At 40.9% G+C, this 568,443-nt stretch overlaps 3 protein-coding genes across 4 annotated transcripts; 2 read left to right on the plus strand and 1 right to left on the minus strand.

Annotated features, from left to right (window-relative positions):
* The first annotated feature begins 15,186 nt into the window (after window positions 1–15,186).
* On the plus strand, window positions 15,187–351,879 carry TBC1D5 (TBC1 domain family member 5). 2 transcript variants are annotated; one of them, XM_048510711.1, is made up of 23 exons: window positions 15,187–15,309; window positions 31,241–31,300; window positions 134,531–134,665; window positions 168,412–168,478; window positions 194,837–194,945; window positions 195,396–195,485; window positions 195,577–195,648; window positions 199,641–199,708; window positions 202,490–202,592; window positions 212,233–212,321; window positions 215,702–215,752; window positions 215,853–215,922; window positions 216,885–217,057; window positions 273,948–274,090; window positions 284,416–284,522; window positions 298,959–299,044; window positions 305,457–305,704; window positions 308,594–308,683; window positions 315,243–315,406; window positions 325,675–325,774; window positions 344,223–344,302; window positions 345,845–346,021; window positions 348,077–351,879. In XM_048510711.1, the coding sequence occupies exons 3-23, from the start codon at window positions 134,566–134,568 to the stop codon at window positions 348,362–348,364; spliced, it is 2,475 nt and encodes an 824-aa protein (XP_048366668.1). In that variant the 5' UTR covers window positions 15,187–15,309; window positions 31,241–31,300; window positions 134,531–134,565; the 3' UTR covers window positions 348,365–351,879. The 2 variants fall into 2 exon arrangements, with proteins under 2 accessions (XP_048366668.1, XP_048366669.1); XM_048510712.1 differs by lacking the exon at window positions 308,594–308,683.
* Window positions 351,880–377,784: 25,905 nt separating this feature from the next.
* Window positions 377,785–502,224, minus strand: PLCL2 (phospholipase C like 2). Its single transcript, XM_048510782.1, has 7 exons — window positions 502,142–502,224; window positions 462,267–462,827; window positions 400,724–403,210; window positions 399,502–399,705; window positions 391,728–391,803; window positions 385,390–385,499; window positions 377,785–379,119 (listed from the first exon to the last, which is right to left on the minus strand). Exons 2-7 carry the CDS (start codon window positions 462,561–462,563, stop codon window positions 378,940–378,942), a joined length of 3,354 nt encoding a protein of 1,117 aa, XP_048366739.1. The 5' UTR covers window positions 462,564–462,827; window positions 502,142–502,224; the 3' UTR covers window positions 377,785–378,939.
* A 38,380-nt stretch (window positions 502,225–540,604) lies between these two features.
* Window positions 540,605–557,596, plus strand: DAZL (deleted in azoospermia like). Its single transcript, XM_048511494.1, has 11 exons — window positions 540,605–540,670; window positions 542,082–542,222; window positions 542,878–542,969; window positions 546,843–546,894; window positions 547,631–547,697; window positions 547,949–548,079; window positions 549,736–549,813; window positions 550,208–550,258; window positions 552,086–552,190; window positions 556,828–556,926; window positions 557,528–557,596. Exons 1-11 carry the CDS (start codon window positions 540,668–540,670, stop codon window positions 557,579–557,581), a joined length of 873 nt encoding a protein of 290 aa, XP_048367451.1. The 5' UTR covers window positions 540,605–540,667; the 3' UTR covers window positions 557,582–557,596.
* The last annotated feature ends 10,847 nt before the right edge of the window (window positions 557,597–568,443 follow it).

Consider the following 568,443-nt stretch of genomic DNA (forward strand, 5'->3'; position numbering starts at 1 on the left):
CAGCCCTCCTCCTCAGGACTATACTGTACATGTGCACTCTAAATGCATTAGTCTCCAAGACAGCAGTTGCAAAGCTGGAAACAAAATGAAATTTACCAAGACTTTCTTAGATGCTTTGTCAATTTAATCTGTTGTAGGCTAGGAGAATGCTCAGTCAGTATATTCCTTTGAGCGGCAGCACGGCAGTAAGACGAGGATCTTAATATGAAATCAACCAGGACTTTTTTACGAGTGTGAAACTCTGGGAACTAGGGAACAACAACAACAACAACCTCAAAGGATAAAGCTAAAAACAGCTCATAGCTAAAAAGGCCTGTTTGCAAAATATATGGAGCAGAAAAACTTTTGGTCAAGAATATTTTTTTTGGTACTTAGAGCATATGAAGCTGGTGGGGGAACTGACAGTAGTGGCAATGCAGCATGAGTTTATGCAAAGGCAAAGCAAATGCTGATCACAAGTTGTGAACGAGCAAAGTGCAATCAGGTGCTAGAGAATTCCTGATATAACATTAAATAGGACATCATGTGGTATATAATAATTTGCATGGGAGAACAGTAGGCATCTACCACCACCACTTCAAACTGGCAGAGAGGATAACTACTTCAAAGCAATGATTTTCACTCCCAAGTTGATGATTGAGCCACAATAAGGCACAATGAGTCATCAAAAACCACTGAGAAGTCCAGGTGAACTAACAAGGAGACAATCACTTTGACTATCCAGTTTAGGTCCAGCAGACGTTAAGCTCCAGCCCGTCAGGTTTGGAATGAGGTGTGGGGAGGCACAGACAGTTCATACAACTGGGCAGGTTCTTAATAGTCATTGTTTAGAAAAACAATATTGCAGAAAAAAATATATCAGATGTTTTCAGAAAGCATTCAGGCATTTGCTGGAAGTTTTCAAGCAAATCTACTTCTGGCAAGATAAAGCTTCGTACAAGAACAATAAAAATCTCAACTGATTGACTAGAGTGTTTGGCTTGGACCAGGAAAAGCTAGATTTAAAACTCAAATCAGTTTTGTCAAAGAGGTGAGTCACAGGTAGCCTGTGGAAGTTTCTTAGCTTAACCAACAGAGATAATAACCCAAGCATTTAAAAAAGAGCTAAAAGTATTGGACAAATTCTATGTCTTGTCAATCGCTCTGGTGTTTTGCTCATCATCTTTGAATTCTATCTGCAGAGTACTATAATCTGGATAATGTCCTCTTTTACAGACATATAATGTTCAAATGTAATATACTTATTTCTATTAAAATAACTTGAGAATTACATCATATTCTATTAGTCTACACTTCATATTTTCTAAATCCTTGCAAATGGACATCCTCTCCAGCTAGGCTGACAGAATTGATTCAGATCCCATTTAGAGGCACTGTTCCTTTCTATCACTAGATGGCAGGCTTTAGGGGTCTGTTATTTTTCCAGGACTGACAGACATAAAGTAATGAATATTATTTTGAGGCTGTACTTTTGTAAAGAATTTTGGACTAAATCTTCAGACAATTTTACTTTTCTATGACAAAACAATTTACCTTGTAATTCTATAGTGAATGAAAATTCTGTTTCTCATTTTGAGCTTTATAACTGTTAATAATAATAATAATAATACAGAAATTAAAGATCTGGCACAAAACTTGTTAATGCCTGAAGACATATATCCCAATGCTTCTAAATCACTGTATAACAACTCACCCCACATTATTTATATTATGGTACCCTACCAATAGAAAGTAGAAACTGAATAATGGAATAGTGATTGTGCCAAGTTTGTTTTCATGGTGCAGTTTACTAATGTGTGCAGTGTCTGCAGTGCATTGATAACCCTGCCCAACATAAAAATACAGTGCCATCCTAAGTCAAGCTACACTCCTCTAAGTTCATTGACTGCAATAGATTTAGAAGAGTGTAACTGTGCTTAGGATGGTGTTGAAAACATTCTACAACTGGGAATATAACAACATTAATGATCCTTTTTTTGCAGTGTGTATGTGCATATCAGGAACACGGAGGGGGGGGAACATACACTGATGTCGCAAACTGCATGTGCTAAGCACTCTGTATGAAATACAGAAATACCAAAGAAACTGAGACATTCTAATGCATAATTTGCAGTACATAAAGAAGCCTAATAAATTCTGAGGTCCAAAATCTGGGGAGAAACTCAGAAGGGGATAATTTTAGCAGCATCCTTGTAGTTTCAGTGGATAGCATTTACAGCAACTATTGAATCTTTCATACGAAAGAAAAATCTGATTACTGTTCTTCCTCATGTTATGCTAATATAAGTAACTGTAACGATACTCCAGTAGTGCAGGAAATATTGTGCACATGCTTACACTCTCCCCTCCTCCCCGTACATACATACTACAACACCTGAATTGTAATAATAATTTTATTAAATCTTTATAATATCATATAATAAAGTTCAATTGTAGTCTAAATATAAAAATCAGCTTCGCATTATGCAATATTTCAGAAAATGCAAAAAAACCCCAAACCTATTTTAACCTTATAGCAGGATACAGCTGCAAACAAGAAGGATGAAACTGCAGTAACAACATAGCACTTACTAGTTTCAATAAGAAACACACTGAAATATTGTTTCTTACATCCTATATAAATGAAGCAATCACATTCCAATTAATACTTTTATATTGACATAATGGTAGTTGTGTTCTAGTGGAATCAAAAAAATGTTCTTCAGGAAAGTGCTTCATATATCAAGGTAATAATTCTTGTGAAGGTAATTTAGGCAATGAATAGGCCCTGAATATTTCACATTGGAAAGTTCACCAGAAGCAAAATCTCTACTTAACATTGCATTAACCTTGTGCACCTTTATAAACAAGAGGGGTACTCAGAAGGAACATACACCTTGTGACTGAGTCAAAAATTTGTAGCAAAAATCTTGTGAAAAGAACTCTGCCAGTATGATCATAAGCAGACTTAAATGGATTTAGAAGGGTGTACCTCTGTTTAGGATTTCACTGTGAGAGGCAGAGAGGTAAATCCAAATTGTCTCTAGAACCACTCATCATTTACACAATTATGGTCTTGTTCACACTGCGTTTGCATTTATTTTGGATCTGATTGTTAGTTATGCACACATTTCCCTGTTTGGCAATCACCTACCTTCAGATTAGAGAATCCCCACAGTTCCTGAAAGCTCTGTAACTGTGACTTTTCCTCTCCCTTCACAAGGAAAGAGAAATAGATCAGCATATACTGGTATGTAGATTTCTTTGGGTTTTCTTGCTCCTTCCCACCTTCCCCCATCCACAACACAGCAGTTCCCCCATCCACAACACAACACAACACAGCTACAGGCATGGGGTAGAAAATGTTGACAGAGAGAAATTTTTCTCTCTTTCTCACAATACTAGAACCAGGGGGCATTCATTGAAAATGCTGGGGGAAGAATAAGGACTAATAAAAGGAAACACTTCTTCACGCAACGTGTGATTGGTGTTTGGAATATGCTGCCACAGGAGGTGGTGATGGCCACTAACCTGGATAGCTTTAAAAGGGGCTTGGACAGATTTATGGAGGAGAAGTCGATCTATGGCTACCAATCTTGATCCTCCTTGATCTGAGATTGCGAATGCCTTCACAGACCAGGTGCTCGGGAGCAACAGCCGCAGAAGGCCATTGCTTTCACATCCTGCATGTGAGCTCCCAAAGGCACCTGGTGGGCCACTGCGAGTAGCAGAGAGCTGGACTAGATGGACTCTGGTCTGATCCAGCTGGCTTGTTCTTATGTTCTTATGTTCTTACCATTCCAGAAGAATCAGAAGGGCTTCTGGGCTTCCTTCCTTCCTTTTATTTTCATGCTGAAGGTCTATCACTAGAGTGATAGATCCAGTGAAATTGACATGAATGTCATGGTCTAACAAAAGCCCTTTCCGCACGGGCGTTTTATGGCGGCCCGAGGATGGCAAAAACGCCGTCCCCAGGGAGCCATTCGCACAGGGGGCGCAGCTGCTGTGCAGCCGTGCCGCCCTCGCGCCGCCCGACCGGCGCGAAGCCGGCGTTTCCAAACCTCGCTTGGCAAGCGAGGTTTTCTGGAAACGCCGGCTTGGAGCCGCTGCCGTGCGAACGGCAGCGGCTTCCAGGTGCCTCCCCCCACTCCCTCCCTTCACTTACCTTGTCTCCGGCCCTCCGACGCGTCGCCGAGGCCTGGGGACATGCCCCCTGCCCTGCGACTGAAGCAGGCGCGCAGGGCTGGGGGCGTGTCTCCAGGCCTCAGCAACGTGCCGGAGGGCCAGGGACACGCCGGGTCGGCCGGGCGACGGTGCTCCGCGGTGCCATCTGCCCGGCTGTTTCTGGGACCGTTCATGCGAACGGTCCCAGGGGGGTTGGGTCGGCGCGGAATGCACCGACCCAACCCCCATCGACGCCGTGCAGAAACGGCCAAACTCACCATAGGCCTGTAAGAACAACTGAGTCTTGCAGGCCCTGGGGAACTTCATAAGATCCTGCAGGCCCTGGGTCTCACTAGAAAAAGAGTTCTTCAAGCCCAGGCCCAGAGATGAAAAGTCTCTGGTTGAGGAAAACTGGATAACTTAAGGGCCAGAGATTGTCTCCTAATGAATACTGTGTACTTTGGCGGGAATATATTGGGAGAGGTGGGCCCACAGATTTGAGGACTGGACTGTAAATGTTAATACCGAAAGCTTAAGCTTAATTCGGTACACCTGCAGCCAGGGCAGCTGGCAGAGCACTGAAGGTTCCTGAAAGGACTGTGCCACCACATTCTGGACCAGAATAATAATTCAGATTTATACCCTGTCCTTCTCTCCTGTAGGAGGTCTCAAAGTGGCTTACAAACTACTTCCCTTCCTCTACCCACAACACACACCTTGTGAAGTAGGTGGGGCTGACAGAATTCTCAGAGGTCACCCAGCAAGCTTTGTGTGGGAATGGGGAATGGGGAAACACATCTAGTTTACCAGATAAAAGTCCACAGTTCATGTGGGGGAGTGGTTCTCCAGATTAGATTCCACAACTCTTAACTACTACACCATTCTGGGGTTTCCAAAGGGGTTTCCCTGCAAAGAGTGAGCTACAGTAATGTAACATGGATATGATCATTGCATGGGTCACAGGAGCTAGGTCAGTGCAAGTTAGATAGAGGGCCAGTGCAAGTTAGGTAGAGTTGTTGGATCTGGTGAAAATGGAAAAATGCCACCCTGGCAACATATGTGATCTGTGCCTCCATTGATAAGGAGGCATCCAGGATCCTGTTTTCCCAAAAGGGTGGTGTAAGTCCATGCCCTGTGTGCTGGCATCCCAGGAGGCAATGTCAGCTCCACCCTTGTCCATGGCTCCTTAATGACCCCACTATCCTGGTAGAGCAAGCAGGGATGCTGATGCTGTGCTCTGTGCAGAGTTGAGGTGTCCTGGGAGGCCATGGCAGCTGCTTGCCAGTGGATTTGTCCCTCCACTGGGTCTGCTCCAGGGACGCCCTTTTAACCAGTATGGGGTCCTGTCACTTCCTCAACTCCTTTCAGCCAACTATCTTGGATTGGCCTGTTAGTCTCTGTTTACTTTTCATTCTTATAGCAGATTTTCAAAAATAATCAAACCTAAAACTTATTTAGTTTTAGCATTAGGCAATTCATTTTTGTGAACTGCGTAAATGATAGAATTCTGGCTGGGTACCTATCATGAGAGCGGTTGATTGTAGAAGTCTGTACAAATGGCCGTTGCGGGGTTTCTGGGCTATGTGGCAGTGTTCTGATAGTATTTGCTCCTAATGTTTTGCCACACCTGTGCTATGAAATACCTCTGAAGATGCGAGCCACAGAGGTGGGTGAAACATTAGGAGCAACTTCTACTAGACCATGGCCACACAGCCCAGAAAACCCACAACAGTCAGCTGATTTCAAAGCCTTCGACAATACAGTATGCATAAACTCCACACAAAGTAGAGATCATAAGAACATAAGAACAAGCCAGCTGGATCAGACCAGAGTCCATCTAGTCCAGCTCTCTGCTACTCGCAGTGGCCCACCAGGTGCCTTTGAGAGCTCACATGCAGGATGTGAAGGCAATGGCCTTCCGCTGCTGCTCCTCCCGAGCACCTGCTCTGTTAAGACATTTGCAATCTCAGATCAAGGAGGATCGAGATTGGTAGCCATAGATCGACTTCTCCATAAATCTGTCCAAGCCCTTTTTAAAGGTATCCAGGTTAGTGGCCGTCACCACCTCCTGTGGCAGCATATTCCAAACACCAATCACACGTTGCGTGAAGGAGTGTTTCCTTTTATTAGTCCTAATTCTTCCCCCCAGCATTTTCAATGTATGCCCCCTGGTTCTAGTATTGTGAGAAAGAGAGAAAAATTTCTCTCTGTCAATATTTTCTACCCCATGCATAATTGTATAGACTTCAATCATATCCCCCCCCTCAGACGTCTCCTCTCCAAACTAAAGAAACCCAAACGCTGTAGCCTGTCTTCATAAGGAAGGTGCTCCAATCCCTCAATCATCCTCGTTGCCCTTCTCTGCACTTTTTCTATCTCTTCAATATCGTTTTTGAGATGTGGCGACCAGAACTGAACACAGTCGCACCACGGCTTTATATAAGGGCATGACAATCCTTACAGTTTTATTATCAATTCCTTTCCTAATTATACTCAGCATAGAGTTTGCCTTTTTCACAGCTGCCATGCATTGAGTTGACATTCCCATGGAACTATCAGCTAAGACGCCCAAATCCCTTTCCTGGTCTGTGACTGATAGCACTGACCCCTGTAGCGTGTATGTGAAGTTTGGATTTTTTGCCCCTATGTGCATCACTTTACATTTTGTTACATTGAACTGCATTTGCCATTTCTTAGCCCACTCACCTAATTTATCAAGGTCCGCTTGGAGCTCTTCGCAATCCTTTGTGGTTCTCCCCACCCTACATAATTTGGTATCATCCACAAACTTGGCCACCACGCTACTCACCCCTACTTCCAGGTCATTTATGAATAGGTTAAAGAGCACTGGTCCCAAAACTGATCCTTGAGGGGCACCACTCCCTACATCTCTCCATTGTGAGAACTTCCCATTTACACCCACCCTTTGCTTCCTGTTCCTCAACATTCCCCACAGGGGTTTCCAGAGGCTTGGTGAGGCAAAGAACACCCAAAAAGCACCCTGCTGCTGGAAAGCCCCCATTGGGCTTAATGGACTTGTGCTACCGAAAAAATGGTATAAGCAAACCCCTGGTGGCCAGCATAGTAGGAACAGTGGCTGTGTTGAAGTTGATTAGTGTTAGCTCCTCCCCCAGTCATGCCACTGCAGTGGTTCAGGGACATTAGTGCAGTGTTCAATGCCATGTGGGCCACCATGGAGGGCTGCAGTGGCTGCCCACTGGCAGATCCAACCCTCTGTCAGGGCAAATGCCACAGAAGGGAAAATCCACTGGCACGGCCCTGCACCTCTGCCAACACCAGGTTCACCCTCTCCTTTGGATGGGGCTGTAAAACAGCATCTGGGTTACTCTGTCCCCAATTACTATTAGCTGAGACAGCAAGTTGTTAGACACCTCATATTCAATGTCTCTGTAAACAGAAAGTATTACTATTCCAAACTGAAGTATAATAGTCACACACAGTTTGACTAGTGCAGATTTCTATGTATCTGCTAGGGTACATTTTGTGTTATAGCTGAGCAATTTTCTAAGTCAATCACATGACAGTGATAAATGCATTGTTATGACTAAATTTGCCATGTAAATTCTGTAAATCATCAGACAGTTAATGACAAGTTCATTAACAATAGCTGAGAACTTGTCAACACATAACTTATACGCAGGGTAAGTGTGAAAGTGTTTTGTGCTCTTCATAAATTTGGCAAAAAAATTAAATCAAAGTAAGGAAAAATTCACTGAGATGGAAATAATGCCTAGGGGCAAGTTGCAAAAAGAGAGTTCTAAAGCCAGGGTTCAGTCATGCCTAGAATCCAGGGGGTAGCACCAGTGTCCCATTGTGAAAGTCATGTAGCTTTGTTGCCATTTTTGGTTTGGAAAAATAGCCTTAATCCTTCCTAAATACCAATACCACACAGCTAAACTGATCGGAATACCCAGCAACATCACTGAAGGCCAATAAAAAAGAAGAAGAAGAAGAAGAAGAAGAAGAAGAAGAAGAAGAAGAAGAAGAAGAAGAAGAAGAAGAAGAAGAAGAGTTTGGATTTATATCCCCCCTTTCTCTCCTGTAGGTGACTCAAAGGGGCTGACAATCTCCTTGCCCTTCCCCCCTCACAACAAACACCCTGTGAGGTGGGTGGGGCTGAGAAAGCTCCGAGAAGCTGTGACTAGCCCAAGGTCACCCAGCTGGCGTGTGTGGGAGCGTACAGGCTAATCTGAATTCCCCAGATAAGCCTCCACAGCTCAGGCAGCAGAGCTGGGAATCAAACCCGGTTCCTCCAGATTAGATACACGAGCTCTTAACCTCCTACGCCACTGCTGCTCCTAAATCTAGTTCACAGAGAAAATCATGCCTGTGTTAAAAGACACACTGCGCTCATCTTTGGGATATAATCATATAGCCTTCCAGACAGGCTATCATCAGTAACTAAGATGAAAAGGGATTTTTTTCTTTCTAAAAATATGTGGGAGCTTCTTTTTTCCAAACCAAAATGACACAGAAACTGCAACTGGCTTAAAGTATTTGGTAGAAGATTTTCGGATCAGTCCTAATGTTGCAGAGTTTTAAATGAGTGGGAGTTACCTAACCTGTGTATACAATAGAGTTCATGCCAAAATGCAGATTTACTGTTTGATACATATGTCTAATAAAAGACCATATTTTTAAAAGGGAGCCTGTTTATTCAGCACACTATTACAGTGTTCTCAGATTTGACAAGTAGCATCTATCCATTGAGCAAGCAGGATACATAGGATACACAGTGATAAACAATCATTTTAACAGCTTGATACAACCAGACCTGCTAGATTCTATTTACAACTTTTGACGATCTGAAAAAAGTCTTTTGTTTCCAGCCAAAATGAGATCAATTTGTACCACTCAGTTAATGTGGCAAAAATCTCATGCTAACCCTTGAATAATTAAGTTATGGACAGAATATTTTCAGCGTAGTTTCAAACAATAGAGATGAAAAGAAAAATGTGCACCAGACGGACATAGGAAAGTATCCAAGGAAGGTAATGAAAATAAATACAAGCCCAAATTGCATGAAATATAACTTGGATGCCCTGCAGCACACACACAAAAATTACACTGGATGGTATTAATGGCAGCAACTCTATTCCACAATAAAAAAATAAGAATAACTTCACATGCAACATAATAATTACGCATATGGACTTTTCGCCAGGTTTGCATATTTCTGGACTGTGTGTACATTTTATGAATGCGCTATAGGAAAGTACAATTGGCTTCAAGCAATCCAAGGACCTGCAACTATTTACACCATGCTGCTAAGTTTACTGCATGACTTTTCAGCTAACAAATACAGTTTGTTGCAGTCATACCTCATATGTTTAGACAGACCACACATGAAGGATGCTGCTCTCAGTCCCCAAAAGTTACACGTATAACGTTCACATTACAGGAAACGCACAATACAGATATGTATTCACTGATTCAATGTGAAATAGTCCTAATAGTCTTCAAAAATAGCAGCTAAATATTGTGTGCAGCTGCTTAATATAGTGTGGCATATTTGGGATGTTTTACACAGTATTTTTGTTTTTAGATAAATTATAACCAGTTTGTTGGGCTTTTCTGGGGCCTTCCATGTAGCTAACAAAATGTGAATTTTTAAAATAGTCTTAACATTAAAAAACAGTCATAAAATAATTTACAGGATGCAATAAAAGAGAATAAAGGAGAAAATAATAGGATGCAATAAAAGAGGATAAGGATTTGGCCAATAGTCAGGTCAAAGGCCATCCCAAACCTCTTTTCTCTGAAAGAAATGTAGTGACAGCACCTTACTATGGGAGTTCCATATCAGCAGAAGAAAAGGTCCTTTCCTTGGATCCCAGCCACTGTTACCTCGGACAGTGCAAATTCTTGCAGGTGAGTTATGTTGTTAGTCTTTAAGGTACCCACAGACTTTCATTTTGTTTTGCTACAAAAGACTATTCGACATACCTTCTGGAATTATCATGCAAGTAGGCCTCACCTACTGTTCAATAGTAAATCTAGGGACCTGCAACTATTCACACCATGCTGTTACGTTTACTGTATGGCTTTTCAGCTAACAAATAGTTTGTTGCAGTCATGCCTCATATGTTTAGACATAAAATTAAAATATAATGTGTAAGGTAAGAATATTTTTTTGAAAATGAAATCCTTTTGAGAATGAAAGTTTAACATTTGCTGAGAATATTTATGGAAATGAACAGCAGAGAATATCACTGCATAGTACCGATGCTCTAGTTAAATAAGGTTTCACAGCCACTGAGGTATAAACTGGACTGATTGTTTTATACAATTGTATGAACTGTTTAACAATCACATATTTTTTAAAAATACCATAAGAACACACCAATGGAAGGGTTTAAGAGTTTTCAGGAAACAAACTAAGTGAAATTAAAATTAACAGATACTGAGGAAATCTTGTGCATATTCATCAGTTGTTAACAACTTTAAATTGCTGTTACCAGAAATAAGCCAAAAACTTTACCCTGCTTATATTAGAACAGGAAGTTTAAATGTGTTGTTGTAAAACACCATTGTCAGCAGTCTTGTTTCTACAGCTATTTCATGTTTATGTCAGAAAGGTAGGAAATCAAAAACAGCGGTAGGCTGATTATGGAAAAGATCAGAGTTCCGTCTAATGAACCCTATTACCAAGCTAAAGAGATCAGTATATGTAAAAGTGAGTGGTAGTAATTTATTTCCTTTTAAAATAAATGACTGATGATCACACAGTATTTTATAAGGCTTCTGCATCCTTCACTCAAAATATGGAATATCACACATGCCATAGACAAACAGATATTATTAGTACAAGTGTAATATCATACAGAAGGAGTTTGCATTGGATCACTTTCAAGAGATAGACTGTTGTGAGTTCACAGCTGACAACAAGGTGTCTTGTGAGTAATATGTGGAATCTTTTCTTTGCAAGTGTAACATTCTGATAACTCTTAACAAAAATCTTCCTGATGATAAACTTCAAGAAGCAGGTTGAGTGTTAATCCGTTACTATCCATTCAGAGTTCACAGGCTAGGAGAATATATCCTAAACAGATCTCTTTGGGTCTAAGAGAAAAGAGAAGCTTCCTGTAACTAAAATGTGGACTACAGGCCAATCCTCAAACCCAGAGTGGTGGTAAGTGTTGTCAGGTTGCAGCAACATACGACAACAATATAGGTTTTTCAAGGCAAGAGATGGTCAGAAGTGTCAGCTCTGCATAGTGACGCTGGATTTCCTTCATGATCTCTCAGTTACGTACTAACTAGGTCAGTGATGGCGAACCTTTTTGAGACCGAGTGCCCAAATTGCAACCCAAACCCCACTTATTTATCGCAAAGTGCCAGCCCGGCAATTTAACCTGAATGCTGAGGTTTAAGTTTAGAAAAAAAGGTTGGCTCCCTCTTCCTCTGCCCCACTTGCTCCAGCAGGGGCCAGTCTGCTCTAACCTCCAGCAAATCCCGCGCACACCACTCTGTGCCTCTCTAGTATCTCTGCCTCCTCTGCGCCACCCCCCCTCGGGCAGCAGCCACCTGGAGCACAGGCACCAGGCCTGCCAGCCAAGTCCTCCCTGCTCTCTGCAGTGCACGCACGTTGTGCTCAGTGGCCCAGGCCAGCCTAGATGTGTGTCTGGGGGGGTGATTTTTCACCCCCCACATGACGAACTCTGTGTGCGCGTGCTCACTGAGAGGGCTCCGAGTGCCACCTCTGGCACCCGTGCCATAGGTTCGCCATCACTGAACTAGGTCAACCCTGGTTAGTTTCCATGATCCAATGAGATTGGACAATCATGCATTGTCTAGGTCAGAGCTTAGAGCCCATAGAGCAGTCCTAAAAAGGGTTAGCCGTATCAAATAGACCACATGTGTCAAATTCACGGCCCGCGGGCCATGGGGAGGGGTGGTGTCGGACCAGGGGAATAGCAGTCGGGGAAAGACTGCAGCCAAGGGAGCCTCTTGTACCCACCCAAACCAACAGCAGGAGCCTGAAGCTTGCAGCCTGCAGTGAGGGACAGGAGGAGGCAACTGGTAAGCACTAAGCAGGCAGGCCAGGCGTGGGGGGGAGTGGGCAGGCAGGCTTCCCCTCTCCGAGGCTGCTCTGGCTCCATTTTGGGCCCGGCTGCCTCTCCCCCGGGTCCCAGCTGCTGCCCTTTGGGCCTTCTCTGGCAGCAAACCTGCTCTGGGGACTGCAGAGAGAATCACATGGGACACTCAGTGTATTTATTAGAGGGGTTCCTTGGCATTCAAAGAGCGGCTCCAACTGAGCCTCTGGGGCTGCAACTTGAGCATCAGCTGCCTCCAGTTTCCCTTTCGTTTTCTGCAGCTTTTTGTTTTTAACCCCACTGAGAGATTCCCCTCCAAGGGAACCGTATTTGCATGCAAACTTTGCAATCCTTTGTAAGTAATGCTCACCCCTCCCCAAAGTTGCAGACACAAAAGGAGAAGGAAAATAATCTCCTCTCCTTGCAAGAGAGCTGACCCATTGCAAACACACGCCCCCAGCCCTGTAATCCACGCAAAAAAGGGGGCCATGAGTTACAGAACTCCAAGCCAAAAGAAGGGCAAGCCCTCCTCTTTCACTCCACCCAAACTTGCATCCTTGCGGGCAGGAGTTTTTTTTTGCAAGAGCCGCCCCATCTCAGGGTCATGCTTTGGGTAAGGCCGCCGAGTGGAAGGGGCGGATGGGAGGTCCAGATTCAGCTTTGCGCCAGGGGAGTTCTGCTCTGACTTCTATGCATACCTGCAGGGTAGGCTGCTGTGTGGGATGAACAGAAGCTGCTGCTCTCCGTAGGGCAGAGGGGGTTTGCATGCCTAGTGCTGCTGGCAGCACCAGTCAGGCTGCTGCTGCTGTCCCCTCTCTGTCCAACGGAGCAGGCGGCTGCCTTCTCTGAGGAGCAGAGAGGTTTTGAATGCCCAGTGCAACCGGCTCACGCAGCACAAGAGCCTGCAGCACTGAAGGCTGCCGCCGCCGCCCCCTCTCTGCCCAATGAAGCAAGCAGCTGCCTTCTCCATGGGGAAGAGAGGGTTTGCAAGCCCGGTATTGCTGGCTCATGCAGCGCAAAAGCAGCAGCGGCAGGCACGCCGCTGGTGCTGTCCCCTCTCTGCCCAATGAAGCAGGTGGCTCAGCTGCCTTCTCCATGGGGCAGAGAGGGTTTGCATGGCCGGTGTTCCCGGCTCGCGTTGCGCAATAGCAGCCGCAGGCAGGTAAGTCCCGTCTCTGCCCAATGGAGCAGGAAGTGGCCTTTTCCATGGGGCAGAGAGGGTTTGCAAGCATGGTGTCGCCAGCTTGTGCGGCGCGAGAGCGGCAGCACCAGGCAGGCCGCCGCCGTCGCCCCCTCTGCTCAACAGAACAGGCGGCTGCCTTCCCCATGTGGCAGAGGGGTTTTGCATACCTGGTGCTGCCATCCCCTCCGCCCAACGGAGCAGGTGGAACAGCTGCCCTCTCTGTGGGACAGAGGGTTTGCATGCCTGGCACCGCCACCCCCTCTGTCCAATGGAGCAGGCAGCTGCCTTCTCCGTTGGGCAGAGGGGGTTTGCATGGCCGGTGTTCCCAGTTTGCGCCGCACAAGAGCAGCAGCAGGCAGGGAAGTCCCCTCTCTGCCCAATGGAGCAGGAAGCGGCCTTTTCCGTGGGGCAGAAAGGGTTTGCAAGCATGGTGTCGCCAGCTTGTGCGACGCGAGAGCGGCAGCACCAGGCAGGCCGCCACCGCCATCCCCTCTGCCCAACAAAACAGGCGGTTGCCTTCTCCATGGGACAGAGGGGGTTTGCATGCCTGGTGCTGCCGGCAGCACCAGGTAGGCTACCGCTGCTGTCCCCTCTGCCCAACAGCTGCCTTCTCCATGGGCAGAGGGGGTTTGCATGCCTGGCAATAAATGGTTATCCTGTTCGGCCCCCAACCTGAAGTATGCTTTGAGTTTTGGCCCCTGTGCAAGAAATTTTTCATGATTAGTTATACTAGCTAATGAATCCCATCAAATTGCATGAATCTGCATATGGATAAAACCACAATTATGAAGGTAACTTTTATTTTCTGCTTGTAAAATGATGCAGACACAATTTCACGGAGGCACTTCTTATATATGTTCCTTGGCATTTAAAGGCAACTTTGCAAGTTTTATTAAAAGATTATGAGGGGAAGATCACTTTAGAATACACCAATGCAATGTACATCAAATCACAAATAAATTAACGGAAGGAGAAAATGTGATGGCACCTTCCAAGACCCAGAATATTTACAAACAAGTGCAATGGCAAAGTAAGTCTTGATTTAAATGGGACTATCTCATGCACAAACCCAGGATTGCAGCCACAGAAGACTGAGCTTTGGATAAAGTTTGCAATCAGTGGGGGACACAGCCCAGCAGAGTTCAGTAAAACTTATTCCCAAGAAACTGTGCATTTAATTGTACTTATCTCTCAAATTCAGGGGCACAACTCTGCATAAACACGGGTAGGCACCCTAGCTTTCCTACTCTGTACTCAAAAGCAAGTCCTGCTGCGCTCAAATGAGGGCTTTATGTGTCTCCTACGGATTACGTGTCCGTAGCTGGCTGAGTAGGGTTGTGCCCTTTCCTTAGGAATCAGGACACACTTTTCTGCCTCCAACGGACGGAGCTCTGACACACAACTTCCATTTCGCTTTTTTCTCCAAGTACTTGGCGGATGATTCAGGGCAGCAGCACCGGGCTGGAACTAAAGTGGGAGAAGACTAAGAACCCCCCTCCCCCACCACAAAGCAAATACACAGACACACACACCCAGTCCCCTCCAAGGATGACCCCCCCCCCCCCCCGCACCGGGACGCAGTGACAGCAGCCGAAGCCCCGGAATCCGCATGAGCTTGTCAGGGCAGCGCCTCAGCCACCGGCGAGTGCGCCGCCGCGCACGTGGGCGGCCTCCGCTTCCCTTCCAGGCCAGGCGCCTGCGTAGCAGAGGCAAGGGGAGGCGGTCGAGCTCCGCAACCAAGAAGGGGGAGGGGGCGGAGGTGCGTGTGGGAGGAGACTCGTCCTTCCCCTTTCCCCAGCTGGGCTTCCTTCCTCTTGCGGGTCGGTGGCCTCTCTGCTGGAGGGAGGGACGCGGGCGGGGAGGAGGGAGGCCGACCTACCTACCTACCTACCAACCTCTCCAGGGCCATTGCAGCAAGCACAGCAGGTAATGCCCGAAGAGCCCCAGGCATCCTCTCCCTCAGCTCGCTGACCCCCCCTTTTCTCGCTACAGCAGAGGATTGGCAACACCTACTTTGCTACCCTCTTCCCTTGTTCCCCTTCTCTCCCTCCTCTGCCCACGCCATCCTCAGCTGTCACGGCGCAACTGCGAGAAAGTGGCCGTGTGAGGCCTGTAAATGCTGCTGCTCCCCTAGAAGCAAAGCCGAGAGAGACACTTCCTGATTCTTACTGCTGTTTTGGTTCCTTGCAAAAATTAGGAGAGTTTCCAGTTATCCCCCTCCCCTTCTTCAGGTAGCAAAAGAGAACATGGTCTGCTAATGTATCCATGGACCTCGTTTTCACCATTCCCTTTCCCCTCACGTGTTAAAAGATCTTCCTTCTTGTCAAGCTTTGTGTGTGTGTGTGTGGGGGGGGGTCACATCTGTAAGTCTCGCTTTCTATTGGCCTAAAAGCCTCACTATTGGTGTTTTGGGCATTGGAGTTTCACTTTCATATTCCCGTTTGTGTTTGCTAATAGAATACCGTTTTATTTCAGCATCTGCTTACTCATCAGTTTTGTTGTTTTTAGTAAAAGCCGTTGGTTTATCGTGGGAGATCTCTCTGGTCTCGTGAGTGATTAAGAATCATTTGCTTTTGCTTGTAGAAGTGACAGTATATCAAACATAGATCCAAAGGTCTGGAACCCTGCAGTTTCTGGTACACATTCATTCATTTATTTATTTACAGTACTTATAATCTCCCATTCTCACTGGGTCTCGAAGAGGATTGTACAGAGTAAGTCAATACAATCAATAGAATGGGGCATCCAATAAATAATCAATACACTTCCACAAGCTTTTTTAGTACCTTAAAGTTTTGTGGGTTGAGACTATGGCAAGACTTGTCATGCCAGAAATGTTCCTACTAGTGCAGGGGTGGGCAATTATTTTTTCCATGGGGCCGCATAAGAAACAGAAAATATTGTGGAGGGCCGGGCCAAAACGCAGGGGGGGCGAGGCAGTTTTGAAAGCCCCGCAGAAGCCGGCAGCCAAGGCAACCGGCTTCTGCAGGGCTTTCAAAGACGCCGCGCTCCCCAGCACGGCAGGGGGGCTAGTCAGGGCCATCCGGCGGGCCGGATATGGCCTGCGGGCCGTATAATGCCCAGGTCTGTGTGTTGCTATGGCCTGGCACCTAGTTTGTTGTACATGAGTGGATTTGTAGAGGCTGGAAGCAAAAGATCTCTGTGTAACTAGCTCTTTGTGCCCAGTGGGGCTTTGGGTTCATGTTCTGGAAAAGCAGTTCTCTGTGCCACATGATAAGTTGCTTGGAAACTGAGGTGACTTTCACAAGCACTTTGTGATATGGCATTAAGCTGTGTTGTTAAAAGAAAAAACCCTGCTATCCCACTAGGGCGGCGTTCTCAAGCCCTTGAGTATGCCTAAAGTAGCTTTTTGGATCCTGGCCATGATCTTTATGAATATATACCAAAATTCTCACTTTAAAAATAATGATCCTGTGAAATTAGTATTTTTTTAACAAAAGAGAATAAGACAGTAAAAAGGAAATTGAGCACGAATACTTTTATACAAGATGAGATGCTGTTATTGGATAATTGTGTCTTTTTCTAGTTCTCATATTTGCTAGAGGTATTATACTTTTCAAACTATATTCCTTTAGTAAAACATGGTATAATGGTTGATTCTCAAGATGAACTGTATTGTTTTATTAATAGAAAGTTCATGGGTACATTCCAGGTAAAACTGATGGGGAATACAAAATGTATGATATTATTTATACAGTGGAAGTATTATTGGTGAAGACAAATCAACAGGTTGTGAAGACAGATATATGTTGTACATTAGAAAGAATGTGAGCATACATGTACAGCTTTCTGAGGCATTTTGGGAAAACATATATATCCATACTTCTCCCACTACACTTCACTCTACTATGGTTTTCTTATTTCTGCTATGTTTAGAATACTACGACAGATATATGTCTGCTTTAATGTGGAAGTTATTAGTGATTATAGGAAGCTATTGATCTCTTACAGTTTCATAGTTGGTGAACCTGTACCATAACTTAATATAAGAAATATATGTTCTGATACAAGTTTGTCGCAGCAGACTTGTTCCATTAATTTAAATGAGCTGTAAGTGGAAATAATTAAGCATGACATATGGTGCAATGATATGCTGAGTTATTCCAGACCATTTTTAGGTTGCTTAGAGTGCAATTCAGAACAGAGTTACTCCAGTCTTAAATGGGCTTAGACTGGAGTAACTCTGTTTTGGGTTGCACTGCAAATGTTATAACTTGGCATAGGGCAGTATAATTAGCAACTCCTCAAAAGATCTCTTCAGTTTGCCTTTGGAGGCTGGTGCATGTGATGGCCCTTGGTGGATTGCTCTAGGAAATGACGGATTCTGTATCATCAGTATATTGATGATCCATGATCACCAAGCTAGGGACAGACTCATCCACCTGTAGAACTTAGAATCACGAACTATATGATTTCAAACCATTTTAGTTCACCTTTTTAAAAACCCTCTTTAATCCTGGCATGTCAATAGTATGGAGTAGTCAACCATGTTGAAAGCTCCTAATAGATCCAAAATCAGGGAGACCTACATATAACTGTTTATAGAAAAATGAGTAGGTAAAGCTTCTAACACTTCTAAAACTTGATCTATCCAAGTTGAATTGTACCTGAGAAATTTTATCAGCAAGCCAATACACAAAATTATCATAGTTTATGGACAATTCTTATCACTATGGGATTCACTTCTAGGAATCATCAACCATTCATTATCTTAAGCCATTGAGTTGTACTTGATTCATCTGCAAGTTTGTTTCCTATAAAGAAAAAGTGTAAGGTTTTGTAATGCAATATGTACTGTTATGTACTCCTTCCACCCCATATCTAAAATCACGCATCCAAGCCGGGATATTTATCAATACAAAGTATATGTGAGATATATTTCTGAGTTATATTAAAGCTAACAAATATATATGGTGTGGCGTAGGATAAAATGGGCTAACAGCAAGCCCAAATAGCAAACAGTCAGTGGAAATAAGACTACTCATTTGCTCCTTGATGTCCACACCCAAGCCAGAGCTACAGTCAATGGAATTGTAAATGTGAGATATCCCTTGAATTGAGATGCTGCAACCTTCCTTCCCTTCAGCTGTTCCTAAAAGCTCCTAAGTGCTCCCATCCCTGATTTAATCTTGCTGCCTCAGCTAAATTACAATAGCCAGAGACTCGCTCTTCCGACCACCTATTCAAGGTGTTGCTAATGTAATCAAGGAAACAATTGGCTACCAACCCCTGGGTTTAGAACAATAGATAGAACTGCTGATTAGCTCAGCCCCTGCAAACCAGCACAGATGTAAATGAAACCTAATGCAATGGGTCTCCTTTTCCCGCCAAACTAGTGATCCACCCTATAAAAGTCCTGCTCACCTTAAGCTCATGGCTCATTTCTAATCTGAACCTCCCTTGGTCAAGTTGTCAACCTCCCTGTGCTGGCATAGAGTCCCTGCGTTCTACTTTGTCTGCTGAATTGAAACCATTAGGTAACTTATCACCCTGCTGCCTTCCCAATTCCCTCTCTATCATCCAAACCTATTTTTCTCACATTTTTATATCTCTAGGAACTTGTGTGTATGTGCCTCCATATCTTCCTGTATGTGTGCTTGAAACCAAATTTATATAAACATTTTAAACTCAATTTGGACTCCTTGTGTTACTCTGCGGAACGCTCCATGCTATATTTCCCCGTATATATAGTCTAAAAGATCCCCTCCCAGTCTGCCTTTCACATTGCCAAGTGAGCCACTTTCCCAAAGCATTGCCAAGCCGAGTTATTTTCACCATCGCCATTTTAAAGGTATTCGTGTTCTGTTACACTCTTAGCAGCTGGTGGAGATTTCTTAAAAATATGTTCTTCTACTGTTAAACTGGGTAACAGTACCTTGTTTCCAGAAAAGACATAGTGCAATTATTAAATATTTTTAAATCCCTTTTGAAATCAGTAGTTCAATTGCAGGATTTGTTCTGACACTATCAGTGGCATTAAATGAATTAAATCAATAGCTTCCCCTTTTTTGTCACATGAAACAACACTTTGCGCCATAAGGAAGATTTCAGGGAAGCTATTGAAGATCATCTTTCTTAATAGAGATAGCAAGTTTCAGGCACATGTACATTTGGTATTGGTGTCTACAACTTTGCCAGATTTTTAGTAGAATTTTTATACGGTAACTGTTTTAGTGAATTTCTTGGACATGAGCATAAAAAGTTCCTTGCTGGACTTAATCCAGGGTCTAGCGTCCAGCTAAGTATTTCCTGGGACCTCATAAATATGGCATAAAAACAATAGCCATCTCTTGTTTTTTGTTCTCCACATCTAGTATTCAAAATTGGTACCATTTATGGCTAATTGGAACCACATTCAGAGTCATTACACTTCAGAATACACAGATACAGAAGATAAACCAACAGTGTTAGGCTGTTCAGATAACCAAAACATAGTCGCCAATCTTACCTTGATTTTCTTGAAGGAAAAAAAACTATCTCTTGTGACAGAAGTGATTGTTTATTTATGATGCATCCAATAGTGACCTTTGTAGTAGTGGGATTTCTGAAGGGCAAATACTGTGAAGATTGTAACTGTTGGAATTTTGTCAGTGTGTTCCTTTTGCTACTTTATTCTTTTTTCTTATCATGAATATATATTTGTAGATAAAAATTTCTTTACATTGGAATGGTGTTAAGTCTTTTGGAAAAATAGAAATAAGACAGAATTTATACAGGGTGACTTATTGACCATTAAATTACCAATATATTGATGACCAATAAGAGTGTATTTTAATGGATGACATCTTACAGTTAGTAGCAATGGCAATTTCAAAAATTTCAGCTTGTATTTAACTTATATTTGTTGACTATTTTATGTGATTAAAACACACATTGATGAAAATACCATTTGTATGGAAGTTTATGTGCATTTTCCTTTAATATCTCATGAGCCTCTCTACAGTTATAATAAGGCCAGAGATGTGAATTTTCTGTAAAGATTAAAATTTTCTGGAAAAACTTTCCCAAAAGTTATCCACTATCCTAAACAGATCATGATCTGATTTAGCAGGTTTATATTGATTTAATTTACTAAATAAATTTAAAAAGTAGTTTATGTTAATTTTATGTCAAGCAACAGATAACTGAACAAAAATATTTGATTAGGGAAACATGTGATGTTTAAATGTTATAATCAAACAAATTCAAAGCTTTATGGGGAAATTATTGTTGTGCATTTTTGTCCTACATCTAGCATGTGAGCGAACATTAAGTCTGTGTTGCAGATGATCCTTTGAGGTAAAACAGAAAATCCCAAGATCATCTGTTTATGTGTATCTTTGTGTGCCATTTAGCAACTTATCCAACAACCTTTGAGAGATGCTTGGGTACCATATATACTCGTGTATGTCTACTTTTTCAGCACATTTTTTATGCTGAAAAAGCCTTCCTTGGCTTATATTCAGGTCTTATACTCAAGTATATCCAGTATTTATATACAAATGTATGTGCTATAGCTGAAGCTCTGTTTGTGTAACCCAGGGTCCATTAGGGAGAGCTAAAGAGCTCAGATTTTCCATATAAGGAAGAAAAGGCTCCATTTCCTCAGAATTATTAAGAGGCCTGTAGCCAGTCAACTTCACAGAGTTCAGTTAAGAGGCCTGTAGCCAATCAACTTCACAGAGTTCAGTTGTTATAAACTGTATTTGCATATTTCAGGGCTACCCTTGAAGGCTTGACAATAAGGAGAGAGGGCTCAGCAAAGAACAGCAAAGCTGCAAGTCCATCAGCAATGCCAAAGGACACAGCTAGAGAAAATTGCAAAGGACTGAGACCCTGCTAGTCTGTTTTGCATAGCAGGCCAGAACTATTATATGTTGATTATTGTTTCTGTATTGGTTTGCCATATTTCATTGTTATACTGCACACTATTGTTTATGAAACAGAAAACAGATTTAAATTTTCTTTTGTTGTAAGTCTGGTGTATATTAATGGTCACAAGGTGAGATCACACTGGCAAAGACTTGAACTCATTTTCCATTTCTGATAATATCCCTCTTAAAATCTAAGTTGGACATTTGCACATACAGATAATGAAGAGGAATCCAGTTTTGAAGGATTTTAACTCTTGTGTTTTAGCTTGGGTGATGATTGAGCTAAGGTTTTTGTACTTTTGAAGTTATTGTTGATACCATATTGTTTTTGTTGACCCTCTTTTCCACTTACAGATCTAGTTTACTGTTTTTCTTTGAAATAAATATTCAAAAACATTTAACCCACTTATGCCTCAATTAATGTAATTTTATTGGTATTTTTATTTTTGAAATTTACCAGTAGCTGCTGCTTTGCCCACCCTAGACTTATACTCGAGTCAATAAGTTTCCCCAGTTTTTTGTGGTAAAATTAGGTGCCTCTGCTTATATTCGGGTCATCTTATACTCCAGTATATTCAGGTATTTGAAAACCCACATGGAAGAACAGTGAATTTTTTTAAAAAAACATAGCCCAAAATAGCTTTCTTTACTCAATTGAGACTGTTGTGCATCCAGAGGAACTTGCGAACCACAAGAGTGGTTTCTGAAGTTTCTAAAGTTTTGCAGTGGGTAGCATTGATTATTCATATGAGTTGAGTGCTAGCATTCATCTTTGATAATCTGTGAAAGTTGGATATCTTTGTAAGATTTCTGAATCTATGAAAAATGGAAACGTTTGTCAGGTTTTTTGATGACTACTTTCCAGTGTTTCCTTTGTCTCTTTTGCAACAACGTCTGCATATTTTCCAGTAAACCTGAAAGGAGATGTGGAAATAGAGGTGACTGTGAAGTTGGTGAGATGTGAGGTTGGTTAGAGCTGGTTTGATAGAGAACTTTTCATTGTGGTTCCCTAAAATAGTCACCATCTCTGCTTAACCTGGACTGTTAATACCTTCCAGGCCAAAATAATTTATTCTGCTCAGAGGTCAGGTGAAGTTGAATCTGGGATAAAAGACATCAGTAGAAGGCAGAATTAAATTTGTTTAATGTTATAGATATGTATTATAAAAGGATGGACACATGTCTAATGTAGACAGGCAGTACTAGCTGGAAAATATGCAACATATCTTTATAAAAAAATTGTCTGAGTAAAGAAATTGGTAACAAATTCTGTGTGGAGATTATGGATAAATGCAGATGTGTGTTAAAAAGGCATATGGTGTGGGTGTTATTTATTTTTTAAAAAAGTTAAAATACACAGGATTGTGCACCAATTAAAGCAAGACAAGTTGTAGGACAGATTATCTCTCTCCAATAAAACAAGAACATTAACAGTACAATCCTAAGCAAAGTTACTTCAGTCAAAGCCCATTGAAATCAGTGGTACTGGAATGGCGTAACTCTACCTAGTATTGCACCGTAACTGTGCAATTCAAAAGGGCTGATTTGGAAGTGGTGAAAGGGTTGTGCTGGCATCTGTGCCACCACTGCCATGCAAGGTGACATGGATGCTGGTGCAAAGAAATTTACTCCAGCAGCAGGACACTGCAGCAGAGAGACAAGAATGTGGTCTTCCGCGCCATCATTCCTGTGCCGCAGGAAGCTGTGCCTGCATTCCAGGGGGTGTTCCTGGAGGTGGAGTCAATTTTAGTCAGCTCTCAAAGGACTTTAAGCCTGGGAACACCCCTTACACCAGCAGCTGACTTGTCACAAAAAAGTGTGGTATAAATCATTTTTTCTCTTTTTTTCTCCCCCCCCCCCATGTCACCTAAAACCCCATTGGAGATGGCTCAGTACACTGTTGTGGCACCATTCCCAGCCGCTGCTCTACCCCCCCTCCTTTGGATTGAGCTGTCAATGTAGCAATCAACTTATTTGAGTTTAAGGAAAAGGTGTTCAGTTGTGATGCACTAGAAGTGTTGCTTTTTTACATACTTTTCGTACCCCACATTTTAAATGTATAAAAGGTAATTTTGGACAAAGTTGTATCTCTAGATCATATCTATTGTTATGGAAGGAATCTTTTGGAAGACTAACAGTGCAATCCTTAATAGAATTATAGAATTATTTCCAAACCCAGTGTCTTCTCTCTTGAACTTTAGAGAACTGCACAACCTAAATAGGTGCATATTTACACAGATATACTATGAGCAAAATATCTCATCATGCATGCACAGCTTTGTGTGGGCAGGTAACTTATATTTATGGCAGATTGATCAGATTATATATATAGTGTTTGAATTTATCATATGCATAGGAAATGTTCCTGATATTTATACTTTGTTTAGCTTAGTATGCAACAGTTAGTCCTTAGTCAGTTAGTAACTTAAAATGATAATATATTATTTTTTCCTTATATACTATCTGCTTTTACATATGTTGTAATCCTAAACTACTTTTTCTGATTAAATATGTTCAGGTAGGCTCTGCTATATAAAACAATCTCCTTCTGTTTTAGCACCATAATTTTTATGAATTCATTGTCTCTATCTCTAGTTTATTGTAGTATCAAAATGCTAATTATAGTATTGCTTTTCTTTATTGAGCCTATAGTTTTTTATTTTGTCAAAGGCTATCTTCTTCCTTTCTATAGTGCTTTTTTGGTCTTTTGACACTTTGTCATTGTTAAAGAAATAATTAATTGATGTTACAAGGTCAAACAGAATATCTGTAGATTACTCATAAGTTTTTGCTGTATGTCAATCAAAAACGTTAGTACGTTTAAACAGAATGCTTGCTGAATAAACACTTATTTCACAAAATCAGGTGTTGCAATTATGTATTCCAGACTGCTTGATATTCATTCTAGGAATGAAAATTGGTGTGTTTTCATAGTCTTGGAGGCATGAATGGCATGATTGCTGACTTCAGCAATGGACAGTCTCCATTTAAATAGGACTCCAAATTAACAAATCACTGTCATTGCAATCAATATAAATTTACTAACAGGGGACAGAGAAAGTATATTTGCATTGTGTGTCACAATTAGTATGACATGGGCTCTTTGTGATACAAAGTTTTCAAAATGATAAAATATTTTCTATATTAGCTTATTGCTGGTTGAAGTTCTTGTTTCAAATAATGCTTATTTTAAAGTTACTGTATTTCAGAAACCTCATACCGCTTTAAAAGAAGTTTGGCTTAATGGACTATAAATGTTTCTTACAGCAGATCAGTATGCTTCAACAATCCCATGGTGTTTTTTTTTCCACATATTGTTTCTCCATGGAAATTGCCACATGTGATAGGTGCTCTTCAAGGAAATGGTCTGATGTTCTTTACCCAGCTCTACACATTGTTTCAAATGCAGATACTCATCTGTGGGTCACAGTTCACATGTTGGGTGGCTCTGATATGCTGGCAGTGCAATCCTAAAAAGAATTGTACCCTAATCCCATTAACTTTTGTTAGTATAGAAGTGCATAGCTCACTTTAGGGGTGCATACAGCAGCTACGGTCATTTTCATCAGATTTCACAGGTCCCATGTAATGTTAGAATCAGCCCCTAAGGGGTTCAGAAGTGAAGGAAACTGTTTAGGCTCCTGAATATGGCTACAGGGAGCTTAAACTTTATAGGAACACCTGGGGAATGGTAAAAAAAATCAATAAGGTAATTAGAATGATTGCCAAGATTATGAATTCTGTGCTTTTCCAGAAGTGTTAATCATCTAAATACTTTGTTCCTAGACCAGATGCAGGCATATTTTTACTTCCATAGGAGGGCTGTAGAAGAAGACACTTGAAAGCAGAAATCTATTAAAGACTCCTTTCTGTACTGCAGTGTATAATCTCAGATCATAAGGGTATCTGTACGAGGCAAAAAAATTCATTAAAAAAATAAAATACCTAAATTAATAGTCTGTTTGCCTGTGCTAGGCTGGGTTATTTTTCCTGCAGTATTCAGTTGTAAAACACTGTCAGTCTTTTACATGGTCAGTGTGAATGAAGCAGTCATTGAGCTGATATGTCTGTGGCGTACTCAAAGAAATTCAGTAAGGCTTATTCCATGTAGAATTTTGCTGAATAACTAACTCTGAGAGTCTCATCACCCTTGCCTATTGTCCTGACCTCTACAATTATAAATTCTAAAACATATTTGAGAATCTTCCCTTATTCACCCAAGGAAGTGTAAAGAAGCAAATGTTGTGGCTGTTGAACATTCAAACAAGAGTAGAACAAAGCAAATATTATGGAAAGAAAAAGTTTTTGTTGATCAAGCAAAATAGAATAGAATTGAGCCAAACAGTATCAAGACTTCAAAAACTAGAAATAAGTATAATGACTATTTTTCAGGTGATTGGAATTCATCTTCACTATTTGTCCACCTCTTTCATCATCTGTGCCTCTTGTTTCTAAATGTAGGGAAGAAGACAAAGCTAAACCATGGAGTATTGCTTGACAACTTTAATTTTTAGATTTGATTGGGCAGTATAGATTGTTGTGAAATTAATGGAGTCATGGACTTTATCTGCATTATTTGCTCAAGGAAATAAACATGAACAAAATGAGCATGCTTGCTCATGAATGCAGAAATCCAACAAGATCCAAACCAAGATCAATATAGAGTTAATATAGTGAAGGAGGGGGAAATTTTGGGTGTCATAACTGAGTGTGCCATTATGTTCCCTTTGGGTTGGGATCATTTAATTTTCATAAAAGAGCTTAGCTTGTTTAAACTAGATTTAGTTATGCGCTGGGAGGACCCCTCCATCTCTTGTTTTAATGGGAGCTGTATTTGGCTTGAGGTTTGAAAAAATGTGCAGAGAAAAATTACTGATCAGTAATGTGTTAATAATTGTTGAAAAACTGTTTATACTTTTAATGTATCTGGGAGTCCAAAAATTAGGAAGGATGGTTTCAGACATGGATCATTTAAAATCAGATTCAAATTCCTCCATAGTCTAACTCAATGAATCTGTTTTGATTCATTTCATCAATTCCCTTTTCCATACTTCAAGGCTCATCAGTAGTAGTTCTGATAACAATGCAGAGAGGTTCCTGTTATGCATACTCTCAATATGAGTTCAAGACCACTAGGAACAATGAGGACTGGGGTTCCCATAAGCCCTGGTGTCAATTTGAGCACTTCTTCCAAAATTACCGAATAGTCATATTGACCCTTTTCAACCTAGTTTTTTTCCCATGATTCCAAAAGTTCCCTTGTATCTTGTGCTGCAGTCTTTGTGACTCTTGTCCTAACCTGCTCCTGCTCCTGTGAGAGAAGGGCAACGGAGGCTTTTTACTTGATTGTACCAAGCATCAGAAATTATCCATAGAAATTGTTTACGTGGAGATAGTTCTTTTGCTCTGACAGCTAGAACCAACTTACTACTTACACTGTGTGCCAGAGGAGATGATTGTTTTATTGATGAATATGGAAAACGTGAAAAGTCCAGCGCTTTGTTCCATTCTTCTAATTTACGACACCAATAATAATGGATGATGGATGAGATATCCAAACATTAATAAATAATCTTAAAAGGTGTACTAAATCAAAAAGGAAGAGACCAAGAAACAATCTTATGTAATGTTTCAAGAAGGGTAAGCTAATTCTGGTATCATAATTCTAGTATAAGGAACCAACAACCCATTTAAAGGAAATGTGCTGCCAATAGGACAAGACTGTAGTAATACTGACACCTTTTCTTACCTTTTAAAGAGAAATGTTTGCAATGGTTTTAAAACATTTTCTCCATAAATATAAAGTTTCAAGAACCGGATACTATTTTTGGAAAAGAATTCTTAGAAGTATCATGGAATAACTATCATATAATAAAAACAAAGTTTAATTTTGAAATACCTTTTTCAATTCTTATATGTTTAATTTAAATAACTGCCTGGAATGATGCTTGTTTAATAGATATTTTCTTCCACCCCCTTATTGTTACAGTCCTTTATGTTCTCTTGAAGAGCCACTTCAGGAGTGGGGGTGGGCATGGCTTGTGAATAATAAGGGAAAGAATGTAGAGGCTAGAGATTTTGGGGGGAAATTTCTGCTTATCTTTTCGTTTAAAAAGAGATTCTTTGCACTTACAGAAGATAAAGTTTGGAAGTTTACAGTGCTTCAAGAATTACATCCAGCACTTTCCGCATGGACTGTACCACTGAATGGATAATGGGCAAATGTTTAAAAGTCCCTGTATAGAAACAAGTTTCCCTCCAAAGAAAACAGCCACTTCACTAACTTGTTTAGTTTTTGTGAAGTGTGAAGTGGTATGGTATAAGATGGCAGAAACAATGTACTATTTCCGTTCTTTTCTTTTTGCTGTTTATTTAGAATATTTCTGTTCTGCCTTCTTAAAGGTTTGTTCAAGACAATTTACAATTAAACAGTGTCACAATATACAACAAACCATTAAAAACAAGCCATCTGACAGCATAAAAATTAGGCCATTGCTTTCACATCCTTCATGTGAGCTCCCAAAGGCACCTGGTGGGCCACTGTGAGTAGCAGAATGCTGGACTAGATGGACTCTGGTCTGATCCAGCAGGCTAGTTCTTATGTTCTTATGTTCTTATCCATAGAACAGAGACAAACCATTAAAATGCCGGTAAGCTAAAATCCATAAATAAATCCCTGGGGAAAAAGATGTGTTTAGGTCTGTAGCCTAAAGAAGGCACCAGGTGAGCCTCAAGGGAGACTGTGTTCCAGCGACAAGGTGCAACTGCAGAAGATGTGTTGTGTCTTAACCGGCAGGGTTAACAGTAGGGGAGGCCATTTGAAATAAAATATAAGAGGGGAGGAAATGTGATCAGTCTTTAGGTCATTTGAGTTAAAGCTCCATATAATGTGTTAATTTATACTCTTGCCTTTGCTTTTTTGCTTGTTTAAAGCTAGCCCTCATTGAAATAAATGTGTTTTGGCCACACTTCAAAAGCTAGGTCATCATACCTTAACGCTGTTTTAAGGGACTTTGTTGTGTTCTGTTTTATGTGTGACTTGTGAGTTTTTACATTACAATGATACAAATGCTATATTCCCTAATAATTCTCTGAAGTCTGTCAGGTAGAAAGGGTCACATTTAAGTATAAAGAATAGATCCTTTGAAGATTCTTAATTCCAGAAGAAAGTGTACTTGGGCTGTAAGGGAAGAACCTGCATCCATAGTGCTAGTGGGAGGTCTAGCCCAGGGGCTGTGCCGTGCCAGGGGAAGATGACACCCAGCTTAGATGAACCAGACCCAGCATCCAGATGGCTAAGCCTGGTCCCAGCAGAGCTTCAGGAGGTCCTCAGCCAACCCATGTGAAGTGTGGGGCTGGCTGGTTATTTTTCCCTTCTTCCTTCCCTCCTTTGTGTGAGCAAGGCCTAGGCAGGCTGGGAGGTTAGACCCTTGCTGAGAGTGGTCTTTTTTCTTTTCCAATCCACCCCCGGTTGTATTTCAGAGAGAAGTTGTATTTTCTCATAACTCGAGAGAGACAGAGACAGAGAGATTGATTTCTCGATTATTTCAGTGCAGCATCTTTTAAATACCGTAGTTGGGTAACAGAGGCCACTTTAAGTTCACTATTTTCTTTTTATTGATTGATTTGACTTGTATGCTACCCTACCCCTTATGGGCTCAGCATGGCTTCGAACATATAATGCAGTCAGTAAACACAATAATATACAATAAAACTCAACTTTAAAACAATCAAAACTAAATAAAGAATGGCGGCTTAAATATTCAACTAATTTCCTATGCTAATAACATAAGAAATTTGGAAAAGGAGAGGAAGATGGGTGGGAGAGAGGTAGGCAATTTAAGTGGTATAAAGCTGTAGTTGCCTCAATCATAAGTCTGGTGGAATAGCTCTGTCTTAGAGACCCTACTGTTACTCGAAATGATGGGGGTCTATCCCTATAAGAGTTGGGGAATTACCAAGAGCAGACTTTTTGTTTAGAGAGGGGTTGGGCAAGCTCAGAATCTTTGTTATTAACTTTTATGGAGTGGTGCCCTTGCAAGAAATTTGCAGGAGAGGGAGGTAAAATATACCAATTTTTATTTAGAAGAAAATAATAAAAATACAAGCATGCAATAATCAAAGCAGCAGAACACATATTCCCAAAATGTATATAGAGTTGAGGGTATAGGTTTGGAGATAGAATTAGGAGTTGTGGGGATTTGGTTTATAGTAACCTAATCCTGGAGAGGCTTTTGTCTGATGAACAGAGCTAAGAAACCTGTGCTAGCTCTGGTAGAAGAAGAAACAGCATATTGGGGACAATATCAACAAAGAGGTATCCAGAGATATTGAACACTGACTACTGGGAGAAGAGACTATTTATAGGGAGAAATGGACCCTCCGGTTTGTGCAGAACAACCCTTAATCATCCAAGACAAAGAGAAGCCTTGCCTTTCTGGGGAAAGACGAGAAAAGTGATCAATTTGAGCAGCGCTGCTCAAGTTGCTGGGTGAAGTATTTAAAATTACTTTTTGGCACATGGCGTTAATGGGCTAAACCAGGGAATGCCCAGAGCTGATTCAGTTGCAACTGCAAAACAATGGAAATTTAAATAAGGTGGTCTTTGGAGAGAAGTTAGCCAGAGAAAGAAGTTAAAATTAGTGTGGTTCTGGCATGGACACTTGGAGCAATCATATTAGCATGTTCTTTGTCTTAGCAAGGCAGATGGTCCAGGGCTAGAGGTGGAAGTGGGTTTCCACAGCAGAAGATATTGTTTCACCTAAATCCCTTTAGGAAGTGTGTGAGGCAGGTATTTTGCAAGGCAGATATGGGTGAAGGCAAGACCATACAAGATTTTCTGCCCTTGTGGGTACACTAGCCAATGCAGAGAATGAGCTTCGTATCTTGGCATTGCACTGCTAGGCACTCCAAGCGTTGGCAGGAAGGGTCAAGCTGGAAATAGGGCTCCTGCAACCTACCATGGATCATTTTGGCAGCGGTATGGAATTGCAACAAGTCTTGCAATACCTAGGTCTCATTACCAAGTTGGTGCCAGGGCCATAAAAGCTCTGGCCCTCGTCAAGGCCAGCCAGATATCTCTTGCCAGGGATCATCAGCAGATTGTTTTCCACTGAATGCAGGGGGTGTACAGGATGAGGAGACATGCCATTCAATTCAACCAAGCATGTTTAGGTAAAGACATATATGGATGGTGAAGAGGTCTTCTCTTTCTGTTACAGTCCTCTTGCAAGAGGTTCATATGTGATCAAAGATGCTCTGGAGCACTTTAATAATAGCAGTTTGCTGTGAGCTTTGCAAGTCTTTACTAGGCAATTGGTATTATGGTATGTTATTTTTGTATGGTATTACAGACATTTTAAGGTATTTCAAAACATCCCTTCAAAATCAAGAACTAGTTTAGAAGCAACAATTGCCCATAATATTGTGCAAAGGAGGGGAAAAAACTGTAGGGTAAGACCATAATTGATGTAGGATTCCCATTGGACTATCAATATGGTGCAGTGAAATAAATCCCAATATAGCATGATTTGTATCACTCACTGATTTACCCTGCTTGGTTATCACTGTTGTGATATGTACTTTATTGTTCAGATTATAAATTGTATGCTCTTCATTGAGACAAACTTGGTAACCCCTGTATACTTCCAAGGACTATGTGCTTTCAGTATTGAGGACAGGATTTAGAAGTCAGCCAAATATTTTGTCCTTCTCACATTTTGTCTCTAAATCTGAATGACTGCCAGTTTGCACAGATTGTATGTCAGTTTAAATACAACGAACAGTCATCAGTCTGCTTGAAATCATTCCACCAAAGACTTCTAAAAACTTTAGGTAGTCGGCAAATAGTAATGGTTGTTTAATGTTAAGTTTCTTTGTAGACTTATAAAACAACTATTCTTGTACTTTCAAATAAAATAGTCATCTACTAATGAATGGACTGCCATCTGTAATAAGTAAGGTTACTTTGTTTTTCCTTGTAGCAAAACTTCTGAAGGTTTGGAGAAGATAGAAAAACTACCAAGGAGAACGCTAACAATATAGTAAGTACTGCACAAAAATTAAGAATAATACAAAGAGATTTTAGTTTAGATAGGAGGCATTGTACATTTCAAGTTGGGATGCTATATATATTGCTTAGTTAAATTACACAGATTGCTTCATTCTTATGAAATGTAAAGTGTATCCTTTGCCATGTAATCAGGAATTTACCAATATCACTGAAAAATATTTCTTCATCTAACAAAGATTGATCTACTTTATGTACATTTGTTTATTTAAAACTATCAGAATTTAGAAAACCATTATAGTTTCGTAGGGTTGTCATTTGTTTTTGTGACTTATTGTTAGGTTATTTTGCAGAATTATTTATTTGCTGATTTATTTATGTATTTCATTATTTATTTATTTGATTATTTAGTAAATTATTTATCTGATGAATTATTAATACATCTTCATGACAAGCTTTAAATTATTTATAACTTAATTTTGATTTTATTGCTTTTCGACGCTGCATTGTTACTGACTAGTTTTTGTTTTTTTCTGTCTCCTTACTGGGTTCTTGAAAATTAAAGTATTAGCTTTGAGGCAAGTTTATATTCATTGCAAGCCCTTTTAGTTTGTTCCCCTGCATATGAAGTACCTTTTTTTTTGTAAGTACGCATTCTACATGGCTGTGTATAACTTGTGACTGTGTACTTACCTGTTCACATTTTTCTGGTGGTGAACCATACATACATAATAATAAATGCTGAAGTCTTCCCATGGGCATCATTTTTATAGATGGTCATTGTGCTGTCATTCAGGAACTGAAGTCATTTGTTTTTGAAGCTTCAGAGTAATTCAAGAATCTACATCTGCCTCTTAAAGATTAGTTGCAAATTTTCTGAACTTTGTACAAAATATGGGGGGAGGGACTCCACTTGGCAAATTTTGCACTATAAGATGTTCTGTTTATCTTTGCATATCCCATGAATCCTCCAGATTCCAAAAACTGACTTCAGCATTGCTCTGAATGTTAACCCTTCTTCATCTGTGTTCTACTTCCTGAAGTAAACTGATAAGGTAGCATTTTTCTGATTTTCATGCACATCCTAGCCTCTGGATACAGGGCGTAGGATATAGAAACCTTGTGCTTACATTGTGAATCCAGGTAAAGATTACATGGCGCACCCACATCCACCCCTTGGGGCTGTGTACTTAGTGAGCCTTTTTTCCTGATGTACCACTGTCTCTTAGGCCCTTTCTGCACGGGCCAAATATAGCGTCTCAGGGACGGCAAAAACGCCGTCCCTGGGAGAGCGTTTGCACAGGATGCATTGCTGCTGCGCAGCAGCGCTGTCCTGGCTTTCCCCAGATGGCATGAAGCCGCCCATGAACACCTCGCTCAATGGGCAAGGTTATTGATAAACAGCGGTTTCCCAGAGGCGCGGTTCAAACTCCATCACTGGGAAGCCACTGCTTTCCCTGTTGACTCCACTCACCTTCTTGTGCAGCGTCCCTCTGGAGGGCTGCAGAGACCCACCCACGCTGCCCTGTGACCTCTGGAGGTCACAGGGGCGAGCAACTCTCTGCAGTCCCACCGAGGGCCCTTCTGATGAAGATGGAGAGGCTTCCCTAGAGGCGCCGCCTCTCCGGCTGCAGGAGACGTTAGGGCTGAGTGCACGCTAGCTTTCAAACGGTCCCTGAGCCTTCATGCCAGTGTTGGTGCATTTCCGCACATGTGCAGAAAGGACCTTAGTGTCTAAGTGTCCACCCCTTGGGGCTGTGTACTTAGTGAGCCTATTTCCTGATGTCCCACAGTCTCTTAGTGCATAGTTCCTCATTGGGCAGTTGTTCAGTAATGGCAGTCTGCCCATAATTGCAATTTCTCCTTACTAGCAATGTATCGAATGGCCCACTCACAGGTGTGTCTCCATGCACAGGTTGAAGAAGTAGTTTTGGAGCCATGCAAAGTCTTACTGAGTGACTATGTTGATGTACATAGAGCAGAGCATAGAGAATAGAGTGAAAGATAGAAACATGACAGCACATTGGGACATGAACTTGGATACTGTGAACAACAATTGGGGGCAGTGAAGGAAAAGCCTTTAGAAGAAGAGTTTGGATTCATATGCTACCTTTCTCTCCTGTAAGGAGTCTCAAAGTGGCTTACAAACTCCTTTCCTTCCTGTCCCCACAACAGACACCTTGAGAGGTAAGTGGGGCTGAGAGAGTTTTGAGAGAACTGTGACTAGCCCAAGGTCACCCAGTAGGCTTCATATTTAATTCACCAGATTAGAGTCTGCCACTTATCTGAAGGAATGGGGAATCAAACCCAGTTCTCCAGATTAGAGTCTGCCACTCTTCATCACTATAGCACACTGGCTCTTGAAAGTTGAAGTGATCTGCTGTGGGAGTAAAAGGAGAAAAAAACCATATTTGATAACATCCCATTGCCTGAAGGGATTAACCATGGTGCTGAAGAAGGGTAATATATTTCCCATTTCCCAGTTTACCCTACCCCTCTTTTTTGCATCATGGGAAAAGGTTAGAAGTTCTATTCAAAAAAGTTAACTAACACTACAGGCTAGGTCCAGTTTTGGTTCCCTACTCTGTAGTTTCTGTTAACATTAAAAAGGGAGATAGGATTATAGATTTCCTTCTGCTGTGTCTAGTTTGACCATAAGGTATTGACTTCTTGGTAAAGAAGAGAATGTGTTTATGGGGTAGCAATCCTACTAAATAATCCTACCAACGTTACATGAGCTTGGGTTAAAACTTGAAGAAGCCAACTTCTTACCTTAACTATGAACAAATCATAGTGGTGAGTGGAATGGGTTTACATAATCATGAATGTATGCTTTTGTGTGTTCATATTATTTATGTAACTTCAGCAGCTATAAGTATTTTACAATTAACTTTTAATTTACTTTTTGATTTAGTAAGTCTGCTGATTTTCTAATTTGGTTTTTCTTTGTAGGGCAGTGAGGCATCATCTCTTTGCAACGAATAATATAATGATGAAGGCAAAGCTGTAGTTTTCCTATAAATGAGCCGTGTGCACAGCATGGCCTTTATTCTGTGCTTAGTGCTTGAAATGAATCAGTATATACTTTAAAGTTTTAACACGGCATGGAGAAGGAGGCATTGTACATTTCAAGTTGGGATGCTATTGAAATACAGTAGAAATGGCCTCTGTAGATAGGTTTCACTATAGAACTTAAATTATGCATGTGTATATCCAAATTCCTTATTTTGAAATATTGAATGTATGAATATTTAATTAGTATCTTGCTTTAGTATCTTTGCATGCTTGCCTTAAAGGAAGCTGTTTGATTTATATACATGGATAAAAACTTGTGTATAGCATGTATCAATGGCTCTTCTTTATTCTACATTAGATGAAAAGTTTTAGAAAATGATGGCTTCTTAAATCTTTGCTGAAGTTGTATACACTATGTTGATACCTTTTTGGACACTTTTTGTACTTATTATTTTGCCTTCTAGTAGAGATTTTTACAACATATATTTATAAATTAGAAATTAAACAAGTTCTTTTACATCCCCATTCATTTGCCAGTTGATTTATGAGAATAACTATTTGGATCTTCTACTATGTATTTCTTCATGAAAGAGTACTGATTTCAGATAATCTGATTTTTTGTCATGGTACTTGAATTTTGAGTTCTAGATACAACATTAGTTCCAAAATATTTATATTATTATTCAAGCAGCACTTAATTCCAGGCTAAATCTATGGAGGGATGATACACTGCACATCAAGATTTATTTTTCAAACCACCACTGCTGCCTCCTGAAGGAATCCTCAGTTTAAGCAGCATATTGGGGTGCCAAAGAAGGGACATCTGTTAGGGCAGAACAACATATTTCCCTACCCCAGCTATTTATCTGGAATTAGTCTTGCACTTTTCTGGCAGGATCACTCTTTCTCCTAGAAGCTTTATTCTAATGTTACTAGTTAAATATATATTTTACAATACTAGAAATAATCTTACATTTTTACTTTTGGAGATTTGTGTGTTTCATTGTAATGATGAAGCTGTCCATCTTAACTTATTTGTGCTGCATGCCTAAGAGCTGCAGAAGCTTCTTCTGGGCCATTGTGGCAACTGGGTCATGGGCAACTGGGTCACGGGTCACTAGTAATTGCAAAACATTGGAGCAGATCACTGGAGAAAAGAACTTGAGTCCAGAGTTGGACAATAGTAGTTTTTCATATGATAATTACATGTGTGTTTTATTTCTTATGGTTTAAATGTAAACTGTAATTTTGCAATCTGCAGTGTTCAACAGCTGAGAAATCTAAAAGGGTACTGTTTTCCAACTCTGAAAGAGCAACATACATTTGCATACTTGTTTAATAAAATCTTTCAGCCTTCCACCTAGTTGGAAGGTCTGCAAGTCATTATGAGACAGTTGTCATTCGTCTTTGATTTGTTCCTGAAACCACCAGAATATTTTAATGGGTTTTGAGAAATAAATATCATCTAGGAAATCAGTATTTTTATGTAAATTGTAGTAACAATAAATACTTGGAATTGGGATTAGACAAAAAACATTTTCGTGTAAATTTCAGATTCAGGTTTATTATGACTGAATTTTTTTGGCAAAGCTGAAAAAACCTAAATACCGATACCAGTAAACGGTGTGGGGTTTTTTGGCTTTTTGAAAAAAATCAGCTTTATTGTAGTTTATGGGAAATTTTCAAATACCTGGAGTACAGGCACCAAAATTGCAGTGTGACTGTCCTTAGTACAACCCCCAAGTTTGATAAAGTTTGGTTCAGGAGATCCAATTTTGTGGGCTCCCATCTTCTATTGTTTTTGAAAACCCTTCAATAGTTTTGGGAAAACACACATACGCAACACCAAATGTGAAAAATGTACAAACAGAACACTAAAGCAACTTTAAACAAACCAGGAATCAAACTAGGCCTCAGTAGGGCCTTGGCCCTGGGGCACTGTCTCTGTGTCCCCCACCACAGGCATTTAATTCACAGCAACCAAAAATAAAATAGACCAAATTATTTGTAAAATAAACCAGTTATATCAAGCCCTTCAATGTCTTCTTCACCAGGTAGGCCTCTGAAGTTCCACACAGGCAGGTTCTCCAAATAGTAACTGAGAGAGATCAGCTCAACAGCCTAAAGTGCCAAAGCTCTTCTGTGAATGTCTGTCTGTCTCAGACTGCTCACTGGAAGAAAATGGGGTGTGCCCCTTACAGCCTTTGTCCAGGCACAGAATTTTTTTAAGTAATCCAGGGGGAAAAATCTGTTGTGATTGTACAAAGAACAGTGTTTTCCCTATCCTGAAACCCTATTGACCACTCTGTTTTCCACCGCTGCACCCTCGCCAATCCAGACAATTGAACTGCCATGCAACTACAAAATGCATGGCTGCCATTGGCCAAAGATAGAAGCTCTAGGAATCTTTCTCATATGTCCCCCAGAATGCTTCCCTATTGCCTGGAAATCATAGAGCAGGTCAGGAAGAGGGCAGGGGACTCTGCTGCTGCCCGTGTTATTCACTTCTTAAGCTATCTGGGGGAAGGGGCTTTTGCTACCTCTGCAGAGGCTCCCTGGAAGCTCAGCAGAGACCTAGCCAAGGTAAGCGGGGGGGGGGGGTCATCTTCGCAATTGGGCTTCCCATGTTTTTCTGAATTTTTACAGATTTTTCCCCAAGTTTGGGAATCTGACTGTGGGAATACCTGATAAACTGATAAAAGCTGTATCTCTATTCAGCTTTATCAACCTTTTGGGGTTTTGGCTCTGTTTATGAGGCCATTTTTTCAGCTGAAAAAAAACCTGGAAAAGTCCCTGTGGCTCCCCCCCCCCCGCCCGTTTTGGTCATGTGGATTGGCCAAAAGTATGAACAGGCCATAATCTGGACAAATCAGTCTTATACCCAGATATGAAGCCAGTTTTTAATTACAGGTTGAAGGATCTGGATGCCTGCAACTTCCTGCCCAGTTCATCTTCCCCACACCCTCTGGCCTTCATAATATTTCTACCATTCACTCTGTGCTGCTGTTTTTTTTAACTGCCCATTTGAAGTGGCTGCTGCCCAGAAATCCACATCTGTGTTCTCTGTTCAGCTATTAACTTTTGTAAGAGGTGGTGGTATTTAATACTACTTTTATTTTAACTGGCACTGGTATTCTTGAGGTAATAGTAACTTTTATCTCAATGGTTTGTGAAGTAGTTTATTCTTCAAACTTAACATTTAAGCCAGTACTGCACAGAGGTGGCTTTTCTGACACTGCTTGACATGACTGTCTTTGAAAAGTTACATTACAGTAATGTCTGCTTCATGAAATTTTATTAGAACTGGGCTGAACTTCAGTAATTAACGGCAGTAATTTTATTCCCACAGTGGCATGCTTGAATTTTTAATGTCTTTTGAGGTTACATTCCCCTCCCCATTTATTTTGTGTTCTGTGCTTTAAAAAAATGTTGAACAGTCATATTTGCTCTACCAAGTTTTGGTAATTGTGCTTGGACTGGAGTAACTCTGTTTAGGATTGCACTGTAAGGCTGCAGTCCCAAAGGCACTTTCTTGCATGTATGTCTCACTGATTAACGTGGGACGTACTTTTCAGTTGTCCTGCTTAGGATTTCTTTCTAAAATACCTACCATTTTTAGACACTACTTAAGGGACAGGCCCAGCGACTTAACAGTCTTTAAGGCTGAACTTTCAGAAAGAGGAGAGAAAAGAAAGATTTGAGTATGATAAAGTAAAAAGATAGTTTTAAACTTCAAAATGTTGTAATAGAAAGAAGCAAGTGGTAAAAAAAATATAGTCCTTGGAACACCCAGGGAGATGTACTGCTATGAAGGGGGTATAAAGGAAAAGGACACTAAAGCAAGCATGAAGAGAGGGATGAGTATCTAATAGGTGTGGGATTCATATTTTTGCAGATAATCACTAAGATTACAAAACTGAAAAGGCTCTATATAATTGGGAATATTGAACAAAATGAGCCTTAATGATTCAGTAAGATTGCTTGTAAAGAAATAAAAACAGTTCTGGGTTATTTTTCAGAAATAGAAACTTTTCAGTCATGTGTCATGGTGTACAGGTAGTGCGCCATGAGTTGAAATGTGAAATGGAATTCTTCTTCCAAAGAGAAAAGACCCGTCTCCCTGAGGCAGAAAAAGTGTTAATTAGGCCATTATGCTTTGCCGAAAGACAAACATTGAACAATGTTCATTTGGTCAAGTGAAAGGTCAGTACATTTTGATTTTGTAATATCTGTCATTCTTTCATGAGGATGCTGTCTCAATAAACCTTTTGTCATTTAACCTGTTGGTGCTGGAAATGCTAAAAGGACTGTGAAAGTTGTGTTGCATTCTTTTAGGTGCCTGTCCTAACATGAAGTGAGAGATTGTCTCTGAACAGCTGTTTATTTTGGTGAAAACAGAGAGACCAAATTAACAGACCATGGGCTTCAACAGACTTGTCCCATTTTTAGTTGCCAGTCCTATCTCTAACAATAGACAAAGTATAATTGCTAGTATTCTGAAAGGATCTAGGAATAATACATTTAAGATGGTAGAATAAGGAAGGAAAGAGTGCCAGTGTAGAAAAGAGTCTTGCCAATCTAAGGCCGTTTCCACACGGCCACGCTGGGGTTTGGGGTTGAATTGTACGCTTGGCGCCGACTGGCAGCCCCGAAGGACTAATTCACCTGCGAGCGGTCCGGTAACAAATCAGGAAAGGCGGCACCGGAGCGCTGTTGTCCGAACGACCTACCTTCTCTGCGACCGTCCGGTCCATCGCCGAGGCCAGGGGACATGCCCCCCCTGCCCTGCGTGACCACTCCAGAGTCGCAGGGCAGGGGGGCATGTCCCCAGGCCTCGGCGACGCACCGGATGGTCATAGAGAAGGTAGGTCGATTGGGCAAAGGGGGGGAGGGATGGCGCCTTCCAGCCACTGCCGTTCGCATGGCAGCGGCTGGAAGCCGCCATTTTCCAACAACCTCGCTTTGGAAGCAAGGTGGGAAAATGGCGGCTTCGCGCCGCTGGGGAGGCGCGAGGGCGGCGTGGCTGCGAAGCAGCTGCGCCTCCCATGCAAACAGCTCCCTGGGGACAGCGTTTTTGCCGTCCCCAGGGCGCTGTATTTGACCTGTGCGGAAAGTGCCTCAGTTAAATTGTGATGATGGCTGCCAACTTGGAAGGCTTTTAAGTGGCAAGTTGACATGTTCATGGAGAATAGAGCAATTCACGGCTACTTGAATGCTAGTAATGAATGCTAGTAATGAATGCTAGTAATGATGCATACCTTTGGCCAGATTTAATGTAATTCCATCGGCTATGTTGCAAGGAAGAAATCAAAAGAATCCAAAGGTTGAGAGAACTTGCTCATGTGACGGAATGAATGCTAGTAATGATGAATGCTAGTAATGATGCATACCTATTCTCTCCAGTAATAAAGGAGCATCGCTTTTATATTAGGTGCTGTGGAACACAGGCAGGATAATACTGCTGCAATTATGTTGCTTATGGGTTTCCTAGGCTCATTCCGCACATGCAGAATAATGCACTTTCAAACTGCTTTCAGTGCTCTTTGAAGCTGTGCGGAATAGCAAAATCCACTAGCAAACAGTTGTAAAAGTGGTTTGAAAACGCATTATTTTGCGTGTGCGGAAGGGGCCCTAGAAGCACTGGAAGCCCCATCCAAACTGGAGGTGGTGGGTTGCTCCACTGCTCCCATAGAACCTTCCCGGTGGCATGGGGAAGCTCGCAAAGTGCAGAAGTCTTCCCACCACTGAGAATGGGCCACAGTGGACTTACATGACCCAAAAGGGTGGCTTAAGTCTGAATTCTATCCTCTGGTGTAATGCTGGCAAAGGCCAGGAGGGAGCCTCCCCTGGCCATGTCTCCTGCCACCCCCCACCATGCTGGTGGCAGGGGCCCTGGGATGTTGGTGTGGGGTCCAGTGCCACGTTCCAGCACTGGGGAGAGGGTAGCGGCTGCCGCCTCTCAGCAGGATAAACCCTATGCCAGGGTAAGTACCCCAGGGAGGGTGAACCCCCCCTGGATGGGGCTCCTAATTGAACACTATGTGAACAGACTACTGGACTTGATGAACTGATCCAACATGGCTTTTCTTGTGTTCTTAACCATGAGGGTATTTCATTTATTGCATGCATGCAAAGCCTTTATTGGCATATTAAAAAATTACAAAATCACAGCCTAAAATATATAATTATATATATAATCAATCAGACTCTCACTGATGCTTAATGGTTGCATTCCCGTATTTCATTCCGAAGCATTAATTACATCAAAGAGAAATTTGACTACCATTTCACAGAAAGCTTCATTTGAATTGTTTAAAAGGAAGTTAATTTTTTGGTCATCCAATAACCCCTCACACTTTGACGACACTTGATGCCAATGTTTACTTCTTATGGAGGCCTTTTTGGGGCAATAAAAAAGAGAATGCACTAAAGCTTCTATTTGGCCTCCGTCACATGAGCAAGTTCTCTCAACCATTGGATTCTTTTGATTTCTTCCTTGCAACATAGCCGATGGAATTACATTAAATCTGGCCATAGTTAGTGCACGTCTCAGATTTGGATCTTTTAATATTTGGATGTATGATGACATACAACCTCTCTCACCTACAATGGATAAATGTATGGGTGAGCATGTTTTGTTTGCTGCTATTATTAATTTTTCATAATTCCATGTAATTAATATGGTCTTTAAGAGATTATATGATTCCAAATATGTTAGCATAAGCAGTCTATCTAGTGAAAGACCTATTTTGTCTATTTTCCTAATTATTTTTTTTATGCCAGCTGGGATTTTTTTAATTCAGGTAGCAACAAATTGATGAAACTACTCGTTTCAGCATTATAATAAATGTGCAGCCAGAACTGAAATGTTCTTAACTAAGCCAGGGAAATTAGTGTATTTTGACCCAATTCTATACATAGTGCCGCATACGGTGTACAGTTCGGCAATGCTATGATTTTATGTAGAAATTTAGAGTGTATAGAGTTTAATGAATCTTTGGCCTCAAGTGCCCAAATTGGTGCTCCGTAAAGCACCTGTGTTCCCACTTTTAGACTGAACGCATTAATGGCAGCTGGTATGTATTGGTTTCCATTTCCATAAAAAAATTTGGATAATGCATTTACACTAATGTTCACCTTTGTTAATGATATTTTGTAATGGGGTTTCCAAGAAAGATTATGAGTAAAAGTAAGCCTTAGATCAGTGATGGCAAACCTTTTTGAGACCGAGTGCCCAAATTGCAACCCAAACCCCACTTATTTATCGCAAAGTGCCAACCCAGCAATTTAACCTGAATGCTGAGGTTTTAGTTTAGAAAAAACCGATTAGCTCCCTCTTCCTCCAGCCTGCTCTAGCCTCCAGCCTGCTTTAGCCTCCAGCAAGTCCCACACGCACCGCTATGTGCCTCTCTAGCATCTCTGCCTCCTCTGCTCCCCCCCGGGCAGCGGCCACCCCGGAGCACAAGCACCAGGCCCGCCAGCTGAGTCCTCCCTGCTCACCGTGGTGCACGCACATCGTTCTCAGTGGCCCAGGCCAGCCTAGATGTGTGGAGGGGATGATTTTCTGCCCCCCCCACATGATGAACTCTGTGTGCGTGTGCCCACAAAGAAGGCTCCGAGTGCCACCTCTGGCACCCGTGCCATAGGTTCGCCATCACTGCCCTAGATATTTATATTGTTTAACTTGTTCAACCTCTTGTCCAGCTGTTTTCCAAACTTGTTTTTTCCAAGACTTAGCAAAAACCATTATTTTTGATTTTTCGAAATTGATTTCCAACTTATTTAATTTACAATAATCAATACACTTATATAACAGTCGCATAAGACCAATTCTTGTGTGTGACAAAATGATTGCATCATCCGCATAGAGTAATACAGGTATACTGACGTTATTCAGTTTTGGGCTATGGCCATCTTTAATTTATTGATAAAGTAATGAGAGTAGATTGGAGTATTGAGAAGAGTCAACGTTATGAAGCTGAAAAGCACAAATTCTGTTTTGAGGTAAAGTTTAGTTTTAAAAAAAAACAAGAAAGGTTCCACCTGTAAATAATTAAAATACTGTTGGTAATATGTATTGAAGAAGAATGAGAAGAGCCTGTTTGGGAAAAGGAGAACTGAATGTCATCAGCCTAGAAATTATATTTGGTATCAAGGGTAAGATAATTCAAGCCATGTGGCTTGAACCTGAGGATAAACCTTGTGAAAGAGACTGAAGAGAAACAGTGTAGAAAAAGGTGATTCAGCAAACATAAACACACACAGAGTTCCTAAGATATAGATAGCGTGGAGAAATAGATTTGGAATAGAAAAAGGGTATGGTGTATATGAGTAATACAACCTGATCATGAAGTGAAGAAGATCCAGGGTTCAGGGCCAAATGGCCAGCGTCTAATTCCGGAGTGGGGGCATGTTGCACGTGTGGGCACAGCAACAAAGACGGAAAGATGTAAATGGTGCTGGACAGTGGTCTTTGGAAGGGTTGGATATTTATAAGGGGAAGGACCACCTCTGGGGGTATCAGGCTAACCCTCGGAGGATGTCAAGACAACCTCTGGGAGGTGTCTGTGTGGATTGTTTGAAAAACAATGGAGTGCACTATAAGGTGGTCAAAAGAAGTTAGTTACAGAAGGTTAAGATGATCAGAGGAGGCATTGACATCAGGAGTCTTCCTGTGGCTGGAATGAGTATTCAGTAGGGCTTTTGCATCATGCTGAGAACACATTCTTCCTTGGCTATGTACTAAAAATGTGCTGACATGACAAGGAGTCTGAGAGCATGAGAACCAGAAAACAATTATTTTAGACTGACCTGGCTATTGCCAGAGAATGGGCTTCCCATTTCTGAAATGCCAACATAACCCTTTTTAGGCTGGCAAGTGGGCAGGGGCATCTTGAGAAGGACCTTCCCCCCCCCTCCACTATCCCAGGGTGGTTTGGTAACACACTCCAGTGGTGGGATTCAAATTATTTAACAACCGGTGCCAGTGGTGGGATTCAAATACTTTAACAACTGGTTATTTGCAAGCACCATTTTAACAGCTGGTTCTGCTGAAGTGGTGCAAACTTGCTGAATCCCACCACTGACACACTCTTGTCAATGTGATGAATTAAGAATCAAAAAGTGAATGTTATATATTAGAATGAAATTGGTAAGTTCTAGCAGGATGTGCTACTCCAAGGTAAATTCCTAAAAGCTAAAGAAATGTAAATTAATCCCATCCCCCATTCTCCCCACCCCCAGAAACATGTTCACGTTCACATCAATGATAAAAAGAGAATAGATGGCATTTTTCTCCCTGAGTAGTATGGTGGTGGAGGAAAATCTCTCTGGTAATACCAAACCTAAGATCTAATTCTAGCTTTATTTGTTCTTGGTTGAGATGAATGTCCCAAGGAAAGAATGTTGTGGAAACTGTCAAGTCAAGAAGAAACTGCGTGAACAAAAGAAGATTTTCATGATATGTGGACTTGCTGTGATAGCCCTGGCAGTTGAGTTGGGCAGGTGACCCTTTGCATGTGATAACGTTTTGAAAACTTTAAGCCTAAATACAAATGAATTACAAGCCTTTTTATTTTATTGTATAAGCAATAAAGATAGTTACTGCTGAAATCACTGAAGTTTCATGTGCATGTAACTGGAAAAAAATCGGACAATAAAAAACCCTGGATACTGTATTCAGAATTGCAGCCATTATTTTTAGCATTTGCATACTTTGATTTGACAGAGGTTGGTTCACTTTCATAGCAAGGAGTATGTTCCTTACACCCTTTTCTTTAGGGCTGTAAACATGAGATCTCAGCGATTGACTGTCAGGGCTGCAATGTTATGACTAATTACACAAATCCTATTAATCAACAGCAGAGATGCCCCCATGATTAATTGGGCAGCAGATTAATATAGAACAAGCAACAATGGTACCAATTTCCACCATTGTTGCTTGTTCTTACTATTTCTTCTATTATTCACAACATTCAGGTGGTTTCTCTGCCAGTCCTGTGCTCCGTCTCAAAGCTATTTTGTGTCAGGGAAAAAATCCAAGAAAATATATATATCATACTTTTTGGCCCTGACATGTGGATACCTTCAAGAAGAACAGCAAGAAAAGAGTTTGGAATTTTACCCCACTTTTCTCTCCTGTAAGGAGAGAAAACTCCTTCCCTCCCACTTCCCACAACCAGACATCTTGTGAGGTAGGTGGGGCTGATTGAGTTCTGAGAGAACTGTGACCAGCCCACGGTCACTAGATAAGACTGCCACTCATGGGAGTGAGTGAGGAAGGAGTTTATAAGCCACATAAGTTTGAGACTCCTTATGATTGAGAAAAGCGGGGTATAAATCCTAACTCAGCTTCTTTTACATAATGATCCTGGTATTTCTTGGCGGTGTTCCATCCAAATGCTGACAGTAAATATTAATTAAATGCTTGAATCAATTGGATTCCCACTGTACTAAAGAAGTTGGTGAAACATAACATTATTTTATCCTATGAAAATGTGTCTGTTGTGAATTATGTTTTAGATTTTACCTACTTTTATTACATTTTTCTAAGATCCTCTAGCAGTTTAGTGCTGCATTATGTCTATCATATGCTTTGTTCTTATTGTTGGGCTATACAAACAACTCTCTTACTTCTATAGGGTATATTATTTGACAAGAGATCTCATGTCACTTCCATTTTCATAATGGCTCTAATGTTGTGTGAAGCAAATGGTAGCAGAAATCCCATCACACCATGATCATTTCTGAGTGAGACAAGCACATATGATCAAGTCATGTGATCAGGTCACATCTGTCAAGTCACATCTGACTCATGTTGACCTTATAGGGTTTTCAAAGTGAGATACGTTCAGAGGTGGTTTGCCATTGCCTGCCTCTACAGAGTGACCCTAGTATTCCTTGGTGGTGTCCCAACCAAATACTGACTTAGTACATGTTAATTAAATGCTTGAGTCAGTTGGGTTCACACTATATTAAGGATGCTAGTAAAGTATGAAACATTACTTCATCCTGTGAAAATGCTTCTGCTGTGAATTATGTTTTAAATTTTGCATACTTTTATTTCATTTTTCTAAGAATCTCTAGCAGTTTAGTGCTTCGTTATGTCTGTAATATTCTTTTTTCTTATTGTTGAGCTGTACAAATAAGAAATAACTCTTTTACTTCTGCAGGGTATATTATTTGACAAAGGGTCTCATGTACCTCATCTGTCACTTTCATTTTCATAACGGCTCTAACACTGTGTGAAGCAAATGGCAGCAGAAATCCCACCACATCCTGACCATTTCAGAGTGGGACAAGCCCATATGATCAAATCATGAGCATCTGTCACATCATTGAAAAATTTAGGGAGTTGAGTCATTCATTGATCATGTGCTTCATAGTCTATGCAAAAAACATTTGATACCATCTGACATTACTGTCTTTAGAGGATGCTTGATGCCATGAGGATTCCAGAGCAACTAATTGAACTTTCTGCAAATGGATCATAGAACCTAATGCAGTAGCAGCAAAAAAGTCAATTGTTTGATACGTCTGTTGGAGTTTTTTATACATATTATGTTGCTTTTCCATATATTCTGTTAACTGAATACATGTATAAAATATATAGAGGTTTTTGGCACACTTTAAGAAAATCATCTTGAACAAACTTTTCAGTTGCAAATTAAAAATTTACTGTTGTCAATTGATTAATATTCAAGTTTTTATTGTACGTGTTTAAATAAATTTAAATATGTTTTAGTATGTGTTTGATATAATAAAGGTGTGGAAATAATAAATACTAATTATTAGAAGAAAAAACAGGGTTTTTTCCCCGTTTTTCCCCTTTCAATTACACCATAAAACCAAATAGTCTCAAAAGCAAACAAGTAAACCCTTTGAGTTAAAAAGTTTGTGACTTAATAGATTTTATTTAGCATAAACTCAGAATGCTTTGTTATACATAGGGACCACATTATACATATGTATACATTATATATAGTATACTTAGTGACCATGTTATGCATTGTGTACATGGCGACTACAAAATGCAGCATTCTGACAAGAATTTAAGAACATGAAAGACACTGCAGTCTAATCCAACCTAAGAAATCAGCGGCAGGTTAACATGCTCTAACCCAGGGGTCCCCAAACTACGGCCCGGGGGCCAAATGTGGCCCCCTGAAGGCATTTATCTGGCCCGCCAGGCATGGCGGCGATGGCTCCATTCATGTGCAGTGGGGGCTCGAGGGAGAGGAGGAACCGGCCCCAACACCTGTTGATTGCAGTTACATGATGGCACCCCCAAATCTCCATGAATTTTCTGACCCAGAGTTGGAAACCTTACATGTGGCAACGCCTGCTCCACCCTTCCCTCTCAGCTACTCCATGTGTTGCTCTCAGGCTTTCTGTTCCGCCTCACTCCCATTGGCATCAGCCAGGCTGGCGAATCGCTCACTGGCTGCTAGGGAGGAAAGAACCCAGGAAGATACCTGATCCTGGGTTAGATGGAATGCTTCATTGGGAAAGTTCTGCTTTTTTTTTTTTTTACAGGGGAAGGTATTCCACAGCCTCCCCAACAATATTTGGAGCCCACCCTGTACTTGACATACTTTGGTCACTGTTCTAAAAATAGACCATGACAGAAAGGCTGAAAGGTGAAATCAAACATTTTACAATCATTTGTGCATAGGAATTTGTTCATAGTTTTTTTTAGTCCGGCCCTCCAACAGTCTGAGGGACAGTGAACTGGCCCCCTGTTTAAAAAGTTTGGGGACCCCTGCTCTAACCCAAGCTGGACATAAAAACTTATTTGAAGACACCAGGACAGTTTTTTAAAACAGGAAGAGTCTGAAAATTGTTCAGAATTGGGGTGTTGTATTAGAAACAAATGCACTTATAAAATGGTCAGTATGATAATACATGTTTAACGGTTTTGACCACATTCTATTGCCAAGGACAAACACATTGAGAATAGGAGATGCATAAATATCTCCCTACCAGAAGCACTGAAGGTAAGACATTAAAGTGGCTCAGCCTGAAGGCTCTTCAACATTTAGGGTAAGACATAAAGGTACAAAAATTTTGCCATGGTTCCATGCTGCTGGATAAGTTTGAGCATGTGTTCTATCGGCTTGGAGGGTTATATCCCAAATCCATTGTTTAATTTGTTTTTTCACCCCCCAAACGCAGCATGCTGTGTGAATAAACCATAAAATTGTAACTTTTGCTGACGGGTCACCCATCCCAAACTGAATTATCTCTAAGGCTGTTTCCGCACGGCCAAAAGCAACACCCAAGGGATAGTAAATACACCGTCCCTGGGGTGCTGTTCGCACAGCTGGCGCTGCTGCATCACAGCAGTGCCGTGCTCATGCCGCCCAAGCAGCGCGAAGACGCTGCTTTTGAACCTCGCTCAGGGAGCAAGGTTTTTCAAAAGTGGCGTCTTTTCGCTGGCGTGGTGCAAACCACGCTGGCATGAGGGCGCCACTTTTGGCCCCTCTGGTGTTTGCAAGGCACTTACCTTTCCTTCCTATGCAGCTCTGGACGGTTGGAAAGACATGCCCACGCTGCCCTCCAACCCCAGAATCTTCAGCATAAATTCCCTTCTGGAACCATGCAACCATCAATGGTTGATACAGGTGCCTCCCCCAATCCCTGGATGCCTGGGGTGCTTGCCAGTCCAATTAAGCAACAGATACCTCATCTGTTGCTCTCTGCCAACAGGAAGCTTTCTGCCTGACATTCAGATAGGCAAACCATATGTTATGACTTTAATGCTGCTTTTTTGTTAACTGAAAACATCAATTAACTGTAAACTTCTTTAGCATTTCTGAAAGTTCTTAGGGTAGATAAGTGTGCATAGTTTGGCTGGAAAGGAAAAAATATTAATTGAAAGAATTGTTTGTGCAAATTCTGAAATTAATTAAAGATATTCACAAGGAAAATCAAAATACAAACAGAACAGAGCATGATTGCCAATCCATAAAAGACTTATGAAGCAGAACCAGGGACTATCCATGCTAATTTGCATAGTTCATCACTAGTTATGGGTTTTGGTCTTACTACAATGTAATTAATTGTCAGGAATTAGATTTTAAAATATTTAATTATACATCACATCATTCTGAAGAAGTTGGGCAGGTAACCATGTGGGGAAGGGCAAAAGAAATCATATTTATCTGTGAAATTTCCCTTAATTTAGCCTGACCCACCAAAAGTCAACCCAAACAAAACTTACAGCACTTCAAAAATGGAAGGAAGGAAGGAAGGAAGGAAGGAAGGAAGGAAGGAAGGAAGGAAGGAAGGAAGGAAGGATGGATGGATGGATGGATGGATGGATGGATGGATGGATGTTCTGGCTTGAAAGCATGATGTCTGTGCTGTAGGTTTCATTTTAGTCCATAATATCATGTGTTAACATTAATGAGGGGAAAAGGAGCACGGCATTTTTATTATGGATTTATTTCATCTTAGGCTGTATTATCATTTAGTGAAAACCCTATTGATTAGCCTTCATAGCTTTACTTAAGGTTTACTTTTAAGTGCTTAAAGTTTGAGTTGTGTCAGTCCCACAGGACTTAAAAGAAAGCTGTTAGTACTATGAAATTCTTTTTCTGAATGTTTTCAACAGTTTGAAGCTCCTTATAAGAATTGACAATATTAGCATGTTAATGTTATTAACCCTTTAGTGGATTCAGCAGTAGAAGTAGTTTTCACATAATCAAAATCCGGATTCCTTCTTTTTAGCAGGATACTTACAATTTTTTCTAAATCTGAGAAATACATTATACTGTGCTATAAACAGATGCTGCTTTAACAATGTAATACATTATGTACCAAAAATGATCTCTGTTTTAATCATAGATGTTGATTTAATGAGACACACAACCAGCTTACATCAAAAATGGATTTAGGGTGTGATTTAGTCTTTGTGTTTTCACTACATAATGGGAATATGGTACCTCATGCTCTAAATTGAATCATCATACAGTGTTTTCTTCTTGGTTACAATTCATTTTGGTAGAATACTCTGTTCATTCTTTAGCTTAGAAGAGACGGATTCATTTTTAGAAATTGTATCACAGTAATAATTAAAGTATAAGAAGGATTCCAAATAAATAGAAGTTCATTATTCCATTTTTGATCAGTGTATGTCCATTACACTGCCCACTGTCCTTTCTTCTTTGAGGAAAAAGATGGGTTTACATGCACATATAAGAGATCTTATCTAGACTAAGACTTATCGCACATTCATGCATTAAAAATGAAAGGTGCTAGCCACTGGGGTAAAAGGATTGTTTAAAAATGTTGCTTATCCTTTTAACTGCTGCTCCATCTCAATTTTGGATCTTAGTTTCAATCTGCAATATCCAAATATGCTAATTGTCTCCTAACATTGGATATAGTTCAATTGACATTTTTACCTTTAGCTGCAGTCAGATAATACTATACTTTGGGGGTAAGTGTCTTCATATTGTGTTTTTTAATTCCACTGATCCCAACAGAGTTAAATGTAGTTTGGAAGCACAAGGAAGAATTAATGATTGGAAGATACAGAGTTGGTAAATTATTTATTCTGGCCCCGAGGAAGCTGAAAAGCTGAGTGAAAGACTAATAAATCATTTGTGGTAGTGCTGGTTGTCACTTCCAATTATTTTAGACGGTTTTGTGATAAACTGCGGCACCTGCTAGATATTTCTACACCATCCCTTGATGCTTGCAGTGCAGCTTGTTGAGTTGATTATCAAAGGCAAGTTTATCTAAACTTTCTATAGGTTAAAGGGACAATTGCTGTTCCTCCACCTTTTTATTTTTGAAGAGGCTGTCTTAGAGCATGTGTAAGGTCTGGAGGTTGTAGATCTCAGCATGTCAGTAGCTTTTGATTCAGAGTGCTCTGAACCCCTACCTGGGGGTGAACTGTTAATTCTCAAGGTCCAGGACATATGTAAGTCCACATCTTCCTTGAATAAGTACAGTGAAAATTACATAAATCATTCTACTTTATAGATTATGCACATTGACTAGAATGATATTGAGGAAGTAACAGCTTTGCTCTGTTGGGAGGTCTAGAATTAGTACTATTCTAGACCTCACAGGTGAACTACAACAACAAAAAAATCATGCCTTTGCAATAGTTTCTTGTGTGGGTGCTTTGTATTCCACAGGTGGACTATTGAATGAAGGAGATACATTCTTTTTGCAAGTATGTCAGGTAGTCAAGTTTCAATGTACAGGCATTCATGGCCCCATCCAATGGGCCAGCTGACCTGCTACAGTGCCATGGCCACACTGGCCTGCCAATTCCCATGGAGGCTTCCCAGTAGTGTGGGGAGGCTTAAAATGCAAAAAAATCACCTCTGCTTCCAGGAAGCCCAATGGGGCTAACAGGAAATGCCACCAAAAGGGTGGCTTAAGTGCAAGGGTTGGGGTGCCTTATTCCCAGCCCTCAATCCTAGGAGTTGCCCAGGCCCAACCCCACCTCCCCTCATGCTGGCATCTGATTGGGATGCCAGTGCAGCCCTGCCTGAACTTTCAGGTGTTGTGGTGGTGGGCTGAGGAATGGGCAATAGCTAGCACATCTGCCAATTCCACCAGGGTGAGTGCCCCAAGGAGAACAAACACACTGGAGCAAAGCCACACCGCTCCTTAATGCTCTTTTGGACCTCTGATTGGATGAGGATGTTTACTGTGTGGATTCTAATACATTTAACTCTTTAATCCTTAAAAGTGCTGGATTGTAAGTTTGCTGTAAGTCATGGTTGTTGACCGACTCAAATAAAAAATGTTATTTAAACTTTTGTTTAAGGTGAGGAATCACAACTTTTGGAGGAAGGGGTATAAAACTGGCAGATTTGGTCAGAACACTGTTAATAATAAAAAAAATTGTGAATAATCCTGGAGTTAGAGTGAGAAAAGAAACAAAGCTCCTGAGCTCTGAGCCCTACTCACAAACTCTAGGAAGATGTTGATTCTTTGTCTGGATGATGGCAGATAGTAAATTTTCCAGAAGAGTTGGTGTTAAGATGGAGGGCTTACAGCTTTGGAAAGCAAATATTCTCACAAGAGAAGTTCTATAATTTCTGAGGCACACAAAGATAGCCACTGTTTGTCCAAACAGCTTCTCAATTGTTCCATAGGATATCTCATACTGTCACTGATATGTATTTTTGTCTTAATTCAAATAAAAGGTATAATTAGTCTTCACAATAATTATCAGCTATGTCACTGGAGTACTATTTGAATCTCCTTTGACTTCCTTGCATATGATATAATGTTTTCTGCTTAATTTCTTGTATTATGATCATGAGCTAGTGAGAACATCATAATGACACCATTTGTATGATGAGGAGAGTGGTTCCTTGCCAGAAGGAAAAACAGGGTAAGGCTACGATGACTACGATTACCAGAATCAGCTGCCCAGGCTATGTTGGTTGTAATGCTTGAAGATGTTTGTCAGTATTTACTCTCAATTGTACCCTGTCCAGGGGCTTTGGTAATGGGTGGGATATAAATGTACAGAAATAAATCAATTAATAAAATAAGTGGGATGGGGAAGAGGGTAACTAACATATTTCTTGGGGATCAGAACTGAAGTGCGGTGGTGGCTGAGAAGATTCACATTGTGCGCACGCACACACGCACACACATATAATAATAATAATAATAATAATAATAATAATAATAATAATAATAATAATATGTACATTTCCATAGTTTATACACTGTCTTTAGTGACTTGAATTCAGATGTTGTTGAAGAGTAATGAACTACATACTGGCTTAGCAGTTACAATCCAAAACTGGAATCTTTCTCCATATTGGTCTTCTACAAGCAAGTGAAGACTGTTCTGTTTTCTCTGGCTTTTCTTTTTGTTTGTTTTACTTGTCAATATGTGTGTGTGTGTGCATTATTGTTCAAAGCCTTGAGAATTCTTATTGGGCAGAAAAGTGGCATATAACATTTTACTGACATACTTATCGTACAAATAAGATAAATTTTCTTTCAGAGTCTTGTGGAAGGAATATGAGATCTTCCATAAGGAAAGTTTATTGAATAACTTTAGCATATGATACTAGTGACTTTTGTAAATACAGTTTAGCAAAATTCCACGTGGAACTTTAACATAACAACTGATTGGTAGCCCTCTAGAGTATCTGTTTTGGAAATATACTCCTATCTGGGATGGTCGTCCTCTTTCACCGAGCACGCAGCTTTGGGAGGGATGTACATGGAGGGGTGAGGGAGGTAGGGGACACCCACCTAGCCAGCCAGATCAGCCGAATCAACCCTGACGATCAATGGGGTGACAGATGTCGCAGCCAGATTGCCTTCACATCAGTTTTGGAACTATGTAGGTATTACTCTAACATTTCAACAGGTCATCCTTTAGGACAAGGTTAAAATTTCCTAATTAATAAATATATTGTCAATCATCTCATTTTAGTAGATCAAGTAAAACCTAAAGTCTATTATTTATCTGGTAACTGTGATGCTGAATCCTGATTTGTAAATTAAAAAATAAATTTAATTTTTCCATAGTATTGTTTATTTATTTATTCTTTAGTTTTATATCCCGCCCTATCCCCGAAGGGCTCTGGGCGGGATAAATTCTAGTACTGAATTTCTAGTACTGAATAAATTCTAGTACTGAATTTATATATATATATATATATATATATACACACACACACACACACACACACACACACACACACATACATACACATACATACACACACACACACATACATATATATATACACACATATACACACATATACACACATACATACACACATACATACATACATACATACATACATACATACATATACACACACACACACACACACATACACACACACACACACACACACACACAAAATTTGGAGAAATTTATATCAAAACAATGACAGCGGTCTTAATTTTAAATAATTCTGTTCTTGTTTAAATGATATACTTTGCTATTTGTTTTGTATGAAAATCATATTGTGAGACATAGAGAAAGTAATTTACTGGTTTGATGGTGACCAGGGTAATGGGAATGTACAGTGGGAATGTAGATTGAAGGCATACAGTTGAGAAGAGAAGATAGTGATCTCTGTTGATATTTCCTAATGGTCTTTTCCTATTGGCTTACCTAAGCTATTCTATTTGGTACCTTTTAAAAATTCACTTCCTAGTTTACTGTTCCCGAAAGTGGTTGTACTTAACTTTTCATCCATGTTACTATAATTCCTTCTTAAGCCAGATATTTCTTGCATTCATGACCACCTGCAGTTTCTTGTATCATCTTCTTCTCCTGACCTCTATCTCTTCTTTTTCAGGCATTTGCTTCCATAGACTATATTACTGGAATGGGTTCATATGGGAAATATATATTTGAATGTGTTCACTGGAATGTGTTCATATGGAAAATATATATTTGAAGCTGTTTATTCCATGCAAAATTTACAGATTCTGCAAATACAGCCTATTACCTGCATAAATAAAGCAGTTCAAGAGTTATAGATAGGGCTGTCAACCTCCTGGTGGGGCCTGAAAATCTTCTGCTATTACAACTGATGACACAGATTAATTCCCCTGAAGAAAAATGGCTACTTTGAAGGGTCGACTCTATGATATTGTACCCTGCTGAGGACCATCCCCTGAAACTGTTGCCAGTCAGTTTTTCCTGCCTCATGGACATTGAGCTAAAGTGTCCCCTTACATATTGTGGGGAGGGCAATGTAGAAATTGTAAATGGAAAAATAGAGCAGAAAAATTATTTTGTTCTTCCTGCATTCTTTTTGTTCGAGCTGAAGAGCTGCAGAAAGGAAGGGCAAGGACTGGGCAGCAACCTAGCTTTATGGGGGAGGGACAGACCAGCATGGAAACCCTCTGACCCTTCCAGTGGGCACATGGGAGAAAACCACTTGGAGATCCTCTGTGCTGTGCTCTGTGAGATGCTGCCTCTATGCGCTGAGTGTCAGTGGAGCATTGAGTGTCAGCAGGACATCCTCTGCACGGTGCTACCTCTCCCCGATGCCACACTGCTAGCTAGAGCTGGGTGGATGGCCTCCTCTCAACAATCACATTTTGTATCTGACTTAGTATCTTTTTACTTAAACAACTGAAAGACTGTCCTGTGAGTTAATCTCAGTTCTTTGTTTATCAAAGTTAATGTGAATTGTTTCTATGGAAGGCAGAGGAAATTGGGACAGGTTTGGTAATGCATTACAAAAAAATTGAACATTTTAATTGGTACTGCTCCCTTTTCATTTGTTTGGTAAGATAACATTTTTAATAGTATTTAGTAGCTTGTGCATTCTACCAGATATGTAGTATAATTCCCACGAGACTGTTTGTTTGCATGTTAATTGCAGAATTGGAGCATTTTTAAACCCTAGTGCAATATTTTGTGGTTTAAAGTAGGAGTCAAAGATTCTATTAAGCCCTTTAAAATTGTAAATAAAATTGACAGAAAAGAAAGCTGAAGTACTGTTCTAGTTGGGCATTTGAATATTACCAATCTTAACCAAGGAATAAATACACATCTCTGATAAACGGAGACAAAAAAATTTGTTTAAAAGTTTTTTAAGTGAAAGAAGAGGAAAATTTGTAGATTTTGAATGTCAGCATGATCTGTTTTGTTTAAGAATGACCCATTTGTCACTCTGATGAATTGAGTTCCATGCCTTATTGTTGACAGAATCTTACCTACTTTCCCCATTTATTATGATAATAGCATAGTGGGTGTCATATGCTAGTAAAATTCTTTCTATCTGTTACTGAGTCACAAAGAGTACACTTTATTGCTGATTGTGTGTGGTATATTTGTGGAATAATTTGCAACACCAGAAATAAATGTCTACATAAACATATGACAGTAGTTTAGTTTTTCTAATAAAATATAGTGCTTGTTGATCACTTCATCTGAAAGCAAACTTGATGAGCTAGCAAAATTATCCCACTGACAAAGCAGGAGTTTCTACATATTCAGGAGATGCCATGGATCTACAGAAAACATTAGTATGCAAAACTGAGAAGAAGAAAATTGAAAAATGGCCCAATTAATAGAGACAGCATTGCCTTTATTAGGTGTGGAATGTTGTGCAAAGTTAAAATAGGCTGCCCAAGTTTCAAGAGTTTGCACTGTCCTAAAGATTATGGTCAAGCTTTTATAGTACATTAGAATAGGGTGTGTGCATCAGAGGTCAAGGCAATTACGTTAATAGTTCCTGTTCACTGAGTTTCGGTACTAAGTGAGAAAAGATACTTTTCTAATCCTAAAGCTTTGGCCGTTTCTGCAGGGGCGGAAAATGACGGCCTGGAGACGGTAAAAACGCCGTCTCCAGGCTGCCATTCGCACGGGCGGCCCGGCTGGCCCGCAGCCAGCGTATTCCGAGAACGCTAAGAAGCGTTCTTTTTGGAATACGCCGCCGTGAAGCCGCTGCCGAGCGAACGGCAGTGGCTTCACGGCGCCTCCCCGACCCGGCACTCACCTTGTCCCTGGGCCTCCGGCGCGTTGCTGAGGCCTGGGGACACGGCCCCCTGCCCTGCGCCGCTCGAGCAGGCGCGCAGGGCCAGGGGGGCATGTCCCCAGGCCTCGGCGACACGCTGGAGGCCCAGGGACAACCCGGGTCGTGCGGACGCCGGCGCTCCGCGGCGCCGGCTGCCCACCTCTTCCCGGGACCGTCCGTGCGGATGGTCCCAGTGTCTTCGGGTTGGCGCAAGAAGCGCCGACCCAGCCGTTTCCGCTGCCATGCGGAAACGGCCTTTGTCATATTGTGCAGTTTGTGTGTGTGTGTGTTTGTGTGTCAGTGAGAGAGAGAGAGAGAGAGAGAGAGAGAGAGAGGGAAAGGAATGTTCTAATTCAACCCATCTTGTAGTTCCTCAAAAGCTTGGTACTTATCACATCAAGCTGTATCAAAGAAACAGATTCTGCTTGTGTTAAACAATGTACTGGTATGTTTGAGAATTCATATATTTATTTCAGTAGCATTGAGTGGTAGAACATCTTTGTATGCATGACTCTTGTAAGAAAATGATGCATGGTGCATAGATTACATACAATGCATTATTGATCTGGTAGTAGCTGATGAAATACTTTTTATCTGAGTTTTATATTTTGGGTAGCAGGTGCAGTAAGCATCTGAAGAAATGAGCTCAGACTTACAAAAGCTCATGCTGGTATACATGTAAATCTTCAAATTTCTGTTTTTATTTTGGTACAGTGGACTAACAGGGATACATCCTCCTCTGCCAACAAAAAGGAACACAGTGGCAAAGTACAGAAAGCTTGTGGGTTACAACTAATTTTAATTCTATGAATAAAACTTGTACTGTACAATGACTATTTTCCTGTCTGATGGCCATTGTCTTTTTAAAGATATTTCTGTGATTTCATGTCCAAAATATTTGTAAAAGTTTTTTTGGGGGGAAAGCATTTTGCAGGGGGTTTTGTTTGTTTTTTTGTTTACGTAGTAATGAAAACCTGGAGTAAGTTGTTTCTGATGCTCTGTTCTTCACAGTAGAAGTCTAAATCATGCTTAAAAATAAAGATAGTGCAAGCATTGGGTCGTTACTCACCCAAGAGGTGTGTCACATTCCAACATTTACTAGGCAGACTATGTTTATAGGGTGGTTTGCCGTTGCCTTCCCCTGTTGTCTACAGTTTACCCCCAGCAAGCTGGCAACGCATTTTACTGACCTTGGAAGAGTGGAAGGCTGAGTAAACCTTGAGCTGAGTATCTGCAACTGATTTCCTCCATGATTGTACTCAAATAATGAGCAGAGCTTTGACAGCAGTACAGCAGTTTATCATTCTGTGCCAAAAAATGGATGACATTTATTGTCATAGATCCAGTAACTTGCGCTGCTCGGAATCCGTTGCTTTTGGTGTTGAAATTGAGAAGATCTATCCCTTCTTGGCAGCTCATTGTTGATCAAGGTTTTAGGCCAATACAGCTCTAGGTAGTTCAAGACCCTGACAGAGGCTGTTTCTGCATGGCCAGCTGAATGGCGGTGCATCAGCATAGTTTATGCTGATGCACTCCCCGGGACTGTTCGCATAGACAATCCCGGGCCTTCCCTTGCGTCTGATTCGGAAGCTAAAACTGGTCCAAAATGCAGCTGCACGTCTGCTCACAGGCAGTGCCATCTGGGATCATATCCAGCCTGTGTTGCACCAACTGCATTGGCTCCCAGTGGAGTTCCAAATCATCTTCAAGGTGTTGGTGTTGACCTTTAAGGCCTTACGCGGCCTGGGACCCTCGTACCTTCGGGACCGCATTACCCCATATGTCCCGAGTCGACCTCTGCGCTCAGCAGAGGCCAATTTACTGGAGATCCCTGGCCCCTCAATGATGCGGCTGGCCTCCACTCGGGCCAGGGCCTTTACGGCTCTGGCCCCTGCCTGGTGGAACACTCTACCACCAGCTGTCCGGGCCCTGCGGGACCTTGGAGAGTTCCGTAGGGCCTGCAAGACCGAATTGTTCCACCGGGCCTTCGGAGAGACCAGCCGCTGAGGGTGCCCTGCTTTCATCCTCCCCCTGCTGTATAGGGTCCCTAACATCATCGGGACCCATCACTCTTCTTGGGAGGGTTGCATATGGGTTCGTGGGATACTGTTTTAGAATGAAAATTTTAAACTTTTATATATTTATGTTTATATATGCTTTTATATTGTTCACCGCCCTGAGCCCTTTGGGGATAGGGCGGTATACGAAATCAAATAATAAATAAATAAATAAATCCCGCTGGCTGCGCAGCGGGTGGTGCAGCCTTTGCACAGGCTGCACCGCTCCCAAATGGTTCTTACTTTCTGCCATCTTCTGTTGCATTGTGGAGGCCAGGGGACACGCCCCCATGACCAGAGCAACCGCTCTGAGGTTGGAGGCCAGGAGGCGTATCCCCTGGCCTCCACAAAGTGACGGAAGGCAGCAGAAGGTAAGAGCCGTTTGGGAAGGTCGCAGGAAAAATGCCAGCTTCCACCTGGTGCCGTTCGCTCGGCACTGAATGGAAGCTGCCGTTTTCCAAAAATCTCGCTCCCTAAGCAAGATTCAAAAACACTTTTTCGGGGGGGGGGCAGAGCTGCTGCATCGATTCGGCAGCGACGCCTGTGCAAAGGCTCCCCCCAAAAAAGGTGTTTTACTGAGTCAAAGTCATTGATTTCAGCCTGTGCGGAAACAGCCTTACTGTCATGTTTTTAGACATATCCTTGGTTGTCTTTATTCTAGTAGCATAGTGGAGCTGTGAAATGTGCTATGGCTTTACTGAGGATGTCTGTTTGCAGATACCCTCAGTGTGACAATAGCATGTTTTGCAGAAAGGCTGCAGTCCTTACAGCTTTTCTTGAGAGTAAGTCAAGAATAACGTGGGACCAACTAACTTCTGAAGTAACTAACTAACATCTGAAGTAAGAATGCTTAGGCATTCTCCCATGCACTCTGTATTACTTCAACATAAAAACTCACATTTGTTAAAACGTACAACTGATATAAAAATTGGCCATCTTCCACTTCCTTCACATAATCAATATTCGTGCAAGGCACAAATGGTGGAAACGGGACCGACAGGTAAGAACAGTCTCAATTAGGTGTTTCAGCTCTGGAAAAAAAAAGAACAACCCTTTCTGTTATGATAGCCTTTGCAATAATTTGCAAAAATGTATAATAGTGACATTCTCTGCAAAGAAATTTTCTGTGGCTATACATTCTAAATTAATCTTATGCCATTCCATAGTGGGTTGGATATCTCTCTAAAAATCCCATGTTTTATCCCTTGCAAATATTTTATTAATCAAATCATGCTGAAGTTGCAGTTTTAGAAATTGGGTAATGTGAAGAAGCATTGGCTGCATTGCTGTATTCATAGTCAGGTTGACTATAGGAAAGGTGTCTCAAATTGTTTTTGTGGGTGTCTCATGAGAAGAACTTATGAGTGTTACCAGTTCTTGACAGCTGTAACACAGCCTCTGGGCATCTTACTAAAATTTCAAATGTAATTATACAGTACACTTCCTTTAACAAATTGTGTTTCCAGCAATAATTATAAAAGCTTTACTTGTTGCTAGTATGTATCTTAGTATCCACGTCCATATTTCTTGCTGTAGGATAAAACCATCTAGTGGGACTGAGTGATCCAGGTGAAGTAGAGCATCTTCCCTTTGTACTGAGAAAGCAATTCTTAACCTTCCCTGGAAAGTATGAGCATTTTTTAAGGTCTTCAGTGATCTGTATTACAAATTAAATGACAATTAATAACAAAAGATTCACAAAAATACAAATACGTGTACATTAATTTCTTTTAGTGTGCAAGGCTTATTATGACTGGTTAGAAAATAAAGAAACATAAAACTTGCTAATTAATTCTATACTTTCTCCAATTTTCATCATTTAGCGCTTGATCTATTTTATTAATATTGCAAGGTTAATATTCTCATTCATGATTTGCATATACTTAGAAAGAGGCTTCACGTGCATTGGCAACCAAGAGCAAGAAAAATAGTTTTGATTTTTCTACTAGAAAGTCTGTCATGGAGAAAAGATTTCTTCACTAACTAGTGACTTTCCCCCTCTTTTCCTTTCTTTGAAGTCAGTGGGCTAAAGAGCGTAATTCTGTTTAGGATTGCACTGCTAACATATCTTGGTACTAACTGAATACATCTGAGCATAATGATTTGGATGTAGTTAGTTGTTACTGAAGTAATTTAAATAGAAGTCATGTTTAATGCCGCTTCAATGAAACAACAATACAGGTTATTGTTGCTAAAATCTTTAAAATATGTTGTGCTTTTATGGTTGAAATATACTTTGGAAAAACAGTGTTCAGCCAGCCTATTAAAATAATTTAGTGTCTGCATTGTTTGTTCTGGGTATTAAGGAAGTAAGACTTTTTCCGCAACAATAATTGGTTGACACTGTTTGACCTTAATGCACAGCTACAGTATTTAATGAACTGACGTGGGGAATAAAGTTTTGATAAATAAGGCAATTTTCTTGAAACCTTTCGAAATCTTCTTGAAGTCTCTTACTGTTAGATTGACATCTTCTCTTTTAAAAAAAGAATAAGTGAATAATTTAAGGGCATATTTCATGTTTTCAGATCTTCATTCTGTCATATAAATAATAGACTGTTCAAAAGCTCAGATTCCAGTGTATACAGGTTTCACATATATCTTCAGTGGAAAATATACAAGTCTTACTTCCTTCTGCAACAGAATCATTACACAGAATCATTAAAGTATTATATTTACACTTGCCAAGCATTGGATGGCCTGGTAACTGGCTGGAGATGGAGAGGCAAGTACTTACTGCAGGACATTGTGATCTTTGTCACCATACTACCAGTACTTCATTTCTGGCATAACATGGAAGCTCTGGCACCACGCTGGGGCGACACTGTCACACTTGCCCCCAAATTCTATAACGTTCCTGGCCAAGTGTTAAGAATGACATCAACACACAGTGAAAAGATCATCTTTCCCCTCCCCTCCATTTTGGCAGTCAGCTTCCATCCACCAGTCGGATGAGTGTTGGCAATCATCGGCAATAATTATCAGAAGTTTGCCCACCATTAATGGTCACCCAGTTAGACCAGTTATCAGGTCACCCAGTTAGACCAGTTAGCTGCTTATCAGGAAAACTAAGATTGTAAAACACCTTGTATGGATAAATTATTGACACAAATGTCATACTCTACAAGAGGTTATGTAGTGGTACAACCTGCCCTGTTTCTTAATGGAATGTTGAGAAATGAGGCAAAGTTCAAATAAGGAACTACAATCTACTAATTACAAAGATGGTTTTTCATTTTCTCCTTCATAGTTAGTTTTGAGGCTTCTGGAAATAAGCGGCCAGCATGTGTCTGTGGATTTTATTAAATAATTCTTAGCTTGGGAAAGAATCAGAAGAAACGGTTTCTGTGTTGATCTGATATGACTTCTTAACCATACAAACCTCTCTCTATGTGGTAGCAATCTGTTAATTTATAACATTCCTCAGTTTTATTTTGATAGACATCAGAAAAGACCCTGTAAACCAGCACAGCAATTGATTGTTGTTAGACACCTTTCACAAGGAATGATCAGTCTCCAGCATTACTTCCTTTCTTCCTTCTACATGGTTAATGGTTGATAACTTTCAGTGTAGTCTAAACATACAGCAAGAACTTTTATATTATTGTACTTAAATAAAAGATATTTGTTCCTGGTAATTTGTGCCTTCTTTTTCTTCTTCCAGTCAAAATCTGTGGAAACTTTTTAAGGACTCTTCATAAATGCTTATTGATTTTGTTGGGATGGGCACCCTATTGAAATGAGTAGGTTTATATCAGCAGCCTATTGTTCATTGCAGATCAGCCATTTGTATCGCTGGAATAGTTGTTAGATGCTCTGTAACTCTGAAGTATTCTACGTATTCATTTTTGGAAGGTATTCCTTAGTTCTTTTGATAGTTTAAAAATATTTCAGAGGCTTGGCAATGAGAAATAATAATCAAGCTGTCTCTTCCATTCCAGAAGGAATATCTGCTTTTGTTTTACTGATCAAGGCCTGTGAACCTCTGGAAAAAGGAGAAGACCCTCTACCGTTAGTGGGTTCCTGAGTAGCATTGTAATAAAATGAGCTATCATGCGACTGATTTAAAGAAAGACTACTGCAATTTTTCTTTGACATTTAGTTAGTGGAAAACAATTAGAGACATGATCAAAAGTCAACCTGTGATTACTGGATTGGTTGTGATGTTCAGGTTAGCACAACAGTCTTGATGAGAATAGTTCTGAGTAGATTAGTGTATGAATATAAGTTTTTAAATGTTTTTGTTTTAGATCAAAAAGTGTACAGGAATTTTATAGAGGAAAATAGTTATCAGACTGTATCATAAGTAGTTAACTTCACAGGCCAAAGACTCCTTAAGCATATCAGTTGCTACTGTATATTAGCCTTATGCTACCCAGAGGCATTCAGAATAGACAGTCATTTGAATGCTAGCACCAACTCAATTGACTTGGGCCCTTAGAACAAATTTAACTTGGAAACAATTTTGGTATTCCTTTAGTAATTTTCTAAATAGTGGTTATTGCCAGTTTTTTTCCACGTTCTCTTACATTATCTCCTATGATGTTTAAAGGCTCTGTCTAATTTGTGCTGGTAAACTGAAATTTGTTCATTTTTAAATTTATATTTTATTGCTGGACTTGCAATAAGTATTCTACACTCTATACTGTAAATTAAAGTGTGTCTGTGCATCAGAACAATTTTCATGCCTCACTCAATTCCTAATGTAAATTAGTAGGAACATTGGTTATCCATTTGAGAAATTGAGTTGGTATAAAAATAAAAATGCACTTATGGTGTGTGGTGCTTTGTGTATCATCTTGGGAGTGTTTTTCTGTTTATCTGTCACTTGCATTAGAAAAAGCAATCACTGGCTTCAGGTGACATTAAAAATTAAAGGTTAACCTCAATTTCTTTACTGACCAGACACAGGGCATAAAGTTGTTCTGGATTCATGCTTGGTTTTGGAATTGTCAAAAAGCATGATGAGAAATTAACTTGTTTAGTGTGTTACTCTATTCCATATGCATGTGATTTTAATATTCTCAAGTACTGTGTGGAATTGGGTAGTCTCAGAAAACTTTTTCAGTGCATGGAGTTAGTTGCATGAAGCTTGATAGGAAAATGTAATTGTATTTATTGGTAAAGAATATTCAGATATCTTATCTGATTGGCATACATCTGAAAATGACATTTTTGGAATAAAGACAAAGTTAAATATTGAAATACCTCCTATTTTTGTTAAAAATGGATAAAACTTGTATTGAAGCAGGCAAGGGTTTCAGAATTTACTGTCAGCCAACTGCAATATGTTATTTTGTCAACGTGTAATAAATAGTTAAGTAAAGATTCTGAAGCAGATCTGCCTTTCCTAAGACTCAGTGGGTTAAGTTCTATTTTAGAGTCAGCTGTATTTTGTAACTTGAAAGTTTATTTCCAGTTCAGATTGTGACTGTAAAAAGTGGTTTGGTAACCAGTTTAGACACTTTGAACTGGTTTAGATACTTTTTATGACTGACAGTATTGCAGTGTTTGCTTGCAATTATGCTCTATAAAATAGGCAGGAGAGTTTAATTTGCAATGTGGACTGGGGGTAGATGGCATTCAATAATTTTAAATTGATTATTGTATTATGCTCTTTTTAACTCCATATGTGATTAGGAGCTCGTTGGGTAGATAGGCACTATGAGGAAACTTCCTTCAGAAAGTTAATGCAAATTGTTTGAATTGTTATTAAAATAAATATTATTTGCAGTTTCCTGGTACATAAGCTACTTATTGAGCTGTATGCAAATCAACATAATAAAATAATTAATTTTCTTACCTATGATTGTATCAATACTTTAAAACAACTAAACACCATCTTACTCCAAGTTCCAAATTCACCTTTGTTTCTAGCACTCCAAATCCATCCTTCCTTTTTAAAATACCATTTCTCTTAAACCAACTAATTGGAACTTTCTCTTTTCTTTTAAGTATCCCTATTAATTAAATGAGAGCCAACATTGTGCAGTAGTTAAGGTAGTAGTAGTAGTAAAATGTTATTGTTTGTAGCTGAAGGCCATTACAATACATAGGAGCATATATAAAGTATAAAATATACGACATAATTGCACATTTACAGATTTAATAATAAAACTAACTAGATAAAATAAACTAATCAATAATTTCTCTTTGGATGTAATTCTGGCCCATATCTTCATAGCTGCCAAAGCAAAAGTGTCACCTTATGTCAGAAAGTGTCAGAAAGAAGATAGGACAGTTTTTCCAAGTCTATCAGTATCTAAATAAAGAGAACAAGATAGAACAAGATAGAACACAATGCAGTAAGTCCTCAGGTATGGGTGCTCCACATATAGAGAGTTGAGAGGCCAGTGGTATTTGAGAGTAACAGCCAGCAAAAAAGGCCATTGTCATAGTTGGAAATGAATGGAAATGAAAGCTATTTTGAGATTTTTGTGGCAAAGTACTGATCAGATACTGATCAGATAAGAGATTTTTGTGGCAAAGTACTGATCAGATAAGATCAGATATACTAAAAGTTCTTCCTCTGTGAACCAGGGCCTGAAATTAGTAGATTATTAGCAAGCATAATAAGTTATTAAAAACAATGAATAGATTTATTTATTCATTCATTCATTAGATTTCATAGACCGCCTCATTCCCGGAGGGCTCTAGGCAGTTCACAACACAAAACTAAAGATCAGTCAATAAATAACTTAAATTACCTCTAAAAACATTAAAATCAGTATGCAGCAAAACATCCCCATATTAGCAGCACCCGGTCTTAAGGGTGGGAGGTGACACTATGACAGGGCCTCACAATTATTATGGCAATTATTATAAGTATTAATAATTGGAATATTATTAAGTAAAAGATCACTGTTCTAGTTTTTTCCATGAAAGTGAAATATTCTACTGTAAAGCTCTTTAAGAGGTTTAAGGTGCCTATATGTTTACTTGTAAACCATTATAGTTGAAGCTCTAAGTTAAAGTAAATGTCAGTAGATTTAAGGTGACTGCGTAACTTGATGCAGCAACAAGCCTTCTTTCTGAAATATATCTTTGAGTTGTACCAATGTGGGGCCAATTTGCTGTAATAAGTGTTTCACAGATTAGCTTTAGAATTATATCTTTAATTCTGAAGAACATATCTTCTAGTATAGCTTATGCTGCCTGATTGTTTGCCCTAAGTATTATTTATTTATTTGAAATATTTCTACCTTGCCCTTCTACAACATTGGTTTATAGGCCAGCTTGTGTTGGGTGATCCCCACCTCTTTTCCTAGGGAGGCAGGATCAAATTCGTCACTTCCTGTCTCCTTGCAGTGGGGATCATCCACTTCCAGTTCCAAAGTCTGATTAAGCAATGAACCAACTCCATAAACTAATTCAAACTTGTTCACTATAATGAGAACCATAACTTCACAAACAGTGTCAGGAAGTAAGAAGAAAACAGTCTTATTCTAATGGAGTAGGATTAAATGAAGAAATACAGATGATGTACAATGTTAGCTACCTACTACTGCTTTCAAAGATGACCATGGGAGGGCCAGGATGTCCTCCTGGGCTCGTAGGAGAGGGACCATTCACGGTAAGTATCCAATGGTCCATTCTTCCAGAGGCCAGAGGACATCTTGTATTGGGACCTTCTAAAGCAGTATCCCCTAATAAGGGTGTGTCATCATCCTAATCCTCTAACACATGCTGAAGAATGTGCCTGCCGAAGGTGGCATCTGCAGAACTATAAGAATAGATATTGTAGTGACGCACAAAGTCAAGACTGATGACCAGGTGGTGGCCCTACAAATCTCCACCAAGGCTTGTCAGGCTAATACTGCATTTGTGGCTTCTGATAGAATGAGCTGTGATGCCCAAGGGAATATCCAAATTTTATGCTTTATAAGCTTCAAGTATGCAGACCTTTACAGTAGAGCTGATAGAAGCTTTGCACATGGGTTTGCCCTTGTTAGGAGGACTGATGCTGATGAAATGAGTCTCTGACTTCCTGATGTCTTGGGAATGAATAATGAAGACCTTAAGTGCCTGCCGAACATCTAGGTTGTGCCACAAATGCTCCTTAGGTTAAGAAGGATTGGGGCAGAAGGTAGGCAGGAATATCTCCTGCTGTGGATGAAACTTTGAAGCAACCTTGGGTTTGAATATTGGGTCAGTCCAAAGCACAACCTTCTTGAGATGAAATATGCACAGCTATTGTAACCTCTGCTTGTGGGCTCTGTGGGGCAGAACTTGGAAGGAGTTGCAAAGGACTAAATTTAAAACAAAATGGTTTACTTATCTTAACGAATAACACTTTTAAAACATTAACATTTAACATTTACACTTTACAGTCCTGTTAAGTTGCATTTCAAGTCCTTATATTCACAGTCTACTGATAATACCAAGTCCAATTCTTCTTTGCTGATGGTTGGCTTTTGAAGACTTCAAAGGCTTGGTGATGATGAAGGTCCCCAAAAGAACTCCCATCAGCTATATACACAGAAAGCCCTTAAACAAGGTGTTAAAAGCATATAAAGAAATAAATCAAGGTCCCAGCCTGCTAGCCTTGCTTCCTCCAAGTTTTAGAGTTTTTTCAACCTCCTGTTGCTTTGAGTCTCCACCCCTTTCTGGGTCAACCCATTCTGAACATAGGGGTTACACTATGGCTTGATGGACAGAGATCCTGGTTCAGACACTCTTCTGAGGTCAGAGCTATAAGGAAGAGAGTCTTCATCCAAAGCCACCTAAGCGAAATGGATTGCACTGGTTCAAAGGGAGGCTTAGTCAAAGCTGATGGTGTTTAACCTACAAGTAGGGAACTGATGAATTTGAGGAGGTTGAAGTTAATTAATCCCCTCAAGGAACTGTACTATGTCAGGATGCTTAGAGACTGGAAGGCCCCTAAAGTGAGGTGGCACCATGACCAGAGCGGCAATTTGTCTTCTCAGGGTAGGGCTGTGCAATCCAGCGTCAAACCCATCTGTCAGAAAGTCCAGGATGACTGTAATCCTTGGGGATGCAGGTGAGGCCTGTTTCCTTCTGCATCACCTGATTAAAGCCTTCCAGGTTTCATTATAGATCCTGACCATGGAGGGTATTCTAGAGGCAAGCAGGACCTCTGTTGTCTTGGAATAAAGGTAGCAAGAAAATGTGCAAACTTCTAGGAGCCTGCAGCACATGCGTTCTTTCTGTCTGAGACAGAAGAACTGGAAGTAGATGATCCCCAATACAAGGAGACAGGAAGTGACAAATTTGATCCTGCCTCCCTGGGAAAAAAGGGGTGGGGAAAAAGGGATCACCCAACATAAGATGGCCTCTAGGAGAATGAGTATGTTTAACTTTGTGGTGAAAATTCAGAAGACTTGTTGCTAAGCAAAGTATGCTGGCAGAGATCATTTCCTCATAGATGTAATGGATATACATGTTTATTTCGATTAAGTTTCATGAAACCCAGAGGGTTTATGCCAAAGTAAATGGAGGTAGGAGTGGGTATATTTCTATGCAGTAACACAATGTTGGAAATAGGCAGTGAAGAGACAGAGTTCTTCCTTGAGGAATCCTGTGGAACTCATCTTTAGTGTACATCAGAGTATAGTTTATCTTTACCATATCAGAGAAAAAAGACAATTGGGCAACCATGCAAATACTGCTTAATCTTTAGTCTTATCACACTCTCTTTTTACAATGGAAACGGTCACTCAGCTCTGTGTTTGTACACTGTTTATAACCAGCCTGATATTGCTGCAGACTGAAAGACAACAGGAAATGTACTGAAGACTTCTTGCTGCTTTGCATTTTAACCAGTGTCGCACCATCAATTTCAGCGTCTAAATATGTGAAAGGTATATGTGTGATTTTTTTAAAAAAATGTTAAATGCATAATTTAATATAACATTTGGTAATTCAGTGTTTCTGCTTGATCTTTGTAAATGTCAACTGAACATGACCTGATCTGGAACCATAGATATCTTGTACCAGCAATTCAGTAAATCTAAATCCAGAATGCTCCTTTTGCATTAGCCATTTACTATATGTATGTTTCTGTACTTTTTCCTCCCAGTAGGGCTCCAAGAAATTGGTATAGATTGACAGCAAGCAATGATGGTGACAAATAATACAATATTCAGAACAACTATATAAATTACTATTTGCAATTGTAAAATCATAATTTACATAAAGTGTAGTAATAAGATAATGCCATTCTTTGTCCAGTGGGACATTGGGAGTGATGTTGATACTGCCTCTTCCACCTACTGTAATGGTTTACAAAAAATTAAATAGCTTTGATGTAAATATGAGGTAGGAAATATATGAGGTTCCATTATGTGACATAGAAATATGATAAGAATAACAGGCAGGTGGGTGTAAATTGAACAGTGAAATTTCTAAATTCAGATGGTAATTATGAACACAAGGACAATTGCATACTTAACTCTTGAGTTTTTTTATACTGATAATAGAATTGTTCACACACCAATTGAAGCTTTTATCTGATATCATACTTTTTTTTATCTGCCTACCAGATGAGAAGTCACTAAAGACCAAATTGTACTACTATTATACAATGAATGCTGTAGGCATTATGTTTTATATTAGTGACTGTAGATGTTGGATCCAAAAAGGAATTTTCTCCATATGATTTGATGAAAATGTATTATATATGTATTCTTACTGTTTTGGAATCTTTAGCTGAATGTTTTCTTGTTTTAATTTAATTTATTTGGAGGCTCTATACATATTTACTTGGGAGTAAGTCCCAGTGCATTCAGTGGACCTACTGAGTAAACTTTAAGAGGATTACTCCATAATCTTTGAGGATAGATAAAAATAATAATTACCCATTATTTGAAATCCTTGGCATGGAGGAACAAGATAATTGAAAACCTTTAAACAATTTCAATTGTGTTGGGTTTTATTTGATGACCATTATTATATTTCCATTGATATTTTAAAAGGTTAACTTGATCAGCTTAAATATCTTATGGAATGCATATTATGACATTTTTTGCTTAAGCATCTGTAGTAAAGCCACTCAGTCCACAGGATGAAAAAACTTTGCATGTTTATGGGTATGAGAAGAGATGGCCCAAAGCAAGGTGGGCAGAGCAGATCCAATCCATTCTACCGTATCCTATACATCTATTTTCTTTGCCTTTCTTACAGCTATATATGTCACTTCTCAGATCCAAAGGTTGGAGTAGTATCTTCACTCAACATTCTGTAAACCAAAGGCTAGTTGTAATTTTCAAGTGTAGTTGTATTGTCTGGGGACTCTTGGGCATCCTAGTGCTCAAGGGCAAAATCTAGAGGGAATTCAATTAGTTTGCTTTCGACAGCAAATTAAAAAGTATTAATTGACAGTCAGCATGTAGAGTAGTATTGGTTTAGGACTGTGGAGGCCTTGGTTCAGTTTCCTGCTCATCCATTAAAATATCCACGAAGGGGAAGGAAAAAGTATATAAAGCATTTCAGAAAAGTTGTAACGTTTGTATCTTTGGTAACAAAAGTTGAGCATGTTACAGCCTTTTTAATAAGATTTGTATAGTTGACTGTTGCTGACATAGAAACACTATTGCTAGAAATCTGCATTTCTGAGTAGATTTTTCAAGAGCCCCTCAGAAATTGTGGCGAATTATTGATTGCATTTTTGAGATTAATACTTCAAGCATTTTTAGGAGAAGTACAACAATATTTTTATCATGATCTTTCTGATGTGTATGCCTCTAACTTAGTTTTTTTGTAACTTATAATTTAAGATCACAGTTATTAGGTGTATTTCTGCATTTTATATATCGTTCCCAGATGCTACAGTATTAGTTTTTATCACTGCATATTTTATGAAATGTCAGCCTTCTGTTGGCTGTTCACACAGCATTGTTAGTGATCAAAGCCATAACATAAAGGAGAGGAATCTAAACAGTTGGCTTATCTTTGTCCTTCATTGTGACACAAATACCATAAAATTACTTTACTATAAAAAGACAAGCAAAAGACTAATGCAGCTAGTTTGGAACTCTTTTTTCTGTGCCTTGGTGAAGTAACTCCTTTTTATTTTGCTCTTTGGCTGAAATAGAGAAACATGCTTGCTGTCTGAATTTTTGAGAACTGAAGAGCAAGCAGCCTTGTAAACTTTGTTTCAAAGAAGATGATTGCAAAGTTTCTTCCCCATCCATTTCTCTTCCAGAATCCTAAACTGATTTTTTAAAGTCAAGGAGTTTGGAGGAAAAGCCACTTGTACAAAATGTGGGGAAAGTAGCATGCAGTTTTCAGTACAAGTTTTCTTGTACTCATTTCACACATTGCATTTCAAATGTCAGAAATTCAAGACAACTTCCCCTCTTCACTGAGTATGCACAATCTCCTTTGGATTGCAGGTATTGACCAATGTAGTCATTTATGTAAATAGAGAACTGCCCTAGTTTCATCAAGAGATACCAAGGGTGGGGGTGGTGGTAAATTTTTGACAATGAGCGTGAATGAGAATTACCGCCTGCCTGACTCTTGCCTCCTGGTTGCTTTTTTCCCTTTCAGTGAAACTCTCAAATTGGAAGTATGTGGAGTTGTGAGAAATGGGCTACCAGAAAGAAGAGTGGTAGGTGTAGAGAGGGTCCAAAAGTGTCTCTTATTCAGTTTGACTTCCATTTGTTCTGTGCGACTTGGGCATGTCATTGCTTATATATCCTTTATGGCCATTGTTATGTTGAATTTGGCCTGTACTTGGCATTAATTTTGGTTTCCGCTGCCAATGCAATGATCAAAACTGCTAGCAGCATGAATTTGCATTCCTGAATGCAGAGATAGGTTGTGGAAACATGCAATCCCATGACCCATTGCTGCTTGTGTAATTAAGTGTTAACTGTATTATATCTGAAGTGGGCCAGAGTTCATTGATGGTTTACTATTGTGTGTTTAAATACAATGTGAGACCATCCCTGCTTTATTTGCCCTTAAGTAATTCTTCTATAAATCTGTTAACTTTCTAAATTTTCAGGTGAATGTTGGATGGCATGCTGCCTAGAATTTTTGATTCAATCCACTGCTGAAGTATAAGCTTCAGCAGTCCTTGTCCAGACAACACAAGCAATACACAGTGAAACGTAAACAATATTCAGTATTTTGCTTCTCATTTTGCAGAGGGAGGAGACAGAATCCAGCCCCCGAAGTAAATGGGTGACTAGGTGCTGGGAGGAGAAGAGAGGCAAACACCTTATGTGGATATAACAGGCCACAACTTTATTGATTACAGTTGTAGAGGTTTGACTTGGTATAGGGTGGTAGATCTAAGGCATGAAATGACCCACTGCCACCCAGTTGGAAACCAATCCCTCAGCCAGCCTGCTGGTGGAAGAACATGGGATGGTATATGCTTTTCAACAAAAAGAACTAAATAGAATTGTAACTTCATCCTCCACGTGCAAAATCATCTTTGTTTTAGAATGCTTCATTTGGGTCCTAGTGCTTACCTAGTTCTGTTAGGTTGGCTGGGTGAGGTCCACTGAGTGATTCCCCCTTCCATCTAGTGGTGAGGAGAGCCCAGCTGCCCCGACCAGGGTATTCCTACCTAAGTATACTGAGACCCCAAATTGGGATGATAGGCATACAGGCCCAGTCTTTTTCCCAAATGGATCCATCCCAATGACAAAACCACCTGCCGAGTTGTGACAGTAGTCCACAAGCATGACCAAAAACAGCATAAACAAGTTGATAGTGAACAATTTGTGCAAACCAAAGTGAGTGAAGTTTGGGTGGGAAAAATTGCCAAAGGTGACTGCAGTCTGAGATGCATTGGGGAGCTGGATTTATACCAGGCATACAAACTAAATATTGGCCTACATAGGTCTGCTGGCGCCACACCAGACTCAGCCAGCCCTCTGATTAGTTGGCTGGAGAAGACAGTTGTGGAGGCCTACACTAGCCATACAGGGCCGTGGGAGTTGCAAGGGTGCCCCAAGAAGATGATGCTCAACATGGACAGACAGCCCACCCTGTGGGTGCCAAAGGGGGGCATTCTTTGTTTCAAAGCTGCCATATACTGTGTCAGGCCATTTGTCTCTCAAGGTCAGTATTTTCTGTTCTGACTGACAGTGGTTTTCTGTGATCTGGAACAGAGGTCTTTCACATCACATACTACGTTTTTATGCCAGTTCAGGAATACCTGCAAATTGTCAGAGGAAAAGAAATGTTTTTTTTAATTTTTTTTAACTGACAAAGGCAGAGAAGCAAGATCTGTACCCCTACTCAGTAAGCATTTGTTGGAAAGGGGGAGTGGAAGGAAAATGTACAGAGGAAAATGGTGCCTGGAGACAACACCTGATCTGGGTGCCCCCCTAGCCCTCCGCCTCTGGCCCAAGCCCCCCCTGCGCTTGGGCATGGGGGCAGCTCGAATGGGCACTGCAGTGGCAGGTCGGCTCCTGGACTGGCCTGCTGCCATGATGCCTGGCCAAGCCGCCCCCAAGCTGCCCCCACCTCCCTGCAGGCCACCGCAGCTGGTGGCCCAGGAGGTGGCCTGCTGTTGTGGTGCCTGTCCAAGCTGCCCTCCCACCTCTGAGCCCCATGCCTGAGGGTCTGGGGATGAAAGGAGGCAGCTCACATGCATGCCGTGGCAGCAGGTCAGCTCTGTCTTTAGGTGCCTCCCCTGTGACGACCCAGCTCTTCTGAGCCAGGTTGGTGTGGGGGAGGAGGGGGTGGGGGCGATTTTGCGCCTCTCCCGCTGTTGCACTCATGGTCATTTGACCCTCCTGACTTAAATTCTGTAACTGGGAAATCAGAAAATGGGTTGATTTATATATTGAGTGATTTATGTAAAAGTTTTCTTGGCAATGCATTTGTTATATGCCATGGCTATACTTGTATTTTGTGTATTCTCTAGTGAACAAGAGAGCCATGCAATCAGTTTTTAAGCTAGCTTTCAGCAGTTTTTTTCAGATTCTAACAGTTTTTTTATATATATACAATTAAAAAAGTAGGCCAAGTATAGTTGGTAAATCCTAAAAATATTTTCCTGGGAGTAAGCCTCATTGAATATACTTGAGCATGAGTCTGAGTAGACCTGGTTAGTATTGCTCTTTGAGGTTTCTAAGATGACAAAATAGATCTTTCTGTAAAGACTGCCATCCTTTAATCATTTATCCTGACTTTTCTATTTCACTAACAGTTTTGTTCTAATGCTTCCATTATTTATGATAGGTACAGCTCATAATATTGGCACATGAAGAAAGTTGAGATGAAGCAAGTTTTAAATCTCTCTACCAAGTATCCATTTATTAAACTTTGTGATTCTCTATAACAGTATTCTGTAATGGATTCTCTGCTGTTGCTATACATGGCCATTCTCTTTGCTGAGTAAAGATCTCTGTGACATTAGCTGTTTGAACATAATAATCCTTTTCATCTGTGCAGTGCATTTCAAATGTTCAAGATAATGTATATATATTATCTGAATAATTTTTACAGTTTCTCTGTAAGGTAGGTCAGTATTATAATCTACATACTGAAAGTATGGTACTGAGAGAAAATATGGTACTGAGAGAAAATATGGTACTGAGTTCATTTAATAGCACATAGTAAATTTATAAATAAGGGTCAGCAGCAGCTGGGAGACACCAGTCTGCTACCCATTACTCTATGCTAGCTTTCAAAATGCATAATATACAGGATTCTCTATTACACGCTACCTCTCAAAGAGTAAGCCATGCCAGTGCATGAAGACGTATGAAGTATGCATCTTGTGACTGTCTATGTATGCCACATAATTTCTAATGTAAATTCTTTGCCGAGAACTGACCTACTGTCTTGTGTAATAGTTATTACATGTAAAAGTTCCTCTCTAGTTTCTACTAATTCAAATATTCCACAGTGTACATGACTTACTGATGCAGTACATTCCTTCTAGAGTCCTAAAGGGCTTTTATTTAGAGTTCCGGGGTAATTTCCTTTCCTTTTTTATATTTCAAATACAAGGTTCTGTCTATTTTTATAAGCACAGACTTTTTCTTTATAGGAGGAAAGTCAGTTGCAGAAGAAGTGACCTGAGCGTTTAAGTGTTAAATATTTATGTTAATTAGGAAAATATGAAAACAGATGTTTCATAAATTATTGGAGTCCCTTGGTAGTGGTAACTTATAAATGACAAGAACTTCTATATGTGTGCGTATACATGTGTGCATGTCTATATGTTTCTGGCTTGTTGTTGTTTTCCTGTTTTTAATTGGTTAAAATTTCTAATTGGTTAAAATATACAAAAACCAGAACTTTAAAGTTGTAGATAGCTAAAATTTTACCCAATCCTCAGAATTGTTTTTGAGTTTTGCATAACAGTTAGCTCATGTGAACCTGAGGTTTATTTAACTGAAAAGGTCGAAACCCATTGACTGTTATGTTACGTTAAAAATTGTAGGATTCTGTTAAAATTATATGGAAGTTAATATCCAACTAGTAATAAATGGAAACAAAACACCAATTCAGTATAAGAGGACTGCTAACTTGTAGCAGGGCATTAGCATTGGGGTTGATTTTGAAACTGTGTTTAAGAGACTCATGGTATAGCAGACATATTACACAATATTAAATGTGTAGTGAATATGGTATTACTATGGCAAAATGAGTTGGTGAAGGGGAATTGATACAACTTAGTTGTTCATTGAATAGCAGATAACCAGCTGTGAATATAAATGTGAAGATGTTTTGAAAAATATATTAATAGGGCCCTGAAAATTAAGTAAATCCTGTTGAAGTCAATGACTACAGAAGTTAAATAAAACCACAGATTTTAGTGGCTTCTTGTCCTTTTTGATGCAGTATTTGTTTTTCTTAGTCCTTTGTCAGGAGTTGTTCATTTGTGTTTGAATATATGGTATACAATCCTGTGGGTAGTTCTGGAATCTGTGTTTTAAAGAGCCAGCCAAAGTAACCATGAAACAGAGGCCGTTTCCGCACAGCCACAATTGGGGTTGGGTCAGCGTACACGACTCCGACCCAACCCCCCTGGGACCGTTCGCACGAACGGTCCCAGAAACAACCGGAAAGACGGCGCCACGGAGCGCTGTCGCCCGGTCAACCTACCGTCGCCGCAGCCATCCGGCGCATCGCCGAGGCCTGGGGACACGCCCCCTGCCCTGCGCAACCGCTCTGGCGTCACAGGGCAGGGGGGGCGTGTACCCAGGCCTCAGCAACGCACTGGATGGCCGCAGCGATGGTAGGTCAACAGTTAACAGGGTGAGGAAGGGCGCCTTCAAGCCGTTGCCGTTTGCACAGCAGCGGCTCGAAGCCGCCGTTTTCCATAAACCTCGCTGGGGAAGCGAGGTCAGAAAATGGTGGCTTCACTCCGCTCGGGAGGCGCAAGGGCAGTGCGGCTGCGCAGCAGCTGCACCCCCTGTGCGAACAGCTCCCTGGGGACGGCGTTTTTGCCGTCCCCAGGGCGCTGTTAATGGCCCGTGCGGAAAGGGCCAGTGTTTTGAAAACCTTTATTTGAAACATAAATCCTTATAGTAAAGTGGCTAAAGTCCCATTTATAATGACAAATGCAGCAAAAGCCTGGCCACCCACAGTTAAGATTAGGGTTGATCGATACTCAAAAAATTAGGCAAAATTCAGATTCGGGTGTTTTGGGGCATAAAATGATTTGTATGCCTGAATCCAAATCAGAGCCGATTCGGATATGCCTGAAAATTCGGATAAATCCAAAAAATTCAGGTCTGTTTTAATTTTTAATTTTTTTGATGTTTTTACACGTTTTGGCCTTCAGGGGGCGCATTTTAAAGCTAGCGGCACCAAACTTTCATGATATCATCCGGAGACTGTCCTGATGATTCTCCCCAAGTCTGATGAAGTTTGATCCGGGGGGGCCAAAGTTATTGACCCCCAAAAGGGGTGCCCCATCCCCCATTGTTTCCAATGGGAGCTAACAGGAGATGGGGCTACACTTTTGAGGGTCCATAACTTTGAACCCCCTGAACCAAATATCACCAAACTTGGGGAGTATCATAAGGACAGTCCTCATATGATACCCTAAAGTTTTGGTGACAGTAGCTCTAAAACTGTGCCCCTCACAGTCACCCAAAGAAATTACCCCAGATTCTGTGCTCTGCTGTGGCTGGCTGGCTCCATTGCAGCCAATGGGAAATTTCTGTGGGAGGGCTGTGGAGTGCACATTTCTCATGGTAAACCCACAAAACGTTCAGGGTGTCTTCAGGAGAGTCTCTTCATGACACAATCCAGGTTTGGTGACCGTTGCTTCAGGGTGTTCAATGTTATGGGCTCCCAGAAGGGTAAGGTCCATCTCCCACTGCCCCCATAATCAACGTTCCTCAAACCTGGATGGTGTCATCCTGGATGGTATCTCTCCTGAAGATACCCTGAAAGTTTTGTGACTGTACCTTGAGAAATGTTCACCCTACACCCTCCACCAGAAATTCCCCATTGACAGCAATGCAGTAGTCACTGCAGAAAAAAGAATCGTGGGCAAATTTCTGGGGATGCCTGCAGGGGGCGTATTTTTAGCCATATTGGCACCAAAATATCAGGGTTCCATCAGGAGACTGTCCTGATGACACCCCCCAAGTTTGGTGCAGTTTGGTTCAGGAGGGCCAAAGTTATGGACTCTCAAAGGGGTAGCCACCATCTCCTTAGCTCTCATTGGACCATGGAAAATTAAATTTAACAGTGTTGAGCTCAAAGGGATCAAATCATCTATCCTGCTGTCACAGGACAACACAGTCCATATATCCATATGTTATGTGACCCAGTCGATGAAGTAAATCTACTGAGTGGTGCTGTTAAGGCCAGAATCTGGGCCAACTTGTTTCACCATAGCTTGTCAACTAACTACCAAAATGCCAAAGATAGTTAGAATATGCATAATTCTCCTCTCCTCAGCTTCACACATGTCTCACTACCCCCATGCTGTTTCATTACTTGAGAAGTCAAACTTCACATGTTTTGTGGGGTGAGGTAAGTGCAACTAAGAAGCTCATGACTCAAACAAAAATCTGTTTGGTGGATTTATCAGGTGAAGCATGTCATCTGAACATCTTGGAGCTATGGAGCTTTTCCCCTCCAGAACATGTGCAGAATTCCCCCTGCCGATCAACAAATTTCCCCCAGTGTCTTTTGTTTCATTTGGGGTTGCTGTAATGAAGCAAGATTGGGTTCATGCTAGGATGGGATTTCTTGTTCTTTTCTTTCTTTCTTTTCCATTTTTTTCATTTATTGGAAAAATGGAAAGACTAGGGAGTGACGAATTCCTCAGTACTCAGAAGCGTCATACTCCTTACGTTAATTAATGTAACAAGAACTGTGGGGAAAGAAAGGTTAGGAGGAACAGTTCAATAATAGAAATGTGAAGGTATGGGAAAAATATGGGAGAGATTTTTTGCCCCTGAGGGTATTTTAGTTTTTTCCAGTGTAAAAACTAGAAACTTTTGGGAGAGTACTGGAGAAAACTCCAGTGAAATATTTTCTTTTGGAATGAGTGAAAAGTTTGGGAAGAAAATGTTTAATTCATTCAAAATATGCAATATGCAGATTTTTTAAAAAAGTTGAAGATAGACTGTTAAATGTTAAAGATAGACATTGGAGAGTAATCATTCCTGTGTACACAGTATATACAATACTTCGGGGGAGGGCGGTTTATAAATATAATAAATAATAATAATAAGAAGAAAGAAAGTATTTATTGTTTTTATAAGACAAATTGTGTCTATAGTTAATATGATATATTATTGCCACTGTTTAGACTGGCACAATAGTTTTATAATGATAATAAACAGTTTAGGAGTTCAATTTTTTCCATGTTAACAAATTTAACTTGATATCTAAATATGCTACTAATCCAATTATGATTGTATCATCTCAGATGGCAAAAACTGAGGTACATGTTCTAAGATGGGGTGTAACATTTAGCACTATTTTCTCTCTCATATTCGTAAGTTTGCTTACAGAAAATTAAAGCATTTATAAGTCATAAATAAGACAAATACTAAATTAGGTGTGCTAATTTATGCAATTTTAAAATGTTAAAATAGAATAAGATGTAAAATTATTTCATAAATTTTCATCCTCTTCCCCGAATTGTGGGGTTTTTCCTGAAACAGAAGAAATAATGTGTTTTTTCAGGAGTTTCACAAAACTCCAAAGTTTCCTGTATTTTATCATCACGACAACTATGTGAGGTAGGGTAACAGAGGGATAGTTCAAATTGGCCAAAGGTCATTTATTGAGCTTTATGACTAGTTGACCTAAGGTCATTTGTTGCCTCTTTACGGCAGAGAGAGAATTTGAAGCATTGTTCTAGCCCAGGGGTCTGCAACCTGCGGCTCTCCAGATGTTCATGGATTACAATTCCCATAAGCCCCTGCAAGCATGTAAAATTACCCAACTGCAAGGAATGTGCCAACTGTGCCGTCCTGAGCTTTCCTAACTACTCCTAACACCTTCCTATTGAAATATGATGTGCTTGAAATGGTGTAACTCTGTTTAGACTGGCACAATAGTTAAAAAGCAATTAACTAGGGTAGTAGCCATTCCACCAGGGAACAATTTCTGCCTATCTCTGTAATGTGGTTACTTAACAGAACCCCATGGTGCAGGGTGGTGATTTGCAGTACTGCAGTCAAAGCTCTGCTAAAAACCTGTTGGATTCTGACAGAAGTCGATTTCAGGTAGTTGGCTCAAGGCTCAAAGTTGACTCAGCCTTCTATCCTTCCAGCTTGCTGGGGGTAAAGTGCAGACGACTGGAGAAGGCAATGATAAACCACTGTGTAAACATAGACTTCCTAGTAAACATTGCGATGTCACCCTCTGTCAGAAATGCATGTGGGACAACTTTTATCTTTGCCTTAGATAATATGATCAAAACCCAAGCAAAGAAATTTTCAATGCTAACTATATTCAAAAGAAGATTGAGCATTCGTGACATTGCAAGATACAGAATTCTGTTGGTTTACATTGGAGATATCAGTGGCAAAAATTCCACAATCCTTCCATTGCTGAGTGCTTCTTGTCTGATCCATTGTTTCTGACAACAATAAGAGACAGTTACAACCAGTAACATTTCACTGGGTGATTCAAGCAATTTCTCTGAATAGGCTTTATTGCCTTGTCAAATCGGTAATGGCAACAAGGCCAGTGGCTTCATCATGAATTAAAATTTTGAATGGTTTTTGTTTACTACTGACCCTGTTTTGAATAGCATTGGTAGGAGGTTAGCAGTGCAGTTGTAAACAGAATTCCACCCTTATAAGTACATTAGCTTTAATAGATGCAACTCTGTTTAAGATTGCATTGTCAGAATTACTCAGATTAAGATGTCCTAAGAAAAGGATGATCACTTGTTTGCTTCTTGTAAACTTTTATTCATCTGCATGGTCTTCATGTACAGTCCCAGTTCCAGCTGCACTTCCTCATTTTATGTTGCCACTTACATTGGCTGTCCTGTATCTCCTCTTTTCTACTTTTAATGTTTCCCTTGGAACCATATGCACAAGAAACTACAGGAAGATATCCGTACTTGGCACCCTGGAGTAAACTTGGACACAGAAGTACCCAGGAAAAAATACTGAGTTGATTCTCCTTCATACATGTTTCTTTTACTTGTAGGATCCTACTGGGATGTTAGTTCATAATTGCATGTCTTAAGTCTTTTCTCCTCTCTCTCTGTAATTTTCCCTAAGACCAAAGTAAAAGATTATTTCAGTTCCTCAATAGGTTTCCTTATGAGATTGGTATAGTACTATAGTGTGGCGTCATTCTGCCAGCTAAGTATCCTTTCAGGATAAAGTTAAATGGATCCTGGTTATAATGGAGCATGGAGCCATTAGTAGCATATGAACTCTAACATAGACAATTGATCCCTGAACAGTGGTCAGAAATATGTATTATCAAAGGCTTCCATGACCACAATCAATTGGCTGTTGTGGGTTTTTGGTAGTTTGCTCCTAACATTTCACCTGCATCTATGATTGACATCTTCAGAGGCATGTCACAGTAAGATGTGTTTCTCTCTCTGGCACAGTTGGCCATATGATCATGTGTTGGGTATTCACTGCCACTAGGGGTGGGGTAGCTGTTGGGATGGGGGTTAATGGACCAGCTAGATGGCTGTGTTCTGGCAACAGCAGGAATCTCATTGACTGCTCAGTTGGTGGTCAATATTATGGAATTAAAACAGGAAAGGAAAAGGTTAAAATAGGAGAGGAGGAGGATGAGGATGAATCTATTAGCCAATCACCTTTCCAGTTCTTGCAGGAAGGGCTGCCCTCCTGCAAACACCTGGAAGGAGATATGGAATAGCCAATTTAAGTGGCAACAGAAAATGAGAAGTGCAGCTGGAACTGGGATTGCACATGAAGACCATGCAGATGAATAAAAGTTTACAAGAAGGAAACCCCCTCATTAGGCTGGCATTTGAAAAACAGAGTCTGATGAAGACAGACTGATTTGAGTCAGGCAACAGAGGAGGAGCCAGTTTGGGAATAGGGACGGGGAGAATATTGAACCCCTCCCCTTTTCAGATCGAAAGCCTTAAAAGGAACAGGCTAGAGGACTGTTTAAAGGGAGTTGGACAGAGGTGGGATCCAACCAGTTCTCACCACTTCTCTAGAAGTGGTTACTAATTTTTTCTGAGCGCTGAGAAGGGGTTACTAAAGCAACCTCCCTGCCCAATAGGGACTGGAGGTGCGTGTGTGCGGCAGCGCCACTGTTTGAATCCCACCACCATCGGAACCTGTTATTAAAATTTTTGGATCCCACCACTGGAGTTGGACTAGTAGAAGGGAGCCTGAACATAAAATATGTCAGTTCCTTTGAATGGCCTTCGATTAACCAAAGTGTGTCTTAACTTCCACTGGTAAAAGTTCTAGCTTAGTTTATTCTCTTGTAGCTGCATTTGGTTTTTATTCCTGTGTGGCAGTCAGCTTTTTAAAAATAACAGTTAGCTGATTTATTTTGAATTATAAGGAAATGAAATTCTTAATATAGTGTTTGCTATTTCAGTTCATATTTTAATATTTTGCAATAGGAACCATTTTCTCACATGCATGAAACTTCTGAAATAGTGTTTTGATTTTTCTAAAATTAGAATTTAAATAGCAAAAATGTATTCAAATTACAAGCTAATCAGGTATTCACACATGCAAAAAACCTGGTAGAAATGGGCGTAGTTTCAGCTGCAGTAGTTGTGTTTATGTTGGTATTTTAAAAGGGCACTGTATTGTTGTTACTACATATTTTGAATCTGTTGAGTTGGAGTTGGAATATTTGTTGATGTCCCATATTATTTTTAAAGGTGTCTGTTAAATATCAAGCTACCAGTGTTTGTACTTAATCTGATTTTATAATCCAGTCGCCATTGTTCAGTTGGAGATTAAAGAGAATTTTGTACATGTGGGGTTCTACAGCCTTGACATGGTTTTAATCTGATAACGAATGGCTTTAAGTTCATGTTCATTCAGTTACTGGCAACAAATCTAAACTCTGTTTTTTGGATTTATGAGGATAAGTCCTGCTTTGGCAATCTTGTAGATCCTCAGGAGAATAGTTAAACAGTGATTAATCATTGTTTCTTCACTGAGTATGCAGAAAAGAATGGAAAAGCTGCATTTCACACTTCTGAAGCAATTAATCCCCATGATCTTAGCCAGGTTTGTCTTGAAGATAAGTCGGGATACAAAACTGTACCTAATTTATCAATGTATGCATGCCATAAAGTATAAAACACACAATTTATTTCATATCATTTATAGTCAAATGTAAAAAAAAAAGTGACTTTGCCATATCCAAGAGTGTTTCTTACATTACCTTCATATAAACTAAGTACCAGAGATTACAATGGGATTCCTGTTTATTGTGCACATCTGGTGCAGTCACTATGCATTTTCTCATTCACTTGCTGGCATTTTTAGTGATTGTGGCATAAATCACCTTGCTAATCAGAAACATAAGTGACGGGAAGTCATCTCCTTTTTTTGAACAATGGGAAAAAACATATGGCTTCTTAGACAGGACTTGGCTGTTATAGTATTTATGTGGCATTATATTCTGTATTTAGAATTTCATATTAATTGCAATGGTTTGATTGAAGGCACAGAACAGCCCCAGGTTTTTGGTCAAAAGCTGCTTTTAGACATGTACATTGCTAGATATTTAATGTGTTATGCTGGGCTAGGAAGCATTGTTATGGTGAGGGGGGGGGTTATTTTTCTAAAATTCAGTTTCTTATTCTTTTTTATCTTTGAAGAGAAATCAATGCAACCTTTTATGATGTCAGCCCTTGCATTTTTTTTAACGTTGCCACTGGGTGGTGCTCTATCAGGAGGAGAAGATGGTTTTGGGAAGTCATTGCCTGCCTCTTGAGTATTTACAATATGAAATTTTGCAGAACCGCTGTTCTACCTACCCTCTCTTTGAATTTCTGTTTGATCAAAATGAAATTGATTACAAACTAGTTTTCTAAAAATAGAAAAAGAAATCATTAGATATCAGGGAGAAACTGGGTAAAGAGGTTTTAAGAGAATTTCTCTGAACAGTGCTAATTCTAGGGTGCCAAAAACACACTGAGCTATATGACATGTATTTTTGATTTTGGTAGGAAGATTTCAGGTACCTTTCCATGGATGTTTGTGCGAATGAAAAAACACACAACAGGAAGCAGTCACAGACCAGCTTGTACGTGGTTTGAAGAATTTGTTCATAGTTTCTTATTCTAAATGCAAAAAGGATATATTACTCTAACACTTGATCCTGCTGAATGTAGTTGTACCAGCTGCCACACAAGAACAAAAATAAAAAGGAAAAGTTTGGCCTTACAATTCTGCAGATAATTTTAAAAATTATCTGCAGAATTATACCAAAGATCCAAAGTTTCCCACACACAGTAGGGGTATTTGACAAATCCTGACATTGCTGTCCAGGCTTCTTTTAAAATTCCTTCAATTTTAGATAGCAGCTTGAATAGATACTTGTGTGGGGGTGTATTATAAAAGGGGGGAAATCCTAGATGTGTATTCACAAGTCCAGAAATAGGTATAAATGATCTCTCTAATGTGCTTTTGTCTAAAATATAGTTAGGCCGTGTCCCTTTTTCTTTCTTAACCAACCAGATCAGAAACCTATCCTCACCATGCTACACAAATTTATTCTGTTAGTTTCAAAAGATGAGAGACACACTTACTACTCATCACGAGTTTTGTGTCCTCCTGCTGGAAGCTTTCCCCCCTGGCACTTCTGTGATCAATTACTCACTTCCTCACTCCCCCCCCCCCACACCTTTTTATTTTTTACCAAACCTGAACTGGAATGTTACTCTCTGCAGAGGGTTTGGATTTTGATTTCCTGGGTTTCTACCTACTCCCCATGACCATGGGGTGATCATTGGGCGTTGTTTTTTAAAATTGCATGAGGTGAAACTCATGCAACAGTGTGGCCCTGAATCTTATACGGTTGTATAATATAATATAAACTGCACAAAATTGCATGGATGTCCCGGTGATCCTTTGAAGGTGAAAGAAAAGAAACCTTGGCGAGGTAGCCTTGGAAATGGGGATGGTAGCACACCTACCAACGGGTGGGGATTTGTCTGCATCAAGAAAATTCATGCTTTCGCCCACCTGAAGAGCTGTGGCATTGGAACTGTTACGTAAATGAAAAACAAAGTTGGCAATTGTTGCAGATATGTTGCATAATTGAAAATCTGCCACGACATGAAGGTAGGCTTGGTGTGAGGAGAGGACTTCTGCGTCATCAGCCTGAAGGTTTTGGTGAAAGTGGAACTTTTTGAACAGTGATTAGGTCCAGTCTGTGTTTACACTCAATCCTGCACATTTCTCCTTTTTAATGCCTTTATCACACATGTGTTTTGTCTATGCAGATCCCATGACAACTGGCCTAGCTTTTTCCTGATCAAAGGAGATCCCCCCTTTTTTACAACAGTAGAAAAACTGGTTGGATCCGAGCCATTTAAACAACAGTGCCTGTTCTGCCCCCCAAGTGAATCTGTTTTTGGTGCCCTGTACTTAAATAGGACAGAGTGGGGGAGACATAAGCCAGGTTCAACAGTTCAACGATAGATTTATTACTTAGGAGAATCAAGACCCTAACTCCTCCCTTGGGTCTATCTAAATCAGAGTACTTGCTTGTCTTGAGCAGATTTGAAGCTGAAAACTGTGTCTTCTCTTGGCTGCTTTCAAGAAAGTCCACTGTGTCATGCTTCCTTTTAGTTTTTCAGTCTTTGATTCCAATCGCTGTTAACCTTAACATGTGCTCTATATATCACCATATATGTCACGAATATTCCAGTCTCCAGCTACCCTTGGCACCTCGCTCTGACTGACTCGGTAGAACTAAAACAGGAGATTGCTGGGTAAAAAAAGGGAAATGTTTTAAAGGGACGGGCTAACTAAAATACCCTCCCTTAGAAGATATGCTAACTATGGGGAAACTAAAGCTTAATGGGGAAATAACAAAAGCCTCCGTGGGGGCATGACAGTGCCCTATTAGATCTATATTTTGGACTTCTTTATAACAGCTCTGTAAATTTTAAACAAAAAATGGGGGGTGTTAGCAATAGCACTATTGTTTGATAACGTACCAGCTATCTCAACAATAGCACAAAAACTCATAGTCTCTGTATTGTGTCTAAAAGAAGATCACGCATTATGGTCATACAAAACAGTGGCATCTTTTATGGTTTATCAAGAATGAAAAACCAGTACTTTAACATAAATCAATGTGCTATGAAAAGTTATTAAAATCTCAGATGTAAGACTTTCAAATGTGTGTTCAAATACCATTCTCAATGTGAATCTGAAAAGATAGTCAATTCTTCTGGTTTTATCTTTTATGCTGGATATGGACATATATATTTATAGACATATACACTTTGGATCCCTTTTAGGGGGAAAGGAGAGTGTAAAAATTATTTGAAACCCCACTTTTTTTCCTACACAGGTATTAGTAGTTTAAAACAAGAAACTTAAAACAATTCAAATGACAAAATACTTAACTAATAAATGAGCTGAACAAAAATTGCTCTGAAACGGCCTCTAAAATAATGTAGTTTTGCATATCTTTCTGATAGTCTCTGAAAGCCTTTTCCTATAACATAGGATAGCTACAGTAAATGAATGAGATTAGGCAGTGCTAGTTTTAATATATCTGTGGGTTGGTGCAGACAGAAGACTCTGCTGGAATTAGTGGAGTTGCCACATCGGTTCCCATAGAGAGATATGGTCTTTCAAATATGAGAGTCCCAAGCTTATGACAGTGCAATCCTGTGTATGTGTAAAACTGTTCTGAATGTGTAGTGACCCTGGTGCTAGCATAAATACCACTTGCGCTGGCATAAGGGCATTTCCACCAGTGCAGAGGCATTTATGCTGGTGTAGGGAAACCGCATGATAGTGCAACACCTGTGCGCCAGCACAGTATTAGTGCTCCTCCAATGCAACATCCTGTGCTGGTACTGAAAGGCTTTAGTCAACTTCTGGAGCCCTTTAGGTCCAGGAATGCTTCCATTTGCCAGTGAAGCTCTACACAGACAAAATCAGTGGCACAGCATGTTGTGTTGCAGTGGTCACTTTCATGGGGGAAGAGGCAATGTTGCTTTCGGCCTGCTGTTAAGAGGGGCACTGGACTGTCACCAGCCGTAGTGCTATTCCACTCCCCCCCAGGATTGCACTGTAAAGAGCTTTACAGTTAAGACCTAGCACCTTGATTTTATTAAAAAAAATAAGCAGCCAATGTAAGTTCTTGAAGATAACTGTAACATAAAAAGTGGCTAGCCCTCATTGGTAGTTGGGCTGTTTTAATGATCTTGCATGAGTGAAATATAGAACTGTGCAGAACCTCAAAGGATGTCCTAGTCAGCAACTTCCAAACTTACAATGATGAACTTCTGAACTTAGCCTTATGCATAAGTCGTATACTTTCCCATAATCCTGAATCAGTCTTCTAGGCATCACAACAGGTATCACATGATTATCTAGGTCAGAGGTAGGGAACCTGCGGCTCTCCAGATGTTCAGGAACTACAATTCCCATCAGCCCCTACCAGCATGGCCAATTATGACCCAACACAGGTGGTATCAGTTGATTAAAGTGACTGAAATCTATTTAAATGTATTATATAAACAATAGTATTAATTCCTAAATCACCATTGCTCATTGCATTTAATTGTCTAACCCCACCCCTCAATAGAGCATGGGAAAATATTAAAGTGATTACAAGACAGGAGAACACCATTTTAAGAAGAATGTGACAGGCACAATTATTACAAGATGTAAGTAGAGATGTGATATACTTAGGAGTTTTATCTGACCAACTTTTTAAAAATGGTCTGCTTCTGGTCAGAGGTCTGTTTTATGAATAGTGTGTATGCCTCTTATGTAAAATGGCTTGTTGTTTTATACTGATGTATTATCTTAATTGTAAGCCACCTTGAGCTGGACTCTGAAAATATTCCAAATAAACAAATGAGAGGAAAGCAATTCACTATGACTGTTCTTTGTACTCACTTCCAGATTCTAGATGATTGTTTTTCTTACATTGATAAGACACGCTTTGAAAAGGTAGAAAGAGGGGCACATGGACAAATAGGAGATGAAAATGGAGCATGGATTGAGAAGCAACAGGATGATGTTGGGCAGAAGCCAGTTGTATAAGAGAGATGATAGAGTTATTTCAAAAAAAGGAGAAGCAAAGAAATGGAAGAGGACTGAAAACTGCTGCATGGGTTAGATCAGCTATTCCCAACCAGGGTTCCGTGGTACCCTGGGGTGCTGTGAGCATGTCCCAGGAGTACCGCGACAACACTACCGGTCCCCCTCAATTTTGTGGTGTCTCCCGCTGGCGCCAGCAACGACATGGAGCTGGCCCAGGAGGCAGGGCCAGCCCCAAGGTCAGCAGCCAATTCCCCCTCCCCTCCCAGTGCTTCCCTTCATCCTGGGATGGGAAGTTGGGGGGGGGAGCAAGTAGGGGCACTGGGAGGGGAGGGGATAGCAAGTAGGGGAAGTTGGGGGGATGTCAGGGGTACCGTGAGATATGAAGAGTGAGGTCAAGGGTGCCATGATGTCAAAAAGGTTGGAAAACACTGGGTTAGATGGTCCTCCCTAGGAGATGCAGCCATAGGTAAAGATGATAAGAGATGCTGCCATAGGTAAAGTGTGCTGTTAAGTCAAGAGACATACAATGCACATGTAGCATTATCTGGTTTGTTTGGGCTGTGCTTGACCCATCCATGAGTATAGCCTGTAAACAGCTGTACACTGGTGTCTACATTTGTCATGCTCCTTTAGACGTTGGCCCTGATTTTCACTTTAGCGACTAATCTGCAGTTAAATGGATTTCTTTGTACTTTGGGGAACATTAAACACTGCTAGGATTCTATGACATGTTTTCATGTTCAAAACTGGGCTGTGTAAAAAGAATGCCATTACAAACCAGTCTTTTTGACCCCATACCCTCTGCAGTTTTTCATTTTTTCAGAAAACACATCTTAGACCCAGAATACATTTGATGTAGTAATGATTCCGCTGTGTATGTGTGTGTGTGCATTTTCATCCCTATTGAATTAATAACTCTGAGATTGTTTTGAAGAGTATTTCTAATCTAAAGGAGCATTGGTACGAACACCACCTACTATTTGTATGCTGATTTCAGCAGGGTTTATTACCAGTTCACTGATAAAGGAAAAAAACCACCATTGATGTAATAGACAAGAAAGACAGTACAAATTCCCGCAGTATCTTCTTCATTACTCAGTTCATACAATAGAGGAAAATGTGAAACGGGGTCAGTGCTTTCCTTAAATCATCGTACGTATGTCTGCCTGTATTTAGAAGATCTACATGTCTTCTTCTCAAAGTGTCTTGAATGACCAAACCATTTGAATAAAATAAAATAAATAAAATAAATCCAAACATCAATTAAAACCCAGCAACCATAAAACTAATATGGCAGCAATAAGAAGAATATTAGTTCTGTTAATTGCTTACTAATTTGTTGGGCAAAACTGCCCTCCTGTGCAAGGGCTAGAGTCTTGTAGCGCATGAAGATTCCTGGCTATCTCATACCCAAAATGTGTATTAGATAGCATGCCTAGAATCCAGGTTAAAGCTAACTGCTTAGGTCAGGGCAATCTTAGTCCATGTAGGTTCATGTAACACCCAAGTATATTTTTATTGAGATTGTTGTTACTACTATAACATTCTTAGAGTTGTTTGCATGAGTTCTTGGTTCTTACTAAGACAGCAGTTATGACCCTCTTGCTTTGTGTGGCTCATGAGCTATGAAGCAATGATAGTGGCTGTAGATATTACGATGATGAATGGCATCTCTGGTGTTACATGCTGTGGACATAAATTGTTCTGTTCCCCAAGTAAAATATTCTAGGTGCCGTGTACTTGGCCAGAACAGAGTGAGAGACTCAAGCAAAGGTGCAACAGTTAAAAAAGAGAGAGAGGTTTTATTGCATAGAAGAATTGAGACCCTAACGCCTTCCAGGGTCTGACTAAAATAAAGTACTTACTTGACTGGAACAGCTTGAAGCTTGGGACCTTGATCCTTTCTTGACTTCTTCCAAGAAAGTCCACTTTGTCATTGCTTCTTCTTGGTTCCTTCGGTGTCCTTTTCTGGACCTCGCTTTCTGTAACACTTTATAGTTAATGCTCTATACCTTATATACCTTAGACTTTACAGATTTTACAGCCTTCTAGCTCCACTGGCACCTTAGACTATAACTAACTGAACAGGAGCACTACTGGGTAATAAAAAGGAAGACTGTAAGGCTTTTCCCTCTTGGGGGCTACTTAAAAGGACAGGGTCTAACTAAAGTTCTCTCCCACAGAGCACCATACAAAGGAACCAAACCCATTGTAACTAAAGGGGCAACTGAGACTTAATAAGGAATAGTAAGAGCTTCTCTGGGGGCATGACATAAAGTATCTGGATTAAATCACAAGGTTGTAAAATGCTTGCAAAGTGTTTTTACTAAGTGGGTGGGAGCCGTGGCGCTGTAGCTGTGCTATCATGCTGCCCCCAAAGAGGCTTCCCAGTTGCACGGGGAGGCTGGTAAAGTGAAAAAGTCTCCCTGCCATCAAGAAGTCCTCATTGGACTGCATAGACTTATGCCACCATTTTTTGTGGTGTAGGTAAGAGGCCCCATTATCTGGCGTAAAGTTGTGAAAGGCTGGGGGCAAGCTGACGGATGTTGTCTCCTCCCGCAGCCATGCCCTCAGCCCACTCCTGCTATGCTGGTGTCAGGAGCACTAGAACACTTGTGCTGATGCTGCCACTATGTTCCAGTGCCAGTGAAGACTAAGGGGCCGTACATCGGCAGGATTGACCCTCTACTGGGGTAAGTGCCTTGGGAAGGGCACATCTCTTGGGCCAGCTGTGTGCTGCTCTCATGGGTGGATTTGACTCCTCCCCCCCCCAGATGGGAGTCTAGGCCATTTGTCCAGCAAGGCTTCTGGTTGACTATTGGATATTTGAATGTTTGATTTAAATGTTGCTTTGGCAGCAACTGCCACCACAGCACAAGGATCTGCACTGTGTTACTGGTTAAGCTACGGTAATCATTTTGTGGCTGACTATTCCTCTTGAGACAGCCATTTTGCTGCTGTGCTCACCATAGCATGTCAGAAGTCCAATGTGAACATAGACTTACTCCTGCCCAACTTCCAATTTATCTTTCCCTCTGGTGTAAGTGCCAGATGTGTAAAAGTGCCGCACTGACTTGATAGACCCATTCTCTCCCCTTTGGATTGGACTGTAAATTGGTGGGCAAATGGTATTAGCCAGTAGATATGAATAATTAAGTATGGGAAGTATGAAAAAATATAGTATCCATTTAAATGTCAATTCTTGAATCTTCTCCCTTCTCAAAATAGCAATGTCTGCAGAGTTAATCCACACTAGCAAATGTTCTCTTATACAAAGCACATGCTTCATACACTATCAACAATGAAGTAGGGCACTGGTAAACTAAGTAACTGCCGTTACATTATACACCATGGACCCTGTACTGGAAATTTCTTGCTGGTAAGCTAAACTGAATAGGGTATGTGGAAGGCTGCTTCTTTATTTAGCACTATGCATGAGCAAGATACACGAAGCAACAAGTTGAAGAGAACTGAAGCAACTCAAGAAATATTAGCAGTAAAATTACCTCCTTGCTGCCCTTTTAAAAATATTTATGTATTGGTCAAGAAACACAGCACATTGTAGACCAGTGTTCCCTAACCTTTTCCACACAACTTGGCAGCACCCAACCTGAAAAAGCCTGCCCCCTGAAGAGCTGGGCTGGCCTATACCTGGCTGCCGGCATAGTTGGGACAGGCGAGTGGCATTCCCAGGAATGGATTCAATGTTAGTCGGCTTCCACTTGGGCTTTCAAGCTGTGAACGCTGACCTAGGGGCCTCAGGCCTATGCCACCCCTTGAGCCCTGGGAAGGGTTTTCCAGGTGGCCAGGTTTTTTTCTTTTACAGCCTCTCCCCACCTCCTGAAAGCTTCTCTGGAGGTGGCGCAGCAGCACAGCAGCAGCACCATCCCCAGCTGGCAGAGTCTTGTGGACTGGGCTGTTAAAGGTGATGTATCATAGGAAAAGAGTCACAATCATGTTTAATAAAATGAGTTTTGAGTCATTAGCTTGGAAAACCTGCTTTATGTGCCTGAACATCATATTAATGGTTGTTTTGGTGATAAACTGTATTTCAGTTAGCCCTCTAATGTGATAACATACGTTTTCATGTATATAAACTTTCTGTATGTTGGCTGTTGTGGGTCTTCCGGATTGTATGTTGCTTAGGCACTACTGGCTTGATTGGAAAAAGTATGCTTTTTCTCTGGACATGTTTGCGCATGTAAACAGCAAGGAGCATAGAACACTGAGTTTTTCATGTAATTTATTTTCAGTGTGTAATATAAACTGCTGTGATGTATATACATTTTGTATTTATATCAGAAAAGGGTTGCAGAGGGGTGCTTTAAAACCACCTTCTCAGCTCTAAATAGCTATTGTGTACATATGGTAAGGTACTGTTGCTTAACAATTAGTAACTGCTTTGATGAAACTAAATTACATGTTTAAGTTCCCATCAGGAAGTCGCTTCACATATCTGTATTAATGTATTCAAGGCTCGAGAAGGAAAGTTAATTTTCCAGCTTAAATATTTAATTCGAGCTTAAAATTTAGTCTGTAATTAGAGTTCCCAAATGGCAGGAACATGGAGTATTTGTCCATTTTAATTAGATTGTTGTTTACCTATTAATTATATATCATATCTTGTCATATAGTTTTGATGGTAACAGATGGTGCTAGGAGTTAGTAAGGGTTTGAACAAAATAAGATTCCACATGATTTATTAAGTTGCACTTTATTAGTGTGTGGTCTGCTTTAGTCGGGTTATTCTCCTGAATAGAAACTTTGAAATGTTGCACACATGTTTATAATTCTTTTATGGGGTTCAGGGAAAACTACCACTTAGGCTCTGATCCCTACATACATGTTTCAAACCAGGTTTCACTACAACTGGTGGAATTTGCATCCAAGTAAATGCATTCCTGAGATCAAAGCAGGGCATTATTTTTTTCTAAACTTGTACCTTTCTCATACAACGCTAATGCAAATATGACCGGAGATGATTTGGGTCCCTTGATTTTTGAACTATAATTGGAGACTCGGTTCATTTTGAAATATTAAGGCAGGGTAAGATAAATACTTTCAACACTTAGATTTTGGTTCTTCCTTTAGTCTTGGCTGGGTTTTTTTTGTTTTCTTTCTGCTACAGGGTGTTCATGTGGACAATGAGGCATGCAAAAGTCATGGGTCTTTTTGTAGCAACAGTGATTTGCAAGAGACATCTTAGTTCTTCAAGGATGGTTTGGCTCAGCTGGTGGGCTGCATGCTAGTGGTCAAGTCTGGTGAATGAAGAAAGTGGCAGAATTAAGATCCTGAGTGTGTGCATGTGGATCACAAATAGAAGATGATAAATGTTGAGAGGTCTTCCTTATATAACTGCCTGTGTTGGAGAAGAATCATTACACCAATGAGCAACCATTCTCCTTCTTTTGTCATATTTATTTTTAAGGTTGTTCAGGTTGATTGTATATAGATCTTTCTCCTAAATTAGGAAAGCAGTATGCAGGTGAGATCAGTACCAATATTGATGTTTAAAAATATTGAGTCATTTAAAATATGTTTAATGATGTTTTAAAATATTGAGTCCAAATGTCTTTGTCTATTTAAAAACATTTTGGAAAAATTCATCCCTCATAAGTGTGAAACTTCGAACTGGATGTCAGATCTCATTCACTTCAAGCTTTTCTCCACATGTCAGTCAATGTGTGCCCCATTTATTTTTCCCGTCAGTACTGTTATTTCATACAGAGGTTGACAATTAGATTTGAAGCTCACATTTCATCCATGTTTGTTATTATAGAGGCAAATAATAACAAGTGTTCCAATCAATTAGCCCATATTTCAGAAATATGTGGTGGAAGTATTGTGGTTTTGCATTAATATTTTTCTGCCAACCTATTATAAGTTTAACTAAGAGTAGTGATTAAGGATCATCCAAACTGGTTTTAACTGTTTGTTATCTGATCAATGGAATTTTGGTTTAAACAAAAGAGAACAGAATACAGATTCAAAATTTATTCCATATGATTTCAGTTGTTGATTCTTTTTCTTCATATAGGAGGTACATGCCAGAGCCCTGCTGTTCCAGCCCTAGTACATCCTCCAGCCCCACTCTAGCATCCATTGCTGGATAATCAAATGACTCAATTACTCAATACTTCTCTTGAAGATATGGTCAGAGTTTTGCTATTGAAAATAAATAAATGGCCACACTGAATTCTGTTATCCCAAGACTGCTTTAGTGGGTAACTTGACAAACAGTTGACCTATGAAATTCTTCCTGACACTGGCACTAATTATATATATATACTAACAGCAACAGATGTTTGATGCTGATACCAGTTAAATTTTCCCTTTTCCTTTGCCAAACATCTTTTGTTGCATTCCCCTAAAGAGCAGCGGCGACTTACCACGGTGGCCATTGCTGGTGGGGAAGGACCAGCCTCCATAAGCTGCCTCCTTCCCACAGCCTCACAAGCTCCTCTGGGCTCGCAAGCCTTTGGCTTGCCTGCAGCGCAGGCCTGGCAAGCCTCAGGGCGCCAAGCAATGACGCTGGGTGCCCTGACGTCACCAGGGGGAGGTGGGACCGGGCAACCTATTTAGGCCAGGGTCCGGCCTTCCCACCTCCCTATTTGCTGGAGCAAGTGCGTTTCCCAGCCACCTCTCCCTGGTTTTTAGTCTTTGTCAATGCATGCGCATTATTGTTATTGGGTTGGCAGTTTGCGCATGGGGGACTGATCTTTAGCTGGGGGGCAGCAGGCAAAATACCTGCTTTAGTGGAACCTCCTCAGGAGGTTTGGGGTGGAGCAAGCCAAGGGGTCACCTGCCCAGGCATGGGTTTTGATGGCTTGCGCCCTTGGCAGCAAAGAGTCTTCAGGAAGTGGCGACCACCCATCTGGAATCTCACAGCTGCTCCAGTGTGTGTCATAATTTTTCTTCGGCAGGTGTGCTGAGAAAAATTTAGGTGTCTGGGGGACAGCTCTTGTGCTGCCCAGCACACAGATCAGAAAATCAAATCCCCATGCTGCGCCTTACGCTTTTGTTTACCTTGAACCAATTTTGTTAATAAAATATTTTTTACCACACACAAATGTTTGTTATATTTACAATTTCTCTCAAACGGTAGGAGGGTATTAGCTACTTCCCTCAGGCAGCAATGTTACTTTTCTCGGTATTGTAACTTTTTTCAAGAAATGGGAGATAAGGGGATACGTGTGTTTCTAGGATCTGGTTGCAAGTGAAATATCATATTGTCACCCACAAAGAGATGTATCTCTCTCCCTATCTGTTCGCTCTGCTATGAATATATCATAAGGAAAGCTGGATTAGATTTAGATGAATGTGGAGTGAAAATTAGTAGAAGGATCTTTAACAATTATATGCAGATGACACCACAGTACTAGCAGAAAACAGGGAAGAATTGAAAAAACTTCTGATGAGGGTTAAAAGCAGAAAGTACCAAAGCAATATAAAAGCTGAACATCTTGACTGCAATCAAAAAATCAAAAGGAGATTGAGACTGATAAGGGCAGCCATGAAAACATGTATGTTAGAAAACGTTCTTATGCGTAAGGATGTGATGCTAGCGACCAAGATCAAGATAATTCATACTGTAGTATTCTCCATTGCTACGTGTGGATTTGAAAGTGGGGAAAGTGAAGAAGCTGACAGGAAGAAAGTATACTTCTTGTGTTGGAAGAGAGTGTTATGGATGCTGTCGACTGCCATAAAGTGGCTGTGAGATTAAATCAAGCCTGAACTATCTATAGAAGTTAAAGTTACTCAACTGAGGCTGTCTTACCTTGATCACATAATGAGAGGACAGGAGTCACTGAAAAAGACCGTAATACCAGGAAAGGTTGAAGGCAGCAGGAAAAGAAGGCCCAGTATGAGGTGGACTGAGTCACACAGCTCTCAGTTTGCATAACCTGAAGAAGGCTGTTAATGTTAGAATGGTTTGAAGATTATTAATAAATAGTGTCACCGTAAGTTAGAAGTGTCCTGATGGCACTTAATGCATGCATGAAAGAAAAGTTGGTAACATAAAATCATATACTTAGTCCAATTTTAAAACATAATATGACTTGCTTTTGCTTTTTGTTTAGGTGAAAAGATATAGCTTTTTTGCATCCTTTTTATATGTGATATTTCTCTAAGTAATACTTACAACTGTGTTAATAAAATAGAATGCGCTTCGTGGCAATCTAATTGTAGTGATGGCAAAAATAAAAACCATAAAGATGATACTGACTAAATTTCTGCTTGAGGCATAAATATATTTTTTTTCTTTTAAATTATGTTAAATCACTTTAAATAAAGTGAAAGATTAAATTATGTTTAACACCTATAACTTTTTGTTACAAAAACAAAACAGTGTTAGAACTAGATTGTTGATGCATTTATTTCAAATGTCATATATTGATGGAAAAGAAATTGAATATTTTTTATTTTGAGTACCTAGTCTTTGATAACTTATGTAATCAACAGGCAGTTAGAAAATGTATTTATATGTGTTTGTAAGCTTTTAAAGTTTATGTTTGATTTAGATATGACAAGTCCCAAAAATATTACTAAGAACATTTACGCTTTAAACCTCCTCCAGTGGTTTTCTAATATATTCTGCTGAGTCTAAAGAGCCTAAGAATCAGATTAGAGGTGCTGTTTTTAACCATTAAAGCCCTTAACTGTATAGGATCCTAATAACTGCAGTATCGCCTCTCCTGCTATGTCCCTCAAGGATGCTTTGCTCTAGTTCTCAACATCTCCTGGAAGGCTTTGGCCTGAGAGCAGTCTGATTGTCTCCAAACAGGGCCAGGGCCTTTTCGAATGCGGCCCTTGCCTAGTGGAACTTTTGGTATGAGGAGACAAGGGCACTGCGGGATCTAGCCCAGTTCCCTGCAGTTCAGAATGACCTAGTCAGGTCATGTGTCACAGCTCACCACTCATAGGCCCTTTCCGCACGGGCCATAAACAGCGTCCTAGGGACGGCAAAAATGCCGTCCCTAGGGAGCTGTTCGCATGGGAGGCGCTGCTGCATCACAGCAGCACCACCCTCACTTCCCCCCAGTGGCACGAAGACACTGCTTTTGAACCTTGCTCCCTGAGAGAGGTTTTTCGAAAGCAGCGTCTTCCAACTGCTGCCATGAGAACGGCAGCAGCTGGAAAGTACCACTTCCCCCCTTTCCCGAATGCCTTACCGTCTCCTCCGGCCTTCTGGCGCATCGCACAGGCCAGGGGACATGCCCCCCCCCCTGCCCTGCAACTCCAAAGCTGTCGTGGAGGGCAGGGGGCGTGTCCCCTGGCCTGTGCGATGCGCCGGAAGGCTGGAGGGGATGGTAAGGCGTTCGGGGGACGGCACAGCCTCTGCGCAGGCTGTGCCGTCTTCCCCACCCCTAAGTGTGAACGGTCCGGGGGGGTGCGTTGGTGTCGTTTATGCCGACGCACCCCTGCAGTGTGGCCGTGCGGAAACGGCCATAGAGAATTCTTAGTCTCCCCTTCACAAAGATCACACCTCCCTCCCTTTTACAGAATATATGTTCATTTTACAGATGAGGAACATTGAAACTGAAATGATTGTCCTAAGGCTAGTAAAAAAATGTAGTTCTCTATCACAATTAGTTCCATTTCATAGATGAGGAACACAGAGCTCAGGAAATTCCCTAAATTAATTCTGGCTTAGCTCCAGAAAGCACTAATATCACACATTTTGGTTTTAGTGTGAGTAATTTTGCCCCGAGCACTTTATACATATATAAAATATATGAAATATTTTATGGGAGAAGGATTGAAGCATAGTTTAATTTGTGCGAAGAGTTGCCAAGCGTAGCTCTGAAACTTTTCCAGTTGGGACTCAGCTCTGTATTCTTGCAGTAACAAAGAGGTTGGATTCTCATCCCAGGGCCAGTGTGTGGAAGCAAACTTGCAGGGTAACAGGCAACCAGATTTCCTATGCATTCTTGCAAAACATACATGCATATCGAAACCTAGCATCACACTTCTCCCCCCCCCCTCAACCCCTGCTAGCTAGCATGTATGCAGACACGGTTAACCGCCAGTCCTATTTTACAGCTAGCTTATTCACCCCAGCTTGGCTATTATTTCATTTGTTGTGGGTCTTTCTATGGATACGTACTCCAGCAAAAGGCACAGCAGCCATTTGTAGTGAAGCTCTAAGTTGCCCATGCAAACTCAGGAACTGCAACCACTGTTGCCCTACTTATAGTAGATCCATGCTATCACTGTGATATATCTTACTATGCTGTACCTAGGATACATTGGAAAGAAGAAAAGAATAAGCATCTGAGCTCACTAATTAGCAAACTGCCCTCTTCTGGCTAACAGCTAATGCTATGCAAAAATATTTAAAAATATCCTGGATTCTGCCCCCTTCTTCTCAGTATGGCTCCTCCACCATAGTATTGGTCAGTTAAAGCTGAATAAAAATATTTTTTTAAAAAAATCATAACTGGGTAGGACTTTGGTGAGTACCTTTTCAGGGAACTAAAAACTGTGTTTAGGAGAGATGACCATCACCTATACCAGGGGTCGGGAACCTTTTCCCCTCAAAGAGCCATTTGGCTCACCCTCCCCCGCTCCCCCGCCCACTTGCTCGCTCGTGCCCCCACCGCCCGCTCACCCCCCCCCGCCTGCAGGGCAGGCGTAGATGGGCCCGGCGGCTCGGCCTGGCCGGCCGCCGGGAAAGTGAAGCGCCCGCCCTGCTCCTTGCAGGGCGGGCGAAGAGGGTTCCGGCGGCTCGGCCTGGCCGTCCGCCGGGCGAGTGAAGCGCCCGCCCTGCTCCTGACTCTTGAGATTGTGGGAAGTCTATCTCAGAATTCTACTTTCTTTCAAGAAAAGAAGTGACTTAGGGATGTTCAGTGTAACTTACTAACAGGGTTCTCCTTGTGGAAATATATTTCTGTTCACAAAGTGAAGAGTACAGAAAACCTGTACAGAAATACCTTTGCATTGGCAGACAACAGTCACCTGTCATCACTATTCATTACTGAGATTTTCCTCCAATAGGAGTGGACCCTGGACCCTGGAGTTATCATTCTGTTCTTTCAGTGGTGATTTAAAAGGAATGACAGAGTACACTTTTAAAAAACAACAATAAGCATAGGCAAAGTTTCAATACCACAGTGGTATACCTAGGCAAACGGGAGCCCTGGGTAAAACCTGAGTTTGATGCCCCCCCCATGGGCGGCCATCCTCCCCCACCGTGACCAAACAATGATTTTTTTTCCCACCAGGTCATTTCAAAGTCACCATCACATTATAGAACATGCCCCAACTCACAAATCTGAACACAGCAATGGGCCATGCCACACAGCAGAAATAATTTTTTGAAAACATTTTCAAAATGATTTATTACTGCTATGAAAACATTTTATGGTGTTGTATCCAGTCCCCCAAATTGGGGGAAACAGCATCACTTTCAATGTTATTTAAACCAGGGACCCCAGATTCTCCCTTTAAGGTGGACTTAAAATGCTCTACAATTTTTCCATCTGAAACAACTGTATAATTGGTGTGCACTTTGATTGACCATCCATTTTCTTTATGAAGAAGTAGAGTTGGATTTATACCCCCCTTTCTCTCCTGCAAGGAGGCTCAAAGGGGCTAACAAACTCCTTTCCCTCCCCCCCCCACAACAAACACCCTGTGAGGTAGGTGGACTGAGAGAGCTCAGAAGAACTGTGACTAGCCAAAGGTCGCCCAGCCTGTGTGTGTTGGAGTGCACAGGCTAATTTTAATCTCCACAGCTCAAGCAGCAGAGTGGGGAATCAAACCTGGTTCCTCCAGATTAGAGTACACCTGCTCTTAACCACTATGCCACTGCTGCTCACGGCTGCATAAGGAGATTATCTTTATGAGTTAATCTCACATAATTGTGGCAGCCTAAAATGTAAGGCACTTACTATTTAAGGGTCAGATGTAAACAATTTGTTTCTTCATTGTGTCTTTGAGGATTGTAGCAGTCAAAGATCATTTTTAAATTTTGCCCTAGAGCTAATACTTGCATTAATATTCCTACACTTACTGTTGTTTCATGAACTTTCACAACAATTCCAGTTGGAAACATGCTGTCCTGTGGTAGATAGGAACCAATGACTTCTTTGTGCTAAGGGGCAAGATTTGCTTTTGAGCAAGGTCTCTTGTTTTGACAGAAGACTTGTATCTGTACAGCAAGACTCTTCCCAAAAGGGAAATGTTTTGTTTTATCCAACCTTTTGTATTTGCACAGTAAATTTGTAGGATTTGTTATGGGCTTTCCAGCATGATTATAACAGTCTGGTCTTTTGACTTTCTAGATCTTCCTAAACCATTTGCTGTCACATAATTTTCCTTTGGCTAAATTAACAATGTGTATATGTAAAGTGCTATCAAGTTGCAGCCAACTTGTAGTGACTCTGTATGGTTTTCAAGGCAAAAGGCAGTTTACCATTGCCCACCTTTTTGTATAGTAACCTAGGACTGACTGACAGACTGACTGACTGACTGTCTGTCTGTCGCTAGCTAGCTAGCTAGCTATAATCTCTTAATTCAACTATGTGATCACTGGGAGCCATTTCCTCCTCCCCTTTCCATATTTTCCCCCTGTGCTTGATTCAATGATCTTTTTATATTGTCTTATATTGTCTCCCGAGCAACACGAAGCCGCTGTTTCTGAAACAGTGGCTTCCAACTGCTGCAGTGCGAACAGCAGCGGCTGGAAGGTGCCATTTCCCCCCCTTTCCTGAACGCCTTACCGTCCCTCTGGCCTTCCGGCACATCGCACAGGCCAGGGTACATGCCCTCCTGCCCTGCGACTCCAGAACTGTCGCACAGGGCAGGGGGGCATGTCCCCTAGCCTGTGTGATGCGCCGCAAGGCCGAAGGGACAGTAAGGCATTTGGGAAATGGCACAGCCTCTGCGCAGGCTGCGCCATCTTCCCCACCCCAACTGGGACCGTTCATGCGAACGGTCCGGGGGGATGTGTCGGCATCGTTTACGCCGACGCACCCCCGCAGCATGGCCGTGCTGAACCGGCCTCAGTGATATCATAGAGATTTTTGGGCTAACCTGAGGCTACCCTGAGCTCTAGTCCTGACTACTGGCTTTCTTGCCAGCCCTACTTCCACTAGTGCCCATTCCTACAATGCAAATAGCTGACTAGTAGACAAATTTCAGCCACCTCTGTGTTGTCTTTGCCTTCAGATTTCTACTTAGATTTCAGAGTATTTTTTCTGAATGTGGCTTTATTTCGTTGACAGTAATAGTGGATATTGCTCTGTGGCTCCTTTTTCCTCCACAATTACATTGGATTGGCTGCTCTACAATGGGTATGTTTATTAAAGCTAACTTGGCAAGGTGTTTGACTATGAGATGATAAATATAAACAAGTCTAGGAAATCTGTAGTCAGGTATAGAATCTTATGTACCATATGTTGCAGTAAAAGAAAGGTATAAAGGATATGTTGAAAAATCCCCTTTTATGGCTATCACAGCATAATAGATTTTAAGTTAGACGGTGCATTATTTTACTGGAAAATGATTTTTTTTTGCAGTTATGTTCCATGTTTGATCACTCTTCAGTATTTAAACTCCTTCAAATGTGCAAAGATTAAATGTTTAATAAAAATTGCTTGTTGTTTTCAGCATCTGTGTTCAGAGAACAATGGCCCACTGGAGTGCAGAAAGCTTGTAAAGTTTTCAAATGTATTGAGAATGACAGAAAGTTCAGTGAAGAGTTTGCTTTCCTCATTACAGAACTACTTCTGTGGCTGCGATTACACTAAGAGCATCTTTAATTGCTTTAAAATCTGAATGCATGATAAGAATGGATTAATTTGATTTTTCTGTTACTACAAGTAGCAGATGGTTTATGTCTTAGGAATGCTCATGTTGTAAAATGAGATCCCCAGCTCATTCGTGATTGGTCACTGTTAATGAAGCATGCTGTGCTGATTATTGATTTAGAAAATGAGGATGACATGAGTATTGTGTGTGTTGCTGTAATAAATTAAAGAGGAGTATTTTAATAGCCAGCAGACATACACCTTAAATAACATGAAATATTTGATTTTCTATTCTGGTGGTCTCTGCCCTGTCAAACTAATTTTATTGTTTATTAAAAAGATGTACTTTTATAGTTTCAGCTAACAAGCAGATGGTCGTCTTTACTTATTTCTGTTTTGTATTGCTGTATGACCGATCAGATGCATGATAGGAACTCAAATTAGCTTGTTGTCTGCAAAGCAATGGTATAGCCATGGGAGAAAATCTTTTGTAGGTACTGCACGTGTGTGTGGGCTTGTCTGTTCCTTTTTGTTGTATTCAATCCTCACTTCGTTAGTACAGGGAGTGAAGTTAAAATTGCTGAAATACATTAAAAGTTCAATTCGGCCATTACGCATTTTTGCTTAGAATTTTTTTTGTGAAAGATGAAACATGGAATTGCTTAAAATGTATACATTTAAAGGAAATTGGATGCTTTTAAGTGATTTGATGAGCTCGTTCTAAAGACAAAAAGGAGAACTTCTGTTTATTCCTTGTAACACTTAAGCATTAACATTAAAGCTGGCGTAGGCTGGAGTATATATCTGTATCTTGTACTCCTGAAATTAGAATATTCAGTAAGCAGTTGCACTTTTCAGTCATCTTTAATTTCTGTAGGATTTTTGTGGGTCTCCTATTAACTATAAGAACCATGTGCAGCAATGATGCTGTGAGGTTGGTGTTTAGGTATTTTTCCTCTGAAGTCCTTCAAGAAAGGACTGCTGTGTTACTGTTCAGAAAATAACAGAGAGATGTAGAATCACTTCAGTCTCATTGCATAGTATATTTTAAGTTATTCCTAGCATTTTTGTATCTTTTTTTGGAAAAGTATCTAGACCTATAACTTTATTTTTGTAGTATCTACGCATCCATAGCCTTGCTATTCAACACATACTCTTAAAATGAACAGCAGCAAGGAATGATCATGGCAATGTGCCTGTGCATTCTTGTGATCTTGATAAACCTCTAGGCCTGCAAATATGTATTGCATATCCCAACTTATTTTGTCTTCCACATACTATTCCAGTTATAGAGATGGACTTTTGATTTTGAAATTCTGATGTCATGCCTTCAGTGAAGGCATGGATGGGGACTGCACAGGCTGGTCACCAAGATCCAGATAAAAGGATTCTAGAAGCTTTCGAGCACTTGGATCACTCTCCCTGCTCCCTTCCAGAGCCAAGAGCAGGCTGGTTTCCTGCCCAAATGGTCATGGGAAAGGAGGTGGGGTGAGTGTTCCTGATTCAGTCCTGTCTATTTACCACCAAGGCCAGTGCAGAATATTCCCTCTTCTGCTCCAAGGCAGGAATGGTTAAGTGCTCCCTGGGAAACGTTTGATCTGCATTGGTCAGGTCATATGTATTATGGGTCATGTCACCATAGCAAAGGTGGTCTTCGACAAGTCAACAGTGATCCTCATAGCTAAAGTGGTTTAGGTTTCCCACCCTCCTGAGATTATCTCAGGGAAATTTCAGGGTCCTTCTGGTATTAGACAACTTTCTCATTATAAGATTTATTGTCTTAATAATACTAAATATGCAAAGTGTGGGCAATGTGTATAACCTGGTATACAGAATACAGAATAAAACACTATGACCACTGGCCAAATTACAATGGAGGATTAAAGTGCAGGTGCAGTTTTAATAAGTGACTGGTGCTTTTATATAAACATTAAAAGACATCCATAACAAAATCAGCACTGACGCAAACTTGTATATACGTCAAGAAACTGGTGGCAATTAACCAAACAAGATAAGTTTGCATTTAGGCAAACTTAAAGAATGAGCAGCAAAATATAACACTAGATTAGTGAGTTGAAAACATCTCTTATAGTCTACACAAAGGCCCTTTCCGCACGGGCCAAAAACGACGGCCTGGGGGCAGTAAAAACGCTGCCCCCAGGCCGCCGTTCCCACAGGCGGCGCTGCTGCAACACAGCAGCGCCGACCTGACTGCGCTCCCCCTCCCCCAGGGCGGCGTCAGGCCGCCCTAAACAACAACCCTTTAAAGGGTTGTTGTTGAGGGGAAAGCGTCTTCCCGGCGGCGCGGTGCGAACCGCACCGCCGGGAACACCGACGCTAGCTTTCTTTCATTGTTCAGCCGGCGCCTGGCTACAGCGCTCTCCTCTAAGTTCTCGCTGTCCTCCGACCCCTGGAGGTCGGAGGGCAGCGTGGGCGGGGCTGAGGAGGCCCGCAGGACAGCGACACGAGAGGTAAATGGGAAAGGGAAGGGGGGAAGAGGCGGCTCCATGCGGAGCCGCCTGCCATCTGCCGGCCTCTCCAGAGGCCGTCCGCATGCCTGCATGCGAACGGCCTCCGCCTCCACGCCGGCAGAATTCTTGCCAGCATGGAGGCGCCTCGATGGCCGTGCGGAAACGGCCAAAGTTTGTAGGACTTAGCTTGTGACTTGATTCATAAATAGTCTGCAATAAAACTGTTTGCATGGGTCCAACCAGAACGCACACAATTACGTTTTTGTGCAGACTTCTTCAGTGGTGAACTGTAACTCCTGTTTATAACTTATGAGGTAGCATTTCTTATGAGATAGTATTCCGAACCACCTCCTCCGCAGTGTATTACTGAATTAACAGTGACATGCTGACGAAACATCCAATGTTCTCTATTTTCATCATCTGGTTCCAAAGAATTTTGAGTGGCCTAAGTAAATTCAACCCTGTATTTAAGCCTCCTCCCCCTTTTTGGAATCTGTCTTTAATACTGTCACAGAAAATACATAAACCCTTTGAGCCTCTGGGAATATCTGACTTGTTTTTGTTTTGTAAGGTTGCCTTCTTGGTTGTTTTCACCTTGAGCAGGACAATTGTCGGCTCTCTGAATAGATTCTCTGTTCATCAGATTTCATCCTGATGAGGTGGTGCTACGTTCTACCTTCGAATTTAGGCCTATAGTGGTATCCCACTTCCATATTTCCTAGGATATTATCCTGCCAGTGTTTTCCCTAAATCCTCACTCCAAGGGTGAACTATCACTTCACACACTTGATGTTAGGAGAGCACTCCTTGTTTAAGTCTTGCAAAGTCTTTTCAACAAGACAAAAATATAGTTATCTGCTTTAAGGGTCCCAAGAAGAGCAAAGCTGCCTCTTCTCAAACCATTTTTAATGGGTGGTTTCTGCCATTAGGCTAGCCTACACCACTGCCAGGGTAAATTGTCCAAGTTAGGACTCATTCCACCAGGTCCCAAGCCTCTTCAGCTTCTTTTCTTGCCAGAATCAACCTTTGTGACCTCTGTAAGGTGGTTACCTGGTCTTCTCTGTACACGTTCCTCTGACATTACTCCATCAATGTGGACTCCAGGAGAGATGCAGCTGTTGGGAGAGCAGTGTTTCAATCATTGTTTTAATGACAGGCCCACTATGACAGCCACTATGACAATGACAGCCTTTATGACAGGTGAGCTTATTATTCTCCCATGCAGGCCTGCACTGAAGACACAATGATGAAAATGAAGTTTCACTTAACCTGTAACTGCTGTTCATTGAGTGTCTTCTGTGCAGGCATGCTTCCCTTTCCTCTTTCCCTGCTGTGGATTACAGTCTCTTCTAATAGTGCTCTTCCATGGTGGTGAAGGGAGAACTGAGAAAGGAGAACTCTGCTCACCTCTTTTTGCATGGGTGGGAAACCAGCCTGCTTTTGGCTCCAGAGGGAAAGTGGAAAAGTGCTCCAAGCACTCAAAAGCTTTTAGAGCAGTGGTGGAGAACCTATGGCAATCCAGATGTTCATGAACTACAATTCTCATCAGCCCCTGCCAGCAAGGCCAATTGGCCATGCTGGCAGGGGCTGATGGGAATTGTAGTCCATGAACATCTGGAGTGCCACAGGATTGCCACCACTGCTCTAGAGGTCTTCTGGTCAGATCTTTGCAGCTGGCCTGCTCTTTTCCCATACATGTCTGCACAGAAGACAATCCATGAATAACTGTTATACGTAAGTGCAACTTTGTTTTGTGATCTGTATTTGATAACATTATTCTCTCTCAACTGCTTCGAGCATGGGTTATAAGATATGTAGAAATTTTATTTCAGAATTGTGAGAAAATCACATTGCTGCCTGACAGAAGTAACTAAGAGCCCTCCCACCTATTAAACCCTAAATTAATACAACATCAGCATGATTTTGAGTGGTAAAAAAGGTTGGCCATAGCCTTTTATTAACATAGCCAGCCAAGCAGAGGTCCACCTGGATTAGTTTCGACTGGCTGGGCTGGATTTACTACTTGGCGGGGTCAGGCTTTTTGGGTAGAGGGAGGTTGGCAGAGTCATGGGGGCACCGATTCTGGGGCTGGGGATCCCTGTGTTGATGGGACGGGGTAGATATTGCAGTAGGCGGCGGCCATATGATAGAAGGCGCATGAGATATGGCTATGCTCGTTCGCCTTCTGACCTCCGACCTATCCCGAGAAACGATGGTGGCGGGGATCAGGGACACCCTCCTTCGTCTTTGGTGTTGATTAATGCCAGGTCCATCAACAATAAGACCATAGTACTCCAAGACTTTCTTGGAGCCCAGCAGGTGGACCTGGCATGTGTCACCGAAACCTGGGTGCGCGAAGGTGAGACCGTCGCCTTGGGCAAAGTCGCGCCACCCGGTTTCACATGCCTCCACCAATCACGAACTCAGGGCCGGGGGGGTGGCGTGGCTCTGTTCATCCGCGAGTCTATTCCCTTCAGGGCAGTCCCCGTCCCAGAGATCACCGGCATGGAATGTGTCGGCCTGGAGTGGTTGGCCTTGGAGAGGTTGGCCGTTCTTCTGGTATACCGGTCGCCTAGCGCACCAGGAAACGGCCTGCCACGGCTGCTGGAGGTGGTGTCGGATTGGCGTTGCGGTTCCCCAGACCGATTGTCTTGGGCGACTTCCAGCGCCCACGTTGATGTCACCTCATGTATGGCTGCCGCGGACCTAGTGTCATCCATGGCGCACGCTTAGGCCTCTCCTCAGTAAATTCTGGTCCCACTCACGAGGCCATGCACATGCGGGATTTGGTCTTCGGGTCGGGGAGAAACTTGGTCGTAGCCTCTATTGATAGAGTGCCATGGTCTGACCAGTATGCCGTGAAGGTCCGGATGGACTTCGTCGCGACCACCCTGTCTAGGCGACGGGCTGATTTACGCCCGCCCGCGGAGACTCATGGATCCACTTGGTTTCCTGAATGCTCTGCGGGACCCTGAACCTGCCGGCACACTCGATGAGCAGGTGGAGGACTGGAATTCCCGGCTCTCTGATGCCATCAAAGTTGTTGCTCCCCGGTGTCCTCTACGCCCCCGTTCTCGATGCGCTCCATGGTATACGGAGGAGCTGCGCCGTATGAAACGGGGGCTTAGACGTCTAGGGTGAGTGTGGAGGAAATCTCGTGACGAGGCTGCGTGAACATCTTATAGGACGTTTATGAAAGCCTATGAGATGGCGACGAAGGAGGCGAAGAGGGCCTTCTTCTCCTCTCGCATCCGCTAGCTCCCGCCCAGCACAATTGTTTCGTATAATTCGGTCATTGACCTCCTTATCGGAGAGTTCTTCAAATCCTCAATTGAGTATTAGCTGTGAGGCATTTATGAGCTTTTTTGCGGACAAGGTCGCGTCGCTCCGCCATGACCTTCCACCCACGTTGGCTACAATTAGTGAACTGGAGACTCCCTTGCCGTCTTCAGGCCCTTGTTTGGCCCAGTTTTCCCTGCTCTCTGAAGCCGCTGTCGACAGAACCTTAGCTGCTGTTAGACCTACTACCTGTCCTCTGGATCCGTGCCCGTCCTGGCTTGTGAAAACCTGCCAGGCGGAGTTACGACCCCATCTGTTGAGTATAATCAATGGCTCCCTTGAGCAAGGAGTCTTCCCGGATGGGTTGAAGGAGGCAGTGGTCCACCCACTCTTAAAAAGACCATCATTAGATCCAAGGGATCTGGCCAATTACCGCTCCGTCTCAAATCTTTCGTTTCTGGGAAGGTAATTGAGAGAGTGGTGTTGGAGCAGCTTCAAGGTTTCCTGGATGACGATCAGCTTTCGACCCCTTCCAGTCCTGGCTTCCGTGCTGGGTATGGGACAGAGACTGTTCTCGTCGCCGTCACAGACACACTCCGTATTCAGCTTGACCAAGGCGGATCGGCGCTGCTGGTATTGCTAGACCTTACCGCAGCGTTTGATGTGGTCGACCATGACCTTTTGACCCACCGCCTGGCCGCCTCCGGAGTACGGGGCACTGTCCTTCAGTGGATTGTCTCGTTTCTCCGGGGTCAGAATCAGCAAGTGAGGTGCGGGGATCAGGCCTCCTGGAAGTGCCCGCTTCAGTGCGGTGTACCCCAGGGGGCATTATTATCCCCGCTGTTATTTAACATCTACATGCGACCCCTTGCTCAGCTGGTACGGAGTTTTGGGCTGATCTGTCATCAATATGCAGATGACACTCAGCTCATTCTGTTGATGGAGGGGGAGCAGCCGCCGGCCCTGCGGCTCTACAGCATTGTATGGAGGCGGTTGCTGGTTGGTTGCGACAGAGCAGGTTAAAACTGAATCCATCGAAGACGGAGATCCTCTGGCTTGGCCGCGAAGGGGGAGGTGGGACTTTTCAGCCGCCGGTGTGGGAGGGGGCCATATTGGCGCCGACCCTCCGTCGCAGCCTGGGGTCCACCTGGATTCGTCTCTCTCAATGGCGACCCAGGTGGCCCATATAACCCGGGTTGCCTTTTTCCCATCTTCGCCAGGCCCGGGCGGCTGGCCCCCTTCCTCTCCCAAGCGGATCTAGCCACAGTGATCCACGCAACCGTCATCTCCAGATTAGACTATTGTAACTCGCTCTACGCGGGCCTTCCCTTGCGTTTGATCCGGAGACTAAAACTGGTGCAGCATGCGGCGGCACGTTTGCTCACAGGCAGCGCCACCTGGGAACACATCCAGCCTGTGCTGCGTCAGCTGCATTGGCTCCCAGTAGAGTTCCGGATCATCTTCAAGGTGTTGGTGTTGACCTTTAAGGCCTTACGCGGCCTGGGACCATCGTATCTTCGAGACCGCATCACCCCATATGTCCCTGTGCGGCCTCTTCGATCAGTTGAGGCCAACCTACTAGTGGTCCCTGGCCCCTCGGTGATGCGGCTGGCCTCCACACGAGCCAGGGCCTTCACGGCTCTGGCCCTGGCCTGGTGGAACGCTCTCCCTCCAGCTGTCCAGGCCCTGCGGGACCTTGGTGAGTTCCGCAGGGCCTGTAAGACAGAGCTGTTCCGCCGGGCCTTTGGAGGAACCGGCCGCTGATGGTGCCTCCCCCTTTCATGGCCCTCTGCCTCATGGCCCTCTACATCTGGGACCTGCTATTCCTCCCTCTTGGGGAGAGGATTTCAAATACGGAGCAGCTGGATGCCATTTATATTTATTATTGTATTTTTATTGTATTATATTTATTATTGTATTTTTATTGTATTTTATTGTATTGTATTTATAAGACTTAGCTTTTACTGTTTTATCGCAGCTTTTAAAGATTTTGCCATTTTATTATGTTTATTGTTGTACACCGCCCGGAGCCCCTCGGGGATAGGGCGGTATAAAAATCTAATTAATAAATAAAAAAATAAAAAAATATTGGTTCAAGGTAAACTGAAGCGTAAGGTGCAGCTTGGGGGTCTGATCTGTGTGCTGGGCAGCCCAAGTGCTGTCCCCCAGCAACCTAAATTTTCCTCCAGCCTGCCTGCTAAGGAAAATGCCACATGTTGGAATGGCTATGAGAGATTCCAGATGGGCGGTGGCCACTGCCTGAAGACTCCTTTTGCTGCCTGGGGCGCAAGCCATCGAAACCCACATCTGGGCATGCAACCCGTTGGCATGCTCCACCCCAAACCTCTTAAGGAGGTTCTATCAAAGCAGGTATCTCACCCGCTGTCCCACACCTATAGATCAGTCCCCCATGTACAAACCGCCAACAGGCTAAGACAAGTTAACATGAATTAACAAACCCAAATTGAGGGAGAGGAGGGTGGGAATGCGTCCTGCTCTGGTGAAGTAGGGAGAGCGAGGCCGGGCCTGGCCTTTTATAGGCTGCCCAGCCTGCCTCCCAGTGACATCAGGGTGACCCCCGATGTAACTAAACAGTGCCCAAGACTGGATGTAGGTAAGGGGGGTTCTTGGGTTTGAACCCCCACATTCATGTCCGAAGCTCCGCCCCTTTGTTTGTGGGTTTTAAAAACATTTTAGTGCCTTTTCGGTTTTTGGCCGGCAGGGGGCACATTGTTTGGGCTAGCAGCACCAAACTTTCAGGGATTGTTTGGGGGACTCTCCTGATGATACTACCCAGGTTCGGTGAGGTTTGGTTCTGGGGGTCCAAAGTTATGGACTCCCAAAGGGGGTGCCCCATCCTCCATTGTTTCCAATGGGAGCTAATAGAAGATGGGGGCTACACCTTTGAGGGTCCATAACTTTGGGCTCCCTGAACCAAACTTCACCAAACCTGGGATGTATTATCAAGAGAGTCTATTATTGATACCACCCAGGTTTTGCAAAGTTTGGTCCAGGGAGTCCAAAGCTATGGACTCCCAAAGGGGGTGCCCCCATCCCCCATTGTTTCCAATGGGAACTAATAGGAGATGGGGGCTACACTTTGGGGGTCCATAACTTTGTACCCCCTGAACCAAACTTCACCAAACCTGGGTGGTATCATTAGGAGAGACTCCTAAAGATACCCTGAAAGTTTGGTGCTTCTAGCTTAACAATTGCACCCCTGACAGCAGGCACCCCCCAAATTTCCCCAGATTCTCCTTTTAAATCCACCCCCTTCGGCATGGATTTAAAGGGAGAATCTGAGGTCCTCAGATTAGAAGAAGAAGAAGAGTTTGGATTTATATTTCCTGACCTCGGAGAGCTGCTTTTATCAGCGCTAGGCCAGGGGCGGGGCTTGGGGTGTGTGGTCATGCCCTAGGGGTGGGTGGGGGTGTGGCCCCACCCCTAAACCCCCCATAAAAATCTATACCTACATCCCTGGCCCAAGTGTCTGCCATGCATGCGTGACAGGCAGGCTGGGGTCTCGCAAGCATGAAACAGGGTCCTGCAAGGCCAGGTAAGGTGGCAGCAGACAACCCGGACTGTCCTTTCCCCATCAGCAATGGCAGCAGCTGTGAGTTGCGGCCGCTCCTTTCTCTTTATTATTCTCCTTAGCGGGAGTTCTGTATAATGAAAAAAAGTTTTATATTCCTTAGTGTTATAAAAGATACCCTTTTATTGATCTTGAATCACTACCATCTATTGAACATCTAGCATGAAAGAAAACAGCATGAATTTAACTTGACAGTAGTTAGCTGATATCTACTCTTTTTCTGCTAGTGATGGTACTGAGCTGGGGAGTGGGGGGTGGGACATAAAAAGTTGTAATGGATTCTAGATTCAAAACTGAAATGCTTTAAAATTATAATATGTAAGAAACCAAGTGTCATGTTAGATACAATATAAGTAGGTCTGTTTTCCCTGGAGTGGAGACAAAAATATGTTTGTACAATGGATCAGACAACTTTCGCTTGTGGCAAAAGTCCTTGCATCATCTATGAAATTTCTGTTTTTCCTTTGTGGTTTCTATACAGGAACACTTATGGATTTTATGCCTTTGTAGGATGATCTTCAGAACCATTTAAAACTAAGCTGGAAAAGTTTGTCAACTGACCACAGTCACTGACCAAGTGACCACAATGTTGGTCAGCTCCATTCTGTCAATATTGTTTTTCATTAAGCTTGCAATTTTACAGTGCTGTTCTTTTTCTTTAGTATTTCCAGTTAAGAATATTCTATATTGAACGTAGGTAGCTAAGCTAGAGTGACTATATGGCATAATGACATAAATGTTAAACTACGACCAAGATGCCACAGCATCTTGACAGTAACTAGCATGTTGACAGTATTCCTGAAAGCAGGAGCTTGCAAAGGTCTGCTGAACTCCATAATCAATGTCCTTCAACATCTCTGCCTTCTGAGAATATATTCCTCTGTCCTTCCAGGATTTAGTTTCAATTTGTTGACTGTTAGCTACACAACCACAGCAGCTGGGCAGCAAATGCATCAGGGCATTTGGATGACACATAGACCTGGTATAATCAGCATATTGATGATAACGAACTCCAAAATTATGACTGATTTTCCTAAGGACTTTACATAAAGATTGAAAAGCATGGGGGATAGGATTGCACCCTTCGGAATGCCACAGGATAGGTCCTACACCGATAACTGATCTCATCTCTGATAGAACTGAGGAGGCCATGGTTTAAATCTCTACACAGCATGAGGCTGACTGGGTAATATGGGGCTAGTCAGTTAACAGATTCTGGTAGTGATGTGGTAAGTATAAAATAGGGGTACAGGGAGTCATGGTCACTGCATTCAGCTCAGAGAATGAGTAGGATGTGGTAGACAGCACCACTTTAAACTAGTTTTCTTACCTCTGTTGGAACATCCATCATTGTTTGCTTCTATTGTTGTCTTCTGGCAAATGGGCAGTTACATGAAGCAAGTTTCATAGACCAGCAAAAGATAATCTCTTACAGTTTCTTCCCCTCCCTCCATGTCAGCTTTAATTTTTTTGTCTTGCTGCTGACAAATTAAAATACACTCTATAGAAATCGAGGCTTGCAAAGTTCTGTTTGGGAGTAAGGTAGAATAAAAAATGTCTGCTTGTTATCACTTACAGTATACTAGTAAAGAACCCTACTGTTTTTGTTTTGTTTTGCTTCTTAAAGCCCCCTACTGCTGTTGATTACACCTAGATCTGCTACTGATTGGAACTGTTAAAAGGCAAAGATAGTGTGGATGGTTGCTGAATCATTTAATTGTAGCACTAATAAGATGTTTTCCCTGGGACATGATGGAACTGATGATATTAATAAATGTGTAAAATGTCCATGAAAATTCCCATTGCCTCCATATTTTTGAAGGTGTGAATCTAGTGATTGCAGGCTTAATGTGATACATCATATACAGGATTTAAACAAAAAACAAAAAAACTAAACCACGTGGTTTTGTGTACAGAACACTAAAAAGGGAGAGAGTTTCCAGAGATATCACACACGGGAGCAATTCTGATTGTTGGATTAATTTTTATATTACATGCCTTACATGCCACTCCCTTACATGCCACCCCTCCCTCCCATAGAGCATGTGACATATATTTAAGTGTTCAGACACCTTGGCATAGATGTAATTGAAATTTCAAAAATATAGGGTGATAGGAACATGTTAAATTCATACATTGTACGCCTCAGAGGAATAGTTTTATGAAAGACTGCTGTTTTAAAGTGTGAAGTGGAAGACAGGCTTTCTTGCCACTGGCTCCCCCCCACCCCCCCACCCCCACCCTTTGCTGTTGTATTATACACATTACGCACATTTTTTCAAATGCTTTGACTCCAAAACAAACTTGTGTTCATTAACGCTTGAATAGTTTAGGGGCAAGCTGTGTAGTATTAGTGTGTGAACTTCATGTAGTTATGTATTTATTTATCATATTGGTTTGAGTAGTTCTGGGTCGGTCCCTTCAATCTGTATGCAGAATATATCATAAAGCAAGTTGGACTGGATTTAGATGAAGGTGGAGTGAAAATTGTGGGGGAGGACCATTAACCATTTGAGATAGATGGTGATACTATATTGCTGGCAGAAAATAGCAAAGACTTGAAACTACAATTGTTGAAAGTTGAACGATAAAAATAACAAAGCAACTCTACAGCTGAATATCAAGAATACAGAAGTAATGACTACTGTAAAATTACTCAGCTTTAGGATGGCAATGAGGAAATTGAAATTGCTGAAGACTTTATATTTCTTGGCTCCAACCAAAAATGAGATTGTAATCAAGAGATCAAATGGAGATTGAGACTGGTAAGGGCAGTCATGAAGGAACTAGAAAAGATTCTTAAATTTAAGGATGTGTCTCTGGCAACCAAGATTAAGTTAATTCATGCCAAAGTATTCCATATTACTATGTATGGGTGTGTAAGCTGGACAAGGAGAAGACTGTCAGGAAGAAAGTAGATTCCTTGAAAATGGGTGTTGGAAGAGAATTTTACTGATACCATCGACTGTCAAAAAACAAATAAATGGGTTCTAGATCAAATCAAGCTTAAGCTGTCCCTAGAAGTTAAAATGACTAAACTGCATGCACTATGTGGCTGTTCATTTTGCCGTGGGATTTTCCTGTGGTTTTTTATTTACACAGGGAATTTTCCCCTGTGAAGTTTCCTAAATTGAGCTGATCTGCTATTTTTCTCACCCCCCCCCTTTCCTTGTTGTTTCCATGCAACCATCTTTTTTCCCCTGCTTTCTTTGCTGTAGAATTACTTTGCTAGACTTAAAGTGTGTGACTGGCTTGAGGCTGTCATACTTGGGTCACATACTGAGAAGATAAGAGTCACTGGAAGTGACAATAATGCTAGGAAAGATTGATGGCAGCAGGGAATGAAAACCCAACATGAGATGGATTGAGTCAATAAAGGAAGCCACAGAATTTTCAAACCCTGAATAAGTCTGTAATGATAAGACGTTTTGGAAGACAGTGATTCCTAGGGGTGTCATGAGTTGGAATCAACCTTGCTGTCTGATGGCCATCTAGCCTCTGCTTAAAACTTTAGCCAAAAACTCTTGATTTAATTTCAGCCCAGCAGTTCTGGTCTGACCTTCTGGGACAACAGAAAACAACTTCACATCATCTTCTATATGACATCATCTTCAATATCATCTTCTATATGACACTTCAAGATGGCTATCATATCACCTCTCAGCCATCTCCTCTCCAGGCTAAACATACCCAGCTCCTTCAACTTTTTCTCATAGGATTTATTCTCCAGACTCCTCACCATCTTTGTTGCCCTCCTCTGAGCATATTCCACCTCATCTACATCATTCTTACGCTGTGGTGCTCAAATCTGAACACAGTACTCCAAGTGGACTCTAACCAAAGCAATGTGATACCATCACATCACATCAGGGGTGTAACGAGGCAGCCCTGGGCAAACTGTAGCCCTGGGCAAAACCTGAGTTGGATGCCCCCCCCCGCCCATGGGCGGCCACTCCACCACAACCAATTTATTTTGGCACCAGGACTTTGGTGCCTGCAGGGGGTGCATTTTTAGACATATCAGCACCACAATTTCAGCATATCATCAGGAGACTGTCCTTATGTTACTCCCCAAGTTTGGTGAGGTTTGGTTCAAGGAGTCCAAAGTTATGGACTCCCAAAGGGGGTGCCCCATCCCCCATTGCTTCCAATGGGAGCTAATAGGAGATGGGGGCTACAGTTTTGAGGGTCCATAACTTTGGCCCCCCTGAACCAAACTGCACCAAACCTGGGGGGTATCATCAGGGCAGTCTCCTGATGAGACCCTGAAAGTTTTGAGACTGTTCCTTCAGAAATGCCCCCCGCAGCCTGCAACCCCCATGGACAGCAATACAAAATCTCAATGCAGAACAAGATTCTTGGCAAATTTCTGGGATGTTTCAGGGGGCGCATTTTTTGATGTATCAGCACCAAAATATTAGGGTATCATCTGGAAACTGTCCTTATGGTACCCCCAAAGTTTGGTGCGGTTTGTTTAGGGGTCCAAAGTTATGGACCCTCAGCAGCCCCATCCCCCCATTCTTGCTAAGGAGATGGGGGCTACCTTAAGGGTCCATAACTTTGGACCCCCTGAACCAAACTGCACCAAACTTGGGGGGTGCCATCATATCCAGATGATACCCTGAAATTTTGGTGCCAATACATCCAAAAATGCACCCCCTGCAGGAACATCCTAGAAATTTGCCCAAGAATCTTTGTTCTGCATTGAGTTTTCTGCATTGCTGTCAATGGGGGTTGCAGGCTGTGGGGGGCACATTTCTGAAGGCACAGTCTCAAAACTTTCAGGGCCTCATCAGGAGACTGCCCTAATGATACCCCCCAAGTTTGGTGCATTTTGGTTCATGGGGGCCAAAGTTATGGACCCTCAAAACTGTAGCCCCCATCTCCTATTAGCTCCCATTGGAAACAATGGGGGATAGGGGCACCCCCTTTGGGAGTCCATAACTTTGGACTCCCTGAACCAAACGTCACCAAACTTGGGGGGTAGCATAAGGACAGTCTCCTGATGATACCCTGAAATTTTGGTGCCGCTAGCCTAAAAACTGCGCCCCTTGCAGGCCAAAAATGGAAAACCACTAAAAATACCCAAAAACGAACCCAGCATTTTGATGCCCCCCACAAGGTGATGCCCTGGGCAGCTGCCCACCTTGCCCAATGGGCATTACGCCAGTGCATCACATGATCTGGACAATATATTTATGTAAATACAGCTCAAAATGGCATTTGCCAAAATGGCATACCACATCACATTGCGCACTACTGAGATTCCCATACTACTGCCAAGTCTTCCCCATCCTATAAGTATGCATTGGATTTTTTCTATTTAAATGCATAATTAATTTACATTTATTTCTGTTGAAATTCATTTTGTTAGCTTTAGCTCAGTTTTATAGCCTGTCAAGATCACCCTGTGTCTTGACTCTACTTTCTGCTATATTTGCTACCCCTCCCAATTTAGAATCATCTGTAAATTTAATGAATGTATCTTCTATTCTTTTATTCAAGTCATTTGGAAAGAATGGATCCCTGAGGCACTCTTCTTTTCACTTCCCCCCAGGAGGATGAGGAACTGTTAACAAACACTCTTTGGGTGCAATCTGTCAGCTGGTTATAGATCCACATAACAGTAATGGGTTCCAAATCACATTTTACCAACCTATCATAAGAACATCATGTGGAACTTTATCAAAAGCCTTACTGAAATCAAGGGTAAAGATTGGAAATATCAATGTCTATGAGTGCTTTCACCCTTAATTTGTGTGATCCAGCAAACAGTTTTTTAAAGCATTGATCATTTTCTGTAGATATATGAGACCCATCCAAAGGGGGGTTGAAAGGACTTGAGGAAGTGGGGAAGCTTTGTCGGGTGTGTTTGCTCTCCCTGGGGCACTTGCCTTGGTGGATGAGGCAGAAGTGCTGTTGGCCTCTCACCCCTCAGTCCTGCCACAGCACAACCCAGAAGACTAGGCCTTGGTGAACAGACACCAGTGTGGGAATGGGAGTAGGCAGAGGCATTCCCAGGGGTGGAGCTGACATTAATTGGCTCCCTCCATGGGTTTTGGGCTGGGAGCATGGCGCCCCAGTCCTTGGACCTATGCCACCCTTTGGGTGTCATAAGTCTTGTAAGCCCTATGGGGCTTTCTGTCAGTGAGGTGTGGGATGGGTGGTTTGGAGCTTCCTTTTGCTCCCTCTTAGAGGTGACAGGGTGGTGCCGCATTGGTGCCATGTCCTGCTGCCTGTGACTTTGGGTGTGTTTGTTTAGAATTTAATGAGAATGGTTAGGGAAAAAATAGCCTCTTATAAAGTAAATGATCATACTAACTATTGTTGATTTTATTTTATTTATTTTAGTATCTAGTTTAACTTTGTCTAATATAAAGCATAAGGAAACTGCAAATATGGTATGATGAAAAATAATTTTATCTGTATTTAAGTCTATTTAATAATTAATTGGTTTTATACAAAGCTAATTGTTTTAATGACAATATTGAATATGTTGAATGCCTCTCATTTGTAGTTTGACTGGATATCCTTTAATTTAAATTTGTAGAGTTCTAATCAGTCTGACTTGGCATTGTGCAGAATTTAATTGGCATATCAAAAGATCAGGGTGTTGGACTATTTTTGTACACATTTTATTTCTGACATTTTATTTCTGAATGTTTTAGCATTCCTAGCTTTATTAAGTTACTGAATTATCTGTAAAATATAGTTTAACTGTTTGTCTTTTGCATTGCCAGTTCTCCTTCCTGAATAGTGATTATCAATAAATGTTCTATGGTTAATGGAAGGAATGCTTAAAATTTAACCAGTGTGCTGATATACTGGATGGCATTTGGAGTTTACATAATTGAATGGCACCGGCAGGTGACTGCATAGTGCCCTTTACAGTGATATTGGATTATGCACAGAATATCTGACCATCAACAGGGTCTCATTGGCTCATCAGTATGTACCAGTATGTTATCCACTTAGTGATTATGCACATAAATAAAGAAACATTGTCCATATTATCCTAATAGGCACAAAGTTCACTGTTTTATCATTTTGACTTTCTCCACAATGTTCAATGCATTTGCACAGTACACCTTATGTACACTGAATTTGCTTTAAATCTAACATACACAGAAGCAAGTTCACAGGCTTCATTTCACATAGCATAAACCTACCACTACCTGTATAGCCTGTGGAGATGCAAGTAAAAAAGAGGACTCAGTTGCTGTCAATACATGAGGCATATGATCTGTGACACAGTTAATGGGACACGTGACAAGAGGGTATTATTGACTGGAAACCCTTTCTTGGTTGAAAGGTGGCCCAGCTACCTGTTTAGCCTTGGTAGGGATGGATTTCTTCCTCATCTTCCTCCATTTCTGTCTACAGTAGAGATGCCCTTGTAGTAAGAATTATTACAGTATATACTCACCCAACTTTGATATCAGTCAGTGAATACATGATATGTATTTAGTAGTGCTAGCAAAATTCTGGGTATTCATTGCTTGAGTCCTACATCTGTGATGCATGTTTCATGAGTTAAATTATTGTACTGGCTCTGATTGTATTAAAACATATCTAAATGCAGTTTTGCTTATGTCTTCTGCAGCACAAGTATTTTCACTGCTCAGTCTAGTATTTATAGCGTAGTATCATCAAGGTCTATTTTAGATAATTTTGAAAAATAATCTGTGAAAGAAAACTAGCAAAAGCTGAAATGTATATGAGAAAGAAAATGTTTACCAATCTGAAAATTTTCCCAGAGGCAGTCTACATTCATCCATGTCATGAGAAGCAATCTCAACCTGTTTGTGTGCCTTACAGTGTTCCCATATGTTAGAATATTGATTTAGAAAGAAGAAAAGTGAAAACATTTTAATATTATGTGCAAAATGTTATTTGTCTAAGACACAGTACTCCTCCTTCATCTCTTCTACATCTTTTGCTTGCAATGCATTTCTACACAGCCATATTTAACAGGAAATAAAATTTGTAGACATAACTACAAAAGCCTTATTTTAACTCGTTAGCCGACAAGTGTACATGTCAGGAAATGCACTTTTTTTGCTGGAAGTTTGTAGCAGCTGATTAGTAAAGAAACAGACCTCTTAATTGCTACTCAGGGTTTAGGCCATCATTCATTCATTCCTTCATTCATTCCTGGAGCAATAAACTATTCATATGTTGCCACAGTATGTTACTTACACAAGAGTGACAGTGAGGGAAGTAAGAGCTAGGATGCCTCACAGATATAGACGCTGGGGGATTCACATGTCCGCTTCATTAATATATATGCCCATAAATGAATGCTGGAATATTGAAACTAGTTAGCATGAGATCTAAATAGCTGCTATCTTTAAAGAGAGCTCAATTGAACTTTTAAGAAACTTAATGGTAGCTTTTCAGATTAACAGGTTCTGATCTGTTCGTGCCTTTTCAGGGAATATCCCCATACTTTGTTCAAGGAAACATATGTCCAAATTGTTGTTTAATGCAAACATCACAAAAATAAAACAAAATACCAAGAGCTTCAAGAAAGAGTTGTGGCAAATGCTGCACAAGTGTATAAATTAACATTTTACTCAATTTTTTTCTCCTTCTCTATAACTATAATTAGGTAGCATTAACAGCAAATGTTTGCTTTGGTTAAATTATTCAGAACATTTATTTTACTTATCAAAGGTTAGATCAGGTTGTTTGAATTGGTAATTAAATACAGGCTAATACACTATCATATTTTATGCACTGTAAACCCAGTTTCTTTCTCCTTCTGTACAATTTTATAATGTTGAGGGTTGACATTTAGAAATACTTTTCTACTCAAAATGTGTTAACCAAGGGAAGTAGGCAGATTTGCTTAGTATATGGTTGCAGTAAAACAAAGGCTTATGTGTTCAGAATTTTATTTACATATTGTACTTCCACTTCACCTGTACTGTAAAACAATTTCCCTTTAGAGCTGAGGGTTCTCAGCTTGTTGTTTCTGAATCCCCTAAATAATAAGCCATGAATTTTAGAAACTGCAATGGAACTGAATGAAAGGATAGTCCAGGAGATGCTCCCTCTCTTTGGGACTTATGATGCTATGCATGCTTACTCAGAAGTAAGTCTCACTCTGCTACAAGTGTCTAACTTCCTGCTAAGTATACATAAAATTTGCAGACCAAACCTTTTGTTTTCTGCTTTGGGACTTGTAACAGGAAGGCGCCTGTCAAAGAAATTTTGCCCTATAGGAACTCCTCTTGTTGCTCAGCAGAGCCGTAGCTAGGAAAAATGAAGCCTAGGGCAAAATCTGAGTTTCCTGCCCCCTCCCCCAGTATGGGAAGCTGCCCTCCCCCACCATGACCAAGGGTGCTTTGATTGTGTGTTTCTGCATGGCAGGGGGTTGCACTGGATGACCCTCGTGGTCAAGGGTTAACTCTATGATTCCATGAAGCAAAAAAAGAAGTATCACTTGCACACTGAATATGCTAAGGAGCGAGCAACACCTCTCACTTGAGGAAAAAAGAGATGTATGGTGCTCCAAACACAGGCAAAAACTGAAGAAAAATAAAGGTGCCCCCTCCACTATACCTCCACTACCCAGAAGAAAGAAAGAAAGAAAGAAAGAAAGAAAGAAAGAAAGAAAGAAAGAAAGAAAGAAAGAAAGAAAGAAAGAAAGAAAGAAAGAAAGAAAGAAAGAAAGAAAGAAAGAGTCCTCTTCCCCCCGGTGCTCTGCATTTGCTCAAGAGCCTTCGGGCCCCAAAACAAAGAAGCCAGACCCCCCCTCTCTCCCCCCCTTCAGGTCCTGCCCTTGCTGGCTGCCCCATCCCACATCTCTCCCTGGCAAAGAAGTGGCCAGGAAGTGGTGCATGGCCAGCAGCTGGGCGGCGAGGGGCAGCGCTTCCAGCTTGGGCTGCATGGGCACCCATCGCGGCTCTGGAAAGGCAGTGCATGAAAAAAGGTCTGAGTCCTCCAGCAACTGCAGCTGGCAGAGCACCAAGCCTGGCTCCTCTGCCTCCATCCCCAGAGGCTGCGATGGGAGCAGCAGCAGCAATGCCAGCTGATCCACCAAGCAAAAACAGTGAGTCTAAGGAGCCCTGGCGAGGGGAAGGGGAAGCGCGGTGGCCAAAGAGAAGCAGCCACGCTGACTTACAACAATTCCGGCTCTCCTTCGCAGTCTTTGGTCTACTAGGCGGTCAGAGTGAAATGAGCAGTGTGCAGAAGAAACCGGCCCAGGCCCCACATGCAGCAAGGTTGCTGCCTTGCTTTTCAGCTCATGCAAAAAAAGTCAGGCCAGGCTGGAAGTGTGTGGAGTGGTGATTCCCCCCCCCCCACGTGACTGAATGGCGGCCGCCTGGGACATATGACCCTATATGTCCCCGTGGAAGCTCCGCCTCTGTCGCTCAGAAATTAAAAAACAGTTGAAGATCAGCTTCCTTACTATTGTCTTTCTAGTGGCTTTTACCAGGCTTTCAGCTCCTGGACAGTACCCCGACTGGCCTTGAACTTGCGCCACCATTTTTGTGGTGCAAGTTGCTTTTCCCTATGAGGTTTCCTGGGATCAGGAAGATTTCATGGTTTTCTTCCTACCTGTGCCTCTGGGGAACCCAGTACAAGGAGGTACTACATGAGCAGCCACATTCCCCCTCCCCTGACTGGATTGGGCTATTAATATAGCAATGAAATATACTTTTTATTCTATTCTTACTTACAAGTTTTCTAGAAGAGAGTTGCTAAAAAGGAGTCTCTAGAAGAAAGTTATTTTGAATGAGCATGGATGTAACCTTGCTTGCTCCAGTTTTATATGCAGACTAGTCAAGATCTTTCTAAATGTTAGTCCATTTTCAAACAATAGAGATGCATTAATTATCTACCTTTTCTTATGTTGTGGTCCAGTGTCAAGAACAATTATTTTTTTATAACAGAACATTTTTTAAATGTAATAAATCTGAAACATGCAGATGATACGTTTTATAAATTTAAACTTTATAACTGGCAGTGCATTTCTTTCATAATAAGATGAAGAAGTCAAATTAGTTTTCAAAGAGTTTCTGAGGATCAGATGCAGACATCAGAGATTCATAAAGTGATTAAATCTTTTTAAAAAGAACGAGGGCCTTGGGCCAGATGGGCTTATGGTAGTTTATTATGAAACATTTGCAAATATAATAGTAGAACCACTTAAGATGGCAGAGAATGAGGTTTTAAAATCTGGCAAAACTATTAGATATTAGCGCAAAACAAGAATATTTGTGATACATATGGTTGGCAAAGATCTATTCTTTCAGTCATAAAGTCCAATAGCATTCATGTTTCACAGATAGCACTACAAAATGTTACGAGTGAGTGAGTGAGTGAGTGAGTGAGTGAGTGAGTGAGTGAGTGAGTGAGTGAGTGAGTGAGTGAGTGAGTGAGTGAGTGAGTGAGTGAGTGAGTGAGTGAGTGAGTGAGTGAGTGAGTGAGTGAATGAGTGAGTGAGTGAGGACAGATTGGTGGTGTTCTAGTGGTCTTGATACAGGCGGTTGATGTATGTGACTGAGTGGCAATCATGGCAGAAGCCACTTTCTCATGGAAGAAATCATCATTTTAAGTTATTGTGATGGCTGTGGTCTTAAGATGTTTGTGTTAACTAACTGCTGCAAGTTGCTCAAATGAGAAATGGCTTTGAGTTAGATACAAAAAAAGAAAATATCGACTAAAGGCATTAATCTGACAATACTAGGGGGAAAAAAGGTGGTTTTTTTAACAGTGCTGGTCTAGCTGAGGCCATCCTCGTTCATTCTGAAATGCAGGCTGGAATGTAGGCTAGTACCCAGTGGTCCCATAGTCATTATTAACAACGGCCACAGTGACATTCCTCTGTGTTTTGTAATCATTAGGTAGTGGTCAGTTGGAGCAATGTTCTTTCTAACGTAGGGACAAAACAGAGTCTGCTTTGTGCAGCATTCTTTCTGAAAGTTTGGGAGTGTGATCTCTTCATTCCTTTGGACTCTATCTACTAAAAAGAACCAGTGTCATTACTTCCATCTTTTAAGGCATTGAATTGTTGGAGTAGAATAATCCAGTTCATTTTTTATTAAAGGCTCATTCCGCACATTCAGAATAATGCACTTTCAAACTGCTTTCAGTGCTCTTTGAAGCTGTGCGGAATGGCAAAATCCACTTGCAAACAGTTGTGAAAGTGGTTTGAAAATGCATTATTTTGCGTGTGCGGAAGGGGCCAAAGATTAATTTTCCTATGTCTGTTTCTGCTTTACTTGTGATTTTTGCTGTATGGCAGACAATTCAACTACCTAGTTAACCACATAGAGTGTACAGTCCAATTTCATATAACTTCCAGTATTCAGAAAGTGAGAACCATCTGCTTATGGTGAAAGCCTAAGAACCCTCTCCTGGAAATACGTCTTACTGAATAGATATGAGTGGGGTTCTGGTAGGATTGCTTCAGATTTCTCTATTATTCAGTTTAGCATGAGATGCTCTCCATTAAGATAATAGTTCTCCTGCCATATGTCAACTTGAAACACTGGCAAGGAAGGGTTTTTAATAATTTGTCTGCATTTTGGCATGCATGTGACCTTGGGTGTATTCTAGTGGTTATAGCCAATCTAAAATAGAAGATATAACATACTTTTAAAGTATGCAACAGTTGTACATATATTTTTATGCTAAGAACCTTTACCAAGTTACCACTATCTTTATTAATGTAGTGCCTGTTGTTCCCTTATATATTTTGTTTTGGATATGGCAGATGTCAAAATCTGCACACAACTAAAATACTAACCATTAGTCCTGAACCATGTACTAATGAGGAAAATTTTACTTTTGTGAGTTGGCTACATACAAAAAACTGAGGAAAAAAAAGTCTTGTGTGCACAATATTTTAAAACTTCACCTTGGTTGCTTAGTAGCCATCTGAGAATCCGAGTAGTAGTACAAAGAAGCATCTTACAATACTTTTCTGAAAAAGAAAAGAGGCAAAAATTGAATCAAGAAGATTTATGACTATCACTTGTTTACATCTCTTGTGTTTTTTAATAAAACAGGCTTAAAAGATTAGTCACAAGGTGCTACAAGATTTAAATAAAATATAAAACCAGATGTTATTATGGTTTACTATTTAGACTCATGTTAAACAAAAAAAAATTAAATATTTTCTTTGTCTTTGTTGTACACATAGGACAGCAAAGCAAAGCTTTCTGGAAAATTAGAACAAAGACCAAATTCCATACCCACATTAGTGGTTTTAGAGAATGGTTGATGTCTGAATTGGAGATTCATTATGTCTATGTGCTTGTCCTGCATCATGGATTCCCAGATCCATTTGCTCCTTGGAACTCAATGCACAAGCTGTGGACATGCTTCTTAAAGTTTCCTCACTGGGAAATCAAGAGTCCCTAATATCTTCTTCGAGCCAAAAATTTACAATGCCTGGTGATTTTCTGCTACTACAAATTTCCTGTCTTGATAAAATCAAATGTCCTTAAGCAATAATGATAATTCACTCCTTGCAGAGAGAAGCAAATAAAGATTTTGAGGAAAATTAAGAGGATATAAAATAACGTAACAAATACCACAGTACCTTTTCATAGATCACTGAGTGGGCATGCTTTGAATCTTGTGTGGTGGTTCTCAAAGCACACAGAATTCAACAGAAGTGGGAAGATTAATTGGTGACACAGATGTAATAAAGCCTAAATATATGCAAATAGAACTACATCCACATATATATAATGGTTCATTTAAAAAGAGGGTCATTGGAGGAGGGGGAGGACTAAAGGATTAATCAAAAGACTTGACTTGGTTTAGCTGGAATTTGAAGGAAGAGAGATGGCACCACTTAGAAATTCTGTAATGGTGTCCAGGCATTTAACTTTGCAAAATGTGTTTCATAGTGGTGTACAAAATGTGTTTCATAGTGATGTACAACCTACAACATAAAATAATTTTAAGAACAATAAAATAGAAAAATACAATTTACTTTTGTACTTTAGTTCTGTTTAATGTTATTGCTGTATCAGAACAAACAACTAAAAACTGTAATGCCAACTGAAAACAGACCTCCACCCATATGCAGAACCTCTGCAAAGGTATCCTCTGGTGAATTTCTTAAAGGAAAGCATTCAAGAGCACTGGATGGACCACTGAAAAAGCCCTGGTGCAAGTTAGAATTTGAAAAATGGCTTCCTAACTGATTTAGGATTTGAGATTGTTCAGAAAGGAGTAGACACTCTGAGAGATCCAGAAGGTCAGTACTTTACAGACTGAAACTATGGCCCTTTCCGCACACGCAAAATAATGCATTTTCAAACCACTTTCACAACTGTTTGCAAGTGGATTTTACCATTCCGCACAGCTTCAAAGAGCACTGAAAGCAGTTTGAAAGCGCATTATTCTGCATGTGCGGAATGAGCCTATAATTCTTAGAAGGACGTAAACTATATTTTAACATTTTAATTGTTATGCTAATTTACTTTTTACATTTATTTATAGTTTATACTGGACACCAAGTGGTATGCTGTAATTTTATGTTTTATGTTTTAATGACGCTGTATTTTATATTACCTATTTATTGTTACGATGATTTATGTAACATCATTTTGTTGTTCACCGCCCAGAGCCCTCAGGGGATAGGGCGGTATATAAATACGATAATAAATAAAATAAATAAATAAACATTATGTTGCTCCAACATTTCCTCTTTTGCTGTTATAAACTAAACATAACATTTCAGTTTAAAACCTTGCCACTCTTTTAGATCTTTCACATGTTCAATTGTTGGAAGGAAATTAACTTGAAAATATCAGACCAGACTGGTAACCAGCCACTGCCTCATGCAGAAGCCAAACATTTTCTCTCCAGCTATACTAGTGATAGAATTTTTTCTACTATATGTCCCTGGAATACGCTGTGCTACCTCAGGTGTTCCTAGAGAGTGCTCTCATGCCAGTCAAGTGTTTCTAGAGAGCTCTATCATCCCAGTGTGTGATCCCTTCGAGAACATACCTCACTGTGTTTGTCTATAATTTTAAAACTGGGCTGGAATGTATTTTTCTCCCATTCTCTCAGGCTGTTCCCACATGGGTGGAATACAGCGTCCCAGGGACGCTAAAAACAGTGCCACTGGGGAGGGATTTGCACGGCTGCCACCGCATCGCAGCAGCGCTGGGCTCACAACCGCTGAGTGGCACGAAGCCACTGCTTTCGAACCTCGCTCCCTGAGCAAAGTTTTTCGAAAGCAGCGGCTTTCAACCGTTGCCATGTGAACGGCAGCGGCTGGAAGGCGCAATTACCCCCCTCTCCCAAAGACCTTACCATCCCCTCCTGGCTTCCGGACACGCCCCCTGCCCTGCGACTCTAAACCTGTCACACAGGGGAGGAGGGGCATGTCCCCTGGCCTGTGCAACGTGCCGGAAGCCAGGAGGGGATGGTAAGGGGTTCGGGGGATGGCGCAGCCTCTGCTCAGGCTGCACCATCTTCCCCACCCCTACTGGAACCATTCGTGCAAACGGTCCCAGGGGGTGCATCAGCGTCATATACGCTGACACACACCTCCCCCAAGCGTGGCCATGCGAAAACAGCCATTGAGAGCATTTTTGATGCCTAGAATTTTTGAACCCTTAAGCCACTGGTTCTCGTGGCCTTTCAAACAAAGAAGTAGGATTGATTACTTGTGGTCCCATGACACAAGAAACCTTGCAAGATAGTGCTCTTGATTAAGGAAGAGGTTGGTTGTGAGTGATTCTTAGCTGAGGTTGTTAGAAGCTGGAAATGTCAGCTCTGGGGCCCCCTCCTCACAGCAAATGTTTAACGGATTGCAGTCGGGATAAAGCAACCTGTTTTCTTGTTTTCACGTTCTTATGCATCCATGCAGGCAGTGATTAGAGTCCTTGGAAACAATATGGGTTGCTGTGGCACCTTCGCACGGAGATGTCTCTTTTTTAATTTACTTCCCACCGATGTGTACCTACACAGGCATGCACAAATGAACCCCCAAAGCCATGCTGTCTTACAATATGGCCATTTGCACCTACGTAGCTACACAGATGTAAGCAGCGAAATTTTTTTAAAAGGAAAAAAGTGGCAAATAAAGCGCCTCCTGCCCAGCCATTCGCTCACGAGGCACTGCAACCTGGAATTTTTGAAAACACTTGCTAATAGCACAATTCTCAAAATACCCTGTTTGAGGAAAATAATATGTGGCAGACTCACTTTAGGGGCAGGATCTGTGTGAAGTCTCCCCCCCAAAAAAGGTTTTTTTTATTGTCCTACACCCATGTTTATTGGCCTGTGTGGACAGGACTGGATATTTAATAATGTTTAAAGTATTGAAACATGGTGAAAGAAAGGGAGATGTTCATTTTGTCAAAAATATCAGGCTGCTCTAGTGCTGAGCAGAAAGAAAAAGGCAGATAACAGTCCGCAATACTCACTTGCCAGTTAATATGGGAAAAGTGAATGACGGTTTCCGCACAGGGAAACAACAGCGCTCCAGGGATGGAAAAAACAGTCCCTGGGCACTGTTCACACAGGAGGCGCTGCTGCATAACAGCAGCGCCATCCTGGTTCCCCTGAAGCGGCACAAAGATGCCGCTTCTGAAACTCGCTTGGAGGGCGAATTTTTTGGAATACGCCGGTTGCCACCTGTTGCCAAGTGAACAGCAGCGGGTGGAAGCCGGTGTATTTCCGTGGCGCTCCTGAACAGCTGCCTACCTTTTCCCTGCCTTTCGTCGCTCTGAGGAGGAAAGGGGACACACCTCCTTGCCTCCATCACTTCAGCTGTAGCTCTGGCGAGGGGGCATGTCACCTTCCCTCCTCAGAGCCACGAAATGCAGGGGAAAAGTAGGCAGCTATTAGGGGGGCTGCACGGCTGTGCGGAGCGTGCTCCACCAGCCATGCAGCCTGTGGGGCCGTTTGTGCGAATGGCCCCAGGGCTTGCAACGTTATCAATCATGCAAGCCCTCAAGCCTCAATGTGCAGAAACCGCCAATGATATGGCTATCGGGTTTTGAACAGATTTTAGAAGAGTAGCCCTAGAAAAGAATGTTGTATTTTCTCAGACAGTGAAGTGATGTTGTGTGAGGCATTGTCCTCTAGCTCAGCAATTAATCCACAGATTAGACCTTGGCCAAGCAATTATTTCGATGTAGCCGTTTTCATTTAGTTAATGTCCAAAGTTTGAAACCTACGCAAAAGTTGCTAGTCATATGCCTACTATTTGTTCTAGGGAATTCATATTGTCTATTCTGCCTGACATGTAAATTTGCTACAGAGTTTGTACCCTTAGTTTTAAGTGCTGGTAAGTTACAAAAGAATGTAAATCAGCAGATATAGTTTTAAATCTCCTGCGTTGATTGTTCTTAGTTCTGCACTGTAGCCAGCCAGACAACTATTTAATAGACAACATTTGAATAATACAAATGTGCGGTTGGTGAAAATGTATTAAGGTTTCAGGATGGTACCAATGGGTGATATTTAATATTGAATGACATGTATTAAGACAAATGCTTTTATATATAATTTATTTGGCATTGTAAATGCATTTATCGTGTGAGTTACAGACCCCCTGATGCAAAATGAAGTATTCTGGAATGGTTTGGAGTAAATAAATAATAAAACCACTTTGATACACTATCTAACAATATTAAATATTAAGACTTTCACATGATTGATTTTAATACTTAATTAACATATTTAAAGTCCAATACAACTCTATTTTGTGCTTAAGCTCAGACTTCATGGTACTATAAAGTTCAAGTTTTTACTAAACAGAATGAAAATTAACTGCATTTTATGATCACTAGATTTGCTAGTTACTAGTGACAAGTCATTTAGTGACACGAGCTTGTGCACTTCATTTTGGAATCCAGCTGATCAGCTTCACAGCGTTAGTTTTTTTTCTATTTGCATCATTCCATTTTAATGATCTATAATCTGATACAGTTTATGAAAGAAAACATGCTTGCTTTGCGCTATCTCAAATGTGTCAAATTGTGCAAATTTTTTATATCTAAAGGAAATGCTTTCTCAGTGACAGATGGTTAGTAGTGAATTATGAAAGAAGCTTGGTAGGTGAATTAAGAGAGAAGTGCAGCCCTTGATTACTTTTCTTGCTGTATGTTGTGGTGAGTGAGATAGTTGATGACCACCATATTCATGTGGAAGGCACTATTGGCAGGGGACTGTTGACAAGACTTTGCACTAGCAGATTTTTTAAAACTATGAAATGTGGAATGTGGGGGGGGGATATATGTGCAGTGCATCTTTTTGTTTGTCCAGCATACCAGTAAGAGTTTCTTTCATTACAGCCAAGCACGTGGATAGAATATTCACATGGGTGACCTTCTCTTTGCAAACCTCCTTAGAAGGGGGTTTGCAGTGCTGATTGTTCAGTAATTTCTAGATTTTTTTTTATTCAACATCCTTTTACATTGGTAATTTTCCTCTTTCTGCCATCTATTATAGGTTTTCCTGTCCTGTTTTCAAATGAGTGTCATTTTTACATCCAACATCTTTGGAAAGCTGTATTCATGAATGCTCATATGATACTGGCATTTCTTATCTAGCACTGGAATGTTGATCAATGTCAGCAAAACCTGGTGCGAATGTAGAAACTTCAGAAGAATTACCTAAGAAATATCAGGCTTCTAAGGAGCCAGAAGTGGGCTGAAGAGCACTTACAGTCAGAGTTTAGCAAGAGACTATTTTTATTGATTTATTTTATGCCTGCCTCTCAGAGAAACCCAAGACAGCATGCAAGATCTGTTAAAAACCACAGAAACCAATATTAAAAACATCAACAATAAATACCACTGAAAACAACAGCTTAAAAAAGAACTCTGCTTCAGATATACAAAAACTGTAGTGATTGAACCTCAAACATTCATTTAAAATGTTCTTCTAAATAGTACTACTTTACAGAATTCTGAAGATCAACTGTGTGGAAGTCCTTGTAACCTCAGCTATGAAGCTGTTGCAAAGAGGATGAGTTTCTCAGTAAATCTTGTTCATCTAAGCAGAGAGCCTCAGGGGACGCAACATGAATCGGGAAGAAATTGACAGTTTGTTTTTAAAAGAAATGTCAATATTTGAATGGTTTATCTGAGAGAAGTATAGTAGCTCAGTTTCAAATACAGTAGCTCAGTTTCAAATGTCTGACTGATTCTCTGACTTGTAGTAAGGGACCATTTTCTAGCAGGAAACCGTTAAAGTGCAGCTTCTTCGTTAACGATGGAGGAATGCTGTTGATGGTCATTTCTCAGAATTGTTTAAGGACAGACAGCTCATAGCATTTCATATGCTAGTTTTGTTACTTTAAATTTTTTAACTTATTTGCTGAACTGCGTAGGACAACATGCAACTTCTTGTTGCTTTTAAAAATATTCTACTGTAACGTTCCTCTCAGGCATATTAAGTAAGCCTTCACCTAAAGCTTCACCCTACACAGTGACCTGTGCCAGGGATATGTAGATGCCCACTATCTCCTTTCCATCGGCTGCCAGCAAATCCTGCACCCTCACCTTACTCTTTGTCAGGAAGGGGATGGATGCTGTTTCAGCCTGTTGTTATTTAGGAAAGCATAAGCCATAGGGCGTTTACCTTTTCTTTCATCAGAGCTTGACACTTAAAATAAGAAGTATTTTTAATCATTGAAACTGCTAGAGAGAACTTGCAAAGAATGGAAATTGGGATGGATGTGTGTGTGTAGAAGCAGCATGCCCAATTTTTACAAATGCAGTCTACTGAGGACTTTCAAAACTACACTTGATTTCTTCTGGTCTAAATAGACACACCAGTTATTCATATTTGCATTTCTATGGGAGTTATATACTCTTTTTAAAAAACAAACAACTCCTGTGAACTTTAGAGCTATTCATGTGGGATCACTGAAATGATCTTTTATTATTATGTAAGTCTACCATACACTAGCTGTGACCTGGATGGCCCAGACTAGCCTAATCTTGTCTGATATCAGAAGTGAGTCAGTCCTGGCTATTACCGTACATACTCAAGTATAAGCCGACTTTTTCAGCACATTTTTATGCTGAAAAAGCCCCCCCTCCTTGGCTTACACTCGAGTATATACGGTAATTCCAAGATGGTGGCCGGAGCTGGGACTGCTGTGGGGATCTGGTAAGCATGTTGCTGCTTTTTTTCTAACTCACCAGAGAGCCGTAAAAAAGCTGTAAGGACAGCCTGCATAGCATTACAACTAGGTTGTGTGTGTGTGTGTGTTAAAAAACCCCGAGGCATTTCTCTCCTAAGGGTTATTGGTGCGTTGAATTCTAGATGAATACAATTCTCCACACAGTAATTTACTGCCAAATACTGATATTGCTGAAGACAAAGGCCCTTTCCGCATGGGCGTTTAATGGTGCCCTGGGGACGGCAAAAACGCCATCCCCAGGGAGCCATTCGCACAGGGGGCGCAGCTGCTTCGCAGCCACGCCGCCCTCGCGTCGCCCAACCGGCGCGAAGCCGGCATTTCCCAACCTAGCTCGGGGAGCGAGGTTGTTTGGAAATGCCGGCTTGGAGCCGCTGCCGTGCGAACAGCAGCGGCTCCAAGGCACCCTCCTCCCCACTCCCACCTGTCACTTACCTGGTCCCTGGCCCTCCGGCGCATCGCCGAGGCCTGGGGACACGCCCCCCTGCCCTGCGATGCTCAAGCAGGCGTGCAGGGCCGGGGGGCGTGTCTCCAGGCCTCGGTGACGTGCCGGAGGGCCAGGGACAAGCCGGGTCGGCCGGGCGACGGTGCTCCGTGGCGCTGTCGTCCCAGCCGGTTCTGGGACCGTCCATGTGGACGGTCCCAGCGTCGTCGGGTCGGTGTGGATTACGCCGACCCAACCCCTTCCGCCTCCGTGCAGAAGGGGCCATTGACTTTATTTGGAGCAAAGTTTAGGCTGGCATGGCTATGAATCCCAGAATTATTCTACATTTGGAGGGGAAACTGTGGTTCATTTGTGTTCCTAGAGTGCTGGAAAGCTGCTCATCCCTAATGCAAACTCTGTTAAGCAACTCTATCTCAATTTGCTCCCAAATCTTCTGTTTTTAGCTGCTACTGAGTCAAGTTTGAAGGCTTATACTCGAGTCAATAAGTTTCCCAGTTTTTTGTGGTAGAATTAGATGCCTCGGCTTATATTTGGGTTGGCTTATACTTGAGTATATACGATACTTCAATGGGAGGAATACCAGGAATACAAAGGAATACCAGGTCGCTATGCAGAGGAAGGCAATGACAAACCATCTGTTAGTCTCTTGCCTTGAAAACTATGGGGCAGCCATACATCAGCTGTGAATTATGGTTCATTAATCATAACACATTCACTCACACACACTCACACTCTACACAGAGTCTGAAAGGAAATACTGAAACAGTGCTAGCATTCTATGGAGGATAGAACCCTTATCTGGAAACTGGGTTCCAAGTTAGCTTGGTCACTCAGTAAAAGCTGTTCCTCTCCTTCCCACATTGCCAGGGCAATATGATCCCATGTTGCGACTCCTGTCCAGATTGGCTTCCCATGTTACCCCAGTCGCATGGGAAGCAGTGGCACTGCTCCTCATGTAAATTATCAGTGAAAAATAAGAACAGTCTAAAGTCCCTTTATTTGTACACTCATTGTAAAGTGGTAAATCCTTTAAGAGCAAGAAAGATGAAACAACGGGATACAGATAAATAATTGTTTTGGAAGCGCATATCAGTAGTCTATACATATCGTTAAAAATATTTGGTAATGATTTTGTTAAATTACATTTTATGCAACTAGAACAATATCTTGCAGAGTGTTATAAACCTGCAATTCTGTAAAGAATAAACCTTTCTTTAAGAAATGTCCCATGAGCCATCATAATGATTTAATTTTATTTGCGGTTGTTTAAAAATTAAACGCTGAAACTATCAAAAGATTGCTTGGTATTCAGAGTGGTTAGGTTAATAGGGATTGTTCATTGATTGTTTTTAACAGCAGAGTTTATGCAGAACTGCTGATGTAAAAGCAGTTTTCTGTTGGCTGGCCTTTGCAATCTTTGTATTGCTACTTTGAATAGTTTGATCATGACCCATTCTTTTGCATGTATTCTATAGCAGTGCATTTTAGATTGGGATACTTAAAGTAATGGTTGCCAACCTTATCTCATAAACAGTGGCTGTAATGTGCTCCATATAGTAATGTGCTTCATATAGTACATTAAGTTACCAAATTAGGAAAAGTGGTAGTCTCCTTTTCATGGTGACAGAAGAACCTAGTCCAGTGGTTCTCAACCTTCCTAATGCCGTGACCCTTTAATACAGTTCCTCATGTTGTGGTGACCCCCAACCCTAAAATTTATCCATTTTACAGATGGAGAACACTGATGCAGAGAGTCTTAGGCGACCCATGTGAAAGGGTCATTCGACCCCCAGGTTGAAAACCACTGACTTAGTCCAAAGGAAAAATAACAATGATAAGTGTTTAGTATGACAAATTTGGATTGCATACACTCCCTGTATATAGCAAAATTTTGTGGAAAATAAGAATGCCTTAGAGTGTCAGCACCATCCTCAATGGTTCTAAAGCCCCTTCCGCACACGCAAAATACTGCATTTTCAAACCACTTTCGCAACTGTTTGCAAGTAGATTTTGCTATTCTGCACAGCTTCAAAGAGCACTGAAAGCAGTTTGAAAGTGAATTATTCTGCCTGTGCGGAATGAGCCTAAGCGAAAAGTAAAACTTAAATACAGCCTTTAAAATTTATCTTTGCAGAATTTCATCCAGGAATTCTAACTATAGAGGAAAGCCATGGTTCAGTGGTAGAGCACCTGCTTTGTGTGCAAAAATTCCCACAATCGGTCCTTACCATCTCCTGTTAAAAGGTTCAGGTAGTGTATGATGTGAAAGATCTCTGCCTGCAATAGCCCCTCACAGTCAAAGCCCCCTGAGCTTGACAGACTAATGGTCTGACTAACTATAAGGTCGGCCGTTTCCGCACGAATGCGGAAGCGGCCGGGTCGGCGTTTCCGATGCCAGCCCGACGATGCTGGGACCGTCTGCATGGACGGTCCTGGAAAGAGCCGGGCAGCCGGTGCCACGGAGCGCCAGCGCCCGGCCGACCCGGCATGTCCCCGGGCCTCCAGCACGTTGCTGAGGCCTGGGGACACGTCCCCCCTGGCCCTGCGCGCCTGCTCCAGCGGCGCAGGCTAGGGGGGCATGTCCCCAGGTCTCGGCGAGGCCCGGGGACAAGGTAAGTGCCGGGTGGGGGAGGCATCTCGAAGCCACTGCCATTAGCTCGGCAGCGGCTTCGAAGCGGCGTTTCCCCAACAAGAGCGCTTCCGAGCGCTCTGGGGAAACGCCGGCTTCGCGGCGGTCGGGCGGCACGAGGGCGGCGCGGCTGCAATGCAGCTGCGCCCCCTGTGCGAATGGTGGCCTGGAGACGGCGTTTTTGCCGTCTCCAGGCCGCCATTAAATGCCCGTGCGGAAACGGCCGTCGTTTGGGAGATCAAATAGAGAATACCAAACCAGGATCTCCAGACAAGCAATAATGTAGAAATTGATTCTGCTTTCTTGGGGAGGGAGATCAAGCACGAAAGGATGGTGGAAGCACCGCCTAGAATTCTGCATGATGGTCTATCTCTCTAAAGTTTAGAAACTGAGTTTTATTTTTTTAATTCATTTATACCCAGCCTTTCTTCCCAATGAGGACCCAAAGCAGATTACATCATTCCTCAATTTTATCCTTACAACATCCCTGTGAAGTAGGTTAGACTGGCCCAAAATCACCTGGGAAGCTTCCATGGCACAAAGAAGGATCCAAAAATATATCTCCCAGATACTAATCTGACACTCTTTACCACTATACCACACTGGCTGGCTGCCAAAACAGAGAGGCCCCTTCCACACATGCAGAATAATGCACTTTCAATCTACTTTCACAATTGTTTACAAGTGGATTTTGCTATTCCACACAGCTGCAAAGTGCATTGAAGGTGGATTGAAAGTGCATTATTCTGTATGTGCAGAAGGAGCCTTAGATATTATTAATTGAACTTTACAATTGATTGAACTTTATGATTTATGAACTTTATGATTGAACTTTACAATTGCCAATATGTATTATTCCATCTCTGAAACAAGACATCCTTTGCAGACAGAAGAACAAGAAATTGGCATTGATCCCTTGCAGAGCTGTTGTGGATTGTTTCAGAATACTTCTGGTCTCTTTTCCATATTTTTAAACACTGACACATGGTAATGATGGCAGCATGCATGTTTCTCAGAGACATTTTATATAGCCAGCATCAAGTGGCATGCTTTAAGCTATAGATATATGTTACACTTCTCCCTCACATCCAAGATATGCTCATTTCTCTTGTGTCTGCTTCATTGAGTTGCAAGAGATATTGACTTCCCTGAATACATCTGAATAGTATAGACAGCTATTATCATCTTCTTCCCTGGCACCCCGATGGTCACTTTAGCACGGCTGGAGGAAAATGTTTCTGCAATTGTTAGCCACCTGAGAGAGATCCAAAACACAGCCATGTTGTTTCTGCTGCTGGACAAACAGGTCTATGGACATTCATTTGGAATCTGCTGTAGTATATAGTACTCTTTCCCATGATGCTGCTGAGGTGCTAGAATCTTGACATGTGTACAGCTGATCTATTGGATTAAGGCAATGTATGTCAATTGATCTGCATGGACCAGTTTTGTTTTAAAAAGGCAAGTATAGTTTGTTAATGACGAGCATAAATTTCAGAAGAACAAGGCAGCCAAGAACTTTGCCAAATTTGCAGTAAAAATGTAGATGAAATTTAAATGTTAAGGGATACTCTTCTCTTCACTGTGAATAAATATACTGGGTAAAGTTCCTGTCATCAGTTGCTAAAGAGGTAACTACAAGAATATTTAGAATCCAGAGGAAATGCTTTATGTTAACCATTATTATTGAATGTTATGAAATCTTTACTACCTTAGTATAGTTAGTTATGATTAATCATTTGTTTTTTAACTTTTCCTCCTAGGTAATTTTCACTGATTAAACTTTACAATTGCCAATATGTATTATTCCATCTCTGAAACAAGACATCCTTTGCAGACAGAAGAACAAGAAATTGGCATTGATCCCTTGCAGAGCTTTGTGAACAAGTCTGAAGATGGTGAGTTTCACTTAATTTTCTTCCCCTAAACCTTCTGAACAGGAATATTTTTGAAAGAATATTTCAGTGTACATATGAGCAGCAGTGGCGTAGTGGTTAAGAGAGGTGCATTCTAATCTGGAGGAACCGGGTTTAATTCCCTGCTCTGCCGCTTGAGCTGTGGAGGCTTATCTGGGGAATTCAGATTAGCCTGTGCACTCCCACACACGCCAGCTGGGTGACCTTGGGCTAGTCACAGCTTTTCAGAGCTCTCTCAGCCCCACCCCCCTCACAGAGTGTTTGTTGTGAGGGGGGAAGGGCAAGGAGATTGTAAATTCCTTTGAGTCTCCTACAGGAGAGAAAGGGGGAATATAAATGCAAACTCTTCTTCCTCTTCTTCTTCTAAAACACTTTGCCATTAATGAAAACGATGAAACATCAACTTAAAATTGTATATTTAAACAGAAGCTAAACATTTAATTCACTTTCTTTTTAAATCACAAGGCAAACAATGATTTCACCAATAAAATTTTAGCAGCCTTTTATTTTTACTTACAGTTTTTAAATGAGTTGAGATTGACATCTGTATCTTTAAAAGTTATTACAGGGACTTTTTATATCAGCCTACAATACTTAGACTGCACCATGCTTTGTGATACTATCTAATGTTTGTAGATAGACTGTTGAGATCATAAATATTCTGGTGAAATTTTCCAGAAGGCAATGGGAAGGTGTTGGTGGATTTGCTCTTTCCGGGTACAAACCCCAAGTAGAGGGGCAGAAATGCCTTTAGGCAGCTTCCATTGTGATCCACAACACCACTAGTGCTGTCAGCACAGTGGAGGTGTGGTGGGGCATTTCCAGGGGTAGAGCTAACATTTGTTGGTTTCCACCCTGGGTTTGTAGCAGTTGCACAGTGGCCTGGGTGCTCGAACCTATACCACCTTTTAGGTGGCAAAAGTCCATTGAGCCCAATCATGGCTTTTGGGCAACTGGGAGGGGTTTTTTTTGTTATTTGCCTCCCTGTGCTGCCAAAGAGCCCTCTTCGAGAAGACAGGGTGGAGTGGCTGTAGCTCTCCCGCTGAGGGCTTTGGATGGGGTTGTTAGTTGTTATCTCATTTTATCTGACCATTGACTACTAGAGGAAATTAACTAGAGGGAAATAAGATGATTGAGATCTTATCCTTGTCATTTAAGACCATTTTGCAAATACTTCATAACATACTGTGACACCTTCACTACTTGTAATCATCTGGTCCATGAATTCATGTGTCAGAAATGTTTCAGCTGAATTAGTTTTGTGCTGTTTCCAGAGTTCCCTTTTAAAATAAACTTTTCTGTATGAATATACATGCATTGGTCACACATTAAATAGTAGTACCAAAATGTGTTAGGCTCATTCCGCACATGCAGAATAATGCACTTTCAGTGCTCTTTGAAGCTGTGCAGAATAGCAAAATCCACTTGCAAACAGTTGTGAAAGTGGTTTGAAAACGCATTATTTTGTGTGTGCAGAAGGGGCCTTAGTGTCATCGGACTACTTAAAGAACATGTTTATTTTACTGGGATGTAAACATTTGTAAAAACCTGAGCCCTCAGGGGAGGGGGGTACATAAATTCAAATACTACTACTACTACTACTACTACTACTAATAATAATAATAATAATAATAATAATAATAATAATAATAATAATAATAATAACAACAACAACAATAATAATATGCAACATTCTGATAGTGGTCCATCACCCTGTAATTAGCTCATTTCTCCCATGCAAATGTTTCCAACTGGAGGGCACAAAAATATAATGAAATCTTGATATTACATTATTTGAGTTAACTAAAATCAACAACCTTCAGAATGTTTCTTTCTCCCAGTTTCTATTCAATGCAAAATTTTGTTCCCAACTACCCAGATATTTGATTTTACATCCTACCGACTCAGCAGAAAAACAGCATACCATTTGGTTGTTGTGGGTTTTCCGGGCTGTGTGGCCATGGTCTGGTAGATCTTGTTCCTAACGTTTCGCCAGCATCTGTGGCTGGCATCTTCAGAGGTGTATCACAGAGAGAAGTCTGTTATACACTGTGTCCAGTGATAAGGGAATGTTTAGTGGGGTATATATTGTGCATGTCCCAGGGGTGGGGAACCAATCAAGTGTTTGGGTGGAACTTGCTGTGCCCAGAAAACCCACAACAACTAGTTGAATCCCACCATGAGTACAGCATGCCATTTGTTGTGTTTATAAAGTTGAAAGTGCTAAGCGCCCACTATCTGTGTATTTGTATTTTAGCCTATTTTCAAGCCACCATTAATCTTAAATTTAAAAAAAAATATTGTTCAGAGCTCAAAAACATATATCTGTATTTTTCATTCCTTTGCAATAATTTTTGATGTCTCTGAGAAATATTTTAATTTGTGTACCTTTTTCTATGCCCAGGAGCAATTAGTTGCTTAGACTTTTTTTTTTGTAACCAGAAGCTTACCATTGCTTCGACATATAAAGTTATTAGGATCGAATTGATGTTTAAAAGTGCCATTAATTCATTTACCCCAAATGTTCATTAACAATGTAAATGTATGCTGATGTTCTACGAGACAAGGAAGTGACTAATGACTCTTCGCACTAACAACACTTAAAATGAATAGAAACTTAAGATAGCTAATCTTGAAGTAATCAAGACCCTCATTCAGCTTGGCATCTCTGTATGCTCTAAAACAGCTGTCAACTGTTAAAAATATATACACAACACACAGATACGCACATGCAAAGACTGAGATATGTAAATACATGGTTCCCCAAAGTCATAAAGGTTACCAACCATAGTACATTTTTTACGTTCTATATGTAAATATTTTATATAAAGCATCCATTTCATCTTCATAGCTTTTTTACAGTGAAACACAAACTGCATTTTAATTTGGTACCATATGTATCCAAGATATATCATCTCTCAGTTTTATGCTATTATTTAAAATAAGATATGCTCTGAATATTGGGGGTGGGGTGTACTTAAGCATGTAATTTTCTAGCCCAAATGCTACAACTTAATTCAGCATCAGGAGACAGTAACTTCTCAGTAACAAAGAGATCATCAGATTACAACAATAATTTAATCTGTTGTGTGGCGCCCTTCTCTATTAGTGCTTTTAAGGGCTAGCTTCCACGTGCCTATACACATAACTTACCCACCCACCCCCAAAAAATCTTCTGCCTTTTGGTCCAGAAGACAGCATCTGTGATTTAAATATAGTAACTCCACATAATCTCAACTCCAATAGGACTATTGTAAACATCCTGTGTATAGGTGATTGTTTCAGTTTCTGCCCATCAGAGGGACTTGGCTTCTAAACAAAGACAGCAGTATGAAGTTGGGCATGAGAACACTAGTAGTCATTTATGGGTGGGACTGATCAATCATGGAGTTTGTAGATCTTCATTTCATCCAAAGGAGCAGATTTGTAGATCATCATTATACATAAATGTCTACATAATTTGGTACTACATGCTGGAACTCATGCCGAGAAATTCTAGCCCATCCTGTCTAATATTGGATCTTGGTAACTATAGTGAAAATAATGCTGATGCTAGTCTTGAACGTAGAACAAGTGCAATCCAGGATCAAGAGAGCTCAGAATAGAAATTCTGAAGTGTTGTCAAGTATGATACAATCCTGTATGGAGTTAAAGTCAGTGGACCTAATAGATTTGGAAGAGTGGAACTCTATTTAGGACTATCTGGGTAAATATGGATAATATATGTAAGTATAGTTTGTGTGTGCGCGTATGTATGTTATCCAGTGGAATGTGGGATGGTGTGTGTGTTTGTGTAATAATAATTGTGCCTTTGACTAACTTGTTAAGTAGGATTCTTCTGTTAATAACTTTCACATAAACTCCATCCAAAAATAATAAAGTGTTTCCTTGTTCACATCTAGAGCTGGTGATTCAGTTAAACCAAATCACAACCAGCCCCCCCCCCCCGAAAAAAGCCATATAGGCTGACCCCACAGTCTAAATTTAAAAAAAAAAGGAAAAAGCCAAATTGGTTTTTTTTAGGGCTTCCCCTTTACCAGAAAAAATATCCCAGCATATTTGGTAGATTCAAATAGCCCTGGTGCCAAAACATTATTCAACTTTTTCAGCTGGAGCTCAAACCCTCCCTCCCCCTTCCCCATGAGGGCCGGAGAAATGCTGGGAGAGCAGATCTTCAGTTGAATGCTCCAGTCCAGCATTCAGTTGAAGATCTGCCTGATACCATTTCTCAGATTCACGTGGATTTTTTTTACTCAGTAAGGTTTTTTTACTCAGTAAGTTTTGAATTTTAAACCCCACCCCACCCCCACCCCACCCCAATTAGGTGATGAAGCCAATGGGTATCAGTTTCATTCATCATTACTGAAAATGTCGGCGTTTTTTAAAGCCTGAACCTGAAATTTACCCAGTTAAAAAAATTGTGCCATCCCCTACTCACATCTGGATTGTGTTTATGTGTAGTCTGTGCCATTTATAAGTAATGTCTACATGGTAAAGCTTATTCTAACTGTGAAGTGTGCTGACTGACCTAGAACCAATCCCTACCATCACACATATTTCACAATGGGGGATCGATAATCCCATCCGTGTATGCCACCGTGAGCACATGGGTGGGAGGACAGAGTATCAATATGAAAAGTATACTGACCCCACAGTCTGAATTTCAAAACAAGAGTATTGTTGGAAGCCTGGATGTTCATATAGGGATCTTTTTCAAGTGCATGATCCTCAAACCACTTTAGTATACTAGATATAAATCTGAAATAAATGAATGCCATGTTGCTGAGGTATCAGAGTCAACCATGAAGTTATGTTATTAAGCAAAATATCATTCATGCTAATGGTTTGGTAAATATTCAAGATAATATGGCTGATGTATGATAAAGATGTGAGCAGAACATTCACCACTGAAACCTATCCAGTCTGCCATATTTTATCCTCTCTAAATAGAAGCAAAGCTTTCTTCTGCTTCTTCCAACACCAGATGCTTGCTTAGCAAGCTTTTAATAGTCATTTATTAATAATAGCTTCTGTGTAGTTTGCTTTTACTTGAACAGCTAAAGATCTGTAGTGACAAAGGCCACTGGTATATCACATCTCTACTTACATCTTGTAATAATTGTGCCTGTCACATTCTTCTTAAAATGGTGTTCTCCTGTCTTGTAATCACTTTAATATTTTCCCATGCTCTATTGAGGGGTGGGGGTAGACAATTAAATGCAAGGAGGAATGGTGATTTAGGAATTAATACTATTGTTTATATAATGCATTTAAATAGATTTCAGCCACTTTAATCAACTGATACCACCTGTGTTGGATCATATCTTGAAACAACTTGGATTCAGAATTGAAGATCCTGCATTTGCTAGGGATAATTAGGAAATGAATTGATAATAGAACTGCAAAGATTGTCATGCCCTTATATAAAGCAGTGGTGCGACCGCACTTGAAGTACTGTGTTCAGTTCTGGTCGCCGCATCTCAAAAAGGATATCGAAGAGATAGAAAAAGTGCAGAGAAGGGCAACAAGGATGATTGAGGGATTGGAGCACTTCCTTATGAGGAGAGGCTTCAGTGTTTGGAACTCTTTAGTTTGGAGAGGAGATGTCTGAGGGGGGATATGATTGAAGTCTATAAAATTATGCATGGGGTAGAAAATGTTGACAGAGAGAAATTTTTCTCTCTTTCTCACAATACTAGAACCAGGGGACATTCATTGAAAATGCTGCAGGGAAGAATTAGGACTAACAAAAAAAAAACATTTCTTCACGCAACGCGTGATTGGTGTTTGGAATATGCTGCCACAGGAGGTGGTGATGGCCACTAACCTGGATAGCTTTAAAAGGGGCTTGGACAGATTTATGATCTTGATCTTCCTTGACCTGAAGTTACAAATACCTTAGCAGACCAGGTGCTCAGGAGCAGCAGCAGCAGAAGGCCACTGCTTTCACATCCTGCATGTGAACTCCCAAAGGTATCTGGTGGGCCACTGAGAGTAGCAGAGTGCTGGACAGAATGGACTCTGGTCTGATCCAGCAGGCTCTTTCTTATGTTCTTATGAAGTACCTGAGTACCTGTTTAGAATATTCTGCTTTCTGATGAGCAGTTCTAGGAATTGACAGTCTATTTCTGATTACTTTTTAAAACATCCCCTTCTAATAGCATAATGATAGTTTAAAAGAGCTCACAGTAGACTTTAATTGTTTATTGATCTGTAGTTGCATGAAAAGTACCCATTATTATATCTTTTTTATAACTGCCTGATAACTTGTTCTTTCACCTGAGCAGTCAAATGGTGGTATGATAAGCTTTGTCAGTCCTTTCTTGGATATATATAATATGAATGTATAAAATTTCACATAAGAAAAAGAGGGCAGTGAATATGTTTGCTAATAAAGATGTTTAACCTGTAGAATTTAGCAGTCAAGAATTATAAATGTATTGTTTGACATTACGTCTTTGTTATTATCTTCTGCAATCTAACTGCCTTGTAAACGTTCTGCTATTTTTACTGATTAGCTGATGTCTATTTTCCTCTCCCCTAACTTTGAGAGTTTATTGGAATTCCAAATAAACTGCATTATTTCTGTCTTAGGAATGGGACACTATCTCAGGCAATTCATTTTTCCAATTGAAAATGGATCCTGAAAACCTACCATTTTAAAAATGTTGATCTTAAGCTTGGCAATGCAGAAGAAATGTGTGTGTGTGTGTTATAGGATTTGTGTAAATGCAGTGTTTTCTTTATTGTTTAACCTGTCTTAGCTCTTAGTGCTAAATTGGCATGTGCTTAAACTAAAGAGTGGTTTGGGTGACTCCATAAAAGGAGTTAGCTGATGAAAAACTAAGGCAAAAGCTCCAGATGCATGTGGATTTTTGAACTTTTCTGGATTTACACCTCTTAATTATCATTCAAATGTTAAGTTACAATCCAAATGCCAAAATTTAGGCTTTGGACCAGTTGGCCTAATTCCGCCCTAAGCTTCCGTCCTCCAGTATTTTTCCTGTCATTGTCTTTAGTATCGCTGTTTTGCTCATAAAGAGGCATGATATGAAGAAATTTTTAAATGCCATCATATGTACCTGATGATTTCTTGCCATTTTAAACAAGGTGTGCATTATTATGGACAATCTGGCCTTTTTAACAAAGAAAAATACGCTCATGTTTATACTGCCACTTCTACAGTCAAAACAGCTGATACTTTAATGAACACCATACTGAGGGCCATGCAGGACATAAGGCAAATTAAGCAGGTTACAAACTGCACATCTTCTATTTAGATATAGGAGATCTTCCCAGCCTGAACAATTAGTTGTACTAATCAGACAAGCCAACAGTCAGAAACAGAAGGAGACCATTTGTATCAATTTGAGCAACATAGCTGTTAATGAAGTGAAATAGCCACACTGAATAGTTTTCACCTTTACTTTGGATTATACTCTTCTAATGGATTCTTTCATCTTCCTAAAAAGAAATAACATTTTAACAAAGCTCATTAACTCTTTTTTGCAAATTGATATTAAAGGAATATTACACTATGGACCTTGCTCTTAAAAAAAGGAGGAAAATGTTTAATGGTCAAACAACATTGAACCTTGGTAACCTTGAACAGCTTTGTTTAAATGTTGACTATAGATTTTCTTTCCTGAGTCATCTTTTTAAACTATAGCAGAATAATTGTGATGACTGGAATAAGTTACTGATGACAAAGAAGCTCCAGAATGAAAAATATTATTTTGTTTGTGTTATAACCTTTTCAATCTTGTGCACAATAAATATATTGTTAGTTATTGTAACTTTTTTACACTTATTAATGTCTTTATTTAACCTATGTACTGAATTCTGATTATTTTATCCCTGCTTTGTGTGACAAAATCCTTCTCTCATTAATGACAGTTTCCACTGAAAGCAATAAAATAGACATTAAAGCCAAATAATCATAATGAATATTCCAAGATTTGGGAAATGTTTTTCAATAGGAACAGAAAATTATCCAAGGGAACTGTTTCTTTCCATCTTCAACTCCAAGATGACAGAAGTATATGTGCACACATATGCACATTTTGTCAGAAGTTTAAATTACAATAAACTGTACTTCAAATAAAGTTCATCCAAACTATTCATTGATATGCATTTCATTTTAACTTTGATTTGATTGTCGGTTCTGTTTGTATCTCTGAAGCAGTAATCATAAAGCTGTATTGTCTGAAAATATGGTGCAAATGACACAGAAGAATGTGTAGCAGATGAGATTTACTTTGTGATGGCCTCTAATATTTCTTATTGTTGTTGGTACAATATGTGATTTTTGGTTTGAAGTGTGATCTGTTTATAAAGATCAGTGCCATGATTTCAATTTTTATTTTCATATGCTTAAACATAAACCGTTTAGATAATATAATTTGCCTTTTTGCCTTTATTCTTGTAACTTCAATAGAATTTGTTATTGCTGTTTAATGAATTAAAAGATAATGGTGAGTTCTTGGATAGATGAATTTCAGGATCAGTAACATAAAAGTACATTTTGTACATCTGAAGCTGAGACCATTGAATTCAATCATGATACATTTATTTGTAAATAAATCCCAGGGTCATCAGTACCATTTAGTCCCTAGGATGGTATTTCTACTACACAATGACCACTTTAAATTAATCCTTTTAATGGCTTGTTCCCAGGATAAACCATTAGAGTGCAGTTACTAATCTTTTGACCTTCATGGTTGGATAGTCTTCATGGCTTCATAAATTACAAAAACTTAAAGACACTTAAAAGACACTTATGATTGAGACAAAGGGGCTGGATTTCCTCTGATTTTCCCCTCTCATTATAGACCTCAAATGTGTCACATCCTGCTGTTGATGATTCTGTGGTTACAAGGGTTTTTTGGGGTGAGGAGGTGCTCAGTGGGCTACCACAGGAAGCAGCAATTGGCAGAAATTATACTCCCTCTTCTGAAAACTTAAATGCTGTTAGGTTTTCAGAGATGCATGGTTTCCTATTGGTTATTAACTTGGATCCACACTATCAAAAGAACTCAAAAAACACAATAAAATGTGGCCGGGGAAATGCCTGGATATATGAGATATGATAGAAAGGAGCATTTTTTAAATGGCAATTGACCTGTTTGCACTCATTTTCCTCCACATAATTTATCTCAATAGTTCTTACAACAATGTGGCAAGGTTGGTCAGTATTATTATCCTCAGAGAACTTCCTTATAAAGTATATAAAGTATTAGATAAGAACAGTTCTGAATAATTAACAAAAACATTCCAGCAAAGCAAAACAGCAACAGACAACCTAAAACAGAAATTGAACTGCCATCGGACACAAACATGATCAGTAGGAACCAGAAAGGTAGTTAGTGGATCACTTCGAAAAGCCCATGGAAACAAAGTCAGCTTACAAGATCTATAGACTTTGAGCAAGGCTTTGTGGACTTTCTCAACTATTCCATTGGCCCTTTCCGCATGGGGCCAAAAACAACGGCCCAGGGACAGAAAAACACCCGTCCCTGGGGAGTTGGCCCCAAGCAGTGCGAAGGCGCCACTTTCCACCTCCCTTCCTGAGGGAGGTTTTTTGAAAGCGCTGCCTTCCCATCGGTGTAGTGTAAACAGCACCACGCCGAAGACGCCGCTTTCCCATCCCCCCACTCACTTTGTCCTCCAGCATCGGTCTGGAGGGCTGCTGAGACCTGCCCATGCTGCCCTCTGACCCCTGGAGGTTGGAGGGCAGCATGGGCGGGTCCCTACAGCCCTCCAGACCAATGCTGGAGGACGAGGTGAGTGTGAGGGGGACGCAGAAGAGGTGGCTCCACATGCACCAGCCTCTGCGGGGGCCGCTTGCACGCTCCCGTGCCAACAGCCCCCTCCCCTCCACCAGCATAATTTATGCTGGTGGAGAGGCGCCCTTTCCGCTGTGCAGAAAGGGCCAATGAGTTGCAGCCACTGAGGAAGTCATTTCTCTAACTGAGGCTAATTGTACTTCCTTCATAATTGCTGGGCTGAGCAAAGTTGGCAGGTTTGCATGGATCAGGAATGGTCAATCAAGTCAAGTATCAACAACACATATGCAGAATTGATAATCATAGTATGAGTTGATTTTACCCCAGGAGAATGCTATGTACTTCTTTATGCATGTTGTACATGGATTGTGCCATAAAAGAAGAAGAAAATAAGAGTTTGGATTTATATCCCACTTTTCTCTCCAGTAAGGAGACTCAAAGTGGCTTACAAGCTCCTTCCCCTTTCTCTCCCCACAACAAACACCTTGTGAGGTAGGTAGAGCTGAGAGAGTTAGGTGGATGAGTAGGACCCAGGACCTGGTGCAGGAAGTCAGTGTTGTTGAGCCGATAGGGAACAGCGACCACAATTCTGTCAGATTCAGTATCTCTGCATGCAAACAAGTGACAACTACTAATGTAGTTACATTTGCCTTCAGAAAGGGAAATTTCTCAAAGATGAGGGGGATAGTGCGCAGGAAGCTGAAAGGGAAAATCAAGAGAGTCAAAACTGTCCAAGATGCTTGGAGGTTATTTAAAAACACAGTCTTAAAAGCTCAGCTGGAATGGGTTCCGCAGGTTAGGAAAGGCAGCGCCCAGTCCAAAAGAAAGCCACCATGGTTAACAAGGTTCCTGAGGACTTTACTGAAACCTATGCTGCTACAGCTAGGTATGAATCCATCAGGTTGTGTTTGGCTATTGCTGAACAAAGGGGGTATGTCTCCAAGCAACTAGATGTGTGTACCGCCTATCTGAATGCAAAGGTGGATGAGGAGATATATATAAGACCACCACCTGGTTACAGGTGTAAAACAAATAAGGTTTGGTTACTGAAACGTGCTCTTTATGGTTTAAAACAATCAGCACATATGTGGAGAAACCATTTAGATGACCTGTTGGTGAAAGAGGGTTTTCAAAGTTGTGCCACTGATTCCTGTGTCTATAAAACAGGGAAATCAGGTGCTGAAACGTTCCTAGTAGTGTGGGTCGATGACATCATAATACTAACAGAAACCGAAAAGGAACTGAACAAAGTGTTTCAGACTTTAAGTAAACACATTAAAGTGCGTGATCTAGGTGAAATAAAATCCTACCTAAGTATGGAATTTGTACAAACTGCTGAGGGTTTATTACTGCACCAAGAGGGTAAAATAAAAGAGCTCTTGGAGAGAACACAAATGGTTAACTCACTCAGCAAGCAAACTCCCATGGTAGTAGGTTTCCAAGAACTAGACAGGACACAAGAATGTGATGACTCCGGTCTCTACAGAAGTGTAATCGGGTCTTTGCAGTATATTGCTTCCATTAGCAGACCAGATATTTCACATGCTGTCAACGTACTCAGTAGACGATGCCAACAACCAACTGAAACAGACTGCACAGGGGTAAAAAGGGTACTGAAATACCTTAATGCAACTATGTCTAAAGGTTTACTGCTGTGTCCAGACCAAACTACCAACATTGCTGGATATGCAGATAGCAGTTTTGCGAATGAAGAGAACAATATGTCTTGTACCGGGTATGTGATAACCTACGCAGGTGTACCCATTTTATAGGCATCATTTAAGCAAAAACTAGTAGCACAAAGCAGCTGTGAGGCTGAATACAGTGCTGTGAATAGTTGTGCTTTAGACATGCAATGGGTGTCTGAATTAGCTAAAGACCTAGGTCTCAAGGTACCAAAACCAAGCATATTATTCAATGACTCACAAAGTTGTATACAGTCTCTTAAAGGCGAATCTGTTAAGACCAGAACAAAGTATATAGGAGTACGCTATCAAAACATCAGACAAATGATTCAAACAGGACTCATAGAGGCAAGCTTCCTACCTTCACAGGACAATAAGGCAGACATCCTGACCAAGCCATTAACCTCTATAAAACATGAAAGAGGCGCAGAGTTGTTGGGTATAACTGATGCATCTCTGAAGTAAGTCAACCATGTTATGGAATGTAAGGCATACACTGAATTGATATATGTGTAAATGTAACTGTTAATGTGATAAACAAAAATTTGATGTAGTTTTGCCAAGCATCTGGGAAGGGGTGTCAGGAGCTGAAGGTATAACAGCTGCATGGCAAAACCCTTGATTGCCTTAATGGACTGCTGAAGGACTAACAGCATTCACCTGTTAGCAGTCAGCCAAAGGGAATGACTAAGCATGATTGCATCAGCTATATATATGAGTCATGTGACCTTTGACTGTACTAGCCATAGGCTAATTAATGTATTATAGTGTATATAAGTAAGCTAACTCAGTTAAGCATGTTGTTCCTTGCTGGGGACAGGACCTAAGCCGAAGGCTCTGTCCGTTTAAACTGTATATATTGTATCAATGCCAATACATCCTTTCTTTGAGTGAACTCCCTGGCTCCAGTGGTTATTGCCGCACTCTGTGTATGCTCAGTTGCGCCTACGCTGTCAACTCGTGTCAGAGGAAATTATTAGGGGGAAAAAGATGTCTTTTAGAAAATGGAAGTCCAACTTAACTGATGAAGAATACCAGAAAGAACACAAATGGTGGCAAAAGAGAAGCAAGTTAGCTGTAAGGGAGGCAAAAAAGGATTATGAGGAACGCATGGCTGCGAACATCAAGACTAGCAACAAACAGTTCTTCAAGTACATCAAAAGCAGGAAGCCAGCGAGGGAAGCGGTAGGCCCATTAGATGACGAAGGAACAAAAGGTGTGCTAAAAGATGACAGGGAGATTGCAGAGAAGCTGAATGAATTCTTTGCATCTTTCTTCGCCCAAGAGGAGGTGAGGAACATTCCTGCACCTGAACCAAGCTTCTTAGGAGGTGAATCCGAGGAACTAGCGAAGATAGTGGTAGACAAGGAAGAAGTTCTGGCAGCCATTGATAAACTAAATGCTACCAAATCCCCTGGCTCAGATTGCATTCATCCAAGAGTTCTTAAAGAGCTCAAGCATGAAATTGCTGATGTTCTCACTTTAATATGCAATTTATCCCTGAAATCTGCCTCCATCCCTGAAGACTGGAAGATGGCCAATGTCACACCAATCTTTAAGAAAGGGTCTAGGGGGGACCCAGGAAATTACAGGCCAGTCAGTTTGACATCTGTTCCTGGTAAATTAGTAGAATCTATCATTAAAGATAAAATTATTAAACATGTAGAAAAGCAAGACCTGCTGAGGAAGAGTCAGCATGGCTTTTACAGAGGCAAGTCCTGTCTTACAAACTTACTAGAGTTCTTTGAGGGTGTAAACAGGCATGTGGATAAGGGGGAACCAGTGGACATTTTCTACTTGGATTTCCAAAAGGCTTTTGACAAAGTTCCTCACCAGAGACTGTTGAGAAAACTCAGCAATGAAGGAATAAGAGGGGAAGTCTTCCTATGGATTAAAAACTGGTTGAGGAACAGGAAACAAAGGTTGGATATAAATGGGAAGTTCTCACAATGGAGAGATGTAGGGAGTGGTGTCCCCCAAGGATCCGTTTTGGGACCAGTGCTTTTAACCTATTCATAAATGACCTGGAAGTAGGGGTGGGTAGTGTGGTGGCCAAGTTTGCAGATGATACCAAATTATGTAGGGTGGTGAAACCCACAAAGGATTGCAAAGAGCTCCAAGCGGACCTTGATAAATTAGGTGAGTGGGCTAAGAAATGGCAAATGCAGTTCAATGTAGCAAAATGCAAAGTGATGCACATAGGGGCAAAAAATCCAAACTTCACATACACGTTACAAGGGTCAGTGCTATCAGTCACAGACCAGGAAAAGGATTTGGGCATCTTAGTTGATAGTTCCATGGGAATGTCAACTCAATGCAAGGCAGCTGTGAAAAAGGCAAACTCTATGCTGGGGATAATTAGGAAAGGAGTTGATAATAAAACTGCAAGGATTGTCATGCCCTTATATAAAGCCGTGGTGCGACTGTGTTCAGTTCTGGTCGCCACATCTCAAAAAGGATATCGAAGAGATAGAAGAAGTGCAGAGAAGGGCAACGAGGATGATTGAAGGATTGGAGCACCTTCCTTATGAGGAGAGGCTGCAGTGTTGGGACTCTTTAGTTTGGAGAGGAGACGTCTGAGGGGGGATATGATTGAAGTTTATAAAATTATGCATGGGGTAGAAAATGTTGACAGAGAGAAATTTCTCTCTTTTTCTCACAATACTAGAACCAGGGGACATTCATTGAAAATGCTGGGGGGAAGAATTAGGACTAATAAAAGGAAACACTTCTTCACGCAACGTGTGATTGGTGTTTGGAATATGCTGCCACAGGAGGTGGGGATGGCCACTAACCTGGATAGTTTTAAAAAGGGCTTGGACAGATTTATGGAGGAGAAGTCGATCTATGGATACCAATCTTGATCCTCCTTGATCTCAGATTACAAATGCCTTAGCAGACCAGGTGCTCAGGAGTAGCAGCAGCAGAAGAACATTGCTTTCACATCCTGCATGTGAGCTCCTAAAGGCACCTGGTGGGCCACTGCGAGTAGCAGAGTGCTGGACTAGATGGACTCTGGTCTGATCCAGCAGGCTTGTTCTTATGTTCTTATGTTCTTATGAATCAAATCTGGTTCTCCTGATTATAATACACCTGCTCTTAACCACTAAAGCACGCTGGCATGGCAGCTGATCTAACTATTCAAAAAAAACTTGAATAGGAATAAATGTTGTTAATCTTAAAACTGTTGTTGGACTCCTGTTTTATTTGGCAACTACAGAACACATCTACCTATGTGGAATTTTCATTAGTCTTTAGAAGCTTCTTCTTTTGGTAAAGGACTTCTAAATGAAAGTAGCAGAATTATTCCAAGTGACCCTTGTGAATCACTACTAGGGTTGCTAGAGGGGAAAAAAATTCGGGCCCAGTTCGGGTTCGGGCTTAGTTCGGGTGTATGGGGTCGGATCCGCCAAATTCGGAGCCTGTCAGGCTCGGATACACCCGAACTTGCATTGTCATCCGAGATTCTTGGATGCGTTTTTATTTTTTTGGCTGTTTTTTTGCGTTTTGGCCTGCAGGGGGTGCATTTTTAGAGGTATTGGCACCAAAATTTCAGGGTGTCTTTAGGAGACTCTCATGATGATATCTCCCAAGTTTGGTGCAGTTTGGTTTAGGGGGTCCAGAGTTATGGACCCACAAAGGGGATGCCCCTATCCCCCATTGTTTCCAATGGGAGCAAATAGTGGATGGGGCTACCCATTTGAGGGTCCACAACTTTGTCCCCCCTAAACCAAACTGCACCAAACATGGGGGGTATCATAATGAGAGTCTTCTAAGGATACCCTGAAATTTTGGTGCAGATAGGTCCAGAAATGCGCCCCCAGAGGCACCCCTAGAAATTTGGAGGGGATTCATTGTTCTGGTTGTATTTTCCAGCAGTTCTTCAGCAGTAGTGCCGTAGGGCAGCCCAGCCTTGTGCTGGGCTGGCCTGCTACTGTTCTCATTGACTTCGTTCAGTTATGCTGGAAGCAGCAGCAAGTGGGTGAGTGCAGTCTATTTTGGGGGTGGAGGGGGCTTATTTGGTGGGGGGATGGAGTGGGGCGCCGGAGGGGTGTGTGTGTGTGTGTGTGTGTGTGTGTGTGTGTGTGTGTGTGTGTGTGTGTGTGTGTGTGTGTGTGTGTGTGTGTGTGTGTGTGTGTGTCCCATTCTTGCCGGCTAGGTGTGGAGTTTCCCGTTTTCCCTTCCCCTGCTTGTGTTTTTTTTATGAATGAATGGAGTGTGCCTGAAGGATTTTTGGGGTGGAGGGGGGTTATTTGGTGGGGGAGATGGAGTGGGACGCCAGAGGGGTGTGTGTGTGTGTGTGTGTGTGTGTGTGTGTGTGTGTGTGTGTGTGTGTGTGTGTGTGTGTGTGTGTGTCCCCATTCTTGCCGGCTAGGTGTGGAGTTTCCCGTTTTCCCTTCCCCTGCTTGTGTTTTTTTTATGAATGGAGTGTGTGTGTCCGCGATCTTGCGCACGTTTTTCTTTGTGTGTGTGTGTGGCGGGGGGGTCCCGCCTGTGCTGCCCTTGCAGGGCTTGTGTTGTGTGTGTTTTTTCTTTTGCGGGGGGGATCTCGCCCGCACTGCCCTTACAGGGCTTGTTTCGCCCACGGTTTTTTTTCTTTTGGGGGATCCCGCTCGCACTGGCCTTGCAGGGCTAGTCTCGCACGCGGTTTTTTTCCTTTGGGGGGATCCCGCTTGCACTGGCCTTGCAGGGCTAGTCACGCGAGCGGTTTTTTCTTTTGCGGAGGGGAGGATTTTGCCCACACTGCCCTTGCAGGGCTAGTCTCGCACGCGGTTTTTTTCTTTTGGGGGGATCCCGCTTGCACTGCCCTTGCAGGGCTAGTCTTACACGCGGTTTTTTCCTCTTTTTGTGGGGGATCCCACCCGGGCTGCCCTTGCAGGGCTTGACTTGTGCGTGCCGCAGGGGTATTTTCCCCGGCTCGGGCCAACACGGTTCAAGTGAACTGCCGCTCCGAACTCCATGTGCTTGGAGCGGCTGAAGTTCGGAGGGTGCAGGCTCGGGTAAGCAGTGCCCGACCCTCCCCCGAACACCACATGGCTCGGCCGACCCTGTGGGTCGGCCGAACCGAACCGCCAACCCTAATCACTACTGCAATTTGGCTTTGTTCTGTTTATCACATATTGTGATCTTGTTATGCAGTAGTCTACAGCTTAATGATAGGCAATGTACTTATGACTGTCAGGGAAGACTCCATTGTACCAACAAGAAGTTTTATAGTGTTGGAATGAATGGCAAAAATCCATAGTGAATTGGTGTGATTGTGCATTATATTAAACAGTAGGAGAATTATGGATACAACTAGATATGATGACAGTATGAACCATGGAAGGTGAAGCAAGAATGTTGTTAATGGGACAGAAGTGGATTCAACCCTTCTGACATCCATGCCCTCCAAAACTTCTGCTGCTTTTCTCCCAAATAACTTACATTCTATTTGAGAATCTGGCTGGAAAGAGGGATTTTTAGTGACAAAAGATTTAATGGCACCTTGTCCTTTCTCCACATGAAATGCCCTAATTAAGAATCTGTTTGGTGACCTGCCCTCTGAAGTATGGGTCTTACATTGTCACATGCAGTTAGGCCTTACGTTGGCTCAGGTTTCATCATGCAGGTTAAAAAAATACAATATGTTATAAAGAAAACACAACATCAATACAGCAGAAAATATTTCATTTATACAATTTGGGTGTTAAGCTTAATAGATCATTGTGTAAAGAGCATGCTAATGTTTTCTATCTTAGAAGAGTTACACACTGAGCCTTAGAAATTCAGAGGTGGCTCAGTGGCTCAACACACTTAATTTTCTTCTCTCTTCCATTAAGATAACATCTGTTCTGGCCACCAGTCAGCAAATCAAATTTGATGAGAATTCATCTGAGCACAAGGTAGAAATGCCTGCTAATGGACAGATTTACGATTCTTTCCCCATCTTAACAAAGCTCTTAAATTTTTGAATTAAAAAGTAAACAAAAATAACTGCAGTATCTTGATGAAATAATTGAAATGACATTCTTGTGGATGTTTTTGCCATAATCTTTCATTTAAAAAATGATAAAAAAATGAAATAGAAAAGCAGTAAAATAATTAAAATTGAGTTTAATTTGTGGTATGTTTGGTTAATTAAAATCGAGTTTAATTTGTGGTGTTTTTGGTTTTATTCGCAGTCAACTGAAATACTTTTGATTTTGCTCATTCAGATATGTTTAATCATATAGGGCTAGTGAGTATTATATTTAATATAATGAAATATTTCATTCTGAAAGTATAACTTTGCTTTAACTTTTACCTCACCCTCCTCTCTAATAATGTAAGGCAACAAAATTATTAATGATTGTAAGGTTCAGTTAGTAGTTCTTTGGAAATGGAAAATATTCTTTGTACAGCTACTAATAGTTGAGGTAATGGTGGCATGAGCTCATTTTGTACACACAGACATTCTGTTTGTGGGTATGTAAAATAGTCTGTGTATAAATACTTTTGCCCCAATCCTGTTGGGTTGCATACATTATTCTCATTGCCAAGTTGTGGGTAATAGTGAAGAGATCTTCAACACTGTCATCTTGGCCAATGTTGATCACCTGACTGAAGTGGTAGAACATAACAAGGCTGGACTCCCATCCCACAAATGATTAGTACTGTCAAAGTATTCAACAGTGTCCATATGTTGAATGGGCATCATTATCTTTGGATCAGAGTCTGTACTAGTACATCATTTTGAGGTAAAAAAAAATTTGATTGCCAGTCCAAGAGGGATAGTGGGGGGGAGGTCAGCACAGAGAAAACATAAATATACATTTTCATTGGTAAAATTAGCTAGGCACAGGCAGAGTCACTAAGGCACAGTATGGGACAGATTCTGACATTTGGCATTCTACCTGCCTGCCTGGTGGGGGAAACCAAGGAGTAGCAAATAACTGGGAACCAATTGGGCGTCAGCCTGTAAGTGGATATCCTTTCGTTACCTGGGGGTGAAGACCAGGTGGCAGCCACCACCTAGGATGTGGCATCAAGGCTCTCTACCACTCCTAAGGCCTCTTATGGAACCTCAATCTATATTTTGTTTACATCCAAAAAACTCCATAACAACCAAACCCCCCAAAAAACATTCATTTACAAGTTTAATAACATTAAATAAAATTATAATCCAAATGTTCTGATCTATGAAAATCTGTATTTCAATGTCATTGAAACTTCTTGAAAAAGTTGTATAGTTCTACTATGGGCATATTTTAACTTATTTTAGGATATAAGTTTAATTGCTTGATGTAGCAACAAGAAGGTTCTCCAACAGCAACCTTAATAACTTAAAGGGTAGGACCATTATGTACACTGGTAAGAAACAGTTATCTAAGCTATACAAAATGTGATATTAGGCTATAGTAATATATTCTTATGATTTTAAACTAAAATTGGTGAGTCATATTTTGGAGAATGCTCTCATATGAAAAGTTCCCCATGTGAAGCAGAGAGTTCTTCTAAACAATTTCTTACTTATGTGCTTGTTTTCTGTGTGCTGAGAGCATTTTGTGTAAGGGGGCCTTCAATGATGCAACCCTGTCACCACCACCTACAAACTGAAATGGCATAGTCTAGTGTTTGACTTAATATCAGCCTAGTCTGCACGTTAGCAGGATGAGGTGGTAGAGTGCTCTATATCTTTCAGGATTAAGGCTGTTTCCGCACAGGCGGAATACAGCGTACCAGGGACACTAAAAACAGCGTCCCTGGGGAGGGGTTCGTACGGCCGCCGCCGCTGCATCGCAGCAGCGGTGGCCTCGCAACCCCCGAGTGGTGCGAAGCTGCTGTTTCCGAACCTCGCTCCCTGAGCAAGGTTTTCGGAAACAGCGGCTATGGCAACGACTTGAAGGTGCCATTCCCCCCCTTTCCTGAATGCCCTACCGTCCCTCCGACCTTCCGGCGCATCGCCCAGGCCAGGAGACACGCCCCCTGCCCTGCAACTCCAGAGCTGTCGCGTAGGGCAGGGGGCATGTCCCCTGGCCTGGGCGATGCACTGGAAGGTCGGAGGGACAGTAAGGCGTTCAGGGGCAGCGCACCTCCACGCAGGCTGCACTGTCTTCCCTGCCCCTACCGGGACTGTTTGTGCGAACAGTCCTGGGGGGGTGCATCGGTGTCATATATGGCCATAGTTTCACTTTCCCTTGTAAGTTTCACTTTCCCTTATAAGTTTCACAGTTCCAGCACTCTGTAGCTAGGGCGACACAAATCTATAAAGTTTGTTTCTATTTATAAAGTCAACTTTCTTTGAGTGTATTCAGCCTTACATATCACTTCTGACATAAAATGACGGGACTCACAGCTGAACTAGATGAGATAGCATTCCCAAATTGCCCCCTTTGAAGCTGTGGGTTCTCACTGGGGAACTCCTTTTAACAGCACCACAGAACCCCAATTCTGGTTAGGGTCATTGTGGCATGGGGGTAGTAGGTGTTCCTGCCTTGCACTATTTTTGTGACCCAGTATGGTGCTGGTGGGCCTGTTATGTATTGGTGTAATACCCCTGATGTAACACCTCTGGTGTAATACCCCTGTAATACCCCTGTTTTTGGGCCTGCAAAATGGTGTAGGGGGAGGCAGGGTCATCCCCCTCTCATCTCCCCATGTTATGGTGGTCCTGACCAAAATTGATATCCCACAGAGCTGTTAAAAGGAGTTTCCTGGTTAGGATTCACTGCTTCATAACTTTGGCATGTGGTCTTGTATAGTTTGGCCTTCGTTTTTCCTATGTAAAATTACTTACTTCAGATAGAAAACTAGTTACAAAATGTGCTTTGAGCTTTGCTTTCCAACTTGTTAATGTTTGTGGTTTGTTTACTTGCAATAATTTGTTTACTTGCAAGGATTATATGGGGACATTCCAAGTAGCTTTTCTCCATCAGTACCTGAAGCAGTACATTTCTAGAGAATTATGATATTAGCATTAGGCCACTGTATACACTTTCATATATCATGAAAATCCTCAACCTATGATGTCACTCCTGCTTCTTCCAATTTAACCTTTAGGAAAAGATGACTTAGGGAGAAACTGCAGTATATGCTTCTCCCTCATAGGCCAGATCTTACATGGGTCCTGAAAGCAACTGCAGCAACTTCCATGCTACTGGAGTAATTTAGAAATTCACTCTTGTAGAATGATTTGCACACTGTTGCCTAGATTGGCATTACAGGTGTGTGGAGAGCAGAACTATCTGTGCTTAAACTATGACCCAGAAAAAGGCACTGGAGGGTTCTTTAAAAATCCTTTGTGTTCTATAAAAATACTCACAAAGTATTTTTTAATTATCGAGGCAATTTTCTGAGCATATAGATAACTTAAGATAACATCAACATATTAACCAACATATTTAAGTCTGGTAGCCTTTACCATCAGACTGACACTGAAGGAGGGAAGTATACCAAAGCCAAGACAATTAATGAACAGAACTGCAGGTTCATTTGATCTTCCATTTTACTGATTTTTTTTCTCCTGCATAAGTTATGCTCTAATAAAAATTAAAGAGCAAGTTGCATTTGGAAGATCAGGTCATCGTAATTCATTGACATTAGGCCACATAACTGAATAATGTCTTACTTCAGTGAAATACATCAAATGAGATCAACAATTATGACTCATAAACATGCCTCGCAGGCATAAAACAGCAGGGAATTAGCATGTGAGGCTGATAAATATGCATGTAAATAAGCTCCCAAAGGAATAACATGGGTTTGATTGATAGGTTTAGAATTGGAACATATGTAAACCCCTTTATTCCTCATTCTGGTGTAGCTAAGTAAAGATGCACTTTACTTGTTTAAAAAGTTTCAATAACTTTGTAAATCTTTACTCCACATCTGTGTATATATGATTGTCATTTGTAAGATAAATTGAACTGTCTGCTGTGTGGATGGCATAAATATAAAAGGATTATTTCTATATGTTTGAACGAGTGAACATATTTTGCCCTTGTGACAATATATTTTATTGTATCTATGTGTGTAGCAAGGTATATGAGTCCTTTAATACTTCCTTCTAAGCCTTTAAATTTGTGTTGTATTTGATTAATTGTGCATAAATGTTTTGTGGTAGTTTTCTGAAAAGAGTTTGTAGCCATATCAGCTTCTAGACAGTACACAAATTAGCAGTGGCTAAGAAATGAGTGACATGAAAATTTCATGTATATGTGCTCAATGCTCTCAGATCATATAACTTGAAATCATGTGACGGTAATGGTATTTTGGTAAGAGTGATGGTTAAACTTATTAAGGCCATTGATTTTTTCTGTAAATATCCTTACTTCTTTAAAATGTTAGGAAATAATAGTGAAAAATGTAGTAGTAGTAGTAGTAGTAGTAGTAGTAGTAGTAGTAGTAGTAGTAGTAGAAGAAGAAGAAGAAGAAGAAGAAGAAGAAGAAGAAGAAGAAGAAGAAGAAGAAGAAGAAGAAGAAGAAGAAGAAGAAGAATTTGGATTTATATCCCCCTTTTTCTCCTGTAGGAGACTCAAGGGGCATACAATCTCCTTTCCCTTCCCCCCTCGCAACAAACACCCTGTGAGGTGGGTAGGGCTGAGAGAGCTCAGCAGAACTGTGACTAGCCCAAGGTCACCCAGCTGGCGAGTGTGGGAGTGCACAAGCTAATCTGAATTCCCTAGATAAGCCTCCACAGCTCAAGCGCCAGAGCGGGGAATCAAACCCGGTTCCTCCAGATTAGAATGCACCTGCTCTTAACCACTACGCCACTGCTGTAGCCCATAAATTTAGTCAATCCTTGCCAAGATAGACTAGGATCTCTGTTGAAATTATCTACCATCTTCCCTCTTACCTTTAAATACGATATTTTCACATATTTTATACTTGTTTCCTACAGATTTAATTGCCTCAACAGAAGTGCAACTGAATATCAGTCCATTCTAATGGAAACTTGCTTCAATGTTCTTGGAAATGGATTTTTGCCTTCTAAACATACATATGCCTTGAACAGTGCTACTCAGGCATTAGTAGTACATTCTTATGGAAATATTGCTCCAGTCTAAGGATTGCACTGATGTTTTCTACTTTGTTAAAAATGCATCATATTCTCCCCTATTAATCCTTTTTTGCATTATGTACTAAACTGTAGAATTTCAGACTCTAATAAATGTGTTACAGCTTAATTTAATAAAACTAAGATATTAAGATTTAGTTTAGAAGCCTTGTTTTTCAGTCTTATTTTTTTTCAGATTTTTTACTTGCACATGTGTGTCAAGTGTCAGAATTCACCTCTTTCTCCCTACAATACTTGATTTACCCATTGACTCCTTTGGCGTACTTTACGCTAAATAGATAATTTGTAATTTATATCTCTCACACAGTTCCCAGTTGGATTTCTCATGCACTGAAAAGTCAGAAGCCTGACATTACTGTTCAAAGTTAAGTGCTTGGGGTTAATGAACAGCATTAAATTTTATGAGGCCATGTCCACTAGATGTTAAAAGAAGCTTAAGGGAAGTTTCTCACAGTTAGAAATTAACATTGGCACGTAAGAATGCCCGAGGGAGCTCAATTCTAAAAAAAAACAAAAAACAGTTTGGTGGCATACAAACTTGCTATTATTAGTATAAATATTTTTGTTAGGAAATTGTTTTTCTCCCTTTAAAATAAATTACTGTTTAGATGTATAGATGCCATTTAAAATATAGACACAGTAAAACAAATAAACGGTGTAAGTAAATATTTGCATCCTGTTACGGTTTATGGCATTGCATAGGCATTTTTTATTTTTTTATTTATAGCAGGTTTTATTTAGGCCTTATATGCAAGAAGAACTGCACTGATCTCACTATATTCTTCTTTATTTTAAATGCTTTAATGTTTTTATATTCACTGCCTTGTGAACCCTAATTGGCTGGAAAGGAGGCATAAAATGTTTTAAATAAATAAATACATATTTGGGCACAGCAAAATAACTTCTACTTCTCCAAAAAGCCATTTCAAGATTGTTAAGTGATAATATCTTAAGAGTAAATCTGTTTTGTATAATTTTACACTGGGATATTTTACAGACTCATCCAGTTGAAAAATAATTTATGGGTCATCTGTTTCAATCAGTCGTTGAGTGATACAAGATCCTATATCCTATAACTATTGCATTCCTAGTAGTTAACTTGTTCTTGAAAACCAATTCCCAAAAACTCCCTGAGCTAGTTCAAAGTTTTGTTAATTTGAGAATCAAGAAATAGTTCTAGTAAGGTTGAGAACTGTATAGTGATGGTGCCATCACTAAAAAAGACATGGTTCTATTAGTTGATGATCTAGATTCTAGCCTATTTCCATGAAGTAATCTACAGCATGGGTTAATTGATTCTAAACAAACTAATGACTCAAATAGAAATGCCCTATATGTAACATAAGACTTACACTCGTTATAGTGTGACTGGTTAAAACCAACCTTGTTAATTGTGCCCAAAAGGTGAACATAAACAAGATCTTTCAAAGATGAATGAATGTGCTCCTTGTTACTGCATTCTGGACTAGTTGGAGTTTCCAAACAGTCTTACATCGACTGTAATACAGTAATTTTACTTTGAGGCTAACCAATCTGGCAGTTACTATATTCTAATCTGAGGGTAATCTGGATATATAGTGGTGGCCAAGTTTATTACTAAGAAAGAGGCAGCATGAATACGACAGCTAAAGCTGACAAATGGTTCCCGTAGCAACAGACTTTAGGTTGAAGCCATTCTAAATTTTCCAAAGCCAACATTCTTCCCCTTTCCCAGGGTTGCTCCTGGGGGATAAGGGCCCCTGAGTAATAATATGAGAAGAATCACCAAGATAGGTGGTCTAGTTACAAATGCACCATCCACTGCCTCCTCACATTTTCAGAAGATGGCGGTAGTAGTTTACAAAACAGTAGTGGTACTTGGAAGAGATTAACCTTTAGCCCTTTCCGCATGGACCAAAAGTGGCGGCGTCAGGTTGGTAAAACACCATTTTGGCGGGGATCGTTCGCACAGCCGCCGCTGCCAAATCGCTGCAGCGGTGCTCGGTTCCCACCAAAACAGTGTTTTCAAGCGAGGTTTTTTGCAAACCCAGCTTCCATTTGGTGCCATGCGAATGGCACTGGTTGAAAGCCGGCGTTTCTCCCCCGGCCCTCCCAAATGCTGCTTACCTCCTGTCACCTTCTGTCGCGTTGTGCAGGCCAGGAGACATCCCCCCCTTGCCTCATTCTTCAGGGTCGTTGCTCTGGCCGGGGGGGGGGTGTCCCCTGGCCTCCACAATGCGACAGAAGGCGACAGGAGGTAAGCAGCGTTTGGGAGCGGTGCAGCCTGTGCAAAGGCTGTGCCGCTAGCGCCGCTTCCAGTAGGACCATCCATGCAAACGGTCCCGCGGGGGTGCGCTGGCATAAACTATGCTGCGCACCACCCCCCTCAGTGCCCGTGTGGAAAGGGCCTTTGTGAGGAGAAAGAAACAACAGCCACAAACAGAATTCAGGGGCTGCCTTAATCTCTGTGCTTCAACAACCATTGCCTCAGCACTTACTTGTCTCTGCCATTAAAAGGATTATGATGCCAGACAGCTGGTGATGTGTTTTTACATTTACTGGTCACTGCCAGGCCTAAGGTAATGTGTTTCTTATGACATTTACTAGTGACATCATGTGGGGTGGCCATATGACTGTGGTTCCAACACCATTTTGATGTTCCATTTGATGTTCCCTGAACTTGATTGCAGGGAATCCACATTTTGAGTGAGACATTTTGTAATGTCATGTTTTCCTTGACAATCTGGATATTGAAACCTAGATTTCAGGGAGATATTTTAGAATTCCTGTGTGAATATGCAATTATGTGTGTCTGTAATGAGAAAATCAACAGCATTATACTAAAAAAATTGAAATTTTGTGTAAAATTTACCAAGTTTTGTTTTATAATTTCAGAATTCTGGCATTCCCCTATAATTTTCCTTTTTTCCTTTTTTCTGTTAGACAATTTGGAATGGATGATGTAGAAACTGAAATAACAGAACAGCAGATGTGCAGGGAGATGCAGCAGCTTTGGCTCTGGAGAGTAAGCCATGTGTCAACAGCTACTGAGGGTCATGGAACAGGCTACTGAGGGTCATGGAACAGATAAGGGCCTGTTGACTGGAGACAATCCAGACTGTGTTCTGGTGTCCAGTTTAACCCCAGTTAAATAAAAATATCCTCAAACGCAGCTTGTGCTGCACTCACGGATGTTCCTGGCTCCCCATTCTTGTGTAAAGTGCAATAAAGGAACAGTATTTAAACTGGCTGAGACATAGCAGTGAGGTCTTGTTGTAGTAACTGTAGTTTACCCTAAATAAGCTAGGATTCTTAACTAGGGTTTACTTATGGCTTAGGATCTGGCTAAGTGGAAGGAAGACTAATCCTGGTTAAGCAGTACACCCAGATATGCATGTCACAGGTAACAGTTTTTATGGAGAAATGCATTCTTACTTTGGGGTTTCTCCTTGAGAAAAACTCCATATTTAGATTTAATATTTTTCCTCTCCTAGCAGAAAACAAGCAGGAGAAGAGAAGTCATATGCTCCCAACCATCACCCAAGTACTAACCAAAAAAGCTTTGGAAATGCCAGAGAAAGTGAAATGGCCAGTTCACACTTTAGCTCAAAACTGACACCTAAAAACTAACACTGAGGCTTGGGAGTATTGTCAGGCAAAACTGCATCTTGTTGAAGATCTCAGGAAAGGATTCTTTGCCCCTTGGCACTGTGGGAGAGGGGTTCATTTTGGCTGATTCCATCTGTAAGAAGGAGCTGTCATATTTGAGCTTCGTTTTCATGGCCACCATTGGTACAAGGATATGACAAAGGACCGGTTGCTCCAACAGAGATCTAAGGTAGTAGAAAACTTTTAGCAAACTGACAAGCAGGAAAGGCCTGGGGAGTGGTTAGCTCAAGTCCAGCCTGTTAAACTATTCAGAAGCATCTCCTGCCCTGGCACACTGCAGTCCACTTGCTGGACAAAATACTGTGAAAAGATAAATCAAAGTTTGTGAGGTCGAGTTTTATGGAGGGAAAAGGGATTGGGTAGCCCGCATAGGTATTTCTGCAGTTGCCCAATACCTGGAATTTGACCTGATTTTGTGGCGGGAAGACGGGAGGAACTGCCCTTTGAGCACTGTTTTTAAAATACTGGTTTCTGACCACTGAAAGATCTATTCAAATTTCTCTTTCCAGTTCCAGTTCTGGAGAAACTATCCATACAGTGTGAAGTTTCTTTTCTTGTGATCTTGAGAGTTAGAAATATACTCTTTTTTAAGGGTTTGGAGACTGGGCACCTTGGGAAATTAAAGACATCTTTTGTTAAGCACTAACTTAAAGTGTTGTTGTCTTCTAGAGGTGCTGCATATGAAGCTAGTTAGATGAGCATGTTTTCAGATATTCCTGCTTGGTTTCATTTATCAATGTCAGATCAAGAAAAATAATCCTCAAAAATTATCAATCTGTAGGTAATTCTAGACTTTAGTGAATATGTCACAGTGAGACCCACTGAATGTTTACAAAAACTTGTGTAGGCTTGCCCTTGTGGTATGTTTGCTGCTCTAACCATGCAAAGTCTAAGAAGCTTTTCAGTTTAAGATTTTTTTTCTGTCAAACAAGCTATCATTTTTACACTTCTATGTGTCAATTTCACTTTCCCACTTAGCAGCTTCAGCTGCTGCAAATTTAGGTTGCTATCCAGAGGGGTATGTGCACCCATATCCTTTGAGTTTCTCTTGTATCAGCTGCACTTCAGTGCTTTAACTGCCTCTGCCACGACCACTACCAGAGTCAAAACTTGTTCTGCAGTTAAACTTTTGCATGTGTGTACAAGGTTGGATTCAGTTTAGATCTGACCAAGTATTACATGTGATATTCATAACATGTTTTGTATTGAATTGTAATTTTACTGGTACTATAATAATGAATCTTTAAAGGATCCTCACTTGTGTGTAACAATTATTTGTTTTAAGGACTACTTCCTGCCTTTAGAAATCTACATATCTCTGTGCACTGTTTTTGTGTATGGAATTTAAATCTAACTATTGCTGTCTTACAGTGTGGAGAGCAGACTGTGATTCAAATGCTGATGGGTACATTTTTAAACAAGGTTGAAATGTTTCTGCAGCTCAGTTTTCTTCCAGTTACCTGCTAATGCTCTGGTCTCACCTGTTGTAGGTAGAGGTCTTTGGTCTGAGTGTGGAAGTGTGCATAGAATTTTTGCCTCCATAGGAACAATCTATTATTTATTTATTCAAATTTTTAACATATTTGATTTATATCCCTCCTTTCTCCAAAAACATAGGTCTCAGGGCAGCATACAACATGCTTAAAACAATATACTAGTTCATAAAAGTTTAAAACTATACTAATCATCAATAAAATGTAAATTTTAAAATAGCAAACAATTGAATCTATAAACGCCTCCAGCTCAGTTCAGGAATATGAACCCCTATTAAAATGTACAGGCATGGGTGGATTAAGTAGAGGTATCAAACAAGATGGTACTGTGTTGGAATTGCGCTGGTCCTTTGGGATGTATGAGGTGCCTCAACCAAAGCCTGACAGAACATCTTCATCTTAAAGATTCTGAGGAACTGTTTAAGATCCTGCGGGGCATTGGTGTCAGCAGACCCAGAGTTCCATCCAAAGCAGAAAAGGCCAGGGACTACCAGGAGATTTTTGTTAGTTGACCGCAATGCCCTCCATGGGCAATATGGGGTAATGCGGTTTCACAGATGCTCTGATTTTAGATTTTAATTTCCAAAAACAAACTACACTTTTGCACTGTTTTTGACAGCCGTTTTCTAAACTACAGAATATAAAGGTGCAAATGTGTACCCACTGTAAACTCTTCAAAATGGAACAGGACCTTCCTTGTTGATAAAAGCCTATCATATCATTGCTTCTCTTGGCCAAGAGCTCTTTTAAGCTAGCATGGTGTAGTGGTTAAGAGTGACAGACTCTAATTGGGCCAACTGGGTTTGATTCTCCACTCCTCCATATGAAGCCTGCTTGGTGACCTTGAACTAGTCAGTTCTTTCAGAACTCTCAGTCCTACCTACTTCACAAGGTTCCTGTTGTATGGGGAGAAGGGAAAGAAATTGTCACTTTGGGATTCCTTTCGGTAGAGAAAAACAAAGTACAAAAACCAACTCTCTGCTTCATAATGGAAAGTCACTTCAGCTCTTTTAGAAAACATTCATTTTTCCTAAGCATGTTGTGGGAAATTTTACAAAAAATCCTAGCGTCTTTCACATTTTAATTTTAAAGAAAGCTCAGGAGAAGCAGTCCCCCTGGGGGCAAAGATGACTCCCTCCCCTTAGAATAGCACAAAGAAGTGCTCAGTAGATAATAATAGGTCCTTAACTGGAAATGATACTCCTGAGTACAGAAGTCTCATTTCCTGATGGTGGATATGGTATTTGCTGTTTCTTCTGCCTGCCTGTTCAATTCATTGACATTCACTGGAGTACAGAAGAGCCCAAGCTGTCCCACTATATGCACACATCTCTCCATCCCTGCTTACTTTCCTTTTACCAAAATTTATTAGGCCATAATTGTAGTAGCAGGCTGCATTGTGATGAAGAGGGCTGGGGTTGACGACAGAGATCTCCATGAGGATTAAGAATTGTACCATCTGGGATGCCAGCATCCTGGGAAATTTAGTTTCTCAGGACTTTGTAGTAAAAACTTGAAAGACAGTATTTCATGGAAGCCCTAATGTCCTAGGACTGTGGTTGTAATGGAAGCAGCAGCCATGCCCATACCACCCCTTCCACATTTTAGAGTGGGAAAGAGAAAGGCATTTGCAGTAGGAGGAAGTTTCGAATCATTCCCATTATTAGCCAACTCCAAACTTGGGAGAGTCTTCAGATGCATGGCTTATAACAGGCTGAAGAAATCTGAAATGGAGAAATTAGCATCTGACCCCCCTCCCTTTTTTTTTTTTCCTCCTGAAATTTGCTGCATTCAGTACATAGAATTCCCTTGATTGTGGTCTTGGCACTTTACAATATCTCATTTCAGTGCTTTTTTCCCCTAAGACTAATTATAGTTAATATTAAGATGTATTGCTGAGAGGGCATATTGAAAAATTGCCTTAAATCTTAATACTTAGCCTTTGATTACCATGCATGTTTATTTCATGAAAAATGTCAACTTTTGCATCGTCTCATAAGCCAATGACCTAGAGGGTCCCAATTATTAACTGCTATATACTTTTCTGATTAGCAAACCAAATAAAAAAAATAAGTTTAAGCACCAGCAAAAATTTTACTTGCAAGATTGCTTTAAGAGTGGTTTTTTTGTGATCACAAAACAGATTTTTTTAAAAACAGCATAAAATCTTGAATATATTTTTCTTTTTTTTACTTTGGGAAACTTCAACAACTCCTTTAGAGTGTAATGTACTTCAATTTTTGTAGCCTAATAATTATTTTATAAATATCAGAAGTGCAGTGCACTTAATTCTTTAGCTGAAGGCATTATGTTCAGTTTCTGTACAGTGCTTCAAGCTTGCTCCATTTAATCATTTTAAAAGCTTAGTTGGTGTAAATTGAATTTAACACTGTAGTTGCAATGGTGTTATGTAAAAAGTCCAAAAAGAGTGCTTATGGCTCTGGCTTGTACTGATCTTAAACTCTTTAGCACCCTCTGTTGTAACATTTAGGTAACATCAGATGTGGTTATCTTTAAGAAGCGGATTGCTATCAGATTTATCAAAGCATGTTAAACCCTGATCCTTCAGATATGTGTTTTGTATTTTGCATAATTTATCAAATTTTAAATTGATTTAATTCAAATATTTTTCAATTCTTGCCTTTTTTAACTTGAAGTCATATTCTTATACTAGGGATTCCATCAAATTAAGATCTTTTGGTTTGTTGTAGTTTTATTTTTAAAAGAGATTAATTCTGTTTTGTATGGATTTCAATTTACTGAGATACTCAAAACACTATAGATTCATCTGTGGTGTGTTGAAGTACAAATTGTAAGCCTGGCACTCATCAGACTGTAGTGCTTCAAAATAGAAGGAACTTGAAATCGTCCATGCTAAAATTAAGAATTTATAACTATATGGAGCAGATGTTTTCATAAACATTTGCTATAATTAATTTCAACTAGGGGATTGGCGGAACAAAGCATTTGCTCCCTCCTCTAAACTTTAATGCCTTTTCCCCACACAGCAATCTCAGAATTTTTTTAATATTGTTAATGAAATAAATTGACTTCTCTGTTTGGATTTCACGGTGGGAAAGAGAAGCTTAATTTGTATTATATTCTTGCCTTTGACACAATGGAGAAATGTAAAATTCAGTAAACAGCGGAATTAGGAATCTTCAATAAGCTTTTTTTTTTTACATTGAAAACTCTGTTAAGGGTTTCTTAACTACAACAATAGTTTTCTGTTTAGCTTGTGAATTATAGTTTCGATCTTAGTATTATGTAGAGTTAAATTCAACATACTGCAATTTGTGTTGCCTTATTGCACGTTTGCATTTTGTATATGTAGAATTGATATATATTTTAACAGTTGTATGTGAAAAAATATGTAGACCAAAGTTTACCTCTTTTCCTATAATTTTTGCTGGGTTTTAAAGTAAAATAATAATGTATTTTTTTTAATAATATGGCTGTCTTTCTGTGGTTAGTTAATTAAATTTATATCCTGCCTTATGCTACTCAAGTTTGTTTCAAGCACTAGGATCAAAGAACAGTATATTTTAGTAATCCATTGGACTTCTGTGTACCTACTGAACAGAATTTGCTGCACTATCTTTGGTGCCAATTTATTTTCCTCACTATTTCTGCACTTTATTTAAAAAATACTGCTTAATTGAGAGAGCAGTTTTTAAAAGTTTTAAAATAAGCACAGCCTAATTGTTCTACACCTGAAAGCTCCAGTGCAGCTGCAGAAAATTTTGAGCAAACCAGCATTCTTGACTGATCTGTCATCTTCAAAGTGTGCAAAGAAAAATAGGTAGCTGTCATTAAAATTACATTTCAGCTTTCAATAACCATTTAATGAGTAGTGTAATTATATAAGTATGGTACCTCAAGTACTTCACTCAATAATTAAAAATAATCTCATCTTTAAAGTGAAAGCTCTAATTATTATTTGACTTAACCAGGACCACTGTTATGATCTCCAGTGGCATCTCGGAGTGTTTTGCAGGTATAAATTAAAGCTGAATAAATCATTAAATTATTAAGCTTCAAATATGCAAAAATAGAAATATGTAGTATTTAAAAACTATGCTATCTCAATTCATAACTTCATAATGTAAGCAGATTCTTCTGCATTTCCTTTTCCAAGATCACAAATTATGCACTTTTAAAATAATATATCTCCATATATGATTACTGCCGTACATCACCAAGTAAAATATAATTTAATACAGTTCTACTTTCTTAGCAGTGATATATCTTTTTATTTTTGGTTTGCAGAAGATGAAAGACTAAAACAAAACACGTTTATCCTTCTATCTTTTTTTTCAAAATCTTTTTTTTTGTCTGAATGACTCTCTACCACTTAATAGGTTTAAAATAAGAAAAGTAGAAGAGTTTGGATTCATACCCCACCTTTCTCTCAAAGTGGCTTACAAACTCCTTCCCTATGTCTTCATCTTCTACATTCTACATATATTACATACTTAAACTGAGCTACAGTATATGAAGACTATTCTTTTCTCCACATGATATGATGCCTAAGCACAGGATTGTGTGGAGGAATGTACTACTATGTGTACCACTTGTACTCTGTTGTGATTTTTGCGATTGCAGCACCTCCAAGCAAATTCCACTGGAATTGATGAAGTCATTATTAAGTGAATATATCCGTTAATATATTCCCTGTCTTTATATATAATACATTTATGCATACAGTCCTATTTCAGAAGGCTGGGATTGCATAGGGGAAAGAAGAAACTTTTTATTGCGTTATTACAGACCTGCAGTTTCCTACCCAGACTTATGTGCAGAGGTGGGATCCAGCAGGTTCTCACAGGTTCCCGAGAGTAGATTACTAATTATTTGTGTGTGCCGAGAGGGGGTTACTAATTGGTGATTTTGCCACATGACTTTTGCCTTAGTTATGCCCTCCTCTCAGCAGTAGAGCACAGAACTTGAAGCAGTCTAGCAGGAGATGCACCGGCGTGCGTGGCAGCCTGCGTCTGCATGCATTCGTTTCCCACCCAAGGACTGGCACAGCGGCTGCGTCCTTACCACAGCCCTGCCCAGGAATGCCCTGCCCCAGAATGCCCGGCCACGCACCTTTCGTGCCCTGCCCAGCCCCATTGGCGCTATGCCACAGTTTGAATCCCACCACCATGGGAACCTGTTACTAAAATTTTTGGATCCCACCACTGCTTACGTGGCTTCTGAGTTGGCAAACTAGAACATTGGTTCTTCTATGTAATAGTTTCCAATCTAATAACTATTCAGTGGGACGATAACCTATATCTTTTAATAAGTCTGATTCAAGTATTTACCATAGAATATTATGCTACCAAATTCATCATTCATGTCTGTGGGTACAGGCCATTGTATACTTGACCCATTTTTTTTCTTTCTTATTAGGTGGTGATGAGGTTTAATACTGTAGCACACTTTACAGTACAAAGATAAAACATAACATTTCAAGTTTGTGACTTTTGTTCAAGTAGTAAAAAAAATGGCCCAATAAAAGTCTTGCCTTAATGATTTTTGGCAAACTCATGTAAATAGATCTTGGTGATCCAAAACCAGGTATAACAATTGACTTCACTGCTTGAGGAGACAGATGGTGAAGTTCTCTGTGTTGTCTGTGGCTTGTTTATGCATGCAAATTACCATACCACAATTCTCCATTCTTCAAAAGTTAGGTGTAAACATGTGTAAACTTGTTCGTAGAATCATTGTTGAGGGATAAACTACTTTGCATAGTTCAGATTTAGAATTCTATTACTAGCGTCAACTTTATCATAATAAAAAACTATGGTCAATAATTTTAAATAAGATTCAGGATAAATCTTTCCTGTTTGGTCCAATCCAGAGACTAAAAGAACCCTAGATGGTTACTTCTGTGCATCACAGTGCTTAACACCCAACTTTTGTAACATATAAGGAGTTAACGTGGTTACACATGTGCACCTGCATTGCATTCAGTTGATCAAGGTAATTAAGTATGGCTTTCCATGGCATCGTGTAAAAATCTAATATTTCACATCCTATATTCTTATTAATCCCAACCAACATGTAGTCTTGTTTGTCTTTCTAGGCGGGTCCAATGAAAATGGAAGTATTCATCACGACTCTGATTCTGATGGAACTTTTCTTTCCTATAGGTGAGTATTTCTTCAGTTTTATGGCTGGATGGCTTTTCTTACATTCCTAGAGTAGGAATATACTGATTTTTAAAAATGTTTACAGTTTAATTTCATATTTGTTGTTTGATGAGGTGTTTGCAAAAAGGGAATTAAAAGTATTCTTGCAATGCCTCATGTTTTGAATTGACAGAAGATATCCAGTGTATTACAAAATTGTATTGAACTTTTATTCAAGAGGTATTTTGCCTGAACTTATGAGAGGCCTTAATGGCAAAAAACAAAACAAAAACAAAACCCTCATAATGATATGACACAAAAGGTACCGGCATTTGATTTAAACATATGCACACAGTGAACAATATTCCACCTACATTTATTATTGAATAGTTAAACCAGAATTGAATAGTGTTTTCTGAGTATTGCTTGAGTACCTTTTTGAGATTTTTTATACTGGAAGACAGCTAAAAGCAAATAGCCCTGTGTAGCCTGATAATATACAAAATAGATAGAAACTTCCATGTCATTCTCTCTAAACAAAAATGATTCAAAAATAGGGTGCAATCAGGGGATGGGGCAAGCAAAGGCATAGGAAAAAGATAACTGTTAATACTATTACTGCTACTTGCAGAGTTACTGTGAGTTCATCAAAACAATTTGAAGTCTACAATGGGATTTGTCTGCGAAACGGTCCAGTGTGGAGGTTAGCCTGTTGAGCAACTCTTTTCAGTCAGATCCTCTATCATCCTTCGGGGGAGGGCGGTATATAAATATGACCAATAAATAAATAAATAAATAAATAAATAAATAAATAAATAAATAAATAAAATAATGGCCATCACTTGCTTATGATTTTTTCTGCTGCTCCTATCCACTGGCAATGAATTCTGCGGTATAATTATATATTTCCGTATGTCTATTCTAACTCTGTTGCCATCAACCATTGGCTGCCTCCAAGTGTTAATGTTATGGCATAGGGAGACAAAAAAATCTATCTGTTTTCTCTAGTCCATTTGTAATTTTATAGGACTTTATCTTGTCCACCCTTACTAGTCTTTTTCTTTTTTAATTAAAAAGCCACAGACTCTTGAGCTTTTCCAGCTCTGCATTTTTTAAATTGTTTTTAGGTATGATAACTGTACACAATCTTCAAATTGAGGCCACACCACAGAATTACTATACTAGCCATTCTGATTTCATTCTCATTCCTAATAATTCCCAGCCGCTGCTACACATTGAGTTGACATTAAGTTATCCACTGACCTCAGCAGTTCAAATCCCATTGGCATATATTTAAAGTTAGGAATTATCATTCCAGTGCATGTCATTTTCCACTTACCCTGTTTCCCCGAATATAATACATCCCCTGTAAATAAGACGTAGTAGAGGTTTTGCTGAAGTGCGAAATATAAGGCATCCCCCGAAAGTAAGACGTAGCAAAGTTTTTGTTTGGAAGCATGCCCGGCGAACAGAACACAGAAAAATAAGACATCCCCTGAAAATAAGACATAGCACATCTTTGGGAGCAAAAATTAATATAAGACACTGTCTTATTTTCGGGGGAAATGCCACTCACCCAGTTTAGGGATATTCTCCTATATTTCTTCACAATCTGCACTGATTTTCCCAATCTTAAGTGATTTGATATTAGCTGCAAATTTGATCATAAGTTTCATACAGTAGTTGATCACAGATCATTTGGTCTATATTATTCATATCAAATGGGACTTTATGACTGAAAATACATTTCTCTATCTTGACATTGAATTTGCTGCTGATTGTCATGAAGTCAAGTGTCATAGCCCTAAGAGTTTGTGTGAGAGTATCATAGTGTACTGCCTACATAGTTTACTGGATAGTAATTGTTCTTTTAAAATAAGAGGTAGAGCATAACTGTGCTAAAATATCATTAAGTCATTATTTTAAAATCAACCTCTACCTTTTGTGAAGTGCAATAGCATTAGTTTATTGTTACAATTAGAAAGAAAGTGAAAATGATGTAGCTAGGACATACAGTATGTTAAGAGAGGGGTTGATATCTGGCTTTTAATAGTTGGCAGACCTGACACTGCTATTAAGTAGTATTACAGCATTTAAGATGTGAAATGAATATTTTATGCTCAGTAACAAGCAACTCCAAACATATAATGAGGCTGGCTGTAAATTTTCCTGCTTCAAGTTAGAAGTTCGGTTGCAAAAGGTAGACAAGATTGCTATGAAAAATAAACTAAATTCATGATAATGTTTTTAAAACAAAATGAGTTTGCTGAAGAGTGTGTGTGTGTGTGTGTGTGAGAGAGAGGGAGGGAGGGAGGGAGGGAGGGAGAGACAGAGAGTATGATTAAAATACCAACCCTCCCCATTATAGAAGGGCTCAGGGCACATAATAAGGCAAATATACATTTAATAATAGATTAAAATCCAAAAAATAATACAAATAATAAGATGGTGGCTTAAGTTCCTAGCAGAGCTGATTCCTAAAAATTTGAAAGTGGGGAGTGGGATTGAGGGGAGCATATGGAAGAGGAAGGGCTCTGCCCAGTAACCAGTGAATGTAGTAGAGCAGCCAAAAGTCCTCAATCATGTGCCTTGCAGAACATCTCATTCTTGCAGGCTCTGGGAAACTGGGTCAGATCCAACAGGGCTCTTGTCTCCTCAGACAAAGAGTTCCACCAGGCAGGGACCATGGCCAAAGAGGCCCTGGCCCTGGTTGAGGACAACCAGACAGCTCTCAAGCCAGGAACTTCCAATAGATTTTGAGAACTTGAGCGATGCACCCTTAGGGGGCCATAGTCGAAGAGATGGTCCCACAACTATGAGGGTTCAAGACTTCTACGGGCTCTAAAGGTTAAAACCAGCACCATGAACCTGATCCAGAAGTATATCAGCAAACAATGTAGCTGGCTGAGAATAGGTTGAACATCAAATCTCCACAGGGTCCTTGTAAGGACCCTTGCAGCTGTGAGACTGTTAACAGTTAAAATAAAAACCATTGTATTTATTTATATAAAAAGAAAAATGGAAAAAAACAATGTGGGAAGGAACAATGGCGACAATCCTGTGTGGTTGTATACCTTTGAATCACATTGATTTTAATAAGATGTATGCCCATGAAATTGTACATGAGGTTGCAGATTTGATTTAATAATATAACAATTGCTGTTATTTTTAGTACCCTAATATTTCTAATTGAATGGCTTTCTTACTATTATTGAAAGAAGGTGTGATCTAAATTTCTGTATGTGAAAGTGCTTTTCCCTGCATATGCAAGTGTTTTTCCTCCCATTATATGGAGGGAAAATGTTTATATAAGGATCTGAGATCCAATTTCAGAGGGGAGAAAAAGACCACTAAGTGTTTTATTTGACTCACACGACCTGGAGAAATATCTACAGGTACAGTATTCTACATTCAAACTTTTGTGTGTCCATTTATTTATTGACCTACTTACTTACAAAATTTATGCTACGCTACCAAGGCAGATAACAAATTAAAAATTACACATCAAAAGCACATTTCAAAATCATTAAAATCAACTCCCCAAACACTCATTAAAACACTTTAAAATTGTGTTAAAATATGTACAAAACACAAAAACAGCAATTAAAACATTGATTAGGAAGGAGGATCACTAACTGAATTCCAAATTAAACAAAAGTATCTTCACCCACTGCAACAATATCTGCAACAGAAAGGGACAGAGTTCTAGAGTCCTATTTGGAAAAAGTTCCATGGATCTTGTCCATATCCTCAGAGTGACTAAACTGAAAAGTACCCCAAACAGTTCGACAAGTCAGCACCATGTGACCCTAACATAGAGTCCAAGTTGGAATGGATGAGGGAAATTTTATCTGCAAAGTGCTGAACTAAATGGTGGCAGCTGGCCACATAACACCCCACCTTCTCCAGCAGGCCAGACCCCAGCAGACCACCCAAAACAGTTCCATTGGCCTATGCTGTGCAGATACAATGATAGCAGAAAAGTGTTACTGACACTGCCACTCAGTATGCTTTAAAATGAACTTTTGTCCATGTTTTATTGGATTTATCCCAAGTCTCCTTCTACTGTTGCTCTAGCCATGTCCACAGACCCTCAGCAAACCAAGATTCTACCTGGGCCCTATCACTTGTGAGAAGGCTCTGTTTATGCATCCAATCGAAATGGGTTCATGTCCAACTACAACCCCCAACTGACAAGCCTGAAATGCTGTTGGTCCCTAGACTGTTTATGAGTCCAATCTGAACTGGTTCATGTGCAACTACAACCCCCAATTGACAGTCCTTCTAAAATACTGCCAATCCCTAGGTCAGTGGTCAGACAGCTTCAGTTGTGGATACACTCTGGGACATAATGCTATGATGCATATGCCTCCTTATCAGGGTGAGGGCCAGCATATTAAGCATCAGAGAACTCTTACTATATCAACCTGTTAGACAGAGCTGTAAGGTTTGCCCTTGTCTTGTTTTCAGGGATGCTGTGAGGGGAAAACATCCTGATTAGGACAGACAACACCACAGCGAGGTGCTATGTAGTCAAGCAAGGAAGAGGGCACTGCCTCAACCTGCCTATGCAGAGAGACATTTCACATATGGTCCTGGGTGATCTCTCCATGCATGGATCACCCCCACATAGATCTGTTCACTTCCAACAAGGACAGGAAGTGCCAGGTATACTGCTTGATGGTAGGGATGTGAGGGGGTTCCCTGGGAGATGCATTCTAGTTCTGCTAGAACAGCTGAATGTTTTTCATCTTTCTTCCATTTGCCCTATTGAGCAGGGTCATATCAAAGATTCAAACTGACAGATCCTGGGCCATAGTTATCACACCCTAATAGAACAGAAGACCACAGCAGAGGGTGCATTTACTCTTTTCTGCAGGCTCCTGACCTTATGACAGTGGGAAAGGTGTGCCATCATGATGTGGCCAGCCTCAAGTTAACAGACTAATACTGCCTTAGAGTTTTGGCTGCAGAGAATTAGGATGATGCTCTTGTTACCAAGAAAGCCAAGATGGTCATTTATAAGTGGGAAAGATTCACCTAGTGGGCCCATGGCCAAGGAGGTGTCCTGGAATCCTATTCCGTCATCTCAGTTTTTGAGTTTCTGTTGCATTTAAAGTATTCCATCCTATCCACCTCCTCCATTTAAGTTTATTTGTCAGCACTATCAGGTGGATTCCACATGGGCCAAAAACAGCAGTGTGAAAGTGGTGTAAACCCTTTTAAACCCTTTTATACCGTTTTCAACCACTGTTTTTGGCCCATGCAGAATCTGCCTCAGCCTTTCATATGGGTTTTGGTTCCACTTCCATTTTGTCATACCCCTCCTCTAAGAGGTTTATGAGAGGGCTTAATAACTTGTACTCCTCTGTCAGGGCCCCAGTTCTGGAGTGGAACCTGACCTTTGTTCTCTCCAGCTCATGAGTAAATTGTTTGAGCCAATGGTATCGTTTGAGCTAAATACAAAACAGCGTTTCTGGTTGCTATAACATCTGCAGGGAAGGTGGATGACTCGGGGGATCTACTTCGGGACTCCCCATTCACAAAATTCCATAGCAATAGTCTCGTCCTTCACTCCAGCCTGAAGCAGCACTACAACATCTGCCGTGCAGCCATGTGATTGCCCTCATAAACTGTGGTGGCCGTAGGAAAACTGATGGAACACAGTTTGACAATACTGAGGGAACACAATTCAACAATACATTGAGGGAACACACTTCTCTTCATCTGTTTTACACAGACATTTAGGCAGGAAAGTTCCTGCCTGAGCAAAGGGGGGGGGGGCGGTAAGTGCTCTGAAAGTTACAGATCAGAAATTAGCTTTCTACTCTATCTGTAGTGGGCCTGTGCATGAGCAGTTGTGATGTGTTCTTGCACATAAGCCCACTCAATGAACCACTATTACACAGGTAAGTGCAACACTGTTCCTCTGGATCATCTACCTCTTTGACATCATCAGTTGCAATCTCCTTCTTGTCAGAGTTTCCATGATAGTCATGGTCAGAATCAGGGAGTCTCACATCAAAACTTCTACTCCCCTTACCATCTGGGTCACCCATCGTAGATCTCCTGTTCCCCTCTATTTTCCAAGGGCAGCATCCCCTCTGTTCAGCAGACATTTATCTCCCTTATCAGGGGATGATGTTTTTGAGGTTTTTCTGCCTCCAATAGATCAGGGGAAAAGGTTAGCATCAGTAACACAAACTGCAAGGATTCCATTGCCTTTGTCAGTCTTTTTACCCTTGCTGTAATCCCTCCATGTCTGAGGATACTTCAGTGCCTTCTTCTGAAGATAGTGTTGGAGATCCATCTCTAGTGTCTCCAACAGAGAACCTCAATTAGTTTGAGTTACTAAAGCCTTGGGCATTTACTATGTTCAGTCAAATCCAAGGTCCTCAGATTCAATCATGAATAAAATCATCATGCATTCTCCCTCCCCACTCCACTGAAGACCTTGATGTCTATCAAGGATTCAAGCAATGTAACACTCCCCACAAACATGCGATCTGCTCAGTGGGTCTGTTCTTCCTCGTCCTGATTGGCTGTCACGTTGTGTTGGGGTGGGACCTTTTTTGTTGTTTGACTGGCTATTAGATCGCCCCTGATTGAAAATTCATATTCTTATTTTTGTTTTTATGCTGTATGTAGGCACATATGAATAATTTTTACAAATCATTGTCTTGTAGCAACGCTATTTCATTGCTCCGTAGCCACGCCCAGCAAAAAAGGGTATACGCTTGGCGCACAGCCAGCTGCACACTGATTGGCTGGAAGGCTCCAAGGGCTGGAACAATAAGACGCATCTGTCCCCTGTTTCTCCCCACCAAATTGGCTTCGGCGCTTGATTGGCTAAAAGGTGTACTTTAATGCAGGTTCTGAAAAAATGTGTGATGGGGGGACGTGCGCCAGAACCTTGATGAAGCCGTGTTTGGCACTTGAGAGATGGGGAGTTCTGATTAAAAGCGTGATTTATCACATGAGTATCACACAATTAATCGCCCATGGGGAATCTCCCAGAAACCCAAGGAAAGAGCTCTGTGGCTGATATCTGCCACGCCAAAAATAAATCAAGGGCCTCCAACTTTGAGGTGTTTGGAGAAAGACTTCAGAATGATTGTAGGAGAGAAGTGTTTTTGTATGTACAGATATAAATGTGTGAGGAATCTACCATTTAAATATATTTGATTGCACACTTCAGGGGTGGGTGGGGGGATTTTTGTCTCTCCCAGTCCGAAGCATATTTTTACATGAAGTTTCAATTAAAAGAAAACCAGTTTTAAAGGGGTTAACAAACTTTCAGGCAGGAGCCAAGAAATGGGAAGGATGGAATGTGAAAGCAGAAGTTACAAAAATCTGTGCCAGCAGCATATTAAATTTATTCTGAAATGGAGGGGGGGAACTCTGGCATCCTCCTAAATTTGTTCTAAAATAAAGAGTGCATTTTGCAGTGCATGCAAAGCATTCTTCCCCTCTCCATTCACCCTCCAGACATTCCTATTTCTGTGGGCCTCTCTCCCCTTTGCTCACTACTACTTCCATTGTGATCCTTCAGTCCTAAGCCTGTTAAGTACTCCCCACTTCTTTTCCTGTGAGAGACTGGCAAGGTCAATAGGGTTGCCTGTATGGACACTGCTCCCTGCATTGTGATCTTTCAGCCCTAACTCTCTTAAATATTCCTCACTTCCTTTCCTGTGAGTGGTTGTCTAGGTCAATAGGGTTGCCTGTATGGACAGCATGAGGTTAGAAAAACTTTGCAGCAATATCAATACATCCTATTGTATGGACTCTTTTGGATGGGTTATGCTGTTCTGTTAATGTTCCTGAACTATTAGTTCATTTTATGAACTTTCACAAATACCAACCTCGTGTGATATGTATGTGGTATTTAGAAGTGTTCTTGATGATATTTTAAAATTCTCACTAGTTTGCTGTGAGATTACATTTTTGGCTTGTGATCTTATATTCTATTTGATTTATCATTGCCACTGAATTTTTCTGTCTCTACTAAAGTATTACAGTAGGTTTGGTTGTAGGAGATTATTGGGATCTTTAAATGCAAAGTGGTTGATAATTTGGGAAGACTCTGATGAAATGTATTTTATTGCGGACACTGAAGAGGGCAATTCTCTTGGCCACAAATCATGGACTGCAATGTAGATAAACTAGAAAGTAGAAATACTGTCTTCCTCTTCTTCCCAAGGGCAGCTGACCTTCTCCTCGCCAAAGAGGTGAACTCTTGCCAGCACATATAACTACAGACTATTACATTAATCTGTTTAGCTGCAGTACCAGCTGCTTGCATGTTTTTAATTATCTTATTAGAAGATATAACAGTGACCTATGAAATAAAAGTGAAGGTGAGCATTTTTAACTTTTATTTCACTGTTCTTTCTTCACTATGATTTCACTATGGTTTTTGGAAATTGTAAAGGAAGCTAGGCCTTCATTTTGCTGTAGAGCATTTAATGTTGAGGACAAATTTAAGGCTTAATTATAATTTTTATATATTTAGATGTTTCTGAAAATCTATTTCAAAGTGTTAAATGTATTTTACTGAATTGAGATTCTCACCCATTATTTTGTACAGTATAAAGGTCAGATCCATGTTTTACTTAATTCATGGGTTCCAAAGAATTTTTCTTCAGATCTTGAAAGATTTGCATCTTGCATGCTATCCATATATGTAATGCAGAACTAGGTAAGATACAAGTTCCTGCTTTCACTAAATTAAGTCTGATTAGTAGTTGTGTGTTGAGCAGCCCAATCCACAAGCTCCTGGTGACCGGGGACAGCACTGCTGCCATGGTGTTGCACTGCCTCCAAGTCACTTTCAGGTGGAGGGGGCAAACATGCTAGTATGGCCCTATGCCACCTCCATCAACCCGTTCCCCCCACCCAGTAGGATTGGGCTGTTAGTTTTTGTCTTGCTATCATCAGACAAGAAGCCAGTAGGCATATATGAAGCCTTGGATACTGTTGTGAGCCATCTGCTATCAAGCCTGGGAGCTTTTGGGACTGGGGACACGGTGACCTCATGGTGGCTCTTGCCAATCCACACAGCAACAGCAGGAGCCCAGGCAGTGGCATAGCGCCCATGGGGCAGGGGGGCAATGCCCCAGGCAGAGCAGTGGCATAGGAGAGCGTTCCGGGGGCGTTCCAGGCAGGGTGGGTGGGGGTGGGCGATGCCATGGCAGGGGCAGGGCTCATGCGGGCCCCAGGTTCAGTTTCTCCTCGCTCCGCCTCTGAGCCCAGGGGTTGGAAACCTGACACCCATTTTTGGGAAGTTCCTTTTATTGTCTTTTGAGCCTCTCCCATACCAAAAGGCAAAGTGCAAGAAAAAGTTGGCTTCTCCCACCCATTCCTTAGCAAGTCTGTCTTGTTTCCCTGAGATATGCAAATCTCTTGGAGTATAGCATATTTGTTTGAGCTTATTAAGGTTCCCTTGACGTTCAATGATTGTTAGCTTACAGATAATTCATAAACTGAGGCTCTGTAGTGGATAAAATTGTAAACATTAGTAAGCAGAAATATACCCCACCAGCCCTATTTAGGGGCAGTCCAAGCCGCATCTGCTGCCTGGGAGTTTTGGAAAGGAGTGGAAAGACAGGAAGGGAGAAAGAAGAAAAGGAAAACAGTGAATGAAAACACAGAAGAAAAACAAAGCACTAAAAAGAAAGAAGCTAAAAACGTCAAAAGAGTTAAGACAAACCCACCCAATCCAGCTCCTGTCAGCAGACCCAACCAATATCATGGAATAGAGAAAAAACATCAAATATAAGTTCGGAGATGAGGAACGCACCATGTGAATAAGCATGACAGCTTCCCCCTCTGGGAACGTTTGGCATAATGGCCCCTACTACCTTTGAGAGGGAACCAGGCTGTACTGGACATGGGAACATGATATGTCCATCTGGGGGGTTCCTCCTGTTTCAGAACACAACAGCTCAGTGTCTAAGTTGTCTTAGTCCAAGTTGTCTTTTGGACTAAGTGCAAGTTTGTAACACATGTGTGCAGTCTGCAGTCCTATCACATCCATATAATTTTATGAATCATAAAAGGGAATTTCTACAATGACATGAATTGATCTTATCATGGAAATGGGCTTGCAGCCTGGGACTCCCTTGGGCTTCTAGGCATCTGTAAGGTATACCCACCCTCTTGAGTGGTGATAGATGCATGATACAAATACTAAAATCTGCTGCTGGCCCTGGAGAATAAGGTTATCACCCGCTGAGAAGAATAGGAACACATGGGTGCTGTGTGGTTTCCGGACTGTATGGCCGTGTTCTAGCAGCATTCTCTCCTGACGTTTCGCCTGCATCTGTGGCTGGCATCTTCAGAGGATCTGATGTTGGGAAAGCAAGTGGAGTATATATATCTGTTGGAGTGTCCAGGGTGGGTGGAGAAACCTTGTCTGTGAGTAACAAAGAAGGCAGCCAGGTCAATAGTTGAGGGCATCTGAATAGAAGTATGCGTAGTCATGAAGACTATAGCATGTGCGTAACACTCGAGATAGCAAGGTCACTTGGTGGGAGCATCTGAATAGAAGTATCCTGGCCTTTGTTTCTTTTGTCTATGGTCATCCTGTGTTTGTGTGGAGCTGGTCAGACTCTGTCTTGACTCTAGTATTTTTTTTTCAACACTGGCAGCCAAGTTCTGTTTCATTTTCATAGTTTTCTTTCCTTTCCTGTTAAAATTGTCCATGTGCTTATGGATTTCACCTGCTTCTCTGTGTAGTCTGGACATAGTGGCTTTCAGAGTGGTCCAGAATTTCTGTTTTTTTCAAAATAATATTCTATGTCCAGGTTGGTTTATCATGTGTTCTTGCTATTAAGCTGATTTTTTTCTGGCTGAAATAGGTTCTGCAGTTGCCTTTCGTGTTCTTTGATACGTGGTCTGTATGCTGGTGTTTGAGTGGTTCCTATATAGAGCTTTGTCTCACAGCTGCATTTGGTATGCGATAGACTCCTGCAGTAGCTAAAGGGATCCCTCTTATCCTTTGCTGAACTGTGAAGCATCTGTTGAATTTTTCTTAGTGGGTCTGTAGATTGTTTTGTAGGTTGTGCTTCTTCATCAGTTTTTCCTATGCTAGATCAGTGTGGTTCCCTTTGATGTATGGTACAGAACACTTTCCCTCTTGATGGCTCTTTATCTTTGTTCATGTGGTTTGTTCTTGGTCTTGCAGCCCTTCTGATTTCTGTATTAGAGTAACCATTAGCCTGTAGACAATTAACCTGTAGACAATAAAGCCTTCGACAATAAATAGGAACACAGAATCTACACTGGAGCAGAGTAACCAATGAAGATCTCTGAAACTGATCATGGATGTACACCGCCCTGAGCCCTCCGGGGGAGGGCGGTATAAAAATCTAATAATAAATAAATAAAAATGATAAGTGTCTATGTAAAAGTTTCTGAGTTCAGTCTCTGGCATTTTGAGTTTGAATATCTGTGTACTGTGCAAGAACCTTGTTGCCCATTGTTAGAGACATTGCTTGTTTAATGTCTGCGATCTCCATATTTATTACATTAATGCAGTATTTTTATTAAATGGACAGGTTTTGTCTGCAATTTCAAATTATCTGCAGGTGCATCACTGAATATTTCTGTTGTATGAAACACCTGTTGGAAAAAAACGAGAGAAAAATATTCAGAGAGGGAGAAAATGCAACAACTGGGTGTTAGTTTAATAACTCTATTGTCTTATATGCATTATAAACAGATGTTGTTCCATGTATGCTGCATGACTCTGTGTCCTCTTTTGGTAAAGGGTCATTAGACTCTTATAGCAGCAGAAAATGATGCATACTATAGAATATGTTTCCTATCAGGCATTTCTTATTCTACTGCCTTCTATGATGGACCTTGGGACATGCATAAGTAAGTGTATCTAATTCCATATACTTTGCTGTGATTAATAGCAATTCTCAAAGATTTTTAGCAAAACCCTAGTACCTGAGATACTTGAACTGTAAATGGTAAGGATTAAATCTAGGACCTCCTACATTCATGACTGAATTGTGGGTGCTCCCTAGCCATCAAGTTGCCTTATACTGAATCAGACCACTGTTAATAGGTAACTGGCAGCAGATATCCAAAGCCTCTAGCAGACAGATCTTACCCATCCCTCGTACTGGAAACCATTTTACTGGTTGTCTGGGAATTTTTACTGGTTGGAGATGTCTGGGAATGATCATAGAGATCTGTGAGTTATAAGAAGTAGAGTATGTATAAGTTCCTAGATGCAGTCACTAGCATTTTGAGTTAGACAATCTCAAATAGCAGTTGTTAAAAGACCCTTCACAGCTTGAAAGCCACTGACAGGGAAGACAGTACTGGAGGTTAATGGCTCAGTTACCTGACTCAGAATGTTGAAAACACATTCTACCACTGGAATATGTCCCTTCCAGAGGCAACAGCAGTGAATCATAGGGAAGAGGTGCGCACACAGGAAGTGATTCTTGCTCCTGATTGTCTTCAGTAGTGAATCTAGGGGGGCAGAGGGGACAGACAACCAAGGCAGTACTTCAGTGTGTCATATGAAGGCACGCTGGGCTATCCCCCCCCCCACCCTCTTCCCCAGGAGCAAGCAGCTAACCTGCTTACTGGCTGCTTTTTCATACCTCCAAGTTGTCTGCCCACCCACCCCCTTATACACCCACTGCCCCTCTCCCCAGCCCCTTAAATCCCCGTTGTTGACCAGGACATGCCAGCACTACGCGGCCTGCCCATGCTGTTGGGGGTGGGCCCTGTGCACCTCGCAGATCCCAGGCACAACCCAGCACCCTGTGGGCTCCTGTGTGGTGATAGGCTGAGAAACGGGGGTGCCTCAGGCACAGCTGTGGGGGTGCAAGCTGTGGGGGTGGGGGTAGGTACAGTGCCCAGCACTTGCCCCGAGTGCATTTTTACAACAGTATGCTCATGGTCATCTTGATCCCAAGACTCTCTTGTTTCTAGGACAAGCCATTGTGAAAGGGAGCTGATCCTTCCATTCATGCAAGGAAACTGGAACAGTCTCTGGGAGCAACATTAGCAAAAAGGAATGGAGCAGGAGAAACAGCATCTCCTTCCTGAAACCTTATTCCCTCAACTGGAAGCATCATTATCTAAGAAACAATTCACAACAGTTGTATTTAATTTCTAAACCCTTGCACATGTTGTGAAAAACTCTACCTGTCCTTTAGTAGTATGGAAAAATATGTGCTTTTTATTAAGATCTTTTCCATGGGCTTTTAAAGTTTTGACTAATCCTCTCATCATGCACATTCTGGAAGTTCCGCATTACTAAAGTGTGTGTGACCAAAGAAGTAAACATGAAGTTTTGAGATTCATTTAAACTCAGTAGTTCAAATCATGATAGTGTGCTTCTACTGATGCTGAATTGCACATTTTCTGATCTTAATGACGTGATCTTTAGATGGCTTATATGGTTCTGAGCAACTGAAAAGCAAGAACATCTGCCCCAGAACCATGAACAAGTTGTTGGCCATGTTTAGGAGTTTAGGAGTCTACAGATGAGCAGCTGCAGTTCCTAACACTTTGAGTAATTTCATATAGTAGGGTTTTCTCTGACAGAACCCTATAGTATTCAACATCTAGAATTCTTTATTCTTTGGTTGTTTCCCCACTTACCATCTGCTGCGCGCTATTCTCGCCAAGTAGTGTGGGGTCCCACGGCACTCCTCACTACAGGGGCGGCGACAACGCAGCCGCCCCGATGCTGCCGCTCTCGCGCCCCCTCAGCACGCGTCATTCCTGGCACTCCTCAAAATGGCGCCTTTTGATGACCCCATGCAATGTAGGGTTGTGGGGAAGCCCGGGAGCGCGCCAGAAATGACATGCACTGAGAGTAGCACGCAGCAAAGGGTGGTCGATGGTAAGTGGGGAAACGACCTTTTTCAGACTTTTAGGGGAGCAGAAGCTCTGTGGTTAATATATTTCAACATACTTATAGTTCATTTAACGAAACTCTTCATTCAAACAAATGTTAATAATTTATGTGACCTATGAAATGTATTTCTTCTCTTTCATTTCTCCCCTTCTCTCTCTCTCTCATTCTCTCTCTCTCTCTCTCTCTCTCTCTCTCCTTCACCATCTCCTCACTACTACCTTTTTGAAATGAGGAAGAAAGTATGATGCTGAAAGTATATGCAGTCATTTTGAAATCAGCAGTATTTGGCAGCTCTGCCAGGCTGATGCACACTGTGAATTTGTTTTAGCTGCTGTAATGCAAGCAGTGACTTTTGCTATTGCCATTGGAGCACAAACCAAAGTCTGGCAAGGGTGACAGAACCATCTGGGTACCTTTCTGTTGCAGGGATATGCTAGGCTCTGCCAGTAAGATTATGGGTGTTGATATTTTAAAAGTCATTTAAATTCCTGTACACATACTTGTGAAAGATCAGAGATCCAGGGAAACTTCGTTTGTTCCCTTTACTTTTTCTGCAGTGGGTTGAATTTTATGAAAATTGGGAATAATTTGCTTTTGGGTAGGTGGGAGAAATATCTGGTCTATTTATATCTTGCCCTTCTTCCATGGAGCTCAGGGAAGCATGCATGGTTCTTTCTTACTTATTTTATCCTCACAACAGCCTTTTGAGGTCCATCACACTGAGAGTGCAACTGGCCCAAGATCACCCAGTGAACTTTATGGTAGTGTGGGATTTTAACCTAACTCTCTCAGATCTAACTCTCTAGAGCACCCCACTGACTTTTCTTCCAAACCACCATATTGAAACATACAGATTGAATCTTATTGTGAAATAAGCATCTTAAACTCCTTCCCCATTCAGACATTCAGTGCAGCCAACAATAGGCATTCAGGACATCTTGAATGAAGAGCCTAACTAGATCTAGATAGGCTAAACAGGCTGTTAGTGCTGGGGTGGAATCAGCAGTTGTGGTCCACATTGGCACCAACGACATTTGGAAATGTAGCCAGGAGGTTCTGGAGGCTAAATTTAGGCTGCTAAGTAACAGGTTGAAGTCCAGGATGCCCAAGGTGGCATTCTCAGAAACTCTACCTGTTCCACGTGCAGGGCAAGCTATCAGCAGCAGCAGCAGAAGGCCATTGCTTTCACATCCTGCATGTGAGCTCCCAAAGGCATCTGTGAGTAGCAGAGTGCTGGACTAGATGGACTCTGGTCTGTTCCAGCAGGCTCTTTCTTATGTCCTTATCTGTGTCTCTGAGTTGGGTGGAGTGGGGAATGAGGATTGATTACTTCCAACTCTGTCTACTGAGTTTCTCAGTGAATCATTAGCAAAGGCTGGATTATAGATTGCAGTCTGTTTCTTCCATCATTTTTTTAAAGTTCTTTATTAACCAGAGTCCCAATTTCTAGTGTATGTAGTGGGTATTGAGAGGACAGGGCCGATTAGGGATTCTGTTGGTGTAATTCTCAATTCACTATTTGCCTGAACAGAAATGAACTAGCAGATAACTACAGCATAAGTAAAGGTGGGTTCATCTGACTGGCTGGGGCCACTGATCATGCCTGTAATGTCTGGAGGAGGTTTGTACATCTTCACTTCATTGCATCTGCACAAGGGCTTCCTGCTGAGCAGTTTTGGGCTGCGGAGAAAGCTCTGTCACAACCCTCATGATATAACCCCATTGTATCCCATCAGAAGGTCAATTAATTTAGCTTTAGGTTTCAAATGAAGACCTTTTTTCCATAAATTAGTGAGGATTTGTGTGTTCTTTAAGTGCCTGTTTTTATTTTTTTTACTCTCTGCTGGATTCTCTTGAGCTATCTCAGATTTTAGGAAGAGATTGTTTTAGATTGTATGGTATACATCTCTAAAATCTGAAAATAAAATCATAACTGACTGGAGTTAACTTGACTTGAATTGGTGATTTTCAATTATTTGTTCCTGGTTTCATTTAAATTAATTTAGATGTAGTTCTTTTTTGTTGTGCACTGCCTTGGGACCAGTTCTGCTGAGAAGTGGTTTACAAACTATGTAAGTAAATATCATGTCTATGATGGCCAAGGGCAGCACCACCAATGCTTCACCTCCAGAAGGCTTCCACGTGGCGCAGGGAGGCAGCAAACACCAGAGACTCTCCAGCTGCCTGAAAGCCCTCCATGTCTCAAAGCACTTATGCCATCCTTTCCGGTAGCATAAGTCTAAGGGTTGCATCGGGGACGTTCCTGGCTCCAAAACCTTGTAGAAGCTGACTAAAGTCAGCTCCACCCCTGGGAATTCTTCTGGAACACCTCCAGTCATGCCACAATCCACCTTCAGGCCCATGTGGTTCTGAGAGTGCATGCTTTTATGGGTCAGCACTGCCAAGCTCCACATTGCCCGCCTGCCTCCCAATTTGTCCTCCCACCCGGCATAAGTGCCACTTACGCCAGTGGGGTGGGCAAATGTGCCAGCCAGCTCCATACTACTTCCAAAGACCAATTTGCCCCCTCCTCCAGATGGGACTGCAAGTAACTTCTTGTTGCTTGATGTATAACCTTCTGTACATTAAGATCTCACCATTATGAATCAACCACTTAGTACTATTATCAGGGAAAAGTTATTAAATGCTTGCACTGGTTATTTTTTTATTTTATTTTAATGGTGCTAGATAAATTTAAGCTTGCTAGCTTATTACTTTTACTAATAAGAGCCACAAATAAGTCCCCCCTTCTACACACACACACACAACACTCACACACACACACAAATCCCTTTACCAAACTGTTTGTAACTAGTGATTATTTGGATGTTATAAAATATTATTTCTCTAAAACGGAAAAAAAGGATAAAAAATTATACAGAAAGCAGAAAGACTGTGTACAGTTCTTAATTGCCTTTTCGAGACTGAGTTCCCTCATTACCTGTGATTTAAGCAAAAAATGAAGTAATTATAGATAACAGTGTTTATCTGGTTGATCTTGGCACCTGCAGTCCTAATGCTGAAGCGCTTCGTCTTTCTGAGGCCAGGCTTTAGCGTCTGTGGTTGGCATTGCTAATCTGTGCCTCTTATATTTCTGCTGAATTTTCTGTATGAGTTGCAAACATCATGCTGTGCAAAAGTCACTTTTTCTAGAAAGTGGACCACATTGATTATAGTGGAAATGATGGGAAGGTATGCCGTTTACGTCATCATATTCTATGCTGTAAGAACACAGGATAATTTTCTAGAATGTGTTGATTAATTTATTAGTGCTACATTTCTTCCCAAATGGAATAAAACTCGCTCAGAGAAAAAATGTGTGTTAAGGGTTGTCAAGTCCCAACTAGCCTATGGCAACCCCAGAAAGGAGCTTTCAATGCAAGTGAGAAGAACTTGCAATTGTGTTCCTTGCAGACTCTTCCTTGGAGGTCTCCTTTCCAAGTACCAACCTGCATAGCAGCTTCTGCGATCTGCTGTGATCAGACTGTACCATGCTGCCTTCCCTCTCCAAACTACAATACAACAACCAATGTAGACAAACAATTCAGTTTAAATAGAGAAAACAACCATCTCCTGCGTTAGTTCAGCTCCAGAAATCCTAAGCCACAATTCATAGCCTCAAGAGGTCCTTGGTTCTTGTTGTTCACTTGTACAGTTTAAGTACCTGCAAGAAGAAGAAGAGAACAAAAATGTGTCTGAAATCTTATTCAGCTGCTGCTAGTAAGCTAGCAAGATCTTCCCCTGCTGGAATTGCCTCTGGCCATGCCCAGGTTAAGTATCTGCAAACAGCAGAGAAACAAACTCAGCCCAGATCTTACTCAGTTGCTGCCAGCAAGCTTGTGTTACCACTCAGACCCATGTTGGTGGGAGAAGCCTAGTTTTAGGACAGCAGTAGCTCAACCAAGATGGCCATCATCACTGCTTTAGCTCAGAGTTGCCACTAAGGCAAAAGCCTGCCTGGGCAAAGGTCTCCTGCCAACATTTACTAGCAAATAGCTGGCACACCTTGTCAAAGCCTCTACCCTGGGAAAGCAAGTTCCCACCTCAACCACAGCTCACCTGTCCCTGTGAGACAAAGGGAATGCTAAATAATTTCATCAAGAGTTCCTGTTGCTATTCTTCTAATCCCATCTCCAAAAGAATACCTTCATTTGCTTTGGCATTATCCCAAAGTTATGATTGCATCAGTTCCTTCCCAAAAACTAATAATTTCCTGGCACTCAGGTTTTGAACATTAAACCCAAGTGTCCTCTCTTGTTCTATCCCAGAGAACATGAGCCATCTTTGTCCTGGGAAGATGGGGTCACTTAAAGCCCCATCCATGGATCTAGGTGGCCAGCCACAGTGTCATGGCTGCACTGCACTGCCTCTCTCAGAGAGGCTTCCTGGCAGCATGGGGAGTCTTCAAAGAAGCCTCCAAGAAGCCCCTATTGAACTTAACAGAACTATCCCATACAAAAGTGTTAGCTCACGTTACAACTCGTGGCTGCTGAAATGGGGGTTCTGGGATGTGGGCATCACACCTGGCACCGCATTTCAGTGGTGGGGAGGGCCACAGCAGCCACACGCTGGAGGAATCGCCCCTTTGCCTAGGTAAGTGCCCTGGAGAAGGCTGTTGTAGTTGTCTGATCAGACCCAGGACAGCTGTCACTTAACCCAACGAAGAGTAGGCAAATATGTTGAAAATAAACTGAGTCAAATAGTGCATTCAGGTTGCTCCCACTACCCTGAAGTGCTTCATTCATATTTCACCGAAAGTATATAACAGGCAAGGAATGGGAGGTATCTATGGCATTGTATTCATGGAGGCAGTAAATCTGAGACTGGACTGTCTTCCTTCAGACATTTGAATTCAATATTCCTTCATTCAAAAAGGGAGGTGTATTCTAGCATTCTATTAGTATGTTTGTGTGCAGGGAGTTACTTTGTATGGAAGAGCATAGGGATCTGTACTTCCAGTCTGAAGTTGCTGTATCCCAGACATGGCTTATCTCTTCAGGGAGAATGAAAGCATATATAATGGCTCTTTCCAAGGAACTGCCTCTTTTAACATTTGTGCTGTGTCATACTCAGAACAGAATTTGTAGACAGCCAAAAAACTGATTCCAGAGAGAACAAATTATGGTAGAAAATAATGTCTCTTATTTTAGCCCAGGAACTGGCTTGAAAAGTCAGAAAAAGGTAAGTTTTTGTGAGAAGCCAGAAAAAGAAGAGACAGTGAATTACTGAGGGGACAGAAGTGGTATCAGCATGCCAATGTACCTTTAGGCTTAAAAGGTTGAAGCCTGAGGTCTCAAAATCTGGAGGGCCTCCAGTCAAGGTGTATAATATGTTGGCACTCTTATAGGCCAGTGGTGGCGAACGTATGGCACTCCAGATGTGCATGGACTACAATTCCCATCAGCCCTGCCAGCATGGCCAATTGGCCATGTTGGCAGGGGCTGATAGGAATTGTAGTCCATGAACATCTGGAGTGCCATACATTCGCCACCACTGTTATAGGCCTTTCTTACGCATGCTGTCATAAAACACTGTGGTCTCTGAACAACCCTTCGATAATTTTCTTTGCACTCCATTTCAGAATAGTACTAAGCTGATAACTTGACATTAGCATTGATTTTTGTGTTAAAGTTGTCCTTCCATGACTTCACTGAAGTGGACCCCATTTTGTGAAACCCATCTTTCTCTAGTTGTGAGGGTGGGGGATTGGGAAGGGCCTCACAAGTGGAATAGTCTAGGGGCTCTCTTCATCTAAATCTAACACTGGGTATTAGATGTTGCTCATACAACTGAATGACCAAATATGGGTATTGTGTAGGCTGGCAATATCTGATTGCACATCCTTGGTGTCAAGACTGGAAACAGATGCTCCATCAGCAGCCTTCTAAACTTGCTTCTCACTTAAAACCAGTTGTTGTTTTGGGGAAGTAACGTACCTACAATTCATTATCTACTATTTTTCTGGCTTCAGTTCTCATGTTATCACTTGTGGCAGGCTCTGTGAGACAAGAACAGCTTGGGAAACAATTACACTGGTTACCGGACCACTCCCAAGATTTGTTTTGTCTTTAAAAACTTGCATAGCTTGGGAACAGAGTAGCTGAAGTCTTCTCCAGAGGTGTACTAGGCCTAAATTGCACCCAGGGGCATAACCACCTCCCCATAACTCCCAGGCCCCGCTCCCCAGGCCCCCCAGGCCCCACTTTCAGGAGCCAGCAGGAAGGCTGGGAGAGTGCAGGGCTCGGGGGGCACCACAGCAGCAGCCCAGCTCTGGGCTCCTTGGCTGGCCTGCACTACAGCGCCTCCCTGGGCCACTTGTTCCCTAGGCCACCACACTGCAGGTCCTGGGGAGGGCAGAAGCTGGCCTGCAGGGAGGCTGGGAGGGACGGGTGCTGCGGTGGGCGGCCCAGGCGGGTGCCACAGCCACCTGCTGCTGAGCCCTGCCCCATGCCTCCTGTAGGCTGACTTCTGCCCTCCCCTGGGCATAGGGAGAGCAGGAGCCGGCCTGCAGGGCTTGGCGGTGGCTGATTGCAGCACACACTGTTTTGAAACAGCAGGCGTTTGGGGACATGTGATTAGCAGTATGCCACTGGTCTTCTCCAATATGTTCCTGCCTAGGGAGAGGTTCTACTATTTCACCAATCAAAGAAGCTTGTCTGGTAGGCACACAAGAGAGGGCCTTTTTGGTGGCACTCCCACAATTATGTTGATCTTCAGGAGTCAGTTGAAGACAGTTTTATTTAGGACTGCATTTGACTGGTTCAGTTTTTATTTATTTATTGGAAGTTATTTTTGGAGTTTTTAAATTGTGACCTTTTATGTGTTTTTATCATTGTTGTTTTATTTATATTTTAATTATATTTTTGTAATGTTTTACAAAAATGTTACAAAAATATTTTGTAATTTTGTAATTTGACTTATATTATAAGCTGCCTTGAATTCTGCAAGGGAGCAAGGAGACATCTCTAGCTCTACTGTCTCTAGAAAATAATGTCCATTTAAAATGTAAAGGACTGAGGCTGCCAGCCATTTGGGGCAGAAAAATAATAAGTGATAGACTGGCCTGTGGGGTGTGGAGGCCATCTCACCTGCCCATTAGGTACTATTGGCAGTAGATCTGGCCTCTGTCACCCATAACAAATAACAGCCCTTTGAGCTTTAAGGTTTGGTCAATACCACAGAATTTTGGTAAAATTCGGATTTGGATTTATTCAAGCATAAAATTATCTTTATGCCTGAATAAGACAAATAATATAGTCAGATATACCCGAACATTCGGGTATACCCAAAAAATTCAGGTCTGATTTTTTTTGTATTTTTGGTGGGGTTTTGCATTTGCGCCTGCAGGGGATGCATTTTTAAAGATAGCATCACCAGAATTTCAGGGTATCATCTGGAGACTCTCCTAATGATACCAATCGAGCTTGGTGAAGTTTGGATCAGGGGGTCCAAACTTATGAACCCGCAAAGTGGGTGCCCTCAGAGTTTCAAGTGGGAGCTAACAGGAGATGGGGCTTCCCCTTTGAGGGTCCATAACTTTAGCCCCCCTGAACTTTACCAAATTCGGGTTTGTTTTTTTGTTTTGTTTTGGACGTATAATATCAATATACACATGTATATTGGTAATATACAGGGAAAAATGTATAAAAGAACTAAAATATGAAAAAAGTGCATATTTTATTCCCAAGTTAATTTTAGAAATTGTTTCTAGTTTATTTATTTCATTTATAACCCGTCCTATACCAAAGTCCCAGGGCAACTTACATAATGTGGTTAAAAGTCCTCTTAAAACATACAGTCCAAAAACATAAAAACACAACACATCAACCTTAAAAACCACCATAAAACATCCTTTAAAAACAGTCAATACAAGCATCATTAAAAATCCCCACCCCACTCTCCCCCATCCTTCAGCTGGCATCGATGCAGGTGACAGAATTTACTTTTAGAATTTAGGCAAGTTCCTAATGTAGTGCATTGGAAGATTCCAAAAGAGAAACATAATGGTGCATTGAAGATCTGCTTAAGCCTAATAATTGCATTCATCGTTATTTTCAGAGTAGAAGTTGCCTTAAGGCCAGCACAAGCTTTCCATTTGTTTTCTTTCTGCCCACCCCAATTTCATATCATTTTTAAACTAGTTAGTCTCCAAATTCCAGTGCCTGGGGGAAGGGGAAATGGCTGCTGCATGCCAGTGAGATCGCCCCTCCTCTGGGATAAGTGCACACTGCTCCCAGAAGCAGATTATCCCCCCCACCTTTGAATGGGGTTCTTAGTTTATTTTGGTTTGTAGCCTATATCTACCAGAGCATTTGATGCATAAGCTACTTTAGTTATTTGTCCAAAACTTCTGAAAGTTGGCAAGGCAGAACTTTTCTTGTAGATGCCATACTTGTATTTTCCTCACAAGCCTCTTGTGTATGTTTAACTATTCCAAATTGAATAATGTTTTCCCATAATTTGTATGCGATAATAGTCAAGCTATTGCATCTGTAATTCCTTTCCCACTGGAATTTCCTTTAAAGTTTATGTATCTTTGTAACTGATGTTAATTTGGTTACTTCCAGTCTTTTGATATTGGGGGCGATTTTAGTGGCAAGTCAAATATTTTAACAAAAGAGTAACAAATTCATACTGAAGCTATTTCAAGACTTTTCAGTGTATATGAACTCAAACTTCAGTCATTTTTTTTAAAACAATTGTCTACACTAGTATTCTTTCCTGGTCACATCTATTTGTTGTGGATCCTCAGGTGACCAATGTGAAGAAAGTATTTCAGGTCTGGTATCCATCAAACATTATCTGCAGAGAAAATGCAGAAAAATTATTTAGTTATTTCTACAGTATCATTCAAGTAATATGAAGCTCAGTAGCAAGTAGGAACAGAGTGAAATCAGATGTAATTAAGTAAGATAATGTTCCGTCCATAAATTAATAATGTAACAGATATGAAAAATGGGCTCTTAAAAATAAAATAATTGTAAAATGGCATGTGGTGAAATTGTGGCAAATCATTGTTATCTCGAGCCAGGTGATGTGACACGATTTCTCCACTTGTGCCTGAGTTGCCTGACAAATCTGAACCCTTGCCAACCCAAACACTTACTTCTGTTTTGCACCACCTGTAATGGATTTACTGAACTAGAGACTTGTTGAATACTTGTTTACTTAGTAAGGGAGTAGAAGAGAGGATGGTACCTGTGTCTATACTGGATCCTCACCAGTGGTGGGATTCAGCAGATTCGCATCTGCTTCGGCAGAACCGGTTGTTAACATGGTACTTGTAAACAACCAGTTGTTAAATTATTTGAATCCCACCACCAAAACTGGTTGTTAAATTATTTGAATCCCACCACTGATCCTCACCCTATACAGTTGTTAATCAGTTAGCTTGGGAGCGCATGAGAAGTATTTTTCCTGCCAAGGTCAGTAAAGCTTATTGGAATCACCAGTGAAATTGATTATGACTGTTAAGGTAGCACATAAAGCCTTGGGAGTAGCTCTGAGACCGTGAATCATAGTGCAAACTGAAACGGCGGAACAGTGCTGTGCAGCTGGCCAGTTCCAGAGTGGGGGAGGAGGGTTCTTCCCATTGCCTTGCCCCAGGGAATCCTGTCAGCTGAAGGAACATAAGCATGTTACTTTCTTATATTATTCTTCTGCAGATGTGTTTTTCTTCTATATGCTACTTAAACTAGCAAGTTAAAATCTATTTTCCTTCACCATCTGTGACTTTTATGTTTTTAACCAAGTAAGCAGAATCAACTGCATAGCAACGCCAAATGAACATTAATTAACCCATGAATGGTTTTGACCATACTTCTAAATGTCAAAAGAGATATAGTCAGATACCTTTCTCATAGAAGGAAATTCCATAACCTAGAACTATGTTTAAAAAATCATGTGGCAACCCACCAAACTTGTGATAGTGACTGGAGAGTGTTTCAAAACTGTTCAGTTCTTTTAATGGTCAAAACTGGCCCTTTAAATTCGGCTCTGAGACAAACTGTGATCCATGAAAGGTGAACTAAGATAGGTATACTATATTTTGAGAACCTTTCTAAGGCAACCATTCCTAGAATGTGTTCCAGTGTTCTAGTCTGGAAGTTATGTAGGATATATTTTTTATGAAAACTCTTTGAAGAACTGGAAAGAAATCCCATATGACATAATTAATCCCAAGTATTTTCTCCCGAAGGATTCAATGTTCAGATTCAAAAGCAGAGCAACTCTAGAACATTCTCTTGGCATTTGCTCATAGGAAATAGTAACTAATCTCTAGGGCCGTTTCCGCACGGCGGCGGAAACGGCTGGGTCGGCGCTTCACCGTGCCGACCGAAGGCAACGCTAAGGACAGATCCGCGCGGACCCGGTCCCGGGCGCCCGCAGCGAGCGCCTGAGCGCCCGTAGCCATACGCGACCTTAGCTTGTCCCTGGGCCTCGGCGTGTAAGCCAAAGACCTGGGGACCGCAGCCCCTGGCTTCTTGTTGCAGCGCTGCTTTCAGCGGCGCAGGAGACGGAATGTCCCCAGGCCTCAGCGATACCGCCGAATCGGAGGCCAGGGACAAGGTGGGGAGTCGCCGGAGTTGAGGAAGCGGTGAAGCCGCTGCCGTTCACTTTCGGCAGCGGCTTCACGCAGCGGCGTATGTCAGCGACTTCTTAAGCGTTCTCGGGAATCTCTCGCTGGCTGTGGGCCAGCCGGGCCGCCCGTGCAAATGGCAGCCTGGAGACGGCGTTTTTACCGTCTCCAGGCTGTCATTTTCCGCCTGTGCGGAAACTGCCTACAAGACTCAGAAAATATTGGGGGGTCGTGGTTATTGGCCCTATCTGTTCCTTTGTCTTGACCGGAATGGCCCAGGATCTTGTCAGATCTCAGAAGCTAAGCAGGATTGGTCCTGGTTAGTAATTAGATGGAAAACCACGAAAGAGTGCCAGACTCCCTATATAGAGGAAGGCAATGGCAACCCTGTTAAGTCTTTTGTCATGAAAACCCTACAGGATTTCCATAAGTTGGTGATAGCACTTTGCACTTTACACACAGACATCTTTTCCTGTCTTCAGTTCCTGAATAGGGAAGGAAAGGCCGGATATAAATGAAAGAATGTTCAGAAAGGCATAGTCTCTTCCAGAGATAATAAGTTTAACCTCTTAGACATAATTAGCACACTTGGGTCAAAGGAATACAGTTCAAACACATTTTCTATAATTACTACACAAATATACCTAATGAGAAATGACATCTTGCCAGTTCTGCCTTTCTCAACATACCTTTACTTCCACAAACCAAGGAATCTCTCTCTTTATATACCCTACCACACAATCACTCCACATTATGTCACAGAGAGAAACACATTCTATTTTCTATTTTATTAAATTTCTATGCTGTCCCATCTTAACATGTCAGGCCTCTAAAGATTCCAATCAGAGATGCAGTCAAAACGTTAGAAGGAAAAACCCACAACTGCCACAGATTCTGGCTGTAAAAGTCTTCAACAATATAATATCTCTCTTTATTCTTGTAAATGTCTTTGTGAAGTTTTTTCCCCTTTAATCCTGAAATTATCTTTGACATTTCAGTGACTGAGGAAAGTCTTTGGGCTATTTCACTTTAGATTCTCAGATGGGTGGTAGCATTCTAGAGATTCAGTTCAGTGGAAAATAGAGGGAATATAGTTTAATTCTTGTATTCAAATTGGCTAAATGGTTTGGGACAATTAATTTCCAATTGTTTCCCAGTAGAGTAGATTTACTTGTACATTAATGAAGCACAGGTGTTAGGCCTCTGGAGTTTCTGTGCCTAGGAGGCATATTTAGGTTGTTTATCTAGTCAGCCGTAGGTACTGCGAGGTACTCAAGCTTTCCTTTAACACTTTATACAGTGAGAGGTTTTTTTAAAAAAATAAAAATTTGCTAGCACCTGTTAAAATTTCAAAACTGATCATGTAGAAAGGAGAGGCTGTAATAGTAAATAGCACTAAAAGTTAACGGAAGTCAGCTTCTATTATGCTTAACTGCCCAGCTTGATGTTATGAAGAAAAGAAGCTCCATTTAGGCAAATGTGTTATGTGCAGAAGTAATAGTCAACACCATGCTTCTTGGTTCCATGTTTTGGAATAAAACATTCTTTTAAATGGGTACTGTTTTATCTGTGGGTGAAACCCAAATGTGCTTATATTAATATTCATTTTTCTTGTTTATTCACTGAACTGCAGTACCAACATTTTAGAGGAAATGGAATAGCCTCCACAGACATTATGAATTTCAGTAGCTGGCATAATTATAGTGATCTACATATTCATTAAATCCAGGGAAGAAATGTGTCCAAAAAGACAACCATGCGTTTAGAAATAGCACGCTGCTAAATATATACATTTAAAACTTCCTTTCCTTTTGTTTACCCAAAATTACTTCATGTTATATTGCTTCTCAATCAACTAAGTCTTTAATAATAATTTTAAAAGTTCTCTTCTCTTGTTTGTTCTATGTAGTAAAGAATGGGAAGAATTATTTGTAAACAACAATTACTTGGCAACAATACGGCTGAAGGGGATTAATGGGCAGCTGAGAAGCAGCAGGTTTCGTAGTGTTTGCTGGAAGGTAAGAAGAAAACATTTATTTACAGCTTGTGGTGGTAATATATCAACACATTACCTGATCCACTTGAAGATCACTTGATGTAAAAGACCATTGAGTTTTTCAAAGAGATTTTGTGTCAATGTTCCTAACTCCAGTTTTATTATTCATAGCTCATTTCCTATTTTTAAGCACCGTATAGTTGAATTACCAAGTATACTGAGATAGTCAAATAACTTTGACTTGGGAATGGCCCATAGTCAAATGATTCAGTCCAATCAGTATGTTTTGTACTGAACATTGCAACTAGATACTGAGCTTTTTTTAAAAAAAAACCCACATGATATTTCCCCTTAAAGTAGTTTATTTCAGTTTCGTACAAATTATGCAGATTTTTTAAATAAATTATTCTGTTTAAAAGTTGATGGTACTGGCTTGCCTTTCTAACCAGACAGTGGTTCATTTGATTTGCAGCTATTTCTGAATGTTCTTCCACCTGATAGAAGTCAATGGATCAGCCAAACAACAAAATTAAGAACGCTATATAACAAGATTAAAGAAATAGTAAGGAGTTTAAAATAAAAATTTTCATTATATTGCATATTTTAGATGTCTTAACGTGTGTGAGTCTAAAATTTTATGTTCCCATCTGCAGCATATTACAAATCCCAGGAAAGCTGGACAGCAAGACTTGATGATCAACAACCCACTTTCACAGGACGAAGGGGTAATCAAAGCCTTTCTGTTACCCGCTGAGTGTACAACAGACTTTTGGTATCCTTACTCTTTAATTAGGGTCAGAATGCATAAAGCTTATTGTGTGGCTGCTCCAAAAATTTTAAATGAGGTTGTAGTATGATGTTCACAGTCACTGAAATTGCTATAACCTATGTTGTACCATTGTGGCTTGCAGTGAGAATAGGGAAGTCAGGGGGAGGGGGTGGGGCAGGGGGAGGGTTGGCAAATGACTTATACCAATCTAGTTAAGTTGTGTTTTAGTAGAATTTTTTGCATGTGAAAACATTTTTATTAAGTGTTTGGTACTTAAAATCCAATCTAAAACATCCCATGACTAAATAATGTGGATTTCTTCTGTAGAAGCAGCATCCATGTCCTGTTTGTAGACTACAGATATTTGCTTTGCACAGCACTGTATAGTAAAGGATGTTGGCTAAGCCAAAGTATAATTCAAGAGATTGAGAAAGAAGCTAGGGAATAACTGACCATTAGGAACATTGTGTCAATGGCTGTGAACCATCATAATTAACAATTTGAAACCAAAAGTAAAACAGCCACACCAGAAAACAGTTTCTTTTAATTTTTTAAAATTTTTATAGATAAGAATTATCAAAACAGAAAAAAAGAAAACTGAATGAAATCATAGTTACAGTTACTTCTAGAGAGAAGATAAAATTATGTGTACAATATTAAATTTAAAAAATAAATTACCAATAATAGCCATTATTGATGTAAATTCTAATAATCCAAAATAGCTAAACAAGTGCTAATCAGTGGTTACTATTATACATTTCTAGAAATTTCTCTAAAAAAAGTTGTATTGGCACATTCTATGATCAATCATTTTTATTTCTCTTTAAACCCCTCTTCAATGTAATATTTAATAAATAATATGAAGGCTACTGATAATATGTATACATTATTTTAGCACATTTCATTATTAATTTTTTGTGGAATAGTATAAAAATATGCTTTCCATTTATCTTGAAATTCTTTGATTTGTTACTTATTCAACAAAGTTTATCGATTTTGCCATATTCCTCTAATTTCTTTTTCCAGTTCTCTAGACTTGGACATTCGTCTGCCTTCCATATTGTTTCAAATACTACTCTGGCCACCATTATCAATTACTGAAACAGTTCTGAGATTTTTTTGGGGGGGGGAATGCCAGTATCCCTAATAACATAGTCTCAGCATCCACGGCAAATCTGATTTTTAAATTTTCTGAATTTTTCCACCAGAAACTATTTTCATATGACAACTGTTCTGTGTATGTCACATATGTCACAAATACAGTTTTGTTCAAAATTCTACCACCAGAGGAGACCTTATTCTTTTGTATCTACTGTATTATCACAGTGTGAAGTCCTTTCTTATTTTAGTTTATTCTCACTGGTGCTTCTGGGAGATGCTTATCTATTGCCACATTACAGATCTTTAACATTTCAAACACATAGAACGATAATAGAGAGTAACCATACGAATCAAAATCATTCATCAAATAGCATAGTAGTCAGAAGAAGTAAGATACAGCCTTTAGAGATCAAGGTCTAGTTTTGTGGAATCCTGAATCCAGGTTTTCTGAAAGCCCAGTCATTGGTATAGAGACTGGCTACTCATCCAAAGCATATGGTTGCCAGATACTCTATGCTAAGCAAGGGGTGATTAATCTTTGTGGGTTCTCTTTGCTACCTGCTCACTCAGTAACTGCTTGGAGCAGTGATCATTTCTATACTGTTTATGCTTGTTGTCATACTGTCCATTCTTCCCAAAACCATCAAGTTTCTCCTCTTAATTCCCAAGATATATACTAAGTTTTATGCAGGCTTTAGATGCATGTTTTCCACTTGCCTTGATTTGGTTTGTTTGGGGTTTTTTTTGTACATGCTGCATTCAGTTTCACCTTTAAGTCCACTATTCAATAGCCAAATGAAAACAAAACTATTGAACTTGATACTCCATCTCTAAACTCACAAAAGGTGTTGAAGATGCTCTTCTCCAGAAGTGGAGCATGCTGCACATTCAGCCGCTCTCAGCTGATGATGTCTTGATGAGCAAGAGATCAGAGCTGGGACTTTGTTTCATTCTCTCAGAGAGTTGCCACCTGTTCTTATTCATTTAAAATAAATGTTAGTCATCAGCTCTTTTATTTAAACATTTCTGCAGTTTTAAAAAACAGCTGAATATACCATGATTAATTCTTCCAGTGAATATCAAGTGGAACCAATAATGTTGCTATATTGCCTGTTGAACAAGCATCTCTTATTTTTTTTAAAGCTGTATACACTGCTTAGGGGGCAATATTTGGATGATCAAGTTGACCACATGCTAAGAAACGTGTGGGGAGGATTTTTGCTTCCTGTTAGTTTCTGGTGAACTAAGCTATTTTATTTAAACTTTTCATGAATATTGATCAGGGCCTCTTGCAAATGTTTGCAGCTGTGGCATTGTAAAAATATCTCAGGGATGGCTGTTGGCCTTAATTGGACAATATAGCTATACAGCAGTTCTGTAAATGTTTTGTTTTAGAGTTAACACACAGGCTGCAGTTAGCTGTTGCAAGAGATGTACATTGTCTCCTGTCCTCTCATCCGTGGTAGTGTTTGTGAATGAAAATGTTAGGTGTGATGTCTCCTTCTTATAACATTTGCTCCCTGCCAACAATAGGAGTAAAGTGATAGCAAAGTTATGTCACATCACATGTTTTGGGTTACAAAATATTATCAGCAGGGAGAGGAAGGACATGTGAACTACTGTTTTTGGCAGTAACAATACATCTTCCATAAAATCTAGATCCAGTCTTACCCAGATGGGCCACTCATTCAACACTTGAACACATTAGAAATATTTGACATTACAGCTTCAAAAATTTGCCTGCATTTATGCAAGTTACAAACAGTGAAAACACAAAGATTAGCTGATAGATTTCAACCTTGGAGCAATGAGCTGAAGTTAACCCTCAAAATTGGATTTGAAATTATACCAAAAGTACATTCCAGTGATTTCCATTGCAGAATTGGGATTGCAGATCCCTCAGTACAGAAAGCTTAGAATCACAGGCCAAGGAGAACAGAGATCAGGAGTATACATAGTACAATCCAAAAAGCACTTTTCTGAAAGTTAGCTCCATTGAATTCTGCCGGTGGAGGGGTGGGGGCCATTCGCATGGGAGTGTGCGAGCGGCCCCTACATAGGCCGCCATGGGAGAGGCGGCTCCGCATGGAGCCGCCTCTTCCCCATCCCCCCCCACTCACTTCGTCATCCTGTATCGCCCTGCTGGACTCCTAAGACCCGCCCACGCAGCCCTCCGACCTCCAGGGGTCGGAGGACAGTGAGGGAGGGTCTCAGCAGGCCCGTAGAGCGATGCAGGACAACGAGCTAAGTGGGGGGGGACAGAAGAGCTGAGCTGTGAATTGTTCCCCAGCCGGTGCCGTTCTGCTTGGCGCCGGCGGAACAAGCCTTTGTTTTCAACCTCCAGGAGGGAGGTTTTTTGAAGCGGACCCTGGCCGCGCGCACTGGGAAGGCAGAGGGAGCCAGGTCGTAGCTGCTGTGTTTTCAGCAGCACGCCTGCAATGCTTGAACGGCTCCCTGGGGAGGCTGACATTTTGCGTCCCCAGGGTGCTATATGTTAGCAACCCCCGTGCAGAAATGGCCTTTGGTTGCTCTCACAAGGTCCATGAGGAAAACCATACAACATACCATGTACTTGTTATTTAAGTATTTGTCTGTGTGCTAGATGAACTGCCTATGGGATCATTTAAACATTTTGAGAATTAGCATATTTTCCACCACTATGATTCCAATGGCATATTACTAATTTTCTCAAAGTGTGATTTCTTATTCCATTTACTATTATAGAATTCGATCCAAAGTACAAAAATTCACCAGCAGTCATTTTCATTTAGATTGCCTTGTTTCAATGATAAATGCAGCATCTTTAAAATGTGTTATGTATATAAGCCATCACCATTTTCTTTTCAGAGTCTCTGGAACAGGTTTTTTCAGGACAAAGAACTTCGGGGGATGATTGAACAAGATGTGACAAGAACGTATGTGGTACTATTAAACAATTGTAAAATTTGTATCATTCACTAGCTGTTGTACTACCTGGTCTGTCAACCTTTTTCTCACAGGTCACATCTAGTTGACCAATGTCTTTACATTTTTGTCCCATGTGTCACCAAATGAGCATGCCTGCTGTGTGCCATCAAATTCTGACATGGCAACCCTATGGATTAATTACCTCCAAAACGCCCTTATTCGGGTCTTCCTAACTGAAGACCACGGCTTCCTTTATTGAGTGAATGCGCCTCATGTTGATCTTCCTCTTTGCCTGCTGTTTTCTATGTTTGCTAACATTATTGTCTTTGTTACTAAGTTTTATCTTCTTATAGTGTGATCAAAGTATGAGAGCCTTAGTTTAATCATTTTACTGTCTAGTCACTGAATACCAGCTCGCAGATTCATTGACACAAGTTGGTGTTGGTTTTGTGATCATTAGTGGGCCAGATGCAACCAATACGGTTGGACGTTTATTTACTTTAAACTTCTAAACCACTTTTTGATTTACAGTGAATTATAGTAATTCTTTCAGGGTGGAATATGAGCACACAGCTTGCCCAACAGCATTTTAAGTAGTTTAAGAAAAAGAAGGAAGGACTACACTACACTCTAGATTAGTAAAGGATATCTTGAATGGGTTTTGCTTTAAGCCTCAAAAATATTTAATTTAAGATACATACTTAAGATTGCTTGAACGCTCGGCAGAGGCCAATTTATTGGTGGTCCCTGGCCCCTCCATGATGCGGCTGGCCTCTACCCGGGCCAGGGCTTTTACGGCCCTGGCCCCTGCCTGGTGGAACACCCTTCCATCAGATGTGCGGGCCCTGCAGGACCTTGGCGAATTCAGCAGGGCCTGTAAAACAGTTTTGTACCACCGGGCTTTTGGTGATGCCGGCCACGGATTCCCCCTTCAGGATGCCCCTGTGTTGCTTGCCATTCCATCATTGGCACGCCCAGTGTAACATCTAATTTACACAGCTGCCCCTGCCTGGCCTTGGGATCGGGCATGACACTTTTATAATTTTGTTGTACTGTATTGTACTGTATTGATGCTGCTAGGTTTTATGAAATCTGTAAATTGTTTTTAACTTAATTTAATTTATTTTATTGTGTGTAATGTTGTTTTTGGCCTATTGTGTGCAATACTGTTTTTGGCCTGGTGTACACCACCCAGAGCCCTCCGGGGGTGGGCGGTTTAAAATCTAATAAATAAATAAACAAACAAACAAACCATTGGATTGAGTTTGTTGTAGATTGCTATTATGAGATTTTACATTAGATTTTCTGAAATACAGTTTCACTGCGGAGGGAGAAAAGGAATGAGAGGAACTGACATCTTGTGACTAAATTATCTTTATAATACAAGATTGAACAGATGATTTTCTGTAATTGTTAACACTTAATCAATGAAAAATGATGCGTAATTAGTGAGAATTGTCATTCATCTAGAGGAATTTAGCATTCGGTTTTTGTGTATAACTTTCCCACCATTAGAGATGCTTTTTAAAGATGTTCCTTAGTATTGTGGCGAGTACTCTTTCATATCTTTAGTTCTTAGGTTATTCCTGTCAATGAATTTACCAAAGCTAAAACTCAGTTCTTGAACATTTTTTGGAAGGATTAGAACACGATTGCATCAAGTAATTCCAGTTAAACTAGGTTACTTGATATACAAAGTCTTACCATTCTATGTGTATCATATCCTTATTTTGGAGTTTGGGATACTCATTTGAATCACATGGATTTTAAAATATGGAATACAGTATGATACCCTTACCGTTTATAGAATTGATGGATTGCAAAACGCAAAACAATGCATAGGAAAGATTAGTTTCATTTTGTTTGCCCACGCTTTAGATGTGTTTTCAAATGCAATTAGGCTGTTAGATTTATAATTAAAATTTGAGTGCCATCTCACAGATTGCATATTTTAAAAAGTGAGAACAGTTCAGTATTTTTAAAATCCCTCCCTGTTGGCTGCTTTAAAAAGCAAATACTATTGATTTCAGTTTCACTTGTGTGTGTGTAAAGTGGCATCAAGTCTCAGCGGACTTATGGCAACACTTATGCCTTAGCAGACCAGGTGCTCAGGAGCAGCAGCAGCAGAAGGCCATTGCTTTCACATCCTGCACGTGAGCTCCCAAAGGCACCTGGTGGGCCACTGCAAGTAGCAGAGTGCTGGACTAGATGGACTCTGGTCTGATCCAGCAGGCTAGTTCTTATGTTCTTATGTTCCAGCACCAGCAAGGGCTTTCAAGGCAGTTGAGAAATTGAGGTGATTTGCCATGGTCTTTCTTGATGATCTCCCTTCCAAGTTCTCACCCTCCTTCAGTTGTGAGATCTGACAATATCTGGCTATAGTATACCATGCTGCCTTCCCTCCCAATCCATTGAGCTTATTTCTATATAAATGTAAATAGGATTTCATATAGGATCCTAGGCAATATTTGGGAAACGGTAATCTAGTATTGCTACACATTCCATTTGAGCTCTTGAAGGTCACATAAAGATACAACTATCTCTTGTGTTGAAAAATAGTTCTTGTAATTCTTTGTGGGTAGTAAACCTTAGAACTGTTAGAACTTTATTTAACATATAAATATAATATTTCTAAGAGTCTCAATACAGAAAGAAAACAGAGAGAATAAATTGAACAGAACCAAAGTAGTAACTAGTCAGGCTGTTAAATAATCCTCTTTATGTATCATCAGTCAAGAAACTAAAAGGTGAGTTTTGTGGTCTACAACAATGACATTTTTCTTCTTCAGGTTTCCGGAAATGCAGTATTTCCAACAAGAGAATGTGAGAAAGATTCTTACAGATGTTCTCTTCTGTTATGCTCGGGAAAATGAGCAGTTACTTTATAAACAGGTAATGAAACTAGCATACAGGTGGTATCCATTGCCTCTGTATTTTTTTCTCAGGTTTTTTTTCTACATGACTTGACAATTGATTGAACAATAATTTAGGTTTTATTATCTCCAAAGTTGTGTATTAAAGCTTAGGCAATCAAAGAACTGCTTGTTAGTTTTGTGGTAAAGAAAGCAAGCCATTCATGCACATATGCTTCCCAAGAAATGTAACACATTCCTTCAAATTGTCTTTTTCAGTGTCACTAGATCTTATTTTCTGACTTCTTAAAAGTTTTTAAAAAGTTTTTTATTGTAACATAACTAATGAAAGCTTGTTCTGCATTGTTTCATATATTGCAAATATATGTGCCGAATGTGCAAATATTTTTCTTGTGTGAAAGTGTGTATTTTCCATGATGTTAAACGGCACTTTAATGGCACTTTATCTACATATACAACAAGAAAAATTGTGCTAGCAGTTTAAAATATTGTTACCAGTTGATATGCCATTAGGATTTCAGGAAAGAATTTTCTCTAATATCTTCCTATTACTAGAGAAAAAGAAATAGCTTTTCAACTCTCTCAGAGGCCCTTTCCGCACTGAGGAAAGGGCGCCCCTGCACCGGCAGGAATTCTACCGGAGGAGGGGGGGCCGTTCGCACAGGAGCGTGCGAGCGGCCCCGGTGAGGCCGGCACGGGACAGGCGGCTCCGTACAGAGCCGCCTCTTCCCCATCCCCCCCCACTCACTTCATCGTCCTGCATCGCCCTGCAGGACTCCTAAGACCCACCCACGCTGCCCTCCGACCTCCAGGGGTCGGAGGACAGCGAGGGAGGGTCTCAGCAGGCCAGTAGAGTGACGCAGGATGACGAGGTGAGTGGAGGGACGGGGAAAACAGTGTGTTCGGGAACACGCTGTTTTCCAAAAACCTCCCTCCAGGAGGGAGGTTTTTTGAGGCGGCCTGACGTTGCTCTGGGGGAGGTGGAGGGGAGCCAGGTCAGTGCTGCTGCGTTTCAGCAGCGCCGCTGGTGCAAACGGCTCCCTGGGGATGGCATTTTTGCCATCCCCAGGGCGCCATATTTGGCCCGTGCGGAAAGGGCCAGAGTGTGGTATGCCAACAAAGTTACAAAAGGATTTAGATGGTATGTTTATTAGAAGGGCTTACATAGCTGGCTATAGGAAAGCTTTCAAACTTTATGTGCCACCTGAAAGAATTTTGTCAGTGTTGAGATCCCTTCTTCTAAATGAGTTCTTGGAGTTCATGCAAGTAGCTGGTGGTTCAGTGAAATATAGTTCTATTCACAGCATGTGAATTTAATAGCATGTTGAGTAGAAATGACCTCTACAAAACTGACTTTGCTACACAAGTCTGTAGTAGAACGTATCTTTTTCCAACTATTCTGAAACACACAGGACATCACCTCGCAGTCAATATTTGACATGTTTTAAATAGAAAAACTGCTATGCACAAGTGGGCACAGCTACTTTGTGGTGCGGGGGATCACATTTGCTGAGCATTCAAAAGAGGCACATTTTGTAAATGGCTAATGTTATTTGAGAGCTGTGGCCAACAATACGTTGCCCATAGCTGGGTACACACTGAAAACTGCATTTGTCCATTGACTTCTCCTCTGTAACAAATAAAAATACTTATACTATGTTATAACTATGTTATAACTTAATACTTATAACTATGTTATAACTTAATGTGTGTGGAGAACTGGTTCAAGTCAAAACATCACGTTATATATTGAGTATTCATTACTGGGGAGAGGGGGGTTGTCTTTTTGTTACCTTCCTTGTGCCATGTATGTAGTGTAGTTCTGTCCTTAGCTTTTTAATGTTTTAGTTGAATCAAAAGGAGGGGACTTTTTTGAGGGTTCATTCACATAATGTATGATTCCTCTTCATGAATATATGTCTGATTTGTTGTGGTTGCTATGGTTGTTTACAGACACAAACAGTGTCTATGATATTTCATTTTATAAGGTTATTTTTATTATTTGGTGGCTCTACATTGGCCTGTGGTTCAGTCTAATATGACAGAGCTTTTCTTGCCATATTTGTTTAAAAAGAAAGACTGCAGGCTGAAAACTGCAACTCAGCCATCTCCCCACATATCTGTTTAATAATAGTAAATAAATAGAGTTCAGTGTTGGTATAAAATCAGCTTTACTTAGTTGTCATTGAAGAGGGAAGAATTGTTTCCAAAATATGCTATGATAGCTATTCTAATTAATTTACTGAAAACATGTATATCCTTCCCTTCTGTTATAAATATAGATCCTCTGAGTGAGTTTCAACAATTTTTTAAAAAGAACATTAAAGAAAGCCCGAGCTTTAAAAATGACCACTGACCAGAAACTGGAAAAAAATGTAAAAGGAAAGGTAGTTTCCCATTTTTCATTTTACTAGAATGCTCTAAACACATTGCTGAGCTCCAAAATCAGACTACTAAAACAATTCAACAGTATAAGTTGCAAAAATCGGCCTAAGGAGAACAGTCTTCCGCACGTGATAGATTAGTAATAAATATGGGGCGAGACAAACTTCCCTGGGAAGGGTGTACACTTTTGCTCTACAGAAGAGTCCTCTATCTCTTGTAGCTTTTCACAGTACTTCAGGTGATGGGGAGCACATTGTGAAAGACTACTGATGGTTACTCCAGTGCCTAGAGAGGTCTGTATTCCTTGCATGCACCATCAGTGATGTCAAGCAAAGGGCCCATCCTAGTTTTATTCTTCAGCCTGAGCACACTGTGCTTTTGTGAGTATTTGAAACGGTCTATCTAAAAGTTAGGTAGCATTTTTAATGATCTGTCAAATATTGTTCGGGCCCTACTTATCTGGGTCTAATCTACTTGTCCTGAATGTTCCAAGAAGATATTTGATATGAGGTTTTTTTCTTATATGAAGTAAAACAACTTTAACCCTTTGTACAGCTACCTTATTTTCATGGAATGTAACTTCATTGCACAAAATTACAAAGTGATTGATTTAAAAGAAGACTCACACTTTGAATAATTTGTTTAGCAAGAAGTCCCCTCTTTATTGTCTCCAGCTCATGCTGAAATTATTAGATCTTTACAAAGGAAATAATACCTTCCTTCACAAGGAAGGAAGTATTTAGTTAGATCAATTTAAAAAAAAGTTGAATTTCTACACAAGCTGTTAAAGCTATTATTTTGTACTAGGTGACACCCTGTTTAACATAGACCATATTGTTAATAGTTATGGGATTTTATTGAATTAATGAGACTGTTATCATGTAGTAGAATGTCTTGCTGAGTTAATTGAAACTGGAGAGATTATATAAATGGTATTAATGAACTTTGACTGCCTGGTGCCTCTGCTTTAATAAAGACTGCTTGGTGGGCTAAATGAACATAGGCAGATAAAAGAACAGGTTCAATTTTGTGAGCCTACAGGCTGTTAACAAAGCAAACTTTTTCACCTCTGTTTTCCAATAGTATCATTTCCACAATGCAGTAATTATAGAAAACTGTTGATCTGGGACTGAAAGGGCTGAAGAAACGCTAGACATTTCTCTGCCTGTATTGTATTTAATAAGTAACTATTACTAAGTACAACAGAAAATGTTTATGAAATGCTGCTGAATAGGCCTTTGTATATTTTGCCATCATTTTGTTCATTAGAGTCCCACATTGTCTTCAGTGCAGTGGTGGGATTCAGCAGGTTCACACCACTTTGCCAGAACCGGTTGTTAAAATGGTGCTTGTGAACAACCAGTTGTTAAATTATTTGAATCCCACCACCGGAACCGGTTGTTAAATTATTTGAATCCCACCACTGCTTCATTGCCTTTATTCTCCTGTCTTGTTTTTGATGAGCCAGTGTAGTGTAGTGGTTAAAAGTGTTGGACTAGTATCTGAGAGATCTGGGTTCTAATCTCTATTCATTCCATGGAACCTCCCTGGGTGTCCTTGGACCAGTTGTACTCTCTTAGCCTAACCTACCTCACAGGGTTGCTGAGAGGGCAAAACGGAGGAAAGGAGAATGTAAGCTGCCTTGTGTCCCCAATGAAAGAAAGGCAGGATATAAATAAATAAATAAAATAAAAACAAGTTAAACAATTTAATGTCATTAAGAAATTTATTATAAGTGGGATGTTGTTCTGATCATTTACAGATATGTTCTTCATAGCTCGTATCACTTGTATCAGTATCCTCAAAAAAGGCTCAACGATACCATAGTTATACATTATATAATGTATACCATAGTTATACATTATATATGAAGCAGTTCTTGGAAAATACTTTTAAAGGCTTGGAAATATTATACATCACCAGTTGTTAAACCTTTATATATGGCATTCTTTATGTAGATAAAACAGTGAACAATGTCAGAACACTTTTATGCAACATTGTATTTGAATTGCAGACAGTCTGTGTGTTTTGCAACCAACAAATGTGTTTGTCTACTCTCCTTTTGGTAGTACCATTGTCTATGCTGCCACTTTCTATTTGAAAGATCCTTTGTTATGAAACCTGGTTGTAAATCAAGTTAAAATTAAATTCAGGAGACCTGATCATATCTCAAAGCAAAATTTAACTGATAGCTCCTTTTTTCCAAACCAAACAATTTCTACTTTGCCTGTGCAGTTTAACAATTAATTACACCAGGGATTTATAGCAAAATGGGAGAAATGGAATCATTTATTCACACATACCCATACACACATAAATCCATTCCATTTCTCTTTTCTATTTGAGCCTTCACTGTTGCTCCTTGGCCCATTTTCCCCAAGGTCTTCTGTTCCATGTTTAATATTATTTTTCAAACCAATATTTCCAAGTCAAAATTAACATTATCTAGAACATTATTCATTTACCATATATTGTGGACATTCAGTAGTTCATACAACAGTATCTAAGTATTATAGGACATTAGAATTCAGTCAAACACTACTGGTGGTATGCATCTACTGTTCACCAGTGATATGTCTCCTAGCCCCTAAGCTTCACACTCTAAGGCAATCAGGATTCTAAGGCCGTTTCCGCACGGCCTCCTTGCGCCCCCACACCACCAAGAGTGCGGAGCCGCCTCTGCGTATCACTTGTATCAGTATCCTCGTATCCGCCGCCTCGTATCCGCCGCCTCTGCTCCGCACGGAGCCGCCTCTGTGCCCTCCCCTCGGCCTGGTTGCACTACCACGCGGTGTCCTCCTGCATTAAGCCTGCGAGGACAGTGTCGCAGCCTGCTAACGCCCATGCCTTAATGCCCTCACGACCCCGTGAGTAGGTGAGGAGGACGAGTCAATGAAGCGAACTCTGCGGCACCCACTGCTGTGGCTACAGTAATAAACTTGAAACCGGAGACAAGCGTCTTCAGCGCGTTGAGACGCGCAGATTAGCGCTCTCAAGCGCGCCAAAGTTCGCGACCGCGAAGAGCGGCTCCCTCCCCTAAACAACAACTTCCCTTTAAAGGGTGAAACAGCATTTGTTTAGGGCGGCTTGACGCCGCCCTGGGGGGAGGGAAGAAGAGTCAGGTCGCCGCTGCTGCGTTGCAGCAGCAGCGCCTGTGTGAACGGCGGCCTGGGGGCGCCTTTTTTGGCGCCCCCAGGCCGTCATAAATGGGCCGTGCGGAAACGGCCTAAGTCACAGCCTTTTCTTTTTGTGCACAAGTCAAGGTGGACAGTAGCATTTATGTTAAAGATTCTCCTATTTATGAAGCCATAGCTTTCCTCACTTTTCTGCCAGTCATTTATTGGCAGGGGGAGCCTGGTAGATTTCCAGACCACTCAGAAAGAGTAAACTCTGCTGAAAAATTTAGATTTTAGATATATTCATTTCCAGGGCAGGCATTGCCTAGAATGACAAAGGAGTATCTACACTTGCACTGATCCTTACGGTAAATATGCACCTCTGTTCTTGAAGACCATCCGTTGTTACCCATAATTTGCAACTGGTTTAGTGGCAGGAGCATTCATGCTTATAATCTGGCATCATGTAGACCCTGTGTCCTCTTTAATGGTTCAAGAAATAAATATAAGTTACCAGAATTCCTCATATGCAGCAAAATTCTATGATTAAGAACCATTTATTTTTAAAATAACCTACATAACAAAATAGCAGTGTGGGATTTTGAGTGAATAGTAAATCAAAGCTGGAAGTCTTCCAATATAGCTGATAGTTTGAACTAATCAGTAGTGAACAGTAGCCCATCAGTTTCTGCCGAGTCCAAGCTTTGTTTTATTAACAACACAGGGATTCTCAAGAGAATTTTAGGAGTTAGATAGCCAATAGTTATTGATTTTTCCTTTGGAAGACTCATCCTACATACTCAGCTTATCTGTTTGCAAGCAGAGTCTTTCCAATATGACCTCAAGACATTGTTTTACAACTGAAACTGCAAGTGTAGTAATGAGCAATATTCAGGAAAACTTTAAACTACATTTTTATACTCGAGAGAAAATCCTTCATAGTGCCAACCAATGACAACATTAAAATGGCAAGAAATTGACCTGGATTGTTGCTGCCCTTTCTATATTCTGAACAGAGAGTTTGAGTGTATGCAAATAGGAGCACCAAAAGCAAATGTTACCTGACCCTGAGGAGGGTCTTTTGAGGAGGTTCAGGTGAAAGACAGACTCGTTCCATGAGCAAAATTCTACTCATGGCTCTTCCCAGTATGTTTGCATGTAGGTATGGTCCCTAGTGTGGTGTCCATAGGCACCATAGTGCTTACAAATGTTTTCAGGTGCACACTTCTTCCTAAAACAACTCTTCTCCAAATCAAAAATCATTCTTGACTTTCTTCCACCTAGCAGGAGGTATTTCAGCAGAGGGCAGAAATCATCACCTTTCGGTCTGCAGAGAGTACCAAATTTGAAGCAGTTGTCCTCACCATAAGATTATGCTTGGTTTGAAACCTCCCAGCATTATTAAAAACTGCCCCTATGACAGTCATTTCCTGTTTGGCCCCACCTTTCATAGTAGCTATTTTGTGGTGTCACACACTGTTTCTCAAAATTCCAAAAGCACTCTCAGGCTCAACAAGGTTGAAGAAACCTGCTGTATAGAGTAGTCATAGATCTCTGGTTTAGTTATTTCAGTAGTTTGGCTTTCTTTTAGGTAATATAAATGTATGCACGACAATATTGTGTCACAGTAACATACAAAATGTATTTATCTGATGTACTGATAAAGTTAAAAACAGTAACAAGTATAAAATGTAAAGTCGTAGCCCAAGACAAACAATACCATCTGGTCAGAGTTCTTTCAGTCTACTCTAGAAATTGGTACACTTGAGATCAAATGATCCCTAAGCTGCCACAAGAACATGGCACCATTTTCAAAGTTTAAAAACCCCCAGGGTCTAAAATGGTGCCACATCCCCATTGCAGAAGCAGGGACGCAGTATCATCTAATTTGGCCCTTAACTGAAATAACTTTTCATAGGATTGCAAAAGCAACATATAACCGTACAGAATTTAAGCTAGAGGTGTTCATTCAGATTCAGAAATATTCAGAATTTACCCAACAATGCCATATTTGGATAGTTCCAAATGTATCCAAATCTGAAATTGGTAGTTCTGTATATCTGTAGTAATTCCTGAGATTTGGAGTCCCATTTACTCCTAAAAAAAAACAAAAGGCTAGATTGCTGCTTTCTAAAGGAAGGAAGTGAAACCTATTTCTCATGCTTCCTAGAGTTGTTTCTTGAAAATAAAATTTAAAATTTCTTAAGTGGCATGAAAGATAGTGGGAGCAAATAACTTAGTGTCCTCTGATTGGTATTGCCCTGCGTTTCCTAAGGGAGGGAGGGCTTGGGAGAGAGCAAAGTCTGTGAATGATATCTGTCTGCGCCAATGAAATCTGGAAGCAGCACAGACACCAGAAGGTTTTTTCACATCAGTTCTTTCCAACTGAAAGGACAGCATAACTACTTAGAAATCCCCTGAGCACTTGATGTTGGGATATGCTCTGTCTGGTGCAAGCCTACAACAGTTTTCTCTGTGATCTTTTCTGAACATGTCAACTTACATTACATTTCAGTGTATGTGATTTACTTAATATCAATAATATTTAAATTAGATTCATAAATTAACACATTGTAAATTAATAGGGAAATTTTTATTTGGTTTAGGCCCCTTTGGGGTGTATCAGGCAGGGGAATAAGATTTTGTTAAATGTAGATAGATTAAAGTTAGGTTTAGTTAATGGATTGTCAGCCCCATCCAAAGGAGGGGAGATGGTTCAATGGAACCAGTGCAAACTCACACAGGTTTGTTTTCCCATTCCATCAGCACATTTGTCAAATGCATAGGAGGGGTAGGCAAATGAGGAAGCAGCGCCTGAACCAGAAGGGAAACTGGCCATTCCAGCTTGTGTTGGTGTCCGATCAGACACCAGTGCAAGGGGAGATGGATCACATCATTCCTGGAGAGGGGGGAGCCAAATATAGTCATCTCCCATGAAGTCTTTCACACCATGGACTCTGTGGCCAGTGCCCCAGACTTATGTCACCAAAAGTGTGGTGTAAGTCCATTCAGCCCCAAGGAGGGCCAACAAGGTTTTTTGTTTTTCTTGCCCCTCCACACTGACTGAAAATTCTCTGGAGACGATGGGGCAGCACGGCAGGAGCATTTTGTCCTGGCACTTCAAGCTGTGGATGTGGCTGCCTGTGTCAGTTTGATTTTTATTCACAGGGTTTGTATTCTGCTGTAGTAGAATCAGATACTGTTATTCTTTGGGTAGTGTCTGCAGGCAGTGTAAAATGTGAATATGGTGGAAGAAGCAAGCACTTGGGGAAGGTTGTAGGAATATATCCACTGCAGCAACTTCTATTAAGAGAAGAGGGAGAGGGAGAGGAAAAAGACAACAAAGAGACACTCAGCAGCACAGGCACTGAGGGAGAAGGAGAAACTCTGTTCTCTCCCAGGTAACTCATACAGGGATATGACTTACACCACCCTTTTACCACTGAGGTAAGTGCAGTGGTGCCAGCGCAGCCCTTCCAACACTTCCAGTACAGTTTCAGTCTCCCTCTTCTGGATTGCTCTGTGAGTCATCATAATTGGCATTACAGGGAATTTGACTGGTAGTTTTCCTTATTGTTCTAACACGCATCTCTTTTAATAGTTAAAAAAATCCAGCACCTTCACAGCATAGTACAAACTTTTCTTTGTTTCTAACCCAGTGTATGCCAGGTAATACCACCAAATGTGCTAAGAGTGTAGATGTTAAATTCCCACTTTTGGTTGTTAGTTATAAGGTTAAATGCCCTTTCTTTTAGACCTGTTTTCTATGATGTAATTTTTTTTACTTGCCAGGTTATTCTAATAATCCTTTCATCCTTTTTAAAAGCATGAAATAACTGTTTTTATCTTTTTAGTTGCCTATTATGTAGGTAACTTACAGCTGCAATTTTTAAGTAAAATAATTCTTAGTATAGATCTTATTGAAGCTGCTGAGCATTGAATTATGATCTATTGACAACTTTCCATTTAAAAACTGAGATGAATTTCTTGTCTGTACTTTATAGGACAGTAAACACTTGGTTTTACTATAATTTACAGTAAAACCATTGGATGTTAATCATTTTTATGCTACAGTGATATTTACTGGCTCATTAGGTTTAGAGTTGGAACATTCCTGACACTTGAAATAAAATGTTGGTTTTTTTCCCCTAATTGTAGGGCATGCACGAACTCTTAGCACCTATTGTATTCATTCTTCATTGTGACCACCAAGCTTTTCTACATGCTAATGAAGCTGCACAGCCAAGGTAGGACTACCTTATTTCTCGGTATGTGAGTATATTGATTTCGAAATTATTTATGCTGCAGCTGACTAATGTAGTTTGCAATATGGTGATTGTTGTCAAAAGTCATAGAATCATAGAACTGGAAGAGACCCCAAGGACCATCAAGTCCAACCCCGTGCCATGCAAGAATCAAAGCAGTCCTGTCAGATGGCCATCCAGCCTCTCTTTAAAAACCTCCGAAGAAGGAGACTCCACCACACACCAAGGTAGTGCATTCCACTATCGAACAGCCCTTACTGTCAGGAAGTTTTTCCTGACATTTAGGTGGAATTTCTTTTCATTCACCTTGAACCCATTACTCCTGGTCCTAGTCTCTGGAGCAGCAGAAAACAAGCTTGTTCCCTCACCAACTTGACATCTCTTCAAATATCTAAACATGGCTATCATGTTACCTCTCTTCAACAAACTAAACATACCCAGCTCCCCAAGTTTCTCCTCATAGGGCATGGATTCCAGACCTTTGCCCTCTTCTGGACCCATTCCAGCTTGTCGATATCCTTCTTGAATTGCGGTGGCCAGAACTGTACACAATATTCCAGGTGAGGTCTAACCAATGCAGAATAGATTACATGGTTGCAAGGATGATGTGACAAACAAGTAAACAGTTACACATGTTAGTATTGGAATATTAGACCTTGTTCAGATATTAGATCCAAATAACTAGGCCATGTCACATTTCCATTAAACTTTTCACTTCAGTTCTGTTCACCTCCATCCCTACATTCAGGTAGAGTAGTAATAAATGCTGAAGGCTGATGTTATGTTGGTGTATACGTACTATACTCTTTTCTACCAAAATATCTAAGTAGAATTCTAAATTAATCTGCAACTTCTTCCTGGATTTTATTTGTAGTTCATTGATCTGCAGGGGTCCTAATGCCTGCCTTGTCTGCCCCCCCAACCCACCATTCAAACAAAAAAACCAAAAGATAAAGGCACATTTGAATCAATCTGTCATCACAATTTTCATTTGAATTTGAATTTGAAACTGAAGCCCCTTTTATTCCAGAGATAGAAGAATATGACTCATGAAAAAGCCAGTAATTGCAGTATATAAATGCTGCTCGTAATAATACATTACAACATATTTATTCAAAATATTAATGATGAGGTATGAAAATCAAGCCATCTGCAAAGGAATGCTGCTGTCCTTGTGTTGTCCACCAGTGGCTGGGAAGGGCTCGCTTTGGCTAGTGGGATGAATTGCAACAGCAGTGGTGGCAACCAGGGCTCTAGGCCTGCCTCCTTCCTTCCATAGTGACCGGCTCATGCAATCTGCTCCAAGAGTCTGGAGCTGCTGCTGCTGCTGCTGCTGCTGCTGCTGCTGCTGCTGCTGCTGCTGCTGCTGCTGCTGCTGCTTCTTCTTCTTCTTCTTCTCTGGCGCCCCTTCCGTTAACTCAATGCCTCCCAGAGGAGCATGAAGGGCTCCCCATTTGGCAACTGTGCCAAGAGCCTGTACAGCTGCAGTCAAGCGTACATGACCTGGGGCTTTATACGTCAGTCTCCCCCTTTGGAGGTAGGAAGGAAGGTGGATGGGACTTGCTGTATTGCTTCCCCTTTCTCATCATGTGACTTTAATTGTGCAAATCTTGCTTCTGCTCCATTGGCCATTTTTTCAACTGAGAGGAATGTCTCTATTCAAAAAAGGCAAGCTTCTCCTATAGTTGTTCAAGGCAATATAAATGGTCTCTTATCAAACTACCATGTTTAATAGTGCGCAGAATGATGGTTTTGATGAAGGTTGCGCTTAAAAATTCTTCTTTAATACTTTATAGACATTTGGGACTATTTTCATCTGTGGAAACATACTGTTTTTATGGCTGTTGCACCATGACAGACCACACTTAGTTATTTCTGTGGGAATGAATATAGTATGTTCTAGTGTATATCTTCATTTCTCACAAATGGATTAATACATAAGTATCCCAGTAAGCCATTAAGTGGTGAACTGCATTTAAACATTTCCATTGTTCTACCTTGCAACTGAAACTTTTAGTTTTTCTTGTCTGTTAGATCAATTTTGTGTTGTTCAGCACATTTTGTAGTAATCCTGCTATGGTCACTTTTGGCATCTAGTAGCATTTAAAATCCAATTGCCCTTTTTACAGTATGGTTTCTCTTTGCAGTTCATAATACGGAACTTTATTTACAAGAGTGGAATGTGATTTCATTTTCTATCCAGTTGTTCTAATCTAGGATGGTTATTCAACTTCTGCATTTGAACCATTTTTTCTGAATGAAAGCTTACTGTATTGGAAAGAATGGGATATGTCAAGGAGAGTACACATCTGCACTGGTTTTTGCACTGTTGAGCAATAGTTATTATCAGCCTTGACAGTGTTAATATCCCATTGGTAATGGCAAGAATCACCCATCCCAGTTCCTATAGAAAGGATAAACCATAGAAAGTCATCAGAGGGGCAGGCTAAGCAACTGTTTTCATAAGCTGGAGGCACTTCCACGTAGGCTAAGGCCTGGAGATCTCCTGGAATTAAAGGTGCTCTCCAAGCTACAGGGATCAGTTCCCCTGAATCAGTTCCCCTGAACCCTGAAGGAAATGGCTGGGCTCCACCTTTTATCTTAGAAGTTCCTCTCTTCCCCCAATCATGCCAGAATTCACTCCCATACCTTCAGGAATTTTCCATCTCAGAATTAGTAACCCTAACACAAGCCCAAGGTGTTGCATACCATGTACCAGGGCTTCATACTGCCCCAACCTCTAGCAGTCACTTTTTGGAGAACATAGGGCAAAATAAAGAAATTGTATTTTTGTGTGTTGTGTTCCATACAGTGCTGTTCTGGGTGTTAAACAATGTAAAGAGTATATATTAAGATGAAAGTGTCATGTTGCTCAAAGTAAATGTGTTTTGTGCAGAGTACTGCTCTTCTCCTCTGCTATATATATAGCCAGAGAAGAAAATGGATAAGAGGTGTTGTCACTGATTAATTGCTTCTAAAATGTGATAAAAATAGATTCTATTAAAATAAATTACTGTTTTGATATTCTGTATTTGACCAGTAACCATACTTTTTTTGTTTTCAACAAACAGTGATAGATTGTGGAGTGATCAATTATTGTGGATCAAGCATATTCAAATAATACATTGTGGCATTCAGTAATTTGTTATTTGGAATAATTAGATAGTTACTTCATTGTAGTGCAGACAAGGCAGCTAATTTGTTTTTGATCTTTAGAGAGAGTAAGGACTTCATTTGTCTTCAGTGGAGTTACTCTTTTTTAATTATAAAAGCCTAGTTTTACTTATTTGTAATTCTGATATAACTTTGCTTTGAAAATGTACCAGGAGTAAACTTTCTGATATGAATTTTATATTTAACAGTGAAGAAATGAAAGTTCTCTTGAACCCTGAATACCTAGAGCATGATGCCTAGTAAGTTTCAATAATTTTGTTTTCTTCTTATACTACATGTCTTTTGCCGTTATTGTTTTTGGCAGAATCATACTTAGCAAAAAACTTTATTTCTCTTCAGTGCCATGTTTATCCATCTTATGAAAACAGCGGGACACTGGTTTTCAACCTATGAAAATGATGGTCAAAAGGTAAATACAGATTTAAGAGCCATTAAGGGTTTTTAGTATTTCTAAGTAATCAAATGCAGTTATTAAAAGTTTATTGGCTTGGATTAGATGCTGGAATTAACCTTTCCAAGACTATTTGAAGACTATTTCTCAATTTGATGAAATTGATATGTGTGGATAGGAAACCTTTTCCATTGTAAGCATTTTATTTTATAGTGTAACACTAGCTGTTGGCTATTCTGGGCTTTTCCAGATTCCCTTTTTTTCTTATCTCAAAGTCCCTGTTTGCTCGTTATTTTAATTTGTGTTATTTATTCTGCATGTATTTTTCTTCCTATAGTGGTCAATTCAATATCAAACATTTTTATGAAAAATAAAAAACTGCTTTATAAATCAGCAGGGAAATAAGCTGTATTTAATTTTCTGCTATATTGAATCAATGGCCTGTTCCGCAAGGGCCAGTGAAACGGCTGCACACCAATATGACTGATACCGGTGGAGCCCCAGGGCCATTCACATGCTTCTGTGCAGGCGGCCCCAAAAGTGCCTCCACACAGAGGCGCATCCTGTTTCTTTAAAAATTACCTTTTCGCCCTGCACAGTTTTGCAGGGACAAGGAAACACACCCTGCAGCCACGGTGATAACTCACGGGTCAGAGGGCAGTGTGAGCATGTTTCCTCGTCCCTGTGGAGCTGCGCAGGGTGAGAAGGTAAGTTTTAAAGGAGTATTTTGAATGGCTGATGAATATTTCATTCTAAAAGAATACCTCCAACCAAGATGTATCATACTTGGAACCGTCACTAAATTTTCAGACACTTCCGTAATGTCTATAATTAAACTTGGCTGCTAGACACATTCCAGTACATACATTTCAGCAATTAGTAAGAAAAGATTGTTACACTTGGTGGGTTTTAATATTAGAATGTTATTTAGTAAGCTTTTTAATTATACATTTTACATATTTCTCCATTTTTTCCTCTAGGAGAAAGACACAATGATGACACCTATTCCATTTGCAAGACCACAAGATTTAGGCCCATCAATTGCTATCGTAGCAAAAGTCAACCAGATTCAAGATCATTTGCTAAAAAAACATGATACTGAGCTCTACATGCATTTGAACAGGCTAGAGATTGCTCCGCAGATTTATGGACTGTAAGTTTTTGGCTTATTTTAATTATTAAGTACAATCAATTTAAGCAATTAAATGAGAAATATGATTTTGAAAATCTCACTTTCCCAGCATTGTTTGTATTTAGCATGTTACCATTCCTTTAGGTCTTAAACAAAGAAGCTGTGCAAGAAGAAATACTTCTGTTTCTGTTGTGATGTGAGTCATGCATACTTCCCTTATAGAGATTTCTAAATGTGTCCTGGAACTGAAGTCCCTTCCCGCACATGGAGAATAATGCACTTTCAATCCACTTTCAATGCACTTTGCAGCTGTGTGGAATAGCAAAATCCACTTGCAAACAATTGTGAAAGTGGACTGAAAGTGCATTATTCTCCATGTGTAGAAGGGGCCAGAGAGAGCCATGAATCTCACTTTAGCAAAATTATTTGCACACCTACTTCCCTGTTTCTTTCAATAAACCCGCTTTTTCAGTGGTTTTGTAACTGTGATAATGGACATGTGGTTTCCATTAGCCCTAGAGTAGAAAGTATTAGGAAATTATAAAAGTGATGGTGGCTTTACAATATCCTCTTACTTTTTGCATGTTCTTAACTTGGTGGTTCTGTGTGAATCAGGAGTGATGAAATTTTTCTCTACCAACAGGGAGAACTTTTTAGTTTTAAGTATTTGAAACTTTTTATTGAAGTGTCCTTCAGTTATTTCTTAACAAATAATTGTTGGTAACGTGTAGAGAAGAAATTCTAACATCAGCCAGCTGTGTTCTTTTGAAGCATACAAATATACCTTGCTCACTGCCTGTTCTCCAGCAAAGAAGTACAGATGGCTGCATTAACTATTAGGTAGTGTTCGTATTTAAAATTCTGCAAATAAAGCATCCTATCAAAAATAAACGAACATAGATTGTATTCCTTATGTGTGGTTAATACCTAGTAATGTTTATTTTGTTTAGAATAATGTATTTTTCTCACAAATATCAAAATGTTATAATGTTATATGAAAGTGAAATACAGTATTGCAAATACTATCAACATTGTACTCTGGCTTGTCTAATTTGGAAAGAATAAGGTAGAAGAGACATGATAAAACAGAACACTATCATTGCTTCAAAAGATGCTACATGTGCATTATTAGAACCAAAATCAGATTTAGCAGAAGTTAACACAGAAGCAAGAAGTAAATAGTACTTTGACAAGTTTTCAAAGTGAAACAGTCATGTACAGACCAGATATTGTTTATAGCAGAACTGTAATGCTAAGGCGCAAAGTTTGATGTTTTCAAGATATAGTGATGATATCTTTAGGAGTTGGATCCAGAGGTTCTGCCACTTTAATGTTGGAGTATTCATCCAGTGCAAGGTGACTTTCACCGGTACAAGAGTCATGTTCATGTTCTACCAGTGGAAGTCTCCTCCTGCTTGAGGTAGGCTCCACTGCTAGTGCAATAGAATCCTGGACGAATTCTTGTTTCATATCTATCAAATTTGCCCCTAGATTATACTATAGAATTTGCCATTCATTTTCCCCTAGATATTGCCATTGATTATAACAATCACTGTATGTATAGGTTACATCTGCTCAGTTGGTCTTGTGTATAGCAAATAATTTATTTTTTTTGCTGACACTGGTATAGCAAGTCAGTTTTCTCCTTTCCTGTACTTTTTGCAGTCCTTTATGCTCTAGTAGCCCTATATTTAATCCCTTAGAGCACAGCAAGAAAGTATCATATAAATGTTGTACTGCATTCCTTTCTCTTTTCTTGCTGCCATCTCAGTAGCAACTGGAGAAGATAGAACTCAAGGAAGCATATTGGACAGCAGACTAATGATCAAGGTCAGTTTTTGATAACTGACTGTTAAGAGAAAGTGATGTCCACATGTTGTCTCCTGACTTAAAAGATTTTGGAAGTTGTATGATCAACTTCATGTGGATCTTAATTTTGTGAGATAAGACATAATGGATTAAGCTTTAGAATGTGGCAATGACTCATGACCAGCCTGTCTGAGCTTGGGAAGGCTTCTCCGGCAACCCCAACAATCCCCTCTCCTCAGGATCACCCTCCCCATACCTTTTCCAAAGCCTAGGGGCCTTGGGAAGTGAGGTGGGGGGGGGAGAGACAGCACAGTCTTGCATGCAGGGAGGGGGGAATTAGCTCTGTCCCACATTCAGGATCATCCTCCCCACACTGCTTCCCAAAGCTTGGGAGCCTTGGGAAGAGAGTTGAGGCAGGGGAAGACAGCATAATCCTACTTGTAGGAGAGAACAAACTCCATCCTGCATGAAGGATTGCTTACCCCACTTTCTAAAGCCTTGGGAAGCAAGATGGGATGGGAGTCCCCACAATCCTGCATGCAGGACCACCCTCCTCACCTCACTTCCCAGAACCTGGAGGCTTGGGAAGCAAGGGGGAGGGGGAGACAGCACAATCCCACATTCAGGATTGCCTTCTCCACTCCGCTTTACAAACCCTGAGGGCCTTTGGAAGGAAGACAGCATAATCCTGCGTGCCTGGGGGCCTTGGGAAGTGAGGGGGGAGAAGACAGCACAATCCTGCACGCAGGAGGGAGCTAGTTCCATCTTGAATTAAGCATCCCCCTCTCCACCCTGCTTCCCATAGGGGGTCTTGGGAAGTGAGGTGTGGGGGAAAGACAGCATGATCCTGCATGTGAGAGAGAGCTAGCTCCCTCCTGCATGCAGGATTGCCCTCCCCACCCCACTATCCAAAACCTGGGGACCTTGGGAAGCGAGTTGTGGGAAAAGGACAGCCTTATTCTGCATACAGGATGGAGTTAACTCCATTTTGCATGCAGGATCTCCCTCCCCACCATGCTTTCCAGTGCCTGGAGACCTTAGGAAGTGAGGGGGGAAGAGGGCACAATCCACCAACAGCTATCCAGAGCCTGTATTGTTTACCACAATTGCCTTACTGCTCACTGATCAATAATATACCAAAGCTGTTAAAATGTACCATAGTAATAAGGGATAAATAAATTGCCCAGATTTTTTCCCATTTGTAATACCTAAATGTATTCTGTGATCTGAAGAGAAAGTACAATATAAAATGTCAGCATATTGTAATTATTTTTGCCTCAAGTGCTGTCAGACATATTTTCAGAATAATGATTTCCAATGGAGAGAAGGTTGAGGTCCTTGTGGGTTCCTTAATATTGTTAATGTGCAAGCTGCTTCTGTTTTATTCAACATAAGGAAAATATTTGTGAATCAACTGGGATGTCTACTCTGAAAAGGTAAAAAATGAAGAATGTATTGAGAAGGTTTCTTTGACGGACTGCAGAAGGAAAATTAATTTTAAAAGTGCAGGTCTGTCTGAACCAAAGCATTGTTTTCAATCCGAGCGAGGCATAAAGACCTAGGAACAGGAAACCACCTGATTGGCTATTGGCTAGATGAGGCAGGTGGGGAGGAGGTTAACTCCCTGACAGAAGAATTTGGGAGGCTTTTGGTCTTTAGAGTTCCTGGAGTTAAGAGCTATCATGTCTTAACTGAGCTTTAAAGTTTAATAACTCTGAGGGGAGTAGTTCAGTCAAGGTGTGACTGGATTTGCTGCCTTCACGCTGTGGTGAATGCAGTGACACACACAGAATGAGGAACTGGTGGAGGAGTTTATAAAGGGATCTAGCTGAAGGCAATACATATAAACAAGTGAGGAATATATCTTCCAGAGTGAGGGAAGAATTCCAGTGTATTAGTTCGTCTGGAGCAGGGGTCTGCAACACATGGCTCCGGAGCCGCATGCGGCTCTTTCGTCCTTGCATGGCAGCTCCGTGTGACTTGGGTCCTCTCAGCCTCCTTTGGAGAGTCGCCCTAAGGGTTAATGGGAAAGAGTCCCCATTCCTAGAGAGGCACAGCCGGCTACAGCTATCCCAAGCCACTTCTGGCTTCCCTGTCCCAGCTGCCTGGTTGGCTGATGACTGTGATGACAGTGCGGGGCAGGGGCGGGGCACCGCGGGTGGATCCTCTTGAATAGGTGAGTGGCAAAGGGCAGGAAACAGGAGGGAGTTGCAGGATTTTCAGTGCAATCCTAACCTCAGTCCGCCCCCCCTTGAATGGGGGGGTCAGGGGTTGACCCTGCTTTGGATGGCCTCATTTCCCCCTCCCCCGAATCCTTCTTGGGGGGCAGGACCACATGGGGGACCCCAGCAGCGCCACCTTGGGTTGCAGACCCCCCCCCAGCAGCCCCACTGAGCTCCAGGGACTTTCCTGATGAATGGCAGCCTGGCTGAGTCCAGGTGAGAAATACGATGTCAGGTTTTAAAGGAGTTATTATCTGCAGCCCTGCAAGGTTGCTGTTTGATGGGGAGGCGGAGGTGGGTGAGAATTATTTGCTTCTGCATTGCCAAGGAGGGCAGCAGCGCATGGGGAAAGCTTGCATGTGGATCTTGGAAGGTTTACTTCAGAGTAAGCCAGTGGAGGGTAAGCTTGTCCTCAGCCATGGTTGTCATGGGTTGCCAACTCCCGGTGGGCAAATCCCAGGACATTTGCGGGAAGATTCTCAGAAGCTGTGGCTTTTGGGACCAGGGCGGGGGCCATGCTCAGTGAGGAATATGACTGTCGAGTCCACCCTCCATGGCAGACATTTTCTTGGGGGGGGGGGAGAAGTTCAGCCTCCTCCCAGAAGTTGACAACCCCATTAAAGCCACCAATTTTAATCCACCGTCCAAGTGGAATTTGAGGGGGTTCTTTTGGGGGGGCATAATCAGTGAAACGGGGGTTCTACTGCTAGTCATTTGAATCATGTACAAAACAACAGGCTTTTCACCACCACCACCCCCTTTTTTTTTGCTTTGATGGGTAAAAATGGGCCCCAAAGAAGGGAACTTCTCCCTGCATGAGAATATATACAGTGTTATCTTCATTTTAGATGTCAAAAAGTATTTGCGGCTCCAAGTGTTTTCTTTTCCATGGAAAACGGGTCCAAATGGCTCTTTGGGTGTTAAAGGTTGCTGACCCCAGGTCTGGAGCATTGGATTTTGCTTTGTGTTTCCTTAGTAGAGTGTTTTGTGTTTTAGTTGAGAGTTTTTCTAACTGTGAGGGCTGAGTGAGAGTACTGAATATATGTACCAAGCCTGTTAGAAACCTATGTGCATGTGTGAACAAGTCATTAGCTAGAACATCTTAAGTTTAAGGAACTGTACCATCTAAGAAACAACAATATACCATCTTAGCTGAACTGTAACTGAAAACTGAAAATTAGGAATCTGTACCTGAAGAACTAAATACTGAATCTCTAGTGCATATATCACTCCTGCCTTATTTGCCCCATCCAATCCATATCTCCAAGTTATTCATCTCTCCCATTTCTTCTCTGTTAATAAACCTTTTATTCTGTTTAAATTTAAAATCTGTCTCAGTATTTATTTTGTGTGCCTTATAAATGGGTTTGACTAGAAAAGGGTTTAAGTCAACAGGTATCCTTCACCTTCAGGGTCAGTCACAGGTGTGAGGGGAAGTGCTTTTATTATACCAAATGCTACCATTTCTGAAGTACCTCAGTCCCTGTGAGGAAAAGGCAGGAAATATCTGACAAGCTAAGTCATAGAGTGGTTTCTCAGCCTGAAAAAATAACGAAGGTGTGTATGGTGGGGAGAGGAAGGTCTGTCACAATTTCATACTTATACATTCAATAGTAGTGGAAGGTAAAGTTGTGGAATCATAGCACTGAGTGTGGAATCAGAAAATTGATAAAATCATATTAAGATGGACCAAATCACAATGATAATTTATTCTCCTCTGTCTTGTGAAACAGTATCCAGTAACCAGAATATTGATAGTTGTTACATCTTACTTAGAAATGCTATTAAACATTGCCACCTCAAAGAACAGCTTTTGCCATCTCTTCATTCTCAAAATTTGAGACAAAATGCTAATGCCAAAACTGTTGTGTTTGAAGTGAACATCCTGACTAGAGATGTCACTCCCCCTTGTCCTCTCTCTGGTCTGTCCTTTGTCACCTACCCATAGAAGCATGTATCAGCAGATGATGAACAAGAAAGTTCAATTGTCAGATGAAAGTCTCTTTTGCTTCTGCTCCCTTCCCCCCCCCCAGTGGTAAAATCCCATCCCCATTTGTAATCATGAAAGAAACAAAATCTGCTCATCTGTAATCCATATAGGCGTTTCTACATGTTCAGGATAGTCCCCATGTATGCAGATAAATGGAGAAGCAGCATACAAATATTCTAAATAAATAATTAATGTAGCGCTACTACAGCATAAGTCCATTGACTTAGACTGCAGTTAATTCTGTATAGGATTGGATAGTGAGTGAGTGAGTGAGTGAGTGAGTGAGTGAGTGAGTGAGTGAGTGAGTGAGTGAGTGAGTGAGTGAGTGAGTGAGTGAGTGAGTGAGTGAGTGAGTGAGTGAGTGAATAAAAAAGAGAGAGACTCTCCCCTTCACTCACTAAGGGCTAATAAGGATTGGTCAAGATCCAGGAGTCTGAAAATTGAAAGTAATTTACAGTAAAGTCAACGACTGGGGGGCCAAAAGGGCTCAGGATGTGGTGTGACCCTGGCACCAATGGAACTGCCACTTGTGCCTGCATAAGGACTGGGCCACCTAGACGGGTGTTGGAAGCTGCATGGCAGTACGACACCTGGGCGGAGCTGCATGGCCAGAGGCATAGCTACAATGGGGACATCTGGGGACAAATGTCCCGAGCGCCCACCATTGGGGGCGCAGAAAAATTTGGGCTCATTTCTAAATTTTGGGGGGTATTTTTAGTGTTTTTATTTTGTTGGCCAGCAGGGGGTGCAGTTTTTAGGCTAGCGGCACCAAAATTTCAGGCCATTGTCAGGTGACACTCCTGATGATACCAGACAAGTTTGGTGAATTTTGGTTTAGGTCAGTGGTGGCGAACCTTTGGCACTCCAGATGTTATGGACTACAATTCCCATCAGCCCCTGCCAGCATGGTCAATTGGCCATGCTGGCAGGGGCTGATGGGAATTGTAGTCCATAACATCTGGAGTGCCAAAGGTTCGCCACCACAGGTTTAGGGGGTCCATAACAAAAGGGGTGCCCCCAATGGGAGTTTCCATGTTTCCAATGGGAGTCAATGGTAGATGGGGCTACCCTTTTGATAGCCCATTACTTTGGACCCCTTAAACCAAACTTCACTAAACCTGGGTGGTTTCATCCGGAGAGTCTCCTGCTGATACCACCCAGGTTTGGTGAAGGTTGGTACAGGGGGTCCAAAGTTTTGGACACCCAAAAAGGGTGCCCCCATTTGTTTCCAATTGGGAGCTAATAGTAGATGGGGCTACTCTTTTGAGAGTCCATAACTTTGGACCCCTTGAACCAAATTTCACTAAACCTGGGTGATTTCATCAGGAGAGTCTCCTGAAGATAGCCTAAAATTTTGGCACTGTTAGCTTAAACATTGATCCCCTGACATGCACCCTCAAATTTTTCCCAGGTATTCTCTTTAAATCCACCCTATTTGGAGTGAATTTAAAGGGAGAATCTGGGCACCCTAGATTTAAAAAAAAACATTGAAAGTATTGTTGAAGGCTTTCACAACCAGATGCAACTGGTTGTTGTGGGTTTTAAAGGCTGTGTGGCCGTGTGGGGAGAGAAGAAGGAAGGGACAGGAGGAAAGAGGTCAGCTAGAATGGACCTGTCACTCTGGTAGATCTTGTTCGCCTGCATCTGTGGCTGGCATCTTCAGAGGTGTATCACAGAGAGAAGTCTGTTATAAGAGAAGTCTGGACAGTGACACAGTGTATACCAGACTTCTCTCTGTGATACACCTGTAAAGATACCAGCCGCAGGTGCAGGTGAAACATTAGGAACAAGATCTATCAGACCATGGCCACGGAGCCCAGAAAACCCACAACAACAAACATTGAAAATGATGCTGTTTGGGAGGTGGGTGGGGAATCTACCCTGAAACAGCATCACTTTCAATGTTGTTTAAACTAGGGAGCCCAGAGTGTCCCTTTAAGATGGATTTAAAAGGAGAATCTGGGCTCTCTAGCTTAAAGAACATTAATAGTGATGCTGTTTCCTAGTGGATCCCCCCCCCCTTCAAAAATAGCATCACTTTCAATGTTGTTTAAACTAGGGAGCCCTGGGTGTGTTCAGATTTGTGTGTTGGGGCATGTTCTATAATGTAATGGTGACTTTGAGATGACCTGGTGAAAAAAAATGTTGTTTGGCCGTGGTGGGGAGGGTGGCCCATATGGGTGTGAATAAAACTCATATTTTGTCTCGGGCAAAATTCCCTATCTACGCCTCTGTGCATGGCAGTATGACAGCTGGTTCAGCACAACCATGACAGCACCACTTTTCTGGCAAAAGAGCTCATGCCAGGGCTGAAGGGGACATTCCCAGGGGCAAGGCCAGCATTAGTTGGCTTTTTGAATGCTTTTGGCTTGTGAATTCCCCCATTGTGCTGCATAGGGTGCTTTCACAGAGATAGGGAGTCAGGTATATATAGAGTATTTTAAGAAGCGGTGCAGCAAGCCTCTTAAAATACTCTATATAGGTTTTTAATTCTATCATATATAAAAGACAGTTCCCTCCCATCCCTTAACAAGATCACTAATGAGAAGAATGATTGGGGAGGAAGTGAAGAAAGAGGAAAGAAAGTGAAGAGGGGAAAGAAGAAGCAAGGGACAGGAGGAAAGAGGTCAGCTAGAATGGACCTGTCACTGTCATCAACAATAGGCCCAGTGGAACATCTCGGTCGTACAGACCCTGAATTACCTTAAATCATTACTAATCTTCCCGAATTAGATTAAAACTCCAATATATATTTTTCCAAAAATGGCCATCCAACTAATTCTTGGAAATATAAAAGTCAGGACCTAGAAGCAATAGCTTTCCTCTAGTGTTTTGTCCCAAATATGTGATATTCAGGCACATACCGCCTCTGAATATGGATATTTAACTATGCTGCCATGGCTAATGTCTATTTAATAAATGAATCCAAGCAACTGTAGCGCTTATACTGTTTATGTTTGATATTCTGTGTGTAGAAGGGATGTGTGTCAATTGAAAAGTAGTAGTTCAATTGACTTTTTTATGTACACGTTTAGAATTTGCTTGGTAATTTGCTATCTTGTAAGTATTGTTTCAAAAGTGATTGGTACCCATATGGAATAAGAGAATGGTTGAAAATGGGACATATCCATTTGAGTTCTATTCTCTTGCCACTTAATTATATTCTGAGATGCTAATAAGTAGAACTGAGTAGCTGTGCAGGTGGAATACAGATTTGTCATGATATTTCTCGATGCAAGCAGTATGCTTCCAATCTCTACTATTAAATATAACCTAGACAGTGGTGGCGAACCTTTGGCACTCCAGATGTTATGGACTACAATTCCCATCAGCCCCTACAATTGGCCATGCTGGCAGGGGCTGATGGGAATTGTAGTCCATAACATCTGGAGTGCCAAAGGTTCGCCACCACGGACCTAGAAGATCACTTCAGACAGCATGTCAAGCCATGGGTTGAACTAACCATAACTGAGAACACAAACTGTGATTTGAGTTTCAAAACCAACAGTTGGGAAATTCATTTAGAGATCTTTCCTTTTCTGTCATCTTCATAAAGTTAATAGGTATTCTTCTATCCCCCATGGTGCTTTATACTCTTGAGGATGGGTCTAAGATCAGAAACTGAAAGTACTGATCATACATGTTGCAGATTAGTCATAAAAATCATAGAAATATACACAAATATACACAAAATATTATATGGTTTACTATAGTTCGAAGTAATGCTGCCATTGCAAACAGCTCTGAGGGAATCATGGGATAATTGTTATCAGAAAAAAAGATCCTGTCACTAAACCAACCAGAAATAATTGCAGATGATTGCTGCAATGAAGGGTAAAAAAAAGAATGAATGCTTGGTTGTTGTGGTCTTTATTTAAGCAACAGAGCAAATGAACATGAAAGAGGTTTTATGTACGTGAAATTTGTGGACCTATATTGAACAGAAGGCAAATAAGGCAATAATTCCTTAAAACATTCTGCTTTATTGTGTCCAGAGTGGGTGTCAAGCCTCAAGGGAGGGAGAGAAGATAAAAGACATTGGACTGAGAAAAAATCAGGCCATAACTTTAATGATTACAAGTTCCTCAGACTTGCATAAATCTATGTTTTAACTTTAGGCTGGTGTTAATTAAAAGAGTATGCTGTTCGCCAGCATTTTTGTTTCATATCTTTATGTTTTACCTTATATATAGTATGAATATTGTGCTCAGTTATTGTGCTTAAATATCCTGAAAAAATGTAGGTTCCTGGAATTAATGGATTGGTCCAGACGTAACTCCCAACTGCAGTTGATGCTACGTGAATAAGCCCTGTGCACCCATGCTCAATCTCTCCCTTCACTTCTTTCTTCCCCTTGCGTAGTGGCTTTCAGTTTAGTGACTTCCAGTTTTGCACAAACCATAGTTTACTGTTACGTTTGAGCCAGCAAACTGTGTTTGAAGTTCCAGTTGTGATTTGGAAATCAGTTTCAAATACGCTCAGATCATTGTTTGCTAGTTCGTATGTAATGACAAACTATCATTTGCACCATATCACAGATTTCTAATTGAATACATTCATGTGCATCTGAATTGAATACATTCATGTGCACCTGAGTTCACCAAGCCTGCATGTTATTACCAGGAAGGCCTGCATGATATTACCAGGAGAGCCTGCATACTATTACCAGGAAGGCCTTGAAAGTCTGGTGCGTTTATCTTCAAAAATGTGCAGCCTGCACCGAAATTCCCCATTGGGTACAATGGTGTCAAGGCATTGCAGAGCAGAGAATCTTGGGCAGTTTCTTGGGGTGTCACAGGCACATTTGTAAAGCCACTGGCATCAAAATTTCATGGTGTCATCTGGAGACTGTCTTGATGATATCAACCGAGTTTGGTAGAATTTGGTTCATGGGGGGCCAAAGTTATAGACCCTCAAGGGGTAGCCCCATCTCCTGTTAGCTCTCATTGGAAACAATGGGGGATGGGGACATCTACTTTGGGCCTCCTGAACCAAACTTCACCAGACATCATCAGGAGAGTCTCTGGATAATACCCTGAAGTATTGGTGCCACTAGCTTTAAAAATGCTCCCCCTGCATGCCGAAACGCAAAAAACTCCTAAAAATACAAAAAAAATCAGACGGATCCAAATTTTTCACACCTGTCTCATCTGTGAAAAGCCTACATGTGCTCCTGAGCTTCCTAGTTTCCTTGGAGGCCCAGGTTGCTCATATGGCCAAGGTGGCCATTTTCCACCCATATCATGCCAGACATTGTCTCACTCAGACTTAGCTACAGTCATCCATGCAACTGTCACTTCCAGGTTGAACTACTGTATCTCACTGGACTCTGGCCTACCCTTGAGATTGCTCCAGAAATTGGAACGGGTTAAAAATGCAGTGGTGAGGGTCCTTACAGGGACCCCAATAAGACCTGTTCTTCGTCAGCTGCATTGGTTGCTGGTTGACTTCCACAATATGTTCAACGTTTTTGGTGTTATTCTTTAAGGCCTTGAGCAGTCAGGGACCATCATATCTGCAGGACCATCTCTCTCTATATTGCTCCCAGAGGATTTTAAGTTCCTTTGTAAGTAACCTCCTGGTGGTCCCCAGCCCTAGAAACATCTGGCTAGCCTCATCCAGGCCTGCACATTTTCTGTTTTGGCCATTACCTGGTGGAACTCTTGTCATCTAAGAAAATGGTCCTGAGAGACCTAGCTCAATTCTTCGCAGCCTGTAATACAAAGATGTTCCACCAGGCCTAAGGCTGAGGCAACAACCGTATTTTCAAATAGCTGCCCTCCCAAGCCATCTACCACTTCTCTCCCTCTAATTTTTATGACTTAGGCCAGAAAATGGAGTGGGTCAGTGGAGGGGGAATCATAGTTTTTAGATCACATAAAGTCAATCTGACTTGGCTGTGTAAATTGTACTGGATAAAAATCAGTGCCTTAGGATTTTAAGAATGTTAGATGATTTCATTGATTGACCACTTAGCTGATAATTATTGTTTTATAGATGATTTTGTTAGTTATTATTATGTGATATAACTGATACCGTTGAATGTTGTTAGCCACCCTGAGCATGTCCTCTAAGCCAGGAAATGGCAAGATATTCAGCTGAACAAAATAAATAAAAATAAAAATTCTTACTGAGAGAGAATTAGATTAATTGATACTAGGTCTGTCAATGGCTACTACCCATGGTGTCAAAAAGGAAACTCTGTGTACAAAGTCCAGAAGTGTTTGAACATCAGCTCTAGGAAGTGACATCAAGGGAAGACCTTGGCCTCCAAACCTTAAGTTGCTGGCCTTCCATGGCAACTGGTTGGCCACTGAGTGAAACAGGGCGGTAGACTGGATGGACCACTGGTCTGGTTTAGCAGTGTTCTTAAGTTCTTATGGAGTATTAATGGATACAATGACCGATGTCTAGAAATCAGTTTCACATTAATTGTCTTCCTCTAGAAGATGTAGAAAATTTAAGGTTGATAATTAATAGCAGTCATAAAGTAATCATAGTTATTTTATGTAAGTTAACATTGTCAAGGAAATGTTTCTTGGATGTAAGGGTTATTAGGACTTATAACAGCCTCCCAGCAGAAATACTGCAACTTTGTCATTTACCTCATTTAAGAATAAACTTTGCAAAACCCGGTGAAAAGTACAGCGGAGTGGCATCCTTTTAATAATATGAATGATATTAAAATGAGAGTTATTATAGAAGACATATTGTATAAATGCACTAAATCTTATTTAAACATGTTTTGGAATAAATACTTAAGCTAATTTTAATGTTTATAAACTGAGAAATATATTCCAGTCCTTTTATAGAACTAAGACTGGAGATCTGTACGATTGTCGTCAGTTCATTTTGCGAATGTATTGTTTGGTTTGAATAATCACACGTCAGTGTAAACAAAGAGCATATGTAATGGGAAAAAAACCCTGCTCTGTGAAAGCAGTATCGTAAATTGTGCTACATTTAGAATGGTTGAGTCACACAATGGTTTTCATTAATCTTGTGGGGAGGTAAATCCCTTTTCCACATCTGTCAGAATGATAGAAACTTTAATGAGAAGCCTGTTTTAGTCAAACTGAGCTAAAGTATTCAGACCTTCAGTGTTTTTCTGTTACAGCAAAATTTTCTTCAGACTAGTAGCACGCAGAACAGAATACGTAAATAATTATGAGTAAAGCTCTTGTATTCAGTTCAAACCTGCTGGTCAGTTTTGGATGGAGGTTGTGATGAACAAAAATAATTTTATGCATGGAGCTATCCTGTATAAAGAACAAGATGGTTTTTAGGACAACCTTTTTTTTCCTTCTGAGGGGATGCACACAGCCTCCTAAGATTTTTGGATTCAAGATTCATTCTGGACTATAAACATAAGCAGGCTACATGAGGAGTGGGGAATTGAACCCAGTTCTTCAGATTAGAGTCCCACCTCTCTAACCACTACATCTTGCTGGCTCTTACCCGCTCAATGAGAGTTTTGTTCACACACAGTAACTCCACTAGTCAAGTTCACATAATGGGAGTCCCATGTCTCATTACAATACCTTGGCACTATAATATCCAAGTCCAGTTTTTTCTCATGTTTATGACTCACATGGGAGACTATCCCCATGAAGGAAAATCTCTGTTTTGGATGTGTCTTCAGCCCTGCCCACATCAGAGGACCTGCTTGCACAGCTAACAAAGCAATACAAGTTAGATATTGTGTTTATATGGAACATTGTACAATACCCTGATCCCATTGGGGGAGGATGAAATGAAATAAAAGAAATGAATTAGTGAAATAAATTAATTAATTAACAGTTTATCAACAGAGATGTTTAAAAAAACAGAAGTTAAAAGTATCTAAATCTTGAAGCTCATACAGCTTCTGCAACAGCTATAATTCCAGCTTCATAGGTGATTAATGTAGTCAAAGCTATACGTTACAGACATTAGTATTTACTATCTCTCTACATAAGTTTTACATACTAGGAATGTCTGTAAATATCTTCAGATAGCAATGAAATATCAGAAGACGTAATGTCCATTTTCCATCATGCAGCAATTATGATGATCTTCCCATGTGAAAGTATGTATATTGCACTGCTAAAGGTGTGTTTTTGTGCCTATGTTGAGTGGAGCCTCAGAACTGTGATATTCAGCCTTGCCTGTGACATCACCAAGCAGCTGTGTTGCATTATACTTAAAATAGCATTAAACCTTTACATTTTAAATGAATATTTTTCTTTGCTGTGATCTAGAATGCATAATAAGCATCTGTGGGCTATGCAATTAATGTCACTTGTGAGGAAGGACCTTCATGATGCACGAGGGCTTCAGCACTCTTAAATTATGATTCCTTTACTGCACTCATGGGATGAATTCCATGTCCCCCAGATGCTTATTATATATCTTCTATGTCCCTTAATTCCTATTAGCTGGATTAGCAGTTGTTGTGATGTTAAGGTTTATGGTAATTTAACTGGGATTGTTCTCGCAGATCAATAAATAAACTTTGCAAAACTTAACCGTCTGTATTATCTTTCAGTTTTGATGCCTACCATGTGCCGCTAATTTAACGGTATGTGAGAAAATATTTACTTATGTGTTAGATCTATACAATGTAAAAATATGCAGTTCGTCAGTACAACAATTGAAATCCGCAATGACAAAATACTTCAGGCTAATAGTTGAAACACTGCCATATAAGGAATGTCAAAAATTTGTTAAAATTGCCATTATTGTACCCAGTAGTAAACATCCCTAATATATTAACAGTACAATCCTGAGGGGAGTAGTTGCAGCATGGCCAGCAATGTCATAGCCACGCCGATTCCTAAGAAGCTTGCTGTGCCACAGTCAGCTAGCAAAAAGCAGTGCTAGTGGCTTATGCAGCACAATCGGCTGCACCACTAATTTTGGTAGTGTACTTTGTGCTGGCAAGTGGAGGTGTTCCCAGGCCAAAAGTGCTCAGGAAGTCTACTAAAACCAACTCCATCCCAGGAGTGCCCCCTTCTGCACTGGTGCAGGCTTTTGAACTGGAGGAGCATTGATGCCACAGCTGCGATGATGCCTGGGTGTCACATTGTTGCACAGCTCCCAGCACTGGACTGAATGCCCCATACAGCCCAATCCAGAGGACAAATTTCTGTACTGGTGTGGCTGGAGGCATTTTGGGGGTGCACCAGGGGGTAGAACCAGCCTTAGTCAATTTCCACTGGCCCGTCCGGCTCATATATGCTGGCAGGGCAGGCTCAGAGTTATGCCACGTTTTCTGTGGTGTATTTATTCTATTATCCTAAGGGGGATTCTTGGGCCCTTCCTTGTTTTCATTTTTTGAGCTTCCCAATGCTCTGTGGCGAAGGGGAGCCAGTGCCAGAGCAGCACTGTCCCCATCTGATAGCTGTCTCTAGATTGAACTGTAAGTGGCATATATGCAGGCACAGGGGTCATGTTGCCTCCTCAGCAGTTTTGAGACCCCCTTTGGATTGCACTGTAAGTATATATTGTATATATTAATGACAAAGGATTATGTAGAATTATGAAATATATTCCACTTATATCATTTTCACTTTGACAAGAAAAACTTTCAGATAAATAAACATGAGTTAAAACAGGAAGAATGCACTCATATAATCACATGAATCACATGTCTAGATCTGTAGATAATATATTTGTATATATAGTATGCCCATATATTTGTCACCTTTTGAACTTTCCTTAAATGTCTTTTAAATGCATTTTAGTGGCTACAGTATCTTTGTGTAAAGAACCAAATTAATTGCCACTTAAAGAATTATCATGCAGAGTTGGTTAACATCTTCTGATGGTTACATATTCTGATTTCTGCATCTCTTACATTATATTATAAAAAGCCAGAAATGTGGCCCTTTTATGTGAATGCTTATGGGCTCATCTGTTATTTGCTCAGTTTCAACTGAATGGCCTATGCTGAGTAAATATCATTTTGAACTTGATATGGAAAAATATACATTTATGTAGCTGCTCAATAGATTTGAAATGGGAAAACATAAATTTAGTTAATATCTCTAATACAAATAACATTAACAATCATCCTTGGTGGCAGCTTTATATAACCAAGTATATTAGTATGAGTGTGATCCTGTTGATAAATGATAACTCATTTATCAAAATTTTATGACTCTTGTGCTAACTAGCATTATTATTTGAGAAATTACATTTATATGTAACTGTTGAATTACAATTTTTTGTTTCATGTATAAGTCCCATATATATGTTTCGGTAATCTTTGCCATTTATATAGGAGCCTCAAAATTCAATTTGATTATTTTTCCTAAGTTTGATTATTTTTTTCCTAAGTTTTAGAAAATAATTTGATTCCATCAGATTGTGTTGGGAGCGCAGAAATTGGAACTGCAAAAACAGCAGAAATTTGACCACAGTAGAAATGTGGAAAAGGGAGTCTTCTGTCTGAAAATCTACATTGGTAGTTTCCCTGTATATTATATCAAGGGAAATAATCATAATTTAACCATGGCTTCTTTAAATGATGTACAATGGAAAAAAGTAGCATAGTTGTAAAGAAATAATTAAGCCTGTGTGGCATTGGGAAGGCAAAATAGTATTCCACGGAAAAGTAAATTGAAGATATAGGGGGGGCGGGGGGATAGGGACAGGTCACTATTTCATTGCCTATGGAATTAAAGAGTCTTTTTATACATGAGTTTGTAACAGATTGCCCATTTCCCATTTCCTGAAGCTGGCTGTACTTAAATAGGATGAGATGGTATATAATTTGTATACGGAGCTGTATATAATTTCAAGGAATTTGAAACCCTTCAGTCTGAAAATACCAGTACTACAAAGATTATTTTTGTAAGAAAAAAAAAAGGAAACCACCCTGGAGAATGTAAAGAAAATGAAATTAAGAATTTTTGTTATCAAGGTGAAGTGGGCAGGTGACAAATTTGTGTATATCCATTTAGGCTTTGTAAAAGGCAGTTAATATGACACTTCCTTTAAATTACAAATGCTTCATTTTATGCACATCTGCAAGATGCAGTGCTTTTTCTTAATGGATCTTTTAGTAACCTTCCACTATAGTACATAAATAAACACACTCCTGCCTACTTAGTGACTTTTTCCAGGGATGACTGCAGAACATCTCATCTGAGCTGCTTAGAAAGAGGTTTTAATACCGAAATTTTTTACAGGACAAATTTGAACTTAGGCCATGATGCTACCATGGATCTTCTACCTGAAACTCTGCCCACATTTCTGACAATCACTTTGAAAACCCATCCAATTATATTGCTTCCAGGCAGTTTCCTAGGCAACAACCATACAGTTTGAGTAACAGGGGCTATACACATCAGAAGAAACAAAAACAAATGGCAGTATTCCCAGTATTCCAATACATTTTAATTGTAAATTGTTACTGAACAGTCTTTTAAAATCATGTATTTAATACTCTAAAAATATAGCACAGGTATTTGGTACAAACAGGGACTTCTGATTCTTTATCCTATCCTCTCTTTAGCTTTATGTAATGTATACAATATCCTGTAATACATCTATCACTCTTGAATACATTAAATATATAATAGGACCATCAGTCCCATCATATCTCTCTTTAACATCCAAAACCATGACCATCACTAGTATGCAAGCTCAGTATATATTTCTCTTTTAAACGGAGAGAACAGGAAACTGATAACAGGATGGTTGGAACTTCCCTATTGAGCAGAAATGGGAACCAACAATCAGCCAGGGAAACCAGATTTTATGTAGTGTACAACTTACCGGAACTGCTGCATTGGAAACACTAAGAAGCAAAATACAGAAGTAATGCTAGACTGCTAGACAGAAGGATAGTGAGGATGGAACAGGTTTTACGGATAAGTCTAAATAAGCAGGAACCAAAAATTCTGTTAGAAATAGCCAGCACATATGAGCAGCTAACAGAAATTATTCCAGAATGCTAAACCTCAGCATGTTGTGAACAGTGAAGCTGAGAATTTAAGAATGGATTTCCAGATATTTTGATTGATGTGTGAATGTCCTAAAGTGGTGTGGCTCCTTTCCATGAGAACTGCGATATAGTTTGTAGAATGTGGTTAACTTTTTCAGACTATGTAAGGCACTTCAGGTGTATTTCCTTTTCATATCCAGCTTTGTTATAGTCCATTTTATCTGTGAGGATGTAAGCTATTGTACTACTTCATTGTTCTTACTCTTATCTCCTCAGAAGGACCTAGTTGCTTGGGCAACCCTACTGGATTAGCCCTCCTGGCTGAGCGTCAGACATAGGTGGCCTTAATTTAAGATTCCAATTGCCAGGCAACAACCCCAAACTCACTTGGGGCTATGTTTACAGTCTAGGACCAGGAGAGGGCAGATGGAGGTCCTTTTGCCAGCTCCAAGCTAGCAGTGCATGTCCTGAGGAAGCAAATGGGAGCTGGCACCAAGGGCCATGTGCAAGGGTCTCGTGCAGGCTCTTCCAGGGGCAGGATGGGACCTGGGTGACCTCATGCAAGGGCAATGCAAGTCCACTTCCCCTGATTTCAGCAGGCCACCCGAGTGCCTCTGCCTCACTCAATCTCCTACTCTCGTCAATTCCTCCACCCTCTCTTCACCTCTGCATAATATGTAGTTTACCACTTGAGAGGAAAACCATGCACCTGGCATCAGTTGTGTAGTTTCCCTCCCAAGTGTAAACAAACTTTCTCATGGCAACAGTACAAAGCATGCTGACTTTTCATAATGGCTCAATGATTTTGGATTAATTAAACATACCAATCCATGTTGAACATTAAGCAAAGCTGGTTGTGGTGGGTTTTCCGGGCTGTGTGGCCGTGGTCTGGTGGATCTTGTTCCTAACATTTTGCCTGCATCTGTGGCTGGCATCTTCAGAGGTGTACACACTGCGTTCAGTGAGAATGGGAATGTTTTAGTGGGGTATAAAATTGTCATGTCCCTGAGTGGGGAACCAATCAGTAAGTGTTTGACATAACAAGTTCCACCCAAACACTTACTGATTGGTTCCCCACCCTGGGATATGGACAATATATACCCCAAACATTCCCTTCTCTCTGGACACTGTGTGTAACAGACTTCCCTCTGTGATACACCTCTGAAGATGCCAGCCACAGATTCAGGCAAAACGTTAGGAACAAGATCCACCAGATCACGGCCACACAGCCCGGAAAACCCACCACAACCAGATGAATCCAGCTGTGAAAGTCTTCGACAATACATTAAGCAAAGCCTTTATCCCAAATTATTCATTTCACTTCTCAAAACTTCAAGACCCGGGTAAAAAGGGTTTGGTCTAGCATCTGAAAGACAACAGAGGAGGCACCAGGCAAGCCTCAAGTTGTGACTCTGTCACCAGTTTGTTGTAATAATTGTGTTCCTGAGCTAGGAAAACAGGCTTGGCGGGTCTCCTCCAAACTTTTACAGAGGAGAACAGAGCCAATCTGCCATTGCCTTCCTTTTCTTCTTCACCTTTGTAATTCCATTAATTTCCCCAGGTTAAATTCACTCCCAACAGCTAGCAGGGTGGCAATGGTTGTAGCCTACTTTTCAGTACGGCCAGTAGCAGATTCCAAAGTGATCCACATTTTCCCAAAGTTTGTACCACTGCTTTAGATTAGATACTTCATAGCACATCCATACTAAACATAGGCTCATTCCGCACATGCAGAATAATGCACTTTCAAACTGCTTTCAGTGCTCTTTGAAGCTGTGCGGAATTGCAAAATCCACTTGCAAACAGTTGTGAAAGTGGTTTGAAAACGCATTATTTTGCGTGTGCGGAAGGGGCCTGACATTTGTAAGACTGATTTTAACGCATGCCTTTTTCTAACATGTGTTAGCTACATTTTATTACACCTCATATCCCTGTTGTTCATACATTGCAGAGGTTGACAGGTTTTTTCCACTGTAAGATTATCACAGCAGCACATCACAGGGCATTTATGTGGATGACAATGGGAAGGAGAGAAAAATAAAATGTATATGAAAAAAATGGAGCGCACTTGGATAAGTAAGGGATGAGTTCCTGGTTTTTTTAGATATTTAGTTGACCTCATTAATAATACCAGTGTTACTTATATGACTATAGAGTAGCCATTTGGATTCTGGGAACAGTAGAGAGAAAGCAATACACAGTTAGATTAGTTCACTGATGGCAAACCTATGACATGTTCTGAAAGGTGACACGCTATAACATTTTGGGTGTCACACCAGCATTCACCATTATCTGACAACTATTCTCCTTGTTTGAGTCTGAGCAATTTTTGTAATTATTTGATATTTCTTTATATAATATATAGCACCACATGTAATTTGGACTGTATATATTTAAAATAAATGAATATACAAAGAATTGCTTCTGTTTTGTTGGGGGGTGGGGGGTTTGATACACCAGCACAGTCAAGTTAGGCATTTTCTGAATTTTTGACATGCCAAGCCCAAAAGGTTCACCATTGTTGGGTTAGTTTTTGCCTCTTGTATGTGGATTTGGAATGATAAATAAGATTCATATTCACTGCATTAATTCATGTGCTAAACTCACAGACATCCGGATTTTGCTTTTAACGAAGGAAATGATGATCTGACTGCTAGGTAACAGAACAGAAAAAATATTTAGGCAAACTGGTTTCTGTGAGTTTTGTCATCTTTTTTTCCTGCCTCCTATTTTCTCCAGTTGTAAAAATTACAGTGATTACACATCATAAAGCCTATCTGTAATAAAACGCATCAGCTGGCCAAGGTTTTCATCGCTCACTCAATAATCCATTAATACAGCAATGCTGCCCCGGCATCTTTATAATACCAACTCGGAGGTAATTTTAATCAGCTAGACCAGCTGGTATTTAACAGCAGCTGCTGGAGACGCCACAAATATACTCAATAGCTGACATCTTTATTTGCAGTTTTTCAAGGGGAGAAGAGATCCCCCTACGGTTACTTAGATTAAGGTTTTTTTAAAAAGTCTTGCGCATACAAATGTTACCTGACTTAGCACAAAAAGGGTTAATGCAAAAAATGAGGGAGGGGAATGATAAGATTTTTACAGAGCTTTTTTTTAAAAAAAATCTGGCTTTGTTGAAGGTATAAACCCTTTCCCGATCTGTTAACATTAATAAAAAGATTTCAGTAGAGCATGATGCGCACAGAAGAATCTAATTTTTGCAATCTTTCTCCGCTGTAGAAGCTTTTCTGGCTTCATAATACAAGCATGTAATAAATTGTGCTCTAGCAAACAGAAAATATGCCAGTGCAATGTATGCTGCCCTTTTGACTGCCATGTCGCTCTTGTATTTTGCCCTGATGATATGCAAAAGCTGCTTATAACCAGATGCAACATTTTGTTTTATTTTATTTTTTCCATGCCATCTTCTGTTTAAGCCTAGGTATAAATTCCACATACTGCACAGTCTGCAGCTATGAACGCTGATCGACATTTCACATTGGGGTGTGGGTAGGAGGGAACAAGCAGAGGTAACATGAAGTTAACCGTCACAAACACATAAATAAAAATTTAATTATACATACGGGAGCTTGGCTTACAAAGCTCAGAAATCTATAATGGAGCTTGCTGGCAGTAAAGGCCTGATCTGTTTGTTAAATTCCACTTGGCCAAGCTTAACTTATACCTCTTCCTTCATACAAAACTTCAGTTGTCTCAGCAGCTTGCAAAAAATCACTTATTCAAATCGAGTGCAAAGTATTTCCCAGTGTTAGATACTGATTTGCTAAGTGGGGAAAGCAAGGAATGTAAGCAAACTTTTGGAAGGGTTCACTTATTAATCACAGTGCTACACGAAAGGCGTTTTTCTGTAGGTATATTCTTTGAATTTTTGTCCACACGTGTCAGTTTCACAAATGGATGCTAATCTGTTTACGTTGACATCTTAGAAGTTTGGCAGGAGAAATTAAGTGGGGCTTCCACATTTGTAATACAGCTGTATTAGTGATAAAGTTGGAGACAGGCAAATTAGTCCATATCTTTCAAGTGCACTGGTACAGATTATTTCTCAGTTGCTTTTTCATCATCACAGCCATAGAGTGATAGAGGAATTTGTGTTAAAGCTGTAACAGCACCAAAAGAATGAATGAATAGACAGACAGACAGACAGACAGACATAGATAGATAGATAGATAGATAGATAGATAGATAGATAGATAGATAGATAGATAGATAGATAGATAGATAGATAGATAGATAGATAGATAGATAGATAGATAGATAGATAGATAGATAGATAGATATGTTTTTGGAATTATATGCTTTATGTTAAATCTGATAAGAGAAAACACTACTAAGAGTTCAGTTTAACTAGAAATAATTACTTAGCAAGCATCTTTTTTACTATTTGCAGGGTTAAGTTGTTCAAGTTTGCACAGAATATTTGACAACTGACAGTTTGATATATTGGTAGACCCAGCGGTAGGTTGGACTTGAGTGGTATTAGCTCTCAGTGTTTTGATTAATGGTAATTGTAATGAAAAGGCATGTTTTATGTTCAACTCATAGTTCTGGAAAACAGAAGTAAACTTACAAGATCTGTAATTAGTGTTCTGAGATAGCTTTTTAAAAGAGCATGGGGAATATACAAAGGAGGCACAGTAGGGTTTTTGTATATGGATTTGGTTGGTACTGTGTTATGTTTATACGCACTCTTAAGGTCAGAAAATCATATGATACCATCTTTTTTAGCATCAAGATGAGAATATGTATTGTGTTTCTAAATTCCAAAGTGTAGCATAATTCAGTAGGAGCATTAAAAATCCTCAACCTTATCATGAATCAACAAGTAAAAATTAAACTTGAGACATCTAAGATAAGTAAATGGAAGGAAAAATTATTTTAAACAGAGAGAGACTTTCTGTAAAAATACTTCCCTATGTGCTGTTAGTTTATTTGTTGCTTTTGTAGTTTGAAAAAATATTTTTAAATTTTGTTTCTGCTTTTATTAAATAGAAGAGTTTATTATGATAAAAGAAAACTTTAATTGCTTTAGATGTAAGCAATTTCAACTTTACTGGCCTTTGTTGTTACTATACTTTGTAATTGGCAATTGGAATCCTCTGTATAGCCTAACTACTTGAATCCTATTGAAAGCTTAAGCAGTGTACTTATTTAGCATACTCCAATGGACATAATTACCTGAAGCAATGCTGATCTTTAGATCATGCGATTTAGCCAGTGTTCATATATATCTGGTTTCCTCTTCATGAATACTTTTACATTTCAGATATACCGGTAGTTAATATTTTCTAGGGCACAATGACTAGATCACATTTCTTTTGAACCCTTAGAATTCAGAATTTACCACTTTATTAACTCATCTGTACCAGATAGTTTCATAACTTTCTTTTGTCTATATATACATTATATTTTTTCAATATGTCCTAGAATAGGAAATAAACTAATGTTTTCCTGTATGTGAAATACATAAGGCTGTGAAAATCTATCTGAATTGTTCCCTAGATTATATTTTAAAAGCTTTACTATCAAACTTACTAAAGACAACTAGATATCTAATTTTGCTTCCAATGTTTAAAGTCTGCAACAAGATATCTAAAGGAAAAAATAGCCCATGTTGGTAACAGCAGGATATGAGTCTTGTTATTAGTGTTTTCCTAAAAATATTAGCACACAATTTGTGTATAATTTTTTTTACAATCTATGCTGTATTATATATTTTTGTGGGAAATAAAATCTGCAAAGCATGAAATTGTAGTATTATAAAAATAATGATTTCAAAGAGTAAATGATCTCATTTCAGACTGGAGATAGTTTGGAACACTATGTTAGCTTTCTGGTGGCGTATTTCTCAACAAAATACAAATTAATAAAACCAAACTGTAATGTATATCTCAGTCCAGGATCTGAAAATAAATCTTATTGTTCCAAGTATCATTGCAGTTTGTAGGCATGTGTCACTGTACCATCTTTTATTGAAAGGAACTTTATTTAAGTAGCATAAACTTGTTGGATGGGCTTCAATTAAATGATGATTTGTTAATGCAAATGTGTAGCGAATGACTGGTAGTACATCTGTCTCTTCATCCATAGGCCATTACTGAGGAGCATTAGCACACGATTGTAAAAAACTGGAAATAATTATATGCAGGTAGTACATATTCAATCAATTCTGACCTTATGTCTCCGATGAAATAAAAAAATCCTAAGTAATGTAAATTATATTTAATTTGTGGGGGGGAGGCAGGAGAATCTTGGAATATCTGTGATTCAAGCTGTTATATGATGTGAGGTGACTGCAATTCGGATATGACTGTCATTGGTGTCTCCAATGGGAAACATTAATCCTCCGTTACTCCTCCCACATGCTCTTCCAATCCAAATAATAATGTTTTGGTTTATGTTAGCAAAAAATATTGCCCTTTTTCTTTTCACATGTTAAATATTTTAACCTGAATTAGAGAGTAGGGTGAGGGCATGATAATTGTGACCAGCATTAGTTAGTTAAGCAGGCAGTGACAATTAATACAAAAAAAATCATACAATTAGCTTCAGTTCCATAAGTATCTAATGAGCCATTTGTCAGTCTTTTGGTGAAATAAACTACTCTATCTTAATTCTCCACTCTTGCAGCAAATAAATAGAAATTATGAAACACCCGGGCACCAATAAAATATAATTTATTTCATAGGGCATGACAGAACTCTTTAGATCTTTAAAATGAACATGTTATTTACAAACGACTTGTGATACTAATATATAAAAAAAGGATTTCAACGCTAACTGCTTTCTTTAGGCGGTAGATATTTTTCCTGATTTGTTTAATCATTTAAATGTGTAATTACTCCTAAAGGCATGCGAGCTAAAATGACTATTCCTGACGTGATTAACTCATAAAGTCACAATGAACCTCACAAGCGAACCCAGGAAATGCCAGGGATCAGCATTCTGCAGCTGAAGGCATTAAGAAATTTCTGGAAAGGACAAAGTAATTATTTTCATTATGGAACATTTCTCAGCTTGCTATTTCTTTCTGTCCTCTTTAGCCTTGTCAACATGAAACTCATAAACCAGCTAAGAAGGAAAGGAAATGGTTCTCTTCCTCAAGAGCCAGTTGCTCAGAAGATAAGCAAGAACCAGCTTCAAGGGTTTAGCAATGCACAGGCACTATCCCTCTTACACTTGTGTACAAGAGGGAGCGTTTGGGTTTCCCATGTTGTGCCAGTGATTCTCAATTTTCTCCCCAGACAATACAAAAAAAAGTACTGACTGCCATCCTGGCAGAGTTTGAGCTTTCACAGCAAGAGGACAATCTCTGAACTTCCCTTGACGCCCCAACTGCATCAGAATTTGTTTTATCAAGGCTAATCTGAGAAAGGCCTTTCTTTGCGTTTTTTAAATTACTGTTACGTTAATGTAAGATGTGAGCACCTTACTATTCAGGCCTAATCAGATACACATGGACCATGGGCCTTTTTTAAAGAACTCTTGACTTTGATGGAACAATATAACTTCCTGTCTGTCTCAGACAAACTATGCCACAAATATTTTACCTCTGTTCCTTGAAATCAGCAGTCATGCCTATGATAATCTAGTAGTAGGTACAGCCTGAAGGCATCTTTGGGCTTCATCTTTAGAGAACAAATGGTGACAGGGTTGTTTACAATTCATATAGCATCTGTGCCTGCCTAGTCTTAGACACAATACTAAGGAAATAATGGATTCTAGTGGCTCAGAAGAGTATCCTTGCCCAGCACATTACCATCTTATTACTAATTCCAAAAGAGCATGCATAGTTAAGCAATTGGAAGTGGGGCACAGCACTGCATACCTTTTGGGATAGAAACATAACTCATAGTTAAGGGTTAAATCAGCTTAGTCACAATTAAATTATAGTTCTCACTTAAACAAGATTTTTAAGTGGGTTGGAAGCTGTTTTTTTTCTGAGTAAAAGAAGACTCTTGGCTTGGGTCATAGCTACATTGGCACTAACACTTTAACTGCAGTTAAGGCAGAAGAAATTTGTGCTGCAGTAGAATGGGATTTGTGAGGGCATGGTTTGTTCAGATTGCCTGAGGATTCCCTCATATAGACCTATTTGCCACCAAGGCCAGTGCAAGCTTCCCCATCTTCTGTTCCAGGGATGGAATAGACAAGAGTTTCTTGTACTTTTCACTACAATTGTTGGGTTTCCTTTATTATGCTTTCCCTCTAGTTCACAAGATGATAGCAAAAGTGGTCTCAGAGGTGTCAGCAGTGATCCTCATAGCCCCTTATAGGCCAAAGAAGTTTGGTTTCCCACACTGCTCAGGATGTCTCAGGGGAATTGCAGGGTCCTTCTGGAACAGGACATCATTTTCATGATAGGGCACATTCTCCACCACGTCTCTTCCGTGCACTGATGGTATGACTTATGCAGTCCAAATGCTAGATTTAACCAGCTTTCACAGAGGTTAAGCTAAAACCCTCCATGTGAAATTCTTATAACTGCAAGTGGATAAACTGTGTCTGCTGGACACAGTCCCAAGGTTTGGAGCTTGAAACCTATCCTTTCTTTGACATTTTTCATACTTAAAGGTCTTGGCCATATATCCTATCAAAGTTCACTTTGCAACAGTTTATGCTTTCCACAAACCTGCTGGCACTTGTTCTGTGTTTTCAGCACCTGATTCCAAAAGATTCTTGAAAGGCCTAACTAAGTTTTTACCCTGTGTTTCAACCTCCTCTCCTGTTCAGAATTTGTCTGTGGTTTTGTCACAGTTTATACATAAATCTTTTGAGCAGTTGGCAATGTGTGACTTGTTTTATTCTATGAGGTTACCTTTCTGGTCACTCTCACCATGGCCACAAATGAGTTATCTGCTCTCTGGGATGAATGAGCTTTTATCCCAATAAAGTAGGCCTATGTCATTTCTGACTTTTCACTTTATCTAGGCTTTCATCATGCCCTACCCCAGCCAAAGGCCAGGCTTGGGGCCGCTTACACGCAGTCAATATACAATATAATAAAAGTCCAGCCCAATATGATTTAAATTCACATCTTGATAAATAATTTTAAAAAATGGCACCACTACACTCACCAACAGGGGATGGCAAAATAATAAGCCTAAAATCCAAACTCTCACACACCCAATCCTGATCCATTGAATAAAAAGGAGGGGAGGGGAAAGCAAGGGAAAGGGGGGAAAGAAAAGAGGAGGGAAGGGGAAAAGGAGTAGGGGAGGCCAGGCAAGTTGGTAAGGCCATAGCTGCCTCAACCATAGGCTTTGTGAAACTGTTATCACATTCTGCAGGGCCCTGATCTCAGATAGCAGAGAATTCCACCAGGCTGGGGCCAGGGCACTGGAAGATGTGGTCCCATAGATACTAGGGCCGTGGTGGCAAACCTTTGGCACTCCAGATGTTGTGGACTACAATTCCCATGCTGTCAGGGGCTGATGGGAATTGTAGTCCATAACATCTGGAGTACCAAAGGTTCGCCACCACTGTACTAGGGCCCAAGATGGCTCTCAGTTTTAAAAAGTTAATACCAAACCCTTGAACTTGATCCGGAATACAACTGGTAACCAGAGCAGCTGCCGAAGCACAGGAGACCAGTTGCCATAAAGACCAGTTGTCACAGTTGCAGTTACTGGAGCAATCTCAAGGGAATACCAGTGTAGAATGAATTACAGTAATCCAGTCAAGAGGTGACCATTTCATGGATTACCATATGGGACCAACTGCTTCGCCTGTGAAGATGATAAATATCTGTCTGTGCAACTTTGGCCTCCATGGATAAGGTGGTATCCAAGATCACACACAGGCTCTGGATTACAGGAGAAGATGCCAGTGTCACCTCATCCAATTCCAGCAGTTGAGATACCCCCTCCTCCTCCCCCCCCCCAACACAGCCACAGGACCTGCTTCTTCAGTGGATTTAGTTTCAGCCTGCTCTGATACAACCACTTTGCGACAGCCTCCAAACACTTGGTCAGATTTTCTGAGGCAGTTTCCAGTTGGTCTCCCATCAACAGATAAAGTTGGGTGTCATCAGCATACTAACGGGACTCAGCCCGAAACTCCAGAAAAGTCAGTCAAGGGGTTCATGTATCTGTTAAATAACATTGGGGAATGGATTGCTTGCTGTGGCACTTCACAAGCTATGTTGTGCCAAGAGGACAATTCCTCTCCCAAGCGCTACCTTTTGTCCATCATCCTAGAGGAACAATGTCCCCAAGTTCTATTAGTTAAGGAAACCACAGGTTTAGTCTGAGACCACTTCCAACAGGTTCAGAAGGACATCTGCTGGTGCAGTAGACAGCTGTAGCAGAATGACCAAACTCTCCACACCATCCCACCAAACCCAGCGGACCTCCCCCACACTCATCAGCTTGGAGGGGGAGGCAGATGTTGGACCGCAGCCCCAAGGACTTTCCGGGAGCTGGAGCCATCAAAGGTGCCCAAGCGACCTGATGAGAGAGAAGGGGATGGCGCAAGACCACCCTGGCAGCGGCTGCCAACAGAGAAGCCCTGGACTCCAGGCAGCCAGGCAAAGCTGTTACAGCCACTCTGTGGCTAAAATGTCCGGCAGGGGTGTACTACTCCACTGAGATGCGGGATGAGGCCAGGGATTCCAATGCCCTGGTAATGGATGGATGGAAGGCACCTGAAGCCCAGCCAGGAGTCTTGCAGGGGGAACGAGACAGGCAGAAACGTTTCTTAACAACCATTTCTCATTGGGTGCTTTCTGTCATTAGGTTAGCCTATGCCAATTCTAAGCGGGATTGTCCACTTCAAGTTAGGACTCATTCCACCATGATGCAAGCCTCTTCAATCTTTGTGACTTCTGTAAGGTGGCAGTCTGGTCTGCCCTGTCCACATTTCTCCAACATTACTCCCTCAATGTGTACTTCAGGAGAGATGCAACTGTTGGGAAAGCGATGTTGCAATCTTTATTTTGATGACAAGCCCACCCCCACCCCCATTAAAGTGAATTTGCTACTCTCCCATGCAGGACTGTACTGAAAACATGATAATAAAAACAAAGTTGCACTTAAACTTTAACTGTTGTTCATTGAGTGTCATATGTGCAGGCACTCATCCTTCCCTCCTTTCCCCACTGTAGTCTGTCTTATTATGGTGTTCATGACTGTGAAGGTAAAATTGAGATAGAAGCATTCTCCCCACATCCTTTTACTTGACCATTAGGCCAGGAAACCAGCCCATTCTTGGCTCCAGAGGGAAAAGGGGATATAGAGCTCCAAAAGCTCAGAAGCTTCTAGAAACCTTTTGGTCAGTTCTCTGCATCTGGTCAGCACAGTCCCCATTTAGGCCTATACAGAAGACAATGGATGAACAGCAGTTACAGGTTAATGCAACTTTTTTCTCCATTATTTTTTCTGAACCTTTCCCAAAGTTTAGAATAGAATAGAATAGAATAGAATAGAATAGAATAGAATCTTTATTGGCCAAGTGTGATTGGACACACAAGGAATTTGTCTCCGGTGCATATGCTCTCAGTGTACATAAAAGAAAAATACATTTGTCAAGAATCATAAGGTACAGCACTTAATCATAAGGTACAGCACTTAATGATTGTCATATAGGTCTAGTAAGCAATCAGGAAACAATCAGTAGTAATGAAAACATAAAATGTAAAATCATAAAATAAAATAAAATAAAATAAAATGTCAGCACAGGCTATAGTCATACAGTCATAAGTGGGAGGAGATGGGTAATAGGAATGATGAAAAAAGTAGTGCAGTAATTATATAATAAGTATATAATAAATAGTTTAACATTATCGAGGGAATTATTTGTTTAACAGAGTGATGGCATTCGGGAAAAAACTGTTCTTATGTCTAGTTGTCTTGGTGTGCCGTGCTCTGTAGCGACGTTTAGAGGGTAAGAGTTGAAACAGTTTATGTCCAGGATGCGAGGGGATATAAACAAGTTTAGCTGAAGTAGGTCTGAGTTCAAAGGGATCCAAACACATTGATTGATTGATTGATTGATTGATTGATTGATTGATTGATTGATTGATTGATTGATTGATTGATTGATTGATTGATTGATTGATTGATTGATTGATTGATTGATTGATTGATTGATATTGGAGAAAATGTACACCCTGAAAACCATATATTCTTTATATCTGTAGAAGATATTTCATCCATTATAGCCTACCTATGTTTCCTGGGCTCAGTCTGTTCGCAGAAACTGTGGATGGTGCCACTGAATAGTTGTAGAATGCATGTGCTCAGGCATAGTCAGGGTATCACAACAAAACTGGAACAGAAATACCATTAAAGTGTATAACATTTGCATTTCTTACAGCATTTTCTTTTTCTTATCAGTTAAACTATTCATAAACTTCTCACCATACTTTGATTAAAATTTAATAAAGCTTAAATTTTTTCAGAGGATATCTGGGCACAGGCCAACCTAGGCAACATATTTTTGAAACCTTTTCTCCTTCAATATAAGGCAAATAACATATATCTGTGTTAGTCAAAGCTAACAGAGCCCTTCGGGGATGGGGCGGTATAAAAATCTAATAAATAAATAAATAAATAACTCCCTCTACATGTTATTTTTTCTGTAGGATAGTTGATTATTTTTTGTTTTCTTTATAAAATTATCTTGCTATTCGTTGTCTTTTCTTTTGTATCTTTTGTGAGATGCTCTAAGGAAAATAAATCCGTAAGGGCTGACATAAAAGCAGTAGGTTAAGTACTGTAATTGATTCACAGTTGTGAATTACATATCTTATTAATTACTGCTGCATAATTAACTCTATACAATTATCTATATTAGGATTGTGAATGTGTATAGAGGAAAAAAAGGTAGACGTTTAAAAACTTTACTAATAAAGTTTAGTTCAAGAACTCAATAGTGGAAGGGGGGAAAAACTTAACTAAGCAGCCAGGGAAAATGAACCATGGCCTTGGATGTATCTACACAAAGCATGGGATATAAACAAGATGGACTTGATCTCTTAACACAGCAAAGCAAATATGATATAATAGGCATCATTGAAACCTGGTGGAATGAGTCTCATGATTGAAATGTAATAATTGAGGGGTTTAACCTAGGGTCCCTGCATGGAGAAGATGGCAAAATGATAACAGGGGTGGAGAAAAGGCAGAACTACTCAACAGCTTCTTCTCCCAAAAGGAAAACAGTGCTCAACCAGGGGGAAATGCATCAGAAGATACAATTGGGGAAATTCAGCACAGAATAAATAATGAGGTAGTACAGGAATACCTGACTACCTTAAATGAATTCAAATCTCCAGAGCATGATGAACTACATCCCAGGGTATTAAAAGAACTGGCAGAAATAATCTCAGAACCTCTTGCCATAATCTTTGAGAACTCCAGGAGAACAGGAGAAGTCCCAGCAGACTGGAAGAGGGCTAATGTTGTCCCCATCTTCAGAAAGGTGAAAAGAGGACCCAAACAATTACTCCCCAGTCAGGCTGACATCAATATCAGGAAAGTTTGTAGAGCAGTTCATTAAACAGTCTGTAAGCACTTAGAACAGAATACTGTAATTACTAAAAGTTAACATAGGTTTCTCAAAACAAGTCATGGCAGTCTAATATTATATCTTTTTTTGATAGAGTCACAAGTTTGGTAGACAAAGCAAATGCTGTGGACATAGCATACCTTGATTTTAGTAAGGCCTTTGACAAGGTTCCCCATGATATTCTTGCAAACAAGCTAGTAAAATGTGGGCTAGAAAATGCTACTGTTAGATTGATTTGTAATTGGTTGACTGACCAAACTCAAAGTCGGATTCCGCATGGGCCAAAAACAGCGGTTTGAAAACAGTGTGAAAACAGTGTAAACCTTTTTACACAGGTTTAAACCATTTTAAACCATTTTCACACCGCTGTTTTTGGTCCATGCGGAATCCGCCAAAGGGTGCTTTCCAATGGCTCTTCTTTCTGGCTGTATTCTACATGTTGGTTGTGTGTGTTCATATAGCTTTTTCAGGAGTTGCAGTGGGTGCCATGTACCATCTAGTCACTTCCAGTTTATGACAGCTTTATTAATTAATGACCTCCAAAACATTTTATCATTAACAGCCTTGCTCAAGTGTTGCAAACTAAAGAACATGGCTTCCTTTCTTGAGTCAATAAGAACATAAGAAAGAGCCTGCTGAATCAGACCAGAGTCCATCTAGTCCAGCACTCTGCTACTCACAGTGGCCCACCAGATACCTTTGGGAGCTCACATGCAGACTGTGAAAACAATGGCCTTCTGCTGCTGCTGATCCTGAGCACAACAGTGGGACTGTTTATCAGGATTTTTGTCTTTCCTACCCTGAATGAAGATGTAAATCAGCATTGCCGAGTTAAAGGTAGTTTTTTTTTAAGTGGCTGGGGTCCAGTGGAACTTTTATCCAACAAGACTTCTCATTGTCCATTGGATATTTGACTGGCTTTGCCAATTTTTAAAATGTTGCTTTGGCACCAGCTGCCACCACTGCACAAGGATTCTCACTGTGTAACTGAAGATAAGCTGCAGTGGCCATTCTGCCATAGTTATTTTGTGACTGTTCCTACCATGCTCTGTGACAATTCCAAATGTGCCCACAGACTCAGTATCATAGCATGTCTCCTCTTTTTAACGTTATCAGAGCTGTCTTCCTATCAGCTACTAAATCTCATGATGCTTCTGAAACTTAGAGCACTTTTGCACACGCAGAATAATGCACTTTCAATCCACTTTCAGTGTACTTTGCAGCTGGATGTTACTATGTGAAATAGCAAAATCCACTTGCAAACAATTGTTAAAGTGCATTGAAAGTGGATTATTCTGCATGTGCAAAAGTGCCCTTTGTGTACCAAAGGGGTAAGTCACATGAGGATTACCTTGTACGACTTACTTACATAAGTCACTCTTCCACATGCCTGCATCAAAAATGTGATTGGAGAGTTAGCAAGAAAAAATATATTCCTGTGCTTTGCATAGGAAAAATAGGTAGAACACATTTGTCAAATTGTATTGGTCAGAATTACACTGACTATAGCTAAGGGTCCCAGGAGACTGTAGGTATATATTTCACATGTAGTGTAACAAATACTGCAGAATTATATAAAATCAAAACAGAACATTTCAGAATATCTAAATAATGAAAGGTACATATTATTTGAATAAGTAACTATTTAGAATATTCCACTCAAGTTGCTTGACACTAATTTTCCTGGTCAAATTTTTTGTTTCTTTTTAAAGAAGTCTGCCATGATAAGCAGTTTAGTAAGTACCTTTGCAAGTAGAGCCTGACTTGATGGGTCGTCGCATAAGCTACTTGACATTTGTCCCCAGTCAGACCGGATGCCACATGAAAAATTTACTCTGGAAAGGGCTCCTAGGAATAAACAGTTCTCTAGTGCTGCTCACAAGGGAATCAGCAAGGTGAGCGGAACTTCAACTTGTCACGGATGCACTGTTCTGACAAACATAAGTAGATGCTAATGGCTGAATCGTGACAGAATAAAGTCCCACAACCATATGGCTAATTGCCACAACAATATCTTCAGTGTTATTAATCAAGTTTTCATAGTGTGCCATGATAATTGGAATAATTAGAAGCAGCACAGGTTTTGCTTGCCTCTCTCCCCCTCTCAAACACACACATATAATCTCTCTCTCTCTCTCTCTCTCTCACACACACACACACACACACACACACACACACACACACCACAGACAGTGATGTGGGAGAACTGCATTATTTAGTGCATGTTTTCTAGCAAATATGGTAGTTAATTAATGAATTACCTCTTTATTATCAGAATACTTGATTGCCATCAAAGCTTCTGTAGGAACACATAGGCATTTGACTAACGTCATATTTTTCGTTTTGAAAATTCTAAATTTGAAACTATGCCACAGTAATTTCTGCTAGTTATAGGCAATGTACTTCAGAAAAGTTGGAAGTATTTATAGTTTGTACATGACTTTTCAAAACATAATTTTTATGTAAAATAAAATAACTTCCTAGTACAATCCTTATTTCCCTTATTTAACAAATGTGGTATAGACAACTGCACAGGCATAAAATTGTGTTGCTAAATTAGCAAACTAATACTGTAAATTGAATTCAAATGGTAAACTGTGAAAAATGTTTTAACAGTCTTCAATTTCCTGCTGAAGGTATTTTAAATCCTTATATGAAATCTATTTAGCATTCCCAAATATAACATATCAAAAAGGTCCTTCACTGTGAAATTTCAAGAACCCCAAAATTATGCTTCACCTCTGAACTAAGAATGTAAATAAAATAAAAATAGCACTTTTGCTTAGCTGAGAAGCTAAATCATCATCTTTGTGCATTTTCAACTGGACTAGTTGTTTACTAGGGTCCCTTTGGAATTATGCAAGCAATGAGAAAACACCAGTATTTCCTGGGTACGTGCATAAACAATTAGTCAACCGGTCAGTATAACTGGAAGATTGATGATAATGACTCTCTTTGTGAATGTATGAAGGCATTTAGCCAAACTAATGGATTGAAATGGACTGCTGTCTATGGCCTTTGAAGGGCAGCTTAATTTAGTTTAAGAGTTTACAATAGACATAAGATGAAATACTGTGATGATATAAATCTTTCCTATGTTTTCTTTTTTGTGAAAAGTTGACACTGCTTGGGTTGAGAACTTGTAAAAAAATTATTTTCAAATGTTCTACACTTCATTACAAATTGGCTTCAACAACCAAAGTCATAACCTAGTTTGATTGAAGTTCATTTGCTGTTCATTTATTGAGGCCTATTGAAAACTGGGATTAGTGCTTTGATAATATAGTTATGGTAGACTGAAAACCATCTCTGAGAAAATTTTGTTAGGTCTAAAGATTTTTAAGAATTGGTTTTAATTAGATTATGGGATCTACCAGTCCACCTGACACACACATGTCCCACCAGCTATGGTTTTAAGAGGATTAGACAAATTCTTGAAAATAAGGTTCATCAATAGCTACTAGCCATGATGACTAAATAGAACCTCTACATCCAGAGGCAGAAAACCTCTGAAAATCTTTGCTAGGAAGTAATATCAGGGAAGGCCTTGGCCTCTGTGCCTAATATGTTTGCTCTCTGAGTGAAAGAAAATGTTGGACTAGATCCAACAGAGCTCTTCTTATGTTCTTATTTAAAAAGTGAAGGTAAGAAGGTAAGAAGGTGATGGTGGAATTCTCCCATCCATCCTCACATTCCTCTGACCACTGCAAGAAGCAAAGCTATACCTGTTTCTTTCTGCTTAGATGTTACATGGATTTATAAATTTTGGTTAGTCTGGGTTTTTTTGGTTACTCTGGAATGTGATCAGACATTGGGATAATGGTTCAAAATGTTGAGATATTCAGAATCTGCTTAAGTATGATAAAAGTCTTCAACTACTTTATAAATCAAAATGATTACTCCTGTCAGTATGAAATCCACACTGTAGATACTGTTGGGTGAGAGGTAAAAGCTTTCTAAATGTCCCATAAATTGGATGAAAGGTGGCTGCATAGTGTTACTTTTGAAAATTGGAAGAAGGATGCTGAGTGCTTCAATACCATATGTTTTTTGGAGGAGCAATGTTAGTAAAGGCAGTGAAGAACTTACTGTCTCCACAATTTTTCCTGCTTGTAGCATTTTCAGGCTTACAGTTCAACTGGTATGAAACATTCAGGAATTTTGTCACATATTTTAGCACATCCAATACAGCCGGGTTGATGCCATTAGGGACCCCACAGGCAGGTCTTCTTTTTCTTTTTTTTTGTCTCAGGATTAATTACAGGGTAGGCCATGGCAAAATTCTGGCATGTCTAGTTTGTGCCATCTTACTGGGGGAAAGGAACTTGGTGAAAGACATACCTTGTCTCTTTGTTTACTTCTTTCTACTGTGTCTGTTGGCATTAAGCTAAAAGAGGATTTTTGTCAGGCTTTTTCAGTTTCCCAGGGGAGGGAAGTTGAGCATCATAAGTCAACTTGAAAGAGCAAAACCTAAATGTAAGTCCAATATATTGAATTATCTTGAGGGAAGGGGCAGCACAACCATCAAAAGCCAACAACCAGCTAAAGAACTGGCATCTTGGATGTTAATAATAATAATAATAATAATAATAATAATAATAATAATAATAATAATAATAATAATAATAATAATAATAATAGAAATGCATCCAAATCAGCCTGTGTCCAGTTTATGATTCCCGTGGTGTACCTGATATGACCCAGATGCTGATGGCCTTGATGGTATTCTTACCATTTAATTTGGATTTCAAAATTTTCCTGACCCTCTGGGTGTATTCTCTGCTGACCACAGTCTTCACTTGCCTGTGCTTGATGTTATCCAGCTGCAAACTGCTCAGGTATTTATAGGCTTCCCCTTGGTTGCACTTGATTAGTTAGTCATCAGGCATTTCTATGCTGTCACTCTCAATGATCTTGCCCCTCCTTATCACCACACAGTGGCACATTTTTCCAGGCCAAACTCCATCGATACATCTGTGCTGAATATTCATACTGTGTTCACTAGTGACTGGATTTCTGTGTCTGATTTCCTGTAGAGCTTCAAATTATCCATGTATATAGCAAATGTTAGATTTTCTCTTTGGTCGTTTGATATCCCAATTTTCTTTAAAATCACTGTCAATGGCGGTGATAAACAGTAAAGGCAATAGTAAATTACCTTGGAAAATTCCTCGCTTGATGTTGACTGTTAAATTGTTTTCATTTCCAATGGACAGTTCAGTTCTCCATTGTCTCATTTTTCAGTGAATGCTTATTTGCTTTTGCTGACACCAATTGTTTCCAAGCATTTCATGATCCAACTATGGGACATTGAATCAAATGCCTTCTTATAATTGATCCAGCCCATGTGCAGGTCACTAAATATCATGATTTGAGATCAAAATTCAGCGACTATGGCACAAACCAGCAGAGGTTGTTCCAGTGGTAATCCGCACCCTTGGCCCCATTCCCAAAACACCTTCAAATTGACAAAATCAACATCTGTCAGATTCAAAAGGCAGCCCTGCTGGGATCCACACAGATACTACGTCAATACATTACAACATCCTTGGCCTCTGGGTGGGGCTCGAATTGTAATGAAAGGCCAACAACCAGTTAAAGAACTATCAGTTGTTATATTAAACAAAATTAAATAATAGAAATGTATTTTAAGTGCCAGGTGCCCAAGTACTTTTATCCAAGCTGAAAGTGTAAGGGTTACCACAGGCTGACATTCTATCCAAAGCAGATTATATCTGTCTAATGGAGCATAATCTGACAAGCCAGTTTTTACACTTCACAAACATAAAATCACAACCTTGTTAGTGGCAGTAATAATGTTTCATCAGCTGTGGACTCAGTAACATAAGTGGCCTTTGAACGGTTGCAGGAATGACAATAATGTCGAAGCAGAAATGTGCCCTTCTGAATTTCTTCTCGATTGTAGCATCAGAGAAGATCCCAAAGAGAACTGGCAGGGCCTGCAATAAATGTTGTACTAAAGTATATCATTCAAGGATATTTCATTCCCTCTCTGAAATGTTTTCGCAGATAACTTTATAACTCATGTTTTCTAGTAATTTTGGAAATTATTTTAAATGCTTAGCAATACTATGTGCTCCAAAGACTATGAATTTAAGACACCTACAAATGTAAAAAAACAACAACGGAGTGTAGTAATGCACCGCTGACCCAGCAGCACCGTGGTCGAGCGCTGGAACACCTACGCTCCTACGGCCTTCTGGTCGCACCGCACCCCCACTCCTCATCCCCCTATGAGTCACGGGTCGTGAACTGCCTGGCTCAGTCACCGGGCGCAGGGACAATGGTCTTGCCCCCAGGTGAGGATTAGGCTCAGACGCTTACGCTCCTCTCCGCACGTAGCCAGGTGAGATCATGCATCACATGATGATCTCCCGACCTCCTGCTCTCCCGGAACTCCCTCCGTTCCTCCCTTCTACACGCCCCCGATAGAATCACAATAAAAGGTGCCAGGAACCAGCACGCGGGAGACTCGCTAGGAACACGGACCTCCGCGCTCCCGCTGCTGGCGATCTCCACCAGATGTTATCTCCGCGTCTCATCTCGTTCTTGCGCTGACCACGTGGGTCGACTACAACGGAGTTTGGGAAGAATTCCTAAAATATAATTATTCAAAACATATACACTTGCAAAATGCAAGATATGTAATCTTACCATTTCTATTCACTTACAGTTTAGACTGTAGGTACACCCAGTATGTCATGATCTTTCAGTCCAAAATTTCTTCTGTTTAAAGGATGAGGGCAATACTGGAAGTGAGAACAACACAGCAGCACTGGGAACCTATTCTCACTGGTGTATCCTCCCCACCTCCATTTTTCTTATTTGCTGTAATTGGGATTGTGGAGATCAGCACTACAAGATGATGTGAACAGTAAGAGTCCACCAAGGATAGTTTTGCACCAAGGATAGTTGTGCGTTGGGGCAAGCATCTTCATTGTCATGGCGTAGCCAAGGACTTGGGGATTGGTTTTGATGGGTATTTCTTTATGCATGGATAATGCTGGTGTTTGTGAGTGGCAGAGAGATGCTTATGCACTGATAATAGAGATAGAGGAGAGAACAGTGTGAAAAGGTAATGTAACAAATACCTGAAAGAGAGGAAGAAGTGGTGAACTTTGTATGCATGTGTAAGGAGAAGCCAGATGGGAACCTGTGCTCACTGGTGAATCCTAACCCTAACCCTCCCCCTCCCCCATTTTTCTTATTTGCTATCATTGGGATTATGAAGATCAGCTCTACAAGGTGATGTGAACAGTGAGAGCCGACCAAGGATAGTTGTGCATTGGGGCAAGACAGGGTTCAGAGCCAGATGGGCATGGGAATAATGTTATTATGGGAGTAATGTACTCATGGGGTATGTACTAATACAAGATAAGGATGTGAAAAGTTATCTGGAGTCAGTAACTTGTGATATGGTCATAGAAGAAATGACTTTTTGTCTGGCATCATGCAAACTAGGTGATCAAAGGCAGGTTTTGTGGCAAGTGGAAGTATATAATAATGCCATGATTTTTGTTTTGGTTGTACATTTTTCATAGCAGAACTTTTAGAGCATTGAGGAATTCATTCGTGAGAAGGATTGGGAAGAAATGTGTATTAAAACTAAAAGCTAAAAGGTGGCCGACATTATTTAGAAGGAAGAACAGGTCATGCATTTGTAGTGGAGAAAGCATTTGCAAACTCAAGTATATAATAAGGCCAATTAGCATTGATGGAGATGTATTAAGAGGCTGAGCAGCACTAGAAAAATAAAAGGTGTATACAGTACCTGCTCTATGTAGTATCTGCTTACACATTTTGTACAGAGGTTTCTTACCTTGTGGAATTTTTTTACTGTTTCCTGTTATCTTTTATATTGGGATTTTGTCCAGGATATTAAATTTACAAATGAACCATGAACAGAGGAGGCTTATACTCTGTTTAACTCAGTTGTCTTAGAACTGTGCAAAGGGGATGGGAAAATGAAGTAGCATGGGTAGAAGGTATTCAGTAGCAACTTCAGAATGTGGGGGTTTTTCTTCATACTCCTTTGCCTGTGTATGCTAAAGTCAAGGCAATAGCCAAAAGCTCTGTTTGTGTGCTCCATTTCACTTGCCAGATGTGGCCTTCACTTGCCAGATGTGGCCTGGAGGACAAGGACCTACCTGCAGTCAGTATTGATGCTGTGTATTATGTGTGACTGCTCATGAAAATGGTTTTGCAACAGGTTCAGAATGTGACAAACTTTGTTTGTTTGTTTGGATTTGCTAAACTGCCCACCCCTGAAGGACTCTGGACAGTGTTCAGTTAAAATACATTACATTTTAAAAACTATGTAAACCACAAGCCTAAAAACACAACCATCAGATGGCAACAATCTGTGTCCCGAGAGCAGTAAAAATTAAATAATCCCCAACAATGTAGGGGATGACATCCATCAGTGGTTGTCTCCCCCAAAGATTGTGGAACAACTCGGTTTTGCAGGCCCTGCGGAACTGCTCAAGGTCCCACAGGGCCCAGATAGTCAGAGGCAGAGTGTTCCACCAGGTTGGGGCCAAAGCACTAAAGGCTCTGGCTCGGGTGGAACCCAGCCGCATCATAGAAGGTCCAGGGACCGCCAGCAAATTGACCTCTGCAGAGCGCAGAGGCCGAATGGGGACATAGGGGGTGAGAAGGATGGAATATCAGCTACCTGTGGTTAGATTGGTCTAGATTGTTCCTTATGGATCAGGCTTAAGGGGTTGCCTTTGAAAACCTGTTGTTAGCTGTATGGAACTTGTTCTGTGGGGTTTCACAGAATGCAGGCCTAACCCTTGCGCTATTTTGATGACTTTAATACTGCGGTTTCTAACTTTTAGCCTCCTGCAGCAAGTATCTAAAGACTTGGCTTAGAAATGCTCTAAATAAATACATAAATTCAATCCCAATGTAAAAATCTTTAAGAGAAATTTTGGAACTGAATATCATCAATGTACTGTTGACCCCCAGCTCTATTTTTCTCTATCCAAATCTCCTGGTGATGCAATACAGGTCTTGAGCTACTGCCTGGCTGCTGTGTTCAAATTGCTAGGAATGATATAATTGAAATAATCCCAACAAGGTAGAGGAACTGCTGGTTGGAAGGGAAAAGATCTTAAAGGACTTTGTGCTTACCACCTTTAATGAGCTCTCGTATCTGCCGACCTGCCTTTCCTGCTATCAGTGACAAAGGGAGGGGGAACTGCACCAGTGACATGAGCTGCCCTTGCACCTCCCCCCACTCCACCCCGTCCCCAACACGTGATGGCAGTGGCGGCTCCCAGGACAAGCCGCCCCAGATGTCGCTACGCATCTGCCTGCTGTACCCCACCATAATAGCTTTCCTCATCTGAGATAGACCTTCTGAGAGCACAACCCTGCAGATGGGCAAGATCCACAACTGCTGATACAAATGCATCTTCTTTTGTGGCCAACTAGCCCATTAACATAGTCTGCCTAGTAAATGTTGTGATGTGACGTCACCCCATGTGTCAGACTACCTTTACCTTTAATAGAGCTGTATTATAACAAATGATTCAAAGGAACTTTTACAAAGAAGATGAGACTGTGAAGTATATCAGTGTGTTTAGTATGTATTATCTGTTTCAAAATCCTCTAAGATTTTATGTAACCTTTGTAGGGCAGGTAAAACAACTTTTCATGTCAACACTTGGGGCTGGTACAGGCATAACATTTAGTCACAGTAAATACTCTAAGGAGAAAAGAGAAAACTGGATACAAGTCTGGGATCTCTATCAATTCTGTCCCACTTCTTTGTTGTACAACTAATAAATAAAAGTTCAGTTGATGAGAGTGGCAGTAGTAGCCCCTACTTCTGATTATCAGATATTAAGTGTCAGCTTCTATTTTCATGTTCATGAACACATATCATGAAATCACACCCTTTTCCGACTACCACCGTATCCTGCAAATAGTTTAGAAAGCTCCCTGACTTTGAAACTGATAGGACAGTGGTGGCGAACCTTTGGCACTCCAGATGTTATGGACTACAATTCCCATCAGCCCCTGCCAGCATGGCCAATTGGCCATGCTGGCAGGGGCTGATGGGAATTGTAGTCCATAACATCTGGAGTGCCAAAGGTTCGCCACCACTGTGATAGGATATCAAGTAGAATAAGGGATACAGTCTGTATGTTGCAAGAAATTGATTTTGTTCAAGAAATTGATTTTGATGCAGCGGTGGAAAGATTCCATGAGGCCAAAAGCTGTTCAAAGTAGCTGAAAAAGTATTAGAAATTAGTGAATGGAGCTGTGCTATACTCTAGAATATTACTTTGCCCAGCGTGGCAAGAAAAATCTGTATTGGATGGCATCTTGGTATTCCTATGGGGAAATAGGCAAGTCAGCTAATGACATAGCACCTGAGGTGGTGTAGGCGAAGCATTCTCCAATTTCTGAGTATGTTTGGCAGGCATCAGAAAAAGAGTTGAAGCACTGAGCTGCATATGTTGCCCCAACTCCCTGGAATGAAGTCACATACACAACAAATGGATTGAATTAATGACCTACACTGAACCTGTAAATTGTCATCTAACTAGTAATGGCAATGCCCTAGCTTTACAGGTCAAATCAGTTATTAATTTCATTCATTTATAATATGCCTTTTTAATTGAGATTTAAGTTGGATTACAAAATTTAAAAAATCATTCAATCAAACAGCAAGTGACTTTGGGCAAATCATAGTTCTCTCAAAATGTTTTCAGCCCAGACAGAGGTAGGCAATGCCAAACCACCTCTGAATTTCTCTAGTCTTGAAAACCTGATGGGGTTACCATAACTTGGCTGTGACTTGACAGCACATGTGCACCTCCAATAAATAATTCAGGGCTAGGTTACAGTTTGGGAAACAGCAAACAGCAATAGCAGTGGAAAAGGCCCCCAGAAAACTGTCTAGGCATGTTTGATAGATGGACAGAGGCTTTATGCCTGTTTGGTGTGTGTGCAGATCAGCTAACACTCAATTAGTGCCCATGGATAACTGAGGAAGCCAAATTGGGGGGAGGGGGACAGTGAGAGAGCAAAAGCTATTACACTGTCAGATCAGAGAGAGTTTGCATCTCTAGTTGCATCTCTAGTTGGAGAGAGCATATCTCAGAGTCTGTTTTGAACACAAGCAGCCTAAATCAGTGAATGTTTGTGCTTAGAATGGGCTGATCATTCTTTCTTAGAAGACTTTCTCAGTCTCAGAGGCCCTTTCTGCACAGGCCAATTAAATTGGGATAATACCAGTTAAAACCCGGGTTGGGGGAGAACTTCGCACAGATCCCGATCCTAATGCGGATCCACTCCGCGTTCCCCCTCCCAACCCGGGTTATTCAAGAATCGCGAGGTGTGCGATTCTTTTGTTTTAACGCACCTTGCAGCTGTAAAGGTTTCAATGGTGTTGATTCTCAGCACAGCCGCTTGGCCTTGAGTAGATTCCTGGGCTCGGGCGATGGGCCAGAATCGGCTGCGATTTCTCTGGCAGAGGCCTTATCTCACGGAGAGGAGCATTTTCGCTCCTATGAGAATGGACGGGGAAACCGAGGGATGGAACGGAGAAAGTTATAACCTGTGGGTCTGGCGGGAAGACTTCATTCCTGCCACGGTAATGCGGAGCTTTCTAAGATGTCTGAATAAACGGTCTTTCAACCAACAAAGCCTTTTATTTCTGCTCTATGGAATTCCTTACATTGTGGCAGGAATCTTAATCCTCATTTACTTCTACAAATCAGTGGACCTCTGGTGTTCCGGCATGCAGAGGTTGAATATTCCTGAAACTGAGGAAGGCTCGGTAGCCCCCATAGAGGGTTCCGAGCCTTCCCTTCCTGACTTGGAGAAACCAGCGGGGGAACAGGTCTCGCTGGTAACTCTCTCCCGCCCTGCAGCCTCGACACGAGTCTTCCCTTACTTCGCTGGGATGAGGGACGGCCGAAGCGATCAAGCGGAGTGGCATGAGACGCTTGGGGCGCTGGCTATGGATCGCGCGCCTGTGGAGCGGATCTCTACCCGTTTTCGTGTGGATTACAAACCTCAGATGCACTCCTTCTGTCTCGGAGGAGAGGGGCCTGACCACTTTTCATGCGGCAACCCAGGAATCAATAGAACGATTCCTGGACTCTTATTTCGATGATGCTCCCAAGAATCCTCAGTGGCATAGCACCGGAGCCCGTCCTAAAACTGCAGTTAACACCGGTCCTTTGTCGAGATCGGGTTCGATGATTGAAGGCTCGCGTGCCGACAACTCCAATCTGGCCCATCAGATCCCGGACGTAGGGTAGCTGATGCGCCATAGCGCCCAGCGGTGGACTGGAGGTGCTACTTTCCGATGAGGAGGAATCCGAGGAAAGTCTGCCTCCCCATCCGGATTTATTTCCCCTCCGGCCCAAAGAAAATTGGGACGAGGAAGTGGCCCGACTGCTAGATGCCCAAGAAGCGTGGGCCCGTGAACGCCAGCTATGGGAGGAGGAACGAGAACAGCTGCAAAAGGAGCGTGAAAACCTGCAAAAAGATCGCGGAACAACAGCGCAAAGACGCCCAACATAAATTGGACCGAGCCAAAGACCCGTTGCAACGGCAATACATGCAAGATTTATCGATCCCCAACAAGGTCCTAGACCACTCTAGGATGGACCTCGAACGCCAACGCGACGGTATTACCGCCATCCGGACGCAAGGTGAACTGACTGCAGCTATTCAACGGGATCGAACTTGACAAACTGGAGCGGGAGAAGGCAGCTTTGCACGCGCATCAAGATGCCTTGACTCGCAAAGAGAGGGAGTTAGCTGCCTTAGAACAGGAGCTGAAGAAGCAGCGGGACAGGATGACTCGAGTTGGCGCCTACATCGTTACCCGGTAGCCCGACACCATTGCCCCGCCTCTATCGGGCGACGCTTCTGGGTCCTGCTACTCGCGCTCCTGCCGCCTTCCAAGGTCCTGCTACTCAACGGGAACCAGCGGCACCAGGCCCCTGCCTCCCCGGACTCCTGCTCCTCCTGCTCCACCGCTTCCAACCTGTGCAACCGGTGAGCCCCAGCGGGTTCCAAGGGCCGTGGAGCGAGCATACTACAGGCCCCCGATCCCCGCCCGCTTCGATGGGACCGCTTCTAAACTCCCCTACTTCATCTTGCAACTCGATGCACATATGGAGGAATATGATGACTTATATCGATCTGAACGTGAAAAAATACGGGACATCGGGTCTGTCCTGGACGGGGTGGCGGCTGACTGGTTTGTGACCCTTTTTGAGCTGCAGGCAGATGATACCGCGACAGTGGCTGCATTTCTTCAAGCCCTAAGAGCCCGCTTCCAAGATCCAGACGCTGAAAATGAAGCCATCCGTACATTCATAAAATCTATTCAACAGGGCAACCGCTCTTTTGCCGAATTTGCTCGTGGAGTTCCGGGCAGCGTTGCCTCGACTTCCTCCGGAGTGGCCTGAACGCATGAAATGTGAATACTTCTCTGATGCCATCGACGTAAAACTTCGAGAGATGGTGTTTCTCATCCGTAGCCCGCGCACTATCGCTGAGTGGATCGACTTTGGGATCGCAAGTAGCGGCTCGTTTGGACTACGCCGCTTGGGGGGGCGACCGCGCCAAACCCGCCACCACGCACCACCTCTACAACTCGCAAGCCAAGCCCAGCCGCCTCTACCGAAACCACCTCTGAACGCCGTCGACGTTTAGGATTGTGCCTTTATTGCGGGGGTCCCGGTCATCTGGCTGCCAACTGCCCGAAAAAACAGAAGCCCACCGCACCGACCCCACGCTGCCACCTCTGCCAAGCCACCACGGAGATCCGGCCCTCCTCCAACGGGTTCTCATTCTAAAGCGGTTACCGAGGGTGACACCGAGGAGGGGGAAGTGGCAGTTTGCCTCTCATCGGGCCCATGGATGTGGATCCTACTCCAGATGCGTGTGAGTGAAGGCAGCCCCATTACTGTTCAAGCGATTCTGGCCAACCCTGCTAAGCATACACGATTTTAGCCTCGGCCCTCAGATTCTGGTTGCCCCATTGCTTAATGCGGCCCCAAGTGGCTGAAGAGCTCGGTTTAGACCGAGTTCCTCTAGCAAAGCCCATACCGTTCACACAAATGGACGGGTAGCCCACTCGGAGCCGAGGGCCCGCTCGATTCAAAACGCAACCTGTCCTCCTTCCGGCGCTGACCATTGGGAGAAGATTAGTTTCATACTTGCTCCGGTGGCCAAACATTCCATTGTCCTGGGCATGCCATGGTTATTGCTACATGAACCAAATATTATTTGGAAGGAACGGATTCTAGAATTCACTGATCCTGTGGAGAGCATATGAATTGAGGGAGAACCCCCATCCAATGAGATAAAGCCCTTGGTTCCTTCAGCCGCGCACACCCCAATGGCTCTCAATTCCACAGACATTCCTCCAGCTTACCAGGACTTAGCCAGAGTGTTTCAAGAACAGGAATGTGATCAATTACCCCCCCATAGAGACACTGACTGCAAAATCATACTACAGCCCGGGGCTCAACTACCAAAGGGTAGAATTTATCGCATGAGCCCCAACGAGGAGAAAGAACTCCGTGCCTTCTTAGATAAAAAAACCTTGCTCATGATTCATACGACGGGCTACCAAACATACGCACGCCAGCTCCTGTCCTAGTTGTAAAGAAAAAGGACGGGTCTTTAAGACTTTGTACTGATTACCGAGGATTAAATGCTGTTTCCATGTCCAATAAATACCCTTGCCCTTAATCAACGATCTGTGGGATGCGTTGGGCAAGGGACGGATTTTTACTAAGTTGGATTTGAGAGAAGCATACTACAGAGTCAGAATTGCAGAAGGCTACGAGCATTTGACAGCATTTAACACTAAATTCGACAATATGAATAATTAATTATGCCATTCGGGTTAGCTGGGGCACCCGGCGCTTTCATGGCTCTCATAAATGAAGTTCTGCATGATTTATTATATAAAGGAGTAGTTGTGTACTTAGATGATGTTTTAATTTACTCACAAACCGTGGAGGAGCATGAGGCTTTGGTTCAAGTATTACAACGCTTGCTCGACAACTCCTCTTCGCAAAACTGTCTAAGTGCTGCTTTCATCAACCCTCCATAGACTATTTGGGCTACAGGATCTCATCCGAAGGTTTAAAAATGGATCCTGCAAAAGGTTGAAGCAGTCCAGCAATGGCCAGTTTCCCACCAACCGGAAAGAGCTACAATCTTTCCTAGGGTTTGCTAATTTTTATCGCGGACTTTATACCCCGCTTTGCTGAATTCGACCCTTCCACTCACAGACCTATTACGCACTAAAGGTAAAGACTCACAAGCTGCCAAGCCCGGGGCTCCCCTCCCTTGGTCTCAAGAATGTCAAACAGCCTTCCAGCTTTTGAAATCGGCTTTCACTACCGAAAGCCGGTCTTAAAGCACCCGGATCCAGACCTTCCCTTCGTGGTTCACGTGGATGCTTCGGACAAGGCGCTTGGCGCAGCCCTATTGCAGAGAAATAAAAATGGTAGGCTTGTTCCGTGTGCTTATTTATCCAAAAAATTCTCCGCGCAGAGCTCAACTGGACCGTAGGGGATAAAGAGACTGCTGCCATCAAGGCAGCGCTTTCCATTTGGCGTCACTGGCTTGAGGGGGCTAAACACCCCTTCCAGGTTTGGTCAGATCACAAGAACTTAGCTGCTCTCTCTACCCCCCTCAAAATGTCTGCAAAACAACTACGTTGGGCCGATTTCTTTTCCGTTTTTCCTTCACCGTCCATTTTTCCCGGAAAAACCAACAAACTGGCTGATGCGCTTTGTCGCGCCTTCCTGTGGAGCTGCCTTACGAGACATCCCGCGCACTGTCCTCTCCCCCTCCCAACTGGGGTTGGCCGTCACTCGATCCCAGACATCCTCTCCTCCTCCAACGCCCGTTCCCAGCCTTGTCTCCCCCTTCCTGCGGGAACTCGAGGAGGCGGGTCTTCATGAGCTGCCGGCGGAGGAAGGTGACTCCCAGCTGCGCTTAGTGAACGGTGTTTGGAAGCGGGGAAATTGTTGGTACGTGCCCCCCTTCGCTAAGCAGGTTCTCGAAGCCTCGCCATGATGCCCGCGCAGCTGGACATTTTGGCTTTCTCAAGACACTGCACTTAGCCCGCCGTCAATTCTGGTGGCGCGCCATGCGCAAAGACATTGAGGCTTATATCATGGGGTGCTCTGTTTGTGCCGCGGCCAAATCCATCCCGGGGAGCCCCATGGACTGTTAAAACCTCTCCCAGTCGCCTCCCGCCCCTAGGAAGTCATCTCAATGGATTTTATTACGGATTTACCGGAGAGCCAGGGAAACACAGTCTTGTGGGTGGTGGTGGACCTGTTTTCCAAACAAGCCCATTTCATCCCCTGCACCTCCATTCCTTCCGCTCCCAAATTGGCGCGGTTGTTCATTCAACATATATACCGTCTACACTCCTCCCCCAGGAAGGTGGTGTCCGACCGCGGGCCCCAATTCATTTCAAAATTTTGGAAAGCTTTCCTGGGTCTGTTGGGGGCTACCCCGGTTGCCGCCCTACCACGTTCAAAGTGACGGTGAGTCAGAAAGGATGAACAGAACTCTTGAACAGTATTTACGTTGTTACACCAACTATCACCAAGACAACTGGTGCGATTTAATTCTGTTTGCGGAATATGCCTATAACAATGCCGTTCATAGCAGTACGCAAAACCCCTTTGAGATTGTGTCTGGTCAGCTCCTTCCCACCGTTGCCCCAACTACCGGAGGCGCTGCATCCTCCAGAATTCCAGCAGTGGATTTCATCTCTGGCTGAGGGGTGGAAAACGGTTCAGACTGCTTTACAGCAAGCTAAAGATTCCCAAAAGTTCCGGCGGATAAACATCGGACTGACTTCCTTTATGCGTGTTGGGGCTTGGGTTTACTTGTCTACTAAAACCTCAGAGACGTGCATAAATTTTCAAAACTGGGCAAAATTCATGGGACCTTTTAGGAATTACGAAAGTGATTAATGATGTTACTGCCCGGTTAGATCTGCCTAATTCTTTAAGTAATATCCATCCTGTCTTTCATTCCAGTTTACTCAAGGAGGCTCCCGCTTCCGATGCCTGGCACGACCCTCCGAGATTCCCCACTATAATTGATGGCCACAAGCATTATGAAATTGACGCCATCCTCGACTCTCGCTTTAACTGCAAACGCTTGCAATATCTGGTTTCCTGTGTGGGGTATTCCGCTGGTTATAATCAATGGGTGTATTCAGAAACTATTAACGCCTCATTATTTCTGCTTTTCCATCGCATCTTCCCACACAAACCAGGGAGAAGTGTTTCTTAGGGGAAGCAGAGTGTAAAGGTTTCAATGGTGTTGATTCTCAGCACAGCCGCTTTGGCCTTCTGAGTAGATTCCTGGGCTCGCAATGGGGCCAGAATCGGCTGCGATTTCTCTGGCAGAGGCCTTATCTCACGGAGAGAGATGAGCATGCCGTTCCCATGAGAATGGGACGGGGGAAACCGGGAGGGGGATGGAACGGAGAAAGTTATAACCTGTGGGTCTGGCGGGAAGACTTCATTCCTGCCACGCCGTGTACGTGAGCTTTCTAAGATGTCTGAATAAACGGTCTTTCAACCAACAAAGCCTTTTATTTCTGCTCTATGGAATTCCTTACAACTGAGTGAACGGCTGCGGCTGCAAGGTGCATTATGCAGCTGGGGGGGGGGTTTCCCTTACTTTTCGGCTCCCATTTGTGGAGCCACACAGGGCCTTCTGCCTTCAGCAAGCTCTGGGGAAGCCTGCCTGTAGAGCTGTGCACCAGTGGAAAGAAAGTTTTAAGAAAAAATGTGCCTCTGTGCGAAGGCGCGTGCCCCGGTCAATGCGCTGGCTGTCCCCGGGACAGCAAGCCATGTGAAGGGCCCCAGGCTATGCTGGGTTCATTTAGCCCAGCTGCAACCCAATCATTATTTGCTGTGCAAAAAGGACCAGAGGCTCTTTTTTATGATACAGCTGGCTGGCAGAGTATTAGAAGACTGAAGTTGACTTAGAGACTATTTTCTGAGAGAAACTGGCTAATGATATTTAGTTTTTGAAAGGACTTTACTTTTACAATAGGAAAACCTTTTAAGTGAAAATAGGCCAATTTTCACCTCTGAAACAAAAGTTTAACTGCTAAATATTTTGTGGACCCAAGTAACTTCTGAAATTATATAAATTAAGGTATTCAGCAACAGCTGTATGTTATTTAATATTTCTAAATCTCATTACTTAACCTCCCTATTTCGCCTACCTGCGTAGTGGTTTTGTCCCAAGCAACGTTCAAATCCTGAAGACTCCCTCTTTCCCCAAAGTAGGATAGACAAAACTATTTCTATCTATATATGTTTACCGGGGGGGGGGGGGATCTAAAACACAGAGGATACATCCGTGACTACCTCAATTTCTCCTTCTGTAAAAAATTTTTTATTTTTTTATTTTTTGGTCTTATAGACCGCCCAACCCCCGAAGGGCTCTGGGCGGTGAACAACATTAAAATAACAGGTACAGAATAAGCTATAAATAATTTAGTTAAAATGCAGCAGTTAATAAACAACAGACAGCAGTGCCCGTAACAATTCCTACTAAACTAAACTCTCCCAAAGGGAGAAGAAAAGTGGCCCATAGATGGTAGTGGGCCCAAAGGGGGGAGGCGGGGGCACCCATCAGCGGCTGGGCACTCCAAAAGCCCGGCGGAACCACTCCGTCTTGCAGGCCCTGCGGAACTCACCAAGATCCCGCAGGGCCCGGACAGTTGGAGGAAGAGTGTTCCACCAGGCAGGGGCCAGGGCTGTAAAGGTCCTGGCCCGCGTGGAGGCCAGCCGCATCATAGAGGGGCCAGGGACTACCAGCAGATTGGCCTCTGCTGAACGCAGAGGCCTAGTGGGGACATATGTAATAATATAATTTGATATCCTTCATGGAATCAGTGATTACGTTAAAGAGCCAGTGTGGTGTACTGGTTAAGAGTGGTGGACTCTATTCTGGAGAACTGGGTTTGATTCCCTACTACTCCACAGGAGCAGTGGACTCTTGCCAGATGAACTGGATTTGTTTCCCTGCTCCTACATATGAATTCTGCTAGGTCACAGTTCTTCAGAACTCACTCAACCCCACCTTGAATACCACATGGGGACTGCGCAGGCTCAGGCAGACTGCACAGAATCGACTAATACGCTTCTAGATACTTCAGAGGCTCATCTGATACGGAGCCAGACAGTGACTGTGATGAACTGCAGAGGAAAAGTTAATTTAAAAGTGCAGGTCTGTAAGAGGCATTATTCACATTCAGAATGAGGCATAGAAGGCCTTAGGAACAAGAGAAGCCACCTGATTGATTCTGGCATCCTGTACTCTGATTGGTTAAAAACTTGCTAATGTCCAAAGGGAGAAGGATATTTCCATGTGAAGAACTTTTTGAGGGTCTTGTGGATTTTGGAGTTCCTGGAATTAAAAGCTGTCTGCCTTAACTGCACTTTAAAACATATCATATCTGAGGAGAGTACTTACAATCTGTGTGGAAAACTGGCTTGTTCTTCTGTGTGACAGCTTGTGTGCTGTGTGTGAAAGCAAAGTAATACTTAGACCAAGTGAACTGGTGGAGGGTTATTGAGGAACCCAAGCTGAAGTATCCATATATATATAACCAGGGAGGAATATATATTCCAGAGAGAGAGGAAAATAATTCCTGAAGCCAGAACTCCACATATTTGGGGGTTTGCTTTATTTTCTCCTGAGAGAGTTATTTATGTTTTATTTTAGGGTTTTCTAACACAGTGCGGTTTGTGAGGGTAATGTGTGAGTTTCCGGCCTGAATTAGACCCTGAGTGTGTCATCTATTATCCAGACCATCATATGTTGAAACAGCAATATAACGTTTAAGCTAAGTGTGAAACTGAACAAACTTATTAAGTGCCTAAACCAAATACTTGAATTTCTCTGCCAAAGCTATTTTGTAAATCTATTTCTTCTGCCCTATTCTTTTCTTTCCTCCAAGTTATCTATCTCCATTCCCTTCCTCTCTCTGTTCAATAAACTTTAATTCTGTTTATGTTTAAAATCTGCCTAACTGTTATTTTGTGTGCCTTATTAAGAGGTTTGCCTAGAAAGGTTATAATAATGAGCATCCTTCACCATCTGGGTCAGTAACAGGGCTGAGGGAAAGTGCTTCAGTTTCACCAGTTGCTACCATTTCTTAAACCTCTCAGTTCCTGAAGAGAAAAAGGCAGGAAAAATCTAATGGCAGGTCAGAGAGTAGTTTCACTGCCACAGTGAGTTGAGAAAGTGAAGGGGTCCATTTCAGCAGTATTGTGCTGTACTCCCAGCCAGCAGCAATGGAGCTTCAGGAGAAGATGGCCCTTGTGGGGTCAGACCGAGGCTTCAACTTGAAACCATCACAGTGGCTGTGGAAGAAGACCTTGAGCCCCAGCCAGGGACCAACTCAGAAGCAACTCAGCCTCCTGCCACCAGGCAAGCCACAGGGCTTATGTTCCCTTTGCATCCTCAGCTCCCCATGAATGGCACAGAAGAAGGCTGCATGCCAACCTTCAAGGTAGGAGGTGCAGTGTGCACTTGGCAGCCCTGCATTGCCTTGCCCCTCAACAGCAAAGAAGAGTGTTTGCAAACAACCAGCTGCCATGAATTAACTTGCATAAGTTTGAGAGTCTAGTGTGTAGTATCCTAGCAAGGAAGAGACTACACAAAATCAGCCTTAGCCTGGCTTAGATGAGATTTATGATAAACACAAGAATCTTCCAGTTGGTTCTGGTGGGTTTTCTGGGCTGTGTGGCCGTGGTCTGGTGGATTTTGTTCCTAAAGTTTCGCCTGCATCTGTGGCTGGCATCTTCAGAGGTGTATCACAGATAAAAGTCTGTTTCACACTGTGTCTAAGTGAGAAGGGAAAGTTTAGTGTGGTATATTGTCCATGTCCCAGGGTGACAAGAATCTTCCGTTCATGATCTGAATTAAAGTGTTTGTAACTATTGCTCTTAACTTTTATATTTTGGAGACACTTTTATCGTTTGTATTATGCATATTTATTGTAATTTTTAAATACATACATTCATTTTAAATTTTTTAATGATTTATTACTTACAGATATAACTTTAACAAGTGGTGTAATGATAAAGCCATCTATATGTTATTGTTTGTGCTTTTCTTGTGACGTATACAGAAGAATAGTGTCCCCTAAACAACACAGACCAGAGGGAACATACATGCTGATGAAGTGGTTTTGTTCCACAAAACAGGCATAAAACCAGAAAGCTCATATTTGAATTCAGCATTATGGATTGTTGTTGAATAGTGGACATTGTGTCATTGTGACTCTCTCTCCTAGAGGACTTTATGTGAGAATTGCACAGAATACTTAAATGTTTATGGAGCACTTTTGGAGATGCTTGAGTCAAATGTTTTCAGACACGCTTGCCTAGAAGTATTAAAAACATACAGCACTTTTGCACTTTATATATTTGTGTACACAACTGTGATTTTTGTTGTTGTAGCCTTGTATAGTTTTCTTTTTGTTAGGTTTGGCTTTGCCGGGGATTTCAGCCACAAAATCCCTTGCAAATAAGCTACACCAAGCTACCATATTTTCAGAACTTATATTATTAAGAATCAAATTATGAAACCTTCTCACCATCTGGAAAAGTTCAGCTGGATGTTGGTACTTCCTCTGAAGTACACAGTTAAAGTGAGACAAAGAAGAGCTCTTTGTCAATATCAGTCACAGAGTAGGCATCTGGGTGTGCTGTCATCTGTTTTGGCTGGACATGCCCCTAGGCTCATTCCGCACATGCAGAATAATGCACTTTCAAACTGCTTTCAGTGCTCTTTGAAGCTGTGCGGAATGGCAAAATCCACTTGCAAACAGTTGTGAAAGTGGTTTGAAAATGCATTATTTTGCGTGTGCGGAAGGGGCCCTAGTCTTTTTTCCACTCCTGCTCCAGCTGTTGTGGCCAACACATTTTACTACCTTCAGCTCACCTATAATCCAGCAAACAGAAAAGGTTCCATAAGAAATGTTGTGTCAGGCCAGAAAAATAAATGTGGTCAAGATCACCCTAATCATTAGCTAATATACTTAAAGAGTGACCATTAGCAGAATTCATTTCATAGTAGCCTTACTGACAGTAGTACTAGCAGAAAGGCACTTTCTTTACAAAGCTTTAACTCTATATTGTTAAAAATGTATTGAACCAAAGATACTTCCTTCTTTCACAAGGGAACAAATTCTTTAATCACATCCCAGCAAGCTACCCGATTGCTTGCTGAATTTTGTAAACAGAGATAACAAACAAGATTTTTCCACAGTCCCATTGTAAAATGCAAAATCACTAACAGAATGTGGGAAAAGAACTTCTTTGACTTAAAAGGCCAGCATATCAAAGCCATCGGTTTTTCCTTTTTTCTCTCAAAGGACCCTTTTCCTGGAACAATAAAGATAGCTCCCTTTGAAACCCAAGTGATTGTATCTGAGAACCAGTTTTTGTTGTATCCTTACATATCATCTGATTGGTAAAATACATATCCCAGGAACGTGTTTGATACTATACAGTCATCTATGAAACCATGTACTAGAAATGCTATGTCTTAGCAAGGAAATATTATTATTCCTAAATGAATAAGCATTGCCCAGTACAATTCTGTCCTGTTTAGGTAGGTATTGTATTAAATGCTAGAAAACAAGAAAATATATATATTACCTGTCGGATACAAAGCAGCTAACCTTGTGATCTTAGGGTGAGAAACATTTGGCAAGGAAAAGAATCCCCCTTCTGGGAACGATGCCTCTCCCATATCAAAGTCCAAAGATCCTATCTATCCTAAGATGTTGTGATTTGTGTCATGTAAATTAACCTCTTGTGATCTATTATTTTGAAATTCTGTGAAGAACACAAGAATTCTCTGAAGAACACAGAGGTATTTACAAGATTGCCCCTTTTGATATATTCTGTTTCCCAGGAAATTTCCTATAAAGACAGAAAGTGTGCTCCATATCATCACTTAACTCAGGAGGAGCCAAAGAAGGAGGTAGCACAGCCCTCCAATTAAAGCTCACTTATTTTGACCTCTTGCCTCTCTGCTTCCATTATTGGCTTGGAACATTGAGACATAGAACTGATATCAAACTGGGGCATATAAGAAGAAAGAATGTAACTGGGAGTGATCATTCCACAGGTTGACAGTATACAACTAAGCAGCTACAAGGTTGCCAGTACTTTCTCCTTCTCCAACACAAAAACCAAAATAAAATAAAGATATGAAGTTGTCTTATCCTTAGTCACACTACTAATCCATCTAACCCTGTATTCTCTACTCTAACAGAAGCCCTTGAGGGTCTCAGGAAGAGGTATTTCTCAATAGTTCAAGTTTAAAAGTTGTAAAAATATGTTACTCCTATAGTTCAAAGTTTCCAGAGCATTAGTTTCTCTCTGTTGTGGGTCATTATTAAAACCCATGTCTGTAAGTAGTCATTATAGATTGTCTAGGGATTATGGTCTAATTATACAGAAATCATGTGCAGAACAGGGGGTTGTGCATTTTAGCAAAGAGTTTGTTGTACCTTTCATACTGTTCGCATTAAAATTTCCTTTCTGTATTTTTGGTTGGTTTCAATTGCTATGTTGGTGTGATAAAATATGGTAAAATATGAATTATTGTGTTACTGCCTGTGATAAAAGGATACATCATCGTGAGCGTTGTGGTCTGCAGGTGTAGCAGATGTGAAGCAGAAATTAACAGGACAGGACTATAATTAAACTATAGACAGCCATCTGAAAAGAAAAGGACTCTTCTTGTCCAATAGTATCATTAAATGAAACTTAGATTCACTCTAAATATTTGAAAGAGCAATAAAAGTGTGTTAATTAGTAAGAAAACACTCCAACATAGAACTTAATTCCTTAAAGCATCCCTTTTTATGAAGGCAAAGCTCACTGAAGTCAAACCATATGGTAACATAGTTCAGAGACAATAGGGTCCTTGGTTTATGGATGTTAAAATGAGAATGTTGCTGGAAAAGAACAGATAGCAGTTAGTATATATCTATTTACAATGGTGTGAATTGCTTACACCCATTGTGTCAGAGAGGTTCAGATCATTAATGGCAGCATTATGGTTGCTAAAGCAGTCCACTTCTTCAGCTTCGTGCATCTGTGAAACAGAATACCTCTAGGGACTAAGACTTAATATTCCCATGAGAAAATGTAAAAGCAGGGGGGAAAGGAATGACTTTGGTTTTAGCAGACTAAACTTACGATTAAAGCTGCATAATGAAGTGGTAAAGAAGAAAAGGAGATTCCTGATAAAAGACTAATAACAAATCCTATTATGTTATGTTTCTTTTCCCTCTTAAAGAGTATTAGTTTTATCCATCCTCCTGAATTATAAGCCAAGTTAACTCACTTGCAACGCAGCTGAGCTCTGACTCCAAACCTGTTTGTGAAATGTGAACGGTGGATAGGTTTGAGGGTGGGAGCCACTGCTGCTAAAAGTGATAGGCTCCCTGCAGAGTCTAAGTAATGTTTGTGACACTGAATGGTAATCATTTGCTGTAGGCTAGTCACTGAGGGGTAATTTTCCACAATTGGGTAAACACCTTGCACAGAATGTTGTCAAAATTAACCATGCAAGATTAGCTTTGCTTGAGTTTCCTTGCATTTTTGTTGTAAGACTTCTCTTCAAGTTCCATAAGGAGGTATTCATAAGAAACTGAAGGAAGAGAGAGAGAGAGAGAGAGAGAGAGAGAGAGAGAGATGTCCAAGATATATGCCTTTTTCACTGCAATTTTCATAAAGGTGTTTGTGTATTTCCATGTTTAACATGTCATTAACAGGATAATATAATTCTGGAAAAAATCCATTTTGCATCTTGAGTGGTTTCACCAGAATGAAATTATTATTTCAATTCTTAAAGTAAAATTTGTCTGCTAGATTATGTACCTGCTAGTTTGTATTCCTACAAACTAATGTTCAGTACAGATGCAGAAGGTGTTTAAAATGAGAAGAAAAACATACCCCCTGTTTATTCCACTGAACTGTTATGGCTTTTCAAATCTGTTTGTGGAACTTCAGATCTGCTATCAAAGTCATTTCTTTAGATTCATATTCTTTAGATTTCTTTAGATTCATATTACGAGGGAAAGGATTTTTAATCAGGTGCAAAACTTTTCCAATAAAGCATGCCTGCTTTAACATCATGAAGCTTAACACAGGCTTTAACACATTTTCTTCTGTAGCTGAGTTAAGATATAATATAGCACTTGCTCAAATTCAGTAGTTTATTTAAAATATCTAATTACTTTGATGCTTCTTGTATTTTCCAGTAAGTGCATTCTGAGTTCCTGCACCATATGATACACCTTTTGATCAGTTCTGTGGCATTTCTTTTCAGGCGATGGGTAAGACTTCTCTTTGGACGAGAATTTTCTCTTCAGGACCTTCTTGTTATCTGGGATGCTTTGTTTGCTGACAGCATCACCCTGGATTTAGTTGACTACGTTTTCCTAGCTATGCTGCTATATATTAGAGATGCCTGTGAGTATTTTATGTTACTTTCTTTTTCTTTTTAAAAATAGTGATTCAATTTCTAATTGATTTTATTTATTTATTGAAAATATTTCCATGCCACCTTTTCACCCAGTTCAGTGTCCCAAAGGGTGGAGAACATTCAAACACAGATTAAACTTTTGAGATATTAAGCAGAATTTCAAATATAAAGGAATATAAAATATTTTTTAAAAACGTAAGATGAATGCAAAATATATAAAAACATAAGATAAATGCAAAAATATAAAAACACACAAAAACATACAAACAGGGAGGAGAGCTAGTAAGAGTTATTGAGGAAAGACCAAACAAAACAAAAAGTCTTCATCTGCTGGCAGCAGACAAAGGCCATTTCTGCACAGCCAATTACAACATTGTGCCGTCGGTGTTAGTGGCAACGCTGCAGCAACAGAGCGTTTGCATGGACAGGCGCTCTGTGGATAGGAGGCGCATCGGCTGATCCGCAGAACTTTGCACGGCTGCGCTTTGCAAACGGCATTATTTTTTCCCCAGGGTAGACGTTCCCAGGGTAGACGTTTGGCGCCAGGATTAGCCAGTGTGGGCCACCATTGTGGGGGGCAGGCTCTGTGGCACTGATTCCTCATGGGCGCTTCGCACAACTCCAGCTGTGGAGCGCCGCTATTGAAAAGACTAGCTCGTTGAGCAATTTTCAAATACACCATTGTGGGGGCGCTGGAGCATTGCTACATTGCTGCAGCATCGTTTCTGTAGCAGCAGCCGTGCGAATTCCCCGTCCATAACGCTGTTTTTACAGTCGTTTTACCGGCTTTTTTGGCCCGTGCGGAAACGGCCAAAGGTAGAAGGAGATGGATTGTAGCTTCCATACCACCTTTAAGGGCTACCCTCCATAGAATACACTGCAGTAATCTAATCTAGATGTTAGCAGTGCATGCATCACAGTGGCAAGATCTTTCCTGTCCAGGAAGAGTAATACCTGGCTCATTAGCAAAAGCTCATTAGCCACTACTGCTGCCTGTTTATGCAACAAGAGGCCCAGGTCCAGGAGCACCCCATGCTACAAATCTGTTCCTTTAGGCATAGAACTGAATGTCATCCGCAACCCAAATCTCCAGATGACCTCACCTGAGAGCTTTATCTAGATGTTAAAAAGAATAGGGGACAAGATGGAACCTTCCTGAACCCTAGAAGTCAAGAGGCCGAGTAACACTTTCCAAGCATCACACTCTAAATCCTACCTTTGAAGTAGGACCAAAAACAATGCCTATCAGTCCAAACCCTGAAACTCAGTCCACAAGGATATCATGACAAATGGTACTGAAAGTTGAGGAATAGTCCAGGGGAATTAACAGGGTCATAGTCTCCTGTCTATCTCCCAGTGCAGGTCATCCCCCAAGATGTCCAAGACCAATTCAATCCTTTAGCCAGGCCTAAAACCAAACTGGAATGCCTGAAGTGGCCCAGCTGCCACAAGCAAAGTGCATCTGAGACTTGCAGACTTATCATTAGTTATTAAACTCTTCTGGTTCCAGACTAGGGCCCCTTCCGCACACGCAAAATAATGCGTTTTCCAACCACTTTCACAACTGTTTGCAAGTGGATTTTGCTATTCCGCACAGCTTCAAAGAGCACTGAAAGCAGTTTGAAAGTGCATTATTCTGCATGTGCGGAATGAGCCTAGGTTTCTTTTGGAGTAGATGCCCCACTTTTCACTTCAAGGCAGGGGAATCCACTGCATACCAGATCCAGTCTGCCAGCCTCTCCCTGAGCAGATGTAAGCAGTCATGATGGGCAAGGGTCATACAAGCAGGTAATAGATCTCAAACTCAAAAGAATCTTGTCCACATTCTCAAACGGAACAAGCTGAAAGGTATCCCACACAACTGGACAAGTCACCCCCTGGGACCATCCAATTCTGTCACAGAACAGATTCATGAGATTTTATCCAGAAACTGTTGAACAAAATGATGGACTGGCAGCTGACCAGTCCACCTCCTTTCATAGGATGGAATCTGTTAGACTCTGACCACCCTGAAAATTTCTACAGGTCTGCACTGTGTGGATGCAATGGTGACAGAGAAATACTTTTTAATCAATGCCATCACCAGTAAGCTTTAAATGGATTCTAGCTCATGCCTGGTTGGATTCATCACAAGTCTTTCTCCCACTGTCACTCCAGCCATCTCTTGTGTCTTTTCATCACCTGCAGCCCTTTAGTAAACCAATGGGCTGACCAGGGCATTCACAGGAGCACCAAAGATGTTTTCTTGAAAATTAGTTGGCAGCAAGTTATCTGATATATATTACAATGTAGATCAAAAGATACGGCTTTTATTTGGCTTCTTGGATAATCTGACTCCTACAATGCCTCTTTTGACACTCTGAATTATAAATTGAATTTCATACAGCACTAAGATAAGTATAGAGCTCCACCTTCTGTCAGAGAGAGTGTATTGAGTTGCTGTACATTGATTACTGAAATATTGTATGCATTTTGAAATGAAAGCCATCTACAAAAACAATTTATTTTCTATGTTGCATATTTATTATCTTCTGAACTTTCCAACATGAGCATTAAATTTTCAGTACTTATCAGATACTCATTAATTGTGATTTAATCGTATCTCTTAATTGTAATATTCAGAACAGACTTTGATTTTATCTCATAATATATTGGACTGAGATATGCCGTAAAGAAATGTCTTTGTTAAATGAATGAAAAGTTGAGGGTAGCTGGGGAGATAAAAGGCAAATTAAAGTCATTCATAGACAAAAGCACCAATGTGCCATAATTAGTTGAGACAAAAAATGAAAAGCACAAACAGGTAAATTAAACAAAAATAGTTATCAGTAATTAGTACTTCCTGAATTCAGAGTGCATTTCAAAGTTTGCTTAAGATATTTTAAACTCTTGTGACATTCCATCTTTACAAGTGTTTAAGTGGATATAATGCCAATTAGTGCACTTTGGCTGAATTGCAGAATATGTGCGTCTCCAGCACACCTGTGGATACCATTTTAGAGCCAAATCATGCATATAATTATTCACACTCAATTTTTGATAGACTCAGTTGCCTTAAATGCATGTTTTTCCAATGCTCAAAAATCTTCAGGTTGGCGCTGAAAACTCATTTGGATAAAAATCCACAAGGCCATTTAAAAATGGGCTTTTTCCAGTTGTTCTATCAGATTTCTAGAGCATATCGAATAAATACGGACATTTTTCTATGATGACAGAGTAGAAACTTATTAAAGTGCTCCTAATTGGTTACCAGTCTTGGGCAGTTCTGTACAACAGCTGCAAAGTATAAGTTCTGGTGTTTTTGTTGCACTAAGGAGAAGTCTGGCAAGCTCACCTCCAACTCCTCAGAGGCCTATCAACAGCCATCAGCCGCAAAATTTCTGAGGAGGAAGACTTCACTACTGGCATTTTGCAGCATCCTGCAAAGGCTACCTGAACTCTGCCCAGAACTTTGTGCAGTGACACCTAGTTATTGTATTGGAGTGGGGCCACTTTGATTGAGTTAATACTGCAAAATGTGTATCCATTGCTTTATGGTGAGATGCTGTTTTAAAAGTTGTAATTCTAATAGTTATTGCTTTATATGGGGGGGAGGGGACACTGCCTCTACATGTCTGTGGGGATCACTTTTACATCTTAAAAATGTATTTTCAATAAAAATCATAGAATTTTTTTTGCTGTCAAGTCACATCTGACTTATAGTGACTCCTGTTGGGGTTTTCAAGTCTTGAGACATTCAAAGGTGGTTTGCCATTGCCTACCTCTGCATCACAACCCTGGTATTCCTAGGAGTTTCCTATCCAAATACTAGCCAGAGTCAACTCTGCTTAGCTTCTGAGATCTGACAAGATCAGTCTAACCTTGACTATCCAGGTCAGATCTAGAAAATTTTAAGTCAAGGTAATCTGAATCTCTTTTAAAAAATTATTTCCATTAAATTCCTATTAAAATTTAGAAAGTTTTACTATCCTTTTCAAGTTCAAGAGAACTCATAGTAATAAACAAACTTTTAACCATAATATGCTGTAATTGATACAAAATCAATGTGTCTGGTATTTTTCCAGCCACAAAAGGACAAAATAAAAACAGTTTTAAAAAGCTAAATAAAAGTGCTGTGGTCTCACATGAAATAATTTGATAACACAGACTGTAAATATATTCAGTTCAAAGGAAAAGGCAAAAATTCCATTGGCCTAATATTAATTCCCCGTGTGAGCCTAAGCAACTCTTCAAATTCTGTTTTATAGTAAAACACTTTGATTACACTTGAGCTGTGTCTTACCTAGCATATTTTACTTTCTCCTATAAATCTCCTTCTTGGAACTAGGAATACCACAGGTATAAATCTCTAAATCATCAACTCTTAAAAGAGCCATTTTTCCATTATCTTCCTTCATGCTAAACTGTATGTGATATCAAACCAATCTGGGGGATAGAACCAACAGTCCCAACCTTGACTTCCTTATGTAATAGGCAAAGCCCAGTGTAACTATGGCCGATTTTCCACAGTAAAAATGCCCTGAAGTTAGCACGGAGAATACGCCGGTGCAGCAGGGAGTTCTCCACAACTTCTAATGCTGCAGCGTGTCTGTCACATTGTTGCCCGCCGCATTGGCTTTGCTCCACAAATTTCAAGAACTGCAAACTTTGAGGTTCTTTTGAAATGTCCCTTGGTTGCTCCAGTGCCTTCTGCTGCCGTGGAAAACTCCATGGCAGCAGAACCGGATCTATTTTTCCCGCCTTGCCGCCCAGGCCCACCACACCAATCAACAGCCCCCCCCCCACTCTTTGCAGTGGAAAAAAAACACAGTGGGAGAAACCTTGGTTTTTAGACAGAAAAGTAGCATTTGCAGGCGCCGTGAACGGGAGGGCAGCAATTTTATCGCACAAAGATTTCAGATTTAGATTTTAGACAGAGGGGAGTGGAGGACGGCAATACCCTCGCACTTGCAAGGATTTTAGACAGGGGCGAGGATGCTGATTTTCAGCGCCTGTTTTGTGTTCAGAATTATGTAAAACTAAAATAGTGAAAGCAAGGGATGGGAAGGGGGGAGATTCAGCCAATCAGAATGCGGGAAATGGAGGACATTGCAGAAGAGCTCACAGTGCAAATGGAGACACTCTGGGCTTGTAAAGAAACAGTTGGGGCATAACATCCTGGCCCTGCCTCGAATCCCAGAAAGAACCGGGGAACAGTAATGAATCAAAAGCAGGGCAAAAAGTGCCATGGCGGGTTCGCTCCCAGATCTATCTTGGGGCATTTTGACCATGAAAAATTGCCCTATGACTTAAAAATTGGCAACATACAATTGTGTAAGATGCAGGTACACAGTAGTCGAACCAGAATCCCAGTCTGATGGTATAGTTCATCTTTAATACACCATGGTGTTCTATTTCAAGATTTGTTGAATGAGATACTGTGTTGTGGATCCACTTGGCAAGAAAATATATAAGCATAGATGAGGGAAAGTATAAAAGAGAGGGAAGAAGCAATCCCAGGATCCAGAGATGCTATATTACCAATGCTCATATTATGTGTAGAATACAGATTGTAAATTATATCCTCACGTCTCTGTAGAATCTAGAGGTGTTGGGCATCTAAAATTAATTGGGCAATAACATTTGTAATATTGATCTGCCACTGTGACCACCATCATCTTTGTTTTTGTCAGGATCTTTGGTCCCTCAGCAAACATAAGTTCTCACTCATGATCTGGATGTCTTTGTTCACAGAGAAAAACTAGTTCTTCAAATATGCAGAACTAGATTTTTTTTAAAAAAAAATTACACCTGCCTAGTATTTGCTAGTGTTCTTTCAAGAACTCCTCTATTTCTATTTATCAACTTCTCTTTATTCTGATGGTGCAACATACAAAGTATCAACAAATTTGAATTCCTGAAGATTCCCTTGAAGATGAGATAGAAGTAGAACAAAGTAGTTTATAAAGGTGTGCCTGTCTTCATCTTATTCTTGTGAAGAAAATTACTATAACACCACTACCTCTAACAACAACAAAACCCAGCTTTCATAAAGGTAGAGACGATATGCTTTTCTGTTCTCTAGGGAAGGAAATTTCCAGAAGCCATAAAACCATTCAACAAAAAACATCTCTCAAGGTTTAATATTATCAGTATTTTTTCATCCTGAGGAAAGCTTAACATCTGGCAGTCTTTTTTTATTTTTGCTTTCTTTTTAGGTATTGATGAAAGAACAGTTCCTTCTATGCTTGCTTAGTTTTTACAGTATAGGCAGTAGTTCATGTTTTGTTCTCTTAGGAGAAATAGATTTTTATTTACATTTGCTATCCTTATACAATACTTTGAAAGATGGAGAAAAAATACCTTTATAACCAGATCAAAAGACATTTTGCAGTTGTCAAATCTGGCACACATACAAAAATAATTTACAATCTAAAGCAGGTGATAGCACAATTATTTATTCTAAATAATATTGGAAGTACTGTATTCCAGAATATGTTGTACTGTCAAAAGAGAAAGATACCTCCCTCGTAGATAAAGGATAAATTGCTTGTACAATAATTTGTCAAAGCTGATTTTTTGTGGATCTGTCTTTACATAAAACAAAATTAAGGCCATATTGTACCACTTGAAATATATTAATTCTCTACTGCTGAGTCGTTTTGGCTGCTGGTCTTCACCTTTGTTATCATCACTACTTTTGATCTTGGTGAAATATTATGATTGCATGTGCAATACATTTACCATAGCGACAATTTGGAAATGGCACCACCAAAGAAAATGACTGCTTTGCATATCCCACAGGGACATCCATACAGTGGTCTTCCATAAGACTTCTAGTCTCCAAGGCCCACCAGAGAAAGAATAGTTCCAGGGGAAAAGTTGCCAACCTATTAAATCAGCCTGCTACGGTTAGAAACTGGGCAGCTTATCTAATTCTATACACTGATCTGCCTTCTGTGTCAAAGCGCTTTATTCATCCTTGGTTTGTTCATCTGCATTTATCTTGGGGGTGGGGCACACTTATGTGGGTAGCATAATACCAGACCATTTGATGCATACAGAAGCATCACTTCTCTTCCATGATCTGTAGAATCTCAACCTGTGATTTTTTTCAGGTTTGTGAAAGAGAGGTTGTAGTCACTGGGGGCAGCAGTGGTGTAGTGGTTAAGAGCAGGTGTACCCTCTTATGGAGAAATCGGGTTTGATTTCCCGCTCTGCTGCCTGAGCTGGGGAATTCAGATTAGCCTGTACACTCCCACACACACCAGCTGGGTGACCTTGGGCTAGTCACAATTCTTCGGAGCTCTCTCAGCCACACCTACCTCACAGAGTGTTTGTTGTGAAGAGGGAAGAGAAAGGAGTTTGTAAGCCCCTTAGAGTCTCCTGCAGGAGAGAAAGGGGGATATAAATCCAACTCTTCTTCTTCTTGTTTAAGTTCTAATATTCTGCTCTCATGTGTAAACAATTCAGGGTGAGCAGTTTTTCCCCTTGGATGGTGAGCATATTGTCAGAATGGTGATCCATTCATCACTGTTAAAGAACACATTCTGACAAAGCAAGACTGAATCATTGTACAGGTAGTCTTTTTTTGCAAGTAAGGTAAAAAATGTGAAGAGCAGGAAATGTTAAGTCTGTATCACCATTAGAGGATCCAGGAAATAGTATTGTCACATAATTCTGTTTCCTTTCTGGAAACTATTTTGCAGTTTGAGCGTCTGTAGTGTACATAGTAGTATAGGCTTCTAAAAATTCCTAGTAACTATAGACTTCAAATTTGTCTTCTTAATAGAATATTAGCTTTTTCACAATACCTTGAACGTAATTAAAGATGATTAAGAAACTGTATTAGGATGGATTTTGTGATTGGAGCTTAGCCCCTTCCTCAGACTGCTGTTTTGATTAAACCTGATCAATGGGAGATGGGATCAGTAGACCAAGAGATGTTTGCATTTGTTTGGGGAAGGGAATTACTTGTTTTACCCTAACGTTCTTAGAGGCTAGGAACACAAGAGTTTTGTCTCTTTAAGGTCACACAAATGCAAACTTCTGTGACCCTGAGGTTCAGGGATTCCAGAAGAAAACACGTTCATGTGTTGTTATAGAAAAAAAATCCCGTCATAACTAGTTCTTTGTATACTGAAAGCTATTTTAATTTTATTTTTGGCACCCTTTTTTTGACTAGTTTTGAATGAGTTCTCTTACCTTTTTGTCTCTACAAGCAAAAGAGCACAACTATACTTTTCTGCTACATAGAAACAGAAAAAAAATAGAAACCTCTTCAAAATTATCGCTTTGTTTGCTGGGGGAAAACTTTAATATTTTTTTTTAGTGTTTAAGCACACTGAAAACATTTCTGTTTTCTCAAAATATGCTTGGAACAATAAGAAGGTGTCTCCCTTTTTTCGGGGTTTTGCTCTTTGATATTCCACAAAATGCAACTGATTGAGAAGGCCAGTGTTTTGTAACCCTGATAGGTAAAGATCAACCGGATCCAAATTGGGACCGCTCTGACGGAATTTGATCATGCTTTGCCAATTTTACTATAAAATTAAATTCAAGTCAGACAGAATGTCCCTTGAACCTAATACTGTTCATGAGCAAAGCATTTTTGATTCGGCATATTTGCATATGACAACATATTCTTTTTTCATTAATTGATTTATTGATCATTGATTTGTTGATCATTGTTGATGAGGCATAGGAGTCGCTTTATTTCCACTAGGATTCTGAATAATCCTGGTCGGGATTGCTCCCTGAAAGTTATTGGGAGAGCGATGTGTGTGTCAAAAATCATATAATCTTCAACCCTCTTTCTAAGATAAGAAGAACATAAGAACATAAGAAAGAGCCTGCTGGATCAGACCAGAGTCCATCTAGTCCAGCACTCTGCTACTCGCAGTGGCCTACCAGATAGGAGACAAATAAGAAGCTCTAAAACCTGGTATGAATTAAACAGTAAAATACTTGTGTGGAGAAAACATCAAATATCATTTCACAAAATCCATTTAAACATGTACTTTCAGCACTTTTATTTACTTCAAAAAAGTATAAAGTATTTCTATTGTAACTGTCTCATAGTGTGTTACATTTGATTTGATTGGTTCTATATAATATGTGGTCCATCTATTATATTCAGTTGAAAGAACTCTTGACTGAGCCCATTGTATTGTGTTCATGATGCTAACTTCAAGGAGAAGGGGATGGGGAAAGCAGGTATCTGAATGTGTGCAAGAAAAACAAAAGAAAAGAGAAAGAAACTGGCAGAGCAGATTAAAAAAATGAGTAGGATAAGTGAGTGCTTTACAAATGAAAGCAGATGTATAAAATTACAAGCTGTCGGATCAGCAACGGAAATGAAGATGATAAAGTGGCTCCCTACACAGATTATAATTATTCATTTTGCCCAGTCCTGCATCTTTTCCTCATAAACCTCTGCGGGGAGAGATGGAAAGGCACCGAAGGAGATGAGGTTGATTCACATGAAGGTGAGGAGGGGATTACTTTAGCAAATCTCTGAGGCCACAAAACAGTCAATATATTTGGAATTTCATTTAATCAATGGTTTCTGTATGCTTCAAAAGATATATCTCACTGGGACTTTTAATTAATTAAAATATTTTATTTCTAAAACTGAAGTTCTCAGAATAGTTTAAGTTGTTTGTTCTAAAATGTATTTACAATTAGTATCAGTGTAGGCAGTTTCTGAACAGTGAACATATAAGAATAATTAATTGGCACTGCTTTGACAGCTCTAGCAGATGGATTGCCAGAATTTAGATGGTGCTACAAGAAATGAAGTAGTTTACATTGGCCTGCCTGAAAAGATGTGTTTAATTTCACTCACAATTAGGTTCACTTCTTCCTCCTCAAAAGGACAGTCATACATGAGATTGAGGTTAGAGAATAAAAAAATGAAACACAGCCTAAAATGTAATAAACTTTAAGACTGAACAGTGTTAATTTTCTCATATCTGGGGCTCCATTTTCTATTTTTACTTATTTATTTTTATTTTATTGGATTTATATCCCACCCTATTCCTGCAGAGGATAGATATGTAAAAACTATTAACACACAAAGAAAAGGGAATAAGAAATACTAATCAAACTTAGGCTGTTCCTAAACCATCTCAGGATAAGTAGTGAATGAAATGTACAGATCAAGATTAAATAACGTCAGTTTTTCCAACTAGCTAGAATGAGCAAGAGGATGGAGAAAGTAATAACTAGTAATAATTGTATTAGACACAAATCAGGGTACTTTCATTAATATGTGCTTAATATCTGCATTACATGATTAGAAAGGCTCAGTAATGTTTTTTGTTGTTTTTAGTGATATCAAGTAATTATCAAACCTGTTTGGGACTTCTGATGCATTATCCGCCCATTGGAGATGTACACTCACTCATCTTGAGAGCTCTTTTTCTCAGAGATCCAAAGGTAAGGCCTGCTAAATGTCATCAAGTGCTCTGAAAGCAAACATGAAGGCACAGCAAAATTTGTCTGTGATGGGTTAGTCAGGCTTACATGCTCTCCTGACTCCTTCACCCTCTCACACAAACACAATTCAGTTTGCCCAAGTACCCACATTAGTATATCATGACAAAATTGGAACTTGATTCAGGCCTTCCCACACCAAGAAGCCTTCAGTTTGTCTCTGAATGCTGAAGTTTTGGAGAAATAGCAAGAAAGAATAAATGATCACAGCATCAACCTGTGGTGAGCTCATTATTGATCAACATCTTGGTGGTGAAATATGAATGTAGTGTAGCTGTCATGTTCCATAATGCTGTATCACGAAAGGCAGAGTTGATAATGGGAAAAATTAATGTGCACAAAAGTGTTTCAGTATTTAAATTTCTAAAACAAGAGGTAGCAGGACTCAAACTCACCATCAGTTGGTCTAAATCAGTGGCCATCCTCTATCTATGGATGGTAGTGATGACTGTGGACTTCTCAGAGTCTTTCCAGATGCTGTGGTCTTCACAGGCAGCTACATAAAAGGTAAAGTTTCCCCTTCAGTCGTGTTCGACTCTGGGGTACCACTGCAAGCAGTGATTTCATAGGCAAACCATTTTTGTTAGGTAGTTTGCCATTGCTTTCCCTGGCTACATAGCCATTGTTAACTACTCACATGACATTATCTCTGTGGCCCTTTCTGCACGGGCCATTTACAGCGCCCTGGGGACGGCAAAAACGCTGTCCCCAGGGAGCCGTTCGCACAGGCGGCGCTGCCAAAACGCAGCAGCGCCGACCTGGCTCCCCTCCCCCACCCCCAGGTTTGTGGGCGGGCGTCAGGCCACAGTGTCAGCCTCCAAAAACCTCGGGAGGTTTTGAAAATAAAGCAACATTCCCGGGCGGCGCCGTGCAAACGGCAACCGCCGAGGAACACGCTGTTTTCCTCTTCGTTTCCTCTCCCACTCACCTGCGTGCGCCTTTCACGCCGACAGGACTGCTGAGACCCTCCCTCGCTGTCCTCTGACCCCTGGAGGTCGGAGGGCAGCGTGGGCGGGTCTTAGGAGTCCGGCAGGGCGACCAAGGCGACAAGGTGAGCGGGAGAGGGACTGGGAAGAGGCGGCTCCATGCCGACCTCACTAGGGGCCGCTCGCACGCTGCTGTGCGAACGGCCCCCACCCCTCCACTGGCAAAATTCCTGCCTGTGCAGGGGCACCCTTTCCGCTGTGCGGAAAGGGCCTGTGTTAGAATCATTACCAGCAAGCTTATTGGATTTGATGGGAAAAGGCAATGTTTGCATGGATGTTGTTAATGTGACATCATTGCTTTGAATGTTACTAATCTCTCTTTTTTTCCATCTATGCTGTTTTGAATGTTCTTGAAAAAAAGGAAAACTCCTTTTTTTTTCTCTTTTCAAAATTTTGCAGCATCTCTCCAGGACTTTTTTTTTAATACAGTGAACTCAGGAAAACTACCGAAGCTCCCCAAGGCAGCAAGAAAAGTCCCTCCATTGCATTGGGAGAGGGATATAGTTGTAGATGGTTATTATTAATGTCAGTGAAAGCAGTGTGGTCAAAACATAAGAACATAAAAAGAGACCTGCTTTATTACACCACTAGTTCATCTAATCACGCATCCCGTTTCACACAGTAGATAAGCAGATATCCTGTGTCTTAATTATTCAAATTGCCATCTCTAAGATTACCAGTGTGAAAAGCCACCAGCATTCTCTGCTCATGCTTTTGTGCACAATTTATTCCTACTTCACAGGTCCCTAAGATTCAGGTAACGTTCATATGTTTAGGTCTGATCATTTAATGGATAGCATTTGAATAGCCTGAAATCATTGGAAGTCCACAGCAGCATTTTACAGAGTCTCTTTCCCTTTGGAGGACAGAGTGCTAGTGATTTATGATGTCTTCATAGAATCTTTGTATACAAATGTATACATTGGTAGTGTAGAAGCTTCGACAGCACAGCTAGGCAGGCATTTCCAAATTCAGTGCAACAAGAGTTCCAAAGTAACAGTACCCCCTGAGACTTAAGAAATACATTTCTCTAGAAATCTCTTAGCTACTCTGCTAGCCAACACTGACATCTGAGCTCTTCTTGTCACCATACCTACACTGAGGTAGTCTACACTCCTTCCACCCACAAGTGAGTGTAAATTGACCATCCAAGACAATCTGCTACACTGACTGCCCATTAATTAGCATCCAGCCCAAGGGAGGCTCTGAATAATAAATCAGCTTGACTTTTTAACAATATGTTTACAGAACTGCAGATTAAGCATTTGGGAACAGTGTGAGGATGATTATCTTTCCAGTACCTCCGTATTTGACAGGCAACATAAATTTTTCAAATTGAAAACAAAAAGAAAATGCTGTGATACCTAAAAGATTTATAGATGTCTGTCATAAAATGAATTTTAGGATATAGCAGTTTATATTCTCCAGTATGAAAAGTTAAGTACATTTTGGGCCAACAACCAACTCAAACTGACTTAAGATGTTATGCACTTATTAATTACCTGGGGATCAACTGGTAGAGAGATCAAGAATCAATACAGCCTGAATCTTTTTTTCCCCATGTGTTGTGTACTACATTCAGAACATACAGGTTTTAAGCTCTATTCTTCAATGGTGAGCATTGTCTGCAAAAACCAACACTTCAGTTCCTTACTTAGAGAAAAAATCCTTTCCTTCATTTTGATATTAGGTTTTACATGTAACTGCTTGCACAAACAGCTCCTCATTCTTCAGCCCAAAAAGTTTCCTTTTCAATGAGAAGCAAAACCCATCATCTCCTTCAAAGGACATTTGTGAATTTTGCACACCCATGAACAAAAGCAGCAAATGGCTGAGATTGAGATGTTTAAAAACAAGATATACATCCCTTAGAGTTTTTTTTTTAAAAAAACTTGCTCCATTGGTTCAGATTTAGTAAAAAAATAAAGTATCAGATTTGGAATAAAACACCCAACTTTATCAATTTTATTCAGAGTTACCATAATTCTATATATTTGTTCAGTTATTTATGCAGAACAGCTGTGAAACGCCTGATTTTCTTTACAGTTTCTATTTAGTGATTTGAGTATTTTAGTGAAGCTCTTTCACTTGGCTCTCCTTTTGATCCTCGAAAATATGTTATTATAAACCTATTCGTTTCACTTCGTAAGATTCGAGAAGTGCTGTTAGTAAAAGACAAACTGAAAGAACCCCTTGTAGAATTCTTATAACTATTCTGGCCTGTGTCTTTAACATCAAATGGGATAGAAGGGTTATGGAGTATATTAAGCCCAAAAGGTAGTTTCTCCAGACTTTCATTGGCTTCATAGAAATATATGCGGAATAACATTCCATCCAATTGCACTTTTTCAGGATGAAAATATTCCACAGAAAATTGTCTTGATACGAAAAGGACAATGTGTCGTACACAAAGATGTATTTTGTGAGAAATGGAATCCTCACACAAACACGCACACACACGAAACACCTAGCATAGGTGTTTGGTGTCACTTTAATATCCCACAGTTGTCTAATTTTTTTTTTTTTGCATCACCACTAAGGAGAAGTGCTGTTAATTTTCAAAGCAGACACTTTCAGATGGAAAATAGATACATAGGGGATGGAAAATTCAAAAATATAAAGCGATTAAAAAACAGTTCTAACTAGAGTCGTTCAAATAAAGAAAAATTAAAAACTCAATTAGAAACAAAAGTCATAGAAAATGTGAACATATTGTGTTCCTTGAATAACCAGATGTTCTTTTCTTCCTGAAGGCAGTCAAGCCTAGGAATAAAAGGTTTTAAACTATTGTTGTAAGTTAACTGTGAATTTTGCAAATCTGTTTTACCCTATAGCAAATAAAATTCTAATACAGCAACATAAGCAAAGTAATTTTCATCATTGAGTGTTCTTATGTGTATGTGGCTGTGCGAACCTTATCATGATGACTTATTATGAAGCTAAACTGTTATATAGAGCATTACCATTTTAGATGATGTACAAAAAAACTTGCCAAGTCTCTTTTGTCTGAGAGCTTACAATATTTGTCCCAAGTATTTTTGCCAAAAAAAACTTTAACGAATCTTTTTGTAGTCATAGTACTATTACTGCAAAAGAAAGCAGTGATCTATAAAGATCTCAATACTAATTTTGTTTACTCAAAAACAGTGCATAAAATTAACATTACCAAAAAAAGTTTCAGCTTCTTCCGATTACGCTAAAACCATTACAGTTTTAAAGACACTGGGATAGACTTTGAGTGTTCTTGTTTGCTCCAAACATGCATAGTCTGGACTGTATCCTACCCACTGTTCCACTGGTAAAAGGTGGGGTCTTTATAACCACCCAAAAGTCTATGTGAGGACAAAAGTCACGTGGGGTGGTAAATAAAGTGAGCAGGGAATTTAGATGAGAGGAAGAGCTGATAGAATCCAGTCCTTAATCTTTCACCACCTCCCCTTCCCTCAAAAAACACTTTTATAGTAGCATCAAAAAAAGTGGATGCTGCTGGAAATCAGAATCAACAATCATGCTATGTGCATGTGAAAGGTCCTTTGGCATGCACTGGGGTACTTTGGTTACCACTTCAGTGTTGAAACTAGGGAGACTTTTTCTTAAGGTTAAGTGATTGGAAGTATTGCATCTGTAATGGTTCCAGCTATGGGACAGAGTTGAAGCTTTTCAGTTACTAAGCCAGGATAAAAATATTTACTTTTACTTTTACTCCCTTTTACTCCCAATCCACTGCATTAGTTTCCATCAGTGCTACAATGCACACATGGCTTGTCCGTTCACATTTGTGTTCTGAAACATATTCATAGGCACACATTTCTGTGCCTAATGATGTATTTATTACATTAAATGGAAGGTTAACTGAACTCATGTCCTGTGCAACCATGAGGATTTTGTTAACATTTATATCCCACTTTTCTTCCATCATGGAGTTAAAGGCAGTATGCACAAAGTTTTTCTGGCGATCTCCCATGACCAGAGTCAGTCCTAATTAGTTTGAGCCAATTTGGTATATCATGTGTTTTCAGACCATATTTTGGGGCCAATTATGTATGGAGCATTTATCCCAATGCTCCTTGCTTCGCAGTGGGATTGCAGTGGGGTCTCCTCGTGTTTCTCCATCTACACATAAGGAGTTCCTGCTGCGCAGCATGGCTGAAAGTCTTCTCTTCTCTGTGTGGTTTGGCACACACAAACACATGCAGAGATCAAACCTAGTCAGTAAGGGCTAGTAAGCATTTGTTTGGGATCAACATTTGTCTTTGGTGTTGTTGTTCTGTTGTTGTTTATTTATTCTTTGGTGTTTTCTTTTTTTCCTCTTTCTGTCTATTCCCCCTCAACCCCTCCAAAAACAAAGACAGGACCCAGCTCAACTACAAAGCAACCCAATCCATTCTACTGGGCTTCCCATCCCCCTCTGAGAAAAAAGTTGTCAGAAGTAGGCAAAGGAAAGTCAGGCAGAGGCTGAACGAGAGGGGTTAGGAGGGTGGGAGAGTGAAGTGGTTGGAATGTGTGAACCATGGCTTATTTTTCATGGCAAAATTGTACCGTTGTTAGCATGGGGAATACTCCTCTACAGCCATGAATTCTTCACGGCTCCCGATGCTGCAACGTGTCTGCTACTTTGTTGCCCCAGCGCCACCCTGCAGTATTGGCTTTGCTCCGCGACTTTCAAAAACCACCACATTTGAGGTTCTTTGTTACTCCGGTGGCTTCCGCTGCCATGAAAAACTCCACAACAGCAGAACTGAGGCCATTTTTTTCTACCTTGCCACTCTGGCCCACCCCACCAATCAACAGGTGCTGAGAATTGGTACCCTCCCCCCCTGCGTAAAATCTTTGTGTGTGAGAGAGAATCCGTGTCGATAAGAGACATGGCTGTCAACCTGGAGGGAGACGGGTTGGAGGACGGTGATTCTCTCACACAGACAAGGGTTTTAGATGGGGGGATGGTGATTCTCTTACATATGCAGGATTTTAGATGGGAGTGAGGGTGCCAATTCTCAGCACCTGTTTTGTGTTCACAGTCATTTAAAACTAAAATACCCTGTTTCCCCTAATATAAGACATCCCCGGAAAATAAGACGTAGTAGAGGTTTTGCTGAAGTGTGAAATATAAGGCATCCTCCAAAAGTAAGACGTAGCAAAGTTTTTGTATGGAAGCATGCCTGACGAACAGAACACAGAAAAATAAGACATCCCCTGAAAATAAGACATAACGCATCTTTGGGAGCAAAAATTAATATAAGACACTGTCTTATTTTTGGGGAAACACGGTAGTGAAAGTGAGTGGGGAATGGGGGGAGATTCAGCCAATCAGAATGTGAGAAATGGAGGTTGTCCGTGCATGCATGGAAGACATTGTGGAAGTGCTCACAGTTCAAATGGAAAACCACTGAGCTCGTGAAGAAACAGCTGGGGCATAAGGAAGAATTGGGGAGCCATGGGGACTCAGAAGCAGGGCAAAAAGCACTGCGGCAGGTAAACTCCCAGATCTACTACGGGGCATTTTGACTGTGAAAAATCAGCCCATGAAGAAAGATGTTTCAGTGGCATAAGTCTGAGGCACCAGCCATGGTGTCCACAGTGCAAGAGGCTAGGTGGGAGCCAACTATAGTCGGCTCCACTCTTGGGAACGCCACCCCACCAGCAGTGGTGTCCAGTTGGATGCCAAAACAGCCCAAAATGGCCAGCCACCCTTCCACATTGGCCGCTGAGTCTGCAGTGCCTGCCCACCTCCCAATTTGACCACCCTGCTAATGCATTTGCCAAATTCACTGACAAGAGTGGGCAAACACACCAGCCTGAGCTCACATCAGTTCCATTTACTCATTTGCCCCCACATTTGGATTCCCCCCCCACACACACACACAGGCTTTATGACTGTGGTAGTTCTACATCTTTCCCTTATTTGTAGATCGATGTGATAAGTGCTTCTTGCCATGTTAGAGGTAACTGTATTTATTTAATTCATTCATCCCTTCTTGTAAAGATAGAATTAGCTTCTCTTCTAAACATTTATAATATTCTGCCGTTAGACCATCTGGTTCTGGTGCTTTTCTTTTTTTCAGTCCCTTTATGGCTTATAATAGTTCTTGAATTGTAGTATTCTGGCTCAAAATTTCTCTGTGTTCCATTGTAAATTTTTTCATCAGATATTTTCAACATATATTCTTTATAGCCAATTCCTCTGAACTACCTTTTTTGTACAAAGCTGTAAAAAACCAGACAGATGATTCTTGTATTACTTTTTCCATGAAAGTAGTTTTGTTTCCTTTCTTCAGTACAATAATAGTCTATTTTTCAGTTTCCTTTCTTAAACAATGAGCTAAAAATCTTCCTGTGTTATTTGCATATTCAAATTTTCTTTTGCATTTCTGCAGTTTCCAAAAAGTTTAATTGTGTTTTAAAATACTTGATTTCCTTCAATTTTTTCTTATCCAAATATTTTTGTGTTGTTCTTCCAGTGTTTTCATTCTTTCTAAAATATTGTTTATTTGTTCCATTCTTTCTTCTGCTTGGCAGCTATTGTTATTAGTTTTTCTCTCATGTAGGGTTTGCCTGTTTCCCAAATTGTTGTAATAGACATGCCTTCAGTTCTATTAATTGAAAAAATTAATCTCAGTCTTTCTTACATTTCTCCACTATTTCCTCTTGTAACAATAAATTATCATTTAATCTCTGTCTCCTTCCTCCTATCTTATTCCATTGCCGCAACACATTTATTAAGTTGTGATCTGCAAAGGTCTCTGGTAGTACGTCGATTTTCCTTAGATTTGAAAGTAATTTTTTTTAAAATCCAACACACATCTATTCTTGATATGTGTCTGTCCGGGGGTGTGTGTGTGTGACAGAATCTTGTATTTGGATTTTTGACTCATCAAAGATCTACTAAATTCAATATTTCCATTTATGAAGACATGTTTTTTGAAAGTCTGCTGCATTTAATTTTTCTGGATCTGTCTTTAACTTTTTAGGATCTGTCACAGAATTCATTTCACCAAATATTATTACAACACTTTCTTGGAAATTCAAAATTGACCAGAACAAATTTTCAAAAAAATTATCTCTAGCATTATTTAGGCCGGGCCTATATGGTTACTAGAGTATGTATCTTGCCATCTGGTAGTTTAATTCTGAATAAAATAAATCTTCCTTCTGGATTTTTGACTTCTATAATAACACTTATGTATTGGTTTTTTCTGTAGATAACTACACCTCTTTTTTGTTTTTGACAATGCTGTAAATGTTTTACCTAATTTCTTATTATTCAGTAAATGTTCATGTCTTGATTTTACATGGGTTTTTTAATACATATAATAGCTGCTTTTTACTTTTGAAGCTTATTAAATATTTGTGTTCTCTTCAACGGAGAATTCAGACCATTAACGTTACTTGATACAATCTTCAATTTTAAAAAATGTCAACTTGATCTAATTTGTCCACCTCTTTCTTTCAAAAACATTTTTTTTAGCTTTCTTAGCTTTAGGATATTTTTCTTTTAAACTTGTAGGATCTCTTTGTTCCTTTCCATTTTTAGGTTTTTCAAAGACTTTTCCCCCTATCAAATGTTCAGCTAACTTCTTGGTTTGGTTTATTATCCTGATGAGTCTTCTGCCCATAGGTAAGATGACTTCCAATGCAAATGGGATTATCCAATAATATTTTATTTATTTCTTAATCAAAATATGTCTCAAAAAATTAAAATCACTTATTTTTTTTAACAATGCATTTGGCAAGTCTTGAAAGATTTTAACTTCACTTTCAGCAGTTGTCAAAGGACTATTGTGTTGTTTCCTTAGGATTGAGTTTTCTTATGAGCAAATTTAGCTCTAATATCTCTTGGAACCTTGTGTTTGAATGCAGATCTTGAGTTTGTCCTATATAGTTGTTCAATATCAGGAAAATCTTCATCAATTCCAAAATTCAAGTAGTCTTGAATTAGCCTATGGTATTCATCCTCCAGATCAGATTTGCCAAATTCCTCTGGCACAACTCTAAAATGCAAATTATTACTTCTTTCTTGAACTTATAAAACCTAAATTCTTTCCACTGCTCTCTTCAGACATCTGTCCTGTACTTCGAGATGTAAATCTGTTCCTTCTGTTTCTCTTTGATTTTTACAGTTTCTTGTGCATTTTCTTGTATACTTTCCTTAATTTCTACCACTCCCATTGAAATCTTTTTTTATATTTTAAACTTCTTTTCTTAGTTTTTCTTTCATATTTGCTCCAGTTGTTTGATTTGACATGAGATCTCTTGTTTTATATTTTGGACTTCCTTTCTTAATCCCTGTCTTGTATTTTGCTCCAATTAACTAATTTGCGCTGATATTCCTTGTAACTGTTTAAAAGTTTCCCAGAATTTTCAGATTTCTCTTGTATATCTTTTTCTTCCTCGACTGCTATCTTTTTTCCTCCTTTCTGCTGAACATGTATCTGTTTTTCTTCCTTCAATCCATAAGTTTGTACAATTTTTTCACATACTGTCCCATCAATTTTTAGTTTGATATCTCAACAATCCCTCATACAATTATTATAAATGTAATCAAATATTTCCCAGAGAAGGACAATGCACCACAATTTGGATTAATGTCAAAAAGAAAAGGTTAGACTTTTATTTTCTCATAATCACAACCACTCTATTCCAATATTCGATTTGAGGGTTTTTTAATCCATATTTATGAAATAAAATATAAAATAGAGGGGAAGGAAAAGCACACTGAGAGTAGGAATAGAGTAAACATGGGGAAAAACACTTGATGAGAGTAACAAAGAAAATATTATGTTAAAACTATTCTGTTAAAACTCTTTACATTGTCCATAGAACTCAACAATTATATAGGATTCTACCTAACTGAATGAAAAATATCCTACTACAGAAATTGTTTGGAATTTACACACCAAACCAGATTGGGGTGGTGGTGGAATGGACTGTGGGAATGGCACATGCCCGTGTGGTATTTACCTACCCCACTGGCATAAGTAGAACTGAGATTGGCGGAGAGAGAAAACAGGGAAGCAGGCAGGTGCCATTAAGCTCTGTGGTGCACAACCCAGAAATGGCCTCCCCAAGAGCTGAACTGGCCCGAACATGGATACTGGCACAGCTGGGCCAGGCTAGGGGCATTCCTGGGATGGAGCTGACCTTTTAGCCTGGGAACACCCTTTGTGTAGGTTGATGACTTATGCCATGATAACACATGATGTTAAGTCACTATTTCTTATTCAGCATTCTAAGCAGCAGCAGGGTATTTTTGCCCTGCTGCTTGCTATACCACCTGGAGCTCCATTGGAGGCAGCATGGCAGTGCCTTCGCTGCAACTTTTCCAGCCGCTGTGGAATGTTTCTGCTCCCAATCTGGATTGCGCTGTTAAAACTATTATGAATATTGTCTCATGGCATAAGTTTTCATGCAAAAAGTCCAGGGATTCCATCACCTAGTTTAGTTCATAGTCTGTTCATACAATTGCAGTCCTCAGAATTGAACATTTGATAAACTATTTGCCTAGGGTCTGAACAAACATGTTCAGGTGGGGTAGATACCGATACACAGTCACAGGCTGTTTTGCTCTAGCTGACCTCCTTCTTCCACTGCCGCCATCTTCTGTTTGTCACATTATTTAAACAAAAAAAATAGTAGTTAACCTGACCCTCTAATACAAGTATCATTTCATAAGTTCAAAACTGCTTGACACAGCAGTTATACCAGATATACCAGGAAGCTAAGGGAGAAGAAGTGGGACTATAGACAACTAAAACAAGCTTGGCATCTAGGACTATCATATCTAAGGAAACACCTCTCCTGGAGAGCATTACACGTGTCCCAGAACCACCCAGCTGTCCTTAACCATGCCCAGTGCTTTGTTTGCTCTAACCCCAGCTTTGTCTAATGACACCTGTGCTTTATGGGACTTAGCTCTGTTTCTCAAGACTCATAAGGCAGAGATGTTCCACCAGGCATGTGGTTGAGGACAGCAACAAATCAACTAGCCTCCCTCTCTTTCTTTCCTTCCTTCTCCTTCCTCCCTCCTCTTCCTTTTCCTCTTCATCTTTCCCTCCCTTTTCCCTTCCTTTTTTTGTTCCTTTTTCCACCCCCTCCTGCCCCACCCTTCTTGGGGTCTGTGGGCCTCTTGGTGGCTGTTGACCTTCCTGCTATGATATTTGTCATCCTTTGTCAACCTCCTCAGTTGAGGACAACTTATCTGTCTGAGACAGTTACACAGTTTAAGGCATCTTCTGTGTTTTTACAAAAGGTTCACAGTTTTACAGTTATCAGTGTAGTCTTTATTATTAATGTTATGTTGTATTTAATGTTGTTGGAAGCTGCCCTGAGCTGGGCTGTACCGGGGAGAGCAGAGTATAAATCTATTAAATAAGTTTGTTAACAAAAACTGTGCAGCCATGAGACTTGACTCACATATAAATGAGCAGTTTGATCCAGTGGTGGGATTGAAATAATTTAACAACCGGTTCCGGTGGTGGGATTCAAATAATTTAACAACTCGTTGTTTACAAGCACCATTTTAACAACTGGTTGTGCTGAAGTGGTGCGAACCTGCTGAATCCTACCACTGGTTTGATCCCATTAAGTTCAAACAGCACATCAAGATTGTCAGCATCCTAGGCAAGACCTCACAGTCAGACGCATAAGGTTTTCCAGGCAGCTTGTTCACTGTGATCTTTGCAGTCCTTTCAGGGATAACCTTTCATGGTTTCAGTATATCTCAACAAGGATTGTGTTGCTGATCAAAGTAGTCAGAGACTGAGATTGAAGTAGTGAAACATCAGGTAGTGAAACATCAGGTAATAGTTATAAATTAAAGAGAATGATGCTTAATTAAATCTGACCGAACTGAGCAAAATTATGAAAAGACCTCTTGACTATTATGTGGTCAAGTGATGATTATATGAGCTAATATTTTCAAAATTGCTATAATTTTATGCATTAGAATAATTCTACACATTAGAATTCTACGGTTCTAGGAGAATGAATTGAAATGTATTTCATTTCACATGGTGTTAATTACTAAATTATATATGACGGCAGGAGTGAAGGTATTATACATTCTACAGGAACCATTTCAAACATTTTGGGTGGACACCTAAGATGTTGTAAGATCTAAATTCTCCACAAATGACTAAGTGTGATGATAATCAACGTGTGGCTGCAAGGAGTAAAATTCTCCTAATGGCCCCACACCAAGATCCACATGCAGTAACTCTCTACACCAGGGGTAGGGAACCTGCGGCTCTCCAGATGTTCAGGAACTACAATTCCCATCAGCCCCTACCAGCATGGCCAATTGGCCATGCTGACAGAGGCTGATGGGAATTGTAGTTCCTGAACATCTGGAGAGCCGCAGGTTCCCTACCCCTGCTGTACACAGAGCATACATTCATACAAGTTGTACATGCTTAGGCGTGTCTTATGTGATCTGTACCCTACATTTTTGCAAGAAACACTACATGCATACTCATAGGCTCAATGAAAAGAGACAATCAACCCATAAAGATGATGAGAGAACCAGCAAGGTGATGGGAGAATATTCCATCTCTTCATTTTGGTATCTGCACAGGTCTCTTTAAATACAAGATATGGACACATTTAATGTGTATCATACATATGCAGTCACTGGGAAGTCATTATTGGTTGTCACTATATTTTATATCCATGTCAATGCCAGAGTTGATTTTACTATGTCAGATGAGCCCCATATATTTGAATGTATCTTATTACCCATTTTGGACCTCTGAGTGAAAGTAGTAGTTCATTTACTTTCAATTTCAGTTCTTTTCAGTTGGGTCTGTACTCCATATAATTCCCATCTGCTGAACGACTGAACAACATAAACACAGATCCTAGGAATCCACCTAATTTCATTTCTCAGTTTTCTGTGTGTTTAAAATGAAATTCTACTGGCAAAGAGCTCAATACTAAGTGCTTTTAAAATTTTGATTAGCAATTTCTTTCTCTCACATTCCTAATATTTATGTTTTGCTACCTTTATATATTCCATGTAGGACTTAGATGGAATGTACTTGTTTGGCTTTTTGCAGAGCACAAAGTCTATGTCCATTTAATTTAAAATATATATTATTAATTTGCTATCTTTAGAGGGAAAGTAGTTATAGCAGATAGAAAAGTAGTTTTCTGTCCCATGTGTGGCTAATCATTTAGAACTACAGCTCTATCTAGTATGTTACATAGAAGAAGAGAAGGTTGAATGTGCCATCTAGTGGCTGTATTTGATTTAGTCCGGAAAACTATCGTCATTTTACCTCATTACCTGACTAGTAACCTGGAACTGAAGCATAACGTACTCCAGTATATTAATGCACTAGACAAATAATATAACATTTCAACCTTCATATGTCTATTTGTTGATATCAAGACCTGTACTGAAGTCACATGTGATCCGTTTTAATCTATTTTAAAACAGTCTTTAATCACTTACATGAGCTTCAAACTTTATTGTATTTCCCTAGCTCTAATAGTTAGCAGCTATTCCTCTGCCATTTCACACTTTAAAAAGGGAAGAAATAATGATTAATTTCTTCTTGACACTATAAAGAGAAAAGTTGCCACATCTCTCATACCGTTCACCAATGGCAGATAACTCCGTATCCACTTCTTAGAAAGTGTCATTAGCTTTTTTTATCCAGGGAGTGATATATTTATTTTGAGCAATATTATCTTGTGAACATGTTAAAACAATGTGAGCTAGGAATTCTACTTGGTCCGTAAAAAATGAGCACTTGTGTTCTTCTGCAATATTTTCTTGTATCTCCCTTGTGTCTTGGTTGAGTCTAAGACATTGCACCTTGCCAATAACAAAGCTCATCTAAATTTATGGATTTCTAGCCAGCAGAAATATTCTGGCAAGGTCCTTAAATACCAAAGGCCAAACCTCACTTAAGGTCTTGTTTTGCAACTTTCTTTTCGGATACTATTCCTTGCAGCTTTCAATCACTCTATTGGGAAGGAAAATCTTTTGCTTAACCTACTAGTCCAGGCTCAAACATGTCTCAAAGGAGGACTGAAATTTAATGATAGATTGATGTATAATAAAGCTTGGAAGCCCCAGTATAATCATAGAGTGGAGGGGGAGATACACCGTGGAATACCCAATAAGTTTCTAAAAAAAATTAAATTGAAGACTGTCAAGATGTTTTGTGGCCAGTGTACCAAACTGGAGCTGCATATTTAACAATCAAATATATGATTGCTCTAAATAGGGTCATACATTGCCCTCCTTTAGAAAAATAGAAAATTTTAAGGAAAAGTAGGAGTTTAACTTTTATATTAACCTATAGATGTATAAGTCCCAGGGAAGTTTGTAAACATGACCCAAAGGTACTTAAAATTTCTTACTATCTCTCTGGCAATTCTTTCCCTATAGAGAAATCCAAGACCTGTGATTTACCAATTTCGACAAAATTTAGATTATTACAAAGCCTGTGGAGCAGACTTGATGAGCAAAAATCGGTAAGTCCCTTTCCATCTTTCGTAGAACAAAAATATTGCTTAGTGAACATTTATATAAAATTAATTGTATTGGACACTATGACTGACTAATAACAGGCTACATGATAAATGTATGACATTAAATGTAATTACTTAACATGAACAGATTTTGGAGTATGACATCAAAATCATCTTAAGTAATGGCTTCCTCATCAACATGGTTTACAGTCCTAAAAATGCAGGAGTAAAGGCCAAATTACATCTCCATCCAACATAAATTGGATTCAGTTCAATCTCAGTCTCTGATGTATATGTGGAATTATAGGCTGTACCCTGTTCTCCCCATGTCTTAAAGTTGTTAGTATAAGAAATAGTCTTTACAATTAGCATTCTGACACTGAAACAAATGTCCTATTGTCAAATGCCTTGCTCAGGTCTTGCAATCTGAGGCCGTGGCTTCCTTCATAGAGTCAATTCATCTCATGTTGGAGTGTTCTCTTTTCCTACTGCCTTCAATCTTTCCTAGCATTATTGTCTTTTCTAGTGACTCTTGTATTCTGATAATGTGACTAAAGTATGACAGCCTCGGTTTACTCACTTTAGCTTCTAGGGAAAGTTCAGGGTTGATTTGATCTAGAATCCACTTATTTGTTTGTTTGTTTTACTGCCTACAGTATTCATAACACTCATCTATCATCACATTTCAAAGGAATTTACTTTCTTCCTGTCAGCTTTCTTCATTGTCCAACTTTCACAAACATAGTACTGGGATATACTGTGGTGTGAATTAACTTGATTTTGGTTGCCAGTGACACATCCTTACACTGTTTCATGGCTGCCCTTCCTAGTCTCAATCTCCTTCTGCTTTCTAGGTTGCAGTCTTCTTTTTGATTATTGAGCCAGTCTTAAACAATTTCAATGAGAATGCCTTGAACAATTTCAATTTTCCTCATTATCCACCTTAGAGTAATTCTCTAGTAGTCATTACTTTTGTTTTCTTGAGGTTTAGCTGTAGTCCTGCTTTGGATAGTAACTACTAAGGCATATTTTATGGGCCCTTCCACTTTAGCCACTAATTTACATGAGATCACTCACTGAGAGACACTGGTAATTTCCACAGAGCAGAAGTAAAAGGTCTTGAGGACATTTTAAAAACTGTTTTGGGGAAGTTCACACAGCTCTTTCCCTCAAAACTTATTCAGAATCTTTTATTTCTCCCACCCTGGTTTTTTCAAAAAATGCTAAGCTAGTTATCTTTTTTCCCCAACCTGAGTTGAAGACATTTCCTGCCTGCTGCGTGAACAAAAACAGGCGGACAATGCTTTATTTGTCCTACCCAAACTTCTTACTTTCATTTTCGCAGTTCGTACCCACCATTTTGTGTGCTGCAGCAGATTCTTTTGTGAAGATTCCCCATGGAGGTTTTCTCTGCTTGCAGCTCATCTGCATGCAATTTCCATGTAAAATGTAAATAAAATTTGTTTTGCCTAGCGATCCTGCACACGTATCTTCTTTCTTTCTTTCTTTGGCCCCTTCCACACATGCAGAATAATGTGTTTTCAAACCACTTTCACAATTGTTTGCAAGTGGATTTTGCTATTCTGCACAGCTTCAAAGAGCATTGAAAGCAGTTTGAAAGTGCATTATTCTGCATGTGCGGAATGAGTCTTTCTTTCTTTTCTTTCTTGAAGAGTATGTGTACTGGCTGAGTGGGGCTGGTGTGCTGCTGCAGCAGCACACAGCACAGAGGAAGCTCAGAGCCGGGATTGTGCTGACACCAGTTTAAGCTTGATCAGCAAGTCGTAATTCAAACAAATATCAAGTTTGTCAGAGAGTCTAATGTCGATCAAGCTAGGAGTCAAAAGCCAGGAATGTACACAGTGACAAGGAGAAGCCAAGATTCAAGACCAAGAATCCAATCCTGAGTCAATCAGGGTCTGAAGACAAACAGTGGTGTGCTGGCAAGGTCAGGAAGGACACACTTTGCAATCACAACTGTAGTTCCTGGCAAAGGCCATTTATTCATCAGAGCTACTTGTCTGGGACTGCTTTTACAAAAGCTTTGGGTAATGCCCAGCCTGTAACCTTGCTGGTGGACTCCGCGCAGGCCAAAAACAGTGGAATGCAGTCAGCATCAACAGAAATGCAGCTGCCCCAGGGCGTTCACACAGCCAAGTGTCCAGTGGACAGCATGTAAATCGGCCGGGACGCAAGCCTTCGCATGGAGGTGCAGCAGGTTTGTTTTTTTGTTGAGCGTAGCTACACAGGAATGCACACATAAACCCCCAGAACCACGATGACATCCCACGAGACTTTGATATGACCCTGTGCGTCTGTGTGGCTAGGCAGAAGTGAGCCATAAATTTAAGAAACTCGCAAGTGCGGCAGACACGCCTCCTGCCCGGCTGTTCGCTCAGCGCCTGTTGCAGAACATCGTTTTTCAAAAGACTTTCGAAATGCCGGGTTGGGAAAAATAGGACATTGCAACTTCGCTTCAGCAGCAGTAGTTGTGCGAAGTCTTCCCCCACAACGGTGTTTTTACCGTCACACTGCTGATTTTGGCCCCTGCAGAATCTGTCACTGAGCAGCATCTCTCCTGGCCAGTTGCAATCTCTGTCTGTAACGCTGACTTACATCTGGAGACCCAGAGCTGCTGGCATCTTGTTCAATCTTGCAAATTAGCTCTGAACTAGAAGCCTGTTATAGTTCAGGCTCTATTGATTCAGCTGGTATCTCTCTGTGAGGCTCAGTTAACTCTTCCTCAGACAAACTGTTAACTGCAACAGCGAGAACCATGATAGTATGTCTTTGAAGCTATGATGTCATGATTAGAGAAACTGCAAAATGCACATATTTGCATCATTGTAGCTTCACAGACATACCCCTCAAAACAAAAGAAAGGGAAAACAACATGTGCTCAAGATCAATAGGTAAAACAAACTTTGTTCATCTACTTTTAACACGGAAATCGCATGGAAAATCCATGGAATTTCCTTTTTACATGAAAATTGCACATGAATGAATGCAAGCAGAGGAAATCTCCGTGAGGAACCTTCACCAAATGGTGAAGGCAAGTGAATCTCCGCAGCAGCACACAAAATGGCAGGGGCAACTGTGAAATTGACCAGTGCTCCGGCAGCCAGCAGGCAGTTTTAAAAGTACCATTTTGGCTGGCAACACTTGTGTTCTCTGCGCTGTGGAAACAACATGCCAAAATGTATCTTTTTACGTTGTCTGCAAGGTGTTTTGTTTCTGCTGTGTGAAAAGTACCACTGATGTATGCTTTACCTGGTGTTTGTTGTCTTCTTTTTCTGTGTGGGATGTTGCTGAACAATATGAACATCAGTAGCCAGTCATCTAATCACAGTACCCATAGCTGCAGCTATAGTGTTGATTTGTGTCCTGTTTTGAAGTTACATGGTACTTTGACATTGTCCAGGAACATCCCACTCAGAAAAGAATGGCAGCATACAAGCTCCAGATTAACCATACATCTCAGTGTCTTTCTGTCGGCAGTATCTTCATACTGAGGAGAAAGGTGCTAATGTGTTTCAGCTGGATTTGAGGTTTAATGTGGCAGTGGCATTTGCCATACTGGTTGTGGCTTCAGTCATTTAAAATTGGTCCATTTACTGGAAAATCCACTATCCTATGAGGAGAAATCGAAGACAAAGAGAATATAACAAAGTAGTATATCTTTTATTCACTTGGTTCAAATTTAAATTGTGCCCATTTCATTTAAAACATATAAATGTGCTGTATTTATAGCAATTTTGCTTTCTAAGTGGCTACATAATGAGAAGAAATGTCTTTGAATCAGCTTTCTTCACACAAAGCATTTTCATGTTAGCAAAAGACTGCAAAGACTGAATCATTGCACAGTTTCACTTAGAATGTACCATTGCCATCCAAGGTCAATGATGCTTATTGTGATGAAACAAAATTGTTTATCCAGAGACTGGATTCCCATCTCCTTGACATTCATGTTTTTAAACTAACACCTTGCTTTTAAAACGTATCTCTTAATGACTGTGTAACATAATCAATCCTCATTTTCCTGCTGATAGTTGTGCATCTTTTCCCTTTTATCTTGACAGTTAAAACATAGATATTGATCTTTGTTTAATGGTCGTAATCATTTCATGTATCCATATATTGAAACATTCAAAGGTAGCAAAAAGATATGCAGTGCTTAATTTGTCAAACTATCTCCTTCAAATCTGGCTCCATGTCCTAATACTTGCTAGTTACAATTGTAAATTAGGAAGGGTCATTCCATCCGACAGGGAGGAAAGTATATGTCCATTGATAGTTCTGGCAAAACAGCCATTTTTCTCAACCTTGGTTTATCATTTCTCGGGAAAGCTATTATCTTCTTAACTCATAAGGTAGTCCTATATGAAAGTTATTGGTGTGGCCTCTGCCAAGAGATAGTCTTTGTACCCATGGGTAGGGGAAGACTTTGTCCTCAAATGAATGATAGCTAGTTGTGTCTACAGTATCAAGGCTACATGAGAACTTGTCCCTTGTCACAGACATGGAGATCACAAATATAAGAGGAAAAGGAGAAACATCTACTCCACTCCAAATACATCCCAACTGAAGCAAGCATGCTTTCTCCCCGGTTTTGCAATGGCTGTCATTGAATTCTGTGGAACAGACAGAGAACCTGCAATGTAGGAAGAGTCCTTAAAAATATGAAAAGTATAGAAGGCTCAGAGTTTTCCTCGTTAGCAGTCCTCACATATATACACACATAACTACATCATACACATATAAATATCCTCTTCTATCCCCTATCATCCTTCCCTCAAATTATTTAGAGTATTCCAAAGGTACAGAGGATAGCCAGTGTTGTGTAGTGGTTAAGAATGGCAGACCCTAATCTGGATGAACTGGGTTCAATTCCCCATTCCTCCACATGAAACTTGCTGGGTGCCCTTGGACCAATAACAGTTGTCTCGGAACTCTCTCAGCGCACATGGTGGCAGACAATGGCAAACCACTGCCAAACATCTCTTGTCTTGAAAACCCTTTGGGGTTGCCATAAGTCAGCTGTGGCTTGACACCACTTTCCAGCACCCTGTGGGGATAGGATGGAATACAAATTTAATAATAAATTAAAAAATAAATAGTGGTCAGGACCTAGACAGGAGTCCTTCTAGGAACCCTGTATACCACCCAGGTCCCATGATGGAAGGCAAAATTTAAATTACTCAAATGTAAGTAAGATTCCATGGAATGTTTGAGCTTTATCGTGATCCTGGAAACTTAAATATTTATCCAGTAATTCCTCAACAGACTGGTGACCAAGCAAATGAGGATTAGATCCTTCCAATTCACTGAGCTAAGTGCAGAATTTTCCACTGGCCGAAGGATCCTTTTTTACTGTGTACAGCTGTTTGGAATTGTAAGGTCCAAGCCAGTACTGTTAGTTAATTTTATTTTTAAAAATATATCCTACACTTCTCAGCCAAAGCATGCTCTGAAGGCAACATACACAATGCAGGATATTTTTTTTATCATCAAAACACACATATACAACAATGAACTAATAAAAATGCAGACTGAAAATTTCAAGGTCAATAAGAAACTCTTCCCCTCACATGGAAAGCTTAACATGGTGCACGCTGGAGAACAGGCAATGCACGCATACAAATCTAGGTAAACAGAAAAAGAACAAAGTTTTTTAGTTAATGGAATCCTAAGCAGAATGGAAAGACTCGGGCCCATTCTGTATGGGCCAAAAACAGAACCCCAGAAACGGTAAAAACACCCGAGCGAACAGCACTGGGTCAGATGCGCCGCTTTAAGGTGCCTCTATTTTGTTTGTAAACTTACCTTCTCTTCCCTGTGCTGCTATTCAGGGTTGAGGGGACATGCCTCTTTCCCTCCAACCCCCGAGGCATTGCCATGGCCACAGGGGCGTGTCCCCTCTTCTGTGCAGAGCTGCGCAGAGAAGAGAAAGTAAGTTTACAAACAAAACAAAGGTGCCTTTGCGAAGGCGCCTTCGCGGGCCATGGCAGCTCTGGGGCCACCTGCATGGGAGCTTGCGAACGGCCCCGAAGCTCCACTCTCATCATATATGCCAGTTAGCAGACACTGCCTGGGCCATGTGGAATGGACCTCAGTGCAGTAGACTATGGAAAGGATGCCAGGCATTATTCTTGAATCTTGCTCTATGTTAAACTATAATCAGGAAACAATCTACTGGACCTAATTCTCGTGAAGGTCCCTTGGGAATTCGGGAAAAGTATCTAGAAAACATTGCTTGGTCCAATACTGTTGCATCTTGATTTTGTCATTGTTTCAATGTAACTACTATTACTTTTCTGCTACTTTTCTAAAAAGATTGCCTTTTTTGTAGCGTGTAAATTGCCAATGGCAATGATAGTTTTACTGTAGAGGTATTTTTTTGTTCTTTGTTTTACAGTGTCGGTACAAAGGTTGCACCACTGAACATAAATAAAGTTTCCAATAGCTTATTAAATTTTGGGCGAAAGCTGATTTCCCCAGCCTTGGTTTCAGGTAGTGCTGCGGTGCCGGTTGCAGGTGGCAGCAGCAGCTTCCCATCTTCTTCTGCAGTGCCTATTAAGAGCACGGTGAACCTCCCACAGCAACAGCAACAGCAACAGCAAAGAATGATGAAATCTGAAAGTATGCCAGTTCAACTAAGCAAAGGTAAAGATACAGAGTTACTCATTTCTGAAAGTGAATCCTTCTCTAAACAAAGGGGAAAGGTCTTTGTCTAGATCTTTGGAGTGGTGATTTGAAAATTAAGAGTGAACTTGATTATTTCCTCATGCCCTAGGGCCATATGCATCTCTCTTCTGAACCTCCTTATTTCTCTGGTTATCATTCCAATCTCAAACGTCTGCCTGTAGCCTCATTATATTACTCTAGTAGTGTTCCTCTCTCTTTCCCCCATCCCGTTCTTCATTCCCTCGACTGCTGCCTTCTACTTCCTTCACTTCCTCTCTGGTAGTACAATCCCATGCAGCGTCACTCCAGTCTAAGTCCATTAATTCAGTGGGCTTTAGAATGGAGTAGCTCTGCAAAGGATTGTACTTCAGGTCTTCCTTAAGCTACAGTTAGTGGAGAGTGCACATGGACTAAAATGGCATGGAAGACACAGCATATATCTAGGGTCATATTTTCTTCCATCCTGCCCTCCTCCATTATGCAGTGCAGCTTGCCTGAATAACAACATGCAGAAGAAAACATTTGCCTGAGATGTACCAGACACAACAACAGAGAAAAGAAAAGAATAAGAAACAAAGCTGGTGCTTACACAGAAACACAGTGCTCTTGCTAAAATGTAACTGGCTGCTATATTTTCTGTTCTGCATTTGTTTTCAACATCATAGGAGCTGTGGTTCAGTCGTCCACATGCAGAAGTTCCCAGGTTCAATCCCCAGCAACTCCAGTTAAAAGAAACAAGCAACAGATGAAAGGCCTCAGACCCTAGAGAACCACTGGTGTGATTCAGTATAAGGCCACTTATACTATGTGTATAAGAGTGCAAATTGGGTGTCATGAAAAATCACTGAAGGGAGCAGGATAAATAATTTGGAAATCCTGCGCACAAAATGTCATCCAAGATTCTCTAAGCCATCATGGGGCTTGATTTTGGCATCACAGGGAAAGGAGGACAGATAAAAAATGATTAGGAAATTTTCCCATTGACAAATCTCTTCCAAAAGCTCACCGGGTATTTTTCCATCTGCTTCCTAGATTTTTTCCCTTTCCCTTTTATTGCTTTCAACATTCCATGCATCCTGAAGCATGTTTAGTCTTCATTAGGCTGATTGTGTGACAGGTAGGGAGTCTTTCTTTCCAATAATTTTCAATATATTAGCTAAATCAGATCACTTTGTATCTTGTAGTATGTCTCAGATAGTTAGTTCAATGAAGTACCCATAGTTCCTACTCTCAGGCAGAGGGATGGGAACATATCTGATCTCTGTCAGGTCCTCCACTGTTAGCTAAGATTCCACAGACCTTAGGGAACAGATGGCTGCTGCTTCCTTTACTTGCTGAGACATGAGGTTGTCAGGGAAGAATTACCCAATTCAGTAAAGGTGATGTAGGTCAATTCTGCACAGCAAATGTGTAACAGGTTGCATTCATAACAAAGGAATCTGTTTTCTTTTTTCCCATTCACATGCATGCCATGCAAGCAGTAATTGGAAGTCCATGGAAACAATCTGGGTTGCTTCCACACCTTTGCGCTAAGACTCTTCTCTTTTATTATTCCTGCAACACATGCATGTGCAATATTGCAAGCGCAGTGCGGCTGCCTAGGAAATGGCAGTATCATGGTCTCTTGTTGCAAAATAGCAGTCCATAATGCACCCTGAGGTACATTAGGAGGCTAGGGAAGGAGAAAGTAAGAGACACAGAGGTTAAGTTCAGAATTCAGAACGTAATTTAAAAGCTATTAGAAATGTTATTTTGTTTACCAAGCTAATCCCAAGCAAAGCTGTTAGAATTCACCTATCACTAGCCATTAGTGGACATTCTGGAACTGACTGGTCAATATATGGTGGACTATATCATTTTAATGGCTTTTGGACTCCCTATCAACACACAATCTCATAAACACAGACCATAGTACTATGCCCCGTGATCTTTTCCCTCATACTCCTCTTAGGACAGCTCCATCTGTCAGTCTACCAAATCTTCTGTAGCCTTCTGTGGGAGCTATGACAACCCTTTCTGCTAGTGAACGGACCCATGAAGCCTCTCATGTTTTTGGGAAATAGGTTTGCTTTAAACTGTAAACCTTTCCCTCATTATGAGATGTTCTTAGGGTAGCAAGTGTTAAAGGCTTTGGGTTTACTGCTATGAAGTAAGTATTATGGTAAAAAAAGTAGAACATAGAGATCACTGAAACAGGAGTTGTTTTTGCTGGTAATTATCTCAAGGGGAATGAAGAAAGTAGAGGACAAACTTTTTCTAATGCTGCTTTGCTGCATCTTGAGTATCAATGAGCAAGAACATTGGTTAAACAAGTTTACGGCACACATTTCTCCAAAATGATACAGCAGAGATCCACACCAATGTGGCAGTGGAATACCCAAAATATTGTAGATCATTTGCCCTACCTCGGTATAATGCTTTCTCATCTGTTTCATTGGAAGAGAGGTATGCTTGCATTCCCTATGCACAATGTCTATGCCCATGCCAGTCAGGAATGATAGAAACCATACTAAGCCATCTATTTACAATTATAAAATAAAATAATAAATTTGTTGAAATGCGCCATTTTATTTTGCCTTACTTTACATACAGTAGGACAAAAAATTGTTGCTTTGTAAGTCAATTTAATAGAACTATTAGCAAGAAAAAGAGAAACATAAAAGTTGTTTGTTCTACTTGGGAATTTAGACAGAATTGGAGCAATATGTCTGGTATGAATAGTGTGATAAAATCAACAATGGGGCTTTTGTTATGGGCTTTTATTACTGTTAAAAATATGTTTAAAATTATAATTAATTGGTACATTTATAATTAATTGGAACTTTTGTTCTGTTACTGTAAAGGATTTTTTTTAACTTTATTTACTAGGAGATGTAGTTACAGGCAGTGATGCCCAAGGGTCGGTTCCTGTCCAGAACCTAAGTGCTGTCCAAACCACAGTTGCTACAGCAACTCATGGTATGTTTCTGCCTGTAACATCGCTGGCGATCCCAAATGCACACTGATTTCATCTGTGGTGGTGGTGTTCATTTCCACTATTTGCTGTATATCATAACACCACTGAGTGGCACTGTTGTTTAAAAAAGAATAAATTTCCTCTCACGTCATTCCAGTAGAGGACATATTGAATGTGGTTTTGATACTTTCTGCATCACTTTCCCAGAAACCTGGATTACATTGTTTTTATTATTCCGCTTTAGCCACACATGTATAGATTCACCATTCACTATTTTAGGAATCTTGGTTTTTAAACTTCTGGACTTTATGTTGTTAGTCCACGATGTATTTTTTTTTAAAAAAAATGTTCAGTTACAAGTCTGTTTTTGAAGTTTGTTCATCCATTCCAGTTAATTCAGTTCAGCAAGAAAAAGAAATTTTATCCTGCACATCATTTTTTCATCAGATTTTCCTGTGTTGTGTCTTCCTCTTTTAACACAACTGCACTTCCATGGGTGATCCAGTTTTTACTTTACACGAGTGGTTATCATCAAAGCATCTCCATTTTTTCAGTGCACTTTCAATTGGCCTCCCAGGGTTAGAGGGGGCAGGGTCCAAGTCCAGGATACTGGAGGTCACACTACATGTGATTTTTAAGACTTTCCATCTGGGTTCCCACAACCTGACTTTGACTTTGTCATTCATCAGATGTAAGGGAATTAATTTCCAAAGTCCACAGGGCCTCAGTTTGAATCAGGAGGGACCATGGTGCGGGGGGGGGGGGGGGGTTTCACTCTGTTGCCATTTTCCTGATTTACAGTGACTCCTTGGAGGGTGCTGCATGTGCAGCCCCCAGTGGGGCAAACAGCAGCCCCCAAAGATATGTCATCATAAAATGACCAGGGGGGCAACAACTAAAACACCTTTTCCCACACACATCATGGTTCCTCAGTTCCTAAAAGAGACCCTAGATCAGTGGTGGCGAACCTATGGCACGGGTGCCACAGGTGGCACTCAGAGCCCTCTCTGCGGGCACACGCGCACAGAGTTCATCGGGGGGGGAATTGCCCCCCTCCCCACATCTAGACTGGCCTTGATATTCGTGCACCTCAGCGAGCAGGGAGGACTTGGCTGGCAGGCCTGGTGCCTGTGCTCCAGGTGGCTGCTGCTGGGGGGATGGGGGGGCAGACGCGGCAGAGATGCTAGAGAGGCTCAGAGCGGCGCATGTGGGACTTGCTGGAGGTTATAGCAGGCTGGCCCCTGCTCGAGGGGGTTATTTAGGTTAAATTGCCGCATTGGCACTTTGCGATAAATAAGTGGGTGCTGGGTTGCAATTTGGGCACTCGGTCTCAAAAAGGTTCGCCATCACTGCCCTAGATGTTTGGGAAATGAGCTGGCATGTGACTGACTGGGTCATTTTCAGATTGGCGCAACCCCCAAAACATTTTTAAAAATGACATAGTAATTTGTAACTTGTAATGTGCATAGAAGAAAGTGTACGGAAGCCAAAGGCCATTTTTGAGAGTCTTGGAATACAGTTACTGGATGGTGTAAAGTGTTGCAGAACAAAGGGACTGTGGAATACCAGAACTTGCTGACCAGGCTCAGATAAGTTTCCTACACTGAATAAATTTAAGCATTGGCCTTTTGTATGCTCTTGGTAAATCCTCCTCTTAGTCATGTGAGTAGCAGTATCCCAACACTGCCAACTGTCCTACAGGCTGTGTAACAAAATGTAAGTAAATTCTGTTTAAATTTAGGTCAGTCGGTCAAGGAGATTTCATAATCTTGGTTAGACAAGCATAGCATCCTTACTTTCAAGACTGAAGACATTATTACTACCCATAACACATTATTACTTTTTCAGCATTTTAAACATGTGCACTCATGCATCCAAATTTGGTGAACATACAGCAATATATTCTTCAGCATCTCTGTACTTTTGACCTTTGATTGGCCCTTGGTTAATTCAACAGCAGGGTTTTGTTCAGCAAAATCACACAACAGAATTAGTTGCAGTGACTGTACCATTTGTCCACAAATCATGGTTTCCAGGTGACCTATGGATTCTCCAGAGGTTATTTTGCTCACTTTATATATAACAGCAAAGTATGCAACAGATAGGGGTCCCCAGTGTGGTACCCAGGGGCACCATAGTGCTGACCAGCACCTTTTCTGGTACCCACCAAGTATTTTTTGGGAGTGGGTGGGGCCAGATAGCACTTTTGCTCAGCAAGGCTTCTGATTGATTATTGGAGATTTTATTGACTGAGCAGATTGTTTTAAATGTTGCTTTGGCCGCACCTGCCACCACACCACAAGGATCTACGCCATACTTCTGAAGTTAAGCTGTGGCAAACGTTTTGTGACTGGCTCTGCCTTCTGTAACAGCCTTTTTTCCTGTGCCCACCAGGCCATGTCCGAATTCCAAAATGTGCACACAGGGACCCCTAAAATAGGAAGTGCAGAAGAGAACTGTGTGAAGGGTAGGGTCAGTTTCCATGTAGAGGATCTTTTATATAATGCTAAACCATTGGCAACATGTGTGAACCAGCCTTCTGCCTGGTCTGCCTCCTTCTCTCTTTTTTCTCTGGCTCTCTTAAGTTGCCTTGGAATTTATTTTATAGCTACGCAGATTGGCCATTGGCCTTGAGGGACTATATATCATAGAAAGAATTATTTGCACAGGTGTTAAAATATATATCCTATAGAGCTATTACTACAAGCACAGAATGTTCAAGCTTTCTACACACAAATCATACAGTTCCCACAGCTGAACCTTTTAAAACAGGTTTTCTGATCTGACAAGGCAAGTAGTGCAACAAATCTTGTAATTGCTTATTTATTTTCAAATAAGCAACTAGGTAATTTGGCTCACAGTAATCCCATGAACGAATAGCTTCAGGAATTTTAAGCAGACCTTTGGATATAAAGAACAGGACACAGTGGACAACATTCTTTATTTCATTTGACCTACAAACACACAAATATAATATGAAATATCTCATTCAAGTTGTTTGTCCTTATTATCTGAAACCTTTGCTGTGTAAGAGTAAAATATTTACCATCTCTGTTTCATCAGCCTGTTCTTTGCTGGATGACCTTTTATTATTGAACCTGCTTGTGATGGACCAGTTTTTATAATTATGGAATTAACTTTGCATTACCAAGAGCCCTTAAATAGATCTTTACTGTCATTCTGCTGTTGCATGCATAAATGAGATAACATTGTTCCAGACATATGTTGAATTTTGAGCCAGTAATCAAATACTTTGTCTAACATCTTTTGCCCTAGCACAAATTCCCCAAGCTATAATCCTTTAAATGGAGGATTAGACAAATTTATGAAAGATACATCCATCAGTGGCTATTAGCCACAATAGCTAGATGAAAATTCTGTGTTCAAAGGAAATAAAACAGGAGTAGAGATTTTCATTTTATGTGTATTTGTGTGTTTGTACCTTATACCATTTTTCTTGTTGGGCGCCTCAAACACTTCTCTGTTACCACCTCTAATGGAGACCCATCTGTCAAGAAGCTCTTTTGTCAAAGAGCCTTTGTGAGTTGTTTTTTATTCATCCCCCCTCCCCCATTGTATGTTATTAATTCTGTATTGGTGGCAGTTGGGAGGATTTGTGGACTATTTCGAGTGTAAGTTATGTTTTGTGAGTTAACAAAGGGCTAATGTAGCAGTAAGGGGGTAGCCACTCAGAGATAAGGCTGCAGGTGTGAAGAGTATTTGGCTGGCTTCTGACTCTCTTTGTTGACTTGGCATCCAGCTATATAATGTAAATCATCTTGCCATTCTTGTGAAGGGGGCAGATGGCCCATCTAAGGCATTCTGGATTCTGCCTAGTCACGGGGGATGGGGCATTCCGAAAGTAATGCTGTCAGCAACTTCACCTAGATTGGACAGTTGACATGGTTGATCCAGGGGACTCACTCCACATGGGACTTTTTGATAAACATTACAGTTCTACCTGTCCATGGCACGCTCTGTGAGACCTTACAGCAAGATCCAGAGTCACCAGGGCTATCCTGGATTGGAAGCTGGTTCATGAGCTGCGTAAAGCCGGCCAAGGAACTCAGAGTTGCTGAAGGGGTAAATATCGAGATGAGCAATTAAGTGGATTAGAAAGGTTAACTGTTTAGGGCTGTAGCATTAATCACTTCGGTCTTTAAGACAGGAAAAGTGAGAGTTTCAGTAATGTCACTTAGTAGCAAAACTGCCATCAAAATATAAATGGCAAGTGCAATAAAACAACAAAAAATCACAATGCAACAGAACTGGCACTAAAACACATTTCCCTATTTAAAGCATTTATTCATGAGATGTTATTTTCTTGCATTCTACTTAAATAAATTTATCACCAGAGTTGTAATGCTCTTTTGAGGCTTCTGTAGCCTACTCTACAGAGCTGGTTGGCTGCTTGGTTCCCCACTTTGAGGCAGAGCTGGAGGTTTGATACCCAAGAGTTCCTGGGGCTTAAGGGAACTTCTTAACACCATGTCTTTGCACACATACCTCCCTTCCTGCCATATTTACTTGCCTTGAATTTTCTGATAGGGTTATTGTTTTGTCTTTTTTATTGTTCTTCCCTGAGTATTTTAAATCCTTCCAGAATTTTCAACCTCCCAAAAATATATGTCCCTCAACAGTGAGGCTGAAAATGTCCTTATATATCTAAAAACAATTTTTGTTTGACAAGGTTATTGAGGTGGGTGTAAAAGCCAAAAGCTATGCCATGGATGGACTCCAAAGGCCTACATACGCAAAAGGAGGTCACTGGCACAGATAGTGCCTTTTCTTATCCCTCTGGTGACAGGCCCCTATCCACCATATCTTGTGCCATTCCTGAGGGCCACCAACCATCAAGAAAGGCTTCTTAGGAGTGTGCCCAGGTTGACAGGAAGGAGAAAAAACCTCAGTCCAGGAGCAAAATTCTATTCATGGTTCTTAAGATCAGCATTCAGAATTACACCTTTATATGAAAGGGCTGATGTAGAAGATTAAAGCTAAGCTGTAGTTTGCAAAGCAATGTCCATGATATTTGTTTGCACTTTTTAAAGCCATAGGTGATTTTTTTGGAAGTTATGTTGCCTGGAAGATTGTTTCTGGGTGTTCTTTTTCTGAAATTAGGTGCTCCTGGAGATCTAAAAGTTAAATAGCCTGATTAAAATTGGCATATTTGGAACAAACACCTCAAGATTGAAACATCAAGTACCTCCTTTTTTGTTTCCCATACTTAATCTGTTGCCAAAGTACTGTACCTCTCCCAGTAAAACATCCGAAAGAGCAGCTATTTCCTGTGAAATCCTCTTCTTCCTCTTTATTCTTTTTCTGTGTTTTTAATATTTTAAATTTACAAAATAGACAAAAAGGATGGGAAGTATATTAAAGGTCTGTTCCCTTAATTAGTATTGCAGATGGATCCGTTCATAGAAATTGAACCAAAGACACTTTGCCAAATTGCACTTTCTACTAACTAAGCATTCCCATATGGGACTAAATTGACAAATGACCAAGACACCCCCTCCCCACGCCCAGCTAAACACTTACAAATTTAATTCTAAAACATTTGAAATACCCAATTGCATAAGCTTGCAATTATCTTCTGGAAGCAAATGATAAATCTGGCAAAGGTCAGCATTTCTTGCATTATGCACAGTTGAAGGGCTTTGTTCAGCATCATGGCTAACTTTTTGTTGCAGTCAAATTAATGTGTGCACAGTTACAAATTATATGGACTTTGCACAGCCAGTGGCCAAGTCATTATCCCATCCTTCCTCCAAAGTGCTCCAGGCAGGATACACGAAATTTTTGTTCATAGTCTCTGTGCAGGCTCACTGATGTGTATGCAACGCATCATTTGGAACTTTCTAGAATGAAAAAGTATTTTGGTGTCTGACCCCACCTCTGCCTTACATTCAGCTCAAAAGAAGGTTGCTCATATGCCTCAAATGGCCATGTGTTCCTACTCAGTTTTCTTCCTGCTGCAACTGCAACAACTGCAACAACAGCATCATTTGTGACTTCATCAGCCATGATGACTTGCTGCACACAACCTTCCATCATTTTAAGTAGCTTTCTGAATCCCAGCAACTACATCCCAGCTCCCAAAAGTCATGGTTCCACTGCCACATCTCTAATACTATGTGCTACTGTGTTTTTTAACTGCACCATCAATCACAGCATCCCCTTCAGAGGCCCTGATCTACCTCAATCTTCAGGGATGCAGACATAGTTCCACTCCACAGGCTTAACCTTGTAGGCTAGGGACAAAATCAAAAGTCTTCCCAGAGTGAGTGTTCACTGTGCAGAATCTTGGGTTTTCTTAGACACAATTTATTTTGTGCATTTGATGTAGAGGCTTTTGCATGTAGAGACATGGGTCTGTCTGCCCCATAAGAGTACTTCCTATCTCCATGTGTGTGGACAGATGTGCTTTGATATCATAAAATATATCACCAGGTTGATCTATGTTTCTAGAAAGGTGCTGAGTGACAACTTCCAGACAAAGACAGGTGCATACCGGATGGCATTTTTATTTTCATTTTTTTGCTGTTCGTTCACTGGCAGGGCAGAGTTCAAAAAATGTTAGCTCTTCTCCAAGCACTGAAAGTTTGTCTGGAGGACGGGAATACACAGAGTCTCCACCTTTGTCAGCAGCCAAGAGAGAGTCCTTTTTCAGCACTATTTCCCATTCTCGCTCTCAAAGTAGAAGTATGAGCAAAAAGGAGTCTGTAAGTATCTACCACTTGGCAGCTCTATATTTATCTCTCATCTCACATTTGCTGTGGTCTGTTTTTCCATTCAAGTACTTGAATTACTTACACAGGTTCATGTTGCTTGACAGAACATCAACAGTGAAAAAATACATTCATAGCTTTTGGAAGTGGTCACTTCCCCGTTTCTCCAACAGAGCCATCCTAAGCAGAGTTAACCCCATTGTCTTCAGAGGACTTTGAAGGCTGTGACTGCTTAGAATTGCACTGTAAGCCTCTGAATGTTCCTGGTTTTATATTTATTTAGTAAATTCTTATAATCTCCCTCTTCCAAAGAGCTTGAGGCAGCACATGACTTGCTATTCTATTTTATTCACACATCAACTCAAAGAGCTGTGTTCTGCTGATAGAAAGCAACATGCCCAAGATCACCGAGTGAGTTTATGATGAGTGGAAGTCTGAATCTGCTCAGGTATAAAGTAACACTCCAACCACAATGCCACATTTGTTCATTTAAATGTGGGCCACACCTTGGTTCCTCTGTCTTCATCAGGGCTGAGCCTGAATTTGATTCTTTGATATCGTGTGGGTTCACTGCCTTCATGTATTGGTCTTACAATCCTGTATTCTGTTGTATCTGTTTCTGCCACACCCCCAAGCCCAGTGTCCTGTGTGAAACAAGCAGGGCAAAATCTGGCAAGCTGTGCCTTGTGTGAACCCCTAAAGATCTTCTTAATGCAGCTTTTTGCTGGCACAGCAGAGTACTGGCAACAGGGAGCAAGATCATCCCGTCTATCGTTAAGTGTGGCATTGCTTCGACCATTGCTATCATCTCCCTGTCCTAAAATAGCCTTTTCTGAGTCCCAAAATAGCAGCAGGAGCCATTTGTGCTGCAGACCAGACACTGAAGAGCTGAGCCAACTCTGCAGCACAAATGGTTTCTGCTGCCCCAGGGTACAATGCTAGGCAGACTGCCATCTCTGGAGCAACTGGACAAATTGTCCCTTGAACAATGCTGAGATCCTCTGACACCTGGTTTATCGCCACTGTGCTGCAAAGCATAAAGTCAGGTGACATGGCAGCAGAGATGATGAGTCATTTTTATGCAACATACGAGCTCCCCTTAGAAATCTTTGCTGGAAGTAAGCAAGCCCAACTGAATTGACCTGAGTAGGATTCTGAGTAGACCTGCTTAGGAATTGTGGACTTGAACGTCACATGCAATCCTAAGAAACTCTGGTGGGAAATATGTCCCATTTTACTCAATGGGGTTTACTTGCATGAAAGTGTCTTAGTCTAATAACTTCCTGTCATCATCAAAAAATGAAGTCCTAGTGATTAAAGAAATCATAGTGCTTCATTAAGTTTAATTAAGTTTCTGTTTTTATGATTGTTCAAGATCAATTTCTTTAACGGGCATGTTGCTGTGTCTTAAAAATGAAATCTTGGTCTCTTACTGAAATATGTATAAGCTGAATCTAAGCCTTTAAAGTGAGTTGTAAAGTGAATTTTGGCTTCTTTTATCTTGGTTTAGCAAAAGATTCACATAGCACCAGGCCAGGTAGAGGGAAACCATGTATGAAAAGTGCAATGTACAGGGAAGTGTGCATATGACCTGCTTTCTAAATTGCTCAAAGAGAGCATTTAGAGTCTTGAAAATTCCAAATCTTATATACCAATAGAAAATAATACATTTCAAGTTTCAGCTCTTAAACATCAGAACTCATATTTCTGTGAGTGGAAGGAGGTGATTTTTGCTCATTGCCCAATCCCAGCACAGACGTTCCCAGGAACAGATCTTCATTTTTTCTTGCACGAACGGCCCCGCTGGCAGAGCAGCTGTGGAGCAGGCTCCGTCCGGCCATGCAGCATCCCAAATGGCTCCTTAGCTCCTCTTGACTTCCGTCCTTCTGTGGAGCGATGACTGGAGGGATGGAGGCCAGGAGGCAGGTACCTGGCCTCCACAGAGCCAGGAGAAGGTTAGGAGCCATTTGGGGCCGACGCAGGGAAAATACAGCGGGTTCAAAAGCAGCGGCTTTCTTGGCTGGATTCAACTGGTTGTGGTGGGTTTTCCGGGCTGTGTGGCCGTGGTCTGGTGGATCTTGTTCCTAACATTTCGCCTAAATCTGTGGTCTGGTGGATGCCAGCCATAGATGCAGGTGAAATGTTAGGAAACAAATGTTAGAAAACCCACCACAACCAGTTCAAAAGCGGCGTTTTCGCGCCACTTGGGTGGCACAAGCACGCCGCCACTGCATGAACAGCACCCTAGGGACGGTGTTTTAACCATCCCTAGGATGCTATTATTGGGCTGTGCAGAAACAGCCTCAGACCAAAATAAATAACATTTCTCTAGCAATTTGGTTAAAACAGTATTAGACCCACTTTAATGACTATACAATACACTATCAGTTGTCCCTTATATTCCTGATTTTAATGCAATCTAAACAAATTTAGCTACTTTAAGCATGATTTCAAAATTTTCACTAGAAAGCATAATCACTGTTAGAGTTTTCCTGTCCCTTCCTTGAAAGCAAGCTAGGATCTCCCTGAGTTCTAGTATTGCTAGAAAAAAATTCACTTTTTCTACATAATTTTATAAACCAAAAGTTTCTTTGTTTCTTTGTTTCTTTGTTTTTTTTTTGTTTCTTTGTTGGAATATATACCTCGCCATATATGGAAGTCTCAGGGTGGGTTACAGAAATTAAAAACAATAAAAACATCATATAAAACAATCATAAAAACCATAGATCTACCCACTCACATAACTTCCCTCACCGCAGACTGGAAGCCTCCAGAGAGGACCATCGAGATATGAACTACTGGTCATGGGCATATTTAGAGTGGAGAAAGTCAGGGCATGAGCCCTAAGTGCTACTTGCCTAGAGGTACTCAGGCCACCCCTTTGCAAAGCAAAAAGCCTGTCATTAAGAAGCAATGGGCCGATCTGGCCACCACAGAAGCCAGGCCTACCAGTTCTTCCTAAGGGCAGGTAGACCAGCCCTCTGGAGAGCTGATCTACCCACAGTTAGAAGAAAGGGGTAAACCTGGCTGCCAGAGAGCTGGTCTTCCAAGATGGGGAAGACCCTATCGAATTGGGAGGGGCTGCAATTTCAATACTTACCCTGGGTGCCATTTTCTGTTGTTACGTCTGTAACTGGTACTATCAGTTTTATTTGGATATGTTTCATAACCTTATTTATGTAGCTAGACTTTAAATAATATTTAATATTAACTAATAAATATTAAACTACTGGAATGTGCTGTACTTTGGTGGTATCACTTATGCTTAGTTAGATTTTGTGACAGTTCTATAATACGTTTTCTGAATAATTGATTTTACTATGGCCAAATCATGTTTTATCTACTTTAGTTTTCGCAACAATTGAAAATAACTTGAGGGGGCAAGAGGAGGAGAGTGGTCATGCATATAATTGTAGTTGCTTCCTAGTGAACTTCTCCTTTCAGTATGGATCAAAAAATGCATCCAAGGAAACCGGATCCAGACTAGGAAGATGTAGCACCTCTCCTAAAAAAACAAAAGAGCTGTGCACATCTACAAACATCACAATTTTGAAAAATTGCCAGCCAAGACCTTGTGAGGTCACAGTAAGCATCACAGGGCTGCTTAGCAACTATATGCAATAAGGGTCGAAGAGAAGGGGAAAAGCAGCAATGGTGGAAGGTTTGGATTGGAGAAGCAGTGACAGGAGGAAAGTAAGCAAGAACGGAGGAACTCAGTGGATGGGATTTCCTCTCCCCTAAAAGTCCTCAGTAGTCCCCTTTCCTGTTTCACCCTTTTTCTTAAATAAAACAGTAATCAAAAGCAAATACTAATAATATTAATCAAAATTATTTTGTGGGTCACTTATTGCAACATTTTCAGATCACAGCCATCACATATCCACTAATGTTTGTTAGGTCCCATTGAAATACTTAGGGGAAAATATATTATACAATTTGTCTTTCTTCCATATTGGCAGCCCTAGATTTCCAAGAGCATACACCCACCATTAAAATATAACATATGAATTAGCCTGTATTAAAAGCCTGTAGCTATCAAAAAGGAGGAAAAGATGTGACCAATAGCGACCAATAAGATCTATGGTTTACATTAAAAGGAAATGGTTGCAAATTATAATCAAGCAAGGTGTCAATAAGAAATAATCTTCATTTTCACTTTTTTAAAGTGTGAAATGGCAGATGGGTTGCTAGTGACTGTTAAGTCTAGCGAAATAATGGAAATACTTAAGCAAATGAATAAGATTTTGTGAGTAACAAATGAAGGAATCCTTCTGTGAGGAGTACCTTACATGTCACATAAGCAACTTTTGTGTCTAAATGTCAATGTGGCGGATGCCTTATCCAAGCTGTTACTTATTCAGAGTCCTTCTGTACATGTAGCTCTTTTCTCATGTAATGGGTTGTCAGAGGAAATTCCTACATACTGAGCAGACCACTGAGTAGCATATGCAGGTGAGAGTGAAATGGATGAAGTCGGTGATTGGATGATTGCCTATTAATCAGATTTCTTCATCCAATGCCTAATTGCAAGATAGCAAATAATTTTTATTACTGCATATAAATTATTATAAGCTGTATTAATCTAAATCAAAGTAAAAATATTATGACCAAATTGGTACAAAAGTATTTTCATTTAATTATAGAAGTCTTACTGCTCTAATGGTTTTTTGCCTGGTGGTGAAAATCAGGCCTCAGATTGAGTAAGAAGAACCATAAAATTACTCAGATTGAGTAAGAAGAACCATAAAATTTGAACAGATTGAGTAAGAAGAACCATAAAATTTCATGCAATGGAGTGTATGCATTCATGAATGAAACAATATGAGATCAACAAGTGGTAGAAACTACGGATCTCGACAATTTCTAGATGCAGTATAGAAAAATGACACATTCCTTTACATAGGACACGAGGAGGAAATTAATATGAGATCAAAGGCTCAGAATGGAGAATGATTGAACACAACAATGAATTCTTCAGTGCAAGGTCTATAGAAAAAAATTATGCAATGGATAGGAGAAGAGAAATGCAAATATGCACTGCTATAAATGGAAAGCATAGCTGCTCATGGGAATAAAGAAGATGTATGGCAAGATGGATAATTGACTTACATAATACATTTTCAATCCAAATGCAAGTTACAGTAAAGCAAGGGGACAAAACAAGCTATGAAGAGTCCCATAAACAGAACATTTTTTAAAAGGTGACTAATCGCATTCATGGAGTGCCTTGAAGAAAATTAATCCGGCTTGCAGCCCTACAATTTCAAGGTTCTAAAACTTTCTAATAAGCAAACATTTTTCCTAACGTCGTAATGTCAGTGTTTTTATTTGTAAACATTTGTCTACATATAATTATTATACTTATTGTGATCACAGTAATCTTAGTTCTCAGTTGTGAATGTATAAATGCATATTTGAGTAGAGTGGAGTTTTCTAGTTTTGAAAGAGCTTGTTTTCATCTGAACATAAGAGGCTACCATATAGTGTGTCAGATCAATGGTCTATCAAGGTCATTATTGTCTAACTCTAACAGGCAGTGGTTGTCCACTGACCCCCATCCCCATCTTTGAATATATATACATTTCATTTAGCATAGCTTGTGTGGTCTTTTTTATGTTTCTAGCCCTTGGCCAGCATGTAGTCAACAGAAATAAATGGCCAACACACAGTATTAAACTTCATAGGCCTGAAAAATGTGCTCCAAAATATATTAAGTGGCATCCCAAGTGATTTATTTGGACCAGTCTAGACTGATCTAGTCAGATCTTGTCAGATCCCAGAAGATAAGCAGGATGAGCCCTGGTTAGTAATTGGATGGGACACTACCAGAGAATACCATAGTTTTTGTGCAGAGGAAGGCCATGGCAAACACCTCTGTTAGGCGCTTTCCACACAGGCCAAATACAGTGTCACAGGGATGGCAAAAACGCCGTCCCTGGGAGAGCGTTCGCACAGGACACGTTGCTGCTTCACAGCAGCACCATCCTGGCTTTCTCCGGGCAGCGTGAAATGTGTGAATGGTCCCTAAGCCTCCACCAGCATACTTCCGTGCGTGTGCGGAAAGGGCCTTTGTCTCTTGCCTTGAAAACCCAATGGCAGAGGTGGGATCCAGAAGGTTCTCACAGGCTCCCAAGAGTAGGTTACTAATTATTTGTGTGTGCCAAGAGGGGGTTACTAATTGGTGATTTTTGCCTTAGTTACGCCCCTCCTCCCAGCAGTAGCGCACAGAACTTGAAGCATAGTAGGAGGTGCACCGGCGTGCGTGGCAGCCTGGGCCTGCGTGCATTCGTTTCTTGCCCAAGGACTGGCGCAGCAGCTGCATCCTTGACACAGCCCCGCCCAGGAATGCCCTGCCCCCAGAATGCCTGGCCACGCCCCCGTCATGCCCAGCCCAGCCCCATTGGCGCTATGCCACAGTTTGAATCCCACCACCATGGGAACCTGTTACTAAAATGTTTGGATCCCACCACTGCCCAGTGGGGTTGTCATAACTCAGCTGCAACTCGAGGGCACTTTACACACACAATGACTTGGGACAACATAGGAAAACGTTTATGAACAAAACATTACTTGAGTAGTATAATTATGGTAAACAAAACAATGGCTCACAGACCAGAAATATTCAATCTTCATTCCAATTCTGAAAATAAGGAGGTCTCAAAAGTCTGCAGCAATAGTCAAACTGTCACTATTGGAAGTTCCTCCTGCTGTCCTGCAGCAACATCAGAAGATGCACCACTGAGCAAACATCTTTGTGATGGATAAACGCCAGAAGTAAATAGAATACTTTGACACAGAAAACACTGGGGAACAGATTATGAATCACCTTGTAGGCAAGCGAGAAGAAAGAGTTGCATTTTTCTGAAGTACTAAGTAATTAAAATAAAACTGTACATTTCTATTCCCAACTCCCCCACAATAGTTCCTGTGCTTTTGGTTCAGGAAAATATGTACAAATATATACTTATTTTGGGCAAGGAGGGTGATACTGTAATAAATATTGCGAGTAGGTTTTAAGAAACAATATATTATGGTACTGCAGTAAGAATTGCTTGTTGTATGGGCTAGCCTGTTGCTTGCACAGAAAGTGTAAAGATTCCTTAAGAATCATTAGAAAATTATGTCTTTAAATTTTGTGAATAACTTGGTTAGTGGCAGGGACCACCGAATATAGAATCCAACTATTGCGGGAGAATGGAAACATTAGATGCTGTATTCTTATTATAATAAGCTTGTGTGAATGATGTGAGAGGAAAAATTAACTTTGTGCGGTCACCAGTCTACCATGTCCTTGGCAGCTTATAATAATTTAATGCTGTGATTGACATGAATAATGAGAAGGTGTGCATGGTCTGCATTTTGTGCATAGCCAGGTCTTTGTATGCCCTTCCATTTTGGCATCTCACAATGGCACTACATTAAACTAAAATGACAACACTGTTTATTTTTCAGAGACCTTAATTGGAAATATTTTCCCTAGTTACACAACTCTGTTGCATTTGTGCCGTTAATATTTTATTGATGTATGGTTGTTGTGGGTTTTCCGGCCTGTGTAGCCGTGGTCTGGTAGATCTTGTTCCTAACATTTCACCTGCATCTGTGGCTGGCATCTTCAGAGAGCACCCCAGTGATTCTGGTCGTGAAAGCCTTCGACAATACACTGGAAAATATATCTGGAAAATATATCTGGAAAATATATGCTACTGGGGGGTATTTATTTTTCTTTGCATGTATTTGGGTGGAGTATATTGACAGTTGTGTTGGTATGTGCTCTGGTGGTTTGAATGTGTGTGATTCATTTCAAACTGGAGTGAGGTGAGGTGGCAGAGGGAGGGAAGGGTTTGTAATATCTAGTGGATTATTGAATGATTTTTGAAAAGTCCCCTGGTTTTTGCTCTTGGTGTTTCAGTTCCAGCAGCCAGGTTTTGTTGATTTTTAGACTTTTGTGTTGAAACTGTCCTTGTGTTTGTGATTTTCAGTTGCTTCCCTATGTAGTCTGACACAGTTGCTGACAAACACAGTTGCTGTCAGAGTTGTCAAGAATGTTTATGTTATCAAATAAAATTCTACTCGGGCTTGGGCTAGAGTATGTTCAGCTACTGCTGATTTCTCAGGTAGGTTTAGTCTATAGTTTAGTCAGAATGCTATGCTTCGTAGTCTCTGTGTATCTTGTCCACAGCTGAACCTTGCACCTCATCTCACTCCGGTTTCTGAGATGAGTCACACACATTCAAACCATCAGGACACATACGAACCCAACTGCAACTGAACTCCACCCGAACACCTGCAAATTCACCTTCTCCCACTCCAACCTGGGAGGTAGAAAAAACAGAAGTACACAGAACACTCCATCCTGTGTCAGAGAGAAAAACCCATCTTACCATGACATGCCTCTGAAGATGCCAGCCATAGATGGGGTGAAAAAATAGGAGCTAAAACTATCAGATCATGGCCACACAGCCCAGAAAACCCACAACAGCCAGTTAATTCTGGCCATAAAAATCTTGGACAATACTTTCTAGTTACAGTAGACATACAATACTAGGTAGCTCTGTTGTAGTTATTCTTCAGCTGTTCAGTTACATTTTTTTTCTGTCAAAATGATATTCTGTAGTTTTATTTTCAAGGCCAGTACATTTTGGCCAAAGGATATTGCATTCCTCTTTATCTAATATTTCTGCTCCTTGTCAGTTATGGAAGCTAATAATTTCCAAAAACTTTCCCTTACTTATTGTCAGTTCTCAGCTGACAAACATTTTTCTGGATTCATGTCACATCCTCTATTAATTATCTTGGCAAGTAATTGTTGCCAAATTCCTTGTAATCTAGAAGAAATTGTAGTTCACAGATAAAATACAACTAGTACAAAGCATCTTTTGCTGGAGCTGCTGCTACCAATTAATCTAGTTAGTAGCATATCCAAATTTAGGATCATTCCTCTGCTGCAAATCTGCTGAGACACTGATAGAACAGTTGTATTAAACCTGTTATCTCCAACATCAGGTTTGGAGGAAACAGAACAGAACAGTATTTTTTAAATAGTAGATTTACTATTGAAAATTACCTTGCCACATTGAAAGCAGCCTCTTATACTCCTGTACCTTAAAAAACAGCTTCTAGTATAGCACAGAGCAGCTGGGAAACACCCAATTTTACCTATATATCTTCCAGACATTTCCCTGGGCTGGGGCCTAAGTTTGGAATGATCTGTTTGTTTGATCTTATCTAAATTTAGGGCTCCATTTAAATCCAAATAAAAGTTGGTTATTTTATGCTTTTAAAAATCTGACCATTAAAATGTGTCTGTATAGCATTATAAATACTCTGCTGTCCTATTTCCACACAAAAAATGTTGTGAGGCCATTGGAAAAGTATTAGAAGTATGCAGGGTTAGTTAGTAAGCTGAAGTCTTAAAAGCAAAGAAAGCTGTAGTTAATTTAATGCCATTGAATCATGAATATGAAATATAACACATTTTACAATCTAAGCCTTGTAACAGAGCCCCGATGATAAATAATCTGGCAGAGATGAAGAACAAAGTCATAATTTCTGAAGCAAACATTAAACATGTGGGTGACTTTACAATCTAATGTACGAAATGAATACAGACAAGGAAAGGGATCAAGATATTTTAGAGCCTGAGACAGAAAATCCAAATGGCATTCCCCTCACCCATGATTTAAAACAATCATAACAGCAGACAATTTTCTACCCTTTAGTAGTACTGTGAAGTCTGCCTCTTGGCACGGGCAGCTTCAAAATGCCTTTTGCTAGGGCAATACTTGCTGACATTTCTAAATAAACTGATGTCTCTCTTCAGTTAAAAGGAATCTGTGAACCCAAAAGTTTTGTAGAGGATGTTCTGTTTTAATTGTTCTGAAAAGTTGATACAAAATTGAAAAGAATTCGTACTTTGGGGCACAGCTACATCTATAAGAAGCTGGAGGAAATTGATTGTGCCATCCTAAACACCTTCTAAGTCAATTGAAATCAATGGGCTTAAATGTATGTGAACCCTGTTCAAAGACTAATTGTACCACAAATCTTAGAGATTGTAAAGAATCTGATGGATCATTGTCAGCCTCAGTGAAGATGCAAGAAGTAGTTTAAAGATTTCGTGGACATTTTTGAGCTTTTCAAATGAAAGTCATATCTCCTCATCAAACTGGAAAGTAGTGTCATAAATCCTTGTGAAATTTTTTGTCAGTGTTTTTATATTATTGTTAAGTAAGGCTTTTTAAATATTTCCTTCTTAATTACAGGAAGAAGAACTGGAGGCCCAGATTTCATTTCTCCAGGGACAACTGAATGAATTGGAGGCCATGTGCAAATACTGTGCAAAGATGATGAACACACATCTGGGTAAAGGATTTCTAGATATAAAAACACTGTAGAGCCAGATCCTTCAGATTCATTCTACTAACCCCCACCCTGGGGGCGGGGTCTTTATTTTCCAAACTGCTTCTTGATGTGCAACAAAATATAAATTCAACTTTACATTTGTTTTTATACATTGAGACCATCTTTTTTTACAATGAGACCATGTTTAACAAAACAAACAAATCTTTTTCTAAAAAGCTACTTAGAGGTCTCCAGTGCAATTTCATTCCAGTTTTTATAGTTTTCCTTCGTTGTTGTGTGATTGTTTTGTCATTTTTAATACATCATAGATTTTTATCAGCTGTTCTCTTTTAGTGAGAACAGAGTAGTTTTTCCAGTGTCTCACATAAACTATCTGTACAGTTGTAATAAGGCTCCATCTTTGAGATATCTTTGACACAATTCTTATACAATTTAAAATTATATTTTTGTTTTTAATGGTATTAATCTCTTCCAAATTCTTTCTAGCACATTTTGTATTATTTCCTTAAAACATTTTGCCCTATAGCATGTCTACCACGTGTAAACGAGATTAAAACCCCATCCAAATGGGGGGGGGGGCAGTTCAATAGAACTGGGCTGAGCTCACGCTGGTGTATTTGCCTACCCTGCCGGTGCATTTAGCAAATGTGCCAATGGGGTGGGCAAACAAGAAAGTGGGTGTGCATGGCCAATCTTGTGGTATTTGACCTGAAAGCGAGGCTGGCCATTCCGAGCTGACTATAGTCAGCTCTGACCTGACCTTTCACGCCACAGACACTGTGACTGGCGCCCCAGATTTACACCACCAAAGGGATAACATAAGTCCATTCAGCCCCATGGAGGGCTTTTGGCTGGTGGGAAGGTTTTTTGTTTCTCCTACCTTTCCATGCTGCCCAAAAGCTCTCTGGAGGCAATGGGACAGCACAGTGACAACGCGGCATCCCAGCACCTCAAGTTGTGAATGGAACTGTTAATTTGTTTGCTATATAGAAACAACACTTCCCTGATATCTGCCTTTTCATTTTTTATAATCTTCAGAGCAATGAATACCAACAAATTAACATTTTAAAGTAAGTCTCTGTTAAAAATAAGCTTAGTAGAAAAGAAATAAAAGTCCTAATCCTCATCACTTAATGCGTCTCCTAAATCCTTATGCCATTAATCTTTATAGTTCATATAAATTGGGATATTTAATACAATCATTACTTGACAGATCTTGGGTTTTCCCTTGAGTTATTACCAAGATTTCCTTATCCTCTTGAAATGTCTAAATCCAAGAAAGAAATTGGAAGGCTGAAAACTTGGAATTATCCCTGTAAAAAACTACCAGTTTGAAATCATTTTTTTCTGGCCGTTTCCGCACGAAGGCGGAAGCGGCCGGGTCGGTGTTTACGACGCCGACCCGACGACGCTGGGACCGTCCGCACGGACGGTCCTGGAAACAGCCGGGCAGCTGGCGCCAGCGGAGCCGGGCCGGCCCGGCATCCGGGCCTACCGCTGCGCGATTCGCTGAGGTTTTCCGGGGACATGCGCCCCCTAACTCTGCGCGCCTGCTTTCCAGCCAAGCGCGAGGGCAGGTAGGGCATAATCCCCAGGCCTACCGGCTGACATCGCCTTTGAGGCCCGGGGATCGATGGTAAGTGCCAGGTAAGGGAGGCGTAAGCCGCTGCCGCTCGGCCGGCAGCGGCTTTGAGTATGGGCAAGCGTTCCCCAAAGAAGAGCCTCAAAGCGCTCTGGGGAAACGCCGGGTCAATAGCGACGGGCGGAGCGGCGGCGAGGGCATGGCGCTGGCTGCAATGCAGCTGCGCCTGTGCAACATGGCGACCTGCGAGATGGCGTTTTTACCGGCTCCCCCCAGGCGCCAGCCACCATTCGTCTTCGATCTTGGAAACAGCCTCTGTTACAGAATTTTAAAAATCAATCTTTTTTACTAGCATAAAAATACAAAAACAGCATATATAAAACTCACAGCCCTAACTATGCAAGAATTTAATTACCTGGTTATTAAGTGATTTAATTAGTGGCCCTTTGCAATATAAGTCTCAGGACTAAGAAGGTGACCGTTGTTTCCAGATTCTTCATAGCTAGTAAAGAACAGGTTATTTGGTCTTGAGATCAGCTCAAGATCTTGAGCTGATCTTGCAGAAATTGTGGTATTAAGTAGTCTTGTTCATATATCAGCATAGAGAGGACAATTCAATAGGATATGTGAGAGAGTATCTGGTACATTGTTCCCACAGATACAAACTCTTCTGTGGAAAGGGATTTTCCTGTACCTTCCGTCCATGACTGAAGAAAGAAGTTACAATGAGCCAACATGAAAGCTCTTTGTTGTTGCAATAATGAAATAGTGAAATATTTAGCTCCTGATCCATAAGGGGTCCATATTCCCAGAGCTCTTGAAGAGCAGACACTCACATTTGTAGCTAGCAGGACATGGCATTCATGATCTCCTAATCTTTTCTTGATTTCATGCAGGATATTGTCCTCCTTGCAGGATGCCAAGCACTCCAGATTTATGCCAATTTTATTGATCTTAGATCATATCAATTTGGACCAATCCAAAATGTATTCATCTTCAAGTATGTGAAATAATAGGCTATTACTGTTAGATTTGAAATGAAGTTTTAGCCAACATTTAATTGATTGGACCCAGACTTTTGTTTCTAAAAATAGCATCCCCATTTCAAGGTATATGGTTGTGTTGATGACGCAATTTGGAATTCCGAGTATTCTGGAAAAAAATATGCTTGAATTTGCTCCATTTTGGCATCAAATATCTGAATCTGCACTGGGACTCCATGTGGTGATAGTTTGGGTTTTAGAATTTGACCACAGCTGGAACAGATTGGTTTCCCTTACAATAGTGAAATTGGGCAGCTCCTGTTAGTGAACATTTAACTGCTGTAGTCACTTCAGATCTATGCATAGACCATTTCCGTCTGTACCTATAGGTAATGCCAAGATATTTAAATGTTTTTATGTTCTCAATGTGTGGATGACCCAGAGACCAGTTAGTTGGTTGCCAGCACATAGAGAAAACTTCCATTTTTAATTTATTGTAGGTCATTTTGAATGCATTGGCTTGGCAATATGTGGAAAATGTCTTTAAGTAATGTTTAAGGCCAACCCTGGTTCAAGATAGTACAACTGCGTCATCTGCATAAAGAAGTGGGATGCTACTACCTCTTAAGTTTAGAGGGATGTCCATTGATGTTCCAAAGATAACTAATTAAATTGTTAATGTAGATATTAAGGGCACTATAACATAGCCCTGCTTCACACTTTTAGAAGCTGGAATCTCAGGGATTAAGGAGCCTGCAGAATTGAACTTTACCTGGCACACTGATGAAGAGTATTGTTTCCAAATAAGTAGAAGTAAACACAAGTGTCCAGCACTCAGGGGGCTTGAGAATCATTTCAGCCAGAATCCCATCTAGCCTTGGGAATTTGTTTCTCTTTAACTGAGTGATGAGCTAAAGTAGTTCATCTGGCTCCACAGGTGGCCAGGAAAGAATGTCCAATGGAATGGACAGTTCCCAGTCAGTTGTGATGGTTTGGGGTTCAAAGAAAAGACAGTGATAATCCATTGTTGACTTGCAATTGAGGGATTAAGCATTTTCCTAAGAAGGCCAGATACTAGCTTCCAGAATTGTTTACTATCGTTGATACCCAATGCCTCATATAACATTTGCCAGTTCTTGGAAGAAGGAAGTTATTTCTTCATGGTAACCAACTGTTGGAAAACTTTCTTCAGATGTAAATAGCTATTTCCTGCAGGAGAAAAAGGGGGATATAAATCCAAACTCTTCTTCTAGCCAATAAAACAGAACCTTTTTGTGACTGAAATTTATTAAAGTAGCTCACACTTGATTTTTTCCTTGACACATTCATCATCAAACCAGGTAGAAGAATTAGCAGACCATACAACAGCTGGGCTTGATAGAAAACAAAGCGTGCTGGCCATATTAGAGAGTAGGAGAAGCAAAGTAGTGTTAGTTAAATCCCTCCTAAGCCTTGGATAGGAGATGATTTCTAAAAATGATACATGTATGCAAGTATTGAAGCCATTTGCAATTTATGGAACTTTTCTTGGAACTAATATTGAACTAATATTGAAATATACAGGTTATTTCTGTCAACCAAAATAAATTACAAGGGTTTTTGATCAATGATATGCAATGATATGCATTTCCAGTTTGGCACATTTCAAGGTACTTGAGCAGCTTGTTTACTGATCTCACATTCAGTAACTTTGCCATAATTAACTGAACTTCAGATGCATTTTATCTAATGTTTCATAATTAGGAAAATAATTTGTTAAAAAAATGTCCAATTTTTCATATCTTTCTACATTATGACAAGATACTACTTCTAGTCAAACATGCCAATTCGTAACCATGGGTTTGATCCAAATGCTGCCAAAATTATAATTGTGTTTCCTGGAACGTGAAAGAGGAAAAGATGAGTTAGAGCAGTAATTTTTGTTTGTGTGTTTATACAAAAGCTTCCTCATTAAGTGTTCATCCACTTCTTCTGCTGCACCACACAATGACAACATAATTATATATTTGGGACCTGCTTCTATGTTTCTATGGAAATGAACGTTGTGCCTTGAATAATATAAACACAGCATGTGCAAGAATAATACATTGGTTCTTGTGGTGAAGACTGATAAATGGGGAGAGGCTTTAGATTTTGCAGTTAGTCAATTATAATGGATGCAAAGAACTTTGAGATCACATTGCTTCCATTAATGACAGAGGAGTTTTACTGACTCCTGTACTTTCAGAAAATCATACCGTTTGTAACTATTAAGTAAATCCAATAATTCAGAGGGTCTGTGGGAACTTTGGTATATTTATTACTGAGCAGAAGTTTCTAAATAAAATTGTCATTTTATAGAGTGGTACCTTAGCATTGTATGTTTGTATTTACTTAGTAAACTAGTCTTCTGTGTCATCCTGTTAAGTGGCAGGGAAGCTTTATATTCACCAGGTTCCAAAGATTTTTTTATTGTGTGCATGTGTAATAAAAAAACACAGTTCCGGTTGGCAGGATGATATGGGGAGTAAAGACAAATAACCATATGGCACTTATATATTCACACTTGTTTGTAACTCGTAACAGATTCTTTGTATTTACTCAGCAGGATGGTCCAGACAAGCTACGTAGATTGAATGAGGTCACCCTGGGGTGGTTTGATAATCTGTATAGGCTCACAGTGCAGTCCATGGTAATTTGGGGGGGGGGGGATTTGATGGCGGACAGGGACTACAATACTGCAGTGCAGTTGCACTGTCTCAAAAAAAATTGGAGAGTTGCAGAGGAGATGCAAATAAGCCAAAATCCCCCAAACACCCCAACTCACCATTCTTTTTCAGTGCTTATACCTGCTGTTTTCATGGCGTAAGTCACTAGCAAGCATGGGGGTGTTCCTAAGCTGCAAGCCCTGTGAAAGCAGACTAAAGTTGGCTCCACCTTGGATGTGCCCTTTGAACATCCCCAGCAGTGCCAGCATGGACTCCTGTGGTGAAGGATTGCCATGGAGTTGTGTGGTGCCTCGCCCTGACATATTTGTCCCTTCCACCAGTACATTTATCCCTTGGGCTGCCTTATGGGGCATCCGAGTCACTGCACCCTCGTACCACCTCCACAATACCTTCCACCACTATTACCACCCAATGTGGATTGCACTCTCGGTCATCTGGCTTGCCCAATATTGACATATACACCATTGTAATACTAGACATGTGAAGGAAAACATGTGAAGGATTTTCCCCCTTTTTTTCTAATGAAAAATTTGGAGAAGCACTGAGAAAAATTTCCTGTAAAATTTTCTGTTTTCAAATAAATAATAAGTTTTTTCACCCTCAAACTATATAACATGAAAAGTGTACAGACTTTTTCAATTGTTCTAATGGAAAAACTGGGTAGCTTGGGGAAGCACTGAAAAAACAACTTTTTGAGTAAGAAAGCATTTGTCTTCGAACACATTTCATTCTTCTCAGAAGATATGCAACATGTCACTTTCCCCTCTGTTCTCCTTCCCATATTATTTGCTCTTTCTGTCCTCATGACAGCACCCATATTTTCACCTTTCCCTGCTTATTTCTCTCCTTCCTACCCACTAACTAACCAACCTTTTTTTCTGCTACCCATCTTGGATCTATTGATATTTATTTCTTCATTTATACCATACTTTCCCCCAAAATAGGACCCAAAGCAGCTTACATCATGCACCTCTCCCCCATTTTATGCTCACAATAACTCTGTAAGTTATTTATTTTGGCTGCTGGCTGCTGCCAAACAATAGCTTGTCGTGTGGAAGTCATGAGGTATCAGGTTGCCCAGTGGCTGCTGCTAGGCCTGGCCCTGCTGTTGAATCTTCCTCTACCTTAAACTTTTATTTTTCCTACTTCTCAGATAGTGCACCAATGTGCTGTGGTGGCATAGGGTTGTTTTGACCGGTTAAAGTTTCCTAGCTATTTCATTGATGTTCAGAACAGAAACCAAGAGGTTAGTCAATTAGTCTCATTTCCATTTATGCTGTTTTGAAGTTCTTTCTATAAATATAACACAATGGTACTATTAAAATTAAATTAATTAGTTTTCATATGAGGCTTATGGGAGGATATTTTGCTTCCTCCCCATGAACTAAAATGGGAAGGAAAAATTAATAAAAAGCCTTTACGAAGCTGTAGAATATCTTTGTTGATAAGCTTCCCAAGTTCTTGGTGAGGCAAGATCTTTTTTCCCCAAAAGAAGCTTTCTTGGATTGTCCACAATTTCCTGGAGGCTTTAAAATCACCATTTGAAGATAGCTCTGACTGACATTATGTCTGTGACTTGGACAAAAGTAGACTAAAACAGCACATTCTGTGTATGCTTAGAACCTCATTCTGTATTGTACATTAATTTACAGCTTTCAAACTTAATGCTTTGTCCCCAAGCATTCTCCATTGATGTTTCTAATTATCAAGAGAGTTCTGACTAAGGCCCCTTCCGCACACGCAAAATAATGCGTTTTCAAAACACTTTCACAACTGTTTGCAAGTGGATTTTGCTATTCCGCACAGATTCAAAGAGCACTGAAAGTAGTTTGAAAGTTCATTATTCTGCATGTGCGGAATGAGCCTAAGACAGAGAGGAGTTCGTCCATCATTAGTAAATACTCATGAATGTTTATTCTCCCTTTCTTTCTAGATATTTTTTAAAATATTTATAATATTCCATGGGGTAGTCATACTAGTCCATTGCAACAAAAACAATAATGAATCTTGTGGTAACTTAAAGACTAATAAATTCATTGTGGCACAAAATTGGATTATCTCACTAATCTTTCTCTATGCTAAACGTAATATCTATACCCTACCCTCATAGGGTTTACTTTCTAAACTAAAAACCTTATCAAAGCCACTGCTATAGAATTGTCTACTTGTCTGCTTTTCGATCTCCCAAGTGTTCTTAAAGAGCTCAAATGTGCAGATCTTCATGATGTAACAAAACTCTGCAATTTTGTACTACAATTAACATCTGTATCAGGGGACTGGAAGATAGTATATGTAACAACAACTTCTGAAGGGAGAGCAAAGAAATTACACCCTTATTAGCCGGGCAGTCAAGCAGCACAATCTGGGGGGGAGCCAAATTCTCCTCTGGATGCAGCATGGGCTTCCACTGGTGTAAATGCCCTCTCTGGGGCATTTACACTAGCAGACGGGCAAATATGCCAGTGCCTGGCTGCTGCAGCACTCTGCAACACCCAACTGCGACGCCTGCCTCACATCGGCACTTGCACACCATCCCCAGCCCCAGTGTTCCGGGAGCATTATGGCAGATGGGGCCAACCTTAATCAGCCTCCAGACCCCTCTCGGCCACGTCCGTAAGTGGCCCACATACGATTTTCATGATGTATCTGTTCTCCCCTTTGGAGGAGTTGGAAGGGAATTACTTTTTCAAGCTTCCTGTGCCATGGGAAAGCCCTGTGGAGCTGGCAGAGCAGCAATCAAGTAACCCCATCCCTGTCTGCCTCAGCGCTGGATTGAGCTGTTGACCTCAGATAAATCACTGAAAAGTATTATCAAAACTGGATCAATATTTGTTAACCTGGAATCCAGGGATGCTTGGGAATACTTGAATCTTTTGAGAGGGCAGAGGGTAGGCCCTTATTGTGCCCATCTGGTGAATGCAAAAGTAAACCACTCAATTTTATTCATTTATTTTATTTATACCAACCAGTCCTAACCTCAGAAGGCAGTCCAGAAGGATAATATGAACAATGTTATTGTTAAGAACACCGTCAGTTCACCTTGGAGGACACATAACAATAGATATCTGGGTACTTTAATCTCAGGTAATTTAAATCGCATTATGCAACAGAACCTTAATCTATTGATTTAAAAAGTTGAGAGGGCTTTGGATTACTGGGTCAAGTACAAAATATTGTGGATGAGTCATATCTCAGTTCTCAAGATGAACGTACAACCAAAGATCTTGTTATAATGACACTTTATCTGGCAGTTAGCCATCCATTCTAACACAAATTCAATTGAAGTTTAATAAATGTGTAGGGCAGAACAAAAAGCTCAGAATCTGTAATCAGGTACCATTACAGACATAGACCAGCAGTGGGCTGGCTGCACTTAACATAGAAACATTTTAGTTTGCTTCAATATTGCATGGGGATGTGTGGAGACTCATTTCGTCAAAAAGAATACTAACACAACTTGTTGGAATAGAAATCGGCCGCAGCCCAAAATTTATTTTAACACATAAACAAGAAACCTAGAAGCTGGGCGAGCATACCAGAGCACATCCTGACCCCCAGGTAGCAAACCGCTGAACCTGGTTATAGGGCAGCCCAAGCTGACCCCTTAGGCCCTTCGGACAGAACCCCTGTCCGGCACATCCCCCGAGGGAATGGAACAGGAAGTTACTAGGTGCCACATGGACGAAAACCCAATTTGTGACACCCCTCCCTGCCGGGCAGCGAGCTCTCAGCGCAGCCCCCAGGCTTGGCTTTCGAGAGCTCTATCGCCACCACGGACCTCATATGGAGGCCCCCGAGGTGGGAAGGACCGGCATGCAAACTTCTGCCTTCCCCAAATAGGATGTGCTCTTATGCCCTACCGCCACCGAGCGGTCAACCAACAGCTCCCGCCCCAGCTTCAGCAGCCCAGAGTCTCACAGCTCAGTGCGTGCCACAAAGTCACTGCATCAGAGCGAACGGATTCCAGCCAGCTCAGTGCGGGCCGCGAAGCCACTGCAGCAGAGCATGGCGGACATCATGCAACCAGATGTCCTGGCCCCAATCCGATAAGTGGACTCCGTCGGGCAAAAACAATGCTGGCAGCGCATGGGACAAATCAACATGGGGAATAACATCCCCTCCCATGCTCAATACCAGCCGGGCTGCGGACCGACAAACCTTGGACCTGACTTTGTTAACTCTGGCCGGAGCCACAGCGTTCCTCCAAGTCTTCCGCTCTAGCAAGCACGACCAGAGCAGCTTGGTCTTTGGCATCTTGTGACGAAGTAACTTTAAGTCATCCCTCATGGCGTTCTGCAATGCTACTCCCTTGAAAGCCGGAATGTCATTTTCCCCCAGTTGAAGAACTATTGCGTCTGGGAAGCCATACTGAAGCACCGAGTTCCGCAACTCGAAGAGCAGAGAAGACCACCGCATGCCTCGCCTTGCCAGCCAGTGAATGTCCAGGGAGCTGTCCAGTCCAAGGTGTTGTCCCCAGCCCGACTTCTTCGCGTAGCGCCCAGCCCAGTAAACAATACTGTGGCCAACCATCCAGACTAGGTAACGACGGGCCACCGGAACTATAAAAGAACAAAGTTACAACGAAAGGTGAGGCCGGACATAGACACGATAAGCCAAAGATCTCCAGCGGCCTAAAGCCTGAATTTCAGTTGCAGAGTGTCCCTCTTGAGAGGCCGTGGTAGCTGCCCCAATCCGAAAGGAGTGGGAACCGAACTGCTCTGCTGGGAGTCCTAAAAATTGTAAGCACAGCCGTAACACAGCCGTGAATTGAAATCTGGACACTGATGCTCCATCATTGTGGATAAACAGGGGACCCTGCCCTTCAGGGCGGACAGCTAAGAACGCAGCTATGCGAGCCACCGGACAGGGTGCCCCTGGTGGGGAGGGGGCCAATGTCACTCTCGTTCCTCGACGCCGCTGGTCAGTCTTGGACCCCGCCAACCATATGAGTAAGTTCCCATCGGCCATGGACACATCGGCCCTTTGCAAAGCCTTAGGAGCCAATGATGTGGTGGATGGGGCCACTAGCTCGCTACACCGAAAGGCCCCATAGAAAGCCAAGGTAAACAAGGCTTGGAACAGTGTAGACTCATAGGTAGAGTCACAAACTGAGTCTGTGGCGTTGAGTAAAGTTCCCAGGAGCTCCTTGGTGATGGGACGCCTACTATCTTGCGGTCTGGGGGAAGCACGCTGCCACCCGGCCACTGCTCTTCTAGCTTCAAAGCAGCGGGAGTGGTCAGTGATCCCCAGGGCCTGGCTGAAAAAGGAAATGGCCGCTAAATGGACCTTAATAGTCCTGGCAGCCCTTTGACGGTCCCTCAAATCAACCAAGTACCGGAGCACCAAATCCTTAGCAAACCCTTGTCGAACAGGCTCGCCGACGGAAGCCGCAAAAGCCAAGAAGGTGCTCAGGGCCCCTTCATACGCGCGACGGGTAGCTGGAGCCAGTGACTGCAAGACACCTTCGGCTATTGACTGCCTCCAAGACGCCACAGATGGTCGGGACACCTCTCCGGAAATTGGCTGGCATCGGGAGCTAGTGAGCGAAAGCGGCTGACCTGACGACGAGACAAAGCGTCAGCTATATCGTTAGTTATACCTGGCAAGAACACAGCTTTAAATGAGATGTTATTAATCAGGCAAACCATTACAAATTCCCTTACTAGCCGCATCACCCGCTCTGACCGGCTGGACTGCCGATTTACCACCCTGACCACAGCCTGGTTGTCACACCAGAACTTAACTGCATGGTCGCGAAACACATCCTTCCAGATGTGAACCACAGCCACCAGAGGGAACAACTCCAGGAAAGTAATGTCCCTCAAAATTCCAGTCTGAGACCACGCTGGTGGCCACTCCCCTGCACACCACTGGCCCCTGAAATAAATACCAAAGCCTATCGAGCCAGCTTCATTGGTGTGAACTTGAAAACTATCCTGCAGCTCCCAAGGAACTTGCCAAAAGGAAACTTCGTTATAACGCTCCAGAAAATGTAACCATACCCCTAGGTCTTGGCGAAGACCAGAAGTAACCCTGATGTGATGATGGGGAACTGAATAGCCCGCCAAGGACCTTGCGAGGCGGGAACAGAAAGCCCTTCCCGGGGAGACAACCCTGCAGGCAAAATTTAGGTGCCCGAGCAGGGACTGTATTTCCCGCAACTTGCATTTCCTTTTTGCACAGGTGTGTGCGATCAGTGCGCGCAATGTTGTCAGCTTGTCGAGGGGCAGGGAAGATGTTCCTGCCACCGTGTCCAACTGAATTCCTAAGTAGGTTAAACAAGACACGGGCCCTTCAGTCTTGTCGGCCGCCAAAGGAACCCCAAGCTCCGCCGCCAAGACCTGAAATGCTGACAACATCATCGCACATTCGTCAGAGCCAGCTGCACCTACAAATAAAAAATCATCCAGATAATGAGTAACTTTTGCAGATGGCATGCGATCCTTGATTGCCCATTCTAAAAAGGTGCTAAATTTTTCAAAGGCTGCACAAGCTATAGAGCAACCCATGGGCATGCATTTATCGACATACCAATTTCCTTCAAATTGAAAACCTAATAGTTCGAAGTCCCTGGGGTGTATGGGCAGCAGCCGAAAGGCTGACTGTATATCACATTTTGCCAACATCGAGGCAGTTCCCACCTCCCGGATGAGACTCACTGCCTCATCCACAGTGGCATACCGAACAGAGCAGATGCCTGGGTCGATGAAGTCGTTCACCGACCCCCCTGCGGGGTAGGACAAATGTTGTATCATCCTATACTCCCCAGGGGCCTTTTTGGGGACCACCCCAATAGGGGAAACCCGGAGGTTGGGTAACGTAGGCTGTACGAGGGGCCTGCGATTCTGCCTGCCAAGCATTCCTTTGCAATTTTGGCAGCCACTACCGCAGGCAATTCCCTGGCTGATTTCAAGTTGGGAGCTGAGGTTGCCACCCTGCTCCCTAAAAATGGGATGTGAAAACCAAATTGAAATCCCTCCTTTAAGTACAATGCGTCTTCCTGACACGGATACCTGTCCAGCCATTGGCATAAAGGTTGCACACGCACAGGGGAAGGGGCGAGACTCTGCAGAACCTCCGGGACTTCAGGCCTTCAAGGGGAAGGATCCTCCCTGGCCGCCACCGTCCTTCTTAAAGTTGCCGGAGCCAGGGTTCCGGCCACGCCGAAAGGGAGGCCGAGCCAGTTGCGGGCATTGTACCCTGGTGTGGGCCCCAAAACAACGGGAACAGCTGTGCTCGAACCTGCATTTATCCCTCTTACAGGAGCCTTGGTTAAAGGCCCAGCAAGCTAAGCGGGGCGGGTCCCGCTGACCAAACCCTTTTTTCCTCGGCCCATCAGCCCCAGTTGATGCAGTAGCACCAGATGACGCAGTTTTAATTACATTTGTCATCCACGTCTGATCGTGTATTAGATCCCACCTGCGCCCCGGACGATGTGAGGCACTCTTGCGGAATGCCTCATCGTACTTGATAGCAGCCGCATCCCCTGATAGGGATCGTGCCCTCAAAACATTGGCCCAGTGAGCAGACAGATGCCAAGCCCTTAGTGGGTAAGCAGCTCCTATCAGAGCCATATATTCCGCGAACCCTTTCAGCCAGTTGTCGAAGGAACGCTCAGCTCTTTCTGGGCGTTCTCTTCTCTTCTTAGCTGACCGGGAACCTGTCTCTTCTGGATCCTCTTCCGGCCGCAGAACCGTGAAGATATCCACATAGTACCCATCCAGGGCACGTTCTCTTAACTTCCTCGGCAAATGGGAGCCTGGGGGGTCCCCAGGGTCCCATGCCGAGCAGAAGGCTGAAGCCCCTAAATCCCCGGCACAGTCCCCTATGGCGAGCTCCCCTTTTCTCCTTTGAGTAATCCAGCGGGGGAGAGCTGGCACCTTTTCCCCTCTCTCCCAGTAATCTCCCGCTGCCTGGGCGGAATCCTCATCTGTAGACTCACCAGACGAGGATGAGCTAGGGGACCGCCGAGAAGATCTAGTACGACGAGAGGCCTTTTCCCCCCTCCGTCTGCTCCTGGCTCTGGCCCCAGCAGTCTGGCTGGAAGAGCCTGCTGTCGCTTCAACACTGCCCTGGCCTGGCAGAGTACTACTCCCCGCTGCCGACTCTGGTCCCGGCACCGTTGGTAAGGCAGTTACCGAAGGAGGCCAGGCCCCCGAAGGTGCTTGGTAACCCAAGCCCTGATGGAGCTGAGTCCCCCCAAGAGTGGCGACAGGGGAACCCAAGTTCTGCTGGACCTGTGTCCCCCTAGACTGACCACTGTAAGCACTTTGAACTTGAGGAGGCCACAAGCAAGGAGGCTGGTTCCCCATGAAACCTCCTGGCCACTGCCCAAAACTAGGGGAGGGGTTGAACTGGCCTGGCCAACCCATACCAGGGTTAACATTCATGCCCATATACGGAGAATATGGATAAGTATATGGCATAAAAACAGAGTTCCCGGATATGGGCAGGCCGCTTTGGCCATGAGGAGGCATGAGCACTGAGGGGCTATTCACCCTGCTCCTACTAGAGGGAGACCGAGGCGGGCCTGAATTCCCCGGCCGCGGCTGCCCCAGCACCTCAATGCTAGGTCCTTGCCCTAACCTGACGGGCTCTGGTCTGACTAACACGGGTGCTGCAGGTGACCCAGGCACCCCTGTGCCAGAGGAGGAGGCAATTGCACCTGTCGGAGCAAGAGGGTGTACCACGTCTGACCCGAACTCCTGAAGGGGTCCAGGAGTGGGCCCCACCTGCCCCTGCTCCAAAACCCTGGGAGGCACTGTCGGGCCACCTTTCCGTGCCTTCTTTTTCGTACTTTTTGGCTTTGACGCCATTGCATCAAATAACTCTATTATTTATTTATATATATACAATTGCAGTGCTCCTGCAGAGTGTATATAAAATTGAAGAGTTCTTGCGGAGTTACAGTGGTCTCTAAAATCCCACCTGCTCTACTCCTTGAAATTGGGTTTGTGACAACTTTCAAAGTCCCCGCCACACCTTTGCTAAATGTGGAGCCTTAAGAAACTTTAAAATGGCCGCCGCCCGTGAGAAGGGGGGGGGAATGCAAAATGAAAAAAAAATGCAGGCCAAAATGGCCGCCGTTCCCTTCTCCCGCAGCGAGTTAGGCCGCGCCACAAGGCCTGACAACCAAGCCTCCTTTAGGTTCAGCCAAGACGCTCAACCTTGGATGCCCCACCCCGGACGCCTCAGGAGCAAGCGGATGGCCCGCTGGTCATCCGCTGCACCAGACGGACGCCCCAGCAGTCAACTACCCGACTGGGTGGTCAAAAGGCGATGTCCGCCTTTGAAGGGAACGCCTCGTTGCCGCCCGTCCCCACCGCGGACGCCAGACGCCCCGCTAAAGCGACCGGCCGAAGTCTGCTGGAACAGCCAGACGCCGCCGGTGCCCTCCCTGGGAAACAAGCGACCGGCCGAGGTCTGCTGGTTCAGCCAGCCGCGACCGGTGCTGTTTAAAAGCAAGGGGAAGCGAGGAGTCAGCGCCCGCCCCGGGCCCTTTGGAGAGAACCTCGGCCGAACGCGCAAGCAGCCGCCCCCGCCGAAGGCCGCGGCAGCAGTCGCGCGTCCGACGACCCGGCTCTGGCCGCCTGACGGCGTTCCGTCCCGGTGAGTGGGGAGGGGTGGGGGTAAATTGCCCTGGATAAAACCGGCAACGACGCTCCCTGGAGTCTCGGCAAGGCCGATACTCCTCTCCCCAAGGCCGCAAAGGAAGCTCCAAAACCGTCTCCCTTTCGATGATCAGGCCTTGAAAGAGGCCCGGCCCCCGCCGACGCAGCCTTTTAAGGCCGCCCGAGGCCCCTGTCACGTGCCGGCACCCGGCCACGTGACCGCCTCATTCGGCCGGCGGGAAGAAAAGCCTCCAATCGTCCCTCCCCCCTTGCAATGGCGCCTCCAGGCTGAAGCCTGGGGCGCGATTTAGCAAAGTAAAGATTAGCACCAATTTATTAAGAGCATAAGAAAGAGCCTGCTGGATCAGACCAGAGTCCATTTAGTCCAGTGCTCTGCTACACAGTGGCCCACCAGATGCCTTTGGGAGCTCACATGCAGGATGTGAAAGCAATGGCCTTCTGCTGCTACTGCTCCCGAGCACCTGGTCTGCTCAGGCATTTGCAATCTTGCAATGTCCAACACTTGAACTCCTCAGAAGAAGGGCAGTATAAAAATATAACTGATTAATTTTTCTGCTACTGATGGTTTATTTTCTCTATGTTACTTGGGAAAATTGTGCAAGCTATTTGCAAATTCCTTATAGCTCTTTGGTCTGTTATATTTTTCCACAATTTTTCAATATATATATATATACAGTTGATCTTCGTGTCAGACCAATTGTTCCTCTCCCAAATTGGACTATTTCCACATTTTGAATTTAGTAGGTTGTTTTGTTTGTTGCACAGCAAGCTAATATATTTCAGTGTCCCTTGGAATTTAACCTTTTTTGGTTTTGATTGAGAGGCACATCAATACACTCTAGTGATCAGTGAAGCTGCAAATTACAGCTTCTCTCTAGAAGTGCTTATCAAATTGTTGGTATTGTTCATTTTTACATCCAATGACTAAATTCTAACCTGTGTATGAAAAATCACTAGGAATATATCACCAACCGTTAGACATTTATTTTGAAACAAATGCATCTTTTGTCACAGTAGACAAATTCTGAAGCATGTACAGTGATTTCATATTTTGTGAAGTTGAATGGGTTTCATCTGCTTCTGAACAACACCAGACGTAACTCAAGCAGGCTATATATGTAGGACATAAAAACAGCATTTTGTCTTGAAAATAATGTATATGTCTCATCATTCAGCTTCATGATATCCTTGTTCATTGTTCCAGTAAAGATGTTCCAAGCTTTGCTTCTGTTCTAATGCAGCTTGTGCAATTTTTATTATTTCAAGATTGATATTACAGTTGATGACAATGTCAGACAGGAAAAATGCTTCAAAGCAAACATGCATACAAGATAGCCTTTTTGTCATATATGTAATACAAGCTTAATAATAAAAATACAGTCTCAAACTAGGACAAAATTATAAAATACTAACCTGCATTGCAGAATTTAAAATGCCTGTTTGCAGTTATTACAGGGGTTCTTGAATTCATATGATTATTTTACTCTGTTAATTCAGGTGGAAATGAAATTTGATTAACAACTCACACATATTCAGACCCCACTGGCGTAATGCCCATTGGGTAAGGTGGGCAGCTGCCCAGGGCATCACCTTGTGGGGGGCATCAAAATGCTGGGTTCGTTTTTGGGTATTTTAGTGGTTTTCCATTTTTGGTCTGCAGGGGGCGTAGTTTTTAGGCTAGTGGCACCAAAATTTCAGCGTATCATCAGGAGACTGTCTTTATGCTACCCCCCAAGTTTGGTGAGGTTTGGTTCAGGGAGTCCAAAGTTATGGACTCCCAAAGGGGGTGCCCCTATCCCCCATTGTTTCCAATGGGAGCTAATAGGAGATGGGGGCTACAGTTTTGAGGGTCCATATCTTTGGCCCCCCTGAACCAAACTGCACCAAACTTGGGGGGTATCATTAGGGCAGTCTCCTGATGAGACCCTGAAAGTTTTGAGACTGTGACTTCAGAAATGTGCCCCCCACAGCCTGCAACCCCCATTGACAGCAATGCAGAAAACTCAATGCAGAACAAAGATTGTTGGGCAAATTTCTAGGATGTTCCTGCAGGGGGTGCATTTTTGGATGTATCAGCACCAAAATTTCAGGGTATCATCTGGAGATGATGGCACCCCCCAAGTTTGGTGCAGTTTGGTTCAGGGGGGCCAAAGTTATGGATCCTTAAAACTGTAGCCCCCATCTATTAGCTCCCACTGGAAACAATGGGGGTGGGGCACCCCTTTGGGAGTCCATAACTTTGGACTCCTTGAACCAAAGCTCACCAAACATGGGGAGTAGCATAAGGACAGTCTCCTGATGATATGCTGAAATTTTGGTGCTGATATGTCTAAAAATGCACCCGCTGCAGGCACCAATGTCCTGGTGCAAAAGACATTTGGTCGTGGTAGAGTGGCCGCCCATGGGGTGGGGGGCATCCAACTCAGGTTTTGCCCAGGGCTACAGTTTGCCCAGGGCTGCCTCGTTACGCCCCTGTCAGACCCAATCTAAAATCCACTTGAATAAAAAAAGCTGAATACTTCTAGTCAGAGTCTTTAAGTCTCTTTTAACACATTCACCTGACATTGGGATTAGTGTCCTGCCCCCTCCATATGTCAGTTACCAATATATTTCTTTACATGGGGGTCTGTTTTAACTTTCTCTTCATCCCCCTTGATTAGGTTGTTCAGTTCCTTCATTTTTTATTTTTCTTTCATGCTTTACATGTTCTTGTTCCTTCCACATTCCCTGGTAGGAGGTATGAACTTCTTTAAAGCAGAGAATGGAGGAAAGCAGTCTTACCACACTTCAGCAAATACTCAGCCCATAAAGAATACACAATGATAACTTATGTGGATTCAAACCCTCCTACGTATCTTGTTCCCCAAAGAATTCCCACAGGGAGAAGCAGAGCTAGATGGATTTTTCAACCTCATTTGGAAAAATAAAAATTACCTATTGGAAGGCATTTATCCATACACCCTTAGCAGAGCCAAATGAAAATGAACAGATTCTCAGATTAAGGTGAATAAAGAAATTTACTCTTAAAATCTGAGGCTAGTGAAGAAGAGAATTTCTACATTATGTATACACCACAAACCATGATTACATTTTGGCTCTTGTGCCATAAAAGAATTTACAAACCCTAAATCCAACCACTAAATCATTCATCAGTGCATACTGGATCTGGGATTGAAAAGGAGTACGGGCATGAATGGAGATTTCCAGTGATCCAGAACGTAGGATTTGTTCTGCTGCCTGGCTATTAGGTAATTATCAGATGTGACTGACAATAAGGGGAAAATGTGCACATGGCAGATTATAGCTTTACTGTGACCTGTGGCTTGTACTAGAGAAAGCATGTTTTCTTTACTGCTTTACCATCAAATCATGTATGGAAATCCTGAACAACGACTGTGAAGATTTTTAGAGGGTTATCTCTTTTTAGGTACATACAAAAAAGTGTATTTATGTTAGCTACCTGTGTGATTGTTATGTTGAATTCATGTTGAATTTATTCTGGTTTGGGCGTGGTCCCTTATGAATTGTGTTTTGGTGCTGCAGGAAATATTCAGGAAGTCATATTGCAGGAGCACTTAGAGAAAGAAGATGAGATTCTAGTTTCCCTGGCTGCACTGAAACAGGTATTGCATTAAACAGAATGTTTGATACATATGTGTTCTGAATTTGTATATTTATTGCTAATTATTATGTAGAAAGATTGCCAAATGAGTATCTCTCTCCCCATGCCAATGCTAAAGCCATGGAAACCGCTAAGTATTGTCTCTGACCTTCTCCATTTGGAAACTGGAAAAAAGTGTCCTGGACCTTGCATTGGCTGCCTTAGAGCTATAGAATTGCAGCCAAATCACAATGTATAGCTGGGAAATTGTTCTGACAAGTGAGTGAAACAATAAACGGTAGTTTCCTTTTCTTGCTTCTCAACCAAGATTATAATACACTGTTTAATCCTGGTTTGCAGGGAAGAGAACAAACTACAGGTTGTTATCTGGGACATCACAACAGATTTCTGCAATGCATATGGGGGAAGGGAGAGCACAGGAGCCTGGAGATTTTCCAGCTTGTTTTCATCCCGGACAAACTGAGTTCAGTTTATGATGCCTGAATGCATCACTGAATGCATTAAGTGAATGTCAGCTGAGAATCTCATGTGTACCAGCTTCATGTGATAAAGTAGTGCATATCGACAATATTAGTGGCTGACCCACTACTTTAGGATTCCTTCCTACTGAAAACAAGTCACAGAATGAATACCCTTGGATGGCAGGCTAGACTTTTCCATTTGGTTTGATCTACATATGTAGAAGTTGATTTCATTTTAAATAACATGTTCTGTTTGTAATCTATTAAACTTTGTGTTTTGTATTGGGTAATCTGGCATAAATCAAAGGTCAGGAATAAAACTTCTAAATAAGTGAATCTGCTACTGCCTTTGGTTCCTTAACTCTCCCCTGTACAACTGGTGTTAAAATACAAATGTTCTCATTAGGAAGATAGAATAACAATATGATGTATCTTGGAGGATTCATTCTGCTTCCCTTTTTTTATGTGTGTCAATTTAGGCTTGGTTCATACTTATACAGTGCCCTTGATCTCTGTCACCTTGGGCAGTCCTGTGGGATCTTAGGCACCCTTGTCTCTGCCTGAGGTCTTGTAAGTCCCCTCCCCTAATTTCTTATATGGCAGCAAACCTTTTCTGCCCTGCCTGCTATCATTCAAAGATGCACTGTGGAGTGACTCTTTTAATCACACACACCATCTTTCTTTTTGATATGCAATGTGCATTGTAGTTGTGCATTCAGTGGAAATATTAGTTATGATCTGTGTCTGCTCTCTTGCAATTTGTCAGTACTATGTAGGCTGGCCCCAGGAAATACTTTAATCACTGCACTGTGACATACATCAATGCTTTAATTACATCTGGGGAATTGGCATACTTGATTTTTTCAAATACATTCCATATATCTCACCGTCCTTGCTAGGATGTTCGGTGATGGTCTGATGTTTTAGCTATGAAGCACAATTGTCACTTTTGTAAGATTCCCTGGGCAGTTCAGGCCAACAATGAATAAGAAAGCTGTTTGTGAAAAGGTCTTGCCTTTAAGTGGCAGATGTTAGATACAGCTCAAGTATATTTTTGCCCCCTCTTCTTCCCTGACAAACAGATCAAGGATATTCTGAAAGGTTCCCTGCGTTTCAATCAGAGCCAGCTGGAGGCCGAGGAGAATGAACAAATCACAATAGAAGATGATCACTACTGTTCCAACTATCAGAGCAAGGGGGCCAGTGATTCTGCAGAAAAGCTTTCTGTCACAAAGCAAGTCCTCCTTACAGTGAAGCAGGTAATGTGTACGCATTTTTAGAAGAATGTGTGGGTACTTGCTGAATTTTTATAGCTCAGAAAATATAACATGAAGGAAAAAGTGGCATTTCTGTCTTTTGTGTGTTGTCTGGTAGGCAAGGCCCTTAGAGTTCAAGGCAACTTTCCTAAGAAAATATGCAATGAATGCCTTAGAAGGGTTTTGTTTTTGTTTTTTTAAAAGCTATTCAATATAGATTCAGTTTTTTAAAAATCTAGATAGAATTTCAGCCTTCCCTTGATGATATAGGGTAATAATACTTTTGTCATTATTCTAGCCAGTAAGGTTGTTTGAATCTTTTGTGTGTTCTGTTCAAGTATTTTTTGTGAAACTAAGGATTCTGCTCACAAACAAAAGTGCTAAAAGTTTGGTTTGTCACACTGAAAATACATGCTTATAACCTAAAGGGGGCCCTCGTAAGATCATCAAAAGCAGACTCTAAAATTGTATTACTGTGATTGAAAAAGGCTACACTAAATAGAATTTATATTTCAACTGACCAGGTGTATTTTCTTTCTACTAGAGGATTCTTCTCCTTCTGTTCTCCCGCTCCCTTTTTTTAATAAGTTGAGATGAGATTTGAACTGCTTTTTCTGCTCTTCACATCTGTCCAGCCACCTCACACTTCATGGGTGATGAAAAAGAAACACACATTGTTAAATCTTTTGCAGGCCATTTTAAAGTATTTTTGTTTGTTTCAGCTTACTGAACTTTAGATAGTCATAATAGGTTTCCTTCTATTAGCAAATACTCATCAGGAAAAATGTTCTGAAAAGCCATATGGCACTGGGTGTAAGGTTGTTAACTTTCAAAGGCACTGGAAGTATAATTCTGTCATTTTTCATTTATTCAATAGCAGTGGCAGATGCGAGAAAACATGCTTCATGTCACTATGAGTTTTCCTGAACAGAAATTGTTAGAGAAAGGAGGATGGAGATATTTCACCTCTGGAAATGTCAGCATTAAAACAACTAGTATATTCCAAGGAAAGTTTATATTTTGGTAGGGAGATGAGTTGAAAAAATAATTGCATAGAAACTTAGATTTCATACTTAACCTGCTGATTATTGACAATGCTACATACAGTTAGCATTAAGCCTAACTGATGTTTTTTACACATGACATATTTCTACATTTTGGGATGGGAAGGTACACATAAGGTATACATAGGTATACATAACAGAGAAACCAAGTATTTAGTTCGCTAGCATTGTAGATTTGTGGTGGAGGGGAAGTAGTACAAATATTATTAACAGTGTCATCCTAAGTATAGTTATAGCCTTCTGACTCCATTAAAGTCAGTGGGCTTAGAAGGGTGCAACTCTGCTTAGGATTGCACTGTAAGTGTTGTATATATTTTTGAACAACTTTGATACATATAAGCCCAGTGATCCTTTCTGATTTGCAAGAGAGCCTTTCTTTACAGAACACCCCCAGAGGATAACAAATGGGTAATCAGAGGGACCAGCTACAACCATCAAAGATATATTTTTAATTAAAGATAAGTGTCAAACCCAGTTTGGATCAGGGCCATACAGGAAAGGGCAGTTTTTAAACTCCTCTACTGCTGCATGTTTTCAACTGTCAGAAATCTCCTTTCTACTTGTTCTTATTAACCTCGGAAGAAAAAAAGATAAGTGTGCGTCTTTTTTCTTTCTAGGGGCACTTTGGCACACGCAGAATAATGCACTTTCAATCCACTTTCACAATTGTTTGCAAGTGGATTTTGCTATTTCGCACAGTAAAATCCAGCTGCAAAGTGCATTGAAAGTGGATAGAAAGTGCATTATTCTGTGTGTGCCAAAGTGCCCTAACACTCCTAGGAGGGTGGAAAGGTAGTTTCAAGAGGTAAAACTAGGATTAAAAGGGTTAAGCCACTTTTCACTTCCCTGTACAACACCAATTTAAATAGCAGCCTTGCATGCCTGTAATATGCTTTTTAAAAATCCTGAGAAGATCTAGTTACAGATCAATCAATGCATGTGGTTTCAGCCATTGACTTTCTCTAACCCATCTTTCATGCTTTTGCTTTCATAGGATGTTTCTGATACAAGTGACAACAAGCATAGTGATGACTATATCTTAGTTTCCAAAGAAGAGGAAGGAAATGTTAGCAGTGCTCTTCAGCATGTGCAAACTGTACCACCATGCAAGGAAACATCCACAAAGAATGAGGCTCCATGTCGCTCTTCTTTAACCTTTTCAGACCCACTGATGGGTTCCATGTCTGCCTCTTCTAGCAACCTCAGTTCCAGCCCTGATGATGACAGCAGCAACAACAGCAAGGATTCTGACTTTACTATCGTGAGCCCCCTAGAAATTTAAGTAAGCTCCTCAGAAAAAGCCTATGAGTTCTCAGCTTATCTGCTGATGGCACCACAGGACTTGGAAAGTCTGAATCTAGGAACTCCAGATTCATAAAGCCTAAATATTCAGTCAGAGCACAGATAAGGTGAAGGCTATTCATTTCATTATTTTACAAGACTTTTAAAGTCATGACTGCCTTTAAAACATACCCATCTTAATACTGAGACCTAATCTATGGCTACAGATACATGTAAGTTTACTTTGTTAGTAGCATCCTGAAAATAATACCCTGCAGTCCCTCATCACAGAATAACACATCACATGACCTGATGAGGGTCATGACAGAGGAGCATCTTACCCAAATCTAAGGAAAGCATACTGAAGAAAGCAGATATTATTAAGTTATTTCATCGCAGGAGAGAGTAAGATACTCCATGTAAAATAGGGCAGTTAGAAAGTAAGAGAAGTAAAGAGATTGAGAGAAATATGTTGACTATAAGATAGGCATTGAGGCAAAGTCTGTCCCCTTCCCTCAAAACATCTCTCTGGAAAATACTTACACAGAATTTACAGATGGCAGGGAAAAACAGATCAATATTAATATCTGGCAAATCAAAAGCAACCTTGTAAGGTAATACAAATTAAATGTACATCAGACTCCTTGAAATACTTAAGGAGCCACTCAATACTTAAGGAGCCACTCAATATAAACTTGGTTCCCAACATTTCTACACATGACTACTATTTCAGGCCCACAACAATTCCCTCAACCCTTGCTGAAAGAGTGCCCTGGTGTGCTTTTGGATTTTGAATGCACATGGTCTGCATCTCTACTGTAGCCCCACCAAGGGCAATACAATTCCCAGCACTTTAAATCTCAACGATGTCACATTCCACTGAAGAGTCCGTTTCTCTCACTATTGGAACAGGTGAACATATTTGAGGAAGCTGCATATTCTGAGAAGATGTGAAATCCAAGGTGAATTAATATTCTGGTAACCATCAGTAATTCTCAGTGAATAACACTTAACAGAGAGGTGCTAATGTATCTTCCTGGCTCTTAGAATTTCTGTTCAAAATAGTTCCTGCTCTGAATCTCCCCCCAGTGCTTAGAAAACAACCAGATGATAACTTTTTTGAAGAGCAGCAATTCTGGGCTTTACCAAGGTACATTCTCCATTGGCATTAGACTCTCTCTTCAGAGGTAGCACCAGTGCAAAACTGTATAGCAAACATCACCCTAGATTATGCTGACTGATTTCACTGGCCCCAAGAAACGAATTTGAGAAGGGATTAATAGGCCCCAAGTCTTTGCCCAGCCAGGAACTTTCACTTTCATGGAGCTGGGGCCAAGTCACCCGAAGTTGGACCTGCTGGGCTTGCAGATAGGACATATTAGAGCTGCAAGAGGAAATAGGCTCTTATAAGGCATTGCGCTGACCTAGCCCTTCATTTTGGTGTATAAATATACCCAGAGAAAATTTCTTCAGGTCTACTCAGGAGGCATCAGTGGTTCAATTATGTCCACCTCTAGAAAAGACCTAATTTATTTTTCTGCCACACTTGGAAAGAAAAGCCTCTTACACATGAAATGTATAACACGTTAAGACTTTTTACCAAGGATTTTGTATGTCGTTATCTCCAGGCCCTTCATGGAAACAAAAAAAAGTTATTAGCATTAATGCAGCCATTTTTTGAGGCACTGTTCTATAGAGAAGATGCCCACTAAAGGTACAAGTAACAAGCTGTGCTTGTGCTCCATGTAAGATGTGCTCCATCTTACTCATGTAATTCAATTGCAGAGCACATGATAGGCCCTGAAGATATTAATAATGATTAATAGTGATTGTAACTGGCATTAAGGATACTTCTGCCAATTTATTTTTAGTGCCAGTCATGCTGAACCAAACTGCAGCCTGACCCCACAGCTTTAAAGAATCTTCTTTCAAACAGCTCTTCTGAGAATATAATTCTTGTCTCTTTGTGCAGAGTCGTGATTGCTGCAAACCAGGTAGAATTTGAAGGGTGGGGTTAAGCAACGTAAAATCCATAATAGCACTTTACCCTGAAGAAGTTGAACAATGCATTGGGTAAGCTGGCTGTCTCAGAACTGTGTGGTTCCCTCAGAATTCAGTTGGGGCTGAAACAGGGCATTTGTTTTGAATCAGTTAAAATCCTGGGCAAAAGACCAAACTTAGCAGATAATGGTTATTGCGTTATGGCAGGTTCAAGATGATATATTCAGACCCAATTGAGTAATTTGTCACCCAAAGATGTCCCTGTGCCTTGCAAGAATGGAAATAACGCTGAGATGTTGTACACAGAGCTAAACCACGCACCCAATGTATATTATGTGCCGAACAGTTTATTGGCTATTTGGATACAAGAATTAAACATGCTGTGATTATGCAGGATTTCTGTGCCAGTTTAAACCTAACACTCACACTCATTTGAACGTACTCAGTAAAACCACCTCAGGATTCTGCCTAATGGTCTGTATGCGGGTCTACTTAATTTCCTTGAATCTTTAAGAATGACGAGAGAGAGGATTACGTGATAATTTTGATTTTTTAAATTATTACTAAACGTATTCCTTTCTGCCTAGATTTATTGCTACTGTGGCACAGGGACAAATGCCATTAGGAGCAGATTACTATTTAAACGTGCAAGAAACAGTTCATATTTTACCACATTGTGGGGAGGGAGGGAAGACTATTGAATATGTTTTGTCATTTTTTCAATCTTTGACTTTTACTTTTTGGCGACTACTGATTTCAGGGATCATATTTTTATTGTCACAACACTCTCAGTGCCAAGAAACAATGCAATTTCTATATAAAAATAAAGTTTTTATTCATTAATATTGTACATTTGAAATACAGCTGATTTTTTTTTAATTTTGAGCAGATTTTTTTTCACCATTTGCTATAATCACCGTAGCTTTACTTCCTTGATGCCTGTAATTATCCCTGGTTTTAGAAAATAAATGGTGCTTCAAACTGATGGAGACAAAGGAAACATTAGAAAGTTTATTAGAGGAGTCTATTTTGGTAACATGTCCCAGTGTATCTCAAAATTACAGTTAAAGATTGGTGTCTGTGTTTGATAGTAAGGGAAGTGTTCTGCTTTTGTATACACATAATAAAACCCCATATTGCCCTCCATTAGGTATATACCAAGAGGGCAATTTCTACTTTAAGATTCCAGTTTATTCTCACTTCTAAAGGTAATCTTATATTGTTCATGGATAATGTTAATCTGATAGAAAATAATACCCGGTACAAACTGGTGATTAGTGCTAATGTAAGGGACTTCAAAACCTTGTTCTACTTGTTAGAGAAGCATTCAGTTTTTAATTTCTTTCGCATTTATAACATATATGACTGTTCCAAGTCTTTTGCATGTATTGTTGATCATGTTACTGCAGAATGCTGGTGACCATATATTGACAGTGTGCCCATTTAGCTCTGTAAATGTTTTATCTTTCTTCTAGAAGAATATCTGGCCTACTTTATTAAAGAAAGAACTATCATTCAAACTGTTGGAGTTGCCTGTTGTGTTTTTTTTCTTTACAAAAAGAATCATCCTAGCCCCAGAGACTGTATCTATTCATGCTCTGTCTTCCCCCTTTCCTTGCAGTAGTTTAGCTATTGGGTAGCATTATGTCTTCATCCATTCTAACCATGATTAGGCATAACCAGAGTCCCTTATAACCAGATGTCACAAACTATTGGGTTTCAAAAGAAGAAATCCAGCTAGTGCAAGGACATAATATTACATTATATATAAAGCAAATCATGGAAACTAAGGAAGAAATCAAACACAAAGACAAATCTAACTTTTTGTTAGAAATACTGGATTGAATCCAACCAGCTTTTTCAGTGGTGAAAAAGGGAAGGAGAGGTCCCCTTTGACCACCCAAAATGTTATCCTGGAATTTGCATGGACAAAAGTCACATGGGATGGAAACTGTAATAAGAAAGAAAACTGAGCAAGACTGAGTGAAAAGGCTGGCTCTTAATGTATACTTCAGGATAAAGATAAGAACATAAGAACTAGCCTGCTGGATCAGACCAGAGTCCATCTAGTCCAGCACTCTGCTACTTGCAGTGGCCCACCAGGTGCCTTTGGGAGCTCACATGCAGGATGTGAAAGCAATGGTCTTCTGCTGCTGCTGCTCCTGAGCACCTGGTCTGCTAAGGCATTTGCAATCTGAGATCAAGGAGGATAAAGATTGGTAGCCATAGATCGATTTCTCCTCCATAAATCTGTCCAAGCCCTTTTTAAAGCTATCCAGGTTAGTGGCCATCACCACCTCCTGTGGCAGCATATTTCAAACACCAATCACACATTGCGTGAAGAAGCGTTTCCTTTTATTAGTCCTAATTCTTCCCCCCAGCATTTTCAATGAATGCCCCCTGGTTCTAGTATTGTGAGAAAGAGAGAAAAATTTCTCTCTGTCAACATTTTCTACCCCATGCATAATTTATAGACTTCAATCATATCCCCCCTCAGCCGTCTCCTCTCCAAACTAAAGAGTCCTAAACGCCGCAGCCTCTCCTCATAAGGAAGGTGCTCCAATCCTTCAATCATCCTCGTTGTCCTTCTCTGCACTTTTTCTATCTCTTCGATATCCTTTTTGAGATGTGGTGACCAGAACTGGACATAGTACTCCAAGTGCGGTCGCACCATGGCTTTATATAAGGGCATGACAATCCTTGCAGTTTTATTATCAACTCCTTTCCTAATTATCCCCAGCATAGAATTTGCCTTTTTCACAGCTGCCATGCATTGAGTTGACATTCCCATGGAACTATCAACCAAGACACCCAGATCCTTTTCCTGGTCTGTGACTGATAGCACTGACTCTTGTAGCATGTATGTGAAGTTTGGTTCTAATTGGTTCTAATGTGAAGATGTGGTTCTAATTAAAATTAATGTTGGTAAATATATAAACAGGAAGTGATTGTTGTTCCTGATAAATGCTGAGCATGATATCATAATCAAATTTCAATTTATGAGCTGTATAAAATAGAATTAAATGTATGAGCTCCCAGTTGGTCTTTGAATTGGCCATTTAGGAAAGTGACTTTTCAGCTGTGTTCAATACAATGCATGTAAGATACTGATTTTATACTTCTTTTCTCCTAAAATGCAATAGGATTTGCTTAAATATTGCCATAGCCTTTGTGGCCAATTTTCTGGCTTTTGAACATAAAATTTTAACACTATTTTTACATTTCTTCCTCTGCGTGGGAGTTTCGAGAATGTACCTATGCCAGTGATTAAACATGAAAGGTGCAATTTGGTAAGCCCAATCTGTATAAAAGTGTCTGTCTCAGTGCAGGATTGTAATCATGCTGTCTACTGCTGTACGCTATTGTCTAGAGGACGATCATCAGGCTGTTAACTCTCTCATTGTAGTTGCAAGCTAAAATTAAGACTGAGCCACATGTTATCTAGGGGAATCAATCTATTTATTCTATGCAGGGGTAGGGAACCTGCGGCTCTCCAGATGTTCAGGAACTACAATTCCCATCAGCCTCTGTCAGCATGGCCAATTTCCGGGCTGTATGGCCTTGTTCTAGCAGCATTCTCTCCTGACGTTTCGCCTGCATCTGTGGCTGGCATCTTCAGAGGATCTGATAGTAGGAAAGCAAAGCAAGTGAAGTATATATATATCTGTGAGTAAAGGTCAATCGGCGAGGGCATCTGAATCGGAGTAGCCTGACAAGTGAGTAACAATGAACTGTAGCATGTGATTAACAATGGAGATAGCAAGGTCAATAGGTGAGGCATCTGAATAGAAGTAGTCTGGCCTTTGTTCCCTTTGATTGTTTATTGTCTATAGTCATCCTGTGTTTGTGTGGAGCTGATTAGTCACTGTCTTGACTGGTGGTGGGATGTCATCCATAACACTAAATACTTCTTTTTCTTTTCTTTTTCACTCAAGTGTTACTGTACAGTTACTTTTTAGAGCAGCAATTAAAAAATGTTGCAGCTTTCATTTATAGTATTGAGAACTATCAACCCAAAATAGAAACCAAAACAACTGCTGGAACAAGTGCCATTACCTGAAGGGACAGAAATACATAGCCAACCCCCCCCCCCCCCCCGAATCACATTTTTTGGTCAGATTTTATCTGCAGTAATGCATAATTATGCATTATTGCAGCGGTCACTGATTGCATGCAGTGGTTACTCCTAGAACTCTTTTCAATTACCCCCAGCTTTAAAAATCACTCTCTGCCCTAAGTTTACATCAGTAGTTTGGCATGATATTGACAAAACTGATACAATCAACCATGCTAGTTTGTTTATCTGCTTGAAGGTTAAGACTGCAAGTTCTGCGTGAAACTGACAAAGCTGATCCAATTAATTGAGCTAGTATGTACCTCTGCCTCAGTGTTACATTGCTAGTTCAATATGGCAAAGAGATAGAAAATTTAAATTCCTTTTGAAAACAGAAGAAGGGGGGAGGAGAAAATGGCTGAAGGGAGATGTTGGGCAACTACAAATGACATGGAAAATGGAAGCCAAAAAAAACCCCTAATGGAGTAGGTGCCAATATCTGAGGGAAAAGAAACTCAAAGCCTATCCCATACAAATAAACAAAGAACAACATTTTTCAGCCAAATTAGAGTTGCAGTAACACACTATCATTACCGTGTTAGTCCCTTGTCAATCTCTTCCTGCAAAAGCAACTTTCCTCATCAATTTCATTCGTTCCTAACTGCAGACACAGTGTATCTTCACCTTGTCCTTACATCGCTAATTCAAGATGAAATTGGCAAACCTGATACAATCATTCTTCTTGTGATGCGCCCTAAGATTACTTCACTAATGTGACATGACAGAGATTTTTTAAAATTCCTTTCAAAAACAGAGGATGAGGGAGAAAAGAAAATGTCTGAATGGGAGGTTTATTTATTGAACTTATTATACCACCCACTCCTGAAGGCTGGCCAACTACATAGGAGCATGGATAAGGGCAAGGTGCTTGGTGGGGTAGAGAAATAAAGACTGTTTGTTTCAGCATGATCACACACTCAAGAGAAACTGGTTTGGAAACAGATTTTTTAATAAAACTGCAGTAAAAGTGCTTGGGAAAACAACAGTGGAAAAAGGAAGGGAAAATGTTTCTGGAACCAAACAGAGGAAAAAAATGTAGAATTTGGCAGCAAGATACGTTGTAAACAACTCTTGCAGAAAAGGTCTTTCTCTTTAAAAAGTGATTTAGAAATGTTTTGAACCATTCACAGAGACTGCAATAAACTGCAGCAAGCAGAAGAGCCACCTTGTCACCCAGCTGATGAGGCTTTGTACTTGACATGGCAGCACTTGAAGGCCTGCAAGAGCTGAACCAGAAAGATTCTGAGGATTAATGATGCTGATGAACAGCTAGCAGTTGCACAAGCAAGTGCTGCTGTGGGAAGTTGTCACAATATTATTCCTCACCCTGTTTCACCCCCAGAGGGAAAAATTAGCTTTCTCTGATGCTCATGAACAATGACATCCATGTCCTTTCCATTCAGGGATTGTTTTATCAATCTGCATGAGAATGGGTGGGAGGAGAGCTAGCATTATGCTGTATACACTTATTTTTAATTAAAATGGAAAATATAGAGTTATAATAATAGCATAATTGATCTGATCCTGTAATAAGGTTTTCCTCACTTATGCAAACTTCTGAGCCCACACAGAATAGCACAAGAGGACAATTCAGGAAACAGCTCCAGTATCCAGTCTTTCTTCTGTGCATCATTCATGCTCTGACAAATTCAGTTGGTTGTCTTGAACCCATAATTCTTAAATTCCATATTTAACAAATGACTATAATTTAAAAAGAAAGCAAAATTTCCCCACACTTGACTGCTTTTCTCCTAACATTTTGCCTCAGCTATTGGTTCTGTTCTAGTACATTATTTCACAAATAAAACTCTATATAAGTGCTTACTATTGACAGAATAGATATTATTTTCTTTTCAAATGCAATAACTTTCCATGAAAGAAACCCAAAAATCTTGCTAGGGCTTTAGACCACCTAGAGTGTCTGAGATCTTGGACACTGGGGGTTACATTGGAATGACACATTCACCTCCATTCCACATTACACCATCATACCAGACCTAATCCCTTATGAACAGTCTTCTGTAGGCCAGACTACCTGTTTGTTGTGGAAGTTCAGAGCCATTACAAGAGCCCTGATGGAGGTGGCATTATATTTTATACATCTCTGATTGGTAGCAATAGCTTGTCAGGAGGTTGGGTAAGGGTTAAGAATCCATGTTGCTGTAAGAACTATTGGACATGCTCTGAGGAAACTGCTTTAACTGAGTGAATCCAACTTCAGTGCTTATTATTTGAACATCCCTATGCTGGGTGCTCTGTGCCTTCCCCTGTATTTGCCTTTTTATACCACTTTTTATATCCAATCACCCCTTTCCTCCCCACCCTTTTATAATAAACCTTTTTATAATGACTTTTTAATGGCTTTGCTTAGTACAATTTATATCTCTGATATCTTTTCCCTATGTACTGGACTGCACAGGCACTACGTCGTTGGTTATAAGGTATTTTTAGGGCTTCTACTCTGTCACGTTGCCATTGCTCTAGTACTGCACTGGAAGAATACCTTCTCAGTGGGTCAGTCTAGATGTTCTCAGGAGGTCCTGAATGGTGGCATCTGGTTCCCAATATGTTTTCCAGGGAACCTTTGTTGAAGGGAGTTTCCCAGAAAGGAAAGGCATTTGATATCTACTGCTGTTTAATAGAGTTTGGCTTTATATTTTATTGCCATGACAAGAGAGTAACAGGCAGGCTATGGGAAGTATGAATAGTTAAATTTCAGTGACTTTGGAAAATACAGAGATTGAGAATACCTAAACCGTCACCAAGAATGGTTATTCTACAAGCTTCCTAGTCATGCCTCTTTGTTACTGATTTGTATTATGAAGGTCTTCTCAAAAGATACCTTTGAACTGCTCAACGTGGCTTGTTATGACTTATTAGATACATTTCAAAACAAAGGCCTTCTGTTAACACCAACCAAAAAAATACAACATAGTTTGAATGTTTTCCAAAACTCTTCAACAGACTGGATGTGGAGGAAAAGAGTTCTTTCCAACTGTGATCATAAGGTCTGTGTAGATCAGACCCTTGACAAACCCTGGTAGAGGGGTCCACTTGAGAAGCAACAAAAATATAAATTTAATTAGCAGTCTCAAAGCATCAGGCCATTTTCTTGATTTTGTTGTTTTTTCCTCAGTCAGTGTTTGGTCTACAAATATTCTGGCAGTAGCACATCTTAAATTGCCTGTGAGATATAGAGTTGCTACAGTGCTTTAAATATTTTTTTAAAAAAATTCTGATCAGACTTAATTCCTCGGCATGCCCAGAGCAAAGCACAGCATGCCTCAAATCTAGTTACTGATCCCAATTGAACTTGTTTTTCATTTTATTTTGAAATCCTTATTTGACCATATAAATCAACCATGTCCTTAGACTAACTTCCTTCTCATGGCTGAAAACAAGTTGTCCTTCTTGCCTTTCTCTGCCATTTTACCTCTCATTCATTTCTATAATTCCGTGATGAGAATTCATTTGTTATGTTCCCTGCCAGAGATTTGTGCTTGGATATAACTGAGCCACTGGTTAGTTCTTTTTTTAAAAAAAGGGGGGATGCTGCTACAAAGACAACAGTTATCAGATTCTCAGAAATTAGGATTTAAGAACAGCCATCTAGTTCATTGGTCCATCTAGTTCAAGGGTGTCCAACTCTGGTCCTCCAGATGTTCATAGTCCACAAACATCTGGAGAGTCAGAGTTGGACACCCTTATCTAGTCCATCATAATGTTCTACACAGTGGCTAACCAGTTGCCCTGGAAGGCTGAATAAACAGGCACAGAGGTTCCGATCTTCCCTTGCTGCTTTCTCTCAGCACTGATATTCAGATCTTTGCTACCTTTGAAGATGAAACTTCACTTCAGTCATCATGCTTAGTATGTGCTAATGTTCTATTTTTATGCTGCCAATATGAAGGGTCCATGTGATGGGTGTTTTACTGGATTTTTCAGCAATGTGCTTTTTGGCAACTTCACAGCAGTTTTGCAGCATTGTGACTCCGCAAGATGCACACTACAGTTACTGCTGTAGGATGTTGGTGGAGCAAGGAAGAAGAATCAGGTTTTCCTGTCAGTTTTTGTAAATAAATTATTAAGCACATAGGCATCTCAGATTACACTGGCCATTCCCATGACACAACAGAGATATGAAACTAATTTCACCTGACAGATGAAATTGTGGATGTCCTTTAAGCTGATGGACAAGACTTTGACTGTCAAATATACTTGACTGACAGGGCAGGGGGGAAATTGCCATAAGTTTTCAAGGTCTGAAAAATAATTCATCTCTCTAACATTGCACCTCTGCTGTCTGACCATTCTTCTATTTATTCTGATTACTGGCTGATGTTTACTAAATGGTTATAAATTAGGGGATAATATTCAGGCTTTGGGACGGAAGGGGCTTTGGGACTGTTGGGAATAAGAGCTCCTGGTAGTTGATTATCCCTATTCGTAGTTAGCAGAGCGGCACGGGTGGCTAGAACACAGGAGAAGCCTTACCTTGTGTGCGTGTTTATGATTGATCCCAATGTGCGGCAAGCTTACACAAAAGAAAGTTGGAGTCAGTTGGAGTTTCTAATCTAATAAAAGGAGTATTTATAAGTGAACTCCATTCTGGATAGAAAGGTAGGTAGATAGGTTCACTATGCTATCCTAATCTATCTGGAAGGAGACGGATGCACAGGAGGCACATCCTCTCCCTAGGCATGGAAGGAATAAGATGGAGAGGGGTCGAGGAAGAAGCCGGAAGGAAGTCCCTGAGAGTATCAGTCTAACATCAAAGGGATAGTGCCAGCATGATAGAGCAAAGGTGACAAATTCCTAGGTCCCTATCTAGCCACTGGCTATCTATAGTAAAAACCCCTCAGTAGAGTGAGGCAGGAAACAACCTAACAGTGTAAAGTCCTTCACTTCCAACAGGGACAAAGCCTAATTATTCAACAGTTTGGTAGTTTTAATCTAACAAATATCTTTCACAATGTATTTACAATTCTCTAACTTCTAAATGTGCACATTTTAAAAGTAGCTTTTTCTGACTTGACCTCTGCTGAATGAAAATTTAGTTGAGCCTGATGGTTTAGAATCTAAGTTTAAATATGTCATCCTGTATTCTTTATCTGTTTAAAAAGGGTCATTGGCTTTCTTTCTTTTTTGCAGCACTGCAAGAAGTAATGTACAATAATGAATTAACAGCGTGACACATAATATAGAGTTTTAGTCCTGAAACAAGGTATTCACATGCTGTCCTGACCTCAGCCAGTCTATAAATATAGCCAGAATTGCTGGTTATCATTGGTTAATGAAAACAAAGGTATTAATAAGCATGCTGGCATTCTGATTTGGTAGAGTATTTATCTATGGCACTTGCTTTTTGTAGCGGGCATAATCACAGTCATTATCAAGTGCATTTCTAGACCTCAGAATCAGGGGTCTGTTTTGGGGGGAACAAGTATAGGCCAAGCTCATGCTCTCTCCTGAGTCTGAAATATTCAAACCAGAACATCACTGCAAACTCTGTAAAAGTTCATCAAGATAATAAATTCTCTCAACTGTTTTTACACTGTAGTGCTGAACTAGAAGGAGGGAATACTAAACTGAGACACCAATTGGATTGTTGAAGGAAAGTGTGGGAAGAAGAGGGGTTGTATTGTCAAAGGCTTTCATGGCTGAAATCAACTGGCTGTTGTGGGTTTTCTGGGTTGTGTGGTTGTGACAGGAAAGCTCACAACAGCGGCTTTTTTGAGGGAAATTTGTTTGTATACAAGCAAAGAAAGTGTATGCAAGCAAAGAAAATTAAAGATGTTACCATGCCCTAGAGAAATGAGTGAAGAAGGATTACTAGATCTGCTAAAACCAGTATAGCCAATCGCTATCGAGAATTTTCTGGCTTAAAAAAAAAAAGAATTGGTATGGTTGGGTACAGGCCACTGTAGGAATCTGCCCTCAGATTAGCCAGTGGATAGCGATCTGCTTGATCACTGGAAGCCTCCTCACCCATTCTTGTTCGTTTGCTCTGTCTTGTTAGCCATTTTGGGTCCACCCCCCACCCCCCGAAGAAAAGCAGCATATAAATAGGTTAAAAGCAACCCCATGTGTAGTGGACATGAAAGTCACCCAGTGAGTACTACAGAGAGATGAGACCGTGTGAGACATGAATATAATTAAGACACTCTCTAACCCAAGCACAGGGAAATCCATTTGGCAGGAAAGCGTGTATCTACAAATACAGAATATTTACAGAATACAAATTTTCCTGGGATTACTGAAATAACCTGAAAGAAACAATCTATTAGGCAAGAATTTTTAAAAAAATAATTAATTATTTAATGATACTTATCTTGGCAGCCCTGATTCTTACTCCCCCTTTTCCATGTTGTTCTTTTAAGTTGCTGAAGCTTGCTATCTGAAAAGCATGCCATCTCAAAAGTCATTAACATTAGGGCCAACAGAATTAGTTGTGCTGCAGTCCATAGAGTTCTGTGACTCAAAGAAACCTGCACAATTATGCCCCCCCCTTAAAAATATATTTCCATAGATCCATTTTGGAATTAAGAACTGTTATCTTGTCCTTGATACAGAAACCAAGGTAACTAATCTCCACCCCACCCCCTAGCAATGGGCTAGTTCAGGGGTAGGGAACCTGTGGCTCGAGAGCCGCATGCGGCTCTTCTGCCCTTGCACTGCTGCTCCACGAGCCAAGCCGCTGGTCCCATCCTTGCCCGCCTTGACTGCCCGTGGCTGGCTGGGCTGCACCGCGGGCTTCCCCTCTCGCTTGCCCCGTTGGTGCGGGGCGGGCGCTTTCCCAGCGGCCGGCGAGGCTGAGTCGCTGGCCCCATCCTTGCCCACCCTGCAGGCAGCAGACGCATCCATGCGCTTCTCAGAATGAGCGGAGTAAAAGGTAAAAAAACCCAATATGTACAGTGTTATCTTTATTTTAAATGTCAAAAATTATTTGCGGCTCCAAGTGTTTTCTTTTCCCATGGAAAACAGGTCCAAATGGCTCTTTGAGTGTTAAAGGTTCCCTACCCCTGGGCTAGTTAATGACATCAAAGTAAATTATGCATTTATCAACCTCTTTTGTTTTCCAAGAAAATTTGCATAGCTGATAGGTACTAGTGCTCTCTTAATGAGGCAATGAATAATGGGAAACATGTAAATCATTTTTAAAACCCCATTTATGTATTAAGGAGTAATGGGTTTAATGTAGACTTGTAAGAGCATTTGTGCCTCCCCTTTCCCTGCTATCACAGTTCAACAATGCTTCCAGCAACTGGCAGATTAGAACTCTGCCTGAACATTGACTTTTCAGAACTTGATTCACAGTTTAATAATCCTCCAAATGCAGAGGTTTGTAGAAGAAGAAGGAGGAGGAGGAGGAGGAGGAGGAGGGGGGAGGGGGAGTAGGGGGAGTAGGAGTAGGAGTTTGGATTTATATCCCCCCTTTCCTGTAGGAGATTCAAAGGGGCTTACAATCTCCTTGCCCTTCCCCCCTCACAACAAACATCCTGTGAGGTAGGTGGGGCTGAGAGAGCTCCAAGAAGCTGTGACTAGCCCAAGGTCACCCAGCTGGCGTGTGTGGGAGTGTACAGGCTAATCTGAATTCCCCAGATAAGCCTCCACAGCTCAGGCGGCAGAGCTGGGAATCAAACCCAGTTCCTCCAGATTAGATACACGAGCTCTTAACCTCCTACGCCACAGCTGCTCCCCATCACCATACACCACAATGGAGAAGGCAGCACTATGCTCACAAATGTACACACTGACTTGGATTCAGAAGTCTGCAAACAGTGCAGATCTCATGGAATAGAAGCTGCCATTTCACCTTGTGCCTTTTCACTGGTGAGCTTGCCAACTCTGGTTTAACTCTGGTTAAAGGATGTGTTTTCACTGTTTTTGTAATATTTTATTATGTATGCTTTAATTTATTAGATGCCTAAATCGCCATTATAAGGGCCGAAAATGTAAAAAAAATCTAAATCCAATGGCCTTTGGAAAAGCTCAAAAAAAGCACTTAAAAAGTCAGTGACTGCAAAGCCCATCAGATTTCCCAAAAAGAGTGATTCTGTATTTGCAAGGCACTTTAGCCTACTCACAGCCTGTCTGCTTCTCAGTTTCTTCCAGTGCCTGAAGCAACACTTTCTTTTCACATGGAAACACACCTGCCCTTTCCCATCAGTTAGGAAATGGGCTCAAGCTCATCCAATCCTGATGGATACTTGGTCTAAACAACTTGGGTTGATTCCCCAAGGAGAAATATCCTGGGATTGGACTGGGATTAAAAAATACTAGTATTTTTTTTTATCCTGGTCTGTCCCTCCCCACTGCAGCTGAGATCTCGAGTTGAAACCGGGATCAAAACATCCACCTCCTTTCCACAAGCCCGGGACCAGCTCTGCGGCTCTTTTGTTGCTAATTCTCTGGTTGGCTGTTGCTTTGGGGTGGGAACATGAACATTCATTCCCTTTTTTTTTTGTTTTTCAGTCATGGCCACATAACTATGTCATCACAAAGCATAGAGCTTCGTGGCCAAGAACAGCACACAGAAAAGGCACGTTCCAGTTTTTTCCTTTGCGTGGTTGTAGCTTTGTATTCAAGAAAACATTTAAAAAGACCGCATTCCTGCCTGCCCTGAGTCACCCATTCTGAGCATGCCCAGGCATTGTGTGCTGTGATTGGCTGACAGCTCAAATGGAGACTCAGGACAGGAAAAATAACCTGGGATAATAGTGGACAATTCCCCACAATACCAGCCTCATCCTGGGAAGATCTTCCTTCCTGGTGATTTTTGAAAATCCCAGGATGAGGAGGATATCGCAGGGCACAGCTGAGACAGAGCCAAATTTGGCCCGGGAGCCGTGGGGAGTCCCTCCTTGAACCGGGATATCTACTGTGAGTATCCCGAGATATTTCCCCCATGGGGAATCGATCTTGCTGACACTGAATCCCATTACAAAGATATCTACATTGGTTCAGAAACATCACCATTATTGATAATTGGCTCTGGCTCCCCAGGAATGTCATTTGGTATTCATTTCATTTATAGTCCACCCTTCTTACTGAGACACGAGCCATTTTATATGTCCATAAGAGTATAATGAAGAAGCAACACAAGGAGCATCGCAATCATGCAGACTGTTTGATTTAATGGGCAAGAGATTGCATTTTACTTACAGCTTATTTTGTGACTTGGTTCAGTCTGGTTGCTGAAATACAGAAGTGAAAATGTATTCCAAAACCTCTCATGCACAGTGTTCAGGCTGAAAAAAGTACATTATGAAACATGCTGATGCCTGTTTGCAGTGTCAATGCTGTCATTCTGTTCAGAGAGGAAGAAAAATAAGCCCCCTTTTCAGTAATTGGTTGCGCTACTGTACTTATCCCCATTTTTCTTTCTGTCAGGCTTCATCTACACATTTATTCTGCAATTTAGATTGACAGTCACCTCCTGCCTCCTTCCCCGCACACACAGTGTGTCTCATTACAGCCTGAAGTATATTATGGTCTTGCTTAATACAGAAAGGAAAAGGTTGACTGTTATTGCCCTGATGATGATGACTTTTGATCTCTTCACAGATGCTAGTAATTGGGTGGATGACACAGCTAGAATGACCATAACTCACCATCCATGTTCTTGCTTGTAAGATGGTGGGCAAGAGGTATATTGTTATTGGTTTTGGATAAATGAAAGGCAGAGATTTAAGTTAGGATTTTACAAGTGCCTGCTTCATCCAGTCAAGCCAGAGTTACATGCCTAGAGTCACAGAAGCTTCTGGGAAGATCTCTCCTTGCTTCTTCCGGCAAAAGAGAAGAGGCAGACACACAGGCACAGATAGACTGCACAGACACCCAGACGGAGCATTCACGTAGAGTTTGCTGTTCCTATATTTAGTGTAAGTTCATTTGTTATCTAGTAAAGTTCTACAAAAGTTCTACAAAATAATTCACTCGCATCTCTGCCCTATTATTTGCTCTGCCTGATTCACTGCAATACAACAATTTGCCACAGATTGTGTTACGTGAATGTGTGCAAGTTTGGGGTAGGCTTGATGATTGAGCACATGCTTTGCATGCACAAAGTCCTTGGCCGTACCTCCAGTTGAAAGATCTAGCAGGAGTAGAGAAATAACTTTCTCTGACTAAGACTCTGGAGAGAAACTGACAGTCAGAAAACCCAGTTCAATAGCAGAATGGTTCTGAATATATATAATAGCGCTGCCTCATATGTTTCTACATGTAAGGGGGCGGAAATAAATGTGATGGTAGACATGGATCAAGTTCATGCCTTCTGAAGCTTAATACAGAAATGCTGTTAAGATCCTATTGGTTAGCAGTAGCTGAAGAACATCTCACTGAATTTGTTCTCTTCTCAGCACACAAGCTTCAGCATGCCCAGAGGTGTAAGCTGACTGACAAGGGCCAAAGGACTCTTGCCCACTGACTCTAAGCCTGAGAGTGAGGCCTTAAATTGGCTGGAAGATCAGCCAGAGGAGAGAGACCTGCTTGATCACGGGAAGCCTCCACACCCTTTCTTGTTTTGCTCCATGTCGTTAGCCAGTTTGGGTTCCTTCCTGAAAGAAAAGCGGAATAGAAATATGTTAAATAACTAAATACAATTTCCCATCGTCTAGGTGTCTGTCACCAGTATGGTAAAGTGTGCTGGAGGATGGAGCATTTCAACATATAAATGTGCTTATGAGGAGTGCACACTGCATGGGATCCTCCTGATACATGTGCCATTTTCTCTGAAAAGAGTAGTGTACACGTATTCATCCTCAACAGAATCTGGTACACCTGTACTTTAACTGAAGTATAGATGCATTGATGCTTCAGACAACATGACGATTGGGCATATTGGATTAAGTATAATGCATTCTCCCTGTAAGCATGATCAAAAAATAACAACTGAAAAGAGCAAACAGAGGCTCAGGCATGTCACGGGTTGGGATCATTTACAAGGAAACTTGTCTGACTTGGGGCGGGGGGGGGGAGCTTTCTCTGGAATAAACATGCCTGGAGAAAGGAAGATGAAGGATAGGAGACTTGAGCTAAGGAGGGAATGTGGTGATCTGATCTGGACATGCTGCCTCAGAAATCAGTCTCGTTCAATCCAAGCAAGTTGACTTCGCAATTCGGATCACAGCATCAGTGGAGCCTTTCCAACTCCCCAATCCTGTGCTTGCTCGTAAATGCTGGTGTTTCTACCATCCGAAGTTGCTGCCAGTCATTAGCAACCTCTGAATTTCCAAAGCCAGACACTGCCAACTCACACGCCAGGAAGGGAGGGAGTCAGCAAAAGAGAGGGGTACACTTCATCTGGTCTGGGTTGCATCTGGTCTGTCCCAAGCTCTGTGGGAGCAGTCCTACTGTCCTCACTCACATGCCCAACCTTGGTGGGCATCTCCAAGCCTGGGGAAAAGGTGGGCAGCAGCCAGTGGCAGCAGCCCAAATGTAGTGGGAGGAAGAGGTTGGAAGGGAGCAACTGCCCCAGAGGAGAGGAGGACGCAGTGCCGAGGCTAGCATTGGCAGTGAGGCCTTGGAAAGGGGCAGCCAGGGCAACCCAGTCAAGTAGCATTCTGCGCAACCACCTTGGCTTGCCCCATCCTAAATTTACAGCTATTCCCCCATCACTGCCAGCCCAGAGCAGCTCCCAGGATCCTCTGACAGCATTCTCCATGACCAGGCCTGGAGTGGCTATTAGTATCTGGGCCTAGGGAAGCTCCCCACTACTGCTTGTTAAGGGTGTATGCACAAACAACACTTGCGTTTTAGATTAATTTTTTTAAAAAAATCCATTTCCCCCCCTCAAAACCTGTTTTTTTAAAAGTTCACAGGAAAATCTGTTTCATTTCAGTGAGACCATGACCTGCAGATTCAGATACCTGCAGATATGCTTCACATGTGAAATACATATATATATAATGCATATACACATGTGTGTTTATCATTCAATTTGAACTGAAATGTTTGGGTAAGAAAAAAGACAGTTGACTTCATCATGTTGTGTTTGTGGCAGGGGGTTAGCTCTGTGGTTGTCACTAGTCATAAGAAGGAATACCCTTCATGGCTTTCATATAATTCATTACCATTTCAATATGAAAAAAGACTTTCATTCCTCCCAAGCCTTTTACCCCCTAATTAGATTTTCCTGTTATTGATGCTCTCATAATAAAGGCTATGGCTGAATGGAATTTTATGTGGTTAGATGACATTTTAAAGCTGCACAGAAGCAGCACATGAAGTCACTGCATTCAAAACACTATTAACTCCATGTAATTTCCCTGATAAACTCTACATCATTAATCTCTCCTTGCATGCACGAACACATGCACTCATCTTCCAAGCTGGTGTTGTGACGTCTGCAGCATTTGAATGTGTATGAGGCATTCCTCCCTTTCACTACATGTCCTCTTTAACCCTGAAACAAATTCTACATAGCCAAAGAAGGGAGCATTGGAGTGAGCAGAGAACACCAGCTGTGTTTCCAATTATGTCATCTCAAGCCAGGTTGAGCAGTGTAACTGTAAAACACAAGCATGTCTGGTGCTGTAAATCCCTCCGAGTCTGAGAGAAGTGTTGGCTGGTAAGCCAGAGATTTATTTACACATATGCAGGGGATACAATAATGAGTTGCCCCACATTGCTGACTGAGAAACCTTTTGGTTTACTGATGAAGTGTAAACTTTAGATGAGCAGCATTTCATGGTTCAAACTGTCAGGAGATTGATTTTTAAAAAATCATTCTCTTGTCAGTTTAAACAATCTGAGTCTTAAATTTAAAAAAATCGTGGTAGTTTCCCTCTCCTCTGAGAAAGCTGTAGCTTCAGAGAAAGAAATAAGAGGATGTCACTGGTGCCTAGCAGACCACTAAGCCTAACAGTTTCAAGGCCTCTAGAAGTAGGCTGATGGATTCTATTTTGCTAAAGCAAGGACCTTGCTTAATTGGACCCCTTACAGCCCCAGAGTATTTGGTCTAATTGGCAAGTCATCTAATTATTAAGTCACCTGGCTAGCATCACAAATGATTGATCAAGTTCTGTCATCACATGCTATATATTTGATTAGACTCTAGAAAGATTATTCAGTTTAGTCTTGATTACATCTAACTTTTGGACACTTCTTGACCGGAACACCTTTTGGACTTAGAAATTCTATTGGACTCACCCTTGTAAAGGTAACATCTGGATGTAGAACAAATGGCTTAAGGTTAAACTTTCACATCCTCACCATTCAGTGCTCTTTTATTGTAAGAGGTGTTCATCCAGCACAGGGGAAGGGAACCTGCAGCTCTCCAGATGTTCAGGAACTACAATTCCCAACAGCCTCTGTTAGCATGGCCAATTGGCCATGCTGGTAGGGGCTGATGGGAATTGTAGTTCCTGAACATCTGGAGAGCCACAGGTTCCCTACCCCTGATCCAGCATATTTGAATCAAAACAACTGTCCCTTTAAACAGTAGTTCTGAAAAACCCAGGGAAAATCCGGCATTTTTTGATCATTTCAAGATTGTGAGCTCAGCCTACAACACCTTTTTAAAAGGTAGAAAAACTACTTTGGCACAACTACACAGAACACTTTGAAGTTCAATAGACGTGCTGGATTCAGATTTAAGCCCCAAAGCCCAAGAACACAACCAGGTAAACCTAAACTGAGACCATAAAGAAATATACAATAACTATGGGTGTGCAAAAACAGGAAAATTAGGACTTGGGCATATTTGACCTGAAAACGTTTAGAATTCTCTAATTTTCCTGAATACCCATACTGGTATCATTTTTTTCCATGTGTGTGAGATCTGAAAATCTTTTTAGCTCCATTATAGCGTATGGGGAATCTTTCCAATCAGGGGATCCGATTTTAGGGGGCCCCAAATGGTGAGAAAATAGGGGCCCATCAAATTGGACTTCCTGATCCAACCTTTACTAAATTTTTGCAATCTCAATGGATCAGAATGGAAGAAGTTTATATTGGATAGATCACTGAAATAGTGCTATACACTGGGTAGATCACAAGGAAGAATTGTTCATGCACCACAGTTATTGAGCAGGCAGAAATGCTAAAATTACTTCTCATTGTCTGCTTGTGCTAAGGGAAAGCAATTGTATTGCTAATAACTTTCTGTGTTCTCATGACATAGCATGTATTTCCTCTATTATGATTTCTAAATAAAATTCAATGAAATCGTGGAACCATGTTGTATATTCCATTGTCCAATATGCACATTGTAATTCCAATACAGATTATATTAAAGCACAGTATGTTAATAAGTACATTTTTCTTACTGCTTGTGCAGCTCCATTATGTAATTCCAGAGAAGCATGATCTTCACAGTGATGTGCCCTACTGCAGACCTGAACCACAATTAAGCTTAGCATTTACATAACTGTAAAGTATTCTTTACATACATTACTTTTTTGTAATTATGACAAGAACCCAATAAGACAGGCAACCAATATCACCATATTGCAGATGGGGAAGGGAAGGCTGAGGTGGCATCTCTGTGGCCACCTGGTGCCATGTAAGAGTCAAACATGATTCCAAGCATACATTGTGCCAGCTCACAAAAATACATGGAAGCTCTCAATTTGGCTGAGGTCTATTTTGTGTGGCATATAAAGAGAGCTTTGGCTGATCTTATGACTTTATTTTGTTCTTGCTGTTTTTTGAGACTAAATGCTTAACTATATAGTTAGTTTAAATTAAATTTTGTAAACTGTTGTAGGAATTTTCTCCCTAACTTGACAGACAGGGCATGAATCTTTTTATAAATAAGGACAAAGATGTGAGGCTAAGGTAGCATTGCCTATGACACTGCATGGGTGTTTTAGTTTATAAGGAATTAGTTCCAATGTTACTTCTCGTGCTCATCTTTTTTTAAAAGTCTGCTTTACAAAACCTGCTTTTGAGACAGGACTCTTGGTTGATTTTAAAAATGTGTAGATGACTTTCTCCAAAGTTATATATATTATTTATGACCCATCTGACAACAATGTTAAGCATTTTTCAAATTATCACATACTGTAATAGTCAAATGTGCTCCCATCTGTGGATACTTAAATCCGTGGAATGGAGCCACACTGACAGAAAACAGTTTTGCAAACTTGGGAAATCCCCCAGGTTTGCAGAAAAAAACAAAACCAGAATACGTTAGGTGGGAAGTTTAAAACTCCCCAAAGAACAGTGTTGTTTGTGCTTGTGCAGACATTGCATCTATCTGTCATTGGCAAATGAGAGCTATTCTGGGCCATGAGCCACAATGGGCATGGAGGAGGAAGGCTGGGAGCTATATGGGGCTGATTTTAGTAATGGTGGAGGGACCGCAAACTAGGCCTTGGCCCAGTGTGCAAGTGACCAGTAGCTTGGGTTTCCCCCCTACAATTCCTGTGTGTCCACACTTGTTATCACATATTAATGATGTACTTAGAAGTATTACTTTCTTCCTTGTATTCATGTTTTAGCTGAGTTTCCCTTTCATTTGCCAAATCCATAAGCAATTATTGCTGTAAGCTATCCTAAACCCTTTCTTCAAGTTATCTGTGAGATAGGAAGCATAACCCATGATCTGCTGAAATTCTCTGATAATCTGAATGAAAACTGATACCAATTTCTAGTCCCACTTGCCTCTCCTAATTTAGCATTAGGTTTATGATTGATTGTTAAGCCAGTTTACACTAGGGTGACTGTGTAGCACTGGGATCCTGAGTTTTGTTTTCAGAGTTAATTTTATTTTGCTTAACCAATCTAATTATGTGGCCTGTGTAATTGTAAGAGAGTATTTGCCTGCAACTTCTGATTGTCATCATTAGGCTAAGGGTGCACAATTGATGGGATAATTTTGTCTTAATAGGCTGCAACCTTTTTCAGCCCAATATTCATTTGAGAAGAGTGCTTCAATTAAATCAATAAGCCTTCAAGAAAGAGAAATTTTGCTTTAAAAAAAGTCAATAGAGTTGGAATGATTTATTGTAAACTTCCAATAAATAAGTTAAACATTTACTGATGAAAACAAGCATTCTATTAGATGCTGCGAGTTTTAACTTGATGTTAGATGGTGCATTGTAGTCTGCTGAAATCAGTAATACTAGAACACATTCTTTAGAATGACAACCTGGACCCGACTCAAACATTCATGCTTGTAGTGTGAGAACTCATATTGTCAGATGTTGGAATGCTGGTGTGAAATCATAATAGCACAAACCAGCTATTGTGGAGAACACACATCAGGACTCACATGTCCTGTGTCCTAGGGTGACCACTAACTGATATGCAACTGCAAAGGAGAGGATTTCAATGGATCTAACATAACAAGGTTTGTACTTGGCAACTATTGCTCTATTAGTGGCAAGAGTAATGTTCCAATCACAATTCTAAAGGTGTCCACAAACTCAAAAAGATTGGAAATTCCTGGCCTGGAGAATTACTTTAAAGAATGAAACTGGGGTATCCGGAGAAGCTGATGCCCAGATAGTTATAACATTCTTATGATATTCATTTGCTAGTTGGAAAACTGAACGAAACCTGATGAAATGGTGGTGGTGTCCATTGCCTGAGAACTGGGACAAAGAAATATGATAAAACCTGCTAATGTGGAGCCCACTGTGCTGTATCACAAGAGAAATTATACACCCAATCCCCATGTGAAAAATGCCGATATTTTTCATAGGTAAATAAAAAGCATTTTGCACATGCTCATAAACGGTCTTTTACACAAGCAAGTTGCAGCAAGGTGGCTTGCAAAGAACTAATAGTTAAAGACAGATATCTGGCATAGCACAGCAAGGCCCTTGTTTTTTTTTCTCCTGTTACACCACCCATCATGGCCTTGCATATTCCTAAATAAATTCCCAAATGCAAACCAAGCAGAAAGAGTATCAATTGTACTCTCATTTTCTGTCCACTAGTCTCACTTGGCATAACTGACAGTAAAGAATAAAGTGAATAAGTCAGGAGGAGGGATAGGAATATGATTGTAAACGGCTGCATGTTGGCTGGGGCATCCTGACATACGTAGCTAAGAAAAGCTGAACTTCTTGAGGAATTCTTTTGCCATCCAACTGTTAACAGTGCAGGTGACCTGTCTTTGCGTCTGATTGCCCTACTGCACATTTGGGCACAAAATAAGCCCTGTGAGCACCAACATAAGCTATAAATGTCCATTATACTGCCAATGTCCTATCACTATCACTAAATAACTCTTAATGTAATACTGCCTGATCTAGCAAACTGATCCAGCACAAACAGTTCTTCAAAACAGCATGCCCTAATTTCAGAGAGTTGCTCCTGGAGCACCTTGACAGAATTTTGCAGCAAGATCAGCCTTCAAAAACAAGGTTTGTCAGCTTTATGTTTTTCATTAGAGCCCATTTGGGAGATTTAAAAGAACATTTTGCTGATTTGCTTTCCGTTCTGAGAAATAGCAAAAAAAATCTATTTTATCTAGACTGGGATAAATCATTAAACAGAGTTCACTTACCTGCAACTGTTGTTTATCGAGTGCCTTCTATGCAGACCAGCCCGGGGGAGGGGGGGGTGGATTTACAAGCTTCTGCATTTCAGGAGCATTCCCCTTCTCCTTGGTGGATAGCTGAGGGCCAGTGTTTTTACTGCCCAGAAGGTCATGTTGACAGAGGTGAGTAAAATGCTTCTCCCTCAGTTCCCAAATTGCTGCAGTGGGAACATCAACAGTCAGAAGCCCACAGCAGGGACAGAAGACACTTGATGAACAGCTACAACTTTGTTTTTAATGAACTATGGGAGAAGCAAAAGAATTTTGTTTTGTCAGCTATCTCTCACAACAGGAAGCAAACAAGCAATGTGCTCCTTTAAGTCTCCAGAATAGGATGCCATGAAAAGCTTCACAGCTGGCAACTTTTGTTTTTGTTTTTAAGACTAATCTCGCAATCTTATTTTTGTTGTGTCTTCAGTGCAGTCCTGTATGGGAGAGTAGCAAGCTGACTTACCCTGAACATAAGAACATAAGAACATAAGAACAAGCCAGCTGGATCAGACCAGAGTCCATCTAGTCCAGCTCTCTGCTACTCGCAGTGGCCCACCAGGTGCCTTTGGGAGTTCACATGTAGGATGTGAAAGCAATGGCCTTCTGCGGCTGTTGCTCCCGAGCACCTGGACTGTTAAGGCATTTGCAATGTCAGATCAAAGAGGATCAAGATTGGTAGCCATAGAATTGACTTCTCCTCCATAAATCTGTCAAGCCCTTTTAAAGCTATCAGGTTAGTGGCCATCACCACCTCCTGTGGCAGCATATTCCAAACACCAATCACCGTTGCGTGAAGAAGTGTTTTCCTTTTATTGGTTCTCGAAAGAATTCTTCCCCAGCATTTCAATGAATGCCCTGGTTCCTAGTATTGTGAAGAAATTTCTCTCTGTCAGCATTTTCTACCCATGCATAATTTTATAGACTTCAATCATATCCCCTCCCAGCCGTCTCCTCTCCAAACTAAAGAGTCCCAAGCGCTGCAGCCTCTCCTCATAAGGAAGGTGCTCCAGTCCTTCAATCATCCTCGTTGCCCTTCTCTGCGCTTTTCTATCCTCAATATCCTTTTTGAGATGTAGTGACCAGAACTGAACACAGTACTCAAGTGTGAATTGTTAGCACCCGCATTATATAAAGGGCATTACAATCTTTGCAATTTATTATCAATTCCTTTTCCTGATTATCAGCATAGAGAGTTTTTTTGCCTTTTCACAGCTGTACCATGTACATTGAGTTGACATTCCCATGGAACTATCAATTAAGGCGGCCCAAATCCCTTTCCTGGTCTGTGACTGATAGCACTGACCCCTGTAGCGTGTATGTGAAGTTTGGATTTTTTGCCCCTATGTGCATCACTTTGCATTTTGCTACATTGAACTGCATTGCCATTTCTTAGCCCACTCACCTAATTTATCAAGGTCCGCTTGGAGCTCCCTCATAATCGCTTTAGTTCCTCACCACCCTACATAATTTGGTATCATCTGCAAACTTGGCCACCACCCTACTTCCAGGTCATTTATGAATAGGTTAAAGAGCACTGGTCCCAATACGGATCCTTGGGGGACACCACTCCCCACATCTCTCCATTGTGAGAATTTCCCATTTACACCCACTCTTTGCTTCCTGTTTCTCAACCAGTTTTTAATCCATAGGAGGACTTCCCCTGGAGGTAGAGGTGGGCTGGTCAGGAAATAATTGACTGTAATATTGTTCTCCCAACACTTGCCTCACTCCTTGAATCAATATACATTGAGTAATGCTTCATGCCTGTCAAAGGAGTTGACCTGGTTGCTGCTTTGCAGATGTCTTCCAAGTTTATCCCGTCCACTGGCGGCCAGGAATGCTGCTGAGGAACTCAGTGCTCTGGTGGAGTTGGTGTGTATGGGAAAAGGACACTCAGTGTCAGCTGCTTCGTAAGCTGGCTTAATTACTGAAACCACCCATCTAAAGATGGTCTGCACTGAGGTAGCCTTGTCCTTTTGAACCCCCTTGAAACACACAAACAGGGTTTTGTCTTTCCAGAATTATTGTGTGCAGTCTAGATAAATAAAAATAATGATGTCCTTCTCAAACCTAGTGTATGAAGTGCCTGATCAGCTGTGGAGTGGGGAAGAAGATGGGAAGGACATGTGGACAGATGAAACGTTCTTAGATCTAAATTCTAAGCTGGACCATAGAACCACTGCCACAGAGAGCTTGTGCCCAGAGCCACAGCAAAGGGGAACTGCACCCAGGGCACATGTGTGGCCTGCGCCTCTGCCATGCCCCTGTCATGGCGCATGTCTGGTGCAAGATGCCACCCCCACCCCCTGGGCACTACACCACCACCTGTGCCACCCTGCTTGTTGACATAGAACTTAGTGGTCATACTGGTTTTCCATCAGTAAGGAAAGAAAAAGAAGCAAGGGCATACCTGATTGCTCATAATTCCAACGGATGAATGTGCATACTGGCTTCCCTATTTGACTGTAGCCCTGAGGCTGAATAGAACCTGACTTTGGAAGTGGAACTTTGGGGGCAAAGCCAGCAGCATAAACCTGGACCTACCCAGGCTGAGCTCACAGTTTGACACTGGGCTTGCCCTGGCTGGGTCCAGCTTTAAACTGCAGGCTCAAAGACTGCAGTCTAAAGCTGAACTCAGCTGAACCAAGTGTTGAACTGTTCCCTCACCCTGAACACCATGGGGAATTCGGGGGCAGGGCAAGCAAACTCTGGACTCAGCTGCGGTCCAGCTTGCAACTGAGGGAGAGGAAGATGGCTTTTTTAAAAAGGCAGCAAGCTGAAGTGGCCTGAAAAATATCAAACCACTTATTCAGCTCCTTTTGTGCCATGTTTTTTCCGGGGGGGGGGGGGGACGGGACCCTGAAAAATAACGACAATGTTTTCTTGGATTTTTTTCCTTATCTGATTATCCAAATGTCCAAGGATCCACATTCCTAATGAACCAATTTTGCAAATTTTCTCATGTAATCATGTGTTTGGTACAATCACAGTAGTAAATACTATAAGATCCAAACGTTTCTGTATGCAAATAGCTTTTTGATAACTTTGTTTAGTAAACAAGTGTATTAATTTTTGAATTGCATTTGCCTTTTGTGAAGGCAGTTAATCTGTTGGATTTGGGATCCAACACGGCCACAATAAAATCAAAACTTCAACTAGGTTGTAACTACGGTATGATTTTGCCTGATTTATTATGAGGCCCAAATTATTGAACACTTTCATGGCCAGTTGCTGTGCAGCCAACAAAGTTTGGTCCCTTAAGAAGAGCCTTTACAAATGACCATTTTCAAACAATGCCCTTGGCTTATTTACAGGGCAGATATAATAAAATCCCTTTGACTCCATGCCTCTGTTCCTATACCTCTAGCCATATAAAGGATTTGGCTCATTATCTTATTTACTGTCCACTATACAACTCTATCTGATCTAAGCTGGATCATGGTATTCCATACCCCTTGGAGCAAATGAGGAATGCATCAGTTTCCTACCGGCAGATGTAGAGTCTTCTGTTACTCATTGTGTTGCCCCTTTTACGTCTGTTTGAACTAAATTAAGGAAGAAGCACATGCATTCCAACCTCTCAAAATGATGGTAGGGTTACATGGAGTTTGTTACATTTACTATCATATGTAGAAAAACAACTTTTAAAAAATTAATGGGGAAATATTTATACCTTCCTTCTCTAGAATTATATCCAAGAACTTAGAACATACTAAAATGACAATAACCAGTTAAGTCCTTAACACACATACCACAAAAATCAACTCAACGTTTGTCTTCTGCCATCTCTAGCCAAATACTATTAATAGGCCTCCCAGTTATCACAATTTCAACAGTCATAATTTTGATTTTTCCTCTTCCCTGAATCAAATAGCTCAGGTCTTATAGAAAAAAAAATACAGAAAAGGAATATCTTGCTGCAATCTTTAAAACTAGTGTGCGGTAGGTTGCTGTCGTTTTCTTCAAAAATTTGCTTTCTCCATCTGCAGTTCTATGTTCTTTTTATTCCCATGTAAGATGGAGCAGAACTCAAATAAAATTGCTCCATCAAAAGGAAACCATTGCATTATGTGTTTCCTGTGCTTTGATGTTGGCCAAGAACTTTCTGTTGGTGAAGGAAAAAAAAAACAAGAGCAGGCATGGGTAGGAACCACCACTGCTCAGTGATTCATTTCAGTTTCATTTTGACCAATTAAAGTAGCACAGTGGCATAGAACTCTTGTACCTTGCAATTTTTTGAAGCAGAAAGGAAAGAAGTTGGGCAGGTTTGGGTTTTACCCTCTCCTGACACAATAAACATCTGGATTGTTAATATGAAATAAAATCCTAATAGTTTTAAACTGCCAAATAAAGTACTGGCATTGTGTTAAAGCTGAACTGTAGTAAGGACCTGGAGCAATATTAGAACTAAAATAAAACAATGCCATATTTAGTTGTATGCATACAGCCAAGTGCTTAAGATGTTTGAATGTTGGCGATCTATGATTAGATAAAATTAATTGAGCAAAAACGTTTTCACCCAGTAGCTGTCAAAACAATTCTGGCAGCTGTAAAAAAATCACTTTTAACTTGTTTTATCCTGAGGTTGGAGATGGCAAACAGTTGGCTTTGATAAAACAGTTGGTTGACTACAACCCTGGCACACACACGATATCACACTTCCCGATGCATGTCCTCTCCACTCTGGACTGAGCTGTTAAAGTCCCCTTATGCAACAAATAGCATAGCATAACATAAGCATTTATTGTCATTGTTGCAGACAGGCATCATGTCACTTCTGAATTCCTTACAACTAACTTCAAGCAATCGAGTTATTATGAACTAAACGCTAAATATATAATCTGCCAATTTTTGAAATTACAATATTGAAAACAAATGGTGTTTTATATCTGCTTTAAAGTATTAACATCAAGCACTGAGGAAGGAGCCTTTGGAAATAAGATAAACCCGTTCTGATAAGGGATCAGATAAATTGTTCTCCCTGGATTTTATCCTATGAGTTGCCAGTACACACTATTTTGGGTTATTCTGAAATCATTTCACTTTTCCCTACTGTCAATCATTTTTATCTTGCTTTATATGGCAAAACAGAATAAAGGTATACAGTTTTGACACACTTAACAACTTTAGAATAATCTTTTAAAAGCACAGAATCCCACTCCATTTAAACAAAGTGATGTTCAAAACAATGGTGGCTCCAGCACTTGGTGGCGAATTTCACCCTTCCCGCACTTAGACACACCTTAGTTTACAACTTTCTAAGTCTCCTGTAAAAGTACTAGCGTGGGTTCAGGTCACTGCTCAAACTTGTTCATGACTGGACATATATGAGAACTGTACTTGCATTCTAAGGTAGAGAAAAAGCTGGTTAATTGTTTGGGCTAGTTCCAGTATAATTTTGTTTCCTTTGCAGAAAGACATTTTCTTGATAACGTCAAGAACATTACTGGGCTAATAGTGTAGGAACTGAAAGACGGCATATTGGGTGACCTTTCCTTTTAGAGTTGACCTCCATTACTTCCTAGTCTGAACCCCATTTTAGACAGTGCTTGGATTTTGAATAATTAAAGTAGCAGACTGCATGCCCAGCAATCATTTATAGAAATTTTGCCTCAGTAAGATGTTAATAATAAGATCTGCAATGGAGCCTACAGTACTTCTATTGAACAGTCTTTTTGGAAGGAAAGGAAGCTTAATGATAGCCACAGAGTGATACATTTAGGCTCATTTGATTGTTTAGCCTTTCAGGAAACCATTATGTTAGAAAAATAAAAAGTGTCAACCTCACTGAACAAAAAGACAATTTAAAATCACTAGACTCGCTTCATTGGCTTCAAATTTATTGCACCTTTTGATGTCGTACCCATTTTACTGTTTATAGCAGAAACATTAGGAGGCAGATCGTGGTTTGTATATTTCAGCTAATAGTGAGGTTATTTACTGCTGCATGAATAAAAAAATAAAAAAATAAATTGGTGTTAAAATCCATGTAATAGGGATATTGATGAATCTGTAAGTTTAAAAAAGATATTTAACAAACAAAATTAAACTTCAGTTTAGGCCAATAACATGGGGATAGTATCATAAAACATTTTAATGTGAACACTTCTTCACTTCCACAAAATGATAAAACTATTTACAACATTTTGCTTGCAGTTTGGTCACCTTTACATTAGCTACAGACATCTGCAGATGTTTTTAGGTGGGAACAGGTATGTGCCTAACTCAGGCATTAGATGACAGGCTGGTAATATATTTTCCTTCTATGCAGTGGCTCTTCGACAGTGCACTGTGCTGCAAATAAGCACTTTCTATTTACATTTCCCTTTTTCTTTATGGCTCAACAACAAGAACAAAAACCAAAAAAGGAAAAGAAAAGAAACCCAGAAACAACAGTAGCACTTTCAAATCCAAACACTGCCAAGTATACTAAAATTGCACAGTTTTGTAGAAAAAAGTGTGCATTTACCCCAATGCTTAGCCCCGATTTTTAAAAAAGTTAGGTGTGCAATGACGTGTCTAATTACCACCGAGAAGTACAAGATCTTTTCTTCTAAAAATCAAGGCAATTTCTCTGCACACCTAATTTTCCCCCCAAAATCAAGGCACTTTTCTGAGCATAAACAAAAATCTCTTTTCCTTGCTTTTATATCATATTTCCATTCAGAAAAAAATATTTTTTTCTGTAGAACAACAATGATAGTTTTGCACAAGGGAATACAATATCTTTCACACAGAGTGTTTCAGCCAGGAGTATTATTTCCATGTTAAAACAATTCCATTGTCTTTGAACACAAAATTCTTACATACATTCACAGTTTTCATGGGTTGTAATTAGCTTCTCCAGTTGTGCTTTTTAAAATTCCAGGATTTCCCCCTGCCACCCACCCCCCACAGTAAGTGCAAAGCAAAATGTCCTGTGCAGCTACAATGGTTGTAGAGTTATAAACTCTATAATGATGAGCGTACTCATTCATTCTCCATTTTCTTCACCTGCCTTTTCAGGTATAGCTTCCAGACTTCGACGAGGATTGGAAACCTCAGCATTTTCAGATGCCGACTTATTCAATCCACACGAGACAGTGGCAAAGTGAATTTGTTTTAGATTCTCCTGTGCTTCGTTTTTAGCATACTTGAGAAGATCAGACTGGCCCTGTTAAGTTACATAAAAAAGAAGTCACAATTACCAATAAGGAAATATTTTACAGGCTTTATTTCTTGTTCAACTATCTGGTCAACCAAGACGAAAACCAAATCATTTTGTTATAAAGCACACACAGGTATGGTGTTGGCTCCAGTTTAAACTCTATATATTGCCAGCAGAACAGTACTGCATAAATGGCAACTTTCCTGCCACTCCTCTTCCAGTTCACTCTCATGTATGCTCCCTGAAACTGTTCCCCCATGGGTCAGGGGCCCCACGTGGAAAACGGTGAAGGTCGTGCAGTGAGGGAATCAACAAAAAACACCCTCCCTCTCTTCTGAGAGCAGACGTGCCAGCTGCAAACAGAAAGACAGCGAAGGATCCAAGCTTCTGTGTGCAACTGGTTGAATACAAACATCTTTCCTAGCACTCTAGGCTCTGTGACAAGGGATGTCTCCTAAATTTTGGGTATATCAAATTAAATTACAGCCATAAAGAGTCTGTCATACTTGAAGTCCGACAGTGTCAATGCCCACATGCTAGGTGCCTTTGATCTCTTTATAAGAAAGTGAACAACCTGTATCCATAATCAGGGATTCCCAAGGCCCCTGCAAGCATTCCAAAATGAAAGTTGGAAGTCTTTGAGAAATACTTTTAATACTTCGGATAAAGCTCAACTATCTTGTCTAGAGTCACAGGTGCTTCTCTACTGGCTTTCCTGCACCTGCAAGCAATTGCTAGATGGGAGTGAATGATTGTTGAGTCAAGAGCTCTATTGTGGTGGGGCTCAGATGATGCTCATCATTCCCTGTAAGGCAGCAAGAAATGCTTTTCACTACCAATTCCTCTGAGAGACATTTCTATAGGCCAGTAGTTCAAAGGATGCGGCAAAGAGTTTCTAGACAAATGACTTTATCTCCTCTGAAGGGCAACTGCTTTGCAATGGGGAAAGCAATAAGCATGGTACAGCTTTGTAAACCAGAAGCTGCATTCCCCCTGAGGACTGTGCTGTTCTTAAACAAGAAGTGTGGACAATAAAATCCTGATCGATGACCCACATAGCACATCTCTACAGAATGAGGCAATTATTTACAATCACATTTCAATGCCATGAGATATTCAAGAGTATATAATATTGAAGAGGCCTATATTACTTTTTGCAAATGACATAAAGCAGTGGCTCTCATCCTTCCTAATGCCACGACCCTTCCATACAGTTCCTCATGTTGTGGTGACTCCCAACCCTAACGTTTATCCATTTTACAGATGGAGAATACTGATGCAGAGAGTCTCAGGCGACCCCTGTGAAAGGATTGCTTGACCCCCAACAATCCACAGGTTGAGAACCGCTGACATAAAGGGAGATTTATAAAGGTAGTAGAATATATTAGAACCCTTGCATTTGGCCATTTAAATTTTTTTTCTGTAACAGAAAATGTTCATCCACAGAATTCTGGTTTCAACATATTATATAATCTGTCCAAGAAAACATGTGCTTAAAAAACTTTCATAAATCTGCAATAAAGAAAAGTTAGTATTGCACATTATGGAAGGTTAGATTAATTGTATGTTATCACAAACATTTTCATGAATTTCAAACACTGCATGGTTTGCTTTGACGTTATTTAGTCCACTTTGTTTGATTTCAGTTTGTTTAAACTTGATCTAGTTGACTTTTGCTTTTGCTAAAATAAACGGAGTGAACTACATGTTGGGCACAAACTGTAAAATTCCTGGAATCACAGTCAAGCCCCACTGAAATTAATGGAAGGTCTTAATAAAACAGGACAAAATCCAAGTTGCTGTTCTTGACTTTTGTATTGGTATATCAAGGTAGCTATAAGTGGTAAATGACAGGGAATGATAATAAGCAACCAACAAACTAGCACCTTCTGCCTCTACAAAGAACAAAAAAGCACCACTGATCTCCCAGTACGCTCCCCAGAGCATGCTTATATTGGCAAATAATAACTTACTGGTGGTCAACTAGCCTCAACCAAAGTGAGGGCTTTTTCGGCCCTGGTCCCAGTCTGGTGGAATGCTCTGTTCCATGAGAAGGCAGTCCCGCAGACATAGGCCCCTTCCGCACATGCAGAATAATGCACTTCCAATCCACTTTCAATGCACTTTGCAGCTGGATTTTACTGTGCAAAATAGCAAAATCCACTTGCAAAGAATTGTGGATTGAAAGTGCATCATTCTGCATGTGTGGAAGGGGCCAGAGCTGCTCCACCAGGAATATGGTAAGAGGCAGCTATGATACTATCAGGCCTCCCCTTCCCCTCTTTTCCTCTCTTGAGAGCCAGTGTGGTTTAGTGGTTAAGAGCAGGTGGACTCTTATCTGGTGAACCAGATTTGTTTCCCCATTCCTAGGTTCCTGCTGGGTGACCTTTTAAATTAAACAGATTTTTTTTCAAACAGTTTGTCATCATTTTCCTATAGGTAATTTTTTTCTATATCAAAAAGTTATAAAATTGTTGAATTTGTATTCTTGAGCAGCAGACATTCTTTATGCTCTTGATGTACTCACTGGAACATGGATTTATCTCAACAAGAACTACACAGCACAATGTTTAAGGTTGCCAGGTCCAGGTTAGGAAATACCTGAACATTTGGGGACTGGGGCATGAGGAAGGTGGGGTTTGAGGAGAGGAGGGACTTCAATGAGCTATAACGCCTAGAATCCGGCTTCCAAAGTGGCCATTAAGGTGAATTGATTCTTGCCATCTGGAGATCAGTTGTAGTAGCTAGAGATATCCACCCATCCACCTGGAGGCTGGCAAACCTAACACCAAAAAAGAGTCACCTACACTGATGTTTTCCTGTTCAGATCCTTCTTCTAATACAAATCAATACCCTCAGCTTCTGCAACAGTTTTACACACATTCTCCCATTAATGTTCCTCTAATGCCTAAATACAATTTCACATACACTGACAAAGCACCCCATCGGGGGTGGGGGGAACCCGCTTCAGGAGCAGCGCACCGCTGCACCAGTGGATTTGCCCTCCCCAGGGCATTTAGCTTAATGGAGGGGTGACCGCGCCAGTATATAACCGCCACTACCCCTGGCGCTGGAACAGCACACTGAACGCTGCACCAGCATCCCAGCTTTGCTGCTGCTGTAGCGGGGGCAGGCCAGGGGAGGAGCTGACATTAGATAGCTCCCTCCCACCCTATGCCGGCATTATACTGGCAGGTCGCAGTCTGCACTTAAGCCAGCCTTTTGGCTGGAGTAAGTCTGAATCAGCCTATTGATTGGCGGCAGGGAGGCTTTTTGACTTCCCCACATCGCTGGGAAGCCTCTTTGGGGACAGTGGCCAGGTGCAGCTGTGGCACTACAGTCGGGTACCCTGTTCATGGATAATACACTTTCAACCAGCTTTAGCAATCATTTGCAAGTGGATTTTACTGTTTCACACAGTGAAATCCAGTTTCAAAGTGGATTGAAAGTGCATTGTTCCGCATGAGCGAACGTGCCCAAGGCAATTACAGTACAATCCAAAGGACAGTTATGTCCTGGTAAGTCCATTAGTTTAGAAGGATTTAGCTCTCCTTGGGATGGCACCAATAGGAGCCACAAACATTTTCTATCACAAATTTCAGAGTACTGAGCCTATTTTACAATTCCCATTTCTACATGTTTTCTCTACAGTTGAGTTTTTCTTCATGCTTAATTCTGTTTTATGCACTTTTTTTAGCCAATGAAATGCAAAAACAGGTTTATCAGTGATGGCTTGGCTTCTTGCTCTTGCTATTTATTTTGTGACTGTCCTGGCATCTTTCTGGGAAGCTGAAGGTGAGATTTCAGTTCTTGTGCCAAGGTTCATGTATCACCAAATAAAGTGTAATTGCCACTTCCAATGACTGCTGGCCCTTGTTGTGCTGGTAACACATGAAACAGAAGGACCTCCTTGAAGTATTTTCCATGCCAGTGCGACTGCCAGGGAGGCCTTCGTTTCCCAGTCTGCCATTTCTTGTGCTTTTTTTTCGTTATTTGTGGGGTCATTATTTTATACAAATGTTTTACTGCTGTTCAGGGTATGGAATGGAAAAATACACACAAAAAGTCATGATCCCATGCACTTGACTGACAGATCCTTAAATAGTCTGGAAGCAGTGGGCTGGATCCAAATCATGGAACTGGATCCGAATGAGCCCTTGTGAGAGTGAAATAAATCTTCCAGCCTACAGAAGGTCTTTTTGTGAGTGTAGAGGTACTTTTGGATCCAACTCCACAGTTTGGACACAACCCACCTGCTAAATTGATGCAATGTGTGGGAGAATTAACATGAGAGCTACAGTCTGTATGGTTTAAATTTCTCTACAATAGATCCTCTAACAAATCTGAGTAGGAAGAATGAAGCTGAGAGGAGGTGAAATGAAACTATTTTTGAAAAATTGAAAGAAGGCTTCAAAATGTGTGGGAGAGAAAGAGTGACATAAAATGTTACAACATTAAAATAGACTCCACAGTTTAGAACAGAGATGAGTTACTCAGTGGATAAAGGGAATTGGGTGATGAAATGTAGGCAGCCAGCTGTACTAACTTTGCTACACTTTTTAATTCTTCTGAATAGAAAACACTGTAGATGAAAAATTGAAACATTTCTGCATTTTAATTGTGTACTCTTCTGTGAAAAAAAAGCTTTGTGAAATGCATGATTTTATATTCATACAAAATGTAAACCCAAAAATTATTCCGGAGTTAAAGCACAGAGGGGGAAAATGTATAGCAAGCATTTTCAGTTACTATAAATGAAAATGTGTTAATACTTTCACTGTGTACATCATTAAGTGCTATTGATTGATTTCAAAAAGAACGGCAAAATATTTAATTCTCTCTCTCTAACTGCATTAATGTTAATACAGCTGGTTCTTTTTAGACAAACAGATTCCTAATAGCTACACAGAGCCTCTTTTAGGAGCCCTTCGTCACTCTCTACGCGGGTACCGGTCATCGGCTTGGCTCCTGAAGCTTTTATGTTCAAACCATTGAGGATTCTGCTAGAAGTAGAACGTTTTAGGAATGTCAAAGATAACTGGCAGATTGGAAGTGGGGACTCAACAAAAATGGCACAATCTTCTAAATATAATTTTAAAGAAACAAAAACTGAAGTGCAGTAATCTCTGATGCTTCCTCCACCTCCATAATTTCCCCTATGAAAAGTCCTACATGAAAAGACTGTTCATCAGTGGAGTGAAATAGTTTGAGATACCCTGGAACTTCAGTGTGGAAGGCCCAAGTTCATCAAGGTTTTCAGATGTGTGGGAGCTTTGGGACTATAGGTGCGCCATACGCCATCCAATTGGAGGTGTGAGGCGGCGCTAGTAAGGTTTTAATGTGTCAGAGTGTATGGGGGAGGGGGGGAGGCAGCAAAAGCGGCGGAGAGTTGGTTAATTGCCACTAATAGGACTAGGAGGCTCTTTATCCCAAAATGAAGTCCGGTGCAGGGATTCAGCCAGATGGCTCAAGTTGTGACAACATTTCATCTGTTAGCCATTTATTGTTTAGGATTAGTTTCTCAGTTTAATCAGGTCCACAAGGAAAAGAATTAATATTCCCACAGGTAAGCTGAAAAAGTTTAAGTAGTTTAAATTGACACACTATATTAGTTTTTCGCCCGTTTTCTAGTGGATACAGTGGGCTAAGGAGATAAAAATGTGCAAGGGATGAAATAGACAGATGATGTCTGAAACCTGGAAGAAAACTGCTGTTGGTCAGAAAATCCATTACACTGTCCAGTTTTAGACCAGAACATAGGTGAATTTATTTACTGCTTTACTGTACTGTGTTCTTCCTTCCTCTACTCCACAATGATTTTACTGTTTACTTTAGATTGCACTCATTTTTCACCTTTTCCTCTGAGTCATCAATAATGTTTCATGACCCTCCCATCTCATTCAAGATAATTTAAACAAACAATAGATCTAACTTTCGAGCTATGTCCAACGAACACTGCAAAAAAGATCAGTGCCATAACTTTCCACATCTTACGGTTCAAGCAAAAGCTGCATCTGCTTTAAAAATATTTTTATTACTTAGCAGAACTGGACTTGATATTAGTCTGTCGACAGTTATCATACTTCTGGTAATGAATTTGAAATGGCAACCTATGGTAAATTCACCCAAACAAAAAGCATGTATTGCTAATTTAGTACAGGGGTTAAACAGTTCCCAAAGAAAATCACAAAATTAAAAGAGAGGTTATCAGTGTTTCCCAATTTTGTTGGTAAATTTGACCCCACTTTTTCTGAAACACAAGTAAATCGACATTACCTTTAAAATTGTAATATTCCAAGTAAAACTCTCCATAGCTTTTTGTAGTTTTCTCTCTTTCAAACCTTCCTTTGCACCTATGTTTTGCAAGTTTTCATGGAACTCCATTGCTAAGGGAGAAAGGAAAACTTTATTCAGATATTGGTAGCATCATTTTTTACCCACTAGAAGATGCTCTTGAAAAGCAATGTCTTATATTGTTAGTTTTCTGTCATCGACAAGTGTGTCAAACCAAAGGCAGAAAAAAGCACAAAGCAAAGGTATATAGGTTGCATATACGCTGGGCTCCTCCTGCCTATGCATGACTGCTGACATACACACACCAACCCTGGGTATCAGGAATCCTATTTTTTCAAGCACTCCCACTCACACGAATGGTGCATACCATAGACAATCCTCATATGGGTCATAATACTTAGCTGAAGGATCTCCATATCTAACCCATAATTTTTAAACACATCAGTTTTCAGTACCATTTTCTTGTTAAAAACCACAAGCCCAAACCCAGAAGTTCTGGGTTCATTAACAGTCTGCAGTCAGTGTAATCCCTACTGGTTAAAATTTCCCGTTCAACAGCTGAGTGAGTGCAGATTCTATACTAGCAGTAGCATTGATCATGGATTTAGAGCAGGGGTAGGGAACCTGCGGCTCTCCAGATGTTCAGGAACTACAATTCCCATCAGCCCCTACCAGCATGGCCAATTGGCCATGCTGACAGAGGCTGATGGGAATTGTAGTTCCTGAACATCTGGAGAGCCGCAGGTTCCCTACCCCTGCTCTAAAGGAATGCATTTAGTCATGGAGCTGAACTGTTTAATATTTAGTTACTCAGTTATTAAAAGTATTAGTGTGAATTCATTGTTTTGATTAGTAGTGAGATGCAGATGTTATGTTTGGTTCATATGGTATCTTTGATTTCACTGTCTTTGATAGTATAGATAGCAAGCTTTTGAGGTAGAACTGCTTGAAGAGAAGTCCAGTGGGACTTTGAGTTCTGCCCTACCGCACCCCTAAGACTCTTGGTCTGTTAAAGGTATTAGAACAGCCATTTGTTTCTCCAAATAAATAAAGCTTCATTTAGATAAACTTAGAAGGTTTGTTTTCCATTTGTGGAGCTTTAGGGAAAGTACATTAATGTTATATCTTCTATGTGTAAGTTTGTAGAGGCGTTCCAGATGGCATAAGTGGCCACTACTTTCCCAGTAGTCCATGTGGCAAGCTATTAACTCAGTTGATTTCCACACTGAATTTGGGAGACATGTGGCACAGAGCAGTAAACTGCAGTACTGCAGTCAAAGCTCTGGCTCATACTGGAGTTGGATTCTGATGGAATTTTGTTTCAGTAGACTCAAGGTTGACTCAATCTTTCATCCTTCTGGGGTTGAAAAAATGAGTACACAGCTTGCAGAGAGTAAAGGGTAGTCTCCTGGAAAAGGCAATGGCAAACCACCCCGTAAACACAGTCTGCCTAGTAGACATTATGGTGTGATGTCACCCCATGGATCAGTAATGACCCACTTTTACTTGTAAAACTGAGTTGAGGAAATGACAAAGTTGATGCTATAATTAAATTGGTGTGGTGGGTGAGCAAGAGTTCTGACTTGCTTTGTGGGTTCTGAGTAGCATGCCATAGCATAATAGAATAGCAGCACGTTGGCAAATATTTGTATTAATAAGTAATGTTGCTCTGTCTTGATAAACCTCCAGTATTTGTTCTGTGGCAATAATGTTGCCAAAGACTTCCTTCTCCATGAGGGATTTAAAGTCAACTGTGGATGCACAACTTCTGACATAGCGCCTGAGATATAAATTGTTCTCTTTGCTTCCATTTTGTCCTCAACTCTGTGAGACACTTTAGAATGAGAATGTGTGATTAATACAAGGTCATCTGGCAATCTTTCAGATCAGAATTGGGATTAAAACGAGGATCTCTTGGATCCTAGTCTGACTAGTCCACACTGTTTTTTTATTTGACTTCAGTTGTATCTGCCCCTTGGCCGTTGTCTGGCCCTATTCTAGACCATTTCAGCTGGCTCTCAGGGGATGACATTGAAAGGATCCTAGCTGCGTTGAAGCCAACTTCTTGTCTCTTGGACCCATGCCTTCTTCGCTGGTGAAAACCAGCTGCAAGAAGTTACAAGCCCCCCAGCAGCTATGATTAAGTGGTCTTCCCGGGGCCATTGAAGGAGGCACTGGTAACATGTTTGCTCAAGAAACCATCCCTGGGTCTGACTGATCTAGGAAACTATTGCCCATTTTCAAATCCACCTTTTCAAGGTAGTTGAAAGAGCAGTGGATGAGCAGGTTCAGGTAATCCTGGATGAAACATCAGCTCATTCCAGTCTGGTTTTCAGTCTGGCTTCCTGCCTGGTCATGGGACAGAGACTGTGCTGGCCACTTTGCAGATGACTTCCAACAGCAGCTGGATTGATACAGGTTGGCGCAGCTGCTTTTCTGGCAGGGCTGGAGCAGACTAGTTTAAGCAGATCTCCTAATGACTCTTAATGCAGTTCAGCTAACACCATCTGCTTCTGCCAGAAGTCTGGGGGTAATCCTGGATGCCTTCCTTTCTTTGGAAGCCCAGGTTGCTAATGTTGTCAGGTCGGCCTTTTCCCATCTTTGCCGGCCCTGGCAGCTTATGCCCGATTTGAGTCACTCTGACCCTCCCACTTGCTTCTTTTTCCATTCTCTTCCTTCAGCCTCTTCCTTTCTTTGTTGTGTTCAAGCCAGACTTGTCATTATTCCCCCATGCTATCTGAAATGCAGACTGGACATTTCAGTATTGGAGGTTGACAGCCATCTGTGGCTGGCATCTTCAGAGGTGTATCACAGAGAGAAGTCTGTGTGTAACAGACTTCCCTCTCTGATACACCTCTGAAGATGCCAGCCACAGATGTAGGTGAAACATTAGGAACAAGATCCACCAGGACCATGGCCATACAGCCCAGAAAACCCACCAGAACCAGTTTGTGATTTTCGTTTGCTATTGTTTGGTTTGCCTTTCCTTTACTTCTCTCCCTTCTCTTTCCAGTAGTTCCCATCACTGCATTTAATTTAAAACAGAATTGAAAATCATTAAAAACATTTTCAGTTTAACAAGCCAAAATAAAATAAACCATAAAATGCCCCCTCTTCCACTGTAAAAATGCCTCAAAAGCTGTGGCAAACAGGAGGTTAGCATCACGGTTCTTCTTGAAGATCTCCAAGGATATGGCAGCTCTCACCTCTTCAGGAAGCCTTTTTCACAGAGCTGGAGCCATGATGGGAAAGGCTGGGCCTCTGGTCAATGGAAGACCCACCATCCTAAGTGGTGGGATAGCCAACTGATGACCATAGTTGGCTGGCAGAGACATATAGAAGGAGAAACAATGCATTCCCTGAATGGCTGTAATGTATTATTTGTGTGCTATATATTACATAGCCCAAAGTGTCCTTGGATTGGTTCATCATAAGACATCTCTGGGGCAACTTTTGGCATATGAATTTTATTCATTAGCCAAATAACAGTTGGATGGCTGAACATTAAGACTGCTGGATGAAACTGATATAATTTCTTATACCTATTCAACATCACATCTCCATTAGCGTTAAAAATAGCTCCTCTTGCATCTAATTGGGGCAATTTATGCTATGTGAAGGTTTCCAGTTATATAATTATTTCCTTTGTTATCTTATATTAATTCACACTGTGGACTTTTACAATATTAACTTTAACATTTCCTGTCCTTACAAGTTGACCTGTTTTAAATGCCGTATTCATTGTGGATACAGATCATAGCTTAAAGAATACTTTTTGTCACAACTCTGAGGAGCCATTTCACACCTGAGCCAGAATAAAATTGCAGATTTATCTGAACTGTCATTGGATAAAAAACACAAATGTACTAATATAGCTAATTGCTGTGATTTTACAATTTGAGAACGTCATGTGAGATTCGTTATCTCAGTTCCAAAGAATTGCTATACCCTATTTTTTTTGAAGTGTGACAAAAAATTTAAAATGTTAAAGGAAAATAGGGTTTTTAATGGACTAAAATTATTTTACGAGATTATTTTCAGACTTAGTCCAAATTAACAAAACATTGCTAGACCTTGAGATGAATTAATTTCATTTGAGACAAAGACAAAGAAATAATAAGAATTTTTGTCATGGCATTTGAAAGCATCCAGGTATGTGTCTTGGCACAAAAGTGAAATGGACAGCTTGAATTCATGTTCTTTTGGCAACTATCATGTGCGTTCACAACTTCTTATGTGATTCATATAAAATGCCCTTCGTATTTTGCTACTGGAGGCTACTACTGCCTCTTCTATAAACCATCCCTTCATTTTTCCTTAACTCAGTTGGCCTCTTTTTCCCCAGTGTAAAAACTCTGAAAAACAGTGATATCCTGTAGCAGTTGTTAATTTTTTTTCTTTTCTGCAGTTTATTAGCTGTTCAGTAGTTTATCCATAATATAACTAATTAACAGAAGTCTTATAGATACTAGATTTCTTTTCTGATTTATAGTTGCATTATCTACGCTACAGTAGTAGTTACCGGTAATCTACTAACACCAGTCTAGTGTAGAATCTGTCCTTACGTAAAATAGAACACATGATTCCTGCATACTTTCCAGCCCTTTACCTAATGAAGTTACACATTGCTGCATCAAAACAATGAATTCACACTAATACTTTTAATAACTGAGTAACTAAATATTAAACAGTTCAGCTCCATGACTAAATGCATTCCTTTAGAGAAGGTAGGGAACCTGCGGCTCTCCAGATGTTCAGGAACTACAATTCCCATCAGCCTCTGTCAGCATGGCCAATTGGCCATGCTGGTAGGGGCTGATGGGAATTGTAGTTCCTGAACATCTGGAGAGCCGCAGGTTCCCTACCCCTGCTTTAGAGCCTCGATCTGCCTGGCCCTGTGAAACGTCACTCCTCCTTCAAGACATGTATTGCTTTCTGCTTTATAACAAGAAAGTTGGAACAGAAATCAACATTAAGAACTCTTGGCTCACAACCAATAACATCAAATGCCTTGTTTCCAAATGGTAAGATCTGACCATGACATAAATCCATACTGAGTAGAAAATAAAATGAGCTGGCATGTTTTTTCTGTTTCATAGTCAAATATAAGGTAGAGGTAATTGAGAGAGATTGGCTATATACCCTGCATTATAAATGTTATATATAATTTAAAATGCTATTAAACTTTCATTGTCAAGTAGAAGCTATTCATTTAATTCCTGCCCCAGTTAACACTGTAAGGCAGGCTCAGGCAGCTTTGGGTCTTATCCCAGTTAAACTATTTTGTGACCTTTGGCAAGTCACTTATCTTCTAAATGATTCATAAAGCTAAAATTAAGTTAAAAATTTCTGTGAGTGAGAATGTAAAATTAATAGATGAACGCATGTAAGACTCACACGTGTTTCCTTTAATAATCCATTTATTAAATGAACAAAAGAACACAACTTGGAAAAAATCTTAAAATTGTACATTTACATGGTTTGGGGCAGTGATACTCAATCCGTTCTGTGACACTCAAGTGGGTCACCTTTTGTTTCAAGATGTGTCACAACATTTTCAAAAAAATTCTCAAAACAAAATTAATTTTAATTTAAAAATAAAACAGATGCCATGCAGGAAGCAGGAAGCAGCCTGTCAATTCCCTCTGCTCACTGACAGGCTTCTTCCTGCTTTTTATAGCAGATAGCACCCCCTATCTGTGGGTGCCAGCTATACCATTACAGCCTAGCCAATAAGGCTGCGCTCTGGCTGTTACTGTGGTGCTCTTGCTCTGGCTAACTGCACTTTTGCAAATTAACCCCATAAGAGCCTAATTTGTCACATAGGGCAATTTTTAAAAATGTAAATGTATGGACTTGGATCCCAATGATCCTTCGAGTACACAAGTGTCAATCAGTCCCCAGGAACTTAATTGTGGGGTACACAGCAGGCTGCAGGAGTAGCAAAGTCAGAAAGTTGTCTTCCATGCTCTGAAATTTACTAAACTGGCATATATTATTTCAAGTGGAACACTATATGAATTAAATGCTGTTAAAATGTTCTATTTCATTTTGTATTGATTGTATTTATACTTATTACAATTAATCATTTAAATTAATGTTGATTAATTATATGAATTTATACTAAGCAATCATATAATTCATAATTATTTTATACTAACATTTCACAAGGAGAAATATAGCAACATCAAGCAATGATAGGATGCTACAAAAACAAAGAAGGCTGAGAATGACTGGTTTAACTTAATAGAATATACTGTATGTAGAATGCTGCGAGACAGTTAACGTAGTCACATTTTGAAAATAAGAGTGTTCCTTACCAGCTTTTTGGCACTGGACTACTTTTTCATATACAGCATCTGCATTTTCTATCAGAGTCTTGATAGTAAGGATCATCTGTTCAAAACAGAATCAGGTAGTTTAAATATTTTTGCTGAACATATGAAGCTTTTTATTGATGTACCTACCCATCCCAGTGCTATCTATGTCAGCATACAGTGGCTCTTCAGGATTTCAGGCAGAGATCTATTTAGTCCTAGTTTTGTCTATTTTGTCCGACTTGAGATCCTTTAATTGAAGATACCTGAAGACAGGTTTGCATGCAAAATATGTGCTCTAGTACTGAGCTTCAGCTTTCCTCTCTTTCAACAATTTATATTACCTGACAAATACTGCAATGTTGATGACAATATTACATTTGATGGATACTTTAAAAACATCTTTTTTTGTAAAGATGGGTAGCAGTAACCGTAACCATGAGTCCCCTGCAGCCAAAACAACTAAGAAACATATACTGCATTAAAAATTAACATTTTAATCCTAACAAATAATTGCCTAATGTTGCGATGACACATTCCTCGGCAATTGCCATAAAGGACTCTGCTGTTTGTAGAACTGAGTCCTGCATGGCAATTAGCCCACTGCCAGTCCCCTGCCCCCCCCACCCCAAACACCAAGCTAGGCCCACTGGGGCAGCAGCAGCAGCTTACTGCCCGCTGCCTCCGCACCAGCCTCCCATTCTTCCTCCTGGCCTCCTTCGGTGTCAAACACCAAGCCAGCCCACCAGGGAAGCAGTGGCTTGCCACCCGCTGCCCTACCAGCCCCGGCACTAGCCTCTCATTTCCCCCGACCAGCATTGCTCGCCCCTCCCAATCCCCTGGACCTCTCATTCCCCCACTCAGCCTTCTCCCACCCCAAAAACCAAGCAAGGCCCTATGGGGCAGTGGTGGTTTCTGCCTGATTCCCCAGCACCAGCCTCCCATTCTCCTGCCTGGCTACCTCCCATTGCCTCTCCTGAGTCTCCCTGCCACAAACAGCAAGCCAGGGCTGGCGGGGCAGCAGGAAATACCAGCCTCCTATTCCCCCACCCTCCCACATCTACAGCCCATTAAGCACATGGTTATATATATTTGTGGCCAATAAATGAAATGTGGCTCTGGGTAACAAAAGTTTTACCACAGTCGATCGTATGTCTGTCTTAAAGGTGACATACAATTCTCTGTTGTTCTGGACATTTTCTTTTTGTACCAGTAATGGAATTTGATAAGTAAAGACTAAACTTTTCTTGGTGTTTAGCAAGATGCTATCTTTGCCCTGAGTACACTCCAAGTGCAGGGTTGCGCAACATTAAAAAGTGTTGCGCTTACCTGCACCTGTTGTTCATCAAATGGTCTTCTGTGCAGACACACATGGGTCTGCTCACACATAGGCAAGACATGAAGATCAAACTTCCAAAAGCTTTTTAAAAATTCAGCTCTGAAGGAGTGTGCCCCCCCTCACACCCAGAATCAATTACTCTTCCCACCCAAATAGGTATATGATGGAGGGGTGGGGGAGCACTCTTTCCTCAGTTCTCTCTTCACCGATGTGGAAGAATATGAATGACACGCAACCATAGCAGCCTACAGCAGGGAAAAGGAGGGATGTGTGCCTGCACGCCACAGACTGAAAACATTACTATCAGACATTAACCGGCCCTAGCTTATAAAGTTACCAAGTATGCCTGACTAGCAGCTAAGATCAGAAATAACTGGACTATGACATCGTGATACAATAATCAATGAGTAAAAGTTTCTCCTCACTGTTGTGATAATTACTTACTGTATTTAAATTTTTAATGATTTGTAGTCGTATTGTAATGTTTTGCAGAAGGATTTTATGTATTAAGTTTATAGTATGTTTATTTATTTATTTAGAATTATAATTACTCTGGTTAATGACCATAATGAATAAATAAAAGAGTGTTCCTGCACAGAAGACTACTTGATGAACAACAATGACAGGTAAGTGCAACACTGTTTTCATCTTCGTGCCTTCTGCGCAGTCCCACGTGAAAGAACAGCAAGCTCACTTACCCTGGAGGAGGTGTGTGGCTGCTCAATGAAACAGTGACTGCAGAAATGCTCCTGGAGTCCACATCTATGGAATAGGGGCAAATTGATGTGGACAGCAATGAACCGGTTGCCACTCCACATATATCCTCAGTTCAATCCTGGTAATGAGGGCAGATGAGGAAGCTTGGGCCCTAGTCAAATCAGCTTTCAACGGGAGTGGAAGTCAACAGTAGCATTGTCATATGCTATTTTGATGGCATATGTCCCCCATCTAGAGAAGGACTGGGCTGATATTGTTTTACCTCTTTCTGAACCCCTAAAACAAATAAAAAGAGTTTGATCCTGTCTGAAAGATTGAGTGTGGTGTAAATAAAACAGCAGTGCCCACTATACATCTGAGGAATGTAATGCTCATTCAGCAGCCAACTGAGGCTTTGAGAAGAAAGAAGGTAAGAATATATCTCATGAGACGTGGAATTTGAAAACCATCTTAAGGAGGAAGTCCAAATTTGGACAAATACCACATTGTCCCCATGGAATGTGGTGAATGAGGAATCATTAAGAGCTATGTGCTGAGATGATGGCCACAAGGAAGTCAACTTTGAAGGATAGTTAAGTCACAAGATGTTGAAGGCACAAATGGTCTGTACGTCAATTGAAAAAGGGACAAGCACCATTGAGCCACAGGGTCCCTCAACAGTGGATACAGATTGTTTAATCTTCAGGGCTTCTTTTATAATGTAGACAGGAGAACAATAAAAAGCTGAAATGGCAGTGAAGTGAACTTTAATGGAAGCACTGGAAAGACCAGTAGCCTTGAGTCATAACAAATAGTCAAACAATTCTGGAAAAGAACAATGGTCCAACATTATACCCTTATGTGATGCCTACTCTGTCCAACCAGTTTGCATCTGGTGAATTAACCATGCAGTCAAGTGGAGTGCCGATATATTGTGATGCTGGACCTATTGTGATCAGGTTGCCATGTGATGGAAAAGAGATATAGTTCCCCCCTACCAGTGACCATTGTGTTGAAAGCCAAATCCAATGGGGTGGGGTCAATTAGGAGCTACTGGAATGAAGTTCACCCTATCTGATTTTATTTTCTCTATGACCCTATGCAGTAGTGAGAAAGGAGAAAGCATATATTATATGTCCCCCCAAATCTCAAACACACCTCCCATAGAGGAGGTGCTCATAACCACTATGGATCAAAAACACTGACCCTCAGTATTGTGCACGCTGACAAACAAGAGTACCCCACTCTTTGACAACAAGATGGAGGTAATTTTCCTCAATTCTTGGTAGAATTTTTATTTTTCAATCACGAAATCAGATCTGGAGCTGAAATATGCAACAGACTGTAAGTTTGGCAAACTAATTCAAAGGGAAGAGTGACAGAAACTATTCTTCCCATTCAAAAGTACGTGCTTTGTTTTTAAATAAGCTTTCAGAAAATGATGGCATTTAAAATTATTAGCCTATCTGTTATAGGTAAGGAATAACTGTAAATGTACTTGATATCTAAATCAGTGCCATACTACTGTTGACCTCATGATGTTCAAAACCATTTTGTTTCTGCCATCATCCGCATCCCTAGCACAGATCTGGTTTGGTGTTTTAGCTCTAATATTGTAGTTTGGAACAGGATCAGAAAGTAATAAAATTGCTGTTCGGTCCAGCAAATCATATTGAATAAAAATCTTAACTGAAAAGGGGTTCATGGAATCTTTTGTTTATTCTGCTTTTCAGCAATCTGTAATTGGACCCAAGCTGGTACTCTTCTCTCCCCCATGGTTTAAATCTAATTGGGAAAGGAAACTGAAAGGATAAAGCAAGGGGAAGAAATATACGCTGGCCTCTTTCCTATATTGCTTCTTTGTGCTCCCTTTCTTGGTCAGGCACAAAGCACATGAACTGCACATGGGATACACTGAAGGGACTCTGTCTTACCTTAAGGACCACAAAGCATATGTGAGAGAGAAAAAATTGCTCTTTAAGTCTGATGTTTGGATGTAAAACTGCAGTCTAGTTATTTGCTTTAGACTTGAATTTACTTCAATGAGACAGAGAAGGGAAAGCAACTCTTAAAGTATGTAGGCTTTTTATGCAATGTACTCTTTCTAAATATATGCTATATTAGCAAAGGTCAGGTGAAGTGGTTGAATTTGATGCAGCAAAGGAATTGTATTTTAAAAGCCACTAACACCCCATACTGATATTAGAAGCAGTTTTGTTTTTCATTTTTTTCTTTCTACCATTACCATGCCTATATTTATGGCCCAAAACATTTAGGCTTACATATTCTTTTGTCATCAGAATTGCTAGATTTGCAATTTATATATTTTTCTAAAACATGACAAAAGAGAGAGAACCAAACAGAATGAAAGGTGGGGGTTTTTTTTCTAAATCCACCCAAAATATGGACAGGAGAGTAGAAAGTTTTACTAGGACCCAGGCTGAGTTTCAAGTCTAGTGCCACTTCCACAAAATTCATTAGATTGTATTCGAGGCTAGCACTCGCGGGTAGGTGTGGAAACCCTGTTTTTACAAGTAGCAGGGAATTGCAGATCTTTGAAATTTTGCAGTGTGCTGGTCACTCCTTTTATATTTTCTTCCAGGGTTGGTAAAGCACATGCTTTAAGACAGTGGTGGCGAGCCTATGGCACGGGTGCCAGAGGTGGCACTCAGAGCTCTCTCTGTGGGCACGCGCAAACACAGTCGCCCCACCCTCTACACACACATCTAGGCTGGCCTGGGCCGCTGGGCTCGATTATTAGCATTAAACCTAAGACCTAGTTTTGGGGAAGCAGTGTAGGTAATCCTGTTAAGCGCTGTTAAACCCCACTGATTTTCATGCGAAGAACCAAAGCGTGATGCTTTACCTGGGAGTAAGCTCGGTTGCTGGCAATGGGGCTTGCTCCTGAGTAAGCCCTCCTAGTCGTGAGTCACCCGTTGGAAGAGTTACACGGTTGCTTCAAAGCAAAGCCACCAACTACCACCAAGCTTACTCCCGAGTAATGCACTCCCCGGAGCCAACCGCTTTTCCTAAACTGAAACCTCAGTATTCAGGTTAAATTGCCGTGTTGGCACTTTGCGATAAATAAGTGGGTTTTGGATTGCAATTTGGGCACTCGATCTCGAAAAGGTTCACCATCACTGCTTTAAGAGAAGCATTTCATGTCAAGCTGTTGCAGCACATTGAGAAAAGAACCTGCAAACAAGTCAGCAATCAATAGTAACCTCATTACAGACCAGCTGTGGTTAGACCTAGACAGTCAAAGGCAATGTATAATGAAGTGTAATTGATTTTGAGGGCTGTTCAAAATTGCCTAAGAAAACAAAGCATTTGAGTGTAACTTATATTTAGAATGAACTACCTGCTACCCAAATACTACTGTTTCAATAAGGTTTAAGAGATCAAATCTGTTTGAGGTTCCCAATTTGTTGGGAAATCTTGTACTCCATGCTGCTACACAACAAATGTTTTTTTTAAAATTTTCTTCCCAGGACACTGCCCCCCCACCCCGCCCCTGTCCCCACACACACACTCCGAACAACTCTCCCACTTGCAACTGCCTGGCAAACCTATTAAAACACAGGAGCACATGTACAGCTTGAGCTCCTCTCAGTGCTAAAATTGTGTGCTGGTGGGGGCACTCTCACATCCACTGACAGAAAAGAATATTGAACAAAACTGAAGCATGGCTTTTCATTTTTTTGTTGCAAAATTCCTAGTGCCAAACAGAGAAGTACTTTAAAGCAGCTTACCTATAGCAGCAGCAAAAAGTGAAAGTAAAACTTTAGCTACAATATCTTTTTCTAGGTTTCAGCTACCAACTCCTAAATGTAGTTGACAAAAGCTATGCAGACAAATGTTTTACACAATAACAATTTTTCTTCTGTGATACACATATCTAGAGTCTCCCCTAATGCGCTTAATCAAAGACTAGATTGAACAACCATTTTAGATCATTTGCAACCTTTTCACTAAGCCACAGACCAGAAGCCAGAAACCAACTACACAAATGAAAATTCACTGGCTCACATGCATTAAGATAGACTAAGGTTGTAGAATAAATTTTATGATTCAGTTTTGTAGCAAAAATTTATGATGTAACAACTATCTAGGGATGTTCTAATTAACTGAAAACACTTGTTCATTTGACACTTGTGCTTTAATAATTGTATTTTTCTCCCATAATACTGCACGCATTTTCATTCTATCACGTTTCTATCCCCTGTAGTATTCTGTCTTTTTAATTACTCTGGTATGCACTAGTTCCTTATTGGAGAAAGCCTACATTGATGGTTGCAGTTTAATAAGCAAGTTTTCTGAGCTATCTAGTTACTCATTGTGCAAAAATTCTACCAAACTAAAAACAGAGACAGAATAAAATGATCACTCTAGTCACTGTAAGTGTTTACTTTCATTTTTATAGCCAGGGAGATATTTCTGTTGAAGGAATGTTAAATAGTAAATTGGAATATTTAATATTTATTCAAAAAGAAATTATCTTGAAATGCTAATATTATTAGATCAGAACTAACCAAGAAGCATACTTAAGAATGAAAAAAATGTAAATATCAAAGATAGTTCAAGAAATACCATGGTAACCAAGGTTTGTTTACAAAACATTCCTTAAGGAAATGCCCAGTTTTCACCTTAATACACAGCAGAAGCAACAGCTTAAAACAAAAGTAACAACAGGCTACACAACATAATGTAATATTCTTATTCTGTGATAACATTACTATGATGTTATTATAAATTATGTCCACTTTCTTATATGATATTTATATTTATCAATGTTTCCAACTCTCAATATAGCTAAGTCTGTGGATATTTGAATCTAGGGACTGGGAACAAATCCAGAGAAGACAGATCTTCCTACAAACTTGTTGGCGGGGGGGGGGGGGGACTGGTTTAAAGAAATCTCTATCTAAAAAACACTTCTTCCCAAATGACAGACAGAATCCCTGCAGCTTTAAGAAACAAATGTCCTAAATGGCCCTTGCTAGGAAGCTACAACAGTATTGCCAGGCTTCAAGCCTTGGTTTCTGTCAGTAAGACATGGGAAAAGAGGCAAGCCCCTTTCCAGGGAAGTTATGGCCTTTGAAAGAAGACTCATCAGGGTCAGGCCTGGCAGAAACAATCAGGTGGTTCACTACCACATGACTCGCAGATCACATCCAGGACTAGATACTTGGTATTGTATAATAATAGCCACCATGCTAAAGCAAGTATGGTAAATGATTAGAGTCTCAGACTACAATCTGGGAGAGCCAGGTTTGAACAACCACTCAGACCTGATATTGAAAAAGGAATCATAAAACTGAACCCTAAAAACATCACTTCCAAGTTTTTCTCTTGAACTGATGAAAGGAAGACATAAAGCTTGGGTATGAAGCTACAGTCATTGAGAAATGCCAAAAATGTGCAGATGGTAAATTTACTAGAAATTAATAAACATCATACTAATGTTACCCAATTGACTTACTTGCATGGGGTCTTGCTATGTTCTTCCCCTTTGAGTACCAGTAATCAGGAGAAAAGCATGCCTATAAATAGCTTACATGAATACATTAAACAAATCTCTAAAGTTTCTGCTCATATAAGAACACTGCTCATGTTAGTTTGTGAGACGGATCTTTTAAAAAAATAACAAAAAGTGATGGAAAATACTGTCTCAGATGTCATATTAAAAAGGCATGATTGAAAAGATTATTTTTAAGATATGAAAGATGCAAGACCACTCACCATTTCATATGCTGTTACAATTTTTTTCAAAACCTCTGGAACAATCCCTTGCATTTCCATTGTGGGATACTGATCGCTGAGATTCATTAGCACTAAGGGTGTATTATCAGATCTCACCAAGCGTGTCGATACTGCTAATATACATTGCATGAGATTTGCTACAGGAGAAAGGCCGCACAACTCTTTGAATGAAACTACTGCATTCTGTTTTTTAAAAAAAATTGAAAGGAAAAAATTAATATCTCATTCAATAGGTAATTCAATTATTTTTCAGAACAGGTAAGAAATACAGGTTAACAAATATAATAATACAAAAAAACTATTATTCATCCATGACCTGAAAAATGACAGGTGTCCAAGGTAAGCAAGAGTTAGATGTTTGCAGCATTTATCAAGTATATTAAACACGAATGCTGCTGTGGAAAATTAATTCTGGTTTTCAGCAGTTTGGTCAAAAATTATTTTTTGACCCAGGTGAAGTGTGTAAAAGCTTCTCACTCCACTGTGACTTTGACACCATGCTTTCTACTTGCAAATCCTTTTAAGCTTCAAGGTTGACAGGTATTTCTGGATAACCACATTGGGTCATTCATTTTAATCTTCCATAGACAAAACCTCTACATTATGATAATTCATTATAGGATGAAAAAGCTATGAGTGTAGAGACCTGATCTTGTCCAAGGTTACTGAAAATATTTCAAGACCCATTTCTGCCTCTGATTATTCCCTTTAACAGGTAAACAAATCCAAGGCCAAAGTGAATACAGAAGTTACCTTCAAATTAATATAACAAAGACCTCATATTTCAGACTTCATTACTGCTAAAGGGTCATCCTGACATTACACAGTTTGGATGGTCAGAATCTCAATCTCAATATAATTGTACCCACCCCCACCCCAGATCTTTGAGGTAACAGAGGTCAGACCAACATACTGGATATATTCAGATATCAAGACACGTTTGTTAGGAGAATTAAAATAAATTATCAGGCTCGTATGCTGTCTACTGTTCCTTTCACATGCAAAGCCAAAATGGAAAATTTAATGGTTTAGGACTGCAACCTGCGGCTCTCCAGATGTTCAGAGACTACATGTTCATAGATGTTCATAGACTTAACATCTACACTGAACTATGTCCACTGGTTACAGAAACATAAGTTGATTGCATTAAACAAATTAATGTAAATACTAATCTTCTGTGAAAGTAAATCAAATACAATACCTGCATGTTTTCCCGCAAATCTGTACCATCCCGTATGGGCTGGAGCGCATTCTTGAATACTTCATCAATGGTTTTAATCCATAAAGTCCTCATACAAGCATATTCTCTGGATTTCTTGCTTTTTCTGACTGAAAGACCCCGTTTATGAGGCTTCCCACCACCCCTTCTATTAGTAATAGCCACATGTACGAACAGGAATGCATGTGCTAGAGCTTCTCCTGTTAAAGACTGAAGTGGAACATGCCGATAACCTGTTTGTAAACACTCAAAGGGAATTGTGTACTGCCCAATAAATTCATCCCCAATATAATCATCATCCAGCACTACAAACCGCACCATAGCAAGTTCAGGTAGATTAATCTGAAATTCAAAACTTTCGTCAAATATTGGATTGTCCCCATTTTGATGCACAGTTTTTGTCCTTTGCTCTGCACAATCTGCAGGGATCCCGTGGATTTCTACATAGACGTAAGGATCCACAACATCACCTTTGGCACCTGACCCTTTTGGTTTGGGAAAGTTCTGCCCACTAATAATTTTAACATGAAGAAGCTGTGGTGAAACTCCAGGCACACTGTCTTTTGTATTTGCACTAAAGAAAGAAACTTCTTCCCGCATGATTGCAGGTCGTAGTACGTAACCACAATTGCCATTCTGTCGAAACCAACCAATGTTGAGATCCATCATTAATCCAGGAGTCTGAAAGTTCATTGCCACTATCTGGCAGCCACATTTCCAAAAATCCTGTGGATTCATATTACTTGAATCAATCCTCATGGGACTAGGGAAAACCCTGGCAAGAAAACGTTTGTTGTAATTCACAAAGTCTCCAGCATTTTCGTTGGCATATCTGTTAGCAAGTACTTCATTAAAGGAACACATTTCCCAGTATTTTTGAAGCTGAAATGAAACCTGGAAATCTTTGAACTGAACTGACTTGCATATGCTTACCATTTCTGAAAGCTCTTTACAGAGCTGGAACTTTTTTACTGGCACAACATTTTGCTGCTCCACACCCTCCTTACCCACTCTCTGAGACATTTCTGCTCCTTCATCTTCATCAGTAACATCTCCCTCTAGCCCAGAGCAATTAGGAGAAAGCTTCTTGGCTTTCAATAGTATTTTCCCTTTGAGATATTCAGGAGAAGGCAGGTAAGATTCCTCTGTATTTGGAGACTGTGTATACAGCTTGTCCCCCAGTATTTTCTTCATATGCTGAACCATCACTTTCTGTTGTTTGAGAGAGCAATGATTTTCTAAACACAACATAAGAGGGTAGTCTGAAGCAAAAAATGCATATTTGTTAATAATGTCAATTACACTACGGAAGACTATCTGTGAGGTCATTGTATGACCTGTGTAAATTACAGGTTCATTATCAGGACCATCCCAAACATCCAACTCAACACTTCGACACCCCATTTTAAGAGCACGAATATATCCTGTGATATCCGATGGGCCTCGAAACTGGTCCTCTATCAAGTATGTGTTATGAGATGAATTTATGAAATAATGAGATAAAGGTTGTTTCATGTCCTGGCACACCTTTTTATGCTCTGGATCAAATATGTGACATTCTGCTGAAATAAGGTAATTTGTAAAACCATCTATGGAAAGCCATCCCTTTTCCTGGCCCTCTCTAGAAGGCTCATATTTGCAAATAATTTCAAGGCTTATTTCTTCTGTGACATGTGCCATACCCTGTTCTGCTTCTAAAAACATCATAAGGTCCTTGGTGTCAAGGAATTCTTTATTGCTAGAAAACTGAACTAACAAGAAATAGATCTCAGGGCGAGTGCAAAGCTCATGAAAAACTTCAATAAACTCCTCTTTTGTGATTTCAGTACCAGGTTTGTCTTTCGATCGGTGTAATTCTTTGAATTTCAGTTCAATTTTACTCGTTTTTAAGCCAGAGTTTAGGCTTTTGATAAATTGTACAGCTCTACACAATGATATACGCCCCATGTTATCTACATCCGTTTCAGTAAACATTTGTGAAACCCATGAAGTCCGCATTTTATCTTGACTACTTTCTAGCATATCAAGTGTATGTTTTCCATAAGATATCAGGTATCTTAGTCCGGTAACCCAGATATTTGCAACATCTGCAGTATTTGCAACAAGATCCAGAGATTCGTAATTATCCCCATAGATGACAGAAAATGCGCAGTCTTCTGAAATCTGGTCATAAATTCCATTGCTACGAAAAATGTCTGTGTTTTTTCCTGTTCTCACTTCTTTGACTGATTTAATATCAATCTTTGCTTTTTCAGAATCCTTCTTTGAGGGTTCCCAACGTAGGGATTGCATATCTGCATCTAAAAGGAAGTATCGGTGGTATACTCGGGAGTTGGATCGAACCTTTTTGAGTTCTGAGCCTTCAACCATAGCATTAATACAGTCACTCGCACTGCTGATCTTCTTCTCAGTCGGCATGCTGCTGAACGACACGGTCTTTTTCCGTTCTCTTTTTTGCTTGGTACCATCCTAGAAATAGAAAAAGAAAAGAATAAGGAAATATCTGCCAAATGTCATGTAGATATTTCTACCTGTCTGCTACTTTTAATATACTTCATTCTGCCGGAATGTGAAGATTTGTGGGCCTACTAGGTATTCTCAAAGGGATCTTTGTCCTGGGGATGAACTGATCTGTCCTCAACAATTCATGTCTAGGGGAACATTGAATAGAGTAGATGTGTACCCCTGTCATGTGTATCTTTACTGAGAGGCAAGTCAAGCCAGCTCAGTGAAACTTATTATAAGGTGAGTGTACACAGGATCATTACATAGTAATCAAAATATTTTATGATCAATATTTACAGCAACCCTCAGAGATAATACATACTATTTCCATAATGAGTTCCAGCCGAGAGACTTATTCAAAACCATGAAGCCAAAAAGACATTTGGATATGTTTCTTTATTGTACTCTGCTGTTGACTGCTGAACTCACACTGTAAGTGGACCTAAATCTGGTAATACATTTAAACCTCTACTGAGATATGAAACCCTTGGTTTGGTCCTCAATAAAAAAATTCCTATGCATAATTTGCTAAGGGTTTGGAATGTCTAACAACAAACCCGCAACCAATGGGTCCCTTCCCTGTTTCCCACACTGCACAGGGCTTAGAAAACAGGGGGGACAGCCCTCTCCTGCCTGCCCTCCCCCCATCTAGAACTCATTTTATTTCATTTTACAGTGGGATTAACTGCTAGTATATACTATTTTATCAAAAGTATCTCAACTATGAGACATAACTCATGTGTCAGCATGTGAACACAAGGTTAACTGGAATGGTAGGGCCAAAACTGTGGATTTGTGAACCTTTTCCTGATGGAGTTTTCTTTAATGAAAAAAAAAACAAGTGACTTTGGAGATGAGCTGGGATTAGCAGAGGACTGGAAAAGCTTAACACTTTCTCTATTAGCTGCTTGTTAAAACTGCTCTCCAACACTTTCCTATCTGCAGTAGAAAAGGTACTGGGGCACTCATGCATTTGATCCACAGAGGATGGTTCTTAACATACCCTGTTTCCCCTAATATAAGACATCCCCGAAAAATAAGACATAGTAGAGGTTTTGCTGAAGTACGAAATATAAGGCATCCCCCGAAAGTAAGACATAGCAAAGTTTTTGTTTGGAAGCATGCCCGACGAACAGAACACAGAAAAATAAGACATCCCCTGAAAATAAGACATAGCGCATCTTTGGGAGCAAGAATTAATATAAGACACTGTCCATAGAGTTGACACTGTCTTATATTCGGGGAAACACGGTAGTACAGTTGGGATCAAAGCTGAAGGACAGGTGCACCCTCAAACTCCCAGCTAATTTTTCAATAGAAGAGGCAAGCAATGTGAAGTATCATCTCCTCTCCAAGTCCAATGTGATTAACAAAAACTGAAGCTTGTTCCCATTTCCCTATGTGAAGCTTCCATTCCCTTATTCTCCACTCCATCCACAATACTGATGATAAACAGCTCTGCATTCTGAAATAAGTTTTGAATTACTCCATACCCTGGGGACCCTTGTTCCCCAAAGCCTAATTCCAGCATAAAGGGCTTCAAAGCAAGGGACTTTCAGGAAAACTGAAGAACAACTGGAGATTGCTATATCCTGAAGTAAGTTGTAAACCACAACAAATAAGGGACAGTTACCAAAGTTTGTTTCAGAATGCAGAACTTTGTAAGTATCATTAATATTTGCAGATGGATTGGAGAATAAGGAACCAGGAATTGCAAACAAGTAAATAGGAACTATTTGAATATACTTTCTTGGCTGTGGATGGAGGGAAGCATTTTTAGGGGGGGGGGGGATCTCCAAGGTGGTGCCTTATTTGGAGGAATCAGAAAAGGAAGTTGAGTCTGGAAGTCCCATCCTAAACTCAGCTTTAGAAATAGCCTTACATTAGGGGATGGAGAGAATACTAGAGAAACAGAACAGTGTAAGCAGAGTTGGGGAAAGAACAGGAATGCTACCTCCCCCATTTCCAAGCTAAGTTCTTTAGCTAGACAAATACAGAAAAACTAAGGCATCTGCAGTATCCATCTTCCCTACATGAAACTGAGGACACAGTCAGGGAGTACATGATTTGACTTTATTTGATAGGTGACATTACAGTCAATGATGCTATAAAGCAATGGATGTGAGTCACTTGGTTAAAGTTTTGAAGCTATAAAGTTACAAAAAAAACGATTTGCTAAAATGCTCAGTCTGAAGAATGGTTTGTCACAAAGATGCAATGCTTACAGATTACAGCTATACGAAGAAATCACATTAAAATCTCTCCACATGGTAACCCTTTCCACATCAGACTGTGAGTAACCATTACAAAGCTCATTGTTTCAGAGGGGTAGACTCACAAAGGCTTATGATGAATGCGTTAAGTCTTTAAAATGTGCTGCAGGACGTTTATCATAGTATGGGTGGAGAAGAATGTGACTAAATTTGTTAAAAGATTATGGGTGGGTGGGTGGAGTCAAAGTCAATCTTGGCCTGTGAGGAGGCTCAAACAGATCCTGAAAGGTAAACAGCATTAAATATGTAGTTTGCTGGTATAGACAACCAACAACATTCATCAAATACACTGAATCTACAAAAAATTTGAAGTGTCTCTGTCCAGAGCCCTAAAGTGTGTTCCAATATGCACTTGGAATTCATATGTGCATAGGCTTCTCCAAAAACAATACATACTGATCTGTACAAATTGAATAATTAAGTAATTGAAGGCAAGCAGATTTCTAGGTGATCTTGCATCCACATGAGAACTTCAGTTTTGAATGAAGAGCCATTATCCAGCCAGTCAATCTCCAATTTGGTGCCCATAGGTGACACAGTCCTCGACAAATGTTTTTAGAAAGTGGTTAGGGACAGCTCCGGGGGCTACTGGCTATTGCAGATTTGATTGGCTGTGCATATTTTTTAAAATGCTGCTTTGGCAGCAGCTATCATCACAACACAAAGATTTTCACAATGGGACTGAAGGTATGCTAAAGCCGCCATTTTGTGTCCGCGCCCACCAAACAGTGTCAGAATTCCAAAGTATCAGAATTCCAAAGGTGCTCAAAAAGGTTGGAGTGGTATTACCACTTTATGGAATAAAATGTAAAGATTTTCCTCCAAGCCTAACAGGTGAGCCGCTTAAGTTGCAAGAAAGCTCCTTAGGCTGGAAGAGGTTTCAAGCCCTTGAAATTCTGCATTGATTTACAGTCCAGATTTCCAATGTGCATTTTGTAGACTCGGTTTTTAAAAGTTCAAACCCGAGTTTCTCTACAGGGGCAATATTTTCCCAAAGTAGTTTAACTATTTATTCATTCTAAAGTATTCATTAAGAAACTAATACTGTGAATTACACTGGAGCCTGGCCGACCATTTTTTCATGTCCCTCACCTCACCCCATTCCCCCTCACCTCTTGGTTTTCATCATATCATGCATTTTATATTTTTGGCTGTTTTTCTTATTCCTCACCCCTTTGCATTTTTACTTCTGTGTGAGAAAATTCCACAATTACACTAAGCAGCGATTCAACAGATTTTCTTCCTGCATTGGGACAAATTTACTCACCAATAAACCTGTGATTAAATGAAGTAACGATTCAACAGATTGACAAGGCAGCAAATCAATGGATCAGCAAAAAATGTTTGGAGTAGGTGAGTGCAGTCAAACACTATGGTAAAGGGAGGGATTGAAAACGTTCCAGAGATGTTCTAAATTATTTGTGTGGAAAAGGCTACTTTCTAAAATGTTGACTGGAATTCACAGAATTGTGTGGGAAAGGCTACTTTCAAAGGATCCAAAAATGTTGACTGGAATTCACAGACAATCGGGATTCCTCATTAATCAAATAGGTTAGTTAACCAAGATTTTATCCAGTTTCCTCCTCGGTCATTTGGCTGGCATGCTGAAAAACCACATCATCCAGTTAACTGTATGCTAGTTAACAAAGGTTTTACTATACTTTCTTTTGTTTTGCTGCTACAGAGTAATACAGTAGACTGCTGGAAAGCATCACTGGTAGAAATCCATCCAACTAAATGATTAATGTATATCGTTTCAGTTCGAACTATAACCAAGCCAGATGGAAGTCTTCCCACAGTCAATCAATTATCACTGTTTTACAAGTAATTCCATACCTCAAACTTAACTTTCTTCCTCTCTACATACACACAGGAAGATTAATTTTATCTCATAAATGAGGTCTGGTTAAAAATAAATAAATCTCATTAATGCATTTAAAGTTATTTTGTTTTAGAACTTCCCAGTCAAGGAGTAAAGGCTTGAATAATATATCAATTTTGAACATTTTAAGAGCCTTTCTAGATTGTTTTTGTTCAAGAGATAAATGTACAGAGTGTAGAATACTTGTTGGCAAGCAACAAGTAATGTTTTCATGATAATAGTACTGAGATATCCCATTTCATATGGTACTGGGATATCAAAACAGTACAGGGATATCATATTCCTCAAGCATTTGAGCTATAATATTTTTTCACTGGGGGAAAGACTTTTTTTTCATCCAGCTATTCCGACAGTTACAATTCTGAGCAGCTACTTGATTTCAACACTCACTCATGATGAGCAACCAATCTCCCAGTCTTCTTCTTATAATGTTTGGTACTCAGAGTAGATAAAAATCAATAATTTTTAAAATTAAAAAATGGATTTTTCATTTAAATTGGATTTTAAAAAATAAAATGCTTTTTGAGAAAAAAATCTGTCTAAAGATAGTTTTCTATTTAGGATACATGATAGTTCAGTGCTTTTCTAGAGGTTTCTGAACATTGTTTTAGGCAGTTTTTCCATCTAGAAGATATTATCACAGATGCTTAGTTTTGAAGTTTTCAAAACTGTGAAACTATCTGTAGACATAACATGCATCTTCTTCACAGTAAAAAAAATAAAATGGGGATGAGGCGGTTTATAAATCGAAAGAATAAATAAATAAATAAATAAAATAGATTTGAGAAAAAGACTTTAATCCCATTGTTCCTTTGCAATTTTATATACAGAGAATCAATCTCTTATCTTTTAAGTGCTAAATTTCAAGAAGTTCAATTAAGAGAAGATTGTTTCGAAAAACTGGATCTGTACAAGGAGTTTAGTGTGAGGAACGTGGAGCAAGCAGTAAAAATGAAAATGAAAGATTTTGAGCAGAATACTCCATAAGTCTTGGAATCTTGGCCTGTATGAGGTTTGTCACATTTTCTTTCTGGAGGAGAAAATCTGAAATGCCAGAAGGCCATAAAAGAGACCCAGTTTGGGAATATTTTAATGAAGTTCCTCTACCTATGGGTGAGGCAGGTTTGGTTTTTTTAATTTATGGTTTGAACACAAAGTTAGAGTGAACACAACACTGAACTATAGACCATTTGGGATTCTTCATTACAACTTGATTTACAGTTAGCAGTAAGTTGCTATTATGCTTTGCACTGGCTCAAGCTACTGCTTCTTTCGTCTGCCAGCTCTGACTCCAAGGCTCGTTCCGCACACGCGCAGAAAAGAGCCTCCACCGGCGAGGCTCAGGGACCATTCGCATGCTAGTGTGCAAATGGCCCTCACTCCCCCCCACCAGCCAGAGAGGCGGCTCCACACAGAGTCGCCTCTCAGTCAGCCCCCTCCACTGACCTTCATGTCCAGCGTCGCTCTTGAGGGCTGCAGGGACCCACCCACGCTGACCTCCGACCTCCAGGGGTCAGAGGACAGCGTGGGTGGGTCTCTGCAGCCCTCCAGAGCGACGCTGGACATGAAGGTCAGTGGAGGCAACAGGGAAAGCGGCGTCTTTCCAGCAGTGCAGTTCGCACCGCGCCGACGGGAAGACGTCGCTTTGCAAAAACCTCGCTTGTTGAGTGAGGTTTAAAGCGGTGCCTTCACACCGTTCCTGGGCGGCCAGGACGACACTGCTGTGATGCAGCAGCACCTCCTGTGCGAACAGCAACCCAGGGATGGCATATTTCACCCATGCGGAAAGAGCCCAACTGAACTAATGGCTGTTTAACTGTAAGCCTCGCACCAACATACCATCAGTATCCATTGATTACTCTTAGGGAAAGGAGACACCTAACCTTTCTGTCACAGTAAGTACCTAACAGATCACTGCAACATACAACAGATACATATTTATGTACATGCTTGAACAGTAACAATATAGTATGAAAACTACAAGGAAGAGTCCAGCAGGCCATAATCAACATAAACAGGAAATTCACATCAAGAGTCACAAAACATAATCATATACAAAACACTGTAAATCACATTCAGGAAAGATATATTAAAATGATAATGTAGTTGTAACTTTGTATAAAATGATAATGTGGTTGTAACTTTTTGTGTGTGTGTGTGTGTGCGCGCACACGCGCGCGCGCACACACACACACACACACACACATATATGTGTCCTGATGCTGGTCCTGATGCTAAAGAAGTTGATTCATTGCCTCAATCCATTTTCAACTTCCTTCCCCTCAAAGGAGCTCAGGCTGATTTACATGATTCTCCTTTCTGTAAGGATTTGATCTGTACAACAAATTTATGAGGTAGGTCAGGTTCCAAGGAAGTTGCTAACCCAAGGCGACCCCTTGAGCTTCATTGGTCAGTGGCAGTATGAACACAACTCTTCCCTGTCCTAGCTTGTCATACTAAACATCAAACCTCGCTCACTTCAAATAACCATTACCAAAGTGGCAAATTCCTGAGCCACTTCCTTCACATGTAATAAAAGTTTGGGAAAGGAACAAAACTACAATGGGATTTATTAAGCAATGTGAGTTTCTATATTGTTTGGTGTTGCTGCACTTAACTCCACTATCCCTATGCCCTACTGCCTGAACAGCAACACCAATCAGTATTTTCATTTTAAACTCCTCTTCAAAACCACAATTTTGGGTTTAACAACAGCGTGAACTACACACACTGAGAAGCACATGCATCCCTTAGATATGTCAGATGGAAAAAATAATAACGAGCTGGTGCTTCTCCCCGCCCGCCTGCCCCAGGTCTCGTGGGAAGTACAACGTGTGCCCATAGTTTGTTAATAGCAGTCTAGCTCTTCTAGTCCAGATGTCTATAAATAATTAAATTACACTGACAGTCCTCTATTGACATATACAATAATTTTCCTTGCCTAAAGGGATGGAAAGACAAAGACTATGCTAAAAATGTCTCTCTTTATGGACAAGTTGCTAATAAGTTGGAACCCTTTGAAAGGGGCTTGAATAAATGTTCCACTCAGTATACAAATCTGAAAAATCTTGGGGCTTACAAGAATTCCTGTATGAAGTTTCATTTTTGAAAACAAAATAAATTTCTTTATACTCTACATATACTCACACATTCATTTCAAAGGAACACAAATCTCTAGTATTCCTTATTTCTTTAAGATGAGCAAGGTATCTGTTGCAAACCTTTACACTTTGTTGTCCAAGTGAAGGTTGGCCTGTTATAGCCATAAGTGACCAAGCATTGCATTTGAGCCTATGAGAGTAAAATGCTGATTTGGTTGCATGATGGAGACTGTTACCATAGTGATGCTTGGTTAGCTACTGTATTTACTTCAAAGGGAGACTATATGTGAATGTAAGAATGTAAGAAAGCCCCCTAAAATAGTATACACATTTTTTAAAAATTGGATATAATTATAACCTGTATACAATGGAAAACAACCCCTAACTTTTTATAGCACATCTGTGGGAAAAGCTAGCCTTGAATTTTGAGAAAAATAAGATTTGTTGCGGTCAACTGTATTAGTGGCCCACTCACTTGAAAAACTGTATCCAAATATTAGTCTGTGACTTAGGATAATGTTCCAGCTCCGCTACTGCAAAAGCTCTGTTCATTTTCAGTAGGACTCACATAGGGTTATTTACGTCACACCTGAATAGGCAGAAATGGAGGTATTGCCTCAACACTTCTTGGTGGGTCAAGCTGTAGTCATGGTTGAAAATTAACACTGAAAAGGGTTTTTAACAAAACAAATAGATCCCAGCTTAAACTTGGTTTAAGTTTAAAGTGCTTAATCTCCATTACAGAATGAAATGCTGGAATTGAAGTTGATACACCAGTTTAGGACAACATGCTGCATTTCAAGGATAACTCCCAATTCAACCCTTAAACTCATACTTAAAGAGAACTAGGAGGAATGTAAAATAATGAGATATTCTCCTTAAAAACGTGGTTATATATTCTGCAACATAATGTTTCATGCCCAAATCCCTATTCAGGCTTAGTACTTGTTTCAAAAGAGGGAAGGGAAAAATAGAGAAAATGGCAATACCTAACTTAAATGGCAATATCTAACATAAATATCAATACCTTACAACAAAAATTGATATGTGCATACATAGCCCACTGTACATTTGATATTCACGCTAAAGCATCTCTTTCCAAAAGGAAACATGGGCCCCTTCCGCACACGCAAAATAATGCGTTTTCAAACCACTTTCACAACTGTTTGCAAGTGGATTTTGCCATTCCGCACAGCTTCAAAGAGCACAGAAAGCAGTTTGAAAGTGCATTATTCTGCATGTGTGGAATGAGCCACTGCCTCTTACCACTCAAAACCTAGGGTTTTTTTGGGTGACTCAAGGCAAACAAGATTAATCCAAGAGTAACATATTAAGATACTGTGATGACAGTGTGGTTAGAAGTAATTTTGCATATTGAAAGATACTTTTATATGCCTCTTTAATGGACTCTCAGTTCCAGGAATGAGAGGTGGAAAAGTAAACATTAGTGTCCCAAAGGAGGTGAGCGGCTCCTTCTAATGCAGTTGTTCAACATCATGGTTGTACTGCAGGGAACAAAAACATTTTTTCACTGAAACTGAATTGTTTCTTGGTTTCACTTCCCCAGGGCCAAGGTTATAAATATGGAGACTACAGGGGACTGCTTAATGCATTTATCTGTTTTTCATGATGAGATTATGACTTCTAGTAAAATGAACTTTTCCCCTACAGCAGATTTCATTAATTCTGTAGGTTTAGTAAACTAACAAACTTTCTAAAATCATTTTTATTCATAGACTGCTGACAGTAATGGAGAAATTTTTTTTCCATACTCAAGCTGTTCATAAACCTCCCCCCCTTCTTTCCCACAAAAGCTCATTTTAGCTTCTGACAGTTTTGCAAAGTGTTGGCAAGACTATTAACCAGTACAGGTATCCTTGTAATAACGCTCCGATCAAAAAGTACGGTTTACATGGCACAAAGCAGCCCCAATGGTATCCGCTAGAAGTGGGCATTAACATCTGGACAAAGCACATTTCACACATGGAGTGGAGCTTAATCTATCAGAAGAGTTAATGGAAGAGATGTCTTTCTTGCCTTCTGCTTCCACAAATAGCCTGCCATTTATCCCAGAATCCATCCTAGCACATTTTGTATCTTGCTCCTTACAGAGGAGTTTCTGGAAAGTGGCAGTTTGCTTAGAAAAGGCAAAGACAAGGAAAGGATGAATGGTGGACTAGTTAAGAAACTGGGGAAAGATCAGATCCACCAACATTTTCAGTAATGCCTTCCAAAAGATTCAATCCAGTATGAATGCAAAACACACATTTGTACTAGATATATACAATATGATCCAAGGTGAAGTTCGTGATACTGACTATCAGAGGTTTTCTTCCCTACAAAGCACTTCCAGTGACTCGATATCCTGCTAACCACATATAAAAGCAAACTGTGACTTAGGTTTATCAACATTCAGATGGGGTCTGAATATCTCCCTGAATTACAGGTGATCTCCAGTCCACAGAGATCGGTATCTCTGGAGAAAATGGCTACTTGGGGGGGGGGGGTAGACTCTGTAGCATTATACCCCACTGAGATCTCTATCCTTCCTAAACCCCACCCTCCCAAGGTTCCACCCTCAAATTGCCAGGAATTTTCCAGCTTAGAGTTGGTAACCTTACTGTGACTTCAGCTCCAAACCATTTCAGAGATGGAAAATCCAAGAAAATTTTATTTCTGCCACATTAACACCCTCTCTAAACAAATGAACATTCTGCTATAGAGGACCGTGTAATACACCTTTTTCACTCACACAGAGTGCCTACCATCATCTACAACTGGTCTCACACAGATTCAGGGTTACAAGTAGGTCAGACCATCACAGGCTGTTATCCTTCTTGCCTCTTTTAAAATATACAGAGAGTCATGATCATTTCACCTTTCTCACACTCACAGAGATGATAGGGTAGCCCAGTCCCCACAATAATTATTGGGGTTGGGGACTCAAACACTGTTTCATTCATATGCTACTGCCATTTGTTCAAAATCAAATATATCCAGATCTTAGATGAGGAGGGGGTCCTCTGACACAACCAGCCCAAAGGGTGAAACAAACAAGAAGTTAACTTTTGTTTATGGTTTGAGCTTCACACTGAAGAAAGACAGCTACAACCTACAACATTTTTTTTCAACTGAACCTTTGAACTTTGAACCTTTCCCTAGCCCAACATTTAGGATCCTTGGTTACAAATTGACTCTTCTATTTCGTTTTAAGCTGCTCTTCACCACAGCCCATTCAGCCAGACACACTAATTCTTCTCCAACTGTTTAACTTGCTTCTCTCTTAAGTGATGCTATTTTCCAATTGTCCCTCATTAACATACCATCAGGTCCCACTGGTCACTCTTAAGGAGAGGCAGAATCTAAGCTCACTGTCATAAGGGCATATAAGGAGGCTACAGCCCCCGCCTGTTGGAAGGATATGCCACTTTTACAATACTGGCAGACGTCCTCCAATAGGTGTGGCAACATTCCAAATGATTCTGTAATATTTATATTGCTAGTATAATGCTGATGCCATTCCATCAAAACAATGTAAGCTGGCAAGAAGCATTCATTTAGAATAAATGGATTTTTAACAACAATAATGCACGGTGACTTTGCTATAAACGAATTACGCTACTATTACTATGCTAGACTCCTACAATATAAATGGGAGTTATGCTTAGGATTTGACTGGACTGAATTTTGAAGCATAAATAAAAGCATAAATATAACCAGATTACAATTTCCAAAGAATATGGGATACATGATTTAAAACTATAGCATTTACTTTTAATAATAAAACAGTTTACACGTGGGTCTAATTAATTCATATATGTCAGCAGCAACATATTTCATTTTTACACTCGGGAGGCACAGCTTTGTTGGGAAACAGGGAAATTAACATACTCAGTTATACTATATTCTTGATTCAACTGAGGTCTTCGTGAAGCTGATTAGCTCCATGGTGGAACATATAAGGAGACAATGTAGACTGCCAACCCATCCACAATACCACTGTGCTATACATGGACATCTGCAGAAGGGAACTTTGACTCTCAAAAGCTTATATCCTCAAAATCTTGTTGGTCTCTAAAGTGTTACCAGATTTGAATCTAGAATGTTATGTAACTTTCTCATAAGTGGTGGTTCATGCACATTTGTGTGTGTGTATAGACCCGTGGTGGCGAACCTTTTGCACTCCAGATGTTATGGACTACAATTCCCATAAGCCCCTGCCAGCATGGCCAATTGGCCATGCTGGCAGGGGCTGATGGGAATTGTAGTCCATAACATCTGGATTGCCAAAGGTTCACCACCGCTGGTATATTTATTTATTTATTTTTATTTATTTTTGAGATTTTTATACCGCCCAACCCCTGAAGGTATAGACACACACAAACATATAATATTTTAAACCTGTATTCATCACCTTGGAAACTTTATAAGAATCAAACCAATCTGGCCTGGCAAGACCGCCGTGGGATGCTAATCTAGGCTGAGACAACTCCCTGTCCAGTGCTGATCTGGACTACACTGAGGCAGCAATCCCCAAGTGCCAACCACCTGTCCCAGTGCCAATCTGGGCTGGCAAGTGCCCCCTCTCCCCGGCCAGTGCCAATTTCTTATGTGATTTCTGAATTTAATCAGATTTTGAATCTTTAAAACAGCCTTTTATAAAAGCTTAGGCCCCTTCCACACACGCAAAATAATGCGTTTTCAAACCACTTTCACAACTGTTTGCAAGTGGATTTTGCCATTCTGCACAGCTTCAAAGAGCACTGAAAGCAGTTTGAAAGTGCATTATTCTGCATGTGCGGAATGAGCCTTAGTAAACTTCTAAAACGCTCATAAGGCAGGCAATACTGCTGTTTACCGCTTATTTTTTAAATTCTCAATGTCTGAGTTATGAATTAAATGAAAAACTGCTGACTATTTAACAATACTTTTCAAAAAAGGGTTGGGTAGCCTTTTGTTTTCAAACATATAATCAACTTGTATTCTAGACTCAAGCAAGAGTGGTGCTTTTCTGTGGTGTCCCCATAGTATAAGGCCTTAGCAATAATTTCAGACCAAAAAGATGTAAAAGAAAGGAATGCCACATACTGGCAAAATATAAGGGGGAGGGGAGGAAGACATGCCAGTAAAACTGAGAGAATGTTTCTCCCTTATGGCCCATCTCACTTGCAAGTATATGAAAGGGAAATGTACCCCCCCCCCCCCCCGGCAATATGCTAGTCATTGCTGCAGCCTAAAGCCATGGGAAAATTCCAGAATAAAATCACATTGGCAAAAATTCTGGAAACATGAGGGGGGGAACAGATTATGAACAAGTAGTCCACATTTCATTTTAAGTAGTAAGCACTGGGCATATTCGCATTCTGACATTAAAATATATTTTACTGTGCTTTAATAGCTTAAACAGTTTAAAGAAATGACACTGCTTCAAAATGCATGTCACATAAAACCTCTGCAATCAACTTCAAAATATAATCAGATTTTAATCAAAATATAATCAGTTCAGGTTATAACAACATCCCAAAGACCAACAAATCATGAAAATCGCTTGACATCCAGCCACAGTAATATTTTCTATAGGTGGCTAAACCTTATTTTAGGTTCAATGGAAGCAATCAGCCAAAGAACCATCCAGGAAGTTCGCATCAATATGTGACACTCCACCTCCACTCATATCCTGCCTTCTTAAGATTTGCTGGATCATAATGCTGCACAGTGGATGCCACAAAATGGCAAAATTACTCAGCCAATCATTAGACTTTACAACCAGCAACCAGGTTTGACCACTTGTCTCTTGGCAAGCTAGTCTCCCTCACACTCCTAGATACAGCCTTCTTGATCTTGGATCTTAGACTGTGAAGATCACTCTCTGATTAACCTTGTTATTATCTCAACTCAATCTTTTCAGTGCTTTTCCTCAGGTCATATGCCATTCTGTTTAAACTCTGCTTTCTCACTCCTTTTTACACCACCCTCTTTTCTCAGCCTCTTTACTTATATACTGCCATCCCTTAGCTTATCTATATACCAGGACTACAGTATCAACATTTTGTCCTCCCACCAAAATAAAACAAACACTGACCATCCTCTCTTTTCTACCATCCATATGCCAATGTACCAATACAAAATATAACATACAGCTTTTTATAATAGAGGCTAACAGGATGTTATTTACCCAGGGATGTTATTTGCCTCCATGCCATAAAAGGTTTTATATACAATTTCTATTAATTAAGCCTCTTTAAAGGGTTATTTATTTTTCACGTTCCTAGCAACAGGTTAAATGCTAGTTTTTCTTCCATGTGTTGCATTTTGCAGGAGGGACTCTAATGTGTTACAACATTTACTTTAGAATTCTCTTTTTTTAGTTTCACATTTGGGTCTTCATTACACAGTTGCTGGAGGACTTACATCCCACTAGTTAAATCAATAATGAGTATTTCTGAAAATGAAAGCTAAAATAGTAATTGCAGCTCTTGGCTCATAGTTTTATAAGATAGCAAGGGGCATGAAGTTAAGCCTTGATCAAATATTTTCACTTGATATTTTAGTTCTGCAAACTAGCTAAGACTTTCCACATTTTGTTCAAAGATCCGTACAAAGATTAGTCATATTGCATTACCAAAGCACCATTTAAAACTGATAACAGCTTGCTGCCAAACATTCAAAGGGAAACCCACTTCAGAATATGAGATTTCCCAAAGGTACTTGCAACCCAGCACAAATATCTGACATTCAAAGAAAAACTACATTCCAGCTTATAAAATTAATTCATGGGACTTTACAATAATTTTTCTTTAAAATGGAATATCCATGGAAACAATGGTGGTAACTGAAAGGGTAAGGAAGAGTTCCCCAAGGAAGTTGGGATATGCTTGGGAGAGGGAAGGTCAGGTTTGAGATACTATTTTGAATAGAGGTAGTAATTACTTGATGGAGTATGAATGAATCAATGAATGAATGAATGCCATGACTCATTGAGAAATGAGAGGGGAAAAGGAGGAATAGATGTTCATCTATTAATTACTGTTTTAATCCAGATGGGATTATATGAGTCTGTTATTAAATTATTAAAATAGTGATTATGAAATTATACAATTGGAAAAGACCATAAAACTGCATCAGTCTTGAAGTCCATAAATCTACTAATTATGTTGAACTCCTTTCTTCAAAAAAAAGTCAACTCTGAACTACATCTCAAAGAACAATTTAATAAAAAAATAGAAAACATTTAAAATCATAGAACTGGAAGAAGCCACAAGGACCATCAAGTCCAACCCTCTGCCATGCAGGAACACACAATTAACCCCCCTTGACAGATAGCCATCCAGCCTCTGTTTTAAAATCGCCAAAGGAGATTTCACCATACTCTGAGACAGTGTATTCCACTGTTGAAATTTGTTGTGTCACTCTGTTATTAAGATATTCTTTGTTATCATTCTCTTTGGGGATTGTTTTAAATCTGTTCCCCCTCCCTTGATATTTTACCTGTATTGTCTTAAATGCCAATAAAGGCTTGGTGCTATAGATGCTATACTTGGGTCATTACAGTGTGCTGAATTAGACCCAGAAGTCTGTATAAGGTATTTTAAAGTGTTGACTTGTTTAATTCTTTTACCCCCACCACCACTTCTATGTCCAGATTTTTGACTGCTTTCTAAAAGCCATAACTTTGGTTTTATGGAAATTTATGTCCAGGCCTTCATTATCACACAAAACTGCAAATCTGTTTAACACTCTTCTCATACCCAGTGGAATTCTGGAAAGCATCACCCAGTCATCAGCATACAGCATCCTTGGGGATGGGGCGGTATAAAAATCTAAATAATAAATAAATAAATAAAATATAAATAAATATATGTATGTGTCTAGATCAGGGGTAGGGAACCTGCGGCTCTCCAGATGTTCAGGAACTACAATTCCCATCAGCCTCTGTCAGCATGGCCAATTGGCCATGCTGGTAGGGGCTGATGGGAATTGTAGTTCCTGAACATCTGGAGAGCCGCAGGTTCCCTACCCCTGGTCTAGATGCCAATTCAGGTGGATGTAGATTTCCTACCCTGGTAAAACTGACCATATCATTAATATAATAGTTAAACAATATTGGGGCCAAAAGATATCCTTGTCTGAGTCCTCTTAGCATTTTTATTAGCTCAGTAAGGTGTCCTCTATTTCTACATCTCACTCCAAGAGTGGTTTATTCATGAACCACTCAAGTAAGATAGAGGGGTCTTCTATTGATATTAGAGGATTTTAGTTTTTGCCATAGTTTGGGACTTGAAACTGAATGAAAAGCGTTTTTGCCATAGTTTGGGACTTGAAACTGAATGAAAAGCTGCCTTTGGGTTAATACATGCAGCATACAGGAATAATAGGATACTTTTCTATTCAGTGTAGAAGTAGCAAACACTGTTCCAATGACGACCTACCCTCCCTAAAGCTCGCTTGCTAAGGTGCTATTAGAACTTCCTGTTTTAGGAAGACAAACAATTTATCTAAAAGATGTCTGCAGTAAAGGTTTATCAATGATATTCGACAGGTTATTAGGACCATAATTTGCATTATCATTTTCATTACCTTTGTTATAAATGCGTATAACAATGGCTATACCCCAATCTTTAGGAATCTACACTGTGCAGCCAAGAATGGCACCTACCAGTTTCTGTTTTCCTTCAAAACTTCAGGCAGGATGTAATCTGAGCGTTTTACCATTTTGAAACTGTCTAATATGTGGTGGCCAGTGGGGCAAACTCTCTACCTCTATCAAAGGAATCTCTTGAGTAATATCATCATATAAAGACTAAAAAAAAGGTCCATTTGTCTGCTGTAATGTCTAGATTTGTCAGAGAGGGAGATTTCTGACTCCAATCAGAGGTTATTCTCCAAAATAATAAAGAGTTTTTATCTTTTGGAGCTTGAATAAACTGTCCCCACATTTTTGCGGTGTAGTCTTTTTTCTTATCAATTAGTTGTTCTGTACTTTTTTGTGAGTGGCTAACTCCATTAACAGTGCCTCTCTGGATCTGATTTTTTAACAACAAAAATAGAGGGTGGTCAAAGCCTTTTTACAATTGAAGAAATCTTTATCAAACAATGGTTTGGAATGTTTGTTCTTATTAAATTGCTGCATGCTGGGTGACCCACTTAAGACAGTTCTTAATTCCATGGTGAGCTCTCTGTAGATCCGCAAAGGATCCATGTTTAGCTCAGTGTTTGTGAAGGCTAACTATATTTCTGCAGTTTTTCGGTATTAAGATCAACTTTACTTTCACATTGAATGAACTAGACCATATGACGTTCCTGTCTACTTGCCCGAGATAAGGGAAGCGGTCAGTCCCCAAAAGCAGCTGTTTGCATGATAGTGATATCTGTAGATATAGAGGGAGGTGATCTCCCTCTAGATTCTGAAGTATTTTTAAATTCTCAACATACGGCACTAAAGAATTACCAATTAATATATAATCTATAACACTGGCTTGACATCCAGCCAGAACTTAGCATATAGCTATAGTCTACATAAAATCTATCTTCCCACACACAACAGTACTATCATGTTTTTCTCAGAAGTAAACCCTTTTTAGCAAACATTCTACTCCTCCCTGACTTTTCCCCTTTATTCCTTTGTTTTACTGCCTAACAAATAACTTCCTGAATTTTTGCATTCATTAATAAATTACAACACAATAAATTTTACAACACAAGGAATTAAAGGTTAAAGGAATTAATGAAATGTAGAGGGGAATTATCTTGTACACCATCCTGTGCTTCTAAGAGAACAGGTAGAATACAATGTATGGATTTTGTCTAGAAGCCCTGCTTTTTACTTCGTTGACAAAGTCATTTTTCATTTATTTTATATTATTGTAACAGCATGATAATCTAGACTCTCAGATAATATAAAGAAATTATGGTAATTCCAGTCAGAATGGCTAGAGTGAATCTCTCTTTACTAGCTCATGCATTCAATATTATGGATTTTATTTAAAACATATGATTTCAGGACATACTTTCAAATGATAGAATAATTAAGGAAACATCCAAAACATCTTTAAAGTTCTGCAAAAAGATAATTAAAATGCTACCAGAACAATTAGAGGTCTGCAACATCTGCTTTATCAGAGGGAGAGTTAAGAGGATCCATCTGTTTAGTTTATTTAAGAGAAGATTAAGAAGTTATCCCACATCCAAGTAGGAATCCCTGATGCCAAATGTCAGGATGGTAATCAACATGCTTTGGAGGGGGGCAGGGCAAGATGAGAAGTTCAGATTTCATTCTTAACAACAGTGGTAGAGTTCCATTGCAGGAGACACGGCTGGAACCAATATTAGAAGCTCTGTCTAATCCTTTGCCAATAATGCTTTCCAGCTACAACACTTGGAATTTTTTTTAAAAAAAACTGACATAGCACCCTACTATTTCGGAATAAGTTCCTTAGTTGGTACCATTCCACTAATTGTTTCTATCCCTTTACTATAACACTATGTTAACCATGATTCATGCAATGAACCAGATAATAAAGGGCAATCAACTAGATGGCATGAAGTATGAGTGTGCCCATTTCACATATTAATTCAGGATAATAATTATATCTGCATCAAATATGAACTTTTTGTACACAGAGAGCTTGTGTAACTGATAGATTTGAAGCCAATAGATGGAAGCAGATACCTGATTATTAAATGGGGGGTATTTTCCTTAATAGAATGATTATCTACTGGGTGGGATTAGCCATCTGTTTCCTTTAAACAAAGTCAGCATGCTTTGTTGAAAGTATGCATTTCAACTGAAATAGAGTATGTGTCTAGTGTGTTGAAATTAAGGGGTAAAAATCAATACCCGACTTACATAATGATCACCACAGCTTTGTAATTCCATCGATCTGTTACAGTGCATTCCCTAACAGAGTTAAACCATTCTAAAATCTTTGAAGTCAACAGCCTTGGGAAGGTGTAAACTCTGCTTAGGATGGCACAGTAATACACAGATGTATTTGATGCTAGGAAGTAATATACAAGCTATTTACTGTATATAATTGATGAGAACAGTGTTGCAGATGTTAAATTATCTCCAGGTAATTTACTTTGTGCTTTTGAGATAGTCCTTTGCCAACCATATGGTACATTCTGAATCAGACACAGCACAAAAGTATCAGATAGTATATATACAGATTAATCTGTCTTCTAATCTTTCTGTTCCACCACACAAAAATGTCACTGTTTATACTTTGATATGATAAAGTATTCAAAAATATACAACTAGAGAGTTAAATGTGGGCTATCAATAATGTTAAGAACAGGAAAATTCCAAGGAACCTAAAATATTTCACATACAGAATCTGTAAAATACAGGAATAGCTGGTCATGAAAGGTGGGAGGGATCCTACATTCACTCTCTCCATCTGTTCCTTTCCCACTGCCAGATTGTCCACTGTTGCTTTGTTCTTTCCAGGCAGACAGAAAATGCATCTTGCGGGGGAAGGGGAGGGAAAGAGTCATGCATGTGGAAGTTATCCTGTGATGCTTATCCTGAAAATGTAAACTGGGAAGAGCTACTGCCATTTATCTCTTACTGAAATGACAGGTATTTTTAGATTGCTAATTTAAGTGTTGTTACTCAAGGGAAAACCTAGGGCCTGAATCCTCAGTTTCCCATCAAAGGCTTAAAAACCTAACTTTCTCACTGACTTGGAGAGTGGTTTTCAATGCTCAATGCAGATATCCATCCACAAGCACTCCTTCTAGAGATAAGCTTGCAGGATCCAGCAGGGAATGCACATGTGCCAGTCTGCTTTTATGAACATATGGCTTCAATGACTCTGAGAGACTTAAATTAAATGCCACTTAGATTACCCATCAGTATAGCACATGCATAACAGTACTTAGAATTATACACCCTGCACGAATCAGTTTCAAATTCCCACTGTGATTCTAAAACATTCCTAGTTTTCTTCCACTAAGCTTTTTATTCCATAAAGATTTTCATTTTTCCTCTAACTCCCATTCTGAATTTCTATGCTTTGAAACACTGCACATAAAATTATAAACCTAACTACTACTTACAATTTTGTATATAAGAACAATATTGCCTGACAGAATTCACATTGACTACCTCTTGCCTCCCCCACCCAAATGGTAGCTTTTACATTTATTGCCTCTGTTTAGATAGGTATGTTGTATCCTGTTCACACTTGCAGGGTCAGAAAAATACTTCAAATTCGTAGGAGCCTGCTCTAGACATAGAGATAAATTTTACAACATCTAAGAGCCCTAATCGCTTTATAAGGCATCTGGTGATCAGATTTTTGCAGCCCTGCTTAAAAGAGACAGAAAGGCTTCCACTCTCTAGTCATTCCACATACTATGCAAAACAGAATTATTTAGGAAAGCAGTTTTACAAAGGCAATGGGATTATACCATAATGGAATGTTCCAGGAAGAGGCTTTAATAAAGGGAAAGATTGTGGACTATACTATTACATACGGTACGAAATATATGTTGCTGTATGAATTATCCTATTTGGTAATTTCTGAATCATTTTACGTGCCATGTTACTTCTTATGCTTTGTCTCAGATTTCTGTTTGGTTTCAGATTTTTACAATCCTAATCCTATTACATTGTTAATTGGATGTCTCATCCTGTTGACTATATTGATTTAAGCTGTGTAATCTACCTGCAGCTCAATCAGAAAGGGCAACAATAAATAAATAAATAAATAAATAAATAAATAAATAAATAAATAAATAAATAAATAAATACTAGTGCATAATAATAAGAACTGAGTGAGGGTTCAAAAAGATAACCTGAGAAATCACTAATAATGCTCCATTGGCTGCTGCTGCTTAAAATAAAAATAAGACCTTAGTAATCAACACTAACATCTTATTTGTAAAAAAGGGATGATTTTAAGAGGGGCTAATTTTACCAATTTAAGTACTGTATTCTGACCTGAAATCACCCTTCCCCATCAAGTACTGATAGCCAGGATCTGGCTTGTCCCGACTAGGATAGTCAACATTTTGAAGCTTCTCTAGGCATGGAGGTAAACGACTAATTAAGCCTCTATTAAAGGATCAAGAAATTTTTTCTCCTTGCAGTTGGCAACCCTATATGCTATTTTAAAAAGGGCAGAAGAAGCTACAATGGAATGTCAAACAAAGATTATGGCATGCTAAAAATAAGTAGAAGTTGTAAATATGTATCAGCAGAACATTCTCTGTGTGTGTGCAGTAACCATACTACAAGGCTTAAATTAGCCTAAACCACAAACTGCTTACTTAAATAAGTTGCTTTTACTTTACAATACCCATTGAAGACTTTTCTATTTTTAGGTTTCAAAAAGTTAGAACCATCACATATTTATGTTCACAGTATTTGCCTGTGCAGTGTTATCCAAATTAATAATGATTTAATTGCACAGGCAGGAAATCATGAGCAATTAATTAACAATTGTATTATTCAGTGTTGGATTTTTTTATCAGTGGACAAAAAATTGGAATTAAAATTGGAATAAAGAAAGAAGCATTCTGTTTGGCATGTTAAAAATAAAGTAAGCTTTGAATTCAAAACAAATTAGTTTAAAAAACAATCTGTAAATCTAAACAAAATTAAAATGTGTATTTATTTATTTCAAAGATTATCTCCATAAACAAACACAAAAAGCAAGCATGGTAATATTATAAGGAAAATGGTGGCGCTATGTTCGAAACCTCATGCAAAAGTTTGGGGATTTTTATTTTTAATCTCAAAAAATTACAGATGGAAAGATTTTTCACCTCTGAAGAAGGCAAAGGGGCAGTTATCAGTGTATATAATGGTTCAGATAACACCAATAAAATATTTTGTTCCTTTTTCTTTTAAAAAAATCTTCATTAAATAGAAATTATATTATTATTATTTCCCCATTTTTTTCATGTTGAATTTTCAGAAAACAACTCCAGGTATGGATACATACATTAATTATTGAATTTGTGTTCAAAATGTTATATTATATTATTGATCACTGAGGAAGACTGCAAGGGCTGGAGTTAGCTGGATGCTTATAGAAATACTGTTATATCTGGGGTTGCTCCCCCCCTTTTTTTGCATCCATGGGGGCGATTATGTTAAATGGCTTCATTTGATTCAACAGTGACCAGCTACAAGGGCCCTGTGACCCAGGAAGTTCTGCTGTGTCACTAGTGACCAACAAAGTCAAGCTTAAGCAAGTGGAAGAAGCCACTGAATCACATGCTCTCTCCTTCCATCTACCCCCTCCTAGTGTGACTTACCTTTAACTGTTATCTCTACCATTAACTCGCTGAGTTTGTATTGCTGATTAAGACTTCCACTTGATCAGGGTCTGAAGCTACTTTCACATTTTGGTTGGGAGTGAACCACGTTTAATATTACTTTTAGCTGACATTTAGCACATACATAAAACCATTTATCGAAGGGAGACAAATAGAGAAAAGAAACATAAATTAATCCGTTAGTTTTGTGTTCCTCTGTGATGCATGTATTGTGTGAACAAGTGGAAATTTAAACACTTTTACTCAAGTCAAAATATACAACCTTCTGAAACTGTGTGGTCTGGAAAGACAGGATGCTATGTTCATCCGACATTTCATAAAGCAAGATTTTCATGTGTGCTGACTGTCTCTTAGTGTAAATCAATAGATTCCAGACCCATAAAAGAAAGAAGAGCACGGGCAGTAAAAGAAAGAAGCTAATTCTTCTATAGGATGTGAGGGCGATCTAGCTGCGACATCTGTCACCCCATTGATCGCCAGGGTTGATTCGGTTGATCTGGCTGGCTAGGCGGGTGTCCCCTACCTCCCTCACCGCTCCATGTGTGTCCCTCCCGAAGCTGCGCGCTGGGTGGAAGAGGACGACCATCCCAGATAGAATAATTCTTCTATAAGAATTCTTTTTGTCCAAAATGTTTAGAGTATATATCACCTAGAGTTTCAGAAGTATTAAGGTGCCTGTTGTTGAACAAATTCTGTGTATTGTTCCTAACAGTAGTAACTGGAGTAACTCTGCACTGTCTTAAAATTTATAGCTCTGTTGGCATGATTACAAGACCAGTCTGCAACTATAATCTGGCAACTATACTACTGCAACTATACTACTGTAAACCCCACCACCAAACAAAATGTGTGAACCTTCACAAACAGGAAAAATTAGTATGCTCAAGTAGCTGTGTGCAAATCATTTATCATCCATCGAGTTCCCTCCATATCTAAAATATAAAATGTACACATATGGAAATGATACTGCAGTTCTACTTTTCTGGTACATATTTGACTGTTCTGAAGACATGAGAAGAAAACAGAATTCCCTTCTTGTATCAATGAAAGACTCTGCCGGTCTGTAACGTTTTCATGTTACTGCTGCAATTAGGTTCACCAATCAGTCTATGTATGTCATTATCCAAATCAATGACCAAAAGGCATAAGCCTTGTATGCCATCTGCTCAGCCCTTTGGGATTTTTCCCACTATCTGCTGAACTCATGTCCATAGACAACTGCATTAAGCCACAAATAGAAAATTCAAGAGGTAGAATCAGAAGACCCAATTCTCTTCTCTGGTATCATATAAAGTTAACTTATCATAGTAAGGAAATTATAGCTTTACCAATGCAAGTAGGTAAAAGGTCAATCAGAAAACAGTTTTTACACATCATGTATGGGAATTGGTAATCTGGCCCAATGTACTTCAGCACAGATGTAAAACTGGATTACCTCTGATATTGGTTTGCAAAACAGGACCCAATCTCATGAATAGGTGCTTACTTCCCTCCTCTCTGCCTTACGATGGAACCAGGTCCACCTCCTGGGGGAAAGCCCAGCTGACGACCCCACAACAGGCCCCAATCGTGGACGTTAATATTTGCTCCCGCACAGGGCAGAGACATTCTAACCATCTCCAGCAAGCAGGCATGAATTTTCCAGTATCTGCTGATGGTCTAACAACAAACCACATACAGAATCTTATTTATTTACTGGAATCTGTGGAAGATCCCTTAATTCAGGAACAAGTCCTGATTACACTGAGCAACAGTGCGGCCTTCTCTGTCAATCAGGATATAATTCGAATTCGAACCAGGATTATGTCTTTACCATGACTCTGTGTTTCTCTCTTATAAAGTATCTTGTTGGGTAGTACCATGGTAACATGTCAAGCATATTGCATGGGCAGAAAACAGCAGAAAACCCTGAAGCTAAACTATCCAGCAGACCAAATTTGGTGAAAGTACCTTAAATTGAAAAGTATCTTAAATTAATACACAAGCAAGATGTACAGCTCATATAACTTTAACCAGAGATGAGTTTCTTTTTGATTTGATGTAGCAAAATCAGCTCACCACTCTGGCAAGTCTGCCTATGCTCAAGAAACACTGCCTATGCTCAAGAAACAAAACAGAAGGTGATGCCCACAAAAGCAACGTAGAAATAGCGGTTTCAAATATGAGAGAAAGATTACTACCATAAAACCAGACTCTGGATACAACCAAGGCCTCTGTGCCTGGAATTAATTCATGGTTCTGATCTGTTTGGTCAGATTCTACCATAAATCCCCTGATTGAAAGCTACCACTATCCTTTCAGGTAATATGTGGGACTTTTCCTGAACAATACTGTATCCAGCCAGGTGATCACACATTCTTCAGCCATACTTCTGTCCTCCTCTCTCTGTAATGTTGTCATTCCACAGTTCTTGTTTCTGACTTCCTGGAATACCCAACAAATGATCTGAGGTCTACTTTATCTTGGCTGTGGTTTCCTCTATGCTGGCTACTGTTACTGGATTTAAAAAAAAACACCTCTGGCTCTTGTTGACTTCACTCTCAGCTGTTTCCTGGCCTTTACTCCTCGTCTCATCAAAATACGGTGGCTGTGGGGCATGTACTTAACTATTTTTAAAAAACTTCTTGTTCAATCTCACTCCTATACTAATTTGAAAAACTGGTAGGACAATATTGAACCTATTATGATTATTAGTGTGGGCACATGGCTTCAAGTAAGACCCATAAATCTGACTTGGGTCAATTCCTAGCTAAAATCCCAGACCAGCCCACAAGATACTGCCTGTTTTCTTTTCCCCTACCTTCTACGGCAGTGGTGGAACCTATGGAACTCCAGATGTTCATGGACTACAATTCCCAGCAGCCCCTGCCAGCATGGCCAGTTTCCCCACTGCCTCCAGGACATCTGTCTGCTGTAGTTATGCCATGAGTTCGAATGTACAGATGGAAATGAAAATGACGGCAAGAGCAACAGATGCACAGCAGCAGTGAGTAGCACCAATAACCAACAAACCCAAGCATATGACTTAATAAAGACTCACATTCTTATTTAGGAGATGTAGTTTTGTATTACTCAATCTAGGGAGCAGAATGCCTAGCAGAACACGGATTGCCCTTCCCCAAAGATCTGACAAATTGCTCTCAATCAGAGGAGAGACAGGGGTTGGCGGTCACCTCCAATAATGACTGGTGATTTATGATTGAAAAAATTTAATAAAAATAATAAGCTACGGTTAGGATTAAGTCAATGGCAGGGGCTCAGGCTTGCTTTAGTGTTATTTTGGGTTCTAGAGCGAAGTCTGAGAATAGGGATATAGTCAGTTTTTGGTTTTGGGGTTTGCTTACAATTGTGGGAACAATTTTTCACTGAATAAATTAAATTAAAATAATAAGTTAGGGTTAGGGTTAAGGCAAGGGCAGGGGCTTTGGCTTGCCTTAGTGTTACGTGGAGTTCTAGGGCGCAGTCTGAGAATAGGGCTATGGTCAGTTTTAGGTTTTGGGTTTTTGTTACAATTTTGGGAACAATTTTTGACTGAATAAATTAAATAAAAATGGTCGTTTCCCCACTTTAAAAAATAACGTTGAGCCAAACCGTGCTCCTTTGAATCGGTGCTTTTGAGCGCGAGGTCTGACTCCCCACCGCAGCTTGTCCCGTAGTCAACCTCGCGGCAGCCACAAGCTTCATGACATGCAGCATTCCCCACAACCGCGTGTTCTGTGGTCATCGGCAGGGCGCTTCTATGTCTTGATTGGCTGGAGCGCCGGTTTATGAGCGGAACGTGGTAAAAAAACCCTGAAATCGTTGACGAAACGTCGACACGCACAGTCATCATCGCAAATTGAACCAATGCCTTTTTTCTTTTTTTAAAAAAATTGTTTCTGATTGGCTGTTGTGCTGCGGCGCGAAAATTTGTGGAACACAGAAGTGCTCACTTTCCTTTCTCCTCCATTTCATGAGATGAATGTTCATGAGATGAAAGTTCTGAATGAACAATGAATGTTCTGAATGAACTGAACTGAATGAATGTTCTGAATGAACTATGAAAATACGCTGTGTCCGCGTGTGCTCGAAGCGACGTGCAGACAACTGATTTCCTGGTTAAAAAAATGGCAGAAGGAAATGCTGCATGCGCATCGCGCACACCCCATAGTGCCCTGATTGGTCCGCGTCACTATGTGCGGCAGGAAATTCAATCCCGCAGTGACCCCCGGCTTCCCCACTGCCTCGCTCTCCCCCGCAGTCGCTGCGGGGTTTTCAGAAATGTTGTTCAACCATCCAGGGGTCGAAATGATGCGCACTGAGGAGGATGGAGAGTGGCAGAGTCAGGGGCGCTGCGTTGCTGCCGCTCAGGTAGTGGGGAATGCAGCAGGCCCCCGGTTTATTTGCCGCAACTACCGCGCAACGAAAGGTGAGTGGGGAAACAACCAATAATAAATTAGGGTTAGGGTTAAGGCAAGAGCACGGACTCAGTCTTGCCTTAGTGTTACGTTCAGTTCTAGGGCACAGTCTGAGAATAGGGCTATGTTCAGTTTTAGGTTTCAGGTTTTTGTTACAATGTAGGGAACCATTTATGACTGAATAAATTAGATAACAATATAAAGTTAGGGTTAAGTCAAGGGCTGGGGCTCAGGCTTGCCTTAGTGTTACATTGAGTTCTAGAGCGCAGTCTGAGAATAGGGCTATGGTCAGTTTTAGATTTCGGGTTTTTCTTACAATTTTGGGAACAATTTATGAGTGAATAAATCAAATAAAAATAATAAGTTAGGGTTAAGTCAAGGGCTGGGGCTCAGGTTTGCCTTGGTGTTACGTTGAGTTCGAGGGCGCAGTCTGAGAATAGGGCTATGGTTAGTTGTAGGTTTTGGGTTTTTGTTACAATTTTGGGAACAATTTTTGACTGAATAAATAAAATAAAATAATAAGTTAGGGTTAACGCAAGGGCAGGGGCTCGGGCTTGCCTTACGTTGAGTTCTAGGGCGCAGTCCAAGAATAGGGCTATTCAGGTTTCGGGGTTTTGCCTTAACCCTTGCCCTTGCCTGAACCCTAAAATTTGAGGATACAGGGGTTTGGATACAGGGATTGAATTGGGGCCGAAAGGAAAAACTGGGATGAGAGTGAATAGCCTACTTGTTACATACCAAACACTAAACACTAAAGCTACTGGGGTTGAAACTCAAAACTGTATTTCAATCACACACTACCATACACTATCCACACAAACACATACATATATATGCATGCAGACAGTCTAATATCCTAAGCGTAATATACACACAGGTTTACATATGCCTAACATCCTAAGCCTGAAATAAATACAGATATATGTATATATGTATGTGCGTGCGTGTTTCTTTCCCTGAGACCAAAATCTTCCAAGTCCACAGGGTTAAACAAACAAGAAGTTAACTTTTATTCATGGCTTAAACACAACACTGGAATGATTCAGGTAGAAGAGTACAAGTTTTCTCTTTACTTGAATTTTTGAACCAAAGTTCTATTCAGGCATTCAGCACTGTTAATTAAAAACTGTTTTTCTTCCAGACAGTGGCCCCTTCCGCACATGCAGAATAATGCGTTTTCAAACCACTTTCACAACTGTTTGCAAGTGGATTTTGCTATTCCACACAGCTTCAAAGAGCACTGAAAGCAGTTTGAAAGTACATTATTCTGCATGTGCGGAAGGAGCCAGTGTCAGGCTGTTGTTCTGCCACACACTGGCTTAACCTTCCAGCTTCTAACTCTTCTTCTAACTGAACTTACAGCTTTAACTGTCAGCCTCTTATCAACATTCCCTCCCAATGATCCTTCTTAAAGACAGGCAGAAATTAACCTGTCTATCACAACATGGCTACACATGTTGACAGTACTAAGCCACAATTTGATGAGCTCGACAGTGGACTCCTTATTAGTGCTTTCCTCTGTGCCTATGAATGAAACCATATTTTATTACAGTGATCTCATTTCTAACTCAACAATAACAGAAAAAAGAGAGACTTTGTTGCCACTACCACCACAGTACATTCTATCAGGAGGATTTCAATTCAGACTCAACAAAAGTCTACTCCAGTCTTTGCCTCAATGACTTCATAGCTCACAGCTTATAACTGACCCAAGGGTCCACCTGTCCTTAGAATCATGAATGATTACAAACTGCATTAATTAATATTCATATTCCAGAAACCCACTAGGCCAGTGACACTAAAAGCTAAATCCTTCAGAGGTTTGTTGAGTAGAATAGTTCATCTTTGGGTGCATGCAATACAAGTTGGTCTCCTATTCTTCCAAAGATTGCCCAAGTGCTTAGCAAATGCTTGGCAACTCCTGGCACAGATAAGACAATAATATGCTCTGCTGCGTAGGCTGGGAAAAATTACTGAGTTAAATCCAAATCAAACCATTTGGAGCTACATGTGTCCAGGTATTCTTAAAACTGAGATTCCTCACCTACACTGCCTTTTAAACCAAATCAATGACTACTTTTGCCAGGCAGATAGACAGCACCCTAACAGAAAACCCAATACCTTTTTGGTCTTAACACATAGTTAAACATAGTCATACATGACATGGTATTCCTGGCCTCGGAGACATTATTTTTAAACCAATTTAACCTTTCTACATAAAGGCTAGAGCTATACCGAGTTTGTGACAACACCTAGACCAAACTATCAGACCTCCTCCATACAAACAGGTCTCAGTAACACATACCAGATCAACAGCCTCATCCAGAATTACATCACATATAACTGCTGAATTGCTCATGTTTAACAAGCACTTAAGAAAAACCTGGGGAACTAATGGCAGAACCCCCAGTGTAATTGGGGCTGAGGAAGAGACAAGAAGAGACAACGAATATGGGCTCCTTCATCCACTTTACTTGTTTTTAACCGCATCAGGATTTCTAAGTTTATTCTATCCAAAGCACACTGGAAAACATAAGTACAGAATAAAGTATAAGCAAACCTACTATAAATATAATGCAACAAGAGATAAGTAAGTAAAGGGCTTATTATTTTTTCTTTTTAGTACCTAATTTATCCACCAAACCTTTTTCAGTACCCAAAAAATCCACCAAACTTTTCAACAAAGAATATTTGTATAATGTTTCATCATCCGCATGTGGCTTCTTGGTTGAATAAAACATCATTTGTTACTCATATTTTGTCTTCTACAATATTGTAATGTGAAAGAAAACTGGCCAGCATTTAGCACATAAATTCAGTACAAGCTTGGAAATGCCCTTTTCTGTTGGTAGTTTCAATCACACTTCTCTCCAGTCTTCATCATTCAGAATGTTTCGGTGACGGCTGCTGAAGGGTCCTTTTGGCAGCTGTGAGATCAAATGTCCAGTTTAAAAATGTGTTTGTCTGTGGCTGCTTTCCCAGACTAATGTTTCTAAGCTTCTGGCTGCTTTCTTGCTATTCCATACACTTACTGCATGCAAGTCAAATAAATTCTAAACTAAAAAACATTTGATATTGGAGATTTCTCCTTCTTCAGTTCAGTCAGACTGGCTAGCAACCCTTGGTATATTAAATTAGCTACATAACACATGCAGAGGGATATGTTTTGAAATCATCACGGTCCGGTGCATCCTACCAAGCATACATGCATTCCACTTACGGTCTGAATTATGAGGATTAATATATGGTGGAGCCTAACTTGGGGTAACGCTGGGATAGCCAACGATACTGATTCCATCTAAAATGTTGTGCTGTATTATGTTCAAAGCCAAGATTAAGTTATTTGAGTAAAATTGCTATAAATAAGCCTGAACTAAGCTGGCTACAGAACCAGGGGTGGGAGCGTCTGATTTCAAATATTCATAAGTTTGTTTTGTTTTAAATTTGCTTTAAAAACTGTTTTGACGTCCCAATCAAAAGTGACATACTCCTGTTAGGGTTCTATGAGGAGGAAATGTAAGTTGTCTTGATTAGGATTTGAAAGCTGTCCACTGCCCAATTTTATTTATATATTTATTTATTTATTTGATTCCCAGGCCACACTTCCCCTCACAGGCTAGAAGTCCTTGCTCAGCCCTCTGTCCAAATAAACCAGACTCTATTGCTTCCGTAGACCATCCACAAGCTGCTATAATGAACGTATCTTCAGAGTATTATGGGAAGAGGAGGTAATGTGTGCCAGTACATAGCCTTTCTCATTCTTAACAGTAGTACGCACGTGATACGCACTATCTCTTTTATAATTCTTTCTTAATCTGTGCTTTCCACAAATTACGTGTCAAGACAGGATCTATTTTCTGAATAAAATTTCATCTGCAATAAGAGGTACTACACATATTGTTTACTAAGATTGTTTTCTCAGGCCTATTAATTAGCTCACTAGTTTCAGTTGGATATATATCTGAGGAGGTAACTCGCTCATCATTCAGAAGATTCCCTGGAGACCACATGGTGATTGGTTGAAGAAGGTCAGAAGATACATGGCCTGTATTTTCTATAAAATGTAGTCTACCTTGCCAGATCTTCCTCTTTCCCAACCCTATCTCCCTGCACCATCCCTTGCACCTAAATTTGCCATATGCTACTTCTATTACAGACTTTGTTACTTGCTTTAGATTGAATTTGCCGGAGCTGCAAGTAGTTAAGACCTGCACTGAGGAAATTCTCTTCAGTAAGTTTATTTAGGAAGTCAGCTTTATTATTTTCTGTATGCTTGAACTCTCACTGAAACGATATTGAAAAATATTTCTCCATATTTCCTTTCTAATAAAGCTTTATTTTTCTTTGTGGTGTGTTGCTTGATAGTTCACTGGTCCAAATCCAAGTTAAGCTTAGTTATCACATAGAGGCTAGCTCAAGGGTCTCAGGTTCAAAAGAGGGCAACAAATCTCTCAGGCCAAGATGGATCAGCCTTGACAATAAGCAGTACAACTTCATGACATATCATACTACCTCAACTACCTCAACAATATGGTTCCCCTATCACTTCATGTTTATTTGGTAATTACTGCTCCATTATTCTTGCAGATTGTTGAGGGCAGCTTGCATATAGTTTCCAGATGGTTCCTCTTACAGACTGGGACCCGAGTTACAACAATTTTAGAAATATGACCACTTCATATGCCTTGACTCCATTCTTCTCAGCTTCTTGTGGATGGAACATCTACATTGGAGGCTTAATTTGGCTACATGGACTTTCTGCTTGGACAGTTGAATCCAGGGACGTCTTATAACATACATCTAACACACTTTATCCCATGTGAGCCAGCCAACAGTGTCACCTTTTCCATACTTCTCTAGCCCCCATGTGAACATCAGCCATGGCTGTCAGAACCAGCTGAAGTACATAATGTTCACAAGATCAAAACTACTCTAAAGTTCCTGTGGCTTGTCAAATCTCTGTGTGGGTTTTAAAGAACACTTGGCCTGACCCCTGGCCATATGAGTGAGTCAGAGAGAAAACAAGTCAGTGTCACTGGCCTTTAATATTTATTCAATACAACATAAAATCCCTGTTGTTCTTTATACAACAAATGCCTGCTTTGCAATTTCTTTCCCTTTTCTTTAAAGATCTTCTTAAAAATTGCTCCTCCCACCACACAACTTGAAGTCTTTATCTTCTCTGCCTTTCCTCTCTCTCTCTGCAGCTGTATTAGCTTGAACCCTTCATATCTTCCACCAATCTATTTCTCAGGTACATTATTATCTTTAGTTATATAAAGCGCTATACATGGTAACATAATAAATTATTTATGCTAGGGTTGTCATTTTAGAATTCAAAAGAGAAAAACAGAAAAAAATGTAATCATGTTTGTAACAATTTGCTTTCCCTTTATGTTATGAGGCAGGTGCAAAGCAGCTGCCCTTTGTGTTTCCTACGGGATTCGGGAGACAAAACAGAGCACCTTGCCACACTTCTGGGAATTTGCTTCTGGCAAATGTGATGTTTATCAGAAGCTGGAAGGGGAAACAGGATGTACACAAACTTAAATGTATAGGTAGCCATTTTCTAGTACTGAATACAATTAATAGGTATCTCATCAAAATTGGCTATTGGGCTATAATCCCAGGTATGCTAATTTTGAAGTAAAAAACCCCCCAATGAACTCAGCGAGACTTACTGCTAAATCACAAAAAAGCTGCAAGAAAGGGGAAGGGATGTTTGTGGAAACAACATTTAAAAATAAAAAATATATGCATCACAGTACTTGAACCTTAAAAACAAATAATTTTTAAAAATGACAAAAACAAACCTCTGCTCTAAAATGTGTTAAATCAAATCTCTACTTCAGAAGAAAGCACAGCTGCAGCTAGCATTAACTTCAGAACTCCCCAAGCACTAAACATTTTACTTTGGAAATTATACCAAATACCAACATAGAGGGAAGACCACTACTGGCAAACATCGCAGCATTTCTCACCATTTCCACTCAATATAGGAAAGAAACAGGCCTAACATGTTGCAAAATACGAACACACACTTTTTTTTGTCCATAATCTCTCAGTTTATCTCTATACGTTAAGAATACAAATGTAGGAACTAGGCTTTACTGAATCAACAACAAAACCTGGGGGGGAAAGCCACATTCAGCTTTTTCGGGTTTCATTCAGTCCCCAAAACAAGCCATGACAAAAACCCTAAGCCACATACTTTAAAAGCCCTTAAAAGCCAAATCTCTATTTAGCTTATCGGGTTTCAGCCATTTGAAGTTTAAATAGAGTCTTCCATAGAGGCTAGGAGTCCCTTTAAATTGGCTTGAAAAATTGTGTTGTTGTTTTTTTCAAACCAGTTAATTCCCGCCTCTTCCATCTTACTTACCTTTGCTGAGTGTCTGCTGGGCTTTCTGTTGGGGTCCGCGGGGCTGCTTAAAGCCCACCCTTCCTGCATTGCTGATGCAGGGTTGGCTGTAGTCACACTCTCTCCTCCTTCCCTGTCTGCATTCTGCATGCTTGTTGGTTCCCAGGGTAACAAATGGGAAAGCTCCCTGGAGATTCTCTCCCAGCCAATAACTGGCATGTATTTCTATAGGGAACTATAATTCCCTGCAAAGTTTTTGCACATTTGAGGAGGGGGAGAGAGGGAGGGGAGGGGAGAGGGAGGAGGGTGAGGGGAGAGGGGGAGAGAAGAGGAGGGAGAGAGAGGGGGGAGGGGAGAGGGGGAGGAAGCTGGGAAGGTTTGCAAAGAGCAAACACTACTGCTAATTAGGGAAGGTTTTATTCCCTGGGATATTTCTGGAATTTGGATGCCAGGCTGGCCCAAATAGTATACAGTGCTGGTTCCTGGCCAGCCCATTGTGTTCCAGACTGAGATACAATGATAGTTGTCACTGTCAAGATTGCCTTTGACTCTTTGCCCTTGTCTGGTATTTGAACATCCTGTCTTCCTGGGATACCACTAGTCCTGCAGAGAAGACCTGCCTGGAGAAGGGGGCACCAAAGGGTTTGACTGACCCAAAATATTTGACTTTTACAATTTTCATTGTTGTATTTGTTTGTGCTTGGTAGTGGGTTGATGAGAGTGTGAGGGAGGCTGAGGGCTTAGGTCCAAATGTCTAGGGTCCAGGCTAAGCCTACACAGCCTAGTTGGACCTGTTTATTTAAAAGTTACCTTAAACAAGAAAATTGCTTGTTTTTCTTTGACCCCTTCCGCACGGGCCAAATACAGTGCTGTGCAAACGGTGTCAATAACACTTGATCCATTCGCACAGCCAGCCCTCCTGTCAACATCAAGCGCATTGGCAGGGCCGCGAGACTTTGCATGGCGGTGTGGCTTTTTTGTTGGCCATTCATTTTTACATAGCTATGCAGGAATGCACACATGTACCCCCACAATGCTGACATTCCGTGACACCCTGAAACAACCCTGTGTGCCAGCGTAGCTACACAGACGTGAAACGGAAATTTTAAAGCTGTTTTTGGCCCGTGCAGAAGGGCCCTTTGTTCCACACCTACTGTAAAATTTGATAATTGACTGTTTTTGCGTTTTTAAGAGTTCTAAAAATGTCTGATTTAAGATTGCTGTTGTTGTGCTATTAACAAATTTGTGGAGAGAACTGTTAAACTTCTGGTTAAATCTCTCTCCCCCTTCCCTTTGGTGTTTTTCTCTCACTGCTGCTATTTCATTCTGTTCTTGAGTGCAGGATTTTGGTTGGATTTGTTGCTGTTTAATTAAGGCTTACCTTAATCAAACAGCATGTCCTACAGTTGAATCTCTCCCCCCCCCCCTCCGGGGTGGTCTTTTCTCCTGCTGTTTCAGTGTTGGTTGGCTTTGAGTGTGGGGTTTTTTTTGCAGATTTTTTTAAAATTAAGGATTACCTGATATTACAGTTTAATATCTGAATTTTCTTCCACAGCCGTTTTGGCGTTTTTCCTTCCTGTTGGTTCTGTGTTTGCTGGGTGGGCCTGTGGGTCTTCCCAAATTAGTATATTGGTTTTTTGGGAGAGGTTGTTTCTCTGCTGAGAAAGGTCGAGCAGCCTTGTTGTGGTAAAATTTCTGGGCTCTCTATATTTGAGCAACAGTTTTCCTAAATGTTAAATTTCATTAGAGGCTAGTTATAAAGGACTTGATACGGTTTGTTAGAGTTTCATTTAATTCAGTGCTGTACGATTTCAGTTTCTTTCTTAACAGGATATAACTAAATAAATGGGACGGTTCTGTTAGACCAGGGGTCTGCAACCTGCGGCTCTCCAGATGTTCACAGACTACAATTCCCATCAGCCCCTGCCGGCATGGCCAATTGGCCATGCCGGCAGGGGCTGATGGGAATTGTGGTCCATGAACATCTGGAGAGCCGCAGGTTGCAGACCCCTGTGTTAGACTATTTGGCAATATGTGCTAAGTGTTTGCAGGAGCAATGTCAGTTGCACCATTGGGTTTGGTTGTGAGTTGATGCCGAGCAGTTGGTTATCTTTACCAGCTGCTTATCAGTGGTGTAGCTTCTATGCTCACTATCTCTCTCTTTTTCTCTCTCTATCACTATCTCTCTCTCCTCTATTTGTATGCAGTATTGCTGTGTTGGTATGCTATCTGGTATGACATGCTTTTTATGCATGTCAGTCTGTTTTACTTGCAAGTGCTTGAGCACTTATGTTTTGACTTCTTTTGTAAATATGTTCTTATGTAGCCTGCCTTACTTTTAAACTCTATAAAGAAGTAACATTCTTAAGCAACAATGCCGTGCGTATTTTTTGCTCTGCTAGAAGCCGAGTGGCTTCAGCTTCAGTCCTTCTATCAGGTTCTGCATTTACAAATAGTTAAATAGTGTAAAAATAACCTTTTTGGGGTTCGGCCCCACCTTCACTACATGTGAAGGTGGGTTGACTTAGACATTAACTACTTAGGCCTGAGACTTTTTAGAGCAGATTATTCCAGGTTCTTTTGGAACCTGCAGCAGTTTTCAGTACTTGAACAGTAGGACTTGGACTGTTACATTTCTCTGGTCTTAAAAGTTTTTCCCCTCTGGTGCTCTGGTGGAAGTCTTGCTCTGGGTAAGGGCACCAAATTTGTCACAGGGCTCCTGGTTACTCTCCTCATAGGAACCAACCAACTTTGCTGAAGTTTGGGGGCGGGGGATGAGGCAATGCTATAGGTACCCAAGTGAAAGAAAACCTGGTGCCCACAGAATTGGGCCTCCGCCCACCCAAAGTTCAAGATAATTGGTTGGTTCCTGTGAGGAGAGTCACCAGCAGCCCTATGGCAAATTTGGTGCCCCTACTGAGAGCAAGGTACCCCCATGGCCCCCAATAAAATCTCTAGCACAGTGCAACTGAAGTAGAACAGAAAACCACATATAATTCTATGGAGGGGGAAAAGTACTCATTTTTCCCACCATAGATAGTTGCTAAAGCCTGCCAGATTCTTTGATCTTGACTTGGGTATTTGTAGTGGGCGCATTTTTAAGGTAGAGGTACAAACTTGCAAGGTGGTTTGAGGAAATTATTCTGATGATAGTACTCAATTCTGGTCAAGCTTGGGGCTACTACTCCTTTAAGGACCCTTAGCACTGGTCTCCCTGAACCAACGTTTACCAAACTTGGGTGGTCTCATCAGGAGAGTCTTCCAAAGCTACCGGAAAGTTTGGTGCTGCTACCTTAAAATTCACACCATACAGGTGGAAAACCAAAAAAAAGTTTTTAAAAATCCCCATATTCTTAGACGGACTTGAACTGTTTGTGTGTGTGGGGGGGGGGAGGGGGGGAATATTTCCATGTGTCCCAAATCATAAATTCAGGTTTTTCATGTTTTATGTAACCCTGAAAAACCCAAATTTGAATTTTATACCTCCCCCACACAATTCTTTTTTGCTCAAGTCTAGTAGAAATCAGTGTAGGAAGCATCTGTCAGTATTTTATTTTTAACTTGGGAGGGTCACTGGAATAAAACCTGGAATACACTGCCTTGATGACATAATCATCTTGAAGTCTCTAGCAAAATCTGGTGCATCTCCCAGCCCCAAGTCGCACTGTATGGACTATTAGATTGATCAAAAACAGGGAGGCCATTGAAATTCACAAACAACAAGACAACTTCAATAAGAAAGAAGAGACTCTGAAAATTAGCAAAGCTTGGCTCCCAGTACTTAAATAATGGACTGATAACCCCACTCGCAATACAATGCACACTACCACACCTTTGCATTGCAAGTTCCACCCAAACACTTAATGATTGGTTCCCCACCCAGGGACATGGACAATATACCACACTAAACTTTCACTTCTCACAAGACACAGTGAGACGTTTCTCTGTGATACACCTCTGAAGATGCCAGCCACAGATGCAGGCGAAACATTAGGAACAAGATCCACCAGACCATGGCCACACAGCCCAGAAAACCCACCAGAACCAGTTGAATCCAGCCGTGAAAGCCTTCGACAATACAAAAAACAGTGTTGTTCAACAGACAAAATACATTGGCAAAACATCAGTTAAAAGGTGTCAGAGCAACCCAAAATGTATTTGCAATGAGAAAGAAACTCAATTCCTGCAATAGCAAGCAGAACAAGACCACCTGCTTTTCGCTGTGTCCATTCACAGCCTTCCATACAGTAACAGCCTACCAAAATGTTACCAAGGGGCTCCTTCAAATAATTCAGCATAATCTCAAAGTATTTCCTATTCACTTTCTCCCCTATTCTCTCCTTCACAACCAAAAATACACAAAATCTATAACGTGATAAAATATTTCTTTTCCAGCTGGTAAAAAATAGAACTGCAAGGCATCATAAGCCACCATGAATGTGATATTCTTGTTCATTATCTCTATATATACACATATAGAGAGACAGAGAGTCACAGCTTTCTGCTGGATGAAATTCAATCTGCATATAGAGACCCTTCTCTTCCCTTATGCTGCCAAACTGTATGCAATTGAAATGCCTGGTGGGCTGGTGACAGTGGGGGCTGCCAGGTTCAATTTTCAGCAAAGTGAAAACTGACACACTGGAATATCACACATTTGCATAACATTTAAGCTTTGCATCCATAAGAATACCATTTTCTTTAACATTTATATTTGGCAATGCAGCTCCACATAGTTTCTTTTTTAAAAAGTCCTATCATTCAATCCCACACATTATAGTTTTAATCCTGTTCGCCTGCCAATTACCTGGAACCCACCTACTCGCTTACATGGCTGATGGGATAGGATTTGTTCGCTCACCAGCAAACATTGTTGCTTCTGTCTCAAGATGAGAGGACCTGTATCTGCCATATCTGTTCCAGAAAGGAATAATTAAGGTGGTCTCTCGATTTTTCTCAGAGTTACAGGTGAATGGGAATGCTGCTCTCCAATGTCAAGGCAGATAAACATCATTAAAAATTATACATAATAATCCAAACAAATCAGGTCTCCCCAAAAGATCCAGTTTCAGTTACAATAAAATCTCTAAAACAGTGAGGTTTAAAAATTAATCTGAACTGAATCTAAACATGAAACATCTTAAAACTAAACTTATGACTCTTATGAATGTATGAAGGAAATTTCCAAAGCCTGATCCTAGCAGACACCATGGACTGACAAATCACTCTTGAGTCATCCACTGAGCCATCTTTCTCTCTGTGTGAATAATTGTTATTGTTAAGACTATTTAAAGACACACAAGCAAAAAGCAACAAACAATAATCAAAATCATACTACAGGGAGAAAGAGAAAAAGAGAGGGCTCCAGGCTTCATCTGTGCCAAATATAAACACTATGAAAAATTTATCACTTGCTCTCTAGTTACAACTATAAAACTGATTCTTAATTATTATTTCTAACAAAATTAACTTTTTTCTCTATTATGTCTATTTTCTTGCTCTTCTATTCTTCAAATCCACAAACCATCACTACATTTTTTTTGTTTTATGCAAAAAGTCTATCAGGGGTTTACAGCTATCAATGAATTCAGCAAAGTTCTTTATAATCATCTCCCCCAATTCCAATATCATTACAAACAATTATTCTATTGTAGGTATCAATGAAATTTCCCAATTTTGCACATAAAATATTCTTGCTGCCAATGTCATATAGAAAAACAAAGTCCTTTTTCCCCCCCAAAAGAAAAGCCTCTGGTTTCATTTGTATATTGATCTTAAAAACCTTGTGGATTGAGTACATTTGTATCCAAAATTCTTTAGCATTATTACAACTTCATAAGTGATAGAAAGACCCTTCATGATGTTCACATTTTTAATAGACATTAGAAACGTTTTATATATCTTTGTGAATTTATGCAGTGACAAATACCAATGATACATTATTTTATAAAAATTCTTTTTAAGATTGAAACTTAATGTAAATTTAACATCTTTTAATCACATATTCGCCTATTGTTCCATCTGTATATTATGTCCAAAATTAATAGCTGATTTCATCATAAAATATTTCACTCCTTTATCTGTTTCACATCTTAACAAGAATTTATACATTTTGGCAATAACATGATTGTCATTTGTACGTAGTTGCACTCAAATTTAACTATATAATCTTCAAAAACAAATCATCTATCTGTTTTAAATCTTTCAAATAACTGTGCATGAAAAAACCAATAGCAGATATGTTCATCTGCTATTAAATCTTCTTTTGATTTCATTTTGCATTCTCCTTAAGAAAAATCTAGTATATCACTAGGACAGCATCCTTGTGGTAAGAGTTTCCTCTCTCTGGGAACTATAAATCAGAAAAGAACTTTTAAAAGGGAAATTTAAAAAGATAAGAACTTGGAATAATTTGACAAAGAGTAAAGAAAGGGCAAAAATAAGAAGGGGTATTCTTCTGATATATTTTATTTAAATACGGACTTCTGTTGCGGGTTTTGAGATAAAAATGCATTTGAAAGAAGAATACTTTGAGGAAAATTTTGACGGGGTACAATTATTATTATTTATTATTATTATTATTATTTATTTAATTTGTATACCGCCCGATCCCCGAAGGGCTCCGGGCGGTGAACAACATTCACTAAAACATCAACAGGAGCGGTCGTACAAATATAAACACATAGGCTCCATCCCATAAAATAGCTTAAAACTCATAAAACAGCAAAAAACCATAATACATAATAAAAGGCGTCCGACCCCAATTTAAAACCTACCCCCATGGGGGGGATGGCAGGACCCCTCAATATGAGGGGACCCTGATGTAACTGCCCTAGGGGCAGTTACATCACAAGGGGTTCACTTTAACCTTGTGAGACAGCCATGTGGTCCTTTATATTTAGCTTTGGCTAAATAACAAGAACTGGTTGCTATGGAAACATCTGGAATGTAAACAGTAGGTGGATTACTTATCACTGACTGGTGAAAGAGCAGCTGTCAGTTTAAGGACTTTACCCACTTTTTTCTATACAGATTTCACTATGAGGAAGAACTCTTTAGAGGTTTCCCCAGAAAAGTTAATTACAACAGGGATCACAGAAAAATATTTTGACTAATTAACAGAGAAACTGGAGACAAATGAACAGAAGATGGAAAAGGAATTTAATAAATTAGGATTATAAAGGGATTAATAAAAGGATTATAAAGTTGAGAGAAGAACTTACAGGAGGATGAAACAACCTCTGGAACTGGCGTGGAGCCACACTGACACATTTGCTCACCTCACTGGTGTATGAGCCACTCCAGTCTAAAGCTGGAAAGCAGGGTGGATGAGAATGGGCCAAGGTCAGTTTTGGCTTCCACACGGTTTTCGATCTGGAAACGCCCCTGGCCCAGGCCTCCAATTTACAGAACCCAAACGGGTGGCATAAGTCCATTTTGCCCTAAGGAGGTCTTTTAGGCCACCAGAGATTTTCTAATGTTTGCTGTATTTCCAAGCCACCGGGAAGCCCTCTGAAGGCAACACAGCAGCACATCAGCAATGTGGATTGTGAGCTGCCGGAGTCCTCTGGATTGGGCAGTAAGATATAATGTTTTTAAAAATGGAAAATTCTATAAATCAAGTGTCTGGAGAAATAAAACACATTAATGATATAGTTGAATCAACTGAGGAGAAAACTGAAACTCTCAAAAAAGATTTGGAAAAAAAGGACAATGTTGGAAATGAGAAATAAATAATTTTGTTTGAGATTCAGGGCAGTACAGAAGAAAACATTAGACCAAGGATTTTAACTGTTTTGGCAAACTTTCTAGGGATTGAAGAGAAAGCTATGGAGATGGAAGTTGATAAAGTCTATAAATTAAATTCCAGGTGTGCTATAATGAGAAAAGTCCCAAGAGACATATTGGTTCAGTTTGTGAAGAAGATGAAAGATACCATTCTCTAACAGCATTCTGATACAAAGCTAAAAACTGACACTGTAGACACAAGTTTTTTTGAAAGGTAGAGAAAAGAATACACCTTCCTAACTGGGAAGTTGAAGCAAAAGATTAGGTTCTGTTGGGAAAAAATGGAAGGTGTATCTTTTAACTTTAAGCAACACAGGTTTAGACTGAATCCAAAGAGCTAGAGAATTACTTGAGATGTATGAAAAGGATCTTAGCGATACAGAGACTAGTTTAGAAGATTCAGACCAAGAACGATCAGAATTAGAGCAAGAACCTACAGGGCAATAAGGGTTGTTAACAATCGGGAACCCAAATATGGATCACAAATGTTTGACATGGAATATAAGCGGGGCTAGTGCTACATAAAAGAAGAGAAACTATTTCATCATTTAAAAAAAACCCCAATATTATTTGTTTACAATCTTGGAGTGAGTTGCAAAAACCTCCATTTTCATGCTTTACTCAAAAGGAGAGCTTCTTGAAGCGACATGGGTTATCTCCCAAACACTCTTTGTCCAGAGTATTTACTTGGTTGGTGATTTACACTATCAGTTGGCATTTGAGCCACGAAGATCCTCCACAGTTTGCAAAGGAATCAACAAGCCATAAATCCCCCCACTGGAAGCCCATCCACTGAGCCATCTTGGTGATCTTTTACCCCTATTTTATGCCTAGAAATTACCTGATCTCTGCTATTGGCTCAGCATTATAAACATTTATGACTCTTATGAAACAAGCAAGGACATTTAACCATCTATTCTCATGAGAACACTGATCTGACCAATAGCTACCATCATCCCCTGCTTCTCACTGAGATTATTTACTTTCTCTGTGGGGCATGGCAATTGTAAAACAGCTATAAAAGAGAAAGGGCAAAATGAGAAAGAACACTGGGAAAAAAGCACCTTGTAGCATTGATTCCTACAAAAACCTGTAAGAATTGCAGAAAGTAAGAAAGACTATATTTGAGATAGTGGACATAGTTATTTAAAGCTATGTACCATATACCATTTTCCAAAAATAAAAAACTTATAGTATAGTCTCTGTGGAAGGGCTCTGCGGTATAACACCTGCTTTGCATTGAGAACAAGGGGGAATCTCCAGGATTTCTGGATAAAAGTATCAGGCAGCAACAGAATGAAAGACCTCTGAGATCTTAGAGTCACTGTCACTCAGATTAACCGGTGCCTGACAGACCAGTGAACAGATTCAATGTAAAGCAGCTTCACATATATGATGCTGCATAAAGGGACTGATCAGGGATAGGACGGGATATAAATCCAAATAAATTAATAGGAAAACCGTGCACTTTGATACAGTAACTATCTAAATTATAAATGCACATTTTGATTTAAATCAGTTTCCCACCCACTGTCCAGCCATGACACAAATCACTTAGTTAAATCAATCCACTCTATTCTATATGGTGACAAGACTGGCTTGTTGCCACTATCCAGTTTCTTCTTTCAAAAACAACAGAGCATGTATTACAACAGAAGCAAAGTCAGCTTTTTCAGGGTGCATACCAGACTGTAACATCTGCAGGATGAGATGAAACAATACAAGCAAGCATCAAATTAAGGCTAGCCTGGGTTGTTGTCATGAAAATAAAATGGGAAGAAGAATTGTGTAAGCAGTTTTGGGGCCCCAATGAGCAGAAAAGTGGGATACAAACAAACGAAATACATTATTTTGTTCAGCCAGTGTAGGAATGGCACTTGGTTGAGGTTACAAAAGAAGAAACATGTTGTGAGACCATAACAAAGCAGAACCTTGGAAACTTTCCACAAGGGTTTCTTCTTCTCTGAGGTAAGAAGGGCATCTTGAAGCTTGGGTGTTCCCCACTACCTGCTCATGAAGGAAGGACTAAAAACTTTCCACTTTCTGTCTCCCAGGCAGAAAACTCCTGGCTCAGTTTAAATACTTTCCAAGCGAACAAGTAGTACAGGAAGAAAAGAAAGTGAACATAGGACAGTAACAAGAACAGGTTAAACAACACTGACATAGTGAAAAGAGTGTTACAACAACAGTAACCAAAGATCTGGTGCTGAGGAAGGAGACAAATCAGGTTTTGTTCTCTTTCATACCCTCTAATAATATATTCATTGCCATCAAGCCTTATTCTTGTATTTTAATTTCTGCCGCATGACAAAATCTTATCCGATTTACCACTTCTTCGTTCTTTGGGAAGGTAAGTGCCCTTCTTATATCAGGGCAGAAGGAACCCACAGAGTAAGTTGCCAAGGTTCTGTTCTCACCATGAGAAGAAGAGCATTTTGAAACTTGGGACTTCCAAAGGCAGTATCTCTCTGTCTTCAGGTGGTAATTACTCCACTACATGCTGCAGAACTCTGCGCCCAAAGGCCTCATTGGTCCAAAAAATTGGATTTATTTTTGTAGTGCCTGATGAAAGTTCATATGAAGGACCAAGTGGCTGTCTCACATATCTCCTCAACTGAGGCTTGATATGGTTGAGGGTAGTGTTAGCAGCTGTATTTCTGAATGAACTGTGATGTCTGTTGGGACAGGGAAGCTACTGGCTTTACAGGCTAAAGTTACCATAGTCAAGAATATGGTATTCATGCAAAGCCACTTAATCAGAACCTCTTGTCCGGGCTCGGCTGCAGCGCCCGGACTTACCCCACTGAGTCCTGCACCAGCTGGCACTGCAGGAGATGGGAAGGCTGCAGAGGAGCCTCTTGCAGGAAGGGTGAAGGCCTTAGAGGCCTCAGAAGCCTTGTTCAAAGGGGAAGGAAGGGAAGAGAGGAGGCTTAGGCCCAGCAAGCCCACAGCTGAGGCGGCTGGAGAAGCAGCTGGGACAAGGAAGAAGAATGAGAGGGCAGAAGGTATATACGGAAGTGGGAAAGGGCGAGTCTGGAGCTGCCGCAGCAGCAGGGAACATGGGTGGTGTTATGAAGAGACAAGGGAAAGGGACAGCTCAATGGTGGGAAGTGGGAAGGAGGGAAGAGGACCCTGAAGCCCAGACCCCCTTTGAGAACCTAGACCCTGGTTCAAGCTGGTCCCCACCCTGTGCAGTAACAGGGTGGGAGTCGTTCACACAAACTGTAAACACCTCTCTCTGTGAGGCCACAGGGGAGAGACAAAGCCCTGGAAACTCCTCTCCCTGTGAATCAACAAGGGAGAAAGAGAGGGAGGGTGTAAACTCTCAAGCCAGTCAGGGGAAGGGAAGCAAGGAGACCTACTAGGAGGAGGATGGCATGGGCGATGGCTGCCCCGTACACCCAGTGCTTTGCGGGCGCAGTGGTTTCTTGGCCCTTGGGCCAATTGGGAAAGTCATCGTCTGGGGAGACCAACCCCCAGGTTAGGGAGGAGGGAAGGATACACCACCCAAAGGGCCCAGGCGAGGGGGGGAACGCCATACCTCTCTTAGTGGTTCAAAAATAGCCTTAGTGAGGGCAGATAGCACCACAAAATCCTTCTCTGCCCTAACGTTATATTGGTAGTTGGATATAAAATTGACAAAGCTGATCCAATCATCCCTGATTCTTTCTATCTCTACCTCAACATAACATGGCAAGTTCAGTAAAAGAAAGAGAAGTTTTAAATTCCTTTTGGAACTGGAGGGGGAGAAGAAAATGACTGAAAGAGAGGTTGGACATCAACCTGGGGCATGGATAAGGACCAGCTGTTTGGTGGAGTGCAGAAAGACTGTTTCAACATGATTGCATGCTCAAGGGAAACTGGGTCAGAAAAAGATTTGTTTAAATCATGGTTAAAGTCCTCGGGAAAACAATGGAGGAAAAATGAAGAGAACACATTTCCAGAACAGAAGAAAAAACATGCAGGATCCAAAGGGAAAAAATACTATTTGGCAGCAAGATATATTGTAAATGAAATGTGCGGAAAGTGCCAATTTCAGTCATCACAAAATCCATACTCATTAATAAGAATCTTCTGCCAGAGATATCTTAAACATCTGAATCTTATTTGGTTAGAAAACAAATACTTTAACTACTCAAGCGCCTCCCCCGATCTTTGGTTCCCCTAGCAGGCATTCCTAAGAGGACAACCCACAGTAAAAGAATCATTCACTAATGGAAAATATTTCTCTGTATGAGCAATCAATCAAGTAATTAGTTTTTGCATAATAAATATAATCCTTTGCCTCCAATGCCCATTATCACAGTATGAGTCTCAATAATTCCTACAAGACCATTTACAAGAAGTATTATTCTGGGGAAAGAGTCTGCATTTCACTACAAGCAAGTTTTTGGTTACATGAAATAGTGACCATCACTGACAATACCCAGCTTAAAACATTCCAACTATTTCTATTTAAATTTTTAAAAAACAATTAAATCCAAACCATTTCAAATAGCAAAGGGAGGGAGAGTTAAACATGCAGTAATTTACTGGTCCTATATCTACAAGTGGAAGTGATAAGCCAACCTTCTTGAAGAAGTCATTTCGTTTTCCAAACTTTTGGATGGAGAAGGCGAAACTTTTTACAATAAGGTGGTAATGGCCACAAATCACTCATATAAGGAACATTCAAGCCTCGACTATTCCAATCTGGCTGTGTGTATATAACTGCAGAAGCTAAAGACCTTCTCAGGAAACCATCAATGAATACCAAAATATTTCTTATGTCTTTTATCTCACTATGTTGAACGATAAACATCTCTGGTTCAAATCTATACAAGTCTACCTTTTTATATTCTATACTTATATTCCCTAAATGCCTAGACATTCCAATAACATTCCATATGTGAAGAGGAGTTGATACTGGGCATGTTATGAAGATCCTCACATCTAGAAACAATAATTATTACAATTGTAGATTTCATTTTTCATGTGACTATAAGGCACTACAAATTCAGAAGATATGCCACAATAATCAACTGAAGAAATAAACTTGTTGACTACTAAATAGCAGTTACATACCTGCTAGATTTCATTTTCAATGGGAAAGTGATGACATAACCTCTTTCTATGCTATCACTTCCTGAGAGGGAAAAGACAACTACAGTTAGATCAGAACTCACATAACGGTTACACTCACACTTCTCCAGAATTAAAGAGCTAGGGATTTACAAGATTTCCAGAAAATAACTGAAACTCCTTTGCATATTGGTCATATACATCTTGTCTGTCACCATGGGGGGGGGGGGGGCAAACTTTGGTACATAAAGTGAACATACTAACCCACTCTTAAGAATTTTAACTACATCTGTAACTACTCCATTGAAAGACACAAATACTTTAAGTATTCTTGTGCACTGTTTATTGATATTTTCAAATTCTCATCTTTTCACTGAAGTTTTAGAGAACTCATGTGTCCAGAGATTGCCTGTGGGTTTATCCGACAAGCTGGCAGCTCTGAAGTGACTTCGAATGTATACATGAACAGAAACAAATTATGTTGTTTTCACACCCAACTCAACTGACATTCTCTTTCCAGTCACTTTGTTTTATATGCAGAAAGATAAGCATTTCCAGAAGTCCAAAATAGTGAAATACTAAAGCCAGCACAGTACTGTGCATACTTATTTACCTCCAAACGACTATTTCCCTCTTCCTAGTATTAACAATAATATGTTTGAAACAGGTATAAGACTTCCAGAAGTTGATAATATTTTAATAGCATGCAGTCAATACTGATGTACTTATATAGCATTATCTGTTAAATGCCACAATAGAGGGCAAATTGCAAGGAGCTCATACGACAGCATTTTTTTAACTGTATTTTTTCTGTATTACCCAACTGCCAGGGCACAGTGTATATGGTCAAGCAGACAAAACTGAGAAGTGATTGTTTGAGAAAGCTACTTCCTTATCTAGAAAAAGAAGCTACTTGCTCTATGATGACGTAACAGTTCCCCAAAAAGAAAGAGTTGTATCAAATAGCAATCTGAAGTTCTGCATAAACAAATGGAAAAAATTAACAATATGCTACCTAAGCACAGTTCCTGAGAAGAATTTGAAATACAAGCAGTGCAATTGAGGGACATCTTAACACTCTGGATATTCATGAAGGTCTCTGATAAGAAAAAGCTAGTCAGAAATTTCATAAAGGGATGGGTGTAAAGAGTTTCAGGAAACATTCCAAGGAGGACTGGCTGAATGACCAAGCACCTTGGTCTTAGGAAAGATTCTCATAGGCTCATTCCGCACACGCAAAATAATGCACTTTCAAGCTGCTTTCACAACTGTTTTTGCCATTCCGCACAGCTTCAAAGAGCCCTGAAAGCAGCTTGAAAGTGCATTATTCTGCGTGTGCGGAATGAGCCATAGTTATTTTGAAAGTTATTTTATAGTCAAAAAGTCAACCTATTTGTCCAAACAGTGAACTTATATGTTTTATTTTATTATTTAAAAGTAACGTAAATGAGATGGTGTCTATTTTGATAAAGTAAAAATTGATTATCTGACAGCTTACATTAAGCAAAAATGAAAATGGTCATTGCAGAAGACAACTCTAGCTGCTCCTGACTAAGGAAGTTAAGTGAGTATTTCAAAATAACTCTGGGAATAACCTCTGAAGGATCACATAACAACCATCTGAACATAATCAGTGCTGTAGATCATGATTCTGTGCCATGACTGTGATGAACCATACTGCAATCAAAAACAATGTATGATTTTTTAATAAAATGTTTAACTGTAAAGTTAATGTAACATTTAAACTCAGTATCATGCAGCTGCCAAAGTGTTGTGCTATCAGGATACAGGGACAAAATCCCCAAATGTCAATGGCATGGAGTGTATTAGGTATGAGCAAGTCACTGTTTTTCAGCCAAACACCTTCACAAAATCTGCCTTCAATCTTAGTGATAAAGGCAAGCTATAAATGAAGCAAAATAAAATAAATTTGTAAGGAGCTCCTTGGAGGAAGCACAGTATATAAAAAGAAACACTACTTTAGAGATTATTTTACCTCCACCTTAAATCCTCGTCTAACAAGGAAAGCCACCTAAAAATGGCTGCTGGGCAAACTAGCTGTAAACAGTCATACTGGCCCATGAAAATCTAGAAGGTACAAAATCCATGTAATACCTTTTATTAGAGAAAACATTGTGCAAGCTTTTAAGCTTCATCAGACCAAATGTTACCAGTTTAAAAAAATGAAAATGGGGGGAGGGGGAAATCCAGATCAATATTTCAAGATTCATCTTGTCAGCCTTTGATATTAGATTATGACAGGCTCACAGTTTAGTTGCTGTAAGTGTTAGATTACATCACTTGAATTCTGGGCAGACAAAGACAAAAAGCCATCAAATACTGCTTCTTCCAGAGTGTGCGCTACAACTTTAACCAGCAATAAAGATAAAGTTTCAGGCCAACACACGTTTCACACAAGATGTTTGTAAGATCAGGAAAGATCTGCTTCCCACCCCTCTACTTTTTAAAGACCTGTAACACACAATCTAATAAAGAGTTATGGTAACCTCAAAAGCTTTCACATTTTGTGTCAATTGGTTGGTCCTGCAAAAGGTATTCTGTAGACTCCTTTCTTCTTTTCAGATATTGCACTGCATTAGCAGCAGAAAAATAACTTCCTCCAAAATGTCTTTTTACTTTGAATTTACCAGTCATACAATTTGCCTTGCTACTGACTAAAGTAACCTCACAAAGACCTCTTCGATCTGTTGTGCTGAACAGCTTTCTAAACTCTGAAATGGAGCACCAGGACAGTGAAGTCTGAGAGGCAGATTCTGAAAAATGTCAGCACCTTGATTCCACATGCTCCTGTTTAATGCAATACTATATAACATTCCGTTTCCATTCAGGTATGAATCTTCCACAGCCAGCTGCAGAGATGGAGCTCTGAGGATATGAGCTTGATTCAACTTCTTAGGGCTGGGATCTACCATGCACTTGTTACTCCAAAAAGTACTATGTGTATGGTATTATACAAACTACAATGCCACAGTCAACAATGGGGAAAATCCCTCTTTGGATAGCATTATATACTTTCATACTTAATTAGGAGTTAATTTTAAAAACCGTTACTGAGCATTTAAGTAAAAGTTTTGCTTGTTATTAAGCAATATGCACAAAAGTAAACATCTTACTGGCTAAACTAATTGTTCTATTAAACTGAGATTTAAGCATATTTACTTGAGAAGTAAGTTCAACTTTAATCATTGGACTTACTTCCAAGAAAGTATATTTGCAAGACTGAATGCAAAGGTCAAGTACTTTTATAATCGAAACAGGAGAAAATAGCTTTGATTACTTCCAAGGAGCTATTTAGCTAAATTGAAGCTGGACACAAAGTAGTGATTATCTGCCTCGATATTAAATGCAGAGAAGATTTTTAATATACGAAATACGTAATTCTGAAAACTTAGGGACACAAAGTCACATTCATTCATGCTTGCAAGTAAGCATGGAGGAATGATACCTAAATGACTATGCAATTTATTCCAAATTAAGGTGGGAGAGTAATTTTTTGATCTGGGTAGATTTTTGCATGTATTGAAACCCAGAAGGGCAAGATTTGTACAGTCGCCACAACATTTCCTCATTACTCCCGGCTTGTTTTCATATGCTAACTTAACATTATGGGCTGATCCAGATCTAAACATTAGGAAGAAATCTTTTTTAAGGAAGGATTGAACCAAAAGGGGAATTTTTGCATTAGACCATTTTATAGGTTAGAATAATGAGTTTTTGCCATTTTCTGAGCTGAGGTCTAGCTATGATTTGCCACCTTATGTAGAATGAATGGAATAGGCAACTGGATTGCCCTATTTTGCCAAAACAATGGGATGTGGCCTAAAAGGTTGTACTTGTTGTCTACACTGATCTTAAACTGAAACTAAGAATGCAATTGGCGGGGGAGGGGGGGGGTGAAGCTTCAGTGGAAATACCAGGATCCCTACAATAACACCTGTGCCCACTGAGATGCCAGCACTGGGCAACTTATTTCAACCCTGGGCTGCCACACAGATGCACAAACCCAGAACCTGGCCTCATGGCAAATCCAACACAACTGCCCATACCAGCCTCATAGGAGATGTTCCAGGGGTGTTCTCAGAGGGGAAGCCAACATTCTAATGGATTTTCAGTCTGGGAACATTCCCTAACCCAGCAATTGACTTACAGCACCAAAAAGTATGGCATAACTCATTCTTCCCCATGAGATTTTTCAGTTAATCAAGTGTTTCTGTTTTCCCCCCTTTTCACACTGCTTGAAAACCCCTTAGAGGTGGCACAGGTGCACTGCTGTCAGACCTTGTATGTTGTGTGTGTGTGTGTTCTCACTGCCTAAAATATATTCCTTGTTTTCCTTGTTTCCCAACCTTGTTTTCCTTGTTTCCCAAGAGAAAGCCATCAGAACAAATTCGATCAAGGCCAAAATCAAAAAATCCTCAGATGATGCAAAATGCAGATTGTGCAAAGAAGCTGATGAAACTGTAGATCATGTCCTTAGCTGCTGCAAAAAGATTGCCCAGACTGAGTACAAACAGAGACACAACTCAGTGGCCAAGATGATCCACTGGAATTTATGCAAGAATTACAACATAAGAACAGCTAAGAACTGGTGGGAACATTGTCCTGAGAAATTAATGGAAAATGAGAGATTCAAGATCGTGTGGGACTTTCGAATTCAAACGGACCAAGTGTTGAAACACAATACACCAGACATCACCATGATCGAGGACAAGAAAGTGACCATCATCGACATAGCAGTCCCCGGTGACAGCAGGGTCATTGAAAAAGAACATGAGAAGGTCACTAGATACCGCGATTTGAAAATCGAGCTTCAGCGTCTATGGCACAAACCAGCCAATTGACCATGCTGGCAGGAGCTGATGGGAATTGTAGTTCATAACATCTGGAGTGCCAAAGGTTCGCCACGACAGCCCTAGGTTCTCCAATTAAAAGGTCTGCAGTAACAAACACTGGAAAATATCTTTCTCTCCCTAAATCCCTGGAGATTGACTATCAGGTCAATACCAGGAAGAGGGACCAACAGAATCTGACTGGCTGAAAGCATCTTCTTCAATCAAGACAGTTTCTTTCCTTCCTTTTTTCTTCCATAAAGGGGATTAGAAGCAGACAGGTACAGGTAAAGAAAACTGCTTTCCTATAATGGCCTGTCATTTCCATTCATAGTTGTTGTACTTTCAGCTTCCTTTCCAGGTTCTTCTATGCAACAATGATTAATTTAGAGCTTTAAAAGAAGTAAACTTGAACATCGTAAGAACAAATTCTTGGGAACAAGCCTGACAGAACAAAATTAAGCAGCATTCTGAAAAGACCTCTTTAGGATTACTCTCTGAGAATTATAGGGAAATGTTTTAAAATACTTTTAGCAACAGTATTGGCAGATCTGGGAAATACTGCCTATCTGTGTGAGAATGCTAATATGTAACTATGTGTCATGATTTTCAGACAGGTAAAGGCTGGCTTCTGGCCTTTTTACAAATAAGCTCTTCTAGTGCCGGTAAAAAGTTACATACAAACATAGGCACAATCTGGATTGGAGCTTCTCAAGGACTGAGGAGTCAGCTTGTTCTTCAGGGACCTGTACACCTCCTGAGGGAGAAGGGGCTGCTGCTGGATCCTTGCATACTCTTTGAGGCCCAGATTTCTTCAATGGCACACAGTGCCTTTTATCAGCTTTGGATAACATGTCAGCTGTGGCCATCCTTCCAAAAGCATAATCTGGCCACAGTGATCCATGCCCTGATTAGATGCAGGTTTGATTACTGTAATGCACTCTATGTGGAGCTTCCTTTGAAACTGATCCATCAACATCCATAGGTTCAATAAGAAGCAGCCAGGCAACTGTCAGAGGTGAAATATATGGGTTGTTATCACCTTTGTGCTGGAAGATCATTTGTATCTGGGGCCAATTCAAAATGCTTGGTTTTATATCTGAAACCCAAAATGGCTTGGAGGCAGGGCACTTGAAGGACTACTACCTCCCATATTCTCCATCCCATCAACTAAGATCTACCACACAAGTGATGAGGCGATGGGAATCACGGAAATTGTTATGTTCTAGTTATTGTTGTCATTTAATGCTAAGTTTTAATTGACAGCTCTTAACATTTCATATTTTCATTATGTTTTATTTTGGGTAGATTCCCAATTTGGGTAGTTCCTTGGAGATGTAGCATCAAGATGTTTCTAATTACGTACAGTTAAAATAAGTGTAATTATATACACACAAAACATGGAAATAAACTTCTCTTTCCAGAGCTTAGCTTAGTCCCGATTTTGATGTGCATGACAGCGGACAACAGATATGAGACAGCAACACCATGTGTTTTAAGGGAACACAAGTATGGGCCTATTCACTCTGGATGGCACTGTGTCCCTTTAATACTGGCTCAGCTGTTAGAGACAATCTCAGAAATATATACAGGGTGGACATAAGCATGAAGCTCCAAGGAAGGAGCAATTTGTATGCTGAGGAGGGTTATATTCCTGCCTTCCTGAAAAACAAAAAAATGGAAAAGCAGAATCTCTTGGCTCTTAACTAAGAAGGGGAAAGGGCAGCAAGTCCATGAAAAAGGTATGCACAGAGGTTACACTCTCCTGATACCTACAAGGCTGTAATAAACTGGTCTTTGATAACTTCTACTGTATAGCTTTCTCAAGCTGTATTTCAAATCAGACTTCAAAGGCTTGACAGGGTATAGTAGAGTTCTGGGTGACCCATGCATCAGGACAGATCAAAATGGCTGCCTCTGAGAAAGAATGTTTAGCAGTTCAATCCCAATAACACTTTCCTAGGAATGAGGCCCACTTATCAGACCTAAATAGGATTCTGAGTAGACATGCTTAGGATGATATTGCAGGGCACCTAATGTTGTCACATTTTGAACATGTTTCCTATAGTGGTAAGAAATTAAACTGGTTTTTAAAGCTGATCTTAAACAAAGTATCATAGGCTCATTCCACACATGCAGAATAATGCACTTTCAAACTGCTTTCAGTGCTCTTTGAAGCTGTGCGGAATGGCAAAATCCACTTGCAAACAGTTGTGAAAGTGGTTTGAAAATGCATTATTTTGCGTGTGCAGAAGGGACCATAGATAAGAGGCAGTGTAGTTTAATGGATGTGACAAGAACTGTATTAGGGAGCCTTCTGTTCAAATTCTACCCATATTTTGAACAATCACCAACTGACTTTTTAAAACATTAATAAAGTTTTAAATTATATTATATGTTATCATTACTATTTTATTGAACTGGTTGTTAGCTATAGTTGGGAAAGGGTAGGATAAAAATTGAATAAAATAGAGTCACTATGTCATTAAAGGGGAATAAAGGACCTTATAAGTGTGTGTGGGAAAAGGTGGTTTGCTGACAAGTCACGAACTGCAGCAGTCACAAACTGTAGGAGTCATTCAGGTCCAAATGTTAACTGTTTAGAAATACAAGGCAATAGATATTTACACAAACTGTGATTATCTGTTCTAATATTGTGGTCAATGAAGAAAACAAAGCCACAATTTCAAAACAAACCGTCTTAGTTTACTGTAAGTTTACTGCAGAGTTTACTATTTTCATTACACAAGCTGTAAAATACAAATCGTCTGAAGTGTAGGAAAAAAACACTGCTCTGCTATTAATACCACAAAACATTTTTCTACTCCCTTTTGCTCATATGCAAATGAATTTATCCAACCGTAGTTGAAAGCTAAGCGTACTAATCAGCACGATTTTTGTGTCAGGAGCACTTTGAAAAGGCTTTGAAACATATCATGACGCAATTTCAAATTAGGCTTTCAAACTATTACAAAAGGCAATAATATCTGCCTTTCCCAGCATGGCAGTATATCTACCTATTCTATAGCTTGGCCTGTTACAAATAATGGTACAATATCATCACAAACCTGGAAACAAGAGTAAATTCCAGTTCTATCCCAAAGCAGAAGAGCACAGAACCTGCATTACTGCACTGTACGTCAGAAGACCTAGCCATCCTCCACAATGCCAAGTGAAACAGCATCCCATATTAGAGACAAAGGGAAAAGAAGCACAGGGAAAGGACATAACACAAATGTATGAAAGGGCATCAGAAACAAGAAAAACAGTGATATTTCTCATTTAAGAAACCCAATACAGCAAAAAAAAATGTACAGTATTAACATAAGAAAGAGCCTGCTGGATCAGACCAGAGTCCATCTAATCCAGCACTCTGCTACTCGCAATGGCCCACCAGATGCCTTTGGGAGATCACATGCAGGATGTGAAAGCAATGGCCTTCTGCTGCTGCTGCTGCTGTTGCTCCCAAGCATCTGGTCTGCTAAGACATTTTGCAATCTCAGATCAAGGAGGATTCCATCAGCGTGATATATATTTGTTCAGAAACAAAAGAATTCACTAAAGCTTATTTTCTAACATATGCCTAGAATAGCCATCCATGTTTTCTATACCCCTGGCAAAGCCCATGGATGCTTTCATCACAGTAGGTCAGCCACTTACAGAAGAACAGTAATGAGGCATGTCAAGCAAAAAACATTCCATTACATATGGCAATAGACTCAGCCCTGCCTCCTTCGAGAAAAGTGTTATTGTAAATTGTTGGCTTCTGTGACATCCAAACCAGCACCCTGCACAAAAAAACCTACTTGGCCTTTTTATTTGTGCAGTAATCCATAAAACACTCTGGAGGCTCCTGGAATCAGACAAATGTTTGCTTCCCTAATCATTGTACATTTAATATTTTTTTTCTTATTTTAAATTAGGCCTAAATAAAAAACACTTCAAAGATTCCACCACTGACCAATAAAGAAAGTTTTGTAGAACAGTATTTCCAAAAGCGGCCTAAAATTTCCAATTGATTTTCCCCACCTGTCAAGTTACTTTATTTTACGTCCTTGTTAAGCTAGGTAACATCCTGTTCAACCACATATTCAATGCATTACCTGGAACTTATATACAGTATACAAGTGGTCTCATTTAGCGAGCTGATGTGTTAAGCTGAGAAACGAAAAAAGAAATCTGGAATGGAAGCAATTCTAAGCAGGTAAACTTTGAAGTAAGTCTCATGTTGTGCAATGCAGCTTACTCCCAGGAAACTGTCCTTAGGACTACAGGCTATGTCACCTTCAGCATTCTATCATCTTTGTCTTGTTCCAGAAACCTAAAGCTACAGCTGGCATCAAATGCTTCTTTGCTCTTACATCTATACTTTCAAAAGTATGCACTGAGAAGAACAGTTACTCTGCTTCCTGAGTTTAGGAGCTGCTGTGTAAACAAAAGACTCCAGTAACAGGAGCAAGATTGAGGACCAAATCCAGTCTAAACAGAGACTAGTAATCGATTCAGGGCACTCCTGTCCTTCGTTATGGAGTTGTACTTTTGTTTTTGCACAGACTAAACAATTCATAATGTGGCTGCAGCGCAAGGTTACAAATAAATTCAGCTTTAAACTATGCAAGGCAGAACTTGACCTTTTCTTGTACGTTAAACTGTTGCTGAGAAATGTAAGCTTTTGGGACCAAGGGCAGAGGTAATAACTCTTAGACGATGCTGTTTCCCCTGCTCCCACCGTCAGATTCTCTCTTCTCCCCAGCCTTTTCTTACATAAGGATCGCTCCAGATCTGTGTCATGAGAGCGTTCCACTCATTTATTTTAACCACATTGGAACTCACCACATTGTTGTTTTTCAAGATAAAAACAGAAGACAGAATACTGCTGTCTCTTTTGAAAGAGGCTGTACTTCTCCTAGCAATCCACATAAACACAATTTTAGTGCATGTTACCTTATAGCTAGCTATAAGGTCAATCTGTGGCTTGGCATACTCTGCTGTAGAGTAGCTGAAATTATTCTACAACAGTAGCTGCCACTTCAACTATCTTTAGCAATGTTCCTCCAGGATTATCAGAGTATCATTTCTTTAAGATGACTCACTTGCAGATAGTGAGTACAGTTTAAAAGTCCATTTGGTATGGTTTCCACCCCTGTGATTAGAGTAAAGAAAGGAGTCATAAAAATTATTACATACATTATGCAACATTTTGTCACTAGTTGCTGATTTTTAAAAACTATATTCAGTACAGAAGTGTGCAGATGCCAAAGTGAAAATATACTATTTTAGTTTATTATAAAGCAACCAAATAAATTGATCTTCAGTGAGCTTAGAAGGGAGTCCCTCTGCTAAAGATTCTACTGCAAGTGACAAACAAAAGAAGGCAGAACCAGTATGGATTGAGAAAGAAAAATATCTTCGGATTAACATAGTTATCCAGGGTTAACTACCCGGTTATAAGAAGGTAATATTATGAAAAGGAATAGAAGCAGAGGACTTGTACGCAACTGAGGAACTCAGCCAGTTAAAATATGGAACAGAATAAAATGGATTACTCTTTCTAAATACATAATACTCCTTAGAGAAAAGTAACAGGTAGAACTTATTCCAAAGGGCTGAAAGTGCAACATACCATTCTAAGGAACTGTATTCTCTTCAAAGACAAGGGATGCAGCTTGAAGCCATGCAGCCAAAACATAATCTTAAGTACAACCAAGTGGAGGCAGAAACCCAGAGTTCTCTCTCACTTTCCATTTAACCATTCAGTGTTGGCAGGGAAAAACTCTACAAAGACCAGAAGTCACACAAGTCACACGGGAGATACAGAGAGGACACAGAGAGTTGCCATGTGGAAGTGGAACCCCATGTGGAAAAAGTAACTCATAGTCCAGCCCTTGGAAGATAGGAACACCTCTTGATATCATTACAGATGAAGTGTTCAGGTTGCAAATCTTGGCAAAAAAGAAGTTACAAAGGCATCCTCCAGTTTCACATTCAAAGATGTTGAGACCAAAAAAAAAAAAATCTCTTTCGTACAAAAAGCCCCCCATACTTCCAATGATATAATACCTAAAATATAATTAAATTTAAAAGAGGGGATGGGAACTAAACAGATTAACAAATCAAGCCACAAGCCAACATATCAACAAAAAAGTTTAACCAAAGCAAATTACTGACATCTCAAGTCTACACTGGGCACCAGGCAGTTCTCTAAAGGGAAGAGTTCAAAAGGCATTGTTGTTGACCTAGGAGATATTTACCAGCACAGTCGTACTTTCTCCTGTCTATTCTGTGCCTACCAGCAACATTACTATCTGGACAATAAATAAAAAAGGTTGAGACAGCCAGAAGAGAGAAGGCCCTACCTAGCTTTAATAGTTCCCTTTAATAGATCCCATCCAGACGATTTAGATCCTAGACTATTTAGGGTTTTAAAGATGGCAACAAACATCATTCAAATTCCGCACAGAAGGAAACCTAACCATGCAATTCTGGCCACAGGTGCACCATTAGCTCCATTGTATTTAAAAGAGTATAACTCAGTTTAACATAGCACTGTAAATCCTGAGCATAATGCAGAATAGTACTTCCAAGAAGTATAGGCAGTTTTAAGATTATTTTTCTCCCCCCAAAGTCACCAGAACTGATATAACAATCATAATACTGAAACTGTCCCCAAACTATAAAGCCAGGACCCAACGATCAAATCCTCTGGTCAGTTACCAAAACAGAATGGCTTGCAGGACCAGGCCATAGGCCTGGGCAAGGGAAAGACAGTGAAGGGAGAGGAGAAAGGAGAGAAAGGTACATGGTATACAATACCAACCCCAGACAAACCAACTCCAGCTTCTACAAAGATAAGCCAGACACTGCTCATAAAAAATATAATAAAGTACACTGGAAACAGAATTTCTAATTTCACTGTCATTAGGGTGAGTACTGTTAACATAATGAAATTAGCACTAATATGTACTGCAGAAACATGCATTCATGATTATAGCATCCCGACATAAATTTTCAGTATATAACTAAGGAACTCCAGATGTACTTGGCAGGCACACCACAGTACCCTGAAATAAAAACTAGTTTCAATAGACACATGCATTTCTTGTTAGAACTGTACTAATGGATGCAGCTGGATCACTTGTAAAGTGTTTTGCCATGTCCTTTGCTATGTTCTTCATAAAGAATCATGCATGGCCTTAAAGCTATAAGTACCATAGTGGCATTTCACTAACAGTAGCATTTTACTAAGCAGAAATTCTACATTTGTACAGTTATACTGCATGCACAGAGGACATGTCGGCACAACCTTACATGCAGCTACACAGCATCAATGGAATGTTTTAAAACTAGGTACCTTGCAGCATTCACATATTTTCCATGGGTAATGAGATGCCCTTAAGTGGTTAACAACACTCAATAAACTCCAAACCTCAGTACCATTTTAACGGCCTGTCCTATAGGTACACTCATATGCTAATCAGTGACTGCAACAATGTGAAACAGACTGTGAGAAAACAAATCTGTTACATATGTCACTAAACAGTGATGTCTTTAAAATGTCAGGAAATAAATCCACATGCAACTAAAAAATAAATGAATTGTGCTAGAAGTCATTATGCGTCACTAAATTACAAATGGAAGTCAAAGTGCACCTTTACATTGACATATTGCGGAACAGTCCCATAGCTTTAAAACAAGCAACAAGTTTGAAACCATGCAGATTTACCTTGATTCTTTTGAACTATAAACCGCTACATAAACAGTCTGAAATCTCATTTAACATACTCCAGTCATTTGACATACTCCAGTTCACCAGAAATTACAATATCCTTCTCTAGATAGCTGGAAAATACCAGCACAAGGGTTAGAAATTATCTTTAGACCAGAGGACAAAGGTTTTAGACAGACTCCGAGAATATTAAGCAATACCTGCACAATAAGCGACAGAACTTTGTGTCTGTATTGCAGACTCTTCCCCACCCCCACATGCATCCAGCTGTGTGTGGCTAACCACCAACATCATTTCTCCCTAACAGGAAGGGTGGGTGCGCAATTGTCATGTACATTCCACCACTGCCTGTCCTTGTCTTCCCCTTGATTCTCTAGGCAAGATCCCGCAGTTTGTTGCAGTCCAAGATCTGCTGCTGATGAACTAGTCCTTCTAGAAACATTTCATTCACAAGAAGCAACCAAAAATAGCTACTCTGATCTTGGCAAGAGGATAACATTGGCTGTGTGACTGCTATATGTGACTCCACACCAACAGCAATGTTACTATTTTATATACATTTCTGTGAAGCTTGTCTCTACTTAGAACTGCCCGTATGGATTACATGCAATTCAGTTTTTCTGAAAGCTATGTCCTAGAGTGATAAGAGACAATTACATTTTTTGTTACAAATCCAACTGTCCTCTACATTCGACAATAGTTATAAGATCTGAGTTACTGTTTACCTAGGAGACATTTACCAGCACAGTCGTACTTTCTCCTGTCTATTCTGTGCCTATCAGCAACATCAGTATCTAGACAATAATTAAGAAAGGTTGAGGCTGCAGGTGAACCATCATAAACAGTCCCCTGATGGATGAGCTGTCACTTTTATGAGGGCGTTCATGTTTCTTCCTGACGCACGTCATTTATCCTTGGTTTTCGACTCATTTGCTGTGCGCCTGTCAACAAGCTACAAAACTGCTCTGCACAGGTGCACTCAGCATCCCCACAGATCAGCAAAAAACCCAATGGGAGTTCTGCATGGAAAGAAGGTTGCACATTCTACATCTGGGAAGCACTAATATCCCCCCCCCCCCCCACAAAACAAACATACAAAACGTCAACCCTCACCACTTGCACAATCCCAACACAGCTTGTGCAATGGGGTGGAGAGGGGTTTCCAAAGCAAAGCTTCCCCAGGCTCTCAATACATCCTCCCACTGAAGCCATCCAAAGATTTCACCGAAACCCCATTTGTTTTGCACAAGAAGCTGGAGAAATCCCAGAGAATGACAGGTAGTGCCCCTTCTTACCTTGATGATACTGGTTTTCCTGGGGATGCCAGCTTTGCCTTCTGGCAGCAGGGTGGAATATCCTCTCTCCAGGCCAGGGCTGTCAGGTTGGGCTGCCCCGATTTCTTCACTGGTTGCCAGGGGAGCGCAGTCCCCATTGGAGACCCTATTGCCTGCAACGTCCAAATGGGTCCTCACTCCGCCGCCTCCGCCTTCGCCATCTCCTGCTTTGAAGGCCACCTTGCCGCGCGCGGGACTCGGAGAGGAGGCGATCCCCCCGCTGCCGAGGTTAGCCCCTCGGTTGTCAAACTCGGCCATCGGGCTCGCCGGGTCGAGAGAAGCGAGATTGCTGCCGTCTCTTCCTCCTCCTCCTCCTCCTCCTCAGCAGCAGTAGTAGCAGCAGCTCGGCGATGGTTGCACTTCTTCCGCTTCTCCCCTTCTCGGTGGATGTTTAAAAGCTGTGCAGAAGCCAGTTGCAAAATACTCCTTTCCTGAGCGCCTTGGCCCGCTGGTCAGGTTGCAAAGACTAAAAAACGCCGAGGCAGTCGCTTAGATCCCGGTTCGGTGGTGTCTCTCCAGCACCTGGCAGACAGAGGGGGGGGAAGAAGAACATGAACCGTGACCGTCTCTTGCGGAGGGGAAAACTACCAGGCACCGCATGCACCGAGGACGGAGGAAACACGGCGAGGCTGTTGCAAAGGAGTGGCGAGGAGGCGCGCGCGGAGAGGGGCAGAGGAGCAGCCCACTCCGGAGCGCAACAACAAAGCCCGGGCACGGAGGGGAGGGGCCGAGAGAGCGCGCGCGCCCACCCGAAGCCCCGCAACTAGGGAACCGAAAAGCCCCGCCGCCGCTCCGAAGGTAACCTCCGGGGCCACTCCGTTATTCGCTTCGAGGGCGCGGGATTTTTAAAATAAAATTTGCAAGCCCTGCACCGGGGTGGAAGGAAGGCGGGGGCCAGGCTTGGGAACGGAAACCCTCGGTCTCTTGCTTACCGCGGGGTTAACTGGAGGACGGGGGGAGGGCCGAAGAGCTGCCGAAAAGCAGCAGCAGCAGTGCCGCCGCCTCTCCCGTTCCCCTCGTCCCAGTTCGGGGGCCCCCCCTCTCTCACTGCAGGAGCGGCTCACCTATTCCCGCCCCCTTTCCCTGGCTCTGCATTTGAGGGAGGAGGGAGATGCAGAACAGGGGCAGGCAGCCCTCTTTGCAGACAGGAACGAGCCCGCCCTTAGTTAGACGCCTGCCCTCTTCCGAGCATGGGCGCCCATGTGCTAGCCTTTGCACGCCGCGCCTCCCCACCCACCGCTTCCTCCTTGGGCGCTGCAGGCGGCGTCTCGAGGCGGCCACCCCCTTGCCAAGTCTCGCTTCCCACAGCCCCGAACTCCTGGTCACTTTTCCTCCTCCGGAGCCGCGAGGCACGCACCTTCACCACCAGGTGACAGGAGTAGGGTCGTGTCCCCGCTCGTCCCCGCTGCTCCGACCGCAGTCACAGCGCGCCCTTCCTCTCCTCCCGGTTCCCCGCTACGGTCGCCGCCGCTGCCTGAAGCCGGATGCATACAACGAACGCAGAGAGAGAGAGGGGGAGACGGCTTGGCTGGCGGGGGTGGAAAGCTCAGGCGGTGGCGCCCCCGCCTCGAAGAGTCGCCGGAAGGGGACAGCGCCGGCAAAGCGCCCGCCCGCCAAATAGGTTTGTTTGACGCTGCTGCTGCCAGGCCAGCCCCGTTGTCAATCAGCCGGACGATTGGGCAGCCACCCAGCACCCCCTCCGGCCGACCCAACACACTACATTGGAGGTGAAGGGAGGAGCGGACCATCTGCCAGCAAAACCCTACCTATTCGGCCTTCCTTTTCCCCTCGTGCAACTTGACAACTAGTGATTTTTGTGCGAGTGGCCCAAATGATAATCCCCATTGCTCCGTTTTTCCAGTGCATTTCCCTCCATTTCTTCGCATTAACACTCACTGAGTCCATTTTTAATTCGCTTTTTGCAAGGGTTCTCCAAGTATGAACTGCATTAGTTATCCCCAAAGGGCGCTTTTCGTAAATGACTTGTTTTAAAAATTTCCACCTCTGTAATGGGAACATAAAACCCACGCTGAATAGAGTGTACTTTCAAATGGGCTCCCCATATTCACAAGTAATATATTCCAGATTGAAGAGCATTCTCAGCTTCACTGGTGAAAATGCCCTCAGGACTCTCATTGGTTAACCCAAGGGACCATCTGGATTCAGTTAGAATCACATTCCTGGACAATCAATCCTCTTCCTGTCCATTAATGGCTTCCAAAGTGTAAATTAAATTGAACTGGATGTGTGTGCCTTGTGCTGAAGGGCATGTGGATGCCTCTTCTAAACAGAACTGAAGAAGGGGGGGGGCGACCACCCTCAATTGTAGAAACAGGAATCTAACATTCTTACACATATTTCTCAACAAGTCAACCACATCACATTAAGCAACATCTTTTTAACATGCCAATCAATGGACCAGCGTATATTTCAGATGCATTATAATATTTTCTTTCTTTTTTGCAATATAAAGTATAAAATTCAGAAGTCATTATCACCAATGTGCTGTAGAAACCTCACACAAGATTTTCCTTTCTTTATGGATTAGTTTGGCGTAACTGTTACCCCTTAAAGGTGCAGTCACAATATCAGCACAAACAAGCATCAAAAGAGCTGGAGACAAATTCCATTCACCAACTTGATCCTCTGTATTCTCTAGTCTGCTATGGAGTAACTAACCTATGGTAATAGATCACGGTGGGTAACCATATTTGTCTGTAGCGGTATAATGGAGCAAGTATCTAGTAGTGCCTTAAAGACTAACAAAGTTTCTGGCAGGATTTGAGCTTCCATGAGTCACAGCTCACTTCTTCAGATACAGCTAGAATGTGAGTTCATCAATCCTTCTGTTGAGAAGAGTACATTCCCCTCAACATATCCCACCTAATTCAATCACGCATGCCCTTGGCATTTACCTACTACTGCCTGTATTCACTCTTCTCTGCTTAGGGGCAGATGAGCTCACATGCTAGCTGTATCTGAAGAAATGAGTTGTGACTCACAAAAGCTCACACTCTGCCAGAAATTTTGTTAGTCTTTAAACTGCTACTGGACTGTTGCTCTTTTCTAACCTATGGTAGATCAATTTGAGTAAATATAATGGGTAACAGCGGCAAGATGAAACTGGTGTAGATTAGAGAGCCAGCATGGTATGGTGGTTAGAGTGTATGACTGGGGTCTGAGATACCCAGATTCAGATCTCCACTGTGCCATGGAAGTTTGCGGAGTGACCTTCGGCCAGATACAAACTCCTGACTTAACCCACTTCATACAGCAGTTGCAAGGATAAAATGCAGGAGAATGTTATAAGGTATTGTGGTCCCTATTAAGGGGGAAAGTGTTGTATAAATAAAGTAAATAAATAAAGAGGTGGGGACAGATGAAGACTTAGTGTGTGGCAAGGCTTGACAGATTCGTGTAGTTCCAGAAAAGGCAGTTATTTTTTGAGGAAGTGTTCAGAATACAAGAAATGTTTAGCTTACCAACAAAGAAAAGGTCAGTGATGACAAAAGACAGAAAGCGTGGGAGGAGGAACAAGTAAAAAAAGGGTTATGGACAAAAGCAAGAAGGGGTCAACATGACAAGGAAAGGATATCTGTATTATAATCATAATAGATGTAGAAATCTACAGAAATCCTGTAGAAATCTACAGGATCAGTATTTGTTCATTTACATTATTTATAGCCTATCTTTCTTCCTTGGACTCAAGGCAGATTACACAGAGTAAGTCAAATATAATTAACCAGTTGGGATATTCAGTGAGCTATGAAAAAGGGTTTGGGTTGTAGAACCAACCAAAAGTCTAAGAACAGAACTAAAACAAGGCATAAATGTTAACATGACACACTAAATGTTGCAAAATTACATGCAGGATCCAACCCATAGCAAACTATTCACAGTGGTACAGACTACAACAGTCCCTAATTTTATCCAAGTAATTTTCTGACATCTTTATGTACAGTGCTATCATACTGCCCATGTAAAAAAGCCCACAAGAATAATGCAGTTCTGCATGGTGAGCAGAAATCTGGGGGATGGAAGCCTTCCTGACCACCTGAGGCTGAGCATTTTTCAAGGTGGGTGCCAAAACAGAGAATGCATGTGTTTGGGCCTTTTTTGATCTGCAGTTTGCACCTGCAAAAGCCCTGCTTGGATGAGCAAAGCTATTGTGGTGGAGCATTGGGGGAGAGATGGCTTTGCAGATATGAGAGTCCAAGGCCCTGAAGGGCTTTGTATATAATAGCCAATATTTAAAACTGAGCTCAGTAATTGATGGGCAGCTAGTAAAGTGACATCAAGTCACAGCCAATTTATGGCATCCCCATAGAATTTTCAAGACATTCCTTGGTGGTCTCCAATCCAGTTACTAAACAGATCTGCTTAATGTCTGAGATCTGATAAGATAAGCCTAGCTTGGACCATACAGATCAGGACAGAGTGACTCAGAGTGGGAATTATATGCATGTTCCATATAGCTCCCAATAATAGCTGAACTGTGGCATTCCGAACCAACTCGATTTCCTAATTGATTTTGAGGAGTCTAATGTATAGGGCATTACAGCAGTCTAGTCTTGATGTCTCTATAGCATGTCTTCAGGTGGCCAGATCAGCTTTCTCAAGGTAAGTCATTTTTCAAGCTGGGCTTAGTTGAAAAAAGGCCTTGTTTGCAATTGCATTAACTTGGTCATCCAGCAATAATGTTGGGTCTATGATCCACATAAAGATGTTACTACAGTCAGCTGAAATGCAGCAGTTGAGAAAAGTATGTTTCCCCATTAGAAAATAGTCCCAAATGAATATGAAATTATTCATTTTTTTCTGCCTTTGTCAAATCCATTATTTAGCCCATTATTGAACATAGTACTTTGATAAAAGAGCATTTAAAGTTCATTGAACGACTGTCACCAATACTTGCCTTTTCAAACTGCATCATAATTTTTCTTGGCAAAATGGCTGACAGGGCGGGAGCAGGCACGTATACTTTTGGAGAGAACTCTCCTCACTGTTATTTTAAATCCAATCACAAAGGGCAGGCAGTTCGAAGTCAGACCCAGGAACTTGTTCTGAATGTGTATTCACACATTTAGAAAGATCATTCGAACCTAAGTTTAGATGAAGCTGTTGCAGTGTGGGGAAAGAGAGGCGGGGAGCAAAGCCATGAGGGCAGGCAGGCCTCTTTCTCTGATGTTGCTGTGTTGTGGGTCCATCTGACAGTGGCTTATGGTTGACCAAGCAGATCTGGGTAAGGAAGGCTGGCAGCCTGCTGTTCTTGGCCAGCCGGCACCAGCAGGGAAGCTGGTCTTACTGTGAGTGGGTGGGCACCATTGGCATGGCATTCCGGAAAGGCCGGCTGGGAGTAAAGGTTTGTGACTGAGTTGGGTGGCAATGTTGTATAATTAAACTGAATGCCAAAAATGTATTTTTACTTTCAAACAACAGGGAAGAGGGGAGCAGGGCTAGTTAGGCACTAGGACCCAGGAGGAGCATTCTACAGCAAAGAAAGTCCAGCATGTGGTGGAGGAATGTACAACTCTACTAATATCTTTATGTGGACAGAGTATAGTATAAACTCAAGGCTCTTAACTGAGTCAGTAAGGGTCAAATGAGTCCCAGCAAAAGTGAGGAACATAATGTCCTTCAAGGCTTATGTCTTCCCAATAGCATTAATCCTGCTTTTCCAGGGTTTCATTTCAATTTGCTCACTCTTAACCATTTTACCACAATAGCCAGACCGCAGTTTAGGACCTCAATTGCTTTACAGAAAGATTTCAATAAGCATATTGTAGCTGATTGTTTAAGCATATTGATGACAGCCACTCCCAAAACTATGACTTATTTGGCCTGGGGCTTTATATATGTAGAGCATGGGTGATAAGATTGTACCTAGTAGTCAGGGACGTAGGTATAGATTTTTTATGGGGTGGGTCGGGGTGGGGCCACACCTCCACCCGCCCCTAGGGCATGGCCACGCCTCCCCAAGCCCCGCCCCTGGCCTAGTGCTTATAAAAGCAGCTCTCCGAGGTCGGGAACAGCAGACTCCCCTGCCCTGCCTTCCCCTGCCCCTCCCCTCTGGGCAGAGGCATAGAAAGAAAATGGAGCCTGGTGCAAAATCTGAGTTTTGCACCCTCCCCCCCCCCCTGGCAGCCGCTGTGATGCTGGAATCCACCCCCAAACAGCATCGCTTTCAATGGTGTTTAAACTAGAGAGCCCAAATTCTCCTTTTAAATCCACCTTAAAGGGAGAATCTGGGATCCCTAGTTAAACAACTTTGAAAGTGATGCTGTTTGGGGGTGGATTATCCCCCACCCTGAAACAGCATAACTTTCAATGTGGCGTAGTGGTTAAGAGCAGGTGCATTCTAATCTGGAGGAACCGGGTTTGATTCCCTGCTCTGCCACTTGAGCTGTGGAGACTTATCTGGGGAATTCAGATTAGCCTGTGCACTCCCACACATGCCAGCTGGGTGACCTCGGGCTAGTCACAGCTTTTCGGAGCTCTCTCACAGAGTGTTTGTTGTGAGAGAACAAGGGCAAGGAGATTGTAAGCCGCTTTGAGTCTCCTACAGGAAAGAAAGGGGGGATATAAATCCAAACTCTTCTTCTTCTTCTAAACTGAGGACCTCAGATTCTCCCTTTAAATCCATGCCAAAGGGGGTGGATTTAAAAGGAAAATCTAGGGAAATTTGGGGGGTGCCTGCTGTCAGGGGTGCAATGGTTAAGCTAGAAGCACCAAACTTTCAGGGTATCTTTAGGTGTCTCTCCTAATGATACCACCCAGGTTTGGTGAAGTTTGGTTCAGGGGGTCCAAAGTTATGGACCCTCAAAGGTGTAGCCCCATCTTCTATTAGCTCCCATTGGAAACAATGGAGGATGGGGGCACCCCCTTTGGGAGTCCATACCTTTGGACCCCCTGAACCAAACCTCACCAAACCTAGGTAGTAACATCAGGAGAGTCCCCCAAACAATCCCTGAAAGTTTGGTGCTGCTAGCCCAAACAATGCGCCCCCTGCAGGCCAAAAACCGAAAAAGCACTAAAATGTTTTAAAACCCCACAAACGGGTGGGCGGCGCTTCGGACATGAATTGGGGGGGGGGGGTTCAAACCCGAGAACCCCCCCTTACCTACGTCCATGCCACTAGTTGTATCCCACTGGATAGGTCCCACACTGATTAAAACTGGTCTCCAATGGCAATTCTTTGGGTCTGGTCTGTGAGGAATGACTTAAACCAGTTCACACAATCCATGATGTCTACTTCTTTGTCCAGGTACCTTAACCAAAAGGCAGCAGATAAATACAATAGGAGCAACAGGACTCCACATTTAGATGGAGATCATTGATTAAAGCTTGCAGAGCATTCTCCATGCCATAGCACTGTCTGAAATCGGACTGAAAGGGGTCCCAGATCAGCTGAGCTATCCAAGAAGACCCGGAGCTGATCTGTTCCTGCTCTCTCAATCACTTTGTCCAGGAAGGGTGGATTAGAGACAAGGTGACAACTGGCTACATTTTTCTGTAAGAAATTTTTTTAGTAGCAAATGGCTAACTGCTTCTTTGAGTGGCTGAGGGAAGGTATCCTGAGTTAGTGGTAAATTTATAATACTAAGAATTCGTCTATATTGTCTTTACATGATTTTAGAAGGTAGGGTGGGCAAGGATCCAAGGTACAAATAGTGGTGTTCACAAATCTCAGGAGTTTATCAGCATTCATCTTGGAAACTGGGTCCATAACTGGAACAGGTTGGGTGTTACGCATTCAAAGATGATCCCATGCTCCAGATTTGAAAAAGGAATGCCCCTGAGAAAAGTCTATTATACTACCTCTCACTTCCATCTCTTCACGGAAAAGAGGAAGCAAACCATGCAGACTGAACAGCCTGAACTGGACCTGCAAGTGGTCCTCATGAGCATGAGTTGCAGTGGTGTCCAGAGAACCAGCATGACGCTGAAGCATCCTGTATCAGTTTGCTGCAGATATCAAATGTGCTGTTTCATCATATCCCATCCCTAAATTAGAACAATGCAGATGTCCCTGTTTGCTAATACAAATATCAGCAAAGCACAAAGAGGCAAAGATAGCCAAGAGATTGAAAAGAAAAGGGATGGAGCAAAACAGTCCTTGGATTAGATAGAAACTTGGTACTAACTATTTTAGTGGAGTAGAATATGTTGAAACCAGATTAGAGGAGGTCAAGGAGATAGCTGGAGAACAGAATGAACATGTTGTGCATTTTTTTGAGAGACAGAGACTGGAAAGGAAAGAGCTCTGAGGTGCCTTTAGAGATTTGATTTTGATGACAGAGGAGTCTTCCTCTACTACAAGAAGGTTCTTCTTCTGGAGCAAGGCTCCTTGCTCTAGAGAAAGGCTCCACAATTAGTAGAATGGAACTTTGGAGCCAGCCCTTTGCACATTAAGCATCTCACATAACACTTGATTTTTGTGTGTGTGCAAAATGTATTGTTTGCTGCTTGTGTGGAAAGGTGGCATAAAAATGTTTTAAATAAAGAAGTGACACTCACAGGACACAACATGATCCTCACCATTAAGGGCTCATTATTCCCCTAGTCTAATGTGATGTATGCTGTCACATGCTGACCTTCAAACTGACCCATTTCTACTCAAAATACAAAATGAACACACAAAGCAGATGCTAGAAATACTCATAAACCAGCAAGAGAACATTTCAACTTCCACTTTGGACTGCAGGTGGCAGGAGTCACATATTTTAAGCTTCCTCATGTAGAACTTCCTGCAAATAAAAACATTTGCACATCAAGAAAAAAATGTTCATCCCATTCACATACTGGGTTGGTTTCCCACTTGCAAGGGAATTATTAATGTAGCGAAACTGTGAAAAATGTAATCCTTCACCCAAAATAATTCTCTCCATTTTGCACTCTGCCCCCTCTCATTAGTACCTTACTCTAACGTATGCCATGCTTCAATCCCATGAGGTTTATTATTCTCAAGTAAGTGTGTCTAAAGCCTGCTTTAAATGTGATGCTGACAAGGCAAATAACTTCCCCTCTGCAAATCTCTACAGAATTATTGCCTTGTTTAAACTGTGAAGTAGCCCTGCACAGAGTTATCTTGCTGGCACTTTATCAGTTTGAGTTATGAATCTCTGGTGAGTGTTCTGAGCTCATGTAGCTGCTCTGCATGCGGAAGTGAAAGTAAGGTGGTGCTGCTAGTAAGCAATGGTGGTAACAGAAGGGCCAATGTACTTCCCACCTGCTGCTTCAAGACCGTTGACCAAAGGCAGCACTAGTAAGAAATGTAAGTTATTTTTGTCTCTGTTTGCATGGGCAAAAACCAAATGGTGAGCCTGCATTTAAATCTGCCCTGAGATCATAGCCTTAGAGACCAGGTGGAGGAGAAAGAAGGGAGAACACTTGGATACTAAGACAAACAGAGACTGAATGTATTAAAAGAACCTCGAAGAATATACATGAGAAAGAGGGCAAAAAAGTTAAACGGGGATAAGAAAGGGAGGATTCAAAAGAGGAAAAGGAGCTGTGGGTGGAGGCAAACAACACACATAACAAAAACCTGGAGAGGAAGGTACCAAGGTCAAAACTTCTGTTAGAGGCTTCCCTCCCCCATCAGACTCCAGGCATCTTTCTTTCACAAAGAAAGGGGACAGCACAACAGCGGTGTTAAGAAGGGAAGAACAACACTAATAATTCACTTCAGTAAGGCCATTGCTGCCTACTTGCTTCCTCCAAATGTGTGGAAACCAGAACAAAAGCACCACATTATCTGAAATCTCTTCCTTTTAAGGGCAGGCTACTCTGCGAACCATTGTCTTTTATTGTTCCAAAAAGTGTTCTCTCAGTGAAGATAATTTTTTTGTAAGTAAAGCATCTTACATTATAGTCTTTGTAGGGGTGAAGGCGTAACACCTATTTCAAAAAAGGGAGTGGATACCATATACCTCAGTACTTGAAGTACTGAGCAATTAAATTATTGGAAGCAACTGCCTTCAATAGTTCAACCTAAGAGTCAAGCAAAGAGATGAACTTGTCCTAAATTGGCAGTATAAACCTACAGGGTTTCTTATATTTTTTTCAGCAGGTTCGCACCACTTCGGCAGAACCGTTTGTTAAAATGGTGCTTGTAAACAACCAGTTGTTAAATTATTTGAATCCCATCACCGGAACCGGTTGTTAAATTATTTGAATCCCAACACTGATGATATCCCATATTGCTTTCCCAGTTAAATGGAACAACATTCTGATATTTAATGTGAATTTAAATTGATACATTTTAGCAGTACAATTTTCCAGGATAAACCTGTCCATCATTAGCATCAAAACAAAGTGCAGGATTCACAAGCCACAGGTACATCATATAATTGGACTCATTAGTCTGGAACTCTCAGTGAAAATGAGTAATGATTTCAGCCATTTTGCCACTTAAAACGCACAGTGCAGAACCTACTGATCAAGCTAGTAATGAGATTTGGTTTCAGCATGCTTCCAAAGACGTAACAAAGTTTCTCTTGCCACAGGCACGCCTGGTCACTCTGAATAAACTGAGAATATTTGAAGAACAACAATAATTAAACAGAATCATGGTCAGATGTGTCATTAGCAATGTTATAAGCAGCATCTCCTGACAAAGTTTGTAATATATGTTGGTCTCCCTAAGAACTCAGATCACCTTAGCTACACCTCTCTTTAAATATTAATATATGCTGCAAATGGTGTGTCATTGTCCTCCAAGCATACCCCAAATCTAGCTAACAACTGTTCATCATTCTGTCCCATTTTTGCATTAAAGTCTCCACCAATAATTAGATGAGCTGTAGGGTAGTTCAGTGATAGATGGCATAACATTTCCTCTACCTTGTCCCACTTTGACTTAACCTGGTCCTTGGTTTGAGATGGAGGAAGATAAATATCAACACATAGAAAACAAACTGACTTGGAGTATAATAACACCACCAAAGCCCATGGGCATGGGCTATAAATTCTTTTAACATGCAGATTTAAGTTGGTTGAGATGAATATTCCCAGTCCCCCTGATGGTCTACCCCCTCTTATACTTGGAGTTGCCTCCAATACTACAGAACAAAAATTAGGGATATAATATATGCTGCAAGAGTTTGTATTGGACTGACCAAAAGGCATCATTGAAATGGAACTCAGTAAGAGCATAGAGGTAGATTCAGAACAAAATGGCAGAATAAAAAGGGAGGGTATTGTGTTTTACCAAATCAATAGATGTTTTTATATTTACTCCTTCATTTATTGTTTATGCCCACCTTTTCCCCGTAGGGCAGGGGTCTGCAACCTGTGGCTCTCCAGATGTTCAAGGACTACAATTCCCATCAGCCCCTGCCAGCATGGCCAATTGGCCATGCTGGCAGGACTGATGGGACTTGTAGTCCTTGAACATCTGAAGAGCCACAGGTTGCAGACCCCTGCCCTACGGGGATCCAAAGCAGCTTATATTGTCCTCCCCTCAATTTTTTCTTCACAGTTTCCACGGCACCACAGCAGCCAAAGTGGTCTGCCCCTTACGGTGGCCAGATCACACAGCCAATTAACCACTGATTGCTGGCTTTGGATGGATGGACAGACAGACAGCCATTTTCCAAATGAACAATGTTACTTCTGAATTTGTGAGCTGCTGGACCTGAGAAAGAGACATTTGTATGTGTGCTTAAAGAACTGGAATTCTAGATGGCCACAAAAATGAGTTATAGATCTGAGCTTGAATAATGCTCTTTCAATCCACTGGATTTTACTGGGTGAAACAACAAGGTCCACTTGCCAATGATCACTGAAGTGCATGGAAAGAGGATTGAAGGTGCATTTTTCATCATGTATTGAAGTAGTCTCATCTATAGCAAGCTGCTCTGCATCCAGAAACAAGTCCACTAAGGAAATTTGGGTATAGTTTCCAAAGTGTGCATCAACATTACCCTCATGTTTAATGTAAACAGTATGGTCCAAGGATTCGTCTCTGTACTTGGATCTAGATATAAATCTCACCTGAACCAGTTTTCTACCACAGTTTTGTAAATGATTCATTATGCTTTTCTAGATGAGCTTCTGAATGAATGGGTAACTCTAGCATACAAACATCTATCATAATCTAAACCATAAATAATGTCATTCATGGTCCAAAGCTCATCAACTACGGTAAGTTTAAGCTTAAAAAAGATTACTCCCACTGAAGTTAAAACTTAATCCGCCAGCTGAATCAAATGAAGCAAAAATAATCAATTCTAATCAACAAAGAATGATAAAGCAAAGTGTGTGTGTGAGAGAGAAAGAGTTTTTTAACCATTGCCTCATGAAGAAGAAAAATATGAATTGAAGAATGTTTGATTTGTTTCTTAGCCAAAGGTTAAGATTTGAAGGGGACATTTGCGCAAAATTGTTATATTCAGATTGCAGAAAAGTTTAATATATTGATTCTAGTGGAAAAATACAAGCATTTATTCAACTGAACTAAATTCAAGTTCAGCATGGTTTAGCTTTCAGTGTACCGCTAGGGAAGAACTATTCAAAATTTAACCTAATTATTTATTGTTTTATTTATGTCATTTATAGTCTGCCTTACTTCCTGAAACTCAAGAAAGATTACACAGTGCACGTCAAGGCAATTAACAGGATGAGACATCTAATAAATAATGTAATAGAACTAGGATTTCATAAATCAGAGCAATGCATAAGTATAAACATGACATGTTAAATAAAGATTAGAATAGATATTACAATTCTTATTCTGCCTGTGCTGATAAAGGGAAATTGCAAAATTTAGAAACACTGGTGTCACATCAGTGGTTGCTACAGCACAGTATTAAAAGTTTGGCAAAAACTGAAAAGATAATATCCCATTATTTTGAAATTGCAATAAATTGTTAAAACACACTTTAAGGGTCAAAAGTAAATTATCTTAGGCTCATTCCGCACATGCAGAATAATGCACTTTCAAACTGCTTTCAGTGCTCTTAGAAGCTGTGCGGAATGGCAAAATCCACTTGCAAACAGTTGTGAAAGTGGTTTGAAAACGCATTATTTTGTGTGTGCGGAAGGGGCCTTAGTCATTCAGTTTCTCTCAGATTAATCTGCACCCCATCCTTGAAGATAAATTGAGAATGTGTAACATCTTAAGCTCCTTGCAAGAAGGGAAGGATGTGAATACAGTTAAGTTACCTATTTAATTTGATGCTTCTAGTTTTGATTGCTTTGAATACTTTAGGATGAACCACAGCAATCATTTTGGAGAGAAACAGGCATAAGGACAGGAGGAACTTTTTGGACTGCTGCCATAGAACTGTTTCCTGTTCCTATATTTGCCACATAGCCATCCCCTCAACTCTGGAGAAAGACAGAGTTCAATAGGTTTATTGCCATAAAACACTATGAGCTAAACTCAGAATTAATTTTCTGTACACACAAATAACTTTTGCCAGTGGAACAGAATGTTCCCTTCCCCCCCCCCCCCCCGACACACACAGAAATGCTGCTCCTGGAGTACACTACCAAACAGCATGAGAGGCAAATCAGGTCTGCAGAAGGGGAAGGGGGAGTTTGTAGAAATTATCCTGCCCCTTCCATTAGCAGAAAATTTGGTCTGGATCAAACCCTAAGATTCTGGCCTTGTGGTTAGATGGAAAAATCTTAAACTTTATATTTACTGAGTGGAAGTTATATATTTTTTCCTTGAGGAAAACCTACTCCGAGTCAAAGCATTTTAACTGGAACACATATGTTTTGCCTGAACACCGGGAATTGTAAAGCTGTTCTTCATGGACTCATTCATAAATGCTTCAGACAGCAAGGCTGATTTCCTCATCTTTCTCAGTCACAAGGAAATAGAGAGCTGGAAGTTCAGATGAAAAATTTTAATTTTCCTCACAAATTCATTAATAAATTATAAATTACGCCTAGTGATCCCAGGCTGTCTGAAAAGAATTAAATTTAAGTCATGGTCTTTGCTACATACTCTGGTACTCCAAAGGCAGACAGCCATAAAATCATGACGGGGGTTTCAGCAATCTCTGAATTTGCTGTATAAATACAGGTAGAATCTGCCCAAGGTAGAACTGGCCAAGATATATCTTCTTCAAAGCCTCAGATATCAAGTCAGGTCACCAAATATAGACCTTCTTTACCTTTGCTCTTGAAGTATTTTTGCAAAGACAGAGAAGAAGAGTTGGCTTGATCAGTGTGTGTGTGTGTGTAAAATGCTGTCAAGTCGCAGCTGATTTCTGACAACCCAGTAGGGTTTTCAAGGCAAGAGATGGGATTTGCCATCACCTTCTTCTGCATAACTACCATGATATTGCTTGGTGGTCTCCCATCCAAATGCTAACCATGGCTGACCCTGCTTCATTTCTGAGATCTGAGTAATGGTAGATAATTACAGGAAATACAGCTGCAAATGCGGGCACCTGGCACAAGGTGGTGGCATGTGAGGTTGCATCTCCCAGGAAGCAAGCTGCAGCTGAAAGATACAGCATAGATTAATGCCCTTTTTCTATACCCACAGATGCAGTGATAAGGAAGATATTACCTGTCAAGTTTCTGTCCAACATGCAGCAATTAGAAAGCACAATGACAGGAACAGAGGGAGAGGCAACTGCGCCTGGGGCATGACCTACCCACACATGCCCATACCCCGCCCCTGGGAGGGGGCTTGGGGGAGATTTTCCGCCCCTACATGACACCAATGGTTCGCGCCCAGGCACTGTGCCCCCTGTCCCGTTGTAGCTTCGCCACTGCACAATGGTTCCCATCAGGAAAAAATAAGATCTCAACCCTACAATATCATAAGAAGTTGTCTATGTAGCAGGACTCACCTGTTCAGTAAGGAGGATGAAAACTGGGTAATTGTAAAAGTATGCCTGAAAGTACTGGCCTCTAACTCATCTTAATGTGCATCTATGCAGAAATCACACCATTATGTATAGTTTGGCAACAGTTTGCACTTGGGCTTTCTTCATCTCGAAACACTTATTTATATAGCATTCCACACAAAAAAGAAGCCCAGGCTGAGAATCGGAGTAATAATAATCCATTACAGATGGACACAGTATAAAATAAGCACAGCGTGTAGCATTCCTGTTCATTTATTTGCTTTCTAGATTGTGAGGTTAAAAAATGAAATTAATTTCTCTGTAATCCTAAAATAAACTGTTTTTCTTCTTTTTTAATAAACACATCTTTTAATGCTTGCAAAAGAAACAATTACAGAAGCTAAGAATTGCAATGGCAATTTTTTTTCAATAAGCTTGCACATAAAATAGCATATGGCTTGAATTATTTTGCAGTATGTAGGTGCAGTTGCAGCAAATCAACTAAACAGCTAGAATAAGCAGTGGCCAACTTTTTCTGGCAAATGTGCTACACCAAGTCCAAAGTATGAGACTGCACGACTCTAGTTAAATCGTTCCCAACCTTTTTGAGTCTGAGAGTACCTTTGAAATTTTGGAGTAAGGGTGGTGAATGCTAATTCAAAACGGCTGTCACAGAGATAAAGCCAAACCCAAAATACCTGCCTCAGGAGGCAGAATCAAATGGAATGTATGTCTCTCCTCATACCTCTTGGGAAGAAGGAAATCTTGAAGGAAGAGTAGAACCACCCACTAAGGAATGACTAGATGCCTACCATTCCTCCTCAATCTCCAGTGGGGAAAATTTTGATTTGAATGAGGACAGCCAATAACAAGCTGTGCCTTTAATGGTCTCATAGACTTTATAAAAAGATCAGCAGATACCAACAGCAGTGATGGTGGGCACCATGCCACCCACAGGCACTCCACTGAGGAACCCTGCACTAGTACATACTACAATATATATCACACAATCATCCTGTAGACCCACCAGTGCCATGGTGTGGTTTTGCCTCTGAGGAACAGACAGCTATGTCAAAGGAACACAACTAGGCAAGAATGAAGATCAAATACAACATGACTGCCATGTTCATTGATCCTATTGCTCTTACCACCCTGCCAAATATGTCATATGCCCACCTGGAGGTGCAACCATCTGTAAACTAGAACCAATGAAAATGGTGGAAGTAAATAGGTAACTGTGCTGTTGTCAGGGTTATAATAGTGCATTATTAAGAAATTATGTTAATAGGATTTCTACTTTATTATAAAATAATAATATGGATGTCCATCTTTCCCAGTATCTGTGGCTTTTAGTGTCCCTGGTCCTGTGCCTGACATTTAGGAGATGAATAAAGAGTAAGTGGTGAAAACAAATTTCACAATCATCTGGTTAACATCGGGGTGTGTCAGGGGTTAATAACATGGGACTTACTTCTGAGCAGACCCTCCTAAGATTGCTCCCAGCAGAATCAAGGCCAGTGAAATTATGGTGATTCTAAAACCTAAGATGTTGTGAATGTAAAACTTAATTTAGCTAAAGTCAATCTAAAGGAATCCCAAGTCCATTCTCTGTGGATATAACCTTGTGAAGACAATTTTCATTATTGTTATTTACATGTTAGGTCATTCTATGGACTTTTCCAGAAGTTTTTCAACCACTGAAACAATCTTTGCCCAAATAAAAGTTCAGAACCTGATACCAGATAAGTTGCATTATATATTTTTTCTTTGTCAGTCTAAATTACATTTTTATGTTTCTTTGTAAACTTCTTCAGAGTAGTGAAAAGAAAAGTAGGATAGAAATACTTCAATAAAAATAATCAAATACATTTCATAAGGCTTCTCAGGGTATAGTGAGTCACAATCTAAGATGAGCCATGCATGTATTCAGTTAAACATGTGTGTGAACCCATTATGATCATCAACAACATTTTTAAAATTGGTCCAAGCATCCTTCCACGTAGCAAAGGTTTCAGTGTTTATTTTTACCTTGTGTCCTAAGAGAGAAATTTAACACGTATACATTTCAGTTGTTCCGGTTTCTCCATTTTTTATGTTAGCAATTATCCTGCCAATTTGAAAGCTGACACACACTATATGCCAGAGACAATGAATGATAGGGATCAAAAAGGGATTAGAAGCTGTTTGATAAGCAGTAGACAAACATATTTTCCATTTTGGTCTAATGATTTCTTACTACTACTCAAGACATAGCACCTACTCACTGCAAGTGAACATAAACAAGGGCCTATTACACTATGCATAACGAAACATTCTGGAAGTCGGTCTTTGTTCAACTATTACTATAGCAAACAGGATCTGATCATACTATGGTTGTCAACTTCCTGGCAGTGGCTGGAGAGCTCCTCAAATTACAACTGATTTCTAGGCAACAGAAATCAGACCCCTGGAGAAAATGACAGCTTTGGAGGGTGGACTGTATCGAATCATATCCCCACTGAGTTTCCTCCACTCCCCAAATTCCACCTTCCTGAGTTCCCTCCCCCACCTCAAATGTCCAGGAATTTTCCAAGACAGAGCTAGCAACCCTAGGTCACACAGACAACAGGAAATCTCAAATTATCATGTGCCTTTTGCAGTTTGATGTAACAGTGTTGGTGTTTATTTATTTATGACAAAATTGTAAAGATGAGTTTGCTGTATTTATATTCTATGCAAAACTAAAGATATTCAAGAGTATATCCTTTGCTGAAAATATTGTAACCCGTTCGTTTTGTTCTTAGTAATGTACAAACATAAACCTTTTTTTTTTGGTGGCACCAAGAAACACAGAATGAAAACCTCTATATATTTTAAGCTTATCGTAGAGGGCCAGATCCCACCCATAAAATAATTTTATCTGGTTCTCAGCACCCTTAACACATTTTAATCAGGAGATAGGGATGGTTTTGTCCAGAGTGAACATCAGTATGCATGTGTGAGAAAGATTACAACTCTACGCTTCAAAGGACATCTCAATTTTGAGTTGCTATACAACACTCCAGCAGTTATTACTAGTCTATGTTTCTAAGTTTTTTAAATTAACATGCAATAATTAACAAGAGCACATCACTGAAATAACAGAAGAGCAGTATAAGTTCACTATTCTTCATCTACCAACATTTTAAATAGACCTGACCACTACTTATGATGGTGCAGAAAATATACTTCTAGAACCAGATAATTACCAGAAGAATAGTATGGAAAATACAGAAGATGGTGTAAAGCAGCCTTTTTCCCCAGCCAGAACAGGGGTGAATGTTACTTTTTTTTTTTTTGCTGGTACTACCTCTCAGGAGAATATGGGGTACCAAATGTCTCTGGTTAACAGTGAGCCTTCTGCCAAATTAAGGGTCCCAACCAGGGTGGCCAGCTCCAGATTGGGAAATACCTGGAGATATGGGCAGGGGGTGGAGGCTGAGGGGGGGGGGGGTGGAATGGGGAAGGGCTTCAATGGGATATAATGCCATAGATTCCATTTTCCAAAACAGCCATTTTCTCCAGATGAACTGATCTCTGTCACCTGCAGATCAGTTGTAATAGCAAGAGATCTTTAGCCCCGACCTGGAGCCTATCAACCCCTAGCCACAATCCAGGTCCCACCTCAGAATCCCAATACCAGCCCTATTTAAACAGGGTTCTTTTTAATTGTCAGCATTCAAATACATTTCATACCAAACTAACAATAAAAGTAAACCTGGTGGTTTTCTTGGCATGAACAAATGATAATTTGTTTATTATAAGGTCATAACCTAAGAGCTGTAGTAAGAAAGCAGGACTCCAACTCAATTATTTCTTACTCTGTACCGGTAGCAGAAAGCAGGGCTTGAGCTAGGGGAACTGCACCTGGGGCATGCGTGCGCCCTGTGTCCTCACCATACCCCTGCCTGCCACTGTCCCACCCTGGAATGCCCCTGGAACGCCCCTGCACTGGCGCATGCCTGGTGCATTGCGCACCCCCTCCTTTCGCTCCTGTGAACGAGAACTGTGTCATCCTTATTAGCAAGCAGAAAGTTTACCAAAAAAATCATCAGGATGTTCAGAGTGGCCAAAGGCTCTGTGAAACAGAGGTAGAATAAAACGGCTCCTAACCTCTCTGTACCATTTGAAGTAAAGTAAGATATAAGAGAATGTTTCAACTTCAAAGAAAGGGGAGCCTTCCCCACATGGGCAGACCCTGCCAAAACAGTATATCGACAGCATATTTATTCCCTTCTGCCAAATTCACCATGCCCTCTCTGTTCTCCCATTGGCTAAGGGTACTCAGAGTCACAACTTTCTGGTCCATCTATTTACATGTTCCTCCTTAATATGTGGCCCCTTCCCATATTCTTGCTGTATGTTCATTATAATACAGTTTGTCGTCAGAACAGGAGAAGTTAATATGTATTAGTCTATTAAGCATGCTCAATATGTACAATCTGATACAAGCCTTGCCCTTCAACCTAGTTACCCAGCGGTCTTATCTTGTCATGCCACAAACATCCTCCCTTACGACTCATCTCTTTATTCCTAGTAGAAAATGCATTTCTCATTTATCACATTAAGACCCTTTTTCAGAAGTCGGTCTGGGGGTAAACCAATAGAAATAAATTTATTGATTGCCCCCATACTCCAGTTGGGCTGTGGATCAGCTGATAAAAAGAAAAGAATAAGGTCTACGGATGTAATGTAATTTCAGTCAATATTTAACAATGCCCAAGCAGACCCTGGTTTTTACTTTTAGAAGCTCAGCTTATTGTCTGAGAATTACATTGGCAGTGCATTTAAGGGCATTAAAGGGGGCTCTAAGGAAACCTGAATAAATTCTTTCTAACAGTGCAAAATTACCACGGGGGCCTAATTGTGCACTGTACATGAGTGGTGTTGATGATTTAGCTAGCTTAATGGTGGCTGGGATAAAATCCCCTCCCTTAGAATGAAAAAATCTTAAAATATTCATGGTGCTCCTTTGGGCAGAATCAGCCACAGATCTAATGTGAGCAGAACATTTTCCCTTATATTAGAATATAACTTCCAAATACTTGAAGCATTTTACTTGCTCAATGCAATGTTTATCATTGTATCAACTAAAGTTTTTTGCCCTGTTGTTAAAGCACATGATTTTTGTTTTTGAGTAATTAATAGTCAGGTTGTAATTCATAGGTACAAAATAATTTGAAAGGACAAGTAGCATGGATAACCTCACATACAGACTCCTGGTGTTAAAATAAACATTAATCCTTCATAACAGGTAAATTTATGGAGCACAGTGGCATGAAAGATGTAGAGCAGAGCCACACATTGGCATAGAGCAAGTGTGTGTGTAGAGGGGGGCGGGGGGGGGGCAGCAGGTTTGCTAGATCAAGGAGATGTTGATGCCATGTAATACCATTAGGGACCATCCATGATTAGATCTTATATGCTGTTGTCACAGTAATAATAATTAAAAGGCAATATGCAGATCATACTTAGCAGGTTCATAGGAAACTGAAAGCTCATTGTGGTAATGCAGTTGCCTGTGTATTTGTGTATGTGTGTGCACGCACACACGTACACATGCAGGCTAAGTGAGCGTCTAATCATTAGCATGGAAAAGTGAAGCAAAGCATTACTCATAACTCAACCCACAAGACAATTAACACAGCTAACAGAAGCCACTTTCTCGGCTGCAGCAATGTCTGCTATTGTAGCCTGCTGTAAGTTGTATTTTGCGCTCTGCAGAAAGAAACAGCACTTCTCTGAGGCCCTTTCCGCATGGGCCAAAAACGACGGCCTGGGGGCGGTAAAAACGCCGCCCCCAGGCCGCCGTTCGCACAGGCGGCACTGCTGCAACGCAGCAGCGCCGACCTGACTGCCCTCCCCCTCCCCCAGGGCGGCGTCAGGCCGCCCTAAACAACAACCCTTTAAAGGGTTGTTGTTGGGGGGAAAGTGTCTTCCCGGCGGCGCGGTGCGAACCACTGGAACACTACCTGTCTCCTGCCCGTCCCACTCACCTTGTCCCGTCGTTAAGCCTGCTGGCCGTCGAAGCCACGCGCGCTGTCCTCCGACCCCTGGAGGTCGGAGGACAGCGCATGGGCTTCGACGGGCCAGCAGGCTTAACAATGAGTGGGACGGGGCAGGGGGAAGAGGCGGCTCCGTGCGGAGCCGCCTGCCATTTGCCGGCCTCTGCTGAGGCCGTCCGCATGCGTGCATGCGAACGGCCTTCGCCTCCACGCCGGCGGAATTCTCGCCGGCGTGGAGGCGACAGGGAGGCCGTGCGGAAACGGCCTGAGTTTTTACAAAGAAATAAGCGGCTTTATATCCACACAGCTGCATAAGTGAGTGGCTTGAACTTTAAGAGGCTGAAAACACAAGAAGTAGTCCTTGACCTTCATTGCTTTCACTGCATTGCTTTGAAGCTGCAACAGCAATACTGTTCTAATTCAAATAATATTCCACATGCATAGCATTATTTTGTCCAATTAATTGTGGTTATTACCCTCGGCTACAAATTACGGTAAATATTTAAATCACCTCAGATTTTAGCCTCTTGATTTTATTTGAAGAAAAAACAATCCGCTTACCAAGCAGTTAGCCATTTAAAAAGGATGTTCAGCTCCAATTTTTAAAAACTGATACATCATAAGAATTTATTATTGCATTAATTCTGAAGGAGTTACTTTGCAGTTTGATGATAGTTATCTGCTGTGTTAGCTGCCCTGTGAGCTAAGGTATCAACATTTTTTAAATCTACTCATTCATATTTCTTTTGTGAGTTACACTTGGGATGGCACTATGACTTCTTTAATTATAGAGCAACTCAAAGTGCATTCTGGGTAGGTGCTTTTCATTTCCTGACTGAGTTATTTACATCACAGTCCCAGTGAAATTGCCATGATGTAACCATAATTTTGCATGCTGATAACCTGACTGGTGAAGGGCAAATTGGGACTTTATGCTCATGACAAAAAATCTGGATGTCTCATTGGCTATGAGCACAGGAGAGAGTCTGTGAGGTGGAAGTCAAGCAGAATAGCTGTATGTGTTGGTCCTCATCATGCAAAGTGAGAAATCCATGTAGCCATTGGAAATAATATAAAGAACAAATACACTGGCCTTATGATTAGAATTCAGAATTATGATTAGAATTCAGCATTTTGACCACTGGGGGGGGGGGGGAGAACATGTACTGCTATAGGATTTTTCTCAACTACTTTCTCTAGTATCCCCAATTATATTTGTAGTTTTATTTTAAACTTTTTTTCTGAAAACAGTGTGTTCTACTGTATTGCTAACAGCATCCCTTTCTTGTTCCCTCTTGTTGTATATCTGTTGAGCTGGTAAGAATAGGGTGAGGAATGTTGATAAGAATACAAATACACAGCGCTTCTGAACACAAGGACATTGAGCTATGCAAGAGGACACACCAGCTAAAGAACAGTCACAATCTGGCCACCACTCAGTTATTCAGTGTTATCCTTCCTTGGCCTCCTTGTCTGTTTTGTGTGATATCTTTTATCACAAAACTGGGATGTGCAATGCCAATGTTCCATATATTGTCAAATTATTATTCCCCAGTACAAGCTACTAGAAATTGTATCTAAATTGTTTCCATTAATATATTGTTGTTGATCTTTCTCCTTTGTGTAGTCTGCTGTCAAGGATACATGATGACTCATGTGATGTTTCCTGATCCAATAACAATTATTAAGAGATTGGTAACACCTCTTAAGGTCATATTCCCCTCCCTTTTCATCTGACTCCTTCCCCTCAATCTTATGTACCGGTTTCATGCACTGTTGAGCATAAATAGCTTTGAATCAAAGTTTTCAAACCAAATCTAGAATGTTCTTCTAATTGTAATCTGATTTGACTGGAAGCAGACCTCCAAGGTTTCAAGGGGATCATCTCTACCATGCTTTTAAATGAAAAATTCCATTGGGAGAAGTTCTGCATTAAAGGAATCTGTTCTTCCACTGAGCTATAGTCTCTCTGTATAGCCCCATCCAACCATCATCAAGCAAGCTGGAAAAGAAATGATATGGATTATTTATGATTGCTAATTGTCAAGTGGTGAGAAATTCCAGGGGAGGAAATAAGGGAAAGAGAGATCTTGCATCCCAAGGTTATGAATTATACATGATATTGTCTTTGCATCTCCCCTCATCTGCCATGAGAATTTTCAATCAGATGTTCCTTGCTTGGAACTCAGTTCCCTCAGGGAGTCCCAATATGGACTAGGACTGTATTGTGTGTATGTGAGTGTTAGGTAGGGCTGCCAACCTCCAGGGCAGAGTCTGGAACCTCCTAGAATTACAGCTGATCTCCAAACTACAAAATTAGTTCCCCTGGAGAAAACAGGTAGACTTTGTAGGATGGACTGAATGGCATTCTACCAGAATAATAATCGTAGTAGTAGTAGTAGTAGTAGTAGTAGTAGTAGTAGTAGTAGTTTTGATTTATACTCCACTTTTTCTCAACTGTAAGGGGTCTCAAGTGGCTTACAAACTCCTTCCCTTCCTCTACACACAACAGGCACCTTGTGAGGTAGGTGGGACTGAGAGAGTTCTGAGAGAACTGTGACTTCCCCAAGGTCACCCAGCAGGCTTTATGTGAAGAAGACGGAACGCAAACCTGGTTCTCCAGATTAGATTTTACCGTTCTTAACCACTATGCTATGCTGGTCCCATGAGGTCCCTCCCCTAACCTCACCCTCCCCAGTCTTCATCCTCAAATCTCCAAGAATTTCCCACTTGTGTGGCTCTACAGGAATTTCCCAATGTGTGGCTCTGCTGCACTTAAGGGGTGGTGCAAATAGTGAACAGGAGGAGACCAATACAATAGAAGGGTTTGTGTAATAGCCAAAGTATACCTAAGCATACCTTGTTGGTAGCTTAGGTAGGATTGTTTTAGTCTTACCATGTTTCCCCGAAAATAAGACAGTGTCTTATATTAATTTTTGCTCCCAAAGATGCGCTATGTCTTATTTTCAGGGGATGTCTTATTTTTCTGTGTTCTGTTCGTCGGGCAAGCTTCCAAACAAAAACTTTGCTACGTCTTACTTTCGGGGATGCCTTATATTTCGCACTTCAGCAAAACCTCTACTACGTCTTATTTTCAGGGGATGTCTTATATTCAGGGAAACAGGGTAGACTGTTTTTGTATTATAGAATTTTTGATGGGAAGTTGCCATCTGAGTCCTTTATGCTGTTATCAGGTTATGAGGATTTTTGCTTGATTCTATTGTTATGGTTCCTATTGTCTTTCATTATGTTGTAATGTGGTTGTGTTATTATGTGATTATGTTATAATGCTTTTGATGCTATTATATTGATATGTTATGAAATAATGTTATTATGGATGTTACGATGTTGTGATGTTTCTAATGTTATGATATTGTCATATTATGAAATGTTATGATGTATGCGGATGATATGTTATGAAATGTTATTATGTTAATTATGTTATGAGTTTTGCTAATTTTGATATGGGAATATTGAGTATTTGTTAAACTAATATTGAAATATTGTTAAGGTTTTATTGGCAGACTGTTTATTGTTGTTGATGTTATGACTAGTTCTACTGTATTGTTATGTTTTATTGTTCTATTCTATGATGTGGTACACCGCCTTGAGCCCTTCGGGGAAGGGTGGTATATAAATTAAAATTCCAATCTAATCCAACACCAGATCTTCAGCTGTTGGAAAAAGGAGAATATGTGGATGAGATGAAGCAGCACACTGGACTGCAGCTTTGCACAGAACCTGGGGTGAAAGTAAGGTGTAACCAACTGGTATGAACTACTGGTTAGAATGAGGATGCAGTGCTTCCTTTTATCTTTTCCTTCTAGCCCTCTCAGAGAGTCAGTACCAATATGAAATTACTTTTCACGCCCCCATAGCAGTGTACTCTTGTGTTTTCACCATAGCAGATGAAATGAATTTGCAATATTGGGAAACTCAGCATTATGAGAATCAATCCTCTTTCCTTGTGCGTTGAAGCCACGGGCTTCATCTTGAAGAACCAGGAGTACTTTTGGCAAGTCTGGCACCATCATGTGGGTTGGTCAATTCTCAGGTGGCAAACATGATGCACAGTTCAAGGGGGGGTAGATGCAGGGCACATTTGTGCAGTTAATGTGCTGTAGATCATAACCTCACTCGTTTTAGTTGCCTGCAACAGAAGGTCTTGGGGATGGCACCACCGAGATTTGCTAGATATATACATTGCCTGTAAAGTTTATTCAAGCAGCCTATATGCCGTGCCACAGCATGCTATGAGAAACGATGTAATACAGAAAACCTACAGAGGGACAGAAGGAAACTGGCAGATGGGTGGGCAAAATCCCATCCCTCTTGGCTTTGTATCAGAACAAGATGGGGGTTCATAGATACTGTCAGGTCTCTCTAGATACAGAATCCGCCAAAGTAGCACAACATCCCCCTTGGTTAGCAGTTTCACTACAATAGTCTGAATATTTTTAGAATATGCTGGCACTGTGTAAAGTAGCCATTATGCACAGTTACCTCCCCCGTCCCCTGCACAGTTCGCATATGTTCTTTCTTGTCTTAGTCTAGCCAAGAAGCAGCACAATGACGGTTCAAGGTGATGTTTCTCCTTAGTCATTAGCCTGGCAAAAGCTGCACCTATTACAAGGATGGCCATTCCCCTTGAGAGCAAGAAGTGCTAGATATCAGCCAAACCTAACATAGCAGTCATCCTACAAGCCATAGTGCTAGTAAAAAAAATATATTTGGCAGGGCTTATGTCCTCTGCAGCACAAGCACTTCTATTTTTGGTTAAAAGAAGGGATAAAAGACTTTATACGTCGACAGCATCGCAAATTCTTAATCCTAAAGTCCAGAAGACAAAATAATTCATTCAACTAATTCTGTTGACCCAACATAACCCTGATAACTCTCTCCACTCCAGGGCCAGATAAAGACCTTCTGAGGCCCTAAACTATGTCAAGTACCATACCGTTACCAAAAACATAATTGGGTGATTTCACAAAAAATTCATCTGACCCAGAAACCCAGTAGTGGCTGTGCTGAATGATTATGGGGGCACATGTAGAAAAATGACCCCACTCAAGTTTACTGTGCTGCCAAAAGGCCCTTTTAGAAAAAAAAAACCTTTAAAAATAATAGTTTGAAAACTCAATTATTTTGTTAACCTCCTGTAGCTCTGAAAGGTAAGAGCTGCAGGAGTGACTACATGTTTCACCCCTATGCTCATGTTGCACAGCTAAACAAACTCAGTTCTCTTTGCTACAGAAATAATACACTAGTAGAAATGACAGTTACATCAGAATAGCACCCCTGGTTGCTACTGGTCCTGAAAATACTCTCTGATGAACTACAGCAGGTAATAATATTTCTCATTTTGGTAAACATTCTCAAGAGTTTACTTCATCAATGGCTAATTAAGGTATTATTTGAAAATGTGTTCTGTATTTTAAGTCATGAAACCCTATTCAATTATATGGAAATAGCCATTCCTCCTCTGCTGGAAATATCACATCATAAGCCATAAACTTTGGAAAGGGTCCTCTTAACAAAACAAGTGAACTTTGAGAACATCCAGCATCACAGAAGAACACTAACATAGATACTCCATATATGTTCATGATGCTTTCTTCTTTCATTCTTTCAATATGCTAGAAAACATGTTAGGAAACAATGATGAAGATAAAACTGAGAAGCAGACAAAAGATACCTGGAGAATGGTCCAGGTATCCAAAACTGAAATGACTCGTGGCTTTTGTTACAACCAGCTTTTAATGTCCAGTAGTTGTCTTCCAGTATAGCACAACCTGTCTTACAACCAGTTCAGTGCATACCTGTTACAAAAGTCAAAATTTTAGAGCCTTTTCTCAGGTTACTAGCACATTGTGGATGCTGCTGCAACACAATTTCTTTCTGCCCTGATCATGAAATGGCAAAAGCTCATACTGTAACACCTCTTTGCATCTTTCCTGGTATAGGAAGAAGCTATGATGTGAGATCCTCTCACATGCCCTGAGGATTCTGATATGCCCTACGAGGTTCAATAAAGAACCACTCTGAAGCAACTTCCATTTTGCAAAGTTTATTACAAGAAGGGAGCTAGAGGTATTTTCTGCTAGTCTGTGAATGTTCTTAGGATGTCAAAGTGTGGAGATGGTAAAAAATGTAAATGGATATTACCAGTGGTGGGATTCAAATAATTTAACAACCGGTTCTGGTGGTGGGATTCAAATAATTTAACAACTGGTTGTTTACAACCACCATTTTAACAACCGGTTCTGCCAAAGTGGTGTGAACCCACTGAATCCCACCACTGGATATTACTGACAGAAGTAGCAAAAATGCATGGTATGTATCAATGACCCTTGTACTTTCATTGCCAGCAAAACAGCTCTTGACTTGTAAGTTCACACCAGCAAATCTATGCAATAGTAGCTCTTTGATTAAGTGTCTCATGATGGCTTTTCCATGTTGCAGTTTTGCTAAGTGTAATATTTAGAAGTCCGTTTCATATTTTATTGTTGTTCCAGGGTGCCAGAATCTGAAGCAATACCAGACCATATTTTACTTACAGCTCTGGATAACCTGGCTAGGCATGCTACTAAGAAAGTTGGTCTTGTGTTTGGAATAAAGTTATACTTTGTTTACTAAAGAAGACTCTCGGGGTCTTACAGTAAGCAACAGTAAATTAACATTAAATTGATTACCAATACCAACCTGACAACAAAAATGGGAAGATCTTGGAGTTATCCTGATATACTTATTTTTGCTTAATAGAACAAAAAAAATGATTTCCAAGGTGTTTCGGCAATGCCCCTTTGCTCATTCTCTTAGGTTAGTCACAGAGCAGGACTCTATTTCTATATGTAACTGAACTCCGCTTAACATAGATATCATCTTGCTGTTATTTACATTACCACTAATCCTGCAATAAAAAGGCAACTCAACAACATCCAGGCAAGAACTGGATTTCTTGACATTCTTTCAATCATAATGGTTGCCTTGTTGGATGAAACAGAATGTTAGTCTTCCACATTACCTCCAGTCTCCAGACAGATTCCCTTGGAAAAGTAACCCTGTCTGAATAGTCCCATTTGTTTATATAGAGAGAGTATGAACATGAATTCCAGACACTGTTATCTCTGGACAATTATATAAGCATGTTCTAAAGTACCATCCCAGCTATGGAGCAAACAATCTGCTCTCTTGTTTTTGCTTATTTAAGGAAGAATATTCTACTCTGGTTCTGAAATGTAATATAATGCATCAAATGCTTTTTAAAATGCGGTTACACTATAGGTGATATGATCAAATTACCAAGTAGTATTTTTTTTCTTACCTGCATGGCCCAGGCTAGACGGATGTTGTCATATCTCAGAAGCTAAGAAGGGTCAGCCCCGGTTATTACTTGGATGGGAGCCCATCAAGAAAGTTAAGGGTCTCTATTTAGAGGTAGGTAGTGGCAAACCAACTCTCTTTGGCCGTTTCCGCACGGAGGCGGAAGCAGCTGAGTCGGCGCATTTTGCGCCGACCCAACGACGCTGGGACCGTCCGCATGGAAGGTCCCAGAAAGAGCTGGGCCGACCCTGCATGTCCCCATGCTTCCGCACGGGCAGAATATGGCGGCCTGGGGATGGCAAAAACGCCGTGCCCAGGCCGCCATTCGCACAGGGGGCGCAGCAATGCAGCTGCGCCGCCCTCGCACCGCCCGACCAGCGCCAAGCCGGCGTTTCCGGAGTGCGCTGGGAAGCGCACTTTCCCGGGAACGCCGGCTTGAAGCCGCTGCCATGCGAACGGCAGCGGCTTCAAGGCGTCTCCCCCCCACTCCCTCCCTGCACTTACCTTGTCCCCGGGCCTCCGGCACGTCGCCGAGGCCTGGGGACACACACCCCTGCCCTGCAACGCTGGAGCAGGCACGCAGGGCCGGGGGGGCGTGTCCTCAGGCCTCGGCGACATGCCGGAGGCCCAGGGACATACCGGGTCGGCCGGGCGACGGCGCTCTATGGTGCCGTCGTCCTGGCTCTTTCTGGGACCGTCCATGTGGAGCATTTCGCGCCGACCCAGCCGCTTCCGCCTCCGTGCGGAAACAGCCTTTGTCTCTTGCCTTGAAAACTCTAAGGGGTTGCCATGTCAGCTGCAACATGACAGGACTTTCTACCACCATCATCATTTTACTGAGGTGCCATCAAGAAAAAAAAGCAGCTCTGAATTTGTAATTCAGGGCTTTTTCGCACAGAAGGTTTGCTCTGGAATTAATGAAATGTGCAGCGGCATCCCGACCTTTTTGTTGCTGTTTTGTCGCTTGACAATGTCCGAACTTCAGCCGGTTGATCTGGACCTGCATCTGACTTCAGAGACCCCGATAGTTTGCATTGCGGTGGAATGCAATACAAACAGAAGTCCTGATTGGATGCTGTGCCATCCCTGGGCGTGTTGTTTGTGACGCTTGGCCCTGTCATCGTGTTCTCCATAAAGCCTGTGATGTAAAGGCAACGTTTCCAGGATGACGACACTCCACTTCTTCCCATTGGCTGCCAACAAGTTATCTCGTGGTTTCGGCGGTATAATGAGATCCTCAGAAGAACTGTCTTCCCATTGGCTATCGTGCGCTTGGGCTCTCGCTACATTAATTCCCCTCATATAGATTTCTCACACAAGCAAAATGATGCTCAGAATCCTCCAGCAAAGAATGTTAGCTAATGGCCCTTTATGCACTTTCAATGAGTTGTTACTTGTGTAAATTACTGCTAAATTTGTCAGACTCTCGAACGTGGAAATAACAGAGACCGTAGAAAAGTCCTAAAGCAGTTCATTCCAGGTAACACGAAGAGTAACAATGCAAAGCAGGATCTGAGCTCGAGAGCTCAGATCCAGGACCTATATCCTTTAACACACACACCCGTTTCACCCTACACCAAATGGCTACTACAGTTTCTACTACAATTACTCTACAGAGCTTCAAAGAACCTGGGAACCTTTCACACCTCTTTGAAGGTGCCCGCTGCTGCCCCAGCCGCCACTGCTGCTGCCAGGGCTACATTTTCTTGCTCGTTCTTGCTGCTGTTGGCGCACTTGTTCTTCTTGCCCTTGTTGCTCTTCTGGTTTGCCATTGCCAAGGGAGGAGGAGGAGGAAGAGCAGGTCGCAGCAGGAAGCTGGCTACTTTCCCCGCTACTTTCCCAGCTGTTGCTACTTTCCCCGCTGCTACTCCCACCAGCACCACAGCAGCTTAGTGCAGCCCCATTGTTAGGCGGCAGCGGAGCAGTAAGCAAGCTGGGCTCTGCCTCTCCCCCTCCAGCCCAGCCGCATGCTCCCCACTGCCGCCAGGCCAAGGGAAAGAGAGCCAGCCCAGGGAAGGAAAGGTGTGTCTTGTTTGTTTTGATTCCGCTTCTTGCCCCACTAGCCCCAAAGTGTGGCTGACCACTGATGCTGAAGTAAATCCCCCCCACTTTCCCCAAAGTGTGGCTGAGTTATTGAGCTCTGGAGCTCTCTGTTATTATACACATTTTAGATTTCGTCACCAGATAAGTTGATGAGCAGAGTAATCTTATGCATGACCGACCGCCATGAGCTGGGGGAGGCAAGTGAGTTGCCAATTCTGGGTTGGTAAATACTGGGAGAATTTGGGATTGAAGCCTGAGAAAGGCAGGGATTGGTGAGGGGAGAGACTTCAGTGAGGTATAATGCCACTGAATTGTGAAAGGAGCCATTTTCTTTAGGGAAACTGATCTCTGTTGCCTGGAGTACAGTTGTAATCCCAGGAAATCTCAGCCACTACTTGGAGGGTGTCAATCCTAGCTATAACATTATACTCTGCTGAGGCTTCTTTCCTCCCTAAATCTCTGCATCCTCCAGTCTCTACCCCCAAATCTCTAACCTGGTGCTGGTAACCACAGCCAGCAGATCTAAACTGTTCCAGTTTTCTGGAACAGTTACTTTATAAACTTCAGTAACTCACAGAATGTTGTTCCCAAACCAAGATTAGCAAGTTTTCCTTTTATTAGGAAATGGCACACATGCGGTCCCACAGTACAGGAGGACCAAGAACAATTGTTTTAGTTCACTGGCATAGATCTGTACATGGTTTGTGTTTGGAATACAGGCAGATGTTAATCTCTATCATTTCTCTTCCAGTAAAGCATCTCTAAGAAACCCTTTAAACCCATAAAAATCTTTATCTGCACATGCACAGTCTGAAGAAATTTGGACCAGGTACCCTGTTTCCCCGAATATAAGACATCCCCTGAAAATAAGACGTAGTAGAGGTTTTGCTGAAGTGCGAAATATAAGGCATCCCCGAAAGTAAGACGTAGCAAAGTTTTTGTTTGGAAGCTTGCCCGACGAACAGAACACAGAAAAATAAGACATCCCCTGAAAATAAGACATAGCAAATCTTTGGGAGCAAAATTAATATAAGACACTGTCTTATTTTCAGGGAAACACGGTAATTACACAGGTACATTAACAAACTGACAAGGATCTGGCACAAGTTTGTATAAATATTCTGAAAAAACACTAGTAAGCCTACAAGGAGTTCTACTTCAGATGCTTTGAGGTGAGCCACACCTAGGGTTGACAAAACCCAGATGGGATCTTGAGATCTCCCAGAACTGTCATTATCTAGGAAGATCAGTCTCCTGGGAAAAAATAGCTATTTTAGAGGGTGGAATGTATAATGCTCTGCCCTGATAAAATCCTTCCCCTCTTCAAGCCCCACCCCCAAATAAACAGAAATTTCCCAAGCCACAGTTGGCAACCCTAGTTGAACTATTAGTAGAATCTTCTAAAATGTTGAATGGATTAGGAAGAAGAACCTAATATTTGAGTGTTACCCAGCACATACAGAACTTAACATGTAAAAGCAAGGTTACTCTAGAACTTTCCTCCATAACATGGTGGTCTGTTTGTGCAGAAGTACATTCCAACAGTGGCTACATTATGCATTTCAGCTCTAACACCAGGGTCTTATGATTTCTCCCATGTGCCTTTTTCCATCAAAAAAGTTACCTTGGAGCAGTGGTGGGATTCAGCAGGTTCGCACCACTTCAGCAGAACCGTTGTTATAATGGTGCTTGTAAACAACCAGTTGTTAAATTATTCGAATCCTACCACCGGAACCAGTTGTTAAATTATTTGAATCCCACCACTGCCTTGGAGTTCATACTTTCCCCACTTCCACAATGATGTGAAAAGCAGTGAGGTTATGAGCTTCCTCCTTAGAGCTGGAGAAGTGTTTCCTGTTGCCTAGCAACTGCCTATCCAGTGTTCTAGGCGTACCACATATGGAATGCCACACAGAGTGGCTGTAATTTGCACAGCATATGTTTTATTCTTTACCACAACAAATAAAGAGATGGGTTATGTGCTTATCCTGTGATCCAAACTAAGGGAAAAGCAAGAATTTTAGGGTACAATCAAAGAAGATACTGCCTGTTATACAATTTTAAAGAATTTATTGTGCAATGAGTTGCAATTTATACATGTTATTTACATTTATTTAAACATGTATACCTTGTCTATCACCATGGTTTAAGTCAGCTTGCAATACATATTTTTTTAAAATCCATGAAGCAGTAGAAAGCATTGGAACACTCTTGACAGATCAGCTGGAAAAGACATAGCTGGGCTGGAAGGGGCACCAGAAAGTTAGTGGGAGGGCAAGGTCCACTCCATTTGACTGTGCCTTCAAAAGTCAGCCAGGGACCTGAGGAAAGGGGCTGGCAGGCGGAGGAGGTGGTAAGGAGTCCACAAAGGGGAGATGGAGGAAATGCTAATTTACATTATGGCAATATTGGTTGTAGCTACTATTCCCAGCCTCTGGGGTGGGGGTGGGGAATGGAGATCTCTGAGCATTATTGATGATCTCCAGATGGTATACCTTAGTTTCCCTGGAGAAAATGGCTGCTTTGGAAGGTGGACTGTGTGGCATTATACCCCACTGCAGTCCCTCTCTCTCTTCCGCGACACCTGAATTCCCCAGGCTTCCCATCCCAGAGACAGCAACCTTAGTAGCTCCACCCAAAGTGCAACTTTGTTCAACACAACTTATGCCAAAAAGTATTGATCTTGATCACTTTTGACAGCAAACGTTCAGCACCCATCAGGATGCAAATGCATTATGCAACATCATTGCTGGGTGAAGCTACTGCACTACAGTTTCAACTCTAATTTTTACTTGGCTCTCCAGGTAGTTCTTGTGTTGAGAGTGAATTCCATTTCTAAGCAGCCATTTTCTCCAGGGAAACTAAGGTATACCATCTGAAGATCATCTGGAGTCCACAAAGGGGAGATGGAGGAGATGCTAATCCACATTGTGGGAAGATTTCACGTTAAGATTTTGCATTATGAATAAACTTGTTTCACAAAGCAGATGACAGAGAAGAGTGGGGACGGGGACAGTCTGGAGCAACTGGACCCCTACTGAACACTGTGTCAATCTTCATCCATGGTTTACATTGCACAGGAGTAATACAATCTTCTCCTTGTGATCTTTTTATATGTAGGGGCTGAACTTGGGACCTTCCTAATACCAGTGCGTGAAATATAGGGGAAACCAGCTGCACTAAGAGAGATTTGACATCTAAAGCACCTTGTTTTAGATATGATATGAAAGATATGGTATGAAAGAGGCAGTTTAGGTATGTAATTTAAAAGTTATTTCATTGTATGATTTTTGTGTTAATTTGAAATTAGAAATAATGATCATACAGGATATACATTTAATAAAGAATATACTTCACTACAAGATCATTAGATCATGCCTGCCCTTTACAGTGTAATGAAAACTTGAACCTCCAGCTGTTTTTAATTACTTCTGTACACACTAAGAAATGCCCATTTTCCTTTTTACAGGTAATTTAATTTTTAAAATTCAAATTGCAAACTGTACCTCTTGATAATGCTTAACAAAAGCTAGGGAAGCACATGCATCTATAACATTGTTTAAAGTTGCTTTTCTAAATAACAGAAACTTAAAGTCTGAACAAAAATGTTTTTGTAACTTGATTCACTTGCCTTGAGCCCATTCATTTTGTTTTGAGCCTAGATGTTAACAAAACATTGAAATCCTTTCTATGGTTGCCAGCCTCTGGCTGTAGTTGCCTGTGGCTGATAACTGATTTGGGGGGTGAGAGTCAAATTACTTTTTTTAGTGTTGTGATGTCATTATGATGTCACTACCTTGTCACCTCACCCAGCATTTCCCCAACTTTTCCTCCTGCTGCCCAGGAGACTAGTAACAGGCAAAGAAGCTGGAGGCCAGGAGGTTTCCCACCAAATCAAGAGGTATGGTCTCACTAATGCTGTCCCATGGAATGCATATAGAATGTACTCATATTTTTGACTTAAATATCACTCAGTAAATTAAAATTCAAAAGCCTTTTATTGGCATATTGTCCCACTCAGTACTTAAAGAAGCACTATGGTAAGCAATACGACTGAGACTTCTTTAGAGTATATTATTAATTTGCCTCAAATAGCAAAGCAGGAATTACATTACGGTCATGGCATAAGGTCCGCGCAACAGCTGAATCCTGTCCATATTTACTCAGAAGTGAACACAAATAGATTCAGTGAAGTGATTATCAAACAAAAAAAGGATTATAATCTAATTTGATGCATGTTTTTTTGGAAGCATGACCCAGTGACTTCAATGAGATTTAGTCCCAAGAAAGATGTAGGCAGATAAATTGTGATACACACTGGGGGGGGGGGGGGGGGAGAGAGATCCTAACTTTAAATATATACTGATGTGGCCTTCATTAGCTCAGACTGAGGGGGAAAGAGATCTTGAGGTTGCAATGGATACCTCTATGAAAATATTAACTCAATGTGTGGCAGCAGTGGAATGTGTGGCAGCAGTGAAAGAGGAAAATACACTGATTAATACTGTTAGGAAAGGGACTAAAATATAATGGTTAATATTGTAATGCCCCTGTATAGAACTGTGGTGCAACCTTATCTGTAGAACTGTGTACAGTTCTGGTTGCCAAAACTCAAGAAAGATACTGTGGAACTGGAAAAAGAACAGAAAAGGTCAACTAGAATGATTAAGAGGACAGAGCATCTTTTCTATGAGGAAAGGCCAAAGAGTCTGGGACTTTTAAGTTTAGAAAAAAAGATGATTGGATGGGTGGAACATGATAGAGATTTATACTCAGTTACTCTTAAGGTGGAGAATATGGATATACAGAACTTTTTCTCATAATACTAGAACCCAAGGGCACTCAGTGACTTTGATGGGCAATAAATTCGGGACAGACAAAAGGAGGATATTTCTTACTGAGTGATTAAATTGTACAATTCACCGCCATTGGCCATAATAACAACTATGAATATAGAGATGCTGCAGTGGGATTAGACAGACCGTGGCTCAGGGCAGGTAATTACCCACTGTGGGTAGATAATTAGAAGGCAAAGTGCTTGAAAGCAGCACTGGTGAAGGCCACGGCCTTTTTGCCCTGTTTTTTGTCCTCCAGAGCAACTGGTTGGCTGTGTAAGATAGGATGTTGAAACACGTGTCTGATTCAGCACCTTCTTTTGTGTGTGTGTGTTCTTCATTTTTGTGTTCATGCACAAGACTGCAGCCTAACAGCCCAATTCTATGTAGAGTTATTGAAATCAGTGGGTTACGCATGTCTGACTCTGCATAGGATGGACTATTTATTTAGACAGTCCTTCAGTCTATAAGGCTGTATCCCTATGTACTGGAGAAGGGAGAATTAGCTTTTCTTGTTCCAACCATGCACTATTTCCAGATTGAAAATGCCCTTCCTTCCCTTCCCTCCCACTGGTAGGGGAGTCAGACTTAAGTGCCCCTCTGCAGGGCAGCAGTCCAAATCTAGATTAGGCCTATGGAAGCTGAATTTTAGTGCAATTATATATCCCAAAGTGTGTCATGTCACTGTGCACTTCTTATAAAAACTGGAACTAACATAGTGGATATTCTCACATTTTACATAGAATTTTTGTACATGATAAAGTGTCTAAAGAGGTCACTTTTTGTTTTTACCAGAAGTGACATCACTATGCTAGAGCAATATCAGTACACCAAGACCCATCCCACAATTGCTTCCTGGGTTGGTAGCGGTAGCTTGGCAACCCCATTACCGAGCCCTAAAATTGAATGTATTGTATGTCCAGTAGTATTGCTTTAAGGATGGTGAGACAGAGCCATACTTTCTTCACAAGAGAGGCCAGCCCTCACAAGACTTTTTTCCAGATGCTTCCAAAACCTGGAGTCACTCCTGAAAGTAATCCAGTTGAGGACTGCAAATGAAAACATTCAAGCAAGGGATAAAAAAAAACTTGAGATACAAGCTCACACAGCCAAACTGAACATGGAACTAAGACTATCAGAAAATTTGTTTGCATAAAGTAGATGCTGAAAAACAAACTTTCTTATCTCATGAATGTGTAACACCCTTCAGCTCAAATTGATAATAACCATTGGCAGATTCCGCATGGCCCAAAAACAGTGGTGTCAAAATGGTGTAAAAGGGTTTAAAATGGTGTAAAAGGTTTTACACTGTTTTCACACTGCTGTTTTTGGCCCATGTGGAATCCGCCATTGATTGTATTTGAAAAGGGAGGACTTCACATGACTACTTATTCGTAGAGCAATATAATTTTCATGATAACCTTTAGCGTAGGATGGTTCTGTGAACTAGGGTTGCCAAGGCACAGTAGGGCCTGGTGATCACATGGAATTACACCTGATCTCCAGAATACAGAGATTGGTTCCCCAGGAGAAAATGACTGCATTAGATGGTGGACCTTATCACATTATACCATGATGAGGCACCGTCTCTCCACACATCCTGCTCTCCACAGGCTCCATCTCCAAGTTTCCAGGAATTTCCCAACCTGGAGTTGGCAGTCCTATTGTGAACACAAGTGCTAATGTAACCCCCATGCCCAGAATGGGTTGGCCCAGAATGGGTTGACCCAGTAAGGGGTGGAGACTCGGAGCAGCAGAGAGGCTGAAAGAGCTCTTTTGCAGAAGAACAAGGCTACCAGACTCGGACCTTGATTTCTATAAGCCCTTAACACCTTGCTAAGGTAATTTCAATATTGTTGGGAACTACTGGGAAGGTAGTTGTTGTTTTGCTGTGTTGTAAATGTTGGAGTTTATTGTTTCAGGGTTTCTTTTGTGGTTGTAATGGGTGAGAGTTCTCCTGGAGACCTTCATCATGTTGCAACCTGTTCATCAAGCCCTTGGAGTCTTCAGGAGCCAGCCAACTTGCAAAGAAGAATTTGGACTTAGCAATATCAGTAGACTGTAAATAGAAGGACTTGAAATGCAACCTGAACAGGACCTTGAATTGTAACGTTAAATGTTGATGTTTTAAAAGTGTAAATTGTAAAGAAAAGTAAACCATTTTGTTGTTTAAATTTGGTTCTTTGCAACTCATTCCAGGTTCTGCCCCACAGAACCCACAGAAAGAGGTTACACTTACAGTTAGAGGGGTTTGGGAGTGTCAAGTACCCCATATTAACATACAGGACACCTGCAAGCCACATGAAAAAGTGTTGATGACTAGTAGAATCTATTTATTTACTTCATGTATATCCTGCTTTCATTTATTTCCCACCTGTATCCCCAGTTTAGTGGGACAATCAGCAAGTTAAATACAAACAGTAACGAAGCTTACTCCAAGTAATAACATTGTCTGGATATCAGCAGGAACGTATTCTTCTGTTCTCTGGAATGTCTGGTCCAATCTACATTCGCCTCACACAATTCTCTGTTGTGTTTGTTTATGCACACACATACACAATTCATATGTTTTACTTTCTCCCTTAAGAATCCACCTCACAGATTCTGTAATAATATGGCATGTTATTCTAATCCTGTGGTGTTGTGAACATTTGTTTTATATTCACATGGGATGTCTCCTTGACTGATGGTATGTTTTCACCAGAATAGTTTGTTCAGGTGCCAGAGTGTCTGAGCAGCTGAACAAACTTCCCTGTTGCATGGCTGTACTTTAAAGCACCCCAGCAGGAAGGTTTTTGCACACACTGTGAGGAGGTCTTTGCACACAACAGAGAGAACATGTCAGACTTCACAAATTCAATGTATAGGAAATTTCCACTTTAGTGGAACAAATACCAAGTTAGATAAGGGCCTCAAAAACAGCTCTATAAACAGGTTAAAATGCTGCTGAAGACTGGTGGAATATGACTCCTCAAAATCATTAATAGGGTTGTTAACTCTGGTTTGAGAAATTCCTGGAGGTGTGGGGGTAGAGATTACAAAAGGTGCAGTTCTGGGAGAGAGGGAGCTCAGCAGGAACATATTCTCTATGATCTACCATAGAATGTACCCTCTGAAGCTGCCTTTTCCTCCAAGAGCACTGATCTCTATAATATGAACATCAGTTTTAATTTGAAAGAAGTACAAGCCTCACCTGGAGATCCACAGTCCTACTAACAATGTAAATATTGTGATTTTGGCCAAGAAAGTGGGCATTAAATTATAACCTCAATAAAGGACCAAACCCTACACATCATGAGACATCATGAGATATTTTGCTGTTATTAATTCTCTAGGCGATATATATCCAACTTAAAACCCTAAAAACATTGTCCTGGCAGTCAACCCCATTAAACAGGCCTATGTAGAATACTCTATAGACCTATTTAGAATTGTTTTCATAATCCATGGTTTACTATGTACGAGGTCACTGTTCATGCCTCTCCTTATGGTAATACAAAAATTAAAAAGCAATGTACTATGTATATTATTTAGGCTGGATCTGAAGGAAAAAAAACACCACTAAGTTTATCTAGAGGTTGATAATTAGACTGATACAGTTTGCCTCCTATGTCCTGATACTGACAAGTGCAATAAAAGGCTTGTTGGACATTTTAATACAGTGAAACGTGCCAGCTCACAGAATGAAATTTTAGGAGTGCTGCCGTGTTTTATTCATTAATAATATCAGAGTCAAGGTACTCTGTAACTTAGACTCTCATCTCAACACCCTTTGAAGTGCAAAGCAGGGTTGCCAGGAATTGCACTGTTTTAGCCTGTCAACCAGTGGGTGACTGGGGGATGCAATCATGGGGATACATTGGTAGTTGTATGACATAACTTCAGAGAAAAATCTGCAAGCGATGTCATACCTCTGTAGGAATTGCCAGAAACTCTATGATAAATTCCTAAACAGCAGTAATACCTATTCTGTAGTTTCCGCATAAGTGACATCATTCTGTCAGCCCAACAACAGCCTTTTTATTTTTGTTTTTCTCCTCCCAGTGTGCAAAATCTACCACCTGCTGCTGGGGGGCTGGGAACCCTAGAAGACACTTCCTCAAGCTGTTGCCTGTTAAGTGACAACAGCTCTCTAGCACCGTCACCACCAGCTTCCTGCTTCTCATAGCAGCAGGCAGAATTATCTTGCAGGAGAGGGGTTGATATTTTGCTTCTCTCAGGTTGATCTGAAGCACAGGGGAGTAAACGCTGAAGTTTGATTGAGATAGTGCTTCTCTTATATAAAATTATTCCTCTGACTAATGTTCATTTGTTATCTGCACATTAATTAAAACAGAAAATATTCACGAAAATTAATGTTCATGGTGCTGAGACCAGTGGGGCTGCGGTTTCTACTTTTTAGCAAGAGCATTCTGTTGCCCTCCCAGCAGTTCTCATGTTTCTGAATGCTCTTATCAAAGAACAAAGTACTTCTGCAACCCGAAACAGCAACTATGAAAATAATGTCCTTACTTGTCTTCAAAACATTTCCAACATTTGCAGACTCTGTGCATCCCTGTATGCTATACAGCCTTTGTCACAGGATAAACAGAATTTGTTTTCAAGATTTTAAATGAAGGGAAAGAAGGCTTGATTCTCCTTTTAAACCCCCCCCCCCTTTCAAAAATAAGATAGCAATGAAATGGTTTGTCAGAGCAAGCTTCACTTACAACATCCTAGCCATTTTGCAAAACAGGATTCTTCAAGCATCATCACTAACCTAAACCAAACTGTCCTGTGACAAGTCAACTCAAACATACCTTTGATGAAATGTCAAACTGCCAGCCCTGTGTTTCAGTGTTTTCTGCCAAGCTTTCTCTTTCTCTTTCTCTCCATTGCCAAGCCCTCTTCCCCCACCCTACACCCCAGTTGCCAAGCAACCGAATGATATGGCAATGTGTGCCTGTTCAGCAATAACTAACATTGCATAATAATTTTTTATCCAATTTCTTAAATGTAGCAAAAGTCACAGAGCAGTTCACAACACAATGAAACATATTTTATATAGAAGACTACAAAATGTGCATAGTTGTGGGTTTTTTTTTAAATGCTAGCCTGGTTTTAAAAATAGGACCAGTTGTAGAATGTTAATAATTTAGGGTTACCAACTGCCTGGTGAAAAAAGATGTCCTGTCTCTCTAACAGAGAGACAATGGGATATTCTTTATCATGTGATATTATTTATGTCCACACCATGAAAAGTTTCTGTTGCCCATTTCCACACATTAAACGTCTGCTAAAGAAATAGGAGCGTTTTCTCCAGTTGTTGGCAACTCTATCATTGTCTGTAATGTAATATGTAGATTATTGACCTGGGAAAGTATTCTCATTTTATTTTCATTTTATACTCTTTACCTACCTCAGAGAGTACAGAAAAGATTTCATGGATGTGGGGAGGGAAGATCAGAACAAAGAAATGATATTTTCTCTTCTTTCATCCTTGCTGGTCACTCCCCACTATAAAGCCCACTCAGAAGGGGACATCAGTTCCTCCGATCAAGCTGGGCTGGGACTTTAATTTGCCAGGAAACTTCCCAGAGTGCCACTGCCCTGGATAACCATTGATGGCTGGATGCAAACTGTACCCAGTGGCCCCTATCAGTGGGTTGCCAACCTCCAGGTGAGATCTGCCAATCTCCTGGAATTACAGTGGTTATTTCCCCTGGATAAAACAGCTGCTTTGGAGGGTGAAATCTATGTCATCACATCCCTGCACTATATTCTGCTGAGGTTTCTCCCCTCTCAAGCCCGATCCCTCCCCAGATTTCATCCTCAAATCTCCAGGAATTTCCCAATGTGGAGCTGACAAGTCTAACCCTTCAGTGCTACCAGAAAAAAATTTAGGGTGAGGAGGCAGATGAAGAAAAACCCAGTAAAGTCTCTATCAATCTGAGCAGCTTTCTCTGTAGGAGAAATCTGGTATCAAAACAAGAAAACTAAGCAGATACCATAAATTATCTAAAGTCTTAGGGAATCTTAAAAGGTCCAAAGAAATTTGCTGTTTTTATGAAGGCTTGGGAAATTGCTGTAAATTTGGGAGATAGAGTCTGGAGATGTCATGATTTGAGAAGGGGAATTTTTTCGACAGGTTATAATGCCATAGGGTTCACCTTCCAAAGCAGCCATTTTCTCCAGGGGACCTGGAGGATCACTGGTAGTTCCAGGAGGTGTGCAGGCCCCACCTTGAGGTTGGCAACCAAATGAATAACTTGTAGACTTTCAGTTCACTTTGACCTAGACCCATAGGAGGGCTATTCAAAGGGAATTAAGCTTTAAACAAATTAAATAACCTACATGAAAAACAATTTTGAATAGGTCCATGTGCAGGTTTGGAAGACCAGATATCCTGCAAAATCAATTTGGATTAGTACTTTATGTAGGTTTTTTAAGTGCAGAAGTGTAGTCTGGGCCATGACCTGGGTGTCAGAATTGTCAGAATTTTGCCATCCAGAAGTTGCTAAGATTTTGCCTTCCAGAAGTTGCCAAGATGGGAAGGAGGGAGATTCCTCCCTCCTATCTCTCTAGAATAATCATCTTTCCTTTAACTCTCTCACAATTTCGATTCCCCTACAACTGCTTCCTATAATGATGTACACATAATTAGAAAATCAAGATGGTACAATATTAACTAAACCCTAACAATCATATGTACCTCTAAACAAACAATACAACAACCATAAAGTTAGGGTTTTGCCATTTAATTAAGCTAATAGGTTGTTTTTTACTTTGCAGGACACACAGCAACTTCCTTATGGGGGAGACTTGGCCCTGAGGCAAATACTTCCTATAGGACACAGGTGTTAAACTTGTGGCCCTCCAGATGTTCATGAACTACCATTCCCATCAGCCCTTGCCAGTACAGTCAATGCTCATGTTGGGAGGGACTGATGGGGATTGTAGTTCATGAACATCTAGAGGGCCACAAGTTTGACATCCCTGCTATAGGACATTTGGAGAGGAAGATTTGACTGGATTTCTCCCCAGCAAGCAGGCATTCAATCCTGCCTTCTTCCTGAACCCATCTTTGTGTTTAGTTCATCTCCACATTCAATTCCTCCCACATTCCCACTCCTGTGTCTACAATCAAGGAATATTAATCATAACACAACAGGAAAATGATGAGTCATATTTTCCCAGAAACATATAAACTATGTATAATTTATAATATAAATGTAATATAATTATGTTCTTTTATTGTGTTATCACAAACAAGGCATGTGTTTTTGTAAGGGATTCCAAGAGAGTTCCACAGTGTGAAAATAGACAGACAAAACTCTCTCCAAGCCCCTCCAAAGTGAAGAGACATATTTTCGTCTCTGTGATGAAATGTTTTCTCACCCACTCCCTGTTCCCAGGATCCTTTTACAATCAATCTGCTCAAGAGGATGGATGCAGTGCCCTCCATTGACTTATGACGGTATATCTCTCAGCAGCCAGAAAAGAAATGGGATTTTTATCAGGCTTCTCCAGTTTTAGTTGCTTTATATTCTATGTATGCAGAAGGATCTGTTCTCAGCTCTGGCAGATTTTGACCTTGCACAGTTGCTGGCTGTCAATTCACTGTTAAGGACAAACGGCCTTGCTCAGAAATAAAAGGTATACATGGAAAATAAGGCACAACAGACAGCAAATGAAGGCTATGATTATTCATAGTAACCTACAACAAAACCATTATATTGAACTATCTTATGACCTCCTGGCTTGCTTTGGCAGGCAACAAGTCCACAAGTCCAGTGGGTCTTTCCCAAGCCTGGTACTTGACATCATTTAAGTAAAGGTGCACCAGTCATTGAACTTGAGATCTGATGTATAGAACAAATGTTCTACATTCATAAACTGGAGACAAGAAGATTTGCACCATTTAGAAGGGACACAGAGGCCCCGCCTGCTTGGAAGTTTGCAACAAACAGTATAAAGTAATACAAAAGAAAGGAAGAATAGGGGAAAGATGAAAAACTGGGGAAAGATGAAGTTGTAACACAAATCCTTTTCAGACATTACATCCACACATTCCAGGAGCCCAGTCTCCACCTGTATTGGGAATATATGTGCCATCCATGATGCCCTGAATATGTACAGTCACTATGTTGTCTGAACAGAGGCAAGTGCATATTTTGCATGCATGTACATCCTTGGTATGCATGAAAAATCCAGTAATCAGTTCATGCATACTGGAGTTGTATGTTCATACAAAGTATGCATGCTGTCACTGCTCAAACAGAGCAACCACATGTGTTAAGGTGATCTATCTAGAGACAGTATACATAGGGTCTGATGATAGGGTAGGGTATGTGGGTGGGTATTACTATGGTTTTATGACTGATTTATATGTTGATGTTTTTATTGTTCTTTTTACAGGTTTTTTTTAATTGTGTAAGCTGCCCTGAGACCTCTGTACAGGGCAGGGTATAAATAAGTAAATAAATGTGAACATCTGAACCACTTAGTGAAAATAAATATTTTCAAGCCTGACACAAGCTAGCTTGCAAAAGGCTAATTGTTTCAAAATACCCCCAAACAAATACCACATTTGTCACAAAATCAGTCTGGTTATGCCTTCTCAGTCTCACTTTGTGACCGTCTCCCGTGCACCCCCCATAGCAGAAGACACCTGACACCAGCCGGGGGGGCATTCTGATACTGGAGTGATCTTCTTTGGGCCAATTGTTCTGTGTCAGGCCAAGTCATGCCAGCTGCCCAGTCATATGTTCAATTGCTAAAAGAGATAATTCCCTTATCAAATAGCACTTAGCAAGCTCTTGGCTTCATATAAAGAATATGTGTCGAATAACAGTCTGGGCAGAACTGAACTAATTAAATTCCAGGAAATCAATGTGTGTTTTTTTCAACAAGACCAGTTGACAGCATGTTTATAAAGTGAAGGAGTCACTAACACTCTCCTTAAAAATAGAAAGCATTTCAATATGAGCATCCAGTTTTTTGGCTACTATTTCCTTTTATGAATCTATTTTGAGAAACATGGTAATTTAAGACTCTGTGAGAAAGAATACAACTGAGACCAGAGAAGCACGAAGAGGCTGTTAGGCAGGGCTGTGTGTGTGTGTGTGCTGAATAAGTTTTAGATACAGCTAGTGACAGCCTATACTTCATTTGTTCTCCTGGCACCTGTGAAAATTCCTGATCTAAATAGAGGCTGATTGTGTGCAGTTCCCCCCCCCCCCCCCAGTGTCTTTCTTTTGATAAAAACGACTGGTTAGCCTGCCCATTTGCTGGCTCAGCTGCGTTACACAAGGTCAGGGTATGGCGACTAACAATTGATTGGAATAGTTCAAAACTGCGATTAGGAAAGCCAGTGACAATTTTCAGCAGAAAGGGGCTCAACCGATGACATGAACTAATAGGTTTCTGGAGTATGGAGCTGGAAGAGTTGATGCCCCAGAGTTTAATGAGCCAGAGACAAAATAATGGCTCCCCCATCATCAACCAAAAGGGAGAGTACAACCAAGAAATCTGAAGGAAATTGAGATTAGACAGAGCTAGAAAAGATTCTTAAGTGAAAGGATATGTCAGGGGCAACCAAGATCCAGTTAATTCAAGCCATAGTATTCCTTCTTACTACATATGGGTGTGAAAATAGGACAGTGAAGAAAGCTGACAGGAAGATTCCTTTGAAATGTGGTATTGGAAGAGAGTGTTATGGATACTGTGGACCTCCCAAAAACAAAGTAGTAGGTTTTAGTTCAAATCAAACCTGAAATGTCCCTAGAAGCTAAAATGACCAAACTGAGGCTGTTGTACTTGGGTCACATAATGAGAAGACAAGAGTTTCTAGAAAAGACAATAATGCTTGGAAAGGTGAAAGACAGCAGGAAAAGAGGAGGACCCAACATGAGATGGTTTGACTCTATAAAGGAAGCCACGACCCTCAGTTTGAAAGACCTGAGCGAGGCTGTCAATGATGGGACATAGGGTTGCCATGAGTAGGAAGTGACTTGTTGGCACTTAACACACACACAGTGGGCATTGAGCAGGAGTCACTCGTGGAGCAGGAGAAAAAGGTAACTGAGAATTGCCTACATTGTGCTGGGGACTGGACTAGGTGAATCTTAAGGTTTCTTCCAACTGTATGCTTCTATGTTTCTGCAACCTCTGTAATATTGATGGCTGTTTTCAGTCTGGATGGTCATAGCGCCTCCCCCACCTCCTCCCAACCAAGGATGCTTTCACTTACAAAGACAGATAGGAAGTATGGTTATTAATCATGCTGATGTTCCAGCACTATCTGGTTAACACTACCCTGTTTCCCCTAATATAAGACATCCCCGAAAAATAAGACATAGTAGAGGTTTTGCTGAAGTGTGAAATATAAGGCATCCCCTGAAAGTAAGACATAGCAAAGTTTTTGTTTGGAAGCATGCCCGACGAACAGAACACAGAAAAATAAGGCATCTCCTGAAAATAAGACATAGCGCATCTTTGGGAGCAAAAATTAATATAAGACACTGTCTTATATTCGGGGAAACACAGTATGTAAGGAAATGCGGCAGTACTCAGAAATACTTCACACAGTTTGTGCAAGACGGTTCACATTTTGAACAAGAGAAAATTAAAGATCTGTTAAAGATGTTTAACTACCAAGTGATGTAATATTAATGTTACTCATGCTGAGATTATATGTTTAGCTTACATTTTGTTTTCTCTAGAGGGAAAAAGATGAAGGAAAAATAAAGGAAAAATGAGTTGACAGTTTACAAATAAACAGGCCATAATCCACATAATACTTTTTATTAAAAATAAACAGACCTGGGAAAGAACGATACTCTTTTCCCTGTAAGGCTTGGGACGACAGCAAGCCTTACACACACATGTACTTGCTCATTCTCCATTGTGATATACGCTATTATATGTCAGCATTGCATTCTGCTCTTTACATGGACACAAATCTGATATTAGAAACGTCAGTATTCAAAACTCAGTCAGAAAACATGTCAGTTTCCCTGGACACTCTCAGGGAAGTTCACTGGGAAGTTCCAGTTCTTCAAAGAATTTCAAAAGAAGACTCCAGCTAACTGATGAATTGGGATTCATTAACAGGTTTCACGAATACCCCTGGGCAGTGTTGAACAAAGACTTGGGCCTTCTCACTCAATAAAGGTAATAATTGTGCTGGCATAGCCATTACAGGTGTTAAGTTGCTAAGCTTGATTAGTGAATGGCCTATGTATTTTTCCTGACTGAATTGGAATTTTGCATAATTACATCTCACCCTTTGCCTTCAGCATTGTGTGGTCTTTTGACCCTTCTATGTAGGGGTTTTTCATATCACAAAAAAGTCTACAATGCTGGAATAAAACTGTTAGTTCACTAGGTGCTTGTTTTCATGTAGATTATACAGAACTCAGGTCTATTCAGTGGGGCACAATCCCAGGAAAATGTTCTTAATGTGCTACTGTCAATACTGCTCTGACATGGACAAAGTTGCCAGGTGGGAAATACCTAGAGATTTCAGGAGTGGAGCCTGAGGAGGATGGGGGTTGGGGAGACTTTAATGGGGTATAATGGCATAGAGTCCTTCTTCCAAAGCAGCTATATTATACAAATGATCTTATCTCTATTGCCTAGGGATCAGTTATAATCCCAGGAGACCTCCAGCCTCCACCTGGAGGTTTGCAACCCTAGAATGGAACACACTGATTCCTTAAACAACTGAGTGCCAAGGAGGGGGATGTGGCCATATCAGAGACTAATTTTATTTGATGGTTTAGGTAATGGGGGACAAATTATGTAACATTCCCTTGTCAGCATTTTCCTAAACATCTTCCTTCAAACAGCAACTAAAATTGTCAGAGGGTCAGAGCATCTTCCATACAGCAAAAGGCTTAAGAAGAAAAAGCATTTGGGCAGAGGACATGATAAAAGAGAATGATGTTATGAATCCTCTGGTGAGAATAAAGAGAGAGATTATTTGACCAGAATTCTAGAATTCAGATTGTACAGTTAAACCAATTGCTAGTAGGTTCAGGGTAACAAGATGGAGTCTCTCTTGATAGTAGAGGCGCATCTACAGAAAATGGCATTTGGGGCAAGCACTGAAATTGCGCCTCCCAATATCTGACACCCATCTTTCATGTCTGATACTCTTTTTATGACCCCTGTAATCCTCGACCCATTGCACTACTAACTAAGAACATAAGAAAGAGCCTGCTGGAACAGACCAGAATCCATCTAGTCCAGCACTCTGCTACTCACAGTGGCCCACCCGATGCCTTTGGGATCTCACATGCAGGATGTGAAAGCAATGGCCTTCTGCTGCTGCTGCTCCCAAGCACCTGGTCTGGTAAGGCATTTGCAATCTCAGATCAAGGAGGATCAAGATTGGTAGCCATAGATCAACATCTCCTCCATAAATCTGTCCAAGCCCTTTTTAAAGCTATCCAGGTTAGTGGCCATCACCACCTGTGGCAGCACATTCCAAACACCAATCATGCATTGCGTGAATAAATGTTTCATTTTTTTCATTGTTACTCACAGGTATATATACTCCACTTGCTTTCCTTCCTACTATCAGATCCTCTGAAGATGCCAGTCACAGATGCAGGCGAAACATCAGGAGAGTATGCTGCTAGAACACGGCCATACAGTCCGGAAACCACACAACACCCCAGTGATTCCAGCCATGAAAACCTTCGACAATACAATGTTTCCTTTTATTAGTCCTAATTCTTCCCCCCAGCATTTTCAATGTATGCCCCCTGGTTCTAGTATTGTGAGAAAGAGAGAAACATTTCTCTCTGTTGACATTTTCTGCCCCATGCATAATTTTATAGACTTCAATCATATCCCCCCTCAGACATCTCCTTTCCAAACTCTGCAGCCTCTCCTCATAAGGAAGGTGCTCCAGTTCCTCAATCATCCTCGCTGCCCTTATCTGCACTTTTTCTATCTCTTTGATATTGTTTTTGAGGTGTGACAACCAGAACTGAACACAGTACTCCAAGTGCAGTCGCACCACTGCTTTATATAAGGGCATGACAATCTTTACAGTTTTATTATCAGTTCCTTTCCTAGATGTCTTATCCTGTTGACTGCATCATGTGATATTAAAAAACAGAATTACGAGATGTTACTGTGAAATAGTTTACACGATCAAAACCTTTATTTATTTCAAACTTTTTATGTCCACTCTCCAGGACCCTGTCTGAGGCACCCTACATAACAAAAATAATAAAAAACAAAACTTTAAATATATTAAATCCAGCATTAATCCCCTCAACAGAACATAAAAACATAAATAATAAAAATAGATCAAAGACAACTGAAAAATAAATTTCCAGATTAAATTACCTCTACCCAAAATACCCAAGACTTTTTGTAGAATGTAACAGACACTATGAAAGTATTAACTGAATTTGCTTTTAAATAATACTGTTATTGTTTTTTTTTTGCTTAATTCAAAGGCTGCATACACTAATTTCTTCATTTCATATTATTTATTTAGAGGTGGGCATATGATCAGGACAGTTGATAAATAGTTAAAAAAACACATCCTGGAATTGGTATTGGAAATGTTTGATATGATTCCTTTAATGACAAACAATTATGGAGGCTATAATAGTTTTAATGTTTCAGAGTTCCAGTATCTTCTAGCTGTATCAAATATAATAAAACTAATCTTTTGTAATCCCTTCAGATACACTAATCCTACCAAAAGTCATAAAAATAGGGTTGCCATCTGGTTGTTTCTAGTCAGCCAACCTTTTTTTTTTAAAAAAAAAATCCTGATCTCTTCCTGTTAGCCAACAGACTATTTTAGACTGAGTACTACCCTCTGGCACATGTCAGTCGAAGGAAGGAAGGAAGGAAGGAAGGAAGGAAGGAAGGAAGGAAGGAAGGAAGGAAGGAAGGAAGGAAGGAAGGAAGGAAGGAAGGAAGGAAGGAAGGAAGGAAGGAAGGAAGGAAGGAAGGAAGGAAGGAAGGAAGGAATTGAAATAAAGTGGAAAAAGTAATTTGAGCAGTTACACAGGCTGATGTTCACACACCCTACTCAGTTACACAGGCGAACTTTCACACCCAACTTTTCTCAGTCATGACAAGCAAAATTTGTGTGTGGAGTGTGGGAAAGGAACATTCTTCCTAGCAAAGGAATAGCTGTCCCTTTCTATGGCTGCTTTGCAAAGATAAACTGTAGTCAACCCCGCAGGGTCGTCGCTAAGGAATAGGCGAGACGCGGAGGAGGTTTCATCTGGCGGAGAGCGTCAGCAACAGGAAGCGCGGGATTTCGTGATCCTGACAACTCTGCCCTGTGCTGGTCTCTGGCACCTTTTATTAGGGTTTCATTGTGGGCGGTAGCGAGGTGGGTAGGAGATGAGCGGAGACCGAGACCTGGGAGATCATCATGTGATGCATGATCTCACCTTGGCTACGCATGGAGGGAGCCGTAGCTGCCTGGAGCCTAATCCTCACCTGGGGCAAGACCATTGTCCCTGGCGCCTCGTGACCGAGCCAGACAGTTCATGACCCGTGACTCATAGGGGATGAGGAGTGGGCGCGGTGCTACCAGAAGGTCAGAGGTCCGTTGATGCCCCAACGCTTCTACCACGGTGCTGCTGGGTCAGCAGTGCATTACCACATCTCTCCTTTTACATTTTAGTTGAAGGACCCAAATGCTATGCGATTTTAAAAGGACGCTTTGTCTCCTCCTCGGCCGCCTGGGTCAAGCTGACCGAAAGCTGCTTGTGTAACATTAGGAACTTGGTTGGCGTGGGTAAGGGAAATTCGAGGGGCTTTACATAGGTTACAGGCAATATTAGACATACATTGAACCAACAAGATCCGGATAACGAGGCATACAATTAAACCAAGGCTAATGCAGAGCTGTACAATAGCACTTCAACTATCCTCCCCGCAGCCAGCTCCAGAGGGCTGACCACCAATGGGGCAAAAACATCATACTTCAGATTAGCATACAACTTCCAGCAATTCGCCAAGACTTTCATATGAATCAATTGGGAATTATCAGGAGAGATTAAAGCAACACATATCACGCATATTCTCACAACCTTGGTGATGCAACAACAATAAGTAATCAATAGCGCACGACATTCTAAGGTCGCTTTGATCGAAATTCCTGCTGCTCGGAGGCCAGGGCATCCAGAGCGTGGAGGTAGAGTTGATAGATCTTCGAAGGGCACAGGCCAGAACGGCCGAGTAGTCTTAGTGTTACATGAAACAGTCCGACTCCCACAAGGGGAGAGTCGCAAGGGAAACATACTCCGCCTTGGCTGTAGGAGGCCGCCATCTTCGCAAAGGCAACAGGAAAATGGAGCGGCACCGGGTGCTTGGCTCCGGAGGTGAAGCCTGATGCAAAACAATGGTGAGACGGGCAGTAGAGAGTCCCGCAGGCAGATAGGCGGGAATGCAACAACAAACAGCTTATCAATTTATAACTTCTAAAAAATTAGCGCACGCAGTAACTCCCACAATCAGTCGGGTCATATAGTATTCTCAACAATTCCCTTGGAGGTCGGGCTCCAATGGGGTGCATAAAGGGCAAGGCATCAGACATTGCGCAAGTATAAATAATATATACAAGACATGCATGTTTGTAGATAGGCCACCATCATATAAAATGAAAACAATAATCATAGCTAAACAGTACATAGGCTAGATGTAAGAAGGAAGGCAACCTCAGTGGTTGCATTAATTGTCCAATGCATGGCTTCTTAAGGTTTGACTACCAAAGCTACAGAGCGACGATGGCTAGGAGTCCATGGGTTTCTCAAGAGCTGAGGGAGAGCTTACTGATAGTCTTTAGCATTTCAGAGAGTCTAGTGACTCTCAATGCAGAAAGGTTAGAGAGAAGGCGTGGTTCGGATAATTATCTCAAGCGCTGAAAACAGCCGGAGAGTTCCAAGGGTTAATCTATCAGGAATGTTCCTGGCTGCACGGCTCAAGCTTCGTTTACAGGGGCTGCAGAGAGGAGAGAGAGAATACGGCTGTAGATGAGGAGCAGCTTACACACAGCTGCCAACCTTTTTTTTGAGCCATAGTTGGCCCAGGCTGCCATTCCCCTGGGGGGGGGGCAGCGAGGGTTGGCATGACCTCCGCGGAAGAATGGGTGTACTGGTTCCAGAGAAAGTCCCTCCATCTTGGCCCAGGCTGGGGTGATCGGGCTCTCTCAACAGGGCGCAAGCGGGGTCGGGATCCTTCCAGGGAGGCCCCGGCCCATCTCCTCGATGGGGCTGGCTCTGGCATGGCGAGCTGGACTCCTGTATAGAAGAGAAAACACAGTTTACGCTTTCCCAGGGTTTTGGCGCGGCTGGAGCTGAGTTAGTTCTTATAGATGACAATGGAAAGCCCGAGCCCCTGGGGAGGGGGGGGGGGCAAGGGCAATTTTTTGATTAGAGAATAGAGAAGAGTACTTTGGATATGGTCTGCTGGATGAGACCTTGATTGGGTCAATGGGGGGGAACTACTCCCCTTTTCTTCGCTTGTTTTGGGCCAAGCTTCAGCAGGGCTTAGTTGGCTCCATTCCTAATAACGATCACTTGCAAATATCTCAAGGCTGCTAAGAGATACAAGCGCAGGAATTGCCCGGGCGCTTAGAGAAGGGAGAGGTCATATCCAGGTCATATGTTTGTTTGTAAACAATCCCAATCACCGCCTAAGGTGTGGGTTTTGCAAAGCAACTTAAACAATTCACAAATATAGTCATATCATCAATAGCATCTATAGGAAAGATGTAGAGAAAGATGCAAAGAAAACAGTTCCTGGGCTTGGAGGTTTGATCATGGAGCAAATTGAGAGGGTTTGCAAAAAACCCCTTATCAGATCCTAGGATCCAGCAGGTGGGGCGCGCCAGCCCATTAGAAGCAGAGGGAGGTGTGTGCAGAAAGGGAAGGCAGTGGGGAAGGGCTTTGGAAGCCAGCTCTACTCCTTCCCTCCTGTAAGGGGACTTTGGGTCAGTTTGAGATCTCGCTTCACCTTCACAGCTGAGGCTGTGTAAGATAGGTGGGTGGCTGAGAGACCCCTTGGCACCTCGTGACTAGCCAGGAGCGCTCAGCAGAGAATGGGAGCATGAAAATGATTTTTTTTTTGCTTCATATAAACTTGTCAATTCAATGTGGCAGTGTAGGCTCAGATGGACCTAAGGAAAAGGTTAAGTTCAAGGAAAGGTTTGAAGAAGAGTTTTGAGGGTTTAAAACTAAGATGGAGGCTGCCTGAAGCAGGTCCCATCGGCCTCTAGGGAGCACATGCACGACAAGCGCCCTGTTTAAGGTTGATGCTGCTGTAATGGGTGAAGTTCCTTCAAGGCATTGGCAATAACATAGTCAAAAGGGAGAGAGACTTTAATTGAAGCACAAGAGCATAGCTTAGAAGCTAATGGAAAAATCCCTCTTATGAGGGGAAAACTTCTAGGGGTCTCTTGAAAAGGGGCAAGACATACAGAACATACATAGGCATATACAGAGCACATATAAAGTAACAAGGAGGATTATAACTCTGATTTGAGATCTTGCTAAGCCTCTGGAGGTACTGGACGCATTTTGCCACTCGGGAGCTTTGAGCTTAGGGTTTTGCACACAGGCGCAGAGGCTATGAGATCTGGTTGTGAACCCTACAGCTGGAGAGGGCCATTAAGGGGCTTCTTCTTTCACGAAGGACTTTTGGCTTAAGGCCATTGTGTGAGCATCTTCCCATTCCATGCCTCATTGTCCTGTAGGATTGGCTATACGGGCATCTTGAGGAGGGTCTGGCAAACGCAGTCCTCTTCCGACCAGTACATTTCTTTCTGTTGCAATTCAGTGACTGTGGACTCTGCAGAGATTTTGAAATGTGCCATTCTGGGGCACTGGCGGAGGTGCACGGTGACTTCTGGAAGTAGAAGGGGTTAGGCAGAGCAGGAAGTATAGACATAGGGGAGCAAGCTGGCGCTATCTGCAGCCCCATGGTCTCCGGGGATGGGGATCACTATACTGAGCTGGGGCAGTTTAAGATCCTTATGGGGAGCCCGGGGAAGGGTTTGAGGTGCGGATCTTGGTTCCGGCTGGGAGATACCGGCGCTGGCCTCCCAGCTGGCATTGGGAGCCACCGGCTCCTTAGACTTTCCTTGGGGGTTCCTCGCCTCTGGGAGAGACCTCCTCCGCTGTGGGTTGCAGGCCCCCGCCGGCAGCCTGCTATTCCTCCTCGAAATGTCCTGGCTTGCCGCACTGGAGACACTGCCCTCGGCCAGTGTCTCATGGCAGCTGAGAGGGCGGCTGCTAGAAGGCTGGCTTTGATGGGAAGGAAGACCCGATATCCTGGCAAGCTTTTGAGCATGTCGGCCAGCTCGGGTTCCTTCCTAGGCCTGGTGGATCGCTTTTATGCACCTCGGGCGGAGGCTGCTCTCCTTGGCAAGGCGCTTAAGGAGTTCTCGGCCTGGGCCTCCTCAAGCATCAACCTGTTTCTTGGAGGGCCTCCTGGAGCCTGTTCACAAATCCCTGCATAGGGCTCCTTTGGAGGCTTCTGCTGGGTGCTAGAAAACTTCTGGGTTGGCTGTCCGGGTATTGGGGACTTTCTGCAAAACGCCTTTGTAGGCGATTCTCCGAGGCTTTTAATCAAGTGAAGGGTACACCGCAGGGCGACTCTGGTGCATTGGGGCTTAACGGTAAAGCTTCGCGAGCCATAAAGCTGCGCTGGGTGGTGTAGGCGCCGCCAGAGGCTGCTCCTCTCTGCTTAGCGCACCGCTGGCTGTACTGGCTTCCCAGATCACATAATGCTGGGTTTAAAAGCGATGCTTAAAGGCGGTTTTCCAGGTCCTCCTCGAACCATTAGGTGGTTCCTGGCGACTCGCTTCCAACATGCCTCTCACATAGGGCTGGTGATTCCTACGCCCCGCATTGCTTTGATGGAGCTTCCAGTGAGGATATTATAGCTTAAGGGGCGGTAATTTAGCCAACCTCAGCCGAACAATGCCATCCCCTCGGTATCTGTGAAATGGACGGGCACAATGCGCAGAATATCGGCATCGCTCTCCGCCAGGGCTTCTTTTGCAGATCGTGGCTAATACGCTTCTGGCGAGCTTTAGAAACCCGCCATTACGCGGGCGCTGGACGGATGCAGTGGCTTCGAAATGAAGGCGGAGCAGAGAGGGGCGGCTACCGCAGGAGAATTTGAAATGGGCGAGGAGCAAGCGGGGGTAGAAGGGAGGACAGGCTGCCCACTTAGTGGATAGAGAGAAAATTCTGGGGTTGAAATTGAAGGTGAAAGATCGAAAGGAGGGCGCTCTACAGCAAGGGAGCCATAGGTCTGCAGGCTGATGGCTTATTACAACATTGTCTCCATCGCCAGTAGCAGTGACATCGGGCGCCGCTAGCGCTCTGCAGCGTAAGAGTGCCCGATGTTTTCCAGTCCTTAAGATCCAATGTCCCCCCTCTGGGTACCGCGGACACTGAGCTTCAACTTCTCAACCAATTTGCGCAGCTCCTTCTTACGTGACCTCTTGCCGCGATTTCGCTTAACGCCAGTTCGCCAACGCGTTTGTCATAAGCCTCTGCTTTTGCAAGCTCCCATACTCACCGGTGTTCTGGCCGACGAGAGTGTCCTAGGACGCCAGAAACGCACGATGCCGATCCAGAGGTGACAGGCTGATAACAAACGGTGGTCCCTGGATGCTACTATCCAGCCGACTCTCGGTATCGCCGCCCTTCCCCTGCGCTTAATGGCGGTGCAGGGTGGAGGTTCGGAGGATTCCCCGGTTTCGCACCAGCTTGTAGTCAACTCCCGCAGGGTCACGCGCTATGAAATAGGCTAGACGCGAGGAGGTTTCTTCTACGGAGAGCGCCAGCAACAGGAAGCGCTGGATTTCGTGGATCCTGACAACTCTGCTCCCTGTGCTGGTCCTCTGGCACCTTTTATTAGGGTTTCTATTGTATGCAAAGGAGGTGGGTAGGGAGATGAGCGGGAGACCGGGAGACCTGGAGATCATCATGTGATGCATGATCTCACCTGGCTACGCATGGAGAGAGGAGCCGTGAAGCTGCCTGAGCCTAATCCTCACCTGGGGGCAAGACCATTGTCCCGTACCGTGACTGGCCAGACAGTTCATGACCCGTGACTCATAGGGGGATGAGGAGTGGGGGTGCGGTGCGACCAGAAGGCCGTAGGTCCGTTGGCATCCCAACGTTCTACCACGGTGCTGCTGGGTCAGCAGTGCATTACTACAATAAACAATACCACATGAAGGCTGTATCAGTTACCAAGTTGATTCCCATTCGAAAGAGTTCCCATGCATGTTTAGACACCTTATTCAATGTCCATGAAAGGGAGTGGAGTTGTTCAACCCTCTCTGTAGCATTCAATGGCCAAAACCAGTCTTTAAAATGATGCCTGGGGCAAGAGCTCTGGTTTGCCCCATCCTAAATACAGCTCTGCTTGACAGCCCATTAGTACAGGGACACACAGTTCAAATAATTCTAAGGACCACTTTTTACCAAGGATATAATGTTAATTATGTTCATTTCAAGCCTCCTAAGAACCTTTATCTACAAGAATAATAGTTATATATTTCAAAGAAAATTAAGAAATCCAATTGCTGCAATTTAACAAATTACTCCACAGCCCCTAACCGAAGACATTTTATCATTACACTAATTTTTAAATTATAGTTCTATCTATATTTCTAGTTAATTACAGTGTATGATACTGACATTAGGTGAGTTCAGACATTTCAGAAAATAACTATTAAGGACAATTAACTATAGTTTAGTGTGATGTCTAAACTGTTTGCCCGTAAGCCAACAAAAGAAACCGTGCCTTTGATCCCACAGAACATTTCAGCTGACCAAAGGATTTCTGCCAGCAAAGAACCTTCCTCACCTTCCCCTCCCACTGGAGCCTCCAAGCCCTCAAAATGCTGCTCAGTTGCCCCTTCCACACATGCAGAATAATGCACTTTCAATCCACTTTCAATCCACTTTGCAGCTGGATTTCACTGTGCAGAATAGTAAAATTCACTTGCAAACAATTGTGAAGGTGGGTTGAAAGTGCATTATTCTACACGTGCAGAAGGGGCCAGAGAGTTCCCAGTGTAAGGGTGGGACTGGATGGCTGCAGCGGGAAAGGCAAATCAGAAAAAATCACTCCCCTTTTCCAATCACAGGAATACTTCATGGGATGAAAGTCCATGGTCTGAAGTGGAGTTGCAAACTATGGTTTGTGCTCATCCATAGGATGTCTGAACTGACAAGCCATAATGTCAACTATAATTGTGCCTCCAGAGGCAGGTGTTTTATAGAACTAGGACAGTGATAGTGAACCTTTTCGAGACCGAGTGCCCAAATTGCAACCCAAAACTCACTTATTTATCGCAAAGTGCCAACACGGCAATTTAACCTGACTACTGAGGTTTTAGTTTTGAAAAAACGGTTGGCTCCGAGGCGTGCATTATTCAGGAGTAAGATTGGTGGTAGTCGGTGGCTTTGCTTTGAACCAACTGTGCAACTCTTCCAATGGGTGAATCATGACCCTAGGAGGGTTTACTCAGAAGCAAGCCCCATTGCCAGCAACCAAGCTGACTCCCAGGTAAAGGATCACGCTTTAGTTCTTCACATGAAAATCAGTGGAGTTTAACAGCGCTTAACAGGGTTACCTACACTGCTTCCCCAAAACTAGGTCTTAGGTTTAATGCTAATAATTGAGCCCAGCGGCCCAGGCCAGCCTAGATGTGGGGGGGGGCACTCTGTGCGTGCCCACAGAGAGGGCTCTGAGTGCCACCTCTGGCACCCGTGCCATAGGTTTGCCACCACTGAACTAGGACTACTAAGTACTGCAAAGCAAAAGCAGAGTAACCACCATTAATCTTGATCTCCTTGTGCATGTCTGAGTTTGTAGTTATTGTGCATCCAAACCATGGTTGCATGTGATGTCTGAATTGTTGCATTGTTCGAGTGAATTACTGGTAATAACATCAGTGTAGTGTCTATCATAGTCCACACGCTTTTAGGTGAAATATACCACTAAATCCTAATCTAAGGCATGCAAACAACATTTCTAAAAAGCATAAAACATCATTGTCCAATGATAAAAGCATGGAAGCCAGAGTAAATGGATGAGAAAATATATGTGTCAATTACTAGGACAAGGTGCCAAATTCATCTGCAGCCAGTATTACAGAATAGGACTTCATGCCTGATCTAAAAATGTACATATGGTTCATTATTCTTATTCTATGCTTTCAGCTTCTACCAGATCCCACAGTTTCAGTGAAAAGTGACAAAGCTTGATGCCTTCTGTATTTTTATTCTCCACCTGTGATGCTATGGAGAAGGAATATATATTTTCCTTCTACTGTTGACCTGCTTAGTTTCTAAAGATATTTCATTTCTAAAAACACCCCTTCAGTTATTTCCCCCTCTTTTCCAGGCTGATATGCTTCACTCCACATCAGATTGCTGCAGCTGTTGTTTCAACTCTGGCTTTGGCTTCAGGTGATTTTTGAGATCCAAACAATCTTTCCATCTGTTGTGTAAAAATTAAAGAAATTTGTCTCTATATGTGTTGTTGACAGCAGCTCTAGGAGCAGTTTTGTAACTGTTTTTTAATTAGCAAGGGTAGTAATTCAAATAAAAATAGAATGAATGAAATAACGTTTAAAGGTAGTTCTTTTTATTTTCTAAATATTGTATCACCAGCTATTATTCTAGTTTGTGACAATAAGAATACATTGGTTCTCAAAGACTAATAACCCAATCTAGAGCTGTTGGGCGGGCAGGGACAACGCTACTCCAGCACTGCATCACCCCCTCCAAAGGGCTTTTCTACAGCATGGGAAACCCAGAAAGTTAAAAAAAAACCTCAAGAATTCTCCATAGGGGAAAGCAGAGATAAGCCACAAAAATTGTGACCTATCTCCAAGGCCAGCTCCACCAAAACAAAGAGGTTGAACAGGCAGTGAATTTCCTCCACCCCAGGAATATCCCCACAATTCCCCCACAATGCTAACGTGGCTCGGGAGACCCAACGCTGAGCTGGGCACCATGGCTGGGCATCCCAGGGCTCTGCAGTAGCTGGGCACCGGCAGACTTACTCCTCCACTACGATATGTGCCCCAAGGAGGGCAAAGCCATCAGTGTAAGTCAGTACAAGCTCCAGAGGACTATTCAGCCCCCTGGATTGGGCTGCCTGCCTTACAGTAGTTTACAGTACATTATGGTCCCAAAGATAAGGACAGAAGAGCAGTTTGACCCATTTTTACTTTAAAAGTAATTAGTGAGAGCTCATTATTATAAAACCACAACAAAATGTATCTAAATGGATCCTTAATTTGTCACACCAGGAAGAAATTCAATAAGATGGTATTACTTAGTGGTCAGATATACTGGAAACATGCCCTCTTAAATCAAAAGCTCTTGTCTCAAAGTTAATCAAGCATGGAGAAAAGCAAGGAAAGAAAGTTATTGCTGAACTGTGAGGGGATGGGGCTGTATTCTGAAAAGGTAAAATGCCAGACTTTATGGTCACAAAGAGTTGAAAAATACATTTCGTGGGTATTATGCAACTGGAACTCCCAATGAGTTTTAATAATTAAAACTTGCTTTCTATATATATGTGGGGAGGGAGGGGTTGGATGAGGGCTGTGGGGAAAGGGGGTTCCCCAGCTGCCTTCACCCCAGTAAGGAAAAAGCACATGAAATACAGGTACAAAATAAAGTAGCTATTGGTACTGAGATCAATGGCATTCTTGGGGGGGGGGGGCGCAGAGAGGGCAGATGGTCCAGTTGTCACTTTAAACTGTCACACTGGGGGTGCATTTGACTGTGGGCCCTCCCCTCCAGGAGCAAACAACTGCATTTGACTGCAGAAGTCTTGAGTGCGGAGTGAATGGCAGCCCAGCCTCTTCACAGTTATTTTTCAGTATTAACCACCTCACTCCCTCATCCCCCTTTCACCCCCTTCCTTCAGCAACTTACCTCTAATTTTAAAGAAACACACACAGCATTTTAAATCTTTATACTTTCCCTTTAATACCAAACTTTAAGACACGCCAGTATAAAAATCAGAATATGTCTACTACCTGTCCTCTTACTTCATCTAACATTTTTTGTTCTCTAGTAAGAGTTGCTACTTTAAAAGCAATCTATAGTATTGTTGCTAGGGAACACTAAGTAAAAAGGGTCCTGAAACCAAAGTGCATAACCTAGCTTGCAATTTTTTAATCTGTGACTGCCATTCTTTTTCCTAACACTGTCAACAACAGTTAATAGCATAGGAACTGTACAACAGGCAGAACTTCAACATGTGCAAGTGTTCCTTCCCAGTCTAGAGAAGCAAGACTAGAAAAATAGACACAGGTGCCTGCCTTGAAAATTTCAATTAAATTATTTATACCTGACAGATCTGTACATTCTGGATCAGCTGGTGAGACAAGAATTAGGAAATGAAGCCTCCTCCTTCACAAAGAAAGGGCCTTAGCCAAAATTCTTTCAGCGCTAGCCTACTAAATGGGGATAATTACATTAGCATATGTACTTTACAGGGCTTTTGAAAGGATTAATACAAGAAGCATACTGAATATTTGAAGTGTGCCATGTATATGTCAAATACTTAAAACTGAGGAGCTGGTTTAAAATAAATCTGCCAAAAGGTCACACAATAGATCCCATTCCTCTAACAAACCACTGCAGCCAGGGCAAATATAATTGTGGCTTCCTGCCAGCTATGGTTTTCTATTTAGAAGCCTACTTCACAAACCCAAAACTTCCTTCTCTTGGTAGAGAAAATTCCCCCTTTATTTCCATTGTGGCTTTTAATGATTTAGATTTGCATCTGCACCCATGCTAACCATGGTTAATATTAAGCAGGACTCTCAACTTTGAAGTGGTTTAGCAAACTCTTACTAAGAGGGAAGGGGGCACATAAGTCACGATTATCATTGGTCATGGCAAAAGATGACAAATGAAAGCAGTCTGCTGGGCACTGTTCTGACTATGATAGCAAGGACTTGAAGCAGATTCAGAAGCTGGGTGCTGGGTTCAGTCTCATCGGTATGGAAGCAACCTAAGCATTTGAAATGGTCAAACCAGCAAGACTCCCGGCTAAGCCAAGGGTTTAAGCATTCTTGAGGGCAAGAGGCCCCACTGTTTCTGGAATTCCTCTGGCTAGGGTTTGATGACCCCTCAAACCTGCAACTCCCAGTGTACACTTAAGCAATGATCTGGTTCAGTAGCTGGAACATGGACTTCCAGTCTGGTGCTTCTTCATTGCTGAATTATCTTCTCATGGGTCCACCATCTCTGATGCTCTCACCAAGTGAAGGGAGAACATGGGGGACTGATAGTCTGGGATCTGGCCCTACAAGGCTGGGGACTGGCTGCACTGGATTCTAGCATGTTGGCAGCACTGCCTGGAGCTATGCCCTCAGAAGTAGTTCCTTTGACTAAGGCTTTGGGAGCAGGACCTCTGAGTCCGCAAGAGATTGGGAGCAGTGGTGGGATCCAAAAATTTTAATAACAGGTCCCAATTGTGGTGAGATTCAAACAGTGGCGCCGCCGCACACATGCACCTCCAGTCCTTATTGGTCAGAGAGGTTGCTTTAGTAGCCCCTTCTCAGCACTCAGAAAAAATTAGTAACCACTTCTAGAGAAGTGGTGAGAACTGGTTGGATCCCACCTCTGATAGGGAGTCTGGAGGAGGGCCAGTGGTGTTCTCTATCCCCTCAGCTTCCTCATTTTCCATCAGAATAGTCTCTGGCTCCTCCTGATCATCATGTGAAGAATCTGTTCCCTGAGTCCAAACCAGGGGGTTCATGACAAACACAATGAATCAGCAAAAGCATAAGCACCTCCTTCTAAGGATGCAAGTACTCTTCCATCTTTGGAACTGTGTGACAGGGTACAAAGGTAACGTGTGTAGACTAAAGCTGGCTCTCTTTTCATGAGATTTGTGTGATGTTTATATTCTCCTAGTTTTTCTTTTTTACTAATGCAACCATACAGGCCTCCCTCACATGTAAAAAAAACCAAAAAACAAAGTTTATACACAAGCTGTGATGAATGCTCACCCAGAGCAGTTAGCAACAAACCATAAACTTCTCAGGAAAGCTGAGAGAAGGATTTCCTTGTCATGTTTTTCAGGATCAGTTAAAGGTTAACTTGGCCTCTCTCTGATCACAGTTGATTAAAGGTACTTGTATAGATTTCTCTTTTTGCCCTAGTGGTTGTCAGTTTGCCCAGCTGGTCACTAAAAGAACAATTTATCTATCCAGAAAATAAAGAAATTTCATAGATTGAAATACATCAATATTTTAATCACGTGACAACCATACTTAAATATATACACTATGCAGAACAGTTTACTGAAAATACAGTTCACTATTTTAGAATTGCACCAATAGTACAAGTCCTTTCACACAGCTATCAGAATTGTGTTCCTTGTAAATTCAAGCAGTTTACACACCATTTTTCATATACATGACAATATCCCTCAAGCAATAAGCCCTTCCCTCCCCAAGTGAAGATATACATCTAAAAGAAGCATCCAGTTGAATAATTCATTCCTTTCTCTGTCCTTTTCTGCATGAGCCATTTACTATGTATCTTGACACCAATTCAGCATATGTTTTTCTTCTGTTTGGTGTTGGAAATGTTTTCCCTTCATTTTTTTTCTCCATTATTTTCCTGAGCACTTTTACTGTGATTTTTTAATCCATTTCCAAGCCTGCTTCCCTTGAGCATGTGATCATGTCAAAATGGTCTATTTCTTCATCTCACCAAACTCTTTGCCCTTATTCATGCCCCTGGGTAATCACCCAACCGTCCCTTCAGTCATTTTCTCCTCTCCTCTTCCTCCATTTTCGGAAGAAATTTTAAATTATTTCTTCTCTTTGTTATTTAGAACCAGCAATGTAACATCCAGGCCAAGACAGACACAAGCATGGTCAGTTGGGTCAATTTTGTCAATTTCATATAAACTTTGCAATGGGACATTCAGGCAGAGACACAAACAAGCAGGGTTGATTTTTTGGGAGAGGGGGCAGTGTATGATGCAACATGAGGGCAAAGACTCAGGCAAGGTCCATTGTGTCAGTTTTGTCAACTTCCTGTAGAATTAGCGATGTAATTTCAAGGTGAAGATTCACTGTGTCAGCAGTTCGGAGCAAGTGAAATTTGTAAGGAAAGTTGATTTAGCAGGAGGAAATTGCCAAGGGAGTGCTGTAGTAATGGTCGTGTATTACTGCAACATTAATTTGGCTGGAAAATGTGTGTGTGTTTCTATTCCTTCAGGTAATGGCACCTGCTCCAGTAGTTTGTTTGCTTGCTTATTTTTTTACTTCCATCTTGTGCAAACACCTGGCCCTTATCCATACCCCATGTAGTTGACCAACCTCTCCTTCAGCCTTTCTCCACCCCTCCTGTTTTCAAAAAGAATTAATTTTTTTCTCTTTGTCATATCACATTGGTGATGTAACATTGAGGCAGAGATACAAACTACCATGGTCAATTGGATCCGGCTTGTCAATTTCACATAGAACTATCGATGAAATTTTAAAACAAAGAGCAATTTTGAAGCCAGGGTGACTGAAAGGGGTACTAAGAGCAATAGTTGCATGTAATCAGGGACTGCTGCACTAATGATCATGCATTACTGCAGATCAAATATGGCTGGAAAATGTGGTTCTTTGGGGAAGGAGCTACATGTTTATGTTCCTTCAAGGAACAGCACCTGCTTCAGGAATTGTTTGGCTTCCATTTTGGGTTGGTAGTTCTCAAGAGTACAAATGGAAGCTGGAACATGTTTGAATTCCCGTTTCAAAATGTAATTGTGCAGTAATGCTAGAGTGCCTGTGCAAAAGAAAAAAAAGGGGGAGGGTTGTTCTTCTGTGTCACAGATGAAATCACACCACCATCAGGAATAACACATTTCCTGCAGTAGCATATCTAATAAATGCAACTGAAGAGACAAGAGAAAACCCACCTCAAAACAATGGGGGAGGGGGAGAGGAGGTGTGTGGAATAATTTCACAGAAAATGATTCCAAACACAAGGTGTGGCAACTGGGAAAATCTGTGGTAAGCTTCCATGTGGGATTTAATAAATGTGGGAAAAGATATTCTGTGGCCCATTATGCACAAGGCATCTGCTGTGTGATGCTGACAAACGTGCGTCGTCGCAAGATTTCTCGTACAGAGGTATTTTTTCAAGCCCCACTTTCTATTGTCCCTCAGTCCCTGTGGTGAGATCACTTCTAGCATGAATTTAATTTTGTTTTGCTGCCAGAGTGGGCAGATTTGCCCTGGACCTCTTTGCCCACAGCCAGCATGCCTAGTCTCACCCTCCCTCTCACTCACACTGCTTTGCCCGCTCCCCCCTCACCCTTTTACCTGTTGGTGATTACTTTCAACTTTTCTAAATGCTTGTGTAGATACATCGATATAGTCATAACAGAGAGTTGGCTTTTATAAAGGGGGGGGGAGTTCATCAGGTCTGGAAAGGAGCGCATCCATCTTACCATCTGACTTGGAGCAGCAAGCAGTTAAGGGCAGCATCGCTTTGCACTGTGCATGGCAGGCCAGGCAGGAAAACGTCCCCCTCCCACCCACTCCATGTGCCAGTCAGTCATGGATCCAGGATGGTGCATGTGTAAAGAGAGAGCTGCAAAAGTTGGTGGCACTACTCAGATGGGATTGTTGCTGCTGGTGTCGCTGCCGCACTGACAGCTACTGCAGCTTCTGGCCGTGGCCGAGAAGACGTTCTCCCACCTTCCCAACTCTGCTTTTGTTTTTTAAAAACTTTCTTATAAACAAGCTTCTATCGGTGAGAACTGGGCCTTTAAGGCTGTTGATGGGTGGAATTTAGAGCAGCAGCAAAAGGAGAGGCCAATTGAGACTTCAGCAGGCAGCTGCAGGGCAGGCACTGGGCTGCCTCCTCACATGTAAACAAACACCCTCTGCAAGCCCATTGCGCAGAGAAGAGTCCTGAGGTAAGCATTTCCTGCATAATCGGCCATTGTCTTGGTAAAGATTAAAGTTACCAGTACAGTATGACGTACACTAATATATGTCAGCTTGTTGAGTTAAATTAACAGCACCATTTAAAGCAGAGAATGGCTGTTAGGTTATCAAGAGAGTAAAAAGACAATTCAATACAATTTTTGTGAGTCATATATATGTACCTGGATTGGTAGCATGGTGCAAATAGCTTGACCTGTAAGTTATCCTGATACTTGCTAACAGAGTCCCGCCTCGTGTGGACAGATGAGAATGAAGGTCATCATTATGAAAAGATGAACTATACGACTTGATTAAGTTTTACAAAATGAGCTAATTTGGCTCCTTTTGCTAATTTTGCATTACTTTTCTGTTTCTCCCAGGCATAAGAAGGAACAAAGTGAGAAGGGGCATAGGTACCAAGCTGAAGTCTTGCCACCTGGAGATCTGGCTGTGTGCTATAGCTTCACACAAAAGAGTTTCAACTTAGTCAAGAGAGAGCATGGTGTAGTGGTTGGAGTATCAGGCAGGCAACCTCGTCGTGTTGCCTTGCTGTGCTGCCCAGCTGTCTCCAGAGGGCTGTGCTGCTGCACTGCCTCTAGAGGGCTTTCCGGCAGCAGGGGGAGCCAGAACACCCCAAAGGGTGGTGTAAGTCCAAGTCCAAATCCCAGGCAATGGTGTAACTGCCTACAAAGCCAGTGTGGAAGCCAATAAATGTTGGCTCCACCCCAGTCACTCCTCTGCCAGGCTTGGTGGCAGTGTATGATGTGGCACCCAGTGCCATGTGCAAACATCCTAAAAGGCCATGGCATCCACCTGCTGGTGTGTATGCCCCTTCACCAGGGTAAGGGCAAATTCACCAGTGCGGGCCTGTGCCACCTCTGCCCCTCCTCTGGATTGGGCCATTAGATCTTGGGGATCCATGTTCAAATCCCCAGCATAATGGAAGCTCACTAGATGACTTTGGGCCACACTGTCACCCTCTTAACCTACCTCATAGGCCTGTTGTGAGGATAAAATGGATGGGGAGAGGACAATATAAGTCACTTTGAGTTCCCACTTGGAAGAAAGGCATCAATTTATTTATTTGTTTGTTTGTTTGTTTGTTTGTTTGTTTAGGCTTTTATACCGCCCCATCCCCGGAGGGCTCTGGGCGGTGTACAGCATATAAAAATAGCAGTATAAAACAATCAACATTTAAGGCAGCGATAAAAGCTAGAAATTTAAGTTATATGATACATCACAATAAATAGCATAGTTGGCGTCCAATATTTCAAATTAAAATTCCCCCTCCCCTGAAAAAGGGAGGCATGGTGAGTCTCGATAGATGGTAGGTGGTAAATGAAGTAAGTAAACAATATTGGATCTGATCACACCAGGTCCTCTGCCTTGGGCTGAATTTTCCTGAATGATACTGTGGCCATCTCTTAAACAAAGGTTATTGTTTATGTAAAGCTACAAGCAATTGTAGGAAATGCTGCTGCTCAGCTCTTATTTTTCAGCGATATTTTTCACCAATGTCTCCATTACTAAATTCTTGAAATTCATGCTCAATAATGTACAGAGTACTAATGTACATAGAGTTGCCAACCTCCTGGTGATGACTGGAGAGCTCCTGGGATGACAACAGATCTCCTGACTACAGAGATCACTTCCTCAAGATAAAATGGCCACTCTGGAACATGAACTATATAGCACTGTACCCCACAGTGTCTTGACTCCCTCCCTAAAGTCCCTCCCTGCCTTACCCTCCTCAGGCTCCACACAAAAATCTCCAACATGGAAGTGGCAACCCTAAATCATGCTTAGTTCCAGTTTTCCTGTACTCACCTCTCTAACTGTAATTTTCAAGGCTGTGATTATGTGCACTAAAAACCATAAATATGTTCAGCAATTCTAACAGTTTGTTTTTGTAACCAACACAACTGTCTTCTGAGCACATTACCAGCTTAAATCAGTAACTAAACACAAAATAAGCAGCCAGTGTAAAAAAGACATGTGTTTTGTATAATCTGTTGGCATAGAATTGTATATTTTATATAAAAATTGCCTTTTATGGTTTTAGCATACACATGTTATTTTACAACCCTATAAAAGCTTACCGTATGTGGCCTAAACTATAAAAGGCAATTTTCATACTATGCGGCTGTATAAATCAGGGTATGATCTCATGAACTCAGCATGAAAATAGAAGGTACTTTTATGTGCATATTTGTATTATTCAGGAGTGATGTTCCCAGAAATCTGACACTTTTTTAGAATCTAGTATTAAAGGTATTATTTCATCAGACGGAGTGCACTGTTAGATCTGCATTTAATATACTGCTCATTCTTTTTTAAACTAGAAACCACCTTGCTGAGCATCTGTATGTCATTAGGCCTTGATTCAGAAACTGGACTATCTTGTGCTATGTTTCTGTTACCTCTTAACAACTTTGGTTGCATCTGTTCAAATTATCCTGAAAGAAAATGCTTGTATATCTGATGTTAGGTTGACAGAAATTGGCTCTGATTCTTGAGTCTTACAACTTCTACTTGATCTAAAAGGAAAGTGCATATTTATTGTTAGTGTTGATTCATAGCTATGCAGCTTCAAATGAAATGCTTATTAAGTTTTGCAAAGCCCTGTCAGCCAGCTTTGAAGTCTTTTTTTCCTTGGATTTGTCAGCGTTTAACATACATGACATATACTGAAAAATAACACAGGCATTGTTTCTCATATTTTTGCCTGCTACACAGTACTACGGTTTGCTGTTAATGCAAGGTAAACTGTATTATAGGAAAAAGATAATGTCCATTAACCAGGTTACTACTGAAATTAAAGTTTAATATTTCACAAAAACAGATGCTTACCTGCAATTAAACCTCTACTTGTTTAATTCTATTAGTTTCTCTCTCAGACATACACACGCTTACTCAAGAACTTCTGATAAAAACTGAATGCTGTACAAAACCTTTGGGCAGACTGTGGTGACCAAATTGACAAAAATCCTACTTGGAAGCACTGTGAACACTTGGAAGCACTTGGAAGCACCTTTTATAGGATATGCCAGAGGCGTAGCTCCAAGGGGACCGGGGTGTGTGCAACGCACTGGGCGCACCTCCTGTGGGGGTGTGGTGAGGGTGTTCTGGGGGCGTGGTGGGGGCATTCCGGGGCAGGGGCGGAGGACGCACCAGTGCACGGGGTGCTTTTCCCCCTCTGGGATATACAAGTGGCTTGTCACTTGTTTTCACACTTTGCAGTATCATCTGAAGCAGTAACTCGCATATTCTAAGATACATACATGGCAGATTGTACATCTAGAAATCATGCATTCCTCTGGAAGACAGATGTTCAAATTATTTTAGACATGACTCAAGCATACAAATACAAAGAGGCTCTGCAAGTCATTCAGGTATCCCAAGTATACATTCTATTATTTTGGACTATGAATTTTCTTAAGATTTTGCTCACTGAAACCCAAGGACCTCTTCTGATGTTATATTCCTTCCCCAGTGTGACACCTGGATGCACCATGGTGCCCACTGATATGTTTCATGAAGCCCATTTGCTTGACTCTTGCAGATAAAATCCAAGTGTTCTTGAATGGAACAAAAGGGAAGTCCAAGTAACCCCCTTCTAAGTAACTGATTGTCTAGCAATCAAGGCAGGTGTACCCCCATCTATATGTTCTCAGTTGGGCCTTCTGATATACCTGGGCTCAGTATCTTCTCTGTGTGGCCACTCAAGATCCTTTCCCTTGGAAAGCTGAAGCCAGACTGCATCTCTTATCAATGCAAAGAGCTGATACTGGCTTTCCTCTACCTTCTTACTGCAGAAGTTGCTTCAGAAGAGATCAGGAGGGACATCTTTTGATCTAGTGTGAATGTCCATTCAGAAGCATTTGCATCCATTATAGGAGGGTGCTTAGCTTGGAAGCTTCCACCATTTTGATATTGCTATGCCCCTGGGATAGCCATTTTGGGTGACCATGTCCATGTGGGGGCCATGAGGGAATGGCAACACCCACTGTTTCAAAATTTCGCAAATGACCACAGGCTTAAGATGACAGGTACCCTGCCTTAGAATGCAACAGTGTGCATCTTTCCAGTGTGGCTTCAGTTATTTCAGCAGTACCATACATTTTGAGAGGATTGTAAGCTGTATGACTATATTGGCCTTTGCTGCTGTTACTACAAGTTCTTGGGAAATGCAACAACTAATTTTCAGAGCTATGGGTAATTTTCACTGGATTTGATGCGTGCAGCAAAAAGAGATATTGACTGTTTTGTAGCACTCTAGGCAGAGGTGTATGGGGAGAAAATGGTCCTCGGAGACCACTCCTTCTCCAGGTGCCCCCCATACTCGGCCCGGGCCCCCTGCAGCCCAGCTTCTGCCCTCCCCAGAGCCTCCCCAAAGCACATCCTTGGAGGCTGGCTGCTGCTTTCCCCCATGCTCTGGGGAGGGCAGAAGCTGGGGTACAGGGAGGCCAGGGGGCGGGGTGGTATGGTGGGCAGGCACATGCCATTTCGTCACATGAGGCGGTAGTTTGGCACCCCCCCATGACCGAAAGGTGTGCGCCCGGGGATATGGGTATCCCCATGTCCCTAGGCTGGTACCCCCGGCTCTAGGTAGGAAAAGCCCTGAGCTGGATGGCTGGTGCAATCTTGTCAGATCTCAGAAACTAAGAAGGCTCAGCCACATCCAACCCCTGCGCTCAGCTCTTGCTACCTTGTCTGGCCTTGATGTCCTGTATCAAAGTGTGACAGCGCAGCTAGGAGCAAGGGAAGCACTAGAATGTATCCTACCACTCGGGTCAAATAATTGTGGAAAAGCAGAGGTAGCATTTTTTCTGGAGGAATAAGACTGAGCTGAATGGAATGTTAGGATATATCCCACTACAAATATCTGAAAGAGGAAATTAATAATCTCAAGCAAACTAAATAATACAAAGAATCAAACATGAGTCAAACTTGGGAAAGTTAAAAAAAGGGTGGGGAGGCAGAAGCACTCAGATGGGGTTGTTTGGAGTCAGTCTTGGTTTGAATAGTGGAGTGGGACTTTGGTGGGCAATTCAAATATTTTACATCAAATGATTGGAGCAGCAAGTCTAAAGCTGAAAATCATTTCTCTGGGAAATGCTAATGTGACAGGGGGCTTCCCTACATCCTCAGTTTCCCTGCTTGTTATTTCTTGTTTCTTTGGCAGGAGGGGTCCAATTCTGCATGTAATTTCTCTCTCTTGATTTAAACTGCAGGTTTTTATGCTGGACACAAACCTGTTTGATATCGAACGGAGGGAGCAAAACACATTCAGAAATGAGCACTTCCCCCCACCCCCAAGAAACAGGAACTTACAAGCAAGGAAACTGAGAATGTGGACAAGTCCAAGTTCTGTTTGTGGGTAAAGGCAAACTAAACATGATGATATCCACAAGCCAACCCATGAATGCTCCTATTTTCAAGTGATTTCAAAATACCAAGACGGACCAATCCTGATCAGGCCAACAGAACAATGGGCTAAAGTGCTTATCTGCTCCATCTTTTCAAGTGCCGGAAACAGCTATGTGTGCGTGAGGAAAGGAGGATGTAGCTGTTTCAGGACATGACAAAGCATGGGGATGGAGAGAAACAAGAGTGCCTCAGCCCTTCACACTGTAGGGCCAATCAGGCTTTGGGCACTTCTGGCATTTTTAAATCACTGTCACATAACAGCACATCTAGCCCTAAATACTTCTCCATTTTACTGTAATTTAACCAACTCATCTTCCTTCTGCCAGCGTGCTCTCTCTCTCTCTCTTGACCTGAATCCTATTGGCCGTCACTGATGCAGGTAACGAAAAAGCTATCCCTGACCCCATAATGGCAAGTGGGAGGCATGAACAAAATGAACATGAGTATCTTGGCAACACAACAGTTTTAATAAACAAGTACGTGGGACCTGTGCCTTCATGTCTTCTAACCCCTTTTCAAGATAAAATCATGTAATGCGATCAAATGTATGTTTTAAAACTTAGGAATAAAGTTAATTAGGAAATGTCCTGTCTGCAGTGCAATTAAATTCATCTGTTTTTAATAACCCACTCCTGCTCCCCTTGAGCACATTTTTTAAAAAAGTGGCACCTTTTTAGAACAGTGGGAGGTGGAAGATGGGAGGACAGAGGGGGCTGTGGGTTGAAGGGGACTTGGCGGGGGAATGCCATGAGGGGAATGTTTTGTTCTGCCAGCACACTTGGAGGCAGGGGGAGGAAGGTGCATTGGTGCTGCGTGTAAGGTGAGGATGAGTGGGATTGCTAGGTGTCCTGTTTGCCCTCTAGACATGGCTTTCACATTGGTGATTCAGGCTGCTGCTGGCCTGGGAGGGGACAAACAAGAGAAGACCTTATGTCCAGGGTGCCATCGTTCATCTTATCCCTGTGCCAGAATGCCTCTGCTCCTCCAATTGAGGAAAGGGCACTGAGCTGAAGGGCACTGAGCTGCTCTGTTTCTGGGGAGTAGGAGAGGAGCTAATGTATGCTGTGTGAACCAGTTCCCCTTTGCCTCTGAAATGAGGAAGTCAGCTGGCACTCTCCCCCTCCTCTTGGCTGGGTTATTCCCAGTAACATCAAGGTCTTTTGGAGAAGGAAGCTGGTGTTTTCAGCCTTCTCTGCAATAAGCAACAGCACCATCACAGTTCTGATGACTGCTGGGACACAAAATGCCAAAAAGGGTGTTTGTGTGTTTGATTCCCATATCATAATAAAGTCAATCCAGGTCTGGTAGTGTCAGCCGTTTTGGGTTAAAGGGAGGCTCACTTGTTGATGTCTTTTTTTTAAAATTACACATTCTAGTTTATATTGCATAAGAAAAGGTATCTGGTTGCCTGCACAGAACAGGAGTAATGCTTCTTGAAACATGTGGAAATAAAGTCACCTGCTCTCTATTAGGTTTAGTTCAGTGCAGTGCTAATTAATAGTTTTGCTAACTCAGCGTTTTGACAACCTGGGGCTTTTGATAGATTGCACAAGAGAGCTGATTGGGTTGTTCTAGCAAGAAAGACGTGTCTCTGTAAGGTACACTGCGTATGTATGCTTTTATAACTTCCTCACTTCTTCCACCCCAGCCGGCTAGTAAAATTGGTGTGAAAAGTAATATGGGGGACTTGATGGTTCCTGAAGTGATTTGATGGTCAGTATTACATAAGGAGGCTGAACACATCCTCCTGTATGCTGTTACTGATCCCTAACAAAACGATTTTGAAGGGGAAAGGGTTGAATAAAATACAACATAGAAGGCAAAATGATTGCATTTCTCACTGATGCTTGGAGAGAGGATAGCTTTTCAGACACAAGGAAGAAATACACAATATAATCTTCTGCATTTACATTTATTTCAGTGGTCTTAGGGTAGACTAGATCTGGTCCAGGTTCAAAACTCCACTTTGCCACTGAAGCTGGCTGGGTCCCTTTGGATCAGTCACATACTCTCAGCCTAACTTACCTCACAGGATTGTCATTATGAGGCTAAAATGGATGACAGAACATATAAGCCATGTTGGGTCCTCATTGAGGAGGAAGGTGGAGTACAAATGAAGTAATTAAATAATTAAAATAACTGCATGGAATTGCACTGATACTATACTACAAACTTTATTATATTATTGAGTTTGCAGAAATGCAGTAAGAGCTGCTATCCCATTTACATTACTGTTTTTTGGGGGGGTGGGGAAACATACCTAAGATTAGCCTACATCCGTGGTGGCGAACCTTTTGCACTCTAGGTGTTATGGACTACAATTCTCATCAGCCCCTGCCAGCATGGCCAATTGGCCATGCTGGCAGGGGCTGATGGGAATTGTAATCCATAACATCTGGAGTGCAAAAGGTTTGCTACCACTGGCCTACATGAATGCAAACCACCTTTCATTAGAATCAGTGGAGAAACTGCATACATTTCAACAGAGCTTGTTTGCAGGTCTCGGGCCCCAGTTGTGGTGTAGTAAAGCACAGTAGAGTTGAAGGCAACTAGTGGATGGTCTGAGACAGGGGTTGTCATATACACTGCAAAACTAGACACACCTCATCCCTGTGCATTGTGGGTGTGGATTGTGTTGCGTTTACATGATAGGATCTAAAGTTAAACCTATACACTATGTATTATGAATAAGAATTTGCAGTTTAAATCTAACTGCAGGTTTAAACTGCAGATTTAAACAGAATCACACAGCCAATCTCTAGCTTGAGCCACAATTTCTAGCTTGAGTTAGAGAATCGAGTGTATAGGCTTCAATATTTCCACAACCATAAGAGGAAAAACTCTCTTATTTCAGGGTTCAAATAGAATCAGCAGAAATCTAAACTACATGAAGAGAGAGCATACAACCCAATTTTATTTAGTTACACAGTCAGATAAAACAATACATGGCATACCTAAAGACAATAGTAATACTTCAACTGACCTTTACTAGGCATATCAATAAAACAAAATACAGGACAGAATGGGTGTTAAAACAGGACATAAAACTGGACTAAAGCATGAAAGGTTGGTACAGAAGAGGTGGTCAAGCTTCCATTATGTCTTTGACTTGAGCACTTCTAATAAAAATTCAGCGGTTTTTCCAGTTATCCTGCCGTTGCTATTATTCAGCAGGTGAATAGTCTTTGTATGCTCCGAACTTTTTTTATTCCCTAGAGCAGTGGTGGCTAACCTATGGCACTCCAGATGTTCATGGACTACAATTCCCATCAGCCCCTGCCAGCATGGCCATGAACATATGGAGTGCCATAGGTTCACCACCATGGCCCTAGAGCCAGGACAAGTAGGGAGAGTCTTGGTAACGCATACCTCGGGCAAGAAAACATAATATGCTCGAGGGTCTCAACAGTATCCTGACAATATGCACATGTTCTATCTTGAAGTGGACTATTCAACTGTCGGCCCTTAGGAACGGCAGAGGGGAATGCGTTACATCTAGCTCAAGTGATGATCCTTCTCTGCCTGGGCTCTGACAGTTGAGATAGGTATTTGAAGCTAATTTCAGGATAGATTCCAAAGTGCTAATTTCAGGATAGATTCCAAAGTGCTAATTTCAGGATAGATTCCAAAGTGCTAATTTCAGGATAGATTCCAAAGTGCTAATTTCAGGATAGATTCCAAAGTGCTAATTTCAGGATAGATTCCAAAGTGCAAGGGAGAGCAAGATGTCCTGGCTGCACTCAACATCAACTGGTATTCCTAGTCCAGTAGCCTTCTTTTTAGGGAGAGCCAAAATTTCATTTGCATAAAAAAGGTTTCTAAGGAGAGACCTAAAGAGGTGACAATAGTAATAAACAAATAATGCTGTCAGCCACGGAATCCACTACACAGAACCCCCCTTTCCCCCCACCCACCCCCCCATGGCCTCAGGTGGAAATGACACTTGGATCTTTACCTGTGTCAGATGGAACAGGCGAATTTAATAATGCTATACTCTTTTCCACCAAAAGATGCCAGTAGAACTGTATATTAATTTGCCATTTCCTGGACCTTCTTTGTTATAGGAAGCTTCGCCTGGTAGTGCTGTGAGGACAGAACTAGGTAGGCACTAGGACCCAAGCAGAGCATTGTAGAATAAAGAAGCTTCCAGGAAATGGCGGATTAGTATACAATTCTATTGTCGTCTTTTGTGGAAAAAAGTATAACATTTATCAGATATTTTTGTTAAAGCTTGGGGTGAGAAAAACCCTTCTTCTTTTACTATCAGTGCAAATAGCCTTTATGGCTTATCACCTTTCATCTCTCCTTCAGAGGCCTGTCCTTCAGATTTCTCCATGTTCTGTGTCAGTGATGAATTGGAAAAAGTAAAGGGTCAAGGTTACACTGCATATGTAAAATATTTCTCACAATAGATGGTGAACAGAGTGTACTTTTGTCTTGACATATTAAAAGAGAAGAACCCTCTTCAGAGGTGCCAATGAACAGCAGCAAAATGAAGAAGTATAACCTATATATTTAGACCAATACCTGTATGGCCATTCCTTTAGTGTTAACTCTTGTTTTAGTGGTCTATGTGCATGATATAGCATCCCTTAGTAAATCGTGTCATCCCACAAAAGCAGATATTATCCTGGCTGAAGAACTATCACCAGGATTACAGGAGCCGCCTCATGAACTGAACGTACTTAAGAACTCAAATAACTGCATCAGGAGTTAAGTACCATTTTCAAGGTTCTGCTTGAAGTCTATACTTTAAGTAATAGTTATGGTTACTATGCAGTATAAAATTGGCAACAGAAATGGTTTTTGAAGGTCTATCTATGTTACCTTCCTGACAAATAGGAACAAAATAGGAAAATATGTAAAATAGAATTGTTCAAGAATGGATTTTAATGAAAGGAAAGCCTCTGTTTATTATATGTATTAGTTTGCTCATATTGCATTTTCTACTTTTGTAATTCTATTGGCTGACATATCATGTCTGATACATGTTTACATTGTTTCTAATTTGACTGTACTATTTTACACTGAGTAATCCACCTTGAGTCTCAGTGAGGCTATAAAGTAAATTAATATAAAAGTTTTCATCAGTCAGCTGACCAAGTAGCATACTTTCATTAACATCTTAGCTGATATCACACACCATCTTGTGGTGAAGTGAGGTATCCCAATAATTTTTTGCAAGTACAAATCTTAGATCACTCAGTATAGAGATGAACCAGAAAAAATCCTAAAAATACTTGATCGGTATGGGGTGGGGTTATTCCCCCCCCCCCCAAATGGTGGCAATTTAAGGGAATCAAAATGCTGATACTGAATAATGTTGAATTATTCAGGCTGCTTTGCGCTTGCACCTCACTTATCTGCCAGCTGGGTCTTGGAGGTGGCAAGCAGTGCAGAGCTTAATGCTGGACTCAGCTTAGCCAGGCAGCATTCAGCTCTGAGCTGCCATCGTGCTCCACATCACCTCAGAGGCAGCAGGTGACACAGAATTCTGCTCCACAAGGAATTCAGAGGCAGCTAGAATTTTTCGAGCATAGGTTTAATAGACCTGAACATTTTTTTAATTCTTTAAAAAAGACAGTATGAGGATTTGCCCCCCCCTCTCAAAAATAAATCCAAACCTGAAAATTAAGAAAGCTGACAGGAAGAAATTAGATTCCTTTGAAATGTGGTGCTGGAGTAGAATGTTATGGCTACTGTGGACCACCAAAAACAACAACAAATAAATGGGTTCTAGATCAGATTAAGTCAGAACTGTCCCTAGAAGCTAAAATAACTAAACGGAGACTATTGTACTTTAGTCACATCATGAGATGACAAAAGTCGTTGGAAAAGACAATCATGCTAGGAAAAGTTGAAGGCTGCTGGGAAAGAGGAAGACCTAACATGACATGGATTGACTAAGAACATAGACTGAGCCCTTTGGGGGAGGGTGGATTACAAATGTAAAGAAAATCAATCAATCAGTCAAGGAAGCCATGTTCTTCAGTTTGCAAGACCTGGGCAAGTCTGTTAATAATAGAACATTTGGGAGGACATTTATTCATAGGGTCACCATGAGTCAGAAGTGACCTGAAGGCACTTAACACACACATCTCTCCCCATAATAAGTTTGGAAAAAGAGCATACATACACCATACATAAAGCAAAATCATTATTTATGCAACCTATTTATTATATGTGTAGAAAACAAAAACAATATTTATGTCCCCACCATTAAGGTTAGAAGATTTTGAAAGAGCAAATATTGATGTTTAACTGGACTACTACTTCTGCTATTTGTTTAATTGTGAATTAAATATAAAAACTTTTTTTTCTGAGCCCAATTCTATTTCTAGAATGTTGATTCTCACAAAATCCTTTTCCAGTAAGGAACAAAAAAAAAAGGATCTTATATAAATTAATGGGTCTACAAACATTTAGAAAATAGGCTCCAGGAAAGTAGGTAAGGTAATTGTGACTTATGAATATCAGTTACCACTTTAAGACAGCAGCTGCTGGAGAGACTGGAGGACACGTAAGCTGATCTTTTGCCAGGGATAAGTGAAGGGTCTGGAAAATCATGTAGATCCAGCCAGTGTAATTGTTATAAACTTATCATAAACTCTTTGGGCTTATGGTAATTCCAGATGAGACTCTACAAGCCACAAGTCAGGACCACTGGATTAGACTTTGAACAGAATTGTGTTCTGTGCAAAAGAAGTCATGTCTAAATCCACTGAAATAAATGGGTTTAAGTGAATTTGACTACTAGAGTAAGGATTGGAGTGTTGTGGGGTTTCTGGGCTGTATGGCCGTGTTCCAGTACCATTTTCTCCTGACGTTTCACCTGCACCTGTGGCTGGCATCTCAGATGCTGGACTCAGATGGATCTCAGATGCCAGCAACGAATGCAGGTGAAACGACAGGAGAAAATGCTACTGGAACACGGCCATAAAGCCCGGAAACCCCACAACACCCCAGTGATTCCAACCTTGAAAGCCTTCAACAATGCAGATTAAGGATTCTAAAAAGGCATCTGCCTGGTAATCACTTCCGCATCTGAATATCACTTTTTAAATATTTTTGATTTATAGAAGTTGCAACCCAAGAAATTATTCCTTTCTTAGCAGAAAGAAAAGCCTTATTTAAGACTCAACATTACAATTTATGTACAAATTGTAGTGGTGCACTTATTTTATATCATCCAAAATGTACAAACTTCTGCTTACTGGGTGGGTTTACAGATTAAATCACTCCCTCTCAGAATACTGTGCAAGGTTGTTATAAGGATGCAAAAGGATCATCCTGGGTATACTGCTGTAGTGAATAAAACCAGGATTTATTATAAAACCTGCCTCTGAACATACTAGCTTTCAACAAATTGCTTTCCTAGTGTACACAGCATCGGAGTGGTTTCTCAAGATAGACAGCCTCAAACACTTGTTCTTCACACTGATTAATCTGCAGTAAATAATGTCCTAGATCCTGATTTACGATCATTGCAATTAGACCTTTTACCACCTGAAGTGAAAGCTCTATCATTGTTTGAAATTTGGCAGCAAGAGGCCTAAAGCTAGAGAGGGAAAATCAACACAGAACAGCCAGAATGTAAACTCACATAGCTTATTGTATTTAGTTATTCTATGATTTTAATAAAATACATTCTACAGAATTGGCACCAATTGGTATTTGGTGCTTTTCAGTTACTCCACTGCCCTTGGAAGTGATCTTAGAAACTGACAGACAAGAGTGTGCTTGTGTTAGGGAGGATGTTGCCTGCACATTCCCCTTACATCTTCACAAGCAGAACAGTAATGACCATCCTAAATGCACTATAAATCAAGTCCAACACATACAATTATTCTCTTGTACACTGCACTACTTCAGTGTAGTCTTTAATCTACCGACAATGTGAGAATGTGATGTTTGTTTATAAGCTAATACTATCACATTCAGTGTGGTCTACTTATAAGTGTTTGCAAGATTGTTAGGCTTCAGCTTCAAATGAGGAAGGCAGGTAGGCCTCACCACAGCCAAGCCTTTATTGGACAGACCAAAACTGGCACATGTTCTTGCTAATGCCACTTTGTAGTACCATTGTAGGCGTGCCCTTCCCTAGAAAAGTTCTGAAGATTCCTTATATAATAATAAAAAGCTCACAAAGCATTATTTAGCACCTCATCCAGGACATAAGTTACTATACATATTTTTATACCTAGATTCATAGGTGGCTACTTACAGTCCCGGTCGGTTTATTATTAGGATTGTTTTTACCTTTATTAATGTGACACTGCTCAAGGCCATTGGTTGAATGAGTAGCTTCATTTAAGTATTAAGAGGTGGGCACTTCTTACTACTTCTGTGGCACAGATCTCTATAACCATATTGTAAAGATAAGGATTAAACGACGGGTTTTTAATCTAGATGCTGTCTACCCCTTTAGAGACCCCACTCCTAAAAAAAAAAACCCTCAATGCGGAGAACCACACATCTCCACCTCAACAAGCGAAACCTGCGTTGAGACTCACCTACATTACAGAAGATAAGACTACCTTTAAAAACAACACTCCTCAACTAATTTATTTTAATTTGTTTGATTCACTTAGATTCATTTCAACACAGGAGGGCGTTTTAAAAATGACCTTTGGCTTTCCTCTCGTTTAAAAAGACCAGTTCTCCCAAGCCCGCGCCGACCCCTCCTCCCTCACAAGGCAGAAGCACCGTCGTGGGGCTGCCCACGCAACAAGGGCTGGGTGTGGCGAACCCGCCACTGATAATCGCTCCTGGGCGGGGTCTGGCCACTCATTTATCAAGGCCGTGGCTGGGACAGTCTGTCGGGCGCATCAGGGGAGTTTTCCGGGGAGGGGTGGGAAGTTAGTGAGTTACTTTTAATTTTTTTTAAAGCCACGCCATTAAACCAGTTTTTAGGCGTTTAAGCGCTGCGATGGTAAGTTAGCCACGTGGAAACCTAGTATTGTCAGGGTGGGGTGAAGTTTCGCTGTAAAACTTAATTCTGGGGAAGGGGTTTTTATTTAGGATGTGAAGGAACAAAAAGGGGGGGGGGCGGACTGTGAAATTTGGGTTTTCAGGTGAAGGGACGGTGCGACGGGCTCGTTGAAGGTGGCGGGAGGGAGGCGAAAATGGGTTTTTAAGCCCGAACGAAATTCGGTAGAAAGAATGGTTGGGTAGAAAAAGGAGCGAAGCCCGCTGTGATCCGACGGCGGCGTGAAAGGCTGGAGGGAAAAGGCGGGAAGCAAGGAGGACGCGGGCACGGGCGACGTGCTGGGGAAGGCCCGCGCTGCCTTGGCTTCGCCGAGCCTCTCCCGAGTTCCGTGGCGCTGGTTTGTGGCGCGATAGCGATCGAATGATAATTCTGAGTAAAACGCTTCAGTGTGTGCAGTGGATCCCTTCACGTAGGATCCTTTTTCCCCCTACCTCACCGCCTGCGAAAACAGCAGGTTACTACAAGTCTCTCTCCCACCCCCCCACCCCCCGGCCTACACACGCTGTTTATAAGGGGTGTAGGGAGGCCAGGGCGGTCCAGCTATTCTGGGTCGTTTGAAGTCAGTTTTATTTAGGAGATCGTAAGGCTTTTTAGGATTGATCTGTGTAGGTATAGTAGGCTAACCCTGAGTAGTTTGATCATGTGTGTAAAATAACATCGGAAGATCGATGTTCCCTAGCTAGAATCAGACATTTAACTTTGTGAGGAAACGCCGCCGTTGCGACCTCTTCGTGTACTTTCTGTTACGGTTGGCCTGAGGCCTTCAAGCAGCTTGCGGGTGTGGCTTCGAGGGACAGATTTTAAAGCCCTTGTAGCACTTGTCGGGCTTTATCTTTAAAATGTCCCCCCCCCCCCCCCCCCGGTTAATCCTCTCTACCGCTTTTCCACTTCGCTGTGGAAGGCGGACATGGATAGAAAATGACCCTTTCACAACTTTTCCAGCCTGTGATGGCGGCTTCGCCAATGGCTCATTTTTGAGAAAAGACAATTAACATATGGAAATTGGGATTGGGAAGTATAAACTTATCACTGTAAAAAACCATACGAATTAACTAAAAATCTGTGAGCTGTAATGTTCAGGTCCTCAAGATGGGATTCTACAGTTTTGAGACTATACCTAAAATGGGGTCCTTGGTTTCTGAGTCAATCTGTTTAACTGAAAAATAGATTTGCAAAAGTAATTGATGTGGGTGTTCATGCTATAATATGAGTGTATTGTAGAAAAATTGGCATTTGAGTTAATCCCGTGTAAGCAACATGAACAGGAGATAGAAATGCTGAATCTTTTCTACTTGTTGTACGATTCTGAAAATGGTTTTGGAAGGAGAACTGATGATAAAAATGTGTTTTGCAGTCTGGTGCAAATCAAGACACACAAAATGCAAGCATTTCCAGGGATGAAAGTGTTCAATTGCCTGCAACAAGCCAAGGTTATGTTTTACCTGAAGGGAAAATCATGCCAAATTCAATTTTTGTAGGAGGAATAGATATACGGGTATGTATGTATTTCAAACTGTTTCGGTTTATAGGGTTTTGTATTGGGTTTATTTTGGTATATAACCTGTTCTATTCTGAAGGCAGAACTTTTTCACAGTAAAAAGATTTTTTCTACTCATATACTATCTGAGTTACGTGAATTTCCCCATTACTGACTTGTAGAATTTACTAACACTTGTAATTTATTAACACCAGAGTCAGCAACTTTCCTGGCCCAAGTGCCAAAATACCTGCAGTGTCTACTTCTGAAGGTATTGATGTACCAGAAATCAAAAGGGAGAGGGAGCTGAGGCCCAGTGATGCTTTCAGCACTTGGGAGTGGTTGCCTTGGCCCCTTGGGTGGGATAGCCCTAAGTGCTGTGGTGTCATGCATACATACATGCTGGGAGAGGGGTGGGGGTAGCTGGCTCCTGTCATAGTTCCTTCTCCAGCGGTTTCTTAACCAATGTTGAGCTTGTATAGTCGTAACTCTGCTATAGTACATGCTGAAAATTGTTTAATTTGTGTTGCTTTGATAGACAGCTAGAATTTATCTGTCCTAGACGGAGGAAGGAAGGAATTGGTAGAAGTTTATTTTGTTTAGAAAACAGCATTTGTTGAATTAATGACACTTTAATGGAGTCCACTTTTGTATTATATTAATCTTACTTTAGATGGATGAGACTGAAATCCGGAGCTTCTTTGCTCGATATGGCACTGTTAAAGAAGTAAAAATAATCACAGATAGGACTGGAGTGTCCAAGGGGTGAGTAGAATGCTGGTTTAAGGTATTACTTTTTTGTTGTTAACACCAGCCAAAATAGCACAATGCAATATGCAGACTTTTGATTCTTTAGAACCCTTCATCAAGCTGAACGTTAAAAAGCAAAGGGGTTATTAAAGAGCTCAGTCATAATGTGGGATTTTTGATAAAATATGATTAATGAAAGGAGTTGATTAAGATGCCAGCGAAACATATTTAGTAGCTATGATATTCTCATTTGCAGTTGGTTGGAAGACAGCACTGTACAAAACAGTATTAACTGCTTTTAGGGATGTGGTAATAATAAAGGCCAACTGTTATTGAACCAGGAAATCAAACTGCTGTCAGTTAGGATTGAGATACTCTTCTATCTGCATTATAGAAATACCAGGTTTTATGTACTTAAATATATTTGCACTTTATTTTAAAATTCTTGAGGTGGTTTACAACAAAAAAAGAATGAAAGTTATATAAGAACATAAGAACAAGCCAGCTGGATCAGACCAGAGTCTATCTAGTCCAGCGCTCTGCTACTCGCAGTGACCCACCAGGTGCCTTTGGGATCTCACATGCAGGATGGGAAAGCAATGGCCTTCTGCGGCTGTTGCTCCTGAGCACCTGGTCTGTTAAGGCATTTGCAATCTCAGGTCAAGGAGGATCAAGATTGGTAGCCATAGATCGACTTCTCCATAAATCTGTCCAAGCCCTTTTTAAAGCTATCCAGGTTAGTGGCCATCACCATCTCCTGTGGCAGCATATTCCAAACACCAATCACACGATGCGTGAAAAAATGTTTCCTTTTATTAGTCCTAATTCTTCCCCCCAGCATTTTCAATGACTGCCCCCTGGTTCTAGTATTGTGAGAAAGAGAGAAAAATTTATCTCTGTCAACATTTTCTACCCCATGCATAATTTTATATACTTCCATCATATCCCCCCAGACGTCTCCTCTCCAAACTAAAGAGTCCCAAACGCTGCAGCCTCTCTTCATAAGGAAGGTGCTCCAATCCCTCAATCATTCTCGTTGCCCTTATCTGCACTTTTTCTATCTTCAATATCCTTTTTGAGATGTGGCGACCAGAACTGACACAGTACTGCAAGTGCAGTCGCACCATTGCTTTATATAAGGGCATGACAATCTTTGCAGTTTTATTCTCAATTCCTTTCCTAATTATCCCCAGCATAGAGTTTGCCTTTTTCACAGCTGCCATGCACTGAGTTGACATTCCCATGGAGCTATCAACTAAGACGCCCAAATCCCTTTCCTGGTCTGTGACTGATAGCACTGACCCCTGTAGTGTGTATGTGAAGTTTGGATTTTTTGCCCCTATGTGCATCACTTTACATTTTGCTACACTGAACTGCATTTGCCATTTCTTAGCCCACTCACCTAATTTATCAAGGTCCGCTTGGAGCTCTTCGCAATCCTTTGCGATTCTCACCACCCTACATAATTTGGTATCATCCGCAAACTTGGCCACCACGCTACTTACCCCTACTTCCAGGTCATTTATGAATAGGTTAAAGAGCACTGGTCCCAAAACTGATCCTTGAGGGACACCACTCCCTACATCTCTCCATTGCGAGAACTTCCCATTTATACCCACCCTTTGCTTCCTGTTCCTCAACCAGTTTTTAATCCATAGAAGGACTTCCCCTCTTATTCCTTCATTGCTGAGTTTTCTCAATAGTCTTTGGTGGGGAACTTTGTCAAAAGCCTTTTGGAAATCCAAGTAGAAAATGTCCACTGGTTCCCCCTTATCCACATGCCTGTTTACACCCTCAAATAACTCTAGTAAGTTTGTAAGACAGGACTTGCCTCTGCAAAAGCCATGCTGACTCTTCCTCAGCAGCTCTTGCTTTTCTACATGTTTTATAATTTTATCTTTAATGATAGATTCTACTAAATTACCAGGAACAGATGTCAAACTGAGTGGCCTGTAATTTCCTGGATCCCCCCTAGATCCTTTCTTAAAGATTGGTGTGACATTGGCCATCTTCCAGTCTTCAGGGATGGAGGCAGATTTCAGGAATAAGTTGCATATTAAAGTGAGAAATATATAGTACTAAGATCTAAAAAAATAAGATGTGAATTTCAGTCACAAGCACATTTGTAGTGTAAAAACTTGATTTTGTAATCCATTTGACTGTCAGTGTGTTCAGGTTAATTTTCATAATCTTTGTTATTATTCCTGTGTTATCTACTGCTTTAAAATTTATACCATATACTGGCCAGACTTCATTTAGTTTTTCTTACACATTCCTGATATGTAAGAAACTTGAGCAATCAGTTTATGTAAAGGATCTCATTTAATCCAATTATTTTGCATAGTTCAAACATTAGAGAGCTTGCACATTCAGAAGGCATGGTACCTTGGTACTAGAGTTGGAATTGAGGCCATACCATTAGTCATGTACAGTTGAGTGTCTTTCTCACAGACAGAAGTGCTCCTGAAGTTAAGGTAATTGTGAGCATAATTTCTGAGCTGTTTCTTGATTGCTCTTCTAATAGATCTAGGTAGGTATAAATGTGTCCTGCAAGAACCTATTCATTGGTGGATTCTCACTAAGCTGGTGTTTGTTACGTTTTTGAGGTGGCTGTTCTATTTTAGGGTGGATACAACACAAATGGGCATACATCTGTCTTTAGAAATTTAAACTTAGTGTTCACTTACAAGGAAATTTAGTGCTATTACTACTAATTACTACTAACTAATTTTCTTTATCTAATACATCTTCATTTGATATCATCCTTCTTTTATCTGCCAGCTTCTATGAAACAAGGTAAAGTGAAGTCTGTTAAGAACAAATGGCTGAAACTAGGATAAACTCAAACTAAAAATGTATCACATTGCTGAATTTTTGTTTTATGTGTAACTGTTCATGTGAGAACTGCCATGAGGGACCAGCGGTGCTAAAAAGGTGGGATGTGCATGCACATAGATCTATTCTAAAAGAATTGAAGGATAAGTTTTTTATTTATTCTTTATGGTTAACCTGCAGTTTAGAAGCTGCCTTGGAGCAGAAAGGAAGGATAGAAATATAAGTCAACCAGACTTCTAAGACAACTTCTATTCAAATAACTAAAGAGCTTTAAAAAAGGAATTACAGAAAAAAGACTGAGGCAAGAAACTGAAATGGTATTTGAGAATCAGAATTATTTGGTTATAATAAACTCAACATGGTACACACAAGCTCAAAAGTTTAGAAACATGCATAGTAATCTTGGAACTAGAATGACTGTTTTGAAAAGGGGTCATAACAATGTGGCCCCATCCTCTTGAAGGGACTCCTGTCCAATGGGCAAGCTCATATGGGAGTAGATGGTCCTTCCAACATCCTGGTTTCAGGCAAATGAATATCTTAACTCACTAGCAGTTTCTGTTGTGCCTAGATTCAAATAGTGAAGATTCTTCCAGTCTGGTGAGGCTGGGCTTTTTTGTATCTTTTGTATCAGGAAGCATTCTGCTACATACCAATTAAAACTTCCAAGGCAGCCCCATGGAGATTGCAGTGCAGTAATATAGATTGCATGTTGTGAGTGCATGGATAATTATGGCCAGCTCACTCTTCTTTGGGCAGAATGTGCATACTGAATCTGACTAAAGATGCAGTGTGCTGTATTTCGATAGGTATGTACCCCAAGTGGCAGACTTGCTCCTTTAAAGGAAATACAGCCCTTCCAACACTCATCTGTCCCTGACCAGCCATGTCAGTGCACAGCATTTCAGTTTAGTCTGGATAAAACCTTGTTTGGTCTGTACATGTTAATATGCTTCTGTGTTTTGAAATTGTACTTAGATACTTTTAGTATGTAAAACAAGTTATAAGTAGTAGTACCTGTTTAAAATGTTTAACTTAACCTTACTTTTGCAGGTATGGATTTGTATCGTTTTTGGACAACGTTGATGTACAAAAAATTGTTGAAGTAAGTTAATGTTATGTGGAGTGACTACATCTATTTCTAAATTCACTTGTTTTGCATGGGAAACATAAGACAAGAATTCAGCTGCATAAGCCTTCAATAAAGCATTGCATTAGTGTAGGGGTTTCTGGGGTGAATGGTTAACAGGTGCAACACAGGATGACTGACTGACTTCTTTCCTGAAAAAGTGTTTGATTGCTGTGTTTATGAAAACATGTCTTCAGTTGATGGATCCTTCTGTTTTGACTTGTGCTTAGACTGCTACCTGGTGAAGGGATTGCTCATAGGTTGTCTGGCGGTGTAGAAATGGTTATCAAATATCAAAGAATTAAATCTTGGACTAATATATCTCAAAAAGATGATTCATTGATGGATATAGATTACCTTTGAAAAAGGCTTGTGAATACTGGGAAACGCAATTGTGCTGGGAGAAAGAATCCTGAGTAAGCTTTTCTAACTGCTTTGCTAGATCAGACTCATAAAGGCGTTTTAAAAGAAGAAAACTATTGGGTAATTTACACTTATTCATACTCCTAAAATACCAGTTTTTAACAAAAAATACAGATAACATACCAAGTTAACAGGAGTTACAAGTACCCTCCAAAAACAATTTCAGATAGCTGTGGCAGTTAATAGTGGCAGTAAAGTACTGTAACTTGCTGGTACTTTAAGCTTCATTGGTAAAAAATTAAATATTAGTCGTATAAAACAGACTTGCTCATTCATGCTTCTTTTCCAGTCGCAAATAAACTTCCATGGAAAGAAACTCAAGCTGGGACCTGCAATAAGAAAACACCCGAATTTATGTACGTACCCTTTCATAGCCTCTGTGAAAATGTATTCACGTTATTAGGTTTTGTACCTTGATGTGTTATCTTTAAAACCAAATACTTTAAACTATGAGAAAGGTGCATAGTCTGATTATATATTTATTAGTGATAGCTTCTATAAAAGTGGGAATATTTTTCAGTGCTAGCACTATTGATTTATAGTGCTAACTTAAATATTGTATTTTGGAAATATGCAAAAGCTTTGTCAACCATTTTTATCTCCCAAGGTACCTATCATGTGCAGTCTAGGCCGGTACTTATTAATTCACCTACACCTCAGTTCCACAGTGTTTGGAGTAACCAAGAGACATATGTGCATCCTCCAGCTGTGATGAGCCCTATAACACAATATGTTCAGGTAAGACTTTTCTGTTGGGAGAGGTTGACTTAGCTCAAAAGCATTCTGTGGTTAAACGGTGATATTTTTTACTGCAGATGCTTACATTAAATGACAATCAGTTGCACTAATGACAATCAGTTGGACTGGAAGTTTCAGTTGCTTATATTATCTGGTTGGACCTGTGTCTTTTACTACGTTCTCTTGAATAAATGCACTGATGTAGCTGTAAGAAGTATTGTTATGCAGAAATCTGGGATGCATGCGTAATGTCTACTATTAGCTCCCATTGGGAACAATGGGGATGGGGCACCCCCTTTGGGGGCCCATAACTTTGGACCCCGTAAACCAAACACCACCAAACCTGGCTGGTATCAGCAAGAGATTATCTAATGATACCACCCAGATTTGATGACGTTTGGTTCAAGGGATCCAAAGTTATGGACCCTCAAACTGTAGCCCCATCTACTATTAGCTCCCATTGGAAACAATTTGGGGGTCCATAACTTTGGACCCCCTGAACCAAACTTTACCAAACCTGGGTGGCATCATCAGGAGAGTCTCTTGAAAAATCCCTGGAATTTTGGTGCCACTAGCCTAAAAACTGCGCCCCCTGGCGGCTGACAAATTTAAAACCCTAAAATATTTTTTAAAATACACCTGACACCCGTATAAGTCGAGGGGGGCTTTTTCAGCTCAAAAAATGTGCTGAAAAATTCGACTTATATGCGAGTATAGACGGTATATTTAAATTTAGGGTCTTTTGTTCCAGTGTGCAGCACCTAACACTTTTTTTTGCCATCAAGTCACAACTTACTTATGGTGACCCCATAGGATTTTCAAGGCAAGAATGTTCAGAAGTGGTTTGCCAATGCCTGCCTGCACATCACACCCCTGGTATTCCTTGGTGGTCTGCCATCCAAATATTTGCCAGGGTTGAGACTGAGTGTGTGTGGTTACCAAGGTCACTCAAGCAGGTTTCCTTGGCAGAGTGGGAATTCGAACCTGGGTATCCCAGATCCTAGTCTGATACTTAAGAACAATACTGGTAGTGCATCAGATTGCTTCATGTGTCTTATCAGGACTGCTTAAGAAATTTACCAATAATGTCTAAATCCTATGTCTTGGAATGTGCCCATATTCATTGAGTGGTCAGATATGTAATAGCAGAGGTAACACAGTTTATGCAATATGAAACATTCAGAAATGAAGGATAAATAACAGTTTGTTATCCTGTGTATAAAGAACATAATCTGAAATAAAGTGATTTGATAGTCATAGTCAATATAAATATGCTTTATATTTTTATATTTAAAATAAGTCTAGCCTGCCTTTTCAGAGATAATTGGTATTGCTTTGAATCTGCTATAAAAATCAGTTTAAGTTCATGAACTGACTTGATAAAATATTCTTTTAGCATGTTGTTCAGTATACTTTACACTCACAACTGTGTGCTCTGTTGTAGTTTTCATTTCATTTCCATGCTAAATGTGAATGTTAGATATGTAGTTGAAGATATTGGCCTGAGAGGACAGTGTCTCACAGGCAACAATGTTGTTTTTGCTAGTTTTCAAATAAGATAGGTTTTTTTAAAGTTTTAATTGTTGAGTATGGGGATGAAGCTTGTCAAACAGTATCTCTCTCTCTCTTTTTTTTTTTTTTTTTTTGGACTTTCAGGCATATCCTTATGGTTCACCAACTTTACTAATTCAGCAGCAAGTCCCTGTAGGATACCAACCAACTTATAATTACCAGGTTTGTATGATATGTCAGTTCTGTAGTACATTTTATCCTTTTCATCCTCCAAAGAGTTCAAGATGATATGCGTATTTCCCACTTTCCTCATTGCTGGTGAAGCTTATCCCTGTGAAGAAGGTTTAGGCTAGTAGAGAATGATTGGCTTAGGATCATCTAGGTTTCATGGCAGAAGAGGATTAACTCCGCATCTAGATCCGAGTTTGGCACTTCAGCTGATCACCGTTCTAGCCTCTAAATGCAGAAGCTAAGTTTAGAATTCGAGACTAGCCTTAACTGCAGCTCAACAAATAGCTTTTCCAGGCATGCATTATTTTGAATCTATCATTTTGAGTTATTTGAATATCTTTAACTGAAAATTCCTATGTGTTGTTTTTCACCTTTGGTCTTTAAGGTTCCACCCCAGTGGCCTCCTGGAGAGCCAAGAAATTACATCATGCCTCCGGTAAGAGAATTGTATTTACACATATAAGCTTAATTGACAATCTAAACTGGTGTTTAGAGTTCATGTACTAAAGTACTGCCCAAATAGTATTTTTGTAAAGTAAAATACTGTCTGGATTGTAGATCCGAGTCCTGGAAAATGGCAGTAAACAGAATGAATGCTGCTACTGAAATGAAGGAGCATGAAACTGGGGCATGTGTCTGAAGCAGTCAACTTGGATGTTCAGAAGAAAAAGCTGATTCAGAAAAAAGTGGTTAGGACAGGGTTGAGGAAAGCCTGAGGAATTTTTAAAGGGTAGAAATGAACATTCTAGAAAGTAGATAGTTTCTTTTATTGAAAGTCCCTAAATGTTGGAAAATACATTTTGTTGCACTGATGCTCAAGGTGCAAGTAGTTCCAAGGCCTTGAACCCTTGTCCTTCTGGTTGCTGGTCCTTGCTAAGTGGGGCTTTGGCTCTCAGCCAGGTACTCGAAATGCATAGCTTCCTGCCACTTCACTGTTAGGCTCTTGTTTCCTTTCTAGTTTGCAAGAGCCAGCTTTCAGCCATTACTTCCTTTTTTCACTGGCATGAACCTTGTTTTGGGTCCAATGAACTTTGTACATTGGGGGTCAGCCTGGAGCCAACATACTTTCAGTGTCCAGGACCTAAATAAATAAGGTGGGAAAGCTTACTTAGAATGAGACTTTACCTATGTGGGAATGAAAAGACACTTGCTGCTTTTTGTTTCATTTTGCTGTTCCATCTGAAGTTCCTGTAAGCTGTCTACTTTTAGAAGGAAGGTGGCATAGGAAGTTCTCCTTGTGTGGTCAACCCAGCTGGCATTGATAGCAGTCATTCAAGAGAATTGAGAGCACCAGCCATATCTTCACAGTAGCCTAAACCTCATGTCTGTGTTCACATTTCTTCTAAAACACTGGTTTTGATTGTTAAACTTTTATATAGAAAATGTGATAATCCAGGGCAGGAATGTGGTGCTTTTTTCTGGCGTCAACCATATGTTTTTAGGAAGTTGATAGGGGCATGTGGGGCTTTTGCCCAGCAAGGCTTCTGACTGGCTAATGGAGATTTGGCTGGTTGTTTAGATTGTGCCACCAAGGTCAAGGATTTTCTTTGTGACTGAAGGTAAGCTGTGACAGCCATTCATGGCTTATTCCACCTCGTGCACAACTGTTTTGGAGCTGGGCCCACTATGCAGAATTCCAGAGGTGCCTGCAGCCTCAAAAATGCTGGAGACCTCTGATCCAGGTTGCCCCCCCCCCTTTCGTATGTTTTGACCTCTGATCCAAGGCCATCTTTAACTTTTTGAACTCACATGTTCCCCCATCCTGTTCCAGTCCTGCCTGCTTTATAGTAATCAAATTCTCAGACTGCTCCAGTTCTTACAAAATGAGAATCAAGACAGTGAATGTTAAAGTGGGTGACTGCCCAACACATCAAAATGAGTTTCCTTCAGTCTTTGGAGTTCCAGTGGGCAATTCTGATGTACAGTTTGGGGTTCAGATCTGGTCTGACTTAAAATGAATCTATGAGTGATAGTTGTGTAATGGGGGAAAGGATAAATGGGGAAAGGATAAGTGCTAGAGATGCTGAAGAGGGGCAGGTTAGTGTGGTACTATGTCTTCTGGAAAGCCTCGCAAGACATTATCTGAGCACTTAAATGGTGTGAAAGATAGACAAGTGAAATGACTGATATAATTATACATCTTGATACATCGTTATAATACATTTTGGGATTGCTTTTTGTTGCAAGTTTGCATGTACTGTCTTCAGGATGCTTTGTTCTGCTTCTGGGATGGATAATATCTGGCACTTCATACTTTGCACAGGCTTATACCACTGTCAATTATGGTGGTGAAATGGATCCTGGACTGGACCAAGCAGAATATTCTATGGCTGATCCATCACAATCGTGTGCAAACAGTCCACAAAAGGTACACATAACTACTTCTAAGTCTCTGTATTAAATTTGCATAAGAAGCCTTTTTGTTGGTATGAGGGAAAAATAGGATGGGGGCAAGATTAGGCTGTGGAAGAAGTGATGTATTGGTGTATGCATGTTCAGTGGTGAATGTGTTTCTAATATTGGAAGTCTCAGGTTAGATAAGAACTCTGCGGTACTGTTACTGACTTCCTGTTATTCAAAGAAGTTGCATGTCTGAGAAGTTGCTGTGGTATTCTGCGAAAGAATCTGGCAATATAGAAAATCAGCTTTCTGTGAACTATGTCAGGAAGCATTGAAGAAATTTTGGTTTTTTTGGAGAGAAGTTCTTATTTGAGGTAGTTGCAGCAAACAGGGTAACTCTGGATCAATGAACAAGCTGTAAAGGATACAGAATTATAAAACTATAAATATTTACCAGTAAATTTCAGAGCCTAAGAATATATCCTTCATGTGTCTGTCTTGGAGATCACATATATATTGAACTGAGAGTTATCTGGCATTCCAGATCATTTGTATCTCAAAGTAAATAATGGAAGAAATAGCATTCATTATGGCCCAGCTTATGGATGTCAAATAAAAGGTTTGTTGCTCTTGTAAGTAATTTTTTGTTTCTGCATGATGGATACAGCAACCAGGGAAAAACAAAAGGATTTTTCATGGCAGTTTTGTATTAGTATAAGGCAAAATTATATTGGAGGTTATTAAGGCTTATGGACTCTTAAAAGAGAACTTCAGAAGCTGCTTCTTGAACATTTTACTCCATCAGCTACTGTAACAACCACATTGTCGAGTGAAGAACTTTTGTGGAAGAAATTTTTACAGCAGAACTACTGAATATTGTTTTCCATAATAACCAAAGATATTAGTAGTTACTAAAGATGTTAGTCAATCAGTTGGATTTCGTCATCCAAACTAGTTAAGTCCTGCCCCCAATTGCTCAGGCAGGACTCCGCAAAGTTTTGGCAGTCTTTTTCTGTACTGTAGGGGGCTACTTCTCTCCAGTTTGAATAGCCTTGCTGTTCAGACAGAATGCTAGTCCCTAGCTCTTTAGCCAGTGTCTACTGGGGAATAGCTACAGATCTTACCTTAAATCAGTCTGATCTGTCACCATGGAAGATGAAAGATCCATTAAAAAACCCTTCACTTCAGCTGCAGCAGCTGACCTGAAAAAGAGAAGGGAAGGATTGAAGGATAAATCTCATCACTCCAAATTGTGAGTCTGCGAGAGGATTCCTTAGAAGGTCAGTCTGGGGCACCAGAGTCCAGAGCTGACCCAGCACCACCAAGATCAATGCAGAGATCACTGAAACTGGGGCCTTTGGAAGATCTTTTGTTCCTTTTGCTCCTTCAAATAAAAGAAACAGAAAATGTTCAAGACCTCCACACTAGGGTCTTCCAGAGCCAGATATCAAGGCAAGCAATGCAACATGAACAAGCAGGACAGGAGTTCTACCACCCAGAGTTTCTCAGCAAGACTATGCTATTGGAAGTTGATTGACAGCTTACACCATTGTGGAAGTGTGGGTCCTGAACACTGTTTGAGAGCTACAAAATAAGAGTTTCTGTCTCCATCCCCACAGATCTTTAGAAGATCCCTGTTACTGTGCTCAGTGCAAAAAGCAGTATTCTTAAGGAAGTGGTGTAAACCTACTGGGGTGATCGAAGAAATACCTGTAGATCAAAGTGGAAATGGGGCTTACTCATCTCTCTTCATGGTTTCAAAGAAATCTGGGGAGTGGAGAGCGATCCTCAACCTGTGGGTGAGAAAAAAAAAATTCTGCATGGAATCACTTTGGTCCATGTTTCAGGTATTACATGAGACGACTTCCTGACGTCTTTGAATCTTAAGGAAGCCTATGTTCACATTGCTATTTATCTGGCTTCTCAGAGTGACCTTTGTTTTTGCTTGGAAGACTCACATTTTCACTACAAGACCTTGCCTTTTGGCCTTTCTTCTGCCCCACAGGTATTTACAAAGATTCTGGTAGCACTTATGGGCCACCTACTTGCGCTGGGAAGCTATGTTCTTACCAGGACAGCATTCTTCTCAGAGCCTCTTTGGAGAGTGCCCTACTACATGACACCTGGACTATCATCCAGATTTTGGAAAATCATGAATTCCTCAACAGGGAGAAGAGTCATCTCCTTCCTCAGAGGCACATTGTATATCTGTGGGGGCAGAATAAACACAGCTCTGGGTAAGGTTTTCTGGAGGAAAAGCAAGGAAAAATAACGGGTGATCTAAAAGATCTGCACACATCACTGTCTGCCCTCCTGGGTCTAATAATCACCATCGACATTATTCCCTGGGCATGACTGCATGGGAGAGCACTGCAGTGAACACTACTCCTCTTCCAATGGGACATCTGTCACAGATGACTCAGAATGCTGAGTCTGCCTTGCTTCCTAAAAAAGCAGTTGAAGTGGCTGCATCCAACTCATCTGAGCAAGGGATCCACAATTGCACCTAGTAATAGCCACCACAGATACCAGCAAGTCTTGATGGGGAGCCCATTGCCGGGAGCCAGGAGTGCAAGTCAGGGAGGCAGTCAACAGCAGAAACTGTCTGGAGTTCAGAGCAGTATGCAGAACTGTGCAAGCCATCCAGAACCCAATTCATGGCTCCCATGTCCTAGTCCTAATGGACAATACAATAACAAAATCCCACACAGATTGACAAGGGGGCACTCGTGTATGCTTCCTCCACAGGGAGGTGCTACTGTTGTTGAACTGGACAGAGCTGTATCTAAAATGCATAAGCAAAACGCCTAAGAGGAGTTTCCATTGTTCAAGCAGACTGGCTAAGCCAGTCAACCCTAAACCAGAATGAGTGGTACCTGATTTGATTGGTGTTCAAGGACATTGTAGAAAGATTCGGAGAAAGATACGGCCATTCATGCTTATAGGACCCTCAAGCAGAGGGGACAGATGCACTGCTGCAGCAGTGGCCACCCAACCTACTGTATGCCTTTCTGCCCATTTTCTCTTATAGAACGTGTGATTTAAAAATTCATATAGGAAAGGGCAAGAGTGGTTTTTGTGGCTTCTCATGGTCCAAGGAGGCCCTGATTTTCGGACTTAATTCACCTAACTCAGAACGTTCCTGGGAGATTACTGCCTCAGGCCAACTTGTTGATACAGGGGTCGATCAAACATCCAGCTCCATCTAGTGGTGTGACTATTGAGAGGATAGACCTAGAAGACTCAGGTCTGCCCAAGAGGTGGTGCTGTATGCTTCCGTCCATAGGCTCTGGTCTGCCCAAAGAGGTGGTGGAGATTGATTCAAAGTCATAGAGCCTTCACTAGAAGAATTTATGACTCTACTTGGTCAGCATTTGAAAAATTGAGCAAAACTGAATAACATCAGTCCCTTATCTTCATGGTATAAGGACATAGTTCTGTTTCTATATGATAGCTGGGAACTTGGATTAAGACCAAATATGTTAAAAAGACAGATGGGTGCCTTGGTAGCCATCCTGGCAGGAAGGGGCTTTAAAAAAAACCCTTTAAAAATGATAGTGGTTGTTTTTTCAGAATGCAACTCAACTGGCATATCCAATGTTATCTAGGTGTGCCCCCTAGAGTTTAGGTAGAGTCTTACCAGCATTAACTAAGACACTGTTTGAACCTTTAAAGAAGGCTGCACTTCGTCTACCTTGGAAGGTGGTGTTCCTGGTGGGGATCACCTCAGCCAGGAGGATCTCAGTGATAAGTGCCCTTTCTATCAGGAAGGAACTTTATACTTTTCGCAAGGACTCTGTGTCCCTTAGAACAGACACTTTATTTTAAATAAATTTGGCATTTCACCTGAACCAGAAAATTTTTCTTCCCTCCTTTGGCTAGACATTGGTTAGGGCATTAAAATTTACATAAAATGAAGGAACTAATTTGTATTCTATGGAAAGAACAATTTAAGTCATAAGGTTTCCATTGTACAGTAGATCAAGTTGTGCCTTAGAGTGACACATAAGGCACAGGGAGTCCAGATCATAGTCCACTCAGCCAGAGCAGCAGCATCTTTAACAACCTTCCCATCAGAGCTCCAGTTGAGATGTTTAGGGCAGTGGCCTAGTCCTCATTTTTGCAGACCCCTGCCTAGACCAAAAGAATTCCATTGAAGCAGCATTTGGGAGCAGAGTCCTAAAGCGTGTGGTTTTGCGTGACTCTTGAGGTGTGCACTTTATTCTGACACCATCTGTTGCTCTCTCTCTCATCCCACCCTGTCGATATAGCTTAGGTATATAATCAGCTTGAATGACGAAGCCTCACTGATGGCGAATGACACATTGGACTTACCATGAAGGTGTCTTCTCTTCAGTGGGGCAAAGTCATCCACTTCACATCCTATATATTTTAAGTTGGCATGAATGTGGAATCATATTTGTTAATTTTTGGAGAAAGGCATGCATATGACTGGAGAGGGGTAGCCTCCTATAGTCCAGGAGAGGCTATAAAAATTTGCCTGAACAGTTAGGGGCATGACCTAATCAGCTTGCAAGACTTTGCCCCACTGAAGTAAAGACACATTCACAGTAAGTCCAATGTGTCATTCTTGCAGTAACGGCCTTTTGTAGCACATGCAGAATAGGTTACTGACTATAAGCTAACCAAACTTAAATGTTTTAGAAATCTGTGGACCGAAGCATACAGACAGTGGTATCTTGTCTGTGTAATCCAGACAATCGTTTGAGGAACAATATTGTATCACAAGAAGACTACCTTAAGGTAGGGATAAGACTGCAAGCTTTTAGGACTTTGGTAAAAACGATAGCACAGTTTCTAACCGACTCTCCTCAGGCATGCAAAGTTGATATGCAAATTTTCTAAATAACGTGTTGAATTTTATTAGCAAGAATACTTGCTGAGGCCTGAAATATTACCGTTACCTCAATTCCAAAAATTAGAATGAGAGTAATAAAGAACATATGCCCAGTTCCTTTTATATCCTTATGGTTGGACTATAATTTGATAATTCAAATGCTGATTGCACTGGATGCAACTGTTTTAGTGATGGCTACAATCAGTTCATGCGTCATAACAAGCAATGCCAGAGATTGTAGCAGTGAATTACAGATCTACTTTAAACACTTCAAATTATTGTATGAAGGAGGACCTTGCTCATTCTCAACCATGGGGAGAAGTATATAGTGACCATTACATCATTTCTTTATTTGTACAAGTGACCTATTCAACTTTTATTATCCTTATAAGCATGCAAAGTTGCCTTGAATTGGCCTGCTCTGAAGCCAGAGGTTATTTTCTAGGCATTGATATGGGAAGAAAAAATAAAATTTTGATATGGTTTCATTTTAATATTTTCCTCTAGGAGAAGAGGGCACATCATTTCAGAAGAAGCCGCGCTGTACTTAAAAGTGTTTGACTTGATACTTTCACTGAAGACCTGAAGTATTACTGAGATACTGTCATCTGGTTTAATTCCAATTCGGAAGTCATAGCAAACCGAAAAACCTTAACAAAGGTTTCTTTAAGTTGAAGTTTATTTGCAGTTAGATGTTATCTATTTCTCAATGTCTGTTTTATCTTGTTGAGATGTTTGTGTTCTGTTTCTAAATAAAATTTCTAATAGTTGGAGTTCTTACTGTTGCATTGTGTTTATATTTAAAGCAATATTTTACTTCTTGTTGGCACTTAGCCATTTCTTACATTTTAACTTTTTACTAATCTGACTACTACTAACTGCTAAGAGTTCTTTAAGTTGGAGGTGGTTGTTTTAAAACTACTCTGAATCAGTGGAATAGGATCTCAGTTGCACCTCATTAGTGCCTTTAAAATACATACAATGGTGCATTTTGCCAAATTCAAACTCAGTGCGGATCTCTTCATTCAGTGACTGTTTCCTTGGTGGACTTAGAGTTGGATATAGTAATCTGTCAGGAATTGCATAAACTGAATCTGTCCTGCGATTTCCTCTTTTTCCCTCTTAGTCCCTTTTGGATGGACAGTTGATTCCTAAGACAGGGTACACATGGGAGGATGGCTGCATGGCTTCAGGCTGTAATTTATGTGTGGGGGTGTGAAACTTTCATTTTCTATCTTTTTTGTAAGGAAGTGAACTTGATACCTTATTCCTCCCACTGTGGCCCTCTGACCGTCTAATTCACATGTGTCCCTTGAATCAACTTTCTTATGGTAGGGAGGGGATACAGGAAAGAGCTGCAAACAGCAGCACTTTCCACTGATAGATGACTTTGATTGAACCCTCTTTGTTTTAAAATGTACACTATCACTTTTTTTGAGATCTGATAATAAAAAGTGTACTCAAGGATGTAACTAGCAGTATTAATTATACTTGGTGAGTTACTTTTTTTATATTGAACCAACTTAAATACCTGTATTGTAATTGTGAGTATTACATGTAGTCTCTTGTGTGTTTAAATTGGTCAACTTTAAATCAAAGAACTTAGAAGAAACTGTTTAATTATGTAAACTTTAGTTTTGTATCAGAATTAAAAAAAATAAACTCTTTATTTTGAAGTGGGTTTTTCCTGCTAGACTGGATATTAATGAGTGTTTTGTATTAAACATTTATTTCCTTCATTTATCATCCACCTTGTCAATACTCAGGGCAGGGTCTAAGAACAATGCAATGAAGGTCACTATAGTAATTCAATCAAACTATTAAACAATGAAAAGTCAATGAAAACAAAGGCAGCATAATACATCCAGTAACCTGGCTTTCACTAATTCTAATTATAGGATTCAATAAACTGGATTTCACAATTTGACAAAACAGGCATGGCAGGGGAAAATGGCGCCCCCTGTGCCCCATTTACTTGAGTTGGTGGCAGTAGAGGGCAGCCTGGTGGGGCCAAGGGGCGCTTGGCTGTTGCTTCCACTGGACAGGGATGGGGGCACCCTGGGGCGGCCCTGCTAGGCCATTCCTAAACTTTCTACTGATTGAAGAAGTAGGGGAAGGGGTGTGAGGGAGATTTCCCCCCCTCCCCTGGGTGCCATCCCCTTCTCTCCTGTGTCAACTTGGACGAGCAGAGTTGGTGCAGGGGAGGAGCAGGGCAATTTTGCACTCCCCCAAGGGCGCCATCCCCTCCTCCCTCACACAAACTCGGACGAGCCGAATTGGTGCGGGGCCACAAAATTGCTCCCCCCCCGCACAAAATTGCCCCCCCCAAATTGCCCCCCTACTGGGAGCCCAGTCGGCGCAGGGGAGGAGGAGTGTAGGGGGCGATTTTGCCCCCCCCCCCACGTGCCAGGATGGTGTGTGCCTGGTGCCATGTGACCCCACATGTCCTTGTGGACACTCTGCCCCTGAGATAAAAAAATTTAAGACTATGTAATATAGTTTTATTGATAATTCAGTATTAAGACAGAAGAACAACAAAATTGCCCAAAATTTTCTCAATTAAAATCTTAGAAAATGTCTTCCTATGTAATTCTGTCTTAATTATCCCTGTCCCAATTTTGAAAATAGTGCTCAATAGTGAAACAGCCAATGCAGTATAGGGAACAGTATGTCAAGACTAGAGAGAATCAGATTCATATGTCCACGGAAGCTAGCTGTGTGACCTTGCACACATTAACACGCTGTCAGTCTGTATTACCTAGTGGGGTTGGGTTGAGAGTAAAATAAGGACGAAGGAATGATATTATAAGCTTTGGGTTCCTGTTGGGAAAGCAAGATGAATTGAAATGTGGGCGCCGACCTGACTATGTGACAAAGATCATTCTACTAGGTAGAGAATGCTTGGCTACATTATGTTCTATGTAATTGCTTGTTTCTTGAATGTCATGTAACGGGAAAAGGTGGCACATAAATGTTTAAAAGAAATAAAGATAGCAATACCTGTACTTGTTAGCAGGGATTGGATACAAGTGAATAGTTTTAAAATCTTTATAATCACACAGGTGGTGTTTCTATGGGTTATGACTAATTGTGTAATTTTTCACAGATACCAAGGAACTCTTAATAGTTGTCATGACATCATATTCTATTTTGAGGTGGCCAAATAGATCTATATTTGTCCCCTTCCGCCAATTCTCTTGCTGTAACTTAACAATTGACCAGCAGGTGGCACATTAGGCTAAGAATCATTGAACATTTGGGGAGAGCAGTTTGGTTTGTCTAAGGATGAACTAGAGAAAGATGGCTTTATTTTGACATCAATTTGTAGGTACTTTCAGATGGACACAGTTTAAAAAAGTGGGCTGCATACACACACAAAATTATATTTGAGACAAGTAATACATAGTAGCTAAGCAGAGTTGAATTGAGTAGTATAAACTTACAAACAAAATCAAAGGGACATTTGCACAAATTTTAAGCTCTCATGTGTGACTGCACAGCAAAAAAGAAATTTCATCCCGGTTGCCGAAGGATTTCCTTCAGTGCCAAATGCCAGACACAAGAGGCAATTTTAGTGCCAAATGTGTCTTGTGTTTGGCACTGAAGTAGATTCTTCATCAATAAAGATGTGGTTTCTTTGTCACTGGGAGTTCTACACCTGTGCAAAGCATCCTTATGACAGAATTCTGAGTCAGACTAAAAAATGCAAGTCAGCGTAGTAATTCTGTGTCCTTTGTGAGGATAGGTGCAGGGTGAGGATAGGTGCAGGGTGAAGAGTGGGGTGGGTGGCAAAGTGAGAGCTGGAGTGGAGGAGGATGGAACAGAGTGGCTTGGGGTGGTGGAAGGGTTGAAAGGGCAGGCTTGGGGTGGCAGATTGGGAGAGGGTGGAATGGGAGGCTTCAGGTGGGGGAGGTCACAAAGGTGAGGGTTCTGGTGGGGCAGGGTGGCAAGGTGAGGCATGGGGAAGGGTTGAAAGGTAAGGCTTGGGGTGGTGGGTGGATAGTGTGGCTAGGGATGGGGGATGGTTGTAGGAGAGTTGACTGGCAACTTGACTGGTTGTAGGTGGGTAGGGTTGGCATCTTAATGTTGGGGTGGGGCAGAGTGACAAGGGCAGGGTTAGGGTGGGGGAGGGTTGAAAAGTTTTTGGGTGGTGGGAGGGTTGGAAGGTGTGGCGAGAAGAGCCGAGGGTTGGTAGGTGAATATGAAGGTGGGGAGGGTTGGCAGGATAGTACTGGGGTGGGGGAGAGTGGCAAGGTGAGGGCTTGGGGTGGGAGTGTTGGCAAGTTGAGGCTTGGGGTGGGGGAGCATTATAAGGTAAGGCTTGGGGTGGGGAGGATTGGAAGGTGTGACGGGTGGGGGAGAGTGGAAAATGGCTGGAGGTTGGTAGGTGAGTATGAGGGTGGGAAGGGTTGGGAGTTAGTATTGGTGTGGGGAAGGGAGGCAAAGTGAGGGTAGGGGTGGGGGAGGTTAGAAAATGAGGCTTGGGTGGGAAGATGTAGGTTAGGGTGGGGGTGGCAAGGCCTGGGCTTCCTCATGGGAAGGAGGCAGGGGAGGACCCAAGAGCGGCTCTGTGGGCCCAGGCTTCCCCGCAGGGAACCCCAGAGCACACCCATGGCCCACCAGGCCAGCTGACGGACCAAGGCCTGCCCAGGCGGCGCTCGTACGTTGCGCTCAGGCCCAGCCAGGCCAGAAGTGTGGGGGGCGATTTTTCCACACCCTCCACAAGTGACTCAATGGGGGCCCAATACATTTGTTCCTAGATGTCCCTGTTGTAGCTACACCACTACAATTGGACTCTTGAGCCTAAGCAATGTTCTGTTTTAACATATGGTCTAACCTTGATCTGTATGTTAATAACTTTTCTGTCATTTATTTGTATTTTCTTTTGCTACCTTTTGTATCTTCTGCCTATTGACTCCTTTATCCCTTGTTCTCATTCTTTCTCCTCTTTCATGTTGATTATATTACAATCTGTTTTCTTGATTGTTGCTCCTCCTCATCACACTGTCCGCCTTTCTAATCTTCAGCCCTAACATTTTAATTGTTTGTTTCCTCTGTTCTGTTTGTTGTTCAGTTGAACTTCTCTATTCCGTGAATCTGTTGATTGTTTTTCCTGCATCTAATGGTATCATTTATTTTTTCTTTTACAATTTTTTCTTTTACTATTGTTGTTTTAATCTTGACAGGAGACTGACAGTGTGTTACAATTAGTAAAAACAGATCTTTCAGTGTCTCCCAAGCAAACAGAACTTTCATCTCTTCCCACCACTTCCCCATTCCAGTGAATAAGATCAGTTTTAGGCAAAAAAGAGGAAAGGTACTCTCGCACATGACGGAAAAAACAATCCAAAAGCAAATTATTTGGAGAACTTATGTAGGCATGGCTGCTGAATGACTGCAAGTGACTTACAATATGTTTCTTTCCTCCTCTATTATTTTAATAAAAACAACTAGTATTTGGTTGATGAAGAGATTGATTTTCCAAACAGTTATCACATTTTGTTTGGCCACTAATGATGCATTAACAGTCCATAACAGTTGTTTTTGGAAGTATCTCAGTTACTACGATTAAGCCTAGAATAAGATGAAAACTGTGAAGAGAAAACCTATTCTATAAACAACCCTGTTACAAAAAGTCTGAACAAAACCCTGTTCCAAAAAGTCCAACTCCATAACAAGTGAGTTGGAAATACTTATAGGCCACTACATTTATACCACCTCTGTTCTGTAATATACTTTCATGATGTTAATGTAAATGGGAAAATGTATGGAAACCAATGAATGTGAAATATTTTTGTTGTTGAATAAGATTATTTGCCAGTCAACAGAGAGTCACACATAGTAAACCAACTGCCTGGGAACTGTCTCCACTGAGGAGTTGGAATCTTGCCCTGAGTCTTGAATCCACTTAACTTTCAAGTAATTCATATCAGAGTTGAGATATAAAATTACAGTTTGCTTTACAAGACCTGATGAAATTCTGAAAAGTTCAAACATTGTGTGTTCGGGGAGGGGGGGGGTGTTCCCATTTGAACTGCTTACCAGTCCAAAGACCCAAGTGTCTTTACATTTAAAACCTTTTAAAAAACCTTGTTTTATCCCTTCCTGTACACAATCCCATGAAAAAAACCAAAGCACTAATCAACTAAATTAAACCTCAGCCATCTTATCTTAACCCTCTTCCTGTATCATCCATTTCCATCTTTAAAAAAATGTCCACCATGCTTCCCTTCAGGCAATCTCTTTTCTACTAAGCCTTACTACCTATGCCCCTGCATCTTGTCTTTTTAACTGCTGTTCCTTCCACAATCTTGTGGTCTTGCATGCATACAATTAACCACTCCTTCCTCGGTCCATTGCTGCCTAGTTTATAAATATCTCAACTGTTTCTCCCAGCTTCTATTACCTTATATTCTTCCTCATTCGTTTTGTTTCAAACATTGTTTAAATTTTTGTTTCCTTTGGTCATTTGAGTTTGGGTTCTATCTTTTTCATTTTTTTATTTGAAGTGACAAAAATGTTCAGCCTACAAACAACATAACAGTGCATCAGCATTTACTTTCAGCTTCCTGTAACCCATCTGTCTATCCATCTCAATATCTTGAACATAGTTTTGGCCATGGTGGCACTTGCTGGAATTTATCCAAAGGCAAGGTGAAGACTATAGGAAAATTCTCACAATAAATGCTGCGCTGCTATGGAAGATCTTGTATATCTGGAATAACATCTCTTAGTTCAGTTTAAGTTTTGTTGCACAAGGTTCTATCATGAATGGGATGTATCAATTAAAAAACTTGTGAAAATAAGATGGATTGCTAACTTTGGAAACTGGATGTAGAGTGCAAAGATAAATGGATGTAGGTGGCATGGCATATGTGTGTAAATACAATTATTTAATCTAAGGCAGTAGTCTTCAGTGCATGAGTTGGGACCTTTCTGGTGGACCACAGAACCCTACCTGCTGTTTGGTGTGCTCTATAGAGCTGCCCCTTTTTGCAGTTTTTGGAAGAACATGCTTTTAGTGTAAGTATAGAAACAGCAAGGGTTCTCCCTTTGCATGTACACTGACAGGAGCAGTAAGATGGCCAGGCAAGGTCACTCTCTGTCAAACCTAAGGAGAATTACTCCAGTAATTTCAGTCGGCTTAGACTAGAACAACTGCATAGGATTGTGCTGTCAGTGGAAGAGAGGATTCTTTTTTGGCATCCATAGTCTCTGAGATCCTGGTTCCTTTTCTTCCTGTCACATGACTGATATGCAACTTCCTATCATGTAGCTGTGGTTTGGATAGCCATATACTGCCACCTGAGGCCTAAAGGTAGATCCCAGTTTAACAAAAATGGAAGGTCACTGATAAGAGACAATTAGGGCACTTCTGTTTCTGAGTTGAACAAAGATTAACATTGTGCTAGATTAACAATCCAAACCTGGTTTATGAAAGTGCTGCAGTTTCAGACACAGTTCACTCAGTAATTGTGTGTGGCTCTTTATATAGCCAGTAATTGTGGCTCTTTATATAGCCACGCCCATAATTTACAGATTGGGCTTGTGGAAGTTACAAACAGAATTTTAAAAACCAGATCAAGACTTCATGACAAGAATAGAATGAAATGCATTATACACTGGTTGTTGTATATCGATGAGACACTTAAAACTTCACTTTTTATTTTTAGACAACACATCTGGTGACTAACTTACCTGTTTTGAGGCACAATATTTCTTAAGCTGCACCTGTAATGTTCAGAGTAGCTACTGCTGTGATATCAGAAGCCATTGGTAGAGTGCCCAAGAGACTGGCTCTGGAACTACTGCTGGTCTAACTTCTTGTAACAATATACTGGAAATGCTGCACTTTTGCTCTTCCCCATACGCTTTAACACCACTTTCAAAAACCTGTGCAATTATATAGCCCCCCTAATGGGAGTGCATGCTGCTTTCTCACATAGTCAGAAAGCCAGACTAGTCAATGAGTGGGAAAAAATGATGAGATACAGGACAAGTGTGAGAGAAGGAAACAGTGCAAACACAAAAAGAAAAATTCAAGGGGAGAAAGAAGAAAAGGATGTTTTAAAAATGTCAAATGTCAGAAGGCAAAAATGGTTTGGAATATATTGGCAGTGTTTTTATACCTAAGGATAGGAGTCTGTTCTCCGTCCCCATGGCAGAAGTGGGGACACAACCATTCTTGATTACAATCAATTCTTTATTAAGGTAAAAGACAAAGGTAGTCCCCCTGTGCAAGTACAGGGTCATGACTGACCCATGAGGTAACATCACGTCACAATGTTTACTAGAAAGACTATGGTTACTAGGTGGTTTGGCATTGCCTTCCCCACTTTACCCCCAGCAAGCCAAGTACTCATTTTACTGACCTTGGAAGGATGGAGGGCTGAATTAACCTTGAGCTGACTATCTGAAACTGGCTTCCGTTGGGATTGAACTCAGGTCATGAAGAGCTTGGACTGCTGTAATGCAACTGATCACTCAGCACCACGGGACTCTTAATGCTTTATTACTCCCTCTAGATTTTCTGGTATTTGCAAACCAGACCTGTTATCTCTTAATTAATCCCTCAGTGTGGTTTCCTTTATAGTCTAGGAGATATCAAGTGAAACTTTTAGAAGACTCCGCGTCCTAAATGGTTGGTCTTTTACAGCACGTGCCAGGAAGGGTAGAAGGACTAATTCAATTCTATTATGTGAAGTGAGAGTTTTGTACATTCCTAATTACAGCATTACACTTAGCCCAATCCTGAATTCATTTATCTAGTAATGCTACTGAGTTCAGGGCAACTTGTGACTGAATAATTATACTTCAGGTTGGATCCAACCAGGTTGGATCCAACCAGTTTTTCCACTGGAGTAAAAGGAGGAGACCATGAAAAGTCTACGCTGGGTATCATGGGACCTGTATAGTCAAAAGACATATGTAAGCTGTAGGAAAGAGGGGAATCATGTGAGACTGAGTGAGAAAGCTGGACCTACGCTTTTGTAGCCCTGACCTGGATAGCTCAAGACTAGCCTGATCTCATCATATCTCAGAAGCTAAGTAGGGAAGGCCCTGGCAAGCATTTGGATGGAGATTTTCAAGGAATATCAAGTCATGACGCAGAAGCAGTCAATGGCAAAGCACTTCTGAATGTCTCTTACTTTGAAAACCTCACCAGGGATCACCATAAGTTACCTGTGACTTGATGGCACCACTTCCTTTTTAATGTTTGTATGTATTTTGCATATCAAAGGTACTCGATTTTGGTACCTAAAGCAGAAAATCCAAATAGAACTACCCTAGCAGTAACACTATAACAAATTAATTATTTTTAGTGCTTTAGTGATACCGTAAAATTTGCAGCCCAAACAAGTCTTTCTCGCCATGCTGAATAGTAGGATCAGCCCTGCTTTTTGTAGACTTGATCTATAAAGGTGTTCTCTCTGCCCTTGCTTCCATGTGAGCACTGTTCTGGGGAAAATTCACAAATCATCCTGTAATCATCTATTTTTCAGGTTTCCCTATTCTCAGCACTTTTTTCTCAAACGTGGTTTACTGTTCTCTTTTTTGAAAGAATGAAGTATTTAGCCTGTGCTTCATTGCCAATTCAAATGTATTTGCATTTGCAACAGAAAATATTGCAAAATGGAGAATTCTTGCTGTGCACATGCAGCCACAGATGAAAGAAAGTTGATGCCTTTTTAATATTCAAGCAGTTTGGTCGGGACTAGCAAGTATGCTGAAGGAGGAGGATAAAAACCTCTGTTCAAATCAAATTGTGTGGGTGGTCAAACAATAATGGCTTATTTGCATTTTTAGGCCAACATAAGTAGAATTTGTGCTTTATGGTTGACTGCCACAACTTGATGGTAAAGATGATGGTAATAGACACCTGATAGTTATCATTACAAGAAGTCTGAGTGGATTTATTCCCCTCCCTAGGGATCTTATATTTACTATACTCTAGCTTTTGTATGACCATTCAGAGTTAACTGCGTGCTGCTAAAGTTCATTGGCATTTACTACCTCTCACAAATGGCTCTGAAAGTCCATTTAGATGCTGACAGCATGCAGCCACAGATGTTTGTAAAACTGCACGTGTCCATGCCCATCACTCAGTGGCTGTAAAACTGCACGTGTCCATGCCCATCACTCAGTGTCTGTATGCAACAAATTGTTCTATCATCAATATGTATGTTGTCAAAGAAGCCGAGAAAGAAAATAGGAAAGCTGACCCACTGATGAAAAAGCGAACGCTATACAAATTACTGATGCACGTTTCATTTGCTGCTTTTTCAGTGCACCTACCTCATGTGCCAACAAAGTATGCTAACAGTTAACTTGCCCAAATCTGTGGATAGTTAAATCTGGTGATCAGAGCTGTGAATGGGCAATATAGATATTTCCACAAGCCTGAAAAATATTTAAATATAGATATATATTATATATATAAATATATAGATATTTCCACAAGCCTAAAGATATTTCCACAACCCATGTTTACAGAAAGGTATGAAATAAAAAAATAATTTGGAGGTTAAAAAAACTGAAAATTACAAAAGGAGCACCTGTGATTTTAAGTAATGGATTCCCTCAGTGGCTGTTGCTAGGTAACCATAGTACTCCAGGGTGAATTTTTGCTAGTAAAAAGGCAGGGGAAGAAGGGAGGGTCCCTTCTGGGCCTATTTTGGTCACTGAGGAAAAACTCACTGAGGGAGTTAAGCCTGACTAGGGCTGCCAGCTCAAGTTGGGAAATTCCTGGAGATTTTGTGGTAGAATTGGAGGAAGAGAAGGTTTAGGGAGGGAAGAAGCCTCAGCCAGCTGTAATTCGATAGAGTCCACCTTCCAAAGCAGTCATCTAGATCTTTGTCATCTAGAGTTCAATTGTAATTCTGGGAGATCTCGAAGTCTTACCTGGTAACCCTAGCCCTGGAAGCAACCTCTGGATGATACCATTTGAAAGCTTGCTACTGTTCAACAGCAGCCACCCTATGAAAGCAACTTAGAGCTTCCAAGCAAGGACTGAGAGATCTAGATTCAAATCCCAATCTTACTGCAGAAGCACACTGGGTGATTTTAGGTTAGTTATGTACTTTCAGCCTAACCTACCTCACTATGTTATTGTGCAGATAAAAAGGATGAGGAGAATAAGTGAGTTAGGTTTCCACTTTAGAGAAATATGTGGTATAAATGAAATAAATAATATAGCTGAGGATGGGAGGGATATGAAAGGTAGGATTGTGAATGGGTGAGGAGAGAATGAGGCAGAGAAACAGGAAATGGGGGTTGACTGGTGGAGGGAAAGAAGACATAGTGCGGGGAAGAAGATACAGAGGAAAGTGAGATGCCCCCTACACGTCCTGCCATGCAAGTGGGTCTTGAAAGAAGACAGGATGTGGGGGTTGACAGGTGGAAGGAAAGAAGAAATAATGTGA

The sequence above is a fragment of the Sphaerodactylus townsendi genome, linkage group LG11 (genome assembly GCF_021028975.2).
Source record: "Sphaerodactylus townsendi isolate TG3544 linkage group LG11, MPM_Stown_v2.3, whole genome shotgun sequence".
Taxonomy (NCBI): domain Eukaryota; kingdom Metazoa; phylum Chordata; class Lepidosauria; order Squamata; family Sphaerodactylidae; genus Sphaerodactylus; species Sphaerodactylus townsendi.

What these genes read in the sequence shown, in the direction of transcription:
- TBC1D5 (XM_048510711.1), top strand. Translation starts at nt 134,566, where the DNA reads ATGTATTATTCCATCTCTGAAACAAGACATCCTTTGCAGACAGAAGAA. An exon ending in AGTTGCTACAGCAACTCATG is followed by an intron (nt 308,684 to 315,242) that starts GTATGTTTCTGC and finishes GTTCACTGGCAG; the next exon opens with GGCAGAGTTCAAAAAATGTT. An exon ending in CCCTGGCTGCACTGAAACAG is followed by an intron (nt 344,303 to 345,844) that starts GTATTGCATTAA and finishes CCTGACAAACAG; the next exon opens with ATCAAGGATATTCTGAAAGG.
- PLCL2 (XM_048510782.1), bottom strand. Translation starts at nt 462,563, where the DNA reads ATGGCCGAGTTTGACAACCGAGGGGCTAACCTCGGCAGCGGGGGGATC. An exon ending in ATTTGCGGGAAAACATGCAG is followed by an intron (nt 399,706 to 400,723) that starts GTATTGTATTTG and finishes TTTAAAAAACAG; the next exon opens with AATGCAGTAGTTTCATTCAA. An exon ending in TTGTAACAGCATATGAAATG is followed by an intron (nt 391,804 to 399,501) that starts GTGAGTGGTCTT and finishes TGTTTTGAACAG; the next exon opens with ATGATCCTTACTATCAAGAC.
- DAZL (XM_048511494.1), top strand. An exon ending in AGGACTGGAGTGTCCAAGGG is followed by an intron (nt 542,970 to 546,842) that starts GTGAGTAGAATG and finishes TTACTTTTGCAG; the next exon opens with GTATGGATTTGTATCGTTTT. An exon ending in GAAATTACATCATGCCTCCG is followed by an intron (nt 550,259 to 552,085) that starts GTAAGAGAATTG and finishes TACTTTGCACAG; the next exon opens with GCTTATACCACTGTCAATTA.